The 443184-nt window shown below is 41.6% G+C and overlaps 1 protein-coding gene and 1 long non-coding RNA gene across 6 annotated transcripts; both read right to left on the reverse strand.

The window, feature by feature from the left end:
* Nucleotides 1-126277: 126277 nt before the first annotated feature.
* Nucleotides 126278-398599, reverse strand: LOC127015770 (uncharacterized). 2 transcript variants are annotated; one of them, XR_007766373.1, is made up of 7 exons: nt 398461-398599; nt 366620-366788; nt 239402-239502; nt 186292-186397; nt 166400-166595; nt 139699-139947; nt 126278-127062 (listed from the first exon to the last, which is right to left on the reverse strand). It is a non-coding gene; the product is annotated as an uncharacterized LOC127015770 (long non-coding RNA). The 2 variants fall into 2 exon arrangements; XR_007766374.1 differs by lacking the exon at nt 166400-166595.
* Nucleotides 398600-414064: 15465 nt separating this feature from the next.
* Nucleotides 414065-423879, reverse strand: SPRY1 (sprouty RTK signaling antagonist 1). 4 transcript variants are annotated; one of them, XM_050895924.1, is made up of 3 exons: nt 420013-420074; nt 418592-419294; nt 414065-415653 (listed from the first exon to the last, which is right to left on the reverse strand). In XM_050895924.1, the coding sequence occupies exon 3, from the start codon at nt 415596-415598 to the stop codon at nt 414636-414638; it is 963 nt and encodes a 320-aa protein (XP_050751881.1). In that variant the 5' UTR covers nt 415599-415653; nt 418592-419294; nt 420013-420074; the 3' UTR covers nt 414065-414635. The 4 variants fall into 4 exon arrangements, with proteins under 4 accessions (XP_050751881.1, XP_050751883.1, XP_050751882.1 ...); XM_050895926.1 differs by lacking the exons at nt 418592-419294; nt 420013-420074 and adding an exon at nt 423825-423879; XM_050895925.1 differs by lacking the exon at nt 418592-419294.
* Between the last annotated feature and the right edge of the window lie 19305 nt (nt 423880-443184).

Genomic DNA, 443184 nt, shown 5'->3' on the forward strand with positions numbered 1-443184 from the left:
AAACAACCTTCTAAGTTGGGGTTTTTTCTTTTTAATACTAATGACTATTATGTTTTATTTCACCTCAGAATACCCATTTGAATTAAAATCTTGATGCAGAACTCTGACAGGGAAAATTTACAAACACCTTTAATATTTTTCAGTGCAGAGTTTTCATTTTTTAAATGCATTGTGACTTTAAGATCTCCACACTTGATACTGCTCAGTATTGTGCTTGTGTTAAAAAAAATTCCCTTAATTATACACAATAGTGGCAGTGAATGGAGCTCGAGCTCCTGCAGAGCCCTTCCTGTGTCACCATTGCTCTGACCAAGAGGAGTCCAGAAAACTTTGGGGGAAATGTGTATACTATTACGTTTCATTATTTGGGTTCTGGTATGCGAGCTGGTAATTAACACCCCACTCTCGCAAAGATTTATATAAACGCTTAACTCTACCCCGTGAGTAATCCCATTAGTACCATGTTATTCTGCCGCACGGAGGGAACCTTCCCAGAAAGGCTACCTCGGCGTGAGTGCGGTAATGGAAATGTTATTTCAGAGTGAATTATGCCAGTATTAAAAAAAAAAAATTATGGTGAAAGAATATCAGAGAAAAATTCCTGCAGAACTTGAACCGTTAGGGTGAAATTTCATTCCCATTGATTAGGTGGACTCCAGTTTACCCGAGGAATGTCACAAATCATGCGTTGCTTGAAGCGCTAAGGTTTTACACTTGACCTTCATAGGCAGCTAGTCATCTGTAACCAGACAGCTCTGCTGTGCCTTTTTATTTGAGGACTAGGTCTTGAGCATGGATTATTCCTTCAGAATGAACACTGACTTATGTTGGTATATGCTCCATGGATACAAAAGGGAAAAATATGACTTAAAACCTTATATCTTCCTGGTTTTTGATTATGGAAGATTAAAAAGTGCTCTGGGGTCACATTCTGCCCTGGTTTACACTCTGTGTAATCTTATCAGCTTCAGCAGGACTGTCTGAGGTGTAAGTCATGACAGAGTGTTGGCTCTTTCGCCCTAGCCCCTGCCGCTTTGATGAAAGCTTTCTCATCACCAGGGAATTTGTTGCCCCCTGAAATACAGAGCCATCTCGGGAGCCTGAACGCCTTCGGGAAGGGAAGGAAAAAGCTTAATTAAACCTCATGTCTCTCATCTCAGGCAGGATGCTCTCTGTCTAACGCGTAAGGCTCAATGCGAAGCTGGAGGGAGAATTGAGCCATTTTGTTGGCTGATAATTGATATTTGATATATCTTATTGTCCTCTTCATAGTTGTCCAGATTTTGGGAAGCCTTCAGTGTGCAAATATTGTAAATACAGTATGAACTGAAAGATTGTTCTCACAGGTGGCAACAGAATATTTTCAGCATGGAGAGATAGACATTACAGTTGTATTCAGTCCGTGCAGTTGCTGGCAGGCTTGAGTGAGGTTTGGTAAGCCATGTACTGAACCTTTAATTTTGATCTGAATGTTATACCACAATGGGGCTAGCTTAGTCACGTTCATTCACTGCCAGCGTGGAGCAAAAAGAGTGCAGGCTTGATTTGTAGCATCTCCAAGCCTTTCTGGCAGGCGTGGAGTTCCCTGTCTCAGGACAGTCCCCAAAAGCTAACACCCTGTTCAGATTCTGCGTGCCAACGAGAACGTGGAGCACGCTCTGACTGGGTCTGCAGCGGAGTTACTTTCCAGAGTATTTGGGATATTGCATCGGAGAAAGTGTTTTGCAGGAGGACAATGTTTCAGTAGGTGTGATCCCCTCCTGTGTGCCTTTTGGCAAGTATGAAAGAAGTGAGAATGCTACGCCACCCCAAAAAAGAAAGCAGGACTGGTACAGGCCACCTCCCAGTCTTTTCTCCCTCCACTTCAGCAACTTGTGCATCCAAAACACTAGGAAATACCAAAGTCTTCATATCAAACGAAAGCTAGAAGTGTCATCACATCTGTTCTGTACGTCTTTTAGGGAAAGAATGAGGCAGGGAAAACAGGGGATGTGTTAAGGAAGATGGGAACAACCTTTGCCCCTTCATTTTATTCTATCTATTTATTTTTATAGTCAATTACTAAAGAACTTCTGTCTCAAATAGAAAAGGCATGATCTGGACCTCCATGAAAAGAAAGCAAGCTCGTTTACTTCATTTTGAAGCTGGACAGGAGGCAAGCTCTGCTCTGATTCCTGCAGCTCTGACTGCTGCTGGATTTGCCGCTACTCCCTCAGTTTCTGGGCAACCTCAGTATCTTTTGTCCAGAGTCTGTGACAAAAACAGATACTGAGATCAGGCAGTCTGTTGCCTTAACCACATCCTTGTGGATCCGGGCATTCATACCACTGTGTTAAAAACAGTAAGGGCATCCTGATCTCTTCCCCTGCTATTGTATTCTTCCTGCTCAGCGGTGACAGATACTGAGGCAGATGATCTTTTTATAAGGTAATTTCTTTTCTGTGCCTCTTGCCGGTTGCATTGAGCCCTTTCATGTTATTAAAATGCAATTGAACAAGAGCAAGTCTCATGTTGTTAGCAATTTGTCATCTTCTCATCCAAATGAGCCGTCCAGCCTTTCATACCCCTTATAGTCTCTCTGCTGCATAGCTGAGCTTTGCCGCACCGTTCGCTGTTCAGTGTATAACAGAACCGTATTTTTTCTTTCTCATCTTTCTCCTATCAATATCACTGACATTTTCTTTTCTTTACGATGATGTTGACAGAAAAAATACTATCCCTCCCTTTGCCCTTTCAATAATCCAGCCTTTCCCTTTCCTATGCCTTCCTTCCCCAGGACGGATACTTAAACTCCCTCTCTGGATTCTTTGGTATTTTTCTGTCTCTGTGCATCCTGAATTATCAAGAGCCGATTTACTACATATTTACTGCAGTCTGACTGGGAAGTTTGTCTTCAATTCACTCAGTTCACCTTCTTTACGGTAGATTTACTGTGACCCTACCAATTTGTCTGAATTCAAACAGCTAATTGCTTTCTGATGCTAATGCATAGCCTTGAATTAACTGTTGAGGATTATGGTGTGTTGTGTTTCACTGGACCATTTTACATTATATTTTGTCACATTGAAAGAGAGCAAGACAGGTTTGAAATAATTAACACAATTAGCAATGACACTACCTAACAGAAGAAGTAAACAAGGAACTCATTGATTTCATAAGGAATTTGTTATTTATCATACAAGGGAAAGTACATACATTTTGCTGACTTTCACTGGTGAGGTTAGATGGGTGAACCAAGAAAATAAAAACAAGTCAGCTTCTTGCTAACTGAAAGAATGTTCTCTAGTCACTCAATCTGTACAAAAAAAAGTTACATGAAACTGAAGTATGCTCCTGTGTCATTAAAACAGGAGGAGCAATCTACAAAGTTACATGTGCTAGATATTTATACATGTGCGGCTTGATGCATAATCTGCTGAGATCCTTGCAAAGATTCCCATTGGTTCCAGCTGGATCACACCATGGCTTTACTTTTGTCAAGGCAAATACGCTTCTCTTGGGATGGCGGTAAGAAAGGATATAGCTACTTCAGAATTTTTTCTGCATCCTGCGCTTTCTGCAAATCTAGATCTCACAGTAGATCAAGCCCCTGGGAGTTTTAAGGTTCAGGAGTGGTTCTCCATGTTGACTTCACTTGTTGCATCCTTTTGCTTTCCTGTCTCAGCCTTTTTGTCACAAAGAACAACAAAAATCCAGGAGGGAACAAGAAGCATTGTAAACACCAATAGAATCTGTGTGCATGCGAGTGTGCAAACCTACCTACTTACATAGGTATTTGTATATGTGCGTGCATGTGTATGTGCACAGTGACTACCTTGCTTTCTTTAAGGAGACAAGCTCTGTGGAGGCTTTATGAAGCAAGTTATACATTCACAGTGTGCTTGGCTCGCTGGATTTGCCTGCATGGATATTTCCCATCTCAGATCTGAACAATGGCTTGCTAAAAGAGGAAACGATATCACTCTTTATCAAAATCAAATGGCACTGAAGGTCACGGTGGGAAAACAATGGCAAGAAAGTAATGCTTGTAACTTGGGAAGGAAACCTAGAACTGTGAATTAACAGTCTCATTTGTGTTTAGAGTATAATATAAGGATGCAAGGAACATATTTGGTGATTTTTATAAAGCTACCTGATAAAGACAATTAGGGAAGCAACAGACACAGAAAGAAAGGAATTCGAACAAATTGCTGCAGGCAGGGTTGGCCTCAGCCTGAGAGTTTATATAATTGTTTCTTGTTAATGCCTGCAGTTTAGCAATTTGACTAACTCTCTGTGACATTTCAAATGTCCTCCTCCTGAGAAATTCACTTGCATTGAGTTTATGGATAGGGATATGAATGCAGCTGCAGGAAAATATACTACGAGGCTGAATCTTTAGACTTCTAAGTGAACTGGTACAGAAAACAAGCAAAGTAAAAGGAGTGAGACTGTTCTCTGGCTTCTGGCAAGTTGATGTTTTTACTGTTTCAAGCAAAGTGACAAGTCAGTCAAATACCAACAAAGATATAGTAAAGCTAACCAGAGAAAGTAAGGGTTCTCCTTAGGCAGATTAATCACTGACAATAGTTAAGAGTAACTGCCTATTTACATTACTGATCTATTTGGGAGATGAAGCCAAGGACATTTTACCCCCTAAGTCCCTGATACTTACAAAAATAAATAATTCTATAGCATTTAACTGCATGCTCTGCAGTCTCACTGACTCCAGTGGGACGACCTGTAGAGCATAAAACTGAGGACACACGCAAGTCTCTGGATCAGATTTAAATGTATTGCCATCTTGTTTCCAAATGGTCAGTAATGTCCCAGCTAGGAAATGCGCCTGTGCCCTCCTGTACAGCACACATATTTTTCCATGCTGTTTACGTTATCACTTGCTAAATTTATCACAGTGCTTCCCTAACATTGCATGGCTTTCCTGCCTGGGAATTTCAGATATAACAGAGCGCATACTCCGGCTGGTCACATTTTCAAAGAGAGCCTACCACCTTCTACAGCCACAATTTGCCAGTGAGTGTCCTACAAGGCAGCTTTTGGGAAACGTTCATCTGCAAGGTTGGAGGGTGTGTGTACTCTGAGACAACTGAAGGGACTCGCACAGATCCACAGCAACAAATCACGTTGTGTCCTTCCTGCTGTGTGTTCTCTCGTGTAGTTCAGATCCTCGGCATCTCTTTTTACGTGCCGTGTTTCAGCTGAGAATGAGGAAGGAAGAAGGATGTTTAACAGGGAAACAACACTTTCAGGAGTAAACGATACCCTCGTGAGCTGCCGTGACCTTTGAAAAATAGGGTAAAAACTCTCAGCTGCAGATGAAGCCAGCACTGAATGTATAGCACATGCATCAGGACAAATTTATTTGAAAACAGCAAATGACAGGAAGCCATTTGAGAGCATCTAGACATGAGCACGTGCAGCTTAGCTTAAGCAACGCTATGTCTTTATGAAGGTATTTGACTTCTACTTCTGTGTACAAAGGATCCTCAGAGTTTGATTCAGGTGAGATTTGAACCCCAGAGTGGAAAATGTGAGGCTATTTCTTGATCTCAGACTGCCTGCACTCATTAGCACGCTCTGGTCCCAGAACAGTGGGATGAACCATTGCAAAGACAGGAGCCATTTCTTTGCCTGCACTTGGTACCCGAGACCATAGCATGAGAGTATAAATTGCCTCAGCCTCATTGCCTTCTGCTAAGCTAGAACAGCCATCTGAGAGTTGGCCTGGGCATTGTTTTTATTCTGGACATTCATCAGATATCATAAGGCTTTGTGTGTCAAACATTCAGCAAAGATTTATTCTGCAAACGGGTTTGTGAGAAATAAGTCTCTTTCCTTCTCAATGCCTCTGAAACAGTCCCATCAGTGGCGTGCTAACAAGGTGTGTAACATTTGCTTGCATGCTACTTTACTCTTTAAAAGGCAATCAGAAAAAAGAACTGTTTACAAATGCTTTGAGTTCAGTGAACTTGTGCCTGGCAGTGTGTCCTGCCAATTGCCTGCCACAAGATTAAAGGTAGCTTTATCTCCAGTGTAGATGTTAATGTACACATCTTGGGCCAACAAGGTTGAGATACAACAGCTGTTAATTAATATATTAAGTATATTTGAAGGATGGAGGTCAATGTGCATTTTTTCCAGGGCCTCTTAGTATTTCCATTATTTAAAGAGCAAAAAGAAAACCAACACAAAGTTAGAGTCCACAATTTAATTCACTTTCAAACTGAGTTAATTAATTTTCAAACTGAAGGCAGTAGCTGTATTGCTTTCTATCCGATGCATCTTCCCTTTTTCATCCCCCTCTGTCTGTCTTTACCCACTAAAAAAAAATTTAAAACCCACACTTATCAAGACTATATACTTCAACATAAATGTTTCCATATGTATGTCTCACAATAGTCTAACAGGGACAACAGCTAGTGCTAGCCTTTTTCCGTATAGCCAGGAAAGGGCAGAATGTAATTAAATCTGTTTTAAATGATGGGTAACTGAAGATAGGATGTGAGGGAATGACAAAAGAGTTGTCAATAGCCAGGAGAATTGGATCTGTGAAAGAGGCTTCTTGCGTGAAAAATAACAAGTAGTTTAGTATCAGTCTTCAAAAGGAATATTCATATGAGGCAGCAAATTCCTGAGAGAGGGAATACTTGTAGGTTTTTTTAGTAGACATAGACTGTATATCTCCTAAACTTCATTTATAGGCTTAGAAGGGCATATGCTATGTTCTTTTTGTGTACATGGAAAGCCTCAGTTTTATTAAATATGTGGTGGCAACTAGTGCTATTTAACTTCAGTTCAGCTCTGAACAAAAACCACTCTCATGAGTGACAGCATACCCAAAATGCCTCTTCAGAGGTACAAGGATTAGGCCCTACTTTCACACAGCATACGCCGGTGGGATGTGTCAGGTACCATACCAGCTGTTTTGTTACCATGACCTTGCTTGCTACCTTTTTAATTCTAACTGAGAAAACTAGAAAATTATTACTTTTTCCTCAGAAACGCAGGAGCATAGTACTGTAATCAGTCTGACGTCATATAAACATGTTGACCCTCTACTGGGGGTATGAGAAAACAAATATTAGTAGCAACTTACCTTGCACATGATGTCACATTCAACACTCAAGTTTGGGTTGACAGCTGGCACCCCAGAGAGTCACACTGTCATTTTGAGTTGGTAATCTCTAAGTGGTGATACCGGAGATCGTTTCCCAGCTCACGGGACCTGGTGATATCTCCCACCATATCTCTCTGCTGGGGAAGATCAGGGCATGCATCGCCTTCATGTAATATCCTGCTTTCTGTAAAGTGGGAAATGCTAATAAGGATGTTGAAAAATAAGCTCTGGTGTTTTCTGACCACAGAGCACACTTGCCATGCACTTTAGATGTGGCTTCAATGACTACACCAATATAGACAGAAGGCATATGGACACTGGGGAAACTGCTTTAAGCTGGTTGCAATTATTCGTCTCACTTCACAATAGAGACACAACCTATCTGGCTCTCCTGTTTGCGTCCTGCTTCTTTCTTTATCATTAAGGGTAAAAGCAAGCTCAGAATGACACAGGCAGTCGGAGATCAGAGATTTGTTATTGTGAAAACCTCAGTCATCAAACATGCATGTGCATTAGCCAGAAGCATGATGCGGAGGTAGAGGTTGGGGTGAAGTTCTTAAGGGTGTTAGTTGGGGTGTTCTCAGCACCTCGTGTACTGTCTGGGAAATGCCGCATCGGAAATTATTTTTGATGTCGTGACAGTTAAAGTGAGGAAAAAAAACCTAAAGAGTGTGCTACATGAAATGCTTTTTATACTGTCCGTGACTGGTAAAGCTTCTCTCTGTGCAAAAAAGTTATACTTATCTAATGCAAATAATGCGTGATGCCCTGTGTGCAGAGAATTAAAGGCAATTTGAATCCTTAACATTCTCTTTCAGAGGAGAGGAGAATAAAAAAACGAAAGCAGTAAGTCTTCTCTACATGCATCTTTTCTCTCTACTGTTTTATAATTAATGTTATTGTCACTTGGTCTAAGCTTTCTTCATGCTGTGTCGTCTGTACAGTGCCAATATCTCTTTCCAGTGCCAGTTACTATGCAGTCTCTGGGCAAATTAAGAGAAAGGAAGGTAAGAAAAATGGTGAATGCATTAATAGACAGTCTATTACTGATTTAGTTCAACCTTGAACTATGATTGTTTGAAATGTCAGCATCAGAAGTATATCCACTCACTCATATATGCAAGACTTCTTCAGAATGTAGTCTTATTGTTTTTTTTCCTGGCAAATTTCATATACACCCACATTTAATCACACAATACAAATCCAATAGTGCAATTACCTCTCTGACTTTTACAGAGGCTTCCTGTATACTGAAGGGGGAGAATAAATAGCAAATCGGCATGAATTACAGAGAGGTAGTTCCATCAAGGGTTTCTGGTGATGTTATAAACAAAATGAACCTCAAGTCACCAGAAACCTGAGCCAAAGTTATAGCCCTATGCTTCAAATAAAACCTTGTAAAAAATTAATGTGCGAATGTAAAATTAATAGCATTCATTTTGAAAATGACGCAAAGGAGCATATCTTTAAAATGTGCCTGCCTGCTTCTCCTTTCTTTAGTGTTCAGGAGGGTTTTTGTCAAAGGAATGTGCCTTGATTTTCCTCTTGTAAAATAAAGCTGGCTGAATGCTCTCTGATTTGGAGACACATTTGTAAATACTTTGAGCAGTTTAAAATTCTGTAGGGTGGCTAGCCCTCTAATTCATAGTCTCCAAATTATTTTAGGGCAGCCTGAGTTCAAGACTATAATCACAGGACACCAACTGTTCTTGTGGTTGTAACACAAGTGGAAAAAGGAGATTGCATATACCCATAGGATGATATTTAGAAAATGTGTCCATTAAAACCCCATGGATAGATGAGATTTTCAGATATTTCCAGCTTTCCTTGGACACAGTCAAGCAAAGAGGTAGGAGACCGGACCAAGAGGGGAACTATGGCACTGAGAGAGGTGGCTGGGGATGTGCCAGGGTTTCCACCAGGGAATTTCTGAGCTGCTGCAGCCTGACCTTGCCTCAGCCTGCTGCCTCATCCACAAAAGGCAGCAAAGCTGAGTAGTGTCCCTGAGGGGCCACATTACAGTTGACTCGGGTGATTTCTTCTTTGACTGCCCACTCATGCAATGGCCACATGCAAAATGTTTGTTTGTCCTCAAGTAGCCTCCAAGCACCATCCCTCTTTAAAAATTAATTCAGTCCAAACTGATGAATGGGGCTAGGTTGCTACCTCTGCAGGAGAAAAACCAACGGGGAAAGACAGACTAGCAATTTGCCGCTTTGAAGCCTAAAAAAAACCTTTCATCCTTTAGCGTGATGTATCGTAAGTGACATCCGTTCCTTACATTAGCATCTGCAGACTGTAATTATCCATGTAATATAACAGCTGGGGGAGTGTTTTTGTGATGCTTTGGGTTGAAGTATGCTTCGGAAGGCTAAACAGTGCTTACTAATAATAGGACCTCTAAGACGCTACGTGGGTCTCTTCATAAAAAGGCCCCTTTTCTCTTCTGCCCTGAACAGACCGTGGGGCACTGAGAAGCCAGTGTTCTGCCCCCATCCTTCCCTCTACTCTCTGCAGCTCTGGGGCCTGGAAATCCTCCTGTCCCTCAGTTAATCAAGCCGTCCATTTTTTGCTGTCTCAGAGGGGCCTTTTCCCATTCAGGCGGGAAGGGAAGCCTGCTTTGCCCTTTTGTCGTTTCCGGTCTTCGCCTCAGGATCTGCGGAGGGGACCCGGCGGCAGGGAGGAGGTGAGGAAGGAAAGCTGGGCCTCCGACCTGCAGAGGGAAAAGAAATCGGCTAGCTTTCCACCCTTGCAGGCAGAGAGCCTTCTGAGAAAGAGAAAGAGGGTTTGTCAGCCCCCTGCCTGGACTGTAAGGGCAACAACGGCTCCTGGTTTTAATTTATTTTACCCATTAGTTACCCGCGGTGCCTCATGCAAAATGGCAGCTACAAAAGGGAAATTCTGAGGTCCACAGAGTTGTTATCCCTTAAATCGTCTTCCCTTGTCGTATGTTTACAAACAATCCACGCTGCCATTGACAAAGCATCACACTGAATTCAAGGCTTTCTTCTGTGTGTGAAATGTTAAAAAGGGGAGGAATTTGAAAGGCCCTGCCATCACCTGAGTGCTTTCCATACTGAGCAGCTATTCATCACCTCCACATTCAAAGGGCTTAATCTTTGTAAAACCTCAGCAGCACAAACTTGCCAGGATTAAACTATTTAAAGCCAAACTTGCTGGAGCCTCTGCAGTTTGCACCTCTTCTCATGTCCATGGGCTGCATGACAGGTTGGAGAAGCTGTAGGGAGAAAAGGCAGTGACAAGGCCAGAGTCAGAATAAGAAGAAGATTAATCATGAGTGTCAGAAATGTCTGTCACCATTAAGGCCAGTGGAGGAACACCCTGCACGTCTGGTCACAAACCCAGAGCACCAGCATTTCCATTTCCCTGAGATTTACCCCTCACCATTCTTTTCCCAGGAACAGCTCCTACAGAAGGGCTGATTTACGTAGCAGTGGGAAGAAAGAGGGAGGTAGTGATTTACCCTTTCACAACAAACATCAGACCTGGCCAGTCGCTCTGGAGAAGGTAGCTGATGCCTGCCAAGTGTGCCCGGTGTGCCCTCTGCGTCAGAGGAGTGGTGGTGGAGAGGTCTCTCTGATGGCACAGAGTTGTGCAAGGGGTGTGATGGAGGAAGGACGTCTCTGCCCTGACTGATCTGTTATGGACTCTGCTTCTATGTCTTCCTTCACGTTAGTTACGGCCTATTGATACCACTTGAGTAACCTGAGTCTCAAAATGGAGTCCAACGGCTGGTTTTGGTGAGTGACATCGAAAATTCCTCAGCCCCCCCACCCCCAAGTTTGTGAAGCAAGATAATACCTAGATCTTCGGGCAAAATGGTTTTTTTCCAATTGGGGTTGTCAGATGGAGTTCAGGTACTGTGAGTTCTCCTCGGCATGTCCAGTTTTTCTCTCTAAGGAGATTTATTCTCTGGGAATAAATTCTTACATTCTCTCATTTACATGGAAATTGTCAGCTTTAGAGATAAAGAAAGCAGGCAGTACGTTGCTTCCTCTTTGGGCTAGGAACAAGCACTGCGTGTTCAGAGCTGGGCCGGGGCAAGTTTCTCTCTACAGTCCTTCTTATTTTGGAAGAAGACTACAAGGGACTGCTCAGGCCAGGTCTACAGGAGTGATAATGTATGGAACCAACACAGCTGGGGATGACAGCACAGCCCCCTCAACAGCTTATATCTTAAGGTCAATACGTTCCCTGCGTCCTGGTGCTGGGATCAGCTGCCTGCCCAGTTCTTCCAGCTTTCAGTGGAGCAAGCAGTGGGCTCCCCAGCTTTCTGCCTTCTCAGCTGATACAGAAGAGGGACAGCTTTCCCTGAAACTAAACACCAGCAGTGACAGGCATCTATTATGTCTGCTGTTGAGTTACAAATGTCTTTTGTACAGAAACAAGCAGGACGTGAGGATAGCTATTCAAGCACGGTTTCCCCTCCTTGGAACGGCCATAGGGTGCCTGTACTATTCTGGGGACAACAGTCACCCTGTGTCCTCAATTCTGCACGCTATGGCCAAGGCAGAGAAGGAGGTTTGTCTCTCAGAGCACTGAGGAGTGAGTCAGCGCTGGAGTCAAGGACAGATCCTGGGAGTATTGCATTCTAGTTTTCTTACATAGTATCCCGAGAATTTTGAAGAAGTCAGGGGTGCAACACGAAACCCTGGGAAAATTAATAAGAAATTTCTGTAATGGCCAATTTTTACAGTACTGGAATTGCAAACTGAGACCTCAGAAGACAAGAGGATTCCAACTGAGCAGGATATCGGTTAAATTAACTTCTCCCCTCAGCCCCTGCACTTGCCAAGTTCCAAGATATTTTACCAAGAAAACAAGAACCAGAGCACACGAGTGTTTTCCATCTAGATTTTGTCTAAGCTAAAGACACTAAGCAAACCTTTAGGGAAAATTAAGAGAAAAGGAAAATTGGCTCACCCTTTGCACTTATTGCTTTAATAGAAGGGTTTGCAAGGAAATGAAACTTCAGGATACAGCATTTAATCCCAAGGCCCACAGCAAGCTGTCACTCTGTGTTTTCCCATGGAATTGGGTAAACAGAATACTGCTTGGCCTTTAATAAATGAGAAAACAAACACACGAAGGAGCACTTGATCAGAAGTGACAAGGGCAAGAGTAGAACGATCCAGAGGAATAAATGAAACTGTGAAATTTAATAATAATATTCCCTAAAGATATTACAAATTCTGTTCTGACTATTGCAGAGGTCCCCTGAATACATTGTTCCAGAGCCTGAACTCCCCTCCATCAAAATTTCCACTGCTCCTACTCTTTCAACTTGCTCAGGATGAGGAAACCATCTTGAAATACAACGGGAAGGCGCTTTAAGTAGTTGTTCTCTCACATTTTCTTCCAAGGTGAGTACAAATTTGTGTTTTAAGAAGTTTAATTAAAGTTAACCACCTATGGAGAAACGATGGGCTTGCTTGTTTCAGCTCTCCCTAGGGGTATGCCCTTCCCAGCTGAATTAAGTTGCCACTGTGTTTCACTAACGTGCATCTGATGCTTAATGAATTGGGGTGTTATTACCATTGGGCAGAGGTGGATTAAAATCGAGTCCAAAGCCTTTTCATTCATTTTGCTAATTATTCTCTGCATTCATTGCATGCAGATGAAATGATGAAAGGCTCCCTGTTGTGCGGGATTTGGACATTTCACACTTGGAACATAAATTGGACTGATTATCCTTACAGCATTATTGTCACATTTGTGAGTTTGGGTGCCAGGAAGCAATAAGCTGTGAACTGCCACATTCCCAGTCTTTCAGCCTCTTGGAATGGGAGGGAAAACCCTTTCTTTGTATGTCCTTCCTCAATTTCGTATCTAGATCATTTTGGCACACAAGGCCTAAACCAGAGAGACATTTGTTCTCCTCTCCCCAAATGTATAAACAGCCAACGCTCTGAAGCTTCAGAAGCATTCAGATCGTGTTTCTAAAAATTAGCTTCCACTTCCATATTCCCATACTCACTGGTTTCAAACAGAAGGCAAGACGCTGAAATGCTGGAAGTGCCTTCTTTTGGCACTATCTGCTGGGGAACTGAATGCAGGAAATCTCTTGAAATAGACCATTTCTCATACAAATTACAGCCTGTTAAGTGACTTCCAGAGATTCCAGTTCATGGTTGATTTTCACCCAGGCAGAAAGTCTTGAGTGTTTTGGATTTCCCGTCTTTTAAGCTAAATGTTCTTGGTCATGGTGTAGAGAAAGCCTTTACTGTCGGGCTGCTAGTCTCCTGGGGGCAGACTGCTCTGCTGTAAGGACAGATTCAGCCCTCAGTTGCTGATCCAGTTATACTGCAAGTGCATTGCTTCATATTTATGTAGCACAGCAAAGTCCCTTCTCTGTAACGACAGGACCTCAGGAAAATCCAACACTGCACCAAATGCCAGATCAGAACTTCACAGTTAGCTCTTTAGCGTCTATATTTTCCAACATTTTTCTGTGTGTATACAAACAGGGTGCAGATTTACAATATAGACATGCACTCGCATCTTACAGGTAATACAGGCAAGCTGCTGAGGTACACTGAATTCTGGCATTTCAAGAGAACAAATCAAAAAGAAATCTGTGGATGTCATAAAACATGACACATTTGTGTGAAATATTTCTATTTTGGAGAAAGATTTCAGTATATTCAGATTAAAAGTTTTGTTGTCAAAAATCTCTGAACTATAACAAAAGGGAAACTAATGAGGAAAGTAAGTCTGGCATAAAACTGAACAAACTGGAGGCATCTCATACATAAACTTGGAATCTGATTTTATTTGTCTCCCATGGATGTGTGAAATACACTGACAGTTTGCTTAGTCAAATGTCTTGTCTGGCTGATGGCTGCAGCAATAGCACATGAAAGAGACTATGTAAAATAGGGGACTAAAATTATTCTTCAGCTGCGCTCCAATAATGAAGACAATGTTGAAAGCAACAACATCTGCGTTATGTGGCAGAGGCGGTATAAAAAATTACTGTTAACTTTACACACTGTGAAAACTAGGGATGTGTTAAACAACTGCATTCCCATTTTGTGATAATGTGACTATGGCTATGTTCTTGACAGAAATAAGCTATCATTCCAGAAACAGGAAATAAGAAGCAGAAATAAGACAAATTCCATAGCCTCCCAGAATCTCATAACCATTGCCAGTATTGCACAAGACATTGACTTCAGGGTAATTGCTCCTGGAAAATTTTGGGATCTCCTAAGCAAAAAAATAAATACAGATTATTGAAAAACAGCGTCTTCTAATCCTGGAGTTGAGGAGCTCACTTGAGTATTTACCCTTCGACATATTAGGACTGAGTCTTAGGCATAGGTCTAATGTTATTTTGTCCGATTGGCAGAATTGCAGCCCCAATTTTCCCTCATGCGCACTCTATTTAGAGGCAAAGCCACTTTAAATAAGTTTGGGGGAAAATTGGAGGAAGAAAATTTAATGGGATCCACATATTCTTAGCACAAGCCCATGCATGTTCCTACCAGAACATGACTGGCCCTTGACAGCCACAGGCATGCACCAGATGTGTTCATTCTGCTTTTGGGGTGAAGTGGCACCATCAATACTAAGAAGACAGGTTGGCCACGGGAGTATGGAAGTTCTCTTAGAAAGTCCTGTATCTTTTTGCTGTGAAGGCAGTAAGATTTTGTAGCCTGCCTGAGTGTAAGCTGTTCACTGTTTTTGCTGCTGTATGGTAGTAAGGTAAAGCCAGTGATGTGGACATATGGACACATCATGCCTACTCACCAGTTTGCACTCCTAGGACTACAGTGTCTCTCAGCCTGTGCCCTGCAAGGTACAGCCCAATTCCTCAGGGTGTATGTAACCACATGCCAAATTTTGAGAGAAACGACTCTTAACACGGGCAGTATCCATGTCTTTTTAAGTAAAAAATGCTCAGATAGCTTGCTAAACTGAGACTGAAACTGCTGGGTATTATCTGCCTGCTAAACGCCTTTCAAAGTGTTGCTGCTATAAAACCTGAAAATAACAATCACTTAGAGCTTTTCTTCTATGGAGACTGTTATATCTTCCTGAGCCAGACTCATGTGCTTGGCCTGTTTAGACTGTATTTATTCAAAGCCACCTAGGTAAACTTAGTGTTCATGAACCAATGCTGTTTGCCCTTCCCACCGGGTTGAAACCATTCATAGTGACACGGGTCCAACACACAAGTACGTGATATTTTTCTTGATGAAACCACTCTCGAATACCTTGCACTTACTGGTCAATGACGAGGTGGGAATATGGCAACTTCTTCCTATGAAAAAGACTATACAAGTAACTATAAAAAAACACTCTAGAACAGGACTCCCTGAGCGAGCAAGGTAGTTAACTAGCTATATTCTCTAGGTGTTTTGAATCATGTTGGGATTTACATCTTCTGTGGGACAGCTGCCAAAATGGACACACACCCCCCGCCCAGGTTGACATACTCCCTCATGGAGTCTTGTACTTGATAAGCAGGTGTCCTCTGATAAAAAGATGTTGAACTGCAAATGCCTTGCGTTGCCTCCAGAGGTGTCTCTCACTCTCGGGCAGTGAGCGAGACCAGAGCTTGTGGGAATACTTGGCAGCTTGTTCAAAAATAAATGCTAACATCAGATACAAAGATGTGAATTGCAGTATTAACATTTGACTGGAGTGCCTGGAGTTAGAGTCACCAACAAAACCGCTGGTGTCATCTGTTTACTTTCCCATTAAGAACATTTTGTGGGCATTCTTGCTGTGTTGATGGTTATGAATGTGTTGTCGCCTTGAACGGAGAACACATGCATAGGCGCTCTTCATTAGAGAGGAGTGACACACAGTACGCAGATGCTGGTCGTGACATTTCTTGACCAGGGAAAGGTTCAGTGCTCCTGGAATGAGACCCCGCATACGTGATACGAAAGCTATCCCAGCACTCAAATGAGGAATCCGAACTTAAATGAATGTTTGCTAGTTCATTCACCCTTAATTAGTTTGTATCCACTAAAGCCATAATACACTGTAACTCATTGACCCAACATGAAAGGAAACAAATTGGTTAAGTGAGACAGAGCGATGCAATGCCTGTTCTTGTCTGCAGGAGCCGGGGCTCCTGCTCCCCCAAGCAGAATTGCACCCAGAAGGACTGCTGGGTTATCATCGAGCTAATCCCATGCACCCTCTGGCAACAACGGCAGCAAATAGCCTATTGTGCTGGAAGGCTCCCGCTACGAGACTCCTTCAGTGTACTTCCTCTGCCCTCCCACACCACCCCAGATGCACATCAATTTCCACAGTCTGCGTGTGTGAAAGACCCTGGGTACAAGCAACAGATGTTCTTGTTCCCTCGCTAATACCCTTCCTCCCCCAAGACCCCCTTTTGCCCCTCATTCTTCATCCCCCCTCCATCATTCCCAGGATTTGGGAAGTGAGAAAGAGGGCTGAGCGAAGGGATTGCTTTGCAGCTTGCACGGGGCTGGAGCAGCTGTCTTTTTATCTCCCAGGCTCGGAGGATTCGTCCCGATATCCTGCTTCCAGCTGCTTAGCTGTCAGTTCTGCTCAGCTCGGCTCTCGCTGCCGTTTACTGTGAATTTCGGTGGAAAAAGCTCTCTCCACAGCTTGCGTTTCCTAACAACACGCACAGCCCTCAGTTCAGGAGGGTCCGGTGAGATTTCTTGTCTCCCCTTGTTGCTGACCCCGTGGACAGCCAAGATAGAGCCGTTTCTTTGGTTTTAAAGGAAAAGTTCCTTTTTTAAATTGCAAAAAAATTGAAAACATATATTCCAAAAAAGAAAGAAATATCTAATAAAATAAAAAGCAAAAAATTCTGTGAAAACCTTTTGTTGCATTCACCAGCCTTTCCAGTGGTAAAATTATTGCTAGTTTTGTTCCATTTCATATTAGAGATCTAAGAATTTGAATACCTGTAGTGAACTCCAGCTTGTCTTTGAATCTAAAATGATTGAAATAGCAGCAACGACACCCAGCTGGAAATTCAGCTAGACTCAGAAAGCAGCACCACCAAACTCTAGCCAAGTCTGCTCTGTAGCTCTTCTCCAGCAAAATGGAACTGAAACTATGGCAAGAACAGAACAGTCCCATGACATTTCTCTTCAGTTTTGCTGCCAGAAATATCAGTTTCCTTTCAAATATCTTCAAGCATTCCTGAGAGTCCTGTGATGCTGAAATGCCCAGTGATTTTCCAAGCCAAGCCAGCAAACCTGTGAGAATTTGAAACTAATTTTTAAATGAGTTTACTAAGGCTTCATTTACATTTGTGCCCACCTCAAAGCCTCTTCATCTTTTTATAAGGAAGGATGTCACCTTGGCCTGTTAACATGTTCAAATTATGAACTACCTTGCTTTCGTTTTGATTGATATCATATAAATTTCTTCAGGTTGGGTAATACAGAGAGCGAAAGACACAATTTTTCCCATAAGGAAGACAAGGCTTGAAGATTCCTTCTTAGTATAATGTCTTTGCCCAAAATGGTATTAAATTGTTTGAACATTGAATGAAATCTTCTCAGCTGTAGAGGAAGAAAAAAAGACCTGGACTAGGTCCATTACTTGAAAGAAAAGTTGCATTATACTGTTCTGGAGCAAAAAGATATAAAGATAGAGTGAACGTTGGTTTGGGGTTTGGTAGTTCATTAAACAGATACTTGATTACTTGTTTTGCTTTTTTTTTTCCTCCATTTCCTCATTCTGATGCCTAAGTACACAGGCTTCTTTATCCACATACTGTTGCCTCACTTGGAAGATAAATCCACCGGGCTTGTTTATACCTGTACGTTCTTACCAACTTATGACAGTGCATACCATTACCTTTCATTAATGTCCTAACTACTGAACAGTGGTGCCTATATTCAGAATTCCTTGCAACATTACAGATGTGAATAAAAAACAGCGAGTAGGGTGGTCTGTTGGTCTGAGAATACGCAGCACTTCATACGGTCACTCGCATGCACGTACAAATTCAGAGCCTAGCTGAAAACAAGTTTAAGTGGCATAATTCCGCCTTCATGGATGCAAAGTACATTTTAACAGCCTTTGTGTTAGTTACCACATATGTCTAGCAGCTGGATGCTGAAAGAGTGCAAAACACAAACTGTACAGAAAAGACATAAGGGAATACTCAATGAGTATTTTCTAAGTGAACAGCACAAATAAAATTACAAGTAGAAACCACAGTCACTCTAACACAAATCCCTATCTCACCGCCACACAAAGCCCCCATTAGCCATCCTCCGGACTTGCCTTTTCTTTCACCCCTGATTTTTAATAACTATAAGAGATGAGATGCTGTATGCTGATCCATCTCACTGTGATTGTAATATAGACTAGATTCCAAAGGGACCTCATAAAAGCCCATTATATTAAAATATTCTACCCAGTACAGTTTTGTTTGTTTTGTTTCTTTTCCTGTGGAAATAAACTTCATGTAAAGACGACGTCTATCTATTTTTCATCTTGTTCCCAGACCCCATTAGATTATGTACCCGTTGGCAGATATGGTCTAAAGCTGTCAGAGGTAGAGCTCCAAAGACTGATAGTGTTCTCACATGCTTTGTGAAAGTAAGTGATGACATTAAAAAGAGAAGTCTAATTTGGTGTAACTTCAGGTATTAGACTACATAGAGAATTCACAATCCCAGACTGCATTTTCTTAGACCTCAAAGCCACTCCACCACAAGACTCAAATCTGTAGGACAAGCATTTACATTAATTCCCTCAAACACATGGACAGGCAAATTCAGAAAAAATGTGGAGCAGAAACATATTACAGAAATCTTTCCTGAAAGATTGGTGGTATGTTTATCAGACTATTTGTTTCATATGGTAAAAGATATACGCATGCACATTAGCAATAAAACCAGAAATTTTACTGTCATTTAATTCTTGGTGGAGTGGTAGAATGAGCTAGTAAAAAGGCTGAATTTCATTTCCATCTTCATTGTACACCATCAGCAGAATTGTTTATTAAGATGGTGGGACTGTCAGAGAACAGCCTCTTGCAAGACAGAGTATTTATGAAAGCTGTAATCATGTAGGTGATACCTAATTATACATGATTATCTAGTCTGGGTAGGGAATTGAATGAGGTCAGTGAAAAGCAACTGAGTTGTCACCATTGGATGTAACTTTGGATCAAGCCATCATGTGTTGTTCAGTCTAAATTAAATTGAATTAAATTATAACAGGTTTGGGATTTTAGACAGAAAAACTGAGAAAGCAAGGATACAGGTCAGTGAAAACACCTGGACAGGAAAACTCAATTCAGTTATATCAATACTAGGAAAACTATCAGGACTTTTTTGGGGGAAAAAAAAATATCTAAGCAGGATTTCAAGATAAATCACCTGTATAAAGAAAATAGAAAGCTATAAAACCCTGTAGAAATACAGATTCTACAATACTGTCTTTAAATGTATGGTTATATTATCTGTTATATTTAATTTCTGTTTATATTTAATATTGATTTATATTTAACAAAATAAAAAATTAAAACATAACAATAGTAAGAGTCAGCAATTACCCTATAAGAGAAAGGTTCGAGATTGGCTAGCTCAAACAGATTTCAGAAACTCAACAGTTTAAAGTGACTGACACATCCCATGTGTTTGGGTGTATTAATTGACTTGCTGGATGGTTAGAAGCATCCAGCGTGACGTTGACACAAGAAAAGGATGAAAGGCAGTATCAACAGGAACTGATTACTCAAGACCAGGAGTAACATCACCAGCTACCATTACTGAGCTGGTACCCTGGACCAACCAAGCATTGGAGTTGCAGGGGCAAAAGAAGCTAGCTCCATGGAAAATAGCCCTCAATACATTTATTGCAAAGAACGTGCACTTTATTTCTCTGTAAACTCTTTGTCCTCAGCAGTAGGGAAGAGGAGGCAGTGCTCCCAGGCCCACACTTTGAGGTGAGTCTGTTTCCTCATTGGCTCACACTGTTGAGTCACATGATGACCTCAATTGATTGCAATGATGTGATAATGTGGGAGTGAGGTCATAAGGAGCAGCAGAGGGGGTATCTAGGGGACTTTGCTGGGGATGCAGGTTAAGCCTGCTGGCCTGGGGAGAAGTTTTGGCATCTCCTGGAGAGGAAGGAGGCTCTTTGGCTGTTGGATGGAAGACAGAGCATGTGAGTTTGGTTGCGTGACGATGTTTTTCTTTTTTGCTTCTAACCTTCCTGAAAGACAAGTGCTAGTAACTGAGGGGCTGTATGCTGGTCTTTTTCAAGCTTGGTTAGGGAGGACATTTGAATGTTGGTGAGAAGTGTAGTGTAATCTGTAAGAAGGCTTGAGTAAAGTAAAAATAGCAGTAAAAGCAGTAGCAGTAAATTCAGGGAAAAAAACTTTAAGGTTGCAGTGAATGTGTTTAGTCTTCAAGCTTTGCTCTGCCAGCTTAGATTTACGTTTACCTGATAAATATATTCCTCTTTCTGGAGTATTTGGTAAATGCTTGTTTCCTTAAAGTTTTCTTTATCCAAGAATTGTAGTGTTTTGATAAAGATTGGGATGAATTGAACTGTGTGAAGTGACTTAAGAGTGATAGCTGGTCTCCTTTAGAAAGTTGAAAATAATTTCTTAAGAGTAAAAAAATCTAAAAAAACCTTGATTCCCTTCAAGATATTTCCAAGCCACTTTGAAAATAGCTCAACACTTCTCTGTGTAAATCTAGATTATTTTTATAGATGGGGGAAACTATTGAAGGATTGCTTGCTCTGTAGTTCTTCCACAGTTAAAGCTGTGTCTTTGTTTTCACTTGCTATTGTTTCACTTGTTTTCAACTGCTCTTGGTATACACATCTCAGTTCAAGCAGTGTCCTAACTGATATGCCTGGGTGGAATGAGTTTGATAAATAAGATGGATAGATATGGAATTCCTGAATTGCAGTTATGGAAAGGAATTTTATCAGTCAACTCTGAAGCATGTCACTTGTAAAACAGTGTATACAAGGTTATCTGGTGGAAATGCTGATACCCCTATAAAGCGCATTGCTATGTGGTGGTGATGTGGAGGAGGGATGGCTTTTATTTGCACAGGTTGTTACAGTGTAAGCCAGCTTGGGTTGTGCTGCAGGCAACCACTAATGAACTGTGTCCGTGCTTGCCTGGGGAGACCTGGAAGTTTCGGGGCAGAGGGAGGGAAACCCTGCATGCCCGGATGGAAGGGCAGCTTCTAGATGTTGTCTGCCCTCAGACAATACTGTAAAGGCAGTCTACTAGCCATACTGTTTCAATGAGGGCTGAAGCCTTGAGAGGGGGGATAAAAAACAAACTAGTTTTATAGTGTCTCTTTCCATTTGCAGACTGCACAGGTGACATCTTGACTTAAAATTTTAAAGTAAATAGCACTACTGAGCAGACTAACCTCCAAATCTAAGTAATCATGATGCCAGATTCCTTACCAGTTTACTCCAAGCTGTGTCCATTCCTCTTCCCTCTCTCCCCACTACAGCTTTCTCTTAGCAGGGTAAATGCTACATTCAGCGTTGTGGTAAGTTCCATTTCACCTCTAACGGTAGTACATCTAGGTGTTATCTTAGGATTGACAGGTTTCTGGTGAGCATTTGAATCGAGGGACAACTTACGTTTCTCCTGCTAGTAAGTCCCCTTTAGAAACCTGCAATTGTTTCCTCGGGAAGTGGTGCTGTGAGTAGGAAACCTGAACGTGTGTGCTGGTGCAGAGGTGATAGCAAAGCTGACTGATAGCCTGTCTTGTGTGCAGCAGTGTATGCACTTCTCAAAGGAAAGGCACAGCTCAGTGAAAGGCCTTGGCTCGGCAATTAAATGCCTGCAAAAGGGAAGGGAGGAAGGGACACGGAGATGCTGAAACTGCAGAATGTTTCTTACTGTCTGTAATTCATAGAAGTTCAAAGTTTTCTTGCGTGAAAAGAGATGGCCATCCACCATGCATCCTAGACCTGACAAAAGCATAGTGAGGCTCAAAAGACACAAAATGATTATATGACTTCAAATAAAAAAAATCTGATGGAGAAACAGAGAATGGGGAGAGATTGACAGTAGTGATAAACTGATTTTATGAGGATACTCATAACTGGAAGGGATATATTTCAAAAGGACAAAGGGAAGGTACTACACTGTAGTGTCCAATTTACGGGTTGCAAATATAAGAAGTCAGTGAGACAAACAACTTAGTAAGAATCAAAGAGCACCTGCTAAGCTGCAGGTACTTGTACGTCATATGGAGACCTTCTGCCAAGACAGGTGGGAAGAAAAGCTCAATAGTAAAGCAAATATAACAGTAAAGCAAACTTTGTTTCTTATGATTCCCCATGAGGATCAAGAAGAAATCCAGCCCCTCTGTTTAGAGCCTTGTATAGCCATCCGTACTCTCTACATAGCAGAAATGTGCCGACAGATGGATCAAGAGAAATGGAATATATTATAGCGCTGAATAAACTCACAGTCTAAGCATTGGGTTTGATCTGATGAATGCAAGATCAGCTTTTAATGCAGATGAGAATACTGATTATACTGTGATTACCATGCTTCAGTATTTCAGTGCACATATATCTGCATCCAGCTGAAGTCTTAAATAAATAATGAAACTCGGAGGGCTTTTTAGGTCTTCTGCAAGGGATGCCCATGTTTTATTTTTCAGGGGGGCAGTTAGAGTGCTGCTATAAAGGAGGAAAAAAAAAAATCAAGACATCAATACCTTGATTCAGTTCAAAGCCATCCACTTTCTTCCATTCTTGTTAAGTCTTCCTGGAACTAATGTTTCCTCCCCCCCAGCAGCAAAGCACTCCAAATGTGTTCGGCTTTTTGTATGTTAATGGATGGAGTTTAAATTGGAAATTGCTCCACTATCAATTATATGAGTCGACTTGAGCAAGGAGACAAAGGGACTGAATACCAAATAACTGCCTGGCTAGGAAGGTGGAGAAGAGGGGGAATGGCTGGGCACAGCCTTTGAAAGGCAGCAAGCGTTTAGATAAGCACGCCAGAGGAGTTTTGTCTTTACATTATTGAATGAGTCGGATTGTGTTTGGAGAGCATCAAGCTGTCCTGAGCCACTCTGGTGGCCTGGGTGCAGCCTCGCTCGGCAGGAGGAGGATGCACAGCTCAATTAAACGCACATGCTGCTGATCCAGGCACCTCATCCCTGCTATGTGTGCTGGCTACCCTTTCTTGCTTTCAAAGGGGCAAGAGGAGGGTAACTCTTGCTCCCATTAGCACCCTTGATGAAGTTAGAGTGGGTGGGTTTTCTTCGCTTCTGTAGGAAAACCACCTGGTTCAGTAATTTATTTATGTGTACTTTGTGAAGAGATGGCTTTACTCTGAGACACTCTTGGGCCCAGGGGTCGGGAGGTCTGGCACAGATTGTCTTGACCTTGTGCAAAAAGCAGCATGCATTGGTAGCATGGGTGCCATATTTTAAATACACTGCATCACTGCAGTGACAGAGGTATATGCTGATGTGTGTTTAAGTTGCTATGGTATCTGAAAGCCACAGACCATTAGTCAGGTGACAGTTTGTGCCTAGATACTGCTGTGATTGATGCTCTAATAAATACCTGAGAGGAAAGGGTGGGGGAGAGAGAAGGAGGGGTGGGCTGATGAAAATGACCTTATCCCAAGAGTTGCCAAATACCCATGATGGCCATAAAAAATAAGACTAAAAAATTAATCTGTATTCAGCTGAGGATTCTGCACTGTAAAATGAGGAACTAATAAAGTAGAAGCTCCCTATTTTCCATCTTAACATCAATATATTGAGCAGCTGATAAAATCCAATACAGAAGGACAAATGCCATCCTTCTGCATATGGAGTGCCTTCAGTACACAAAGGGGAAAGCCTGTCTGAGGCTTAAGGTGTCAGATTGGGACTCTGGACTCAATTAACTTCTCCCTGTAGACTTTTTATGTCACTCTGGTAGAGTCATTTATCCTCTCTGTTCCCCTTTCTAAAGGTAATTTACCAATTTCCAGAGGTACTGAGAGTAGAAATGTCACTAGTCATGCTAGAAGTGCATTGACCACCATAATGAATTCAAGTACTGTGCTAGTAGAAGACACTTAAGTTACTAAGATAGAGGGACAAAACAGTGTTTGTCTCTGTCGTGGTGGTTCTGCACTGATGCTAATTGCCACCAGGCATTCAAAAAAAGTCATTTTGTACCAGGAATGCAAGGACAGGGTTTCTGCTGACTTCCTCTATGCTGGTGCGTCCTTGCTGTATAGAAAGTGCCTGGGGCCAAGGGGATTTCAACAGCTTCTCCTCAAAAAATTATAATTGCTTGACTCCTCTTTTCTCCCTTAGCCTGGGAAGGGAAACTTTGGAAATGGGTTTGTGAGAACAGTATGCTATTGCTCAGCACGTATGGTTAGTCTCAGGATGAGAATGGAGAATTCGGCCTGTCTGAACTATATGTAATGAAAGGGAACTGAGGGACACACTGAGGCTGTCTGCTACAAGCACCTAAATTGAATGTCATGAAGCCTCTGCTGCTAAAGTCAAGAGAAATGAGGTTGTCCAGGCCAGGCTGTCTTTGGTGAGAAGCGGTCATGAATCCAGAGTGTTGATTCTCCACCCTGCCCTTTTCAGACCACCTCTCCAATGGGGCAGGGAAGATTTTTCTTTATTAAAAGGTGCTCCTGCAAAACTTAGTGATTGATAGAAGGCAGGTATCATTGACATGTCACGCTACAACAACTTCGTATATATCCAAGGGGAATGCTGATGCTGTTTATCAAAGAAAAGAGGTTCACTGTTGTGGTATCCTTGCCAAAATATGCAATGTTAGTGATGGCTTGCTCGCTGTCATTGAACAGCTGGGAATACCGGGAAGCCAAATCATCTGTTCCACTCTTGGCTGCTTTGATGCATGTTGTTTCTAGACATGTGTGTTCAAAAGTGACTTGATTTGTTTCAGGTGTCATATGTGGAAGAGGAATGTGAAGGGGCTCATGTTTCTAAAACTGTTATTTTATAATATATAGAGTAATACATAATTCATAACACTGCATTGGGACTTGCCTTTTAGCCATATATGTATATCCTGACTGTCTGATTTTTGAATTGCTGCGTATTTCTGTGAAAGTCATTAACATTCTGCATTTTGTGGCAAGTGCCTTTCACTAAGCTTTGTGTTTATTTTCTGATCAATTCAACACTAAACTAAATGAACCAGTGGCTTTCTCTAGCATGTCCACACTACAGGCTCAACTGTAAAATAGAGATTTTTTTTTTTTCCCCATCCAGATGAGGTAAATTAGCCAAAAAGAAGGAATCTGGTCACTGCACTATAGATTTTCTTTTTTCAGACAGATGTATCCTTTTTCTTTTTACGACCTAGTAAGAGACATACTAGTTTTCATGTAGACTGTAGTAGAAATGTTTTTATGTGATCTTGAAGACATCTACTTGAGTTTGTCAGCTCAACTGAATTGCTTTCAGTTTTCTCTGTCAGCTGTCTTAAGATGTAGATATTGTTCACATGCTGTCTCTGACTGCATCTTGGACTTGTGCTTTTGCTCTTTCTGTGCTAATTAATTCCTTATTCAGTGCCAAATCGTCTTAGTTTGGGTAAGTTGTTTTCAGCACAAAACTTCCCTCAGTTTCTTAACAGCATTTGTCCCGGTGCCTTCGGATAATCTGTTTTTCAGGTTAGTAGTTACAGAAGTTGTATCCTACTGTGTCCAAGCAGCTTGTGCCAATTTTTAAAATGGAATATTTGTATATCATCTTTGGCCAAGGTTGGTATTTCATGAGACGTGAGAGTCTTAGTAGACTGTCATTTAGATCCTACCGTAGATCACCTAGAATTTCCTAATCTGAAACCAGCTGCATCCTAATGGGTCTTTGAGAGGAGCTTTGGCACTGGATTATTGCCTAAGGGGATAGAGTGCTAATCCTGCCATAAACAAGACAATCTGTGTATAATATTCTGCAATTAGTTAGCATGATTAGTCATAAAAACAGTTGATAGAGGGCTCACATGAGTTCTGTGATAGACATGCACATTCTCTAATACTACAAAGAGGAAAGACTGAGAGAGCCAGTTCAAAGGCAGCTTTGCAATAACTTTTGTTAGCAATTCTGCTACACTTTCTCTAGCACTTGTCTGCTTGAGGAGAGCAGAGGATCTGTCAAAAATAAAGTCTGTCACGTGTTCTGTCTCTTGGTGCTCTGGGGAAGGACTGCAGCTTTTGTGCTCCCTCTTGCTCACGTTACATGGAAGCCTCTACAGTGTGTTTTCTTCTGGGAGCTTCTGTTTTCCTTCTGAATATTACTGAGCACTGGGTGCCCCAGGCTGGCAAGTTCCTCCCAAAGGAGAAACCATTTAGGCAATTCCCTCTGAAGTCAGGTTGATATGATGCCTTCTGTGGTCTCCACATGGCCAGAGGGACCATGAGATAGTCATGGGACTATGAGTCATGAGTAGGGAGGGAATGTGTCCTGACCTGTGAAGGCTCTTTGGTAGTCTCAGCATGGGGGGTGGCTGTTACTCATCCATCCTATGCTATCATGTATGGGCAGACAGGAGATCTGTGAAAGTCCTGAAGACTGATTTCTGGCCCAGGATCGTTTTTTTTTTCCCAAAGATCATTTGTGGATAAACGGGCAGGTCATGCATTGCTCTTCACAGAAGACCACATAGTTTTGCATGCTACGCATGCACCAAAGCAGAGACAAGTGCTGTAAAGAGGCACCAGGGATGTCAGAAGGCTCATGGAATAAATGGGATACCTGGGCTTGTCCCAGGTAGTGTCCACTGTAGTTGCATTCAGGCCAGACAAGAGCTATCCAAGGGACCTATGCTGTGGATGTAGAGCAGATGGGATACCCACACTGGCAAAGTCCTCAGGCTCAGGTTCACATTAACATAGATGCAGCCAAAGTAGTCTATTTTCGAGGATGAGATTCCTGGAAACACTTACAAGAGCGTTCCTTATTGTGAAATAGGAGATTGGGAATCCCAGTTCTACTGCATAAAATCCAGAGGAGGATAAATGGCAAAGCAACGATATCTTAATTCTAAATTTAATTTTAGCTGAATATTGGCTTGGTTCCTCACAGACTTGCCAGAGAAACTGCAGGGTAATTTTCTGTTTATCTCAAAAGCACCAGCCAAACCCAGGCTGAACTTTTCTCATGTAAAGGAAAAACGCTGCTGATCAAAGGCCAAATTTGAATATGATGATTTTCTTCTTATGGTTGAGTGGTACTAATCATGTAGACTGTTGTTATGGGGGGAAAAAGAACAACATACAGATCTAAATTTGTTCTTAGTAGATAATAACTTGCATTGGATTGTAAAATTATCATATGGGTTTCACTTTGCTTTCTGGTGACTGTGTCAGTATGAAATAGCACAGTGGAAGGAGCTGGCCACAAAGGGACTACTAATGCATCTGGTCTCCCAACTCAGTTTTCCTGTGCTCCCTGCTTAGCCAGCAAAACTCAGGTTCTCTGCATGGCCCGCTGGAGGCTGGTGAATTAGAGAACCCATAAGCAAACTGAGAAGATTTCAAACTTAGTACTAGACGAAGACCCTACATTAGGCAGTGCTATGCACCTCCCTGAACAGAGCACCCGCTATTCTTCCTCTCCTTGCATTTTACTCCTTTCCCTTTCTTTCCTGTGTGTGCTAAATCTGGTTTGACAGCTGTAACTACGTGTAGCTGTGGTGAATGGACTGGCATGATTCATACAGCACTTCTCATTTTTGCTAGGCAGTGGCCTTGTGTCCCTGAATGTCAATAACAATCAGTGGGATTTTTAGACCATAAACATGGAAACATTTATGGAAATATCCCTATGTGGAATGGGCAGAAAACATGAAATATTAAGTAAGAAGATCTTTGCTGTGACAGTCGGTGAAATAGCTTACACTTTTCTCAGTCTTGCAGCAGTCTGAGATTTTTCCATGCATATAATCCATTGTCAAGGCTATGGATGCAATCAGCTTCATCAGGTCACTTAAGTGTTGTAGAATAATTTAACATGTCATGAACTGCTGTAATGTTAAGTAACCCATTGCTTAATTTATATCTGTTGGCCTCTAAGATAATGTCAGTTTTTAAAGGTTATAAGGAGGTATTACTTCAGCTCTAAAAATGCATTGCGTAACCCAATTTCATGACTAGGAACTAAAGCAGTAGGTACGTGATTTATTTTTTTTGTTTTTGCTAAGTGCCTAGCACGCTGTTGCAGTTGTGCTGTATCTGTGCTCTATTTAGGATAGTACATACCATGATTAATGAACTTGTTAGCTCCAGCTTTAAGTTCCTCTAAAGGCACGATGCTGAAGTTGGCACTGCCAACTGTTTTAGAAACTGGAATCCAGCAGTAGCCAATACAGAGTAAGGTGGTCCTAAACAAAGATTAAGTGCATGTTGTTCTTCCTCTTGTCTTGTAAATTGGGTAAGCCTGAATCACTATATATGCTTGTGCAGATGGAGAGGAAACAATGTGTTTTCTGCTATTTTATGTGCCTAGTGCTGTTTTACAGTGCGGAAAAGATAGCTTAATTGAGATTGTCTGTGCATGGCATTCCCCATGTTTAGTGTTTTGCCAGCTTGCAGGAAGGAACTGTGGTTTCTTGCCAGATCAAACATCACAGCGGAATATCAGCTTCCCTAAATGCAAATTGTATCATGTTTTCTTGGCCTCCACCATTTAAAAAAAAAAAGTATGCTCCCTAGCATTTTGAATGTTGGCATCATAATTGCTTTGCTTATGAGGGCTGGCTTTTATTAGGTCTAGCTGGTGAGTTGTATTTTCTGTAATGAGCAAGACTGTAACATCTCTGCCAACCACAAGTACTGTCAGCAATGCCTGTAATCCACTGGCTCTACATGTGATGTGTCTCTCACATTGTTGTCACAAAAGTCACTGCAGACTTTCTGTGGCAGTCCGCATCACCGTGGTGGACTGGGCACTGAAGCAGATGAGCCGTGCTTGCGTGATTCATGTTGGCAGCTGAGGTGTGGAAGAGGTAACTGTCAGAAATATCACAATGAAACTTGCAGCAGGAACAAACAGCATCTTTAGTCAGCACATCTGGTAGCATGCTTCTAGAAGGAAAATAATACCTCTCAAAATTAAATACATGTTAAACTCTTTATTTCATTGCAAGTAGCTGCTTTCCAGTGGGAGGGAGGAATCCGTACTCTCTGGGCCGATTGCTGGTGACAGAAATACTAACCAACAGACTACAACTTGCAAGCCAACCTTTGCTACCATGGCATCACCTCCAGTTAAGGCATTACGTAGGCTACAGATCAAACTGTGCTATTCTGTTTCTGTCCCATCACTAGGTAGATGTGCTGGTGACCTAGTCTGTGGGACTCTTCATGAAACACCACTCAGTGAGGTTATTTCCACACAGCACACAGTGTGCTCTGAATCTTGTTCTTCAAGACGCTTTAAACAGCTGTGAAGGGCAAATTTGATTACATATGGCTGTGCACTAATACATGAGGTATACTTTAGATAGGCAGTTTTGGCTGGTTTTGTATGCTTGCGTGGCTGGCAGGTCTAGTTTTGATCTGTTTACCTACAGAGGATATTTTTGACTCTAGATAAAGCTGCAGGAAATGGCCACTCAAACCAACAGCCCATTTGCAGAGTATAATGCAGCATAAAGTGGCACAATATATTCCATGCCAGTTTTTGTCACTAGTATATATGTTAAACACCCCTGTACTTCATTAATGGACTTATTGGGGTTGATGGATATGTCTAAAACTAGGGAGTTTTGATGTATTCCCAGGCTGCATTCCTGTGCTGTTGGGCTGTCTCCTCAACATGCGTTGGCTGGTTTTTTTTTTTTCCCCTTCCTCCTGGAGTATATCTGCCCTGCAGCCTGAATATATCCCCCACTGAGAGCGGGTCTCGAAGGGCTGTTACTGGCATGGGTAAATATGGCAGAATAAAGCCTTTTTATTTTTGTATACTCCATGCCTCAAAGCTTTAAAGTTTGAATCTGCAATTTCCAACCCAGCTGGCTTTCATGCTTTTCTGTAAGATAGTTTTGCCAAAATACCAACAATGGCCTCAACTGTTTGTTGGTTTGGCACAGCTGTGTTCACAGTGGTCTTCGCAAAACAACTGCAATATTTAGAAAAATGCACAAGAAACTTGAGACTGTTAATTGTTAAATATTTTTGCACAAGGCATGACACTGAAAAGATTTTGCTCTCTTTTTCGGTTTAGCAACTGTGGGAATTTCCAGTCTTAAGTGACAGTTTCTCTTATTACTGTTTAAAAAAAAAATCTCATAAGTCAGCAAAAACAGTCAAAATTCCTATTTTAGTAGTTTTAACAATAGCAAAATGCTTTTGGTCAGTCCTACAGTTTCATAGAAACTACAAAGGACTGTTTCTTATTACAAAACTGCTTGTTCATTCAAGTGGAAAGCAGCCTGATCCTGTTTAGCCAAACTGGACTTGCATCTAAAGGAAAAAAAGAACAAATTGCACATAGTAGGGGTCCTCACACCCAGCCAAAATATGTTTGCCCCCAATACTTCCTCTTCTTGACCCTATTGTCGTCCTTCTGGAAGCCCCAGGCCTCTCATCTGGGAATTGTTTGAATTGTATCCCCAGTCATTTCAGCATCATTGAAACAAAGCGTAGATTGATCTTTTCCAAGCTCTGTGGCCTGTGAGCTTTCTCTCCCAGAGGGTTTGCAGATCGCCAATCGAGCTGGAGCCTAAGAAAGCCCTGCGATGCAGCCACTTACGCAGATATCAAAGGCAGGAGTGAAACAGATATCTAGACAGGCATTGAAGTCTTACTGTGACCACTAGCCTCTGGAAGGCTTTCAGTCTCCAGAAGGAGGAGATTACCTGCTTTGTGCTGTTTGTCTTGCCTCACTGAGAAATATGTAAGATCCTTTAGCCAAGTGAGAGGTTACCTTCATGCTAAATTTAGCTGCAGTCAGTGCTAGGTCTTATTTTTCAATACATTACCACAATGTCCAAGCCACTAGACTGAGCTGTTATGTGGCAATCTAACAGTTGCTCCAGTTTTATTTCGATTGACGGGTTCTCTTCAGGCTGAGTGAAGTCATGCTAGATTACCCCTGCCAAGTGAGATGCTGCACTATATTGGGACAATTTCTCATCTTGAAGGTCCTTTTCACTAAATATCGTGTTTCCACTCTGCCCTTCAAGTAGTCATCTTGGTTTTGACAGCCCCTTGAGTCTTTTGGCTACTGGTGCCAAGCTACGCTGACTGGGCATCCTCTCCTGTGCAAACAGGGGAAATGTCATTAGTTTCCTAGGCACACCTCAGCCTGGCTAATTAGGCCTGTTCCATAGACTGGAGGACTGTTAATTGGTAATTTCTAATCAGCGTCTGCCAGGGGATGGCTCAGTAATGGTATGACCTATAACCAGAACCTTATCCTAGGTTTGGGGTTTTCTCCTATAACCGCTGCCACAAACTGGAACGGAATGACAAGTTATTTAAAAGATAAATATTTTAAATACGCGGAAAGGTCAGTTGAAGGAATTTGACTGAACTGTAAGCTACCACTTCAGGGAACAGAGAGAAAATGACCTCCTTTGCTATGGAGACTGTGCTGAAATATTGCCAAGCCTTGAAATATTCAGATGATTGGTCAGCTGCCAAAAACTTGTTATTCATGAAATGCCTGGTGTATACAAGCTTGTAGAGCTATTACAGATCTTAATGAACTACAATAGAGACTTCTGCTTTACAAGAGGCAGAGGAAGCTGCTTGTCCTACCAGATCCTTTGTTTTAGTCCAGGTCTACAAGCACGGGACTAGAGAATCGAGTGCCTTCATTTGGTTTGACTGGCTGACTTGTGGTGTTCGTGTGCACAGGAAGGAGCTTGCCTGCATGGCAAACAATCTGCCACATGACTCATTAGATCACTTGATTAGATTTTTGCCTGAGCTCCCATGCCACTGGAGCCATCCTTATTTAAGGCCATTCTTTGGCTGCTCAGTTTTCAAATTGTGATCGATGCAGCCCCGGCTTCTGTCAATTCCCAGTCCCAACTCTCCTGGTTTTGCACATCTGACAGAGACTGCAAAGCACTTGATTAGATGGAGAATCATGCCCTGCTGCTCTGTCTCTCACTTTTGGTTTACTCAGCTAAGTAGCTTACTGCTTTAATAGTAGCTGTAAGGCAGGCACCACTAATAAGCTACTTGCTTTCCAGAAACCAGGCTCTGCTCCATGTGTTACCATTCACATACTTTGTGATCAGCAGAGCTAAAAGGCTGCTTTTATCATTGGTCCTCCATACATGTTTGATTTGTTTCTCTTGAAGCATTCACAATTTAACCTTGGTTTTTTGGCAGGAAATTGAGAACTGCAGGTGATCCCCTAGTCAGATGTTCAAACCATGCCAGTCTCACTATGAAAAGCCCTTATCTGAATTTCTGCTGTTTTCTGGTCATTAAGCTAATTCTGAGAAAGCCAGAAAACTGTCTGGTATTTATAGTAGGAGACTTGGTGATTTTTCCAAGAGGGAAACCAAAGGGCAGCTTGAGGCTTCCAGGGGCTGAAGGGTAGTTTTACCAAAACACATCAGACGGGGTACTGTTTTTTTCTTATTTTCTTTTTCCTCCTTTGAGAAAGAGGTCAGGACTCTTCAGTTTCTCACACCTCAGATACATATCACTGTCATTTCTCATTGCACAAGAATTAAATGTTGCTCTCGACATGCTGCATGAATTTGTCTGCAAGGCTTCTAGCAAAATCAATAGGAAACAATGCTATTCTTCATATAACTTAGTAGTTTCTAGGATGATCCTTGCCAAAAGGTTGGAAAAGAGAATATAAAATTTAATAAGAATTTATTGAACAGTCTAAGAGGAACAAAATACCTCCAAAATTATATTATACCAGAATTTGGACACAACTTTCACCAAAGGAACATCAATTTGTAAGCAGCAAATTAATAGAAAAAACTTAGCTTGATGAAAGTGCTCTGAAAAGGTTTCAGTGAACTTTCTCACGGTGTGCTGTACATCTACTGTGTAATGTCCGTTTTAACAATATGTCAGAGGCTAAAATCTGTTTTCTTGTTTTAAATATAACATATATCATTGACTCTACTAACAAAGCAATCAGCTACTCTGGATTCTTGCAGGGCAGTAAAACTGCCGTGTGGGAGTGCAATTTAAGTTTCCTAAGCAGGGATGATTTTTGCACTTGCTAACTGTCCTGAAATAATACTTCTCAATATTTATTTAGAGTAGGTCTCAAACCTTTAGGACTTCAGCCCAAGCTTTTATAAAAGCGTTAGTTCAATCTGCCAGAAAAGGTGCTGCGTGTTTGTGATTAAATGCTGCCCACGTAGCAGTCGCAGCTACCTGTATTTGTGCTGTAAAGCTGCAGAAGCACAAAAGGGTTAGCTTGTAGTCTTCACCTTATTGCACTTTTTTTATTATTTGCTGGTTCTTCAACGCGTTTCCTTTGAAGGCAGCCATTTACACTAAACTATTTTGAAGGCTCACTCTCCCAGCTGCCTGGCCTGATGCTAATTTTGGATCAGAACAGCCTGAGAGGTCAGACCCCCCCCCGGCCTGGGCTGGGGTGGGCAGCGGGAGAGCTCGGGCCGCGCAGGGGGATTTGGCGGGCTCCGCCTGACCCCTAGTGGTAACCGTGGGGCCAGAGCAAGCCCGGGTGGGCTTCCTTGGGGGCTCGGGGAGGGGGGGCAGCTCCTTACTTGCCTGACGTGCACTTTGTCTTGCTTCTGCAAAGCCCTGCAAGAGGAAAAAATGTGTGTGTGCACGCAATAGATGCACATGATATAGATTTATATATATAATTAAATACAAATCATTCCTATATTATACATAACACATTATAAATGGCCCAGCTCCTGGAGGTAGCTGCAGGTGTGCAGCTGGTGGGTTCTGCCCCTCAGGGAAGGGTACAAGGAGGAAAAGGCTATATCTCTGCACCCACAGGCTCAAAAGGGCTTTTGCGCAAAGTGGGGAGCACCCACACAAAACGCAGCGTGGAAATATGAACGTCGCCTCCGAAGCACTGGAAGCCTTTGGAGGATGCGGTTCCTGCTGGTAGCATCTGAGCTGGTCAAAGAAAACCCGAGTCCCATGTTAAGCTGTGAATTTGGGTGTGAACCGGCCTGAGTAAATGCAGTTCTTCATCCTCCTAATGATAGGAAATCTGCCCCTTCATTGCTTGCACAAAGAGCCTCTGTGGCTTCAAGAGAAACCAAATATTCTGGGAGATGCACTCAGGGGCCAGGAAGAAAAGAAATTAAGGGGGAGTGAAATAATCCCAATTCTGTAACTTTTTTTCTCTGGCAGGTATAGTTCAGTAAATATCCTCTAGCAAATCTTTGAAATGCAACTTTTTTTATCTTCAAGATAATTACTCTCTGTTCTAAAAATCTCCTCTGTTTCTGAGGATATGTCTATTTAAAGTTATGCTGCTGAGAGGAAAAAGTTAGTTCAAACCCTTTTAACGTAACTCCAATTAATAGGTGTATGTGAAAACTATGTAGCCATAAGAGGAGCGGTATAAAGTATCTGCGTGCAGTGTGGATACTTTGGGCTGGTGTTGTCCTGGGACTGGTGTAAGATGGTGGTGAAGCCAAATTTCGCATCCAAGCAAAACTGAAAATTCAGAACTCCTGTCTGGCAGCCGGGTGGTGCTGTGAAGTCAGTTATATTTAATTGCACACTGTAGTTATCTGTAACCGGGACAACCATCCACAACAATAATAAATGGTTCCATTTAGGACTTTTGCAGCCAATTAAGCCTTTATGTTAAAGTCATACGGTAAGAACTTCGGGGGGGCGGGAAGTCAGACCTCAAAAGCTGTGGAGAAAGCAGCCACCTTCTGCCGTTGGGGGAGAGCTGGTAAAAAGCTCACGTTTCTCATTTGAAGAGATTAGTTTTTTCTGCCACACACACACAGGGCTCCCGAGGACTTCAGCTGGAGTTACCTGCACATAAAAGAGAGTGACTAATGTGGCAAAGGATTTAAATATTTAAGTCTCTTTAACATAATCTCCATTAATTTTTATGGATTAAGGAATTCTCAGTGTTAATGCAGTTGCAGAGGCTTTTGAACTCCTGGTTTGCTAATTGGTGGATAGAAAATAATTCCTTTTGTATGTCCAGATAACTGGACTGTTAGCAAATTAAGGATTACAGTAAAAACTCTGCCTGAGGTATTATTTACTGGCCTCCCTTGAAAAAAGTGTAGTAAGCATTGAAGAATTTGGGAAAACAAATACCTGGAAATGGTTGACAGGCATTAAATGTACAAATTATCAACCCATCGAAGCCAATGAGGTGGGAAGGGATGCTGTCAGTGGTGAACCTGCACTCTGTCCTGAAAATAACAATTCTTTAGAGCAGTTGATCAAAAGGATGCCAAAAAAAAAAAAAGAAATTTCATTGAGGTTACCATCCTATGGCAACAGAAGAAAAACCTGAAGAAAATAATGTTGCAGGATGGCCTGACAAATGTTTCAAGAAGCCATTTTAGGATTCACCCCATCTGCAGGATTCTCCTGGTCAAAAACTGGGATAAGGGCCCTTCTTGTTGATGTTCACTCAAAACTGTATGTATGAGCAGAGTGTGGGGAGGGCAGCTGCGGTCCTGGGGGAAAACAGAAAACACACTATATACATATATATACGTGCTCCTAGTAGCATGGTCCTGCTGGTTGGGGGTCCCTCTATTTGTTGAATGTGCTGGCATTTTTGGGGGACAAAAAAAAAGGCTGGGCTTGGACAGCCTCACTGCAAGCAGGGATATGAGCAGTGCAGTACAGAAGCTTTTATCGAAAGGTGCTGGATCACCTTATCGTGTCCTGAGCCCAACCTGTTTGATAGCTTCAAATAGTGTGCTCAAAGGGAAACAAGATGTTGCTCAGTAACATCTAGGGGGACTGCAAGTGTGGAAATGTGCACAGACCCCTCTCCAGCCTGTGTTATTCAATTAAGCTCTTAAAATGGTGAATTGGGAAATAGGGTCTGAATTTACTCTGCCTTATCATTGCTGTGTTACTTGCTGTTGCTGCTGCCAACAGCAGTATGAAACAAATGCTGAACCAGCAGCTGGCAATCTCTCAAATACATGTGTTTTTATCTGTTTAAAAATAGCGACTGGGAATTAATGCTTTCCAGGATCAGAAAGGTCCTCTTTCTGGGACTTGTTTAAAATAGTACATTTTTGTTGTAACCGCACATTCTTTGTGCTTTTTTGCCTCTCCAGTTAGATCCTTCTGGCCCTTGCATCTTGTTTGCTGAAGCACATTTCATAGACATCTTGCGGAGACATTTGTGTCCTACTTTTTTTAATGCGTTCACTTGGGATGAAATTCATTCCCGCCCAGAAACTCTGTGGGCTAAGTGATGCTTAAAGCTCCCCTTAATAGGGAATCCAGCCATGCACTGGCATGGAGTAAACCCTCTTTCTTCTGCATAGTACTGACCGTACTGTTCAGTCTAGGGATACGCCATAGGGATTCTGCTGTCCCTTCCTTCTAAATAGTACATTTTAAATTGTGATATATTTGCCTGCCTATACAGCTAGTGAAAACTGTGCTTTTTCTGGATGTCAAAAGTCAAAATCTTCTCATGAATTTCTGCAATGGTTGTAAATAGGCATAAGAAATATTCTTACTGCTTTTCCTCTGGTACCTAGGGGATGTAAGGGGGCAGGCTGGTAGGCAGGTTCAGCACAAATGCAAACAAATGGGAGATGATCTGCCTGAAATTACTCATGGCAAACTGGACCCAGGAATTGGACAGTTGTTTTGCAGTTAGATATGGATTATTAACATTATGATGAATTTAATCTAGCTGCTTTTTCATCTGCCTGTTCTGTGATGAAGAACCATGATTCCTGCTTTCTTTCAATTTTCTGGCATACGTTGCTGCGTGGAAATAAGAAAAATGACAATGTGGTGTCACTTAACCTAGGAAGAAATGGCACAATTTACTACCACAAATAAGTATCTATACCAAAGCTGTTTCCTCTATCCACTCTCAGCACTTACATAGATACCAACACCTTTTCCCAGTTCTTTTGATGATGGGTTTTCAACGCTTAAGCAAAACAAGGAAAACAAACTTATAAATAAGAGCATAGGATATTTAAAAAAAAGACACACCACCTTTGTTTTTTACCTTGACTAAATGACAATCATCAGTTAAGCAGAATATTTTAACAGATATTTAATTTTGGTTGCAGGTGGCATAGCTGCAGGCACTATGCTGCTGGATTCACAATGAAAGCAGTAGATGAACAGAGTCTCAGAGCAATTAATGCTTCCCACTGCAACTGAAGCATCTCTGCAGTGTGCTGCTAGACATGCTGTGTGTGTACGCAGAGTAGTCTTCCTTGTAACTCCAGCTGCAGCTGGGAACTTGTAAACAGCAGACGCTGGGTGCGTGTGTAGGTCCATTTTTCCAGTAGATATTTGAGCCCATCCAGACCATTCCTTTTCTATTTCTGACTGATGTCAGCGTCTGCTGAAAGGCTTTTTCTTTAACCTTCACAGGGCTAAGACCTCCAGCAAATGACCTTTGCTGGATTTAGCAGCTGGCAGTCCATGAGGCTGTTGCCTCCAGCTGTCCAAAGGGACTGAGGTGCCGCTGCCCGGCTGGCTCCAGGGTGCAAGGGTGCTAAGTCTACCCCTGCATCTGCAAGGGATTTGCAGTAGACATGCACAGCACTTCTGAATTTTTTGGGGTGGGGAAAGTTCTACTTAAAGGTTCCACAATACCTTCCCTTTCCCATGTTTCAAGACTTTTTTTTCCTGCCTTTTTGCAAAATGGCTTTTCTCCATTCTTAGAACCAGTTTCAGAAATTCCCATGTAGTCAAGTCAATGCTTAAACCACTAAACATCATAATAACCAGGCATGTAACTTAATTAATTACAAAGGAGCTTTAATTTTGTCATAATATTTTTCAAACACAACTGTAGCCTAGAGTTCAACTCAATGAAGTCAGCCAGAAAATTTTTACAGGGTTAGCAGATTTGTTTCCATTGTCTTTAGATGGCTTTGGCCTAGCCTCGGAGTGGACAAGAGGCTAATACTGCATCAACAGCTGACTGGTACAACCTTCTCCTAATGCAGCGCTCGTTCAGTATGTCTCACCAATGTTCAGTCTTAAATACTTTAAGGTGAATATTTTTGATAGACTTTTTCCCCAAAATGTGGAATGTGAAAGACTGTTATTGCTTATGCAAGAAACAATTGAGAACTTTCCCCAAACTACTCTAAATAACATGGCCAAATGAACAATGAGAACAATTTTTACACTGAAAACTGTGAATAACCTGAATGGAATTTGGAGAAAAGCCATGGGAATCATCAGGAAGGCTGGAAAGAGTTATCAAGACAGATTATTATGGTTTAGCGGAGCGATAACTAAGGAAAGACATGACTGTTACACAAACAGTGGAAGGAGATAACAGCTAAGGAAGTAGGCTGCTTATTGTAGGAGGGCTAAGTCAAGGAAACAACAATCTTGAGTTATACTGGTTATTATTTTTTGACACAAAGACTTAAAGGTGAGGTGGAAGTATTTATATGGAAGTGGCATAATTTACAGGGATTGAGTGCTTTAGGACTACCACAGATGGTGTAAAGCTAGATCATAGCTATGCAAGATACTGTAGTATTTGTCATTCTCTGAAACAAATGCATTGTATAGAAAAATCTTATTCAAAAGGTGGTGGGTTCATCTATGGAAAGTATAATCTCTCATCTCTCTGCATTAATACTTGCTGAATTCATTACTTTGAGCTGTTCTCCTGACTCTGCCATTGTCATGGGGAGAAACGGATAAGACTTTGGTCTCATCTGACAGCTTCACGATCAGTCACAAGAGAGGGTCTGGAGTGAAGACCATGGGGGTACATATGCCTAGGCTATTGGAAATGCAGGGCTCTCCTTGGAAGCACTGAGCAATCAGTAGATCCCACTGAAGGGGAAGGAAGCAATTCCGTGGTAAATAGTGTTCACACTTAAAGCCTTGAAGAAGTGTTCGGTTTAAAAAGCCTGGTTTAGACTTCTTAACCTATCCTAACATTTAACTTCTTAACCATAACAATTAACTTCTTAACCATATCCTAACCCAGTGAACATGGATTCAGTGATCCACTGTTCTTAGAAATGCTGTCTCTTGTGCGTTCTCCTCTCTCCTGCTCATGAATAGTGTTGGAATTCTACCTTCAGTGAAAATAGGGATTTTTATTTCTGAAATCAGCTCACCAGTGTAAGATCAAGTAACAGGACTAAAGGGGGGGGGGAGTTTTAACAGCAACCAATTCTTCTGATTTTTTTCTGTAACTTTAGGCTCTCAAGTCTTGGAATAAGAAATCAATTTTTGGTTTATGTATTTATACCAAGCCTACGCTTTCTGTTCAATGCCATTGAACTGCTGTGAGATGCAAGATCCTTCAGTAATTGTAAGAAAAATCCTGCAAGTCGGTGCTTTCTTTAAAAGCTATTTTTCTTCAGATTAGCATTTTCTGCTTGACTTACTTGAGGATCTGTAGTGAACAAGCTTTTTTCCCCTACCACCTTCTTTAAAGGCTTAACTTTCAACAATGCACTAAACCAGCCAGTGCCCCAGTTTCAGTTTTCTGGTTTTACCTTGAAAACTACTGCAAATCTTTTCTAGTATTGCTATACATAAAAGATAATGGCACATTAATAATGCAAGCTTAGAAACTTCCTGTATGTTGTAAAGAATAGGAATCTATTAAAGAAACAATGGTATTGTTTTCTTTTCATACTACTTCCCCTTCCAATACCATCTACCATACCCCATAAGAAACTCAAAGAACAATATTCATTCTTCTCAGTATACTTACAGCAGCCAGGTTGAAGACTAATGAAGGCTATTTTTTAACAGTTCTTCAGAAATGAGTTGGTTTGCAAACTGTGGTTGAAAATGCAGGTAGGAGTCTATACCTGACGCTTAACCAGGAAGGATTACATACAGAATTATGTATGTAATTTTCAGGTACAAGTTCAGTGAATTGAGAACCCATGACAACATGTTGTTGGGTAGTTATATCACAGATTTGTTACTTTCTCGTAACTGTTGTATTTATTTAAAAGGAGATAATTCATGCTCATCACTGGTCTGGGAAGCTTATCTGTTCCTGAATAGCCTGATAGTAACTGAAAGGAAACTATATGTTCCTCTTCCTCATCAGTTGAGGGGGGGGGGGAGGATTCTTGGTTTATGCCAAATTTGGAAAATGAAATCAACCAAGAATCCAAAATCAACCATCTAAATGTACACAGAATACTTCAAATGCTGTTGTTTCCCTCAGTGGAACTGTGTCCATATCTTTATCACAATTTTGCACAATTTGTGTGCATTGAATCTAACTCTGAATAAAAAATACCCCTTGAAACTCTTAAAATTAACACCATTTTGTGATGCATAGTGCGCTTCAGATATTAGAGATTAATGGGTACCTAGGAAAAGAAAAATCAGCACTATAATAATAGGGAGGGAGAAAACACAGACATGTTGATCTTCAGAAACTTTTCTACATAGAGGTGAGATGCATTTTTTTCCTTGAGGATTAAAACGAGATGTTCAAGAACAGAAGCAAAACGTGTCTAAAACAAAACCTGCCCACATGAATGGATTCTTTAAGAATAAATTAAATTCTCAGCCAGAGTCAAACGTCTGTGCTTGTGTGGGTTTGCCACAGTGGGAAGTCTGGTAGTCAGATGAAAATTCTTGAAGCTGTGCAAACATACAGGCAAAACTGAAAGCATATATCCAGTAATTGAAATTCTCTGAGGTTTTAGAACAGCTCCCAAATGGAAGAAAAATACCTAAGTAACTGAGCTGGATTCACCATGGGGAGTTTGCTGTTCATATTCATCTTCCTTCTGGCCCTGGAGAAGGAGGGCTGGGGAAGGGCAGGAATGGGAAGCAGTGGCTGGTGTTGTAAATGAGGAATTTACAACAATGACATACAATTTCAAGGCCTATGCGATAGAAACAATCAGCCTGGGAAGCCCTGGTTAATCCTATGCCTTAAAAATCCCAGTTATATATAGCTGTAAGGAGGTGAGAACGGAGGTATCATTAGGGCAGGTAATACGTGAATATATTTTTGTCGCTATAGAAAGATAATTCATGTCTGTACCAATTATTTTTCTTTTAAACACAACACTTTGATTCTTCTCTCTGCAGAATTATTATTGGTTAGGTGACAGTTGTATGTTTGTGGTCCATATGTCTATATACATACACAGATGTGTAAGTAGGCACACAAACACAGCTACTTACATTAAACAGTTTATTTTCTGTGATCTATCTCTACAACAAAACTTATGTAGATATGCTTTTCTCTTCAGAAATCAGGTCTACCTGTCATCTCTTTAGAGTTTTTCCTAATATTGACTTATTTTTCCCCAAGATTAAAATCTTGTGGTCTCTATATCAAGAGGTCATGACCGCTTTAACCTTCTATTCCAAAAAGCACTTCTGTTCCCAACATGTGGGCAGCATTGCAGCCAAATGTTTGTTACACTGATAGGTTTAACTCCACAAGCAGTTGTAGACTTGCAGTATTTCTATGAATCCTGCCTGCTTTGTTGCTCAAATACAGGTTTGGAAGTCCATCTTTTTAGAGATTCAGACTTTTAAAAGAGCTGACCAAGTAAATTGATTTTTTGGCAGTGATAGTGTGATAGGATTTGTCCCTATAAAAACTCAGATGGAAGTTCAGTCATCTCTAAAATTAGAGTCACCAAAGACTTCCACATCTTTCCCCGAAAGATGACTCAGGGACGAACAGAGCGGTTTAAGCTGTTTGCCAGTTCTTGTTCAGTATAATTCACGCAGGGTTAAATGTTATAGCTTCACCTAGTACAATTATACTTGAGGATGAAGATGAATTAGGGATGTGTGTCTGGCATTTCCATTTATTGACTGTTCTTTTCAGGAGTTGCGACTCAACTGCAAAAGCCCTGCTTGTATCTGAAATGGTTTCTAACCCTCTGGCCATCCACTAAATTACATAAACAAAACCTAAAACACAGCAGTTCCAGATGTTTGTTTGTACTCAGCTGGGGGGAAAAGGATTTGCTATTTTAAATGAATTTAGAGGAAATTTTGCTTTTCGAAGTAGGAAGCAAGTTTACTGTAACTGCTCATTTTCATTCAAAACAGAAATTATTAGTGTTTGAACATTTGTTCCAGCAGGCCGGAGCTGCAGCAACACTGGTTTAAATGCAGTTTAGCTTGTAGTGCTGGATTGAGGCTGTGACTGGAGCTGCACAAAGCCGATCCTGAAGCGCTGAGCTTGCTTGGCTCTGTGCGTTGTTGCAGCCTTGACACGCACCCAGGTATACAAACCAGGCCCACCACCACACCATCACGTTCGGATTTGTGGTGGAAACGGTCAGGCATGCAAAGGTGGTTTTTCAGTGCAATGGAAGGCAGTGAGGGTATAACCTACAACTGTCTGAGCTTTTTGTCACCAATATGAATCAGAATACGGTCGTCTGCATTTTGTTGCTGCAATTAGTCCTTGTTTGTGTTCCAGCTCTGTCAGCAAAACACAGTAAATCCAAACATGTAAACAAGCAACACTAAATTTCTACCTCTAGAGTGGTTTTGCTAGTTCTTGTCACTTCTGTTAACACCTCTTCTACCATTCGCTACTTTACTATCTTCACTTTCTTCTGTCTATTCTTCGCTTCAGTGGAAACTCTTTGCTTTCCCATGCAGTTCTCTTGACTCAACCTTAGCCTGTCTAAGTTATGTCTTTCTGCCAAAACTGAAGCTGCCAAAAAGTAGCTTAGGCCTCTGTTTCTGGCTTAGAAATGGAGCAGGCAGATGATCTGAAGGGGTTGGGTCAATATACCTGATCCTTGCTGCCCCGAGGAAAAAGCAGCCAGCCCCCCAGAGAGCAGCACTGGCTCAGACCTGCACTGGGGTGGCTGATGTCTGCTGTGGCCCTGGCTCTTCTCCGCTCTTTTTTAGGCTATGATAACATTAGCCAGTAGCCCAGACCCTGAGAAGCAGATCTGTGGAGTGAGAGGATGGTGCTAAAGACTTGATGTCCGTGCTGTAGCCCTCCTGGGGCTTTATCAGGCTGATGTCCCATGATCTGAAGGCCTGTTTGCAGCTGATGGGATCCTGAAGCCCACCTTTGTTCTTTGTCATTGGCTTGTGAGACCATCGTGAAGGGATGGGACCCTCCCTTGCTTCTGCAGGCAAACATCTGCTTGCTCTGTAGGTTACTTCTGCTCTGAGAAAAAAGGAATGAGGTTTCCCATTTCTTCCTAAGTCTCGCTTCCCTCTGACATTGGGTATATAATGGACTTTTTAATCCAACCCACCACTTAACTTTTTGCTTATTTTTTGAGACACAACTTCTTCCTGAAGTTTGGTAGGAAAACTTGGGTCTTTGAGCAGTCTGGATATCTTTCCCATCCCTGTGTTAATACTGATCTAGAAGTGCAACTAAATGATGAAAGCTGCAGAGCACCAATTTTTTCCTATCACCAAATATAGTCTTGGTCCATCATATTATGTCTATGTTAGTCTTGGTTTTGACCTTATGTCCTGATTTTGGCTGGGTTAAAGTTAATTTTCTTCTTAGTAGCTGGTACAGTGTGTTTTGGACTTAGTGTGAGAATACTGTTGATAACACCCTGATGTCTTAGTTGTTGCTAAGTAGCACTTATCCTAAGCTAAGGATTTTTCAGTTTCCCATGCTCTGCCAGCAAGCAGGTCTGCAAGAAGCTGGGAGGGAGCACAGCCAGGGCAGCTGACCCGAACTAGCCAAAGGGATATTCCATGCTATAGAATGTCAAGCTCGGTATATAAACGGGGGGAGTTGGCCAGGAGGGGCGGATCGCTGCTCGGGCATTGGTCAGCAGGTGGTGAGCAATTGCATTGTGCATCACTTGTCTTTTCTTGGGTTTTATTTCTCTCTTTTTTGTTATACTCCCTTTCATTACTATTATTATATTTTATTATTGTTATTATATTTTAGTTATTAAACCGTTCTTATCTCAACCCACGAGTTTTACTTCTTTTTTTCAACTCTCCTTTCCATCCCACTGGGAGGGGGAGCAGTGAGCAAGCGGCTGTGTGGTGCTTGGTTGCTGGCTTGGGTTAAACCACGACACCTTAACAGAATTGGCAGTCTCAGGAACATTTTGCTTTCATTTTCAGCCCTGAAGCTCTAGGGTTGCGAATGCAGAGAGCTTTGAACAAATGTCAGTGAATTGACCCTGAGAAACACACCATCTTTTTGATCTGTTCCTTGGTTATTATAGGTTGTTTCTTGTTTATCATGTTAGGATCTCCAAAATAAATATAGGATGGTTGTTGAGTCTTTGTCTTAGCTTTCCCTTTCCAGCTAATCAGGCTGTTCTCAGTTCTTACCCACCACCTTCGGTAAGAAAGCTGAGGGTGGAAAGTTAGAGGAGATCAAGGCGAGGGAGAACAGCAGAGGTGTTGGAGGAGCTGGGCTGCAGACCTCAGTGTGCAGGGATGAAAGGAGGTGGGTTTGTGTGGCTGACTTTAGGAGGGGTGCCCTGGGTGGGGGGATGCTGGGGAGAAGATGGCAGAACAAATGAATCTGAAGGAGAACTTGAGGGATTAAAGTACTGGACTGTGCAGTGGGATATATTTGTGTCCAGGGAGCTGGTGCATATGAGGCTTTATATAAAATGAGTGCCCAGCCTGCAGTTTAAAGATTTACATGACTTTTGAGTATCAAAATACCTGAATTTCTCTTTCTGGTTATGTAAGCAGCTTGTTGCAATGTAGCTTTTTAAATCTGCTTTTCTGTGAACAAATAGCTAGACAAGAATGGTCCTCATTAATTTGCACAAACTCCTGTTTAATGGTGTCTGCATCAAAGTCAAAGCCAACTGATTTACAATCAAATCATTGCAAAGCAAAAAAAGCTATTATTCAGCTATACCTCGAGAACCAGAGGACAGACTAAAAGCAATTCCTTTATAGCTTTAATATAGAAGGATTGCATTTTTATGAAGCTTTGTAAATACAAATGACTTCTCTGTTGCTGCAAAATTAAAGTTTAGGACTTTTTCAGAAGAAAGAATAGCCTTTTGTTTTAGGTGCTCATTTAACATCCCATGAAACCACTTTTTGGAATGATGGCAGAGGAGAATGAGTAAGGCAGCGACCAAGGGTTTGACTAGCGATGAAACAGTCAAAGTTACCTTTCTGTGACATAACTACTGATGTTTGACTGATTCACTCTTTAAGTGTGAAGCCAACTCTTCTTGGTGTTATTAAAGATGATGAATTACAAAATGCATGCACTACTAATGCAGTAATACTAGTCCAGATTCAAAATACCCAGTTTTTCATTTATTCTGTAAAACAATGTGTATTGTATTCAAACTTTAAGTTCTACTTAAGCATTAAACTACAAAAAGAACTGTTCATTTCAAAAAAAAAAAAAATCTCTTGCTACATATTTAAAAAGCTAAACCATCGGGGGGAAAAGAAGAGGAGATAAAAAAAGAGGGAAGATACTTTTATATAAAGACCCTGAAATGCTTCCTGGGCCTCTTCATTTTTAAACCAGCCAAGGGACACAACTCCCAGCTCAGCAGAGGAGCCTGCAGGGACAGAGCCAAGGCTTGGATGCCATCTAGTGGGGTCTGGTCACTGGGGACAGGGACAGGAGTTGCACGTTTTGAGCTGGTGCCTTGATTCTATATACATTGCACAGCCCTGAGTTAGCTTATTTTCACTTCAACTCTCCCAGCTGCCATCTGACTTAATGGCACTGGGTTTCCTTGCGCACACTGTATTAGTAAAACTGCATCGCATTTTGGATCGCTGTTGTAGGCTGCTATAGTACTTACTTGAGGAGGCAACGTTAAGTCATAAAGTGTGTTGTCGGGCAGGCGTCTCTCAGAAATCAGTAAATCTTGCCCTGTAAGGGAGTGTTCATTGTTGTCATTAAAAGAAAGTGATCTCAGGTTTCAAATGAAATATGGCATTTATTCATTTGGGGTCATTTTTCACATTACACTATCCCTTTAAAAAGACGCAACTACATTCTTGATGGCTTTTGCTAGAATTTAGTAGTACTTGGACTGGCTTATTTATCCTTCTGTCATAAGAGCAGGCTCTCATAAGAGCAGGACTGTGTCTTCTGGTCGCATAGAGTATTCCAGAACAATTGATAAATTCACCTTTGGGGCCGCGTGGAAAAGCTGTGGACTCCACTGCAGAGGGGGCATTCACCAAAGTACCTGGAGAAGACCGTACCCGAGGCACTGCGACTCAGATGAGCAGTGTGTGTGCAGGCAGGAGGGAAAGGAGTAGAGAGGTTTTTCTCACCAGCAAAGGATAAATAAGGAATAATTGCAGGAGTTAAAGATTTCTCCCTCCATGCACCTTGAGACAGCCCATGCCTAGTGGACCAAAGATCAGGTCCTGTCTTTTCTCTTGTGTGCAGAGTCGAGTGCAGCGAGTGCAGCCACTGGTAGTATTCGCAGGGATGGCTTTTCTGTGTCCCTACAGTCCCTAGTAGGATCAGGGTCCTGCTTCCTAATGGAGGCGCTCTTCAGCCCCTACTACTGCTTTAATATAAAGAACTTGCATTAATTGCTCAAGAAAGTACTGTTCCTTTCAGAAGTCGTATCCTTCTTCCAAACCCCTTTGGAGCTGTGAACTTCTCCTCGTCAGGCCAGAGGCAAAATATCAAATTTGGCTGTGACTGAATTGGTTTGGAAGCCAGTCCCATAGCCCAAACTTTCTGGGTTACGTAGGGGAGAAGGTGGATCACTGAGAGGTTAATTCAGAGGGTATAAAGAAATGTCATCCCCTTTCCAGAAAACATCTGCCACCCTCTGTTGAAGAGGAGATCCTTGAAAGGATACATGTTGGCACTTCTAGATTGTTAATTACAGTCGAAGAAGATGAGGCCAAGAGCATGTGCATGTCAAAAAAAAAAAAAAAATCCTTCCTAATGATGTGCCCATCACTCCCAGCCCAAAGACGGGAGCGTGGCATTCTCCTACTGGGAGCAAGAAACAAAACAACAGAAGGAAGCTGTCTGATTTGCGAAGGATGCTGGCATCTGCTAGCATTTGGATCAAAAACATTAACCCAGGTGGTTTCTGGCTGAGCCACTGCTGCTTCTGCGGTGTTTTGTGGCGGCCGGGACCGTACGCAGAGCTTTGCAGCCTGTGGTCCCGCTTTGCTGATGTTCCCGTCCTGACTTCGACATGCTGAAACAAAAGTGTGCGAGTGGTAATAAGAAAACATTCGGGAACACCTTGGGCTGCATTTGAACTTGCTGGTTCGGCAATAAAGTGCTAAATAATTATGTCACTAAACTGTGACGCCACTAGAGGGCACAGAAGTACGCTGTTTTGGATAATTTTAAGTATTGCCACTATAACAAAAGGGAGAAACGGTATGTCATTAAGGAAATCCAGTACCATCTGCCTTTTCAATTCCTTTGGCACAGCAGTCGTCTCAAAGCATAAATATTGTGCTTTTTTTTATATCAAGTATGAATAAAAAGCCATCAAAGTGAGTTTCACCAGGTGAAAACCGTAGGTCAAACACTGGATTTGTGTGGATCCTTAAAAGGAATCTAAAAACTACTGTGATGTCCCTAGGCTGAAATTTGAGGTGTTCAGCAGAAAAACAGCCTGGCAAAGTTGGTTTTTTGGGTTTTCTGGGTTGTGTTTTTTTTTTTTCCCTCAAATGCCACAGGAGCAGTAACTTCATCGGGAGGTAGTTGAATAAAAGCTACATGATGTAAGCACTTCTGACAACAACAGAGCCTAGAGAATGGCCCTGCCCAAAGGACAAAGAGCAGAAGATAACCTCCCAGGATGAAGTATGGGACAAAGATGAGGGAGCAGTGTGGAGCCCCTTCCCTTGTTAGGTGAGGACTGCATGAATTGTCATAGATGACCTACATCAATACCTCTTCACAACAGTGCGACCTTCCCCTCGGTTACCTGCAGATTAGCTTTGACATGCTCCCGTGTGTTTTACTCCAGTTTTTACGCTGCAGTGAAATGCATCAGTGGTGGTTGAGCCAAAGAATAGAAATGCTTTTATGGAGATGTATGGGCATACTGCTAGGATTGTTGGGGTTTTTTTCCTATGCAGCTGGACAAAAAAATTTTGTCAAGTCCCTTTGCACTGGAACACTTGCTTTTCACATTTTTTTTGAAAGTCTGTTTTTTTCAAACTGTTCATTGAAAATCACTAACCTCAAAAATATGAATTGTGTGGGTGTTTGGTTTAAAATGGAAAAGCTTTCAAATTCTGTGCTCCATTCAGACCAGGAACTTTGTGTTGGATGACAACAAACTTCAGCCAGCTCTGTCTAGTTCCCTAAGCTCTTAATCAAGTGACAGGCCATTCTAGACATCGGGTTAGAGTTTCCTGTGAGAGACAAAGCATACAATTATTTTTGTCATTTCCCTCTGCTCTTGAATTTCCCTGTCTCAGGCTTGGCCATACCCAAATTTTCATGGTCTCTGAATTTACTTTCCTATGGCTTGAGCTTTTGCTAAATAGAGGTCATGGGTTCCAACTGCCAAATGCCACACAAGGTTGCTAATTAGCAACCATTCGTGTTGGTTCTCACACTTTGGCAAAACTACTTGGTTGATCTTGGTAACACAATCCTCTGCTTGGTTTATTGCTGGGAGAGAATGGAAGTTGTCCAAATTGACCCTTGTTGTAAATATGACAAAGAAGGTTTCATAGATCAAGTTCTAATGAAGGATTAGACTGAAACTAGTGACTTTTTAAGATATTTGAGCAAAGAAGTGAAAGTTATAAACTTAGACATGGATGTCTACCAGTCTTAATGGCTGCCTAAGGTTGTCTTCAAATTATGTCACTATTTTAATTCCTCTGTTTATGTATTGGATATTGATATATCCAAAGCTTTGCATGGCCAGTTTTTCTCCAAAGACTTATGGTGCTTGTTTCTTGAAATGCTGCCTTTCCTCTATTAAAAAAAAAAAAAACCAACATATATTTTAGTAAGACTTTCATGGTCAGTTTGCATTTCCAAGGATTTTAGTGTTCTGTAAAGCAGATTCTGTAATGTTGCAAGGTAATATTGCACAAGTTACTCCAGTTTAAAGAAACTGAGCTGTGTTGCCTGAAGATCTGAATACCGTAAAATGAAGTGTAGTTACATGTTCAAACCCAAGCCATGGCTGCAAAGCTGTACCAAGTGGTTGGCATCGGTTATGATTAAGAAGGCATCTATCATGATTAAGAAAGCTTCTTCTAGCTACAGAAGAAATGCTTCCTGTGAAATAGCTCAAGATGCAGAGAAATGCTTATCTTCTGGAGGTTTCCATCACTGCTGATACAGAGCAACTTAAGAAGAAAGCAGCATTAAGCAATGAAAACAAAGTAACACTTACCTCCATTCCACCTCTATGCTGTGTCGGGCTCCCTGTGGGGACTCGTTAATGCCTCCTCTGTGTCATGGTGTCACGCAAAGGGAACAGTCATCAGTCCCCGTGGGTGTGTATCGTGGGGGATGCATACCAGCATCTGCCTCTGCAGGCCATGAATAACTAGATCCAAATTTCAGTTTTGACTGTAATGAGGGAGGTTTGGGTTTAGGCTCTCTTCCCGCTTCCCAAAAGCATTGATACCTGTCCAAGAAACTCAGGACACCTATGGTGCCCCACCTTTAATTGGGATCTACAACTGCACCTTCCTTCTTGTCTCTCTGAACGTGTTTTCTCCTTGCTGGCTACTGTCTCAAACAGAGATGTGCACGCTACGCTCATGGAGCCGACTTTTCTTTTTGCACATTGTTATCTGAGAAGTAAGCATCTATGTATATCTGAGCACATTAAAACCAGTTCCAAGAAATACATTATTAAAAACATTACAGTGTTTTAATTAGGCAGCCACCTTTGAAGTTTTATGGCACTCATGTGGCTTGTGCATGTGTTTGGGTATTTAGTAATACCTCTCCATTATGTAATGCATCTTTTTTTGTAGGTGACATTTAAGAAATAACAAAATCATAAATATTGTAATGGCTTTATATGGAGAAATCTTTCAACCCCTTTCTTCAACGCACTCTGTCCTGTCACATGTTCCTTAAGCTTTATTGTATTTTATTGTTATGCCTGTCTTCCACATTGTATAGTTTCAGCTATTTCAAATACTACTTTTTCATCTTGAAATGAAAACCAGCAGCTGACTGATGGTAAGCACAGTAGCACATACAGGTTAAGAATGATTCATTCAAATAACACAGTTTTAGGTTAACCTCTTTTCGAAGCCATCGAAAACATCCTGTAACACATTTACATCTAAGAAGTAGCTGTACCCCCCATGCAGTGCAGAAGGGGTCCTGCTGATGGCTTTAGCGGTGGCAGGTTGGGGCCCTGCTCACTCTTTGCTGCTGGAGAAAAAGCTTTTTCCAAGTTCAGTACCGCGGCAGTGCTACAGGACACATGCTTGCCCCCATCCGTGGCCATCCCATGAATTTCGGGGCAGGTCCCTTACAGAGGTGGCAGTATGCGTTAAGGTAAGTCCCACAGATGACAGGTTAGCGGCTTGTGGAGGCACTGGCCTCCCTGGAGGCATTTTCTTGATTAAGCGTGATGGCAGATTTAAGGCAGACTGGTTGCCAGTGGGAGGTAGCTGATTGCACAGCATCTAATTACAGGCTTTCCACTTTACAAGGTAACCTAGTGTCACACATAAACCTGTCAAAATTCCTCCAAGATAGAAAATATGATGGAAAGTCAAGCTAACCAGCAGCAGAGGAGGCAGGTTGCTCACAACCCTGTTCAGGTGAAGGGGTGTCTTTCGCAGCTCGTTCATGGCATGTTCTTCTTTCCTTCCTCTCTTTTTTGCTTGGCTTTAACCACCTTGAAATAAATGTTTAGCAGAAAATTGTGCAGCACTGTAGATATCAACAAACAAAATGACATGTCAAACAGGTTTCCAACATAAGGGAAATATTTTGTATTGTTCTGGTGGTGCCAAGAGCTCCCTGTACAGAAGAAGGCTAGAAAGGAGTTTTCGGCTAATGTTATGCTCTGATTCAAAATCAAGTTTCTCTTAACTCTAAAAGGCTGAAGGCTCCCTAGATTCACCTTCTTTGAGATAGCTTCATTTCTCGCTGAAGTCAGATTTAGAGCCTAACGTAATCAACAGCTATTTAAGGAGGTAGGAGCAGGTAAGGTCTTTCAAGTTTGTGTGAGACCTGCAACGCAGATTTTAGTCAGTGAGATGTCTGACAGAGGAAAAGAAGCCATAAAAAGGCATGTGGGCAAAACTAGTATTAGGAATTAGGCTACAGCAATTACAATTAGAGATGGAAATCTGAGAAAATACTGCAGTACAACAGCGCTCTGTAACAGTTTCAACAGTAAAACTATTGTTCTAAAGATGTAATAGATTGGGGGAGTGGATTTTTACCCTCTATCTATAAAAAAGACAGTCTAACTGGGCAGGTACCAGACTCCCCAAGGTGATGCTAAGCAATTATCTATAATGAAGAATACTAGTCCTCTTGCCTAGTGGCCATGCTTCACATGAATACATCCCAAAAAGGCAGCTCATGCTCTTCAGATCTATCCACCGTGCCTCCAGACTGGGATTGCTAAACTGGAAGAGCGGAGGGGGACAATATTTTTCATGGAAATGCTGTCATAGGCGTATCTCACCATTGACACTGGGATTTTTCTGTTGTTCTCACGAAAGCAGTGTAGAACTGAATGACATTTTCTTGCACTAGAGCATAGTTTTGCAGTGTAAACCAGTAATTCCCTACTAACAAAAGTTGCTTCAGGACATAGGATACCATCTCCTCTGCGTAGGTGTGAGAATACAAAGGGATCAGGAAGGAACTAGTGAAACGCAGGGACTAAAAATAACTATGTGGTCTCTAGTGAGCTTCCTAGAGCTTTCCTTTCACCAGACTCTAAAACTTTGATCTCTTTTTGCCTTTGCTTCAGCAGAATGGAGCCTTCCATCATGGCTTCTGGTATTCAGCTATATAGGCATTATACAACTCTTTCTAAATTCGTATGTATTAGCAACAGATAAAAAGAATGAAAACTGTAGTGTCTAGTGTGGTTTCTCATATGATTTCTTTAATAGAGTGAATATTCCTCGTTTTGGGAAATCCAGTAAGGGATTTCAAACACTCCCTTGCTTTAGCTACTCTCAAGTATAATACAAGAGCTTCTCTCTTAGTATTGTGGTATTTCAACACCTGATCTTGACCTAAATCAGAAATAGAAATAATGAAAAAGAAAATACTCGCTTGGCCACAGCATTAGAAACAAAATCAACCTCATTGTGGGTGAATCTCTCATTTTGAGGGGGCACTGTGCTTGAACATTCACCCTGTCAATGCAGGATGAAATCATTCTGATACCATTGAAAGAAAAATGGCCTTTTTCTAGCATCTCTGTGGTCTTGTTTAATCCCCAGGAAGTTGTTTAAAGTCTTTGCACCCAGCTCTGTTAACTAGTAAGACAGAGAACTCTTGAAGGGGAAGTGAACGTGCTGCATTCATGAATGATGTGAATTCATGGCGTAGGATTTTGTGAATTATCTTCGGGAGAAATAATACTGTACAGTCCCATATCATGCAAATTAATGTATTGTGTTTGTAAAACAAAATTTATAAAACTAGCTGTTTTCATCATGTTAGGTGACTTATTTGACAGTGTGGAGTCCACCAGAATAGTTTTCAGAGAGTCAGTGGTTAAGTATCCTTTGCAAATGGTGTATGGCCTCCTAAAAGAAAGTTGCACAGGTTAGAATAAGAAATAACACAAATTAATTTAAGCTTGTTATATTTTGGGAGCATACAAGGAGTTCTTGGCTTTGTTTTAGTTTCTTGGGTTTTTTAAATTCCTTTTTATTTTCCTGATTCCTCCAGATGACCACGAATAGCTTTGCGCATCATTATATTCTTCCCCATCAGCACAACAGCCTTTCCACACAGGGACATACAGATTTGCTGCATCTGCTTGGATCCCACATTGTCTGCTCCCACAAAGAAACATTTTGGGTAATCATCCAGGAGTTGGATGATTTTCATGAAGTAGTTGGACTTCCACTAGGGCTAATAGCATCAGCATTGTATTAGCATTCAGGAGGATTGTGTTACTTTCAACTTGCAAAACGATTTCAAGTACCTAAACCCTCACAGAGGGAAGATTAGGTTTTTCAGGGCGGTTTTTCTTTTCTTCCCTCTCAAAACTTTCAACACAATTTGGAGATGAGCATCTTGGAGAAAATTCATAGCCATATTTACACTTCAGCACCTCTGCCCACATACCTCTTAGGATATTCTGAGCAGAAGCTACCACTTATTAAAGTGAGGGACCTAGGTAGGCACATAGGGTGGAGAAAGCAATTTCTCCAACAAAAATTCATCAGTCAAGTTTTGGTATGGTATAAATGGCTAAAACTCTGTTAATGACAGTGTAGTGGCAACTACTTATTTGTTTTGACGTCAGTCTGCAGGTGCTGGGGTTCTTTCTGGCAAAATGAAAACTCTTTGATGTAAAACATGGTGTTAAGATATTCAACTTTAACCCCCCTGCACCCCATTTTTGGTAATTTAGTGATCCATTGAAGCAGATCATTTCACTGATGGCCTTCAGCCAGTAAACAGCCAGTCATTACTTTTGAGGTTTCTCTTGCTTACTACTTTGTTCTAACTTATTGGTTCAGCACAGTGGTTTTCATGTCTCTGTGGGTTTATGCTCATAGTTCTTATTAATGTCAGCATGGCAGATATTATTAAAGCTACCTGTGTGCTGTATTTTAGCCACTGTGTAACAAAACTGTCATGGTAATGCAGAAAGGTGCAGTTCCCTCCCTAAATGGGAGTTATAAACCAACACAGATTTCGGTGTCAAAATCTGTTCTGAAGCGCGCTAAGAAGTGGCCTTATTCTGAAAACACGAGCATCAGAGAGGATCAAGATTTAATTCTTAAAGGTGGTGCTATTAAGCCCACGACTTTGACCGTTCAGCCGTAATTCTGAAATCAGATTCCCCTCATAGCCAGGGTGGAGGTCTCGGATGTGGTCCCATGCACGAGCAGGGGAACGGGGGCCGCCTGTGCCACCGAGGTCTGCGGGCGAGCGGTGAGGAGCATCTTGGTGACCTCTGGTTCACACAGCGGCGGTGCACCCTCGCCTTCCCTGCTGCAGCACTTTGCCCGCTAGCGAGTGATTTATGTGATCTGATTTGCTGCTGTCAGTTACCTCTGATTTGTGAACAAGCTGGAATGAGCCTGGGGGAGAGGGCAGGAAGGTGACAGAGGGATGCTTGAAAGAAAGGTTACATACCTCCCCACTCTGAAAGGCTAAACGTATAATCTTCCATAGGAGCTCTATAATTTCTACCTTGCCTGGTCATCTGGTAGGAAGAAAAACTGCTAACTGATGACAGCCTTGAAACAAGCAATCGAAGAGGTTTCTTTTTTTTTTTCTACCTGCAGGTAGAAATCATAAGAAAGGGGAGGGTATGAGGAAGAAGCAGTTTGTGTCTCTGGCATGTGGAATTAGTCACTGCTGGCAAAGCATTGATTGAAATGTTACGGGAAGAGAGCTCTTCATAATAGAAACAATACAGGAGCCTTTATTTTTACACAAACTTGAAAATAAACAGGTGATTTATTTTCTCCTTCCTGATGACTCATTTGAAAAGTTTATGGGCTTTTTGAAGGCATTCAGGTGGGACCTCACCGGTCATGTAAGTGTTGCTCTGTCAGGTTGCTCCCGAGGGCAGCCCCTGATGAGGGGCCCTGCTCACTTCTCCATAGAAAGCCTTTGCGATGCCCCAAGACTGCCCAGGCCCTTCTATGCTTCTCCACATCTTGGTGCCTCTAAGTGTGAGCCTTGCCACCATCCCTTGCAGCATCCCTGGGCAAAACCCTTCAGGTATCTGTGCTGTGTCAAGGCTCAACCCATACATGACCATGCCTTCTTGTATGAGGGGGACCCTGCCTGACCCTTAGCATTATCTGTAGGCTTTTTGTAGCAAAAAGTGGTGGTAGCTGTAGGACTCTTGCATTTGTGTGCTGTACTTAATGAAAGTCAAGATCTGAAGCCATTCCCCAAGGCAGCAAGTCAAAGGACATGAGATGGGTCTGGTTGTCAGGTAATGTGTAACTTCTTCCTGGCAGGATCTAAACTCTTTGTCCATGTTTGCTCTTCTTACACAGGCTGTATGCAAGGGCTGGCCCTCTCAGCCAAGTCTGAGGGCACCCTGGAGCACCTCCAAGCTCCCAGCTGCAGAGCAGAGTGCCTCTCAAGAGCTTCAAAGGGGGCTTAATCCCCGTTTCCCCTTTTGGAGACTTCTGTGAGGCTTGGTCTTCTGACAACTCTGTTAAAGATGTGTCTAATACCCACTTCGTTGTTTAAATAATGAAGGCTATGGAGCTTGTGTTGCAAGGGGGAAACCTCATCTTAGTGCCCTCATTAACCCCCTGGCCCACCTAACCCCAACCCTCCCGCTCCTCCTTTATTTCATCCTTGTGTCGCATACTGTCGCTGCACCAGGTTGGCCAGAATTGCAGTTCAAAGGCAAGTTCAAGGAAAAGATCCTGCTGGGGAAATGAAACATGATATTCCCTCACAAATAGACATACCTGATGCTATGAACTGCTTTTTTCATGTAAGTGCTCCTTTGGTTCATTTGTTAAAACAAGAATTGCAGAAGTGCCGTATCTAGCCATTCACAACATTTGGGCAGAGGTTTCAGAGCCTGGGTCGGAGTTTGGCAGCACGCGCACTTGTCGTGGCATGCTGCTGGCTTGCTCCTGCAGCCTGTAAAAGCATTGATAAAAGTGTTTTTCAGTGCCAGAGAATAAATGTTGAACCCAAAAACCCAGGCGAGGGTTTTATATCAAATACCAGACAGGCTAGGTTTTCTTATCGCCTACAGAAATGTGTGAAGTATCCAGCTGTTCTTCCTGTACCTGTGATGTGAAGTGTGAGCAGCTCTACACAAGTGAACACTGTGGGCAGATTAAATCAATAGTTGCAAGCGGAATATAAGGTTCTGGCACTTAATAAAACACTGTACCAACAGAGCTGAATATGTAGTTATTCTTCATTAATGAAGAACCAAAGAAACGTGCTGAGTGATGTGCTATCTTTTTAATCATATTAGTCCACGTGAGACTTGGACAGAGCTATTTATTATCCATCCTGTTTTCATAACTGAGGTTTCCAGCTCAAGCAGAGGGACAGAAGATGCCAAGTTCCTCTCTTTTTGTTTTGTTTCTTTTAACTTTGGTTTGAAGAAGCTGTTATTAACACTCAAAAAATCAGTATTACCCCTCAAACATTCACACTTCACTGGCAGTTTCTGTAAAGCAGCCAAAATTATCAGTTTTCACTGGGATCAGCACTGGGAGGCTTGGAGCATGTTAGGATGGAGATCTTCACAGTCTGTCTTACAGACCAAAATGGCTACCAACATGCCCGAGGGTCGAATATGTTTGGCAGCAGAAGTGAATCAGCTATGAATTGTAGAAATGGGGAGAATCTCTAGCCTCCCTTACAGGTCAATCGCAGCGATGAGCAGTATGTGAAACTCAGTCCCACCCACACCATTTTCCCCCTCTCTTTGGGACAGGTGCCCTGGGACTGCATGGTAGGACCTCACATCGTGACTCTCTTTGCTCACGCCTGAAGCCCAGCGGGGCATTGCCACCCAGCAACAGCCCTGGCCGTGGCCCACCACCACCCGGGCACCCACTGCTGCATGGCCAGCCTGCTGCCGCCATCCTCTTCATCGCTGGGAGATGCTGGGAGAAAAGCCCCGGTATAGGTGGCACAAATGCAACAGGTTTGTCCCCCACTGCTGACCCTGTGTAAATGAAGGTGTTTGCACGAGTCCTTTTTACTTTCAACTGCTCCAAAGAAAATAGGGGTTAATGCAAAAGTAGCACGGCGGGGTTTTTTGCAAGGTGTTTGTCACGTACATCTGCTATAGATAGGTTTAATATTGTCTAATATGAGCTTTTTAGAAGAGGTGTGTTTTGTAGAAAAAGATCATTTTGGAAATCCATAATATCTGGATGACTCGTTTGTTCTTCTCAACCTTTATCTTAACTCAGCGTAAGCCAGTAAAGATCTATCTAAACTGGTTTAGCTGTTCTCATATAACTTATTTTCTAATATTTCCCTGCAACTTAAGGATAAGATTTTTTTTTTTGGCCTACAAAAAATTTGGGCAGTATGCAGAGGGGTTTTTTTAATACTCACTTTACAGCATCGTTTGAGCTGAAACTCTGAGGAAACTGACCATGAGCCTTTGAAGAAATTTGAAAAGGAAAACATAATGTCAGTGCTACTGCTGCCCCTGGGAGCTATATAGCACATGTATGCCCATGTAATATAAATATTAAAATATACTTTTATTTATCTACGATTATTTGTGACTCAGGAAGACTATGGCGATTATGTGTGTGCTTAGGTGAACAAAATCTCACCCTACTGTAATGCATTATCAAAGATACAGTACGTAAACAATGGATCAAAGTCCACCAAGCATTCCCAGGCGAGGGAGTAGGAAATCCCTGCTTTCTTCCATTTCAAATGAACTCTAGACAAAAAAGTTGCAATTATCTAGGCAGCTTTAAGGAGATGAGTGAGCAGTTACTTTAGAAACACACGGGTGTTAAACATACACAGTTCAGGTGTTGCCTTCTGGCAGTTTTTGTGTGTTCTTTAATATTAATCTTTGTAATTTAATAGGCATAAATAGAGATCATAATTACCTCAAACAAAAATGCTTTTAAAGTTTTTTCTGGCACATTATTTCGCACTTTTCCTTTAGACTGTAAAACCGTACAGAGAGAATTGTAACCTCAGTGGGAAATAGAATACTTAGTATCTTTTATTGTGCAGCAGTAAGTTTGACTGCTGAGGTAATGGCGAAAGCTATGAGAACCTCCACGAAACTCATTTTGGGTTATTTTAGCGATAGCCAGCGTTCAGACTATTTGGAAATCGTTTCTTATTCTGACAGTCGGTAGCATATGTAAGCATTTTATGGAGTGGTCCAGTGGGATCTGGGGGAATTTATGAGATGCTATGTGCCATAAAACTAGCTTGCTAATTCATAAATAACCTTCTGAGCAAATAGGAGTGAGGGAAACCTTTGCCTAAACCTGGAAGAAAAACACAAAATACACCGTAGCAGCGTGCGTCGACGCACCCCTTGCCTCTTCCCTGCCCGCTGTCACTGCCGGGCGATGCTGACAGGCCCGGGCTCAAACGTTGCCTGTGGACCCCTTGGATAGACCAGTCCAAGTCCTAAGGGTGCCTTCCAGAACAAGTTTAAGACCCAGCCTCCCTCCTGAAGGAATGAGGCTGTAAAGGCTTACCATGTCAGAGCCTCCGCTTTGCATATGTGGGTACAGCCAGTGGCTCACCTGCCGTAACCACACCGCCAGCACAAGCTGCTTGCAGGATCAAGGTTTGGCTTAAGTCACTTCATGTCGAGAGATACGGGAAAAGCGGTGGCAAAGAAAGAAAAAGACAAAAAAATGCACTTTCTGTGCAGTTGCTGAAATTGTGCCTGTTACAATTGGTCTGAGGGAAGGGAGTTAAAGGGTTTTCAGGTGCTCCTGAAATTCTTTATTTATTCATTTGCTGTTGTTGTTTCTAATAGCTGAGGACTGGGGGGTGCGGAGGAAGCTCCAGGAGACAAGTCAGAAACAGAACAAAGGACCCAAAATGGGGCCAGTCCCTTTCTCCCTTCCTTTTATTTTCTTCCTGCAAGCGATGGCAACTCTTCAGAAGGAAAAACTTGTATCCGACTAGTCCCCTGCCACTTTTAGGATTTCCTTTTCACGACTGGCCAAGGCTTTTTTTTTTTTTTTTTTTTTTTTTTGCTCTCTGTTGCACAACCTTCATGAGGAGGAAAACGCATCGCAAGGTTTGAAAGCCCAGGGCAGGGTTGGTACTTCCCCCTCTCGCCTTCCTGCATCTGTTAACCTTCCCCACCAGGAGTCTCTTCCTTAGATGCTTGGGGAGCAGCTCAGGCCAAAAGGAAGAGAGGAGGAGCGTGGGTTTAATTTGGTTTATTGTTTATGGTAGGTTGCCTAATTTTAGGTGAATGGCCATTTGTTATATTAGCTGATGTGTATTTTGATATTGTAATTTGAATTACAGGAGTCCTCCAGTGCCAAGATTAGCATCATAAAATGAAATAAAATAAATAAAAAGGGTTAAAAAAACTATCATCAGCCAGGCCAATTAAAATTGTGGCTGTCTGGAGCCATGGAAAAATATAGCATAAACAGAGCTGCAAGATTTGCAGGGTGGAGCTGGCATTGGCAGTCAGGTGTACAGGTATATACCTGTCTCTCTGATTTGGCCCAAACAACCCCCAGTGTGCTCCGTTTTGGGATCAGAGAACATAAGTCAGGCAATCACTGCTGAACTGTGGGAGAAGCCAGTTCGCAGAGAAAAAGTACCTGTTCAAACAGTCCCCACTTTACTGAAACATCTCCTGTCTAAAGACTTTTAGCTCCTGTGCTTATCAGTTTCTTGTCATGCTTTCTGGCAATTAGTGATCCACTTCACCCCTTGCAAGCTCACATCACTGCTGAGCTAAACTGACAAGATAAACTCGGTGCTTAAAATTCCATTTCCAGTAATAGAAATGTACCCCTTCCTGTCATTTTTTTAAGCGGACTTTTTTGAAGTTATATGAAATACCACCATATTAGATTAAGCCTGGAAGGCATGCATTTAAAGGGAGAAACCGGTATTTCTGAGCAGTATGACACCTTCTAGTTTTCACACTGTAGAATTTCCAAAATGGCTATTTTCTAATTGTCTTACCCACTTTACCTTCTGACTTTGGCACTCAGATTTCTTCTTTTTATGTCTTTCACCAGTTTTTGTTGTTGGTTTTTTTTTTTTCCTTATCTGTTACTTTGTTTAATTAAGCCTGGAATCAGTAAACCACTTAAAGACTTATTCCACTGTAAGCTTGTACTGGGGTTCTCTTGAAATCAGTGGGTATTAAGGTCTTGCTCAAGTGCTTCGTTTAAATCATAACCAAAATCTTTGTCCTTCAGTCTTACTTTGGGGACGGGGTGTTTCTTGCGCCTGGTTCAATTCCTAGATCTCATGTCGATACTGGCAAGCCAGGTTTGCTCATTGGCAGTGTTTTCTTCTGGGGTACTTTTAGAAAACAAGTCAAAAGAAAAAGGAAATGATCCTTGGATCAGATGAAATTTCACTGGCGTTCAGATTCCTGGATGACCACATCGGCTCAGCTGGAAACAAAGCTGATTTATAGGACGGAGAAGTGTCCCATACTCCTAACTACGTGAAAAGCAACCCCTGCGAGACGTTCTTCCTGTCCTGCAGCACAACAGAAATGCTGCTGGGATCGTAGCAAGACAGCTCTTTGCATAAAATATGGTGTGTGCTGGTTTTTAACCAGCTTGCAGTCAGCCTGCTTAAGGGTGAGACAGCTTATTGCACGATCCAGCATCACAGGTAGCCTGACATAGCTGCCTCCCTGGGAGCCGGCGCCGTAGGGTCCCACCTTGGACAAAACCTGCCAAAATGAGCAAAGGGTGGGAGAGCCCCTGTGTTTGGAACAGTCTTGGAAGCCTATGGAGAGCCTGAACTGAGGCTTGGTCATGTCTTGAAAACGTGTGATCCAGCAGCGTTTTGGATCTAATTGAGAGAGCGAGCATCATCAAAGCTCAGCATCTGTCAGTCCCTTCTCAAAACATGTCTTCCTTACGCTCCCCTTTATCGCTTTTCTGTACACTGCCCTGAAAAATGAGTGCTTATGAAAAAAAGACATATTTACTCTCTTTCTTCTCATTTGAATTTGCTGTACGAACCAAGTCAGCAAACGCACAAACGCTCTTCGAAAAAGTCTTTCATGTAGGTAACTAGACTTTTTTTTTTTTAAGAGGGCAGTCTGCCAAAGGGTGTCCAACATAAGCTTTTGTAGACAGCAGTTTTTCTACATAGAGCTGAGTTGACAGCTTTCCTCCTGGGATAATCACAATCTTCATTCTTCTGGGACAAAATTGCTTCTGACAGTATAAAACCCAGGACATCTTTGATGTAAAATCTGACTCAAACACATGAATGGTGAGACTACAGAGTCATCCCATTCAAGAGAAATGTTAGTAGTGGAAGCAAGATCAGAGGTGCCAGCTGAATTAATCAAACTAGTAAAATGTGAGGAAGTATCAGTCCATAAAGCTGCCTAACAAATCTGAGTGCACAACGTTTGAAGGGAAGTGTCTTTGGACACTAAGCTGGGTGTCAGACCGCGAATGGGCGCTCTGTATGTGTAGTCCTGTCCTGTTGGTATACGCATGATGCGCTGCATTAAATGTTTTGAATGTGCATTTTTTTCAAAAAGCCCGTCTGAATCTCTAGTGCTCGTTGACGCAGTGTAATACGCAGCGGTGTGGTGTTCTCCCTCTCTTTCTTCCTTCCCCTTGTTTGGGATGAGGACCCCAGGAGCCGCTGTCTCGAGTTGTGGGGGTGAACCTGGCAGGTTTGGCTCTGTTCCCTCAGCCTTCCCTGTGGATGGCAGAGGGGTGGTGGGCACCACGTGCCCCTAAATATCAGCCATTTTGAGTTTGTAAAGGTAATTGTGGATTTTTCCAGGGAAGGAGCCAGAGTATCAACCAGCAAATGTTTTGCAGGTGTAAAAGTAACACACACTGCTATGTTTTTCTTAGATTTTAAAAACCACTGAAGGAGCACTGGGTTGCTCTGTCAGGGAATGTGCGTGAGTGGTGCGACCATCACGAGGGGACGGTTCAGCGAGGCTCTCCCTGCTGTAGCCCAGCTGAGGGAAGGCTGCACTCCTGGAAAGCAGGTCCTGCAGAGGAGGTTTTTTTGGGTGGCTCCTTCCTCAACTCCATCCACAGACCCATGGCTACAGGCCACAAACATAGCAATGACGTAGGTCCTGTGCAAGTCACCAGGGCTAAAGTCCACGTTGCTACAGTGATTTACATGAACTGAGGCTTCACTCTGGGCATCACACACTGTCCAAACCACAGTGTTCACTGCTGTTACAGTGTTTTCACACTAGTTTGTTTCTGCGTTAATCTGTGTCCCTCCTTTTACTGCTGTGTCATCCTATTACTCTGGCATGACAAGGTGACCAAATTCCGCCCGCGTAATGTGCGGCAATGCACTGTGGCAGCGCCTTGTCACCACTGGTGTGACTCCAAGGAGAACTTGTTCCCACACACCTGGCCATCCCGGTGGCAGGGCGTAAAGCTTAACGAAGAAACCTAAGAGGATGTAGTTCACCGTGCAGGACACCTTTCTCATCCTCTGTGCAGATGCTGTGAATGTGAGGGCTGGGTAGCTCTCCCATCCCTGTATGAGCGCAGGTTTGTTTCTGCGAAGCTCAGGAGGTTTGGGGATAAACGAAGGTGCAGTTAAACAAGATACTCATTGTGGCATCTAGCCCGGGAATATTAATGGCCATAGTATCCCGGTAAGCCTGGATTTTGAGCATCATTCGCTGTAAAACACTTGGAGATCGAGTTGACAGTTCTGAACCAGAAACGCAAAAGGAGGAGAGACGTTTCTGCTCCTGAGGCTTTGAGCAAAAGGAAAGCTGGAGCTCCTGAGAGCGGCGAAAGCTCCGTTTGCTGGGAGCCCCCGGCAGCCGAGCCCCGTCCGCCGGCGGGGCGGGGAAGCGGCGGGTCAGCAGGTGGCACCAGCGCTCCAGTAATCCCCGCCGCCCCGCACCCTGCACCCCCCCAGCACCCCCCCCTCCCGGCCACACGGCTCTCCGTCTCCCGGGTCTCGGAAAACACGCGGTTTAGCTTTCATTTTTAGGTCGTACCTAGTGTCGTCCGCTGCCAGGCACTTCGTTTTCTGAGCAGCAGCTTCGAATGCGGGGTGCGCCCGGGTATCTAAAGTAAGGAACGCTAGGTCTCTCCTTTCTGCTCACCTTGCAGCAGGAATGAAATAGCTAGCAGCCTGCAAGCTCCTAGAAAATATTTCAGATGCTTTTCCATCTTGTTTTGTTGTCGCGCTCGCTTTTCTTTGTGCTATTCTGCATTTGGCCACGCTTTTCTTAGCATCCCTGCAAGACCCCTCTAGAAAGGTAACGGAGATGGAAGAAAAGCCAGATATAGGCAAAAGCCTGCAGAAGTCACTCAGGCTGATGAGGCACACATAGATTTCCCTATTCCTGTCACTATTTCTGCAGCAGGTCCCAAAGTCCTACTGATTTCCCCAAGAAATGGCTGTTCCTCAAGCTTCCTTGGTGCCTTGCTCACTTCTTCGCCCTTTGGTCCGCAGCAGCGTAGTAGGGACTCCCTGTTCTCTCTACTCTCAGCAAGTACAAAGCAGTACCTGTCTTCATGGTTCAGCACAGCATCTAAGCATGCAAGTAATTTCATCCCCATTCAGCAAAACACTTAGCCACATGCTTACCTTTAATTATGTACTTAAACCAAAGACTTGTGAACTTGTATTCTGGTCTCATGCTGGACAGCACAGAACTTAATGAGATGCTTAAAGTTAAGTAAGTACTCAATGATTTCCTGGATCAGGACCTAAATAGAAGATTGCTCCACCTGATATTTAAAATTAGATCATGTTTAATTTTGAAGTCGGGGCACTTCCTTGAAGTCACATCGATTTGCCATAAATAGTTCTTGGAGGCAATGCCCTTGGGGTCTAATCCAGGCCCCTTTGATCAGACTCCTATTGACGTCAGTGGATTTACATCAGGTCCTGGGTCCCCGCAGAGAAGAGGGAAGGAAGGAAGGAAGGAGGCAGCTGAGATCACACCCTGTTGCCTGACCCCCCGAGTGACACCGGTGAGAGCCGGCAATGAAGGCTCATCAGCCTCCTCTCCCACAGATGGGAGAAGATTGCAAGAGACCGGCAGGGTAGGAGGAGCGGCAGCATTACACCCTGCAGAAGCCCGGGCGCCTAAAAATCATGCACCCCACCCATCTCCTCTCTTTCACCCCCACGCCCCAAATAAAGTTATGGAGCGCACAGAAGGTGAATTAAAAGGCGTCCATTTCGTTTGCGCAGACAAAATGTGCTGGTCTGCCATGCGTTGTATTTGCTGTTGGGATGAGGCAGGACTGACTTACTGCCCACCAGCTTTGAAACAGGATGGTGACTTCTGTGTCAGAAGTTGAGAGAGCTGAGCGCTGCCTGTTTAATGTGAGTCTGTAGCTATGGTCCTCCAGCACAAACACAGCTTTTGAAGAGCTTTTAGCTCTATTTCCTTTAAAGAGGTGAAATGGATAAATCAACAAATAAACTGAATTAGAACATAGTCATAAATTTGTACAGATTTACATGCCTCTAGATAGTAATATATCCGCTCACTTCAAGAAAAAAAAAAGGGGAAAAAATTATGAGTTTGTTTTGGTTTTAAGTGTCTGAATGGGATACTGGAACCATCTTAAAACACACTAGGTATGACTCGGTGAGGAATTCACACATAATCGTGTGCTCAAATGTTAGGTTTTTTCTTCATAGAAAACATCTATCATCAGAAAGGGGAAACCGTCTCATTTAATTTGCATTCCAGGTTACTAAGGAATTCTTTAGTTTGTTGCAGTAAGCCTGTGCAGTGTTTTGCTTAGCTACAGAAGCCAGAGGCAGATTGTATAATTCCCGTTTCCTGATTACATGACATACATAAGTGAAGGGGCAAAACTTGGATAGCTCAGTTTACAATTAGATGCAGAGTCTAAAGGGCTGTTCCCAAAATTAAAGCTGTGAAGGGAGAGTGTCTCCTGAGACCAGCCTGTTCCCACCTCCTGTCCTGATATTCTCCTGAAGGACCCTTCACTTACCTCTCAGTTTGTCATATAATGAGGTTGAAATGTAGCTATAATTTATTAATATGAATATGTTTGCGGTGTGTTTTAAGTTGCAGTTGGTGCCTGATGCGATTTGGTTCTTCTCTTCATCTTGCAGCTCTGAGACACTGGGGAAGAGCAGAAGCTCTTCTCTGGGACCAGTCCCTGGAAAATCTCAGGAATAAATCTCCTGGGATCACTCTTCTGACAGGTCTAGTGTACTGCCTGCCTTTTGTGGCAGTGTCAGCCATGCAACACTCTTTTCCTTGTCATTTTCCCTTCAGTTCATTCCTTAGCTTTTCCTCCCTTTTTTTGTAGGAGACACTTCCTTTCCCTTCCTTCTTTCTACTCTTTCTTGCTTCTGACCCTTCCTCCTCTCTTTATTATATTCCCTCTTTTTCCTTGGGTCTTTCTGACCGCCTTCAGCATCGTATCCCTCACCTCTTTGGCTATGCCTTGCTCTGCAGGAAGAAATATATTCCTTTCTTCCACAGCCCTCAAAAGCCATTTGCAAACCCCTCTTACCCCAGGCCCCCACCCATCGCATGTCAGGCACCGAAAGACCAAATCTGAACATCATCCATCCCCTCAGCCTGGCAGAGGTGGCAGTCCCAAAGCAGATTTTCCCCTGCTTTTCCTTAGCTGCCACCAGCAAGAAGGAAGCAGCTACTTTCTCTGCAGCTTCTTCTCCTGGCTGCCTGAAAGGCTGCCTTTCCCTCTGTGCTTCTGCCAAAGTAAGCACCAGCTCCGCTGCCGATGGTTATCCTAGCAGTGGCTTGCAGCTGAGCCTGCTCTGCTGTCAGCATTGCAGCCTCTCCGTTTCTCCTGCTGCTTTGTCCCCCTGATCTGTCTACTGGAGATTAAAAAGTTAGAAGACCGAGGCCTCTTGCAGCACACGTGAAATAACTTTCTCCCTTAAAAGCTTATGTCTGTTTTGCAGTTGAAAATACTTGATTTTCTGGGTTCATAATTTCCGCCCCCCACACACCGCCCCAAGTATTTTAATTAGCAGAGCATCAGTTGTCAGATACTTGTAGAAAACATATGCTAGGGCAGGGTTTGCACACATGACCTGAAATGCACTCTCAAACTCAGATGGATGTTGTTTGGAGATGTCGTACCCCAGTTTCTGGTTGTGAGTCTCAAACATAGATTTTACATCTCTGTCCTTTTGCAAAATCCAAAATGCAGCTGGCAGCACCCAGGGTGAAGCAGGAGGAGAGAGGGCTGAGCCGGAAGCCCACGTCCAAACAACCCGCAGCTTTGAAAATGCTCAATGCAGGGGCTGGATCCAAATGTCATGGCTCAGGCCCATCTCCATAAAGAATGAGAGAGAAATTAAACACCCTGTTCCTTTAGCTGACCAAGATATTATGATATTTTGTAATCATAACAAAAAGAGAGCAGCAGGGCCAAACTACGTCTTGGCTGTTCTTTATCCCTGTAAGTAGTACAGAAAGACAAAAATCAGATGGGATGTGCAAATTTGAGGCCATAAGGCAAGTGCAGATATCTCCTCCCGAGAGAGGAGCTCCTTGCAGCTGGTGGCTGCATGCCGTTTACCGTGGAGCTGCACCAGCTTTACAAGAGGGGAAAGGGTCCTGCTTCTCAGCATCCCAGGCCAAGGATCGGCCGGGGCCACCTTCTGGGCTCTAAGCAGCTGTGCCTTTTGTTTCCTTAACTTTTCCCCTTAGCTTATTTATAATCCACTTTGCAATCAAGCCTGTAGTAAACCGTGCACGAAGGCGTGATTACAGGCGCGGTATAGAACAGCCTTTCCTAAAGTGCAGATGCTTTTCTGTTAGCCCTCCACAAACAGGGCACTGGGTTAAATATGGTTTGCAAAAACTCGCCAGTCTGATGTTCTAGTGTAGGAACTTGGCAGCCCTGAAAGCGCAGGGTGCTGGTCCCTTGCACAGACCAGAAGTTCAGGATAGGGGCCAGCAGTTCTGGAGTCTGTAGGAGGATGGAGGCACCCTCGAAAGGCGTTATTTAAAACATGCCCTTCAGCTAGACGTACGGAAAATACGCTGTGCTGCAGTTGCTTCACAGTCCTACTCTTTGTATCTCAGACTTACTGTGTGTTTCAATTTGGGGCTCCAAAACTTGCTAGAAAACATAGAGGAAATGCTTTCGGTGTGGTGCATCCTACAGCGTGGGCTAACTATCCCACCTCTGAGAAGCAGAGCAAGGCAGTTCTGCTCTACTAAGGCTCCGTTTTTTGCAAACGTTGATTTATGAGGCACTTGGGGTGCAACAGTGGGAGGGATGCCGGAAGGTGGGTGTAAGGGGCCGCCCAAGCAAGCGATTGCAACGAAAGCAGGCGACTCCCAGTCAGGGGCTGGCAACAGGGCCGGTCCCACCGCCGGCAGACGGAGGCATGGCTGTAGGAAGAGACGTTGTTGTGGAGGTTGCCTGAGTCAGCCCTGGCTCGCGCTTGGCTTCCTGCACACGTGCTCCCACTGCAGCTTTGCTGGTGCTGCTCCCTTGTCAGTGCTGGCACCTTCCCTCACCTCCCCTTCCTTCCCCTCCCGGGTTTTGCATTGTGGCTCCTGTGCTGTGTATAGAAGAAGGTTCTGTTTCTTGTTCTTTTGCAATACTAGTAGCACTTGGTTTAAATTTAATTTTCTTCTTTCCAACAAGCATTTTTTGGCAGTGCCTTCTTTGCCCTTCAGCTGTTTTAAATGTTTATTTCTCATTTTGCACATGTTTGACAAAGACAGCACTTACACAATTCCTCTCTGAATAATTCCCTTTCTCCCTAGAGCCAATAAAGTAAAGAGATTATAAAATGAGACACTGCACTTCTGTGTTAAGCATCTAGGTTGCCCATCTTGTTTCTCTACTCTAGAAGACAGTGCTGGGATATGAAACCTTGAAGGGACCTATGGTCCAGCAACCCAGTGCGGTGCAGTCAGCTGCCAGCTCCTTCGAAATGCCGTTTTTGCACACTGCCGTTTTTCCTGACACATAAACTCAGCTTGGGAGGAAAAGAAACTTGACCAGCCATACCTGAACTGTCAGTTTATAGCCCATACTTACCTTTCCGCTTGTTCTCTAAGGCCTTGAGATGTAATTTGTGCCGGCCCCAAAACAGCACGGGCTGAAATAGCACTGTGTGGGGCGCTACTGGGGCAGTCACGCTTTCCAGCACGGCGATGAGGACGGGCATTAATGAGTGCACGTACACAGAGTGCACAGTGATTTACTATTGAGATAAAATGTCTCAAGACTTTGCTGCTTTTAGACAGACAACTACTTTCTGCGCGGGCATAGATTCCTCTGAGGAAACCATAAGCCTTCCAGTTAATTATCTCACCCAAACAAGTCACCGCTGACTAAATGACCAAGTATTTTCTTTAAGTTCTGTATTATTTATATTTAATCCACTGCCGTGGTTTAACCCCAGCTGGCAACTAAGCCCCACACAGCCACTCGCTCACTCCCCCCAGTGGGATGGGGGAGAGAACCAGAAGAGTAAAAGTGAGAACACTCGTGGGTTGAGATAAAGACAGTTTAATAAGTAAAGCAAAAGCCACACACGGAAGCAAAGCAAAAGAAGGAATTCATTCACCGCTTCCCATCAGCAGGCAGGTGTTCAGCCATCCCCAGGAAAGCTGGGCTCCATCACGCGTAATGGTTACTTGGGAAGACAAAATGCCATCGCTCCGAATGTCCCCCCCTTCCTTCTTCTTCCCCCAGCTTTAGATGCTGAGCATGACGCCATATGGTATGGAATATCCCTTTGGTCAGCTGGGGTCAGCTGTCCTGGCTGTGTCCCCTCCCAGCTTCTTGTGCACCCCCAGCCTCCTCGCTGGTGGGGTGGGGTGAGGAGCAGAAAAGGCCTTGACTCTGTGTAAGCACTGCTCAGCAGTAACTAAAACATCTCTGTGTTATCAACACTGTTTCCAGCACAAATCCAAAACATAGCCACATACCAGCTACTCTGAAGAAAATTAACTCTATCCCAGCCAAAACCAGCACATCCACCAATTACACAAAGAAATAGGTCTGGAACAAACACCACTGTACAGGAAAAAGGGTTTTAACAGAGAAAATCTGTTTGAGTATTTAGGGTAAAATAATCTCAAGACTTGTTCCAAGTTTAATCCAAGATTAAAGCTGATCTAGAAAGAGAAAATCATAGAATAGTTTGGGTTGGAAGGGACCTTTAAAGGTCCAAGCCTCCTGCAATGAGCAGGGACATCTTTAACTAGATCAGGTTGCTCAGAGCCCCATCCAATCTGACCTCGAATGTTTCCAGGGATGGGGCATCTACCACCTCTCTGGGCAACCTGTTCTAGCAGGTTATTGTTTTAATATTATTTTGATTTTCTTAATTTGTTAGAAATGATAGCAATGAAATATTGGAAGGAATGGGCCACCTTTCCCTCCATAACTCCCGTCTGCCCCACATGCTAATACTTCACGTTGACCCTGTAAGTCAATCTGGAATTCAGTGTTATAACAATAACACAACAACTCCTCACAACACTTTTCAGGGGTTTAAAATGCAACCTGAGTAGAGGGCTGCTTTCTTTTCCACTGCCAACTTTACAAACTGTAAAAAGAGTCATCGTATAAGTTTTGCGTCTCAGGAATTGTAGCTCGACTACCCCAGCCATGTCTATGGAATAGATTTAATTCACTCAAATTCTTTGTAAATTTGGCAAAATTGTTCTGGTTTGGAATTCTAGCCTGAGCCAATAACTCACGTTACAATAAACAACTACTGTTTTTTTCCTGTCTGCAAATTGAGTTAGATGCACCCACGATTTGACTACTACTTTAATTTCTTTGGAGTGGAAATCTTTTCACTGGTTATGAATGCTTGAAATTTGCAGCTGCCTTGTTTGTCACATTACAAATACGGGCTGAAATCTTGCCATTGGCAAAACTCTCCTGGATTTCACTAGACCCAGGTTTTCCCCCATGGGATACTTTCGTTCTTCCGCCATCTATCTAACTAATTGCTATAATGAGATTTGCAAAGGGCAAGCATAAAAGTCAACTGTAAAGCCCAAAGTGAGCTATTACCTGAAATTCACTTTCCATGAGTATTCTCACGAAGGCTGGAGCACTGAAATGTACAGGGAAAATGAACACAACAGGCCTGCAAACATCATTAAGTCCAGACTCAGTTTGGAGTTCAAATTACCTTGCAAAGAAGGATTTTTTTTCTTTCAATATTATTTCAGCTCTGCAAATTTCATAGTGCAAAACTGCCCATGCAAAAAAAAAAAAAAAAAAAAAAAAAAAAAGATAGGAAAATGTGTGGGTGACGTGACAGAGTTTGCCAGACCCTCTGCGCACCTGAGAAAACGAGCTGTGAGCGTTTCCCTCCCCAGATCGGCCGCCAGAGCGATTTGCCACCGGGCACAGATGGGCAGCACCCCACGAGCCCCCCCTGCGGCTGCGGTCTCCCGTGCCCGGCACCCCCGGGCACCGCGCGCCCTGCTCAGACCCTGGTTTCCTGGTGGGATCCTGGCGCGATGCCTGCAGCCACAAGTTCAGCAGTGACGACTTTCGCAAACCCAACAACACCCGCTTGTTTTTTACAACAGATATTCAGGGCGCCGTCTGCTTCTCTTGCTTCAAAACACTTTGACATTAAATGATTGACTCAGCTGCACCCTAGCCAAGAGGAAACTGAGCCTTTCCTTACGCTGAGATTCGGCATCCGCTTTTATCTTGTCTTAAGTCTGAGTACACGGAGACCTTTAGCTAGGCAGCCACGCTCCACGGTAGAGACCATAAGCCTGGCATAAATTTCCATTTTAGTGATGCAATCTTTTATTAGGATATTTGTCAACTCCAGAACAAAAGTATTTACCCTGTGCTAAACATCTGCAGCTCAAACCTGTCTGGCAATTGTTGTCTTGGCCTACCAGGTCCTTCATTTTTGCAACAGGAATGTTTGGCTCCAATTTAATTATTTCCTCCATGAACCCTGGAGCTGGCAGACAGGAAAAAAGGTCGTGTTCCTTGGCAGGCTCTGCAGGCATCTTCTCGAAGCTCTGCATCGTGCCTTGGTGCGTCACCGCAACACAAATCACTGTGATGGATCTGTGGCAGGAGCCTGGGAGAGAAGTGGTGTGTTCCCTGCTCAGCTCCACTAGATCAGAAATAAAGATACCCAGGCGACCAGAGCTAGATCAGACTAAAATCATCTGCTGAATGAGTACTTTGTCAGCAGCTCTTTACTTGTCTCTTATGTTTGTGCTCTGGCTTTGCCAAGCAGTAGTAGATCTGGGGACCTCGAGTAAAGGAGAAATCACTGAAGCAGAAGGCTCAAATATACAAAGCGAAGGTGTTCTCCTCTATAAGTCTGTGAGTCATAGAACAGAGGTGGTCACAAGAAGCATTAGACAACTCCTTTTATTAGAAATTGCATTCCAGATTCTCCATTCTATCAAAGTAATAGCAGCGTAATACTCCCTTCCTAAATTAATCAATGAACCTGAAGCAATACACAGAGGTGCTCACGGCTAAATAAGAGAAAAAGTTGAGCTTTGCTGGATGTTGTGGCTCATCGCTTTGCTGTTTCACTAGTTCCTATTGTGCATCCTAGGTGACCAAATTATTTATGGACCAAACTGAAAATCAGTATGGACATCTTCTGCTCCTTTCCCTCCCCTCTTCCGTCTGCAGGAAAGCATGATGAAAGAGTTTGTGTTTGGGGCAGAACTGTCAACTGAACAAATGTTAATATGCAGGTGAAAAGGCAGTGGTTGATATTTCCGGAAAGCTCTGAAGGGTGGGAAGCTTTTCGGATGCTAAAATCTAGGCAGGGGGATGTTTTAATTGGGAAAGGTATAGAACTGGCAAGATCTTAAATCCTGGTCGTTAAGTATCACGGGATTTGTGTCACTCTTGGAAAGAGTTACCCCATCGGTCCTCATTCTGCAACGTAAATAAGGCAGCAGTGGCTTCCTTCACTTTCCCTACTGTATTCCCAAATTTTCTTCCAATGTTAAGTTTAGATTGGGACTTGGGATTCCTCCTTCTAAATCTGTGGGTATGTTGTGAAGAATTGAATGAGGTAACATGTGGCTTGGCTTCTGAGAACAACTTTCAAATGCTGAAAATTATGAAGCTCTGGAATAACGTGCTAAGGAGAGCGAGCAGAAAATGCTGCCACTTGGGCCCCTTACAAATGAGTTAGACAAACCATTTGAAGCCACACGGCAGGCAACACTTCCACCCTGGCATACCCTGAGGCTGTGAAAACACCTCCTTGTCTATATAAGCAAAATATTTCATGATGAAGCAGTATTCACATTTATTCATATCCAGACTCAGTTCTCCCTCTTCAAAATAAGTAAGAATACAATGCCCACTTAGTTCCAGCAATTAAATTTTGTCATATCTATATTTATGGAAGACTTACGTTTTATAGTGCATCACAAATATCAGATCCTGGTAGGTATATGTATTAAAAAATCTCAGTAGCTATTTGAAAAAGCATATGTTCTTGTTGAAGAGACATGTAGTTAAAACACTGCATGTCAGATAGTTCGTTCTTGGAAAGAAAAATGTCTTGCTCCAGTGCTCGTTAGCAGCAGCAGCGTTATTTGCCCTGAATTCCTACGGCATGGTAAGAGGGATTGTATTTACACAAACCCCCGGTCTCATGGGCAGTCCCTCTGGTTTCCAAATTCTGCAATGACAAAGCTGGTTCTCTTAGGTGTATGACTCTCTTGAGTGGAGCTGGTCTGATACCACCCCAGTAGTCCAGGACGATACTTGCAGAAATCCATGAAAAAACGGACTTGCTGCAGGCACAAGCAGAGCTGCCGTCTGATGTCAGCCAGACCTTCAGCACGGTGTCGTGACGGTGGCCACGTCCCCCCCTGAAGCACCCCAACGGTGCCCTCCAGACCCACGCCCGTCTTCTGGTGACAAACGGCAGCCCCTGCCTTGCTCCCAGGGAGCCCAGGGCTGGCAAGCGGGACACGGCCGGGGGCCATGGGGGCCAGCTCACGGTCTTGCTTCCTCCTTCGGCCGTTGGGTTTCTCCTCCTCCGCCAAGTGGGATCCACTGTGGCGGTGAGAATGTCATACTGTGGTTGGATCGGCAGCAAAATTGTTCCCCCCCTGTTTTTAATCTTGTCTTTGCGCGCTCTCCGGGTGTGTATAATTCAGACAATACTCACAATGAAATGTCCAAGATGGAAAAGTGAAAAACTTTGTTTTGAAATTCCCCAGATTTCTTCTTCACCTGAAACAAGTGGTGGGCTTGACACTGACTTGCACAAAAAAGCTAGCTGTCCAAGAAGTTTCTTGTCACCAAAGAGTTTAATATGAAAACGTTTGGCCATCTATGTGCAACAGTTTCTGCATTTCTGAAAGCAAATAATGTATTTGAGTAAGCATTTGCTATTGAAAAATGACTGCTATGTGAATTCAGATTCCTCAGACTGGAATTTGTCAGAAAAACAGTTTTAAAAGTGTAGGATTTGTGACGACATTCGCAATTTTCTTTTGGCAACATCTTACAGCTGTTTGTGGTAAACTGGCCTAAAATCATTGCTTGTTATAAGTTTAATAAAGCTGATGTGCAGCTTGTTTTCTTTACATTTGCAAACCAGCAGACCAGCTATGTTCTTTACTATTACATGGATTTTCCGTCTGGCCTCAAAAGTTTTGGTAACATTAGGTTATGGTTTTCATATTCCTCCGTTCTCACTGAGGAGGTTTTGCACAAGCCATTCCTCTTCTGTGTAGGCATAGCAGGTGCAAGATGGTTATTCAATTGAAATTCTAGTATATATATATTTTTAATTTTCAAGTTCTCCATCATTCTCTTTCCACTGCCTCACTGTCGCTCTGTAATTGATTTTCCTGTCAGCTCCATTGCTGCCTTGGACTTCCAGTAGTGGCATCTGTTCCTAACTCTCTTACACACAGCTACCAACTGTATTAAATACAGCACCCCCATGTCGACTTATCTGGTCGTACTTGTTGGAACAGCTCTATGGCGTCTATTCAGGGGTGTAAGGAATTGCTTTTGCACTCACGGCTTGGCAAAGAGTAAACCAGGAAAGGATGCCCAGACGAGAATGAGTCTGTCAGACTCATTTTCTTCTTGCTTTTAATGCTGAATTTATTTTGTCGACTTCTCGAGGAAGTGGAACATACAGATGTTTGATATTTAGCTGGAAATTGAACTTCATTTACATTCCTGAGGTAAAAAGAAACTCAAAGTCTGCTTCACTTCTTACCGTCCTCTGCATCTTCTGCTGACCAAACCCGAATCCGGTCAGGGAAGCACGGTACCCCATTGTCCTGATAAAGCCACCTAAGATTGGGTTTGAAGGTTACATAAGAGCCTGGATATTTAATTAAATAAAATATTCTAGCTCTGTGAGACTAAATGACTCTGCTGGCCCCTTGTGCCGAGGTGATTTTAGCCTTATTGAATATACATGTTGCCTCCCTTCCCACCAGAGATGTCTCACTGAATCCCCTCGGGGACTTTCTCCCTGTCTCTCACATTATCTGTCGCCTTTCACCCTATCTCTTGTTGTATCTTTCCAAAGATTATTAGCTTTCCAGGACAAGGTTTAGTTACTTTTTCCCCCTTCTTGCAGGACACCTCGCGTGCTTTTGGGAGCCTTGCAAATAGTCAAGGTCAACGCTGCTGTGTTACCTTCTCCGTGTAGATAGCAGGGCTAAGCAAGAGTCACTGTGTTTACGGTGGGGCACTTGTTGGGAAGGCAGATGGGTCCTCTGGATCTCTGCTGGATCTCTGCAAACTTTTTTGGGTTGTACATACAGCTGAGCTACCATTATGTGCCACCCAAATAAAGTGGCCAGTATATCTTTGCTTAGATATTTATAACCTCAGTCTGGCATCAGTGTATATTAGCAAACCAACGTGACTCCTGGGGGTGGCAGGGCTTTTTATGAGGTGGTTCCAAGGCAAAAATGTTTCTGAGGGAGGCAGGAAAGTGAAAAAGATGACACTTCCTATAGGAAGAAGGTCTTGCTCACGGTCGAGCTCCTTCAAACTGGTAGTGCAATGTTCAGTCCCATTAATTCCTGCTCGCAACTCTAAAATAAAACATTTCTTTGTTTGCTTCTTACGCCAGGGCCCAAGTTGCTGGTTGAAATTGATATAGTAAATCATAATATTAGGAAAAATATCCTGTTCCATATATATTTCTCTTTAATGGCATATGATTAGGAACCAAATAGGAAAAAAAGATCATATTTCCTATCCCTTATCTGCAAAGGTCTTCACTCACTTAAAATGACTAACATTTCCATATGGACTCCAGCTGCTGAATGCATAACTGAAATAGAGATATAGGGCATAAATAACCAGCAAGATCATTTTCTAAAATGCAAACCATTAACATCCAAAATTGGTCATGGCATAAACCCTGCAAAGAAAAAAAACCAAGTAGCACAGGAAGCTTCGAAAACAGATTTAAGAAACGGCTTCTTCTAATATTTGTCTGCTAGTGATTTTCCAGATAGGCAATGCTGCAGGGGTTCCTGCGAAGCGGACAGGGCTCCCTGCCGCTGTGCCTTCAGCAGAACGGTGGAGAACCCATCACATACCAAGAAATAGAGAAAGCTGAGAACCGGAGCGTGCACGACTCTCTCAAAGTCTTGCCCAGAGAGCTCAGCAGCTTGCAACATGCGATTCAAAAATTCAGATCAAGTAGGAGCGCAGAGGCTTTGTCAGGAATGTTTTCTCATATCCTTTTGTGAAACCTAAATGCTTTCCAGATTCGGAGACTCCTGCCCTCAGAAAAGGACACCTAAGTAAATTCTAGCATTTTTAACCAGTAACTTTTCACAGCGTTAGCCACGCAAACAGAACTCCAATTCAAATTAGGAGAATGTACGGAGATGCATCGGGGTTACGAATATTTTATTTTAATCCCTTTTCAGTTGTAGAATCCTTATATTGCCGTATTCTATCATTGCAGATTTAGCGTTGAATGGTTTAAAATCTTTTGATTCAAAGCTCTGTCATGATTCTTCCAAAGCTATGGTATCATAGATATATTATACGTTTCCAGCATAACTGCTACATAACTTATAAAGCTATATAAATCAGATTTTCACTCTCAGATTTGATAAATGGAAAAATTAATCCTTTCTACTGTTCTTTTTAAAAACTAAATATTTCAAATTAGTTTCACCCTTTCCCAAATCTAAGCATGGTTGGCCTATTTCAGAAAAGTTGTTATTTAAACTTCTAGCTGCCACAGAGTACTTGCATATTTTTAGAATGAGAGACTGATTCCAGCACCTATATGGTAACTGATGCTTTAATTGTAACCACTACATAAAGCATTCAGGATCTGCAAATAGCAGAAAAGTTTGTTTAGAAGTAAATGGGAAATGTAGTATTTGTCAGTGCTACGAGGTAGTCTTCAAACGATAAATGACTTCAGGCAACAGTGATTATGCTGTAGAAGAGAATATATTTACTCTAGTGAGAGAGAGTTACATTTCCAAGGTCAATATTTTCCCTTATGCTCTGTACAGAACCTGAAGAAATCTTTTGTGCATGCCCTGTAATTTAAAATTTGAAAGAAATGTTGACAGCAAGAAATGCATTTCTGCTGCCTGCTGGTTTTGCACGTCAGTTAATCTCTTTTAGCAATACAAAGTGTTTAAGGTGAGTGTCAGGCTCATTTTAGACCCTTCAATCTTCAGTTAAGGAAATCTTCGCTTTGGTTTGGGTTTGACCGGTTTTATTAATTTACTTGGTCACTTGTTTGGAAACAAAAATCAATATTTTTAAGGAACAAGCTGACACGCATGATTAACAAAGTGCCAAAAAATAAGACTGCTAACTACTGAAAGGGCATACAGCTTTTCTGGAAGAAGAGACATGTGTGCCTTGGCTTTAACACATGTTCTCCTGACAATTTTTTGATCCAGAAGGAATAAACATTACTTCACAACTGGCAGATCCACATCACGATTATCTTTAAGAAATCACCTCTCCGGTCCCGCCACAGAAGAGCATGGCTGGGCAGATGGAAAGCTGTGAGAGCCTTTGATGAGAGGCCGATAGATGCTTATCCTTGCAGTGACAGCCAGATTTATGAGCATCGTATAGACAAACCTGAGGAAGCCTTCACCACCAGTAGATCAAGAAGGGTAGCTCTGTTTTGCTCCCAGAGCAAAAAGACTGAAGGCAGCATAATAAGCTGAATTCTGCTACACGCTGAGCAAGGCCTTCCCTGTTGAGTAATTAAGAGAATGTGCAAAGAATATGTTTTTCTCAGTGAGATTAAGGGATTAGAGTCAATGCGTGCATGGGACAGACTTTCCTGCCACAGCGATGAGCCTGAGTCAGTCTTGCAAAACCGCAGACACAGTCATGTCTTCATAACGCTCGGTGCAATCGCATTCCTCCTGGAGTGAAACCCCTCAGGTTTGGGACAGTTTTTGGTTGCAAAACAGTCCCAGACCTTTCACTGAGAAAGCTGTCTCCCTGTTCCTCCCAGGCACGGTCTGCGCACTGTCAGCTCCAGCGCAATGACAGACCACAAGAGCTGCTCTGAGGCCTGAAGAGAGGTTGTCCCCGAGATACTTATTATCAGACTGAATCAGGGCACTGTGCACTACCTCCAGCTTCAGAAGTGACCAGGGTGGCATGTATATGACATTCTTAGGTATGAATATACACACGCACACACATATGTGTATATATACACAAACACACATATACGTATATACAAATATATTAGTTCTGGTTATTTAGCTGCTAATTGTATGATTAGCAAAGGACAATGTATTAAATGAATCCCTTGTGTAAGCACATTGTTTTTCATGAAGTTATACCAACGATAATTAGGGCCCCTGTTCATTTCTCCCAGCTTTCCTATCTGATTAGGGAGAGAAAAGAAGTCCCCAGCCCAATTAAGCATTCCAGCTGGGAAAAGTGTGAATTTCAGAGGCCATTCTTCTCTCGAACTTGGCTGTCTCCTCCTTAATTATTATAAACATATTAGTTACAGTAGTTTGTTTTGGAAGGTAAACAGAAATAAAACATTATGAAAAGTGATACAGTAGTGGAGACCACAACTATGTCTAACTCTGTCTGTGGATTCCCATAAATGTCAATATTTTCATTAGATGGCTGGTGTTCTTACTGAAGTGGCCAGCGCTGTTCTAGTAATTCATTATTTGCTCTCTTGTTCTCCTTTGAATATGAGCTACCTCCTGCTGTTTGTGCATCTAGTCCAATACGGTGGATTGCTCACAGCATCTGAAACACCCTCACATCGAGGTCAGAAAACAAAGGAAATATTTTCCCCCAATCACAAGAAACCATGCTAGGAAAGGATTTCCAAACAGAGCTTGTTTGTGCCACCTGGAAAGCAGCCTTTTCACTAGCTGTGATTGATAGTGACAGCTTAAATCCGTCAAGATCCTACCTGTCCCATCCCGTAGGCAGTAGAGTTGCCCGTGTTGTAGGCATCCCGAACCCAGCGAGGCTGGATGCGTACATCTGCACGAAGAGCAGGCAGGAGACGGCCCGGTGCAGGGCGGGGAGCTCGGTTGTAAGCTGCTTCTGGAGTCCCATTCAGCAGCAGCACTGGCTTCGGTTCCTTTGGGAAAGGTGCATTGCCAGAGTTTGTGGCACCCTGGACACTCGCATTGAAATTGCCTGAGTGACTCCCCAACCTCAGCTGCTGGAGGTGTTTGGGAGCATGAATTCAATTGTTCTTCATGCATTTTTTAAATGAAAGAGCTAGTTTCACTGACATCAATCTATCCATGCTTTTGGTATCTAAGGGCTACAAGGCAGAAGTTTTCTTATACATTTAAGATTTTAAAAATATCTCCCCATGATTAAGAAAAATCCACTCTTAAAAAATAATTATCTTTCCCTTCAAGCTGTAATCAATTATAAACTCAGGAGTTCCAATATCAGTTCAATACAGTGTTAGTATTTCTAGGAACCTGTAGACTCAAGTAACATCCCAAAAAAGCATAACACAGTCTAACTAAAATGTCCTTGGAAAGGAAAAAAGGTCTAGGAAAATTTTGTTCATTTATACAGTACCTGCAAAGCTTGAAATTCATTCCTGTAACAATATGCAAACAGTAGAGGAGCCTTATATTAATTAGGACCAATATCTTACATATACGTCATACCATGTGTTGTCATGTCAGGAGATAGCCAGGTAGATAGTTAGGTTGATCAATTGATCAGTCATGCAAGAGTCTGACAGACCCTGCCCTGTGTCACCAAGTTTCAGCTGCTGCAGGCAGTGCTGTCGTGCATCTCCGTCCTCACGCCGCTCTCGTGCATCCTCTGAGCATGTTTGATGGCGTCGTGCAGTCAGCCCCGTGCATCCATTCCTCCGGTTACCCTGTGGCATCTCTAATGGGGCGGATGTTTGCCTTCATTCTTGACACGTGTCCCACATGCACCCATTTCATTTGCCAGAGGTAAAGAGCTATCGAGCTCCTTGATAGCTCCTGACATTTGTTACAAATCCATTCCATTTTGTATTTTCATTCCATTTAGCATTGCTGAGGCATTTTCTTTCAAAGCTTTAAGTTGCCTGCCCGTGTGCCTCTGGGGGACATCCAGGTTTCGTATCCATATGTTCAGATGGAAATAACATTTGAGTTGAAGATTCATAGTTTGGTCTATGTGTTGCTGATCTGGCCTTTAAGATGTAGATTTTCAACAACCGAATCTTGTTTAAACTGGTAAATGCAGCTGCCGCCCTGCCAATTTGTGACCTTATTTCCTTCTGGATATCCCCATCGGCTTGCATGTTGCTGCCAAGGTATGTAAATTGACCTATAGGTATTCCCTTGCCCTCTAAAGTAATTCTTCAGCTGGGAGTTGCTGGGCCTTTCATTAGATTGACTTCAGAAAACTGCTTATGAATCTCATCTGTTTGTGATTAAAATCAATTTGTTGTGATTACATGGGGAAATGTTGTTGCTTTTGTACCCTATAGCTGCTGCCACGATGCAGCTGGTTTGCAAGATTTCTATCTATTCAACACCTGTGCATGCTCCTAGCTCCCCTTCTCTGCTACCAGCTCCGTGGGAAATATATGCAGCAACCCTACTGCATTTCTTCCATCTTGCTTAATTTAGGCTAGTGGCATTCACAAGATGCTAGTCAGAATTATTGCAGTTTACTTGCAAAGTTATTTGCTGATTTTTCTGATTTTCTTTGTCCAACTTAAAAATAAAAGAAAGCTAGGCAAGTAAGAGTAAAAAGGAAGAGAAGGAAAGGAAAATGTGTGTTTCTTATAGTCAGATGTGAACTAGATGTAGTGTTTGTACCTCAGGCTGAATTTGTCGCTTCTGAGTATCCAATACAAATGTTTTGGTGTCTTTGGTCTGCAAAATAGCCTTTCACCCACCACCAGTGGAAAAAAAGTCAGTTTGTAGGCATGATCGTACCTGTGATGGGACAGGCACAGTAGTAAAACAGAAAAGACCAAATTTCCAGAAACAAAATATTCACAAGTTCCAAAACTTCGGACTAAAAGCTCTTTTCTTTTTCTCAGTTGCTTTTCCCGCATTACAACAAAAGTGGGTTTTGTTGAGTTTTAAATTAGTATTTCATTAAAAAGTAGCTGGAGAGGGATTTATTTGGCCTGAAGTGAGACTCCTTTCTGACCTTTCCCACATGGTCAGCTTGTGCATGAGAGCTGGTTACTGGGCAAACTTTTGATTTAGCAAATGTAGTAACTATATGGTGTTTCTAAAACACCGTGATCTGCACATTCTGCTGCAGCGGTACGTGCAAGGATTGCATGTGGCAAGGGATTACGCACCAAAAATGTTTATGTGTGTGTTTTCCTTTTATTTTCAGGTCGTCTTCTTGTCGAGCTGCACAAAGAGATGAATAAGAGCCCCAGGTTCATTATCATTTCGTTATCACGAGCCTCGCTTTATACATTCTATTATGTTTCCTATTACCTGATTCCTTCACTGAATACATGAAATATTTTTCTTACTTGTCATCTTAATAGAAACTTTCCCAGGAACTTTTATCATTTTTCTTGCTCTTTCTGGATATTTGCAGTTGCTATGTAACTAAGATAAGACAATCAAAATCAACCTATCTATTCAGAATTTTTCATGCCTAAGTACATAGGTGTGTGTATCGATGTATATAATACAGAATGAGATATGAAAGTTATATATTCTACATACTTTTGTTAACATACATAAAATAAGTTATGCAGGCTATGCAGTGCAGTGTTTTCAAAACAGTCTCCGTACAACTGTTTATCCATCAGCTGGCGTTCTTGAGTGTACACAAAAAAGCTGCAGTCACTCAGTGACATTACTCCAGATTCACACCGCTGGCATCCAGGCCAGAATTTGGCTCAGTAATGGCCATGTTATACACAGTCCGTGCACCTGAGAAGTTGAAATTATGTTTTTCACATTTGCTTTATTTTGCGGTAATTCACATTAGGCTTTTGTGGTTACAGCGACGCTTGCTCTGACCCAATACCCTCACAACTGGGTCACCAGTAGCATATTAAAGACTGTAAACTGCAGTCTTTCTTAGTTGTTGGGAAAAAAAGCCCGTCCACTTCTTTTAGGCTGATGGGCATCCCTAAACGCCAGCTGCCATTTGAAAAAGTGTGTGTCCAAGGCAGCAAACCAGTGTCTTCACCACCCAGAGCCGAACATCGCTGCTGGGGTCGTGAGGTGGGGATGGCAGGCGCTGCTGGAACCCCTCGGGTGCCCCTGCCCTGCCTGGTTCAGCCGGCAGAGCTGGAGTTCCCCGGGGAGCTGTGGGGCTCTGGGAGAGGGCTCCTGCCCTGCACAGAAGCCCCAGTCGGTCCATGGTGGTGACTCATTAAAGCCTAAGTGTGTGTTATGTGGTTGCCGAGGTAACAAGATAATTGAAGTAATTGCCTTCACAAATTCTCATGTTGATATTCAGCACGTAAGCCTGCCTGTCATTGGGCAACCTGAGGCATGCATGCTGTAGCCATCTTTTCTGGAAACCAAAAATGCGTTTTCAGTACAGGGAGTGCATATTCTTGCAAGTTTTGGGGTTTTTTTTTCTTTTTGTTTCACAGGGCACAATGCTTTTTTTCCAGGTAAGTCAGTTTTTGCCTTGGGTACCCCTCTGAGACTCGTTGCAGGTATAGCAGCTGCAGATCTGGTTCTCTCCTTACATTTAAATAAACATTCCTGTCCTGACTGGCAAAACCCCTGTCTCTGGTTTCCGCGGTACCTGCATAGGCAGGGCTGTTAATGCTCCTGCGCAAATGCTGATGCTATCAGCCAAATCTGCTCCAAGAGAAAATGCAGTAGAAAACCCTACCCTGTTGATAAGAGCAAACCTGCAGACGCTTCGAAGAAGTCCCAATTACCAGTCGGTAACTGAGATCGTTTCGGCAAACAGCTGGGTCTCCTCTCAGCTGATCATAGCAAGGCATGTTTCTGCTCGTGGATGCTTGGCAAGGTTTGTTTTCCTGCACGTACGTAACCAGTGCCTCAAACCAGAGCCGTGGGCCCGGTGGTGGGACGTCCCTGCCCAGCCCCGCTACCCTGCGCTCCCCGGTCCCTCAGCAGCCCCGCGGTCCCCGCGGACAGCACGGGTACGCTTCTGTTCTGTTTTCGGTACACGTTGATGGATCTGTGCTTGGTATTTCGCTGGAAGTAGGAGTATTCATTTCAATCACGACCCGAGGCAAATTTGAATGTAGGCTTCCAGAAGTGTTAAAAGAGTATAGACAGAGTTTAATGGGCCAGACTCCAAGCTCTATAAATTTAACTATTCCCATATATCCAGTGTAACTTACAAGTTGATTAAAACATGTGTGAATTGATTCCTGTAGACTGACACTTCACGGGTGGCTTTAGACTGAGAAATGATCTGGTTTTGCTTTATAAAGTGCCCTGTATCTCATATGTATGGCTTGGAAGTTGTTTTAGAAAATCTGAGGCTGCTGATCTGCTGGACCGGCTGAGCTGACAGTTTGGCTGGGAGACAACAGACAGATTATTATACTCCTTCTATCGCTTGAAGGTTGCAGAAAACGCAAACAATATGGCCATGAAGAGAGAGCAAGAACCACCCATCCCTGCCCCTTTGAATGCAAATTAACTCCAGCCTCACACTTAGACAAGTGCAGTAATTTTAACAAGATAGATACTCCAGAATGGTTCTGGAGACACCAGAATGGTTCCGGAGACACCAGAATGATTCCTCACTGATGGTAGCACGCCCATACCCATCTCCTCGAAAAGAAACGGAGCCTGTTGCCCCTGCATTAAACCTACCCCAAATGCTCCTTCACCCCCAGAGGGAGAACCCAGGTTTCAGGGGAGGCTTATGCCTGTGCACATCTTATGCCTTATATGCCTACACACATCTGCTGATGCAATAGCGTAACCTCCTGTGAAGCTCTTATGTCACTGGCTCCTGCTGAAGAGGTTGCGGAGGAAGATTATAGCATTCTTGGCAAGACATCACGGAGCCAATCTTGATTATTTTTTGGGCCACCACTAGAAAAGCTTCATAAACTGCTCCATTGTCCCATGCCAGTAAAGATGTCAGTCAGAGCTATCACCTTCTCCCTATTTCCACTCGCCTCTTACCTATGATCTTTATTAGCGGTTGCTAATGTTACAAGCAAAGATAGCTGATACACTCCTAAATAAAATGCCTATAAACTTGATTTTGATAATAGAAGAATAAGGAAAGGTGTATAGTTTCAGCAGAAGTTTACACTGTGCATTCCATTATCCCTGCAGGGAGGCTATTTCCACTCCGCTCTGGTGCCGTGCAATACCCAGCGGAGAGACAATCTAATTTAGGTACGGTGTCTCCAGCAGTGGCTGGGGCGTTGTTTCTAAGAGAAAGCAGCCAACACTGCCATGACTATGTGAGGTTGTAAGGCTTAGGATTAAACTCACCCTGAAACTGATGGTTTGGAATTTTATTAGGAAAATCGGTATTAGTCTGGCTTTGTCACTCTGTCACTCTGCTGGTTGTTTTCAGTCTTCGTTTGTGTTCTGCTATTTGTAGGGTGTGCAAGAATGAGAAAGACAAATGAAGTGCAAAAGCTGTGATGAAAGTATGGTTTTGCAATGTGGCATGATGTTGTTTTCTATAGAATTAGACCTAAGTAGTAAAATCAGTCTTGAAAAGGGAGTTATAATGATCTTCGGTATTGTATTTCGCTAAGAAGGAGTACAAGGAGTGTGCTGGGGGGGTTATGATTGCTCTGTGAAATTCCAAGCAATGCATTCCTGGGATTTAGTTGGGAAACCAGAGGAGTGTGTACTTGCCATTTGTAAATCGTATTACTTAAATTCCCCATTAACATATATAACTCACTATCTATCTGGATAATCTAGCACGCTGGACTACTTCCAGATAACCCAAACCAGACGGAGGGTTTGGATGTGGCTTCGATTACTGAGACACTTGAAGTGGAAGCCTAATTCCACACCCTTTCTGTATTGCATGGTTTTTAGGTCTTAAAATCTGCTTTTAAATCTTTATTCTGGAATGCATTGAGCTATGTGCCCAGTCCCAAACCCAGGAGAAGTCCACAGCACGTCATTGCACATGTACTTAAAGTGAGCAACCTGACAAGCAACTGTTGAATTGAACTGGGAAATATTGTAGATGAACTGTGCATGTATTGTGGGTGAGGAAGGAGCTCGTGACAGCCCTCATTTTGAAGGCTGAGTCCCTGGTATCCATCCACCGAGCTACTTAGATCCTCCTGCACCTCTTCTTCAGTTCCTTGATTTGCACGCGACCTGTGTCATGGCTGGAAATGAGAAATTCGGCAGCTGAACGGACAGGGCGCTCTCCCATGAGCGAGACCTAGGATGTTTCACCTCAGACGCACTGTCATCTCCTTCAGTATAGTGGGATTGTCACAGTCTGTGGGAGCAAAACAGCCTGGGCGGACCAGCCGCTGCCTTTAGGGGGAGGCTGACTTCACTCCTGTGGTCGGGGATTCCTCCTGAGGCCAGATGTTGCCATCAAAAAGTGAACATTGAGAAGTCCCTGTAATTTTAGCACAGTGAGTATAACCCCAGGAGAAGGTATCTTGCCCTTCTGAAACATCTGTTGCATTCTTAATCTTAGGAGAGTATTTGCCATGTTGTTATCCAGTAGCTTCACTGAACCACGTGATATTTTTCCTCCTGGTTGTCCCCTTTCTTGCCTGAATAGACAGGCCAGGTAGGTCTCCTTCACTCGTTTTCTTCGTGGGGAGCAAAGAGGAAAGTTAGCATCTCTCTAGCTTTGAGTATGTGAGTAGTCCCAATAAAGTGGATAGTGTTCTCCACGCTCAAAGGTCCACCATCGGGGAGGTGCTTAGGCACTCTCCTGACTCAGGGCCTCTGTCTCCACCACTTCTTTGCTGTTTCTCTTAAGAGAAAGTCTACTCTTTTTAGTCTGTCCCGATAACCTCTGGCGATAATAGGCTAATTTTATGAATTCTACACAAGAGGCACGAAGGCAGCTACAATCCAACTTTTATACTTAAAATGACCCAAAAAGCAAATCGCTATTCAAGGCATTTGAAACCAGAAGTTGGTTTGTTTTTTTTTTTCCCAGGACCTAATGGAAAAAACATTCAAGCTCTCTTCAGGGGTGTGTGGTTTTAGATTAGTGTATTAATCTTTATTATCTAAATTAATGGAATTTTTGTATTACATAAATGTTATATAATATAATCCTTGCCAGTGCTGGAGGTAATGGGTGTTGCCACTGTACAATGTTTTGCGTTCTTTGATATTTATGTTATTTATGAACATATTGGTCAAAATTCCAAACAAGTGCATAGTCACACTGTTGCAAGCCTAACCTTGGAGTTTCTACCTCCTTAGCCACATGAAAAAGCAAGAAGGTGACAGTGAGCAGAATCAGCTTTCCTATAGGCACGGAGGTCAGAGGTCTAGGAAGGATGCAGTTGTAAAGCTCTGACGCAGGAGTCTGTGAAGTCCTTTCACAGCTGTGGTGAGCACACAAACAGGCTCAGACGTTTCACGATGCGTGGACAAGTGCTGAACATATGTCTGACAATGGAACACATTTTTTTCACGGTCTCGTTCCTGGACTTTCACGTACTTCCCCTTTGCAAGAGTCCACGGTTCAGTTCTTGCAGCACTTTTCAGACAGTGTTACCTGGAATGAAATCTAGGGCCTTTAAAATGCTAATTTTTGGTATTGATAGTAGCATACTTCAACGATCCAAGGAATAATATTGTAAAATATTTAACACAGCAAGTTAACCATTTTCAGGGCTGTTTGAAATACTCACGATTTTATAAGCAATGCTCTCAGTGGAGTCCTTCCTATGGCATCCAACTTGCTGTTCCTGCTTTGCACAGTGCATAAGAACTGGAGAACGTAATACTGGTGCATGTGATCGTTATCAAAGGCCCAGACCAGTGCATTACAATTCCCTTCCGAGGGAACGTGGTCCTTTTTTCTCTGGTCCTTGCCCAGGATGGCTGTGGTGTATTTTCTGCTGTGCCTTGCCTCAAGGCAAGGGTTCCTTAGCGAAAACACAACAGAACCTCAGGCGTTTTCTTTCCCTTGCCTGGAAAAGGGTTTCACTTTGAATGAACCCCCAAAGTATCACAGCTCCTTAATTTTTACTTCATACTCTTCAGCCTGAGAAATATGACGGAGCTCGGTGTCTCAAAAGAACAAAGTTTCTCCCAAGACTGCCAGCGTACCCTCCTGAGTGGGTTTCCCACAGTTTTCTTTATAGTACTTTTAGCCACTTTGCTCCTTCTCCCAGCTGGAAGCAGAAACTGCCAGAGGTTCATGAAAATGAAAAACGGTGAGTGAAATATACTGTAAATCCAAACTTTCAAACCCCAATAAGGCTTAATTATGATTTCATCCGAAGTGGCTCACTTAATTATTTCTCCCAGGTTTTAATGCTGTAAACCTGTCTTCTGCAGCACACATCCACATTCCCGTTGGCCGTGCCAGGAACTCACATCCAGATTTATCACTTGAGCACGAAAACATACAATGATCCTTTAAAACTTGCCAATTGCTTGAGAGCTAAATATCGCTGCCTCAGATTAGAGGCACTCTCTAAAGTAAGTACGAGGAAGTGCAGGGAACACTGAAGAAACTGTATCTATTTATCTAAGACAAAACTGGCAGATTTTTAAGGTCGTCTCCTCCACGTACTGTCAAATAGCGCTTGAGGTCCTTACATAATTTGGACCAGAAACGATACGCCATTAAAGAAAGCGAAGGGCATGTCAGAGATAATTTCCTCTTCGTGTTATGTTGTCATTCTGCCCCATTGCTCCAAATGTGATACATGTCATCACTAATAATTCCTGCACCCCACAGCACGTCTGTTTTTCCCTTTAATTCAGTGGTTAGATGGACCGGCCAAACTACACATGGTTGTGAGTTCCAGTGGGGACACGGCTGGTATATTTAAGAGACCGATTTCAAATTTACATTTGCAATGAAATGTATGAGGTGATGTTCCAAGAGGCATGCTTTGTCATTGTCCTCTAGCCTAATGTAGTTCATTTTTAGGATTATTAATAAATTAACATTCTTAATTTGTAAGAACTCGGAGAAATTCGTAGTTGCGCTCTCATGGCTCCTTTTCCAACTTGTCCTCTGTGAAATCCATTCTCTTTCCTGGGGATAGATAGATAGATAGATAGATAGGAAAGTTAAGGAGATTTCCCCATTTCTACTCTCTGTATTTTAGAGTTTATCTTCTTACACATACCAAAAAGCTTATCTACTGCTTTATTTGCAGTTACCCCCCGGCTTCTGTCCACCTCCTAAAGAGGGGGTCACCGTGCCCATACTCGTCTGCACTAGCAGCACAGCCCTTCGATTTTCGGAGGAACTGTGCCAGTAAAAGAGAAACAGAAGGTGACTGACGACAAGAGAGACTTGTGTAGTTGGCGAAAATTAGAAGTCCAGTTACTTTCTAGGCCTTATTTTCTCTTCATCTCAGGCCTCTGGATCATTAAGTGATGCCGACAGTTCTTCTAGAGGCGTATTTCCTTGCTTTACCGTTTGCACAAACAAACAAACTAATCCCCTTTCTAAGGCCTATGCTGTCTTTCTTTTTCTTAATTCTGTGCTTATTATGACTACTTTGTGGAGCATTCATGAGTTTATTTTTCATGCTGCTTGGAAAAGCTCCTATCCCTTCAAAAACTGCAGGGATCTTTGTGGGCGACCTGTGTGTACATGCTAACATTTGAATGCTGCTAAAACAAGAAGGAAAAATAAAAAAACGATCACTCGGGAAGTCCAAGACTCTCCCCCTGCACACCACAATGGAAGCATAAAACTCAGTATATACCAAAGGATTACACTTTAGGTCTTAGGCTATGGAGTTCATTAATGCACGATTATATATGCATAATACCAGTGAGGTAAATCCCTAAAACCAGCCCCAAACCTCCGTGCATGAAGTTCTTCCTCACCCAGGCGCTGCGATTCTCACAAACCGCGTCCTTTCCGACTCAAGGCAGCTTTCCGGAAAAAAAAACCAACCAACCCAACCATCATCAACACGACTTCCTACGCTAACTCGCGTATAAACAGCGACCCTATTTATACTTCCCAGCAATCTTTCCTGTTAGTAGCAGGATTACTAATTGCTGGCTTACAGCTCCTTCCCCCCCCCCCGCCACCCACCCCCGGGCCCCGCAGCAGTCAGACCAGTGGAGCCTGGCCGCCCTCCAGGCTTTTCGCCCTCCAGGTTTTTCGCCTCGGAGGAGACAGGCATTTCCAGCCCTACGCCTGCAAAGCCAGCTCCACCCTCGCCGGAGCCAGGCCAGCAGCAAACCCGGCTGGTTTTCTTTTTCCCAGCAGAGGCGCAGGTCTGTGTTTGCACAGCCTAATGGTTGATGCTTGCACCGGGGATGGAAGTTCAGGAGGTGACCTGGCCCCTCACCTCCTGGTTTCAGTTTATCCCGAAGCAGAACGGAGGGTTCCTATCAAGCAGCCCTTAATTTGGGGAAATGATGTGCGGTTTCCACTCGGAAACTCTTAATTAAATAGTCTGCGTCGGCTTGGGAGTGGGTCTGTGTTTATCTGAACGCAAATTTTCTTTTCCTGGGGGTGGGCAAATGGCAGGGTAAATTAGGGGACAGAAGTGTTCACTCCAGAATAAAAATGTCCAGTGCCAACTCTACCAGCCCCGGAGGAAGGAAAGCAGAAGTGCAGAGATCCTGTGTGGTTTGCAGTTTTCCTGTTTCTGATTTGAGTATCTAATTTCTATATTAATTTATATTGTTTATCTAGGAAGCCTGTTATCCTTCACCTTTGGGAGGCCAAACACTCTGAAGCCGAGAAAGTAACAGTCCTTATGTATTCACCATGGGCAAGAGAGGCTGGGTTTTGTTTAAAGACACAGTTTATCAAACGGGATTTGCACTGCCCTTACATCCCTCTGTCTTCATGTTTTTGTTTTAGTTTGCTTTTTCCCTCAGGGTTTTCCATTGACTGAATTGTCTAAACACTTTGACCACGACTGCCAAATTATAAATACTTTCCTTCAGAGATGATACTCTAGATAAAACAGCTGACTAGCTGCCTACAGAGGAGGAATACACAGCAGGGCGAGTTCTTAGCACTTTGATTTATCATCTAGAGTATCTTCATTACCAGCCTTACGACAAAGACTGGGGCTTCTCCCGTGGAGCTGGGGACGGACGCAGTGGTTGGCAGGAGGCCGGCTGCAGGCAGGAGGCCGGCTGCAGGCAGGAGGCTGCGCCGTCCCTGCGGGCAGCGTTGCAGCGCGGGCAGAGCCGGGGGTGCTGCCGACGGCGGCGGGGTGCACGTTGCACATCCCTGTTTGCTTGCAGGGTTTGCTACTGAGTTTGGGGTGCTCGGCCACCCCGGGCACCTTGCCCCGGGGGCTGGCACCTTGCAAAGGGAGGAAGGGGCAGGGAAGCGCGGCGGCTTGGCCTTTTCTGCTCTCGCTCTGCCTCCAGTGCCAAAGAACTGTTTCCACCTACTTTTCTAAAGGTGACTTTCATCAGGGGAAAAAAAAAACTATATGGCAGGTTTACAGGTATGTAAACACCTTGTTTTACAAACAGTAATATAAAAGCCTGACTTGACCTGACAGCTTTTCTTTAAGGAAAATGTTCCCTGCCTATAATGAATCTCCTGTCACTAATTCCTGTTTCCAGAAACAAACTGTGCTGTTCCAAGAACGTGTTGCACAAGTGAATTCATAACAAAGTAATCATGGAGAAAGCAGGTTCCCTATAGCAAAGCTGTTATAAAGCATCGCAGACACGGTTATTTTAATCTCCCGAAGTGTCTCTATCAGTACTTCCCTTCCTCCGAGCAATTTGGACCAGAATGACAGCAGCAATAATTGAAGGATGAGTCACTGGCTATATTGTAGGTGAGACATCATTGCGGAGGGAAGGCCAAGAAACAAACCTTAAAAACGGACTTGTTTTTATACTGCTGCTGTGTCTCTCAGCCTGGCAGTCTTTATAACAGCACCATGAGCGTCACCGCACTCGGGGCCCGTCAGTGTTGCTGCTCCATTTTTAAGTTTCCAGCTCACCTCCAGAAAATCACTCTCGGCTGACTCCTGTCATACAAGAACTTAGTTTCTGAGCTCATTTTTTTATACCAACATCAGTCAAATAACGGCATTTTTTGAGTGTGTTTTATGAATTTGTTACTTGAAATATTTTACAGGATGTTAACTATTAATTCAGACTAGGCCATTTGGGGATCTCCCTTTCTCTATAAAAATCAATCATTACAAATATTTAACACTGCAGAAAGGAAATAATAGTTTTCATTTAAGTACTCTTAATAACAACTATGATTGTGTTATAAATGTGTTATAAATGTGTTATAAATACTCAGTTATGTGTTATGAATACTCAGTAAGCACCCATATCATTGTGTTTGCAATACACTGTTTGCAAATCCCATTCTCACAGCCGGCCACAGCGTGGTCTCTATGCCATGAACAGTGTCTCAATACAGAAATATGCAAGTGAAAATTCAGCCCCTGAAATCCAGATTTGAGCTGGGTTTGAGCCAGTGGAAGAGAGGCAGTGAACAACTCTGAATTCTTGAAATTGCTGTTGAGATCAGGATCCAGCTCTACACAAAAACGGCCGTCAGGGTTTAGAAGAAGAGGAGCATGAAACTGAGACTAGAGACTGAATCAGGGATTTCAAGTTTTGCACTTCGTAATCTTATCACTGACAGAGATAGAGCAATACTGAGGCCCTGGAGGAGATACAGGGAGAAAACGAGGGAGGCGAAGATGCCAGAAAATAGGGAGCGGGACAGGACGAGGAGGGCAGAGGAAGGGCAGGGGAACTGCCTTTTGCAGTTGCTGCTTGGGCTTGGATGACCACAGCAAGTTCAGAAGTCCTGGCAAAATTAATTTTGCTGTCCACGACAGGCGAGCTGCTTTTGTGGCACGCTGAGGCAGGAAAAAAGGCTGGAGGGAGCGGGGGTCCTGCCTTCCCTGCTGGAACACGCCTGAAGCTGACCCTGGGGATGTGGAACAAGCATGGTGCCACTCGGGCAGCCTGTCCTCAAAGCTGAGCACGTATCACTGCTCTGAATTATTAGCTTAAATTTATTAAGCAATCCCCTGATTAGACCAGAAGGGAAGACAACCTGTTTTTCCTACCACTCATCCCTATGCAGAAAGTTAGCATCATTTACTATTTTGTCTCAGAAAAGACTTGAAATTCACACTTTTCCCAGGGTGGGAACTGGGAAAGGGAATTCTATCCTGTAAAGGAGGTGCAGGGGGCAGGGAGCTGCATGTACCTGGCACTTTTAAGGATGCACTCACCAGCTCTGGGGGCTGGGGCCCAGAGGCAGCTAATGAATGGTAACATGATCTATCTTTTGTGTGAGGTGAAGGAGTTTTGGAGCCGGGCAGGGAGAAGGGAGGGCTGAGCCAGCCAGGAGCATGCACCGACTAGCACCAAGGCAGAGAAAACAGCTCTTGGAACCACTTCCATAAATTTTCTTTTCCTTGAAGCATCCGACAGAAAAAGAGAGAGGGAAAGGGAGGGGGAAGAGAGGGAAAGGGGGAGGGAGACAGATGGAAGTGTGAACGGAGCCGTAAAACCTTGCAATCATTTCACATTTTGGCACAGCCGCCTCCTGCGACGGCTGGAGAGCCTCACTTTTAAGAGCTTGCCGCTCTCCTCCTCTGCCGCCTCTCCGGAGCTTGCCCGTGGCTCGGGGTTGATCTTGGAGAGCTCTGCGTGAAGAAACAAATAAATCAATGAAGCCGGAGGACTCGGCAAGCACGGCGAGCAGGCAGGGACACGCGGAGAAGCAGGGTGGGGAGGGACCAGGAATCCCCCAGCAGCAAAGCACCTCCAACCGGGGCAGCCAGCCACGAGGCTCCTCGTCCTGGCCACCGCCAGCCCCCGATGGGGCCAGCACGGCTTCATCCCCTCTCTGGGACCATGAGGAGCCCCCACGGGGTCTTGCAACACACCTAGCCCCACACACAACCACCACCAGTGCCATGCATGTTTGGAGTGGCCGTAATGGGGCCTGAGAAATGGCTCCTTTCTCATGCTTGAGTCCTGAAAATTGCAAAACAGAGCCCTCGTGCAAAAGAGACTTTTGACTTTTATTCTGTCCTCTGACACCTTCCTCTTAACACCGTGTTTCTGTGCTGAGGAAGTATTTCTTCGTGTTAGGAAAATGTGGATGGGAAGAAAGTCAATATAAACACATCATTAATCATCAGATATTTCCTTTTTTAGTTCTGAATACTTTAAACAACAACAAAATATAAACAAAAATGACTTCTTTTCAACCTGTAGCAATGATGGCTGGACCATTAACTGTTTCCTTATCCATCATCCTGATAACATGCAGTTAAGTTATACGGCAGCTCCCGGGCAAACGGTTCGAAGACAGGTTCCTGTTGCCATCCCTGTTTCACAAAAGTGTGTGCTGAGCAGAGGGGGCAAAGTGACTTCCCCAGGATCATGTAAAAGGCCTCATCCAAAGCCCTTTCAAAGCAATGAAATCGGTCGCATTGACTTCATCTGGGGATTTGGAGAAGACCCTGAGGCAGAGTGCGGAGAAGCAAAAACACATCCGCTGATGCCCTCAGCATTTGTCTCCTAGATTAAATCATCATTTTCTTTTATTCAGGAGAGAGAAAGGGCTAGTGGGAGGCACAGTCACCAAGGCAAAGCATAGGACTGACTAAAGCATATAAAAGTGTTAAAGTGCTTTATAATGGTTCTAAGAAGTGCTCAGTGAAAATATTTTGTATCTAATAAATGTATGACTAAGAAGACAATAATATTCACAGAGCCATAACTGCTTCCAGCAAAGGCTTTGAATGCAAAACAGATCAGATGGCTCCCAGACAGAGAAAAGCAATTGGTTGTTATTGCAACCACCATGGTAACTTCTCAGCTCTCTTTACTGTCATTCCAGATGGTGAGGTGGGGGAGCAGAATACGGCGTTACTGATACTACAGCAAAGACTTATCTGTGCTTGCTTTCAGAGCCTTCCAAAGCAATCTATTCCTTTATTTTCTACACTGACTCAGGTCAGTTGCTGTTAGGAAATCGCAAAGATCACCGTAATGGGAATTGTCACCGAAAGCCAAAGACACCTTCCTAGCCAGGCTTTGTAGAAAACCCCAACCTTAACATTTTAATGGCTGAATGGCCCTAGAAACTGAGAGGAATGGACTTGTGGCTGAGTTAGAGGAGGTTTCATACCAGGGGCAGACACAAGCCCAGTTCCCGGCTACAAAAGTCACAGTGTAATATGAATGTAGCACACTCCAGATGCCAGGGACTTGGGGGGCACCTCTGAGAACATAGCAATAGGGTTGCTACTGTTATTGGAGTGACTTCAGTAGTGAAATAAACCGTTTTGTGAACACTGAGAAACCGCTAATTCCAACAGTGTTGTGAAATACAGGTGCGAAGAGAGAGAAAGTGAACAATGATACACCCCAAACTACCTGTTCCCTAATGTGTAGATGATGATGGGAGAGGAACGAGGTGCTCCAGAGTTAAAACATGCAAACAGAAAACACGCTGCATTAAAGCGGGAAGGTACAGTGTGCGTTCATTGCTGGAAATAAATGACAGTGTTGAAATGAAGCGTCTCCTCTGTAACCTAATGGGGAGAGTATTGGGTGGGATCCTGGCAATTTGGACTCTAGTCCATGTACTGTTGGGTGACCTTGGGAAAGTCACTTTCTTCAAGTCTGTGCAAGACAGGAATAGTCACCTCCTTTTCGAACTGAAATAGAAGAATGAATTATTACGGTTGTTATTTTGGTCCTCTCCAGTCATTTTTCTCAGTCAATTCAGCTCTTGTATCAGGGTGGCTGTCCTCTGACATATGAGACGCTGAACAAGCTTAATCAGGTGTCATTTATGAAATGAAATGGGATTAAATTTTACTTGTAGTTTAACAAGAACCCAACTATATTATCCACTGAATCATCACAATGTCAACCTCTTCAAAATTTATGTAGCTTAAACAAACCATAGGCTGTTGCTAAGGAAAATATTATAATATTACAATAATTATAACAGTGAAGTGTTGTAACAATTCTCTGATGGAGGCATTGTTTACTTTTCAGATTTTTCTCAGGTTTATACGGATGGCATTTAATTTGATTGCTTTCCACAGGTCTTACCACAATGCTTATCCTTTATTTTCAAACAATGAGTAAAGATATTTGTCAAAGGCTACAGAAAATCCTGGAAGTGAGACGTACACTCAGTGTTTGTGCTTGGTCAAAGCTATGGAGACTGCATTTTGGCTCTGTCTGCTTACAGTCTTTTTCTGTAAAACACAGTGATTAAAATAGCGCATGTTTTATGATGGCATTTGGAATCAATTTTTTTTTTCCTTTTACCGCATTTGCCTAGTATAAATGAGTGTCGACACAGCCGACTGAGGAATGAGACACACACCGCTCCTCAGTGCCAGTTCAGTGCGTCTCTGTTCTCTCTTCTAACACCCCTGAAGGTCATGCTTGAAAAACAGGGGGAGGTCACATAGATCCTACAGCTTCAGAAGTTTAACATTAAAAAACATTTAATATGTATTTATTAATCACACGATGCGCTTCCTGCATTACCCAGCCGAGCCGGGCTTTCTCGGCGCACAATAGCGTTGTATTTATTGCGTATCCTCCAGGGCAGAGATTTAGTGTTTGGCCGGCGAACAGGAACAGAATGTTTTCGTTGTCTATGACTAACGTGATGATTAAGTGCAGGGCTCCAAATGGATCCCAGATCTACTCGGGACAGCGTGGGGCAGGATATGAAGAAGATAACATCTGAAACCACTCTTAGCCCCAGTGAAAGGGGGACGCAACCATCTCCGCCGACCCACCGAAAAAAGGCCTTGGCTGCCAATCAGAAAGCATGTAAAGGCTCTTACGGAGATGAGGGTCAATTCTGAAGAAATCCAAAGCTAGTAGTAAATGATCATATTTTTAATGAATTTCCTATGTACACTGATCTATGAGTTGTTGGGGCACATACGCACAGTACCGTGATGATGACAGGACATCACCATGACCCTTAATCTAAACAAGATGAAAAAATAACAACGAAAAAACTCGGTGACTAATGAAACAGGGACTCACGAGGAGGTAGAAGATGATGGTTATTTTTAATTATTTCTGCTTCTTACTATTTCTTCCCCTAGATTGTTCATGTAGATGAGCCAGAGATGTTAGATATTAATTCCATCCTGTAGTAGCATATTTCATAGTAGTCTTTAGCCTGCTAGTGTTTCTTATGTCATGTGAGAAAGGTTATGTGAAACATTGAGAGATTTTGAAACTCTTTTACGTGTAGTAATAATAATAATAATAATAATAATAATAATAATAGAAAATAAATTAAACCTAACTTTTCGACGCTGGTTGCATGGGATTTTTTGTAGTGGATAGAAAGAGACTTCAGTACGGTATCAGAAGTTCACCACAGAACAGGGGCATCTAAAAACTTACCAAGAGTATTGGGAAAAGTCTGAATTCCTTCACTCCTTCAGCTCGCTCGCTCCATTTTTCCCACACTCTCACCCCGTAAGTTAGGAAATCTCTAGGATAAATAGATAGGCCCTGCATATGGTTGCAGGACCATTTATAGGCATAGATCTTCCACACACACTTCAAAGAAAAAAAGGTTGTTTAATATTATGCTGCGGTACTGTAGGAAATGCACAGAATTTATTGACCTTCCACTGTTTCTCTGTCCCTAGAGGTGAGCAGAAGATGCAGCTTCTTATCAGCTGGGGAGGTTCCTATCCTTAATAACACTTCTGTTGTGACTTTTTTTTTTTTCATTTTGTACTCTTGCTTGAAAACTTTGACATGCGAGTTAGGCAGTTCTCGAGATTTTGTCAGATATTATTACCTTCTCCGTGAAAGTATGTATATGGCTCTGTGCTCTGCATAACCCAGGCTTGTGTAAAGATAAAATATTTAAAAATATGCAGTTGGGTTTTCTTTACCTTGGACTTATTAAGTATAGAAAATAACCACTCGTGCTTGTGTTGAAGGAAAGTGTTTCTTTATGGGTTAGTGAAATAAGCTATTCAAAACCACTAAATCCTTCCAAAATACCCTGGCAGAGCTGTCAAAGTTAGTGAGACCTCGAGTTATATTATCAACAGCATGCTGTTAATGCTGCCAGAGTTTGAGGGAAGCATGAGTTTGACACTAAGCCTATTCAGAAATGACATAACATTCTCTTAATCAGTTAACATACATCGTCATCTCAGGATGTAACCTTCCTTTTCTTGCTCTTTTCAATGTGCTCGCCCTTCCAGCAACAGGTCAGTATGCCTGCGTGTGCTTGTTAACGAAAGCAAATATCATGCAAATAGGAATGGAAAGTCACTTGAATTTTTCTTCCTACATTTTCCTCTTGGTCGAAAGAGAGCAGAGCTGATCCTGTGGGCATTTATTTAACACAAGGTCCCATTTTCTTCTCTGGGACTTCTCTGAGAAACAGTGGTTTGAAAGATCACCTCTTGTAATTACATGCAATTCATATGAACCCAGCTGTTGCATTAGAAAACTAAGTGTCAACAGAAAGTAACATATAGCATAGCACACTTGCTGAATAACACGTTGTCTGTATTAACATAATAATTGCAAATAATTCCTCCTATGTTCTAAATATTGCCTTTTAGATTTCAAGTGATATTGCCCTGAAACCAAAACTAATTTCTACACTGAAGCTAATTGCTAAATGCCCTATCATATCAAAACCCAATTGTTATAGTGTCTAGCACTACGTATGCCAGATTGTTAGAAATTAAACAGCACGGTCTCTTCAGAGATAGAAAATTTCTAATACCAGTGTCTCATATAGAACAAAACCTTGAGCTTTCACTGTGATGGGAATGTGATAGTTTCTTTCTAAACTGGAATGACAAGATTTTATGATCTACTAAGTAGGTAGAAAATGAGGCACATATGCACACTCCTAAGAAGGTCTTTAAATTGGAAATCACTCCTATATGTGCACTTTAAGAACTCCAGAAAAAAGCTCCAGTGTATGGAAAAGTACACGTTGTTCCTGACTGGGATGACCGGGATGAGATTTGTTCTTGGGGGGGGGGAGGGGGGAGGTTTGCAGGTTTTATTTGCTTGTTTGTGTATCTCAGACTTACGAATCTAATATTCTTAGTTAATTTTCAATTGGGTAGCTACTTTTAGGATCTGAGCTCATCTATTGGCATTTAAGAGAGTGACTGCATTTTTCAAAATGCTGAGTACCATCTGCGGCCCACACCACTTTCAGATGGCTCAGTTCAAGTGCTCACAGTGGCACTCCAGCCAGCCCTCATCTGGAGCTTGAACTAAACATGAACAAAATAATTTGACAGGTTCAATTAGTACTTACTAGTTTTTCACATAAGGTTGAAGCCCTTTCCTACTTGGGTTTTGAGGCAGAAATGCTAACCATTAAGTTAACACCATATGTAATGCTGTATCCTTGCTATATTTCCAAACTATTCAAAATCAGTGTTGGGAATTTCACGTACACATTTATTCTGACAGGATCCAAACCTGTTCTCAGGCTGGCTAAGCTGAGCACGCTCGCCTTGAACTGTTTTTCAGTTCCCTGTTGAGATTTGGGGCAGTTCTTGTTCAACATGACATGATTTACCCAATTCTTACTTGCATTGCGTACCTGGCACGCTATTATATTTATGCTGCCTTTTTTGTTGTTGTTGTTACACAAAGCTTTTTAAAGAAAAGCCTGAAGGACTGATGGTTGTATATGAATATTATTGACCTTCTGATTGTCTGATGCAATATATAGTTCTATTTAAACTACACAGCTCATTACAGCTATTTTGTATACAATGGGCCTTTGGCCAGGTTACACAAAATAGGTCAGTACTTAGGATAAGCATCAGTTTTTCCTAATTAGGAATTTCAGAAGTTCAAAATTAATTAAACACAAAGGCAGAAGGCTGGTTTGCTTCTGCACAACCATGCAGACTTGTAACTTAGATTGCAGTGTCTTGGTAATGGAAATCCCCAGCAAAGGGAAGTGGTTGGGGTGGGGAGGAGAGCAATATGTGGCATGAGTAGCTTTTCTCAGTGCTTTGAGAGGAAAAGGATTTTTATCCATGTCAGTACCTATTTTCTTCATTAATTTTCCCTACGCTTTAAGCCTCCTTGGAAATCTTTGCCATATTAATGTGGGAAGGGATGAAGTGGATGCTTTCAAAATTCTAAGGAATACGTACTGTATGTAGAGATCACATTGAACCTCAATGCACTGACTTCGATACCCCAGACTTGTCAGGGAAGCAATAGGTTATCTTATGGGATATGTCTTAGGTAAAAGTCTATCTGAGATGTCTTTGGGGCATTATCATCTCATTCTCCTTCTGGGAAAAAGACCTCTGTTGAAAACCTCTTAAATTACCAAAATCTGAAGAGTTCTTATTCCTAGTGTTCACGTTTTTGATGGTCTTTTCTTGTCACCTAATGCATCCCTAAAGAGGAGACTTACTTCGATTCATGGCATAGAGAATTGGAAATTGTAAAGACACACTCCGTTCTTACCAGCACTGCTGATTTTTTAGTGTCACTGCTGTATAAGGCACATTGCTGCGAGAGGAAACACTTTCCTGTAGTAGATAGTTTTCATTCCTTGAATTCAACCGAATCCAAAGAAATAGGTGGAATAATTTTTAGTTAGTCATTAGTGCCACTAACATGAAATGTGTCACTGCAGAAGAGAGCAAACCAAACTGAACAGATGAGTGTCAGCCCCTTGCAAGCAGCCTGCACGCTAGCAAAGTGAGCTTCCCCCAAGTCTATAAAAAGTATAACAGACTTTTGAGACTTAATAGTTAAGTTGATGGAGGATAGCCAAGACTACCAGTGCGCGGATTAGGGAAAAGTCTGCAAGTACAGCTTGGAGTATATGAAATTCATACCATTTGGAGAGCAAAAGTAAAGGCTATGAAGAAAACTATGCTGCCAGCTAAACAGGCCCCTATTTAGTTCATAGTCTTAATAGAGCAGCTTGGTGCAGGTAGATAAAATCCCCTCTCCAGCTCTATCCTAGTCTAGCAAATAACAACGTAGAAAAATTACACTGCCTTGTACCTAGTGGCCTTCTCTATATGGGTGAAAAAAAATCTTTCTGCCATTCTTCCCATTTTCCATCCTGTTTCTAGCAAAACGTCTCTTTCTTGCTTGTTCAACTCGATTTGTCCGATAGCTCATTAACTATGCTGAGGAGCGTGTGTTAAGAATCACGGAGGATTACTGGCTGGTTTTTTAGCTCTGTATTGCCATGGGAGGCCTGAGCCTGTAATTTTTCTTCCCATTAATATTCCTTGGGTGTACCTGTTGTGCCCCTGCTTCAGAAGAAGTGTCTGCATCAGTGAGCACTGCTGGGCTTAAGACCACAGTGGTTTCAACACGCACTGGTGATTTGACCCTCCAAAGAGTATTCCTTTAGGTGAAAAACTTCAGATGAAAAACTTCAGATGAAAAATTTCAGGCAATTATTCTGAAGAGAAGCATTAACATTTCACTATGCCAAATGGTGATTATGAGAGACTCAAAAGATGTAATAGTGAGAGCAACTTGAATGCTCTGCACTGATACCCTGGAGATCCTAGAAAGGGTATTTGAAATCTCCCTTCTGCTGCTGTTCTTGGTTGTTGCTGAAATAAGCAGCCAGAGGAGAGTGAAATATATGGAAGGAAACTGAGCTCAGGTATGGACCCACAAATGGTATCGCCAGGCCAGTATGGGCAACCTGTGCCCGCGGTGCTCGCTCACGGCAGCCCCCCTTTCAATTAACACAGGAATGGTTCAGTTTGCAGAGCAGACTACGAAGGCTGGGGAAGCAACATGAGACAGCTTCGTTTTTGCAGAGCAGTCTGATATATTCCATATGGTGCAGGAGCAGTTTTTTACTTCAGACCTCTTTATCTAGGCAGGTTTGGATGGAGAAACGTCGAAAGCGAGGAAACAGAAGGCAGAAGGAAAAGTCAGAAACCATCGTCTGGTTTCTAAAGAGGTTGAACACTATTTGGTTTGGCTTTCAGATGTGGCAATTTAGCAACAGGAAATGTCAGCTCATTAGAGCCATCGCATGGCATCGTATGATGATAGCAGTCATTCCCGCTGGCAGGGCTCCAGCCATCACACTCAGCGGGGAAATGGCACGGTTTGATATGAATGTCTCGATTTCATTTTTAAGACGGGACAGTTTAGTGGGCTAGTTGACTTGGCAGGCTGTTAACAGAATTAATTTGATTGCCTTGGCAGTGGTAGGAGGATGCATGAAGGAAACCTTCTGGCTCTGTTGCCAGCATTTAATACCAAATGATTATCATATCCTATTGAACTGGTGCTGGATGAAGCATGTGTGAGGGCTTGCAACAACTTTACCAAAAATAGTAAGTGCCATTTGAAGTTGGCAAACACGTGTGCTCGAGAGAAAACAAGCTTTCCAGTTAAAGCCAGTCAGAACTTCACCCTGCAGGCCTGTTACTTGTCATGTTCCTGGACTGTGTCATTTTTCATCCATGCTCCAGTTGTGAAAGTACTGCTTTGTATTATCTGCCACTGAATTATATTAAAAGCCATGACTGTCTGCTGTTGATGGAGACCGTTTCCACTGGAGGATGGATACCTGCATTAATGATAGCTGGATTTTCTGTTGAACAGCTCATAGTCTTGGCATCCAGCATGTTATTTTGCCTGAAAATGCACTGGGAAAAGTATGGCACATGGAGCTATGCGTTTTACGTATGTAAACCTCGCGTCTTTGTTTGGAACGAAAGAAAATGCCACTTGGCACATGACTCATTTGTATAAATACCTTTTCTTTAGATACTTAATGTAATGCAAAGGATGTTGAAGAAGAAGCTGTCTATCTAGCAGGGTTTAGCTGGTCCTTTGGAGCCAGCGGTCTTACTCCAAGTGACTAATGGTAAAACAGGCGTGAGCATTTTTCATCCAAAGGGCTGAAAGTGTTTAAAGGCATTCAGGAGAACCGGTTGCCTCTCCAAATTTAAAGCTGCAACTCAGTTTCCATGATTAGGCCAACATTGGCTTCACATCCAAAACCAACACAAAATGGAATATCTACCTTGAAACTGGCACAAGACCCGTGTCTGAGGAAGAGGTTTTCTGCTAGATTTGAGGTGAAGTGCAATAAAAGGCTCCTGATTTTGAACACTGAAATGGAGATGTTTCAGCAGGCCAGAAAGCCCATTCCTCTCACTCCCTTTCTCTCTGTCACGCGCACCCTTTCCCCGTTCTGCCACGTTGTAAAAACCACCAGGCCGTCTCCAAAGCCGGCACAGAGTTGGTGAGGCTAGAATAGGGTCAGGTGTATTTTTTCTGTGGCACAGCTCTGCCCCAAGAGCACCAGACCTTTCTGGTAGCTGAGAGGTGCTTTGGGTTCCCATTTCTGGCTGGCATGGCTTTTGGGCTGCATTTTTGTAAAGGTACTGTGCCGTGTTATCATCGAGATTGCTTAACGTTTCCAGTGAAACACACTTGTTTTGCAAAAGCCAGATTTTAATTCTTCATGCATGTATTAAGGTTTGACAAAAGAAGAGGAATGTGTTCCTGAGAAACACTCTGAACCACTGCAGTTATTTTTGTTTGGCAATATTCAAAAGGGAATTACTTTAGCAGCAGCAGCAGTAGCATCGTCATTACTACTTGTCTTCAATTCTCTTTGCTCCTTATCACTATGAATTGAAAAATGCGGGGCAGAGTGGGGTTCTGCTTTTCCCTTGGGCCATTCAGCTGTTAGCAGCTTGCTAACTTTTGAAAAATCCCATTTCTCACCACTCTATGGCTTTTCAAAACTCTTTTTTCAAAGAGAAAGTACAGAGTGGGAAAAGGAAAGAGGTGGTACAAGCCTACTAGATTTTCTGTTACAGGTGATGGCAAAAAAGAGAAAAAAGGGAGAAAGGGAGGGGAAAAAATAAAGAAGTTAAACCATCAATATTTCTTTTCTGAAAATGATCCATAAAGAATTAAAAATAAAGCAGAAAAGATTATGGCAAAGTCCATTTTTGCACTCACTTAAAAAAATTAAAACGTTGATCCCCTATAGAAACTGTTAATAGTTTTGTTAAAGGTGTATCAGAATCAAAACTCTGGAAGTTAGATTTCAAAATTTATGTTATCCATGAAAAAAAGAAGGAATTGAACTGGAATCATAAACAAGTATACAACTGACTTTAAAACTTCCCTGGTATCTATTCCTGACGTTGATTGTTGGGGTTTTTCTTTTATAAGAATTCATTCTGCCATTTCCTACCTTTTATGATCTCCACTGAACCTTAACAGTCGCATTTCTGTTTCAGTGTTATATATTAATGTTAATATATATAATGTTAATATATATAATAATGTTAATATATATATACACTTGCATTTCTTCTAACAGACTGCAGTGTGTACACATGTAGGTACATACATCAGCACACACACCGGAGCATGGAAAGCTTGGGAATTACTAATGGAAAATATTACTAAGCTAATATTTTACTGGCAGTTTCTGCAGAGTAAATAGATATTTTATACAGATAAATCAGCTCTCCTGGGACAACAGAGAAGACAGTTCTTTATCCAAGCATCCCCAGGACCAATTTATGGCTGCTACAGCCCACTAACAGGTGGTTTGTCTGCATGAGCTCATACAGCAGTGACCATCCAAAAGTTTTCTGGTACCTCACACTAAATCAAAGTGATCTGCTTTTATAATTCACTACGTGACCGAAGGAGCAGTAGTGTGACCGGCACTCCGCGGCATTGCTCGCCTGCTCTTCCTTCTGCACGCCTGCAGGGGTGAATGGGAGGGGGAACTAAATGGAGAAGGAGTACGAGGTATATTGATTTTAGCTGGCGTGTGCCTTGCCAGCCATCCAGCAGCCACCACGCAGCTTTGATGGCCACTGTACCCTCAGACGAACAGGGGAGAGTTCCCCGTCGGCGGAAAAGAAATGAAAAGGAAAATCTGCTCTCTCCACCAGCAGTTTATCGTGCTAGTTACCACTGGCTCTGCAGAGGCAGCCCTGTGAGAGAATGGGACCATGACCTGATCAAACAGCTGTGGCCCTGAATGCCCGGGGCCGGGGGGGAGAAAGGAGGGATAACAGCTCCGGCAGCTGGAGCAAAAAGGGAGGGAGGGGGCACGAAAGGGCTGCGGATCGCTGCTGGCGACGGCTCTGGGTGGCTGGGCACAAATCCACCCCCCACCCCAAGTTCAAAAAGGGCACCGAAGCCTGTCCCAGAGCTCAGCTAGCAGGGGAGGGAGCCGCGGCTGGCGCGGTCCTCATCCCGGTGGCTTTGGGCAGGGTGTCTTCGGGTGATACGAAGAGTAAGGACGGGAAAGACAAGGGCTGGTAGGCAATAGCATGTACCCTGTGAGGAAGGACAGCCAGAGGAGAGGGGTGGGCAGCGAGCTCTGATGAGAAAAAGCATCACGGAAAGGGAGAAGGAAAGGGTAAAAACTGAAAATCATCTGCTTTTTCTGCAGCTTAATGAGGACACAGGGAGGATAACTGTGCACCAATAACTACAGTGAATAATGCAGTTCCTTTGATTCTGCTTAAAGAACTTAAGATTTGATTTAAAATATATATATCCTATGTATTAATAAGCAGCGCTCTGGTTCCCAATGAAATTTCACAGCTAGATGTTTTCTTCTGAATATCTTTAGTAGGTGGAACTTGAATCTCTTAGGATATACCTTTAAAAAAAAAATGCCCAGAGTTCAGAGCATAATGAGCCTGCCAAAACAACAGTGACAATATTAACCACAAGTTTATGCTAAGATGACGTGGAACTAAGTTACATGCAGTTTCAGAGCCTGCACCTGGCCTTGGCGATGCCTGCCATTTTTTGGTGGTTTTGCATTCATATTTTCCTAGGTTCCTTCATGCCTGCTTTCTCACACTCACATGAAAACCCCACACAACCAGGGGGAGCTGGCTGACTAATCGGAGGTATAAAGGAAACGGTGACAGTGAGTAAAGCTCTCTCAGAAGCATAAAGGGGAAAAAAAAAAACAACAAAAAAAAAAACATGGGGTGGGGGAAGAACTGAGGTGTAGTAATCAAAGAAATTACAGTTAATGTCAAGGGGTGGAAATGTTCAGAAAAATAGAACCGTCTTTTACACCCTCATTTCATCTGCCAGCTATGGCATGGCTCCACGACTTTAAATTAAACTAGGTGTTTCAGAGGAGCATTGGATTTAGTGAGACGGCTGTAGTGCATGGAGTGTCACTAGCTGTTAAGGCCTGTGCTCTAATTAACTTGAAATGGTATAGACCGGGAGTACATATAATTGTATCCTTACTAACACGTTAGGTTTGACAGGAATTACTGGGCTTGCTTAATATTAATGTTCAACAAGTTAATTTGACATAAGTGAATTGATATCTTTCCCAATGTAATGCTAAGTTATACATCAAATACAGAAATAAGTCTAGGGTTTTTTCTTCTTCTTGAGGCTGATGTGCCTTCGGTTGCTTTGAAAGGATACGAGAGTAGGAATCCAGTAGTCGCTGGGAACGGCTTTAGCCAGGTTTGCCACCAAAAAAGATGTATCCTACCCACTGAGCCCCACGGACTCAGTGCAGTGAAACCCTCGGTGATGCAGAGGGTTGCCTGAACATGTACACATCATCCCCCTCTTTCACCTGTTGAGAGAATCCAGTGTTTTGTGGAGGGGAGAATATCACGCCGGGGAAAACACAGCGCAGGCTAGGAATAGTACGAGGTTTTTTGGAAAGTCCACATTCACTTGGAAGCAGCACATTTTTACTCTTTGGCGTTCTTATAAGGGACTTGATGTACTTGTAAGCTGAGCTCTGGCAATTGTCAGTGCGAAAAGCAAACAGGGACACGCCGTTCTGGTGCGTGTTTTTTCAAATATATTCAAAAAGCGAGCGGTACTGCAGGAGGCATGTTTGACAGGGAAATACAGATCTGTCGCTGTGGCCATGACTGCCTTACTGTGTACCCTCGCGTTCAGTCTGGAGGAATCTTCTCAGGATGGTTAAAGCCTGTTTTTCCTTTGCAGGTTGAAGGTATATAGAAAAACAGTGAATGCCCCAAGCTTGTGTACCTATAATCACTGCATGTGACCTTACTAGCAAAAATCTTTGTTTTTATAGCCATCCTGGCAGACTCCTCACGGGACCTGAGAAGGCAGTACATGTTATAATGCTCGCATTGACAATAACAAGGATTTTGCATTTGAAAGAGATATGTTAGTTTTGTAGGGGATGCACCTTATGAACAGACTCTTCAGTCACTTTTCCAAAGCTACAATGGCTTTAAAATGCCAACAGGAGCAAAAAGATTCATTAAATTTTATTTTTATCCGTAGGGAAAGCAACCATGATTATGAATATCCTTGGAAACCGTATTTATAGATTAATATGTGATTTTTTTTTCATGGTAACTTTTCTGGCTATACTCTGGTCATACACTGAAGTACTGTGCTTTTGTAATTGCGGGTAGATACATGCCAAGCTTTCCTGATGGAGCGTTAGACACCTTTGCCTAAATTTTCCTGGTTGTGCTGTTTTAGGATACACATGAAAACCAGCAGTCATCCTCGTAGCCAGATTTATTTTACTGAGTCTGGCAACCAACCTGCATGCAGCACACTGTGACAAAACACAAAGGGTGCAAAATTCCAACCCAGGCAAGGGATGCTTTGCAATATTCCTTCTATTTAACAAACACTCCCTGTGTGAAGAGGAAGGTGCCTCCATTCGTGCCTACAGGAGTTTATGGATTAAGTCTTCTGGATCTCCTGGATGGATGTAGGCCGCATACTATGGGATATTTTTTTCACCTGTTAAATATATATCTCTTTATTTCTTGATCCATTTCCACAGACCTTGGGAGCTTTGCAAGTGTTACTGTAAAATGACTATTATGCTATTTTACCAGTATTTTTAATAACACCAGATTATATGGAGGTCTTCCATTTCTGAGATCCTCAGTTATCTATGGCTGATGGGTAAGAAGGTCAGGCAGTACAGTACAGGTGTATCAGTGGCAAGCAGACCTGAAATGTACTTAGAGGTCTAAGATTTGTGTTTGCATAAGCAGAGACCCCAGGATGGGAGGGTTTTGAGTGTGGCGCACCGCATGACGGAGTGCTTTCTCTCTAGTGAATTTGCGAGCAGAAACTCGGGCAGTGGGACGAGGGACGAATAGGACTGTTCCCAGTGCCTACTGTCCAGGAGGTCCTCGCTTCGGCTGGGGCTTCTGGGCCATGAGTTACTTCACTTGCCTCTGCCGATTTCCTCTACGTGACATTTTACACGCACCAGGTACATGGCCAAAACCCTAAAGTTTAAGACAGAAGTGAGTCAAACCAAAACAGCACCCAATGGTTTTCCATTCCTGAACCTTCTCCACTTCGTGGAGCCAGCTGATAGAGGATGGTAGTGTCCCTTCCCTTAGCCCTGCGCAACTGGCTCTAGCGTTTTGACCCTCATTTCAGGGAAGTTTTAACCAAATGGATTCTCGCTGGACCTTCCTAGTTGTTTTTAAAAGGGAATATACGTGTGAAATGACTTCTGCTAAAGTTAGAATTACACCCGGTGGCCGTATCTGTCATTTGGCTGGAAAGCTCTAGTGAGGCGTTACTAAGGCATTAGCAGCAGGCTGACAGGGAATATTTATAGCCAGTAGAAAACATCTGCCTGTTGAAAAGCTTGTTCCACCATTCTGGTACACGATGCCTGCCACGTCGTGCACCCCAGAACATAACACGTGCTTCTCTGATAGAGATTTAGAGGATGCATCAAAGCCTTGGTGACATAATGAAACAAAGTAAAGGGAGGTTTTTTGTTATAATTTCTATTTAGAAGGGAGTATACAATGAAACTAAGCTGGGGTGATCTCCATTGGGCTGTCCAACATCTAAACATGCTATGTAAGATGCTGTCATTTTTAGGTTTTTTGCAACCATGACTTATTTTTGACATTTGATGGCAAACATTGTAAGAATGCATTATCAGAGGTTACGTTACAGCAAGACTGTTTGGAAAACAGCACAACAGTGAGCGGTTTGAGGCAGCATGGACCTACCCTTCCCAAGAGCATCTCTGAAACCGCTGCTTCACCTCTCTGACGCTAAACTGCAGTCTTTAATGACCTGAGCACAATAATAGTAATCAAAATAATAACGATAATAATACTTCCAGGCAGCTATAATAATAATTTTGCAGCTAAGCTTTGTTTGTGTTTCCTTTTGTGGTGCTGGCTGGAGGGCGCGCGCAGCTGGGGGACCAGGCGCGGCGGCGGGGTCTTTCCGGCATGCAGCATTATTTCCACATCAGCAGCTTTCTTTTGACCTGCTCTAAACTCTGGCCTATTCAGAGGAATAATGCCTGCAGGGGAGATACCTCCAGTATAGCTTTTAGTCCCTTTGTGATGGCTCTCCCAGATCCCCCTTTTTTTTTTTTTTTTTTTTGGTTTCTAAACGCAGCCAAGAGATTTGTGTGACAGGGTTGATTAAATCCCAGCTGCGCCATACAAGTCTGGGTCCCAAAAAGTCAGGAGAGTTTCCAAGGTGGGCAACACGAGGTCTGCCCGAGAGACCAGTGTCATCTTCGAGAGAGATGTACCATCACCTTCTTCCCAGGTGCTAAAAAGATACTAGGACTCATAGTTTCTCACAGCACGGGAGTTTTTAATGAGGAGGCGACGGTGCTTGTCAACAGCACCCTTTTCCACGTGGAGGCCCTAAAAGTTCATTACAAAGCACAGATATCGCTGGCGTCGGGAGGCGTTGCAAAGGCGCTGCCACGGGGTGGGCTCCGCAGTGCCGCTTGCCATGTGGCTTTGCCACGTTTCACCCAAAATAGGGCTGAACTGAATGTAACAAATTAGCTTTTCCTTTCTGAGGTTATTTATTTAGGGTGATTTTGGCAGTGTCTTTTTAGGCCTTTAACTGGCTTGTGAGGACAAGTCATTGAAGGCGCTGCCTTGTTAGCTCCCTCAGGACGAAGGGGCTGGCCCTATAGAGACATTTGGGGAGGAGGAGAGGGCTTCTTTTTTCTTTTTCCCTTTTTTTTTTGGAGATAAACAATTTTGCCCAAAAGAGAAATTTGCGTTCCAGAGGCAATACTGTATTTTTCTAAGCTTGCCTTCTCTCCCACCTCTGACTATAATATCAACTGAAAGGCTCACCCAGCAAAATCAAAAAGCACCAGCAAGTCTGTCATGGGTTTCGTGGGAGTGCTGGGGGGCCTGTCTCAGAACTCCGTGCTCCTTCCTGAGCCTGGCAATAGCCCTGGTGAGGGGAAGCCGTTGCCATCCATGGAAGAGCCAATCCAGCCAGAAAATCCTGCCTAGAGGCCATGGCACCATGAGGATCTCAGGCGCTCCTGAGGGAGCTGGATTACCTTTGCCAGTCAATATTTTTATGTTTTGTTGACACGTTTCAGCCATGGTATTTTAATGACAGATCTAAGCTGGTTTTCTATACAAAACTTCAAGTCAAACAAATTTTTTTTTGCACTGAATTTGTTTCAAAAAATAGGGAAATAAATCTTTAAGCCCCATCTATTAAGGATTTTCTCCACAGAGAGAAGATCATGTTGCAAACCAGCAAAGAAATACAGAGTATTTCAACTGATTATATTCTGTTCATTGCCATTAAGACCTCTATGGTTTCCCAGCTGTTGCAGACTAATACTGCTGTAGTATTACAGTTTCACATTTGTGAGTTTGCTAGACAGCTTTCAAGCTGATGGCTGCGTGAGAGTCTTTCACAAGCTCTGCATTCAGACCATCATTGGCATCGGTCTCAAAGGCTGGACGGGCTGGCGATTTACTGTATCAACACAATTAATAAACCCGGGTGTTTCCCCAACACAAACAGAACATTTTTTTCCAGGAAAGACACATTACCAAATTTTGAGTTGAAGTGAAATCATTGCATTTGTTGGATTATCTTGTGAAGAGAATAATCAGAGAGTCCAGAAAACCAGGCTTTACTATTGACTCTGCTGATGAGTCATTCTGTAATCCGAGGCGAGCTACTTACCACCTCTTTGCCTGCAACTCCCCACATAAACTGAAGAAAAATCAAAGAAAATCAATATCCTTCCCCACCCTTTGCTTTTGCCAAGTGTTTTAAAATACTCAGGTGAAAGGTGGTAGGCAAGTGAAAACGGTCATTGGAAAATATTTCCATTGTTGCTGGTTTACAGCAAGCTGCAAGAGGAAAGCAACAATTTGACACCATCCCTTTGAAGAGAGGGAAAGAAGCAATGCTGTTTGAACTAAAAAGGGATTTGTTTTATTTTGTTAATTGCAGTCCTTTTGAAAAATGATACTTAGCCTGCCAGTGAAGTGCTAATTAATGTTAGGATGTGGTACACCATATAATAAAGGCTGCTGTTGAGGAATGTGAATGAAGAAGAAATTGTTCCTGAGGTGTTGATGGGTAAACAAGATTGCTGTAGAGGTGGGCCGCAGGTAAGCTTGACTTTGCATTTTTGCAAGCTGTTGCCTTGCTCTTTGTGTTCACTAGTAGACATTTTCCATGGTGGGAAACTGAGGAAGAGAAAAATCTTTCCTTTTCAGCCACCATTGACATTCCCATTCCAAGCCTTAGGTTTTTAGAGACAGCAGTCTTTAGGAGGGGGAGGTGCTCAGAGCAGCATCATTAAAAAATTGTTACATAATGAACCATCATCTTTTTGAAAACATAATTAAGATTCTTTTTCTCGCAATGTAATTTTATCTGACACTTTGCCTGTTTGTCTGATTGTACATGGTAGTGTGTAACTTTGGCCCCACATTGACAAAAACCTCTACGCTCAGTTTAGAATCGTCAGCATTTTGATTTTGTGTCTTTAATCTCTTCAGTTTTCCTCTCGATCATTTTTATTGTTCAGACAGAAACATGCTGTATAATACCCCATTCAGAGAGAAAATTTGCTTTTCTCTCTGCTCCCAAATTATTTAGGGAAGTTTTCTTGGTCTATCACAGAGGCTTCTGGCTTTGCATTTAAGACTTTTCCCGTGCAGACACATGGAGGAGCACTTTGCTGCTGTATATTGATAACAGCGTGTGGCACTTTGTGGCACACCCCACCCCATGACTGTCTTCTGCAGCCGTTCTTGACTTCTCCGCTGCTGGCAGTGGGAACCCCAGGAAAGCACGAGAGCAACAAATTAAACTGCAAAGAGTATACAATTGATTATTGTAACTACTAAAAGCTTTTCTTGCAGCAGTGCTCTCAAACCCTTTTGGCTTGGTTAGCTGGAGACCTGTTCTGACCCTTTGCTGGACTGCTCCCCTTGCCCACGTCTCCCCTTGGGTGGCTTCAGCCGAGCACAGGAGCCATCTCAGCATCAACTTCAGGTCCCCACCAACCATTCCGGTATATCTAATCGAATGGAAAAACATGCTAGTGATGTACTTAAGAAATCATCCTGGAATAATAAGCATCCCATGTTCCCAAATTGTGTTATATTTGATATGACCATCTAAACAACTGTGTGAAGTATAATCCTCACAAATGGACTGGGAAGGGTGAATCTGAGGCAAACAGAGGTGCACGACCAACTGTGACTTAGTTGCAGATAAGCTCAGCCATATTCTCCTGGGAAATTCAGTGCTCAGTAAGGTTTTTTTCTCCCTTTTCTTTTGTATCGTACAAGATGACGAGCCCTGAGAACGTGTCCTTCTAGCCATATTAGAACAGTTTGCGGGCAGTCCTAGTATAGCATCAGGCTTTTCAGCAGGTGTGTTTTGTTCAGATATTGGAAAGAAAATCCTCCAACAGACCATGAGGAGGTTGCTATCACAAGCTACCTGAGCAGTACTGAGTATTTCATGAACCCTTCCCAATGGATGAGCTCAGACTCACCAATCACCCACAAGATGTGTTCACTTCTTTAGAAGATAGACAGATGTGAGTATGAGCAATGAAGGAAGAATATCCTCTCTGCTGGAAGAAAAATAGGAAAAAAGATATATTGAAATAGCTGAGAGTGCTTACACTCATTAATCAAAGTCAGAGGAAGGAGCTGAGGGTCAAAGGAAGGACACCGAGTCTGATCAAGGGTGTGTGTAGAGACAACTTTCGGTTGTCGGCTGGCCAACGTTAGTGTCACCATGCTATCAGCAGTCCTTCATTTCATTAAGAAGTGCCCAGTGGAGCACAGCTGGATGAGGAACAGTCCAGTACCTCAGCAAACAGCAGTGCTCTTGCAGCTGCAGTCGCTGGGAAAGGCGCAGCAGCTTCCGTGCAGGTGCTCTACGGTCACCAGCTGTTGTGGTGACACCCCATGTCCCCGTGTGGAACATCTGGCTGGGAATATGGAGCTGGAGCTCACCACTCTGACACCCTCCGGGGCTTTCTGAATAGGGCCTAGAGTACGTGGTGGTCAGAGGTTTTTCCAGCACACTGGAGATGCTTTTCCTGCCAGTGTGATATACCAGCAGATGAGGAAAAAGGGAGAGGATCGACCAAACCTCTTGTGAGAAGAATATTTCACCTGGAAAATGCAGTTTTGAAAAATGCAATTGTGTTGTGACCAAAATGCTTGCTCTGGTGAAACAATGTGGTTTCTTCTGTGGAAGGAGGAAAAAGAAGAACATGATTTTGACGTATAGAGGTGTTCTATAGTGGATTGCATCTTCTAAACGTTGCTTTTTTCCTTTCTAGAAATATTTTGGAATTCTTGTGCCATTACATTTTTAACTCCCCAATCCAAAGGGAGAATAACTTTGGAATAGCAAAAAAAACCCCCAACAAATCATGCTTGATAACAATTCTATTTACCAATTTCTCTATATCCCTATATAATTTTTCTACAACCCTGCTGGCTTTAAGTTCCATAAGTTAATAATTTTTGCAACTGCACCATTTATATGGTGTGGAGATATGCTTTTTGGCAGTCCCAATATTCCAGGGTTGCATTATATTTCATGTGGAAAAGCAGAACTTTCCCAGATGATGAATCACAGAAATTTGTGATTTTTGATTTTTACCTTGATATGGCCAAAGCAAAATTTTATTGATTGTAAACAACTGTGAAATAATTTGATCAGCATTGAGCAGAGTACAGAATTACTTTTTTTTTTCAGTCTTCAAAGGATCATTAGCTATTTTAGACAATGCCGATGTGTGAACAAAAGTCTTAAAAAGAGAACTTGGGTAAGAGCTCCTTTTGTTTCCAAAGTCTCTCTCCACTTCCCACACACGTTCAGCCCACTTCTGGATATATATTTAAGGCAGAGAGAGCTCCAGGCTGTTTGTACAATGAAATTGGCAGGAGGCAATCTTTCATTCAGTCGCACAATTGTGCCCTTAGACTATAAGCTATGAAAACAACTAATATGATAATTAAATGATTTGAAAAGATACCTAATAAAATAAACAGTTTCACATCATCTCAGTAATAAAAGTAATCTTACTGCCAGAAAGTGCCTTTTATCTTGAAGGCTTCCAGAGCCCCCGCCGCTGCCAGCCCTTTGCACATGTCCAACCATACCTCAGAGCCTGGTGAAAGGCACTCCTCCCCAGGCGGAGGACAGCCAGCCTTCGGCGTGACGTGCACTGCAGCCTGCTGAGGAAGGCGAGCCGAAAGCCAATTTCGGCGTAGGAAGTGCCTGACTGTTATCAGTGCTGTTTCTCAGGAATGACGCGCTGTTACAACCGGAGCCAGCGGAGAGGCGATGTGTGGACCTCGTGTTGGCTGATCAGCATTCAGAGCTTCGTCTCGACACGAAGACTCTTCGGGCGTTCATTTGTATACACCGTATTGGACTTCACGGTCATAACCTGGTGGGGCTACAGAAATCGGCAACCTCTCACTTATTCTAGAAGTGATCAAAAGAAATCTGAAGAAATGGTTTACTTCAAGACTCACTTCCTTGTAAGAGATTGAAATATATATCATGATTCAAAAGATTTTTTTTTTTTATATATTTTTTTTAATATACAGAAAGAAATGGGGAGGTTGCCTTCCTCTCTGTTGGATCAGAGTCCCAAAGCTAACATCCTGGAACAACATCATGACACAGTGCCACCATATTTTTCCACCTCTATTTTTCCTTCTTTAAAAATACATTTTCACAACTCTGTTGAAGGAGAGGAGCAACTCCCTAGACTCCTTACCCAAAAAGTAGACAGTGTCTGCTCAGTCGCAATGGTGTAGTCATAAGGTCTTTGGTGAGCCTTGGCTTGGCACAGATCTAATTTTATTAAGAGTTAATGTTAGTAATTCATAGTGATACTTCAGCTTTCCTCTCACTGAGGATTTTCGTATTCGTAGTCAGGTTATTCTCCTGTTGCTACATACAACTTTCACAAGTGCAATGGAAGGAAAAGGAGAAACAAACTTCAGCAATCCCTGCTTTTCCAGCTTAGCCCATTCCTTTTGCTGCTTCTCTTCATCCCCTCAGCTTCACAACATGGTCACAGGCACTTGTGTGAGGGCTTTACAAGGAGCCCTGTGAACTGAGCACTGGGGCGCCGCACGCGTTCCTAAAAAGGAGTGACCAAAAGATGATGAGGTTTGATGTGCCTACATCGTAGACATCTGCATTTCCAAACTTCCCAGAACCAGTTCGGGTAAAAGACACCGCACTATTCCTGCTCCTTCAGGCTAGTGTTTTTCTTGATCATCTCCCTCACACCAGATATGCACACAAAGCCACGTTTCCACTGGTGTGGTTCTTTTTAAAGTAACCCTTGCGGAGAACAAATCATTGCTGCCTGTTGCATCCACAATACCGCGCGTAAAGATGAGCACAGAAATGAGCTCAGATACAGAAATGTAACTGAGAGTCTACTTATTATCCTGTTGTAACTGTATCTCAGAGGTAGACAATCGCCCTAGGCTTAGATTTTCTAAAAATTTACGTGTATCAAAAGGGATCTTGTACAGGCAAAAAGCAGCAAGTTGATTTTTCCAAGAGCAGCTTGCCATTTTAAGCAGTTGTTGGCTTAATAAGTGAAATAGCTTAGGGCTATATGCATGCCATAATGATTGCATTTTGTAAGAAAAGACTGTGCCTATGGGTCTCAAAGTTTCAGAGCCAAGACTAGTCATATTTGTGGTCTTTAAGTCGCAACCCCAAGCTATTCTCACGACCATAGATAAGAGGTAGCTGATCATAGAATAACACTGATTTTAAAATAACTAACCACAGCAAAATTAAAATGACCTAGTCAAGTAATACAAAGAGTATATGATTGACAAGATAGCTGTTCTTTGAAATGTACTGTAGGCAGTAAATAGCATCTTATGCCCATAAGCTATTTTCTATCTTAAAGCCAAGAATAATGATCTGGCATCTGTCCTTCCTGAGTGAGGCTTCAGTTCTGAAAGCTGCAACAGCTCCCTCCCAAATGCCGCTGGAAATGATAGCAGTGGTGTGCTCATGGGTTGTAATTATATCACGGGGTTCTTCTTTTTTCCCGAAAGTGTTTCTCTCTAATGTAAACAGCTGTGCAGGGTGGAAATGGAAAGTTTCGCCTCTTACACTTGTGCTTAGGTGGATTTAACTTACATGTGCGTTTCCTTGGGGTGGGCAGCGAGACAAGGAAACGCAAGTATCAGCAGGTCCAATTTCTAATTTATCTTTGTCCCCATCAAAATTCAAGTGGCAACTAAGATTGTCTTGAACTGTAATCTAGATAACTTCACCTAATGCCACAGAGTTCAAACGGCTGCGAAGCTTTTCTGTACAACCCCTTTCTGGCAAAGAAATACATTGACTGTAGACAGCTTGGATGCATAGGATTGGGTTGTATGCCTGCAAGTTATATATTCTGTGCAATGTGGTCTAGGCTGTGGTCTACGTGCTTTGTGGCATAAAAGGTTGGGGGTTTGCATCATGCCTCGGCTCTGCTATGTGAGTGTTTGCTTTTTATTTGGAAGGGGTTTTTTTTCTGTTATTGTCTTACTAGGGCCATGGGAGAGCTGCAGAAAATGCAAGTAAGTTGGAGACCACTTCTGTTCCTTATTTCTACTGCAGTAGTTGCGAGGCACTGTTTATCACTGCCTCACAATCAATATAATGTTTCCGTTCGGTGCCCTGTTGTGCGGCGTATTGCAAATATAATCATCACGTAGGAGTGCGAACTATTCCTGTCCTGATACCCAGTGGGAAAGAATGCCTTCCTCCATGTCACTGGGTCTGCGGCAGCAGGAGGATCTGCCCGTAGCACTTTGGCAGCCCTTCCCAGCACCTGAACTGCACGACCATTCTCATCTCACAGAAGCAATACGAATCAAGAAATGCTAATACACCACCAGACTTTTGCCTTCCCCCCCCCCCCGCCCTCCAGTATATGCTGGAATGCAATCTGATGAACAGAAAGCTCTTGGAACATGTCAGATGGCTTTGTAGAAAGCAAAATGCTCCCTCTTTCAGGACTGGTATGTTTTCTGATGTTGTTGTGAGGTTTTTTTTGTTGTTGGGGGTTTTTTTAAGTAAAAAGGAGAATTGTAACTTCCTTTACACCAGTACATTAGCATAATACGTTCCTGCCTTCAGGTACTGTATGTCATTGTAATGAGTACATTTTGACATCTCTCACACTTCCAGCACTCCAAAGATCCATGACAGAGCTGAATGAAAACTTTTTTTGACTTGGCAGGAGCAGTAAGAACACATAAAACCTGCCAGCTGTCAAGGATGTAAATGGTGATTTTGTTTCACTTTTTTAATGAATTAAAGCAGGATTGAAATCTGTCCAAAGACAGCATGTTTGGCCTTGCAAGGAAAGAAAAAAATGAAAGGGAGGGATTTTTTTTTTCTTTTTTGGCACTTATGCTCATACAGTGTTTATTCTTGGTAGCACAGTATAGGACAGAGCTACTCTACTGAAAGAGCCTTGGCCGTGGCCGTCAGACATGAGACACCTTAGCATGGACTGGCTTCGAGAGAGGAAGCATTCAGGGGATTGAAAACCAAAAAAACCCCTGCTTTATTTCAAGCCAGGCACCTGAAAAATGCAGCACCCATCACTGTTTTGGAGAAGGGTGGCAGCGAATCGCTGGTAGAAGTCATTTTGTGCATCATTTACACCGTAGTCACATAGAAGCCAAACTAAAATCTGACGGCTTGTACCTTTTTTCTCACAAATTATGTTTTTGCTGCTATCTTACCGATGCCGCTTTTTGGGGTGGGGGCAGGTGTGTCTTTCATTTGTAGGGCTGGCATTTGAACCATTGTGTACCTCTGAGTGAGTGTGGTTGGTCCCTCTGGTTTCCTGGTCTCAAAGTCCAAAAGCAATATGGGTTGGAGCTTCTGGGAGATGTCCCGAGTGTTCACACTTACCCTGTGTGATCATGGCACCCTTCTCTGTGGAAAAACATTGCAGTTCTGAGCTCGTCTGCATTGCATATCCTTAACCTACATTTCTTGCTATTAAAAAGTTAGCTCCAAAGCTTGGTTGGGAAAAAAATGGCTGTTTTAGAAATTTTCTGCAATTTAGCTCCCATTTTCTTTCTTAGCTTCTTAAATTTTGCAATATCTTTGAAATATCTTTGACCGTTATCCATGATTCAATCTGATTGTTTTGCTTGTGATTGGAACATTACACCCTCATATATCTATTTATTTAGTTACTCAAATCGCACATATAGCTGCATATCTACTCCTCTGGTGGAGTCTTATTCTATATTACACATACCCAAGCGCAGTGTGCCCACCTCTCTACACACATGTGTACTCCTCTTCAGAGGTGAAAACATGGTAAAGGATTTGCCAGGTGCTTTGCCTTTCACGCCATAATTTCTGCAGCAGATTTTCAGGTGATCTCCCATTCAAGAACTAGCCAATTTCAGATCATAGTTTCCAAGCTGTTAAGTGGTTATCAGTTATGAAGGCTATCTCAATGCCTTAAAAACTGAACTGCAGTTGTCTTAAATAACAACACAAGCAGAGAGAAATTAAGTCTGTCCTTTTGGAAAACGTAGCGCCTCACATCAAAATAAGTTCACGTTGACTGATGTTCCTGGACCAAAGATCATCCTGGAAGTACAGCTCAGCTTCGGACTTGGGTCAAGCCCAGTGCAAGCGCATCTCAAATAACGTGGGCTGAGCTGGTCTTTCGTGCGGTGCAGAAGAGGTTCCCGTGTGCCTGGCAAGAGGCGCACAGAGCAGATTAGCTCTTGCAGAGATTTATAAACAGGCTTCAACTTATGCTTTGTGAATAGACCTATTAATTCAACGATGTGACTTCTCAGGCAAGCCAAACCCCTGCTGTACTTCAGCCAGATGATTTAGACAAAATAAAAGTGAAGAAATTTGTTCAGACAAAACAAAAGTGAATCCTAACTTCTTCCGAAAACTCAAGATGAACCTGAATTTCTGAGGAAAAAGCGTAACTCACTTTTCCTCCCCTCGCCTCTCCCTCAGCCTCCTAAAACCCTGGCACCTACCCACTTTAGCTGGAACAGAAAGACTCTTCTCAGATTTCCTGCCTGTCTTCAAGTAGGAAGTATAGAAAATCTTGCAGGAAAGCCTTTTCTTATGAGCTTTCCAGGCAGATTTTCTGAATAGTCTCTTACACATTTTAATTATTTACTAAGTCTTCTGAGAAGCTTCCATCCCCAGCTTTAATATAATTCTTGAGACACAACATGTAATTACAGAATGAAAGGCTGCTAAACGCTACAACCACTTCAGTAAACTTTGTAGGATTGTAGGTGATCAGAAATATATTGAAAGTCAGAACCTTCCTCTCCCTTGTTTGAAGAGAAATCTTCATTTATAGCAGCACGCCAGCTAATTGCAGCACTTACATGAAAGCATGGAGAGGGGTAACGCTGCGCAATGAAATGGGGCAGCTCAGCAAATAAATGTAAGCCGCAACATTTTCCTCACTTTGAGGCAGTTGTGCATCTTCTGTAAAGACGCAGAGCAGGTTCACCCGCCTCTGGATCCTGCTCTCACTTCACACCTTTCACCTCTGTCTCTGAAATGGGGAGAACCTATTCATAGAAATGAGTCCAACTACCTCCTCCTCGATGAAAATGCAAGCACGGGAGATGAAAGGAAAGGAATCCCTGCTGTCTTTCCAAGTCAAGTTTTTCTCCCACTTGTTTGGGTCTGGGGGGAGCTTCCCCACACTGCGAGACTTCCCCGAGCAGGGCTGAGGCACGTCTACCTCCACCAGCGGTCCCAAATCCCACGCTAAGGGAGTTACGTGCCTGCAGCCACCGAAAGAAGCTGTGGATCCACAACATATACACCCATTCATAAAGGGATGAGACAAAGCGAGTTAGGCGCTTAAATCTTGCTTGGAGAAGGAATGGGGGAAAGACGGGAACGGCTGACCGGGGGAAGAAAAGCCGACTGGCCACCCCCCGCCCTCCTGCCCCCCAGTTACAGCACAATTTTATGCCACCAACACACAACCCGGAGCTAAATATTGTGCAGGGAAGAAGTTAACGGCGATTATTTACTCACCTGCTGAAGTGGCAATTTGTGCTATATTATGAAAGTTTTAAGTTTCCTGATGTATGGGAGGCAAAAAGCCCCCAAATTAGGACGCTTGGGTTGTCACTGTCAATGGAGACAAGGTGCATGGTGTTTAGCCTCGCTTTCTTTCATGGGGCCGTGGCACTAAGCCGTGCTTAATCCTTTTTAATGAACACTTTGCTGATGCAAATCAGCCTACAGATCTCTATTTAAAGGAAAACACTGAAAAATCTGTTGAGAGACTGTGACTCTGTAAGATAGACTTGGCTAAAATAAAGACTGCTACATCAAGGTGAGTGAAAAATAACTGCAAGTCTAAAATATGCTTCTGGTAAGCTTGGGAAGATGTTTCAGAGGAGAATGTTTTCTGAACTGGGGAATTTTTCATTTCGTAGTTATGAAAAGAAGAATAATTCGATTCTACTCTTTTCTCCAAAAATAGTTCAGAGAAATAGTAGCACTCTTTTCAAACAGGGCTTTCCTGTACTTTAAACTTATTTTCTTTCTAAAGGCAGGAAAGAACACAAAGTAACACTGACTGTTTTGCCAGTTGGAAAACATTTAGAAAGTGTGAGAATGTGGAGGGAAAAAAAAAATCACATCCTTAAGCTTTGTCACTGTTTTTCAGCTGGAAAAATATTGGAAAGCAGAAAGACGTGTCTTTTTTCATACATTCTTAATTTGTAGAATGGTTCCGCAGGAAAACCATTGTCTCCTAGGAAAGATATTCAACCAAGAAGAATCAGAGTTTTCAAGCACTCTCTAATCACAGGTCTCTGTATCATTTCTACTCACTGACTAATAAACAGGGTATTTATCAGGCTGGATATTCACTCCTAAAGATAAGCTGTTAATAGAAAGGCAGTGGCCAGGTAGATCCTTCTGAGCATAATAATTTTCCATTTTTGCTGTGAGTGAATTTTTAAAAAGAGTTTTAAATACACTCTTGCATACAAACATGAGACCAACATTTCTTTCTTAGGACCCTGCTCACTTATGAAACAGCAATATTTCAAACATTTTCAAGAGCAGGATAATGAGGAGCACATAGAACAAAAGCAAATTTACAACGTCTTGAATAATTATTCAGTGACTTTTCCAGCTCAATTTGCCATCTCTAATAATTCTTATTTTACTGTTTTTAATACTTGGAAAAGTTTGTTGGATGGCTTAATCAACCAAAAGTCTCACATTGCATAAAAAATTGACTTCCTTAAACTGCTGACCTTCCCCCCTATCATCCAGCTTTGCTTGATGACCCTTCCCACTCTCACTGGCAATTATCCTAATCAAATAGTATTTGGGGTAGTCTGGACAGTTGAGTGATTCAAATGCATTTTGCATATCCTTTTGCTCAAGCCACCGTTTGCAAATTATTGCACAAGGTGCCGTGCTTTCCCCTTACGCTACCAGAGGCTATTGCTTAAAAGATCCAGTTCCTGTAAAAACAATCATAGGTCAAAACTGAGAGAGCGATGGAAAGACCCATTTTAGTCATGTAGTTTTTGGCAGGGAACCACTGAGAGTGCATAATCTGTATAAATGTTAGCTTTCTAAATAAACATAACCCCTGATTGCATGAAAGCGGGGAATAAAGTTGAAACTTGTTCTTTTCATCAAGCAACCTTTCAAAACTAGTGCTTGTTTTGTTCTAAACAGCCATAAATCTTGACAAATGATAATAAACAAATAGCAACAATAGCAACGAAGCCAACAGAGCTACCATAGACTCTTTACTTTTGTTCCTTTCCTCAAGTATGGAAGTATTTTGTCCGCTACACAACCTAGCTTTCAACTTGCAGAGAGGGGACGGGAAAGTCTTCGGGGCATGTATCTACGTAGCTATTTTGTGTTGATACGATGTGGTGGGTGTCAGCAGTGCTGTGCCGCCAAGCAGTCCTGTGGGCAGTGCTTGAATTTCATCCGTCGATGCCTGTGGGATGTTTTTGATGACGTAAACTTCCCACTCTGGATCTGTGAAGGTTATCTGCTTTCGGCAAAAGTCAGCTGCTGACAGTAGGCACCGTTCAATACTTTGTCCAGTTTTGACTCATCTTCAAATTGCAATAGTCTAAGCAGGAATTCTTTTGTTTTCTTGTTGCTATTGCAATTTACCGTGATGTCACTGATATATGTAAGGGGCTTTTTTTAGTATAAAAAGGACAGCAGGAGCATTCTCTTTTTGTGCTTAAAATAACCTGGAAAGTAAAGAGGAAAAAATAAAATTGATCCACCTAAAGCAATTTGTCCTGGTTTCGGCTGGGACAAAGTCTCTTCTTAGTAGCTGGTACAGTGCTGTGTTTTGGATCTAGTGTGCGAATCATGTTGATAACACGCTGATGTTTTAGTTGTTGCTAAGTAGCGCTTATCTTAAGCCAAGGACTTTTCAGTTTCCCATGCTCTGCCAGCAAGCAGGTGTGCAAGAGCTGGGAGGGAGCACAGCCGGGGCAGCTGACCTGAACTAGCCAAAGGGGTATTCCATACCATGGAACGTCATGCCCAGCATATAAACGCGGGGGAGTTGGCCGGGAGGTGCGGATTGCGGCTCTGGCATCAGTCAGCGGGTGGTGAGCAATTGCATTGTGCATCACTGGTTCCCCCCCCGCCTTCCTTTTTTTTGTTATATTCCTTTTCATTACTATTATTATTATTATATTTCATTATTACTATTTTTAGTATTATATTTTACTTTAGTTATTAAACTGTTCTTATCTCAACCCACGAGTTTTACTTTTTTTCCTTTCCTCCTCCTCACCCCGCTGGGAGGGGGAGGGGGAAGCGGCTGCGTGGTGCTGAGTTGCTGACTGGGGTTAAACCACGACACAATTATATAAAAAAGAGTCTCCAAATTTTTAGTGCACTTAAGTATTTTTGAAAGAGACGAAGAAGTGGAGTGTTTTTCTGCATACCATGATATAAATGCCTTAAAAATTCCATCTTTCCCTAGCTGTATGTTAAGGAAGGCAAAGCAACGCAGCTAAGACGACGCATAGGTAGACAATAGTTTTCAGTGTTAAAATGTGGCTTATCTGTGGGCTCTGTTCCACTTCCTCCCCTTGCTTTCTTAATGCACATAGCTGACCTTGCACAACACAGGCCAACATTTCTACGACAAAGTTTTGCATTTTTGCTAGCTTTCTAAAATTAATCAGAATTAATTAAATACTTTCATTGGACAATATGTAACTAGCTGATAAACTATATCCTCCATCAAGACTAATGCATGGATACTAGCTACGCAGAGGACATGATTTCTACTTCTTTTCCCACACCTACAGCAATATCTACCCCCCATTTTTTTCCTAGGACCATTGCTGATCACTCACATGCTGCCTTTCTGGCAAAACCAGCACATATGAAACTCTGTGTCAATTGCCCACATCAAACGTATCTCCCCATTTCATGTTCCAGCCTGCTGGAAATAAAAATCTATTGTGTCCTTCGATATTCTGCCCTTTGGAGAACATGGACAATACGCATATATTGTAGCTGATAAAGTACACCTCACATCAAGAATAATGTCGGGATTGCAGAAGAGGTGATTTCTGTGCACCCAACAACAGAGACATGCTTCTTCTGGAGAAAGAGGAATTTTGTTTTTGATTGAGGTGGGTTTTAAGTCACTCAGCAACTTGTCCGAGGCAAAGATACAACATATGGCTTTTTTTTTTTAAAAAGCACTAAGATGATTTACTGCTTGTCACATAATGCTAAAACAATGCACAGTTACACTGGCCATTTTTAAATGACTTTTTTTTTTGACTGGGCTGCACAGTGGTTGCAGGACCATGAACCTTACCTCATGAGTGTATATTAATTTTCTTCCCGGTATGTAAAGGCATCAGACCCAAACTAGGGAATCCAAGTTTAAGGATTCCAGTGTTCAGATAGTAGCGTTCATAAACTGCCTATCAGAGAGAAACACAGTACTCAAAAAAAAAAAAGAACCATGAAAAAACAAAAAACCCCACCTCCTTCATTCAAAACCCCTTGCAAATGACTACAGTAAAGTTTCCGGCACTTCAGCATGATTGACATGCAAGAGTCTGTTCACGTTCTGGCACAAATATATCCTGATGAAGTTATCCCTTTAGTGGTCACAGAAGGTCATCTTTTATGTCTTTACTCCTTTGTAAATAAGGTCTTAGGTAGTTCTCCTCCCACTTCCATGTCTACACATGATTTCATAGTTTACTAACTGTTTGGTGGCTTTCATTGTGTTGTGGCTTTTTTTGTTGACTGCCTCCCCGGCTTTGCCGGAGTGTGTCTTGATTTGCAACTGTGAAAGAAGGGCTGGGGCTGGGGCAGAATGTGACCCGTGATCTCTCCTTGTCACACAGAAGATGTGCAGAAAGAAAGGGATAAGGATTAGCAGATACAGCCTGTTGCTCTGCTCCCATTCAGAGCTCAGAGCCAGCGAATCTGTGGCGTGTACTGATCACTGATTTTAGCTCTACCAAGCCCATAATCCCCTCTTAATACTTCCCAGCAGAAGCAACGCTCGAAGAGCTCGTCTCTGTCTCACCCAGCAGACAGAGAGGCCCTTTGGACGGGAGAGCTGCACAATCTGCCCTTTCCTATGAAACAGGAGTTTTGCTTACTTCCAGAGACAGATAAACAGGACGCAGGGTTCCCACAAAGTAACTCAGGGCTGTTAATAAAAGTCAAATAAAGCAGAGCGAAATATACCTTTGCTGAACAGCTAAAACAGCCTAGTTAAGCATTTTACAGCTAAAGTCAATGGAGGGTCACACAATGCCATTCATTTGGTAAACAAAGCCTTTATATATTACTTAAATTCCCAGAAAACTCTAATGTATGCAAGATCTCATTACTTGAGTGTCTTTCCAGGGGCCACCTGATCTTATAAATTAGACCACTGAATACCTAACTATCTTGATAGTGTTTCTTGGCCCTTCCTCGTTTTGAAAAATCACTCAAACTTTGTGAAATGCCAAAAATCTCTAAAGGCATTTCTAGCATTTCAGAAAATATTCTGAGACTCTTGTCAGCATGGAAAACGGCATGAGTATCATTAATAAAACATGATTAAACATAATTTTCTCTGAAATATGTCATATTTTTCATTTTTTGAAGTAAAAAAGATATGTAGAGGAAAACACTTGATTCTGTAGATGACTTGAAAGTTCAGAATTGCCCTGGAGACCTTGGTTTCAGCCAAAGCAGATGCTGTAATAAAATTACACATACAAATACTTTAACAGGTTGTTCCTAAAACTAGAATCCTATTTATTGGAAACTCCCTACCTTTGGCAATTCTCATCAGTTGCTGTAATAAATGCTCCATTTTCTGCAGGCACAGTGTTCATTTAACAGAAGCTCTGAAAGCGTTTGTGAATTTTTTGCACTGTCTTCCAACGGCCCCCAAACTAAACAGCAGTCATAAACCCATCCTTTATCCTTGTTTAGCTATTAAATGTTTGTTGGATCTGTTTCCGAGACATTTGAACTTTTCAGATGGCGCTTTAGTCATTTGTAACAAGTCCTAAGTTAACTACATACACTTTGTTAAGCGGTTTCAATAAACTTTAAGCTATCATGATGTGACGGCATTGCAACTCTCTGAAAACCCCCAAAATCTTACTTAAAACTACTGAACTTTCTTATGCAACATATGAACGCTTCCTGCCATTTTGGGTGCTTTGACTGTATCTTGATCTTGTTTAGAAACTGAAGTATATATAAAGAATATGTATTACGCATTCTATCTGTAGATCTTACAGACAAAAATATATAGCATATAGAATAGATTATCATCGTATGAGACATCATCATCACAGTATGAAATATAATTTAAAAACTATATAGAAAGAATGTTTGAGCTGACAAAACTTGGACAATACGAAGGTAGGCACCCCGGAGACCTGAAGGTAAAGAAATCATACGGCGCATCACTGATGTTACAGAGCACATACAATGGGAGGAGGACGATTGTGGAATAAAAATGGCCAGGCAAGTGGCCAAGCATATTTGGGCAGGCATGGGGAATTTCGGCAGAGCTCGTGGAGCCCAAATCACGCTGGCAGAGAGGGGTGTAAGGCCTGGGGGCCCCTGCAGGTGCAGCCTCCAGGACAGGTTTGCCCCGCTCCCATCCGCAGCCTTGCCAGCCCCAGGGTGGCCGTACCACCGCTGCTGGAAAGGTGCTGCCTACGCAGGGCCAAAATGGGTGCAGGGGCACTTCTCTAGCAGGCTGCAGCTGGAAAGGCTTTGTTTGAAGTTGGATCTCTTTTACTATTTGGTTTTTTTCTTCTTTTTTTTTTCCCTTCCTCTCCCCAGGTAGTAAAACATAATGCCATTTTAGTTCTTACAAATTAAAATGATAATACAACTCAGGAACACAATGAATTAATTTTTTACCAAGGAAGGTGTAGGTCTAGTGCTACAGGAAGAACTTTCTGCCCTAGCTTATTTCATTTATTCAAACTGGCAGAAGACGCGGCAGTATAAACCACGTTAGCTGAAGCTGTGCTAGAGGGTTTGCCCTTCGTGTTCCCGTGAACGGGGAGCAGAAACACTTTCAAATGCGGACGGGTCCTTAGGGTCCTGAGGCTTTCACTGATAAAACCAGGTTCTAGTGCTGTCAGGGATAACCAGTGAGCTCGTAGGAAGATCCCAGTCAAAATTTTGCCTTGCATATCAGCAATAAGATTCTCCAGAAAAGTTCTGTTTGTCGAATTTATCAAGTCCTAAGGGAAACCCCTCAGTTTCCACGATCTCAAACCAAAAGTCTAGTGGCATCCGTTGTGAAAGACCCACTCCCAGGCAGATCGGTCCAAAAGTCATCAACAAGAGAGGAAGTAAGCCCGGTGGCTTAGCTTTTGTGTTCATTTTTTTTGTTCTGTGAAACTATAACTTAAAATATGTTCTTTCATTTTATTGGACTTTAGTAGGTCATCTAGATATTTCGACCCATTTGAAAAAGTTAGTAGCTGTGTGGCATTTTAATGCTAAAATCTCAGTATGTCTATAATGTTTTCCTTCATGCCATTATTTCTCACTGACAGGTAAGGGGAGGTTTTGACACCGTTAATATAACATAGGGTGTTAATCTTATAATCGCCCTGTCAGCACTTTGTGTCAGGGTGTTAATGACCACCTTTCAGCCACTCAGAGTTGCCTGCCAATAAAAATAGTACCGGCACCTATCCAACCAGCAGCTATGCAGCTACTTTGCTTTTTCCCCAAAGAATAAATAGAAAATTTCACTAGCCATGTGGCTGTAAAGACGCTCCTCTCTACTTACTCATTTCCTTTTCCTTCTCTGCACCCGCTGGCAGAAAAAACAACTTTGACACTGAGCCTTTTTAATGTATTTTGCATGCTTTATTTTAGAATGTACAAATTATTTCTCAGGTTTTAAATAAACATAACACCTTGGACAGGATAAAAGCAGAATTTTTAACAGTAAGAAGCACAACTATTTGCCACAGCTCTCTGCTATATAAATGTAACCCAAAGACAAATGCTGTATTTCTGTAATTTCTCAAGGGTTGAGATGAGTCCGTATTTTTCTCTCTGCACAGGAGAGGGGCTTTTCCAGGTTCCTGGCAGAAGGAGTTGCACAATTCCAGATGACTTACTTTATATGCTTAGAGGAATTTTATTACACAAATAACAAAGGGAGACAAAGAGAGGAAGAGGGAGAGAGCACACACTCAAAATAATAAACAAAGAATAATAAACATTCCTGCAGTTGTCCGCAGGGATTCCAGATGCCGCTCCATCCCTCCGCAAGGCCTGCCTGCCTCTCCTTCTTCACAGCCCGCGTTAGACCTCTCTGAAAATCTCACTCTCAAATCTGGTGAAACCCCAGGAGCTTTTGCACGCAGCGAGGCTGTGAGTAATTGCTGTAATATGTGCTTACTTGCTCTCTGAAAGACTGTTCCGTCACAGACAAAATCCATACAAAAAGAACTGGTCTGCGATATTCCGGTTCGTGCCGGGGTGGGTTTCTGTTGCATTTCTCTCAGCTAAGTTCCTTCAAAGAGCCTGCTGCCTTAAAGCTGTGGTCCTTGTGGCCTGATGTAGTCTGATGATGAATTTCCTCCCCATCCCGCTTACCACATGTCTTCCACCATTGGTATTTAGGGCCTTAATCACAAATCCTACACAAGTTTAAATTAAATACAACTGCAGGTTAACTTTCAATAAAGTGTGGGGAGGGCAACCAGCAAAAGAAAAGCAATCTCAGAGCTGTGATGAAAACCCATATTGCAGCCAGTTTGCTGCTCTTACTATCTATCTTGTTGGGTTTGGTTTTTTACTTAAATTCCTATAGGTTTCTTTTAATCAAGTGACGTGGCTGATTGGCTGGGGCTGGTTCCAGCATCATGTGCCATCCATCTGGATTTTATACGCATTGCGTTTTCCTAACTGAAAAGAAACAGACGTACTACCCAACTAATTAGAGCTGAGTCCCAAAAAAGTAACATTTTGTTCCTAGAGAAAAATTTGTTTCTCATGTGGGATTTTAACGCAGACCAAAAAAAGTAGCAAAGCATAAACAATCACCAGTTTCCATGTCACACAAAGCCAAAGATGCAGTCAAAATTATTTCCGTATTAAAACAAACAGAATTTACTTAGCCTTTGCTTGCTATATTTTATAGTAAGCATGAATGCTGGAATTCCTATTATCTTGGATGCACAAAGATATTCATTATATCACTACATAAAGGATTGCAGTTTTTTCCACAGTCTTTCCATAGTATTTGACGTGCTTTGCAACAGCAAAATGCATGTGAAAGGTCAGACACTCAAAACAGATCAAGATATGCTTTGTCTTTCTGCGATCAGGCATTGAGATAGAGAATACATACAAGTTTTGCAAAGAAGAAAATGGAATTAGATTCTAAATGTAAGGGGGTATAAGACGATCTGTCGTTGACTTCAAGAAAAACACTGTCAGCCAAGCAGCCTCCACTGAGATTATCACCTGATCCAAGCCACAATGGCCACTGGAAGGTGGACTGCCAGTCCATTTAAACAGGTTAACTATTAGCCAGCATACTATGTCTCAGTTCTGCAAAATTACTCATTGCTGACTTTCTAAATATTTGTGTAATTGCAGTTAAATCAAAGGGAAGGTTTAACTGGCACTTTTATATGTATTATATACTGCAAAATACACGCACTACCATGGGTATATAGAATGTATTTTAAAGTGTTAGGGCACTGGAGGTCTATCACTTCTTAAATTGAATGACTAGTTTATCCCACACTCTTGTTTCCCTTTTGATTTTACCTCTTACCAGGGACTCATAAAAATACCTGTACTTGGCAGAGGGGAGGAACTTCACCATCTGCAACAAGAACATTGGGTCAGCTGCTTGGATGGTGAACATAGATTCAAATCTGCACATATGCATAGATGTATATGCATAGATATATATGCATGAACTGGTGCATATAGGAACACGAGGGGGGAGAGGGAGAGAAGAAGAGAAAGAACAGCCCTTCCACCTGCAAATCCCAGAGCACTATAAATTGGTCACTTTACCCAGGTCTGCCTGCCAGGCAATTTTCACATCCCAGTCATTAGCTGTGCAGGGATTTCAGAGTTTCACGTGTTGGTAAGGCTGAGCAGGTCACTATAGTTCAAAACAAAGAGGTCCAAGACTCCTATCCAAACAGCTGTGGTTCATATTTGAATTGTAGCCTTGTGGACTGTAAAAACCTCAGACCCCATGTTCCCCAAGGAAGTCTTGCGTAAGCTTTGTTTTCAATTAGCGGAGCATAGAGAAAGTAAAAGGTCCAGACTTGAGCTGACCTTGGAACACTGAGACTAAGTGGTCAGGCCTCTCTGAGATACGTGTGTGTATTTAACTCCTGTTAGCAGTAATGGGACTAACATGTGCATGCATATTGAGGGTCAGCTATAACCCCAAAGCAAGCACATTAGGAGAAGCCAAGAACAATCAAACTTTGTTACATTTTAGAATTTTGCCAAAACAATGGTTATTCCAGAATTATTTTATAGGTTAAGCAAATCTGTCCATCTGCAGTGGGATTTCATCTTCCCCATAGAACTTAGTTATTTACCAGCTTTTCAGTGGTTTAGTTTTGATAAGTGAAGCAAGTCTCCAAGAACTCTTATGCAAAAAGGAAGCAGCTGCTTGCAGAGATGAGACATTATGGTTAGGGAAACCTCCTGGGAACATTATGATAGGCATAGTGCTTACAAACTGCAGAGATGTGAGAAGGAGGGAATGCTGTTTAATTTTGTGATCTCTTCTGCCTGGTGGGAAAGTGGTTTTGGAAGAGTGGGAAATTCATATGAACTCGATTTGATATTTCTGGGGACAGAAGTTCTTTATTGACAGCCTGGGTGGTGCTAACATAAATGTGCCCCTTTGCACTTCACTGCTGGCGTACAGAGAACACTTCTAGGGAAGAGACAAGTTCACCCTTCTTGTCTTTAAACCCTTGGTTGCCCCTGAACCTTCGGCTAGCAGTTATTTTGGAGGAATTTTTTTGAGATATTGACACTTTGTAGGTAAAATTTGGACTGAGGCCACTAAAGCAATTTTCACAAACTAGCATTGGATATAGCCACCAGCTGGTCACAGCTTTCAGTTGCCACCAGCCTGCCTTTGACCAAATTGGCTAAATGGAGGGCTGGACTCTTCAACATTAGCTGCGGGATTCAGCCACAAGATGAATTAACAGAAGACTAACAGAGAATGCATGGTCACTTCCCTTGGGACTCTACAAAAACTGTAGCCAGACCTTCAGCAGCCCATCAATAATATTTTGAGCCATCCAGTCTCCTCATGGTCATTCCCCAAAGAGATTGTCAACATCAGCGTAGGAAACAGGGGTAAGAGTGGAATTTGTGCACTTGACTGAATTACTGCTATGAGACCTGTGGGCTGCAGGAGACTATTTCATGCAGGGCTTTGCAGGATGGCTGGGGAGTAAGCAAGCTGTCTTCTGGTTCTTTGACAGAAAGGTGCTCGTAAAGAGGAAGATATTCAAGCCAATAAAGACCTACAGCAATACAAACCGAAAAGAAAACTGGCTGTTTCTCTGAGACCGCATGGCTGGTCACATACTTCCAAAACCATATGAAAGCTGCCCCATTTACGTATGAACTTAATACACAAAAAGAAGCCACCATAAACCAGGAAACAGAGCAACTGTGTGACCTCAGGAATTGATAAAGCCAGTCAACTGCCTGCTTTATCTCCATTGGTGCGGCAGAAGATACGAGCACGTTCAACAGGTATGTATGGTATCTCTGGGAAAACGGAAAGCCTAACTAGAGTTATCATTGGAAAAGACACTACAGATGATTCTTGGTCACTTCATTTTCCCTGAATTTATCAAGTTATCTGTTTCAGACCTTAGGTGGAAAAGCTGATTACAGCTAGTTCTTTTTCTGTATCTAGTAAGCTACAGGAAGCAAATCAAAGAGCAAGCACCAGTACAAAGTGTGCCCTGCACATTTTAGGCAGGAGTTGGTTGGCTTTGCTTGTGACATAGCCTCCGTCTGGCTATCCATTTAGTAGAAAACACCTTTAAAAATAAATGTCTTGATTTGATTGAAAAACCCATGGTGGAGATGGTTTAATACAAAGTATCCAGCATCAAGGATGCTGAAACACCTCAAAGAAACAGCAGTTTGGTTGGCATATATAGACACACATATATGTATACATACACACAGTCCTTGCTGCTGTTCTTAAAGACTTTTTAAATGAATTTGTTTCTCTAAGGAGAGAATATAGTCTTTTGAGACTATGACTTGGAGAAGGTGGAACTATTTCCAGCTTTGTCAAGCACTGTAATCATGAAAAGGTCAGTCATTCCCTCTTCTTCCCACTCTCCTTCCTGCCATTCTTCCGTGTTACTGGTTTGGTTGTGCATAGGAGAAAAATGTTAACAAGGTAATACTTGCGATTTTTCAGCAATTTGGAAGAATTTGTTCTGTTTGTCCCCATAATCACTTTGTTATGTGTAACTGATCATTCAAGTCATGTTATAGTTTTGGGCTTGCTGAATGCATGGTTGTGATGCTATTCATTTCAACATTAATACACGGTTTTTCCAAGCAGTGTGTACATGTAGGGAAACACGAATTTCATTATTTCTCCAGTGTCAATGAGAACAGAACCTAACTCACCTGAATGTTTGTGAATTCTCATATTCAATCCATTCAATTTAATTATGTGATCACACAGCTTTTAAAAAATATTCACTCTCTCCTGGCTCTGGTACTCTCCATCTGTTATACCTCTAAAACTGGCTTTTGTATGTTGAATAATCAATATTTTGTTTTCATTACTTACATACTATGTCATGAAAAATCTATAAACACAAGACTTCTCACTAATTATTAAAATGCCACCATTTATTATAACTAAATATTTATTTAATTTATACCAACAACTTTTTTTCACTTAATTGAAGATTGTCCATCACCTTTGACCAGTAGCTTCCTGGACAGTTAAGTAACAGATTAAGCTTCATTTTGGAAGAACAAGAAACATAGCTTTAAATTATTTAAAGTGTTGGCTCTTCAGAGCAGTGGATTCTCCCATTCTGAGCTTGCTCAGTGTCTCAAACAATGTTATGAGCAATTCTGACCAAAACACCTACAGGTTCTAAATAATAAAACAGAACACATACACAAAGTGCAACACCACAGTAGTTTCTAAAACATACTTTCAAAGACACTGATGCATGCTTTAATTTTTAAGCTCCTGAATTGTACCAATGATAAACTGGTATTTTGAAGGATTCAAAAACTTTATCCAGTGCAGAGAAGCTGGTCAGTGTGGCGAAGAGAGTGACGTTGGAAAAACTGAATGCTTCTACAGAGAAACTTGGTAAATAGGTTCCTGCCTGGTTTCCTTTCATCATTTACAAACAAGACTCGTTTCCAAACACAGCTAAACTGAGATTACAGACCTGCTTTTAGTTTGTGTGACTAACAGAGGGGAAACTATCTCTTGCCATGAGTTGAAACGCATTGGAAAAATAATGATGGGTCTATTATCCTAAAGGATATAAAAACTGGCCTGAGAAGAGTAGTAATTTCAGACTGACCACCAGCATGCCTAACGGTATTTTTCTTCTTTGTTTACCATATTTATATCAATATTCACTAAGTGTTTATTTGTAAGACTTCAGTTGGCACTTCCTATACACCCTAAAATTTCATCGACTTCAGTCGGTGTATAACAGGATGCCAGCTCAGGCCTAAGGTCTTGAATTATGCATAGCATATTTCTTCCTATCTGAATGAAAGCCTGTTAGTATATTTCCCAATCTAAGCATCAGGCCTCTGGTGAATATTTATACTGGAAGTCAAAATCCTTAATCAAAAGAGAGTTTCTAAAAAGACGAGGCAGCTTTGGAAATTCTGGTCTTAGTTACACAACAATTCATCACTTCTCTGCAGTTTTGAAGCTCACATAACAAACATAACACAATGAGGCCTGAATCAAAGCAAGTAGCCCAAAGTTAGTAGTGGTGTTTTCCTTTCTATAATTTCTGCCAGTCTCAATGAGGCATGTTTATTACAAACTTTTACAAATTACATGTTAACATAAACCCAAGCTAAGTCCTTGTCTGGAATAAGTTCTTGTACTACTAGTATGAAGTCTTCTAAAAATATAGCTCAGAAAAGTGTACGACTTGAAATAGAGTCATTTCAAGGGTAATTTAGGTTGCTATGTCTTCAACACACAACTGAGAAATCTGTGACTGCTGAGCAGATTAGGTTTCTGGCTATTCTTTAATGTGTTTATATTTTCTGAAATGGCCTTTGGAAATACTGTTAAAGCTGGGTTGAGGATTAAGTTTATTAGCTTCGCTTATTTCTGTCAGTCTTGACCTTAGGAGGAAGACACTCAGGGACAGCTTTGTCTTTAACCCGATTTTACTCATTACAATGAGCTTCATTTGCTATTCATTATCCATATGGACCCCATTTCATGCTTGTGCAAAATGGTACATTATTACTTTCTTAGTTTCTACCAAGATGTGTAGGGTAAGGGATTATTTAGGGCCACCTCCATCTTTCTTACGCTCCAAAATAAACAGTTTTCTAAGACCAAATCTGCATCTAGAGGTTCTGTGTCAATAACAGTGTAAGTACCCCCAGAAATGAAAGCTCTTCATTTGCCTTTTTCTGCTTGTCCTGTATCAAACCCTGTGAGGCAGGGTGCAAGTACTGACCATGCTTGGTGCTTTCTGACTTGTTCGCAGACTCACTCAGTTTCAGCCCCAGAGAAGATTTAAGAGTCTTTCCGTTTTCTTGGTAGAAGATGGATTAGGCCATTATGACTCGATCATTTTATAATGTTTACAAATCACACGGCCTGCAAAAGTCTCTCTAGTACCACATAAACAGAAGGCCAGTCCCACACTCTCAAACCAGCCACAGAGAGGAGCACTGAAAACCAGATGGTCGTGGGTAGAGAGGTCCCTGCAGATGATGTGGAGCTACCACAAAGATCTTGTTTTAATGTGTTATTCTACCTTCTAAAGGACATTTGAGAGGAAGGGACTTCAAAGGCCTTTGAGGCTGTTCCCTTGTGTCAGATACTACTGTATCACACAGACTTTTTCATTAACTAATCGAGCTTCAGAGTGAAAGCAACGTAGGTTTTTCATCGGGCTGCAGCAGTTCTTGACTAGCTGGTGATCTTCGAAAACTGTCATCATCTTCTGCCATTAGATAAGTTTATAGCATTTTTTAAATCTATGTTGTCATCAAATCCCCCCACTTCCCCATTGGTGGTTTTCAGAGAAAGTACCATCAAAAATAAAATATTTATTGTGGAAATACTACTCTTATTCCCCTACCAGAGTTGATCATAGCAAGGCCTTTTGATTAAAGCTTTTAAAGCATTTCAAAACATTGAGTTGGAAACAACTTCCATATTTATTGTTGCTTGAAAGTCTTCCTGCAGCATCTTCTCTGCCTTTCAGTCACCCTAGCAAAAACCATGAGCATGTGAATGCAAAACGTGATATATCCCTGACAACTTTCATGCTCTGTCTCTCTTCACAGCTAGGACATTTAAGAAATTAAAAAAATAAAACAAAGTGGTTGACATTTATTGAAGGGAAGAGGTTATGGAATTATGTCAAACAGAACACTGCAGCAGAATAAAGCCTGCCAGTAAGTTTAACTCTTTCTAGAGTTTTATTGCTCATCATAATCATTAACATCTTTAGTTAGAACACCATTTGGATATCATTAAAATAAATGCAAACAATCTTGGCCTATCCTTAAGGATTTTTCTGAGACACGCTTTTTTGTCACTCAGCTCACTAATGGATCATTTTTATCGTAGAGTATCACGTTACATACATTAAACAGTTTAGCAACGTCCAATGTCCTGTTGAGCTGGAAATAAAATTGCACCGATTTATCACTATATTGCAAATGACTTGAAATAAATGCTTGTGAACTGTATCTTCACTTAGCAAAGACTTAGCAGTGTATTCTCCATCACCAGTCTCTAAGTTCATGCTATGAACCTGAACCTTCTGGAACTGAAGTCAACCTCAGCTGGAGCTTTGCCTTCGCTTGGGTACTTGGGTTGCAGCATCCCCTCTACAACATTTTTATGGCCATGGAGCAACAAGAGGAGGAGACAGGGACTCAAACTGAAATGAAGTCTCACATCATTTGAAAGTGATTTGCTCTCTGCCCCCTGAATAATCTAAAACAGTGATTTAAATTAATCTGACTATTTTGTCACTGAAACAGGCTAGAAGCACTTGCTAGGGTACAGACCACATCTAAACTGTTGAGAAAGTAACAACCAGCTGAGAGGTAGGAATGGAAAGCTGGGGACAATACCCTCTTAAATTGCTCCTCTAGATCCACTAAAGGATATCCGATTGCATGTTCACCAAGGCTCTTGCAGTACTGGCTAATTACTTCTTCCAAAGCCAAGAACGTTTTTCATATCACTTTTCTAGAAGTCCTAATTCATCTTAAATTGATTTCATCCTTAATGCAGCCAGATAACTAAATTACTTCCTTGCACAGAGTTTGCCAAATGGTCTTCCAAAGCACACAAAGACTCTCTGAACTATAGATAAGGCCACCTAGCAAACAATGCATTTCAGCACATATTACAAATATGGTCCCAAAGGATCATTTTTGTTATAGAACACCACACAGTCATGATTAAGAAATTTCATCTTCATAGAACATGTTTTGAAGATAATGGCAAATGAGCAAACCAAAATGTTGACAAAAGACAATATTCTTCCCCCTGTTTACATAGGGAAAGGAATTTGAGGAAAGAACTTTTGCCTCTTCCTCTACAGAATAACACCAGGAAATCTATGTGGCAGGATCTTTGTGATCTTTTCCAGTTTGTTTCCTCCGTAAATATTTCCTCCCATAGAGGGTATGTGGGAGAAAGATCAAGTTGGAGTAACTCCCTTAAACATTCTCTGAGCAGGAGTGCTACTTGCTTTTAGGGGCTGGGTTTCTTTTTTTGTTTTGTTTTGATTTTTTAAGTTCAGTGCATAAGCGAGATGACCAAGCAGATTTAATGAGCAGTCTGTATGCCCTCAGGGAACAGTGGCTTCCAGTCTTTGTCAATAGGGCTGAAAAGTCATTGTTTTGTGACCATTGTCTTAAAAATGTTAAACTGGATAAAGTGAAGATTTTCTGCCAGTCTGAACCTAAAACTGAAGAGTCCAATAGTTTAGGTCTGGAAGAAAATACATCTGCTTAGCATTTGGGCTTCCTGCTGGAAATATTGCCAATTCTTCCAGGGCAACGTTCCACAGACATCTGTAGTCTGTCGTAAACAGGCTGCCCCTCCAGCCACACGTTCACACAAACATTAAACTATTTACTCTGTCATGAAATAGCAGGAGAGTGCTACCTCTCCATGTGATATGTGTTCGGTTGAGCAGCGATTCCTCACTCTGCCGGGTGGTTACAGCTCAACTCACTGCAGAGATAGACAAAACAATCTGATCTCTCTGCCATTTTGCACATGTGGCTTTCTCTATGCTTCCCTTGAGAAGTATGCAGAGGAAAGGATTCTGCTGGGTTTACCTTTTTCCTTTTATTCATCTTAATAAAGTTTTTCTCATCAGACAATGGCATCTTCTGTGATTTTTCAGAATTTAATAAAAAAAAGTTCTGAAAAGGCAGAAGCACTTACTGTTATTTTGTCCTGTATACCGAGACGGTTTTCTTTGTGGTATACATGAAGAAACATGATATTCATAGGTCTCTGGCTTGATATTCTGTCTCCATATATATATGACTCTGTGTTTGAATACTGATTGCACTAATTTACTTGATTGATTGACACAGCTCTCCCTCAGTAATCTTGGCAGTTTATGACTATCAGGTACCAGCCTCTCCCGCTGAAGCACTTCTCTGCATCAATAAAGTAAATGTTCGTTGCACCAGGAACCTAAATACCATTCTCTCCTCTGCCAAGGAATATCTAACTATCAAGTTGATTGATCAGCTGCACTCTCCCCCCCATCCTTCGAAGTATGCAATATATAATAAGTAAAAAAATTCAGCAAAAAGAACCTGGAAGCCAGAGAAATATGTTTTCAAGCTAAAGCAGAAGGGATTTTAGAAAACAGGTCCCCACTCAGGTGAATGCTTTAAATATTGGGATGGGATTTCCTTTGGCGAGTTTGGAGATGTTTAATTCAAAGACCAGATTCACAGTGGAGAAACCTAAGTAGAGTTAAATGCCTTACTCTAAGGGATACAGCTGACATTTTGCTGTGTTTCTCTGGAAGAGTTCAGCTTGCTGGTCTCCAGTGACATTACTCTGAGCTGACTTAGCTCTTCCCCTCCATTCATTAAGGCAGAGATGTGCCTAATCTTGGAGCAAAAGTTCCTGCTAGCTGGCAGGATGCCTTAAAGTTAGGTGTTGCACTAGCCAGCATTGTATTCTTTGCAGATTTAGCCCTGTACTTCTTCCATGCAAAGCTGATCCCTTCAAATATTAACTGATTAAATAGTAGTTAATTAGAATTAGCTTTCACTTAATGTTCTTTAAGGTAATTTTAAGATATGAAGATGCAGGTACAAATAACAACCAGCTCTATTCAGAAAAAAGGTGGCTTCCACTGAAATCACAGTTAAGAACAGCCCAGATGCTTAACGTTTCTTAGTTTTCCCCTATGCTAACATCTTCTGAATAACTGTTATCCATGCCCAACACATTTTCTTCTTTTTGTGCAGTAAATAGTCTATATTTTTACTTATGTGAGTTTGTTCTGTCACACTAGCAGAATACTGTTGTTATTTTAACATTCTTGTGTACAATATATCATTTTAACTTAGAATAAAAATGACAATAAAATTTTGAAAATGGCTTCATTAAAGTCTAGTTTATGAATATGTTTTAGATATGCAAATGTTTTTGCATGACTTCATCACTTCCAGCTGAAAGCAACACGGTTACCGTGTGAAGGTTAAACACATGCAATCAGTGCCACACCTAAATGTCTCCAACTAACTTGGAAAATTCTTTGCATGAGCATCACATGTGTAACTCTATTTGTCTTTCACACGATGTATTTGAAAATTATTTTGAGCTGTGAATAGCTTGAATTTTTCTGGAACCTGAGTTTATCTTAAAATTCCTAGACTGATAATGTAATCAGGTGTATCCATCATAATCTTATCCGCTTAAATGAAAGAAATTCGTTTACCAACGTTCTTTGGAGTTTATCTTTCTTTTAATAGAGGAGCTTTTGAGGATGTAAAGACGTTCAGTAGGGTCCCTTGAAACAGACAGTAACAGCCTGAGCTCCAAAACTTTACCCTTTTTACATCTATAACTTCTCTTCATGTAAGAAAAAATATCACAATGTGATGCTCTGCTTATGTCTGGCAAGTACTCTGATGGCAGAATTAGCTTTCAGAAGCCAAATACCTTCTTGAAATATTTCTTGGCAATTTTTGTCTGATCAGTAATTACATGCCTTCCAATAAAAGGAGGAAATGTTTTGTTGGGTCTGATGATAGCTGAGGTCTCAAGTTCTTACAGTTTCCATAATAATTTCCTTCCTGTATTTGACTTCATTCCATTCCATTCCAAACCAAAGTTTTTAGCAATGAAAGGACATGTCAACTTCTGGACAAATCTTACATGACTGTATATGACATAATCTTATGAGTGGAACAGAATGATAAATAATTGCTCAGTCATTGAAACATTGACTATGTAAAGCAAAATGTGAGACCTGCAGCTTTTTCTAATTCCTCAGCAACAACCCAGTTAAAAAACAACCCAGCATAAAAATTGCTTCTCAGATTACGTTTCTATTTTTTAAAAAAAAAAAGATAAGAATTCAGGCCATACAGTTTTTTTCCCAAAATTAAAGACAAGGGATATAATATACAGTCTAGTAGTTAGGATAGATAACTATGAATATTTTACGTTCTTCTTATTCCTGCTCTTTTCCTAGCATGTTATGAAAGTTTGGGGCAGTCGCTTAGTGCGTAACTTAGGCTTCTAAATAAGTGTTTTGATTTTCATAAATGCTGAGCATCTGAAGGTTCTTAGTGTACTTCTGAGCATCAGGTTTCTCTGTCAGCTCATCTGTGTCTCTGTTTTCCAGGAACATAACTTTTCAAGCATTCATGTTTTCATATCTTCACTTTAATCTCCTGTGCTTTAGTTGTAAAAATACAAGCAACATTGCCATTTCCACCAAACGCTTTGGGAGTCATAGGCAAAGAAAATATGAGTGGAAAGGACAAATATTGCCAACTGGTGATCTTTTTTTTTTTTTTCTCCTTCTTGGCAAGAAACCCTCTTACTCAAACTGAGCAAGTAGATGCTTACACAACAGTTTTTGTGAGCAAACTTCAGAAATCACTACTATTTGCCAAATGTGTCAAAAATCATTTTGTGTTCATCTGATTTCCACTCTTTTTTTTTTTCAGATGGCCTACTAAAAAAAAAAAAACCAAACAAAAAACCAAAACCCAAACAAAACCCCACCAACTAACCTCTTTTCTTTTGATTTCAGTGGGGCTGAGGGGCAGAGATTTCAGGTTTTTTTCCAACATTTGGAAAGAAGGCAAGCAGGCTGACGTTTAAGAAGGCTGGTATTAAGGGTGGGATTTCAGAAGCAGTCAGTACTGGCCTAACTTTGGTTCTGTGGGAACCAACAGTAAAAATTTTATTGACCAATGGCAAAAGAATCATGGTCCTTTCTGGAAATCTCTGGTTTTTACCCACATGCCACAACTTTATTTCTTTCAGCCACAAAGGGACCTGACCTGGTACCCTTAGCCACCCCAACACACTTCTCTTATGGCAGCAGCAGGCCCTCAGATGAGTTTAATAGAATGGTTTTCTGGCCACAATGTGCAGATGTTTAAATAGCATCCTTAGATTAATCCTTAGCACAATTAAGTTCTTGTCTTTCTGGATATTGTTGATAAATACAATGGAATTATTAGATGACCAATTAAAATCAAGAAAAATTTGAAAGCAAGGTAAAAAACCTTCTGTAAAATCCTCTTGCTTTTCTATGTTCTGTTTAGATAAAGAACATTTGCATAACCTAATTATCAGTTAGGCACCATTTAAATATTAAGGTATCTGCTCGTGTTCACATTTAGAGATGTATCTCTAATAGCTATGAGTACCAAATCTTGTCTCTAAAGAGAGTTCTGAAGGCTAACAAATGTGCATTGATGTTAGTAGCACCAGACACTTCCCGTGAACTGATGCGAGGACAGTGAGGTATTTGCTAAGGTCTGCTTACCTGACTCAGAAGAGGGTAGCCTAGCTCTTCAACTTTCACCTGATTTCCTTGCACCGCTGACACGTGTCCTTTCACGCTGTTTTAAAAACACCAGCGAGGTTCTGAAGGGATTTACTCTCTGTGTGTGTGTCATCTGAAGGTACATTTGCAAAAGTCTCCTCAGTAGCTCAGATCAGCAGACCCATAAAATTTCCAAGGTCTAAAGTCCCCAGAGCTCCCAAGACATTATGTCTGAGGCAGGCATTATTTCTGCAAGAGGAAGAAGAGGAGAGACACCATAAGAAGGTGGTCAGCATGTCTTGCCTTGTACACAGGTCCACCTCCCACATGCCTGGTCTTTGGATAAGGTGGCACAGCTTTAAATTGTCAAAGCCTTCGCTCAGAGAATAAAGCTGGCATAAATACCTCCCTGTTTTCTCATCTGTGCTACATCACACGAACTAGCAGCACAGAAGATGTAGCCTTTCGTTTTTGAGCAACTGCGATGGATAGCACTGCAGTCAGAAGGTTATAAGTAAAACTGACTAGCTGGAATAACACAAAAGTGTCACTCCAATAAAATATTCATTCACTCCCACTGTCTCCTTATCCTTCCTTCCTTTCCAGGCCATGCCTACAAATAACAAACTGATGGGATTTCAGAGAAAAGAATAACACTCGCATTTTTAGAGCAGCTAGAGGAAAATTTTTCAAGTGTAGTAGATAAAATGCTTTATGAATGTTGACCTTACTGAGCAATCTAGAAATTCAACAAGGAATGTTATCTGCAGCTGTTGCAAAAATGTATCAAGAAAAGGCTTACATTTTGCAGAGACGCGTCTATTACGCAAAATAAAGCATTTATGTTAATACTGCAATGCAATATTAAGCCAGGCATATATTAAAACTTAGGGACAGCATGAAAGTTTAAAAGTTTCCATTCTGAACTTTGGAAACCGTTCTTATAAATATCTACCCCAGATGCAAGTTTGTCTCAAGAGTATACATAATAATACAAGGTGTGAGTAAACTTTCTAAACAAAATGCTCAATTTGTTTTGGATAGTGACATCCTCGGAGGAAAGAAAGAATTTAATTAAAAACATATACAGCATTGCTATTCATAAACTTGTCCAAGCAAAACAAGTCATAAATCCAATTGGTTTTATTTATTAACTCTTGCAATATGTGTGGCAAACACATACCAAAAAAAAAAAAAAAAATCTTGCAAAGCAAAACATTATAGCTAGAGATGAATGAAATTTCTTGATGAATACAAAATGGATTGAAAAATGGAGTCTGGGACATAGTAAAACCCTTTGCAAACTCAGATCAACTTCAGTGAGTGGCCTTGTTCCCGAAACTGGGGTAAGTGAACTACGTTGCTTTGAAGTGGAAATAAGTAAATAAATAAAAGTTTTGAGTTCTTAAACCAGCATTACCATTTTGAAATAGAATTTAAATTTTTAAAAGGGTAGAGCTCTTGAAACCAAAATGGAAATTCAGTCCTCTTGAACACACAAAGACAAAACAAAGCATTTCACTTTACCTCAAAGGAAACAAGCATTATGTTTAGAACATAATGCAACATTTTAAGTAATTGTAAGGTTTTTTTAAATTCACTGCCCAATTCACCTAACCTCCCTGTCATCCTTACATCCCCACACACTTCCATGCCCCCAAAACAAGGACGTCTCTTCCTTCTAGCTTGACCCCTCCTGGTCTTTCTGATGATCATCACACCACATGAAAACATCCTTATCCATGCCACTCTAATCTGCTGTACTCCATAGGAGAACTCATAAAGATTCGTCAGCTATACCATTAAGCAAATAGTGCAAATATGCAATTATTCAACAACTTCTACAGACAGATGTGTCCTTCTCCTTTACTTATGTTTTTTGGCTCCTAAACACATACAGATATAATCTTGACTCTCGTTGAACTTTGGAAAAACAATTTATCCCATATAAAAATCCATTTAGTGCAAATCATCCTAGTGAATCTCCATGGATGTAATATGGCTCTTTTTTATGATTTAATCCATTATCATAAGTTGGAAAAAATGAAATTTCCATGCCAGTTGGGTCAGTGTTTTGAACATCTGGATGACAACAAACAGAAAATTAAATCACTAAGAATTTTTATCTAGATAGTATATAAAGGCAATCTAGCTGGACGTTCACCTGCAATAGAGAGCACGCTTTTTCCACTTTATTTCCCATTTCACAATCACTTTAAAAGTTTCAGCTGACAGTGTTCCTATAATTAGTAAGCACTCCATAATAAAGATGTAATTCTGGGAGGAATATGTGATAATAATATTTAATAATTTAATTGTGTTCTTGTTTTAAACGCAAGCAGGCCTTTGTGTTAAACACGGCCCCCTTGACAAATTTCCATAATACATGCATCAGATATATCACAATGCACTTTGGAAAACTGCCAAGTGGTGATGCATTTAGGATTTCACAATTAAAAAGTCAATTAATTCAGAAAATGTGAATGCAGAATAAATCTTCTATATGTGGACATTAGGACCTCTCTAGCTCAAAGAGATTTAGAATCAAGTTGCCTACATTCGAGAGTCCATGCACCTATCTTTTGGAGACAGATGCCTTTTAGTCCTTCCAATTTGTTAATGTAGGCAACTCTAGAAATTAATTAAAACGTGCAAAGATTTTTTTTTTTAATTATTAACTCGATAAGGGGAAGGTGTTAATATTTAGCTGTGATTTAATTTGAATGGTTTCTTAAGCAATTACATCTCATTAGGAAAACTATAATTGCTATCAGGTGAAGTAAATTTAGAAAGTATAGAAACTGGCTTGATTTTTCTTAGACTAAGAATGGAATGCTATTATTTTCATTTGCAAGCATGATCTTCATCTGTGAAAATGACTCTTTCAAAGTCAAAGCCCTTTAGTTAGTTTAGTGTTTAGTGCTGGAAGATGATCACACTTCAGCATGAGCATAGCAAAAATTTGAATTTTTTTATTAAAAAAAGTTCATAACCAAGTAATTCTCAAATAACGTCTGCATGGTAACACTGAACTGGTATTAGGATATAGATTGTTCACCATTAAAAACAGTCCTTGAATCCAACACTGTCCAATGTCTTAAGTAATGTAATTATGCTGGAGAGAACAGACAGATAAAGAAAACAAGGAGTGATGAGATTTTTGACTGAGACAGAATACAGAATATTACTGCATTTGTGAAGTACAGGCCAAGGGAAAGGGGGGGGGGGGGGGGGGAAGAAAGAAAAAAGACGTCAAGAGTCTTGTTACAGTAGAGCAAATATGAGAAAAAGGAAAATGCATTGGAAAATCTTCAGCTACGGAAAAGCGACATATCTCCATGGGACTTACATGAATGTACCACTTTTTATATTCTTAGATATGACAAATTAGTTCTTAGGAAACACAGGAAGGAAACGCATTCAGATACTCATGACAGAGATAAAGAGTACAAAAAAGAGCTCAAGAATACAAGACCCACTGAGGGAGAACAAGACATCTAAAAAATGAACCAGCTGCCACACAAAGAGGTATTCGTAACACTGCAAGCTTCAACATCATGTTTGGACCAAAAAGATGAGAGAAGCCATTCTATATTACTCAATGGGCACTCGCAAGTCCCTCTATGTAAAGTCCGTGGCAAATTCCCAGACATCTGAAGTCTGGGGGACACTTCTGCATAGCTGAACACTAAAGCGGAGCCCAGGGCCATCTCCTGGCAGGACAGAAACAAGGGATGCCAAGTCAATCTGGGAACGGCGTGCATGAGAAGTCTGCTACTGAGGGTTACCTCATGTTACGAATAGCCTGAGGAAAAATTTGGGGGGTTTGGAAGGAACAGATAAGGAATGTGGTTGGGAGAAGGACTGGGGGTTTTACGCTGTTCTTGGCTTGAGGGTCACAAAGGTCTGTCATGAGAAGCGAGCTGAGAACCTGGCACATCGCTTAAGATAGGTTAAGTGGCTAAACGGAGTTTTAGTCCATAAGGAAAAAGTACTAAGATGACAAAACTGGTACTGGCAAGATCTCCGAGAAACGAGCAGGCTGTCATCATCTTCACTAAGACAGTGCTGTTTCCAGAAATGTCTCACAACAGGCTCCTTCAGAGAGCGTACCGTCTTTGCAGTTTTCAGTCACCAGTGTCTCTGAACAGGGAAGCCTGTGTATGCAGATCTGACTATTCTCATGCGCACGTAACCAGCCAACTGTTTAAATAAGTGGTTTGCTCAGACATGTTACAGATCTGCACGTATTTTTAGATGTGTACAATATGCAAGCCTAACTTTGACAATCCAGCCCTTTCACACTGAGTAGTTTAGTATGTCTCTTTTCACCCTCCCCCCCAGTGCCCCAGCCCTACATGAAAGCAAAGGCAACATTTGGAACTAAGCTCACTAAAAACCATTTGGTTCATTGCTACACTTCAAGCATATGTAAAAATACTATGCTGTTGCCTTGTGACAGCAACATAGCATGTCCTAGAGGTTAGTTTTAAAGTATTTACTCTTCCAGAGCATCACGTCTTTTAGTAAACGGGCAACGTATGATGCAGTTCTGGTCTCATCACAACATGTGTAACATCTGGGAGAACTGCCACTTGTCAAGCCAACCAGCGCTCTGCTGACAGACAAAGTGAGCATTATACTGAAATGCCATTCCTCAGCTGTTTGCAGAATTAATTTCCCTGTAGAATTTTCTAATTAGTTGGCTCTTTCCAGCCCGTTCCCCACAGAGGAAGCAGAAAGGAAGCAAAAGGCTAGCACCTGCTCCTAAAGCTCTGGCTGGGAAAAAAAAAAAAAAAATTAAATTTAAGGATGACATATACAGTAAGTATTTAGGCACTAGAAAGTCTTCTATCCATGCAGCTGTGAGGATGAAGTAACTCTGTTTGAAAGCTTAATGGAGATTCTTCTGTGGGGAAGAATTTCCAGTGGCTCACATTCCAGACAGTTAACCACATTACCGAGGGGAAGAAAAAGGGATTTGTTCAAGCATTAAGAACTGTCTTAAAAAAAAAAAAAAAAAAAAAAAAAAAGAAAGAAAAAGAAGAAGGAAAAAAACCCCTGATCTGTAGAAAAGACAGACAGATGAATCCAGACCTGAGGATGATTCTACATGTAGCTCATTCAATCACCTATGGGTTATTTTCAATCACTCTGTTTTTCTATAATTTCAAATTAAATTCCATTATTATGTTGAAATGCAGTGTATGATAGTATCTTAGAAGTAACAACTAACACAACAGAGTTTATTCCTAACTAAAGTGAGTCATTGGAACAAAAGAAATAACACGGTTATTGCTTTGAATTTACATGCAGTGGGTCACTGTACAGGAAGAATACATGAGAGGTATTTCATGGAAAATAAAAATAAGAACAAAACAGTCCAAGAAAAGCAGTTTGCATTTCTGACTACACAGGCACTTTCCCAAAACAATTTTAAATACTGAATATAAAGGAAGATGATGGTCTACTAAGGGTAGAATACATGAGGGGAAAAAGCTCCCTTGTTATGGATATTAGAATAAGCCACAATCACTTCAATAAACAGTTTTCACTGTTATTCCACAGTGACCTTACAAAATGGTAGACCTTACAAAGAACTAAGGTTTTAGAATAAGATTATAGATACCATCTAACTAAATTAATTTGGTGTGTGTTTTGATCAGCATAACATGTAAATTAGGCCCAGAGATGCGCAAGAGTTATCCATTAATAAGCCAGATGGTTTTTAATTGTACAGTATTGTCTAAGTTTTGTGTAATTCCAAAGCTTCCTGAAAGTTGTTTTTTAATAGAATCAATGCATGTATATATTTGGAGTAGGGGTATGCGTGATTAAAAGACTTTTTCGTTAATAACGTAATGATTTCATGCATTGAGACACAGCGTTACATTTTTATAAACTCGTAATTTTCCAGCACGGTTTTAGATAAACAAATGCAACAGGGAGTGTAGGTAGGAGTAAAGGTTCTGTTAAACCAGGGAAAAAAAGAGATAATGTTGCCTGCCTGGGACAAACGCCCAGACCTTGCTCCCCACTCAAAGACAATTTTGAAATAAAAGTAATGAAATAAAAAGTGGAGATGTAAGGCAAGGCTATTCCTTCTTCTCGCTGACAATGCTTGGTAATATTCTCTGGTATACTGTTTATCTGTGGAAAATTATCTGTGTATGTGTGGCATTTATCCTTGTCATAGGAGGTGGTGGTAACATGTTAATTTCAGATGTCTGCAATTATTTCAAGCGGACTTCCTCCCAAAGCCTACATTGAAGAGGATAATTTCAAATGTCAGAAAACCAGAGTAAACAACACTCATTTATATTCCTCGGAAGTGGTGCAGCTAAATTCATCTGCGGCTTTGAAAATCTCCCATGCTACTTTAGTCTGGCCCAGTAACTGCACCTGTTCTCTTTTTCTTTCTCGTCTTTTTTTGGGGGGGGGGGGGGGGGGGGGGGGGGGGGGGGGGGGGGCATTATTTCCCCTTCAATAGCAGGTGTCTGGCTTTTTAAGGATGCATAGAACATTTTATTTCATTACTGTCTAGGCATTTCAAATTTAAAAAAAAAAAATCAAAAAACCCTCATCCCATTATTTCCCCCTTTGAAATTAAAAGTAAATAGTGGAAGGAGAGTGTGTGCTTGGAAAGAAAAATGAGTGATAACTCACAGAGAAACATAATGTGAAACAGGAAATCTGTTTTCCACAAATAATGATCTAAATTAATCAGTTTTATAGGTTTCTCTTTATTTTTCACTTTGACAAAAATGCCAGTATCATTTCTTAAAAGGAAAATGTTTCACTGAAATCATTTTGACTTACTTCTAATTTGGGTGTAGACTTCCTGTAAATATAAGCATATATAAGCTACTACAGGCAGCTCTTCTCCAGAAGACCTCTACCCTCAATCATAGAATTGAGTTAAATTTAATTTACCTGTGCCTCATTCAAACCGGCTTTGTTTTTCTCCTTAACAGGTAAGGTGATAGTGAATAACAATTTGAGTGTAAAAAAGACATATTGTTCTCAGATGATTACAGTTCATAATATTTTTAGCTAAATCTGAAGTCAAGAAAACAAGCTAAGAAAACCTTGGTTTGTTTGAGGGAATAATCTCTGCTTATTTACTACACAATAAAATTAAAAATATGTTAAAAGCAAATATAGGTATGTCAGTGACCTTTAAAAACATGTTTTGGGATTTTATATTGGTTGTGTTCTATTTTGCTTTTGATTAGTTTTGATTAGTTTATCTGTAAATCTAAAACACATGAAGAAAAAAAGTCTGTAGAACGGAAAAGAACGATTTTCTCTGGGAAGCCTCTAACCTGTTGTAAAGAAGAATTCTGCATTATAGTGCAGCTGACTCAACCCTTCTTTCTCTCAGTTACCAAGCCAAGCAAAAAAGTCAATTCCTGTACCTTCCCAAAAATTTAGAAAAACACTGCATAAATAGCTGAAGATAAACGTTCGACTCAAACACCAGAATACTGATTCAGGAACCATCTTTTACTGACTGCTATCTTAATGCCGCTATGGATTGGTGTTATCTGTTTTTTAGGACAGCAACATCTTGCCCACGCTAAAAGGGAAAGGCAGAAAAATACTGTCTTGGCTATAACTTTGACAAATATCTAACAGCGGTGAGCACGCTATAAGAATCAAAATGTAACTTGTATGGTTTGATGTCAGTTGGGTGACATCTTTCAAAAGCTTGGGCTTACTGCTCCCTTTCCCTTCTTCCACCTTCAGCTGACAGATTTTCTCCGCCGGCTCCAGAAGCAGCCCCCACACATACAGCGGGTCCTTCTCGCTCCGGTTCTTTCTTGCTTGCTCCCTCTTTTTTCAATCATCTGTTTCTCCATTCAGATGACTCATACTGTTTTCCCTGAACATACTCATCTGGGCTAATGTTGTTAAACAAATGGCATGTGGCCAGATCCCAAGCTCCTGTGCAGGCTCACTGACCACCTCTATTTACAACGTCAGGCACAGCAGCCTGAGAGAGGCGAACAGGTTGCAACATGCATATTAATACCACTCTACTTTTTCATATCCTTATCTCTAACAGCAAATCTATGTAGCTCAGGATATGAACTGCAAATGAGAGATGAGGAACTGGTTAGTGCTTATCGGGAATGATGGAATTTGAGATTCTGAGATGAAGGGGGTTTGTTAGTTTTTTGGGTTGTTTTTTTTTTTTTTAATGAGAGGACTGACTGATGTTTATCAGTTGACCCCTGTTTCAGGTAATGGAGCAGTTGGCAGGGAGCTATTCATACTGATTAGATTGAGTGAGCTGGTATTCAGATTAACTTCTGATTTCCCCAGTATTATTTGTACAAGCTCTTTATTGCTCTGGATAATTCTCCGCTTCCTGGTTTAGGAAGTGGAACTGACATCCTCCTGGAGCACCGCTACCAGCTCACCAGATTTTATTATGTGAGACGACATGATGGTCATAGATTAACCCAACCTCTTACTATTTTTCAGTAGTAAAATGAGACTTCTGTGAAATTGGCTTTGTTCTAACCAAACAGGAGTAATGCACAACTTGATCATCTAAGAAAGATTTATGGTACTGACACTAATCAGGATATTACTTTTAACCAACATTTCTGTGGCTAAGGCAACTGCCATCTTCTGTCAGGAATTGAATGTTTGTGTAACCAGAGTGGCTTTCAACCCTTACATGTGCTGAAAGTCCCCCAAACTCTTCTGCTGTGGCTGGAAGGAGTTATGATATTCTTTCCTTCTCTCTCCACTGCTAAGCTCATGGCCTGCAGTATCTTTGGGTTTCTTTCCTCTTTCAGAGCCTGTTATTTGGCACTGTTTTGTCTCACTTGTCTGCCACAAAAGATCCTTGAAGTGATCCATCAGAGGAGCAGACTCACAACCAGTTTTCCAAAAGCTCCCTCGTTGCATCTACAAGCCTAAGCCCAACAGACCCTGCAACTACAGGTGAGAGTCCGGGTAGAACAAGTAATGACTTATCACATAAGTACATTAGGATTTCTATTACACCAGCAAACACATTTTCATTGACATTTCCTTTTCCACCCTGGCTGTTAAACCTCATATTTCACATATCTGTATAGAAGACCAGGTTTGGTTTCCATGAATGGGCCGCATTATGGGTTTTTTATGTTATTCAATCTCCTACAGGCTTTTATCCAAACCAAGCAACTAAAATAAAACATGGCTTCCTTCCCTGAGATGGTTTCATAGCCCAGCTCTCCAACTTTCTCCCCTACCACAAACATGCAACACAATTGTGCAACAGCCGAGGAAGGAATGGTGAGATCAGAGCCGTGACTGCAGACATCCTGACATGGGGATCTGGCAGCTATTCAACACAAACACAATTAGAGGACTTACCCTTGCGTGAAGTATTTGCTTTCTTGATAGTCACTAGCCTTAACCTCTAGGAATGCTTACGAATCAGATAGCGTTCCTTGAGGAGGGCGAGCCTTTCAAGCTCCTCTGTCTTGCTTTAGCCAACACAGATATAAAGAAGAAAGAAATTCCACCGCATCGTACAACTTCTCCAAGCAAAAGCATTTAAAAGGAGAGAAGAGTTGTGGTCTCAAAATCCCTGCCAAGGATTCAAGAACAGAAGATCACATGGTGCTTGCTCCTCTTCCCCTCCACTACTAGCAGCAGGAAAAAATAACACCACAAGAGACAAACTTTGAAATTCACACCAACTGTGAAAGTAGGGGGCTTCCTGAGTCCTGCTTGGTGGCTTTGCATTACAGTAGGCTTCTCTGGCAGTGGTGATACCACAGAACGATGGCAGGGCTTTGCATGTCTTAGGAGACTCACAGGATGTGTGTATCTGCAGAGTTCTTTGTGAGTTAGATACAAAAAACGTTCATGATTTTAGAAAATGTGGCCTAGTGTACACGGGTGTTATACAACTTACAAATTCTAAAGCATGACAACACAAGTATTTTGGCAGAGTTATTCCAATTAGCGGTAAATTCTGGGCTTTTCACAAAGGTAACAAAATCTTAAAAATGGCAGTAACAGCTGACTTTATATAAAATATCTGCTAGCAAATAAGTTAAATGTCAGTCTGGGACAGCAGTTACAAAGGGAAATTCTTGTTCTAAAATGCCCAAGGATTTGAATTATTCTCATCTAAAGCTGCACCGGTGACACAAAAGAACTGGACAAAAGAAGTACCCATTGGTGTAACCTCAGGAGTGTTAACACAGCAGTACTGAGGGGAAGTCTACTTAGTGGGATTTCCAGACGATGCAGGGCGAAACGCCATGACTACCACAGGTACTGCAATTTACAGAGACACTTAATGGAGCAAATTAGCCAACCTTAGCAGAGCACCACAACTAGGGCTATACTAGTGCTGGTACTCTGTGTAACTTATTCAGCTCATCTTAGGTATCTCTATGTAGCAGACTTACCCCACAGAAAAAAAACCTGCAGAGTCCAGCTAACTGAAATAACATAAAGCAAAATAATAATAAAAGAAAATGATAAGGATAGCTCCAACTCAGAAATACTGAACTTAGAAGTGCTGAACTGTGTGACTTGCCTGAGCAAACCCACCACCTCAGTGCATGAGTGCCTATTCAAGTAACAACTTTCAAATTGCACCTTTGAGCAGCAGCTTAACAGCTGTAGGAGGAACAGTTGTGCACTGTAGCTGCCTTCCCAAGTGACTAGATGCACTTTTCCATTGTTAGGAACTTTCACAAATAACAACAATTTGAAAAGCAGTAGAGAATGCCAAAATATCAGATACCTGAATCCAGCCAGAATGAGACACTCCCCAAAATATTTCTAACACTACAAAATTCCCCCCCACCTCCCCAAATATCCAGGGAAAATTTTTGCACGGTACCAGAAGAATAACAATAATGTCTCAGCCGGATATTAATGGTCACAGAGTTCCAAGTAAAGGAGCTGATTTATGTTACTTGGGTGCACGTGAAACAACCAGGCTATGCGCAAGGGACAAACTACCTGAGTATGGTACTAAACTACTGGTACTAAAGCAGTTGCATCAAGCAAGCAAATACAGCAAATAAAACTTATTTCTGGGGTAGCTCTGTTAACATCTGCAGACCTACCCAAGCCAGGCATTCATCCCAAAATAAAAAATTGGCAACCAACTATGAATGGTTTCTGGTCTTGACTTTTTGTAACTCCACTAAAGAAGCACAATATAAATCTGCAACCCTGTATCCGGGCAATAATTGAAATACATCAAGAAAATGCTTGCAGTCATTCCGGATGAGAAAAACAAACAGAAAAAAAAACCCCAAACAGCGATTTCAAAATCTATCAGTGCTTATAAACAAGGATGTTACTTTCCCCTTTCTTATCCAGAACTGCCCTTAATTGAAAGGATCAGTATTTAAAGCAACTGGTGCTGCCCTGCACATGAATCCCCTTTGCACCTCTTCCTTCTTATTTCTTCAGTGGTTTTATTAACTTTAGTGACTTATCTAAGTATTAGAATGCTTGGCTGCTTGGAAGCTTATCAACGGCAAATTTTATGGGCTGTTTAGTGATGGAAACAGGAGGAGTTGGAGCTCTCCCCCCCCAGCTACCTCGATATGGAAGTCTTCAAGAAGCCATGGAATGTGCTCTCTGGTATTTTTGGTATCTTTAAAGTGTCAAGAGTGCAGAATTTCTCTTGTCAGTTGTCACAGTGTGACTCACAATTAGAGCCATCTGCTCTGCATTCACCTCCCCAGGGGCACCGCTCGTTTTTCACCAGCTTCCTGTTGTTGACAGCACAGTTCCTCCCTGTATCACTCTCCACCAGCACCCATACTCCTCACAGACATTGCAACAGGCTTAAGCAGATTTCCCTTGGGAAAGCCTTTACCCTTGTTTTGCTAGTGATTGGGAAAAATATAGACTGTTGAGAAAGCTCTCAAGGTGGAGGCTGGGTTTCTAAAGGAACTGAACAAATTCCATTGATTTTTCTTTTTTTTTTCAGGACGACTCCATTGTTTTTAGATCTCTTTCAAAAATCTCAGCATTTCTATACATCCATTTTTATTTCAAGCAGCAGAGCAGCTTGAAAAACGAAATATTCTTTGTGCTGAGTCCTTTTCAATAATTGATGGAAACAGATGACTAATACTATCTAAATATTAGTCAAATCATTTTTCAAATACTAGAAATAATTTCAAATAACAGAATTCTGATGGGGAACACGCTGCCTTCCCTTCCCCCTCCACCCAATTAAAAAAACAGTTCTGCCACAGATTTTTCACACCAAATGCTTAAGCTGAGTGAGGCAAATGTCTGGACCATGTAGAAATATGACCTAGGCTGGGTATGGCTAGCTGGCCTGAAGCATGGCTGTATGGTATAGATCTACCTACGGCATTTTGCCTTTAAACCGCTGTGGGCTGGAAGTTTTATTGCTTAGGCTCTGACCAGTAGTAACTACAAGAGTTGGCCACCTATTATAGAAGCAACTATCTGAGAGACAATAATATGTTTATAATTTCAAGAATTCCTACACTAAGGGCTACATCCATTTAAGGACTCAGGAGGCTACAGATGTGGGGACATAATGGCTAATCTTTTAGGTGCCCCTCTGTTGGGCATAGAGTACATAGCAGTGAAAGCCTAAGCTCCCCATGCAACGAATGGAGAAAATGAACGGCTGCCTCGGAACAGGAATGAAAAACAGGCAACTGGTTCGCTGCCACCTCCTCACTGTTTGCCCAACTGAATTAACAGAAAAACAGATTTGAGATTCTGCCTTCCCTCGGAACCCAGTTTTCCTGAAACTATCTCCAGTCCCGCAGGAGCATAAGGTCTTAGATATTGAAAGACACTGTAGTCATTCTTCCCTGTTAGGCCTGGGTTTGGTCAGATGCTTCTCTGTTACATCTACCACATAAGGAGCAGCCTAACAGAAAATTCATATATTCAACATAATATAAAATGCTCCTCCCACAATGGGCCACAAATTGTATGCACCCAACACTTTTGTCTGAGCCTTTAGGGCAGCTCCTGGGCCCTGTTCCGGTGATAACCGCTAATGTCTGTTGTGCTCAGAAACTCTGAATAAACTGGTAAATCATCTTATTTTGTACCACATTCTAGCAATAAAGATTAGTTGCACAACTTCACTGTGATTTGCTGGGATCTTTCCAGAACCAGTGGTTGGCTTCTCCCAGGAACAGACTCTCTCTTATATATTCACACCCCTCCAAACACAAGTTTAGCAGACTTCAGATCATGATGCATCTGCATTCATTCAGTCACATCATGTCAATACGATGCACAGAAGCCTTTCATTTGCCTTCTAAATCAGGATAGCATAACAGCTGAAGTATTTCTCACTGACCCTGGTCTTCAACACAAAACTTAACTTCTCTTCGCTATTTCCACATTCCCTTCACCAGGATTATATTTAAGGTCAACACAATTTGGGCCCTGGATCCACACTGCTTAAATTATTCAAAAAATATGAACCCCCGCCAGTTAAATCAAGAAAATATGTCCTAAAGAAAGATAAAACACATCCTCTGTTTAAAAACACATTTCCAAAAAGCAACTCTAAACTCATCTCATAAAACTGTTATGAAATCCCTAGTTCCTCCAAACATGGGGAGAACTCTCTGCAGACTAGAATATTAGTTCATATTTGTTGGGTAATCTAGTAAACCCAGATGGGGAGAAATTGGAAAGAGAAAAATGAAGGATTCTTTCAGTGTTGCCTCAGACTGCTCATCTATTATACAGCCCAGACACGTATCCGTATTTTCAGTGTTCCACAGCTGAATTCTTACTCAAAGCCAGCATTTGCTGAAGGCATGAAAACCTGGATTGTAATAGATCTCTGTTTGTAGGATCAGTTGTGGAGCTGCCACTAAAAGGCCTTAAAATGCATTTGCCACTCAATAATTATTGTTCTGATAGACTGATATGCAATTCTGTAGCAAAGTCTTTCTACAAATTACAAACCCGCTGACTTGGCCACCTATTAAACACAAGCCTCTTGGACTGAAGGACTCTTTCTGATAACCGTTCAGTTGCACTTAACATTCAGTGCAAGCCAAGGTTGGGTTGACAAACAAGAACCACCTTCTTGTTCTTCTTTCCAAGTCTTCCACTGTGGTAACATCCTCCTCACTTACCTGTCTGAAGGCTGACTCAAAATGACTCGGGAAGATGTTCTGGCATTTACGAGGTTAGCAGAATTTGGATATGACAACCTACTCCTCAAACTTCATTCTTCTTATCTGTGTTTCTGTTTCCTGCTCATTATACCTGTAGCTTCAGCCCATTCACTGTACTAGTGTCCAAGCGCTTTAATTATGGAACCATAATCAAAGCTACATAGCTAAATAGCTTATTCTTAGCAAACAAAGTTATGTTTGCACCCGAGGTCATACCTGCCAGAACTTGCGTGTTTTAAAAGTAACATCCAGTCGTAAAGACTAAGATGTACTTTGAAATTTAATGGAAATGCGCTCAGTTCATAGTGCTTTGCAGAAGAGCAAAATGGTAATAAGGCTGATTAAAAAAGCAAAATTATACTGAAGGACCTCTCTTTTCAAGCAGAAACTGATTAATGTATAAAAATTATTGCGACTGAGGGATTCTGGTTTTGCGCTGAAAACCTCAAGCATTACGTCACAGATAGGCCTGAGGCCTTGCATTTTAATAATTAATTTCATAAAAGATCCCAACAGCAATAAAAAGGTCATGAGAGCTATTCCAATCCATGGGCAGTTAAGCAGGAGAATGCTTCAATGCCCTTTAGCCTTTGAGTGTGCTGCAGGACAGGGGAGTTTGGTGCTAAACGACAAATTGAGTCAGAAATATTTGAGCCATAAACCATAGTAAATCTTTTAGCACTTGAAACACCATGTGACACTCCAAACTGAGAGCAAATGAAGTGTTAGTCTATGCATGTTTAAAATGCATGGAGGCTGTGTTTACTGGATTATCCATTTCTTAACTATGTCTCCCTTAGGAGCCTTCGCAAGCTGATGTCCAAAGTCCCACCAAAGGAAACCATTTACAGAAGGCTCCTCTAGCATGATTTAAGGAAAAAAAAAAAAAAATGTATCTCCCTGAAAGGAAAATTATTTAGGTTGCAAAGTCAAGGACAGCTAAATTAGGAAGTGGCAGATTTATGTGTGCCTGCATAACCTCTACTCAGCCCTCTGGTAGGTCCTGTGCCCTGAGTGAGACAGAGGTCCCTTGGAAAAAATAGTATGTGATTATGCAATTAAAGACTATATCTTAACAGAGAAAGGAGCTGAATTAAGGTTCTTTTGGCAGCTATGAATAAGACATTTCCTAACATTTAAGTTCTGGGCTTTGCAACCTTAGCACAGAATTTCTGGCAGGTCACATCTTCGGATGGCTTTTATATATAGATGAAAATTAATTCTAGTGTGGTTACTGAGCCTTTATTGCCACAGAACAGCTTTCTATTTACCTGAGTTGAAGAAAGAAGATTAGGAGTCATCTGGAAAAGGATGCTCTTCCTGAAATGGGAAGAATCGCTATGGGCCTGGAGTGGAGTCGGCAGAAACTTTATATAAAAGTTGGTTTTTCCCTTGTTTTCTGGCCAGTGTTGTGATCAATATGGAAATGACAACACTGAAACAAAAATTATTGCTGCCCTGATCTGAATCTTACCACACGCATTTTGCTGCTTTTGTTAATTACTCCAGTTATCAAAGTCCTCAAACTAGATTCATAGCAATATGAATTGTTTCTTCCTACCCAGTTTTGAGAGCCTGCTCAGAATTCCTAAGGAAGATTCATATTGACAGGAACCTTAAGTATTACAATGAAAAGCCTTCTGATCAACAGGATTACACATTTCCAGGAAGGAGAAGGTCTGAAGAAGCTGCCACCAACACTGCTGCCACTTCTTCACGCCAAGTCCTTCTAGGCCTGTCCTGTTCTGACATGACCCTTTCACAAGAGGAGAGAGCACAAGCATTTCTGCTACTTCATTCACCAACAAACTTCTTCCTTCTCTGCTAAAAGCATACAGCAGAAGCCAGCGTAACCTTTGAACTGAATTTAAGTCAATGTAGTTCTTGTTATTTTAATCTCTCTTGTCTTTGTTTTATGGATTTAGACAAGGAAATCAAATATTAAAAAAGCATGTTAAGTGCAATGCTAGCTGAGACTGTAAAAGTGCCAAATTGATGAATGAAAAGTTACTATAAAATTGGCCACACTGTGTAAATATATGAAGGTATAAAGTCATCGCCCTACAGAATAACAGAAAATGTCATATATTTCTGAGGCACCACGGTTGCAGAGAGTCATCGCTTTTCATTTCCTGACTTTTACACTTCTAGAACCTTAGTCCTTCTTCTGCATATGTGGCACTTTTGGTTCAAAAGTTAGCACAAAGCCTGGGTATTCTGAGAGTCATATGAACAAAAAAATGCCTCCTGCTCTACATGTTAAATATCAAGTAATTTCTAGCCAGGAATAAATATTTACTTACAGATTTTAAATACATTAAAAAGAAAAAAGAAAAAAAAAAAGAAAAAAAAAAGAAAAAAAAAAACCTGCTCAGGTTTGTAAATATTTCCATAACAAAAGTTGCTCCAAAACATTGTCATTCTCCGAAATATTGCTGTGGCGAACAGTATAGGTGCAATTAGGACACTGTTGTCCTGACAACATCATGCAAGAAATGAAAGAAGTCTTTCTGATTCATGAAAGAAAACTGCAGTACTATTCTTTTAACTCAGAATATTTCACTCAAGGATCTCAAAAGCATTGCTCAAAATGAACCAGCCAAACAGCGATCAAGGTGAACAATACTTTACTTTGAGACGACAGTGTTAAATCCAAAATGAAGGTACCTTCATTGAAAAAACAATACAAAGCAATGCTACAACAGGACAAACCACTAAAGCTTGGAGAAGCTATGCTGGATGTTTGGGGATTAGCCCTCCTACAGTGTTCATTTTTATGGATAATTATCATGATGGAAAATGTGGATCCTGGGGTCTGTCACCCTTACCCAGGGTGTCAGTCAACCTTCTGATGGGTTTCAACAGGCCTCACTTTTGTCCGTATCCTCTTGTGTTGCTAAAATAGAGAAGGGATTAAGGAACATCCAGGACTAACAGCTGGACCTCCCAGAACAGCAAATCTAGCATCAGGGCTGTTACCAAGCTGATCCTTACAGGACAGAAAAATGTCCTGTCAATGAGGAACAGATGGAAGAAAAGTAGCGAGGATTGCATACTCAATCTCATAAAACGTTATCACAGATTATTCTGCACTGCATGGTGCAGGCAGGAAGCTCTGGAAGCCTTTGGACCTAGATGTAAAATTTGCAAGGAACTCAGGGACCACTCCTGGGTGCAAAGTGGAAGGTGGCAAAGCAGTACCAAGCTGGCTCCCACCTGAGAAGCCATTTAGCCGTGTCAGCGCAATGCCGCACCACAGTGAGCAGACCTGACGAAAAGGAAATACTGGCTGCCACATGAAGAGCAAGAACTTCGCTCTGCTAAAGAACAGCTTGTGAAAAGGTAGAGCCATCAGCTCCAGGGTGTGTGTCATGCCCAGCAGGCAGCTTGACACAGAAGTCCTCAACTTTGAGAACGCTTTCACTTCAAAAGATCTCACTTGAATGCGAGGATGCATGCTGGCAATAGCGGGCTCCTTTGAGGTACCTTTCCCCTTCTAGCTATATTTACCTAAGAAACTTCATGCACAGAAAAGAATCAGTGAAAGGGAATATTCAGATACATGACAGGAATGGTCTTTATTGTTATTTCTTTTTCAGCCAGCGCTTTGTTTTCTTTTAGTCAAAGTCTGACAGTCATAAAAAGCTATTGTAGGTGCAGCCCACTGAGAAACAAACCACAGTCCTCCCTGCAATGCAGAGGGTAGGGATCATTACGTTGTTAGCGTCCCATTTGGAATTCATGCAATGCATCCACTTACTCTATTAAATTAAAGCATTTCCTGTAGCAATTGAGGAAGGATAAAGAAAATAGGTGCTATTATAAAAGCATTGTTTGATTGGCCTTTTTCTCTGCAAGCCATTAGAACGTGGTAGCTTATACATTTGAATTGCAGGATCTCTTACCTCCCATCCATTACCAACATGACATAAATGCGAAGGGCTGCCCCTGAAGCCAGCAGCATTGCTGTAGATAGACAAGCTGTAAATGAGACAAGGATCTGTCTCTAGTGTTTTTCACTCTGTTTTGCCTTCCCCAAGTTATGTATTCCCTGCACTGCAGGTTCCTATCTCTCTGGTTAGTCACTCTGTTTTTCAGCCACTGCTCTTCCTGTGGGACCCTCCCGGGTGTCTGCTCCTCCGTGCATTCGATAAGGAGATTATTTGGAATGGAAGTAGACAAGCACAGGTGGTGGGACCACCTGCTACAATCTCTTCAGTGCTTTTGGACAGTATAATAGTGCTTGGGTTTAACCTTCGTATTTCCTTTCTTTTTTTTTCTTTTTCTTTTTCTTTTTTTTTAGCTAAAGTTAGCTTTCAATTCATTTCTGCAGGGGTCTGAGAGGAGGAATTATGATGACAGACACTATTCCCTTGGTCCTGGAAAAGCAATTTGCTAGAATACTGCACCCAGGACAACAGGCTCTTCCTTTGCATTATTTCGAAACCTCTGGCAGGCCCAACAAAAGTGCAAGCCAAAAGCCCTTTTTAAGGTGCATTCCCCATCTCTCTTTCCCTTCATTGCCTACCAGTTTCATGTGCCTCATTACCCGCCTGCTCCTGCCAGCTCCCAAATTTTATGTGGCCATGCACAGCAGTAACAGAGTATCTCACTCCCTCATTTGGCTGTGTTACAGTCAGGCATAGTCTCAGCCTCAAAGGGCATCTACAGTAGTGATTGACTATGGCAGAGGGTTTCTTTTTAGTATGAATTTCCTTAGTGTCTATACTTGGCATGTTGTGGCATGCTCTCAAGGTCACTGCTGATGCAAAGTTCTTTGCCTCATGATGGTAAGGTGAAGTTGCACACATGGGCATTAGCGTTAAATCCCCAGTGCAGACACCAGTCCTCCAGCATGATGCTCTCTACGTAGAGAGCCTGCCTGGGACTGGCAACTGCTGCAAATTTTATTGCCTATATAGACACAATGTAGACATAAAGTCCTGGAATCCTAACAGACCACAGCGCAGAATATTAAGCTACTAAACTGTATGGCAAGCAGTGAAATTAAAAAAATAGAAGGCTCAGTCTGGTCAGGTTCTTGTTTACACAAATAATAAAAAAAAATATTGTTGGTTCAAAAGAAGCCACATTTTCCATGAACTTGCTATATTGAGACCCAGAGTCAGATATTCCCAGTTTAGCCCAAGAGGGAAGGAGAAATCCATTAATTGCATGAAAATCTATGCAAGACAGCTGAACACCAAATTTAAATGGTGCTTCATACAGTTGGAGTCCAAATTAGAAACAGCAAGAAAGACCTGAATCCCAAAAAGTACACTGACAACAGACAAATAGCTTTGAGAGAGATACTACAGTTTGCAGCCAGGGGAAATAAACAGTTTCTCAGCTTATTCCATGTTCAGCCTTTATAATCACAGAAACACTTTTTCTATATTTGGCAGAAATATTTATGCTGTATTTTAACATATCTCTGGAAAATTTTGGTAAAATGTACCTAAATAACTTTTGCTTAAAGTACAGTTGGGTTTTCATTTTCATGCATATTATGCCCACTGTAGGAAACATTAACAAACTCTGAGGTCATTTTATGGCATGTATCTCTGGGAGCACAAGTAGAAGCACCGAATGCAAAACAAGCCTTTCAGGTGCGCTTGTCATAAGTGCTCTTTGGGGCTCGGCAGTTAACAAAAAGGAAGTTTTATAAAGTCACTTGAGAATCTGAAGATGGAGAATTTATTCCTGAGCTGACATGCAATGTTAGGCAACTTGCTTTTCATCTCGGTATTTGTTTCTGCCTGCAGAAACTAGGGATAATTTTGTTTCCTTCTGTCAGCTTTGAAAGAAAAATGCCTAGTCACACCATTGTTCATTACTGAATGTTGCTTCATTTGCATTTATGTACGATATCCCTCTGGTTTTGGAGGCGATACTTTGTAACAACTTAAGTCAGATGCATGCAGTGTTTCATTTGTATTGTACATGTCATCTTTCACTGGGATCCCATAATTTTCCCCTGGAATTTACTCAACCCTTAGCTCTTAAGATGACAGAAAATTGGACTCAGCAACCCAACAGTGACAGACCTAATTGAAAACACTTACATCTTCAGAGTACACCAATGATGCAAAGATTTACCTGTGGTTATGAAGAGAATGTATGCAGGCTCTGTTTCACAAAGAAACACTGTGTATGCCATTCTCCTCAAGAGTGTGTCTTTTGTACCTTCAGTACCTACAGGAGTGATCAGGAATGCACAGAGTTTGCATTCCTGCAGATACATTATCTGAAAGTGTGGCCCTTTGTTTGCTTTACTTCTGTTTTGTTCTACTAGTCCTTCATTGTAAGAGAGACCTGTTTATACATTCCATTTTTCTTGGTCTTCTTGGCACCTCGCAGTCAAACACTACTCCAGATTGATCCCTTGATTTACAATGTAGTGGAAGTACAGTCTATGTAAATTTTAGGAACAGACAAAAGAGCATACTCGCCATCCGATGATTTCATTTCTAGCTTTCCAGCACCTTTTGTTATTTCAGGGTATTTTTTCCTGGTGGGAACAGGCACATTCAGCTGTTGTTTTCATGTTGAAAGACTGCGTGGAAGCACTTCCCTGGTTTTTTTTCCAGACATGTCTTTCAGCATGTTTCCAAAGGCTTGGAATCAGCACATTGTGTTGTGACATGTGCATACTTGACATTGCTTTGTTCTCTGACTTCCTTTTGCTTGCAATCTTTAGGAAGTTATCTTACAATTAGCAAGGAATTTTGAGTCAGTGTTATTGCAGACCCAGCATATTGTCCTCTGCCATCTGCAAAGAAGAAAGCTTGGAAGAGCAGGAGGGAAGAAAGTAATTTTAGTTTTTTTAACTGGCTGAACCACATAGGATTCTAGCTTCAGTTCACTGCATAGAAAGTCATAGCTTTGACTGCAGCCAGTTGAGAAAAAAAATAAATTCGTATTACAAACTACAAACATCATCTTAATTAAATGAATTAAAGGAAAAGCTTGGGCATTACAGTAACTGTCCTCAGATTTGATACATCCTTTTTCTGTGTTTTGCTCTGGTTTAGTGATTCTCTCATCATATAGCAAAACTGAAAAGGTATCTTTTTCCTGAGAAGTTTATACGGAATTGATTTTTTTTCTTCTCAACTTTGCACCTTTATGTAAATGAAGCCTGTTCATGTATCCTGTAAATGAAGCTGATTGATAAAAACAAAAACACAGGTTTTGTTTGGTCTCAGTGGCAAATATGTTCATTTTTAGCTGGCTGAAAAGCACATCTTTTTATGGTGCTATTCTTTTTCTTCTTGTATTTTAGATCATCAGCCTCCTGGAGCCCAGACAAGAAGCCAATTTGTTTTGAACTGCTTCCCTGTCCAGACAACACAGCTCAAGAAAGAGAGAAATGGCAGCACTTTGGGCACGAGGGGATACCTTGAAAGCTGTCCTGGAAAAAATTCCACAGGGAAAGCCCTAGTTTCCCACAGCCCAGTCAGGCACCACCTGGCTGTGCTCCCCATATGTCGGGTGGGATCTGGGGTTTGTGCAAAGAGCCACTTCAGACAGGAGCTGCCCAGGAGCTCCCCACGGTAGCTGGATCCATCACCTCTATGGCAATGCCTCTGTGAAAGACTGTGGTCCTAACAAGGCTGGCAGCTGCCCTAGGTGCCTATTTATGCTTCACATAGCAATACTGAGAATGCCATTAACATGGCAAACATGCTGAAATCCTTACCATTTTATCAGAAGAAGAGTAAGAGTAGCAATAAGAAACTGTGCCAGAAAGAAAGCAACCATAGGTACATACCTATGGTAATGTAACAGAGACCTTCTCGACTGGTAACTACGTCTGTAGCCAGCTTCTTATTTGTGATACAAATCTTGTTATGCCTGTGCAAGCCTTGAAGAATTGGCCTGATGTTCAGAGATATTGAGGTCTTTAAATCTCACTGACTGCCAAAATTAGACTAAGTGCCTGAATCCAGAAAGGAGTCAGGGACATACCATATGGTCAGCTGCTTACACTTCAGTGAGACATCTTGTAGACTACGGTGTAAAGCATGTATGTTAGACCCTGCTGAACATTAGCTTACTCTGGATATAAACACTCAAGTTTTAACATTTTGGCATCATTGCATAATAGATGGATGATTTATAATAGCATCATCCAGGCAAATATTGTTTATCCATTATGGAAGAGGTGGAGAAAGCGTCTCCCTAGTTAGTATTTCGAGTAGCTTTTTCTTTATGTGCCATAGAATACACATTATTTTATTTGGAACAAAAATTTTGTTGTCAGGAGGCCTCATCTTCCTGCTGAAGTGGAGAGATTTTTTTCCTTAGAGTCAGTGAAAGTGTAATAAAACATCTGTTTCAGACTTCAAGAACAGACCTGAGGAAACAGAGCTTTTTACAGATACCCACAGGATCTCACTGCATCAGTAAGGAGTCTCTGTTTTTCATTGTGCTAAGACATGTCTCCATCAACTCCCCTAAAAGACACAACTTGAGTATGTCTACACAGTGTAGCGGAGCGTAATACAGTGACACCCAAACAAACAGCAGCTAAACTAATTGCCAAACTGGATGCCAGAGGAGTGTGTCGGTGCAGGGCTCTGCTCGGGTTGTGAGACCAGCTCTACAGTTTCCAGACAGCACTGCATAGACAAACCAGGATTTCTCAGAGTCAGATCAGATATCTGTGCACCACAGTCCTTGGCGCTGAACAGACATGCTGAGTCCATCAGAGTAACAGGAAGTCCCAAATACTGAGCAATTATTCAACTACCGAGCAAGACAGAACTATTTAGATCCCAAATTTTGAAGTGTTGCTTGATTTTTGTCATTATGAACTCTACCACTGAAATCTGTACTTCAGATCACTGTATGAGAGGGAGAGCATATCCGAAAGCCTGTACAATACTGAGAGCTTGCAACATAACAAGGAATAAAGTCTAAAAATACATATTTGCCAGAAACACAGCAATAATAATATAACTGAAGCAGAAGGAAAGAAGATTATGGTGTAAATTCTAACATAAGAAAATGAACAATAACAAAATGGCTAATCCTTGAAAAAGAGGGCTTTTTTAATGTTGGAAGTTTAGGGTTTTGCTTGTTTACGGCAAAAAGTCCCCACAATTCAATTTACTAACTCCATAATCTAAGGATTACAATGTATGGAGCATAAAACCAAGCAGAGCAAAGAGAAAATTGTCTCTCCCTTGCAAATGCGTTTTCAGTCATTCAGTAAATGCTTTCTATTACTGGTATTTTCCTCCAATATAAACGGCATTGTGGGTGCTCACTCATGACAGCTGCACAAATTGGAAGTTTATATAATGTTCTGTCCTGCATGGAGCACACCAGATGATTCCTTATATATTAAATAATTCGTTCTGTAATACATTTTCCACACATAGACATCCAAATCGACATGCTAGGATAGTAAGTGACTGTACATAGTCACAGATAGATTCAGGATATTCCTCTAAAAACTGTTTGGTTTATTTATTTCTTTTTTAACAGAACACATCAGAATAATCTATCTTTTTTCGGCACCGGTGTCATTTATTAGTGTTATCTAAGTTGTACTACTTTCCTTGTCACATCATAAGTTAACCTTTCCTAATCACTACCCTGGACGTTTACCAGGCTTTCCCTGGGGATGTGTTTAACTAGAGCCACGATTTTCCTGTTATTATGTACTCCAGGGCTCTGAAAGCTCATGTTGATTCTAGTCAGAGACTGTAAATAAATCCATGTGAGTCTGATGCTAGGGAACTTAATACGCTAAGTGGATATATGCCTAGTTTAAATGAACTCTTGGGGTGGAAACACAGCCCCACCATTTGCCATGGACTAATCCAGAATGCACTGGTGGATCTCATGGCCTGGCACATCAGACCCACAGGAGTATAAAGCTCTAGTAGACACCGGTGCACAGTGTACCCTAATGCCATCAAGCTATAAAGGGGTAGAACCTATTTGTATTTCTGGGGTGACAGGGGGATCTCAACAGCTAACTGTATTGGAGGCTGAAATAAGCCTAACTGGGAATGAGTGGCAAAAACACCCCATTGTGACTGGCCCAGAGGCTCCATGCATCCTTGGCATAGACTACCTTAGGAGAGGGCATTTCAAGGACCCAAAAGGGTACTGGTGGGCCTTTGGTATAGCTGCCTCGGAGATGAAGGAAATTGAACAACTGTCCACCTTGCCCAGTCTCTCTGAGAACCCTTCGGTGGTGGGGTTGCTGAGGGTTGAAGAACAACAGGTGCCAGTTGCTACCACAACGGTGCACCAGCGGCAATATCATACCGAGACTCCCTGATTCATCGACTGGAGAGCCAAGGAGCGATCAGTGGGACTCGCTCACCTTTTAACAGCCCCATACGGCCAGCGTGAAAGTCTACGGAGAGTGGAGACTAGCAGTAGACTGTCATGGCCTGAATGAAGTCACACCGCCGCTGAGTGCTGCCGTGCCGCACGTGCTAGAACTTCAATACGAACTGGAGCCAAAGGCAGCCAAATGGTATGCCACAATTGATATTGCTAATACATTTTTCTCAATCCCTTTGTTAGTATTATTTTACTTTAGTTATTAAACCGTTCTTATCTCAGCCCACAAGTTTTACCTTCTCTCCCAACTCTCCTCCCCACCCCACTGGGAGCAGGCGGGCAGTGAGGGAGCGGCTGCACTGGTTAGTAGCGTGGTAAGATCCTCAAAGAATCCTGCCTTTTGTTCCACTTGCTGAACAGTTAAAGTCCTCCCTTTTGGAAGCTTAATAGAAATGGTTTAAAGTCTTCCTCCTCTCTCAAAACACCCAGCAGTTTTCTTTTCCTAGATACCCTTTATTGGCTTGGCAAAGCACTGTGGCCTGCACATGGTATGAAGGACTGTATGCTAGTGCTGCACAATCCCCTTCTTCAAATCTGTACTGGATTTAGGCTAGGTTCTCAAGCATCTACACAAGCTAAATGTGTGGTTTTCCCTATCAGCACTCTCCTATGACCCCCACAGGAGCCCTCCTCTGCCACTTGCCACGCACGTGGGTTAAAGGAATGTGGGGAATTCTACTAAGGTCTCCAAAGTCTGCAGCCAGCTGCTTAATCCTAGCCACAGGAAGCAACAAAATGGCAGAGATCCTGGGAAAGGAAAAACTCCTTTTGAAAGTACTGTGAGGAAGCACTTAGGCTACAGACATCTTACTCGTGACAGACCATTACAATTCAATCCAAAAGCTCAAACAAGACCTTGAAGACCAAGTGAATTGGTTCAAAAAAACAAACAAACAACCGAACAGTAATCCCTAGTTTTCATTAGCAGAGATATTGACCGAGCAAAGAGTTGACAATTCAACATCTACTCTCTTGAGGGATATTTTTCAGCCTTAACAGGGAAAGTTGTTGCCAATACATCTAAAACCAAAAATTTCTTAGACTAGGAGGGGAATCCAACAAGAGACGTCCAGCTGTGCTGAATTAAAGCACTCCACTTAAAACATCCCATCAATCACAGAGCAGGAGAGTGCTGACGTTATTTGTATGAAATGTAAGAGTGCTTTACTCACCTGCAATTAAAAAGCATAGTTTGATTTGGTTTCTTGCCGAGAGTTATGTGAATATTTTCCCTTTTGCCAGGTTATGAATTTTGCCAACTTCCATAATCTGAAGGTAGCATTCCAGGTTCTGACTAAATTGTGAACAATGACATGATACAAGTCAGATAATTTTGGAGGGAAAATCATTCTTTTTCTGAAACCTAAATCATAAATCCATTTTATTCATCCACATTCTCTGCAATGGGCTGGCTTGCAATGTCATGAAAACACAATTTTAATTGGCACACTTGTTGGCACAGTCTGAGAAGAGTCCAAGATCTGTATGGAGACTGAATTATTCTATCCTCCCTAGATTTGGACCCTTAAGGCATGGATTAAGATGAGACACTAATGGGGCAGCATGCAAAAGCTTGTATTACTGAGATAGATCTCCTTCATGGATAAAAAGAAATAGGAACCTTCAAACCTACAGTTCTAAATGAGAACAAAGCTACAGATAGGGAAAAGAGTCAGACAAGGATCTAAGCAAAGATTGGTAACGTAATGAAAGCATCGGAGCCATCTAGAGGGGATTTTGGCTAGATTACATCTTCCAATATTAGGAACAAGAAGTCCACAAGGCTCTGAGTGCAGGCTTATACCATGTCTGGCAATGTGAAACATTTCACATGCATTAAATGCGCATGCAATTTAAAAAAAAAGACAGAAGACAAGCAAGGGCAAGTAAAGAGAGTTATTCTGAAGACAGAAACTCTTTGGGTAAATGCCTTTGGTTCCTTTTTTTTTCAGGTTCAAATCTACAATTTTCTCCACATTATAGCAATTCTTTTTAGCTGACATTAAGCATGCCTCATACCAAATTACTAGAATTTTACAAAGTTCATCAGAGTAAGCCTACATAAAAACTTCGGGGTATCAAAACTAGTTCTTCTCGCTCCAAGAAACATTTGCTTGAGGATTTCTCTCCCAGCAAATAAAAAATTTTTGAATACTCACATCAGTAGAAAACAATTAGTGAGAGGAGTATCCATGCAGCCATCTTTAAGCTATTTGTTGATTCAGGTCATGGGAGCATCAAAGTTAGTTAGCCAGGACTGGCACACTTAGGTCTGGGTGTAAGTTTCAGCTGCATCTTGATGCCATATTAGACAGGTATCCAGGCGTCCATATGCCCATCCCTTCACTTTGGTTTCTGAAGGAAAGAAATCAAGTTTGTGAGCCTGAAGGGAGCTGTAACGTGCTTCAGTGAGGCCCCTGTTTGCAGTCTTGTGCTTCAGAAGATCCCACACAGCACTTATCTAACACAAACAAACACAGCCCAGAAACATAACCTATGTGTTGCAAAAACAGGCCTTTTTGATATCCAGCAGAGGAAAAATAACCACACTTCACTGTGCTCATCTGTCAAAACCAGATCTCAGAAAAGACGGTATGCTGTGTCCCTTGAGCTTCCTAGCTCCATTTTCTCTTCAACACATGGCTGACTTCTCATGCAGAGCAATTGCCTGAAGGTCTAATTTCTGTAGAGTTTTCCCCATGTTACAACGCAGGGCAAGGTTATCGATAATGCTATAGCAGGAAGTGCACGTAAACACTGGTTCCTTTTACTACATCACTCACTCTTCCCCAAGGTATTCTCAGAGACTTCCAGTCTCAATTACAAGAAACCATTTAAATGTTTCATCCAGAGAGTTGATATTATAAAGCAATGACTAGTCGGGGTCTTACAAAACACAAGTATTTTGTCATGTAAATCTTTCTATATCAGTTCCCTTCCATGTGGCTTTTTCCTATTTCCCAAACTTCTTGAGGATGTTTGAGGGCTTAGATAACACAAAGTAACCTGTCTTCTTGTAGTAGAGAGACAGAATTATTTGAAACTAGCTTATCTAAGGGTCACATCCTGCCATTGATTTTTTTCAGTGCTTCCCTATTGATTTCAGAGGTGAGTTCCACATACAGATCAATACCAGGATATGGTCTTTATTTATTAGTGTACTTCTGGTCATTTCACTCTACCCTAATGCCTTAAAACATATGGAGCTAATTACAGCATTCAACATTACATTGGCCTTGTTGTCTTTAGAGGAGAGTTAAGCCTTCATTCGGTCAACAGAATAATTTGAAACGATTGTTTGGTGACTTCTGCCATTGATCCAGAAATAGATCCTGGGACATAGTATTTCAGGGCAGGACTGAAGTAGAGTAGCAGACACACATGGATAAGCATGTCCTTTGGCTAACCAGCAGCTGCACACTAGCAGCAGTACTAAATTCCCAGTAGAAGTTTCAGACAGTGTTTTGACAACGAGAAATTCTCTGCGTTGAGTCAGTGGTCTGATTCTCCTGGCCTAGTCTAATGTTTTAAATACTTCATGTACTAAAGAAATATACGTCGGGCACTTGGATGAAAGTTCCCCTACTATAAATTTCTGAACTTCATCAATATCTTTTACTTACTGGGTCAGGAACACAAGAACTGCAATTTTCAAGAAGTTCACCAAGCATGCATTTTTTACTTCCTCGGACTTGGAGCCCCACTGACCTGGAAAAAGTCTGTATGTATTCTCAAACTAGCTGCCAAGAACAGGACTGAATTAAAACACAGTTTTGTCAATGGCTCTGGCTCCCTGATAAACCTTGGCCCCCATGTTGCAGTCGGGCCCTCTTCTACCTATAACTTTACTAGCTGTATGCAAGCGGTGCAGTAGGTTGCAGCCTATGTGAAGAGGGCAATGGCAGTTTGCAGGTCCCAGGTTTGATGCAGACTTTAAACTGCACAAGAAGTGAGAGGTGAATTGTCTGTAAAGAGATAGTGCCTTTTCATTTCTCCCTCTTTCCACAGAATTTTTTTCACAGACGCAGGCATGGGAAAGAATTAGCCATGGGCCTAATTTGAATGTTCTGCCTCTTAAGAAATCAAATCTTCTACACAGAGTTATAACATTTGCATGGCCAAAATGCAACACTACATTAAAAAGCAGGGTAAATAAGACACTTCCTTCCTATGTGCTATTCCTACATTACCTTTCTATACTCTGTAAAAAAGCACCAAGATAACCACTCTCTGCATTCAGAAGGCCTTCTCTTTAAAAGCAGAAAAACAAATAATCTTGTCATTACTTCTAGATTTACATTAGAGGCAGAGCAAAAGATGAACAGCCCAAAATTTTTCATCTATTATATAGTCAGTGCATCCTAGTATTCGGATGCAATAAACCGACAGCTGCTTTTCACCTACTCCATGTATCTAGGTATCTTTGATTTAACTGAAGAGAGCAAAGGAACAAATGAGCAAAGAAAAGAAAGCGCAGAGGGAAAACAGAGCTTCACCATTTGCTCAACTGCCTTGGAGCGCTAGGAAACGTCAGTGCTCTATTGACTTTGCTTCTCTTGTGCTCATTTACATCACTGGAGGGTCTGGCCTGCGCTTTAAGAAAATACTGCTCCTTTTCAATTGTTAAATAGTGACAAAGTCCAGGTGACCCTAGCACAGAGTCTGAGTGGTTTATGTCAAGCCTGGAGACAGTGACTCATGGAGTCACAGATGATCAGTTGATAAATGTTACCAGTATCAGAAACTTGGCCATTAACATGAGTGATGTGAGAACTAAGAGGTTAAGTAAAAGCTACCTTCATAATGAGTGTGCGATACAGAAAAGCAACACTATGACCCAGGCTTAGATTTTTGGTTTTGTTTCTCATTTCCCCTTAAGGTGGATTTGGTTTTGTAACTTTGCTTGTGGTTAGATGCTTCGTAAGTTTTTTTTCAACGCAACATCCATTTTTCATGGGCTCACTGTCTGGGAAAAGTCTACAAGAAACATTAGAAAGAGGTTCAGATGAACCAGGGGGTCAACTGTGATTTTTTTGTAACAGTCTGTTGCAACAATGCAGTCTGTTTGCAACAAACTGCTAGGTTTTGGAGTTGCCTTAGCTTCAAAGTGACTCAGGAGCTGGTTTTGAAAATGTTTCTAGAAAACAGTAAACTGCATTAGTACATACATTACAAGCAATGAGTTCCCTTATCTACAGTTACACAAAAGACTAAGGACTTTGCTGAAGCAGGGCCCTGACGAAATCTTCCAAAGTCTTATTGCTTAAATTTATAAGCACATAACACTTAAGATAACCACTCTGAGTAGCCGCCTTAGTTGCAATTCAAGAACTCAATATGTCATTGAAGTCACTGTGTCCAAGTGGCATCCCTCTTTAGGCACAGACGCTTTTCTAATCTTCAGTGATTTAATGCAAAAATATTACAATTTAGAAAAACTCTGGGAAGCTTTGGCTTCTAACGTGCAAAATCTCACAAACTCATTATTAAGAAGCTGGTTTACAACATACAAAGTAGAAGCTAGTATTTCATAGTGGTGATGACTACGTATGAAGCATACACACATAAAGTATGTATGATACATTTTTAGTACACCATACATTTTCAGTCATATCTCTTTTCTCCATCCTCTTATCAACCACACTTTGTTAAGAAAAAAGAAAAAGCAGGTTTAGGCCACTAACATTACAGATAGATTTACCAGAACGCAGTCCAGTCACCAAAGGATTTAAATAAAGAAGTAGAAATGGGTAAACAGTCCTCATGGCCTATGGAGACTTTAGGCATAACAGAGAACACCCCTTTCAAGGCTGAGTATTTAATATTCATCACACTAGTAAAGGTATCCCATTCTCTTTCAAGAGGAGAGTCTAAAGTACAATTGCTCAGGTATTCATCAACAGATAATATGGACCATTAACAGAAACACATTTTGCAGAAATAAATCCTTTTCTGTTATATTTCAGTTTGAAATTAAGTTAGTATTTACCTAGAAACACAGGGAAAGGAAGACGGGTTTCCTCCTCAATTTTCCTGTTCAAAATTATTTTAATTTATCATACAGTGGGAAATACAAAAGTAAGCAAAATCAGAATGAAACATCATACATGATATTTTCCTCAACCTCTTCAATCAGACTTTATTTTGGTGGAATTTCTGGTTGCTTGGGAAATTTGGAGATTTTGCCTCTCTCTGGTGTGGAAATAAGCAAGGAAAGCTTTAAATGACTGCTTGGAGATTATTTTATTCTCTGATACCCATCCTAATTCTAATCTTCCTCAGCACCTGAAAGCAGATTCATTTACTCATCCCCTCCCTTCAGCAGCCACACTGGACTCAATGAGTGCACCTGGTAGTTCCCCAGATTTGCGAAGTTTCTTCATCCTTATGCTCTCCACACTCTGTCTTCCTGGCCCAACAACACACATCAGAGTTCTTGCAGGGTCTGATGCCCCCAACACAATTCTCCTCTTTCACCTCTCCCATGCCAGCTTTGCTCTGCTATCGAAACTGCTAAAAGCTTATTTATTAACTCAGCTGTTGGAACAAGTCATGCTTCAAACTTGTGACTCCTGGCAACAGAAGAAACGTTCCTTGTATCTCTGCAGATCTGCAATTGCAAAACACGTATGGTGCCCCAGGACCAACTGAGGAGGAATGAGACCCATCAAGGGATGCATCAGAGCCAGCTGAGCCTAAGTCTGCATGAAGAAGAAGAGGCAGATGATAGCCATTGGATACTCTCTTGCGAAGGATCAACCAATCTACCAACCTGTCTTACTTCCCAGGCATTTTGTTGCTTGATAAATGTTTGGTCTGGGATGTTGCAGGGACACTAATGAGACTTTTCTGGACCTTGGACTATTACTCTTTGCTGTTCATTCATGTGAGCACAATGACACTGACAGGGGTGAGCATACCAAGAGTAACTATAAAGTCTGGGGACACAGGTGAAGAGGAAAGGCTCGGGGAGGAGTAGATATGTCCAGTAATCAATGAGCTGACTAGGGGATGTGTTCTGCTGGACCCATTACAATCAAGGAAGAATTGGTCAAAAATGTGAAGGTCAAGGGCAGCCATAGCTGCAGTGAGCATGACACTGTGAAGTTGAAAATCCTGAGAGAAATGAGCAAGACAAACAGTAGAATCACAGCCCTGGACTTTAGGAGAGTGGATTTCAGATTATTCACAGATTTGCTGGGCAGGATCCCATGGGAGACTGGCCTGGAGGCCAACAAGCCTAAGCAAGCTAGTTGACATGGCAGGACACCCTCCTCAAAGCACAAAAAATGGACCAAACTGAGGTGCAGAAAGTTGAGAAGGCACATCACAGGGTCAGCACGGAAGAGTGGGGAACTCCTGACTGAGTTCAAACACAAAAAGCACACAGAAGGAGGAAGGAGAGAGGGGCTACTTGAGGGGAATATAGCGACATTGCTCAAGCATGCAGGGACGGAGCTGGGAAAACCAGAGCTGATCCGGAGTTGAAACTAGAACTAAGTTAGATATGAACTGAATAAGCTGATAATGAAGTAGGTGGAAAATTGGCTGGATCTCCAGGCTCACAGAGCTGAGGTCCAGCTGGTGGCTGGTTACTAGCAACATCTTGCAAGGATTGATACTGGGGTCAATACTGTTTTATATCTTTATTAATGACATGGCTGATGGGGCAGAGTTCACTCTCAGCAAGTTTGTAGACTATATAGGCCATACTAGGGGGAGTGGCTGACATGTTGGAAGGCTGGGCTACTACTCAGAGGGCCCTTGACAGGCTGAAGAAATGGACTTCATGAAGTTCAAAAAAGTCAAAACCAGATTCCTGCATCTGGAATGAAATAACTTTCTATGGCAGTACAGGCAGGGGGTTGACCTGACAGAAAGTAACTTCACAGAACAGGATTTGGAGGTCCTGACAAGAGCAACATGAGCCAGCAGTGTGCCCTCGTGGCAAGGAAACCCAACAGCGCACTGGGCTATATTAGAGCGCAGCCAGCAGATCAAGGAAAGTGACTGCTCCCATCTGTTGGGTCCTTGTGAGGCCTTACCTGGACTGCTGTGTCCAATTTTGGGCCCCCTCAGTACAAGAAAGATATTGACATATTGAAGTGAGTCCAGTTGAGGCCACCCAGAGGCTCAGAGGGCTGGAGCATTTGCCAGGCTGAAAGATAGCTTTGTTCAGCCTTACAAAAAGAAGACTAAGGGGAGTCCTCATTGCCATCTGCAACTACCTCATCAGAGACTATAGAGAAGACCAAGCTAAACTCTTCTCAGAGGTTAGCACAAAGATAGACTGAAAAATGATAAACGCAAGCTGAAACACCAGAAGTTCAGACCAGATATAAGGAAAACATTTTTAATCACAAGGGTGATCAAACACCGGAACAGATTGCCCAGAGAGGCTGAGGAATCTCCAGCCCTGAAGATGCTCAAAACTTGACTGAACCCAGCCCTGAGCAACCTGGTCTAGCTGGACCTGGTTTGAACAGGGAGATTGCACTAATTCTCTGGAGGTCCTTTCCATCCTAAGGCATTCTTTGCATACATTCCCTGTCTAGTGAATTCTCGTACTTCTTTAATCACTGGAACAATTTCATCATAACCACCAAATATTTCAAGAATAATACCAAAGGTAAGCAGTGAGCAATGTTATACGTGTTTTCACTTTCATCAAAGACAACAAGACCAAAAAAAAAAAAAAAATCAGACAAGAGAAAGCAGGTATCTTTCAAGAAGCTGTGCTACAGATAATCTAGCAGGTTTCTTTACCTTCTTCTGCAGATAGAGGAATGGTGGCTGCTGAGTGATGTCCAACGAGATTAATAACATGTATGCTGACAGATGCTCTAAATAAAGTGTCAAGGGATGATTCCCAGAAATACTGTGTAAAACTACTGGGGATAATTGTTATCTAATAAGTTACTGCACATTACCAATTAGCTGCATATGAGACACTGAATCCATCAGATTTCCTATTTGTAAACTCTAGAGGATTCTGTAATTGATAGTCTGAATGCATCATTGATCAAAACGATGCTCTATCTAGCATAAATGCACGAAACCAGCTAGTTAACAGGAAAAAATAGTATTTTAGACAATAAAATTCTCATGGCATAATTAAAGGAATTAAATATTGTGCTTGGACATCAAAACCAGAGAGAAGCAAAAGTTTCATCCCAAAATGTAAAACTGAAGATGCAAATACATTTTCCTTTAAAAAATAGAAATTGCTAAGAATCAAAACTACTTTTTGCCTCATACTATGCCATTAAAAGGTGAAAATGCTGACTTTTTTCTTTTTTGATAGTTATGATATTCATAGCAAAGTTTTGAGAAAAGGGATTTAATAGCAACCTTTTGAACACGTTCTTAGATTTCAATGTACAATCCTTAACTATTAAGAAAGAAAACTATAATAACGTTCACATTTTAATGACAGAGGGCAAGATAGTAAAATTTCACTGTTTTTTAACACATTCTGAAGTTGTTTAGTGGTTTTGACTTTTGTTTTTAACATTTTTTGCCTGAATATAGATTCTTTCCAGGGCCAGCAGTAATTTATACCACTTGAATAAGGTATATCAGGGATCTCAGGGCAGGGGAGGAACAAGTGCGGCAGAACTGTTTTTTTACCATGACCTTCTCCTAGTTATCCACACTCATCTTCCCATGTCAAATTTGGAGAGAACAACTGCAACTGTCACAAGAGACCACCGACAAGAAAATGTTTGCATGAGCTTTCTCTCATCAGAGTGCTTACCTCTGCAACAGAGAACTTTAAGGCAATGTAGAAACACATTCCACATCTAGAAATTTTAGTAGATCAAAGGAGAGGCTAAGGGGATGTCTTACAAACTCTCCACCACTATCACTGACCTGAAAAGTCCTGGATTTCCATCTTGGACTTCTTGAAATTGCTGGGTCTGGTAAACTGGGCAACATGCTGAACTCGGAAATGATTTGACATTCTTCATTTGAAATGAAGAAGTGATATTTGGCTAGAAGTAATGGGAGGCCCATGCTATGGTTAGAAAGGTGACTTCTAGTTGCAGAAAACAGTCAACAGGCAAATCTTGCAACCTTTGCAAGCAAGATGCAAGATTGCAAGATGATTACATCCTGGAATCTGTAGCATGCAATCTGTCCATTTTAGATCATCTACCAGAATATCGCAGGCAGCACGTATCACAATGGCTAGTAAAAATTTAAATGATTTACCACACTTACAGGAAACCAGAATTGTCTCGTTTGTGTCAGATAAGAAAAAGTAGAGCAGCAAAGGAGAGGTTTCCTTATGAGGAGGAGAGCAAAGGAATGTATTTGAAAGAAGATGTAGGATCTGTCAGATGGACGGGCTAGAGATTGTTTTTAAGTGAGAGGGGAGGTAGCAAACTAATATAGCTGTATGAAATCCACCTTCTTTACAAGAAAACAAACAAAAATAAAAGAAAGAAACCAACAAACATAAAAGCACATATTGTAATTTGTGCTGTTTGGCTCCTAATAAATGACCTGAGCTGTCTGCAACACCAGAGCACTCACCAGTTTGAAAGTCCTGAAACTTTTCCAGAGACTGTTTTGTTTATTTCTGTTGCACTCAAATCCACTTAACATGGCACTGTGATAAACACCACTTTCACTTAAGTTGTCCTGATGGCCAACAGACTTAGTGCCAGGTGCTCTCAAAATATAGTAAATAATTGTCCATCTCATCCACTTAAGAAGCAGAGCTTACATTCTGTGCCAGCCTGCCATGTTTTCCTAACATACTTGCTGATTTGCTGCTCTTATTTTGTTGTTTAGTTTTGTTAGCTATTAAACACAGCCAGTGGTTTAATAAGATTTTAAGCATTTTGTATAATGCTCAATTATACAGCTACAAAAGACATGAAATTACTCAAAGTCCCAGATTAGTAAGTGTCTTCAGAAGGATCACAAGGGCTTGAAATCATACAGGCCTGGTGTGAACAGAACCATCATGCTGGTGTTAAGGTTAGGTAAGGGTTTAAAGTGAAGTATGCCAGGGTAGACTGGTCAACCTGACTAATGATAGGCGTGACATAAACAGTGGTTTCTGACCTAGCTAACATGGGATACATGAGACTGTTTAGAATTTTTTTTTTCTGTCCTGGAGTGAGATAGATATAGTGGAAAACACATTCAATTTTGTGGGATTTGTGGATAATAAGAACAATCTGCTAATATGAGTATACTCGAATTTGTCATAGAGCAAAAGGTGAAAAAACAGATCCAGAAAAATTCTCTAAGACAGCTTAAAGCTCATTGTTGGTGTCCATATGAGACAGATGTGTGTTCTAGTTTGCAAGTTCTTGATGTTCCTGGACTAAACTAAAATGTTCAGATTACAGCTGAGACTGTCTTGGGAATGAGGTGGCTACTCTGCTGAGGAGAGACTCACAGACACAGTTTACAATGCCAGCTAGTTTATACCACTGGTCAGCATCATATCTGGGACTGGCAGCACTGACAGGGTCCTGCTTTGGGTTAGGCTCCGCACAGCACCAGGATTTCTGTCATGCTGAACCAGATCTACAGGAGCTGACCTTGATTTAGGACTGGTGCTTGCCTGTGATGGCAGCCTATATTGTTTCTTTTTCCTTTTCTTTTTTTTTTTTTCAACAAAGTCGGTATGTGAGAGCTTCTGTAACAGAGGTTGCTAATAACAGAGTGCACATGTCTCTTCTTAATCAACACAAGGATTGTTATGGGAAGACAAATGTTATTTCATCTAAATACTCTATCTGAAGAAACAGTTGAATAAAATCAATAAAGAATTGATCTAAAGCTTACATGAGATGCAAACACTATTGTAAATCTGTTTTTGAAAATGTTGATTTGTCAGTGTCCTTAGACAGATTTTTTTCTAATCCAACTCATGAACTTAAAGATGAGCTTTCAGTCCAAATGAGGACTTCCATGTTGCAAGACCTTTACCTCATTCAGTTTGGCAGAAAATATGTGAGTATTACAAAACATCCTCTTTTTCAGTAAGCAGATAATGACCTGGTCAGAGAAAATACTGGCAGTAATTTTCAAAGGACTCTCAAAGACACTCAGGTTATGTCTAAGTGACCCCAGTGACTCAGAGGACTCTGTGACCTCAGAGTGACTCTGGAAAACACTTTTGCAAGCCGGAATGAGAGTTTCTGCGCATCTCCCCAGAATAAGCATCCAAATTGGAACAACTGAGTGAACCCAGGACCGTGAGCCTGCCAGGCACCTTACAGGAGCCACGTGCCATATGGGGGACTGGACAGGTAGGGGCACAGCTGGCAGGAGCCATCTTTTACCACGAGCAGCGGTGACACACCAGTGGTGGACACAAGCAGGCCAGGACATCAGACAGAGGGCCTGCTGCCTCTGAGGAGCAGTCTGGTGGCCTTTTCCTGAGACAGCCCCCCATCTCAGTCCAACATGGTCAGCTGCCTTACTGGAGACTTGACCCCAAGGTATCTGGGGATTCCACATATCCAAAATCCACACCTATCCACAGAGGGAATTGCCTCCTGGGGGCACGCCCTGCAGCAGCCACCATAGCTGTCTGCTACTTGGGGCATCAAGTCAGATCCCCGTCCTCGTGGGAGGGCTCCTAACCTGGGTGCTCTTGGCACCCACCACAGCTCTTGTCTTGTCCCCCAGGAAGCTGGACAGCCCTGTGGCTGTCCATCATTATTTTTTATCACCTGGATGATGCTGATCAATAAGACAGAAAACGGAGTGACTGTTTTAACTTTTTTTTTTTAAGTGGAGCTACTGTCGTTGTGAGTTACTGATCAACCTCTGTAATTAACTCCGTATTATCTTCCCTTGCAGCTATGTAGCACAAAGTGAACTCATGCTTTTAAAAAAGACACAGAGATGACTGTCCATCAAAAACAGCAGCCAGCACAGGAAGAAAATGGCTATCTCCTTTTGGTTAGAGACAAACCTCACTTCAAGTGAAAAAAAGAGTATAACAGTTTAACAGTTTTAGTGCCATAATAAACTGAAGTTATATTGCAGTGCTGTCTGCAGTGCCTAGTAAAAGCAAGCACCCCCATCTACCAGGGTAGACCCCTGTCTCCATATAAATGCTTACTAAAAAGCTAAATCACCTTAAAGGAAGGATTTTACTGTCCTCCTGCTAAATGAGCTTTATGAGCCATTTGCTCAATTCAGTCCTGTGTCTTGTCAAGAGTACCGGCTGTATACTACACTTGTCAGCATTTGTTCTCACCTTCCATTCAGTTGTATGTTTTTATACATTGACAGCTTCTATCATCAAATTTAATGACCTCTTTTAGACAAAGAAATAACTGACTACTGAGATCTTCTTTTATTTGCAGTAACCCTAACAAACCAATTTCTCAGCAAGCCCTCAGACAATTAAAAAGCATGTTTAATTTCTATAGAACAGACGTGATGCAGAAACCATCTACATGGCACCAGGACAGGTGCGTAAGGATGAGACACAGAGGTTACTGACTTTTTTTAAAATAATAATTATTTTTATCTTACTCCCATTCATTTCACTGCCTTCAATGAAAACATGTCTTCTGCAAAAGACTTTATACTAAACAAATTTCTCTATGAGCTTGAATCACACCTTACGCACAGTCAGTTCCTTTGAAACATTTTTTCTGTTTCCATTCCATTCAAAAAAACCAAGTATCTGAGGTTTGGTGAGATTTGTTTCGAACTTTATAACAAGCATTTCTAATATTACTTGTCTTCCATGTCAGCATATGTTTTCCTCTCGAAACTTAGGCAAGCCAATGCAGACCCTGGGAATATCCATGTATTTGCATCAGGACAAAGTCACCTTTGGATATGCAAGCCTCAAGAGCCAGTGATGCCACACAAAATAAATGTAGAGTGTAGATTACAGTTATTATGATTACTGGTTATGAAAGGAAAGGTGTAAATTCCATCACTAGCAGGGAATCCAGTGCCTGAAGGACTGGAAACTCTAATACTAGATGTAATTAAGCAAAATGTACTTCACAGAATTGACTCAAGATTTTGGAACCATTAAAAGCAGAATAATGCATGCTACTTTAGAAATGTATTCCCATGGTAGCACAAATGACTAGCACTGAAGTGTCACAGATCGTGATGGAAGATGTCCGAGAAATCTCTTCGCCTATTTTGATGTATAGGCCATTTCCTCAAATGCAGATTTTTAGTAACAGTTTTTGAAGCCACTAAGGAGAATTTCCCAAGGCAAATGCATACCGGTCTACTTGTTGTCAACAAAGTCTTTTCTCTTTAGGGCGGGGAGCAGATACAATGCTTGCAAAGACTGTTTTGTAAGACAAGCATTTCTGTTGCCTGTGCGTGTTCCCAGACGGTGGAACACAGCTTGGAACAGGTCTCTACTAGACAACAGGGGTGGAACAAGGTTTTGCAAAACAAAGAGTTGGTTCCAGAAACTAAGAACGTCCTGTGAATAACTGATCTACCACGAAAGAAAAGGAAATGGAAGGGGAGGTAGCTTCTTCAGGTTTTGTTGTAATGCTAATTTACGAGATTAACTCTCCAAAAGAGGAAGCGTGTCTGCTCCATGGTACAGCTTCTATAGAGCGGAGAATTTAACATACATTTAAAATACAGCAACTTCACAGATTTGTGTGCAATGTTCTCTGTTATGCCACTCATGGGGTCATGAAAAAAACCACACTGAACCACCATATTAAGCTAGAGGTCAACTTAATGCCTATCTATCTCCAGCTTGGTTGTGAAGCCACTGTAGATCATATCTTTGGCTTTTCACATGATGCCATCTGAGATGGACAAGAATCTGGTTTGCTCCAGGTTATTTTTACCACTTATATTGGCAGTGATTCAGACCTCGATTGTCTCACCTGCATTACTTGTCCACAGAAACAAAAATATGAGCTGAATACCCCTAGGCTGACTGCAAACAGCTGGTTCTCAAGCAAGCAGAAGGGCTCTCATACAAAGGACAACCTGCACCTGATCTGATAATAACCCTTCCACTCACAGGGCGCTAAACAACACTGAGAAGATGGCCCCAGGAGGTGATAATAATTTGCTTCCACAGCATGATGTTGCCATGTGAAGCATGCAGGCAAGACAGGCCACAACCCTTCCCCGGGAACTTTCTCACTGGAGCAGCTACACGCTGCCCCTCCATGTTACACAACCTTTGCGCTGTTCCTCAGCGCTTGAGTCTGGCACAGAGCACTACATATACATCACCTCATGGCTTATCACACGAGCTGGCAGAGAGGTTCCTGAGTTACACCACTCCCTTGAATCTTGTGATAGCCCGCAAAGTGCACCTATGTTGCTCACCTGACCTCTTATTTGCTTGTTGGAAACGCAGGTGACAATGTATGATGCAGCTTCACGTATCTTATAAATACATAACTAGCACTAGAGCTACAGTATACAATAAATGCATTTTGATTCAAGACTTGCATCTTTTACAGCAACTATTCAGGACTGGCAACATTGCAGAAAATGGATCATCCATTAGCAGGAATTATATTTAATTGGTGGAAAAAGTGTAGTTTGTAAAAAAGGACAAAGAGAAGCAATGGAAATGCTCTTTCAAAAGCTACATTCAGGTACAAGAAAACTATCTTGCACTTAATTTTGGCTATAAACATATAGTTACCTGATGGAATCTTTGCGCATGCATTCTGTATTGTTTTCATACCACATATACCTGTTTAGCAAAGAAGGAATCATATTTATTGTTAGTTAATAAACCAGCCTGACTTTATGCCCTTCTACTTAACCCAAACAGACACGCTGAACTCCTTAAAACAGTTCCTGCAAGTTTCAAGACAATAAAATGTATTAGTTTATCTTTTAAAATACCTGAGACCTGAATTCAGCCCAAACTCTTTCGAAGTAGTACAGAAGCCTGAAGGCTGGCCTGGGTAGTAGGTGATCTTCATGTGTTTCCAAAACCTCATGATTAATAAGCACAAGATATGAAAATCTTTTTCATCTTCTGGTTTGGTCTGTTTTCATAAGGTTTTGGGAGAGTTGTCTGGGGTTTTTTTCATTTGGACTCTGCAGATCTTTTTATTAAAAAATCTCTGGCCACACAATTGTCTCCAGATCACCATGAAATGCCGGCAGACACCCACTCAGAGAGCATGCAGTTATTCCATCTGTGCCTCTCCTCAGCTGTGCAGTATGTAGCTCCTTCATACCATGCTCACTTAGCCAGTTCATTACATAAGCTCCCCAAGTCTCCAAGTACTTGAGTCTATTTGACCTAAATAAATATCTAATTCTGCCACCTTTAAGCAGACTGCAAAAATTTTCTGATGTGCCTCTCATAGTATAGTACTACATTCAGTAAAGGTGGCAGAATCCAATTCGAAGAGGCTCAGCCACGCATATCACAGATGGATGACTGAGCTTTACTGGGAACTCTCTCTGAAAGCTCTAAATTTACCCTCTCTACCTTCAAGCAGTCAATGACTGATTAGTATAATGCCACTCTCATTTTTATCACTACCAATAAACCCTATTATGAACAGAGGTCATGGAGTTAAACACAAACATCAGCATTTACAGAAATGGGTGCAAAGTCCCAGCCCTTCCATCTGCTCTCTTGCTTTGAACACCAGTTTGGTTGTTGGATTGAAAATTTCAGCAGTAGTATTTGTCCACCTTACTAATATCTTGACAGCCTTAACTTAAACTCCATAAAACAAACCAGGCTTCATGAAGCAGCACAGTGCTCTTTACTCGCTTGTGTAACAAAATAGACTCATGCACGATTACACCAATTATAATGAAAATCCTACACGCTATTAATTTAAGATAGGAAATACAGGACTAAAATAAGATAATATCTCCTACTGTAATTCCTTTCCCTGAGGACTTTGCTGCTGTAGGCCCAAGAAAATAAATGACAGGCAAGGCAGTTACATCCTCTTTTATTGTGCTACCTAGCATTCACTTTGCAAATGTATAGTTTTTCCTTATCCCTTTTAATTGTGGGGTTTTTTTCCAAAACATTAACAAGATTTTCTTACTGGTACATATAGTTTGTTACAGGTGTGGTGGTATCAGTATGGCATAGAAAGCACAGAGTTATGAAAGTTCATATTGCACACAAAGACAGGGCAAAGGCAATGTAAACTCACCTACTCTGACCCCAAGTCTTCCATCAGAAAGCCTTCCTTTCCTCTGGGTGCTCATGTGCATGTGGGTACGTTCTGGATTTGCTCCATGATCTTTTTCCAGTCTTGTTTCTGTCACAATCACACTGCTTCACCAAATATACTTGCCATCGCAACAGACCTTTTATTCAACAGTAAGCATTTAGGGTGTCTTGTGAAGAAGTCTAGGGACTTCCTCATGCAAAGCATCATGAAAATTCTGGAGAAATCCTAACCCTATTAAAATCAATGGTATCTTTGCCATGAACTTCAGCACTGTCAGGATTAAGCCCCCTCTTGATTTATGCCATTGTTTTGATGAGTATTCCCGAGAGGAGATTTTGCTAAGTAGCCAATCAAAATCATATGTCAGTCCAGCTTCAGTCAGGACTTTTCCCTAATTTGCATAAAACGACTCAAGATTTGAGTTTCTGCGGAAAAAAAAAAAATCAGGTAAGTTTGGCTTAGTTTTAGGTTTCACTGGAAAAGTTACACTCAACTTTGGTATGTCACTGTTTGCTTAAAAAACATTCTTTCTGAATTCCACCACACTTTTTTTTCCTCTAAAGAGTTTTAGGTCATTCTTGCTAGAGACGAGTGGATTTCATCAAGCTGTAGAACTACTTTGATGGTCTGGAGTGTATTTTACCGGGTCATGGATTTGCTGCCTATAACATTTGCTTAAGGAGCATGTCATCACATCTCAAACAAAAACAGTACTGTCATTTGAGCACTTTTATCAGGCTTTGCTGTCCTGGTATGCAATGAACCACAAAACTTGTTACGTACACTTTTAAATTATTACTTTACTGGGACAAGTGAATGAAGTTAAATTTGTATTTTGGGCTGCTTTGCTGTTTTTCTGGCTGCTAGAACTGTGAAGTCTTAGGCTGTGGTGGCTGGCGGGTAGAGCTTGCTTGTCAGTTTTCTTTTGCCATATGTACGTTTGTGTGTGTGGTTTGGTGTTTGCTTGGTAGGTTTTTTTAGTTTGCTTGTTTGGCTTTTGCACGGTGAGCTACTGGATCCTTATTTAGTCTGGGTTCTGCCATCACATGGAGATGCGAGACCCATGGCATCATGGATGGGGTAAAAGGGTGTAAGTGGCAAATAAAAACAGAGAGTCTTAAGTTTCCTACAGTATCCGCTCTACTGAGAATATTTAGATTGTGTCTAAAACACATACGAGTGTCTCTCAAAACTCAGAAATAATCTATTCAGAGCACTATGCCACTCCATTCCAAAGCTGCTTATAATTGTCAATATATCTTCCAGTCTCTTTACCTAAGAATATTCTGAGAAACCAGCAGAATAAATAACCAGGGTTTACTCTAAGTATAACAACATCAACTTACATTTATACAAAAGTTAGAGGGAGGGCATCTCCCCTTTTAGTGCAGATGAATTATTTAAAAGGGAGGAGGGGAGAGATAGGATCATAACCAAAGTACGTGCCTTATCAAAATTGTCAGGGCTTTTACATTCCATTTCCTTGTGATAAGACTCTTGTGCTGAGCTGGTATTCGGAAGTGAGCCCAAAGGGCTGACTGATAAGTTTACATAAGGAAGGAAATAATCAATTTAGGACTGTTACTGAATGAGCTCTTATCATGTTCATTTCCTCACTATTGCTTCTCAAGCTAAATATTACATGTTTAGGAGGAACTTCAAAAGATTTACCATTCTAGCCTCTGCATTTTATTAAGGAAAACTCTTTCAATAGCACGAAGCATTTGCTCGCACCGCAATAAAAGTACAATTCACGCACTGACAAACTTTCATTTTAAGACACTGATATTTATGCTGAAGGAAGCAATACATTCTTGCAGGAAGACTACATTTTTCCAGCCCACTATTTAATATTTCAGGCACAGAAGAGAGAATTTAAAAGGTACTAATAAGTAGTCCACTAATTTCCCCTTTCGCTTCTGTAGATTTTCCTCTCCTTCTCCTGTAATGTACTTTGTTTAACTGCATTAGTCTACTTTTTCTCCAAGAAGTATATTTTTTAAGACCCTGATGACAACAGCATGATTTGTGGGTGCACATGACTTGTCATGCTAAAATTAAAAAATGTGGCTCTTATTCTGAGTCTGCATTAAACCATAAAAAAAAAGTACATTGTGTCTGGTAAGTGAGCGACTATAGCCCCTTTGTCTACAGTAGCTTTGCAGGGCTCCTGAGAGCTTCATTGAGAGCAGAATTTGTTCCACGGGATCAAAATTCAATTACCGGGAGAAAGCGGGGAGGGAGAGTCCCAACTTAAAATATTAAGGTAGCAATTAATAGATTTAAGTTGGTTGTATCATGAACTGGTACTCAAATGTAAAACAACTACAGATTTAATACAGTACAGCTTTCATATGAACCACTATATGAGAACAATATTTGTTTCTCCATACTTGATCTGGCTCATACCTCGGTCACTGTCAGTACTGAGGAGGATTTACTTAGGTCTTAGCTGGGATGTTTATTTTTCCACGAACGCAGATTACATTTGTATCCTAACATGTTTGTGACTGGATTGTGTCCAATCATTAAGAAAAACCACTGAGATGCTGTAACACTGCCATTGCTATAAAATGTTCTTCATTGGCATCCAACCGCCATAGCAAGTGCTGTGGAGTATACCAATTGTGGCTAATTCCCTGTGCCAAGAAATTTAACAATGATACCGTGAACAAGCTGCAACCGAGAAAAAGGTCAGAAAATGGTGCCTTGGATCAATGTCTGCAGTGCACTTACATTTAGAACCAAAGTACGCAAAGCTTCACAGTCCATTTGAAAGTGGCGGGCGGGGAAACCAAACCAAACCAAACCAACACTGAAGTGCTGAAATCTTGATAATATAAGTAGAGGATTGGGGCTTTTTTGAAGTCTCTGGTTAAGCTAGGGGCTGACTGATGTTTTGCTTTTAGGATACACATGAAGTATAATCCACAGAAAGCCAAAGTTGTACTGGCATGTCAGGAAGATCACTGGCAAGATATGGCTAAGGCTATACCTGACCTTCTCGCGTAGGAGTACGTCTGCTATTTCTCACCTGACATTACTGGATATGGATCTGGTTAAGTATTTAGTTGCCACCTGATAGTAGTTGGCCTGAAAACAACAGTGAGAAAGACCATGCACTTTTCTATGTTTCTGGCCAACATGGATATGTGGAACTCACTGACTTGTCAATTCTTCCTTAGACCACTACAGTGCTTTCACTGCGGAGCCAGTTTTCATAGTCATGAGGAACTGCAAACAATACAGAAAGCAATGGAGTCATTATTAAATAGAGCAAGTAACTAGGGAGCGTGTGCCATGAGTACTTGTCCTCTGATCTCCTAAAGGACACAGATCATAACAGATGACCTCTCAGAATATAATCCAAAACTTTCCTCCTTGCTAGGCCTCTTTGTTAGTGCAGTAATGCAGTGCTTTTGATCTGAGGTCATGCTCAGACAGGAGCTCAATATATAGCAAAAGAGAAACTCTGGCAGGGCTTCCTCCCTGAGGGACCTTGATTCTGGAATTTACTTCTCCCCCTGATCCGGCGCAGCCTGGATTTTTAGACTATCAGGGCACTTCGTAAGGTTCATCCATTCTACTGTGAGTAGCCTCCTTCCCAAAGCTACCATTACAAACACTTGCCTTGCTCAAGTTACAGCACTGTTGGATCCAGGTATTTCATTCTAGCACATCTTTAATTTACAGGGCTAGATTTATTTATGGAGCAGACCACTTCCCTCCCGGAAAGGTTATATACTTTTCATCACCTATAATGAATATATAGTTTAATGAATTCATCAAGAGCCTGATTGAAAGACCTTGAAATGAAGGGGAGTCTGTTCAACAGTTTGCTGCCTCAAGAAAATACAGAACACTCAGCTTGGATTTTATATAACACAAAGGATGATGCATTTGCATTTAACAGTCAATTTTAAGCAAGAAATTTAATGCCTCTCTCCCTGGGCCCCATGATGTATGCAGTCTCGGCTAGGCTTTGATCCAAAACCCTTGACCTAACTCTTCGAGGTACAAATACTGCAGTGCAGAAATTGTTTAATATGGATGCTCTCTAAACTGTTTCCCAGAGAACGTTCAAATAAAACAGGCATTGTACTTCAGTAGGCAGTCCTATACTTCTGTAGGAAAGCTGACATTAATTTACAGAGAGGGCAACAAAGTTGTCCAAGGATCATCAGGTGCTAAAGAGATGGGCAGGCCTTCCTGCTGTCCAGCACATCCAGTATTCTGAGAAGATCACTGAAACAATGTGGTAATGAATAACCAATTGTTTTGAGTGAGACTTTCCTGGTACTGTGTCTGTACACTTTATAAATCATTGACAGGTTTGTTATGCAAGGGGTCTCTGGTACCTTGTAAACAGAGCTTCTCCATGCTCTGTTGATCTTTCCACTGCAATCTGTTGCAGGCCTAATGGCTGCTTAAATAATTTCTGACATCTAAAAGCAAGGCCAGATCTAAAAGTGTAAACCAGAACTCTTAGGCTTATCCGCTAAATGTAGATACCTACTGCTGAGCTTGAAGTATCTGCATTAGGGTGCTTGACATTATCAGTGCAGCATGCTCAGAGTCTCCACAGCAAGTTTATTCTATTAAGTTTAAGTACCTAGCTCCTGTTTCCAATGTCTCAATTTAGGGAATCAAAATTGGAAATTCTGGTCCAAGGGCTGGGACACTCCAAAGAGAGGTGAAACTCTGGAGCGAGTAAAATTTGTGTTAATTCTCTGGATGAGAGTGCCAATTCTGCAGAATGACAAGAGCTCTGCATGGCCCAGCATCCCCAGGTCATCACACCTCTCTAGCAGGTGACCACTGTGTGAAATACCAGCATTTACTGCCTACACAGGCGCCTGGAAAACACGGAGACTAACTCTTACGGACTCCAAACTTACGATTACTGTCTTCTCTGAGCTGTCGAAGGCCAGGCTTTTGCAGGAACTGTATGGCTCTTCCTAACAGCTGTCCTCTTGGAAAATGAAGCATGAAGATGGTGACCAACTAGAAAAACAAAGGAAAAAGACATCCCATTACATACAAGTAGAAAATATTTTTTTGAGGGCAATGAAGCAAAGGTTCTTTACTAAACTAATCTCCTGTGCAGCACGTAGAGGAGTTTCATCTTGTAGGGAAGGGAAGTACAGTCTTGGTTTGATTATCTCCACAAGCTTTAAAGTATAAGTACAGCAAAGTTTGATCTAAAGTCACAAGTAACACTATGCACGTGGCGTAATGCATCATTTGCCTACATGCGTTTCATTTCCATCTTACGTGGAAGTGCTAGACAGGCTGTTCAACCTCTTGGATTCAGTTTGTCTGCATAAAAGGGACAGTAATACTCACTTTCCTCAGGAGGCCATTTTTGCATTATTATTGTTGCTGTTACAGTCAATCGTTATTACTAAACCAGATAATTGTCACATCAGTAACATGAGTTTATGTCACCTGCTTAGGATTGCTAGGTTGTCATTACACTCAGTTAATTATAAAGTGGGTTGGCTATTTTTTCTTACTTTCTATGATAATGAGAAAATCTAAATATACACGTACTCTGGGCTGATAACACCAAATACTGTGTACACTGGCAGACCCTAGAAACAGAAAGTTTAGTCAGATGGCAACAGATTTCAGCAAAATACTCTGGATTTACACCAAGAGGAACGAGATTGGACTGAACTTTTATTAAATTCGCCTGTGTTTGTAATCACAGGCTTACTAGCCTACTACCAAAATTTGACCTAAAAGGCGTCAGTACTAGTGCCAAAAATTGCATTCTGGCCAAAATAAATATTTTACTTTCAGTAAATAAATTTTCACTTTCCTGCCTAAGACTAATGTTGTTGAATTACAGCTGAAAAGCTCAGAAGCCCTCTGCTTCCAATATAAGCTACTAACGAACGTAAGGGACATTCTGCATCACAGTCCAAGAGCCAGCAGGACCTTCCAATAAGAGTCTAGGAACTCCACAGAAGCACGACCTAATGGAAAAAATATGACCAAATGTAATCCCCAGTAGAAATGTTCCTTATAGCTGTCTTTTTCAAGAAACGTTTTTACTGGTGTAACATTAGCTAATTCTTGGAGTTCTCAAGTCTGCCTACAAAAGTATTAACAAAAGGGTTTTAGAAAAATATGACACGCAGCGTAGCTCAAGGCTCTGCATAAAACTGCAGATGACAGCCTTTTTAAAATTATTATTCATTTATTGGGAAAACCAGGGCACTTCATCAGGGGTTTGCTCTGGTGCCCTTTAGCGTAATTTAATAAATAAAAACACAGGAAGGGAAAAGGCAGCAAAATGCAGATACAGACGGTAAGCTAGGAAGTTTTTAGCTTCACCGTAAAACTGATATCCCCACAGTAAATCAATACTGTAAATCAGACTCAGTCTGAATGCCAACCAGCCCTGTCGACCTATTTTCTTGTATTTTTGTTTTTCAGTATGCAAGCAGCTGTGCAGTCCGAAGAACTAAATTAGGCATCTGTCTTCTCAGTGTTAACAGCGCAATTCAGGAGGTCACTCCAGCCACGCTCTTAAGGTCCACGTTCAGGGTCCCTCCATCCAAGAGCATCATTACAGCTGTGGAAGGCAGTTATGTGCATCACTCACGATGTGGCAGGAAATTGGTCACAGCATGGTGTACATTTCTCCTTGTCGTTATCACCGTTTTCATTCACAGAAACAATTTAATAACCAACAAAGGAAGAAACTGCCATAAGCATTAGGCTGTTTTGTCTAGGATCCTGGCTCCAAGCCTTGAATTTTTGTCGCTATGTGATACGATAACGTTAGCAAATAATAATGATAATACTAATACGATAAACAGTATCAGAAGATAAAAGGAACACAATGTCTACTGTAACCGCTTCTTGACTGTTATTTTGTCTTTTTCTCACTTGTATTATGGCACACCACTGACTATCTGCTTTCCTGTATGAGTCACATCACAAATTATATCATTTATCCTTTCAGGGGTTCAAACAAGATCATAAAGCATGGAGAGAAAAGCTTGCCTTGCACCCTAATGTAATCTAAAGTGCCTGGTGGTATAATTGCCTGTTGACTGCTCTGCTTACAGGGCATTTAAAGCAAAGAAAAACAATACGTCTGACTGCATTTCTTTGCTCTGTTTATATTCATCTCATTCTTCTATACCTCTACACCTGATGCTTTCTCTTACTTTCTCTTTCCTAGCTTTCCACTGCCTCCTTGTCCTTCCCTTTCCCAGCTTCCTTCCTTCCTCCTCAGTCTCCCGTGATAAATGAATCCTTTCTTTTTCCTAAGCCTGAGACTGAAATTGTGTCCACAAAACCCTTTAAAAATTATTTGAGCTCTTTTAGGTAGGTGGGGTATTCCACAGGTTTTAACCAACAACCATCATCAAGTGCACGCAAGAATGCACCGGGCACAGTGTCCAAGTGAGCGTGGAGCCATCCAGCAGGTCTAATCAAACACACAACCAAATCAAACAGAAACCACGGAAAATGTAGAAGAATGTATTGAAACATCAGCTATGCATCACCGTCTTCCCCCTACCCCTCTCATCTGGTCCACAGATTTGGGTCACAAAAACATTTGGTAGATGTCATATAAACTTCATCTGAACCTGCTTAACTCATCAACTTTTTGTTGCATTTACTTCTTGAATATCATTAATAAATTTTGTATTTTTAAGTTCAATGATTTGTAAACATTTATAATTCATATGCTCCAGATTACCTGTTTTTTGTAAAAGTTTTGTGTTTCTACGGCAGAAGATAGGTCTGTCTTCAGTATATCATCCTGGTATAATAGGAGGAATTTGCTCTAAGGAAGCCAGGTTATAAAAAGTTTTTTTCAGAATTACACATACAGTTTCTATGCATTACACTTCCAGGTTACACCACATGGGGTTTTTTATTCCTATTTGCACAAAAGTTTTGTATGCAAAGCGCTACTGCACACCTGATGCATACAATTCTTTACGCATATTTCTCTGAATAACTGCATTTTGCAATTGTTGCAAAAATATCAAATATCATTCCATCGCACACTGAAGTTGGTGAAAACCTGTTTTCCAAAATGCGGGCTGAATCTACATTGTTCAGTTCTGACATATATTCTCTAATATGTCAAAAGTCATAAAAATAATCCAGTAACAATTGCATTCAACAAGATTCTACTATGATTAGCTGATACCAAAAAACCAGGTGCATTAAGATTTTAAAAATGAGGTCAATGTTAATTAGTTGTTGTGCTGTCTGCTTCATGAAATTCAGTTTGAAATATAATGCCTATCAAGGCTGTGTTTTAGAAATATTTTCCCACAATTTCCGAATGATGAAAGAAGTAGCCACATAAAAAAGTATTCTTCTCTAGCGCTTCATGTACTGCATGTTATGGCATGACCTCTACTTTCACTATTCACTCTTTATTCTGTAAATAATAGATAATTATACCTTATATAAAACTATAATCATTGTTAATTTGTCATTTTCAAAGAGCTACCTGGAAAACAGAGCTACCTGTGAAATGTATTTGTTATTACACGACTTCTTTTTAAAAAGACTATCTCTACAATCACCAATATGTGGAAACTATCATTTTTCTATTTAAAAATACGCAAAAACACAGAGTTCATTTCCAAGACTGGCAGAGGAAAAATTCCCTTCCTAGCCCGTGTTTCATAAATGCACCATAAAAACTCATCTTCGTTTCGGTGTTTGTATACTTCCACTACCGTTTAACGCAGTGATTCCACATATGACTTTTTGGGTTTTGTCCGTGACTCGCAAAATGGGCAAACCCACCAGAAATCCATAATCTTGGGTAGCTATTTAGACCTATTATCCCTGAGCAGATTTTCTGCCTCTGCGTAGGGTATCACGAGGCCTAGAAACGATAATAGTGCTGCGGGTTGGGAAACCTTTACCCCCACCCTTGCAGCCTCTGTTCTGAGATTGCGACACCCTTCGAGCTGTGGGTTACGTCAGGGACGGCCCAAGGAGTTTTGACCTAATTTGACTGTGATGAGTGAAAGTAACAGGAGCGAGAAAGGGAGGAAGTGAAGCACGCTCCTATGTCTAGCAACCAAAGGATTGTGTTGCTCTCAGCTCACAAGTTGTGGCCCACTCAGTGCCTCAAGAAACTCATTTTCAAGTTTGCACTGGGAACGATGCTAGAGGCGAAGGGCTCCAAGCCAGGCAAGGCACTAATAGTCAAACATCCCTTACAAGTTTTAACGAGTGATGGAAAAGTTAGAAAGTGGGATCATGATTTTTCAGGTAGTTGAAGGCCTGAGTTATGTTAACAAGAGCGTAGAACAGAAATGTTTTTCTTTTAATCTGATTCCGAACCAATACTTGCACCATCCCAGCAAAATGGCACTGGGCTACAGTTCAGTAAAGAGGAAAAACCAAAATGCCAATATGTAGTACCTCCAAGTGCCTATTAAAAGTCCCATAGCGTACACGTGCTATTACACATTACAGACATTTTATACAGTATCACTCACTGAAATAACGGTGATCGTGCTGTTCTTTCCAAAAGTGAAAGGTGTAATTCTAGTGCTTTTCTGTGAACTTTTTTGAAATAATAACCATTGGCTCAAATCACATCTGGAGGAGCCATCTGACTTGCCTACATTTCCACATATTTATGGTTTACATTCAGCTCTCAAAATGTGGTTCCAAACTACCAAACCCACAACAGCTGTTTTCAGAAACTAGCTTTTCTTATCATTTGGTATCAAGCATTAGAGCCCATTAGAGTATGGAAGGAATGCCACAAATGAACCAGGTTCCTAGAGTCCTAGGAGATTCGTTTCAATTGCTAATCAAACTGGTTCCCAGACTTAATTCAATTAGCCTTTATTTTTCCTACATGTTGGCAGGAAAAGGACTTTTTTTTTCCCAGAAGTGATTACTGTAAATATAAATGGCTAAGCACTCAAGCAGTATATTAACAATTCTAAATCCTTTTCTTCTACTCTTGATCATAAAAACCCTTCCTTCCAAGCAACAGTAATGCCCCTCTTTGTAGCATAAAAAGTATGAAGAAAGACCATCTGGGCTAGCATGCCTGCCTTTTTCATACTTATACAGATTCAAGGTGACCCCTTCCAATGTTTCAGACTCTGTGATCTCTTTAGAAAAGAATGGAGACTTCTTACAGCTTATCTTATGCCCAGGATCTTTTGAAGTGCATCACATATATTAGAGATGATGGAAGAAGAGGAAGGGGGAATGAAACAGATTGATACAGTGTTACTACCCGTGTTTATTTCAAGCTCACTTGAAAGAAATTTGTCCAGACAGAGGATAGTGACTTCCCATATTATAATCAACAAGGGAATCAAGTACATAAGTAATACTGACTTTCACTGCTAAAAGCAGTGTACTACTGCTTTAAATGTTAATCATGTGGTGACATGACATGCTTAAGTGTTGAAAAGACAGCACCCCACGATAATGAAAAGTGACACACTGCACGGAGAACCTATTTGCAGCTGGGAAAAGCATTAGGTTTGTATAATGGGCTTCCCAGATAAAACAGCATAGACAATTGGAGTTGTATAAATATATATATACACACTTAGAAAGAATGGGATAGAAAAATAAAGGGATCTAGATTAAATTTACAAGAGCGCAGAAGTTGGTTTCTAGTTCTTGAATTGAAAACAAACTACAGTATAACTATGATCACAGCTAGTACCATAGAATATCTGTTCAGTTCTGGTGACAAACTTACAAGTGGTTTAGTATTTTTACGCTATTTCCATTGCCAGTTTGATATAAGCACAGCAGATTGCTTCATCACATTTACAACCAATAAGGAGCATTGATTACCTAAGGGGGAGGAGGTATATCTAAGATACTTGAACAACTTCTACAGGAAAAGTCTTCTTCCTGTACCTCAGATGCACCAGCCTAAAGGGCTGGGAGTGTCAGCAGTCCCTGGCAGAGAAAAGGAGGAAGGTTACTAAAAGGTAGCTGCTTTCAGTTTGCAGCACCTCTACAGAGAACCCTGTTCTTTGCACCACGTAGCATTTAGGAATACATGCTTTGGTTACATTGCCTTTTCTTGTTATCATTTTCATGGGTAGCCTCAGAAGAACAACACACACAACTACCCATACACGGTGCGAGGTGTCAGTAAAGTCCACTTTACAGGAAATTCCCCAATTATCCTAGCTTAACGGTGTGTGTTTTAAAAGAAGGCAAGGTCACTCCTTCATAATCCACGTTAAAAGAACATTGACATTATAATGCAAAACCACACAGGCAAAGAAAAATAAAGACTACATAAGAATGGACAGGCATTATCCCTTCTGGGACGTCAGCCGGTGTTGCATAGGTATCAGAGAGGCAGATCTCTGCATTCCTTCCCTTCATAAATTCATAGCACCGGCCTCACATCCCTTCAGCGCAGTTTTTAGTTTAAAGAATAGTCTTATGGAGTTTTCATACCCAATGAAAATACTGCATATGAGTGTATTAAACAGACTAAAAGAACATGTCATGACCATGTCATCTGCAGTAAAGAAAAGACGCAGCATGATGTTTATACTTATATTAAGACTTCTACTTCCGTGACTCGGTTTCATTATATTTTACAAAAATACTCTACCTTTTAAGAATTTTTTGCTTATTTATTAACACCTGGCTACATTGTTTTCCTTTCATTACATTACATTTCATTACATGAAAAAAGGCTATGATGTTTATCTCAATTTAATAAAAAGTCTCCTTTACTGTAGCACAAAGCGTTAGGAAGTTACCTAATTCCTAAATGCTAAAGAAAAGATCTTTAATTTGCTGACATTGCTGAAACTTACTCATGTTTCCTTCTTATTTATTCAAGTCAATTTCCGCAACATTTCCTTATTCCAGATTTTCATTCTATTTTATCAACATAAAGGCAACTCTTCACATTTTAAGCAGAACATTTTGTATTTATGTGATTTTTTAAAATGTTTAATTAGACATTTTAACAATGTCTAGTTGTTAGGCAATGGTTTACAGTCAGGATTGATTACAAAGGAAGCTCCTAGATCACAAAGGTCCCAGTGCTTTTGAATGGTTTCTCCGCATTTTCGTCCATGCATGCTGCTGTATGCATACAGGGTGACATCACTCATCTGCATTATTGTGCTGTACATTCATCAAAGCACTGATTAGAATCTAAAAGTTCTCAAATAGCAGTAGGATTTAGTAATTTGTAATCAGATACGTAAGAGTGAACAAAAGGAAGTATCAGTGCTTTCAAAGGGAGTTTGTGACCTTCTTGTGCAGGTTCTGGAATAACTTTCTCTCTTGATTTTAAATTGTACCTGAATGGCAATATTAACAAAGCAGCTAGATGTACATTACAGGTGAGGGAAAGTTTTCCAGTCAAGTATCTACTGTGTAATTACATTTTAATATTTTACCATGTATTTAGGAATATTAGTACACGAGAAGGAAGAAAGACATGAGCAGCTTAGTATGGTGAGACTGTCAGACTCTTAATTTGTTGTGGTAATTTTCCGGTCTCATATGGGCATGCTGCTGCATTGCTGCTGTTTTTTAATTAATCTGAGGCTGTGAAAGCTTTTCGTTGAGCAGTAATGAGGTCCACAATGTGTGTGTTGATACTCTATGAAAAATTTAATGATGCTAACATTATACATCTGTAGTGGGTATGAACCCTCTCTCTCTAAGGACATGTAGAAGGTTGCAAGCTACATCATGACATGAAACAAGCCAAGCATTTTATTTTTATTTCCATCAAAAAGAGACTTATTTCAATAGCGTATTTGTCTCCCTTTAGACTGATTCTTCTATCTGCATAAAATGTCAATAAATCATTCTATACGTGATTATTCAAGCGCAGAGCATATCCCAAAGAAAGTTTACAGTTTCAAGTCAAGACATCTTTGTCAATGACCTCAAGGCTCTCGCAGATCCCAGGTGGAACGCAGCTCACTAGTTCAGTTCTCACTTTCAGCCTCCCAGGCAATACCTGTTACTTCCAGTGTATTATTAAGTTATCGCTTTGCTTACAAAATGCAGATATGTTTAGATGATAGGCAGGGGTCTTTACTCCCATCCAGCAAAGCCTGGCTCTCTTTTTTGAAGCTATTGATAGCATATTTGGGTGCAGATACTCGGTCACCGTCTCCCGCAGCAAGATCCGAGCATAGCAACGAGAATCTGCAAGAGTCTCAGGACTTTCCATCCCACGTGGGGGCCTGCTGGGACCCCACTCAGCAGCACAGAGCTGCTTCAGACTGTTCCAAATTGCGTTCAGCTGCAACATCCTCCCAAGGGCTGTTTCAGCAGTTGGGGCTTGCCAGAGTTCACAAATGGTTTAAGTATTCCTGCTGCCTAGCCTCAGCTACGTCCCAGGCGTGCTCCCCCTGTGAAAGGCAGAGCGAGAGGGTGCTGCGGGGGCCAGGCTCCTGCGGCTCGGCGGTACCGAGCAATTCCCTCGTGCACCAGTGGTACAGAGGCAATGGATGCAAGCCAGGGATCTGGCTCAGAAACTGCTTATTTTAGATAGCGATTCTCCCCCCACACACCGCTTTCATTAAATGAAAATCACCATGTGTTAGATAACATTAAACTATCAGGGAGAAGGAACAGCGGGAAGCATTTCCTTCAACTGACTGGATACCATGCACTTTTCTTAGGTTTTAAAAATGCGACTTCAAATAGCTTCCCTCAAAATGCATAAACATCCATTCGTGCAGCTCAGGGGATGAAAAGTTCCTGCATATTCTAGGACTACAGTTACTTGTCTGCACATACATGAATTTTGGAAACACAACTGATTTCATCTATTTCCAAAGATTGAGTTCACACTGTATTACAACAGATCATTTCAGTAGGTCAGAGAGAAGAACTCACAATCTAGAAGAAAGGTCCCTAATGGGAGCTCCCTGAATCTGCTGTTGTTGCTTTCTGCTGCAGCCTTGTTTTTCAGAGCTCTGCCAGCACCAGCAGCTTCCGCTCACAGAAGGGTCAGCAATTTTTTTATTTTTTTTTTTTTTCTGGCCATTCTTACAAAGCACACGGTTCCCATTCTGTAGCCCACATTCTGCCTTTGTTCATTGTCATTAAAACTTCATTGACAACAAGCAGACTGAAAGGGGTGTAAATGAATCTAGACGCTGCCCCCCTCTTTTGTTTCCTGAAATCCAGCCAAAATCATTGCGTTTCATACATCCTGAATAAAATCATAAATCCTTCCCCATGGGGAGCAGGGTGTTCCCCTTGAAAGCTGGCCTGGTTTTGCAAACTGCTTGAGGAACATAGGCCAGGTTTCTAAGGCTCACGCTAAAACTGAAACTGAGGCATGTCTAAGTTTTTTGTAATACATAACTTTTGTTTCCTTTTCTCTGAACACAATGTTTTGCATATTTTTAAAATAATATTCCCTTCTGAATCTGCATGCTCAAAATGTGTATAGCTGAGCTGTCAGATGCGATAAATTGTCTCAGCTCGACTGGACATAAGGAATCTATTTCGCCTTACGCAAAGGGAGGATGTGACCGTAAGTGCAAAATTTCAAACCCATTTTTATATACAGCTTTACTTATGCTAAGAAGTTGTTGGAGATTAGTTAAGTCTGACCTTTATGATACATTAAAATACTTTTACCTTGCTTTGCAAAGAGTTTTATATTCAATCTTCACCATATAGATAACTGTAAGAATGCACGTAGGTTCCCATACTACTCAGCTATGGATATCAAATGTTACATATTACTGTCTTGTAAATATATTGTTTACACTGCAGGATAACATCAAGTACATACGCCAGCATTTTCACTTCTGTAAGCATACTCTAAGCCGCCTAATTTTGCCTTTACACACCCACCATTTCCATTACCATCCCCAGGTTTTTTATGAGAATCTCCAGTACACTCACTTCTCTTTCAACGCAAAGTTCTTAACATACATGACACATGAAAAACAAAAATAATATTTTGCACTTCTTTAACACAGTGAGTAGCGGTAAAGTAATACAATCCAAGCATGCCAAGTCTCTGTTCCAGCCAATAAACAGACTGTCTCCCTACAGTCTCAGCGCAAAAAATGTTTTTCTTTCTCACAATTGTCATTATTAATCTCCTGGATGGTATAGCCCACAGTATCTTTGTATGTTAGTGAAACTGAATTTTGAGAGGGAGAATACTTGGGTAAAACATCCTTAGGCTTTTAGGTGTTCTTGAAGGAAATCACATAAATAAATGAGCATTTTTTTCTATATATACATGAACTTTTCCCAGAAAATAGAGAGACGGCTACTTCACTGAAATTCTGGTAATTATCCTCATATATAATCTGAAAGTAATGACCTATCATAGTCCATAAAAATAAGTGAAGTCCGGTAAATAAGCAGTTTTTGCCAGAAGTCAGCATGTTTTTCTAAAACCTCTAGTTGCTGGGTTTAGACTGATTCAGTACAGCAGGTTCATTAAGTCATTAAACCCCTTCTGTGCATTAAAGCTCTTCTGCTGTTCCTGGCACCCACTGGCACTACGTGCACACCAGGAAATTCCCATCTCTTTAACCAGGAATATCTGTTTCTTTTTCAACTTGCATTGCAAAATCGGCAGCAATGGCACACCATTCTGGGTTCATGTTCATCAATGAATTGTGCCAGCCATCTCGTTCAGGTACAGAACTGTTTTCTCTTAAACTACAGGGACTTTGTCCTCTTTCATGTTTTCCCTTCTTTTTCTTTTTTTCCATTAACTGGATGTGAAGTAAAATGCTAAAGCACTGTAAAATCTACCTTATTATAATTCAAAAATAGCAAAACCAGTAGTAGCTATCTTACATGTTAGGACCTTGAGTTTGTGTTACAGTATTGCACAGGAATAGATTTAGCATGTTTAGGATCAGGAAATTGCAAAAGTGGTTTAAAGTCACTGTGCGCCAAATCCTAAAGCTCCACCAGATGCAGGAAGGTCAGACTCAAATTATTTGGCCTTTTTCAGTATTCTTATGTGCCCTGGACAACAACCTTTCCTGCTGAGGATTTTCCAGCTTCTGCCATGAGACTCAATTAAACAAACATCAGCCAACCTCTGACCTCAGCATGCATCTTTAATGATCACATTATTTGCCCATCCATAAAGTAGACGACAGTTGTCACAGTAACTTGGATAAGGTATCAAAGAGAAAACCGCAAAACTGATGTTATGCAAGCACCAAGCAGTTTTTCTAACCAGCAAAAGACTCCTCCTAAAAGGAACACAATCTGAAGAACACCACAGACATCAACTACTTTGTCTTTCATGCTTCATACTGCTACAAAATATTTATCTTTTAATGACAATCTTCTCAAAAAGCACTTTTCCCACATAATTTAGGGAGTTGCCTGGGCTTGTACATATCAGAAACTACTAGCCTAATTCAATTAAACTATTTGCTATCCTTTTAGGAAGTCAGCAGAGGTTAAAATTGAAAAAAAAAAAATTAAAAAGTGCTCATCACGGCTATGAACAAAAAGAGTAGAAGCAGTGAAAGTACAAGTACATACCCTCTTCCCACCTGGGTCTCAAAAAGAAATTGCAATTATTTGTTATGATACAGTACCCCATAATCATCTGCAGCCACTAAAAGCCATAAGAAAACACACTGCAATTTTTAGTAGCATTCATGGGAAACATGAGATAGACTTAGGGAAACTGTTTTACATTTTCCTGTCCCATAAGTTGTTCCTGCTCATGAAAATTCTTCAAAACGCTCATTTTGTAATTTGAGATGGAAATGCATATCACTGACTCCTCTACCCTTCATAAGCACCCCGCTTACTCAACACTTCACCTCTGAATAACTCTAATAGATTAAAAGGAAAAAGCGCCTCAAGTCTTCCTCACAAGATTGCATCAACCTATTAGACTTGTTTTGAGAACTCTTCTTCATGAGCTATGTACTCAGATGCTCCTTCTTCTTTCCAAAAGGCATTGGTGGATCTTTAGCTCACATCTAAGACCGCTAGAGAAAAGCCAGCATGTAACTTTCTGTACACAAGTACACTTAAAAGCACCAGCAATGAGCCTTTGCCAAAAGCAAAGGAGAACGGTCATTGAGACCTTAAACACACCTGCACTGAAATGAAAGCTCAGAAGTGCTATCCCAGATTTTGCATTAAATACTAGATTGTGCTTCTTTGCTTAAATTGGGGAAGGCAATTTTCCCTCTCCCCAGTTTTTCCCAGCAATGCAAAGGCAGTGCACTGCTCCAGGAGAGCCATCTCCTCATGCCACCACAGTTGTCCTGGCAATCCTCAGAGACCATGAAAGGCTCCATACCAGAATGGGGTAGAAAGGAGGGGAGGGGGGAATGCAGGGTCTCCACCTGTGCCCGATCTCAACACAGCAGCACAAGAGAAGGGACTGCTATATGAACTTCCATGTCACCAAAGCCTGAGCCAGGCACATTACACCCTGTAGGCTGTCCAATTTTTAAAGCCAAACATGAAGCAGGACTTCCCTCTACTCCTGCATTCCACAGTAATGCCCAGTGGCTGTCTGCAACTTGCTCATTCCAACAAGTATCATCTCTGATTAAACTGTATAATATGGTAATTAGCATCCAAGGGCTGAGGCATAATTCTCATGAGTATTATATCCCTTGTGCTCTGTGAAGGAAGGGAAAATGATTGCGGTAATCCACCATTATAGAGAAATGTGATGTCTGGTTTAAAAAGTATTTTACACTCACTCTTTTCCTGGCGCTCTCTACTTGCAACATCTCTGTGGCAAATTTCTGAATTAAATGGGGGGTAGTTTTATTGCTTCCTAGCCATAAATGAGGAAACAAAGTCATTTTGTAAAATCAATTACCTGTAAAACAGTATCAGAGACTAAAATATCTTTTTCCTTTATTTACTAAGGGAAGTTAAAATCATTTTCTCTAAACATAGTCTCTTTCACTGTGGAAATATAAGTTGCAAGTCAGGGTCATTTTCTGTCAGTCACATGAGCTCTGCAGAATGAAAGCAAAGGTTACTGGCTTTTGCTGAATTATAGCAAAACTGCCAATAGCATAAAATCACCTTAGCACTGGTATGCAAACAACTTGGAATAAAGCAAGCAATTGGAAGATTACAAGAGTAACCCTGGATGGCGAGCCACACGCTGAGCTTTAAAGGAAGTGCCGTGGCAATGTATTTTGCCTTCAAGCTACACATTCTGCACACATCAACTACTCAACAACAGATAAGAGATTAGTACATTAGATTCATACGCTAAAATGGTAAGCCTTTGGGACCAAAACTGGCTCTTCTATTTCATGTTTACGTTACCTAGCACAAAAGGTCAATTCTCAAACATTAAATCAAAATAGAATCATATAGCATTACTGATGTGGTGTTGCCTTATCACAGTGCATCTGATGATGTCCACAAGATTGCCTCAACACAGAAAAATCACTGCATATGACCTGGCTGAGGTCAAGCTAATGGTCACATACTCTTGGTATATCCTTTACATATCTTTATATACATACATACATATGTATCTTTGTATATGCTGATGTGGACACGCATGCTTAAAGCTGAATGTGAAAAGAGCTTCACAGGTAGGAAAGCCTATAAGGAGGTTCCTCATCTTGTATGAAGATATAAAGGTGACAGACTCATGCTGTGGAAGAACATAGGGTCTGTGGGCACATGCCAAGAGTCATCCTCATTTTGGAAATACAGATTACAGTCTGCAGGGAAGAATGTGTTGTAGCTAGCTGCAGAATATAGAAACTGTCCTCAAGGAGCCCAGTCAAGCTGAAATAAAACTGTAAAGGTCTATGTCAAATAAACATCACAGAAGTCTCCAGAGATGAAAGAACCTCTTCATTGCCATCTCAGAGAAAACCAGATGGAAAAGGGGTAAAAGAAAGGAGGAGGAGGATACCAAAGGATGCAAGCTGGTGCTCTTCCAGAAGGAATGCGAGTCAGCACTGCCTCCTGTTAAGGTCTGTGGATTATTTACCATAGTCTAGCTAGCCCTTAAACAACAAGAGAGCCTTGAAGTAGACACATGATGAATTTGCTCTCTCAAGTAGGCTACTTAAGCTACACTCTTGTGGTTTTTGAAACAAGAAGAAACACTCCAGTAAAGAACAGTGTAAACCATATCTCAAATTTAAATATTTATATTTTCTATATATTGCACTTGAAATTCAGGCTGCATATAAACCACAGATTTTTTTGAGAGAAATGAAATAGTTATAGTTGGGAAATAATGACACAGAATTTAGTGAACATTGAAGGGCTGTTTCATACTATTAAATCTCATCTTTAAAAGAAAAACTGCATGTCAGTGACTGACAGAGATTATAATGCTTAGGCTTAAGGGGAAATGAGATGATAGGGCTCTTATATTTACTCTTAAGTGAATCTGCAGCCTAGTGCTCTAAGGAAAAACACAGTAAGTCAACTCAGCATCTGCAAGATCAATGTAATGCCTTAAGAGGAAAAAGTTCTCTGTTTAACTTATTTTTCTCCCACAGGGGACCGTGTCAGACTGTTGCAGGAAGCAGTAAATTGCAGAGTTTGTGGACTCTGTTCAGGCACAACAAGAAATCATTGTAGCTCAAGTGATGAAGTCGAAACTACGGGAATCCAGTGGAAACTATTTTTCATGTTCTGAATTGCAGCTAGAGTTGTGGCTTTAAACTGTGTCAAATAAATGACACTGCTTGAGACCCAGATCTGCATAGCCTGAAGTACCAAGCTGAATATCCAGCCCTTACAGTCTATAATGAGTTCAAGAGCAAAAACCACTTTTCTTGGGACTAATTTGTTTCCACGGAGTATTTCATGACTCCAGGAAAGCTCCTGTCTTTCTTGATAAGAGAGACCTAATCCTGAGTAGCTGCTGACTTCACATTCAATTGGTATGGGTATGGCAAAGCACTTAATTCGCTCCCAGCTTCTGCACAGTGCCTTGCAGTGCTTTGTGTCCACCCTGAAAAGTTTCTAGCTCACCTGATTGAATTCCAGAGCCTGAGTTTTGGTTAACCAGGGATGTAGGAGAGACTCGGGGCGTGAGACCTGTTACACAACTTGAAACTGTGTGAAGGTAAAAAAGAAACCTGGACTTCAGTGCTGATCAAGAAGATATCATAACCAAGTGGTGTTGATGCTGGAAGTCAGTCCTGGGAGCGAAGCACGTGTAAACGACTTACTCCATCAAAAGTTTCATCTCTCTTGGCCGACATCACTAATAGCTCAAACTTCCAGTTTCACATCTAAAAGATTTTCCAGAGTGCTGCTGATCCTTTTCAAGCTTTTATCTCCAGGTTTGCACCTACTGCTACAAACAAGAAGAGAGTTTCCATGATTGTACAGAAATTATATGCTAATTAGGTTGTGCTAATTGCAATGCATCCATTTTAAGACAGAACCCCTCTACTGATTCATTTTACAGTATACGTAACATGTATTTTCCCTGCTAACACATTTTAATTTCTGTTATTGAATCACCTAGAAGCACACGATGGGACAGACGAAGACACAGATCAGCCAGGGAAGAAAGCACCTGACAGACCCAGTCAAATGAAGGCGGTGGTCAACTTTAGAGAAAAATTATGCAAAGGCAAAAAGCTGGGCACAGGGTTTCTCTCTCCCTCTCAGAAAAAAACCCAGTTTTTCCAGGACTGCTGTCTATGAAGCCACATTGGGACATAGCAAGGTATGTGAGAATCGGAGTCTGGATGCCTTTGTGGGTCATGCTTACAAGCCCATCCATTAAGCACAGGAAAGGCTTAAAGAGCCAAAGGTGACTAACGAGACTCCTGGGAGGCAGAGGAGCATTGGTGTTCAGCCACAGCCTCCCGAGGGTGCCCCAAAAGGTAGCCCTGCTCATCAACCCCCACGCCACCATGCCAGACAGCACGCAGACGCAGAGAAAGAGAAGGGCTGTACCACAAGCTGTGGGAGAAAAGCAGTAACTGTGGACAGGCAGGAAAGCACAAAAAAAATGGTGAAACAATCCCGCAATCACATGTACAACATCACCCTTCCCCAGGCGATGGACTGGTAACACATTAATGAAGAGGAGTTTGAAGGACAGCACTGAAGTCGCTTTCTGTGTGTTTAGAGATTACCATGCCCACACATAGTTAAGATGAGCTTGTTGGACAAAACAAGAGGTTGGCAATAGGGTCTGGTGTTACAGACTGGGTGAAGACATCACGATAGTCACTAGCAGAGGAGTAAGGAAGGGCGTTCAGACCGAGGACAAGCAGATAGTGAAGGGACACCGAGGGAAGGCGGACGTACTCAAAACTATGTTCTAGGAGTGTAATCTTGGCAACCACACTCTGGGGGAGCTGCACAAGGGAGGACTGCAGTTGTCATGGAAAAGATGCAAGGAAAAGCCTAGTCAAATATTTTAGCTGGATAAAAACTGCCCTATCATTGAGTTAATGTAAAACAGATTCTGCAAAAGTTACAGCGCAAGCATAGGTCAAGCTGAAGACTGAACTCAGATTACGGGTGACAGGTTAGACCATGGCAATATGTACTGCGATCAAGAAAGGAAATACACCCCAGCATGGAATTGAGAGAACGCATCATTTGACCTTTTTTTTTTTCCTTCTTTGAAAAAGTTAGCATGGAGTACTTGATAGCTGCTGTGAAAATTTCCTGGCGTGATCTTTAGTTGCATGATGAAGGTCTAAGCTTAACTAAACCATCTTCAGAGAAAAATTATAGATAGAGATAATGGTCAAAGCCCTGAGGAATTAGTTGATTCGATAACTTTCTGTACAGTGTCATGATTCTAAAGCTTGTTATCTCAGTGCTACAGGAGGTCAAAGGACTGAAAATAACTGCTGTCTACTTCCACATGAATGTGGAAATCCTCCTTTTGCCATAACCTTAACTTCCCAGTTCTTGCTGTGAAGCTAACTGAGTTGGCCAAAAGACAAGAATTCCTCCTCATGAAAAACACTGAGGTTTTGGCATTTGCCATTCAGACAAAAATGAGGGATTTCAAAATATTTCACCACAGGGAAAAGAATGTCTGTGAGTTACTCCAGAGCAGCACTGAATGCACTTGTCCAGTGGTGATTCAAGTCTGCTCTCCTCAATTTCTGCGGCTGACTTTTCAAAGAAAGAGGGGAAACATCCAAATCTTCCTTTTGGATTCAGCTGTTCCTCAATAAAATTAAAATAGGAGGCTGAATGTTTCCTTCGCTTTTAATGAAAGGCCATTATCTACGCATTCCTGAGATAAACTATGGGAAACATAAAGCAGGGTGATTTCTAACTGAATCAATAAGGATGAAAGATGATGAGAACAGTTTTTGTATCTAGTATACAGAGCATAACATCAGTTAAAAGCTGCGCAAACTGCCAAGACATAACAACTGCCAAACAAAACCAGACATACTTGAGGCACAGTCACCGAGTACGAATGTGTCATGTACAGCTGACAGCGAAGTCGGGTCAGGAGCAAGGCACCCATATGCCATGGAGTATCTTGTGGGTATGAATCCACGCATCACTCATGCAGGGGATGAGAGAAGCATCAGTCCTCCCAATTCCTCAGTGACATTGCACTTGTACTTGGAAAAACTCAGCCCAGAGACAGGACAGTTGGGATTAGCTAGGAGTATCACCAAGTTAACACTATCTCTGTTGGCATTCTCTGTAATTGTAGTATTTAGCTCATGCTGTTGCACAGGGGCTGAAAGCAAGCATGTTCTGGTTAATCTGCTTTGAGTAACTACAGCTGGTGGGCCGGAAGAAAATTATTCTGAAATTAATTTGTAGTGTCTTATAATAAAGGTTACCATTATCCAGCAACGAGCGTCCCTGGGCTAGCCCTGCCCCGTGTTCTGAGAGACTCTGAGGAATGCACAGGAGGAGGAGAAACTTTCCATTTAAATACCTTCCAAATGCTTTCATGCTTTGCATGGTCCTCCTCTCCTTTTCCCAGCCACTCTGTTCTCACAGCAATTGAGACTCTCCAGTGAAACTTGCTTAGTTATCTGGATATTTTTCTGGATATTTTTGCCTTGTGGTTAAATAGATAGGAAGTTTTCCTGTTTAAACCATCTTTGAAGGTATCTGTAGTAAAAATGAGGCTACTTTGTTTCATTAGACACCTAACTGGCTAACTCCTGCATGCTTCTTAAGCCCAGGACACAGAAGAATATATGCAGTTTTATAAGGTTTCATAAAAAGTTATAAATGTCTTATGTCAGTATTTGACTTGTTCATAGTCAATGGGAACTATTTGTACACGTAAGGCAAGCAAGATTTATCCTGTAATGGATAATCCTTTCTTCATTTAATAAATAATCCTTTATTTACTTTTCCTCAGTTCTCAAAGTCAGTCTTCAGAACCTAAAAAAACAACCCATGACCTCATTACCTTCTCCCATCATGGTGCTGGAAGCCTAGGGACGACTGAGCTTATGTTAACATGTTTGCAAGTAACCATTCAGCTTTTTTTTCCTCTCCTTTGAAACAGCACTTCCGATGAAGGCTGTTCAGAGAACTGCCATGATGTTCCATATGTGATTTGAACGTGATTCTGCTTCATCCTAGATAAAACCCAACAAATTAGAAGTTTCCCATGAAAAGCATAGACCTGGCTCCCCATAAACATTATATGGGGTAGCTAGGAGGAGAGCTGTCTGCTACTAAAGCTACCACTGGCCTACGTAATGCTGAATAACACCGTTAACGCTGACAGGCTGGGGAGAACGGTGCCTGTGGTTCAGCTGACCCAAGCAGGACATGGCTTTGAACTCACACACATACACAAAACCTAGTCCAGAATCTCAAACACGCACGAGCATGGTGCAGGCCCAAGCGCTACCAGCAGGCAGCACCCACGCCACGGAGCACATTCGCTTATGCATGCCAGCTGGTTGCTGAGCCCATAACACAGAAGCCAGCCATGGCAAGGCAGCTTTTTGTTGCTGGTCCGCTAAGACCCCTCAGCTAGTATTTGGACAGCAAAACGTTGCTGAGTATCAGTGACAGTCCCAGTATGGAGTCAAGGGTACAGCCCCAGGGCCCTACCTGGAAGGAGAAGTTGACCAAAATGAAAGCTGCAGCAGCTCCTGGGAGACCACAGGGCCAGGAAAGCGGTGAGCTCCTGGCAGTGGGCTGGCTCGTGGGCTACCCCTTGCTCCCCGCCAGCCCAAGATGGCCAAAACATTGGGAGAGTGAAGCAGGCACGGCCGTAGGGGCAGCCCGTGGGGTGCTCAGTAATACCCTGAGAGTAGGTCAGCCCACTGCCTACCCTGCCTTGTCACCCTGCCCCTCGTAGGGCAGGATTTGGAGGAGAGGAGAAAAAAATTAATTTCAAAAACAAGCATGAATTTTAGGATTAATTGCAAGGGCTACCGTTTGGGTTTTGCGTTTCACCGGTCTATGGCTTAGTGTGACTTAAAGTCTTTCTGATTTCAGACTTCGAAACCTCCCCACTGCACATCAGGGCCATTCCCTAATCAGCTCCTTCAACTTCGAGAAGTCTGCTGTAAAGGGAAAGAAATTCTGCCTGGACTAAATGATTTCCTATCCAGATGAAAGCCTCTAAAACAAAGCAACAGCACTTTGCAATACATCATCATAAATATTGACATGATTTATTTAAAAATACTTATTAAAATTAGGCTCCTAATCCCATGCTGAAGCATTTAAATCAATGTCAACCTCTTCCAAAATGGCAAGTATTCAACCAGTACCCCCTGAAATATATGGTGGCTTTGGTGACCAGCACTTTTGAATGTCAGGCTATTAATTTATGTGGCTATCTTTCAGCATCCAATTTTGCTTGACCTATATTTCAAAGATGTCTTATAAAAGCTGGAGAAGGAAGGATTTTAAATTCTGGCAACAATACAGCGGTTACTATCAATGGGGACTTGATTTAGTAATAACGTTGTTGTGAAACAGACCATAAGATGATGTTGTTTAAAATGGGACAAAATAACTCATAAGGCCCCTTTTCTTTTTGGTAAATTATGTACAGTGCTGCCTGTATTCCAGTTCCTGTAGCATGCTTCCTACCATCTGTTTTCCATTTTTCTTTAATTTCCATTCATGCCCTTTGGCTTATTCCCTGTGTTCAGAAGAAAACAGTAATTAAAGTTGACATTATCTCTGTGCCTTTTTGCAGACTACATAAGTTGAAGATATATATTTTTTTTTTTAATGTCCTTATATGCTGGCTTGTATCTTTTACTGCAAGATCAACCCTACCGTTATTTTTTGAAGATCTTAAGAATTGTCACATAGCGACCAGTTACAGACTCTCACTGACCACAGTAATGAAGAGGTTTGATTTTCACGGCATCCAATTTCCATCACTTCATTAGCATAGGTTTCAGTAAATATCCTGGTTCTTGCTAGAGTGTAAAAATTGTCTTTAAGAATACAGAGCAATATAAGATTTGCACGATGTTTACAGCAAGCTCCTCATACTATCAATAGCCTCACGAGGTAAAACTCAGTATGTGCTTCATGTTTGTCCCACAAACTCAGAATAACTATTTGTTTTCCTTCAGAGCTACAGACAAAAAGATCATCTTATTGCTCATATCTAAGAACAAACTGTGTGTAAAAAAGCTGTTGCCCTGATAGACTGCTGTACACTGAAAAGTCCAATCATTTTGAGTAATTCTCGACCTGCTCTTACTGAAATCAAGTTCATTTTTAAATTATAACAACTGCAACTTTTATAAGTCTGCTTTGTCCATAAATTTATACACAGTGATTCAATAATACTAATGCTTCTGTCCATAGACTAGCTTGAACATAAAGAAATACTGGACTAAGTTGTTATTTGAACCCAGTAGTCATAGCATCCAAAGGGGCACAAGTGCATTGCTGTGCTGGGAACAAATAAAAGCAGAACCTTGCGAACTCTGCTGCCGTGGGAGCTTTCTGTAAGGACAGAAAAGGAGAGAGACATGCATGTCGCCTTCTCATTATGTATATGCAGTAGGACAGACAGACTTTGATTCTCCGGATTGAGAGTCATTCACATACTAACAAAGTCAAATGAAGGCTTTCAGCTCACAGCTGAATTTGCCTTGGAACTGAATATCTGCATGATCTCTTTTTTATTTCTTAATTTTCATTTTTTAGCCTTAGCAGTACCTTATCACAAGGTTTGCATGTAACATGACCCCATTAACACAGGAACTTTAAAAACAGCAAGTTACTGTCCATTTCTCTTGCAAAATAACATTTGACTTTCAGTTAGTTTTATATTAAGCCATATTTCATGACAATGGTGTCAGAGTCCTAAAATATAGCTTTTCTTTGACACTGGAGTTGTGTTATACGACCACAGTCTTGTGTTTTGTGGCTGCCTTTTGGGGAGTCATATATTTTAAATTTGACGTATATATATAAATCACCACTAGGGAAAGGGAAATTGTGCCATTAAAATCATATATATGAACTCTTCAATGATTTCCTCAGTAAACACTGTCTTACAATAGCTCCAGATAGTACATAGACACAATACACAACGTGTACGAAATGTGTTTGCTGTACACCAGGTAGTTAACTGAAAACACCTGGAGGATGCCTTCATACCAGCCTTAATAAAAGATAAGTAGAAATTTAGAAGCCATATATTAGCACCTCAAATACATATCAAAGAATGATTTGCCTTCTAATTCAAACACTCTTATGTGCCACAAAGTACTTCAGAACCCATAAAGCACCACAGAAACAATCTGAAAACTGCAAGGCAGAGCATATCTGCCAAAAAAAAAAAAAAAAGAAGAAAAGAAAAAAAGAGAAAAATGGTGACATAAAAAGGAGGTATGAAAATGCTATGAAAAGAATAATAAAGAGAAAATACTGTGCTAATGCTCACTATGTAATACGCCTGTCATTAATGGAGCCATCCTTTGGACAGAGATTTATACACATTATATATGCATGAATGCATGTGTGTGTTTTCCTATTGTTTTTGTGAGTTTTCTTTGTATTTTAGATATATTACCGTAGCATTTTAATGGCAATCTCTTATTTTCTAATACTAACTAGGGATCTCCTCAGGTGTTAGTTGGGTTTAAAGCCTAGAAAAGGGATTATAACTTTCTGTTGCAGACATCTGTCTTCTGTGAAGCAAACATTAGTCTCCCAGCTTGCCAAGTGGAAGAGTTCAGAGCTGGCTAAAGATCTAGCCATCACTGATCCACCAAGTCCTGCGTATACTTCAGATGATCACTCCTTTCCATTCTCCCACCCCTCAGCAATCTCCAAAACACCACAGAGAGGTAGCGCTATGACAAGAAGAGACAATTCCTTTCCCTGGTCATCATCATCCAGATCCTAGCAAAACAAGGCAGTGGTACCATCAGCAGCACCAGCGAGCAGGAGGAAAGTCTTCCTTCCCTGTTGGCTTATTCAGTGAGTTACTCCACCCTTTCACTTCTTACCTCTCTACTCTCCTCCCTGCTTCCTTGCTATCTTCCCTCTGCTCTTTCTTCTCACCATTTTGCTTTCTCAATTCACTTTCTTTTTATGCTTTAAGAGTTTTCCTAACATGGTGCCAGACTCCACCCGTGAGCACACGGAAGCAAGGATGCCATCACACAGCTGGCCAGAGCTGAGCTGCAGAGGAGGAACACGTGCTCTGGGTGCTTCCATATTGATTGCAGACATTTTGCTCCTAGCTGGAAAGATCCATCCATTCCTCTATAGCAATGGATTTGTTACTTCCCTCAATCTCACTTTCCTTTAGCAAAATTAACTTCAGGTTTGTTTGACATTTAAGAAAAAACAAAAACAACAAAACCCACAGAAAAAAAACAGTGATCTCTAGCAGGTTGAACAAATCAAGCTGCATGCCATTTGTTTATTCCTCTGCACTGATTTCAGACAGATGTATATAAAAATCAGTGCAGTTAAAACCATAGAGATTTGCTGTACTTCAGCTCAACATGGTGTAACTGTTGCTGGCAGGAACAGATAGGTAGCTAGGCAGATAACATAGCCCTAACAACCAGCACTAGGTTTGGGACTGGAGTCTTCCCATGTCTGACATAAGTGTTGACTTCACTGGAACTCCTAAGATACTCAAAGCTACACCCACTAGTGAGTATTTGCTGTGTCAAAGGCATAATTACCAAAAAAAAATGCAAGCAAATATTCTAAACAAAAAAAAAATTAATACAAATCTACTATGGTCAATTCTCCAGTGTAGAGGTAAGGAAATTATTTTGCAGTTTTCTATGTTGCAGCTGGTCCTAAAAATCACTTGATATTCCTTATTTGCTATTTTTGAAACTTGTCATGAAAACCTGTCAATATAATTCTTAACTCTACTCATGAAAAAGCTTCATAATATATATGAAGTTTTTTTCCAGTTTCTGGATGCAGAACTGTGATACAAAATTAATCTTCAGAGTAGGGCATGAGGGTTTTTTTAGCTTGCTACAAAAAAGTGGTTTTTTCCATTGGATTTTCTTTGGTCCATCTCACAAAATCTTTTTAGAAGCCTAAAGAGAAACATGTAACTACTGGAACCAACTTCCTTGTTTCCACATTCCTCCAGTTTCCCAATATCATATCCTCTGCATATTTCATCTTTCCTCCCACTTACTCAAGGATACGGTGAACAATGTTGATATCTCCACTCCGATTAAAGCAGAGTGTGGATTGCTTTCAAACATTAATTAGTACTACACAGAATGAGGATGTATTTAACTTCTTAGAAATACAGCTTGTTTCTGCAATATTCATTGCATCCAGATCAATAAATCATTTGAATCCTATGGGACTGAAACTTCCCGAGGTACAGAGGTCAAGCGACAGTGGAACTAGCAAATACCAGTTTCTCACAGATGTGCAATTAGAACATCTGTTTGTGTCCTCTCTGCCTATTAAGATGTTTATTCTGTTAATTGTAGGCAAAACATAACTAGCCATTGTATTTTTGGTTTTGTTCTAACATGAGGAACTTAGCATCCTATATTCAACTTAAGCTGTCCGCATAGCAATTAGTCACTGCTATATTTTTAATGGAGGTTATCAAGCTTGGCAAAAATTTGGATCACAGATGTTAATTAACCTGAAAATGCTTTGCTACAATTTCTGCCCTAAACAAAGAACAGTAGAGACTTGTCAGTTTACTGAATCACTTTCTTTTTATATGTTTAAATCCAGTAAGTTTCTGTTCTGTAGCAATAAAGGGAAGCTGGTGGGATTTTATATGGCTGTTGATTTCATATGAGTGAAACTAAACAGCATAATCTGATCTCCCTCAGACTCCAGTCTTGCAAATACATACATATGTGCTTAGTTTTGAGTTTGTGAGTAGTTTGCACGTTCTTATCAGTACGTTTGCACTCTGCTAGCATTTGCATCATACAAAATGAAAAGTGTTGTAAATGAAACTCTATCCACAGTGGTAGATGCCTGGTAAGTGGAGCCAAGGCCTCTGAATCTATTCATGCAGCACAAAGATTTGCAGGATGGAGGTATTACGAGGCAGAGGAAGCAACATGACTGGAATGCCAGACTTAGAGTCCAGAGTCTTCTCCAAACTGCTGTTTACTTATGACAGGAACTTGGCACGTGCTTTTAGTTCCCTTTGTCTCAGTTCCTCTGTCCATCTCTGCAAAACCAATTAAGATCCAGAGATGAGAACCAGTTTTTCTAAGTGCTAAGCTCATTATTATTGCTCCTTTGGGGGCAAAACTCCCTTACTAAAGAGGATTAGGATGCCAATTGTCACTTATTAGAGCTAATAACATGCAAACTTCACAAATTCATGTGCTTTTGCTACCTCTGTTGTTGACAAATAACTGTAGTCTCTTAAAAGGATGCACAGTCTAACTGGCTTTGAATTGAAAACCAAAACTTCCACGGGCTTTCTTGCATTAAGGAGAGCGGCATGCTGACCTGAAGCGCCCAAGGCAACAACAGTTGAAAGCGTACTGATCCTCCTACCTCTGGTGTCACTACCCATTTCAGAAGGTTCCAGACTGATAGAAGCTTTGTTTGCCATGAGCCGACCTATAAATTATCTTCTGCTTCACCTGCCCTCTTAAAAGTATAAGTATTATTTTTCAACCAATTATTTCTCAAACGCATAATCATTAGAAATGTCAGTAAAATAATAACTTGAGGGTGCTTCCTGTTAAATTTGTTAATAACCACATCCTCTGCTAATAAACACCTAGGCCTTTGGCCTCAAGTTTATTTAGCCCAGGATATGGGTATTATTACCTCATTAAGAGGAAACACCCTCAAGATATTATTTAAGTATCTCCAGAAGGAAAAACAGCTGAGTGAAAAGGATGTATAGGCCAGCTGTTTAAAATTCACTGGGTAAGGCAATTTTACAGGTAAGTCATCAAAAATAAGATTTACATTACATAAAGAAATACTTATTTCTTACATTATAGCATGCAGTGTTTACAGGAACAAGCTGAAGGCAGGGAGTGTTAAGGAAAGGCCCTGAATTAAATTTCCTGGGCACTGAGCAGTTAGCAATACGATGATAATTATTAGCTTTGATATTCTCCACCTTTGCCGTTATGCTGGAAAATGTTGGAGATGCTTTGCTTTGCTTGTCCACTTTAGAAAAGGCAGCTTTTAAATGAAATGTGATGAAGGTGTTCCTATATCATCGTTCCTTCAGTTCACGTGCTTAAATCTCAGCATGTGGGTAAGTTTTTGTAGAATCCAAAGCTGGGATATTAAGCATTATTGTATCCTTTTGAATAGAAACCAATTTAAAATAAATTCTTAGGTACATTTACAGGACCAATTTATATCTTTAAATAGTGCAGCATCATTTTATGTACTCTCCAGATAGGCACATTGTTTTTAAAGTATCTTTTTGCTTACATATTGTTCTCTCTTTTTTAAATTTTTAATGATGAAAAAGGAATGATGTTAGGCAATTATATGAACAATAAGTCTTAGTGTTAGATATGCTCCTCGGGAACAAAATGTTTTCTATATTTTCAATGCATATTCATTTGAAGAATTACTTCTACATAGCAATATTTCAGTGGAAGCAGAGACTGAACAGATGCTTTCACTTCACAACTCATGTTTTGAAAGAAAATTTTAAAGACGCTGACTGCACTACTCAGCACTATGTGCAAGGGAAAAAAAAGTCTAAAATTTGCAATGTGAACTCCACTTTTAGTGAAACAAGAACTTGAGAGTCACAACTGGGAATGGAAAATGTTATGAAACAAGATTAGTTCAAAGAGAACTGTATATGCAGTATACATCAGTTCAAGGCAATTGCTTTAATTCGGCGTAGCTATATGTTCAAAAGCACATTTTAAAAATAAGGCAATAATGACCAGCATCAAATCAGTGACTGAAAGAGGCCTGTTTCCCTGCTTTGTGCTCTTGCTCACAACATGGAAAGCGAAGCCCACTGCCTCCACAACGTCCTCCTTGACACACTGATGAAGCACAGCCTAGATAAGTGACACAGAGATGGACTGAAAAATGGCTGAACTGCTGGGCTCAAAGGGTTGTGATCAGTGGCATGATGCCCAACCAGAGGCCAGTCACCAGCAGAGATGCGATGCCACAACAATTTTATATTTATTTACAAATATTAACTATTACAGTAATTATGTACAATACTTGACTCATCCACCGTCAAAGATCAATTCTGTACTAGCACCAAAGCCATCACGGAGGACTTTTGACAATGATTTTGTCATATTTGTCACGTACAGTAACTCGACAAAGGTTTCACTCAACAAGCAACAGCGAGAGCCACTTGGTGTTCACACAGCTACTGCCCCTCCATTTTCAACTGCAGCTCACTCATAGCTCCCCAACCAGAATATTCATCCCACTTCCTCATCAAGCATTTGGAAAACAGTTAAAATACATAACGCCAAAATAAAATAGCACGGATTCCATATGCCACATCATTGACAGAATCATGGAAACTTTACCCTTGTTTTGGTGAAGGTCTGAGGATGATTTTTACTACAAATAAGAATATCATGATGCTAATGGGCCCAAATGTTTTTACAAATATTATTTTACATATGTCCAAGGTCCAACAAAAAAAGTATCCAACATAAAATAAACATACAGATTTGCTGCCAAAAGTCATCTTCTTGTCAGACTGGCACACCATTAAGGACAAACTTCCCTGTCATTCCTGCAAGTTTCCTGTGAATTTCCCTATGATTCTTACTGAATCACAGAGGAAGCTCCCAAGCTATACAAAGTGTGAAAACAGATACGTTAGTAGAACTCATTCACCAATAGACCCATACAATTTTCCTTTCTGATTTTAAACATAAGAGGATTAAAAATATTCCACAAATACAGGGCTTTCACTTTCTCTTCTCCTCCTTGTCTAACGGAGGCTCTGACACAAAGATAAACATAACCACCAAAAATCTAAGTTCAAATCTATTGCCATTTAAATAAAAGGGGAAAAAAAAGAAAAAGAAAAAGCTTGGCCTTATTGAGCTTCAGTTACTTAGCTTGCCATGCAGGATCAATATTCTAATGTAACCATTTGCCTTCCCCCCCCCCATTGTTGAGCATTCTGCCAGCTTTTCAGGGTTATTCTGTACGCAGCTGTCACAGAAAAGACAAATGGATATACTTTTAACAGAAAAGCTATTGTGTTTTAGATCTCATAATGTTCCCAATCCGAAAATTGGAAAATAAAATTTGACAGTATTAATCTTTTTCACACTGGCACATAAAAAAATATAACATCGGAGCAGAGGGAAGACTCAGGAACAACTCTCACGGATGTTGGAGAATCCAGCAGTGTCAGAGATGAGAACCATCAGTAACAGGAAGCTGGAAAGGGCAGCAAGGGAAAAGAGACAGAAAATAAAGCTTGTTAATTTGAGACACCCAAAAGATCTCTGGAAGGGACTGGTCACTGTGCCTGCCCAGCCTAGGGAAGGACTAGGAGCTGATGGCTGTCCTGGCACACAAGAAAATCTCACCAAACTAGCCATTAAGGAGGAGGAGAATGACAGAGGATGTGCAGAACCAGCCAAGAAAAGCTGGTTTTGCAAAAGCAGAGGTTCCACTACAGGGAGAGGAACTGGCAACCCTTTGATCTCTGAGCTCTTCCTGATCTTACTGATCAGTGTTTATGGCACTAGGGGCCTGACAGCGGGTTTCACAGCCTGCATCACCATCTTCCTAAGTATTCTTCTCCAGAGCCACACAGCCAGGTTTTGTGAACAGTGACTCCATTATCCATGGATAGAATATGACCGCAGGCAAAGAGTATTCAGGAAAACCCACTTTAAACCACAGGTCCTGCATAAATACAAGTAGTGAACAGAGTAAAAATGTCATTTTGAAAAGAGTACAGAAATGTGGTGTGGAGAATGTCTGTATCCATCAAAACAGAAACCTTTCTTACAGCACCTGCCTCCATTTTTCCCCTACCCCCCAAAAAGGAGAGTGCTGCAAATAAAATGGTTTTGTTTTGATGTTAATGCCTTAATTGTGCACTAATAAAAATACAGTAATTTTAAAATAAACAAATAATTTGAAAAATCAATTGATTTTTGGAAATACAAGGTTTAGGGTGGCTTGGTCACACCATTAGCTTTCCTAATGCAAAATGCTGAAAAATATTACTAGTTATATTGAAAAAGGAGGCCTCTAACGTAGTTATCCATGTAATAGAGGATGCTACGAAATGATGCAAACTCTGTTACGAGACTTTTTTTTTTTAAACAGGATTAATATGAATTTAGCAGGCAGCTGCTGCTAAATAACACACAAGCAATGCTTTTATTTTCTGAGACCATAATTTTTTTGTAATTTTTGCAAGATTCATTTAGAGAGTGCTATGATATTACCTGATTTGAATTTTACATGGATGCCAGCATAGGCTCTCAGGGTGGAATGACGCCTTAAAGATAGCAAAGACTATGTCAGGCAAGATTACCTGTGCAAAAGATAGTTTTGGGGAGACCATAAGTGCTCTCCTACAGAGACAGGACTACTACAAGGGATATCTGCTCTGTATATGTAGCACTGTGGATTATGACTGTTCTGCTTATTGCATTAGTTTACCAATTATTTATCCAAATAATTTTACTAAGTTATTTATCATTCAGAACTTTCTTGAAGATACTGCAGTGTTTCTGCAGATGTTTCAATGTAAAGCAGAACACAGAGGATCTGCCTGTCATAGGTACACAGGGCCTGGCATGCCATCATACACACACGAATCAGCCTCAGCTCAGAAACCAGTATTTTGTGTATATAAGCACTTTTTGCCTTTGTTTTCAGTTTCTGAACATGTTATGATTCAACGCGAACAAAGTCAGGCAATGCAAGGGGAAGCCCAAACAATCCTTTTTATTGACTGGCAATCTTCTGCCAGAGGATGTTGTTACTATTGCAGGCTAACTGATGCAATTACTCCACAGAGCTATCATACATTTTATATACGCACACATTTAAAAAAAAAAAAAGTAAAGAGGCATCATCTGGAAGGAAAACAGGTTGGAAAAGGAGCAAGAAACCTTCAAAACTAGAAGAGAGAAAGCCACCTGAGAGTGCTAAAACTCTGAACTCGAGAATTCGTAAGACAGACCTAATTGAGCCCCAGAGCACAAGTCTAATCACTGAGCTGCTCAAAATTCACTTTCTGTCTGCCACTTCTTTCTCTTTGGGGTTTCACAGCTTCCTGCATTAGAGTCAAACAAGAAGTGTCTTGGTTTTGGTTTTTTTTTTTTAAATTTCAATACAAAACAACTGGCAAAATATAGATCATCCTGTGGGCAGAAAGAGCCACGTCCTGGCTCTCCCTCTATACCTTTATCATTGCTGACTAGACCCTCAGCCCTCAAACTGTGGAACAAGGCATTAGCCAGCACAAGAAGTATTAGTGGAATCTAAGTCTGAAATCAGGCTTTTAAATAATGAGCTGATGCTTTCTGTCTCAAAAAACTGCAAAATAGAAAAACAACTCCTCCCTTCTGGTTCCCTGTATGTCCATTTTGTGAATGTGTACAATAAACGAGTTCAGCTTTTCTTGCAACCTCAGTGCGTTGACCTCCCAGCTGAACAGCAACGATGGACCTAAAGTATGTTTAGGAATCAGCTGAAGCTCATGGTTTTGCTACCTGCGCTCCTCCTTGCTTGAGCGGCACCCACCTCCAGCAGCCTCTCTCCCGGTCAGCATACCAGAGCCCTGAAGGAATGGCATGTTTGTAAACTAAACAGGAAAGAGGAATAAGCCAGACACTTACATCACCTGACAGATGTGTTTCTCAAGCATGCAAGTTCATTTAAGGCTTTTTCATGGCATGTGTTGACCCAAAATCAATAAATAAATGAATAAGGGGGGGGGGGGGGGGGGGGGGGAGAGAAAGGAAGGAAGAAAAGAATGAGGGAGAGGGAGAGAATTGGTGTCATGCTCAACATGTTTTGCACCCTGTAAAAAGGAATTAAGTGACTCAAGTTCCCCACCCCCCTTCTCCCTTTATGTCTGGAAGTGAGCCCTTCTGAAATACTATAGCTACTGGCAGCACAGCAACACATAATAACATGGTAGCAACACATAAAACTGTCAGTCTTCAATGGAAATAGATGGTTAGGCTGAGGGGGTAAACAGACTAAATCAATTTGAACATGCATGTTAAGGACTGTGAAAGGGCAGAGTTTAGTGCTGCTAAGCTGGAAAACATTTGTCTCTGTCTCGTTGTACTTCCCTGCCATTCAGTGGCATCCACCCACAGGCCTCTCACTTGGCTCCAGTCAGACTCCACGGCTGATTAATGGCAGCTGGAGGTGTCCAGTAATTTCCTCACCTAATAATAAACTACAACCCAAAACAGGGGTTCCCCTCAGGCCCACATTTAACATACCTCTACTTACTACCAGGAGAAAGCCAATTACCATGTGTCTGCTCACGTCTTTGAGATAATGCACATTTAAGTGGCTTTGAGAGGTTACTTGGTTGACTTTGGGCACATCGTCTTTGTCTGTGGCAGGATAAACAAAGCTCAGATAGCATCTGCATCACTCATACAGGGATCATAAAAGAAAAAAAAAGGGGGGGGGAGGGGGAAGAGATGCCATTTTTGCAACAGGAAAACAGTCTCCTCTAACAAATCTTACCAGCAACATGACCTTAAAAACAGAGGGACTTTCTTTCTCTTATCCTAATCCCACAGGGTCACCAACACACACAATTATGATTTCAGTGGCTGAGGCTTAAGCAATCAGTCTGGCTCACCACTTCCTACCCAAGGGTGCCCAATAAAACATTTTATAAGAAGACACATCCTCAACAAGAACTTTTCCAGATTTTGTTAGCAATTAAAGCAAAGCCTTGTTACTGAAAGAGTTGCATGGACTTGCGTATTCAGTATTAAGAGTACAAAGACAGTATTGTTTACATGGGATATCATATTAACTACATAGTACTACCTCTACATTAGTAACTATACTGGTTTAATAATCAATCATTTACACAACATGAGACAATTATCTTTTTTAATGTTACTTAGGTGAGTAACATCTCAACTTCTGTACAGTTACTTGAGTAAATAAGGGATGGAGGTTTGGCTGTATATAATTGATAGTAGCATTCAGAGCATGAAATAATCTATCAATCCTTTAATTGACAGCAGTTTAACACATAAAAATGCATGCAAAACACAGGATTATTCCTTGTGCACCTGAAGACCCCCTTGTAGCCCAGTCCTCCATGCACCAGTATTATGAATTATTCCACTACTGCATTCCACAGTTTCTTTTTCCCAGGAGACAACTGTAAAGTTATGTATGTAGAAATGCTAGTAACATCATGTGTGATACATATTTATCTACACAGCACACCACCTTTGACATAAGCAAGAGTAATGCCACGGATTACAACATCAGAGATTTCTAATGCGCACAGTTATACAGGCGTAGATGTATGAAATAAATAATATGTAATCAGATATAAAAAAAATACTGGAATAATATTCAGTTTCTACTGTCCTGCAAAAAGAAGAAAGGAAGGCTGAGTACCCCAGTTTCTTGGTGAATGGGCTGTTGCAAGCAATGGATATGCCAACATTTTTGCAGTAGTACTTCCTCACTATAGGGACAGGATATACTTGATACCAAAAAGGAAGTAAATCGTGTTCCATACTGTTTGACAGGTCCTATTAATACCTGCAATTCATAATCTCTGTCAAAATTTGAAACGCAAAAAATGCATGTGTTTATGTGCGCATGAATGTACTTCTCCACAGGAACAAATCTAATTAACATGTGGACGCTGAAGAAAGACTGTCAGACACACAGACCATTGCTGGCAATGTCGGGTCACATAGGCAACTGCTGGCACTAGGGGATTAAAAGGTAATATAATGATTTCTTCAAAAGTCGTAAGACAGCTTGGGAGGAAACTGATTTTTCCAGACATCTGTGCAAATGGATTTTCCATTCTCTTCAAAGTTTTTTTCCTATTCCTCCTCTATCTTCCCTCCCTGAGGCACAGATCATCGGAAAGAAATTTAAAACAATTCTGATGTTGTTTTTATGCTATCCCTTATACAAAGAGATAATGTCATTTCTGCCATAGATGTCACTACATATAACTTTGCAATATGCTAGAAACTGAGTAAGAAAGCACAGCAAACAAGGAAATAAATGCAGATATGGAACGCAATACATTAGGAATTGGTGTTTTCAATCACGTTGGAGCTAAGCCATTTCACTGGAGGTTCTGGTTCTAACAAGTAAATTATAAGCAAGGCCAACTTCAAGCAACACTTTTTAAAGGGTTAGGGGGAGGAAAGCTGGTTTTGACAAATAGCAAAACATCTTTTTTTTTCCCCCCACTGTTGTACTAAAAGTTGAGGCTCAAGTGTAGAGTCTACATCTCCTCTTAAACAGAGATACCCACCTAACATCTCTAATCACGTTACTTTTCCCATTTCAAAAGCCTACGTACGCGGCAGGTCAAGCCTACAAATTAGTGCTTACAAGACTACAGTGGAAACTGCCTTCCACGGTCACAGAATTTAGTTTAGAACCACAAATTTCTTCAATTCAAGGCCATGTGACAGATGATGTCTTTCAGACACACACACAAAAGCTTCTTTTCTAAGAATATCCTAATCTTCTTGAGTAATGAGGAGACTTTCTCCCCTGTTGGACAGCAGAAGGGAGATACAGAGACAAGTATAATACGTTCCCAAATTTTGCCTCAAGAGCATAGCAATTTTGCTTACATTTGTCTCAGGAACAAGCAACCATGACTGTTTAACATCACGCAGTTAAGTGGCTTCCTAATACAAATTGCAATAGCCCCACTTTTAGAAGTTACAGAAGGACTCGCATCTAATTAGCAAATGAGCTATATAATTAGCATCAACCATATGATAACTGAATATGATGAGCCCTCTGACTTTGTCAACAATATAGAATTACGGCGGCTTGTTACGAGCACTTACTGTGCTATGTTTAATATTAAAGAGTAATAAATATTTTTCTCTGTATATTAATTATACATTTTACATATGTTTAAAGTAAATGCTTTGCTTTCTTCACATGGGAGAAAAATTAATATACTCTGTGTTTGTCTTTCAATATTAAACCAAATAAAAATGAATCAGTTCTGTGAATGCATACATCAGAGGCAAGTCCAGAGAGCATGCGAAGCTGCCCAGGAGAAGGCTACTTAGTGTTTTGCAGACATGAGTTTGTACATGCCCCTTTTGCAGTTCCCTCCCTGCGTTGCTAGCAGTCGAAGCACCCCTAGGTAGGCAGCTCCACTTGACATCAAATGATGAGCCATAAAGGGTCAGTTCAGGGGTCAAGAGTTTCTCAGCAAACAGCAGTCTTCTGGCCTGCCTCCTTCCCCAGGCCAAGGAGAGGACCCTCCAGTCCTCGGGGGTAACAGAGCTGGGGGAAAACTGAAGCAGGTGCCTTAGTTCTCCATCAAAATAAAACCATAAGTAAGCCCATTCCCTGTGCTACATCTACAGCAGGAGGCAAGACCCCTGTCCTCTGGTGTGGCTGACTAATTCACATTACATAGTCTTTGATAACTACACTAGTTGTCTTAGACCCCCCCTTCAGGGTCAATGAAGAGAGACAAGAACTTCTAATATGTGATTCACCTGACCTGTTTTAGACATTCACTTCAGTGCCAGCCACCCTATAGCATCAGCTGTCCTACAGTAGAAGTCGCTGTATTTCCCCATTTACCATGAAAGGGACCGAGGACAGTAAGTTCAAAGATGTAGAGATTTGCACCTGGTCAGGTTTTTCCTTTTCCTTTCCAACTAACCACATCAGCAAACCAAGTGATCCCACCCCACTCCTGGACCCCTGCTTCACCGTGCTATGTCATCTTTGGCCATATCTCATATCTTGCTCACAAAAAAATAATTCCCTTTATTCCAGCTTACGTTGCTGTGTTGCCTTTGTGATGGTGGTTGCCTCAGTTCTGTTCTCAGGACTCTCAGACTAATTTCCCACCTGAGTTTCACAAGGTGGGATGTTTGCATGTATGTCAGAGCATGTTCTGTCCTTCTCATTGGGGAATTTTGTTTGTAAATATGGAATTTCTTCCTCCTGACAATTTTTAGAAGCTATTATCATGGACTTACATTTTTTTTCAGTATACATGAGCTTATGAGGTCACAGGCTTGTGGTGTACTTTGTGGTCAATAGTAGCCAATTAAAAAACCAAAAAGCGATAGAGAAAGTGGGCTTTGTAAAGAGTATCTAGCAATTCAACTGTCTATGGGGTAATAGAGAGAGCACAAAATAAGGCAGAGCTCAAGAACTGCCCTTCACAGTGACTACTGGATCTGAGATATTAACACTGATATTTCTTGCATTTTTTGAAAAATTATAAAGGCTCTCCTTTTATTTTATAGACGATAAATCTTATGCAAATGGCTGGAACACATGGGAAAAAAATGTTTCTTTTGTTGTAAAGATGAGCCATTTGATACTCTTTCTGTCAAGACATATACCAGTAAAAGTAGCCAGAAAAAACCTTCCATGTTACCAGAAAAAAGGGGGGAAAACACCACTACAAACAATTTTTTTCCCACAAAGTTTCCAGTGATTTTTTTTTTACTACCAGTAGTATTTATATGACTAAAATAATCCCAAATGCAAAACTCAGCAGTAAAAGTTCTGACCTGTTAATCTTGCATACACTGAGGCAGCTCTGTAACAGCTGAACAACTACACATAAAATTCAAGTCTGATTTACTTTTCTCTCCAACTTCACCTTTTCCTGATTTCATAAAATATCATGTTCTTATGAAATTACTTAAGTCAGATCACAGCTCCTATGTGACTGTGTACAGCAAAAACCACAGATCTAATTACCACCATCCTCAATTATTTTGGAGGACAAGAACATGCAATGACTACTTTTAGTCAGACAACAGCGAGCTTCTCTTACGTTACCGATCAGTGCATAAGTGAAACCAAAATTCAGCACGATCATATCTGTAGCCTGTTTCATAGGCCATGTAAGTCCTCTCTATAAACAAGAAACAGTTCATGGGGAGAGTAACATCTTCTATTATACCAATTGCTATGTTGGAAAAAAAACCTTCCAGGCACAAAAGCCCTTCTTAAGATCTTGTGAGGTTTTTTCCCCCCAAATAAATCTATCCAACTAATAAAATCTCCTTCCCCCTTCTAATCCTTCCTCCCCAATATCCTTTAAACATCATAGCTGTAACAACACTGCGCTTTTCTGTATATCTTCTGTCTCCCTCTTCTCTAACAAATGAAATATAAGCTGCATGTCTTGCAAAAAATGGTTGTAAAGCTACCTCTGCATCCACAGTCAAATCCCTTCTGAAACATCTCTTTCGCCATGAGGACCACTAAAACCGAAGATTGCTGATGTGCTGTGACAGCTGGTCTGCCTCTCCCTGTATTTTGATTGTCGGTTACAAAAAGCCTGCAGAAACTGTTTTTTCATTATTAATTTTTCTGGTTTTGCATCTACCCCAACAGGCCACTGGTTCGTGACCTAGGTTCCTAAGCAATATAATCAAACAAATAAATAATATTAATAAAGGTAGTCTGTATGTGGGCTGTGCAGTCTCTGTGTGGACTATGTCTTACATTATGTGGATTTTTTTTTAAGGACAAAAATTTTCAGTTTAAAGTAAAGACCTCTTTACCCTAATCCTGGATGTTTCCAAAAGGAGGTGTTAGTATAACTTAAAAAGACAGTGACACAAAAATAAAATTAATTTACTTTTGAGGGGGAGTATTAACCTCACTTGCAGTGCAGTCCTTTCTTCTTCAGGTTGCACATACAGACACTGTTCAAGAAAACTTTTCCCTACTCCACCTACAGCAGAAAAGTACATGCACTATTCTGGAGATTCTTCCCCACAACATAGCCACTTACTTCAAACTTGATCTAACGCCCACCAATGTCAACCAGAATTTTCGATCAACTTGAATAAGCACAGGGTTCTTTGACAATTTTAATGGAATTACTGAGGAAGCGATCTTCAGTTTTCAATAGTTTTCTCCTCACTAAAGAGAGCTGAGAAGCGCTAAAATCTTGGCATTGAGTTGAATCTGCCTCAAAGACAGACGCAGGCTTACATTTGTTAATTTTACGTACTGAGGCTCTCGTTTACAAGTCTGCTTTTGAACCCAGGGATCTTGCAAAGCTGGACTGCGCTCGCAAGGGGCTGAGCTCTTTAATGACCTCCCCGACTCCTTCAAACGCATCTCCTAAAGCCATAACACTACTCCTTCTGTGCCAAGATTACGTGTTCCCATACCACAGAAGGAGCGAACAAAGTCCAAAAGAAAAAGGAAAGCTGGTCTCCTGTCAGAGCCTCGGCTTATCTCAGCAGCCCCCTATTTTTAACTCGATTGCAAACGATATCTGTGATCAAAGGGCCAGAACCCCTGGAGGAGCTTAGGCGAACAGCGTGGTGGCCGCAATTCTTCCTGATGATTTGTAAGCAGGAAAGGACTTTTGACATGAAAGACAGTTTAAACAGCGCAAGAATAGCAATAAACCAGCTGTAAAATGCTTAACATTGCCCTTGAACTAATGCAAATTGTTCCAAACAATTTTCTTTTCTTTTTCTTTCTTCTTTTTTTTTTCCTTTTTGCAGTCTCTGGATGCCCTGCTGGGACATTTAAACAGTCACATGCTCACCGTACAAAAGCCTATATAAGTGGGGAAATACAGTGTACTAATGTGTTTAGAATAAGGGAACCAAACAACGTCCACAATTCAGATCTGCTGCCTTCCTTTCTTTTGTTTGAGAAAGTGTTCATTAATGACAAGCTTGTTTTGGATACTGACTGAGCTTCCAGACAGAAATGTTGAAGGGTAATTTATTGGCTTAAAATACTCAATTAAGCTATTGAAGAGATAGTTAACAAAGTAAGTAAAAACTATTTATTCTGAAAGTAAATTAGTTGGGTCACTGAATATTTTAGATGTTTAGAAAATGACAGTATTTACTTTCTGAACTTCAGCAACATTAAGGAAGGGCAATAATACTTGTTTATAGAAATCATGTTTCAAGGGCGTGCTCTCTACCATAATTGCTTCCCACAGAAATTATACAAGAGTTTTACAGAATCCTTTAATGTCACCTTTAAAAGCATTTTTTTTCTTTTTTTTCCACATGGATCTAAAGTAGATTTTTCATTTCAAGCAATGACACATACCCTTATCACCAGCAATTAGTTATAATCTTTTAAAAAGTTCCAATATGGAATAAAATATAACCTTGTGGTAATTAGAGATAGGAAAGACCAATGAGATCATCAGTTCAATTTCCAAAAATGTTGAGTACTGGAATAGCTCTGTAAGGCAGATTATATCAGCTTTTAGAAAAACACCAGTAATTAAAAGTTAGTTGGTTGGTGTGCATGTGTGTGTTTAATAAATTAAAATACTCCGGTACATCTGTTCTCTTGTTTCTACTTCTTCCTGACAATGCTTGTGGCCTTAAAACAACACTTTTTTTTCCCCAAAAAACCTTTTTCATTCCTCCCCACTGTTCCTCAGGTCATTATATGAAAAATTCTTATTAAGAAATTAAGAAACATTGATAAAAAACAGTATTTCAAAGAGCACTTAGTTTTACATTTAACTCAGATGGAAGAAAGTGGAATTTAACCAGAAGTTTAAAGTCAAACCACGTCCAAATTTACAGTCCTGATGCGGGGGGCGGGCAGCACCTAACTCTTTGTAAGGTTAGCAAAGGCTGTGCTGGCAAATGGACAAAGACAAATCAGAAATAAAATAATTTTAAAAATTAAAAAAGTAAAGATTTTATTTACTTTTAGCTGCAGTTAAAAATCAATTTGAAGACCTTAAAGTAAGTTTTAAATCAGGAAAATTTTACTTCTGACATTGTATTCATAACTTTATACTGTATTTTAACTCGTATGACAACTGGGCTCAAGAAAGTCCATGGTCATAGGCACTTTTACAACCCCTGTATGTTAGTCTTCAATTTCGCTAATTCCCATTATTCATCAAATTAACTTCAGAACAGTATGGTAAGAAACACCATTATTTGAACTCTGCAGGTGAGGAGCAGGAAAGGGGGGCTGTGCATCCATGGCCATAAATGTACGAGGTTTGTGACCAGCCTAGGAAGTGACCTCAGGAATCCATATTCCAGTATATCCAGCCATATTTCTTCTGATTTCATCCTCTGGGGATTTCGCTGCCTAACGATGACAGGATATGCACTCTTGCTAAATCTGTACTGTGTGGGAACCTCTTCAGCTCTTATTTCTGGTGACGCTGTAACCAGTCGCTAACTATACTAAGCACATGGGTCTTGGCATTGTTTAAACCGGCGTTGTTTGAGGTCCTGTGTGCAACCACAAAGTAAAGCATCTAAACTGTTTTCAACTCTGAAATATGATGTCAATGAAATATAGTTGGTTAACATTTTATGTTAAGACTCACATTAGTGTTTCTTTAATTCCAATTACCTCATACTCAGTAAAAACCTCCTATTGTTCTATTTTATGTAAATTTTCAATGACTTAAGAAAAGCTGCAAGCATTTTACTGACTTTTGTTTTCTTATTTTGTTTCTATTTTTTTCATGGATACATTATGAAATAACTATTAAATTTGCAAAGTTTTACGGCACCTCACCCAACAAGCAGGGAAAAATAACTGCCCAGCTTTGTCTCTGTTTTTCTTAAGACTAATTTTTTCAAGCGTTAGAGGTTAATAACACTTATTTCATCCATTGCTTGGATCTAATAAAAGCAGTGGGGCATAACATTCTGTAAAACCAGGCAATAGAGGAAATAACACTAATGTTAACCTCTAACATAAATGTAGTGGTAATTACCCTGGTCTACTTTTAAAATGAATGCCTTTTGTAGTCTCCCAAGTGGCATGGAAAAAAACTCCTATGTTCTAGGCAGCCACCAGTTTCCCAGATCAAGAGTAATCTATGTTATCCATTCCTTTTTGTGCCATACTGCACAGTGACAAAGATGTCACACAAAGGACTGGCACACCATTACAGATATAGAAAGAGCAATCCCTGGTAGCTACCTTTAATGTATGTATTTAAAATGCAGAGACAGCTTTCTGCCAGAAGAGAACATTTTCCCTACTTTTCCTCTGCCCGAGATTTAAACAGGCAAATTTGAGCAGAATACATTAAAAGGCAAATGATGTACTCTAAATTAATTAATAATGGCACAACTATTCTGTTTTGTCCCAATACTATTTTGTTTTTAAATAAACTATTTTTAAAATTGTATTTTATAGCTGTCGAGATAATCCTGCAAGTGTGTATGAATACTGTTAGTCACCTGAAAGTCTCCATTGACCTGAATGGGACAGCCCCAGTCTTTCTGTGTTGATACTACATGTGGAAACTAGAATTTCACAAATATTCACAGATTATTCTCAGCGTTAATCTTAATTTCCAGGTGTCTTCATGCAGGATAGGAAAGAACATGACACTCAGAGGTCAGAGTCACTACTTAATACCTTCTAACCTAAAAAAGGTCCTCACCTAATCCTGCTAATGGTACTAATTTTATAATAGACATCAGATACACTTCTCAATAAAAGTATTCAGTATTCTCAGCTATCACTTATTGAACTCATAGGTAAACATATATGTACATCTATGTATATAGATTGCTTAACTGGATCTATTAGGTCCAAACATGGACTGTGGTGCTTCAGCGGACAGGAAGCAAAGGGCCTACGGATATGGGAAGGAAAGGACTGGAAACTGGACTGCCATTGAAGGACAAATAGTTTATCAGGTTGTTGCAACTAAAACCTAGCCATTTAGAAAGGAAGAGGAGAAAGGAGGCCGAAATAGGGCTAGCTCTAGGAAGTGATTCAACCAGGTTTACTAAGAAGATAGTGCTTGACCACGAGAGAGGGCCCCATGACCAAAGCTGTGGTGCAACTCAAGAATGACTGCAGGGCCATAGTTGCATGTCAGCAAGAGGCAGTGGAAGCAGTTAGAAGGGCCTTACAGACTCTATTCTGTTGTATAAACATAAGCATTTAGAGCCACTTGATATCCCCACCTGGCTTCCAACTTTCTCTCCATAAGAGCACAGTTCTCCCATATCCCAACCCAACAGGAATATCTTGGATAAAAAAAAGTCTCACATAACACCATTCAGCAACTGAACAGAGCCCAAAATATGTCTCTACAACTCTTTGTATGCTTCTTTGTATTACTGTCCTCTCTACCACTGGAGTTTCCTGAACACTCAGAAGATAATATTTGGTTGCAATGATACTGTTGTAGCTTTCATGGGGCTCACCTAGAACTCTGAACCATAGTTCTAAAGAAATGCTCTCTTATCCCTCTCTCGGGCTTTGAACGATTAAATAATGCTCCAATTCGGTTAAATAAAAAGTGACATGCTGCGACCACATATTGCAATTCTCCAGAACAGTTACTGTACTGTATTTAACTTTCTTCAAAATCCCTCTTACTACCCGTTCGGACCGTCAGATAATCGGGAGTTCTGAATCAGGTGCCAAGTATTTACTTGGTGGATACAACCTAATGACTGATGAGGATGATCAAGAATATTGCAGGATATTCTTACTGGGAACAGCTATTTTGTTACTATAGGTATTAACTAGTAGAAATAGAAAAGGTTGAGTGCAGGGTGATGGTGATTGTAATCATATTGGCAAGGAGTTCTGAAGATTACGTTTCAAGGAGTACGTGTTCAAGCAAATTAAAGGAAAAACATACAACGAGAGAAAACAAAAACAACACAGAGTAGCGGGTAACTTCTGCAGAAAGGCTAAAACTTGAAATGGAAAATGAGAATGAGAGATTTTGAGTTGCATACCCAACTTCTCTGAGTGACTTTGGATATACAGGATTAAGTCAAAATGGAGAAACCTGCATATCCATCCATTCCTCCATGAGCTACCTGATACGGAAGGAGACCGAGACTGTTTGCCGTGCTGCCACACTAATACTCTTCAGACACATTACATTCACTAAATTCTTTTCTAATAAGGCAAGACAGCAGAGTTCTTTTCTCTTGACATTTATGAAGCCTGCAAAGTGGAAACAATCAGTACTTTGTCAACACCTGACATTTAGCCTGACCTTTTTTTCATAATTATATTAGAAGGCTAGACTAGACCCCAGAACATTTGGAAACCAGCTGGATTTATAAACAGTAAAATATACTTAAGTCCACTATGCTCAACTGAGCCAGCTCAGAGTGGATTCCTCAAAATTCAGCAGAGATATTCACAAAATAGCAGCATTGTAAGGTAGCTTTTTAAGGAAATGGCCCCAAGGTCTGTGCATAAAATATAAGTACAAATGTAATCTTTCCATCACCATCCTCACAAGACTGACTTTCCTACCTGACCTACGAACATAAAGGGAAAGCACAGTTTTCTGAAAGCGTTGCAGAAAATCCTCAAGACCTTTTCAGGAGGGCACATCTCTCCCACATAACACACAGATACACTGCACTAAAGAAAAAAAATCATTTAGAGTGACTGATTTTATGATATTCATCTATGTATTTTACTTATTTCATAACTTCATCATATTTGGAGGTCTCCTGCAAGACATATTCAAGTGGAAATGTGATGTCCAATAGCTACACTATAGACAGGAACCGATTACATCTGTCTGCAGAGGAACAACTATTCATGTCTTCATTGTTCTAATGATATAGGACATGTTTGGACACACCAATGCAGATATCATCCCTCTCTACCTCACAGACCTTTCACTGTCTTCCAAAAGCAAAACTGTAGTCTGACTAACTCAGTCCTTTACATTATTACCATTTACTTTGCCAATAGCTACGTCTGTGGAATCACGGCTTTCCAGAGCTTCCTTGTTGATCGGGGAGGTTCTCCGCTACCCTGTTAAAAAAGCATAGCCCAGAAGGAAGGAAGAGAAAGATGACCTGTATTGGAATCGTGGGTTTCTCCACAAAGTCTAGGAAGAGCTATGCCCCAGAGAAGTATTTGAACAAAACAATCATTCTGATGCAAGAAAAACAGTATTATTGTAGTTGAGCAGCTATGAAAGAAGGTATTCTGCTGTACCTGCTGTGAACAAGGCCCCTGCTTTAATTATGTCTGAAGCTTGGTGGCAAATATCCAATCCCCAAGTGAAAGGGAAAAAAGGAACCAGTATTTTTTTTCCATTCATTTAGTTGGCTGATTATTCTGAGTCTTTGACACTTTGACCTTTTGTTCTTTATGAATGTGCCCTGCGTATACCTATAGGGTCAGCTTAGACTGACTGAGAGCAGTTAAATCTGGCTTTGTACAGTGCTTTAAACACTCTCCACAATGCCCAGCGTCTGCCTCCTACCCTCACTTTACTCCCGCACTGAGAGACCTTGTTCCTAGCAATTGGTGAGAGCCGGGAACTGGTGAGTACATTACAAAAGCAAAGGTTTTTCTTCATGACAAAACACAAGTACAAGCATTGCTAGCTGCTGTGAGACCTATTGCTTACATGACAGCAGTGCTGGCTAGTGACTGATCCAGGGATGAACTTTGCCAGACAATCACGATAATAAAAACTCAGAGGACTCAGAGAGATACCAGTATGAAATTGTTGGCCTGTGCACAGACAACACTGACTTGTGCCTCTAAGGAAGCCCTCTGTCCAAAAAGATTCTACACCCAGCTTTTGGGGCAGATCTCTCATAAATGACTTCAGAAAGCGTGACAGAGAGAGTAAAAAGAAAGGAAAATTCAGGACAAGATGCTTCAGAATACATTATTTCAAAAGCCTAATTGCACTGAAGCATTTTGATCCTAAATATCAACTGCACATTATCTGTTAGATATATTGTTCAAACACAATTAAAACTCTCCTAATCGAAGCTGAAAGGAGACACTCTGGCAAACTCCAGCAAAACAATTGAAAGATATGAGCGTAGGAAAGCACAGGCCATTTTTGATACTGATGTTAGCCTCTTTCTTTCTGTTGGATACACAGAAAACCTGGGAAATGAAATTTCTAAATCAGCACCTGACTTGGGTGACTAAAATTAGGCCATACAAAGAACCTGTTGTCATGATTTAACCCCAGCCAGCAACTATGCACCACGCAGCTGCTTGCTCACTCCCCCCACCCAGTGGGATGGGGGAGAGAATCGGAAAAAAACCTCGTGGGTTGAGATAAAGAGAGTTTAATAGGACAGAAAGGAAGGAAAATAATGCTAATAACAATAATAATAATAAAATTACAATAATAATACTAAAAGAATCAGAATATACAAAACAAGTGATGCACAATGCAATTGCTCACCACTCGCCACCTGATGCCCAGTCAGTTCCTGAGCAGCGATCTTCCTCTCCCGGCCAGCTCCCCCCAGTTTATATGCTGGGCATGATGTCATATGGTATGGAATATTCCTTTGGCCAGTTTGGGTCAGCTGTCCTGGCTGTGTCCCCTCCCAGCTTCTTGTGCCCCTCCAGCCTTCTTGCTGGCTGGGCATGAGAAACTGAAAAATCCTTGACTTAGTATAAACACTACTTCGCAACAACTAAAAACATCAGTGTGTTACTAACATTATTCTCATACTAAATCCAAAACATAACACTATACCAGCTACTAGGAAGAAAATTAACTCTATCCCAGCTGAAACCAGGACACCTGTGAATGCTGCCCTTGAAGTTGCAGTGAGTACAATCTATATGGAAGGAGTTCCGTTATATCTGTGTCCATGAAAGAAAAATGCACCATGTTTCCGAACGCCTAAGCAGCAGAAGTGCATAAGTCTTTGCAGAAGGCTTGTTTTTCAAGCCTGTCTATGAACCACTGTACTTTCTGTGATCCTTAGTCTAAAAGCAGAAAGATTTGTGTATTCCTACCATTACTGGAATACAAATTATGAACACCATGATCATTCCTCCTTCCCTTTCTATTTGTGCTCCTTCCATTTGTGTTTTCTCCTCTGCCTGTTACAATCTCCAGGTATTTCAGCCTCCTTTATGTCCATTACACCCAGTGCATTCAGAGGACCTGGATACTTCCACTTACAAGTGTATTCAGAACAGAGCTGAGCAGTTGCAGCAACTCCAATGCTATCAATTCAATGCAATTTAGCTTTACTGTGTAAATAAGCACCTAGCCCTTATTCTGATAAGAGCCCCACAAATAAATAAATACATTAGTACCTTAGGTTACGCACCAATACACTCCCAAAAGCAACTGTTTGGTGGGAGGAATCCATTACCTTACAAGTTGATGAACCACAGATACAATAATTCACATCAAAATGTAAGCCAAATGACCCAATTTCTCGGTCACTCAGATAAAAGACTTAGACTGTTCAAAGGCTTCTGGGGAAGCCGAGATGGAAGTCCACAAACAATCCTATGGCTGATTAGTGGCATGACCAGCCACTGTTCTGTAGCAGGAAAAAGAAGGGAATGCTAAGTCTGATTCATAAGCATTATGAACAACAGCTATATAATTCACTATGAAAGGCAGATGTCTAAGAGGCACTAAAATTTTTCTCCATAGTAAATGCAGGACCACGAACTAGTTAAACCAAAAAATAAAGCTAGGAAAGCCCTGTCAAATGGCATTTAGTGTAGAGATCAAGATTTAGATTAAAACGGATGGAAAGGATAAATATGATCCTGGATAGTTCTGTACAGAAAAATGCTGAAATCACCAGGCAAGTAATGATGACCCAGCCTCCACTGTGCACCCTGTCCAAAGGAGGCTAGTGCTATGCCCAGTCTAGTCAGAAAGGGGATTTGAATCATTCTGTGCTTCAGCTTTAAATAATGATGACATTTTGTATTCAATAATTCAGGAAAATAATCTTCATTTAAAACTGTTTATAATTTAAAAAAGGGTTATTTAAAATTAAATTGTTGGCATTCAATCTGTGGAAAAATGTCTCAGTGCTGGGTTTTCATCTATCCTGTAAGTCTATCTTCATCTATCCTGCAGTAAAACCATGTAATTAAAGCTGTCACTCGTTCAGGAAGGTGGTACAGATCTATTACCAGACTCCCTCCTCAGAGGCCACTGCACATTGCCTCCTCTTCCAATCTGCTGTGGGTTTTTCTGGTGCATGCTCTATGGGCAGATGTTCCCAGAGAATTACTGTATTTATTTAAACAAACTGCAATATTAAAAAAAAAAAAAAATCCTTTAAGGCAAGTAATGACGAAAAAAAGCCACAAGTTTTTCTACATCTGTTTTTGTTACACATGGTAACCAGGGAGATAAAAATATCCGCAGTCCTTGGTTCTGCCACTCATAACAAAGTGCTTCTGCTTTATACACTGAATGGTTTCATTTGATTTTTTTAAGAGACTGAAAATAAACACGATCTCTATGCATAGTTTCCTCTGTTTTCAGGAACTATGACCTTTGACTCCTGTAAATCTATTTAAAGCTAATGTCTAAAGATCTGTTGTTCCAAGGATGTACAAAATATACCTAAGATTTATGTAACGATAAATCTTTTCTGGGCTTTCCTTTGTCAATTTTATTTCATTAACCAAAGCCAGTAATCAAAAGAGCTGCACTTCCTCTGGAAACTATCTAATGGGTTATTTATTTTTATTACAAACAATCATTTGTTTGTATCTCATATTAATGTTGAAGGCAGGTGAAGACATAAGGATTTACTGACACCCACATACACATGTGCAGTAGCACTACAAACAAGAGTTGTTGTTATAAAAACTCACTTAACGCCATGATAGGCATTCATCGCTGAAAACAATCCCATTAAAATAATCCAGATATGAAGCGTGGGCTACTGCACATAGCACTCTTGAAAACAATGTTTTCTGCCTCTTGAAAGTCATGGGAAATGCTACAATATTACCATTTTAAGATTCAGTTTTTGAAAATTCCTCGATCCTCTTATTGTACCCTTAAACCAATATCCCTACTTCCACCAGCCCCAGCCTAACACTGACTTAAACTGTTTTAAAAAAATATATTTTCTTTTCAACAAGAACTATTACCACTCCGATGGTCTGAACAAGTTTTAAGTTTGTGGAAAAAAAAAAACCCAAAAAACTGACATGATCATTACAAATTGGTAGCAGATCTCTGGTTTCAGCCACGTTACTTCATGCTATATGACAATGTGATGAGAAAAATTATTTACTTCCAGAAACAAGCATTCTTAGAAGCACACAGTAGATCAGAAGAAATCAGCTCAAGATACTTTTGTGCATGTCTGCTTCCAGAGCAAGAGCTTCTAGTCCATCCAGAATCACTTGTGGCAAGCTGAGCTAACTAGCACAAGGTCCAGCCTACATGGCTAAAGCATATTGCATGGCAAGCAGGACTGGTTAGAGTGACACACTTGGTTATTCAGACATATATACACTATTGCTTCAAACCAGCTCACTTCCCAAATTAAAAAAATTAAGCTAAATTGATTGGGAAGAAAAATTACAAAGTAGAAAATAAATGAATCAAACTATTTAGGAAAAAGTTTATCATATGGGAAAAGGCCACAAAACCATATCCAAAGACAGACAATAACTTGATTAAACCACTAGCTGGGTCAAAATTAAGACAGCAATGGAGGAGAAAGATTACAGTACATAACTCATGGAAAAATAGCAGACTGTGATCCATAAAAATTGGGAGTTGTGCAGTGCAGAAAACTGTCAAAGGAAGCTTAAAAATGAATGATGGCAGTGTTAAGGATAACAAGTTGTTTTTAATGAATCAGCAACAAAAAATCCTAGTGCTGAGATCAGGGTCCACCATACTTAGGAATGCTTAAGATGTTAATATCAAGGCACAAACAGCAGAAGTCTCACAGGGGAAAAACAAAACAAAACAAAACAAAACGAAACACCAAAACATATTACTAGATGAAGTTCATGGTCAAGGAAGATGCTAAGTGGTATCAGCTAGCTATAAACACTTTAAAAACAATTGACCAAGGTAACAGGCACAGATTCCTAGAAGAGCTGGCTGACTATATATCTGGCCTGATGAAGTTAATTTTTAATAAATCTTTTAATAATGGAGAAATTCAAGAAGACTGGAAGAATGCTAATGATTTGCCAGTACCCACAAAGGGCAAGCTGGATGACCCAGGTAATTACAGGCTGGTTAGTGTGACATCTATTTTAGGCAAAATAATGGAAAACCAATAAGGGATTGAATTGATAAAGAACTCAAGGACAGGAACATAATTACTGCCAGTCAGCATGTTTTTATGGAAAGTAGATCTTGTCAAACATATCTTATCCCATTCAATCTTTTGAGGAGATTATATATTTCATTAACAGAAGCAACAGCACAGATGCAATAATCTTAGACTTCTATAAGACACGTACTTCTGATTTGTTTAGCACTATCCAATATCAATGAGATACGTATCAATGGATTAAGATCTAGCTTAAAATACTTTCTCAATGAGGAATAGTCACTGAATGGAAGTTTCTTAGCGGGGGCCCTGACAACTTGGTATTCGGTCCAGTGCAATTCAGCATTTTCATGGGTGATCTATAAATATTAATCTCTAGTGACCTGCATCGTGGGGCTTGCACAGAGACACATATACAGGTCACTATAGACCTATATAGGGGGAGACTATGTCTTTAAAAGCAGCAATAGAAAGGGATTTAGGTGTCAAGAGTATGCAGGTAATTTAAATTGAGCTTGATCTTTGGCAAGTGTAAATAAAGAAACCTAAGATACATAAACAGAAGAGTATTGAGTAGAAATGTGTTTTAACCTCTAGACTAGAGCTGATTAAACCACTAAGAAATATTTGCTCACAGTTTTGACATTCACTTTCTAAAAAGAAGAGTAGAAAACTGGAATGACAAAGGTGAAAAAAGATGTAAAAATGAGGGCTTGAGAAAATTTCTTACCTTACACTTAAAGATCTCATTGTGTTCATTTTAACTGAGAATACTTGAGAAGGATCATGGTGTGTAAATACCATCATGAAGAGAAAATAGACACTAAACAATTCTTAAATTTAGCAAAGAACTGTATTTCAAGATCCAACAGCTGGAAAACGAAGCTGGATGTATTTAAATGGAAATAGAGTATTTTAAGCTAATGATTTACTCCTGGATGAAAAAGAAAAATGAGTAATAGATTCTCCATCTCTACATATCTTCAAATCAAAATTTACACTATTCCAGAAGGTACACTTTTATCAAACACAAACAATAGGGTTCAGTAGAGAATTAACTAGTCAGAAGTTAATGGCAGATAATCTCGTGGTCCTTCTTGTGTTGGGCTATATAAGCCTCTGAGTTAAAGAAAATGTTTTCCAGGCTAGTTAGAGTCAGGGGAAATATGTAAAAGACTTAAATACTGGGTATGAATCTCAGAAGACTGGCTCAGCTCTGCATCACTGAGAGGTAAACAAATTGCCATTGACGGCCCTTTTCTAACGACTGGCTGGTGAAAAGCTCCTGCTGTGCTATTCCTCAGAGACTTTGGGTCTCGCCCCAATTTCTCTTCCTCTCAGTAATATCTCTGCCCTGTATCCTATTCCGCTATGTCAGAACTTAATTCTAAGTAACATTTAGATTCAGCTTTCCCTTAACTCGCACTGGGCCTTAGATCCGCTAAAGCCAAATATCAGTTTTTTTAAAAAAAAAAGGGGGGGGGGTGTCTTGTAAATAGGGGTTCTTTGTCTCTGATTAAGCTGTGGCTTCCTTTCCTTCATAAGGCCCCTTTTTAAGGCAGTTCCTGTGTGCTCTTCTGTAAAGGGAATTTCTTAGTTGGGCAAGTGGCTGTGCTAGTTCCCACCACAGATTACACCACTTCCCAGAAGGAGCTGCAGGACATACTGCTGAGCAGGTTAGTACCATAGGAATATCCAAACACCACCTCCCACAAGTGAAGGGGAGAAGCTTCATGTAAGATCGTGTCTTCAAGCAGTAAATAAGGACAGAAGATAGGAGCTTTTAATTAAAAAATTCTTAAGACAATTCCAGTACCATCTCACAGTGCATTTATGAGGATATTTCCAGCCTTTTCTTCCTACCACCATAAAGATTTTTTATCATTATCGGGTGACAAATGTTTTCTAGACATTCAGGAAGGCATCATTCCTGCCTTACGGGCCTATCTATTTCAGAGGAGATGGACAAAATGGAATAACAAAAAGGGTTATTTTAAAGTGCAAGTCACAAATGAAACAGGAACCTTCAAAAGGCTTGAGTATAAACATGTAAGGCAAGAGTCTTACAAACTAACTCAGGCAGGCTACTCTGTTCAGCAGGGACAGCATGAAAAAAAAAAGATGGTGATAATATGAGAAGCAGATGGATTTGGGAATATTGGAGGAGCAGATGGGGAGGACTGGGAACAGGAAGTTTGTTGTGGGAGGACAGCTAAGGAGGGCAAGCTGTTCTCGCACACAAGGCTGTGAAAGTGGTGGCGAGCTGTTTAAACCTGATGCAGTACCAGATGAGGAGCTGGTAGATACACACGAAAGAGGGAGGCAATGTGATCGAGCTGATAAGTAAGGAAAGAGTTCAGCAGATGCATTTCATGTTCACTGGGAAGGGTCCTGCTTATTTTTGGAATGCCAAAGTAGCGGATGTCACAACAGTCAGGGACATGTAAAAGGAGACTCCATGGGTTTACATGGATATCACAAAAATCAGTTAGCTCACACTACCAGTATTGCTCATTGTTAGATTTGGGGACAGATGTTTAATTGATGAAAATCAGAGGAGCTATATGAATTTCAGTGGAGCTATAGCAGCTTATGATTACTGGCAGGTTTAGACCTGTTTGTCATTAACTAACTACGTATTGTCAACAAATAGAACACTGTATATTTGCAGGACTAAAGAACTATTATTTTCAGACTGAAAAAGTTATTTTCTTGTCAAAATGAGCTAAGTTAGCTGATGTTTCCTGCCTTTCACAATTCTGCTGCTGCCACTGATAGCCATTTCCACTGGTTTTAGCTTGGTAAATATTTGATATTTTATCAAGTATTATGTCATTCTCAGTATATGGCTCACAATCTTATTGCTTAAGTTTATATGGCACGCATTAGTCAATTGGAGATTGACATATGAGTTTGATTTAGGTTAAAAAATATGAACCAGAGCAGAGGATGAAGAATTCAATTTATAACCACTAAAATTGCAAGGAAAATACAACCAAGAACAATGTTGGCATTCCTCAAAATAGCAGATATATGTGTGGTTGTGGTTAGGAGAGGGAGGGCAAAGGGGAGGATTTTCCAAAGTAATGGAACAGAAATTTTACAGTGGTTTGTCTGGCCCTTCTATTCATAGAGTTTGTTAACTCCCTAAATAAAATAAGTACAGAAGACCATTTGCATTTTAAATAATAGGTTTTTGCCTGAGGATCTCAACTCATTTTATTAAGCAAATGAGCAAATAATTAGATACAAAACACAGCTAAAAGATAAAAATACTAGCAGAACATCTTCAAATTGTAAGACTACACCATATGACCTTCCACAAGGCCTTCAGCCTTGACAAAACATTTCAAAATCTGAACGTTTTCTCATTTCTTTAATCTTTGATTCTTTCTTCTAGTCGCTGCATTAACAGGGTGAATTTTACTTTATTTGAAGTTTTCTTAAGAGAAGCCTTCACTAAATACTACTAACTGAAATGTCTCCAAAACTGGCCTAGCTCAAGTCTTCATACATACACATAAACTACAGACATGCATGTACGAGAGAGTAAATTCTCACCTGTCTCCAACAGTAATTTCAAAAAACAAAACAGAGACCAGGAATAAGGAGACAGTTGCCTAATTAATGGACTTTTTTTGTTTCTCTCCGTAACTATGGCACAAGGAGTTTTGTTCTTTCGTCATATTTCCTCCACTTTCCTTCACTGATGGTAACACCTTGCTCTACACCTGTACATTGCACAAACGTACAATCCAGAAAATAGCTGACATGTAACAATCCAGAGATTGTTCTTTGCCTCCTTCCTTATCCTCACCCTTGCCTGTGTAACCAGAAACCATGCAAACTTTTCCTCCCTTTTCCTGGTATTTTTATTCCATCTCCTTGTCTAAATTTCTTGTCCACTCTACTACTGTTTTCTTTCCTCTCAATATGCAAAATACAGCCAAAGTTTGTCTTTTTGACTCATCAGTTTGACCATATCGATCTCCATTTTCAGAGCCCTTTCTAATCATCAGTTGCAAACTTTTTAAGTTCCTTGTCATCAGTTTCCAAGTTCTATGTTACATATCCCTTGACTCTATCTCTCCTTGTCAAGCTTTGTGTTACCATCCACATTTGCTAATGTTCAATCTTGTCTACTGGTCTGTCATTCATTCACAAATCACCTCTATTATCTGTTTCTCAAGCATCTTCTCTGACAGAACAAGCTCCTGAAGCCATATGCATGGTTCTTCCCCTACTGATATTTAATGCCCTCTGAAAAACTCACCTCTCCCACGTCGCTTACAATTAACTGAGATTACTTGTCTATAAAAAACAAAAAGCGCTGTTTTTGTTATCTTAACCCCCTATTAAATTTCTGTTATTTTACAGGACCTTAGTAGATGCATTTGAGAAGAGATGCATGAAGTCAGGAATGGGCTCTACAGAATCATTAATAAAATGAAAATAAAGAACATAACATCCCACACATGTATATAAATATTGCTAGCAATGATGATGATTATGACAGCGTTCAGTTATAACCCCACCGGTAAACTCATAGCTTCTTAAGCCTGCAAAAAGTACCTTTAGTTCATCTATTGATGACTTCTACCATTAGATCATTTAGTGTGACTTCCTGTCATTGAATTTCACTTCAGAATCCTACATCAAGCTTTCTGGAGGCCAAACACTGCACCACAGGCCTTAAATCAGGGAGATATCGATACATCACCGTTTCCTGAGGCTCCTGAAGTGGCAGAGAATTGATTAGATGTGCCCAAGTTATCCTCTCAGAAAACTTATGCTGCAGAGGCCATTCCTTCTCAATCTTTGCTGATCACAGTCTTTCCCAAAGCTTTACCAGTTGGTGGGTATGACCTTCAGCTTGTAAGGAAGAGACGCTGAACAAATATAGAGGGACCAGACTGGCAATGAGAATCAGAGACAATTTGTATTTTTCTCTACAGGAATTCCTCTCTGCTTCTCATCACTCTACCAAATAACCAGACTTATCTCTGCTCCACTTTTCAATAAGCTGAGCAACAGGAGATAAATAACTTAAAATTTTCAAATCTCCTAAAGTCATAATTTTTATTTAGGTCTAAAACTAAGGCAAATGAATGCATTCACTCCCCAAAATTTATTATGGGTAACTAACCAAATACACATGGTTACACAGTCAAACAGAAGGGCTAAAAAGGCTCTTTTAAAAAATATAGTTAATTCTCAAAGAGAAACATGTTGTTTATTACATGGACGAGGATCACTACTCATTTTGAAGACATATGAAATAAACAAAGGGTTACTGATTAGCAACAGCAGCAGCAACTCTGGTCAGGAAATGTCTTAAAATATTAATAACCGTATACACCTAGATGAAGATACAATATCACATCTGCTCAAGCCATTATAAAGTCATAGCAATACATTTGTATTGCACACTTACAGTTTTCCTGCTTGTCTCCTTCCTGTTCCCCATCGATTCTGTAATGCGTTGGCATTGCTGAGCAAGCTCTTCGGAAGTACAACCGAATACAGTTTCAGAAGCTAAAGAGAACAAATAGAGTCTGATTTAGCTTGCAGTAATGGCAATAAAAAAACCCAGGAAAAATACCTACTGAAAGAAGTGTTTTTCTATGGAAATCTTAGCCATGCTCTTCTTTGGTTCTGGGGAAGAATGTCAATATTGAAGTAGCTTAACTGCTTGGAAATATTTAATTCTCTTGAGTGTGGCTTTGTAAGAGATCTAGAATGTCCTAGCTAATAAATGTCTCAGGTCAAATTAAATAAATCAGGGTGGCAGCATTGTAATGGTTTCATTTTATAATCTGCATATAAACTTAGAGCACTGCAGTAGACTTACTCTGATTTATTTATGCCTGTACCAACATCCATCCATTTAGCATCTCACAATTTAATCAAGTTAGGAAACCAAACCCCTGCATGCTACGTTACTTTTCATTATACAGCTTAGGAGTATGTTCAGCCACAGTTTCTAAATACTACCCTTTTCAGGGTACCTGAACAGATCTGTAATACCAGTGATGGCCTTCTCGTGAGTTGGTGTGAAATTAGACAGCAAGTGTTTAAAGGCTGGGAAAGAAAGTTGCTCAATGTTTTGTGGCAAGAACACTGAAGGGAGGAGAAGCTGCCAGCAAAAGAGGAAGCAAGATCATGGACATGCCCATGTGTGTGCTGAGCATGGAGCGGGCTGTAGCTTATATGGTTGATTTCCCAGGGTACACAACCGTTACGACAAGGTGCTCTCTTCACCTCGTTGAAAGGTGACATTCAGTACCTGCTGCCACACTTTTGCCTCTACCCTGCTGAATCCATATCTGAAGAGGTAATACAGCATTGACTGTGTTCACTCAACAGGAGCTTTAATGTAATTCACAGAGAAAAATCAAACAGGATTGGACGTAATGGAACAGTACACAAATGGGAAGAGAAATTCTTAATATTCTTAGTGTTTGGGAGGTAGGATAGCACTCTAAACATGAAAGATGTGACTAGGTTATAAAATTAAGAAGTAAAACCAACAAGGCAGTTAAAAAAAGAACAGTTTGGGGCACGTTTAAGGCCCGGCGGCTAGAGATTCATGCTAACTGCTATGCGGTTTGTTCAGTTTCCATTTCCAAGCTCTAGATGCCCCATCAGACAAGACCTGTCCTGAAATATTACCACCTCCCTCCATTTACCACATTTTACAAACAAGTCAGCAACAACAAAGAATTCCCATAAATTCCATTCCTGTAGAACCCACAAAGGCTAGAGATTATGCTGGGAAATGATAGCCACTGAGACAAAACAGCTTCTTCAAATAAGCTGTGTCAGATCTATTTCAAACATATTCAGAGCTGGCAACCCACCTCTTCCTAGACTCTCTTCCAACACCATGAACTGGGAATTATTTCTGACTTTATGCTTACTTGCAATTTTGGCATCTTGATAGATACATCATGGAATTTGTTCTGTTCTTTCTCATATTGTTTGTTGACTCACATTGCCTGAATTTTTGCTACAGCACTTACATTTCCAGAATAGTCATACCCTAAGAATCTGTGCAGAAGTCACCTTTTCCTACATCTTCCCAGAGGTTTGGGCTAGAACTGCCAGTAACTCACTCCTTCCTCCTTCCCCACTCCATTTGTTTGACTTCCTATGACTTTTCTTGTTAGTGAAGGGGTTCATCCTCACGAGCATCCTTGGGAAGCAGTACTCCTGCACACTAGAAATGCTAACTAGATAGTCTGAAAATAGTCCATTAGGTTTTTGCACTATCACCTGCTCATTTTTATGCAGATTTTCTGAGAGAAATGGGGGTAAGGTTCTGCATGTCCTAAATGCCAAAATACATTGAAAGATAATGGTACCATTGAGAATACCATGTCTAGAATGCCGTATCATGTAAAGTGCAATTTTAATTTCTTGATCACTTTCCTCAGTCTCATGCCATGCAAGGTGGCCAGTTTTTCAAAGCTTAACTAGATATAGTCAGTCAGGACATACTCTGCATATTTTTATTCTTATGTTGTAGTCTATCCAGTTACAGTAAACAAATTCGTCGTTACCATCATCCAACACTGGTAGCATTTGAAATGTCTTCTGCAGCAGCTCATTGCAAAGACATTCGGGCACTAGCTTTCTCCTGGAGCTTATATCAGAAAGCAGCTTCTGTGAAGTTGTGGTGGATGCGTTCATAATAACCATACCTTACACATTCTCCCATAAGACTGAAAAGCTAACAACAGTTCTGAGTACTGTGATAGGGCAGATGATAGCTTTTTCAGACACAGTTTCACAGATTCTGGAAGGGCCTCTGACTAATCTGAGGCCACTACTATAATGCAGATTATCAGACTTATATTTCATCTTTGCTTTACCTTTTTTTTTTTCTTTTTTCTTTTTTATGATCTGTTTTTTCAGGTAAGTAATAGGCATCAGATGTTACCCATAAAAATCTCATGAGAACAAAATGTATATAGTTTTTAGGACATTATAAGCAACGAACCATGAAAAGGCCTAGCAGCAGGGAGAAGAGGGATTAAGGAAGAAGCTGGCATTGTCCAACTGTGGGATAAACTATCTGTCTTGCACCTCAATGATCGTGCAGCTAGATAGTTAACTTGCATTAACATTCACTCTGCTCAAAAAATGCATGCTTCTGGGGATGAGAACATTGCTGGAAAAATGCGTGCTTTGGAGGGTGAGGACATTGACTTCCTTTTTATATTTGCTATTCTAATTATACTGTCCCGATTTCAAATTAAAGACACAATGGCTTTTGCTATTCCATTATGTAATTATAGATTTCTGTAAACATTCTTTCCTTTGTTGGTTTGCTCTGTGCATGGATTTTTTTTAAATACATAAAGCAATCAAAATAAATTCTGAAATCAAAACAAAGAGAAAACAAATGGCGCCTCAGATATTCCCTTAAAAAATAGCTCTCTGCATCATCCTCAGGCACTTTTGTCATCTGTTGCTATAATAACCACTTTGATTACACGAACACTCACCAAACTGTGCTTGGCTCACTATAGGGCACTTCCCAGCAGCTAAATTAATAGCTCTAAAGTACTGCTCGTTTCCAACTCAGTACCAGATTTTGTCCTATCATATCAACAGCCACGCAGCCAAGAAACTGAGCTTTCTTGCACATGGTCTCCATGGTGTTTATGTGTTTCTTCCCCAAACAGACAGATGCAGATTAAGCAATGCATGTCAATCTCATTATGAGACTGTGAAATGTGCAGAAAGTTTGTTACACACTCATGCAATCATACACATTGTGAACATCCTGTTTATTTGGCCTGTTCTCTGATGATTGGCTGTGGTGTTTCAGCGCATTACTGACAGCTGGGAATTGCTCCAATGGAACATGCTTTTCCTATGACAAAGATCCAGAGAGCAGCAGTAACATGTGTCTGCCCATTATTTCAGCCATACAAAAAAAAAAAACAAAACACCCAAACAACCCCAACAGAAAAAAAAAAAAACAAAAACAAAAAAGACCAGCGCAGTCCTTCCAAATGAATAGCACATTGGTTGTCTGGGCTGTGCTGGAGCACCGCTAGATGGGCCCTCGACGACCTTTGGAGGCCATCTGAGATAATAAATCCTCAGCCCCCCAGTTCCGGAATGCTTTGGGCAAGGTCAGGATGGCAAATTTCCCACTTCCACAATATCAGATGTTACGGTAATTCCTTTTAGCTAATGTGTAAGAGCAAAGGAATGTCTTCAAACCTCATCTAGGCCCTGTGGAATCTGTTGAAAATGCATGACAGCTGCGGGCTTTGGCTGGGGTCTGCCTGTGAATATATGAGATTTGGAAACCTTTCAGACAAGGAAAGGAGGGAATGACTGTACATTCAATGTGTACCATTGGTCTCCCACCCTCCCTTCCCAGCCCCATTTCACGCAACATAGCCGTATCACAGCTCTACGGTCATGGCTGTCACGCATTCTTTACGACTGAGTGTTGCGGGTAACGTCCAGCACGCAAAAATACAGATGTGCATGCGCGTACACCTACAGACATGCACACAAATGAAAGGGGGGAGGAAAAAGAAAGATGGATTTCCATAAGGTCTGAGAACAGGAAATTGAGTAGCTCACCCATTTTTTTTATAAAATTGGCAGGGAGCAAAGAAGTAAGCAACTAAGCACTAGATTGCTGCTTGATGTGTCCGGATGCCCAAGGTGGGAAGGATTCCCACATGGATTCTCTTGTTACCTGTTCTCCAAGAACCCAGGTGAGAGACCAGATCATGCAAAAGACCATGGCCCCCTCCCACATCCTTATTTTCACGCAAAAGATCATAGCCTCTTACACACCTCTTTTCACATCACTATGCAAAAAGGTTCAACACCAGCTAGCATATTTATCCTCTTTGCAGTCTTGTGCTTTCCAAGGACTTTATAGTCTTGACTTCTCTGATTTGGTCCTCAGATACGAGGTCTGCAGTATGCATGGGAAACTCTGGTTGACATGTGCATAAATTACCAAGATACAAGGCAAGGAAGGATCAGAACAATTGCCTTAGAGAGCTATCCCCACTATACATAGCTTTTTCAACCTGTAGTTAACAGCCCAGACTAACACAAGCTTTTGACTAGTCTTTAATTACTTCAACAGTGCGAGAAAGCTCCTAGCACAAGGGGCTTCTTCCAACAACGTCAGTATTCCACACAGTGTTTCATAAACTTTATTATATTGCATACTGCCATGAAGCCACCTGCATATACAGTATGTCCATCTTTTACACTGGAAATAGGAAGAACCTGCTTTACGTGCAATAATAGCTGCTACAAATTGTTATTACTGCTAGTATAAAATGAAGTAAAAGAACAGATCCAGCAATATCTGGATACAATGCACCTGATGGTGAGAGACTTGGAGCAAGTGCTTTTCCCAGATTCCAAAAGGGGTCTTTTGTTTCCAAAAGAAGCATCAAAAGGACTGGTTAGAGAACTTGAAAACAGACCTCAATAATGTGTGGGACTGTCATATCTGAGACACGGCAAAGAAAGAAGAGGAATTAGGAAATTAGAAGTATGTTAATTATAAAGATTAAAGACAGCACACTCATGGCTTCTTGCAAGCAGTTGAAAAGCACAGCAAGTCTAAACTTTTCAGCCAAAGACTGGTAACAAGAGATAACCATCTTTAGTAAAATCAAAATATATTGAAAACTTTCTCCATTTTTGTCAAAGGGAGGAGGGCTGGAGAGGTTATAACTTCTCCCAGATTTTCATGGGAGTAGGCGGCAAAACAATTTCACGGCCATTTTCAAGTAAAGGCAGTTGGAAGGACTGATTTAAGCAGAAAGATATAAGAAAAATAAAGTTTTAACTACTTCAGAACGCAGATTCTGAATTGGAGAGCTGTAGCTGCTTTGTTCTACCATATATCTAACAAACACCTGTCTATCTACTTACATATATCTACACAAGGTGCATTTGAAATGCAGGAAAGTGGGATTATCACCCACTGAAAAACAGCGTTGTATTTGATACTGCAAAACATTTCAATCTCCCTGTTTAGAGGTTTATAACCAATATCTACATATTTAATCTGTTCACATTTATGGAAGTCTGGACCTGCAAAGATGTACTTATCCTTATTCCTGTACTGATCACTGTGTTAAATATCACCTCAAATAACTCTACCTTCTAGCACTATACTGGGTTTGTGCTCAGTATGGGTGGAAGCAGACTCTCTGCTGGATGATTATTACCACTTTCTAATTCACCTTTGTTTTCCCTTTCATCCAAATATGGCTGAAGCTCATTTTGCACTGAGGAAGTTTACGTGAGTATTACCAGTCATCCTTGCCTCTTTCCTCTGCTCATGATTCTCTGAGCAAACAATACTCTTTCAGACAAATGAACTGAATCTGTTATTTATTAATCTGCCATTCCTCAGGTGAAGATGCCTGTTCTCCACCCCATGCCACCTTGGATAATCCCTGACCCCCATACCAAACAGGCTTAACATGTTTTAGTTTTAATTCAGAGTCATTGTAAAGGATACTGTAAAATACAGTGCTGGAAAACACAGATAGGTTGTTCTACCCAAGCATACAAAAAATAACATGGTACCATGTTGTCTTGAACCACAGGCATCATTATAAATTGCATACCGCTTTACAGTAGATAAGCCATACTTCCAGATTTTGTATTCATAGGTATATGCTGGAGTTTCTAAAGCTGGGGTCTGTAACCTGAACGTTGACCCACAGCACTGTGATCAGACAGCAGAGTGGTCTCTTGGACTATACTTCAGACATGACTTAGATTGGCTTTGGCAACATCAGGTCATACCTGAAAGTCAGTTCACGAACCAGTGTCATACTACAGGTAAAGGAGTTAAGAGGAGACTCCTCTGTTTTAGCATTACGAAAACGTTTTGTGAAAGACTGTGTGCACAGCACTTGGTTCAAAACTCTGAGTAACATTAGTGACATGAGAGTGAATGGAAATAAAGTGTACCAGGAAAGGAGATACTTGACACATTGGTGCAAGAATTTGCTCAATGACCCTTCACCACTGTCTCTTCCCTTCCTAGCACATCTGGTTCAGAGGGAGGACAAAGACACGTCATCCGGTCTCTTATCTGATTTTCTTAGTTTCTACTTCTTTAGAAGAGTACTGTAAAGTGACATGATTTCATGTACAAATTGCTTACATTTTGCCAGCAAATGCTTAGTCAGGGAGCCACAGACACATAGTGTTTCTTAGTTTATTCCCAGATATTCTTCTTTTGACTATGCACAGAAAATGGACCAGATCATCAAGCTGGAAGGTCCTTATCACTCAACCAGATGGAATTCTCTCCGGAAAGAAAGCAAAATGGGTGGCTCTGAACCCATACAAAAGATATAACAATCATAGGTCACTGAATAAAAGAATTCCCTTCATTCAGTGATCAATAGGCCTAACACACATCCGCCAAGGGAACATCAGGGATAGGATGCATTTTGCAATTGCTATAATCAACATGAATCAACCACACTGATCTGGTTCTCCGAAGCAGCAATGCTTCAGAGCTGATGTAATCTTAAAAACCAAAGACTAATTGTTCATTTGTTATGCCTGTGGATACAGAAATCCTCCAACCATTACCACGGGACAAAGAAACCAAGAGAGATGTGTGCAGAACTGGTACAGCACCAGTCATTTGAAGTTCCATTCGCTTTTCCCAGTTTTCCTGGGAATACGTATATGCAGACCAGTTTTTGCCTTACCAAGATGGTGCCTTTATATACAATCCTTATAAAATATTACAGCAGTCTAAGAAATGAACCAGAACATTACAGCAACACTACTGTAATGGTTGGTGACATTAATGCAGACTATCACACCACATTGTTTTTAAGAAAAAGGGAATGACGGTGCACTAAATCAAGTACAATTCTCTCTTCACTGTGGAAAACTGGCCACACCTTATTAATAGACAAATTCTCCACAGATAATATTAGTCTGTCTGCTGCATTCGACATGGTTTGTAATCCTGACTCTTCTTAATTGAGAGTTTTACCCGTGATTTCAGAGGGGTTTTACCTACTGTCCCTGCTTTTATGAAAACTTCCTGACCCCTGGTAAAGTGCATGAAGAGCCTAAAGCAAAGGAAGAGCTCCATTCTGAATATACTATCAAACTTCAAAAACAGCCTATTTTGAAAATTACAGCTACTGGAAATCTTCTTTTCAGAAGTCTACGGACATGCTATTTTTTTCCTTACTAAATTATCAGCCAACCCCTCCCACAGTCACAGCTGATTTGCTTCCACATTCAAGAATTTTCAACAGAGCTTAATCAATTCAGTAAAAGAGAAGTTGCATTAAAAATACATGGAATTCATGAGGATAAACTTTCTTTGTAGAACCTTCTCAAATAGCAGGGGATTTCTTGTGTGATCAGTGGCTCTTTCAATTATGTCATTGGGGCAGATTCAGCACTTTAAAACAACAGTGGAAACGTAGAGGAAATCCATGTGTTTAGCTTTGTCTCAGGGGAATTCAGCTAGATTTACACTGCTGTCAATAAGATCAGAATTTTGCCCATTGTTTAGATTATGTCATTTCGCAATGGGATAATAACACTAATTCAAGGCATTCACTCTCAAGAACATGTCAAATAATAGATCCCACTACCCTCCACTTTTTCAAACAACGCGGAGCAGAATTCAGCCTGCATACCATTACATAATAAAGACAATTAAAAAAAACCCACACCAGAGAACAGCTATCGATTTAAAATTATATAAGGCTCATATGGAAATACAGTTTCAACCTTAATGCCAGAGAAGTTGTAAAGTGCTTTGACCATGGCAGCCATTCCCCTCTCAACAAGATTATTTTCCAGCAATGGCCTACACAGATTTTAAAGGTAAAGAGAGTACTGAATCTTCAGCTAAGAAATGCTTACTGAATTTCAGGCAATACCAATATTCAAGATATTTCTTCTGCCATGATGACTTCTAAGCTTTTTTTTGGTATTCATCTTCTAGTTTGCATTTAGATAGGGGGAAAAAAAAAAATCTCTGTAATGTGTAAGTAGAAAGAATTTGTGGAAGTCTTTCCAAACTTCTAATTGTATAAATAGTCGTGATTCCAAACTGCATGTAATAATTAAAGTAGCATGTTCCACTTCAGGAAAATCCATTTTTCATATTGGACGTTACCCTTGGTTACGCAGAGTGGAAGAACATTTCTGCTTTCTGTTACATATGCTTTTCATTTGGTATCTAAAAGTGATACTGCCATATGATATGTAAGCAAAACAGCAAGTCGGTGGAAAAAGTACTTAGAAGACTAACATTTAAATCTTTAAGGCCTTCTCATAGCACAACAGGTACCACTTTTAATCAGTTTATCCCAACATCTATTTGAGAAGATTATCTTGTTCCGTCAGCTCCTGGGACCTGTCCACGTACCTGAGAGCAGCGCTGAGAGCACCCTGCCAGCGCAGGCGGCCCCACTTCCCTTTATTTCTTTCCCCCAACTCAAGAACTCCATCCTCTGATTAATCCCTTCATTTCCCTACACTGAGTAGACAAGGCAAAATGAGGGATTTGAAACTGACTGACGACTCGACCCCAAAGACAAATCCTCTGTCAGCCTCACTCAGACATAACGGAGTAAGTGTGAGCAGTCTCCCCAATATACCGGAGATACTGCGTCGTGTGTTTTTCTTCACACTCACTTCTACAGCCTAGCCAGTATCACACAGCATGATTTTCCCCATTAGGCACTCTTAATCAAAACAAAGTAGTCAAACATAAGAGTCTCTTTCCTTCCACTTCACCTGACAGACCAAGTACAAGGAAGCTCGGCTGAGTTAGTGCCAATGAATAATCTAAATATTTTAAAATACATCCTTCATTCTGTTGTTCCCAACTTACTGTCTTGCTTGGTAATCCTTGTTATAAAACCAATACAAAATGCATGCTGTTGCTCTATAGGTCAAGCATACCAAGATCATCTCTGAGCTTACCAGTGGTATAACACAGAAAGAATAAGACTAGAGAGTGGCATCAGGCCTAGAGGCACATGCTTAGCAGGACCTCCTCACACAGAATCCAGCTTCTCTTGACACGAGGTTTCCAAAGGGACCAATTCTCACATCCATTCACTTTTAACTCAGAAATTTTTGTTTGAGTGAAGACTGAGGTAAATTCTAGTAATGGGTTTTCTCTAAGACTTGTCTCACTGAATCAGCTTATTCTCAAGACTACCAATAGCAGATATACATTCTTGTCTACACTGATCTAGCTGTACACCTGACTTGACAAATCTCTTCACATGATCTACAATTGAGTAAAATTTGCATGGCACTGTATTGCATGCATTCCTGTTAACAAACACAATATCTGGGGATGTAAACTATTGGAGAATAATTTAAATTGGAGAACATCTAAAAGATGTGGCCTGCAAAATACAAAAATCCACAACAGCAGCAATAGAACATCCATTGCAATCCCAGAATAAACACGGCAGCCAGGTTTGCAAATTGCCTGCAATTTGCAAAAGGCAAACTTCCTTAGGTAAAAGTACTTACTATTCAGCATAGCTTAGGTTTCCAGTAAGTTGCTCTCTTGAGATCTGCTTTTATAATCATTCCTGTCTCAGAAAGAAATACAATATTTCCAACAGATCTGTATCAGCAAAATCATGTTGTCCACAAAGTTTGACTGGCTGGCTGTAATCTGCATATGCACTGTTTTCAATTGGATTGTGTCTTCTGGGCCTCCTCCATTTGCAGGGGACACAAATGAGAAAATTTTTGATGTATACTAACGGATGTTTGTCCAAGCACCATGAAGCAATAATCCACAGGAGCCACAGAAGCTTTAACAAGGCAAAGTCAAGTGATAAACCAAAGTTTTCAGTGGATTACTGCAAATCCACACCCCACCAAAACTGACTTGGAGCTTTTCATCTTGCCACAGTGATTCTATAAATACAGCATAAATAATGTTCCCTATTAATCCTCTCTATTATGTAGTCCTCCACGCTGTCTCACGAACTAGTGCACTGAGCCTAAAATGCAAGTCTCTAAGGCTGGGGTGTATTTCATGGCTATCTTACCAATTGGTTTGTACTAGTTAGCTTTAGGCTGGGAACCAACCAAGCTCTTTGGGCTTGTTCTCTTGGAAATAAAGAGTTTTGTGGAATATGAAGGAAAAATCTTCCCAAGATCAGGCTGTGTGAATTCTTCTTATAGTCTTGATGGCATAATAGAAAGTCATTAGTATCAGGCATCTTTTCCTTTTCGTAACAGAGCATGATGTACTGTTACTGACAGCTCAACTGAAATTTAGTTTAATCATTTCTTCCTCTCCCTCATAGCACACTGGATGTTCAGATCAAATATCACTGTGAAATCACAGACACAGAAACATGGGAATCCTAGCTAACAAAAATCTGCTTATGGTGCTTTTTTTTTCCCTGCAATGTTGCCATTTTTTAATCATAAAATCATCATAATTTCAAAAGAAAAATATTAACCCAAGTTATTCATGCAGTCTTGCAACAGGTGAAATAAATTATTAAAGTCCTCTTAATGACAGAGTAAGTAGGATCAGACCTCAATAAACTCAGCTGTATCTGGTTTGAGATCATGAGACATCTAAGACCTCATCATCACATCATGATATTGTAAAGGACTTCAACTGGGCCCAGGTAGAAACAAAGAAAAATTAATCTTTTTTCCTCAGGACTAGCATCCTCCAGTATGCCGTACCTAAAGTCCTCTCAGAAAAGCAAACCATCACACAGCACTTGAAAAGATTCAAAATACAGCTACCTTAATATATCCAAGATGATTTCATGTTAGAAGGGTAAGGCTGCTGAGAAAAGATAATATTCTTTATTGTTCCAGATATTATCGGTGGAAAAAGGGGGGCAATGAACAGCAGAAACTTGATCATGCATTTCAGCTATATCAGTAGCTTGGGCAGAAGCTCCCCCCTACACATCTCAGCCTGTTCAGAAGCACAGGGACAGTTCATCGTGCTGCAGGCTCACAGCCACAGAGGTCTTTTCGACAACCCACTAACTCAGAGGGCAGAATAATTCATTCATGGTCCTTCTCCTGCACAAATCGGGCAAAAATCACAATCTGCTTTTCTATCATGTTTTTACAGAAGGAAGTATTGGAAAGGCTGAAAGTATACAAAGATCCAGGTGTTTATTCACCTAATATGGGACAGCAAGTCTGGGCTGGAATTCCCTCTCGAGCAAGCTCACAGTAGTCCTTTGATATACTTTGCTCTTCAGTCTTAATTCAAAAAAAAACAAACAAACAAAACAAAACACCAAAAAAACCAAACCACCACCTTTAGAACAGCATCTCTTTCTGGCCTTCCTTTTTTGGATCCAACCAGGACATTTCAAAGAGAACAGCAAAGTTACGACCAGCTAAAATAAATGAACTATGCTGCATTTTGATCTCATACATTTAGCGGTGTTTCATTTTAATGACAGCAAGGCTGTCACTAGACTCTCTTCTCTGAGACTCAGGAAACTTTGTTAATCTATAAGTTTGGAGAACTGCTAAATAATGCTGAAAGTTAAAGGTGGGAAGGATCCACTAGACTGTTCACTGCTACCAGCATCCATGCTCTGTGTGTTGGGGTGTGCTTTCCTTACTGGTAGTGATAAATGGTGCAAAAGTACAAGTTTTTGTCATTTCCTTAGGCATTCACTCTTTAACAAGAGACAGCCCAGCATTAATCTTTATACAATAGTCCTTTCAAATTTATTGGGGATGAAACCAACATGCCACAAAAAAAATTTAAGAGGTTTCTACATAAATTAACCTATTAAACATAGCAAAAAAAAAAAAATTGTAAACTTTTTACCAGGTTTTAAAATTAGATTCTATATCAGGAATAAGAGTCTTCATTCAGTTGTAGGAAGGTTCAGAGACTCTACATAAAGAGTATCAAATCTAAAGGCTTTTCTTACATATGCTCACAATGGTACAGCACTTATTTCACAGCATTATAAGCAAGTAATCTTCTCAGTTACCAGGGATAGAGGGAGTTTGTGGGTTTGGCATGCAGCCGAACAGGATATGAACTGCAATGCAACAACAGGCAAATAACAGTGGCATTCTCCTCACAAAATCCTTTAGTTCCTGTAGCTAGACCTCATAGCCCCAGAGACTCCCAACGCTTTCATATAGGCATTTTGGAGTTAATAAGATACTTTTGGTTTCATGAGTCTGCAGACAAAAAAATCCCAAACCAAACAAAACCATACAAACAAAAAGGTAAAAAAGTGTCTTCATGCAGGCTCAGCTCCTGTCACAGATAGTCATCACAGATCCCAAAACACGATCACTGTAGCCAGCACTTGGAAAGGCTGCTCACTGCTGATACCCTAGTTCACAGTTAACTCTGTATTTAATTGTGCATGAAAAAACAAAACAGATCCAATGTTTTTACTAGATAATAATGAAAATGCTGCTCAAAGAAAAATTAAAATCCATTTCAATCAGCAAAAGAGCTTTAGGAAAAAAATACAAGGCTGATCCATAACCAGATACTACGGTAGAGAGCTGGAGAGTACAGCTGGCCCCGAGCAGGCATACCCTGTTATGCTCCCAGCTAAAGAAATTATAATCCGTTTATATGCACAGACAATGAACTCTGCAGATAGAGTTCAGACCTTGGGCTTTCAACCCCACCATCACAAGGCCTCCAGATCCCCACTAAAGAAGTAACAGGTTTAGATGCGAGAAGCAGCAGGCTGTAACCACAGAGGACCAGCTGCGAGAGTAATCACATTCACAACAGCAGCATAGAGCTCTTATCCTAAAATATTGTCTTAGATAAAGGAACAAAATTAATTCTGTCCTTCTCTTACTGGGTATTCACTACAACAAGCGTATACTACAAATAAACTCACCTATCTACTGAAATAATGACAGGTGAGGTCTAAAGGGTTCAGCTTTATTTCATATTTGTGTTGTATTACACTTACGTTTCACATCTGTATTGCACAACAACCTTTCAAGGTAAAAACCATTGACAGTGACAGAATTGACACTGCATGTTAATCAAACCAAGGATGTGCATCAGTGCCAACAGGACGCAGTAGTCCTTTACTCAGGGATATACCTCTTTCCCTCCCCCTGCCGTGCCGTCCCCCCCCCCCAAATTTTAGTAATATCATGTCAACACAAATTGTTTTGAACAGAGAGGAAAAAAGTGAGCAAGGACTTTAAAGAGGAACTGAATGATACAACTCTCATCAGATCAGTTTCCCCTTCCAAGTACACTGCACTAGAATCCAACCACCACATCAGCCAGATGCCAGCTTCTTTGTAAAAGACATCATACAAAATTAAACGATTCCACAGAGCTACCAGATTAGGGAATGTAACTTTTCAAAAGTCAGATTCTCTTTTCTGTCCAGAAAATTATGTGCAAATGTGATGTGATAGGAAAGCCTGACTTTATAACATTCATTTCAGATTATGTTACACAGCTTTGTGTCAGTAGTGTATGCAAAATGACTTATGAATCCAAATCCTTATTTACAATGGGATTTTTTTTTAATGGAGATGGGAAGAGAAAAATCAGGAGTGGTTTTGATTTTATGAATTGTCAATGGCCAGGACGTTATTCTGAAAATATAAAATCTAGAAATTCCTAAAAGCTTAGATCCTGCTCCTGCTGATTTGTACTTGCATTTTAGGATTGCATTAAGATGGTTTTTTTTGTACTCAGTGATGGACACACTTCTCTGTATCTACAGAGAAGGTACACTGCAAAAAGTAGGGAAGAAACATATCCTCCTGCTGCCTCCTACCTAGGTATTCAGGTACCCATGAGAGTTTAAAATAATTTCATATCAAGAAGTATGGAGGCCAAGTACTGCATTTTCACTAGAGAAGCTGGGAAAGCCAGAAGACTCTGCTGACTCTCCCTTACACAATGAATATCACTAATACACCTACATAAACTTCTTAAGCAGAGCTGTCCTGAAGGAAATAGCCTGTAAATTAAATTACACAGTCACACCATCGCACATGCTGGGATTACCCTGAAATCAACGCATCTTCGAACCAAAGCCTTGGCTTTGCACATACCACGTGGTGAGAGCACTACCAGAATAATACATCCAGATTTTCTTTGCTTGCTTTTTGTTCTAACAGGAAGGACAGTGGATGAACAACAGAAAAACAACCGAGACATCCCATACCACAGCGCTGCTGAAGGCCGGGTCTTTGTCCACAGCCAGAGCAGGAGAGTGTCAAAAGATGTGATGTTCAGTTGCTGTTCGGATGCTTGCCCTACTTACCAAATGTGCTTAAAAGGCACTTGAGAAGAATACAGCAATACTCTTGGCCTTTCTGCTTTTGGCCTCAGCCAAAAAGAGAAATACAAAGGGAGCCAACAGAAAGCATATACAAGCATTTCACTACCTTACAATTTTGTCCAAAGGCCAGTTACAAATCCAGATAAAGGTGTGGGCTAGCCACCATGTTTACCCCATGTGATTTGTTTCTCCTCACTGTGGGATGAAGGACTCACTAACCAGTCTGCATCACAGGCATCACTGCAGGTATCCCACTGGAATCAAATACCTCATCTCATCAAAACCTGCTTGCAGAGACCAGTAGAGAAAATGCAAGAGAAGCACAACAGGAGGACAGTTTCTTAGGAGAGTCCCATTTTTGTTTGCTTTTTATTAGACACCTTTAAGCATTTCCATGGCCTACAAATGCTATGCTGTCCCTTCTTCATTTAATTTCCCTTTATTCCCACTGACTGGCAGAAAACATCCCACCTATTTTAACAAAAGTCTTAGGACAGTAACATTGATATCCAGAATGGAATCACTTCAAATTCGGGCCACTTTTGGCCATTGCCTGCCAGAAAACAAACGCCTTTCATAATCTGCCCCTTATTAAAACGCTGTAGTTCATTCAGAGAACTTCAGCATTGCTCAGGGTTACTAAAGTTTACTAGGAGTAAACATGTTAATAGATGTATTGACTTTTTTCCCCATAAAACACACAAAAACCAAAACATGAAGATCCCAGAGAATGATAAAAGAGAGTGCTTCAATAAAGGTGGCCGTTTTCCTTATGAAGGGTTGAAGCAGAAACCTCAACCTTCAAAATAATAGAGCTGCAATGTATACACTCATTTTTCAGCTTTGTTTAGCTTGCTTTGACTCCAAGCCACCCCACTGCAAGATCCTTTTGTTTTTTAAACTTTTGGTAATAAAAGAACCATCCATCAGCTGTCAGGAGAGCTATCAGGAAGCAAGTTTCTAATCCCCACTCATGTATCGCAGGCGTTTTCTGGAACACCTGCACTGACAGTTTCAGAAAAACTACTGGGCGAAGGCATGAAGCTTTGAGGGGGCACAGACCAAACCACGCAAATAGCAGCAGTGGCAAAGCCACAGGAATTTATATGTGTGTGTGCGCGCACATGTGTGTATGTGTATTTGAGGACTCTAGACAAATTTGTTCAGGGATCAATCTGGTTTGTGGATACAGCCTTTTCGCCACGCTACCCCGCTGTTTTCCTGGCTTTTGGTAACAGATGATAATTGGATACACTACCCTAGAGTAGGAAGCACATAATACGAGAAAGCTGCTGTTAATTCAACACACAGGTCTCTCCCTGAGCTGGGGGACCATTGGTTATGAGCCTCATTACAGATGACCGGGGGTTGCAATTTGGCACCAGCTTTGGAGATTTTATCATCTGATACTAGTCCTCATATGAACAGAACCAAAACCTTCTGAATGCTTATGCAAAATACAGACTTAGCAAAAGATTCATTTGTTTTTTCCTTTCTTTTTTTTTTAGTGTGAACCTTAGTTTTTCAAACAAGAAAAGTAAATGACAATTTTTGCCTATGGCCAAGGATATGAGGCCCAGGTTTGACTCTGCTCAAATCAAAGCCAAAGTTTCCATCAGTATCACTTTTGGAAAGAGAAGACACTTTAATGTCTCTCTTCCCCATACCACAGGCCAGCTACAAACACACCTCAACAGACCAGCAAATCTGCTTAAGTAGCTTCAAATTGTGGAAAAAATTCAGTAGGCAAATTCCCCATAAAACAACCTGAATGAGAAAACATTAAATAAGATCCTCTACATCATGAAATACTGGAAAAGGAGTGCCAAAACTGATCCCCCTCACACACGTATTGTTACCCTTTTCATCCAGGCTGTGAGGCAAAATTCAAGATAAGGTGGACTGTTTCCAGGAGGAGGAATAACTGGCAATGGAGCCAAGTATCTTTTATGCAATCCTGTTTTAATTACAAAGAATGCACATAGCCCTGCTTTCTTGCAGAAACACAATGTCAGTTTTGTTAGACATTTTTCTTTCAGTCTTGATGACCAGTAGGTAGCAGACTTCTAGATGTTTCTGTTCATGCCTCTGTATGATAGGTTCCTCCAATATCAGGAAGACTAGATACTCTTCTGTACGGCTTTCTTACGTAAAGGAAAGTCTGCTTCTCTACTGACAAGACTGCACCCACTTAGCATGAAGTCTAAGCAGACATGTATTTGGTTAGTATTTTGGGTGCCCCTTAAAATCAGTGGCAAGAAACAGATGTCATGTCAGATGAATGAATTGGTTTATAAGTGCCTATAAGGGAAGTCTAGACTAAATTTCAGTGAGATAAAGCCTACCTTTTTTTTTTTTTTTTGCTCAGCCATGACTGCCAAAGAAGGGACATTACTCCTTCTTTTGGGGATGCTCCCATCAAAACAGTGATGCTGTTAGACTAAGATTCTTTGTCCCTCTCTCAAAAAAGGTTACACAAAGTTAATTGTGTCTGCAAAATAACTGAAAAGTCTTCAATACACAGCAACAACCCGGGATTTCTAATGTCCAGGATATAGCAAACCTTCTGGAGGGAATCATCTGACTGTCATACTAGGATCATGTAGGCTGATATCCTGTCTCAAATTGTTATTTGTGGTGCAATCTACCTCCCACAAAGGTCAGTATACCTTTATACTTTGGCTTCTCTGGGAAATAGGTAAGAGAAAATCAAGAGGAATATGAAAACATGTACAACAACATGCCAGGAGAAAAAAATATTACCTGATGTCAGAAAAGCTAGAAAACTGATCATTTTTATTCTTCAGCTATAATATAAATACTACAAATACACTATATAAAAATAGGCACAGTGTTGGGCTCCAACTCTTTCATGAGTTAATTACAGAAAGTGAGTCTTCTGCAGAAATGGGCATTTCCTCTCTCCCTAATTACGTGCCTATAATGCCTATAATTACATGCACTACCCCCAGAGTTGCTATTCCCAATAAGAGTATGAGTGTGAGTTGAGCTGACATGCTCTACCACTCTTATCATAGCTTCTGGTCATGGTTTAGCATTTCAGAAAGTGAAGAGACAGCCAAACACCACCAGAGAAACCACCACCAGGGTACACAGCTCCCGACAAAAAATGCCACAAGGCAGCTCAGAAAGGTTAAATGTTGCAACACTAAACCAGGCAATGGCTTGTAGCTTTCAAGGATCCCGCTACCACACACAAGTTTCCCCAAGCTGCTCTCAGAGCAAAGAGAAATAGGGCTTCCAGTACTAAATGCAATTGGACTTTGGAAGAAGCACACGATCCCGGTTTGCATGAAAACTGGAGTGACACTCTGGTTCTGCTGAAGACAATTAGACTTTTCCAGCTGATGCTACTGGAGCTGAGGTCCCACTCTAAAAAATTCCCTTAATGGACAGTCCTGCTGGAAAATATTACTAGAACCTTTCTTTTCTCAGCCACAGAAAAAAACCAGAAATATAAGACTTGCAGTAGATGCAACAAAGGAAATCACAGACATAATTTCTTACACTGCAGTAAATTGAACTTCTGCTTTGAGATTAGGGTATTTTTATGCAAAGTGTTTCAGGGTTAGATTCCCAAATTCATTTTCTTACATGTTAGAGGAATATAAAATCAGCAAAGTTAGACATATATTTACAGCTTCAGCCATTAGATTACATGCTTTTTCTAGGACCTACTTATCAATATGAATTAAGGTTCATAATCTCCTATGTTTGGAAAGAGAGAGAGAGCAGGTACAGAAGTTATTTTTGACGATTACTTATTGCCTACATTAGAACAATAACTGGACTGTGTCATTACTCAGAAGAGATGAACCGATTACAAGGAGGAGTGACGGTACCATTAAAAACAGATGAATTATAATTCATTAGCTATTTTGGCACTGTACTCCCACGTGTTGCATGCTGTATCTTGCATCCTCTATGTTGTAATTTACATCCTCAATTTCAGTATCATTATGGTGAGAGTCAAGGGATGCCATTGTATGTTGCTTTAAATCTTTTATTTAGCTGGCAAGCACTGTTCAATCTTTCAAGAAATGCTAATAATTTTAGTTTTAAGTTGCTGTTTTTCTTGCAGGAGCTGTCACAAGTTAACAAGGCGGTTTGTTCTCTGCTTTAGTATCTCTAACTAGAATTAATTCTTGAAATAAAGCCATTCCATTGGCATTGCTGTTCTAGTAGTCTAGGAAAGAAAACAAGGATGAGGGAGAACATCTTGTATGCTCTTTGACCATCCCTGTCACACAACTGGTGAATGCAGTCTTAAGGAAACTAAGAACTCCACATCACTGATTTCTCATCCAGTGGGAAACCAGTTTGCACTACCGGGAACATCTGCTACCACTCAGCCTTGGGATGATAAAAACTTACATCCGAGACTATCGTATCCTGTCAACAATTCTGGTTTTCTTTCATTGTTCAGGTACAGGCTATTGCTAAATAATTATGATGGGATTTTCACAAAGAGCAGGAATGTAACCCCTTTGCTGCATATACAGATTCCAGCATATCCTCCCCTCGATGATAACTCTGATTCCTTGAGTATAAATGCATTTTATTCACATTAAGATGTAAGATAAAAATCATCTTTATCCATCCCTGGCTGCTGCTTCTACAGTTACACTGAGCCTGGATTCTCAACTGGAACGTTGCTTTGGAGAGTTACATACTGTACAGGCACTTTCAGCATTTCAATGTGTGTTACTTAATGCTATCACACTGTATTAGAGACTGGCAGAAGAACACTGTGTTCAGGCCCTAGTACAGCCGAGTTTAAAAACCATCAAATCCGGTTTGAACTAAATGATTTCATAAATAGGACATAATCCTTCTTTGCAATGGCTGCAGGATTGAGTTCATCATTTCAATGCTACAAGAACAGTATTCGCAATGCAGTGAATCTTGCAGCTAGACTTCTGCCATTATATTTATTATTATTCTACTTTAAACATGAAACTTCAGTGAGAGAGGAGGGATCTACCTCATTTCAATCTAGGCTCTCTGATTGCATCTACATTACCTTTGTCATGTATATCAAAGGTATACCATAATGTATACAGTAAAATGCACTCCAGAAACATATCTAATGCACTCCTACCATTAACAGGTGTTCAGTCCTTGGATCCAGATAAAATATAGTATAGCATAGGCGTCAGGTCCTCAGTATAAACTTTTTCCCTTTCCAGGTCCATCGCTACTGTGATGACTACTTGCTAATATAGAGACAGTCTCTGTCTACAAGCTACTGAGAGTAATCTCCTATATGCAGCATATCTGAATTTCCCTCACAAACATAGACACCATAGGCGCTTAAACATAGCACGTGTTTTCCCCATTAAGTAGGTCATGCGAACGGCCCCATCGCATTTGACTAAACAAGACACAGAAATGTACAGATTTTGCAGCTAATGGTGAACGCCACAAGCAAAATAGAGGGCACCCTCTGTTGTACCCGCAGAACATTTTCGGAGTGTATTGTTTAAAAAGAAAAACAAACAAACAAACAAACCACCCTAAATTATTCAGTTTATGTACTTCACTTTAGCTAGACAGCCAAAGTCACGGCATAATCATGTGAACCAGTGTTTCCTTTTCCCCTCTGGAAGAAAATACATTTCCTTGCTTGTACTTCTAGCGCTGTCCTTTCTACCTGGGTGCTCCACCTTCATTTCCTGCTTAAGAACTTATCATTAGGAGCTCGAAGTGCTTAAGAACACTTCTTTGAACCTCTCAGCATCTTTTTGCTTTGTTGTACCCCTACTTGTGCTGATGTGTAAATTCAGATAGCACACATAAACCAGTTGCCTGGCATCTTGTTGAAAGTCATCCTCCCACTGTGAGTTCTGCTCTACGATAAAGAGAAATTGTAACAATAGGACACTCTGCTCCAGATCTTTTCAACACGCGACAGAGGAGGGCCGGTCAGAAAGCAATCAGAAATAGATTTTGGATTATTTTCCCTCATTTTTCTTTGTCTCCACTTACAAAGATTTTTAAGATACTTGTAGCAACTTACAAAACAAGAGATTGCTTTTGCATCTATTGAGCTCCCAGCAAACGATGACAAGTGAGGAGTACTCTGCATCTCGGCACCATCGAGCACCAGAGCCTGCCCTGCCGCTTGCTTCCCCTTCCCTGCTGCTCTCAGCTGTTTGCACTCTTAGTCTCCAGTCTCTGGTTTCAGCTTCCATGGCATACTTTATTTTTTAAACAGAGCAGTAATTGTACGTGTTAAGCATTAGAAACACCAGCCCATTAACAACATAAAACAAATCTGAGAACCAAAATGGCTACAAGGAGACAAAACCAAACGCAGCAGCGTGGTTAGGCCATCCCAGGTTTGTTCCAGAAAGAGGTAATGGAGGGGTTTCCAGTGACGTGGTTTTTCTATGAGATATTTGCCAAAACTTTCTGGAAATTATTTCAAAAAAGAATTTTAATCGGGATGGAATAAAAGAGATGCCCAGCACATAGTTACTTCCACAGAATGGAGTGTTTCAGCAGGAAAAAGAGGCAAGCTAGGAAACCCTCAGCACAGTACTTAGTGCATGCTCCTGAGACAATAAAGATAGCATGTCATCTTCACATTCTCTATTAGGAAAGGAATCACTCTGAAGCCAGATTCTCCCTTAGTCAGTCCTCTGGTTCGGGCACTATACTAACTACTCAGGAAAGTCTTGTTCTTCCTTCAGAACAAACAAAAAATGTTTTTGAAATAAATCTCGGTTTCACCCTGATGTGGATATCTTAATGAAAAAAAAAAAAATCTGTTTGGCTAGATCACTGCTTCTGTGACTTCCCTCTTTCACTGAAAGCTGAAGGTTTCACTGAATCATAGTAATGCAAAGGCTTCAGGCCCAATCTGACTCTTCATGAAGTGTGAACGGCCAGATGACATCAGCATGTAAGTGAGCTTTATCTCATCACAGTTTGCTTTATCCTTTCCTCTCCTACGAGGTAGCAGTGATCTATGCAATTCTCATGCGGCAGGGAGTCTGCCCGTTGTGTAGACAGTGAGGAATTCCAGCTGGTATATCCTGTGGCTGTCTGTCTTCTCCATCATCTGCTTTAAATCCTTCCACTGAACACCAGTTCTGGTGTCAGTTTAATGCACTGATCTTCTTCAAAAACAAAAAATTAATCAAGCTCCAAATCTCTGAAAGACTAAAACTTAGGAAAGACCCCTCTGGACTTAAGAGAACTTAAAGCCCAAGGACTTAGAGAGGTGAGAAGAACTCAGCTTGTGTTAAGACTCACAGGAGATCTATCTAGCCTTAGAAAAGCTGTCAAGAAGAATTATTAAGATCAAGCCAGTATGGCCATCTTACAAAATAATCTAAAATTCATTCAGGATCACTAAACATAAAAAGGTATGAAATCCATCCCAGGAGGTATCACTAGATCTTTGTCCTGGTCATAGTCTTTCCTAGACATCACTATTGGCAACTGCTGGAAACAGCATATGGGGCTACAAAGACCTGAGGTCTGAACTACTCTGGCAATTATCCTCTTAAATCCTTTTTGAAGCTGCAATATCCTCAATAGATGGACACTCATGTTATTCTACTAAATCAGTTCCAAGCAAGTGAACAGTAATAGCCATAGCTAAAACAAAAATCTTCGGAGATTTTAGCCCTGAAATTACAGATGTGTTAGAGATTGCATTAATTCAGTAAGGTCTTTGTCATTGTCATTGAATTTACTTGAGATTCTAATTCAAGTATCACAGGGATGCCTTGCAGTATAAAAATAATAATAGAACTTGTAATAGAAGGTAAGTGTCAAGTGAAAATCTTCCATCTTAATAAATGCTTTCCACAATTTTTCTTCTTTTAAGCCTTTCCTAAGATTTCTTATCCTACCATCTACAAATTCCTATTGCTACATCTTTCTGCTTTCTGTTTGACACTTCTTCCTTGTTATAGAAAACATTAAAGCACGTGAACTTTAGCCATCTCAGCCACCGAGCAGATCATTGAATCATTGCTGCAATCACAAAAAAAAACCCCAAACAAGAAAAAAAACCCAAACATCCAAACAAAACAAAACAAAAAAACCCAACAGATTTTTTACTCAATAACTCTGTTGTAAAATTTAATGAGTAAATGGAATGACATCAGTACACACTAGTATGAAATCAAATGCAAAATAAAAATTTTCTCGTTAACTTGAAGCAGCATTATAAGCTACATAATCAGAGAGTTGTGCAGGACTGTTTTGAACATGTGCATGAGCTAAATTCATACTTTGTTTACTAACATACATTGAATATATGAAATAAAGACCTCACTATCATAGAGTGTCTCATGGTATTAGCACACATAACTATATTACAAGAATAGAAGTGTTTTATTTATATATGTGTACATGTGTGTGTATATATAGCGCCTTACTCTTTTTAGTTCAGGAAGAATTGCAGAACAAAACTAATTACTTCAGATCTACAAAACCAAATTTTTTATTTTTTTAATGAGCCAATGAAAAGACTAATGTTTCAACTTGGGACAAAAAAAATCAGTTCTCTGTTTTTTTTCTGCAAGCCTGCCTGGAATAAGGACTGTTGTCTCAAATAAATGCAATTCAAGGAAAAAAGAGAAAAAAAAAAAAAGAAAAAACCAACCAGTATTCTTCAAAGATAACTGAGTGATGGATTGATTACTGACCAGTTGATATGCAGCGTGCTCTGCGTGACATTTGAAAAAGTATTTCAAAATTTCATTTTCACACATACTCCACTAGTAATGAAAAATGTGCTGTCACTGATAAGTGGCCTTACCAGAAGAGTTTGTGGCGAGAAGGCTTTGAAAGAAGGAAATGGAAAGGGTATGGCCTTTCATTACATTAGGTAAATCTATTTGACCACAGAGAGGTTGAGACTCTGCTGCTGAGGTTACAAGCTAAACAGGCCATCAACTTAATTAATGTATGACTTTTCAACCGAGGGCACATTTTAGCTACACCCAACGATCAATGTAATTCCTTTACAAGGTTAACCCTCTGCCACCAGAGCTGAATTTGGCAGATAGCCCACGAGCAGCACGGCACCACTCGTGAGCGTCTCCTAAACCACCTTGGGGGAGCAGCCAGTTCTCAGGCTCCTGGTGGACAGCTGCAGCCAGCTGCACGCCCGGGCAACGCTGCCCTCAGCCTGGCGCCGAGCGACGTGCCAGAGGACTCCCTTCTCTCACAAACATGGTGGAAACAACTGCCACTCCACTGCCTCAAAAGCCTTCCCCCCCACCACCACCACCACGAGAGAAAAAGGTGGCCAAATCTGGGTGGTTAACAAAAAGATGTTTCCCACAGACTTCCAGCACATCCCGTGCAGTGACAAGTACATTATCCTATTCTTCAATTCTGCCTTAAAATCCCATTCTTCTGCCTGACAGTTCCTGTCTCGCGCACAAACCCAATATTTTGGATTCCTGGTTGCGATGTTGTCACAGGGCTCTTGAAGCTGGAAACTGTTACTTGCTGCAAAAGTTTTGTCCTGAAACTTGAAACCAGGTGAAACTTCCCCATTGCCTCCTTCCTTCCCTTCCCCCAGCCCGAGAGCTCTCGCCAGCTTTGCAGAAGCTTTTGCCAAGTTTCAGGAGCATTTGAGCACACCTGGGTTGAGCCTCAGAAGCTGAGGAAGGATGTGTAGATGTTGATGGAAATTACGCAAAGCAAAACCAAACCCCTCAAGAGGTTTCATGTCACCTCTGCTGTGCTCCTGGCCTGCTATAGCTAATATAGCTTCCCACATTGTACAAACCCTGCTTTCAAAACTGCATTTGGGGCCACTTTTGCTGTTGGCTAGAAGCACATCCAAAACATGCCGGTCTTTCTCTACTTGCAAATAGTTTCATTAAACTGAAATTTGTGATATGAAGCACAAGAGCACCGCTGAAACAGAAACACCTCTGTATTGTAAGGCAGTTGCGTTTTCCGGCACACACCGAGGACCTTGTCCGAACAGGGGGCTTGGCTGAAACCGGTCATGGTTACCTTGTTGTCTCACTTTTCCCTCTGGAAACCCCTGGACTGGGGGCCCACGGCAGAGCCCGTGCATCTTGGGTCTAACCCTTTAATTTCCCGTCTGACTCCCCCCCAAAATACTGCATCCTCTAACTCTTGCATGAAACCTATAGATCATGCTTAGCCTAGAGTTTTGGGGGGTTTTTTTAAGCAAGATATTCATGTTTTGTTTCGTAGGCATTGAGTGACAGAGGCACAAACCCAGATTAAGACAGGAATTATCTAAATAGAAATTACACCATAGATGATAACCATAGCCAAGGCGTGGGTGCTCAGCTCCCTTCTCACAGACACTCTCTCTTTCAGAACAAATCACATGTCCCAAGAGGGTCAAAGGAGCAACACAAGCCTAAATAAGAGAGGAAACCCCGTTTAGTGAACAGAATTTGCTCATGTTACTAGTAATTTATTAAATAATTAGCGTTACATATATTTTACCTCTACAACACTGAACACAAACACTGGGATTATTCCCTATCTTTCTTCCTTCTTATAGGGTATTTAAAAGAAAAACGTTCAGGCAATTTGAAATTTTTTTTCTTGTCTGCCAGCACAGCAGAATCCCACCTGCCTACTCCATTGCCAGCTGAGCTTCAGCAACCAGCGTCAGGCAGTTTCCTTCTCTAAGAGTAAAGCTGGGATTTTTCACAGTCCACGTAATTTTTTTTTTTTTAACCAGAAGTTGATTCCACAGAAGTAAACAATTGACCATCAATCACTGCTTCACACTTTGGGCAGGGAGAGCAGTTCAGACCCATCACTTCCTTTACCTTTGGCTGTTCATGCTCTTCCATCTACATCACACATCTTCACTTACCCTCCTGACAGCATCAGTGTTCACCCTTATCTCTCTCTCCCCTCAGGATTGCTACCTACGTTTTCCATGGCACCAGGGAGGGACACTCTGTTTTCACTACAGAGTCTCATGGTGCCACAGCACAAAGGCTCAGCCCATCAAGCAGCAAGCCAGTGTGGGGCAGGTCCCCAATGAAAGCCCCACAGACAAAATACGGAATTTTAATACGCCTCTGACTCATATCCATACTGTAACTCCAAGTACCTCGGTCTCCTTGCACAGCTAGGTCTGCTTTAGCTTGCTGTCTTTGAAAAAACGGTGATGGGACCTTTGTGCCAGAGGAGTGATCCTCACTTAGACTACCAGTGCAACATCAGCGCAACTTATAATGATAGACCCAGAGCTGGGGGTAGATCTGCTGCAAATGATAGTTTTTGAGGAATTCCTAGCATAACCTCATCTCCTTTACAAGCATGTTTGCATGTATCTCTCTCTCTCTCTGCATCGCCGAGACTGGCTTGGTCTGGGAAAGCCAGGTAGTAAATGCAATCCCACTTGGAGCCAGAGCTAGCTTGCTTTCTTTTCAACATAATAAGAATGGGTCAGACAAAGCATCCCGATTTACTCAGGTGGAGGGATTTTTGAGAGAGGAATGGAAAAGGAGTGGGTGCGGTGGCTTATGCTAATTATCATCTATTTATTTTGGGAGATAAGCTACTTATACATGGTATGTTTGGTTTGGATTAACTTGGGCAGACACAGAATGACTGTCCACAGTTTGACCTTGACATGAGTAACTGGCCTTTGGCAGGGAGGGGGGACATTGACAGATATTGCCTGAAGAAAGGGATCAGTCACAACCCAACTGCTGCAGAAGTTGCTCTGGGCAACAGATCGGGGCTGGGAAACACTGGCTGGAAATGGCAAAGAGAGTAGGGGGAAAAAAATACGAACCGTGGTCGGAAAAAAAGGAGAGCAGGGAAGCGAGGTTGATCAGGGGTACAGACACCTCCTGTTAATATAATTTGTTTGGAATGACAATGTTTGTACCGAGCTGAACTCGAGGACAGGAAAAGGCAGACAATAGCACAAAGCTGCTGCATTGTTCGCCCCATGTGCTCTTTTCTTTCCCCTTGGCTTACCCAGCTGATCATTATGTAACCGATCAACTGGGCTAATTTTCAACCTGTCCAGGATATTCTCAATTATGTATTCTTCATAGAATGGCATGGTTTATTTTTAAAAGGTCCGGAATATTTCCTGTGATTAATGTCTGGATTAGTCGTTGTTTTACAGGGTATATAGACTTGGGTAACAAATCTTAATCCCGACTGAAAGGGCAGTTCAACACGAGCAAGCTTTTAATTTAAGTATCTTAACAAAGGGATTATATATTCTTCCCCTTCCTCACAAATCTTCAGAGGAAAAATACAGCAATGGCAGATGAAGTGGGGCATGAAACACATTGTTTTCTGTTCTGGGAAGGTCTGCTTAAAAACCAAGCAGATTTCAAAATGACAAAACAATTTTTCCTGGCAAGTTTGGTATCAGGCTTTGTTTTGCTAAACCTGATTATGTACTTTGGCTGCTCAGCGCAAGCGTATGTTCCAAACCAATTTAGTCCCTGCTCAGAATGAGTCTCCTTATTTGTCCAACAGCTTCGGAAATCATTTTTTCATGGTGACTTTGAGTGACCGTTTAGCACACACTGCAAAGGTATTCCAGGGACAACAGACCTCTGCAGCAACTGAAGGTCCAATTCAAGACTTTTTTTTTTTTTCTTCTTTTTTTTTTTTTTTTTTTAACTTTTCTGGTCAAGCTGCTTTAATAAAGCTCTTCTGTTTGTTTTTAAACCTGCTAGCCACATTGCACATGTTCCAAGGGAAGAAATGCCAGTCAGAGACTGCACTGAGTATATGGTGAAATATCACAAACACGGACAAAAGGGTAAAAAAAAAAAAGTCAGGATTTCAAATATAGCCCTCATTTCCATGCATTAGTACAACATGAAAGTCTTCATATGTGCAAAACTCATTATTAAATTAAAATTAAATTAAAGATGGAAAAGATGCCGAGATCTGTGTAACCTCTCCCATATCCTCTTGCACAACCTTGGCTGTTCTGTTTAAGACCCTTTCAGTGCTCTGTCCAGTTCAGTTTCTAAATCCTGAGTGAGATTTCTGGTGTTGTCTTCACACAGGCTGGACCAGAGGGGAAGAATGATGCACAGGTCTCAATAGCCAGAACACCCCCCTCACATTTAGCAGACAACTTTTTCAGATTCAGGACTTTCTCATATTGACAAAACTACTAGAATCCTGTCAAATAGTGCTGTACCTTTTGCAAACACCCCTCCACTAGCACTAAATGCTCCTCCTCACTGGCATTCATACATTTCCCATGCAGTAAATACTTACTGGACATCCTCTTCCATTCCTCCTGAGAGAAATCTGCAAGAACACAACACAGTTGTGTCTGATATGAGAGTAATGCACCTAAATATGGGGATCTGAGAAAACAAAAAAAACCCCTAATAGCCACCAAAACTGTCACCTGGTTTGGACTGGAGGCAAGGGAAACCAGTCTCTCTGGGGCCAATGAAATGGTACTAGAGGAACTGGGTCTCCCCGTGACTAGAAAATTATGGGTTGCCAAACTGCATAGTTAGCCACCTCTGCTGTACTCCCTGGCCATGGTGAACATGTTTGTCAGCTTCAGAAAACCTAGGCTGGGCACATTACTAGAGGCTTAAGACTTACAGCTCAGCTAGTGACCCCTTCCCTGGCAATTTCATTGTCACAGCAGCGTCACCACTGGGCCTTATCAATGGGTTGGACAGGCCACCCAAGATAACCCATAATAGGCAGGCAGAAGCAGTGCATACCAATGCTTTTAGCCATGCATAGTGACAGCGAGCAAACAAACTCTATTGAACATTTTAGCCGGTGCTAATATGACTTGGCTAATATAAGAGATTAACCTCTCTCTGCTTCAAATCACCCTTCCTGCAAATGAAAATCAGTATACCAACTCGCATACCTCAAGCAAAAACTTTAAGCAATAATGACTGTTGACAGATTGGCACTATAAAGTATCACACTCTGCTTTTCCTCACTCAATGGGAATGACAGATATTTCAGAGTTTCTGATTGTCTTTCACCCTCGTGGAGCAGAGAGGACAGGCAGCCCCAGCACATGTAAAGTTGCTCCCTTTGCTTTCAGACACCTTAGATGTGTTTCCGGAAGGAAAGATTCCGTTTTCCAGCTCCATTGATTCCCATGACAGGTGGACTGAAGGTTCTCTTAAAAAAATTTACTAAAAATCTTTCCCAGGACACTGAGAAGTCTCCCTACAATGGAAGGGGAGGGAGGCAGAGATCTGCCATGCAGAACAAGAAAACTTCCCTCCTTAACTTGTACCAAATTATCTGTGGGTACAGGAGGAAGAAAATGCAAAACAGATTCTACTATCCTCAGCTCTAGAAATCCGGGCCCCATCGATCTCTTGAAGAGCAACCTCCAGAGATTTAGGGAAAAGCCATGCAGTTTACATGGGTCTTCTGCAAGAGGAAAATGACTCTTAGCCTATTTTCATGAAAGCCACTTACTGAGCTTGGTCACATTTACATTCCTCTCCTCCTTCCAGAGCCACATAAGACAGAGTCAAGAGATCAGAATAATGTGTCTAGAATAACAGGCTTCAGGAGCAGTGCCTACACATGTCTTTGTAGGAGATTACAGGTTTGATTAATATTTCCAGGCCTCCCCCCATTAACCACGGTGCCTTCTGCCTCCAGGTACTGAGCCGAGGGGAACAGGCCAGTCATACTGACAAACAGTTTCTCAAATGTGACAGGTTTCTGCTGCTCGTGCATGAACTCACTCCAGGATCTTCTTGTAATGTAATCAGGCTGAAATAAACTCTTTCAGTCTGCAGTAATGGATTGTGTTTCTGCAGGCTCAGGAAGGAGAGGCCTGGAACAGATAATCTTTTGTTGCTATCATGGCAATCCCACCCAGGGCACCCTCTGGGGACATGACAGGGCTTCGCACTCAATCAGCTTCTGGTTTACAACCTCTGGGTGGTCGGCCACACAGCACCTGCCACAAAATGCTCAGCCTTTCCTCTGGTCCAGGGAAGTCCATCCCTGGGCTGTGTCTTCTCCCAGAAGACAGCACTTGGCCAGGCCAAGCCCAAACTGATCTTCTCTAGAGGGAGACCATCAAAGAAGGGAGGACTAACGGGCTCTTAACTGTCCATTAGGTCCAACAAGGTTGCACTCATGGACCAAAGTAATGGAATTCCCTCCTGTCTCAACAAACGGCAAGTAACCATGACCCACAGTTCTCCCCTAGTTTTCTCAAGTCCACTGACAGGACAGCACAAGCCAGCTTAATGACTTTTCTCTCTTAAGACATTAGCAAAGAGGAGATATCTGTTCTCCCAACAGAGAAGCTGTGCAATATCTCACAAAAAGCCAGGGCTGACCTAATTGACGGACACCCTGCCCCAACTCTCCTGATGAAGTCAGAGATCTTTAGGTCCCCCATCCGGAGGGCACCAATAAGCCTTAATTGCCCTGACCAGCCTCACCTGGGACCCTCTGCCTAGTTGCCCAGGAACCCCACCGAAGCTAACTGCCCAGGATCCTGCTCCTTCCCCACACTAACTCCCTAGGAGCAGCAGGAGCAGGGCTAGACAAGCCAGGAGCCAAGCAGGGCCAGGGTGGTGACAGCGAGAAGATCCACCTACAGCCCAGTGACCGTGCAAAAAGGTGAGGTTACAGGTCAAGTCTGGGGACAGGCTGGGAAGTCCAATGAGGATCAGTAGGGGACACAGTTGGGCACAGGTACACCTATGACATAGCTCAGGTTCACCTAATTGTCAGGTGTTGACCGTCGTATCTTTGGACATCAAGAGTTCCTTGACATCTTCCAGAATGAGTTTGAATCTCCACAGTCACTTCCAGTTCCAGCTCAAAACAAACCTCTCAAACCGGACAACAAAATTGAACTACAGATAATACACCTTTTTCAGTGCTTGCTTCTTAACACCTTTTGTTACATCGAAGTGCTCCAGAACAACTCTTGTCACCAAGAATATCTGCTATAGTATTATGTACTCACTACACGGCTGCTCTGATCAGGAGGAGACTCACTCAACAGCCCATTGCTTGGTCAGCAAGTTTCACCACTTTCCTTCTTCCATCATTTCCATCAGTATTTTGAGAAAAGCCTCTCAGTCACTATCTTGTGCATTAAAGAGCCTGCCTAGAGGGTTTAACAGCTTGAGATGCAAAGCCTGCAGGATGCTCAAATGAGACAGTGACACAAAAGTGGAATTTGAGGACAAAGGCAACAGATTGGCCCTAAAAGAATGACAGCTGCTCCCACCATTTCTTTTAATTTACCTTGAATGCAAGGTAAGGAGGGACATTGCACAAGGAGGTGATGAAATTTGTCAAGACTTTGTGTACAAGCATGGAACCATTCAACCACATGCCCTATAAACTTAAGCATGGGTATTTACATTCTGCTTGCTTTAATGCTTTTGCTCTGTTGCTAACAACGTCATGCTTTCTTTTTACTCTGATAAACCCATTTCTTCTGGAATGTGGCTACCAACTGAAGATGTTATGGCATACTTCATAGGTAACTGCATTACAGTTATGAGTTAATTGCTTCCTCAAAAACAATTGGGTTTAGCCAGCATGAATTGAAAAGTGCTACTGTAAGGTGCAAGACACTGCCCGCCTCAATACATAAGTCAAACTGTGAGAAGACATTCACCAGGTCTCCTAGACCAGGACTGAAAATTCTTGCTTGAGCAAGCGCATACACAAGAAACTCAAACTACGTAAGGGCTGCTTGTCTAGATGAACAAGACGGGGTTGCGCAATCTAGCAATAATTTTCCGTTTTCTACTGCTGCAGCACTTAGGCACAATGCTCCCTTGTTAATTAAATGCAATTCCGCTCTCTACCAAACACATATTTGTTTCTAAGTATTTGTTTTTAAGCAATTCCAGGAAACAAGCCCTCTTGCCTGTTCCTCCCCTCCATCCTCCCACCTCCCCCCTCCATCCCCTGGAAAGATGCCTTTTAATTCTGACCCACCACATATCTCCAAGCTAACCCATGAATGACTGCGCTGAGGGGGAAAAAGCATGACAGCTCCGCTTGGGGCCCAGGGAGGCAAGTCTTGCAGAGGCCCTTTTGTTGTTCCCCAGGTAGGATGTTTAGCTCTCCATCCATGCAGCCCGAATTCCTTTCTCGCCACACCCAAGGTCATTTTAATGAAAATTCCAAAGCCCATGCCAGGGGGATAGAATTGCTCCTAATCCTTCAGCAACACGTCATTTGATCCCCGGGCCCACTGGGGTTATTATTGTGTGTCTGCAGAGCACAGCAAAGCAGACAGGAGTAGAAAAATGGCAACCACTGCAGGAGATCCGCTTCCCTTTCCCAACCTTTCTTTCAGATCGCCTTTTTTTTTTTTTTTCTTTCCTCCAGAGCACATTCACCGCCTGCCAGTTTTCAAGGGATAATGCCATGTTTTAAGTCACCCTCTGCCATTCCCTAGAAGCTGCACACGTTTTTAATGAAATTAATGAGGAAGCTTAATTTTAAAGGCAGATTGTTTCCTCTGGTTTGCATTTTGAAAGGAACTGCATGTCTGTGTGGTCCACGCCTTCCAGTACTGTACTGATGTTTTACATCTGTGTTCAAGCAATGCTTTAGCATCATGAAAAACAACACAAAAACAAAATTAAAGCAAAATAGCATTTTTGGCAGGATACAGAGGAGGGAAAAAGAGCTAGTGAATCCAGTACAACTTCATTTTTTTTTTCTGGACTTCTTCCCACACTGACACAGGGGCCTGTGTTTTATATAAAAAGCTTTTGGAGGATAAGGTAAGGTTTAATTCTTCTCCTCTAGTTTAGTTGCCTCCCCATGGCCTGTCTAAGCAGTGATTCCCTTTCCCTATCATGCTGAAATCTGGAAATCCACTGCGTCCTTGCCTTAGGATGCCCCAGGCCTCACACAAATCTGCCTGCCTTTTCTCATTAGCACCACTTGCTTCCCTGGCACAGAGATTTCAGAGCTTTCCACCCCTGCCAAGTAAGATGCAGGCTTATAAATTAACAAATTTCCTCACCGGTATTTAAGTATTTGTAGGGCTGGGCTCACAAGCTATTTCCTAATCTCTCATCTCTTCCCAAAACTTGAAAATTTCCAGTGTTCCCTACAAGGAAGTAGGACAGGGAATTTCCTTCTATAGAAACAATGAAGCAATCATAGGCTTGCACAAAGGCTGCAACTGCTGTAAAACTTACTACAAAAAATGTCTCTCTAAGATTTGCAATGAAATCCACCCAGTTCTTGTCTACTGCTTTTCGCTAGCAGATCTCAGAGTTGGGCATAGCAGAGAGGAGTATTGCTATCTCCAAGGAGAAACCAAGGAGAACCGGTAGCAGGAGAAAGGGAGCTGTTTGGCCAAGGTCACCAGGCATACAACGGCTGAGACAGCAACAGAAAAGGAAACTTTGAATCCAGGCCAGGAATGTGTCCCAGCTTGCTCTAGATCTGGTCTGGACAATAAGGGACCAGTGCCCCAGAGAATCTCCTCTTCCAAATAGCTGCCCAACTCACATGACTATGGGATGACGGGTAAGCAGCAAGGTTTCATCTTTCTGAATCCCTTCAAGTGTTTCACCAAATCTGCAGGCACTTAATTTTCCTAGCTGCAGTCAGCTAGCAGTGTATTGGCTCCACTGCGTACTGCTAAAGAAGCATTGCTCCTAGAAGTTATAAAAACACAGCTACTAACAGTACTTTGGCCCACGCCCTAGAAAGTAGCACATTTGAACCAAGAAGCTATGCTACTCCAACTGCTCTCCTCAGCGCAAATCCCATTAACTTGAATGTTACCATTGCACAACTGAGCCCGTCCCTCATGCCACCCCCTATTCCTAACACTTGTTGAACTGCAGAGGAACAGGTTCAATTACATTGAATTTTATGTTATTAATTTTTCTAAAGCTAATTCCAAATGTATACCTGCCCAGAATACTGGCAAACTGGTGGCCCCATCAATAGAAAAGAGAAGTTGTAACTGCATATACTATCAAACAGACTATTGCATTGTTACTGAGGCCTGGGGGAGTCAGGAGACATTTTTTTCCTAGAATTTTACAAAATACTTAAGAATTGTTAAAAACTGAGATTGTTTCACAGTATAATTACAGTATTTTCCCAGATACAAAAGTGTTGCCAAAAAACCCCCTCTGAAAGTCATTCATACAAATGACAGAGAAGCAAGACACCACAGTAAAAAAATGTATTTTTCATATCTATATACACACACACAGTTTTTATATATATAAAAAAATAAAATCTACTCATTTCTACCAAAACTGGGGGGTGGGGGTGTGCAGAAATTAGTACCTATATGAATGCCCAAGTACTACTACATCCTTTGCCCACACGTGGGGCACACCATGCATATTATCACACACTCTCTCTCTTTAATTTAGTTTCATTCACTACTAGCTTTTCCAAACAATTATTATCCTGTAAATCATTCTTGTTTTATATGATCTACTTCACCATTAGCTATAAAGAAACACTAAAGAGGGCCAAATCTACTGATAAACTGAGCTAGAGCCAGGGATGATGTAAACACACTTGCTCTGCCAATCCACCTTCTTCCATCCTGACCTGCCATACTTCTGTTATTCTAGGCCTGGGCCTGATCAGAGACAGTTCTTTGTGCCAAACGATTAGGTAATCACACACACATACACACAAAACTTAATAAAAAAAACATAATTAAAAACATTCATCAGAATTGAGTTTGGGAAAGAGAAAAAAAAAGCAAAATAATTGACAGAAAAGTGGGGGAGGATGTCATTGGGGGTGATATGTAAAGAATAGACGGATTTTTTTTTTTAAGGTTATTTTACATAATTTTTTTTTTTTTTTGATGGGGCAGTCTAGCTTGTGTTATCCTGCAGCCGTTGTGCAGCACGATAGGAGATTGATTGATTGATCACAACTCAGCTTGTCAATGACCGACATTATAAAGGTTGATGTATCCCCTGTGGAGGAACTGTGCAGACAGACTTGACTGATGGATTGAGTATAGCAGAGTCCCACACTAGTCTGAATTGTAAAAGTTAATGCCATACCACGCAGGGGTCCTCCTGATTGATAGGATGTTTGACTGGTTGGAGCCCAGTCCCACAAGGATCACAATTCGGGGGGTTTATGGCGCGCTGAATTCCTCAACCTGACACAAAGCTGGGCCCCCGTTCACATGCCTCTCTTACATGCTGATCAAGAAGGTTAATTCATGACAGGTGAGGATTGCTGCAGCTTTCTATTTGTTAAGTAAAATGAAGAAATTACTTAATGTGGCACCTATCTTGTGGATGGCTGCACAGTTTTGAGGACAATCTGCTGCTAATATGACATGTAGAATGTCACTGCTTTGTTCACAAAGGTGCATTATAAAATCACTCAAGACAACTTGGAGTAGTCAACCCTTTCCTCAAATCATGCTGTCTATGTTTAGGGACTGACTCTTTCTGTTGAAGAGCGAGTCCTTGAGCCTTCAAACCGCATTGTCTCTGTATAAAACCTTTTATTGTCATAGAATTAGGGTAGCTAATACTGTCAGCTTTGTGCCTTTCTGCCCTACTGCATTCATACCAAAATAAAATACGAAACTGTAGTAGTAGGAAATAATTGTGTGTACACACTGACCAGTTATTCTCCCAAGATCTGGTATGCTTTTAGTATAAGGAAATTCTACATAATTTATAAAATGATAATGTGGAGGAAATTTCCAAAAGTATCTGAAGTAGCAAGAAAACATGTTTCGGAGCACAGGTGGCCTTGGGGTTTTGTTCAGGGTCCAAAAAACCTTGGGTCCGTTAAATCTCACCATTTACTGCTGCTACTGTTATTATGAAAGGTGATGATTTCTATCTTATTGGGACCTTTTCAATATCTTTCAGTTTTAACATCTAGTTTTCTGCGCATGCAGTCAAGAAACAACTAGAACCTTGTTCCTTTTCAGCAATTTCTCTATCAACTAGTGTGATTTTAATAACAAATGATGCAAACAATATATTCACTCAGATTGGGGGTAGGTAAATTTACCTGCTAAGATAACAGTCTGTATGTCATCTTCCTTTGGTACGTGGTTTTCTTGGAGAAGGGAAAGAGTTCTGAGGCACGATGAAGTGTGAGCCTTTAGACATTGTCGAAGTGAAAGTACAGAGCCTAGAAGACTTTCACTTTTTTCCTCACAGCCAACATAAACCAAAATCCCATGGAAAGTCTCTGCACTACATTTGCTGCTGTGCATGATGTATTTTGTTTTCAGATCTTTCAAAATCCCAAAGAGCAGAAAAATTGTATGTGGCAGTACTGCCCATTATTGGTAAAGAAATAGCGCAAATCAAATACAGATATTGCATACGTATATTGTGAGTACAGCAATATATTGCCAGAATCCCTTCAAAATAAGAAAGAAAACAAATAGTCACCACAGGCCTTATGCAGAACAGAAAATGCAGGCTGAAGTTAGAGCTAAACCCTACGTAGCCTCTGAGCTTACCTGAAGTCCCAGTGATCATGCTGCTGGTGGGGCCACTAAAGAGGGAACAGGAGGAAATCCCCACCTGGATTTTTTGGGCCATTCCATTACGTCCTCTGAAAAGCCAGACAAAATCCAGAAGAATGGCAGGTTGGAAACCACAACCGTTCCCCCACAGGGTAACATGCTCTACTTGGCAAAGGAACAACAGCTGCACAAGCAGTAAAGGGAATGGCTCTGCTACAAAGGAGCTAAGCACCTCAGGCCATTTTGAAGAATAGATGTGGGTGAGATCCTTGGACAATCGCACAAAGAAGCAATGACAACACTTGCCTGTCACCAGATAAGCAAAAGACAAGCTGCAGTTGGAAAGGTTACGGGAGTTAGCTGGAGACCCAAGAAAACAGTAAAAAAAGCCTAGCATGTAGCACCAGACCAACAGGCACTCTCCCTTGCCCTGAGACAGGAGACCATGGCCAGGACCACGGGGAGGCGGAGGCTGGTGGGAGGAGGAGAGGTCCTCACGGAGGCATCAAGAAGGAAGTTCATGCCTACAGCAAGAACGCCAGGTGTGGTAGAAGCACCTATAACCAGGTCTGCCTCCAGTTCTGGTTTAGTACTATTACTGGAACAAAGTCCTGCTATGCCACTATCCAGCTCATGCTATATGAGAGAACATCGCCTACCCTAACCACCCCTGGGATGTTTCCCATGCCAACATTTTTTGCACAGATCTCTTAAATTTGGCAGAAGCAGCCCTTTACCACGCGTAGGGATTTTCCATGCTGGGGGAATTCCTCCCTGGACAGGGGAGAGATTTCTGCCTGGCTGTTTGCTGCTACAGAGGCCTTAACTAGCTTGCAGAGACACATTTTAATGATGAACCGGGCCCAAGGATTTGTGGATTCATTACAGATATTTTCAGTTTTACCTCAGTGATACCTAGTATTGACACTTCTTAATTTAAAACACAAAAGACATAGCTCTGGCATCTACTAGGCACCCACTCATTCACAAGAAAAAATGGTTAGTACCCCTTCAGAAAGAAACAATAGCATAACCACTGCTCCTCCCGCACCATGGATGGTAGTGGAGGGCTGTACCTTGGGCGTGTGGCAGCGGCACGTGAGCAGCCAGGCAGGCACAGCATGTTGCTTACCCATCCGTTCCAAATACGGAAAGATAAGACTTTTCGTCAGAGGGATTAGAATTTAAACATCTGGAAGTTAAACATTTCCTTACTCAGTTAAAATCTATCAGTTTTGTTTACCTACATTCCCTCCTCAGCAGCCTCATCCAGTTGGCTGCCACATCACATGTTCCAGCTGTTGCCTGAGCCCACGATTCCTGTACTGTTTATCACCCACGTGAAAATAACCACCCCCACCTCCCAAAAGACACTATAATCTCTGGGTACTGCAACCCTGGCACAAGTAACTTAAAAACTTCAATGGGAGACAACACATTCAACTGAAGCCAGCAGGTCTCAGCCGGTAAATGGACCTACATGAAAGTAATGAGGAACCACACATTTGCTGCAGGAGAAGTAGCCAATGGTAACCTATTAGTAGTGTGTCCAGCTGCTAGTATAGCCTCCGAGTTGCAATACATCTCTGAGTTCAAAATACAAGACCAGTAAACCCTAATGACATTCTAGAACTCCATATCTTTCATCATTTTAACGATTTGGGGGGGCATTCATTTTCTTTTGTCTGGAGCAGAGGTAGTAACTTAGAGAAAGGGATGACCCAGAACACCACCAATGGGAAGACTTGTACCTGGATTAAGGAATGCAGCTAGGATCTGGTATTATACAGATACATATTTCTGCTCTATTAGAAATTCAGACACAAATTCTAGTAACACATGGTGAGTGGAAAATTCTGACTTACCTGTTTCCACTGACTCTTACATGTGAAACACAAAAGGCAAAGACTGTATGGGGGAAAATGAATCAGGGTGCTAACATACTTGCTATTGGCATGCTATTTCAAGTTCCGATGTTCGGAAAAATAAGGGTTTATTTTGAAGTCATCGCCCTCCCGAACCAATAATTACTGTCACTGACAATCATGATTTATGTAACCTCACTAAAGTGGTTTAGATGCATGCGTGTTTAGGAACTTGCATGGTTTAAAAGAGCGAAAAATACATACTTAAGTATTAGAGCCTTTACAGCAATAGCAAAATCTTGACTTTCATTTTGCAAGACAATTATTCTGGAAACAGTTATACCTTTATGACCAAAAAGTATCATATAACAGCCTTATTTTATTTTTAAAGTCCTTGTACTGTTCCAGTATGTGTCATGCAGGAGCACTTTTTGGACATGGAAAAGACTGTGGGCAGGTCATACATTATTTGTACTGAATACTCACAAAGGAAACGTGACAATCTATCAAACTGATGTGTGACTTCTTTGCCATGAGTCAGACACATTTTTTACCTCCATGCTTGTATTCCATTCCTCCCACTGGTAAGAAAAAAAATATCTTCTCCATTTGTGTATGGAAATAGGCATTAGTTCCACCCTTGACTCATACCTTGCTTTCATGACTCCTTCCAGCTGAACAGTCTGAAGGTGCACACAACAAAGCCTAATTGCAAAGATTCACTTTGCCAGAATAGCTCAGTCCAACACTTACCCAACACAATTTGCATCATTCCCTTGCTAGATACTGCTCTTCCCTCCTACACAATAACGTTCTCCCATCAAGCTTTGCTTTTGTAGCTGTGTTATTGTCTTCACTGGAAGATCTGATACAGCATGAAGAACTCTCTTGGTTTCACATACTACTAGATGGTCCTGGCACAACCAGAGGCTTTTTTCTTTCACTGAGAAGATTTTGAACCCTTCTCTTTCCCAGTCAATCTGTTTCTCATGCAAACTCTAGCAGTTGCAGTGCTAAATGCATTTATGCTTCCTCTCAGCTAACATGCCATATAGTCTAGAAAAATTGCATTCCCCAAATTGTGAGTTAAATACAAGCAAGCGGTCTGGCTACGCATAAGAGAGAGAAAAGCTTGATTCTACATCTTCTGCCTAGTTCTGAGCCAGGACTTGAACCTACATCTCTAGAAGGTGCCTGATTCTAAAATCTGTTTCTTCTCCTATTATCATTCTGCTTTGTACAAATATGCCAATATTCAATGGATACCCATATACCACACGAATACCTTAATGGTGATATTAGTGTCCCTTACTCTCTCCCTGTGGCCTAATCCCATATTTTTTTCCTGGGCATCTCTTACTACTTTTTTTGTCAGCAAGTTATTTTACTTGCGGCTGGATCCACCCAGATCCCCAGCCTCGAGTTAATAAGAAGCCTGGATACCTGAGTTAGAGCTGCAGATTCCATGGGGTAGGAGGACACCCAAAACCTGGGCTGCTCAACTGCCTCTGTCTGCGTGTGCTGTAGCTTAATTTCCTTCCTGCTCTGCTCCCTCCCGACCCGCCGCCCTTTCTAGCAGAGAAGGAATGACCTGTAATATACCTCCAGGAAGAAAATAAGTGAAATTAATGGTTGCAACTGGTGTTTTTGTTAACTACAGTCCCATAAATGCAAAAGGGCTATTTCAGCAACTGGTATATAGTTGGAACCCAAGACTTCCTTTCACAAATACCAAACAAAAAATAAAAAAAGCTTTTATGCTTGCCGAAAAGAAAATCAAAACAATATTATAAAAATACAATTTAAAAAAAATGCCTTACCACATCTTCTGACATTGCTTAATGAGGGGTTTTATACCGACTATGTTTAGTGAAGGGGGCTTCTCTGAATGGCACTCGGAAAGAATGTAGCCAAGACCTGGGTGGGGTGTAGGTGGCCTCCCTGAAGATATTTTCCTTCTCTATTCACATAGCTACTCTGTGATCTTCCTTCCTGTAACTTAATCACTAAACTAACATCAGAGACTCCTCCCACTCTACCCCAATGCATCACAGGGTTGACCCTTCCAGAAGATGTCACCAGCCAAATTACATTTTTCCTTTTCATGTTCATTTCCAGTACAATCAAGGGGGTGGGGAGGTCTGCACTTAAAACAAACTGGTAAAGTCGGGCTTTTGGCACAGACTTGTTTGCAAATAGGTGCCATTGGGAACTTCCATGCTGCAGCTTCTTTGTTTCATTTTTTCCAAAGGAAGTACTTAAGAGAAGGCCAGTAAGGAAGAGTTGCATTCAGTTAACCAAATAAACACTGAAGGAAAATGACAGAGCCTGACGGATAGAAAAAGGGAAGCGATTTGAGGATATGACACTTTTTTCACACCTTCTTCTTGCATGTGACAAAAGCTAACTTAGTGGAGATCAAAAGTTACGGTCATCTGTTGGCTCTTTGATAACTGGTATGAAATTAAGCTAAGTGATGGACTATGGTCACCTTTGGGCACTTCTACATAACTAAAAAATCACCACTTTAATTGGCACAAATAGCAATCTCATCAGCAGTTTTACTAGAAAGATTAAGGACCGGCCAAGCCTTCAACATTGGACTCCCGTTAGCTGCAGTCCTTCTCACAATGCTGATGGGGCAGCATGAAGCATTTGCTTCCCTGGAGCCCATGCTGTGCCTGTCCTATGGCTAAGTTTCAGACACCGGACAGAAGCATAGACATCATGCCTCCAGCTACCTGCTGATATGATTTCTGTCTTGCTTTCCTGTACTCATTGTCCCATGTCTTTTACATTCTTATTACTATCCATGTTTCCGGAGTGGCACTAGTGCGACAGCTGCTACAAGTTTTTCCCTTTGAAAGGAAGGAGTCTACAAGCTACTATTTCCCTGCTACTGTACTGGAAGAAGTTGAACATACTCAGTCCTTTTCAGCTAACCCAAGAAAGGGAGCATTTTACAACTTTTCAGGATCAGGAGTGGGCTTTCGAGGTGAATCTCTCCATCTTACCTACTTAACTGCACTTTGGTTTATATTGCAAGGCTGTCTCAGGGCATGCAATCTGGCTTCTTTTGGTGGAAAGTAAAGACAGAGATATGCTCCAAGTATACACCTAGTGCGCTTCAGTTGCTAACAAACATTCATTTCATAAGACCTGACTAGAACTAGTCTACAGTGCATGAAATTGATTCAAGGAAGAGGAAACCAAACTGGGAAATGCACTCCAGGAACGCACCTAACACAATCCACAAACAATGGGCACTCACTCCAGACTAGAGCTAGTCCAAGATGAATCCCCCTACAATGCACAGATTGCATAGATGTCCGCATCCCAAGCGCCATTTCAGTTTACACATGTTCCTACCGGGACACATAACACAGTCAGGATCCGTGGCACAGGGCACTGCTTGGTATCCGGTCTCTCTAGCCCCGCTTTAGAAGATCCATGAAGTGGGACACCGGAACAGTTTACTTGAAAGTGACTCCTCCCTGCTTCTGTCTCTAACCAGCTAGGCACCCTGGCCTGATTTTACAATTATCATTTTACAATGCTCAATTACTAGCCAAAGAAATGAGCAGGGGTAAAGCTGAGAATCGGCTTAGCTCCCCTTGGCAACACTGAAGAGCCGTATATCACAAGGAAGAGCCAGAACATTACATCACCATCTCAACATATGTTGATGCAGGCTCTGACAACCTCTTCATGTCCCTGTTTTTCCCTGTGTCACTATACTTGAGTCTACTTTCCCTTTAAGCTATGGGGAGCACTTTTTGGCTAGATTCAGTTGGCACACACTTCAGGTCAGGTGAGATGAGTGGGAAGGGAAAATACCTACTTTGAGAATCATACTAGTTGAGGTCTAAAAGCCCAGTGCTCTCAAGATTTGGGTGGCTGTGCAAGTACAAACTGGCAAAAATGAACTTACCAGAAGTTCTCAAGCAGTTATGCTGTCAGGTGGCAAATGAACGGGGATTTTGCAAACCTAAATGGTAACTCCTTAAGTATGCAAATATGGAACGAAGAGAATAAAAATTGAAGACTGCTATATAAGCTCTGACCAAAGATCCATCATGTGTAATGTCACATCTATGACAGTAATCAGTAACATACATTAATAGCAAAATATGAGAACTGGAAAAGTAACGGTACTTTCCTAGTATCCTCTCCTAGCTCTAAATGAGCTACAGGTCAGGGTCTTCAAGCCAGAAACAAAATACTAAATGGGTTTTTTCCTCCCATTAATTTGTTCAATTGGTGGGTTTTTTTGAACCGATATTGCAAAAGGTCATACATTGCCATTGGCAAAAATCAGAAATAATCCCATAAGTCCTGACGTGCAGTCACATTGTCTTTTCTTATCTTGGAATATTTTACTATGTGCCCAAAAAGAAATAATTAGACAGTCAGATTAGGTATTGTTAGTTCATTTGTGGTTAGTAACCAAAGGGAAGCACGTAAAAAGGTGTTTTGTGTTCAGGATGATATATTTCTTCTCTGTTCATCTAACCACCAAATAACATTTCCACACCTTAGGCCTCCCATTATTAACATAAGATAGTTATTGAGCCTGTAAATTGCCTGATTTTTTTCTAGTGGTTGGCTAGGTACATTGTGTTTCATTAGCTTAATGACTTTGGGATTTTAAGTTTGACATCCATAAGCAAGTCATGGGTGCCCAGATCCTATAAACAGCATTAATGTTTGTATATTTAAGCAAATAGATTTCCAACATGGATTTTAAATCACTCTGTGTGATCTGCCTGTCCAAGCATATATTCTGGATCCTATTTTCTGCTTTCCTGCCACTGCAATGCCCAGAAGAGCATCAGGAATGTAAAGAACATTGCTCTTTGACCTTGTGTTAGATGTTTGTGACCAAATTTAGAAGAAATAGAGCTCTGTGCTGTGTAGTTTTGGGGGGTTTTTTAATTGTCTTAAATATTTTATAGATCAATGCTATTAAAATGAACTCTGCCACTCATAACCATGATGTTATTTTGCTGTGTGTCCACTTTTTATTAATGTGCAAACATAACACTTGCATAAAACGTAGTCCTTAAAAGCACTGTATGGCCTTGATTTTTATTTGGAGAAGAGGCTCCTCAGCATCTTGCAGAGATGCTATTAAAAGGAAAGTGTTGGAAATCTTATTCCTGTCTTGCAGATGACCAGACTATGTGCTTCTGAAATCCTCCTACGGTTTACAGTGGCATCTGCAAGGAGTAGAATTAAAATGCTTCTAGTTCACTCAACTACACTATGTCACCATATCAACTACACTATGTCACCATATCAATGAAAGCCTAAAAGCCTGTTTTAGGAATTTATCCTCCTTCTTCAATCATGTGCTCCTAAGGCTGCAGCTAACATACACTCTACAAATAGTTCAGGTCAAAAAAACGTTTAGAAAAGACAATTCAACACCTTGTCTTAGCAACACGTCAAGTTCTCCACTGTGAAAGGCCTGTGCGGATACAGCTAACGTTGGCTCACCTTGGCAAGTTCCTTCTTTAGTACGTGGTAAATGGAATTAGGGCAGTGACACATGTAAGGTTGACTGTGGTTTCTAAAGGTAGGAGGAGTAGGTGAAGCTTGCTACTGACAAGAGTAAGTATGGTTCTGCTGATGCAAAGTCCTTGGGGGTTCTGGCTCAGATAAGGATTTTTCCTCCCTTTCTAAGGTTCCTAGAGTTCCTTCCAGGAAAGGTAAGTTCTTCCTTGGAATTAGGTAAGGAAATCAGAGGAGAAAAAGAATCATGAAAAAGGGGCAGAGCAATAGGGAAGGCAGCCAACGCACTTGGTAATAATGAATAGAGTTGGATAATTATTCAGTTATTTTTCCAGAGAGTATTCATTTTCCCCAGAACGGCAAAAATAACTCAGGCTATCCAAAAACCATGTGACCAACTTGTTTCTGAATCCATCAAATATTTTCAGCTGTTTGGGGGAATGAAAGGCTAGATTAACACAACAGTTGTTGCTCCTTCCTTTCCTTTTGTTCACTTAAGCTTGGGTTTCTCAAAATTTACTTTCCTTCCTCTGCCCAAGGGAACCCAAATTAGGACACTCACCTTGTGGTGAATAAACTTCTGGCTATGAATATTTTCAGTCCATCTTAATGAAGCTGATACATTTTCTAAAGCTGAGACACAGCAAAATGAGTCAAAAGGCTTTCTAACTCTCACTTTTGGTCATCATCCGCGGATGACATATCACTGTCACAGGCCTTGTTTCAGCAGATGGCCTCCCACTGAAGTAACATCAAAGAAAAGCGGAGCTTAAGAGCAGCCTGGTAGTGAGCACATTCACCCTTGGAGAAACGGGGGTAACAACCTGCACCAGTCTGGCAGAAGCGGAGTCACGCCTGGACCTCCCACAGTTCAGGCAAATGATCCAAATCCCTCCACAGTTACAACACAACTCTTATGAATCCAGTCCATCATTTCACTTCCGAGTGCCCAAAGCACTTGCCGGGGGGGGAAGGAGAAGAGGAAGATGGGCATGCACACACATTTCAGCTAAAGAGGGAGAGAAGAGTATTCAGCTGCTTGCCCCACACAGAACTTCATCAATTTGACAGCTAAAAATATTAAGCTCCCACATTCTGAATCCTTGCATAGAGGTCAGCTGCATTTCCTCAAAATACCTGCCAAATTTTAAACTATGTGTACTCATCGGAAAAGTACAGTAAGTGCTCAGAACAACAGTTGCCAGGTAAAAAATTTCCATTTTGTTAAAGATCTTGAAGTTTAGTTTCATTTTGATTAGGAATGAAAAAAATCCATAAAAAGAAATTCTAGGGACAAAAAAGTTTAACTCAAAACACATTATGGTTTTTTTCCCTTACTGCCTAAACACCACAAAGTACAGATTCCACATTTCAAAAGTATTCTGAAATGACTATATCAAAGTTTTGCCTCCTAATGATAAAAAGGCACTTCAGCCTTCCTCTCTTTCTTCAGAACACTCCAATGGAAACAGTTTCACAACCTGCTTCCATTTCACTGAAACTGAATTTTCTGTGAGAACCCAAATGACCCTACAAGGGAAAACAAGTGAAAAAGAGCATGTAAGCTGTATTTCTAAGTTGCAAAGCCATCTGTCAGTAACAGTAGGATCTACTGAGGAAAGTTGTTTGCTGAATATTCTGGCAACCTTGCTACTGCACAGGCTGGGAACATAGACCTTTACAGCTGCTGTGTATGTAATGGAACTATGTGGTTATTCCGTAGATCTTAGCTAAACAGAAGTGCCAGTGGGGAATGAAAAAGACAGCAAATGCTTGGGGCAAAGACAAAATGATCTCTGCACAATCACTTTCAACAATTGTTTTAGCAAATGAGTTCACTCAAAGGCATGGTGGTAGGAAAGGAACCTTTTATACAAATATTTTTATATGTTAGCCAAAATTGAATTAAAACATTCACCTCAAAATCAGGACTTTGATCATTGAGTTACACTCTGATAATCAAGACATGGGTATGATACCACAGGACGCAGAGCCATACATTTTGTAGCCTCAGAAGCTTGGAACTCACAGATATTTCAGCCTGAGAAGACACTGATCTCTTGAACAACATACATCATAAAGACGATTCTCCTAGATCACTTGCTAAATAGTTTTGAAAAATAAATGTGTGAGAACTGTAACTCATACGTAGCTCATATTCTGAATGATAATCTTCCTCTCCTGAACTATTTGTTCACCAAACATTACTTTAACTCCGTACCTAAGAGAACACCAATTACAGCGACAATAAAAGAGGGAGAGGAACAGTAAAACAAATATTCTCAAACTAGAAAATACCAAATTATATCCAAGGCAACTATGCAAGGTACTGAACTATCTTTGTGAGTAATTCCACCCACTGAACTCCTTCACAGGCAGCCTCACTATTTCTGAAGGAAGTCTACATTTTCTGTATTTTCCTAAAAATAATAAGAAAAAAAGTGTTTTAACCACAGAGGTATTGGGTAAGATTTGAGATTAGCCACTTTATGAGTAAAGGATGTAGGAGTACCAAAGCAAGATACCTGCAAGAACATGCTACTGTGGTAAGACTTGTACCATTTATACCAGGTTTGTGTTCGACCCAAGCATCTCATCTCTGTTCATGTATGTAACAGGTCAATTGTTTGGATAATCCTTAGCACCCTTTGCAATCTAGTCCTGGAGTCACTGATCTAAATGTCTCCAGGAACAGGGGCTCTATAGATCATACTTCCTACAAAGCCTCTTACACTGAAGATGCAGCTCTTACATGGCTCAGCCAGGCAGAATGGATTTCCTGAAGCCCAAGAAAAGATGATACGATATAGATAAATCTGTTCATCAGTGGATCTTGGAAGGATCCTAGATGGAAAGATAGCAGGAAGACCCAAAATATAGGGCGGAAATTTCAAATCTTCTTACACTGATCAGTTTGTCATAAACTCAAGTTAGCATGGTGTTCCAGCTAGGACATTCATCACTACATTATACAGCTTGTCTCTAAACGGTTTATGCTCATACTAAAATTAAAAACTAATTTTTTCCAGGAAATTCAGTCATATTCACGTCTGTGCAACTGTTTCGTGCCCACCCCACCAGCTCTTGTTTTGTACAGTATACTTCCATACATTAGGGCTCAGTTCCTATACACTGACGACTACTATTTGACCAGAGCACAGTCCTGTGCTTAATGTTAGTCACAAAACTTGCAAAAAGCCAAGCAGTTAATTCAGCAAGGGGCCTGTTGCTGCAGTTTTTGTAACTCACTAGGAAAGTCTGTCTGCATCTGCCTTAGTGGCCGCAGATTCATGCTTGCTGTGGTGTCAGCATGAGCCATGCCGCTACCTCTTACTGGAGACCCACACTCCGTGAGGCCTATCGTTCTCTTTCCCTGATGATTTCCATGAGGAGATGCAAACTCACTTTCCCTATACTTCCCTATTTTTACTACTTTTCCTGCCCCCCAGTGGCCCTAAGGGATAGAGGCTATTATTATTAGCTGACATTAAATGGCTAATCTTGAGACTGGAGTTAGTCTCAGTGAAGTAAACGGAAACTGCACGTGTTCCGTATCATACTTGGTAAGACAGAAAATACAAGCACCATCATTGTTAGATGAAGCTCTCAAGGGACAAGAACTCATTTCTCCCCTTATCTGTATAGGCTTTCTCTCAGGAAAGAAAACCCACAACAAAAGGGCAGCCTCTGATGTAAAGCAGTTATTGGCAGAGAGCTAGCCTGAGAGAAAGTCACACACACAGTCCCATGGAGAAGCTGGTTGATATTTCTGCAAACACTGTCCACAGGCTGTTTCTATCCACAAGTGAGAACCACCCCTGCCTTTCTTTCGTATGACAAATCATAATGATGACAACTAGGAACTAGACCCAAAAGGAGTTAGTACTATCTTTTCTGTGAAAACACAATTTGTATGTTTTTTCATACCCAGTCTAAGAGTGACAAATGTCAGAATAACTTGTGAATAGAAACTGGTTCTTCCTCCTCTCCAAGAATACCTTTTTGGAAAAAGGGGACTTTTTACCTCCACAGGCGAGTTTTATTCTTCCCTAAATCAAAGTTCCCCCCTAAGTGCATAGAACACTTCTCTTGTGACTCCCACCTCTCCCCCCCTCCCAAACCTCCAAATATTTGTTGCAAGGATACCAGCATTTGGACTGGCTTTAAAAAATAAACATATCTTTGAATTTTGAAAAGAAAACGTGATCCTTTTACCTGAAAGATTAAAACCTAAAGTTGCAGTAGTAATAGAAACGAACTTCACATTGATTCTTCTTGTAGCTTTCTCTGTTTACACGCTACCATGCCTCCTCACCTGGCTGTCCTTATTCAAGCAGATCTCTTACGCCTGTATCATGACTGCAAAATTCTCTTCACACAAGTTACTTACAAAGGGGCATTTTGTTTAATTGCAGTTTGGCCACATCCTAAAGTGGCTGCAAACTCTGAAGTTTGAGAGAGTGGATAGCAGCGAAGTCTGTGTGATTAGGCTGACATATAGCAATACTGCCACAATGATTTTTTTTTTTCCCCCTGCATCATTGTTTCTCCCACAGTTAATAACTGAATTCTCTGTGTTTAAATAATTTTTTCAGAAGTCCCTTCTGCTGCAAGCCACTCTTCCTCAGAAAGCATCCTGAACTTTCATGAGTCATTTGCCCATTAGAAAAAGAAAATTGGGTTCAAAGCTGTAAAACAGCAAGTGTCATGTCAAGAGCAAGAATTTGTAGCAGATACTGTGACCCGACTGGTTTACTTATCAGTATCAAGTGCAACTGCTAGTCTCGGAGATAACATTATTGAAATTCCAGCACTGCATGAACAACACGCTGCAACTTGTTTCCTAGCACAGTTTATCACAAAGTAATTCTTACAAGAAATTCAACATATTTCTGTCCCGAACTGGAGCATTTTTACTTCCTAGACTCAGAATTTAGGGTTCCAGAAGCAAGGGGGGGGGGGAGGTATCTGCAGGGAAAATAGCCTTTCCCATTTTTGCAAGACAGAAAATCACCATGAGTGGAACCTCTGTATCTCCAGTTTCACAAGTGGCTGGCGCAAAGAGAATCAGTGAAGATTTTCATTTAATTTGACAGAAACATTTCTCATGCTAGTAATTCACTTCTGTTCTCCACAAAACGAGCCATAATTTGCCTTCAGTTCACAACTGGAACTTAAAATTTAAACATCAAGAATTCAAACACCTTCACTTTAATTTCTCTGACAAGGGATGTTTTAGACCATTACAGATGCTCCCAAGAAGGAGCATGTCTGCAACAGCATTTCTCCTCTCAATAACTGAAGGTCTTTAAGAAATTCAATAAAAAGCAAAGGAGAATGAGAATTAAAGTTGGGGAAAGAGAGTATGCTGGAGGGGAAGCGAGAACAAAACCATGCAGGCTTGTGCAGCCAGCCATCTGCAAAGCTGAAGGTTTCACAAAGAAGAAAAAGCCTCTACTGTTCCTGAATCAATGACTTCCCATTTACAAGCTAGCTGTATAGAAAGAGATTCAAAATGGCTCTCAAGGAATTCATGCCAACCGTGAGGTCTGTTTTCTCGGCTGTATTTTCCCCCCCTCTTTCTTTCACAGTCACAAGGATGTAAGTATTTATCAGTCCTGTACCCCTGCCAACATACATTGGAACAAGTCAAAGGGACCTGGCACTGAATCACAGGGATTTGTGTTGCTAATAAATACAGCAGGCCCCATCCATTGTTGATTAATTTTGACTGAAATCTAAACACCAAACAACAAACACTCTTCTGAACTGCTTTGGTACCCATTAGTTTGATGTGTTTATTAGACAAGACTGTATTCTTTCAAGTTTATTAACAACAGATTAGAGTATTTGCAAACAAATATAGGAGTTTTATTATTTAAAGGTGTGGGCACCATACACTAACATTTTTAGGATTTGACAATAAATAAAAACAGAAATCCCATATCAAATCATACTTATGGTGAAAAAAACCCCTAGTTAATGTTGAAGAGCAGCACAGTGCCAGCCCTTCACATTTTCAGAAGTTTCAGCTCAGACGATGCAGAATGCCGCCTCTGGAGTAGCACAAAGACTAAAAATAAATTTTAAAAAAAAAATGTGGAGGAACCATAGAAATTGGATTAGTTCATAGAGAGTTCATAGTAAATAGGAGGGGTTTGGTACTTTTGTAGTATATTTTGCAGCTAAAGAAATTCCTTTAAATCCTGCATTAAGTTGCAGGAGATTTTATTCGCCAAATAAACGTAAAAGTATTCCAGCAGAGCTCAGCAAAACCATCAAATCTCACTATTAAACTTCACAATTTTTTTCCCAAAGATTTTATGTCTTGCAAACAGGTGTTTACTGGGCTGAAGCATCCCGTAACAACCAAACAAACTGTTAGCAAAACATTTATTTGATAGTTAAACCTTATAAACTCTTTGGTACCACCTGCTTTCTGACAGTCAGTTTCCTTTGGTCTCCACGGTCTTTTCTCTCCGCAGCTCCCTCCTCTACGCTTCATTTGCGGAACCCAAACTGTAGCAGAAGCCAAGAGAGATGCTATTTCATAACGAGACTGGCAGCTGTTCTTGCACTAGGAGTGACTGGCCAACATCTCTTGAGCTATTCGGGAGCTGGGGCCTGCTGGATAACTCAGAGCATTGACTTCCCCAGAAAGTGAGACAGTAGAGATGCTGCCACAAATATCGTCAAGTTGCCTTAGTTCCTAACTACATGCTCGACCTTACCCTGGCCTGAAATGGAGCTGAGTGAGCCCAGCAAAACAGTGTCTTCCCCTGCCTATGACATACTCCTTGAGCTCTCTGAAAACCGTATGGAGGAAGTACAATCTTGGCATCCACCTTGTAGGCTTAGAAAGGTTAACAACCTTCCACTGCACTGAGAAAATGATTGCTTTTCCAAGCCTGGAGTTTCTTACAGTTTTATGAACTCTTGAAATACCGCATTCCTCTGCTTCAAAGCTACAAAGCCAAGAAAGGCAAGCTACCTAGCTAGCTTTGGTAAAATAGTGGCAGGTTGCACAGCCTCTGATGGTGATACCACATTTCTAGGATTATCTACATGCATTCTGAGCTGGCTGACATCGTTGTGAGGCCACTCTCCATAATCTTTGAGAAGTCGTGGAGATCGGGGGACGTCCCAGAAGACTGGAAGAAGGCCAATGTCACCCCCATCTACAAGAAGGGCTTAAAGGAGGATCCAGAAAATTATAGATCCATCAGTCTTACTTCAGTCGCTGGGAAAGTTATGGAACAAATCCCCCTGGGAGCTATCGCTATCACAAGTCAAATGAAGCACGTGATGGAGAAAAGCCAGCACAGATTCACCAAGGGCAAATCATGCTTGACAAACCTGATTACCTTCTACGACAAAGTAACCTGTCTGGTTGATGTGGGGCGAGCAGTGGACATTGTCTACCTGGATTTCTCTAAAGCTTTTGATACCGTTTCCCACAGCATCCTCCTAGAGAAACTGATGCGTTACAGTCTAGACGACTGGTCTGTGCGGTGGGTGGGGAACTGGCTGACGGGCTGCACCCAAAAGGCTCCTTTTCAAACTGGCAACCTGTCACGAGTGAGGTCCCCCAGGGATCAATATTGGGCCCAACACTGTTTAATATCTTCATAAGAGAGCAGCCCTGCAGAGAAGGACTTGGGAGTGTTGGTTGACGAGAAGCTCAACATGACTTGCCAATGTGCACTTACAGCTCAGAAAGCCAATTGCATCCTGGGCTGCATCAAAATAAGTGTGACCAGCAGGTCGAGGGAGGTGATTCTCCCCCTCTACTCCACTCTCTTGAGACCCCACCTGGAGTGCTGTGTTCAGCTCTGGGGCCCCCAGCATAAGAAGGACATGGACCTGTTGGAGCGAGTCCAGAGGAGGGCCACAAAGATGCTCAGAGGGCTGGAGCACCTCTCCTATGAAGACAGGCTGAGAGAGCTGGAGTTGTTCAGCCTGGAGAAGAGAAGGCTCCGGGGAGACCTTATAGCGGCCTTCCAGTACTTAAAGGGGGCCTACAAGAAAGCCGGAGAGGGACTTTTTACAAGGGCATGTAGTGATAGGACAAGGGGTAATGGCTTTAAACTGGAAGAGGGTAGATTTGGATTCGATGTAAGGAAGAAATTCTTCACTATCAGGGTGGTGAGGCACTGGAACAGGTTGCCCAGAGAGGTTGTGGATGCCCCCTCCCTGGAAGTGTTCAAGGCCAGGCTGGATGAAGCTTTCAGCAACCTGGTCTAGCGGAAGGTGTCCCTGCCCATGGCAGAGGGGTTGGAACTAAATGATCTTTAAGGTCCCTTCCAACCCAAACCATTCTATGATTCTATGATAAGTGATCTGGATGATGGGATCAAGTGTACCCTGATGAAGTTTGCTGATAATACCAAAGTGAGTGGGGAAGTGGACACTTCAGAAGGGAGAGCCACCCTGCAGGAAGACCTGGATAGGCTGGAAGAGTGGGCTAACAAGAACTTTATGAAGTTCAACAAGGACAAGCGTAAGGTCTTGCACCTGGGAAAACATAATCCAGCAGTGCAGCACAGGCTGGGATCTAGCCAGCTGCGGAAAGGGACCTGGGGGTCCTGGTGGACAACAAGCTCAATATGAGCGAGCAGTGTGCTGCTGCAGCAAAGAAAGCCAACAGGATGCTGGGTTGCATCAAGGGCATCACCAGCAGAGATAAGGAAGTCATTATCCCACTCTACTCAGCACTTGTCAGGCCACACCTGGAATACTGTGTTCAGTTTTGGTCCCCGCTATGCAAATAAGATGTGAACAGGCTGGAGAGGGTCCAGAGAAGGGCCACAATGATGATCAAAGGACTGGGAAACCTGCCATATGAGGAAAGGCTGAGAGAACTGGGTTTGTCCAGCCTTGAGAAAAGAAGGCTTAGGGGAGACCTTATCACCATGTTCCAGTATTTAAAGGGTGGCTACAAAGAAGATGGAGACTCCCTTTTTACAAGGAATCACATGGAAAAGACAAGGGTATTGGGTATAAACTACTCCTGGGGAGATTCCGATTGGACACAAAAGGAAAATTTTTCACAATGAGAACAATCAGCCATTGGAATAATCTCCCCAGGGAAGTGGTGGATTCCCAAACATTGGACACTTTTAAGATTCGGCTGGACAGGGTGCCGGGCCATCTTGTCTAGACTATGCTTTTGCCAAGAAAGGTTGGACCAGATGATCCTTGAGGTCCCTTCCAACCTGGTATTCTATCATTCTATGATGATTCTCAAAACAAAATATGACAAACTGAAGAATCTCTCTGCCAAAGTCAGAGACAAAAACTTTGACTAGGATGCAAGTGGTCACTGCACAAGAAAAACAGGTAAATATTCATTAATTTTCTACTTACACTATCTGTTCAAGACTCTAAACAATAATAAAGGATGATTTCCCTTAATCTCCTGCCAAAAATAAAAAATAGGTTTTGTCTACTCTTATTTTAATTCACAGACCAATAGGATATATCAATATGCTTTTTGTTTCTGTCATAAGTTTGATTTTAGTCAGTTATTTCTCTTCAGACATTCACAAGCCTTTGAGTTTAGATGCCAATAAATTAAAGTGCATCATTATTACTTAGATGGATGACAACACTATATTATCCTCCCTGTTTTCTCATATGGCATTTTAACCCAATCAAGGATCAAGCCAAGGACAGTTCAAAAGGATTAAAACACAGCCTTCTTTGTTTGATGCACTGAAGTCAAATAATGATTTCTGCCTCAAGGGAAGTATGATTCATAACCATTAGCATGCAATATATTACAAACACATACTATTAGAGTTTGCATCTTAAAGTTTTCAGAACCAGCAAAATTCCAATGTACTAATATCTATGTACCCCCAACAGACTGGACTCCAAAGATGCAATTGCAGTTGCTGGACATATATTTCCATGGCAGCTTTATGTGAGGTGCTGGGGCAACTGTGGGAGCCAAGGGTTCAGACTCAGCCCTGAGTTAGACTCACAGAATTACAATTTTGCATCAACACTGTCCATATTTGAGGAGAGATTAGTATTTAAGTGGTGAGAATCTCACCCATGTTTTCAATAGCATAATATATCCTTTCTCCTTTTCTTTTACCCAGGCTAACATTTTTCTTTTCTATTATGATCACCACTGTACATCAGACAGATGTTTGCACTGAGCAGGCTCTAATACCTAAGTCTTAGGTTACTTGAGTTAATTTGAAACTCATTAATAAGTAATTAAAAAAAAGTCACTGTTTTCCAATAACAGCAATTTATGCTTCCAGCAGAAAATTTAATTTCTCATAGCGTTGTTCTGTCACTAGTTTTATTAGAAATTTCTGAATACCCTAATAAATAATCCTCAATAAACAGTGATGAAATGTTTGTTCCACAGATCAAATAGTCAAGTACCCAAATAGCTTTTCATTTAATGGACTCTTTCAAGCATTATTTCAATGTGCTATGTTGTCATAACAATATTACAATGCCTGTTATTTGACCATAAACTCACTCAAGAGGAAAAGTCATGCTGATCTTACCAAGACTTATTAGTTTTCATTGTAGATTCAAATCTTATAATCTATTAATCTAAAGATGAAGAGTACCTAATAGAAACTTTATGGAGTTTGAGGGATTGTTTTATTTTACATTTTCCAAAATATTTGGAAATTTTTTGGCAGAATATCTTCCTATTGTTTTGAAGAACCTATCTTCACAAGCAGATGCGAATGTCATTATAGACAAAAGCTCATAGAAGGGCTTTGCATTAGAGGCTTATTTGGTAGGGTTTTTTGCTGCCATCTCCACTCTGGCAGGAACACAATCATTTCATGTGTTCCTATTTAAGAAGGTTGAACACAACCACTTATCCAATTTTTCTGAAGTTCTCATACTATGTTCTGCTACCAGAGCCTATAACTGCCATAAAGCAGGTTGAACTGCACTGGAAAATAATCTCTTCACATTTCCACTGGCACACGAAAGACAAGCTACCAAGTAAAGTTCACCATACTTCAGTTAAATGTATCCAAATAGTTGTAAATCTAGTTTTAGTTTGGTAACTCTCACTGATCTCAACTGAAATATTCTTGCTACTTTTTCCTGTATAATTTCAACATATTTATGTCCTATAAGGCAAGCTGCTCACAGAATCATTGCTCAATGTCTTAATTTCTCCACAAGTTGGTAGAACTCAAGCCCACACCAAAACTCCCCAGAAAGATTTCAGAAATCCTGCAGACTACATCAGGCAGTGGTAATACACCTTCTGTACCGACATGATCAGTTTTTCACATTTACATATGAGAAAAATGCAGGAAAATAGTACCAAGTCACTGCATTGGATTTGGGAATGACTTGCCTGCAAACAAAAGGAGAGAAGTCATCTTGGTGCTTTAAAACTTTGCAAAACTCTATCAAACATGACTGTTAAAGATTCCTGAAGACATTCATAGCTTTCAGCAATATGACATCACACTTGCATCGCTGGTTGCCCCCATCCTTCTTTGGGTTTATCAGTATGACTGTTCAAATAGAACTGCACATTTCTCCCAGCCTCATAGAGAATAGCCTAGGTCTATTAAGGTGTCTTACCAAACACATCGAGCAGGTTGGCTAACTACCAGTCTCTAAAAGACCTGACCAATGCCATGCAGTAAACAGGAAGCATTTCCAAAACCAAAGCATTCTTTAACACCAGATATTTGGTCCTAGACAGTCTGTATACATGTAGTTGACCAAAAGTTTTACCATCTCTAAATGTTAGGCAAAGCAGGCATAACTTCTTCAGACAACGCACAACATGCTTCAACCCACTAGCATCCCTTAAAAAACAGTCCCACTGACTTGAAGGACAAAGTCTTTAAAAATACATCTGCTAAAGTTCTTTTGTTCAGCTGTGTTTCAGGATCTGTTACAAGGGCAAGAGGAAGCAATATATTAAAAGCCAAGCATCTCAGCAGGTTTTTCAAGGAACTTCCGAACCAGGTATCTTGTCTTGAACTAGTCTTCCTTTCCCAGCTACTCCATGTAAACATACAGCTAAAGCCAATACAGTCACAGAAGGAAGGAGGATCAATAACCAAGTCAGCATGTGAATACCTTATTATTAATTACAACAAAATACTTACGAGAAGACAGTTGCAAATCTATTGCATGGCGGCGGGGAGCGGGGTCAGGTTACAAATGAAGGATTTTGATTGCTCAAGAAGCCCAACCGACTTGATTGTAACAGCAGTTTGGCTGAATGTTATCATGGGTACTATATTAGTTATGCTAACCTAAAAATAACACAAGGTGGAAATTAAATGCCCCTAATCAATGGTATCCTACTACCACTAAGCCAACAGATTATTTTTTTTTAAATGTGTTTCTGTCACAGAGAAGGCTCAGGTACACCTCATTTTAATTCATAGAACTTAATATTCCTGAGCCATACTTTCAGTCTAGGGGTCAAGACAGCCTCAAACCAAAAAGCAAGCCAGCTAAAGTCATCATTATTGTCTTGTTTTGGGCTAGCATTATGAAAATATTCACACATACATTTTCCTCCCCTTTTCTAAATCCTTACCTAGCCTGCTGATTACTTAGAGCATTGCTTTAACTTTCCTCCTAACAAAATCAATGAAGACCCCAGACTAACCTTGAGCAACAGGTTTCTAATAGCCCGCTCTCTAATAGAGGATATAGATACATAAGCATAATCTACGTTAAGCTTAAGACAGTGCTACAAACAGAAGAATTCTCACTCCCTTATGGCTTTAAAGAGCAATTTTTGTATTTTTCTCCTGTGTAGGTCAATTTGGCACGCACAGCATTAATTTTGAAGGAGGCTAACACTGCTAATGAAGGATTTTCCAAATAGCACAAAGGAAGCATTTAATTACATTTGGGCCTGTTGAGCCCAAAGCCTAGTAAAACAAGTCAAAAGTAAGTTGAGAATAATAAAACAGCATCTGTGTTTCACTCTGATTCCCTGAGTGAGATGGGGAATTTGCATAACATTTTAATGTAGAGTAAAACTGCAGCTCTTGAGGTTAAGTTCTTTCAGCAACACACTAATGAGATAAACACCTTACAGCTAACCCTACTAATGATCCTACGTAAAAATTTAAATAGGCATAGGATTAGACAGGAAATTCCTCTTCTGCATGGTGAATTAGGAAGATCTAAAAAGATCTGCAGTGCCTGCAGAGGCATTGAAATTACAGCCCAGATATAAGAAATACTGAGCTCATTATGCCACTGAGATGGCTACTGTGGTGCTTCATTCAATGCTTGGGTTATAAATGCTAAATTTAGACTCTTGTCTCCAGGGTCATTTCATATGCCACTTGGTTCATACTTACATGTCTCCTAAGGTTGTATTTCCCCACATGCTCCTTTCTCAGACTAATATATTAATACCTACAACTTGAAATCCTTTTATTCCTCCGTTTACTAAAACCAGTAAATGTTCAATAAACCTCAGCATGGCCCATACAGTCATGTGTTTCTAAGCCACCTGACAGAATCTTGTAGTTATAGAAAAGGTATTTACATCATCCAGTTTTCTCATGGTAACTGGTGGGAAGTAATTCACTTAACTTAGTTGTTTGGGGGTCTGTTCACAAAATGATGCCAGTTTTTGTTTGTTTACTGAGATTAACAAGCATTTTGTAAAACCAGTTCTGAAATTGACTGACATGTAATTTTTTCTAATTCCTTTCAGATCAACAAGATAGCATTCCTGTTAATTTCTGCCTTCAAAAATCTTTCCCTGAATCACGAACTGGGGCACAGTTGAATTACGTCAAGTCCATTTTATTTGGGACTACTTTGTTCAAAAGAGGATTTGAAGGTCGTCTTCTCAAATCTGTCTCGGTGTACACCTATCCAAAGAATTTAAGGATTTGGTAGGTTTAAAACCTATCATGGGTACTTTTCCCCTGAAAATGTGATTAAATAGGCAGTGATGTCCAATCATACATTTACAGGGTAATCGTATCACAACCTACTTTATACCTTAACTTCGGAGTCTACATTTCTTGTACAGTCAGTGCAGAAAAATTCCTCCAAAAGATGACTGAATACTTTTTGTATGTTTTAAGGTAGACTGCTATTCCCCATTACTTCACAAACTCTCATCCTGAGAAGAAATTTTTACCTCTTTGTGTTCCAGGTGACCACTGCTTTTTTTTCCAGTGCTGATCTCATCATTTCATACTGTCTTAAGTGTCAGCATCCTCAACTTAAAATTAAGAAATGGCACTTTTGCTATCTGTGCAATGCTCTGTTCATATTCTCCTATGGTGGTGTTCCCATGAGGAATTCCTCGGGGCTAATAGCTTAATTGTCAACCCTCTTCTCCAGGCCGCACATGCTCTACAAACTCTTGCAACATAATATGATCCATTGCTGTTCACTTATCTTTTTCACCAAATAGCAGGCATTGTCTTGCATAGGTTATCAGTTAGCACAGTTCCATGGGCTGCTCTGCACACCGTAACTGCGTTTTATATGCCTTTCTCAGGTATCAGTACTTTTGTATCACTACTTTTAGTATCGTGGATTTTCTGTCAAGTCCTGGCACATTTCTATTGCTTTCTCTAGGTTTAAAACTTTGAGTGTTCACTAGCAACTTCAAAGTTATGTTCCAGAATACAGTCTTGCCTTTTATCAGACATTCAGTTAACTTCCCAAACTTGAAATAGCAGCTTTTCAGCTTGAAAGCATTTAACTGCCTGGGAGAGCTTTACTTTCTTTTTGTGCTGTCGTTACTCTTCACAATGCTACAACAGTGTTTTGGTTGGCCTCCTTTGCCTAAAGTTAACTGAAAACTGTTCAGGTATTGCAGCAGAACTGCCTACTGTCAGTGACCATTACTTGAGATACAGACTGAAGCATTACGTACTCTTCATTTTCCATCTATATAACCAAAGAGTTGCAGTGGTGGTAGGTGAGCTAACTGTTCAGTCCTTCCCAGAATATTATCTTTGGCCATTGCATTTTCACCACTATGTATGTGTTCAGTAATCACTCAAAGCTTTTGAGAGAAGCCTCTCCACCACCTGTGCTCTATAGTCATTGCTGCTATTTAGTGTAGTTACTTGTACAACACAGCAGCTGCCTTCTACTAGAGTCTTTTAATAGCTCTGCCCATCGAGTTTTTCAGATAACCCCTTTCATCACCTCTGATCTTTAAAAAGAACTGCAGTCATGTCCTGTATTCAAATTAAACCCGACTAGCTACCTGTAGTGGTACAGAAAAGGAATAAAAGATAGTAAAGACATTTTATTAAAGCTGTTTCTGTAACATGTGTACTGCCTTTACTGATCTTTTCAAGACATTACCATTTCATACCATTAGATTTTCATACACAGTAGAGATCTATAACCTCTGCAACACCCAATTGCAACGGCACAAAAGGAGCCTCAGAATGGCTTAAAAGCAGCAGCAAAATCTGACAGTTTCAAGGCTTTAGTTGCAAGTCCTAAATATCTCATTTCTATACCTATTAAAGCTAGTTTCACGATTTGGGAATGACTGTTCTAGGTTCTGTACAAAACACAAATACAGATACTCCTCCCACTGTAGATTATCTTAAGGCAATTTAAAAAAAAAAAAAAAAAAAAAAATCGACCCCAAAACCCCCACACCCTCACTCTAGGATTATTTGGAAGAAGAGTTAAGCAAGTTGTTCAAGTTATCAAGGTCTCTCACAGAGCTGCCCAGAACTTAATTTATTGGGAGGGAAGATGTGAAAGACAGAGTTTGGTTCAGATCTAAACACGAGAAGAAGGGGAGTCATTTAGGCAAGTCTGACATTTCAAGTTGTTTCTGTTCACCAACCAACTCCCTCTACTGAACATTTCCAGCATGGCGTCACACAACTGACTGCAGGGGGATGAACTCAATAACCAAAAGCAAGGGACAAAACCACAAGCCCCTCGCAGGGACTGACGTACGCATTCACATTTAACAATTTCAGCTACACTTACATACTGTGCTGCCCCGGCAAGTCCACAAAGGACTAGTATAGCAAACGCTTTACTATGCAAGTACAGATTTCATTCTAAAATGAAAGTTTTTGCCACTGTTTTTTTCTGCCTGTAAAAACAGTCAGGGTAGTAGTGCAATATGCTACCTCAGTCTGGAAGGAAAAAAGGAAAACTTGGAATTTCATTCCGTAGTGATCCGTAATTTATACGGTCTCCCTCTGGGTCTAATACTCTGACTAACGACATTCAGAAAGACAGAGTTCAATAAAAAAAAAATGGAAGCTGAGGCTGTATCACAAACTGTACCTCACAAGCTGTCAAACTTCAGACCTCTATATTTCAATTAATCACAATCCATCATACCACATACACATTGGAAAAGGTATTTCAGACTCCGTATCAGTCACCATAATTAATTTAAAGAATTAGAGTCATGACAGGCAATATAATTAAAAGAGGCAGGCTTAAAAAGAGTTGGAGGGAAGGTTGTTGTGTTTGGGTTTGGGGTTTTTTTGTATTTTTTTTTTTTAACAATGTCATCTTCCAGTAACTTTCCTGTTTCATCCTATTCCATCTCAGCCTCGGAGGTTACAGACTTTGCTTCAAAGAATTTCTTGGCACTCTCATAGTCATAAAACAAATATTCTATAACTTCCAAGATCAAACACACTTTGGCGGGATGCAAAATAGCTACCTCTGCTCCAGTTTGGGCAGACGCGCTTGTAAAGTATTGAATTTTTGCCTCTGCACCTGAGCAGCACATGATATATCATGAAATATGCAGGTCTTCATTATGCTTCCCTTTCAGAAAGATTGCTTGTCCTTCCCTACAACTAAAACTGGTAACTATTCGAATGTGCTTTTCCAAAATGAATCAAACATGTCACAGGATCCATAAGAACCTTTTGTACTTCTGAAACTCCAAGATTGCCCCATTTTAATATTGTAAACATTGCTTTTAATACAAGTTCCACTCTCATGGGCAGAGACTGTCTGCTAAGGATTATGTTCCAAAATGCTGTAGTTTTTGAAGGAAGGACGTCTTATTTTGGAAGAATCTTTTAGATGTAGGAAAGCAACAACATTTGCTGATTTGTGTGGTATGGAGCGAGGGGACAGAAATAATACCAGCACAAGAAAAAACAGGGACAAGAAAAGCCTGTATATCTTCAAGTACAAATGTTCCCCCTCCTTGTTTTCTCAGTAAAAACTGGACAGAAGTAAGTTTAAGGGTGAAGGTTAGTTAGAAGCCTTAATATTAAGCAAAAAGAAAAGATGAAGATTGAAGAAAAAACAAGCAAAGTACATAGGGTTTTCCAGCAATTGAAGCCATTCATGTCCCAAGAGTCCTTCTTACAGACATGCTTACATTTAAGAGGCACGCACGCACGCAAGCTTCAAGATCAAACAGCAAGATTAGCAGAAGTATTCCTGAAGGACTGAATTCCCTGCTCCGGAGGCTGGAGAGGGAAGAGAGAGAAATAGGATTTCTAAGCCATTCTGCATTATCTTCTTTTCTCTACTGCCACCTAAGTTTGGGCCAAGTAAGAGGTAAATACAGTCACTGGATAACACATAGCCACAGAGCACTCCTCACGCTCCCACCCTCCTTCCTTCCAGTCATGCAAGGACAGACATCCCAAGCTCCCTTTAAGCCAATATAAATCTTCCCTTCTCTCATTAGAGCAACTTCCCAGCTGCTTTGCACCACACTGAGCAAAGCCGCTGGTGCAAAGACTAAGCACCTCGCCGACTTTCACTGTTAATGCAATCCCTCGTTCATACATTATTCAGTAACGCAGAACAGGCGTGCATCAAGCGTGTATGTGATGGTACTCCAGAGATGGCATGTACAGAAGGAGGCCGCACAACAACCTGCAAAACTATTCCGAAACAGTTATCTTCAACATCTTAGACTGAACTGCCAACACGTTTGACTTCAGCAGAAGGAATTGGGGGTGGGGGGGAAGGATGGACTATACGTATAATTAGTCAAGCTGTTCAAAAAGTTTCCATCAGAAAACTGTGCTTCAGTGGAACGCACACATACTGCAGTACCATTAACTCCTCTGAGCCTTTCAACAGAAACCAAATAAACTGAGTTACCTCCCCTGTTAGTTGCTAAATTCCTCAGGTCCTCTGGCTACACGCACGGTAGGCTCCCAAATTCACTAGGCGAGGTAGGGTCTTAATTTTACAGCATAATATATGTAAATCTTTCTGCTCTTCTTTTTTTAAATACCAAATACACACATGTTAATTACCAAGTAAAATTACCAATATTTAATGCAATGAGTCTAAATATTTAGACTATTACAGTAGCTTGACCTTTGAAAAGTAAAAATATTTCAACTTTGTAATGTAAGTTGAAATCAGAAGCATCAAAGCTGAACATTTTTAATGAAGTGTTTCATATTTACACACACAGATGTGTGCGTATACATACATAGACACACATCTGCACCAGTTCTTCCAAATATAAATTCAGAATTTTGTTCTCTAGAAAACACTGACTCGGAACAGAAACATTTTTCAAGTTTCCAAACTACCACAAAACTCAAACACTGGTTCCCAGCATGGTTCCTGCAGTAATAAGTGCCATGGAAAAAAGCAAGAAGAAAATTAACAAGTTAGTATTCAAAGCAGGGTTTGAAAAACACACAGCAAATGACTCATAGGCTATGTTTTGAACAAAAAAATAGAAAAAGTAAGATAGAATTCAGTAAGCACTGATGTTCTCAATGATGTAGGAATTAAGGAATTTGTAGGAAAAAAGTATGGGCTAACAATTTTGGCATTTTGTAACTTGTTGCAAAGTAAAGCATTCAAACGTTCTTTAAATACTGTTTGTGAGCAAGAATACAGACTCAGAAGGAGAAAACAGACTGACGCTACACTGACACCTTATTCCCTGGCTTCTAGCACTTTCCAACATAATTCAAAATTATGCGACTGTAACATGACTTCCTCTATACATATATCAAGACAACAAAGTGCAATTTGATATAGATTATTAACCCAACTTTACAGTTTGGAAAATTGATATACAGAGGTGAAGCGAGTTGCCTAAGGTCAGAGAAACTGATCAAGTAAGAGAAAAAACATCCAGTTCTCCTGACATGGGGAATTCTAAATGAGATTTACTGCTTTGCCACTTATTTATCACGTAAGTGTTAAAATTTCAGTTCCCCCCCCCCCCCCCCAGTTACGTATTCACTTACTTATACACCGTACTAATAAATAGGCTTTAGAGGTCAGGAGGATCTCAAGGATTGCCAAAGGGAATGCTAACAACTTTAGTAATAATCAGACAGCATTAGATGAGGAGACTGAACAAGACAGAGTTGGATAGGCATGAGGCCTCAGCACTCATGTGAGCTCTCTCTCCTACATAACTTTCAAGCTTTCTTCAGGGATCACTGACAGGGATTTAAGAGGCAAAGTCATAATGCGATTTGAAGAAGGAAAAAAAAAACCAAACAAAAACACACACAAACCCCAACCTGCTTTCCATGTGCAAATATTATCATCTTTCTTTATTACAGTAACAGCCAAAGACCAAGGGGTCCTGTTGTACTGGGCACCCACCAAGCAAGAGACAGTCTTTTCCCCTGAAAAGCTTACAACACAAATAGACCAGAGAGACAGCAGACAGGGGAGGTACAGAACATCGTTCATCCTGCCAGCAGCTCGCAGCACCTCAGGATCAGTCTTACCTTTTCTGCTGAAGGTGAGCAATGTCTCACCCACACACAGAAATGCCATTTTCCTACTTATTTTATCTAACCACACTGTTCTGCACAGAAGGCCTCTGAAAGCCCACGAGCACAGAGCTGTTCACCCTCAGCCCATCCTCATTGCAATCACTCAGAGAGCTGCATCAGAGCGATACCCTTCATATTTTGTGGTGTAGGACAATGAATCACACGACTGTCTCTTCAGCAGTCTACATTTCCCCATAGCCTCACACTTTCCAGGAGCTATTGAAGCTCTGAAGAGGCAACTAGCATTTAGATGACAGAATATTGAAAAGGTCAGGGCTGTACGGCACAATGCAGCCATTCATGGGGCACACCAGCTACTGAAATGCCATTCCTTCTTTCTGATGACAAAGGCCACAGAGCACAACAGGAAACAAACCAGCATAATGACATGCTTTCAAGAACTAGCAGGCTTTGATTTCCTTCATAAATCATGAGGTAGGAAAGATCATCAAATTCTTTCAAATGTGGTTTCTTGAGCTTCCAACACTCACCGCTGACTGCTGTGCTTTGCAAGTCAGTAGCTTCTTGCCATCTCCATCGCAGACTGATTTGGTTCCCTGCTCTCCCTCATTTTGCAGGCAGGAGTATCTCCTCACACCTGCTAGCACAGACCATGCTCAACAGTAGCCAGGTGGCCCTTGAGTAGGTATTTATGCTACCCTGCTACAAACCTCAGCCGAGTTTCTCCTGTTGAAGCCCTCCAAGTAGGAAGTGACACCAATATAACCTCTTTCCTAGACAGATTTAAGATCATAAAGTCCCATGAGATCTTGTGGCAGAAATGCAAGAATGCCATTCTCTTTTTTTCTACAAACCTCAACCAAGACACTTCATGGTCAGGACTAAACCTACTAGTGGTGCTAACTTTCCATCCACACTTTACAAATTTCCTGATTTTAAAGCACAAGGTTCTTCTCCATTTAAAAATGTGAGGGGTGAAGGAGTACCACCATTTTCAGTAAGAACTGCTGATTAACAAAATGGCCTTTTTTTCCCCAATTGCACTTCTGATCAAGGCCAAAAAGCCTCCTCACTGCACAATGCTGGGGTCAGTCTACAAAAAAATCCTTTCCTTTCAGGCAAAGCTGCATGTTGAGTCAAAAAAATCCTTCTCAACTCCTTCAGCCGAGCCTCCCTTAACCAGAAAGAGATGTCATTTGCAGATGAGACTGAGGATAGCTGATAAGGTGAGAGGGCTCTGCTTGCCTAATTAAGGCATGAAGTAGGATGCTCATATCACCAACAATCCAGCTACAGTTGCCACATCCCAGTCTCTTGCTGGAACCACCACAGAAATTCTATGATTCACAGACATCCCTGTAAAGTTTTGTACCATTTCTTAACCTCTTCCATAATACCCTTAAGACTTGACATTAAAATACTTTGATATTCTGTTCTGTAATTCCTCAGCAATCAAACAGCATTAAAGCTAGACCTCCAAGGGTGTAAAGTAAGGCAACGTCACTAGACTTAACAGAGTTTAGACCAGCATACACTTTGGACCCAATTTCTTTTTGTTCAATTCATCAGGTTCTCATATGCAACTGCAAAGGCTACTATGAGGAAAGACACTTAGCATTTCCAGAAACCAAGTCAGTATGGAGAAAGCTTTCTTCCTGCCAAAATTTGGTGCCAAGACATCATTCCATTCCTCCTGCTCCAGAACTGCTCTTGCGGCATTTGTAGGGAAAATAAGATTACCAGTCATTACTGACTTTCTATTGTGCTTCCTCACAGCTTCTGCTATCATTTTGCACATATGAAGAAGAGGAAAAAAACCTAGAGACCAAGTCTGTGATCCTTTTTAATTTTTACAAGACAGGGGACATACAACCTAATGGTTCCACAAGCTCCAAATTTCTAGCTAACCTATTTCCAGGGAAGCAGTGCTGTCTGAAGAATTGTTTCTAGGATGGCAGCCAGGTACAGCCTCAATAAAAATTCCTGGTCCATCACATCGGCATTGTTAAAGGTATAATCATTATCCTCAACAAAACATCGCTCTCCAAGGGTTTCAGGATTTTTATTATTCCCCTTTGCTTGGCATTCATTAGACTGTACCTGGAACATTGCATCCAGTTTTGGTAATCCCAGTGCTAAAAGGATGTTGATAAACTTGACCAAATTCAGCAGAGGGCCACCAAGGTGGTGAGGGGGCTGGAGAGCATGACAGACATATAGAGTCTGAGGGAAATGGGCTTGTTTAGCCTGGAAAAGAAAAGGCTTTGAGGGAAGCTACCAGCAGCTTGCCCATATGTAAGAGGAGATTACAGAGAAGACAGAGACTGGCTCTTTACAGCAGTGCAAGGCAGGAGAACAAGAAACCATGCTCGTAAACTCAACCACGAGAGGTTCTAACTAGATTATCAGAAAAAAAAAAAAAAAATCACTATAAAACTAATCAAGCACTAGAACAGTTTGCCCAGGGAGGCTGTGGAAACTCTGTCCCTGAAGGATTTCAAGATCCAACTAGCGAGAGGCTGGGCTGGACATCCTCCTGAAATGCCAGATTATGAATCTATGCTACTTTTCACCTTGCAGCAGTATCCTGATCATAAAGTGCTTCACAAGCAATAGCCCTGATCTTACAAGTGTCCCCAGTGGACTGCATCAAAGTCAATGCGGTTCCTGGCTGATGATTACTCATACTGAGCCAATGGAATTGAGACAAGACCTAGAAATAGTAAGAGCTTAAGCAGGGATCATTCCACCTGCATTGAATATTACTGTCTCTGGGGTTTTGAAAAAATAAGTGAAGAGTATTAATTTCCAATTGAAATTTCCAATGGAAGCTTAGGAAGTCATCAAAATTGGATTTAGCCAGGTTATATGACAAGATAGTTGTACAGATCAATTCTGTCACTATCTTTCTTCCACTGTCTGCACGTGTCACTTCCACCTCTCACAAAATAGACTAAAAAACAGATTTCTATGGACATGCAAACTCCAAGGCACACAAAAGTTATTCCCCATTCAGCTCGCCTCATTCTTTACCAGTTCTTTTTCCTCACTGATTAAAAGCATTCATGCACGTGCATCTTCCACCACCCCCTCCCCCCACCATGGACTATTTGCCTTTTCTCATTTCTTTTGGTAGCAGTCTATTTTCTGCCCAATTGACAGAGACAAAATTATCTCTGTAATTCCCTCTGCCTTAACCATTCTCCACTTATTTTTCAGCTATATAATTTCTTCCCTTGCCTACCCCTTTTGAGTTCTCTTGCCATCTGTTATTCATCTTGGATGTCTTCAAATTTTTTTTTCAGTATATGCAATCTCCTTTTTTCTACTGTTTTGGAATTTAGACCATGTCGCATTGGCAGTTATTTAACTCTTGCAAAGCATTTAGAAATACAGGTCTTGTAAGAGACAGCAAACATGACAAAGTAGTATTTTATTTTGAATCACTACCTCACTACTCAGTGGGTACATTTAATATTATTTGCAGCTGTTATATTTGCAAGCTGAGGCAGGTGAGGCGGAGGTAAAAGGTTAATGCTCCTTCCTTCAATAGAAAAAGAGGGAGCCTGATTTCTTTTATATATTTTGTGGGACTGCCATGAAACAGGTGGTAAAGGGAGGACAAAATGCGTTATCTTTCATTTATTTGCCCAAGTCCAACTCCTTACTACTACACATGTATAGCCGTGCTAGATTTATAGCAGCAGAGAGCAGTAATACAAGATTTGGTGCAGACTGTAAAAGCTGTGCTGTTTGCTCAGGCAGGAAGCCTGGAGAAAAAGGCAATGCCGCTGCATCTTCGCTGCTGTTATCCACACGCACTCATGCATGCCACAAGCCAAGTGCCAAAGAGACACTGCCTCCATGTATATGCTTTCAAAGCGTATAGAGTCCAGAGGTGCAAAACAGGCCTCATGAATCTCACTCTACAGGCTTTTTATTTAAAAAAAAAAAAAAAAAAGGCCTTTTGTTTACCTTAGAGTTTTCTATTATCTTGCATTTTAAGCTATGTAGTTTGTAATTAACTTAAATTTTTAGTCTGCAAACAGGCATCATTATATGTGGTTCAAGTATTTTAATTTTTCAAAAAGGCTAAATGAAAGTGAAATTGAGATGATGGGAGAAAATGAATACAAGAATAGCTGAGGTAGATTGGGTTCAATTCAGAAGTTCAGGTACAGATTTGAAGCTGAAGATAAATTGCATTTGGATGCAAAACCAAGAATGCTAGGTATCTGCCACCTTTTGATGCTACTCACTGCCAAATATTTTTATTAAGTGGCATTTTTCTTGCTGTTTATAGACCATAGTAAATCTGCAAGGCTGGAGCTGTTTAAGAGTCAATATGCTATGCATGCAACTGCTCTGGACAGTCTTCTCACTGAAAAAGTGGACCAGAAAGGACCTTCTTTATCTCACCAAGGGTCATTGGCTTGGAATGTAGACAAAGTCTTGCACAGTAGTGGGTTGCACTTACTTAAGAGTTCATGTTTTCCGAGTACCAGTATTGCACGTCCCTAACCTAATGAAGTTCTCCTGAAATTATTTCTAAAACTCCATCAAGAACATATGGAATATTTTCTCAGTTTGATTTGCAAAACTAACAGAAACGGGGAAAGATGGTTTGTAAACCCACATGATGCTTTTCATTCTTAAGTCCATTTTTTCAACACATGAAGATTTGGAAGTGCTTTATTTTCAGTGCACATACACCCTTCCAAGCCTAATCTCGCTGCTTACTTTTTGAGACAGAGATGGAGTTTTTCAGGATTTTAGAAAGAGCCTAGTCCATCTGGTCAATTATTACAATCTTAAACAGGAAGCCTCCCTTCATCCATCCCCAGCTAGCCATTCTGGTGCATAGCTTTGGTTCCTAAGACTCCACACATCTTCACCCAAGACCGTTCAAAGCATGGGATCATCAGCACCCTTTCCAAGAGATCCTTCTTGTTTCTAATTTTTCATCCAAGGTCTTACCAGTCTGTTTATAACATTGCTAACAATCCTTCAGGAAATGACTAACAGTAGGCTAGGACTTCAGGTGAAGAAGTTTCAGTAGAACCAGATGAGGAAGTAAAGATTGTACTTTGATGCAGATTTCTTGAATAAAATCCAAAATGAAAAGAAATTTAAAAACTACATATCATTTCAGTTTAAGCTGAATTACTCCCCAATAATTTCCATGAATACCGGTTTCCTTCAGAACAGTGCAACTGTATGCTTTCAGGCCTCTACCAGCTAAGTCTTCCATACATTGGCGGTCAGACACCTTGATGCAGACCATTAACTTGGATGAGAAATCACTTCTGGTTTATTCCATTTTGTAGTCAAGGTTTGGTGCTCTTGTGTATGAGAGCAGAGGATCACCAAACCAAAAGACCTCACAAATCTTGTGAGATTATTAGGATAATATTAAAAGTTCTGTAAAGAATCAAAACTGCAGTGTGACCCTTAATACTTGAGTTCCTCTCTAAGCATGTACTGAAGCTAGAAACCAAAAAGCTTCAGGTTGCTTTTGTTTTGTTTCTTTTATTAAGTCTCCTTCCAAATATCTTGCAAATTTAAACTATTAAAACACAACCATCAAAAGACAGTCACTGTATAAGAAAGGTAATCGGGGTTGACATTTTCACAGTTGAGTGTATTTAGAGCTCAGCTGTCCACCCTATAGGTAGACATATAGTTTCCAGTAACGCATAGCACTGTCCAGTCTCAAGAAAGCTTTAGAAGACTGCAGTGTACTTGCCATCTCTGAAAAATTGTACCAGGTTGCTGATGTTCTTCAGTACGAAGAGACAATAGCAGGCAAATAAATTTAAAAAATGATATAGATGGACAGACACCAAAGCAAGATTTTTTTTTTTTTTGTCAAATGCAGAATGACAGCCAGTTTAGACTTTTGGCTTTAGCAAGCAAGATGTGCAATTTTTTCATGATACCTTTTATATAATTTTTTTTTTTTTTAGAACGACATTTGAAGTCTGAAATAAAAAGATTGCTTCAGGGTAATATATTTCAATTCATGTGTCACAGTTCCATAGATGAAGAATGTGGTTTTGTTCCCATAGCCAAGTTTATATTTCATTTATAACTCAGTTCAACATGATGTTTATCTGTTTGTTTCCCCATTTCACGTCCTCACTGAGGTGGCTTTGTAAAACAGACCTGTCAAATTGTCTCCTCACTCTTAACCTTCCTCCAGTTGTAAACTGAATGTACTGCATAAAGACCTTCTAAATAAAGCTAGAGCTAATTCAGTAGAAAGATCCATGACCGATTAGAATGTTTTTCATTTCCCTTGGCTTATGTGAATAGTCAAATAGGAAAAACAAACAGAAAAGATAACTGTGCTCTGTTAAAAGATAATCCCTTAGTATAATAATTGTCTAGCAAGGTTGAGTGCCACAGCAAGCAAAAATCCAGTTAGCGTTCAGTAATTACGTTCCCAATTATTTATAAGAATTATGCTCTGACATAGGTTCAAGTTGTTTAGAAATGCTCCTATTCCCCAAGGCTTCAGCTATATTTATAATGCAGTATCCCATACTATTTTCCTGATGTTATGGCAACAAGGAATACAATATTTAGAGAGCTATCAAGTTCTGACAAGGCCAGATCAAGTTCTGCATCACCCCATCATATTAAAATGGAGCAGGACGGGTGTGCGTGTGAGTGTGTACACACGCGTGTGTGCCTCTCTTCGTACGGATGCATGTCTGTTGAGTCTGCAAAAATAACAGGCACAGAAATGGCACAACAGGACGGAGGAAGGGGACTAACAAAACTGTATTTGTTTCTTCTCTAAATCTCCTGGCTAGAGGCACTTAATCATAGTATAGACTGTGCTGACTCATTTAAAAAAGAACCTGAAATTCAAGAAAGCTCACTTCCTTCCTACTTTTTTTTTTTTAATTATAGAGTGAGGCTAGACTCACAAGGTCATTGAAAGCTACAGAAATATTTCTTTCCACCTCAATAACTGAGAGACTCCTATGCATGTTTCCACATCTTTTAATGATTTTTCTACACATCAGTGAACATAGCAAGCTTAAAACCCACCCAACCAGGTTGCATGTCACTATCAAACATGTTTTTACCTAAATGGACATTCAGCTCTTGCGCTGACTTTGGTTTTCTAGCACACTCACTTTGCACCAGCCAGCAGGTCAAGATCTGCATTCACCCACATGGCAAGTGACTTCACCATGCTAATGAGCTAGTGTCAAGAGATCAACCCGCACAACTCAGTACGAAGCCTAACCAATCAATATTGCTGCCACCAAGAAGCCAAAGCAGGGGGGACTGCCCTGGGAGTTTGTTTGGTTTTTACCTCCTCAATCTCCTAGCCACTTCAAGCAGTTAGTTTACAGGATTTCTTGAGTACGTTTATGTAACAGGAAAAAAAAAAAAAAAAAGAGTAGAAAACACTGTCGTGCTGCCAGGGACCTTCCAGGCTTATCAGTGGACAGAAGACTTTGGAAATAAGTTGAAGAAACTCTGCTCTGAGTAGTTAGGCAACGAGAAAATAGTTAGCAGATATAAAACTAGCAGTGAAGCAGGAGACTGGGTCATCAAGACAAGCAGAGGGGATGAAGTGAGACTGCCTGGTTACCCAGCTTGTCTTCCAGAACAGACCATATCCCCAGCCTGGAGCTCTAAAACAGAGCAGAGTCCTTTTTCACCCAGCCATTGTCCTGGTCAGGAGACAATGAGGTTTTATTCTCTCAACTCAGGCTAACTTCTGGAAGTAATTACTAATAGATGAAACCAAAGTTCAGCTGAGCTGGTAAGCGCTTCACTAAAAGTTTTCCAAAATTAGCAACTGTCATGAGTCTTGAAACTTGATAAAGATTCTCTGAAGATTAGGCTTCCACAACACTGCTGCTCAGTTACAGCCATGTCAGCAATACCACAAATGTGTTGCCACACTGCCATTTCTAAAACCTACTAAAAGTGGGTGAGGGAGGAAGTTATCTTCTTTTTGTATGTTGCACATATGTGCAGACGTCAAAATCAATCACTGTGCCATACCAGTGCTTACTATAGAGGAGGAAGGGAACACAGCAGGATCATCAGGACTATCCCCTGCTCACATCCCACCCCACTTCTAAATGTTCACACTGCCTCCATCTCTGGCAAAAATAAGCTGTTCAACCTTTGCAGGCAAAGGAAATTCATGTATTTAGTCCGAGTCCAAACTTCTACTGTTGCCTAGTAATGTATCTCATTTTATTTGCTTCTGAACTCCAAATTGCAAAACTATTCTGTAAGCTGCTATTCATTTTCATAATTTAAAAAATATTAAAACAATGATTCTTATTTAAAAATACAAATGTAATACACCTCACTCCTTTATATCGTTTTATGATAACTACAGTTTTTGTTATTAAAAAGTATAATTATTTATTTGAAAAATCATGGGATATGAACCACAAAGGTGCAAGATTCCCTCCCCATCCCCCCAAATACTAACCCTTTGAAGCCACCTTTTCCTTCACACAACACCTTCCTTTTGGTTGTCTGTTCTTAAAAAAAAAAAAAAAAAAAAACAAACAACCAAAAAACCCCCACCACAACACAACAAAAATTTACACTTTAGAAACAAGCTAGATATTGTACACATATTGTGTACTCTGAAAATATAGAAAACTGTATACACTTATGCAAAACAACTTCATAATAAAAAACCCTGTTCCATTTGTGACTCCATTGGCAGTCTGTGGAGTATGAATACTTCATGATATTTATACAGCACATTTGTAGCCAGACTGTTCCCTCTGGAACACCAGGCTCTGGTGCCCACCCCTTTTCTCCTTGGTCAAGGAAACCTGCCCCAAGGGCTCTGTGCTTGGCACATCTGCCACAGCACTCATGGGGAAGGACAGCCTAGTACCACTTCTTCAGTACTTCTCCCCAGATGAAATGGGGAGAACTAAACTGTTCCCCACCAGTGACTGTTTTCAGACACTTCTTTCCCTTCAACTACCTGCTCTAAAGAGAAAAAACAGTGGGTGGGCAAAAGGAGTGAGAATGAACGCGAGACACTCTAGTGGGTCAATCTTAATTCCAGTGTAACAAGGCTTATGCACTATTCCTTCTTCAAAAGGGACCACTGACCTCAAGAGACCTGTATGAGCCCCCATTTAAAAAAAACATTATCTAATACAGTAAGTATCTATAGAATGGTAAGATATTTCTTTAGTAGGGAGTCTTGAAATATGAAATGCCTGTACACTTCTTCAGTACCTTAAGAATTTTTCCTGGATAATCATAAGCCAAACTTCAGAATCTATTTTTCAAACCTTTTCAAAACACTTTGCTCATACCTTGAAGCAAAGGGGAAAAAAAAGGGGGGGGGGGGGGGGAGGAGAAGGAGGGGAAGAAGGATATACCAATGGAATTGAAAGACTGAATAAGTAGCTCTCATCTGGACCTGAGTACATCCAGATACGCTCCCAGTGCCAACTGCGCAGTAAGCTTGATAATAAATCTAGCACAGGAGTGTAAGAACTACATACAAGAACTAAGACTTCTTCCCTTAAGAAGTGGACTGTAAGCACATACAACTTCTCTAAAACCACTAAGCAAATAATAAACACGCAGCTCTATTTGTGAGCAAGTCTGCAGACCTGAACAGAGCTCTTTAAGATTACACTCCTCTGCTTTTACCCAACTGTTTTCCTTTAAATTACCTTCTACCATTGTCTGAAGGACTGAACTGTTCGAATTATCTTTTTTTTTTTTTCTTTTGGCTACATCCAGCTTGTATAAAAGACCCATTGCCCTCTTGTGGCTCTATTACTTGTGAGCAGACTTTGTCCACAAGGAAGCCATATCTGAGAATAGCCCAACACAGTCTTTTTGTACCTTTTAAGATTTGCATCACGGAAGGAAATGTTGGCTTATGTCCAGGCCCATGATTTACTGTAACCTTCCAAAGGAACATCCAGTTGACTAGCGCAATTTATTAGCCATGCCAAAAACAAAGAAAGGCAATATTTCTGGCATGTTCTTTTTCCAAAGGCCCAAGCATAACAAGAGAGATTACGCCTCTGTTTGCTATTTCTGCATTCAGAACCTGAGACGCTCCGTTCAGTTCTCTTAAACTTATTTGAAGGCAGACATTTTTGATGTAGCTCGCTGATGTGTCAGAAAAGGAAACCTCATCATTGAAAGGAAATTGTTATTATCCTCCCAGACAAAAAGACATGCAATTACACTTGGTCATACATACAAGCCTTACTCTATGCACCTTCTTGAATACAGAAATCACTTCAACTTCTCTAGAACCAAACCTGAAGACTCCAAATACTGAGACAATTACCTCTTAAAAAACCAAAACAGAATACATGGAAATACTCACCAATGCAATATACAAACACATGTAAGCGGCATGAAATGGGCAGCAACATGAAAGGTAGAAATCTAGCTTTTACTCCCAAATAACTAAGTGTGGTTTGCTGCTCTATGGTTTCTGATTAGCACCAAGACTTGTGTCAACTGACATGAAAAGCTGCTAATTTCTGTTCACCTCTTATTCAACGCTTCCCTCCTCCTCCCTCGCATCTCATCAAGTAACTCTTGATAATTTGCTCTTCATACCTAGATTGTCTGAATTCATCCCTCTCACAGAATCGTCCACCTTCCAAAAGCGTTTTCTGTGCGATAGCCATGAAAACAGCAAGATGAAGTGGAAAACAATCAAATGGGTTATTTTACTACACCAGTTGTAAAGTAAGTGTGCCAAAGAACTGAAATCAGATAGTATACATATATAACTAAGAACTACAGTGTCTTTGTATTATCTCCATAGTAAAATTTCACAAAATATTGTGACATCAAACACAGTGGTTATCAGATTTGATGCCATCTTATTCAGTTACAAGTTGGTCATGCTTAATCACCATGACCTACCTTTCTGGAGATCATAACTTACTCATCTAAGTTGCTTCACCTTTTTTAGCTGACCATATTATGTACAAAAGCACCATGGAAATGCCTGGATTAATCTGCGGGGCAAAGCTAAGAACACTTCAAGTCCATCTTCCTACATAAACTGAAAAGTCTGAACTAAAAAAAAAAAAAATGCTTGGAGCTTACTATGTGTCAAAAGAATCACTGATTTTTTTTTTCCTTGAATTTGTGCTCCATCACTGCCCCAAAACTCTAGCTGCAAAGCTCCAGCAGGTGAATAAATTATTGCTTTTAGATATACTGCGCTCAGGAATGCGGAAAACAAGCCCAAAGCACAAAATAAAAAATAAAAATAATTTTTAAAAAGAGAAAAAAAAAAGAAAAAAGAGTGAGAGCAATCGATGAACACAGAAGTCATGCTTGGTTAGCAGAGTACTTAGGATACAGGATTTGCAGCTTTATCTCACTGTGATTACAAACCTCAACATCTGGCTCTCAGAGTAGATGCAAATTTGGTGGCAGATGTTTGCAAGAATCACAGGGGAGAGACTGTTTTTGTAGTTAAGAGTGCATAAGGCAAGTTGTTCATTTTGCCACATTTTTGTCACCCTTCCGTTTTGAACCATCACCCTTCTCCCTCCTGTCAACAACCCCTTCTCTATCCCCATCCCAGTGAATCCACACCCAGCATATAAACCATTCAAAGTTACATTTTCCATCTCACTCTGCGTGTGTTAATTTTACCTCCCTCCTTGTTCTGTGAATACAGCCTTTGCAGAAACAGCCCCTACAACCGAAATTCAATTGCTAACAAAACAACTTTCTTCCAGCCTCAAGCCTCCTTTCATTTACGAATATCTACCTGTTCTAAATGAAGGAGATATTGCATCTACCGCTCTCTTGACTCCAGACAAAAACAAGTTTCATTTCGCACAGAATAAGCGGACCAAGTGCTTGTCTGAATTTTAGGAGCCTGATTATACCCATTTCCCATATCCAACTCTAACCTGAAAGAAGGGGAAAAAGTACATTCCATGCTAAGGTTGTCTCAGCTCATACATTTCAGTCTTGAATGAAGCTGTTGATGCTAGATACTAGTCAGTGCTAGTAAATCAGGACATGCCCCCTACCCCTCTTTTTTTCTTTTTTCCTGTTTGTTTTTGAAAAGGATTCTAGCTTCACTCCCTAAACAAGCAAACCAATTTGCAAAACACTTTATACCAAATGGGCTAAGCGCTCTTTGGAAATCTAGCCCTTTGCATCAGTTGTAACACTGGCCTTTCCTTCTTCATTCATTAGGGGCCTTTTTTGCTCAATTTTATATGCTAGCACCTCAAAGTCCAGTCCAGTACCACCACAGATAATCATAACTTTTAGCCAGTATAAAAGCCTGAGCTGCACTTGAATTCATAACCTACAGGCAAATGACTTCATACGCTTTACCAATCCCCCAAGCCATCTGGTCCCCCACTTGGCACTCTCTTGTTGGAGCTCCCTGCCCTGTGGCTCTCACACAGCTGTTGTATTCATAGTCTTGGAACCAAACAGAATTTCTGCTTCTTCTGTGATTACTCCTAACTTTCTGTTGCTAGTTGATATGCCTCCTAACATTTACAGACACCATGATTCAGTTGGTTTCAACAACATCCTAAGATGTATGGTAATAGATAGCAAATCTTCCAGAAAGTAACAAAGAGCACTCAGATTTACAAGTGCCCTTTTCAGCTGCAATTAGAAATGAGCTCAGTTCAGAAGACTCTTAATTTTGTGGAAACATGCATTGAACTTCTCTGGATTTCAGATCTGACCATGCTATCTCTAAAGTTCCACTCCAAAATCCTAGAGCCAAGGAGTTGCAACTGTGGGCAATTTCAGATTCAGACCCCCAATTCTATAACTTAGACTACTTGATTTGGGCCAGTTAGGCCCATACACATCAAACAGCCAAACAGTCTTTTCCATGTTATGAAAATATTATACAAATGCCCAATAGTGTTTCCCAAGAGAAGGATGCTGTCCCAATGCTCATTAAGACAAGCAATAAAGAAACTTCATTTAATTCCTAGTACTTTTAATAATAAAGCCATATCAACTCAATAGCTACACTCTAACCTGCTTTGAGACAAAACCAGCTTAAGTCCTCCTCCTCTTTTCTCCCTTTGTTTTTTGAAGGTGCACTGGATCATCCTATTGCAGCTCACCACAGGCACTCTGAGCTTCACAGCAACAGCAGACAGAACATCTCCCAGGCCAAAGCCACAAGACCCTTTTCCTTCAGCAGGAGGACGACACAGCTGTTGGTTTCTCAATAAAATGGCCTGAGGCACATCTTGGAGCAGTACCTATTTTATGCAGGAGAGGGCAGTGATATACACATGCACATACTCAGCAATTAAACTGACACGCATTTGGACACACTTCCTTTGAGCGTATGGCTCTCCTGGAGGTTCAGATGCTACACATGATCACGCAATTAAATCAAGGGAAATCCCACTATGGCATACAGCGACCTCATGATGACAACTCAAAATCAATGCGGGTAGTTTGATGCTAAATGAGAGGGATCAAATGTGTGGGGCTGAAAAGTAATTGTAAGAGGTACAGGATATGCTAGTGGGAGAAACAGATTCAGCTTGGGAGAAAGCAGAGATCCACAGCAATTTGTCACTTCTTTAAGAGCTGACAATTCAAATTTTTATTTAAATATAGGCACCCACAAACATAAGATGGAAGAAGTGAAAAGGAAGGAGATTCCTAAAGTGTCCAAAGCTGAAATCTGCAAGCCATTTCGTCATTGGATTCAGTAAGACTTAGGCACCTAAACACCAGCATGTATCTGAGTCTGGAGCATGTTTCAATAGCAAGTTAGTGACACTTGGAACACCTGAAAAGACTTGCTCCTAAAACTCTGTTTACTAAACTTTCATTAATATCTTTACTTATACTTTTGGAAAATATTCCAGCTTCTTCCCATAGCAGAAGTAGTTCCCAAAGACGTTCATTTGGATTATGACTTTTTTTCCTTTTTATATGGAGCTTAGAGAGAAAACTTCAAGACAAAAATAATACTCCTTACTATAAAAGACCAGAAATTAACAAGCACGATTTAAAGTGGACTACTTCACAAACAGAAAGGAGCAAAGATGAGCTAAAACCAAGGAAATGCTCTCCATGCATCTCTGATGTGTCCAGCACAAGCACCACCAACATATGTTTAATACATACCTTACAGTAACTAATAGCTATCTACAGACATTTATTTAGTAACAAATTTGTATTCAGCCAGTTTACAGGGGAACCCTCACAAATGCACTGAGAAGCCCAGTACCTCCCACAAAACGTCTTAATGGTGAAGCTTCACAGCTGGGGGAGAGGCAGGAAAACTCAGCACACAGGAGTGCTCGTCCCACTGCTAGAACAAATGCAGTCCTTGAGACAAAGCTGTTCTGCACAGCTGAAAAGCGCTCCAAAAACTGTCACTCAAAATAGGAGCAACAAAGAAGAGAAACTGGAGCCAGTGCCCTGGCTCCCCTGGGAGGAACGGGGCATGACAGCACAGGGGTGAGTGCCCTGCAGGGCAACACTCACACAGCACAAGCCACTTGAACCTTCATAGAGCAGAAACTCACACCAAGGCTATCTGGGCAGCAAGAGCAACCGGGTAGGAGGCAGAGACAGGCACAGCACAGGGCCGGGCTAGGCAGGCCAACATGGAGCAGTTTCAAGGACAGCAATTGGTAGTACCGGCACCTAACAGAGACAGTATTGCTTTGTGTGCTGTCTCTCCAGAATCGTTCTGCGGTATCAGCATGGTACCTAGCACTCCTTCCAACCTGATTATCCAGAGTCCTTCAGATGGAGAAGCTGATTCAACCAGAAGAAATTCAGGGAACAAAAAACATCACAGAAGATATGACGTGAAAGGGAAGAATTTTAAAAAGCTCCCCAAATTTACATATTCAAAGACAGTCGTCTAGATGAGCTCCTCTCAAGAGTCAGAAATTAGTATACAGATTTAAAAACAAAATACAAATCCAGATTCTGAAAGGAGCCACAGCAAAGGATAGGAAGATCATCTAGTCAGGCAAAAACAGGAATACAGTAACTTTGCCTAACACATGCCTCTCCAGAAACAAGAAGCCTTACCAGGTCAGCAAGCCGCCGGTCCCATAACTACAGCGCAGGTTGTAGCCAGCCAAAAGGAGTAGTTGAAGTTGCTCTGAATCAAGTCGAGAAGATTGGGTACCATCTGGATATACCAGCCCCTACCATCAAAAGCCCTGAAACGAGCAGCCCTGGAGGAGCCTGCACCCTTCCTTCGGGGATGCTCAGTATTCCCTTCTTTGGCGCAGCTCAATCTCACTTAGCTCAACAAACCACCTACCCCACAGAAACACCACACACCAAGAAAGATGCCATTGCAATTTCCAGGGAAAGTGGCCCTTCGCTAAAGGCCTGGGGGGAAGGAACTGCTGCTCGAGCAGTTTTTTGGAGCAGAGGGTGATCTGTGGATGGGGCATATGTTTGCAAACAGGTGCCGAGTGCCTGCACATCACCCTCAGGCATAAATAAAAACCACCACAACATGTTATCAGCATGGTCTGACAAACAGGCAAAGCATCTGGCACCTCCAGCAGCAGCACCTGGGAGAAGCAACTGGGGGCTGAGTGCCAGGTACTCACTCTGTATTGCTAATGCTGGCTTATACGACTGTGCATTATATTCACATGGCTTGTACATGCACGTGAAGCTGAATGGCATAAACTATGTGAATATTTAGGCTAATGTAAACAGCCTACTCGTTTAAAACAAAAACAAACAAACAAAAAATCCCCAACAACAACAAATAAAAGGATACAATGAAAAAGCAGTTCAAATATGCAAAGAGTACACAAAAAGATCTCTATTTCAGTAACGAAACTGCGGTAACTAGAGCTGTATCAACAGTACCTCTTAGTGGCCACAGTAATCTGCTACCAAAAAGAGGGAAGAAGAAAAAAAAAAAGAAAAAAAAGTCATGAGTGGAAACATTAGTGAGCTAGGGGAAAAAAAGAAAAAAGAAAAAAAGAAATAAGGCAAAAATAGAAGGATCTGGCACCCTACCTGGAACAATCTTGGAAACATTGTTTCTAAGAGATTGTTTTTTCCCCTTCATCTTTTAAAAAGATGAATGTGAACAGATATTGCTCAACCTATGTTCTGTGTGCCACATGCACACACTTTCCACAAGTCCTGCTAGCATAATTCCCCCCAGCCTTGAAAACTCATATTTAATATGTTTAAAAGTATAGAACCCACTGGAAACATTTCAAATATATAAAGTAAGATCCAAACCAAGGTAAACAATCTTCATATTTCTTTCCATGTGGGCTGCGGAAGGGGCAAATGGGGAATGGGACATATATATCCATTTACAGTGTATCTAGATATCTAAAAATAACAAAGCATAAAGTTACTTTTGACATCCCTGTACTTGACTTCTGCAAGCTGTAAAGGATTGCCAGAGAGCTAGATGATCGATTTGTGTCTAGAAAAAGGTGGAATCTGAAGACGACAGAGGCATGCGCAAACTGTCTGCAGGGCTAGGAAACACTTTTCTTTGACCTGCCTGAGGCATCGGTACGTGGATCATGAAGCACAAGGCATGACCTCCAGAGCACACTGCTAAGGCAAAGCTTGTAACCATAAGGGATGAAGAATACACAGGCTATTTTAGGGAGATCATGAGTGTAGACTACATTACAATTAAAGTAATGAAGAGGGGAAACAGCGAGAACCCTAAGTAAAATCTTTCCAGATGTAGCCACACAAATACTGGAAGATAATAGAATGAAAATGAAGCCTGCTGCCACCCTCCACCTCACCAAGACAACCCAGGGATACCATTCACCAAGGGGAATGGTACCACGTAACATCTTCCAGCCTTGATATACAGAAATAAGCAAGTTGACCACTGGCTAAGTTTAAACTAGTATCTATTTGGTATATAGGAGCGTTCAAATGTCCTCTACCTATCATTTAACTGCAAGCTGGAGTGCTAAATTTCCTCTGACTCTACCTCATGCCTGTAAATCTTCCAGCCAGTCATTAACTGCCTGGTAAAGGACTGGCACCTCATATATTGTCACTTAATTATGTTATGCTACATTGGGCTTCCTAGGAGGCACTCATTTAGCACAAAAACACCTCTAAAGAAAACCATGTAGACAGACTGCCCGAGCCAGAGACGATGAAGAATGCTGCTGACAGGGGAATAGAAATGACAACTAAAACAGCCTTTGGAACGGAAGGAGAAACCGTAGCGACGGGAAAAAAGAAACCAAGCATGGACATTTGAACCATCAGATAAACAGCAGCTGACAGGACATTTTAGATCTGGAAGGAGGGGGCAGAGGAGGAGGAGGAGAAGTGCACCAAAGTGGAAATAGAAAATTACCCTCCTGAATGAACGAGATGTGTTTGGAATGAGTCACAGGGGAAGGCGAGTGCAAACATCAGCATGTCGAGAAGCTGACTGCGCGGTACCTTGCTCCTGAACCCAGTCTTCAGAAACGAGAGACGGCTGAATAAACACAATGAGAAAAACAGCCTGTTCTCAGCTCCTACCTTTGCAACGTTGAAATGAAAATGCTTTTTGGGCACAGTCCTACAAGCGCAAGGAAGACATCGCCACTGCTGACTTCAACATAGGCGAAGGACTTTCAGCACCTCAGAATTGTCCTTCCTTCTTCTCACCCCAAAGGAGAGAGACAAAGAGATGCTTCGATCTTTCCTGCTACGGAAGGAAAAATAACCCTGCTCTTGTACAACACACACTGCCTTCAGAACCTATTGCCAAAAAAATCCAGACCAGCAGAACTGAGCATAAAATAGCCATATCAGCAAGGGATATAAACCAATACAAACTCTGCCACGTGGCAGTAACACACACATGCACACACGCACACTTTCTTCAGTCACTAGAGCCACTGTGGATGCTGCTATGGATGAGGCATTTTGAAAGAAGTCTACAGGAAGGCAGGATTGGATCCTTTGCTGCTCTGCAACCGAGAAGGATTTGGAGCATTTAAGATGACAAATGGCTACAGCAGAAGCTTTACTCCTCTCCCCTGGCTAAACTTTATTTCCCCTCCCCTTTGTAAACATCAGCATTTCTCTCAGTCCCAGTGACATCTACCTGGCTGGAAGTCAGTACCATTCAAAGCACAGTTGCAACTGCTGTGCTTGGCAGCTTTACACTTAAGCCTGGTGTCATTCAGCTACATCAAGTCACCGGACAAAGTCAGGAATTATGTGGAATTTGCCAGTGAGGGCCAACATTCAAGTAGTCTCTTTTTTCCCCTGAAAATAGAATTCTCATTTGATATGACCAAATTTAGAGTGGTCCAAATCTAGGTGAGAATTTAGGTTCAGAACCTAAGCTGCATGCACACATGTCCCTAATTTGATTGAAAAAAATTTGTCACAATTTTTTTTTCCCCATTTGTCATTGATAAATTGATACTTGCTACTTGTGAAAAAAACCCACTTCCTGAGAAAACAAATAATATGGCGGGGAGTGAGAAATTGGTTTTGCTTCGTATCTTTCTTTGTTTCACCTCCCAGAGACTGCTCAGGAAAAGCATCCTTTGAATCCATGGATGGTAAGGGATTAGGGACACCGCTTGCCTACAGAAGGCTGTATTGTTTACTATCAGATCACTGCAAACAAGGAGCCTTCTCAACACTGAAGATGTTTGCTGAATAACTTTCGGTTCCTACCTGTGCAATTAAGCAGGCACTGTTAGACACGCAATTGCCTTATGTGCTACTGAAACAATTACTACAAAATGCACTTAAAGGATTTCTAAAACAAGAGGCAGCATTGGTGTGTATTCCTCCAAGCTGGAGAAAATAAGTGAATTGAAACGTATCCTTTCCCTTTCCTTATCTTCACATCACTTTGCCAGTAAAGGTCAATTACATGCTCACAAACAACCAGCTCATAGAATTTGCAATATTAGCGAAACCTTAGTCACCAGTTCCGGCTGCCTACAAGTATAAAAAGAAGCAGCGCTGCAAGCCTGTGTTAGAGTTGGTCAGGAAATTATACCCCCGCTTCCCAACCCACACAAAAGCATTTTAGGAAAATGAACAATTTCCAATTTAATTGGAGTTTCCAGTTCACATACAGAGTTAAATTTTGTTTGTTTTTGGCAACTAAAACCTTTTCTCAGTTCAGTAAGTTTTAGTGTTTTTGAAGACAGCCTAGAAATTCAACCCAAGTGGAAAGTTTTCATTTAAGTTTTTCGTTTCATCAGAAAGTTTATTTCTCCCATCCCACAGACTTTTGACCAAATTAACCAACCAGCCTCACAGGAAAAGTCCCTTTCAACACACAGGACTTCTACCTTCTTACTTAATTATTACACACTCAGTTCACACGGTACTGCCCACATCCAAAAATCAAACCCCCGAATGTTTATCCTGGGCTTTTTTCCTAGTAGTATTTGCAAAGATTGAAATCAATTTGTAAAACTTACTCTAAACTAGTGCAAATATGTTTTGAAACATTCATTGTAAATGTCATGAAGCAATGCTGGTATCAACATTTTGGACAGCTTTTTACATGTACTAATAGTGCACAAAATCTGAGAAGATTAGTATCTCACTGCAAAACTAAAGGCAGATGACAAAGCTTCAAATAAATTACAGCAGCATAAATAAGTACTGTTTTCAGGTCACTGAGATCTCTGGACATACCCGAGGGCTGTCTTCTTTGTTTTTATTATAGGGAAAGAAAAAAGAATCCACACAAAGGTGCTGTATACAGGAGCTTCCAAACCTTTGAATAATTCCAGTTTTACAGAAGGCAAATATAGATATAGCATGCAAACATAGTAATTGCTAGTCAGACCTTCTGTCTATCAGAAGATATAATAATAATTGTGTTCCTTCAGGGGACAGAAATGTCCTTTAGCATCCTCTAGTTTTCAAACATAACTGTCAAAGACTGTGCTAAATTGGAATCTACAAGTATTAATATTTTAAAATGTAAGCCGTCTGATCTCCTCAGTTTAACTTTGATCTCCATTTTGCTAGCAACCCCTGGCCTACAAACTTCCATCAAAATTACCACACTGAAAAAGGGAATATGAGAAGATAATAAAAATCAGAGCAAGAAACTGTGCAGATAGATGCTGTCTCTATTCCCTAACATGGCAGCCGATTTTCATGGATCTCCATTCTCTTTTCATACATTAATGTCTAAGCCACCCCAAGCTGCAGTGAAGAGTGTTAGAGGTCGCCAAACGTGTTGGCCCAGCAGCTTCGTAATAGGATGGGATCTTGAGACCATACACATGTTGGGCTGGGACTTACTGTTAGCAGGCCAAATTCTCAGTGGTCAAATTCCACGAACTCTAATGGAGCTACACCATTGATTATTTGGCCTAGCAAAACCGATTTCCACCTCTTTCTCCCCAAGGTTGCTTTCTGACTTATCTCTGCCTCTTTTGGAGAGGTCACCTTAAAACAAATGAACAAGACCAAAAAATGACTGCAGTGGCAACAACAGCTCCAATCTACATGCTAAAAAGTAACCTGCCTAGGAATCGTGAGAACTGCAACGCTGGAGCCACAGCCGTTCTACACAAGTCCAACTGCAGGACAACCAAGTCAGCAGCTCGAGAGGCCACAGCCTAACCAGCTCTTAGCCACTTTATCAGAGATGTCATACGGCAAGAGCACGTGTTCCCCCTGCTTTAATAACCTAGACACCACACCCCAGCAGCCACATAAACAGCAGCCATGTCCTAGCGAGCACGCCCAATGGTTTCTCCCAGAGGTTTTCTCTGTCTACTTTTTACAGGCCACCTTGGGGACTTTAGCATGAAACATAATACCTTGCTTTGTAGTACTGTGTTTGTCCCTGCAGAATTAGTTTTCTTCCCGAATCCAACAAAAACAAAGGAGGGGATATTTTTAATGTTCTTTCCTCTGCTGCTTCCTTAACCATACTTTAAGACTCACCTTTTAGTAGAAAATTTCCACTTGAGGAAAATCCAGACCCTGTTTCTATGGAAAGATAAGGACTGTGATGTTACGTGGTGTGAAAATAAATCATCTTCCACAGTGCTTCTCAAAGTCTCACCATGCCTGTTAGAAGACCAAATGATACCCGTGGAAAATAACTGAACTTAACTATTAGCTGTGATGGATACACATAAAACAGTTTATGCAGTTTTTATAGAGGGCAACAAAGATATATTTAAAAGAGATTTAACACTTGCCTGCCAAGTTATATGCTTTGTAAAATATTGTTTTATTAAACAAGCTCAGGTCATCCCAATAGGGGAAAAAATCATTACTGTTTTTCCTTGGTTTTTCTAAACAGTAAATATTTTCACCCTGAAGGTCATTAAAGTGTTCATTATATACAGATTGCTTATTTCAAAAGCCAAGTTAAGCCACGTGTGCTGTACTTTATCCCTGTATTTATGGTATTTAACAGAAAGCAGCATGTTCCTATATGGGATCACATCTTATTCATCTATGTTGAAAAACATACACTGTGTGTTTGGCATAAAATTAGCTATGTAATCACTTAACAGATTGCACCATATTTCAGAATGATATCCATGGACACTAGGATACAGGACCAAAGATACACATTATCCCCAAACGTAGTTTAGTCCAAGTCTCCTTGTCTCAGCACCCATGCTCAGAATGATAAGAGATTTATTAGCTACTTCCAAAAGGGTTGCTCTAGCATAATTCCTGTTCAAGCACACCAAGTGGATAATACATTTAATGTTACCACTCAGGAAGCATCATGCCTTATCCCAGTAAACCGGGACTCTCAGGGACAAAAGGAAGGGAGGAAGAGCGCTTAAACCTTTAAAGATACATTAGACAAATCTTGTTATAAGAAGAAACTTGCAATCATAAACGAGCCTTTGATAGAAGCAATATTTCACTCTGGATTCTGCAAACTCTGTAATAAAAAGCAATTTACACTTTCCAAAAGGCTATTATACAGTGGATATGAATGATAACTAAGTAGAGAAGACTACTAAATCCTATCTTTAATATATTCTAAAGAGCAGAACATTTTAAGTTAAGTGTAAAACAAGTTTATAATGGATTTATTGTGCTTACCGGCTCATAGCATCAAACTCTGCTTGGAGAAAAGGTGCATTTGGAGCCCAAATGAGCCAAGAAAACAACAAGAACAGGAGTATTTTAGTGTAATAACAGAGTACTTCGATTGTATTCTCCCAGAAATCAAGTTGGTACTTAGACAACAGAGATTTTTCTGGGCATATATTCAGCGGTGTCAGGATAAATGTGCTAACCAAGTTTTTTCATCTGTTTGAAGAGTCTTTCAGTTTTGTCATCAAAATAAAAAAAAATCATCTTGTAGCAATATTCCTACTTGTTCATAGCTGAGGGTGTTTTTTTCTGGTAAAAAGAATAATCTCACAGTGAGTAGAATGCACAGGCTTGTACAAAAGTTATCATCACACGAAAGCAGAAATGTCTCTGTGCTCAGGTTCAAAATGAACCTCTGTGGGAGACCAGTGCAGATGACGTAAACCTCATTGCCTAGAGTCTACATTTCCACGTTACTACACAAAGCACAAGTGAAAACAAACTTGCGCTATCAATTCAGCATCATGACTTTCCAAGGCTGGATTAATCCCAGGGTCCTCCTCAGCCTTTGCATCAGAAACTATATGAAACAGTGAGCCCCTGTGGATTATGGAACCGTTCTGCTGGAACCATGCGACTGGAAAATGCTGTGCTTCAGCTAAGGTCTTGCCAAATCCCAGACTGACACGTACCCAAGGGGCTAGATCAATTAGCACAGATTTAGTAAACCACCTCGAGACATCTTCATGACTATGAAATTATTCTTCAGAAACCACCATGGCCACATTTGAATCTCTACCATGATTAAACTCCATGGTGCAATCTGGACCAACACAATTTGAACTTCTATAAGCAGATATTTCTGCCCTGGTTTTTCCTTACCTGTTCCTCTGGTATCAAGTATCATACCTTGTCTTGTGCCTCAAGACTCCAAGTAAAGTTACAAATCTAGCCTAGGAATCAGTTTTTCCTTTGCTAGGAGAAATTTCAGAACATATATTTGCATACAACCTGGCAGAATACAGTCCAGACCAGAGTGATTTCTAAACCTCTGACACTGAGGTCTCCTTCTGCGATGAAGTTACAAAGTTCTGCTCCAAAGCACAAAGTTTCTGGCATCTGTGTATTACCACCAGACTTCTTTCAAAATAAATCCCACCCCCTTTGCCTTTTTGAGGGAGCAGGCCAAAGTATTTTGGCTCAAGTCTTCCCAAAAAAAGTCATGGCTAAGATAGGCATCCAACAATTGAACATTTCATCCCAAAGTGTGAAATGTCTGGCAAAATTATAAAAAGCTGTGTACAATACTACAATAGAAAACCTTGAGGGTTACCCACCTCACCTATAACACCTGCCATAGATAGTGACTTTGACTGAACTTAATCTTTGCATGCCAGTAGCTGGGAGGTTCCTCACGTTCTCTTGGGGAGGTACTGTGACTGTATCCAATATTTGTAGCTGCTAGCATGCTGTATCTCCACAGTGTCCCCTACTACAAGATGTATGCTAAAGCCGTATCTGAGACCGACAGCCAGGAAACAGCCTTGGAAAAGCTTTCTTTTACCCCCGTCCCTTTTCAAATCACTGACTGTTGGCTTGAATTTATCTGTCAGAGGAATGAGAATGCTGATTAACAAATAGAAGATACTGCCCAAGGAGGATGTGTAATCTCCATCAGTGGAGCCTCTTCAGAACAGGTCAAACGTTAGTCAGAAAGAATTTGGTATAGCTGAGTCTGCTTTGGGGGAAGGAGCAACCCAGGGTACTTGCTGGAGATCAAAGCTTCCAGCCATGATTGCTCTAGGTCCAGGATATGCAACAAAGAGCAGAAAAAAATGTTCTTGCATTAAGTTTGTTGAAATAGGGCTGCTTGAAATGTTTATGTCAAAATCAAAACCAAGCTGAACTTCTCTAGTTTAAAGCTCTGCTCCACAGCCAAATAGAAATAGAAGCCTATCGTGCGTGACTGAATTCTGAATTATTTGAACTGGCTTACAAATTTACAATGAAAATCAAGCACCCCTGTGCAAAAACTAAGAATAGTGTTTAAAGTTTCACAGAAAAAAAAACTTTACTTCTGAAATTTGAAAACAGTCTTTGGGTTTTTTGCCTTTTTTTACCACCTCATGACAAACAGATCCCCTTGATCTTGCATAAACCCAGTTGTACTTTCTGCAGTTTGCATGACTGACAAGTCTAAAAAAAAAAACTTCAAATAAACCAAGCTCAAAATAGAACTTTGGAGAAGATCATTTTTATATGGAAGTCATCAAATCATAGAGAAGATTTTTTTCACCCTGTTGTCCTCCAGGGCTTGTACTTTGAGCAACTTTTCCAAGAGCAACATTGGTTCTGTTTGCAATTCATCTCTCCAGTGAGCATTTTTAAACTTGAAGAAGTGGCAGTGGGGAAAAAAGGAGAGGCCAAAAGACAAAAATGTGAACATATTTAAAACAGGGATTCTATAGGAATGAGACAGTTCAGTTTTGCGTGCATGTGCATGTATTTTAAATTTAAAGGAAGTCTCACTTACAAGGCAAAACCGCTAGTGGTGTGAATTATACGACTCCAACTTCCTCCAGTTTGGCAGGGTGGTAAGAGCTCTGCGGAAGGCAGCCACTGTGGTTTGACTCTCACTGATAATAGCCGACCCTCCCTCCACCCCCTGAAAACTCAGCACTCTAAAAATAAGGAGGAAGCAAAAGGAGAGCTATTTCCTTGCCAACACCAGTAGCTGGGAGGCCTGGAATGATGCCATTAGATACCCTGCTATTTATTGCCCATTTCCACCCCATAGGAAGCTTGGGGAAGTAGTTGCCAAAAGAAAAAAGAAGGGAGAAAAATAAACCTTCCTGTTTGGCTTAACATTTGACAAGACAAAGTCAGATAATTCTAGCTCTACATTTTGCACGTTCTTGCCCACAGTTGTTTTCCTCCAGAGGCTCCTTCTAAAAACAAACAAGGATTTTTATACATCAATGCTTTCAAAGCAAACACAGGAAGTATCTTCTCCAGTCTCCTACACATACTTTCCTCTGCTTTGCCTGCTGCTTCACTCTCTCTGCACTGGGCGCTTTCATTCTGGACAGCACAAAACCAGGAGCATTAAAATATATATTTCCTTCAGAAATTACTGTTTCATCAATACCAAAAGTTTTGCAAGTCAGTCGTGGTTTTAACAAATTGTCTCAAATCAGAGATGCAACTCGGGGGGGGGGGGAAAGGAAGGGGAAAAAGTGGGGAAAAGAGCAATTTCTGAAGATTCATTAAGTTTGTTATCTCCTCTCTGTCCAATTCAGAGACAGTTCAAACTAGTCTCCTACCTGCCCAAAGAAGGTCATACCTGCTAGGCTAGAAAGGTGCCCCAGCATGTCCTCCTAAAGTTGTTCCGCTTTATTTAAATTAAATGTTATTGAGGACCAAGACAGACTATCACCTGGTGGAGCTAAGCTACTCATCTAGCTCAAGGTCTCCAAAGCCTGCTCCTTTGAGGAGTTATGACTTACAAACTACATCAGAAATTACAATAAAATAGAAAAATTTTCGACGCTGAGATCAGGCGAATGTCTGAAGACCTGTTTTTAAAGTGTCTGCTTCGAATTGGAGCTGGCTAAGAAATGGTCCAGCATTTCTTCCCTTATGTGAAAGGCACTTAACTCACTTCCAACTTCATTAACAAGATGCACAGAAGCCTAGTATGTGGGTGAGGGGAATGTCGAAATGTGTAGTTCTGAAGTTGCCAGATTTCCTTTCCTTAATTCTTCATCCAAGTAAACTTATCTTGAAAATTTAATCCAAGTACACAGGTACTTCCAGGTCAATCAAAATTACACTCATTTAAATTTTTGATGAATAAACAAACCACTTGCCAATAAAAAAAAAAATCCCCAGCCAAGAAGGTAGGGAGACAACCAGCTTTTCAGCCTCCCCTGCAATCCCGGGTCAGTCCTAATGCTAGCAGAATCTGGAATAGTCACGTGGCTGTTATACCCTCCTTCATTCTTACTCGCCAAGTAAGTCGTAAAAATTTTTCATTTCTACAGCAAGACACACCCTCTGACAAGTATTTACCTCAGGGAACACAGTAGCTAGCCCTTTCAGGTCAGCGTTAATCCCTTCTGAGCTGCTGTGGCCGAGCGGCAGTGGACATCCCAGCCCTATGTCAGAGACCTAGGCAAGCTCCATGCTTTCTGCCCCGGCCTCCTGACACAGCCTGGCTCCAACGCAGAGGAGACCCAAGCAGCCATGTAGAAAGGTAACCACCCAATTTGTCCAGCCAGGTCACCAGTCTGAGTGATCAGGACTGGGCAGACCAGATCCCGCCTGACCCATAGCCTATAAACATGCTACAGCACAATAGAGACTACATATGGTGGGAACATGTGGAAATACATCATTAGGACAGGGTGGGTAGTTTGTTTCCTGTCCTGCTAACATTTTTAGGATTACAACAACAAATTCTTCTGCACCAGGACACAAAAGAGGAGACAGAGCGAGAGAAGTCTCCCCACCCCCCCTTAGGAAAAGAGGCATCCACACAGGACAGCCAAAAGCCCAGTAGTCATAGCTCGTAACAGTGAAGGAACAAGAACCTGAGAATCAAGACCTCATGTTTGGCAGACACATCTCCTGCATTCCCAGGAAAAGCTTTACCCTCCAGGGTATTCGCTATTCTGAGCTCTCTGCTCTGGCTTTGTACAGGAACTCAGTGCCAGATCACAGACGTTTTTCCACGCAAAAGTTTCATCCAAAGTGACAAGTTTCCATGAAAAGTTCTGATGCAAAAATGTTCTCTTGGAAAATTCCTAGCAAGCTCTAATCTTCACGTTAAATCATGGCCACGGATTTACAGCACTTCGCTCCACACACGCTGACTGGAGCCTAGTAAAACTGTACTGAGCTCTGGTTCCTCCTCCACCCCTCCCTTGGGACATGTAAAGTCTTGCATCCTCTGGGTCCTATATAACCTCCTGGTCAAAAACGCAGTACTTTTTTTGTGAATCAAACTCCTGTTATTTGTCAGGAGCAAAGCATCCAGGCCCATGTCTTCATAACCTTCCCTTTTGTATTCACCTAGTCATACCAAGCTATTCTCCCTGCAGGGTTCATCTCAGATGTCCTCCCTGAATGGTGTGGCAATGACTTTACAAGCGTGGAAGGTTTTCTGTTACTTGCAAAGGGTTACAAGCAACTGAAAATTCTTCACTTGCTCCCTGCTGTTTTAGAAGAGCAGTGCCATCTTCTAAATAAGCAGAGACAGTTGAAAACAGCAATGAATCTCCCTCCAATGCAGTGCACAATATCATTGAAACTACTTCTGTGAATTCAAATATTTGAATTACAATTCTCAGCTTTAATAGAATTTCTGCCTGCATAGAAATTAAGTTATTTTCTCTTGGCTGCTTTCAATATCAAGTGGAAATGACACTTTTCTTTCATGAGCAGTAAAGATCAGAAGGCAGTCTAGCCCCCCACACTTTAGTTTTTCAGGATGATGTTTTCCTGCTCTTTCCAAAGCTTGCAACCTTGCCATTCACAGTCCCATTACGTCCTTCTTTCAAAGGACGGCACCAAGGACTCAGCACAAAGCTATCTCCACTTATGTGCCATCCGTATTACAAACTCTAGATCCATGTTAAATTTGGACTGAAGTACAACACAATTGTCATACTAGCAACTAGGAAGTTATGAAGATCAGTGATTTCTACGTGGCAATAGACAAAGAACAGACACTGAGGGCTAAGCTGGCTTGAATTATCTCATATTTGATGTAGGCCAAGTGCAAGTACATGGACAGTTCCCCTGGAACAAGTCATGTGCAGTAATGTTGTTATTCCACAGCAACTCATTTGCGTGCTAAGCCCTTACACTCGTAGCTATTGATCAGTCAAGACACAGTGTTCATCTGACCTTGACAAGAAGTAGCCAAAGGAATTATGAACCCTCAGTCTCTAAGCAGAGATTTCTTCCCGTCCAGGTATTAAAAACAGAATTATTCATTTTGAAATATATCTCCGAGCAATCAGCATGCATGTGAAACAATAGCCTACCTAGGATGGTAATATATATGGGAGCCATTTGAGTATGTCATATAGTCAACACCACTAACTGTACACAGTTTTCTCTTACTTTAAATAATCAAGGCTTGTGATGTCAAAGCTGCAATCCAAATTTTCTCATGCTACTAAATTCTGAGAAATCAGTGTCAGTAAAGAAAGAGCTACTACAATATGCATGTTACAGAGGTATATAGTGATTGCAAGTACATTATGGTGCCTCCCAGTTTCTGTACAGTAGAACAGAGTAAGGGAAAGAAAAAATATTTTCCTTTAAACTTCTTTTCCCTATACTGTCAAAACATCAACTACTCTGCCATCTTATCCTCCCTAGCTGATAGGGCTCTGCACTTTTACAGTGTTTGTACTTGCTCTGCTTAGAATTCAATTTCCTCTGGTGATCTGCATGCAGGCAAATATTGCCAATGGCACTAATGTATATTTGTTCTTCTTGAATTGCATACAGAAATATTGTTGCTATGCGGCGAGCACAAAACAATCCAGAAGTCACCTGACATCCTCCATCAAACATTTAGGAGTCATCAAACTTAATTTCCCCTTTGTGCCATAAAACACCAAGAGGAAGCTTTAATAGATTGTATTATGTAACGGTTCTATAAAAATAGCAGGCCAGCACTGGAGCACTTCCTTCCTGAGGCCCAATAACCTATGCTGAAAGGATACACACTGGTTTCCCTGGCAACCATGAGAGATGACACTAGGGGAAAAACAGCAACAAAAGGACCATTTTTTGCTTAGTAAAATAAGGTCTGGCTTCAAGCTTGTGATACAGTGAATACAGAGCGCCGGACAGAGAGAGAACCGGTTAATAATTCTGCTCAGGTCCCAGTGACCTTGCAAGGCTGTTAATGCTTTTCATTTCTTTTTGTTCTGCCTATTAAAAAAAAAAAAACAAACCCAACAGAAAACTCACCTCCGCAAGTACTACAGTTTTAATTTTTTTTTTTTAATTAAAAAAAGAAAAGGAAAAAAGAAAGTTGAGGCAGGACCGTGTTAGAGATTCATCTGCCCTGCTAGCATTTCCACAAGACATTCTCTTTCTTCCCTCCACTTGCATAGATTGCAGGATTTTCACATTTCGTTTCAAAAGACTCCTTTCTGTTTCCAAGCTTGCCGTGCTTAGTACTCCATTGTCCAGCAGACAGCTGTTTTCAAGACATGGCCTTTGCAAGTAACCAAAAAACAAACTCCCTCCCCAAAAAACTCATGATGATACAACACTATGCTAAAGGCACAACCCAGTGGGCCAGAATACTTAACAACAAGGTCGTCTCTCTTGCCTTATTCAGCCCTTCCACAGCCCCCATGCTCCCACAGGGAGCCAGAGAGAAAAGTGACAAAAATGGTTTTTGTTTCAGTCCAACCATCAGGGCTGGTAAGTTCCTTGTGGCATAATCACATGAGCTTATTCTTGTCGCCTTCAGCTTTCCCCAGCCAATTTTTAACCCTTGGTAGTTGCCTCAGCTTCTGCTGAGGCAGTTCCCACACCAACAAGTTGTTTTCTTCACTTGCCTCTCAGAAACCTCTGGCACATTTGGGTATTATATAGCGCAAAACAGCAGTGGTAGCGAGCGAATGTGCATGTTTCTGAGAAGAAGGGGAAAAAAAAAGAAAAAAATCAGTTGTTTTCTCTAAAATCTGGAAAGCAGCTGTCTAAGGCTCATTTTCACCCTTTATGAAAAACTCCCTTCCTTCTTCTTGTCAGTCAGTAACAGGAGGAAATGCATTTGAACAGGAAATGTAGTGGTACATAACACTCTCGCTGAGCAACCCTACCATCTTGAAGTGATCCTGGGCTCCTCACACAAGTGAGAGAAATATCACACATACTGCAGAAGAGGAAACCAAGGAACAGAGAGACTAGGTGATATATCCACAATACCTCATTACTCCATAGCAGCAGAAAAAGGAATCCAAACCCCAATTAATTTCTACTCCTCAGCAGTATCTCTAGCATGGACATATCTCACAGGCAAGAAATAAAAGCATAGGCTAGGGCCATGAAGGTGCCTCTCAAACTGTCCATCACTTTCCCCCTCAGCTGTAACAAAGTCTCTCTTGTGTTTTCAAAGAAAAGCTTTGCATCCTAATGTGATAAACATTGCAACTCTTCTTTGCACAAGAGGTCACATGGCAAACCACTATTTTGTTTAGCATCACCCCTCACACCAACTAACTATTTTACAAAAGAAGAACTAAAAGGTGCATTACAACAACATACATAGTCTACTCACAAGAGCTCTTATTTGACATTAACACCTCAAAGACAGGGTAACAACATGTTACAGGTAACAAGAATTTCACCTTCCTGACAGTCTTTGCTTAAAGGAATTTTCAAATCAGTAGTCTGCCCAAGAAGGCATTTACTCAAGACAAGCAATATTAAAGAGCATGTAACAGCACAGTTAGGTTTTGTTCTAGATTTGGCTTGGGAATTTTTTGTTGTTTCTGGTGGGCCGTTGGTTGGTTTGCTGGGGGGGTGTGTGTGTATGCGCGCGTGTGTTGTGTTTTGTTTTGTTTTTAAAGGGACACGGATTTGTATCACCATCCCACATCACGCAGACACTCACACTTTAATGTGTAACACATTGCTAAAAATCATATTCCTAATGAATCCGAAGTAAAAGCAAATCCAAGTCCCATACAGATAGCCAGTCTCTAACCTACGGTTAACCCTATAAGGTTACAATATTTACTAAGCAGTGCAAAGGGTGAATTAAAAAACCCCTCCATAGCTAAATCAACAAAAATTAACTCATTTTTAGCTTTTTTTTTTAAAAAACAATTAAATCCCCTCTGGCAACCTCAATCTTTCTATGTCCACAGTTTTCTGATATCTTTGCAGCACACTATATTTTAAACACAGTATATACAGACTCTTCCTGCAAAATAACGTTACTGTGGGTTTTTTCCAGTGGTTTCACAAGGCTACAGAGAGACGTGATGTTTCAGCCAGGAGCCGTCCCTGTTACAGAAACACACACAGTAAATGATCTATCTTTATGGTGCCATAGATTCTACCAGTCCGCTTTTAACATACGCTGACACCAGGCCAAATTACTTTTTCGCTACATCAGTATAAAGACAGAATAACTTCCCTGTAATTATGTGGCTTAATATCAGGATAACAGCAAAATCTGGAGCGCAGACTTTCAGACAACATTTTAAAACAAGTTCCTAGCCACTTGTGATTGCAAAAGTCCTAGGGCAGTTTTGAAAGAAGCATTAGGTTATTAAACCCAGGTATCCTGGCTGAAACACCATTTCTGGTCATTATAGTTCACTTGTTTAAAGTATGTCTTCAGTCTTCACGTGGATATTTAGATATTCCTCTTCATTTCCTTTTGGAAGTGAAAAGGTGTTTGCTGTGGCTGTATTTCAGCAGGGGATTAAGGCACCCCTATGTGTTACCTGCTTCACAGGATCACACACATTCCTCTAGACCTGTTCACACTGGGTGAAATTCTCCCCTATGCTGAAGGCCAGCACAAGGCCAAGGCATTGCATAAGTATTTAAGGGATTAAACGGGATTTGAGGGGTGTGTAGGCGCTGCAGCTGGATAAATTTCCTTCAAGATGATTTAATTCTGACACACTGACCCTTTCAAATACATACATGAGGCCTTTATGTCGTGTCCAGTTTAGATGGAAACTGGTGAGAAACAAATGCTTCCGCCACCTTCAAGGAAGTTTCATGCACACACTCTCCTGCGCACAGATTTTGCTCAATGTGGCACTGGGAAGAGGTCACCAGGGCACTGGTGCAACGCTCTGCGGCTCCCAGTCCTAAGGTTAGCTCTGACACAAGTCTCCACAGTAAGGCAGCCACAGATCACACAGACAACTGTCACAGAAAAGTTCAACTCCATTAAATCCAACTGCCCAAGCCAACAGGATATTCCCCAACCTAATGTGGGATGGAGCCTCTGAACTGCGCAGAAGCAACAGCAGCAGCGAGGCAACCTGGCCCAGAGTCTAAAGAACTGAAGAGCCCAGCACCAGCGTGGTGCCATAGCAGCACCGCGCGTGTGTTCGCCCCGTGCTCGTTCAGCTGCACGGTTGGCAGGTACGGAGGCAGACGGGGTAATCACTTACAGTATTTAACAGTTCCTGCTCCTACCTGCACTCACTATCTAGGAGCTGCCGGCCAAGCAGCCAAATTTGCGGACTTCGTTGCAGGCTTCATTAACTCAGACAGAAACCCCTCTATCAGAAATGCTTCGCTTGCTGCTCATCAAGCAGCCACTAACAGTGCTCGCTCATACTCCTGATAGGGTGCCAATTCAGACACAACTTAATTGCAGCCCAGTTATTCAGTTACTATGTTAATTAAGCACCTAAGTAGGTAGTACGTTAACATGTCAGGATTTCAAAAGGCAGTATGAGCTCAGTGGGCATTTCCACTTCCGAGTCACAGCAAACAGCATAGGAATAATTAAAACAGCTATAAATGCCTCAAAAATGTAAGCCTCACATAAGACAGACTGTTCATTTGCTGTAAGATCAGAGTCCAACGCTGTTTGATTTTAATGGCAAAAGCAAACAATATATCTGCTTCAAAATATTTTAACACAATAAAGGCAAATTCACAGTGAGAGATTTAACCCTACAAAATTGCCTCCAATTTATGTAAGACTACACAAATACAGGGAACATGCAACGGTACTGAAGCAAACTGTAAGGGGGCAAAACAGACATTGGAAAGCATGCCAAGGCATGTTAATATTGCCAATTAGAGTATGCTGAACTTGCAGTCACTAGTAACTGCATGCTAACCTGGATATACGTTTGCTAGAAGCAGACTGTTAACCTTTAACCAGGACACTGGGGCCACAGTGTTATCTTACTGACAGCTGTGGAAACCTATACAAGTTCCTTGGCTTTACATTGCACCTACTCAGTGAATGGGAAGAACGGGTTCAACGTATACAAACATGGCACTCTTGGAAAATGACACAAGCAACTTCCTATAGGCTCTGTCCAGCTAGGAGTTAGGTCTAGATTGCAACAACTAGGCTAGTACCGATCCTGGCAATGGGAACAGGAATTAAGGACAGATATTTTGTATTCTCAAATTAGTCATTTTCCCAACTACACGACTATGTAAATTTTATCATTTCACCTTTCTGACCACGTCAGAGAGAATAGGAGCCCCACAGGCAGCTGAAGCCTTTGATATTTTTAAGTTTGAGAGAGAGCAAGCTTTGAAGATAAAGTACATGTCAGGATCAGGTCCTTCAGATTTGCATCTTGATCCTTCTACAGTAATAAGGTCTCAGCTCTTTAAAGCACGTGCCCATACGGTAATATTTTCCATTTTGGAGAAGGATGTTATATGTATGAAAACGCAAGAGCTACCATGCTGTCTCAGAACAAAACATCTATCCCAACAGCCTGTCCCCTAATAGTGGGGAACAGATATCTAGAAAGGGCAGAAGAACTGGGTGAGCACATACAATACCTCCCTGGCAGTCTCCCAGCAGCCAACCATTTGAGGATCAGAGACTTCCTGTGCCAGACTTTTTATCTATTTAGTCACCCTCAATTAATTTCTCTTTCATGAACCTGTCCAGTTGACCCTTGTACCCATAAAGCACACTATCTGGTTGTGTTAAGCGGATAGACAGGTATCCATGGTATGCGAGTCAGGAGCATTTTACTGCTACTGAAGGGAGGAAACTACAAACTAAGAGCTTTTGCAAGACCGCATGCTTAACAGCTCATGAGTTCACCACCACCACCACCCATCACACAGGCTACGTGATGGAATCAACAAGTAACAAAGGAGTTCGATAAGGTAGGCTAAAGCTGTACATCCAGATGCTACCAAGTTCAGGGGGACATGGCAATTTGGAGCCTGAAAACAACTCGGGATTCAAGGGGTTTTTTAACCAGATAGCTAAACTCAGCCTCTGAAGTATCTTAAAGCAAGCAGAAGTTTGCAGGTGCATCCCTGTTTAAAGGGCTATAAAGGTGACTCTGCAAGATGCATCGGAGGATAACACAGAGAAATTAAATTATTTTCTTAGCTCCAAATCCATGAAGGAGAAATCAGTAACTGAAACCATCAAATAACAATCTTTAATTAGTCCCTCCACTAGAAACTTGGTTGTGGCGACACATTAAATGAAGACAGAGAAAGAAATGAGACAGCAGAGAAACACTTCAGACACACTACCATGATTTTGAAGCCAAAATTCCATCGATTTTCGTCACAGCAAGAAAGATCTCATAAGACTAAAAATAAATCCACTAGAAGCATCAAAGCAAAAGTTACTGTCTCCTGGCACTTCTGAAAGATTTACCCATAATCCTCCTTACTGTTGTGCCAGCAAGAACTGCAGTACTTAAGTCCTACTTAAGCATTGAAAATAGCCTTTAAGTGGGATTGAAGTGAAACAAAACAACCATGCAGACCCCTTGCACAGGAGGAAATTCTGCCATCTGTGCTCGGCACAGAAACCAGTCAGCACTGCATCCGTTCAATGGATCATCTTCTGTTACTGTGCACAGTATCTGAACAAGGCACCTTTCCCTCTGGAGGCTTTTCTGTGGTGAAACTGAAGCATATATATCACCTAAGCTAGTCCTCCTATCACAAAGAATTACTATCCCCATTTTACAGATTGAAAATGAAGCAGAGAAGAAGGTGGAACTTGAAGACACAGAAAGCCCCTTTTAAAAAAGCTCGAAAGATCTCTGAATGGAAGCCCACAGAAGGACAGAAAGATTCTTGAAGACCTCTATTTTATTCACTCTGCATTGAGCAACTGTGACTGTAAACCTGAAATGGATAATCCAGGTCCCATAACAACTAGATTATTAGAGAAAAAACAAGTCATAGACACTTAATGAGACCCTCCTAACACACACACGCACACTCGGAGAACAAAACCCTGGCAAATCACCTAGCATCTTCAGTCTCTTGCCCTGAAAACAGGCAGAGAACTTGCTTGCTGCCTGCAAAACGACAGAGAGGGAAAGGTCACGATCTCACCCTTGCTCTGCAACAGTGCACACGCTTCATTCTTGGTAGGGATGTTAGTGCTGTCTCTCTGATTTACACTCTCCAGAGACTCCTGGAAGGAATCCTGCCCAAGCACTGTAAGGATTCCTACAGCACGTAATCCAGGAATACCATCCCCTACCATGCCTCCAAGAGCCATGGACAAGCCTTCTACATGCAGACCCACTGCTTAGGAATTCACGCTCTCTAAATATAGAAATCCTTATGCCTGCAAGCATCTCTCACCAACACACATTAGTTTCTGTCACTGGAAGTGTTGAGGAGCCTGCCACTTATAAGGCACACCACTATGAATCTCCCCTAAAATAGGCAGAGAAGATAATGGAAAAATCCAAAGAAAGAAAGAATAAAATGTCTCATCTTGTTTTGGGGTTCCCCCCCCCCAGTAAGTATTCAGTTTGTAGCAAACACTTTGCTTTTCACAAGTGCTCCAATAACATCTCCTATGCACAGAAACAGTTCCTTTCTCTCCAAGACCCCATAGTGCTGCTAACACAGGTCACGCTCCCTCAGATAATAGCTGTGTTTTGCATGTGATCCCTCACTCGCGTGAATGTAGCTCTGCTCAAAACTGCCATTCAAGAGTGGAGACCGTTGTGCTAAGCACTACACACAACACATCATGCAACTCTCCCACAAGGGAAGACGAGCTTTACACACGCTGAGGTCTTGAACAGTTACACAGCCAAACCTACAGTGGTCTTCTAGGGCAGCTTGTGACAAGAAGGATTTATGGATTGAGGACATCACCATATTCTTTAGTGTAGCAAAGATTAAGACAAAATGGTTGCATTTGAAACAAGGTCGTTGTAATAAGAACCGTTAACCAAAAATTATGGGTTTTTAAACTAAGCTTTTCACTTCAGTTTTCAGATAATGAAGATTTTCTGAGTTTGGTTTTCAAATATTCTGTCCTCCATTGTCAACTCCGTGACCCCCTCTTCTCTGGAGAAGGAAGAACAGAAGAGAAAAATTCCCAGTGTCGCTTTCTCCCTCTCTTTCTAAATCAAACAAAACAGAAAAGAGATTTTGCTACAAAAAAAAAATGCAAAATGAAATCCTACGTGTCCAGCACTGAGAACTGAGTCTACCTAAAATACAAAAAAGCTCCACGTTCCCTGCTGCTCCTGAGTATAAGCTGTAGCTTCAAGCTCTGTGGATCCTGTGCTGTTAGCTGTCACTTCCTTCAGGCAACTTCTGCAGGGAAGTTAATTCTGTTTCTGAGTCATATCTTTAGGCCTCTTCTCGCATGTTTACTGTTATGCAGCCAGCACATCAAGACAAACATTTGGAATAAAGCCTTGGGTGCACGCCACATTTGTTGTTGAATGAACAAAGCCAATGCTACAAAAACAATTAATCATGCTTCAAGGTACAAAACAACTGTCCTTTTTGGGCAGAGGAAAGAAACACTCAGCCCCTCATTTGGATAGATACCTGGCAAGAATCATAGAATCATAGCATGGTTTGGGTTGGAAGGGACCTTAAAGATCATCTAGTTCCAATGCGCCTGCCATGGGCAGGGACACCTTCCGCTAGACCAGGTTGCTCAAAGCCCCATCCAGCCTGGCCTTCAACACTGCCAGGGAGGGGGCATCCACAACTTCTCTGGGCAACCTGTTCCAGTGCCTCACCACCCTCACAGTAAAGAACTTCTTCCTTACATCTAATCCAAATCTACCCTCTTCCAGTTTAAAGCCATTACCCCTTGTCCTATCACTACATGCCCTTGTAAAAAGTCCCTCTCCGGCTTTCTTGTAGGCCCCCTTTAAGTACTGGAAGGCCGCTATAAGGTCTCCCCGGAGCCTTCTCTTCTCCAGGCTGAACAACTCCAGCTCTCTCAGCCTGTCTTCATAGGAGAGGTGCTCCAGCCCTCTGAGCGTCTTTGTGGCCCTCCTCTGGACTCGCTCCAACAGGTCCATGTCCTTCTTATGCTGGGGGCCCCAGAGCTGAACACAGCACTCGAGATGGGGTCTCAAGAGAGTGGAGTAGAGGGGGAGAATCACCTGCCTCGACCTGCTGGTCACACTTATTTTGATGCAGCCCAGGATACGGTTGGCGTTCTGGGCTGCGAGTGCACATTGCTGGCTCATACTCAGTTTTTCATCCACTAACAGCCCCAAGTCCTTCTCCGCAGGGCTGCTCTCAATCCACTCATCGCCCAGCCTGTATTTGTGCTTGGGATTGCCCTGACCCATGTGCAGAACCTTCCACTTGGCCTTGTTGAACTTCATGAGGTTTGCACAGGCCCACCTCTCAAGCCTGTCAAGGTCCCTCTGGATGGCACCCCTTCCCTCCAGCGTGTCGACTGCACCACGCAGCTCGGTGTCGTCGGCAAACTTGCTGAGAGTGCACTCAATCCCACCGTCCGTGTCACCGACAAAGATGTTAAACAGTGCCGGTCCCAATATCGACCCCCGAGGAACGCCACTCGTCACTGGTCTCCACAACTCTTTCAGTGTGACCATCCAGCCAATTCCTTATCCGCCGTGTGGTCCATCCATCAAACCCATGTCTCTCCAATTTAGAAACAAGGATGTTGTGCAGGAGAGTGTCAAACGCTTTGCACAAGTCCAGGTAGATGATGTCCGTTGCTCTTCCCTTATCCACCAACGCTGTAACCTCGTCGTAGAAGGCCACCACATTTGTCAGGCATGATTTGCCCTTAGTGAAGCCATGTTGGCTGTCACCAATCACCTCCTCCTTTTCCATCTGCCCTAGCATACTTTCCAGGAGGGTCTGCTCCATGATCTTGCCAGGCACAGAGATGAGACTGACTGGCCTGTAGTTCCCCAGGTCTTCCTTTTTTTCCTTTTTAAAAATGGGCGTTATGCTTCCCCTTTTCCAGTCAGTGGGACCTTCACCAGACTGCCACGACTTCTCAAATATGATGGATAGCGGCTTAGCCACTTCATCTGCCAGTTCCCTCAGGACCCACGGATGCATCTCATCAGGTCCCATGGACTTGGGCACCTTCATGTTCCTTAGATGGTCTCAAACCTGATCTCCTACAGCGGGCAGTTCTTCGTTCTCCCAGTCCCTGCCTTTGCCTTCTGTGACTTGGGCGGTGTGGCTGGAGCACTTGCCGGTGAAGACTGAGGCAAAAAAGTCGTTGAGTACCTCAGCCTTCTCTGTATCCCAGGTAACCAGGTCTCTTGTTTCCTTCCAGAGAGGGCCCACATTTTCCCTAGTCTTCCTTTTATCACCGATGTACCTATAGAATCTTTTCTTGTTGCCCTTGACGTCCCTGGCCAGATTTAATTCTATCAAGGCTTTGGCTTGCCTAACCTGATCTCTGGCTGCTCAGTTTCTCTGTATTCCTCCCAGACTACCTGCCCTCATTTCCACCCTCTGTAGGCTTCCTTTTTGTGTTCGAGTTTGTCCAGCTTCAGAAATACCACTGTTGTCTGAAGCACTGATAAAGGCCAAAGGCTGAGAGCGGCTAGGAGACGAGATAAGCCGTTGGTCTGACCTAGCAAATCAGATCCTTTGTTCATCGTGTTTCCTGGGGATTTGAAACAGCTCTTCCCATTCTCTCTAAAGCCAGATAAATAGAGAGTGATGGCTTTAGAGCTTTTCAAGTGACAAGAGCAGGAGGAAAGGCAGGCCTATAGTAATAGGCTTTAACAAGGGTACTATCAGCTGACATAGGAACCCGTATATTGGCTTATTGAGCAGATTCCTCCCACACAAAGTAACAATAGTTTGCTCCTTCACATGCAATTCTAGTAAAGCTTTAGTACTTCCTATATCCATGTTCCTAATTAAAAAAAAACAAAAACAAAACAAAACAAACAAACAAAAAAACCCCAAAACAACAACAACAAAAAACCCAACCAAAAAAACAGCCAACACCATCCTGAAAAGGCCAAGCTACAAGACAGGACAGGGGAAGAGGCTAGTTTTTCAGCTCTGACCCTCTCATGAGTCTTATCTGATCTCAAGTGTCTGATAAGTATCTGATACCACATGACAATTTTCAAGTACAACACTGAAAAAAGGCAATAATAATGTTGTATGTTGCACAGGACAAACACTCTGTGCAATCAGAGCATAACAAAGAGCTGGCACAGAGCACAACAATCTCCTCCATGGCATCTGTTCTTACTGGTGTTACACCATCAGAAAAAAGTGGTGCTACACGAGCATTCCGAAGGAGTGGAAATGGCATAATCAAGAGATTTTTTCTAAGAGAAAAATTATTTGCACTTTTTCTTCCAGATGTTCCCACACTCACCATCTAAGATGAACAGAACACCCACAATAAGGTTTGTGGTCAGGGCAAAAGTAAACCCATTATCAAATTTCTCTAAGACTGTCCTGGAAATTTACATTGTAAGAGTAAAGTCAAATTTTATGCACCCGATTATGCACATCACACACCTCTGAAAGTAAATACAGCTAGCCTGACTTGAGACTATCTAGGAGAGAAAAGGTTCAACAACTGTACGAAAATAATTATTTGACATGGTAAGTATTGTAAATGAACTCTAAATTCTGTCAGCTTATTTGCACAGTCCTTATTCACAGAAACAGCTCTTATCTTTAGTTTGGTTCCTTTAAGTTCAGCACTTGTCTGAATAAATGTTGTATGCTCCAATACAGTGATACTGACAAAAATTGGTGCAATATTCCATGACGCTGTACAGTTGGATAAGGAATCCTCTCTATGATGCTTCTGACAGTTCCTCTGTGCAATTCAACAGGTTTATTATCAAATATATCTAGTCATCCCTTCATAGTCATAAAAGCAGAAAAGAAAATAAAGAATGAACAATTTAAAAACTACAGCTAGAATACAGAAATCTGAAGTTATTCATAGATTTTGGACAAAACACATAAGAGAGACTGTAAAAATCCCTTGCTAGCTTGTAGTGTTCCACCCTAACAGCTTCAGAATGAGGAACAAAATAATTCAGCTCTAGACCAAAAGATGGGGGCGGGGAGGTCCTTCTAAGACTCAAAAAAGAATTCTCCTCACTGTAAAGGATGTTTCTTTAGAGCACCTACGGATCAGTCGAGCAGACAAATACATACATGATGTCCACCATGATTTGTGGTAGTTTCTACCAGAATATATACCAGGCAAATGGTTTCCAAGATTTCAAGGCGACTGGCTTTGAATCCCATCAGTGAATGGCTGGTCTGTTCCCAATAAAACACAAAATCTACCTCCTTTCAGAGTTTGTCCAGGAACAAGTTTGAATGAAGCCAGTGAAGAAAAAGAGAGTCCCATACAGTGTATTTGCCTACTTCTAAAAGTCTTAAACCAATGGGGATCCCAGCAATTATTCTAGGAGACAGGAATTTTTCCCAAGCACTTTTGTTGGTTTAAACAAAATTTTTGTTTCAATTTGCACAACTTTGAGATTCAAGTAAATTAAAAACCTCAGAATTATTCTCAGGTCAAGACCATGACATCCAAAAGAAAATGGCTAATTTCACATAGTTTTGATACTGAATCATATGGTAAAGCTAGGCACTCTCAGTAGTTTTTAGGACGTGTTTACTCAAAACTGGATAAACAAAATCTGTGAGGAGTTCACCCACAAGTGCATTTTTAAAGAGTTCATTCTTGGCACAGAGAGGGACAACTCCCATCGGCTTGAATGGAAAACTCACCTGTTTATGCCAGGACTAACTTTGGTCTCCAGCATCTGCAAACATAAGGCAGAGGACCTGCTTCCCCTCAGCTAACTGAAGTTTTACACCTTTGTAAATTCACTCTTTCTGATGAGGTACACAGCAGCAAAAGAGCGGTCAATCAGGATGTGGGCTAGTTTGTTTTCAGAGATATTCAATGCGCAGCAGACACCGTGCCATATTTAAGCAATAAAGAGCACTGCTTCTGTCCATTGTAAGGACTTGTTTGGAATTATAAAGACATATGGTATTTTTAGAGGCTGAAACAAACATACTGACTCACACTCACCACTGCCAATTGAGAATAAGGCACATTTACTGATGTAACCAATGTTCCACTTCAATCCGCTTTCCCATCAAACCTCAACGTTTTATTTTAGCTGCAAAAAGGTTTATTAAAACCCTGCAGCCACATGATAACTCTCTCAACTAAGAAATGCAATGCGAGGCTTAAAAAAAAACAACACCAAAACCAACCCTATGCAGTCTCACTCCTTTTAAAAATCACCCCAAGCTGTATTCAGCATTCCACCAAGTTCATATTTTATGGTGCTGTTTCAATGAAAAGAACAACAGCTGTTTCTCCAAAAATTTTTTTTCCCCCCACACCCAAAATCAGGAAATATGGGGTAATATCTCCAGCTTTGTCACCAAATACAACTTCAGACAAATTACTGAACACTTTGTGGATTCATCTTGCTGGCCTTAGCTGGCAGATAATAATGATTTCTCTTTGTACTACAACAGCATCTTCACCCTCTTCCCCACAAGCTCAGGTTTTCTATTATATAAGTGTCAGACAGAGCTGACAAGCATATAGATGCTTACCTACCCATTTCAGTAAGAGCTTGAAGTTTAAATCCTAGTACTTATGCTGTGTGGGGTTTTTTAAACTTGTTAGATTGAAGATGATGAACATGTTGTTCTATCACTTGGTTGCAAAGATACCTCTTAGACATGGAGCAAGAATATCTCTGCAAGAAGTTACCTAAGCTGGGGTCTTCAGTCTTCTCTAAATATTTACTGCTCCGAGCAAAACGTAGCCGAGTGAATGACACACTGCTTTTCTCCTAGATGACAGCAAACAAAAAGCACAGGAAAAATTTATACTGTAGTGAATCATATGCATATTTTGACTGGTAGAAGCTCTGCCAGAGAATGGAAAGAAAGATTAATTTATTTGGTTTATCCCTTCCTTCAACTTCCACACAGACTAAAACAGTGCCTTCTTACAAAGCCTGCCCACATCCTGGCTCCCCTCCAGGGAGGCACTGGTGTATGCAGGCTGTGTATCAGACAGCACTTTGTCCTCGCCAGGATGTGGTCTGCCTTTGTAACAAGGCCTATGCAAATGGATGCCCATGAGCCCTTGCAGCCAACTGTGGCAAATACCACTTGTTCCTTCACTAGACATAAATGAACTGTAACTACCTCAAAGCAGAACAAACAATATAAGAAAAGAAGGGAAAACATCCAGATTTAACCAGATTAACGATAACGGCTCTCCTGAGGAAAGACTCCCTGAAGAGGAGAATTCAGGGAGTTATTAGCAGCCATTAACCACATTTCTAGTTTGTGATGTGCCATGCAGTGAAAAATACAAGTCTATGACTTCCCTTGTAAAAGCATTTGGGAGGATTATTAGCTTCGCAGAAGACAGATTAGTCACAGCGCAAACTGCCATCCTAAACGTTTCATATTTGTTTTGCATCCCCAGCATCCCGCTAAAAATAAAAGCAACAGAAAAAAAATCTCTGTGCTGGGCTTAGAAACTAATGCACAGCTGAACCGCCAAGGCGGCCACCATTCCTCTACTGCACTAAATACTCTTTACTCATCTTGAACCCTTATTTCTGTACTTCACTTACACCTGGAACACATGACTTCAGAAAAACTGTTTCTTATCACAAATTGCGATTGTAACATTTGTATTAAAAGACAGGAGAACAACGAACAGCAAGGAATTCCTAGAGTTTTTGCTCAAACTTTCTTACCTTAGTCCTGCCACCATGTTGTTAATGCATGATCTTGGGAAAAAAAGATCAACAGAATTTCTGCTGTGTCTAATTTTATGGGGTGCAGGACTCCACTTCTGAAAGCAGAGAGATTAGGGTGACTGAAATCTGAAGTACCGACACTGCACTGGAAGAATGGGTGCTGACAGCAAGCTCTTAACTCATCAGCAGATGTAGATCTTGTCAACCGTATTCAAACTAGGTCACAGAGTCAAAAATTCCATGAAAGCAGCAAGAAACAAGGAGCAGCCAGACTAGCCTCTCTCATGATTAACACGAGATATCCACCTCTATCCATATATGAACTCCATCACCTTGACTAGAGAAAACACAGTTTCAAGGGACTATTGGATCCAGATATATCATGTTTGGGTAGTGGCACAGTTGGAACAAATTAAAGGAACATTGTGTCCAAGCCTGTACAGCTGACATGGAAATAACACTCCTCTTGGGGAAAAAAATGAGCTGTTCAGTAACTTAAGCATTGGGACCCAAGTGTTAAAGACCACAGCCCCTCCACTTTCTTCACAGATCTCCGGCCCGGGACAAATTATGAAGAAAATAGAAAGTAGAATAGTTAAGTATGCTGGGCCCACCATATTTGCAGCATCCTCAGGTAAACAGACTCACATGCCGTCCTGACCCCATCGTAGAAGAGGTGCGAGGCCACTTTCATTAGGCTTTTACACCAAACTTTAAATCAGCAGGGTGATATTGCCCCCTCTCATATACCAAGCAATAAACCAGGAACTAATACATTTTGGGCCATTCCAGAAAAAAATTCTGCTGCGTGCAACTCTTGTTAATCCACAAGCTTCTCAGGGAATACTGTCAGTAAAAGCTCCCAACATCAAACAGATATCAGTTAGCAAACCCAGTGCCAATGAGTTAATCGGATTTGAACCCCCAGTCAGCTATCCCCTTTCTTTGGGAAAACTGAGGACCATTCATCTTCCACAACATTTTAAATGGAGATTCACTGGCCGCCAGGCAGAGACAGACTGTAAACTGCATCCAAACAACACTAACAACATCCACCAGCATCAGCAGGTGCTCAGCACCACGCAGCTCCCTGTTCCTGGTTTAGGAAAGTGCTTCTCTAACCAAGAGATCTAGGGCACAGCAACGGGGAGACTCTTCCCTTCAGGTTTCTCTGAGCACTGTCTCTCAGTGCTCAGTACAGAAGGGGCTCAACAGCACTCCTGATCTTCACTTACTGTTCAGTCAATGATTTGGGATCTTTTTGTGTACTAAGCACTCGTTGCTTGCACTGCTGTTAGCAGACAGGCAAGTTACAGCTAAGGGTCAAGTCAGGAACAGATACAGCAAAGGCTAATGTTATTCCAGGCCACTCTGAATCAGTGCATTAGGACCTGTTGTGACAGGACATCCAGCCAAACCTCTTTTTCTTTTTAATCTCAGTTATTATCAACACTGCAGCTATACGATATACCAGAACAACCTTCCAAAAAAATTAACTTTAGGTTTATAAATCTCACTTATGCACTTACAAATCACCTGTGCCTGTCTACAAAGATTTCAATTTGGCAATAGCACTTTTCTGTGTTATCGCACAGTCTCCAGCAACTTCTTGCTTCATGTTCTGTTTCAAATGTTTTTCTCTTCCCAGAGCACCACCCTGTTCCTCAGCCAGTTCTATTCCGCTCCTAATGGAGATAGGGTTAAATTTACAAAGTGTTTTTATCCTAATTACAAGCCTTTCAGCTAGTACCTTGGTCTTAGCCTCAGCAGGAAATGATATGCAAAATATACTTTCATGCATCTGACAGTCCCCAAAACTACCGGTCATATAAATTCTGCCAATTTACTCTAATTAAAGCTAAGCAGTGTCGTGTGTGCTTAAACGGTCAATCTGTCTTGAAGTAATTATACCTGAAGGCAGGAATACATCAGAGTTTCCTTCTCCTGGAATTAAACTCAGATGGGCAACTGAGAAACAGTCAAAGGACATTTGCTAATGATTAAATCCAAATCACATCTCCTTTCAGTGTTCTTACCAACTACAAGCTGCCGCACGGATGCTGATGGATTTGTGGAGGAAGGAGGCAGATGGTACAAGGTACTTGTCAACACTGCACTGCCTACACAAGGCTCGCTCTCACACCCAATGTTGCAGAGGCTTGCGCTCTGAAGCAATGCATTTGGGAGTCAAAATGAGACTCCCTGAGACAATGTAATGTATCATACCATATGTTCACTACCACTGGTAAGATTTCAGGCGACTCTTAGTGTTTTGTTTCATTTGCAAGGTAACCACTGCACCCGCTGAAGAGCTGCTTAATTCACCTTTATTATCAACCCTGACCATCAGCATAAAGACGATAAAAGCCCTCTTCCAAATCAGATGCTGAGTTCAGGGCTCCCTCTCTCTCCCTTTGGAAGCTCTCATCAAATCTTTGCATTTCATTTTGGCTTGTGGGGTCAGCTGAGTATAGGGACCTTCAGATCGTAAACAGATTCTTCATGGGAAGTTCCCCTTTTAAAGGGGCAGCTTATACAGGAAAACACCTGAGCAATCTCATGTTTTGATGTAAGCAAAGATGGGAGAATAGCCATCAGGCAGAGCTCCCAGTGGGCAGGAGAATGTTAAAGTCCCACCTTCCACACCACAATGTCAGAAGACATCCCTCATGTCTTGATGGTCCTTTAGAGAAGACCAAAGACGACTTCTAGAAATGGACAACAACATTGATTCAGTTAGGAAAAGATTAAGAGGTTGCATTGCTCCATGCAAATCCTCCTTCCTGCTCTCACGTACAGAGCAAGGAGCACAGAAGGGAGAGAGACAATGAGAAAAAGAGAAGTCATTAACCACTAACCACACTTACACAACCATATTTTCTGTGCCACTCAACAGCACGTAACTCCAAATTCACAGCACTCCTGACACAGTGCTCAAAGACTGTTAGTCAGAAGGATGCTTACTTTGGCCCTCCAGGAGCTTTATCTCTCTGGGATCTGACAAGCCCATCCTGTCACACGGGAAGATGATTACGAATGACAATGCAGTGAGCAACTTTTTAAACAGGCAAAAAAAAAACCTGACTTGAATATTCTGCTTAGATTCTCATCCTTTGCTGGTTCACTGACACAATGCTAAGGTTCCTGAAAGGAGGACGACATACTAGTAGAAGACAGCGTACTTCGGCAGGGACCAAATTTGCTGCCATTTAGGAGATAACAATACCAACCTATAAAAGCTTGTATAGACACATCATTAAAAGATTAACTTAAGTTCAGGTTCAGCCTTCAAGAACATAATTTGAAAGATGCAATAAACTATAAAAGGAAAATCCAAAAGACCCATGCAGCTCTTATCTGTAAGCTATCCATGATTTGTCCATCCTCAAAACAAGCCAAAAAAAGCAGCTTTTTGTCAAGCTTAGGCCTGCACTCCTTTTACAACAAGAGGTGGAACTATGTCCCCTCCCATTCTCCCATTAATCGTCTTCCCTATTTTAACACAAACATGGTTTTATTTTAGTTAGATTAAAATATTTAGAGGGATACCTATCTAGGAGTCAGTATTCTTTATTCCTTTATTACAGTAAAATCCAGCTATACTTATCACAACAGGCCAGTTCTTTCTATCCCGCTGAACCTGTCCCTTTCCAAAATGCCAGAAACAGATCTCTTCAGGTGTACCTAAAATAATCTACTGGCACTCATCTAGTAATATTCCAGGTTTTCAAAATGCAAGCATAAACACAGCAGAAATCATTCTATGCCAGAAATCGCTGTTTACTTTGTGTTTTGTGAAAATACTTCTAGGAGATCAACCTGCTAAAATACTTGGGGCGGGGGGGTGTGCGGCTTTTAAAACCCACTTTGGCATTACAAAATGTGCAGTATCGGGCACGAGAGAGAAGGGAAAAGATAAAACCAAAGAACACAGTTGTCCATCATCAGAGTAGGCAAAGCAGGATCAGCTGCTTTTTAAAGATACTTTGTTGTTGTGAGGGACCTCACAACAGAGTCCCCAAGACTGCATTTTCCATTCCAGTCTCACTGTGGAGTATTGGCTGCAGCATGACTGTTAATCAGTACTAATTGTGAAGACAGGCACTGGGGCAGGAACAACTGTCCACCATGAAGTCAGCTGAGCCAGCAACTGCACTTCATTTTAACTTTCCTAAGGGCTATCGGATGTTAGTGATTTCAGGTCACTAGCAGGAGTAGGTAGGTATGTGTCTGCCCTAGCAGTGAATGATGTTAGGACACTAAACTTATCTCCTGAAATACCTAGTCTTTTTAGCTGGGCTAAAAACAGAATAAACTAACTTTTACCATTAAACCTGATTCCAATAGTCTAATCCAAGTGTAAGGTTTCTCAGTCACAGCTGTCTTGCCCTTTAAAAAAAGGAAAGGAAAAAAAACCCCAAGTAAACATTCTCTGTGGAGACATTTAAGATTCCCTTCCTTCCCCCTAGCAGCAGTAATGTATGTATCTTCATCTTTTGGATTTTTTCCAAAGTGCTTAACTTTGGAATTACATATTATGCTTGCCACAGCAAGTGTCTCTTTAGACTAACGCTCCTCTCCTATACTGGTGTATATTCTGTCACTCCTCCTTTTCCCCAGAGCTTGCAGTAATGAGTGGACAGCTTCTCTGCAGTAATTGTGGTCTGTCAGAAAAACAAAGGAGAGGAAGTATGTATCATTTGGCTGTCTACTTAATTTTAGTGTAACAATTCCATTTTTAGGTACATAGAGTCTATAATAGAATGGGCATATCCGAGTTTAGCACACAAAGCTCTAAATAAGACTGCTACTTTACAAAACCACAGCACAGAATAGCAATTGTTTCTAGCATGGTAACCGCAGTGATTGAGAAATGCCCAAAGTAACTTGTTTTTTAAAGGAGAAACTTCAGTGTGTGGTGGTAAGCTCTGAAACCACCGATATAAATGGATTAGGCCGTGAGCACAGCAAACAATAGTTCCATTACTTTGGCTTAGGTCTGTTTTCACAAAGCTAGAGACTACTTAAAAAAAATCTCCTTGCTCTTTCCAGTACCACTGGAGGGCTGGGTCAGGAAAGAGATACTTTCTGCAAGCGCACACCAGGATATGCTAATATTATCAAGCCTTTTGCTTTGTTGTTGGGCTATTCTTACTTTGCTTCTAATGCTACGTGAATGTTTGACTGCTGTTTCCAGTCCACATAACAGCTATATTACTGGAGGTTCCAGTCTGTTGTTTTTCTTCGAAGCTAGGCTTCAGTCTTGGTTAATGTTTGCCCAGAAATATGTAATTGCGGACTTCCTCCTCATAAACCGTTCCAGAGCGCAGGCTGCCATCCTTCCATGTTATTATTATCTGTGTGCCTGCAGGCTATAGCAGGGTGTGCTCTCACATTTGAGAGGATACATAACCCTTTCCTTGCAGGAAAAGCACTGAATGCCTTTGATTGCTGCAGCTGCTACTAAAGCAGACTACCTGAAAGTTTTGCTGGTGTCATTTTCTGCCCCTAGATTATAGAATAAAAATAGTTTTAGCACCGGCTCACTAGGTCACAAATAGATCTAAGGGAAGCTGAGAATAAAATGGACCTTTCAAGCCACCTACTTCATAGCCACTGCATATACTTACTTATTTGTGCTTCTTAATTTTCCATTCTGCCTGACTGTCCACACATTAAAAAAAAAAAAACCAAGGTTAAAAAAAGGCAGCTCATTTTCTACGTTTTTCCCATACTGTTAATTATTCTCATCTACAGAAGAAAAGAAAAAACCTGGAGTAATTTTTGTATAAAGCTCAGATTTTCAAATAGACAGCAATATAGTAATTCAGCAAAAGAAACATTTTCTGGAAAAACAATCAACAAACTGAACACTTTTATTTTATTTTGGGCACAGGTATTCAAGCCAATACAGTGCCAGAAATGCAGTATCAGCAATGATAGTAAAGCCCCAGGCATTAGCAGAAAGGTAGGTAATATTCAGAATTTACAGTGGTGAATATGCCCCAATAAACAAAGCCCAATTCATTTTGAGCTACTGAAAAGATCTTTAAAAATCTCTCCTCTCCTAGGAATTGCCCCAGTCTTCCAGGGATAACATGGAGAATCCGTGACATGATCTTTGCAACATTATGTAAAGTGACCAGAAGGTTTGCAATAAAACAAACTCAAGAAACTTGAGAAATTAAACTGATGAAATCTCTTTAGATCCTTTGTAGGTAACAGCTCTTCTAAGGTCTTGCCCAGATGCCTGCTGGTGATAGCCTGGCATGCTTTCCAGTCTTGACATTCCCTCTTTGCCCTCAAACCATCCAGATCTGGGACCTGTCAGAGTCTATTGAGGCTCATATCCAGTCTATTCACCTGGATCGCCTCTAAGGAGAAACAAGGGGAAAGTGGAAGTCAGTTTGAGCCCAGAGTCTCACCCTAATATAGGTTCAGGGTATGTCTGCCAGACGCACCTAGTCCCAGGAACTGGGAAGACCTCCTGGGTCAAGTAACACAGCTGTAGTCTAAGAGGTTCACTGTCCTTGAACAGGCAGATCACACTAAACAGGGTGAATCAGGCAGAACTCACACGCTAAACAAAATAAACCTGTGTCCAGCTCTTCTGCTCAGAGAGATTAGTGAATATCTGGAGTGCAATGAACTAAAGCAGTACCTCAGGTGGAGGAACGGTACAGTGAAAAGCCTTCGCTTCCTTCCAAATTAAAATTCTTTGACAAGAGCAACAGCTGGAAAAAGTTTAGCCATCACTTAAACCAAAAGATATCTTTATTTCTGACAACAGCTGGTTTTGAAATACTTGATGTTTTTAGTAGCTTTCAGATGGCTCTTCTTCCTGAGCTCACTACCAACTACGTGACAGTTTAGAAAAGGGCTATGTTCCCCATAAAAATGAGATACAGGAGAAAGATATTCTAACACAGAACAGAAAAGTAGTGACAGCTTACAAAACTTTGGACAGACTTATAGCTAAAAGGTTATTTTTGGAAGGGAAGGAGGACTAAGCAAGTCTCAGGATAACAACGCAGAGCTCTATAGACACTCAGGACAGACTCTCAACAGAGAAATTACTGAAGGACTAAGAGTTTACTCTCAAACCAATTACAATTTGCCATGCAAGAGAAGTCACCTAGTCCAGCTGAAAGCAAGAAGGCTGTTGGGCACAAATACAATGGAAATTATGGTCTGAATCAGTCGTAGCTTTACAAGACTGACAAACCCTACAGCAATGAAACGTTGCCAGCTCAGACTAACACATATGATAGAGTCATCCACATGTTGTTATTGCCTGCCCTAAGACACCGGGGTCCCAGGATATCACACAACCAAAATCTTTGGGGTTATTTGCAATCTCTCATCAGCGTAGTTCATGTCACGTGGCAGGGGGGGACAGACGGACAGGACAACCGCACACACAACCCAATACCTCAGATGTTACTCAGGTACTGCTAACCTAGCTTGGCTTAGTAGCTTGATCACAAATATTTGCAATAATTTTTCTATTTTTGATTAATAATTGCAGTTTTAAAGGTGCCTTTTGGTGAAATGAAGAACTGATGCAAAACTCTTAATCATGTTACAGGGATCTCATGCTAAGCGATACTGAAGTCTCAGACTACCAATACTGGCTAAAGTAGACTCCACTGAGTAGTTCTGAAGGAGATTTACAGCCACATCTTATTGAAAGCATGCATCACAAACTAACTAACAGTGAAAAGTTGTATCTAGGCAGTTTTTTCGAAGTTTACAAAACTGTAATGTCTTTGATTCCATTTCATTGAATAGATGCTATTTATTTTTATGCCTTCCCAGACATTAGGGAATTCACTTAACATCTGAGGAAAGATCATCCTCATAAACTATCATGCTTTACTCTGAAAGCTTATCTTATTTAATTTCTTAGCTTAGTTTCTACCACTAAAAACACACGGATAAGAAAATATGTTTATATTAGGAAATGTCTGCCGGAAATTATCCATGAACTTGCCGATAAAATTAACACAAAATAACAGCAAATTGTGCTTCTGATCCCAAACCATTCTAAGTCACTGCAGTATACAGCTATGTAAGCATTCACACACTCATGACCCCGTATACACACACAAGCTTCAATTAGATAGCACAGCTTTGCTGTCTTCATTGGGCCAAAAAGTGAAACTTTACAGCCACTGCTCTTAGAGGATATGCTCTGGAATATTCAATAACCACCTGGAAGAGATGTAAATTCAACAGCAAGGAAGCATTTGGAGAGGCAGAACTATCTTTTATCACAAAGCTTTCTGTAACTTTCCAATAATTTGCAAATATCAAAATACAGTGCCATAAACAAAGCATTAAAGACATCTCCATTAGAATGTTGAAAACCATTCTATATAGCCCCTCGATGAACAGAAATACTTAGTTTAGCAAAATATTCAAAAAGGTCAATGGGAGTTTGCTTCAGTAAGGAGCAGTAAAAACTAGAAGATGAGCTACAGGATAGGGCCACTGGCATATAGCAATCACAAAATTAAAAAATAACTAGAATGAGATAATTTTTAGGCATGAGTTCCAACAAAGCCAGCTTGTTGCTAGAAGGCTGTTCAGCTACTGAAGATTTGTCCTGGAATTCTTGTTGAAATCAATCCATAAAAATCATATTAAAGGATTAGGCATCAAACATTTGTGTGTTGATGTGCATAAGAAATTCTTCACTCACAGACTGCTGACCTTGCATTCTTAAGAGGATCTTTTGCCCCATAATAAAGTGTTCACTGTCAACAGTAATTCTTGCGCTTCGTGCATCTGTTGACAAAGTCTGAACGGGAAGCTTTTCTGCAGGTAAAACTTTCAAGTGCTATGCTTGTACAGGGGCTTTGTACAAAGCATGATGTAGGATTCAGACATTTTGGTGAATGGCAAAGTACTGATCTTGATATTTATGCTACAAGTGAACTATGAAACAGACGCTAGACATTTACTTCAGAAGATTGATAGTATACACACTAGCTTCAGGAACTAAACAGCTATCCTTGCATATCTATACTTCTGCTACCATATATATTCTTTAGGCACAAACACACTTGTAACCACAAGTATGCAGAAGAACTCATGAGCGTACAAGAGTGTGCTTATATTATGTCAACAATCCTTGACTGATGAATTACTAAATTTATCCTACCCACATTTTTATAAAAACCCACTATTTCAGGTGTCTGCAACACTGATTTCACAAAGCACTGAAATCATCCCTGTCTATAATCCATGCATAAGCATAACAGTGAAGGACCATGAAATTTTGGCTTACGATACAAAACTCCCACCTGAGCTTTTACAGCACTGGTCCTACTCTGGTCAGCATTTAATGCATACCTGTACATGTTCAAGGTGCACAGTTTAGCCCTTTTTGCCTGTCAAAATGACATGCCCAACATAAGTCACCTGTGTTGGTAGGGAGCTCAAAGCAAAGAGATTTAATAGAGGCCCAGGAGAAACACTGTCTACAGTTGGCTGACCAATTCCCAACAGTGCAAGTCCAGGGAAGAATTGGGCACAAAGCTACCCCACAACTGCTCTGTAGGCTGCAACTACTCTGACAGATAAGGAACAAATAAAATTAGCTCACTGCAAACAGGACTGCACTCTCTGCCTTCTTTCTCTCAAATCATGCAGGCTTACTGCTGCCCTGGCTAGATTGAAGTCCCTGCAGAAACACATGGGGCAGCAAGGTCCACTGTGGTCCCTCAGCCTGTCAGCATCTCAGTGGGGACAAGGTGTCTTCTGTATTTTATCTTCCCTGGCCCTTCCGTCTGCTTAAAAAAAAAAAAAAAATAATAATCTATACTCCGATTTCTACTTGCTAACATCTCCAGATGTTTCTTTGCTCACAGAAGTTGCATCACTTCACATTAAAGCTCTCTGCAGATATCCATCATTTTGTATGCCATACATTTACTTTCCGCCTGTATTTAAACTATATGCACTCAGATACAGAAGTTACATCAATTTAATTAGAACCGATGTTAAGAAAGGTTGACTTCACACAAATTGCCAACCAGAAATTCTATCTTCAGTCCTCTGTAGATAATTTCCTAGTGGGGCCCTTGTGAAAGAGTCCTGCACAATGGTAATTAAATTGCAAGAAGATGGAAACAACAAAGGCAGGAAAATAACAGTGGTCCGTATCTTTGGGTAAAATGGAGTCCATGTGGCTTCTCCAGCTCCACAGCCCGCCCTGTTACCCCTCATCTATCAGCCCCAAAAGCATCTTTTACTTTTCATAGAATAGTGTACATTGGAAAGGACCCCTGGAAGTCATCTGCTCCATCCCCCAGCTCTGAGCAGGTCCAGTTAGATCAGGTTGCTCAGGGACTTGTCCAGGAAATAAGAGATTCAGTATTAAAGCACTGGGAAAACCATGAAACATTTCAAAGGAATCACGTAGAAAAGTAATTAAAGTTAACATATGGAGCCTGAAGAGAGGCACTGAGTTTGACTCCAGTTCCTAGCCTCACGCATCAGCCGTGTACCATAGATCCCACTCCTACCTTAGACTGCAGATGCTGAAACTAAGAGCTTTATATTCTACACACAGAAGTAAGAAATCGGGGAAAGGTAACAATCACAACCTCCCCTGCACAGCACAGGGTGGTTTCACTAACAAGTGCTTATGCATTTTGGGAAATGCATTTTTAAGATAGCTGTTGTTAACCTAAAAGTAAAGAGATCAGGTCCTAACCTGATGCAAACCAGTGCTTACTAGCTAACACCAACGGGCAAACTGCCTCACAACTTGATTTTGTCACAGAAATGCTTTCTCAGTAAGAAAATCTTGCCTCGTCTACTGAAATACAAGAAACAAGTTGATTATACCAGACACTGCCTGGTTTATACTGAATTATTGCTAGCACATATATTTGAGTCTTACTCAAAAACAAAGGACAGAGTACAGGGTAACAAGCGATCAGTCACGTCTGACACGCACACTATTTCCACAGAGTTACTCATCTCTGTGAGGTCTGACTTGTGTTAAAGGATTTTTCCTAATTCACGCACAGATGCCTTGTAAATAAATGGCAACTATTCCTATGACTAAATAGCTACTTCATAGGTGTTTTGACATAAGTGCTCATGGAGTTTCCAATAATGCCATCTTCAAAACAAAAACTACGTACTTGCCCTCCTTTCACTTGTTTTTCAGGAAACCACATTTTCAGACTTCCTGTAGCTGACACTGCCTGGGTAAGTCAGGTTGTGTTGTATCACAGCCCACAGCATATGACAAAATTTGAGCTTCCCACAGTGATGCACCACAATGTATCAGGTGAGAAAGTCAAACTAGAAAATGAAGAGGAGCTTTGATTTGTTTCAGTTTTTTCCTTCCTGGCATGACCTACAGTTAAACAAACTGGCTGCCAAGGGAAATAGGAAAGGGATGCTCTGAGCTTAACTATGTGGTTAGCACATTACATCTTTCTAGGAGTTAATATACAAAGCTAAATCCGAAAGATAGATTTGGGCATCTCTCTCTCTCTCTCTAGTAACACCAACTGCCTTCAAGCCCTGACCTAGCTAATCCTAATCCTGCAGGTCTCTAGATTTTCAGCAGCAGATATATTCAGAATTTAAGTCCTAAGACACCAATTTTCTCAGCTCCTTTTTTCTTCTGATGGAATTTTCAGGCTAACTTTTCTTCTGCCTACTGCACTTGTAAGCCTTGCTCCAGAAAACACATTGGCTGTGATCACAAGATAAGATCTAGCCCCAGGAAACTTTCAGAAAGACTTCTTGGCAGCAGGTAGGTAGAGCAGGCAGCCCCAGCATAGCCAACAGCAGTATTCATACAGTTTCCATATCCCAAAAGACTGATGATAGGGGAAGAAGAGTATAAACAACAGGGCAAGAGAAGAAAGATGAGGTGAGAAATTTGTATTCCAAACGTTCACTGCAGCAAGGAGCTGGTGTCCCCCTCCAGACAGCTAAGTGTCCTAGACACCAGACCAGAGAACAACTATATCTCTTTAGCTTCCCAAATGCTTGATTAAGAACAGTAGAACAATCTCCAAAAGAACAAACCCAGGAAACTCACACTCCCCAACAGTCTGTAGGTGAAGATATAAGCCAACACCACCCCATATTCCTGAATCTGTAAGCAACCCTGCATTCTGATCTGTTCATCCTACCTTAACAGCCAAAGCCCGTCCATTACCATGCAAATGCAACTCTAAACAATTATTTTATTGCACATAATTTTAGCAGAAACATCCAACTAATAGATTCATCCCATTATTAGAGACAGCTTGAGATAGTGAACTAATCATTATCCCAGGATGTTGAGGGGGGAGACAGCAAATCTAATCAAGTCACCACAGAATTTAATCACCTGGAATCCCAATTTACAATTAAAAGCTTTGAGAATCATCTCCTGACAGCCATTTTTCTACCTTTCAAGCAATAACAATACATCACGTTATACACATACTCAAATTATTGTCTCACTCCTCTACAGATTTATACGGTCATCAACACTGTTTTCTCCCCAGAAGGGGTGACGAATGAGAGAGACAATTCAGAATCCTTTCACACTTACAGTCTGATGTCCACACACTCGTAAGAGTGTTAGATAATAAAGGGGGTTGTGACAAAGGGATTCTAGCCAGACATCACTAAGTTAGCTTTCATTTATCTGCATATTCCATTCTTATTAATTACTCTACTGTAAGAGTCAGATTGTTCGAGGTCAGTGCTGTTTCAATACTCACATTCTGCACCTGGAACAGATGCTCTCTACCTGGTCATTAATTGCTCTCTCCCTGCTGGTTAATAACACTACTTATCTAGGCCTTGTCTCCAACACACCAGTAGAGTTGTTCCATTTCTTTTTGTATCCTTTCATTTGCCAAAAAGCCACCCATGCAAGTTAAAGCTTTCGCTACACCTATGTACTATACAGCTTAATAGCTATTAAACGGGCTTCACCCATTGCTCTGCACTTTTCACTAACATGCACATCGTGGAACAAATAATCTGCTCCTTCACTTAGGAATCCTTTGGTTCAATACACAAAAAAAAAAAAAAAAAAAAAAGACATTCCTTGTAAAATCTAGACCATAAAGGGCAAAAGCAATGCAAGGAAAAATAAGCTTTTCTTCTGTTTGTGCAGCTATCTGCTGCATAAAGCCAGAATGCTTGACCGGAGCTGGAGAGAAACACTGTTGTGGCACACAAAGCAATTCAGCTTCCCGACTAGTTCAGTCCTGCTTGGTTCTACCCTGTTGTGTTCATGGATTCCTACAAAGTGAAAGACGCAAAACTCCTTTGTGCAGATACTCAGGCTGGACCAACACAGCGAGAGAAGAGAGGTAAGTGCTCTCCTCTTTCCCTCGATTCAGACAGCCACTCTCTCCTTTCTTACCTTGCTCCTCCCTTCCTCACATATTTCTCCAAAGTAACTGCTGGGATATACAGCAGAATTTTGTTTAAACCTTTCTAACACCACGACTGTTAGAACGACTTAGGTAGCAAAATTATTACGCCTACGTGCTTTAGGAGGAGACAGGATAAATTCTTGCTTTGCTATATGATTTATTTGAACGGTAGCAGACCTGGAAAAAATTTTAAGAGGTAACATGGGCAGACATTATACACACAGGCACTTCAAAAAACTAATAGTACAACATTAAACAAACATGGCAAAGCGCACATTTGTCTTCATATAAGGACTCAGTTGTGTATCTTTCCTCACCCACATCTCACTGGCCTCAAACTGATCGCCACTAGCATAATCATGGGCATTACAGTTTGCCATGCAGGATATGCTTCAAAATTCCAGAATTAGTTTGAAACACTACAGCTCCATTTCTTTCAGCACATGAAATATTAGCAGTCAAGCCGCTCTTAGCACTGAATAAAATGCATAAGGCACTTGGCTTTTGTTAACAATGCTTATTTTGGATATGCAACTCAAGCAATGGTTTGGATCTAAATTCACAGTAATCCTCACTACAAAACTAGGCTTAAAGAAGTTACTGAAGTCCAGATGCTAAAATAAAGCCTTCAGGAACAGCCCTGATTAGCTGGTGGGGTGTAAGTGCTCTGTCCTTGGAATAGCTTGGCAAGGAATTGTCGGAATTCCTCCCTCCTCTTTCCTGGGGGGACTGGATGCCATAACAGCTCTCAAGAGGATGACGCTCCCTTCCTTTTGCCTGCTCAGCTCCTGCGGAGAATGGGTCTGGTACGCTACGCGGGACAGCAAGGGGAAGCGGGGATGTAATCCTTGCTCTTCACTGGACACTGACACAATCCAAGCTCAAATTATTGACTTGTAACATTGCCGCAAAAGGAACCACTTGAATTTTTGCTGCGTTATAAGGCTTGTGCAAATGGCTGTTATTGAAGTGCATGGGGCCTTCAGTGTTCTGTGAAGCCAAAGATTTGAGAGGAGTCTCATACATCCGTCCCCATCCTCCACTACAAAACTGCTTTTTAAGGACAATGTATATCAGCACTCGCAGAAATCCACGTATGCAAATAACCAAAAAGGATCATGAAAAACCCTGAAAAACTACCTGACTTGTGGATTGCAGGGTTTGGGGGGGTGTAATAGCTTCTTGTTGAACAAGTTAGGAACTTCTCCCCTCCTCCTCCCCCAGCATGTCACAGACTTTCATCATCCAGTGACAGCTGGTATCATCTTTTTCTTTTGGCACCCACTGTTTTAGGTACTGGAACGTGAAGTATGGTTTACCCAAAGCTTTGGCATCACAGCTGTAACTTCAGAACAGAGATGATGAACTTAAAGCACAGAACAAGGAGCACTTGTACAGCTTTATCTTGTTCTGACACCACACAGACAGAGCCTGACAGTACTGGTCTTCTCAGGCTAATCAGTACAACCTTTGGCTCAAGTCCACAGGCGTTTGCTCATACAAGCAACCTTACGGGGTTACACACCACTGGCTACACACTAGGGTCCTTTGATTACAGTGCCGCATTCACCTCCGCACCGTGCATCTCACAAAGCATACAGTAGAAGTAGAAAAGATTAGAGAAAAAGGCGACGTGAAAAGTACCAGGTAGAGGACAACTTCTGGACAAGAAGAAACTAAATAAATTAGGACATGCCAGCTGGCTAAGAGAAGACAGAATCAACATCTAGAAAACAATGAATGGAATGATGTGGTAAAAAAGGGAATTATTTACTGTATCTAATAAAGGAAGCCAGGGAGCCTGTTTTTAAACTGGCAGCAATTTAGAAACAAAGGGAAGTGCTTTTTCATATAACAATTACAGTGTGGAACTCAGTGCCCGCAGGGGCTGGTCGAGGCAAAGAAGCACATCGGTTCAAATGGAGATCAGAGAAATGGATGACGAATACATCCAGCAGCGGCTATCAAGCACGATGGTCTGAATACAAACGTCAGACTAGGAAGCTGCTATACAACTCTCTGTCAGAAGCTGAAAAGATACAGCAGGGGAAAGATCATTTCAAATATATACCCCTTTTCTCAGGCTCTTTCCCAATCCCTCTCACACCGGCCTCTGCTGGAGACAGGATACTTGGTCACAATAACCTTTGATCTAATCTAGTGTGACAGTTGCTCTGTTCTCATAAATTTCACTATTTGAGTAAGACTCATGCTGAACTTCACAGATCACTGAATCATTTTCAACGTTTATTGTTACAGTGAGCAACAGGACACGTTCCTTCTTTCACGATTTCTTGTTTTCTACAGATGATCTCAAAGTACAAAACCAACTCCCTCTGCACAATTCACATTCAAGCAAATATTATGGTGACCAAAGAAAACCTCTTGAATATTATTCTAGTTTCACATATCAACAATGAAGACACAAAGGACTATATTGAAAACTTCCTAATGTGATCTAGTGAGCCCTACATCTTCCTCAGTAGTTAGGTTGCAGTTTCAGTGTATTAACCCATTACAGATAGTCAGTGTAACATCTTTGGTGCTTCTCTTGGCCAGGAAGCTACTTAGCAACACAGCTGCACAAATTTTGCTGCAATCCTCCAGGTTTATGAGGAGTTATTTCATTTGAACATGGCATGCTCCTTTTGTTTACCTGCTGTTTGGTCTCATGATGCAACCCGACATTCTTCAATCACTTCACAGTGCTTGTAACATAGCCAGAGGCTTTATTACCCACAGGAGATTGTGGTTTTAACAAATTTGTGCAGCCAGCCTCTGGTGAATTATTCTCACACACAATTAATAAAAGAAAAAAAAAGAAAAAAAAAAATCACAGACCAGGTTGCAGGTTTCTCCCTTCCACTCCACTCACATCCTTCAGGCCAAAAATCAAAACAGAGGGAGGCCAGTGCACTGCAGCTGGTTAAAGAGGAGGGCTGAGCATCCGGCAATGGAACACAGCTGCCTGCCACATGACACCCTGGTACCAGTGATGCACTACACCCGCGGGCAAATGAATTGCCACTGTAGATCATCTTGTGATTATTTGCTAGTCAATGCTTTCTCCCACTGCCCCCCTAGAGAATTTTTGACTAAACATCGGAAAAAAGGCACTAATCATGAATAATGCAATTCCAATTACAGTATTTGAAACATTCAGATCAAAAATATGTTCTCACTGTTTCCTTCAGCTTGCTGTTTAGGCAGTCCCATGTATGTCACCACAGTGGACACACTGTGGTGGATATGAAGTGATCAGCACAAGTATAAAGATCAGAATTAACTCCAAATTCCTCTGCTTTCAAGGAACTGTTTAGTTTAATGATTAAAACCTCATGAGTGCTTGGATTGTGTGAACACCTGTCAGTGCACTCTGGAAGAAAAGCTATTTGCTTACTTATTTATTTGAAAACTCTAGCTACATACAAGTCAAAAGAATTTTATTTGGTTTTCAAAACAGAGGCAAGATGACCGTTTCAGCTGAAAAGCGAAGCTTCAGTGCAAAATCAGCACACACATTTTCAGTACTTAGCTTTTGTTCATGTAAGTATTCACTTTCCTGTAGAGGTGCAGTTAGAACTGAGTAGCGCACCTTTAAATTTCCTACTGCTCTGCTTTTGTAGGTAGCTGTACTAATACCCCCATGCCCCTGCATATCTAGGAAGTCTACATACTTAAGCTGTAAAAAAAAAAGAGAATTAGGATTTTAAGCATTTAAGGCTGCCCTCACAACCTCAGCTCTGCCCTTACACAGCACATTTGCATTACTTTTTGCACAAATGTAGATTATTCAGTAATAAAAAGTGTTTGCCAAAGCCTTTTCCCCTCTTTGACAGTCACATCCAGGCAACTTTCTACCTAAAGCTCATTTTGACTCCAGATCTATTTTTCAAAAACGTCAAGAGCTTTTTTCAAACAGGCAAGAGAGGTCCATTTCCTCAACTCTCTCCAACACTTGTATCCCTGCTTGGAAAATAAATAAATAAGTTGTGACATGGCAGAGAACAAGCCAGGAAAATATCAGCCCAAAAGAGGCAAGTTTTGGAAAGCTGAAAAAAAAGGATTACAATAGGAATGCTTATATAATCTTAATTATAGAGGATGCTTCTTCCATAACCACAATGGCATACACATGGCCTACAACTGCATATGTTAGAGAGAACAGTAGCTAGTCTACTGGCTTCTCCCGGTGCTTACCTCCCTCTTACCACAGTTAACAGGGCAAAAGAAATTCGTTTGCATCCCCTCCCCCCAAAATGAAAAGGTTAACTATAATTCTAAGGGGAGATGAAAGTGTTATCACTACTACAGAAAGATATCAATCTAAATAACCCTCACACTCAGTAAATCAATAGAATTTTTCTGGTTGCATAAGAACAGCCGCACAGTGTTTGCATAGGGAAACAATCAATATGAATGTCATCCAAATACGGAACTGACAACAGCAGGGAATGTGATCTAAGGGAGGAGATGGGGGGAGGGAAGGGGGCTACACAAGAGGCAAAAAAAGGAAAGCATCAAAGGTGTTGGAGTCAGGAAAACCCTTCCAAGTTTCAGTGCCTCAGCAACCTCTCATTCGTATCTTGAGAAATGTCAGAAATCAGGAAATATTACTTCGGGTTGCATGCTTCTGTCCTGGCCTATCAAACACGCAGAGTAGTAACAGCAAATTACTGGAAACTGCACTTTGAACTTAGCCACTGGCAAGGATCCCAGTCAAACAGAAATGTAAAAGTTCCTTTCCTCCATGGGGCCTCTTGCATGGGGGTGTCCCCATAGACGTTCAATAGCTGGTTGCAACAGGTTGGAATGAGGCTCTGAGCCAGAAAAACAAGCCCTCACCAGTATTATTTCCTACTGCCTATGTTGTTTATTAAAAAGATATTTTGGCACATCACTCCCAGCTTTGTTGGGCTATATTAGAAGATCGAGGCCCATCGAGGAAAAACTGGCACCATTTTCACAAACTGTTTACTCCTCCTTTTCTTCCAGCATTCTGCCTCGTGCTTCCCTGTATGCATGACTATAGGTGTAACATACAGATATATTTAAAGAAGAATTAGAAACAGTCAGACTGGTTGCTAAGCAAAGGCTCTGTATTTCCTGTGAATAGAAAAGTAATTGGCCTCTAAACCCTGTCAATATTTCTAACATAGACAGAAGAAACAACATTTTTCTACATGGATTTTTACAACATGGTATTAAAAAAAAATCCTACAACAAAGTGTTCAGGAACAGTAACTTAATGTTATTAACAACCTAGAGAGTGCCCCGTGAGTGCAGAAAGGCATTGTAGATTTCCCTCTTCCGGAGGTGAAATGATCAAAAGATTGCCCTCTTTACAGTCTGTTATATTTCTGTCTAAGAAAACCCAATTTGCACAAGCAAATAAACTAGCTCATTATAAAACTAAGGGGTCAACCTGAGTCAGATAAACTCGAAAGTCAGACAGCTGAAGAAACAAACTTTTATTTAAGCCACAGCACAGGTGATCCTAGGAGGAAATGGTAAATCCCCATAGAGCCACAGCTTCCACATTGGGCAATAGAGCACGAGGAATGGAGGTGTGGGGAGAGAGTATTTTGCAATTTTCTAAAGGCACACAGCTCACCACACGTTTAATTGGAAACAACAGATCCCAGCTTTGCATTTGAAGGGGGGGAAAAAGCAAAGAGAAAAATCAAACATTGCAGTCACAATGCAGCAAGTCAGATGTTATTGCTCATACCTCACCATGTTTCTTAGCCCTACAAATCATAATGTGTAATCAGCTTCTTGCCTTTTTTTTTTTTTTAAAAAGAGACCAAGATTTCTTCTTATTCCTTCCCCTCCAGGGGAAAACACAAACAAACAAACAACCCACCTTGCTCTGCTTTTGGAGATTCAAAAGGAAAGGAAAAAAAAAAAAAGGGGGGGCAAGAAAAGGACCATAGGAAGGATCACAGCATTTGCCAGGTACTCAGTTTCTGCATTTACATGTCTACCTTGGTCTTTTTGCCCCCCCCCCTCGTAATTGACAGCAACTTCTGCCCTAAGTATATCTACACATACTCCTCCCCATGATCATCCTGAACTTAGGGCTAATCACTCCTCCTACATATACCACCCTAGTAAGCAATACACCATCAGTCAGGTCTATAGCTGCTGAGCACAGATTCCATGTTTCCCTTACTGATGAAAGGGAAAAAACCTGACTACATCAGGACTAGTGAAGAGGAATGATTAAAAAAAAAAAAGCCTGAATATCTTACCAAGCATCTTGAAAATAATTTTTTTTCCAGTAAGTTTAAATATAACCTTCCTGGTGGCCAATCAATAATGTTTTGTCCATTTTATAAAACTGGCGTGCATTTCATTTTCAAAAAGATAGAAACTTGTATAAGAAAATAATACACTGAACCTCACAGATGTTTCTGTAGAGGTTCCAGATCAATAAATCCTGCTTCCAATGAGACTTGCAAAGGCACATATCCAGACCTTATGAAAATAAAAAGTATTTATGACAACTTCAGCCTGTTATTGTATGTTGTAAGGACAGCAGCATTTATGCTGTACTCTAAGCCTCTCTTTTTTTTTTTTTTTTTTTAAAAACACACCACACCCCCCCAGTGGAGTTGCAATGCAGGTTGCTACAAGAGAGATTTACCCCATTGCACTGTCTTCTATGGAAACCTAATCATTGTTTAACGTAAAATTTGCCACAACTTCAGTGGGAGAAAGTACTTTACTGTGTATTAACATGTAGTCTAATTTTGGTCTAAAAATAAATCTGTTTCTTCTGCACTTGCAAACTCAATACGTGGAAAAAAATGTAACATTTGAACTACCACAGATGTTTCTGTAGAAAAACATTAGATCCCCAGTCTATGACACTAAATGTTATTCCATGACACTGGCTCAAACAAAACAATGTCATATATCAAAATAAGGCTAAATATTTTGTAATGCCTGTACAGTAGAGGACAGAAAAGTTTAGACATTTTATAAATAAATAAATAAATTGAGCCATTTACTGGTCTTCTTGAATGCAAGAAATATGCCACAGCTGGCAGTAACATGCCTTGTCTCAAGTGTTAGCCATGCTAGCGCTCTGTTTCCCTTATTCTTCTGCATACATTTGATTCAAGTACAACGAGGAACTACGATTTGGAGCATGCTTTTGTACCTGTGTGCAATCCAAAATCTTTGATACGATATGCAATTATGGCATCTAATAGGCTTTTAATTTCACTGAGTGCTGTCTCATGCATAAAGTTTTGCTATTAATTTTCACATTACACACCAGCGAATTGTATTCTGTGCTGTATTCTCAAGAAGGGCTCTTAGTAGTTAACGCTAGTTTGGGGTTTGCTTGTTTTTAAACTATACTACTAGTTCGCATTAAATGATGTGGATTTATTGACAATAAACCCATAAAGCAAAAACTGAAAACTGAGCTATTCCTACAGTGCTGAATTATGTTGTTATCTCATGAATCAGACCTGGAGCTGCAGGTGAGCAGGTTAAGTAGGAGGAGTAAACAGGAATTCAGTGAAGCACAGTTTTACTAAAAAAAGTTTTAAAGTGTTACCCACCTTCTGCACTGCTTGGACTTCATGGATCACTGAATTTATGCCAGGGAGTAATATTAGATGTCAACACAAATTCCACCATTTAGCTCATTGCAACACACAGTAGTTGAGAAGTTACAGCTGACATATCATCAAATGAGAAAATCCACTGAAATCGGGAGCAAGATTTGTTCTAGAGGATGAAAGAAGAAACAAATTACCATAAAAAAAAGAAAAAAGGAAAGTTAGGCCACTATCAGAAACTGTGTTAGTAAACATTTTTGATTACTAATAATATCAGGGTAGTGACTTGGCACTTTCATCATGGAGACTGTACTATGTGCAGCATGCAAGCACATAACTGGTTTTGAGTTTTTTTCGCTTGTTTTTTCCCCCTTTAAAAAAAAAACCAACAAAAAACCCTCATGCTGAGATTAAAAGGACAGAGCAGAGTGGGTAAGCAATATTAAATCAAGGGCTTGATAGAAGTTGCTGTCATGATCTTGTTATATTCTCTGCCCTGCCCAGCTCAGATTTGGGAGGACTCATTTGTTAATACTACCTTAGCTTTGCCCCCTTTTTATTTATAGCACTGGTTATTCTACTGTTGTATTTTAGAATATTTACCAGACTAAGGTTTCCTTGCCCACCACAACGTTTCATTTCCTACCATCAAAACTAGGTCTGACTCCATGTACAAACGTGCCTATTGCCCGTGTACTTTTTCTGGGGTTTTTTAGTTCTGTTTAAGTACTACATATATATCTCACTTGTCCCCTAATTTCCTGAATATGATATATATGGCAACACAGGCCTACACTAAAGCTACAGCAGCTTTGCTCTATCCTGTCAGAGGAATCAAGTTACCAGGAATGTTGATGGACTTCTAAGGAGTGGGTTAGGGGCGAAAGACAAATATGTTTAGTGAGACTTTTCCAGAGAACACATGCTGCCCTGAGACAAACACTTTAGTACGCAGCTGATTCTGTTTGTATAGACAATGAAAGGGAAAAAAAGGGAATGGTGTTTTTGTCTGAAAACTTCCATTCCTTGAACACAATATATAGCAGTAGAGCTGATTAAGAATCTCCCCAAAGCAAATATGGAAGAGCCATCCTAAATGCTGGAAAACTGTACATGGTAACAGCATGGACCATGCCACACGAGACTATTGGCTTCCCAATTATTTCACTTTTCATGCAAGGTCAAGAGACCAAATTCTGTTCTCAGCTGCACGGGTAAGCAGATAATGAGCACTGTAACACCACTGAGCTTGCTAGGACTAATCTCAGATCTATAAAGGGGAACAGGAGAGACTGATTCCCTTTCAGAAGGAAACACTCTCTTCTCCAGCAGCTGAGCAGGCTCTGTATGCTATGAAGCACGCCAAGAGGAATGGAACAAGAATACAGTCAAAAGGAAAAATAACTGTGGGGTGGGTGTGGGATGTAGAGAAGGTATAAAAATCACAGCTGATACCATTTCTCCCATACACTAATACCTTGAGGAGTTCAAAGGTTTTCCATGCCTATGGCATTTGGCAATTATAATCGCACAGTAAAATACCTAAGGTTAATGAGTAACCTCCAAAGGAAGTTACTTCACATAATGACAGCAATTTCTCTGAACTAAATGTTAATAATCAGGCCTGTAATACGGTGAGAAGGAAATAGTGGGCAATTGGCAAATGGAACCCTGTTACCTAGTAACAAGTCCTTGAGGTACGAGCCTAAAAAATTTGAGCAGGGAAAACATTTCCAGGCAGGCAGAGCAGCTTGACAAACAGAAAACATTTTGTAAAACCAGCAACTGTCCATGACATGGAAAGTGGAAGCAGGTGCGGCAAATTACTCGGTTAACAGGCAGTCTGAGGTAGAATAGCTAATGGCAAAGCAAAGGAAACACTGTCATGTAATCAGCAGCAAGAGCAGGGCAGCAAAGTTCACATTACTCTGCGCAAGCCATCGAGCAGCAGCACGGCGTTTACAGCAGCACTGAAGATAAACGGGAATCCTCTTCCTTACGCTTACATTGTTCATACTTAGCTCTCCTGCTCTTGTGCCCTTTTCCTGTCCACCAAGCGATAAGCAGAGCCCTGCCGTAACTCTAGGCACGGTATGTGCAAGCTGTGTGCAGTGCTGCTGGTGAACCAGTAATGCTGCTGAGTCAGCAAAAAACCACTCCCAGCTACCAGGTTAGAGAAACCATTGCAGAAAGGGTTTCAACACCTTTATTATAAATAGGGTAACGTGCTCTGATCCTAGTCGGCGTTATTGTAGTTTGCGATTAGGAAGAGCATCAGGATGATTGCCACACTCAAACGCACAAAACAGGATTTCCCAAATGTTCCTTTATAGCAACAAGCGTACTGTCAAAGCTGTCTTACAAATCCATTTCCTTTCAGTCACAGTTAAGGAAACCACGTATCCTCCTCATTCTCCATCTCATAAAATCCTTTTGACAGGTACAGGAACTGCACAGGAAAAAAATAAAAACTTTGTCCACCTCCTTCATGCATTTTTTTGTGATAAGCAAATGGCGTGTTGAATCTGTAAAGCTGCACAAACCAGCTCTTCGCAGAACATTAGCAAATCCCACGTAAGCCACAACTGAAAAACCATTTACTACAGCAGCCTTACCCTCCCAAACCCAGCCTTCCCCTGTTCTTTGCTGATATGCTCAAAAGCGTGTCCAGAACCACGCAAAGGCTTGGATTTGTATATTCGCTTAGGACTCTTGATCAGTAGCACCGATTCAAGCATCGTGAACAAACAACAGGGTAGTGAAAGATGCCTCATTCAATCCTACCTCATAATGTACAGAATATTTACTTCCAGAAGAAGCACATTTTCACTGTACTTATTAAAAAGAAACCATGTACGTACGTAATAGTCTCATTTTCAGCCCCTAAGTCCTATGCTGATTTTTTCCCCTAACATTTCCTGGGAATGAAGGTCTGTTTGGAGTTACTGGCCAGGCTGATATACCTTTATGTAACTCTTGCTGCCAGTGATAATTTCTAGAAAAAGCTGTGTGATAATGTTAATATTGCCAAAGTCTCTGCACAGAAGTGAACATGAGATGTTTTGTTTTATAAGAGGAAAAAATATATATTCCTGACTGAAATTGTTAATTGATTTACAACTAATGAGTGTGGCCAGTTTGTTTGTTTGCTTGTTTTAGTAAAATCTAATCAAAATTGGCCTCACCACATTTTCGTGGTGAAATAAAATCCCATTTCTGATTTTCCCCTTATCTTAAAAACAAACAAGGAAATTTGATTTTAAGATGTGATGTTAATGCAAAAGTAAATTTTATTTTTAAAATTCACAAAGGCCAGGAAATTCACAGTTAACCTTAGTTCTAACCTGTGAGCAAAACCAGCATTTTCATTTCATGATCACAATTCTGGACAATGTAAGACACTGTTCAGTGCTCTTATATTTGCATAAATTCAGATGCAAGATAATCCCTGCAGGAGATGACTCCAGGAAAAGAAGCCACACTGAAGCCAACACATCAACTGGGGAACTGGGGAAAGACGGGACCATTCTTGCTTGGGTGATACACCATATGCCACAGCATCCCCTGGCTCCCCTTGATTTCACTTCTTTCAGCAGAATTCCTTGCAAAAGAAAGTTTTACTTAACTTGAAATAATCATACCTTATAGCCTAAAGTTAGCAATAAGGCATAGCTAACTACTTAAATAATCCTGATACTGAAAACTTAGGATCAATCTGAATTTCAAATCCCTCTGTAAGAACATTTCTCAGGAGGAAACAGCTGGTTAGCTTTCAAGTGCTATGCCTACCACATATGCCCCTAATCAATCTGGTCTAATTTCACTAGCTTGAAATACTTAAATCAGCTATGTCTCCTCTTCATCATATTTGGAATGAGAAGAGAGCTAGAGAGAAGTGACAAAAAAAACCATCCTCAGCAAAAGTCACATTAAAGCCTTTTTAAACTACCAGATCTTGTAGACGTACAAAGAAGGAAGATCAAATTTAGCAGAACTCTATGTTCTAACTAGTTTCCACTATCAGAAAGAGAATACATTTGCTCATTTAGACACAAAAGCATATTCCCTAAATCATGAAGCTACAGGCACAGCTACATGGATTGCTAAACAACGTGGGCCAAGTCTCACAGTAGCGCAGCGATGTTGCTTGTAACACTTGAGCAGGTTCACTTTGTTATTTTATCCTGTGTCAGCAAGCCGTATGACATATATGAGCAGGATGTTATTTGGTGAACAAAAGCCACTAGTGACCAAAAGCACACAGGTAAAGCATCAGCTATAAAACCAGAGAATGACACATACAGAAATAATTACAGATTTGGCATTTGCCATTTTTCAGATATCTGACTCCAGGAACAGAGAAGCTGACTGCTTTCCAGGAACAGTCAAGTACCCCACCTTCAGCCCCTTTACAGCACCCAAAAACAGCAGCAATCAGAACCACAAAGTGCATTCTAACTTGTTCTGATAGAAGCCAATATTCAGCATTGCACAATTAGGGTATTTGCTTTCAAGGAAGGCAAGGGAATGGGCAAGAATAAGGCGAGCCTCATATGGCCCATGAGCAAGCAGTGTACTTCACGTGCCAGGGCTACACTGAGGCATCTGGCAGCAGGGCTAGATTGGCACCGGGGTGACTGGGCAATCAGAGCCTGCGCCCGTGAAAGGCGGCAAGACAGCGGGAGCTACTTAAGCCAACGCCACTAGGTCATCCTGGGACACGGCCACATACGCAGCTTTGTTCCTTTCCATAATGGCCGGAGCAACGAAGCTCCTGTGGAGCTGCTGGCAACGCCACCTGCGAGCCATTCCTGGAACGCCGGCTCTGAGGTGCGCAGTTTGTAGCCCGAGGCATCTGGCAACATCTCGGCTTTGGCAGGCAGCTTGCAAGGTCAGGAAAGCTGGCTGCCCCTCACCTAGAGTCTCACCCAGGGCAGACTCAAGTAGCTGGGGGGCCCTGGCTGCAGATAGTCTCACTTTGTTTTTTCACAGTCGAATTCACAAGATGCATAGCCGTTCAGAAAAGGAAAATGAGGTCATTGATTTTTACTTATTTGTTTAACAATAACCAAAGGCTGCTGCTAAAAACCTTTCCTCCCTCTAGTATGTGCCCTTAGAAGACCTTCACCCTGGAGGCTGACAATAAAGATTTTTCAGTCAAACTAGACACTGGACTCATCGTCTGCACCTCGGCCTGATCCTGCCTTTGCGTATACTGCTTTTACAGTAGAAGAACTCTTATCAACAACCAATCATCTCAAGTGACTCATTTTACACTTGTGCTAGGGAGATCAGAAGGAAGCCTCGTGACTTATAATCCATAGTTAAAACTGCAAGAGCATAAAGACAAGTTATCTGACAAAATGAAAGTTAAATAAATACGGGTGCCTTGTGGTTGCTACTTGCTGATCTGGCAACAGTTGTTAGTCATTTCATCAGAAGGCCCATCTGCAAGGATCTAAGAGTCAAAAGCTTTGATTGTCTGCCCTTTATGTTGTCTGGCTCCTCTTCACTCATTCTCAGGAGCCAATGAAGGCTCAGAGTAGTAACAGAAACCTATCCAAGCCGTGCTGTTCTGCAGATGTTCAAAAGATAAATGCACAAACTGTGAAGGAGCTCACTCAATACACGGCAAACGTTTTGATTAACCGTCCTAACTGGAAGTCATAGACCCTTGGCTCTCCTAGCACATGTTTTGGCCTTTAAGAAAGGATGTTTGTAATGGGGTTTTCTGCAAGTGTCTGTCATTCTGAGATAGCGTAGAGCCAGGCTCAGCCCACTGCTCTGCAATGGGAGAAGGCTGCACTGTAGTGGAACTGATGTGGTTGTGCTGTAGGGAGAAATGGGAATCAGATCCCTTTCAGGGAGGCAGCGTGAGGACCCCGGGAAGCTGCATCCACCACTGGGCTCAAGTCAGCTTCTGGGGAGCAGCTCCACAGTCACTCCACAACTTCAAAGGAATTCCGCCTCCTTGCTTCAGTCTGCCCAGTGGCCTGGATACGGGGGTCAGGCATACAACCCTGGGTTTGGCCCGTTGGGAATTACAAGCGGAAAGAACCCCGGGGAACAAGTGGAGCATGAGGCGGCACACGGGACTTTCTTCACAGCACACTGGGGGTTGGAGTTTTGCAGGAAGTCAAGCGGCATGATGGTTACTTCTTCTCAGCCTTAAAATCCAGGACCATACCTGCTATGAGGGATTTTGTGCTAAAAGAGAGAAACCGGTATCATGTCCGTAAAATACCTTCACAAGTCCAGAAGTGAAACCACCCCATGCAGTGAGTGGCTTGCACGAGGAAAAGATCACATCTACATATGCAACTTAGATGCTTGCTGCTGAACTTGCGTGTCTCAAATTTCCTGTACTGAACAATATAGGAGAGCCCCAGAGACACACTAAGCATTGCAAGGGGTGTTAGCACAAACCGCCAGAAAGCAAAAGAAATTCAAATTCAAGGCTGAAGCGCTTTCCTTACCTCATCCCATTGTACTTAGTTATTTCAGCACATAATTGCTAACATCCTTCATTGATCTGAAATTCCTGTGGATACAATAAGACCAGCCACGGATGGATGCTAGCCTTCACTCTGAGTTTACATGCCTTTGTTACAGCCCCTAGGCTCAAAAATGTATAAAGCTTTCAAAGTGTCAGTGACCTAAATACATTTCTGAAAGCCCCGAGCGCATTTGTGGGCACCCCTCATGATGCACACAGCCCATTTCCTGCAACCACACCGAAAGGCTTAGGCTCCCCTGTACACAACAGCTCCTCTTCCTAGCCCTGTTTATTTGTCCTTTTTCCACTTACAGTCATAAAATCATTTCCTCTTCCTCCTGAGCTCCACATTAGCTATGATGAACTGCCACAGGGCATCCCACTTTTAAACTCTCTGTGCAACCCCATCTGAGGAGGTTGGTGTCAATGCTTGGAGATAAATATTCACTGGAGCATAAAGGTTTTATTATTCTGAGAGTGGGGACAGGTGTATAGGTGATTTTTTTCACCCCCAAGGTAAAAGGGAGCTATTGAGATTACTGTAACACACAAGAGCATAATGTAAAAGTATTGTTATGTAAGAAAGAGGAACTAATTGGGAGATGCCTATGAAATTTTTATATATTGATATATTTTATATAAATATATCAATATATCTATATATTTTATATCTAGATATGAATACTTTCCATTAGTAAGAGGAAAGATTAAATAATAACAGATTTCTCACACCTTTAAAAGAATTATAAGCAACCTTTTTTTTATTTCAGTAGCCCACTTTTAAGTGCTAACGTAGTGCAAATTATTTGAACTCATGTACAAAATACACTCCAAGGCAGCCTTTACGATTATTTCTAATGGTTCAGTAGAAACATATGATCTATTTAGCCTGCGTTTGAAAATGTTCAGTCTCAACCCATATATCAGAAGCATGCCACCCTCAAGGTGAGAAAAATATTTTAAGGTTTTCCTGTCGCTTTCCAAAAACAGCTCAGAAGACATCGGTGAAAGCAGCACAAAAATGATGGTCTGCAGTTTGTTTGAGAGAGCAATAAGATATAGAAGAGAAAGGGGAAAAAGCTATGTGGAAACAACAGGTCCTCCTTCCTGTATGCAGAATCAACAAGTTTTGTTAAGATGAGAGTCCTTAATGGACAAATACATCCAAGACTCTAGCAAATCTACAATCCAGATAAGTAAGGTAAAGCTAAAACAGACCAAACATCCGATTTTCACGGACATTGTGAGATCCTCATTTTAAATAGCTGCTCACCCCCTCCCTCCCCTAGAATCAGTCTTGGATATTTTAAAAATGGCTCTCTAAACATAGATTTATCTAAACTGTGATGGTCCCTACAGTGAGCAAAAATGCTGGAAAAGCACAGGGTTATTCCAGAACTAGTTTTTGAGATGTTACAGTGACTTTTTAGTATCCACCTCAGCCTCCTTTTGGTTTTCAAATATTAATGACCAAGATACAAGATTCCCCTGCTAAACACAGCTTCACTAAAACTCCTGTTTTCTTTTCACACATCAGCACTTTTTGGGGGAGGGACACAGCTCAAACCCAGGCTGCCTCCTGGCTAAGTGCATTCGGCAGCAGCTGGGAAAATGGGTCACTTACTGACAGTTAACTGACCCCGTTTCAGGCTGAACCGCAGGATGTGTCCCAACATTTGGGGAATCGCCGGGTTTATTTGCGGTCAGGGAGGTGAGGGTTATCAGCACAGCTGGGACCGGCAACGACCCGAACCTGCAGCAGGGCAACTTTGTGAGCATAGGAAATGCTCCAGCAGCCCTGTCCGGTCTCTCCCCACTCCTTCTTACAAGGCTATGGCAAGGCAAGGTGTAAAACCTTCTTAACTTACCACAAAGCAACATCAACCAAGCCCTCAGTTGCATCACCCAGCTGGAAACATTACAGGCAAGGCCCAGGGCACCGTCCTTCCCACAGGGCCAGCCAAAGAGGCTGCCCACGTCACCACAGCCCTCTCTGGCCTTCAGCCACGTCCTCAGGACACCACCAACACCTGCGCCTTCACGGCACGAGAGACAATGCTGCAACCAAGCACACAGGGCTTTTCATGGCTCATGGCAGCAGTGAATTGCCTCCCAGTCCGGCCCCAGGGGAGCAGGCCGCTGAGAAAAGCCTATTTCCATGCATTTTAAGCAAAGGGGTTCAGCACCATCTGGCCCTGCCTGGGGTACCTCAGGTCGAGGGGGCTTGTGAGGGACCTCACGGGCGGGAAGGGGCCGCCGCTGCAGGCGCCCCCCCCCCCCCCCGCCATTTCCCGTCCCGCGGCCTCGCCTGCCCGCCGCCTGCAGCCTTGACCCGGGAGGGCGCCGACAGAGCGGGGTGGAGAGGGGGGACACACACCGAGTCAACAGGCAGCTCCCATTGAGATGCAAATGGCGCCGCGGCCGCCAGTGCCCGTAACCATCGTCCTCCCCCGCCGCCTCCGCACAGCCCGGCGCACCGCCGGGCCAGGGGCGCCGGGAGGGGAGGCGGGCGGGAAAGGGCTTTCTGCTATAAGGTCTTCCTATCTCCGGCTTATTCATTCAGTGCCACTGCGCGCCTCGCCGTGCCTAGCTGGCTCTGCGGTGATCCTTCCCAGCTGTACTCATGCGTGTGGCACGGCGGGGCACCCGTGCGACTGTAAGGTCCAGTTTTACAGCGTGTCTCAAGCCTTGGATCACGAGTAAATTTTAAAACACAAGGTCTACAGGCTGGCTCCCGAGTACCAGTTGAACCACGCATCCACTAGGTCCAGCTGGAGAAAAAAAATAAGTAAAAATGAAAGAGAAACCTGTATCTTATCTTCCTCTGGCCTTGCTTTCCCTCTCACAGTGAGAAGCCCTCCGCGGGTGAGGTGGTGTTGCACCCTGCATAAAGCGGGCAGACCCAAATGCAGCCAGCTGACTCAGTTTTATATTATCTCAATACCCAATATCTTTACTATTGTCATCGTTATTCTAAGAACTGGGGACAAAAATGTCTATCCAAGAGGCTGATGGGTGCTTTGGCACACCTAGACAGTGCCGGGGCTCCATTCCAGCCACGCATGTCATCAGCCACATGGAAATGTTTTTCCTACTGATTTCTGTGGACTTACCACATCAGCCCACAATTTCACACAGATAAATTCTTGTACCCACAGTGGCACTATAAGTAGCATTAAGACCTTATTGCCACAAAAGGAAGTTTTACCATGAAAGCAAACAACCCTTAAAAAAACAAAACGCAATTCAAACATCCGGAGATCATCGCTTAATGGCGCACAACCAATGTCACACATGTCCACACTGTGCTGCAGTCTGTTATATTGGTTTATGTCCCCAGTGACTCACAACATCTTTTCAGTCTGATCAGCATGCCAGGAGCTGTTTTATGGGAGATGTCGGCGATTTTCACCATCTTTCTTCCCTCTTTTCCCTTCTCCCCCTTCCCCACCCTCCCCCAAAGAGCCAACTTTCACACAAAACCCACTTTTTCAGGTCATTCTGAAGAAGATGCTGTTTTGACAGCGTCGTGCATTTTCCTTCTTGCAAATTCTGTGGAAGCCCTGCCTAAGAAAGTGATATATGGCCAGAAAGAGACCCTCACCCTCAAGCCTAATTAGAAGCCTTCACTGTTCAGCAGGGTTTCAAGAGGACAGAAGCCCGAGGCAGCTGGATGGGAATACGAACCATACCGTGCTCAAACAGCTTTCTCATATTCATTCAGTGACCAAGATCCATCTGTTTATCATCAGCTGCAATACAGTCGGAGACAAAGTGCATTGTTAATAGGGTGTGTTTGAGAGAAAAGTCACAGGGAAGTGCCCTAAACTAAGTGATTTCTGAAAGTAATGGCTATAGAACATATACCACACAGTAGCGCTGCTCTAATGGATATTTTTCTTCAGTCATCGCCATTAACTGTGTGTTTTTGCTGGCAAGATTCAAAAACAAAACAGAAGGGGTGGCAAAGCACCTTCTCTAGTTAAGAGATACTAGTTCCTAACACAATATTTTAAGGTTTGTAAAATGTGATGCACAAAGATGGCTGCAAAATAATAGTGATATTTAAGAATAGAGAAAGCAGAAAAATGATGAAGAGGATTTACCTAATTCAATTAAAGATGCAATCTTTCTTCTAGAGAAGGACAGATATTTTGGCCCCACGCAAAGATTTCAAACCTCTTTTTTACTTTATCATTTTAGCAGGTAAAAAATGAAATAAGTATTTAAATAACTAAAAGAGCATAGATGCATACACACGTACACCAAAATAACCGGGTAGAAACCTCATGAAAACATATCCGGGCCCATGCATGCATGCTCAAGGATTTGAAAAACTTGAATTCTAATTTTAATTCCTTTTTCTTGTAAGTAAAATAGGGTTTGCCATACATTATCAGAACAATAGTTCCTTTTGTCCATAAGCTTGTCTCTAACAGTAAACCCAGGACAGCGTTTCAGAGTATGGTGACTGTTCTTCAAGTAACAGTTTTGCAGTACCTTGCACCTATGATTACCTATACTAATTACCTATACTAATTCCAAAGCATTAATTAGCTTGAAGATCCTTCATCGCCCTTACTCAAGTTCCTCTGTCTAAAATATCAAGTCATATATTATCATAATATGCGATAGTTAGTCATATATTTAGTAGCTGGAGATTGTGCTTTTAGGCCATAATCCTATTCTGTTCAGCACTGTATGAAAAGGAGGAAGAACCAGGAGACCACACCACCACATGTCACTAAGGCACTGTGAAAATGCAGCTGAACTGTTGCCACTGAGGGATGCCCCACTCTGAAACAGCTTGGATATTAGGTCGATTGAGAGCCGCAGATTCTCTGCTGCTGAAAAAGCAGCAGTCAAAAAGTCAATGGCCACCTAAAATAAGTAAATATATATGTTTTTAAAATTACCAGCAACATCAGAGGATGTCAGAGTTCTTCCCACAGTCACCCGCCTGCATATAGCCACTGGACTTCTGTCGAGTAAGTATGGTGGGTGCACAGTGCCACTTGGGACATGGGATGAAAAGCTGGGCACCAGAGAAGCGGAAGCATGGTAACTGGGGGAGACTATGAAGCACACAAAACACAATCGAACGAGCAAGAGGCTTTTAGTCAGCTCTCCCCGAAGCCTCTGTAACTCGGAAATAGAGACATCTTGCAAGCAACTCACCCTTTAGTTTAAAATCAAAGGTTATAGGGTGAATTTTTTTTTCCTGTTGCCCTTGTTTCAGCTTTCAGAAATTTAACGATGTTCTACACTATCAAAGCATTCATTCATCATCTTGATTTCTTGCCCCTCCCATTGTAAATGCTATTCTACTACCTTTTACTAACTTACGTACAGTTGCCGTTCTTAGCAGGCTCATGAAAGTTGTCTGGAGGCACACAGACACTCTAGTAACTCAAGCAAATTATTTCATCTGGCACCAGAGATTTTATATGGATGCTTACTCTATAAAAGTTTGTACACTTATTTCATAAAAGATAACGATAATAAAACCTAGCAGTTTCCTTTTCTATACATGCATACAAATGAAAGATGGCTTTGTTTGCTAATAGAAGTTTGAATATCTGAGTTTGGAGTCAGGATAGAAATAAAAGCTCAGACTGCATTTTTTCCGACAGGACCTGAACCCGGAAGAATTACAGTAGTCTTGTGATAGAGCAAGGAGTTATGTAACACTTGCCATTGCTTTGTTATTATTTCTTGTCATTATTTCTAAGGATGATGTCACAGTTTGCTCTATGGACCTGTTCTGTGCACGAGGTGATCTACTCAGCAGGTTCAAGCTGCTATCTATTATTGGAACAGATGACCCCACCAAGAGAATCACTTTATTTCATAAATTCATGAAATTCAAAGCTAAATGGAATTATTGCATCACCTAAGATCCCATAGTCTGTACAAGAGGCCATTTAATAGCAGTTATCTCTCTGCTCATCCCAGCAGCTTGTGTTTGGTTTAAGCATCTCTTTCAAGTAGGCCTGCAGTCCTAACCTGAATAAATCAAGAGCTGGGGAATTTATCACTTTCCTTGGTAGTTTATTATAGTGGTTATTAAACCTCACTGCTAAAGATACATGCCTAACTCTGAGCTTTCTGGTTTCAAGTTCAGTCTTGTGACTCATCCTGCTAAATTACAGAGCCCTGTGGTACATATTTCCTCTCCACAAAGGTGCTTGAGCACGGTAATCGAGTCGCTCCTCAACCTTTTTTGTCATAAGCTAAATAGATTGAATTCTTGATCTCTTTTTCTCCGTGCAAAACTCAAGCCTTTGCACTAGCTCTCAAGCTTTCTACACTCTTCAGTCTTTTAACATCCTCTTAAAAGCACAGGCAGGCAGAGGGTATGCTGTACTCCAGCGCTGGTCTCACTGCTGTCTTGTTCTTGCATCAGGGATTACATTAACACTTTTGCCCTCTCTGAGCTCCAAATCCTTTCCCAGATATGTTTTACGGGATACAGGTCCCATTCAGGAGTCAAAACCTCAGGAACTTTTTGCTCCTAGGTGAATACTTTCTCGTTTGGGTACAGTAGGGCACATTTTGTTTGAATGGGACCAACTCCTTAAGCTATCCACATCACTCTGCGGGACAGCACTCCCTTTTCTGTTGCTTTCCTTTCACTTGTACACCCTTCTCACAGGTACTAAGGAAGGCCAAGGCTAACACCACACAGGTTAGATCTAACCAGGGGAGAAAGCGTATGCTACAGTGTGCCCAGGCATCAGTATCTCCACACCCCGTCCTACATTGGCCATGATGTGGCTGCCTCCTGGCCAGCACAACCAAGTTTCTCACCTGCACAAACCAAAGGACTGGTGAAGGAACACAGGAGGACACGGGAAAAGGAAGTAGATGCCCAGCCGCCACTTCGGCATGAGCTGAGGGCATGGCTGAAACGCGTGCCTGAATCCAGCACCTCGGCAGCACTGATGGGCTCCTGCTTTAATCGCAGCCCTCGAACAAGGAGCACGTGCAGATACCAGATAATCATCTCTTCCCTACTGTGGCAGGAGCTCTCACCATGCCTTGGGAAACCTGCGTGACTGCTGCCAGCCCTCTGCCTTCTCTCAGCTGAAGAGCTCCAGCATAAGTAGCAATGGAAAAATGAGTATGAAGTATCCCTGTTCATGCACGAGGGAGATGGGACTGACTCTGACTGACCGTAGTCATGCTCACCAGAGAGGCAGAAGACCTCTTTTTAGAAAAAGAGGTAGAGAACAGGCTTAGCATTTCTCCACAATCATTAGTCCCTACTTATTAGTCACAGTCCCCGTTAAAAGTGTGATGTGAAGGAATAGAAAAACACCACCTCGCTCCAACTAACACGTACAGGCATGAATCTGGCCCCAGACGTATCAATCCGTTAGGTTTATATATCTTGTGTTCTAATGACCAAGGAATCTTCACACCCCCTGTAACAGTACAATGCTGTACAGGTGTGGCATTGCCAAGGAAGGGGCTTTGAGCTCTCTTGCCATGAGTTTTGCCATAGATAGAGAAAAATACAGCAAAATAGGCAGAGCAGCGTTCTGCTTCAGCAAGGTGACGTGCAAAGAGCGCTAACACTATGCCCAGTCTTGCAGCAGGCCTTATTCGTGAGAGCAGGCTCATTAGCTTAGTCAGGGTGTGTCACAGGAGGAAGCAGAAGTGAAAGAAGCCAGGGCACTGTCAGTAAGTGTTGGTATCCTTTTGTGCTGAGGCGGGGGGGGTCTAGAGAGAGGGGAGAAGGAGGGAAGGAATAAGTCACCTTGAACAAGGTTTAGGCAACAAAATTTTTGCCTCATATTTTCTTGAGCTAAATGTTCTGGCCCAAAATCCAAACAAACAGTTCTAGCTACCCAGAAACAAATCCCAGCTGCAGAAAAGAAAAAAGAAAAAGAAAAAATAAAGGAGAATTCCCTCTTCATTTTGTGGAAGGCATTTAATTGGGACTTCTTTTTAAACAGACCACCCTTTACATCCCATTGCAAGAGTCTTGACACTTTTCCCTTCAGCTTCCACTTGAATTGCCACTGAAACCACCATTAAATGGCAGTGTACCCCAGATTAAAGGAAGTAATCTCTCATTTACTTCGTATTGCTTGACTTTGGGAGCAAAAGCACATTCTGACAGCTGTTTCCATTTCATTGTGCTTTTTTGTTTTTGAAAAAGAGACGACCATTTGTTTTCAATTTGTCTATAAATAATAGAGGAAAACACAGCTGAGGGGCCCAGTGTGATTTTTATAGAAAGTTCATTTTTAGAAATCTGATAAGCTTATAACCACATATGTTTGAAATCACCGTAATATAAAATACAGAAATTTAAAAAAAACCCTACTTGTCAAGCAATCTAATATTTATTTTATCTAGCATTTAGCAGCATTTGTCAAATATTGTGTGTTGGGGGCAACTTTGGACTTAGATTCTGAACGCGTGAAGAACTATCTTGCAGATCTTCAACAAGGTACTGACCTAGAAGACATTCCAACCCAGAAAACACTTAACACATAAGTAGCCCCTGTACAGTCAGAAGGCTTGCTTGCCTGGACAGAATTCAGGCACGATGATATGCCAGGACAGACGGCTATTGCTGCTAGCTTGAGAAATGAACAGAGACAGAATCTGCACTGCTGATCAGATATCTGCCACCAACTGTCTGCTGCAACTTCAAGGACTGTTTCAGTTTCTCCGTCTGGAAAACGGAATTAAGAGATTAGGACTTAACCTTTATGAGGTCAAAACTGTTGGGTTTTTCCCCTAGATTGAGAGTGACCTCACAAGCCAGCATGAGAATTAATTAGCTCACGTTTATCAAAATGAGTCACGAAGGCAATGGACTACACCTCAATTCTACTCAGACTGCTTTGGTACAGATCAGACCCAGCAGATTACCAACGCCATCATGAGGAAGCCTACACAAGCCCTGTTGATAGCCAGAGCACAACAGCAAACCCCCTAACTATTCTCCTTATTTCCTCAGAAAAACTGTATAAAAAAAAAAAACACGAGGGGAGTTATGCCATTACTGTACCAAGAGAAAATTCCCCAACCTGGAGTATTTTACCTGACCATTGAGGAGGATTTCTGATCTACAGGGCTGATCTATGGTACAGCAATCTAAGGAGGCTGGAGCAAAAGGGGGAGGGGGACAGATATGTAGCTCAACTGTAATAGTATGCCTTAGAATATTAAGTTCTCCCTTCCCAGTCCTAGTACTATAAAGATTGTTTATGATCCTAGTTCATCCTCTGTTTTCCTTAAATATAATCACTTTGTGTCATGCCCATGCCATTTAACTGATACATTGTTAAGCTTTATTCTAAACACGTGTTAAAGAATATTTCTGATCTGACTTGAATTTTTAACCTGAGTAGTTGAAGCCATTGGAAATGGTGTTCTTGGAGAAAGGCTGTTTTCAGCTTGCATCGTAGCTTGTGAAAGCTACAGGAAGCCATTAATAAACAACAAGGTTTTATTACAGAGCTCTGGCTGCTACCTTGTAAGGTTTCCACAGAATCAAAAATCCAGCCTGTTTGTATCAGCACAGTGCCTGGAAAAGATACAGCATGCAGCCTGGAGAGGCTCCTAAATTTTCACAGGAGAGGCTGCATTTCCTATATAAGGAAGCAGGCTCTGTGTTAAAGGAAAAGTTAGACCTACGGGAAGATGTGAGGACATGAGAACACTTCCTATCAGACCAGTTGGCTGGAGCCATCTGTCCAACGTGGGGAATACTCATAAGAGCTGATAGGAATGACCAGGCAGCAAAAAGACAAGTTCACCAAGGGGCTCAAGACAGTACAGCAATCATCTCTGTCCTTTTGTCAGTGTCAGAGTCCTCCTGTACGAGCAACCTGGGGTACAGAATAGCCCAGAGGCGGTTATTATGGAGTCTAACGGGAAGAAAATGGGACAGCAGCCACTGCTGGCTATGTAGGGTAAGCCCCGCTTACGTGCCTTTGAGAATTGCTGCTTCTTCTGTTTCTGTCTTAGTGACAAAAAGCCATAGGAAGACCTCACAAACTAACAAAGTGACATACAAAGATTCCTATTAAAAAGAATTTTTTTTTCCTAAAGTTTTAATGAGCCTGTGGCTGCCTAGTACACACAGTTAAGGTGTCTGTTCTCTCCCTATGGCCCATCTAGTTGGCCGTACGGATTGCAGATTATATCACATCTAGACTTTCGGAGAGACAGAAGGGGAATTACTGTGTCCACAGTCTTCTCAGACTTTCCTCCAGGTGCTGTGCTGGCAGCAGGCTCTACTGCTCCCCAGAGAGGCAAGCAATGCTCTTTACTGTAAAAATGTTAGTAGACAATAACTAGTCATTTCAAGAACATGTTCTGTTTTCAAATAAACACATGGAACAGGCTGCTTGATGAAACAAGACTTTTTTCACAAAGGAAACTCTGCACTGCTCTCACTGGACTTAGTCTTGACTGCACTTGCTTTGACATCAGCCAAAAGTAACTTCACTGAAACCCAAGGGGAGTATTTTAGCCAAGTGCATTAGGGCAGGTGGTTGCCTAAAGACCTCAGCTTTAGCCCCCAGTGATTTAGAAGCACTGAATTAAAAACCACCCCCCATAATCTCCGTTTTTATAATATATTGATTCACATTGCCCACATACACACCCTGGGAGGACATGACAGATTTGTTCCTGTCATCTTTTACCACTCCTTAAGGAAAATATGTAACCAGCATCCCACCTGTCACACACTGAGTCACCTCCCAGTTAAATACGTTTCTTATTTGTATTTTTTCTGTTCAACAGATAAACGTTTCATTTGTCAGTACAGCTTACTTCCTCAGGAAAAGAGCTGAAGGTTATGCTCTAACAGAATGCCAATCACCCACCAAAACACTTGCTGTAAGACATATGATTATACTGTATCCCTCGGAACAATAAAAGGCATTGGGACCAATTTCAATCAGATGCTGCGGGGAGGGGGTCCTCTTAGACTGAAAAGGAAAGGGAATAATTCGGTTGGCGTGGTCACCAGTTTTGTCATACAGCATTAACATCCTGCTGTCATGCAATAATTTAAGCGTGCTGGTTTTACACGCTACAATTTGAACGGTGGATGGAAAGCTGTTAATGAGTCACCACACCAGGCTGCTCTGTGCTGCAGGAACAGGTAAGCAAAGAATTTGGCAACCTGCTCACAGGAGCACAGAGGCTAACAACTCATGTTCTTGTGATAGGAGTTCCTATAGTGTACGTTCATAATGATTATAGGACACACCAGGAGCGGTAAATTCCCAACAGTATTACACAAGCTACTACTGAATTTTATTTACTGAAGTTCTTTTTTTCCAAGAATCTTCATACACCAAGCCTCCTCCACACATTATGGGATATTATTTTCAATTGATAGGCAGGCGCAAAGTTTAAGGATTATAAATGGGTTATTTGCTAGAGCTCATGGAGCAATCTGGCAGCAGAATTAGGAGCAAGTTTGGCATTCCCACTATTTTGACTTTGTGCTTTAATCAAACTTTATATACAATCAAAGAGGTCCAGGAACTGGCCATACTATCTCTGATGTCAGGAACTGATTACAAAAGCACCAGTGGTGCTTGTTCTTGCCAGTACAGTTCCAGTCTGATAGAAAATTATTTGACTGAGGGCTGGTTCAGAAAGGAGCCATAAACTGATAATATCCACATTACTACAGCAACCAAGAACTTAATCTCTGATGGTTATTTCCCAAAGTAAATATTTAAATAAACTAACAACTAAAAAATAATAAAAAGTAATTAGAGATAAGCAAGGTTATGAAAGTTATTTTCTCATAGGTTGCACGAAATTTTATTTCCAAATCCCCTCAACATACGATGGGATTAAAAAGTCACTATGATAGAAATAGACATTATAATCTAAGAGCAGGTTTCCTCTTAACACCAAAAAACATTTCCTGTAATGGGAAGTTGTCATCAGACCCACGTAGTGGCAAAACAGGGTTGGTTTATTTTAGCGTTGTCTTAAGGAACACTTGGATATCCTGCCAGTATATTTGCACCTGCTTACAGCATCCAGATTGATTTGCCACAATGGAAGACTCCAAGTCACTCATCATAAAAGGTGCATCTCTTATCCAATAGTCCAGGAGGCATTATAAACCCACACACATCTTTATTCTTGCTTTTTTTCTTTCAAGATGAGAAAAAGTCTATTTTTCTGCCCTAAAATTTCCTAATCAGTATTCCTCTATTTCAAAAGCAAGCAGTCACCATTAATCTGTCTGTTGCATCTTTCCTTTATGTTCTTTAAACCCTCCAAAAACAGCATGCCAGGGGAAAAAAAAAAATAATCCATAACAAAGCATTTTAGTCTCATAATTTGGGAGTAGAGATTGCAGTGAACCGCAGCCAGGCAGGGCAGCGAGGCAGAGCGTCAGCCCGGGGTCTGCGGGCTGCCAGCTCCGTCATCTGAGCTTGGGGAGGAAGAGGAGGAACGGAGGCTGCAGCAGGTGCGGTGCTTCAATTCACAAGCGCAGTGACCCTCCGTAGGAGCATGGCAGGAATTTCAAATGGGATTAACCACCCGGACAAGGGAAAGGTCATACTTGACATTTCCACTGGAAATTCTAATGCAAATAGACCTCTGATACTCGTGACATTTTTTCACACGCATCTAGCAGCCATACATATGTAAAAGGAAAATGATAAAATGTGATGACTAATTTATGTAAATCTCATAAAGGCAATAACACCAAGGGCTGACTACATAGAAACATTAGTCAGGCAAAGCAGCACAATATCACTGTATTCCTCTTTTATTTGCTACCACTTTAAATTGGTTTATTTTGATAGAGTTGTTATTTGTTTAGCTTCCAAAAAGTGCTCAGTGCTGTACAAGGAGTAGGCCATAAAGCCCTTACTTGTAGTAAGGAGTGTAGTGATTTCTTGGCTTTATTTTGAATGGTTTTGATTATTGCAGTGGGGATAGGAGGTGATACAGGCAGAGGGAAAACCTAAGAGAGGAGCCTTATTTTGCCATCTGGGAAGCCAGTAATTTTTATAGCCTACCTCAGGCTTGAATTTTTACACACTGTAAAATCCTAGCTGAACACCCAAGGAAAGCGTGAATTTTTTTGAATTAGACCCCAGTGCAGTTCAAGCAGGATACTTAAAACATGAAGATTGCATGGAAAAATAGTTCTGCTACAACAAAGCTCTTCTCACCTCAAGGAGCCTTAACAAGAGGACTAAGGGATGCCTAGCTGCTTCCAAACACTGCAAGATCGGCTCGCAGTTACAGCTATTTCTACGCTGTATCTTGATAACCAAGTTTCCTGTCACAGTTGTCTTCTGCAGTCACCAAATTAGACAGAACATAAGTGTCTTGGTTAATCTATCTAAAGAAGAAAATCAAAGGTATTAGGCTGAACAACAGCAGAAGGAATGGATATTTTGGTTGTCATGCTTGTGTTGTTATTTTACAAAGCAGACTAAACTGCACAGCAAACCATTAGAAGTGCATGTGGTATCTGCAAGAGTCTCCCAATAAGGGCCGGAAAAATATAAACTAGACAAATATAAACTAAGTAGAGAAAACGCAACACTGTCATAGGTCTTATTCAAAGTTTTACTTTCAATGCAACTAAGAGCGGATTTTACCCCGCTTACTTTTATCACCTGTTGTATTTCAATATGTTTATTCCCGCACTTTAACATTATTTCAAAGGGCAGTGCCTCATTTTTCTGCAGCTGGGGGTGAGGAAAACATTTATTAAACTCCTTAAAGCCTGTTTATTTTTCTTAAGGCTAATTACCTGCCCGCAATGACTGAATTTTGTTTATTACGAGTTTTAAAATGACAAGTTCATCTCAAACCGGAAAACAGTGATACTTTAGCAACAATAAAAGGCCACAATCCTGCAAGCACTTATGCATATGCTTCACGTTTTGCATGTAAATAGTTCCATTGACTAAATGCCAGTTCTTTGAAAGGGAAGAAAAGGCTGAAAAGGAATCATTGTTTTCCCAGCAAACAGTGCTGGAGAAGAAAGGAACAAGTTAGGAATATAGAAAATTAACTCATTTCCCGTCTCCCACCACATGCACGCATATCCTGAAACTCGTGAAGTGACTTCAGCTATCTAAAGTTTCTTCTGTATGCAACCCAGTTTTTCAGCATCTTAATGCTTTATTAGTTTTCCAAGGCAATTTATTTAGGCAGATCTAACATGGCAAAAAAAAAAAAAACACTTTAAAAGATTATTCAAGACAAAACATTGTGAGCAAGCAACACCCAGCTCTGATATTCAGCCTCCTTGAAGTGTTTTGAAAGGGGAAAGGGGGGGGGGGGGGTAGGAATCAAACAAACCATCAAGGAAAACTGTATTTGAACACTGTAGAAATGAAATAATTCATCCCACACTTCCCTTAAGCTTCCCAGTTAGCTCCATCCCCATCTCCTCTGTGCTGGATAACCACAGGTGTATCACTTCAGTTAAAGTCACTCTAGGCTAGAGCTGGCAGGACTGATCAAAACAATATAGCTGCCATAACTGGTGACACTCTAGTGGCATCAGGGCTATGCCCAAATTATAACACGTCATGAGCCAAAAGTGGGCTTGGACCTAGTAGGGACAAGCCAAAGATAAGCAGCCCAGCCAGAGCAATTTCCACCTGAGCACAAGAGCTCTCCTAGGTGCCCTCTCCAGCCAAGGAGGAGGAGCAGCTCACAACCTTGACCAGAAGCCCACCCCTCAATAGAGGATGGGAAAGATCAAGCCTCAGTCCAAGAGAAACCTGTGGCTTGAGGCTTTCCAGAGCCAGGTAGCACACAGTAAAAGCAATTCAACAGCCAGCTCGACACAGTAAAACCTTCAGCAAAGCTGCAGCGCTGGAGGCAGGCAAGGAAGCGTGTGCTAAGTATGACACCAAACAAAAATGCAGGTTGCCCCTGTGCACCATCAGTGAGTTGCAAGGAACAAACCGTGACTGTGCAAGCAAGCACCAGCTTTTGGCAAGACAGAAATTACTTCAAGAAGGATAACCCTTGATTTATACTTTAAGAAGGATATAACTCTTGATTTAGGGCATGAAATGTCCACTTGTTGATGTGGGTTAGAGCATGACTTCCTCTGTGAGGATGTTATCACAGACACTACAGGGAGAAGCTAGGTAAGATAGCCCACATTAAAGCCCACACTGCTGTGGTTAGCTTGCTGAGGTTTCAGCTGGCTTGCCTATCTCTGTACTGCAACACTGCAGCCAGAAGTGTTGACATACATTTAAGACCCTTCATGTGTGGGCATACCGAGAGCGCCGTGGGCTGCAGACCAGCCTGGTGGCCCACAAGATGTACTCAGTGGGTAAAGAGTTGTCACTATCTGTGGAAAAAAATCTGAAAACATGCACAGACAGCTGAAAACAACATTACTAACAGTCACGGGCATCGTATCGGCTAACAGTGGCAAAGACATTAGTAAGTGGAAATAGCCTTATATTACACATACGTGGGTTCCTACACAGGACGATGAGAACTAGATATACGACTTTGCCTCATACTGGCTAATGTTTTTTCCACTTGATAAAAAGTCATGAGCTACTCTGAAGTTTCTTCTGCTATTATCAACTTCTTTCAAACCTGACTGAGTAACTAGCGTACTGCCATCACTGAACCCACATGAGAGATTTGACAAGTGGAAAGAATTAAAATAAATTTGCTAGCATGAATTTTCCTATAGCTGTTCTTCATCAATTCTCATTAAAAAAGGTACCCTGAACTTGCACAAATTAGAAACTGTATAAAAGCAATTTAGACTGGAACTACTGCTTTGAGGTTCCTTCCAACCTATTTTAAGATTAAAATTCCTTATAATAGCAATAACTTAGCATAGGGGAGAAGACGACAGAGCAGCAGTCATTACTCTGATTACAAGAACAGATATGGGTACAGCACGTGCAGAATGAATGAAGCTCTACAGCCTGTGTTAATCGAACAGTTTCTTGTAGCATTGAAAGCTACAGCTGATACAACCTCTGCTTCTCAGCTGCACTCAAGTTACCACCAGACAAAATCTTCCAAGCAGTGCAGCTAAATCTATACAAATATTTCAATGTTTCTTACTGTCCAAAAATAACCTTTTAATCGATAAAATGGGTGTGTGAGGGAAAATGCATGGAATTCATTAAGAATCATAAGCACACTCTTCCTCACGGAGAAGTCCTACGACATCTAACAGCGGTGAAACCAATAGGCTTGTATAGCAGATTGCCCTGAGAGTGCTCCAAAATTTTCTAGGCCCAGTGTTTTAGGGCTTGCTTCAGGAAATTTAAGTGAAATACTACAGCTTTTTTATCGCAGTGTCACATGCCAAACACCAGCTCCTCCGCCATCCAGAGGCTTCAGAGTTAAAAAGAATCACACCAGAAACTAAAATCACTATGGAGGTCATACAATCACATAACATAGTCCTTCATTTAGGATCTAACTTAATTCCAAATATTTCTGATTATTTCAACAGGATTCAGGTGAAGTCCCTGCATGCATACAGCAAGCATTACACCCTCATTTTAACACATCCTTCTGGAAAAACAGAAGCGGTTGGGGGAAAGAGGGCAGGAACTGCTCATCTGTGGTCTGCTTGCACTTACAAACATATGAACACATAAGCTTGTATCAGATCATGCTGTCCAAAAGACTATTTCACAGGGTGCACTACTACTCACAGGCTCCTAGTTACAGCTTTTCCCTCATTTCCCAAGTGTCCCCGCTTCACTTGCTCGTGATATGCCTTATTCAATGTCACTTCCATTACTTGCCAACACATTTTTCTTCCCACTTGCAAGCCTTTCGTTTGTGTGAAGACCTAAACGTTGCTACAGACAGCAAGCAAGCACACTACTAAGTCACTTCCAACCCCTATTATCTTGCTCCCAACAGAAGACCTCTTTCAAACAGCACCCTGGCAACATTTTCTTCTTCCACCCTTGGACTGACACAGAGAGGACAGGAACTGCTCTCTCAGATGTTAAAGATAGCAAGTGTTTTACCCACTCATCTCAGAAAAGATGGAACATCTGCTTGAAAGTCTTTTGTTGCTTCTCCTAAGCAATTAAAGCCAAGCCTGGCCAGACCTTCTTCATAACCTTCATAGCCTAAACACCTTTGCTCTTTGAGCTGCCATCTTGTTGTACGAGAGGCACAGAGCCCTTCCCTTTTGCTGCTGAGCATGGCTCACCCTGTGTCACTGCGTGATGCTAGAGCAACACCTGCAAATATATACTTGATGCTTCTAGGCATACACTGAAATCCTCCATCACCTACCAGCTTTCACGTAGACGCTCAGCAACTTCTAATCACGTACACTGGGCATACACAATCAACAACTAACCTGATCTTACCATTGGCCTGTAACATCTCAGTCAATCTAAAAATGTTCTTGATATTTATATATGAATATATGTAGTCAAGTCATTGGCAGATTTATTTCTATTTTTATGTGTGTGTGCATATACATATATATGTGTGTGTATGTATACACACATGCACACAAAAAAAAACCTAAATCAGCCAGTGACTTGAATGGCTTTAACACTGCTTCTGAAGAGGAACCCCCATAAGACAACACATGATTCTATCAGGTACAGAGCTAGCAAAAAAAAAAGAAAACAAAAAAACCCAAAATCCAACCAAAAAACCCTTTAGCTCAGATCTCATATGGGTAATGAAAACAAAAGTTCAGGCCTTTAAACACCAACATACGTAGAAATCAAGAATCAGACACCGTATTTGCAATATATACATTGCACATACATTTTTACCTGAGACGTGCGAGATTAGCTATCGCCAACATTGTCAGTCAAACTTAGGCTCACTAACAAGTTATCACGTACAACAATCTTTTGTATCAGACAAGAGAAAAATGGAAAGGGAGCTCCAGTAATACACAAATAATTACCTGCTGCACTTGGGGAACAGTTAAAGCAGAGAGGAGGAAAAAAAATTAGAAAAAAAAATCACCAGACAAAAACTACTCCCACTGTCAACTAGTCAGCTTCATGAAGTTACTCTTCCCTGCTAAATCAGCATGAACTGCCTCCTGTTTTCATGTTGAGGGCCCAAGGCTACATTTCTCCCTGCTGAGTAACAGGAAGACAGTGTTAGGCATGAGCCACAAATCTCCGAATATACCTGGTCATGCAGGTGTCTTGACAGAGAGCGCTTCAGAGTTTATTGTAGACCTTAATAAATACATTGTTCTTAGGTATTTAATTCTTGAATAAAACATTTTACACCCTAAAAGTGCAATTAAATGCATAAAAAAGTGAGATAACTCTTTGTCAAAGTTTAACCCCAGCTGGCAACCAAGCACCACACAGCCACTTGCTCACTTCCCCCCGGTGGGATGGGGGAGAGAACCAGAAGAGTAAAAGTGAGAACACTCGTGGGTTGAGATAAAGACAGTTTAATAAGTAAAGCAAAAGCCGCGCATGCAAGCAAAGCAAAAGAAGGAATTCATTCACCGCTTCCCATCGGCAGGCAGGTGTTCAGCCATCCCCAGGAAAGCAGGGCTCCATCACGCGTAATGGTTACTTGGGAAGACAAAATGCCATCGCTCCGAATGTCCCCCCCTTCCTCCTTCTTCCCCCAGCTTTAGATGCTGAGCATGACGCCATATGGTATGGAATATCCCTTTGGTCAGTTGGGGTCAGCTGTCCCGGCTGTGTCCCCCCCAACTTCTTGTGCACCCCCATCCTCCTCGCTGGTGGGGTGGGGTGAGGAGCAGAAAAGGCCTTGACTCTGTGTAAGCACTGCTCAGCAGTAACTAAAACATCTCTGTGTTATCAACACTGTTTTCAGCACAAATCCAAAACATAGCCACATACCAGCTACTCTGAAGAAAATTAACTCTATCCCAGCCAAAACCAGCATACTCTTTTTCATGGGTCCTTTTGAAAGACTTTGAAAACACATGGATGGTTCTTCTATGGAGAAGTACGTAGGACTGAAAACCTTCGTATCTAGACTAACTGGTGTTACTTCGCAAGTAATTCTTTAACAGACTTTAAAGGGGAAAGTACTGTGAAATGTAAGCAAAACACGCACATACAGAGAAATGCCTCTAAGTTCAGGAACAGCAACACTATCATTGTTTGCACAAACTGTATTTAACCTACTTGACTGTATCACACACAACACATGCATAGCAGACACACACACTGCGAGTCTTGGATCACACGATTAGGTATATGGTTTTTTCCCTAGAGCATCTCTGCCTCGTTTTATGTATATTTAGTGGGAAGGCGTTAATTTTTCCCCCCTCACACAGACATTGCCCTGTGTTGAAGCCTTACTACGCGACACTCAAACCCCACTCCGCAGTCAGAATGATTATTTACTTCAACAGTTTTCCTGCGATGCTGTTCACCCCAGTAACCACTTGCTTCACATGCACTAATTTGTCTTAACAACCCCTGCGAGACAGATATCATTAACCTGCTTGTTTTAAAAGATAGAGCGTGAAGCTAATTGGCTTTTGAGCAGCAAAATTCTGGCAGAAATCAGTTGCCCCTGTGACTACCAGTAGGCAGCCTAACAGAAACACACAGGTCCCTCACCATCCTCCCCACATTCCTTCATCAAGTGCATATTACTTTTAACGTAACAGATGATCATCACCGCTCCAAGTGCCAGCTCCGAGGGGGTCTTTATTACCCTGAAGGACAGCGGGGTGGGGAAGGGAGGCAGTGATGTCAAACACATCCATCAGATTTGGGGCTCAGTTTGAAATGCCTGGGAAGTGGCAAATGGCACGTGATGGAAAGGCTCTCCAGCTACCTCTACGGGCTTAGGAGCACTGCAGGCCAGCTCCCCAGGGTGCCAGGGCAGGCATCCAAAAGAAACAAAGAACACACAATTATTTACAGCCTGCAAAAAATGAAATTTCAAGTGACCGGGGTTAGAAGACACATACAATTGTCCAGGGCAACAACCATTTACTTTACACAGACTGCATCCCTTCTTTTCCTACACCTACCTGCTGCGCTCAGCCCTCCCAAGCACCCGGCCCGGGGAGAGCCTGGGGGCAGACCCGCTCTGTGCGCCAGCCGGGGCTGGAGTGTCTCAACAAAAATAAAACTGCATGCGATGTAACCGATGACCACATATGCCTACCCACAAACCGTGCACGGGGAACCCTAACTCTGATCATTCCTGGTTTGCGAGGGCCTACCAAAAAGCCTTAATAATGTTATTTTACTGCAGACTTCTGCATGCAATTGTCTTTTATAACAAAAAATAAAAAGAGAGGGGGAGCAGGGCGGGGAGAGAATGTATGTGGTATGGTGCAGGATTAGAAATTTTATCTCAAATGCTTGATCTAACAAAATAACCAATGCCATTAAATGCTTTTCATTCCCTGTATAGGAGCTGGACTGCATTCAAGTCGTGGGAGCCAGGAGAAGCCCCCAGCCCCTACGTGGGGGTACCTGCCCCAGCTCCCCGCGATGGTGGCACCTTGGCTGGGCACCATTCCTCACCAGGTCCAGGGTTCCGGCAGCTGCAGCCCAGACAGCCGGGGAACAAACTGCCATCGTGACACAGAACGCGTCCAATTCACACCGCAGACGTTCGCGTTGTTTCCCAGATGAAGGAGCAGCCTTGACAGAATTAAAAAGCTGCTGATGAATCAGTGAGCGCAAGAGAGCTCATTTTTTTTTTTTTTAAAGGTTACTATTTAAGGGAGCAGTGTGGTGCACACCAGTAACAAAGGGATTGTGGTAACCAACAAATTATTCCCTGTAGAAAATTCCTACAAAATTGGGTAATGACAGAACGCAACAGAAAAGCTCCATCAGGGAAAAAAGATAAAAATAAAAAATAATAAAAATCCAAACCTAAAAAAACCACGAAACACAAAAACAAACACTAAAAACCTTGCAGAACAGTGATCTTTCTCCTTTAACTTCTACAGGACTGGAAACCAGATGTTTTTTGGTTTTGGGTTTTTTTTTTTATTTTACCAGATTGCTGAAGACTAAGCTGTCTTGAACACATACTGAAAACCTAATTAAAAAAAACCAACCCAACTTTCTTGATTATAGCTTTTGGATCACTGAATAACCTACAGGATAACAGCTTCTCTCCTGCTATTTCTAAGTCAGACCAGATCAAGCTGGAGGGGAAAGGTGGGTTTGGGGTTTGTTTGGTTTGGTTTTAGGCTAAAGCTCAAGGATAGTTTACCTGTTTATTTAGGAAAGAGATTCCCACCCACCCCCAAATAGATGCAGTACATTTTATGTTTAATAAAAAATAACATAAGAGTAGATAATCAATATGCCAAGTGAGGTATAATGCACAATCAGTTCTAGGTTTTGGGTTTTAAAATTTCTCTAGAAACCCCTGTTTTTCTGCTGACTACATTTTACAGAATTTCTTTAACCTTCCTTAAACACCACCTCTTTTCTGTCTACAGGTAGCTAGCAAGCCTCCTCTTTCTAAAGCTATCAAAACTGCTTTTTGGAAGAGAAAGACATCAGCCATTTCCTCCAGGGCCTGAGAGCATCTCCCCAGAAATAACTCCTCTGGCCACCCTGTCAGTGAAACACAGCGATTCAAAGCTCAACGCCAGCTGGAGGGTTTGGCCTCCTAGTTTTGGGACAGGTTTTAGCTCACCTGCCTGCACAACCAGGCATGAAAACCCTGTAGAGAGAAACAAGGAGTAGTTTTGCTCCTCACCGTCGAGGAGTAGCTAACGGCTTGGAAAGCAGCAGGCAGCAGTTTGCATCAGTGCGCAAGACGAATATAAAAACCAAACCAAAACACAATTTGTTTTGCAGTTTATTAAAGGAAATGTTTTCATATAATTAATCATGGTCCGCGAGGCTGCTTTATACAACGCTGTTCCTCCCTACCCCCAGCCATCCCACATGAGGCCTTAGCCGGACTAAAATTTTGCAAAGCCTTGCATTGTTCTCCCTGACACCGGATCAGCGAACACAAAAAAGCAACTGCCAGCTCAAAAGCAATCCGGTGATAGAGCCTGGTGCTATCTAATCAAGGGCAAAAGGTCACTTCCGAACAACTGGGCAATAAAAGATTATTTCCAGCCGCAGAACAGAAAGGCCCAGTGGTGGATGCTTGAAAGAGGGGGGTGGAAGGAGGGCAAAAGGGCTCCCGTCTGTGGGAGGAAGTGCATTGAATAAAGCCAGCAGACGGGAACCATCTGGCTTTGTGCGTGGTCTGTTCTTCAGAAGAGAGAGAAAGCCCCCTCAGCGGGGCCAGTGACTCCGTGCAATGATTCAAACTTTTCTTTTTTTTCCTCCCCCCCCCCCCCCCCCCCCCCCCCCCCCCCCCCCCCCCCCCCCCCCCCCCCCCCCCCCCAATTTAAAAGCAGCTTTCCCATGCACCAAGAAATTGGAAAAGGGAACTTTCCCAACGGGCGGACATGTCTTATCAAATGCTAGCTGCAAGACGGAGCCCGCGTTTTAATTTGGTCATGATAGATGGCTCTTATCAGGGAGCAAGGCCTGTGGATAACCAGACGGGGCTTTTTTGTTTGTTTTGTTTTTAAGGATGGCTTCAGAAGAAACCTCCTAGGGATGGAGCACACTCAAATTCCCAGCCCACCCAATACACTGGTCACATTTGGTCACATTTTTAAACGGCAAACAGCATTTTCAGTGGTACCACCTTTATTATGTATACTTCATGCATTTTCCCCCTTCCTCTTGCTCTCCACTCGTTATATGGCCTCATTTGAATGAAAGCAAGAAAATAAAAGGGCCAGATTACATTCAGTCCAGTTGCCATGGCCTGTGGGAGGGCAGAATTGCAAACACTTCAGTACAAATGGTACAATCCCTCCTCCCTCCCTTCACCCCTGCAGTTGTCCTACATGTCCTCACTTTCCCTCGCTACGTGGTTCGCACCGGAGGCCCTTGGCACTCGGCAGCAAGGAGCTGAATCTATTCAAGCTCCCAGACACCTCCTCCGTTCACTAGTGAATTAACTTTAAGCATGCAAATCACACTAATCCAGAATTCACAGGAAAGGAAGTCAGGAGGGTTCCCAGTGCTCTGGGAAATATTTTTCCTTTTGGGAAGGGGGGGAGGGGAGGGGAGGGTCATTGCACTCTTCTTTACGGCTCGCTGCAGGTCACTCTGGCTCATCTCAAAGAAAGTTTAGTTCAGAGGCTCAGCTTAACATTCATTGGTTTCTAAATCTGAACCTCTTGAGCAATTGTCCCAGCAAGCCCAAGGATTCAGGCCTGAGCAAATAGCCACCGACTAATCCTGCTGTAGTAGGGGGGAAACGAAGCAGTTAAATGTCCAGTTTATCAACAGAAAACAACAACTGAGCCTTTGTCCTAACAGGGTGCATTAGGAAACCGTTTGGCAGGGCTCATCTGCACGAGGAACCAAGGCAGCTGGGAAACACCGACATACGTTTTAGAGAGATCCATGAAGACACTGGACGAGAAAAATATTCCTTACATGGATTTTCTGCAAGGTCACCTTCAAAAAGGAAGAAAAACTCAAGAATTCTGAATAAGCCTGACACAGCTTGCCACTTGAGGGGCTTTGTTTAAACAAACAAACAGAAAAAACCAAACCACCAAAAAGCCCACAAAGCAAGAGTTAAAACTGAGAAACATGAGAAACATGACACAGCAGATCCTCTGCCATAGCCTGCTTGCTACAGGACAGAAAAAACCCACTACCAACAGCAATTTGACCAAATGGTCAAACCAAGGACTGCAACAGCTGCAGTATTTATTCTCTACAGCTCTGCAAAGCTAAGGCACCCTGCAAAGATACCAGTGTTTCTGCTATAGTCTCAACAAAAGACTAGATATCAAACAGATATGGAAATGTGGAATATAATTTGGAGACAGAAAGCTAACAAAGGAAAACCATGGAGTTGAAATGGACCACTATAAAGTGGGTAAAGAAACCCCAATGTCACTCCCCCTGCCTCTCACTTTTTTTTTGCCACTCAGTACTGATCTATTCTCAGTTTTTACCCAACTAAGGGTTTCTAATCAGTCACAGACATTTTTCTCTAAGGATTTTTAGACACCCAGAACGTGTTGGAAAAGCACAGGCAAAGGACATTTCCACTATGTTCCCTGTTTCCTCAAGAGCTGAGGAAAAAGCCCTGTCCTGGTGCTCAGAGCGAGGTATAACACCCATATAGCACACGTGGAAACGGCATTCCACCCGCTCTGCAAACCCAGTGGGAAAACAACCTGAAGGTGGAAAAAAATTCCCAAATTTAAAGCAGGTGAGCCTCACGTTAAGACTGCTGCTGCTTTAACAGCCACTTTCAACACTTAAGAAAGTGAAACCACTTATTGGAACAACAAAGTTCTGTGCAAGGAGAAGGAGATACCTAAGAAATGTGTCCCCAGAGCAGCCCACCTACAGACAAGTCAAGGCTAGATGATGAGGTTATCATCAGGAAGATCACAGCCCCAAACTCCTAGGTCACAACCTACAACAGGAACTCTCACAGAGCTTTTAAAGAGAAGCAAGTCTAGCCTTTCCTGGAGCACCCAAAAAGAAAAACCCACCCAAAGGGATGCTTCCACGGCCCAGCGGTACAACATTCATATTCCAGTCACAACGGAGACAAACGTCTTCACTGCAGTGGGGGCAGTTTCTACTCCCATGTACCATGACTAAAAACCTAAGGACCCACAGTTATTTCAGAGCTACACCGGCATTCTTTGAGGCCAGAGTGTGCCCCACTAGCCCTACGCTAAACAGCCACCCTGGTTTCCACTTCACTTAGCATTAATTACAAGCCTCTTTCTTGGATAGCTTGGCAGCTTTGTGGTTCAAGGGGGAAAGGAAAAAAAAAAAAAATCTCATCCTATTAAGTATAGCCCAGCGACCAAAAGACTCTGAAAGATAGGAAACCCTTCTCAGCATGAACAAACAGCAGAGTTGCACTTGAAACTACAGGTTTTAATTGCAAGTGGCATTTCCAAGCCACCCTGCTCCTGGGGCCACCTTGATGTGGGCAAGGCATGCTAGCAGACAGTTAATACCCTCAAACAAACAGCTTCCCATTCCCAGCCACATACAGGGCTTGCAAGGTTTTAAACATGCACCATTTGTATCACAAAAGCCACCCAAAGCCCCTGTCCTGGACAAGGCTCATCTCTAGTTAGAAACCCAACAAAGAATAAGCGTACCTTCGTTTGTTAAGTAGCTCGATTTGGTCTCTCTGGCAGGCTCAAACCAAGCATTTTGCAGAGAGCAGATACTATAATTTACATACCAAAAACCTGTAGCTTAATCACAAATCACAGGCCAGCTTTATTACCAACACACTTTCCAAAGTGCACACTACAGCATCCAGTACCCAAGCAGAGACTCACCAAATACAGGCCTCACACTCCAGCATGGCTCCAGCGAAAAAGAAAAATGCTGCGGGACTCCAGAAGGCACGCAGGAACATAGCCCACCTCTCCTGCAATAACCCCCCTGGGTTTAAGGCTGCAGGTCTTGTGGCAAGCCTGGAGAAGATCAAGACAGACTATGAGCTGTATCAAGAAGAACAAGGCTGCTTAATACCCCTACATATAAGCAAAGGCCCTTGTCCTGGGTGTCCCCTCAGCTGTGGTAAATTTGCACCTGCTGATTTTGTGGAGTAACACAGCTGCTCTTGAGGGGCAGAAACGAGCCTGCCACAAAGGCCTCTGGTTGCTCAGAGCTTTCAGGGCAGGTTTTTTTTCATTTTCACCTGAATTTACAGATTCTGGAGCATTAGTCTACCATGTTCTCAGTATCCTAACTTGCTTAGCCAACAATGCACACGTGCACTGCTCTGTCTTGCTGATTTGGGATCCTTTAGGTTTGTGCCCTGAGGGAAATATATTCCAGTAATCTACTGCGCAGATTAGGCATGCAATCACTATTTCTTACATCCAGTTGTAAATCATACAGTTTCCTGCCTAGGTCTAGATAAGAATATAACCCCTAGGCTATGCACCAGCTGACAATATCAAGTCCTTTTGTTAAGGAAATGATTGCAGATGACTGAGTGCTTTCACCTGTTTCCCTTTGCCAGGTAGCATCTCCTCTGTATGCCTGGACTGAGCTGAAGCTACCAGAGATGAGCAGCAGAAACTATTTCTCCCCTTAGAAACTTGAAGCTGAGACTCTTTAGACAAGAAATGCCATCGGGAGTCTGGCTAAGGGTCACAGCTCTCCATTACGCAGGGGTACCATAGCAGGCATGCACAGGCAGGGCCAGGAAGCCCAAATACAAGGGATGGGATGAGGAGGAGACAGGACTAGAACTACATCCAGCCAGCCGGAAAGGAGCGGGAACCAGGGGCACGGATAATGCCACAGGGGCATCAAGGAAAGACCAAGGCAGGCAAGAAGAAGGAAGGATTCAGGTCGGTGACTGCCACCAGCAAGCCAGGTAAGCACTTAGGGAATGGATGGCATCACGCCATGTACTCGAGCAGTATTAGTGGGGTTTGCAGAGCAGTCCTGCAAGGCAGTGGTGGGACCAGCTGTGGTGCGATGGCCTCACCGGCCTGAGCAGGGAAACCATGTGGCTGTCCCAAAGAGCAAACACTGACAAGCCAGCTGGTTAACAAGGTACTGCCAATACTGGAACCAGTCCTGTCTGCCGGTCCTTCCAAGAAGATCACAGACCTGGGGATCTGGGCTCTGACAGAAAACAAATCCTAAGACTATTTATCCTTGAGGAAGAGCTGCTGTCATCATGCTCAAGGACAGGACAAAGAGAGCAATCAGAGATCACTCCACTGGCGTGGGAGAATTGCCATGGTCCCGTAGCTCCGGCAGTGCCACCCTGGCCTGATTTTAATTGCCAGCGAGTCCTCATGGTCTTAACCTGTCCTGTAGAGATCAGCTGCAAAAAGGGGGCTTTGCCTCATACCTCCTCTCCGGCTGTTGAAGCCAAGGCTCGAGGGCCGTGTTAGTGGCGCTCCCCTACCTCCCACCTGGCCTTACAGACCATCCCCTGCGTTTCCAGCGCAGGAGGGCAAAAGAGACAGAGCCACCTCCACCCAAAACGCTCCCTTTATAACGGTATCCTGGTGAGATCTGGCTCCTGTGGCCTTCACTTGGGGAAGTGCTTAACTCCAGTTATGTTTGAGCCTCGCAGCCTTCAGCTTCCAGCCCTTTTCATGCCCTGTGGCAGTCCTGCTGGGGAGAGACTGCTTTAAAAGTAAGGCGGTTGCCGAAGAAGGGCGTATAGACTATGTTGCACGAAATCCTCAGCCTTGCTCTGTGGAGTGCAGTACGGTGAGATGGTGTGCAAAAGCGGGGAAGGATGGGGAAGTAAAACCAAATGCTACCACCTATCCAAAAATGCCAGGAAGAGTGCTATCTCTAAATAATAGGAGATAAAATCTCAAGTGTCTTCCAAAAACTTAAATGAGGATATATAAGCCTTTAAAACGGTCACCTTTGAGACCAAAATTTTTGCACCTAATGGTGCCTTCTTCACATGCTGCCTTCTTACTAATGCCTCCAGAAAGCAGAATAAAAAATACTTTGTACAACTCAGATACGTATGTAATAATTTTGCAGTGTGTTTTTGAAGCACAGTACCAACACAGAGCAGTAACATCTCATAAAATACCCATTATGGTCAGAATTACCTGTACTGTGTGGAAACAGAGGCAGGAAGATGGGATGTTTTGCTTGTCCCTGAACAAGGTTGAGATTTGAAGGAAGATCTTCCTGGCTTGCTTAGTCTTTTTGTTCACACTGCTTCCTACACGCATGAAGTATAAGATCACAGTTTATCAGGACGGCAGGTTTTTTCCCGAGAAAAGACGACTATGAAACAGGTTCCACCACTGCTTATTTTCAGACTGGGGAGTGAAAGTTGTCTCTACAGAAGGAAGACCTGGGGTCTGAGGGTCTGCTGGCCTCCCTTCACACTTGCATCTCAGCCAAGGCTGAAGCCAGCTTGGGGAATTTTAAAAAGCGTTTGCCCTTCTGACTCTGGTGTATCATCACACAACCTTGTCCAACTCATCCATTGTTTTGTTGCTGTCGTCGCTCGCATTTCTTCTGTCTTTAGCCCTTACTACGCAGTGACTGGGTTCGCCTCTGTGGGATGCTTACCACCGTAGCTGCAGGCTCCCTCCAGCATGCTGCAGGCACGAAACCGAAAACTCTGATGTCATGTCTCGTAACCCATCAAAAAGTGCCTTGTTTGAAACAGAGAGATCAGATGAGATCATTAGAAGTTTTAACTATTCTCTTTTTTTGGCATACCACCTACTTATCTGGGAGGCATTGCGAGAGGATATTGTAAAGGTTACATAAAATCAAAACAAAGTTGTCAGGCATTCCTCTGCCCATCATTTGTTTTGGCAAACTTACATCCTCTGACAAACATGATGGAGGCATCATTTTCTGCAGCAGAACATCACGTACGAGCAAGGCTGACGAACAGAACAGTCTGCCCAAATGCGCTGGGGAGATTTTAGATGTAAGAGAGGAAAAACTTTGGTTTATGCTGAGTGCATATGCAAATATCCCCACGTATCATCTCTGTGCCCACAGAATGCAAAAGCAGGAGGAGGAAGGTGTTACCTATCATACAGCTCGTGTCACAGGAGATATTTGTATCATTAATTTTATTTTACATAAACACTCCGGAAGAGACAGAAAGACCCTTTGCCAACATGTCTCAGTGAAAGTCAGAAAGCAAGCCAGAGGAAGAGATGAAAAAAAAAAAAGCAAGAAAAAAGGACTTCACTGAGTTCAAGTGACTGCGGGTGGGATTCACCTCACTTAAATTCAGCCACCTAAATGTTAGGCATCTAGTTTTACCTGTTTAGCTATGATTCCTCAACAGCCATCACAGCCAGGTACCTCCAGTGAGAGCTTTACCGCACTGACCTTAGGCCGGGCTGAATCACCCGCCAGTCCTACCTTTCTCATCCTTCTGATTGCAGAGGAAGCCCAGGCAACCAGCCTGGCTGTCAGCTGTCAGAAAGCTGAGCAGCTAGTAGCAGAGCTGAATCCCAGCCTACACAGCAAGGCTTTCAGATGGCCATAGCTCGGTGGGGAATCTCGCTAACAGAAATTAACTCCCTCCCATCAAGGTTTTTATTTTGGCCATCTTTGCAAGCCTGCCATGCAGTTTATACCAGTGATTTATTTCCAGATAAATTCAATGCTGAAAGAGTCGTGGATGCAGTCAAGCAACATCAACCCAATTACCGAAACAGACTATCTGGCCACAGCACCCTCCAGGTCAGACCAGAGGTTCATTCGGCAGAGACAGTCACTGGCAGTGGCAATGCTCGTGGCAGGAGGTGCTGCGTAGAGAGAACACTGGAGCCTGGCTCAGTTGCGTTGGTTGGGCTTTTCTTTTGATTAAAACATAAGCTTAGGCTCTCCTCTTGCTCTACGATACCCTTATTAAGGTGGGCGGCAAGAACGTAAGAGCTGGTGCCGTTGAGAGGCACCAGCCTGGCTCCTGTACTCTTACCTGTGTGCGCCAAGTAAGAAGTGATAGTTGCAGTGAAATGGCAAATAATTGTTGAATAAGGGGAAAACAGATATTTTATCTCAGCAATTCTAAGTCAACTACTGTGCTGAGAAGTACTGATCAGCAGTATCGTCCCCTGCCAGGAAAAGGTAGGAGAGTTGTTTGAAAGAAAATGAGTGTATTTATAATGGAAAAAAATGCCCCTTACTCCTGTAACAGAAGTAAAAATGCAGTGAATGCCTATGATGTCGAGTTCCAGGTGGACAAGAATTGAAAAAAAAAAAGGGGTTATAATTATGTTCTCTTGATGCAGAGAAATGGTCTTTCTTGAACACACATACAATATAAAATCACTTTTCTTCCCATTGGTGTAATTAGCTTCAATGAAACTTCACAAGTGAATTTTAAGAGTATTAAGGTTTACAAAACCTCAAGTGCGAAGCGTGTAGATAGAAAAAAAAAAAGCATCTAAGTGCTCCTCTTCATTCACACCCCTGCAATCGTTCCGCTCCCAGCTCTTCCCTCACTGCTGTGGCCCTTACACATCACAGTCAATGCTTGGCTTTATCTTGATCATTTAAAGTTATCAATTAAAGGCAAAATGGACTTACAAGTTCAATATTTTTAAAGCCAGTAGCCTGTAGTTAGTTTCTGAAATCCATACGTAGGAACCGAGTTAACTTGATTTTCAGAAATTTTGAGATTGCATCGCCCAGAGAACAAGGCCAAATTTGAGGTAGCCCTTATATGGACTTGTGAGCTTCACTCCAGGCTCCCATCCCACAGGATCCATCAAGCTGAATTTGCAACTAAATCCAATGCATTTGTTTCTCCGTTCTACGTGGAGCTGTTGAACCTGCAAAGTGCATTTTTGTTCTCTCAGGTGTATAAACACAGGCTGGTCCATGTAACCTGCACATACACACACTTCTGCAACAACGGAGTGTAAATCGGGAACTCCTGGATTCTTTGGTATAAATTCAATTTGAAAGAGGAAGAAAAGAAATAGGAGATGGGCACCCTCCTGCTTTGGCTGGTACTTCCCTTACCTGTACTGGTGAGGCAATCCTTGCCACGTTTACTGGGCTGTGCTAAAAGTTATCATTCATGACTTTTAGATTTGAACCTTACAGGAGAATCTCCCAGCTCCCAGAGGGAGAGATCAGATACCTCAGGATTTCTACAAGGTTTAGCAACGGGTGCTTAGTTACCTTTTAAAGAAAGAGACCTGCAACATCCAGGGCACGTCTGGACATCTGAGGGAGGCATGTGGCTTTCCGAGGGCAAGTGGAAGCACTGTTGCAGAGTCGCAGGTGGGAAAGGTGATGGGCACATACCTGGGAAGGACTCTTAACAGCGCGGCGACCAGAGAGGTACGGCAGCCTGATCTCTGCAGCTGCACGCTGGTCACTGAGGGCTAGTTCTGGTCACTGAGGGCTAGTTCTGCTTCCCCTCCGGAGAACAGAATCTAATGAACCTGAAAATTAAGCGCAGGCACACAGGAGGTGCTTACACTGCTAGAGAATGAAATAGAGAACAGGAGGCTGGATTTTAAGTGGACTGTTGTGGTCAAAAGCAGCTTGCATTTACAAATACAACTACATTGTAAATGTAAGTTACACGTAAATACATCTAGTGCTATAGCAGCTCACATTTCCCTAACACAAGGGTACAAGACTTAGGAGCAGTAGTAGCAAAAGCCGAAATTATTGAACCTCTCCTAAAATGCATTGTAGTTTTCCAAGGAAAGGAAAATTTTTTCATGTATATCCCCTGTATCTTCCTAAATTATCTGCAAGGAACTGGAGAAAGGAGGAAATAATCATAATCCCATAAAAAAGCTACCAGTGAGGCAGTTTTACAGCTTGGCTCTAAGCCTCTCCTCAGAATCTCTCCCTCCTCTTTTTCAGAGCTCCCAGTGAAGGTCAGGAACAGAGGGCATGGCCATCCATTCATCTGCTCCTGCTCTGGAGAAGACGTACATCTCTGCCACCCTTTTCTCCTTCTGGGATAGTTTCTATTGCAAGATTTACAGTCTAAAAGATATCACGTAAGTCGTAGAAGTAAGAGGGGCAGCTACGACAGGAAGGAGGAGAAACAGAAGTAGGTCATTGAGTCAGACAGTTTTTCCAAGTCTTGCAGATGGTGAGAACAAGAAGCAAAAGTCATGTTCGCAGTTAAAGCTAATGAAATTCTACAAGCCTCATGGGAAACTCAGAAACACAGGCATAAAGTGCAGAATTGCTTCTTGTTTTCATTTCTTTTTTAATACTTTACTTACTTGTTCAAATGCGTGTGGATGGAGTGCACGGACAGAATTTCCTCAGGTGCTGCTAGATACGTCCCTTTTTTGGCTCATAGCCCTGTATCCATGTCTGCAGTCTCAGTAACCACCTACAAAGCTGTGTCTTCAGGCGGGGAAGTAAGGAAGGAGAGTAGATGACTGCCTCAGAGCCTGGGAGTACATTTAACACAGAGAGGCAGCCCTAAAGAGCATGTGCTGCCTCCAGGTATGGCACCGTATGACATTTCCCCTGCCACCAGCGTCAAGCGCAAGAAGTCCTTTCCCCTCCTTTCGCCTGGGTACCCTGTGTTTTATAAGCAGTTGCATCAGCATTACCAAGGGAGGCAGCAACTTCTCAGGCCAGCAGTCCCACCACCAAACTGGGCCCTCGTTGAGAAAGAGACAAACAAAACCAGAAGCTGCCTTGGGAGGGCAAACGTAGGAGAGATGCCGAGCGCAAGTATGGTTTGCTAACGGTTTCACCCAGAGCAAAAATTTGAGTAGTGCTACTTGTATTAGCCAGGATTTACCGGAGCAGGTTTTACTGGAGCGAGCTTTTCCATCTCTCCTCCAGTTTTTGCACACATAAGGTTGGCAGATACAGAATGCAAGTGGGCATTTACATACTGAGCAACTGCATTATGTGTGTGCATGAATCTCCTGCGTCCTCAGGAAGTTTCCACACATACAGCAAGGCCGAATAAATAGCTCTATATGCCCAAAGAGAAATTTCTGCAGTCAGCGTGTTCAAAGGTCCATTTTTATTTTTCCCATTTCTTTTTTCAAAACTTGCCAGCATACTACCTCACAGCCTACAAGGTGCAGACAAGAAATTCGCTTCTGAGGGCAGCTGCCTCTTATTCTGATGTTTATCTCTTCCCTGCTACCTATAAGGAGCCTGAGCATCCCAATTTAGACATTTTCTGTCTGCCCCAACCTATTTTTAGATAAATACTAATGACGATGCAAGAGCGTCTTGTTTGCATCTTCTTCCTAGGTGTCCACAGCTCTCCATTAACAAGATAAGGTTAAACAACAGACACTTACATCTTTATGTGGTAAAACAAGCTTCTGTATTTAAGATAAGCTTTACAGGACAGGTGGCTTCCTAGAATTGAATATACACGAGAAAACATTTAACTATCCTACATAAATGTCAACAAGGTATGAGAAGCGTGCACCTAATAAAGGAGATAGAGGGTGCAATAAACAGGGGCCCTAAATCAAAGAGCAGGTTCACAACAGTAAACACTCACATACTGGGCCGATTGAAACGGGGAGCTTGGCCAGACTTTGCTGCTTAGCCTTCAGCATTGCTAGCGACCCAGCAGCTCTTCTGTTCTGCTTTTTTGTTTATTCGCTTGAAGGTACGTTTGACCCAGTACCATCATCTTGCTAGGGTTATGTCTGGGACTGCATCCACAAGACAACTTGTGCAGTATCTATAGTGGGAGCTCGGTGTGTACTTCTACCTTTATCACCTCTTTTTTTTTTTTTTTTTTTTAACAAAAAAAAGGGGGGGGGGGGACACGCAGAGCAAACATTATCTATTGTTAATTACCTGTAAAGTAGGGCTTTTGCCACTTCCCCAGTTTCTAAGAGCTCTGAAGTGAAACCTGAAAGAAGCCACCCATTGTTTTCAATTGTGCAAGAGCCAGGAGCAAATAGGGCTCAAATTGCAGCTCTGAAAGGCAACAGGAAATTGGCAGCCCGGTAATCTGCTCCCAACTATTCAGAGTAACAAAGGCTACATTCCTCCTCAAGTAGTCACCATTAGAAACCCAAGGCTGATCTATTTAGTAAGGCCCACAGAAGAAATCTGTGGAAATAAAGAGTTTTAATTAGAAGGCCATAGGATATGGCTCTAGTTTCTAGCCCCGCAAGTAACATGTATTATTTAGGCTCCTATCTACTTTCCCACATATCCAAACGCTGACACCCGGAGATCAGGATCACTGCCATTTTCAAATATTATTAAAAAAAAACAACCCAAAACTAATAAACGTGGAACTGTTCATTACAGATGGATCATACTGTACAGTGTGCTGTACCAAGAACATTTTAAATTGGTCCCTGTGTTAGGGTTATATATGTTTCCCCATAAGAGTATTAACATTGCTTCTAAACCATCATAGTCAAATGCCCGCACGCGCACACAATCTATGGCATGTTACAACACACAACTTATAAATATTCTCCAGAAAGTGCTACAGTTTCAGGCACGAAGAGGTTTTCCCATCCATTCATCTCTCTGTACAGAAGAAAGACTTAGTAAGTAAAACACCACACCGACCGTCAAAGGCTTCTGGTCGTGCTAGTACCTCTCAGCGGGACTCCACGCAGCCCTCCGGCCTCGGTTTTCCCAGCAGCAAAAGGGAAATATTTTCCTCAGAGCTGTTTTATCAGGCATGGTTGATTTAAAAGAATTTAAGTCCAAGTGCAAAATGCTTTGAGCTACTTGTTAAGGAGGTATTGCAATTTTTGCCACCTGAACAGATAAAGTTATCCCAAACCCAGTGTGTTAGAGTTGTCAGCAGGAACAGCAAATCAGATTAACATTTACAGGGGGTGTTATCTGCACCTGGCAGCAGTGATGGATGACTCTGGAACTACCATGGCAAGTGCTCCTGCTCCAGTACAGGGCAGGAGATGGAAAGGAGGGAAACAAGCACACAGGCTCTAGAGCTCAAGATCGGAAAGCCCATACAAAAATCTCTGTGGAGACTCCTGAAGGGCTTCTTACATGTCTACCACTTGCTCCCAGAGAGACCCTTTGACTATTTAATGCAGCAGAACTGACGCATTTTCAACTATATTTCCTCACACACTCTTGCAGATCAGTAAACTCAAGACCAGACACCAGGTACTGCCAAACTTCGGCAAAGTTCATACCTAGATCTGAACTGTGGACCAAAACAAAACCATGAGATCCAACTATACTGTATTTCCCACCCTGACTAACCAGGCTCATCCTCACCCTGATTCAGAAGAGATACAGAACACGGAGACATGTATGAAATCAGCAAGTGCCTCAGTAGGAGCACAGATGGCTCACGTAGTCGTAGCATGTTTCATCCAGAAGAACTTTGCATGCTATGTAGAAAAATGAACAAGTGTACAATTATTCTCTAAAAAGAAGGGGTCAGATAAATGAGACTTGATTTTGATAAGAAATAAGTGTTGCTGAAAATGGATTTTGAGCAGGGGCAGCGAGGAGACCTTGATATTAAAAAGAAGGTACCATGCAATCTCCCAATATCCAGCTTAGAGAAAAGCCCCAGCACTTCCCCCTTCCTTCCAGGCAACTAGTTTATTCATTTTCATTTTGAAGTGTCCTACTCATAAAGTGCACAGATCCAAAAGCATCACATCGAGCACCACACAAGAAATTATGCTTTGGAGAGGACCTTTACCAGGCCAGGTAACTTCAACATTTCCTCCTGCTTAAAGTGTGGAAGAGGAATCCTCACGGCACTGGAAGAACTGTCAGATGGTTTGGAAGTTGAAGCATGTGCCAAAAGACAGGCGATTTCATTTAAAATATCCATTAAGTAGTTACTCGGTTATGTAATTTCAGCATGTTTAGGGTATTCCAGCTACTTCTCACGGTTACTTTATCATATAAACTAAGAACATTCTAACACTTATGAGTGCTAGACATTCATAAGACAGTGTGCTGTATTCACCAACCCAATTAATAAAAACAAAGAAGAAAACAAGGAAAAAACCCTACCACCGGTATCGAGTCCATTGAGAACAGCTTGCAGTGGCATTAGGCCCCAGTGTAAGTACGCTGTCGCCTGGCCAACTCAATCACCGGTGTAAATCCATCAACTTCATTCAGAAGAAATATTCTGTAGTATCAAACCGGTCATACTACGGTAGCGACCCCGAAGGGTCAGGCAGGATGCGAGTCCCATTGTGCTCCTTATTGCACAAACACAATGAGGTTCAGCCCTTTGGGGTAGAGCCTCTGTCAAACGTTTGTGCCTTTTGACAATGTGTTCTGTAGGATATTTGTTTTCAGATTCGTAGCACCGTACGTGTATACAAAGGTTTACAAAACAGGGCGTGCTTACAATGCAAGAGAGGCATGGCTATCAGGCACACCTTTCTCTAAGGACTAAAACAAATGTATGCTTCTTTTCTTCAAAAAAGAGCAATTCACAACAATTACATTTGCAAGCTGAAAATAGCTAATTTTGTCAGAAGACACACAATGTCAGTCCCCTGGAAGTACACCGTTTCTCTTCCTTTTACAATATTGTCATGTGCATATGTCAGGAATATTGAAAGATCCAGGTGAATTTCTGGTCCTTTTTTGAAGCTAAAATCGAAAGTTATTCAGTAAGACTAAGGTTTCACCCCTACATACTTAAACCTAAGAAATAAGACCATGTGTGGTCTGCAGGAAATCTGTCCTGTATTTGCATTTATTAATAAAGTAAATGAGGCAGTATCTCATCTCAAGACACCTTCACCAGGAGAAGTCGGAGTGGCAGCTGCAAGCATTATACTGGGAAAAACAACAGCACTGCATCTCTTTATCACAAATACAAACTGAGCAGTACATACCACTCCAGGAATAACGCTTCGTTCCAACTCCATTGGCTTCTGTTATGGTGGCAAGTATGTCCATATTCCTCTTCTAGCCTTCGACGGAGTTTGGATTTAACACTCCAGCCAAGAAACACAGTATCTAACAGAATACACCTACACAGACATAGCAAGGTATTCCCAATCAAGCCGAAGTGAGAGCGAATCAGTGCCTATACACTGCTACCTATGTACGTAAAAAACAAAGCTCGTTTCAAAGCACACACGCACGTACACGGGCACAGAAAATGCAACTGCAAAGTTTAATGGTCATCGCAATGCTTGCAGGGATCTGTGCCTCCCACAAATGTTTGGCGAAGGCCTGGGCTTTTGCACTGTGGTTGGTGGTGGGGACACGCACCGCAAAAGCTCTCAACTTGGAGCAAGCGAGTATTCACAGCGCAAGGGTGCACAAAGAGCCTGACTGACTCTGTGCTGGGGTTTTTAAATGCTGAGATGGCACCAGAAAGCTGATCTGTGGGCTGTGCTTGCTGCCCAACTCACAGACCATCCTTATCCCCCCACAGGACAGTGGGGCATCAGTCCCGTGTACCAGCGACAGCCCAAGTCCATTCTCTAACGTGGAAGCAGAACATGCTGAAGGAAACTTTCTGGGTAGCTTAGAAGTTTTTTTAATAGATCCTTCCAGTAAGTATAAAGCTGGTTAACACAGGCCCCATATGGCTAGGTAACTAATGCCAAGGGTAGAAGCCATGCCTTGGCTACTCCCACCAGTGAAAGACAAGTGAAAAACCACCACAGCGAGGAAGTACAAATGGTTAAGAGCTGCCCTAAAAGCAACTTGCCTGCTGATGAGGGCTAATCGGAACAAGACCTGTGCAACCCATGCACTGTGTAAGGCTGGTAAATCCAGCTGGGTGATAGCAGAACAGAATTTTATTCCAGGTTTTTTGAAGCACCACCATGACTGACACAAATGCTCCAGCTGGAATAAAGCCAAAAATTAATCAGGATTCCTTAGAATTTGGAGGTAATTTTAGCAGAACAAGAAATACAGAAGTATCAGTTGAGTCCTGAACATTCCTCCAGGACAAAAATCTATTACTTCATATAAGTCCATTAAAACACTTCATCTAGCCCTTTTAATCCCTCTTAACAGATTTGCTTTATCACAGACAGCGGAGCTAATCCTCTCCCACCTGTCTTTATGATATGGAACCATAAACAAGAGCAAGTACTTTTCATTTGTTAAGCATTATCCCCCCTTGGATAACGCTATCATCCACACTAGCATTAGTGTAATGAAGCTGTCTTTAGGGAAACACCCCAACTCTCTCAAATTCTCACCCTAGCAATGTATTTCTCCGGCAGGGAATGTGGAAACTTATTTACCGCCTGTTTCCAGAACTCATCTCTTACCGCAAGTTTCAAGACACTAAGCAAACCAAGACTTGAATTCCGGCTTGCTGGAGAGAATTCCCTTTTTCCTTCATCCCAGACCTTACGCGACACGTTTCAGGACTCTGCTGCGTATAACCAGATGGCAGGCTTGTTCAAATCCATTACCAACCTATACAATTAGGTTAGTAGGTCAGCTGAACTTACCGCCTAATTACACGATCATTTTATACAGAGTCCTCTTTATTTTTCAAAATAAGATCGCAAAGCTATCTGAAAACGGTTAAGAACTAATTTTTTTATGATCTACATTGTAATGGACCTCTGACAGCCTGGCACTCTACAGACGTGTAGAAAGTAACCTGAACAGCCCACTGACAAATTTTGGGTTGAAGAACCGAAATCTGCACTTCAGTCTCCTAATCGCCAGCAATCTCATTAGCCTTTAGCAAACCCCCTTACAACAAAATACAGCATCTCTAGATGGTCATTCCAGTTGCTATATTGTAGAAAGTAGAACAGATTATGATGACTGACCACTTAGGGCGTATTTAAAATAACTTTTGTCTCTTCAAGCTGTGGAGGCTTACTTCATTCATCTGTCAGCTTGCTCAATTTTTTTCCGCTATTAATTCATTTGCTCTCATGCAATCCTGCACGGTTCTACACCACACAATCTGTCTGCCTGACAGAAGTCACAGTCATTTCCATAACATAAGGCAATGTCCCTACATTCCAGAGGACCTGAAAGTGAACTCAAATATATAGATGTATAAACACATACAAGGAACTGTTATCTTCTCATTGCCGTGTAAGGTCAAAATCAACAAAACCTACCTGTTTTTTTGTGTACCCATAGGTTTTGTTGATTTTTTTTTTTAAAGAAATCTGAAACGGTGCTGTGACGTAGCTCGTGATGGAAGATAACCATTAAAAGACAGAGTACATATGGATCCTTTGGGCTTTCTTCTCTTCTGCTAGGAACCAAATCAAACCAAACCGAACCGCCACATAAGTCACCTGGCTGGGGAAAAAAAAAAAAAAAAAAAGAGACAGAGGTAAGCAGCACAACGTTTTTCTTGAAGAGGAATAACTAACACCCTTCGTGCAAATGTACTCAACACAGAGCTGGATTGCATCCAGTTATGAAAAGGCAGTTGGCTCGGCATTTTTGAGTGTCAGTACACAGTCTTAAAAATGGTCATATCTGACCGACGGTGACTGACTGACAAGGACTTCATTGTCTCCCAAGGGCTGTTTGCAGCTGTCACTGTTAGAGGAGTATCGGTGATAGGAATGTAGTGCAAAGCAAGTCGTCTGCTCCTCAGAAACACTCTTCTCTTGGCTTTGCTTCATCTCATGAAGAATAAATCCTGGAAAGCAGACTTCGTGTCTATACACTGCCGCCCCACAAGCCTCCCGGCCTGTCAATTTTGTCAGGCTGAGGCTGGGAGAGCAGCATCACCAGCTGTATACTGCAAAGCAAGTGGTTTCCTAGATGTGGCCAGATGATGATTTCACTTTATACCTCACAGAAGTCATCCGTGCCATTTAATAAAGAATGCAACTTTTCAGTCAGCTCATTATGTGACACTGAATCAGCTTTGACAGAGTTAACTACAAAAGCCGAGCTTATTCAAACCATCAATATGCTAGGAGTCAGAACAGCTTGAATATGGCAATTCAAAGCAGCAGGACTTCAAAACGCAAGATATGAGACATTTGTCAAGTTATTACTGTGTTCTTCAAGTGGAGTTTCTCTAGAACCACTTACTCTGAATACCATGTGAAATTACATCCATTTAATAAACTTTTTACTCAGAAGAATTGTGATGTTAGCCTTGACCCACATGAACAGAAGAATGAGGTTTCCCCATTCACTCTTAATGAAAAGCTTTTTTGTTGAATATGTGTTAAATGGCCACAAGTAGCCGTGACACTTAGGTCACCCTTAAGAGCCTTTAATTTAAAGGCAGAAGATAGATTCAGTTGACATTGGGAAAACGTATGGGAAAAGAACCAAACAAGCTGTAGACAGAGACACACACACCCCCCCAAATTTCAAAGCTAGCGAACTACAGCAACACAACCGTTACTTTTTATCCTGCCTCTTGCTTTTTATTTAGATTCGAGCTTGGTAGATTCATTACTTCAGTTGATGTACAATTTAACCAGCCAAGAAGTTTTATATAGGAAAATTTAAAATAGGTTTACATGTTAATTTGGTGTTCTTTAGGAAACAGAAAAACTTGAAGTTACGGTTTCCTCCTCCACAAGTGTATTTCCAAATGCTTTGGTAAATAAATAACGCCTACACTTCTTGGCACTGTTAAGCACAACGTATACATTCAATTGTATTAAATATCCCATAGCAAAAACTTACTTGATATATAGTTAGCGAACTTAAAATTAGGTAAACTAAACTAGAGCACAGACTAGTGGTTTTGAAGTATCAATAGGAAGTTATTTGCTACCTGATAGACCGCAAGGAGGAGAAACCCCAACAACCCAGCAATATGCATACGTAGCTCACAACCTGTCATTATAACAAAAGAACTCAAGAGCCATTTTCATTAATTAATATATTTTCTGCATTATAGTTAACATATGTACTTTCTTCGTGTCATCCTTATTTCGTTAAGTATTGGTATTTTGTTATATTCAGACATGAGTACATTTTCAAAGTCTTTTGCAATAAATATCATAAAATAATAGAGATTCACATAATAAATATTCTTTACAATAAAAAAAGTTTTAACAGACTTTTGTCTTAAAAATAGTTGGGATTCAACTTTGTGTTTTATACATAAAATATACAAAAAAGGACCACAATTTGTGGCTAAGGCAATAAAACAGGGACAGAATAAAATTATAAAGTACAGAGCAGAGCTAAATGCACTAAACCAAAGGATCACAAGAAACTTTAAGGATTCAAGAACGTTTAGGTGACTCAATGACACCTGAAGGCTGTTTGGATATATGAACACCACCAACTTTAATATCAACTGATACCAATAGAATATAAAAACAGGAGTAGGAGGGTGGAGTGAGCAATATCCTTCAAAGATTTGACAGCAAAAGAAACAAATGAGTATGTTGCAGCCATAATGTCTCCAATGTGAAGATCTACATAGTGTAGCAAAAACTGAAGTTGCATTGAAAATGTAAAAAAAGGAGGCAGGGTAATTCTCAGGACTGAGAATGTTCCAAAAGTTAAGACAAAAAGGCGGGGGGGGGGGGAGGGGGAGGCAAAAAAAAGCAGGCTGCTTATAGAAGAGTCAGGCCTTTCATTTGGTAAAGCCTTTATTTTACATCCCTCTCCAGAAAGGACACACACAAAAAGTTATTTCACAATCCAGCTCACTCATGAAAGTTATTCTTCCTTGGTACCCAGGGGGTTAAGGGAGGGGGGGGGGCGGAATTGCTGAGAACGAAAAACATCTTTGGGAAGATATTCACAGAGCAAGAAGCTTCAAGAGCCCAGTGAGCCCTCACTGTCTCTTTCAGGAGTGGTTCAGTTACAAACTCAAAAGACCCTGCCAAAGTGAGCGGCAGATGCAGATACCAGGTCCACACTTACCAAAGAGCAGCAATGACTACGTAAAACGCTCCACACTCAGCCAAGTCAGTAGGAAGAAGAGAGCAAAGATGCAAAGGGAAGAACTTGGTGTATTTGAAGTTGGGGAGACAGAAAGGAAAGCAAAAGAACAGCTCCCCCCAAATGGGGGAGGGGAGGGAGGAAAAAAAGAAAGAAAGGAAAAAAAAAAATCAGCTACAACCTGAAAAACTGAAGTTGGAGGAAGTAAACCTCCCTCCAAAAATCATGAGGGCTTGCCCTGACCCCGGGAGGGGCAGCTCTCCAGTTTACAATAGACGGTGTTGGAGTTCTTGCATCGGCAACCTGGACGATTGATGCGGTCGTAACACCCTCGACAGAGTTTTAGGCATCCTTTTGCAGGAGGGTAGCAGAGCAAGCAAGGCAGAAACAAGGACATCGCTCCCATGCACAGGTACCTAGAACAGCAGTGTGACTGGGAACAAGAGCAGGGATTATCCGCGTAAGAGTCCCCTTCATCGTCGTTAGAACAGTGGTAGAAGATCCCTTTGACCAAACACATGCAGGTGCCGTACTCCACCATGCTCTCTGCAGAGCACAAGCACTGCCGGTTGCAGGCCAGGCAAGAAGGGAGGGCCCTCGGGGCCGTGCACTCGCCGCACTTGCACTTCCCGCACTGTTCGCAGATAAACTTGTGCTGCGTCAAGTCCTCTTTCAAAGGACCCTTCAGATCATCCACGATCAGAGACGACTGCTTGGGCTGCGTCCGGATTGTCCGATCGGATCTGTGGCCTGAGCCCGGCCTGGATGGAGGTGACCGCCCCAGCAGTCCTTGCTCTGAGGAAGCACTGCTGTTGCTCCCAGAGCTGGCTGCGCTCCCCGTGCTGGTTGATCTGCTCAAGACGGGAGCCCTCGCGTTATGCTGGTGTGCCACGTGCCCCACGTGGCTGGGTCTGTGTTCGTAATTATTATTCACATTAATTGGTATAATTTCGTGAGTCCTTTCATGCTTCTCTTGCCTCGGCGCTGTCCGCGGACCAGATTTTTTCACCACGGATGGACCTTCGGTGTACTCATTGCTGCCCCTGATCGCCTTGATCTGGTCCAGTGACAGGATAGTTGTTGGCTGGCTCTCTCTTTCATAGTCCAACCGTTGCCGGCTGTCCAAGGAGGGCTGCTGAATCACCACTAGTGAACCACCGCTGCCATGTGGACTTTGGGGCTCCATCTGTAGTGATCTCTACTTCTGGCATTCAGTGGGAACCTGGCATGCATCTGAAATCCTAAAATAAGAAGAAGACAGAAGGTGTAAATAAACATTGTGTGTGTACATATATACACACATAAACAAGATCAAGGGCAAAAGAGGAATAAAGAACGGGATACTTTTTGAAAACAGAAATGATATGGCAAACCACAAATTGCCCTGGCCACCTGGCACTGATCTCTTTCAGCAGGGGATTACAACAACGCTGAGGATCTGGCCAAAGTCCAGTAATGGGGAGAGTCTGGGTATGGCATCATAGATGAGGAATGCAAAGGAGACCCCACGCCATTTAAAAAAAAATTAAAAAAATAAGAAAATTCCAGTATTAACCTGTACGCTTACTTGGCAAGCCACGGGAAGTGCTTCTCACTTGCTACTGAACGCAACGTCTGTCTAACTAGCAATAGCAATTCTGAATGCCCCCCAAACTAAGTTGGAAACAGGCAAGAGCACCGTCAGGTTCATGTTCTGTAGTGGCAGAATAAAGAACATGCACAATTCTCACTCTTCTGTCTGAATCTGCAGCATCAGAAAGCTCAACAGATTTGCTCGCTAGTACATTTGGAAAGTCTCCTTTTTAAAGTGACGTATGTGCATTACAGAGTCTCAAACCAAGTACTGTCAAGCGGCCAAGACATTTTCTGTAAGAAAGTAACTCAGCATACAAATCTAATACGCTCCTTATAAAATTAAAGCAAGGGTGCAAACAGCCTGTTTTCAAGTATTTTCTGACCACAGGCCAGGGTGTGAAAGAAAAAGGGGTAGAAAAGACTAAGATGAACTAGATGTCAGATAAAAAGTACCTAAAGATTCGTAAGAATGTTAAGAGCAGATGACAAAAAAAACCCTCACAACAACCTCAAAACACAATTAAAGAACAAATCCATTTTCACAAGACAGACAGATTAAAAGCTTCTCAAATAAATACAACATCTTCTAGTCTATCTTTTAAGTAAATATTACGCATTTGCATTCCTTTTCATTCTGCCGAGCTATCGACATGAAGATCGCGATGCTGACTGACAAAACTGCAGTGACAGTTCTGTACCCGTATAAAAATTTAGACAAGTATCTGAATGCCACATTTATACAGAGAACCGAGAAAACAAACTGCTTTCCTTTACTGACAGCTGGGGGAAAAGTCCCTTTTCACTCCCCCCGAGATGTCACACACGTTTACCTGTAAGAGGAGAAAGATAAGTGCTATCAAGCATTTCCAAAACTCATCCAATACTCATGAGAAAGAGTCTGTGGTGCCTACCCGGACCACCGCCGGCATGGAGCTGTTCCCCACTCAGGAGAGAAAAAGGCACAGCGGCGTGGAAGCGCAGGGACAAGAGCAGGAAAGGTTTCTTCTAACAGGTAGTTAGCATCTTGAGCACTCTGACTGCTACTAAGTGGTAAGCGCCAGCTTCTGCCAGGACACAAAGCCTGTCTGCTCATCCAGCAGTCAAAGATTTCATTTTACATTTAATGTCACCTGCGTGGGCTTTAGGGTCGCCAGATTAAGAGGAATAAAAGAGGAAAAAGAAAACGAAAAACCAAACACGTTCACTTCTAATTCACCCCACACAGCAAGCTGCCTTCTTCACAAGCACTGGATACAAATCCACAACAGACCTAGGGTGAATGAATGTGAAAAGCGAAAAGATTTACAGCTGTACCAACCAGGACCTGGGCTCCCCAGGGGATGAAAAATAATATCCCAAGAAAATGCGAAAGACATCCAGTGCCATCTTTGGGGGGAAAGTGCAACATCAACCCGGCACGCAGACTGACAAGACCAGCTGCAGACCAGGCAGAGAGCGGCACAGTTGAACAAACCACCTCCACCCCCGTGCAAATAAGTTTTAAACTGGCTCCCCCCTCCCCAGCGCCCACCCCCACCCCCACCCCCCCCCGGCCAATAAAATAAAATAACATACAGCAAAGACGGCGAGAGACCTCATGCTTCTGCACCCGGGGCAGGCACAGCCCGCACTGCCTCCACCGCGTGTCAGCGCTCCCTCCCCACATCTCGGCGATCCCCCCCTTTTCCCCCCACACCCGCTCGGAAACGCCGCCAGCCCCCCCCCCCCCCCCCCCCCCCCGGCCCCGGGCAGCCCCGGGCGGGCGGCGGCGCGGCGCCCTCTGCGCCCCGAGCGGGGCGAGGCGCGGAGCACGGCGCTGACGGAGAGGAAGGAAGAGGAGGGGAGGGGAAAAAAAGAGAAGAAAAAAAAAAAGTTATGAATGAAAACAAGGGCTTTTTTTTTTTTTTTTTCTCTCCCCTCCCCTCTCTTCTCCCCCTTTTGCAGGGGGAGGGCAGAGACCGAGGTCGGCGCTGCCTCAGGAGGGCGGACTTCCCGGCATTTAAAGCGGCAGCGCCCGGCCGACCGGCCACTACAGCGCCGGGGGATTCCCCGCCGCCGCGGCTCGGGGGCCGCCGGCTCGCCTCCCCCCCCCCCCCCCCCCCCCCAGCGAAGGAGGCGCCTGCGAGGAGGTGTTTGGGGGTTTTATGCTCGTTTTCAGCCGACCGCGGTCCTCACCGAGAGGCGCCCCTCTCCCCGCCCGTCACGGCCGGTCCCCAAGCGCACCACACACACCCCCCCCCACACCACCAGCCCCCCCCCCCCTCCGAGGGCACGCCGGGCAACGGCCGCCGCCGGGTCTGTCAGACGGCCCCGCCGCCCCGCTCCCCGCGAGTGCGGGGCCCTCTCGCGGAAGCCCAATGCCAGCGGGCTTTTTGCTTTTTTTGGGGGTGGTGGGGGGGTCTCCCGGCGAGAGGGTGGCCGGGGCCCGGCGGGGGTCCGGCGTGGGGCCGCGGTGCCCGCGCCTCGCCAGGCCGGCGCCGTGCGTTGCGCGCCCAGCGGCACCTGCTCGCCGCTCCAGGCGCAGCCGTGCAAGGCAGCGGGCTGCGCCGCCCCCCGCGCCCGGCTCGGCTCCGGTGTAAAAGCACGACGAGTCCCCCGACTTACTTATTTCCAAGGGGTCACCAGTGACGGCAAATCCACTCGGCGGAGGGCGGCGCGGCGGCGGCTCCGCAGGGCGATGGGGACGGCGGGGCTGCAGCCCCGGCTCCTGGCCCTCCCAGCCCCGCGGGGCGGGGGAAGGCAGGCGGGCTGCGCTCCTCGTCTCTGCAAAGCCCTCGCAGATCTCCACGTCCTACTCGGCGAGCGGAGGAAAATCCAGCTCTGCTGCCTGCCGCAGCCCGCCCCTCTCGGGGGTCAGCATTCAGCGGGCCGCCTTCCCCGGACCCGCTCCTCCGCAGAGCCAGACCCGCGGGACGCCGAGGGAAGAAGCGCTCTCCTTTGGCCGCGAGTCCCTCGGTCTGGAGGTGACGGGCAACAAAACCAAGCCCCTTCTGCAAACGGTTTGTCTCGGTCTAGCGTACGCCGGCTGCAGGCTGCCGCAGGGAGCGGGGAGCAGGATCAGGCAGCGCGGGGCGCTTGCGAAGGTGGTCTCCAAGAAGACGCAGGGAATGCGAGGCTCCTGCTCGGGTTGTTATTTCCCTTTTCTGACGGGAGCAGTCCCGGGCGATCCCTCCACGCGGGGGCGGCGGGGGAGTGGGGGTGGGGGGGAGGGAGGGGTGAGTGCACGGCAGCGGTCCCGGGTCCGGCGCTCGGCTTCACCGCATGGTCCTTGCCGCAAGTCCCTTCTGGCAAAGTGCAACCACAACCCCTAGTGCAAGAGAGGTTGGGTTTTTTGGTTTTTTTTTTTGCAAGAAATCACGAAGAGGCACTTGCTTTCAAGGCGCACCTCAGCAAGTTGCAAACGAAGCGAGAGGCAGAGCGTAATGGCTCTGCCAGCTCTCTGCAAATTGCCATGTGCTTGCTGTTGCTGTTGGAGGCTGACTGACAGGCTCGGAGCACGGTCAGCACGTCAGGGAGAAAACGGCAATATAAGACAGCCCTGGACACAAAAGTCTTGCACGAAAGTCTCCGGAGCCTCCTCGCTATTTCGAGAGGATCGAACAAGGCTCCGGCACGCAAGTGAGATCCCCGCGTTAGGCAAGACAGACAATTACCGAACTGGAAGTTTTTATAACGACCAGCAAATCGCGACTGGCTTAACGCCGTTCGCTCGGGAAGCCGAGCGAGCCGGCTCTCCCGCCCGCACCCCAGCCAGGCAGTCGCTCCCCCCGCAGATCCCACCAAGCGCCCGGCGTGCGGAGCAGAGGAGCGGGGAGCAGCAAGGGCAGCTCGCTTCTCGCCCGCACCTCCCGCACAGCGGCGGCCAAGCAACGCTCCGGCTCGCAGCGCGGCTGCCCCGGCCACCCCTGAGCCTTTCGCCCTCCCCGCCGGCTGCGGGAACCCCCTCGCTGCCCGCCCGCACCCCCCGCACCTGATCCGGCGGGGGCGGGAGGGGGGGGGAAGCGGCGAGCACCGCCCGGGCTTACCTAAGGCCAAGGTGAACGCCTGCTTCCCGAGGCACATTGGCGGCCCCGGCGCGGAGTCCAGCCCGGGCAGTGTAGGCAGCCGCGCCGTCCCGCCGCCCGCTCCGCGCTGTCCCGCCGCCGTTCCGGAGTGACTCCGGCCGCGCCCCGCCGCCTTTCAGCGCGCAGCCCCCGCCCGCCGCCGGGCCGCGCCCCCGTGATGTCAATGTGTCACTGCGCGGCGCCCCCGAAATCCCGGAGTGGACTTCCCCGCCCTCCCGGGAGCCGCTCCCGCACAGGTCACGGCCGCCGGCCGCTCTCACCGGGGCGGCTCCGCCGGACGAGCGCCGCCGCGGCCCTCCCCCCCCCCCCCCCCGCCCCGGGCGAGCCGGCGGTGGGGCGCCGGTGTGGGGAGGGCTCTGTGTGTGTGTGGCGGGGGGTGAGCGAGCGAACCTGCCCCTCACCGCCGCTGCCACGGCTCAGGTGCCGGCTCCCAGCCCCACGGTGATTTGTCCCGGCGGCTGCGGCTCGCCCCCAGCCCCGGGGCCGCCGCCGCCGCCGCCCCGCCGCTCCCGGCCGGCAGGGGGAGCGCGGAGGAGCGGGTTGCCGCAGGGCTCCCCGACAGCGCGGCCCGGGCTGCACCGCCGCGGGGGGGGTGTGGGGATGGGGGGGGGGGGGTGTTCTCCCCCGCACCCCGGCGGTTTTAAGCGCAGGCTGCGGAGCTGAGCGGGGTCCCCGCAGGCGCTGCCGCCGGGAGAGCAGGCCCCACCGGCACGGATGGCCGAGCGGGAGCGGCAGAGGAAGGCACGGGTAGCAAGAACGCGTTTCTTTCTAGGTACGGGTTGACAGAAGGCTAGGTCGTCGGGCTTCAGTTCTGCAAGGCTCCTCTGACAACGCTACGGGAGAGATTTTTGTACATGTTCTAGCATCGGCGTCTTTCAGGCAGGGTCTAGCCAGGTGGAAGAGCCTTCCATTTATATTCCTGCAATGTTTCTGCTCCTTTCAGCCTGTTGAAGAGGTAGCTGAAGGCTTCAGAAAGCCTTTACCCTTGTAATTCTTCCATTAGATAGGAAACGGCTCTTCCTACCGTTGCACAGATGGTACTGAAACACCGAGAGGTCACACAGTTTACCCGGCTGTCTTTCTCTACCGCCTTTCCAGGCCGGACTCCGCAGGGTCCCACCCGAAGCCCATCACGGCGTTTCTGCCGTGGTGCTGAAGAGATCACAGTGATGCCTTCAAAGCCATTATTTTTATGGCCAAATATTATCTTTGATGTATGGTTTGGTGGGTTTTTTTGACTAAAGTGTTTTAAAAGGCAACTAAAAGAACATGGAAAAATGATGTAAAAAGAAATCAAAATTCTGAGAATTATTTCATAACAACATGCAATGTGTTGGAACAGTTGAGACTTCTAGTGCTTGGCTAAACATCGCTGTAGCCCCAAGTTTATCTGAAACATTCTAACTGGCTTTTTACAATCTCTTTCACAAAAATCATATTCTCCCACCTTTTGCCCCAAAGAAAAAAAAATACATATTAAGAATACGCAGAGCTGCTTAGCAGGAGCATTCATCCAAAAGCAAATAATCCCTACAAACAAGAATGTACCAGTACAAAGGTATTCTTCTCTGACATAGTCTGTCCACCCAGATCATGCTCATGGATGTAGTGCAATTATTTTTCAGTAGACTTCACTAGGCTTGGAAAGAAAATATCCAAACTACATTTTTTAAATTTTCATCATTATACAAAAACTTCACTTCAACCACATATTTCTCTACAAAAGGAAATCTTTATGCATTAAAGGTTATATACTGAATATCACTAATACTTCTAAGTTTGTAATTAACTGGCTGCTGATATAGACAAACTATAAATACTGTCTTCCAATTAGTTGGAAGCTCAAGTGACAAACAACAGCATAAAAATCTTTGGCATGGTCATAAAAATATCTCAGTTCATCATTAACATTGCTAGGGGAATTAGAAAATGTGATTGCTCACCAAAAGCATCCTCAGACACGCTCCGAGCACAAAGTACAAAACCATTTTCAGTGAAATCCATCTGAAAACTTTGGAACCTATCACGGTTCAAATTAACAAAAATTCCTACCGAAGAACCAAAATGACCACGAAAACTAACAAAAATTACTCCTGCAGAGCAGCGCTTAGCGGTGCAAATCTATCTTCTCCTACTATATTGCAGATTTCTTTCACCAAACAACTCTGCTTTGAATAAAGACAAGCCCAAAGGCGCAGCATTTACGTAGGTGCGCTACGTACAGCGACTCCTGCAGCGACATCGACAGTGGGAGAGCATCCGAGGCAGCAGTCGGTGAGCTGTAGGTAAACGGTGGGTAATCGAGCCGGCCGGCTTAGCGGGGCTCTGCTTTACGGCCGATAATACTCGCGTTTAGCAACTGACTGTCTTCTCACAGAAGTCCGTATGTATTTTTCCGAGGATACCACTGTAAAAACATTGCTCAACACCTTTCCTTTCGCATCTCTAAAGCCGGTACTAGCTTAAAAAAACCACTATGCCAAGCGTAAGAGCTCGGTTTTAGAAATACAATACTGGATTGAAATGGGTCAGTAAAATAACGAAGAATACTGGCAGCAGTTCATTATCACTTGGCACCCGACTTAACACTTCACTGAGACAAGGGAAAACCCTACAGCTATATCAGACGGCTCTCCACAGACTCAAGCAAACATGCCTGCGTGCCACGCAAGTCATCTCATTAGATTTTTCTTGGAAATGACAGCAGCAAGAAGCTTTTGTTAGAAAAAGGAGAGCTAAAATTCTGGAGAATAAATTGGCAACTTGGAAGAGGACTGACACGCTTTATGACTACCTCCTGGCACAACCTTAATTTGAGGATTGACACACAGACAGGAATCCGATGCAACCAAGTTATTTTCCATCTCCAAACTGTCGTCTAAAGGTGCCTGTCTCTCCCACTGACAACAAGTCAAGAGAGACCAGCCCTCTATGCCCGAAGTTAATCCTTCTGAAAAACCTCAGTCAAGAGACTGAATGATGGCCGATAGTCGTGGTTCAACCCCCGTTTCTGCTTTCCCTTTGAGGATCACGTACTAGGGATAATCTCCATCTTCTGCAGTCATACGCGACTTCTCCCTCGTGCAAGCTTCGGCGTGCCAAAAGGCACGTTGTACAGAATAAAAGCAGAGTCCATCGTTGGTTTTTGTTTGGTTTTCTTCCTAATCCACACCCAGAAGCAACTTCCATCTCTAGGTCACTCGATTGACCTTTATAGGTGGTGAACTACACCTTCGTAAAGATGAATTGGATGAACGGTGATCCTCCCTCTATCAGCAACGAGTAACACTGCTTCCGTGTTGCATCCCACCTGGGAAAACCATTGTATTTCCCCCTAAGCGGCACCTCCTAGCCCCTGCTAAGGCACAGATCCCAGTCGAGGAGAGGACACGTACTCAGTCCCAGCCACTGGTGCTTCACTCTTCCTTCTAAGCAGCGCGAGGTGGCTCAGCCTGTGAAAAGCAAGAACCACCCTACCTCTCAGCACAGTATCGTTTCAGACAGAAGAGGTGACAAACAGCCTGTACTTGAAGCGTTCCATATTTACTGTTCCTGTCACTCATCTGCTGTGGCGATAACTATCTTGAGCCAATATGGCTTTGAGGAAACTCAGCAGAGAAAGCGTTTATGCAAGTTGTGTGTCAGTTAATAACCAATTTTCACAGCTGTAACAACATTTCTGAAGTTATAGAGGAATTCAAAAGCAATTTAAAAAACCCCACACGTTGGCATTTAAAACGAAATTATAAACAAAACTGTTGCGCCAGTCTTACCTGTAGAATGTGTAAGTCAGTCATGTATTTCCCCCACCGGCCGTGCAGCGATAATCTCGCAGAGGTGGGCGTTGGGAGAAACAACTGGCACCTGCAGCTCCCAAAAGCTTTGCGCGTCAGCGACGTTGCACTGGGTGGAACTTTGCGGGTGTTCGTGTTTGGAGGCTCAGGACCCACAGCGTGCTCGGAGAGCCTCGGAAACTCTCTGTGCAAGGAAACAATATGTGCTTGTTGGGATAAGACCAGTATAACTGCATTTTTAACACTTAGACGAGTAGGCCTATATATATTAAAAAAAAAAACAAAACAAAACAAACCAACAAAATCCTACAATAGCTGTTAAACACTGCTGTAATAATAAGCATTGTGGACAGTTTCTTATCAGCTCATTGAAAATCTTGGCGGTCCTGGCTTAAGCTGGTTGGCGCATGAGATGAAACAAAGCTATTCTGAAGAGCTGAAGTAAAAACCATAGGTGCTGCGGTGAAGGCATACCCTGAAAGGCACAGTGAATCATTTCAGGGTAAGGAAGAGAAAGTGAAGGATGATGTGAGGTAGCAGTTCCGATCACGCTTTCTGCTAGACAGGTTGACCTTTATCTGAGATCAAAGGCACCAGTAGCTGGGGATTTCTTCAGCTTCTGTGCAAGGACTGTTCTTAAAGCCCTCTGAAGAAGTGCAGCCATGTAAAGCCACTCCTTGCCGTCACTGCACAGGCTGGGGACGGGCACACAGGAAATCCTCACTTGCGAATACAACCTTGAGTTTTCTCTTTAGAAGATAACATCAGTTTTTCTTAGAGGCAGAAGAGATAGTCAAAGGCAGCAGCCAGGCAAACCTCTGAGAACAAAGGGACCAACCTCGACATGAACCTGCTTCGTGAACATTTGAACGTTGAATCAAAGTAATACAGGGGAAACGCTGCAGAGCTAGGGTTTTGGTCCATGCCCAGATTCAGCACAAATTAAAAAGAAAGAAAATGCAAAGGCTTGTACAATAAGTTGGGAGTTTGAGAACATGCCTCCCTTCCCCATCTCTTGCACCGTGTCGGAGAAACCAGTGTTTTCCTTGGGTATTCCTCCCAAGCACCGTGAGCAGCTGGAGATACAGGGTTCGGTGGTCAGGTCAGTGACACAAGCGAGCTATTTCTGAATCACTGAAAGGTCAGTTTGGTAAACGGGGATTAGCGAGAAACACTGGGGGGGCTGCAACTCAGGTAGAATCTGTATGGGTTTTTGGCCTTCCCAAACGGTAGTTTTTAATGCTGTCTTGCTTTTGCTGTGAAGAATAGCAAAGGAACCTTTGCTGTCAAAAATGTAATTGAAGACAAATAGCATTGAGGAAAAGCTGTAGGAAAGACAACACATCAGTAAAGGCACCTAACAAGAGGCAAAACTTCACTCTCCTAAGTGCAGGCCACAGCACGTCTCTTCATTTTCACTACTCACTTGCCACAGAGGCAACTGGTACATTTACATTTCTCCTTCAGATATCCACAGTTATTTGTTTTCTGATCAAGTTTATTTCTTCCTTGGAGAACTGTCTCTGTAGACTTCATGTTTAGCTGCTGTACTAATTATCTGCGCTTATACAAGATACTCTACTAAGGTACTGATTATGTCTTCGTTACTCTGTATTAATTTTTAACTCTTTAAGCAAATTAGCTAATATTACTTCATCTGCCTGTATAAAAAACTTTGTGAAAAATTGTCATTATTGCTTAATACAGATAATAACTTATGCACAGCTATTGTAAATTACGTTATCTGCAACTGATTGTTTCCTGTCTTAGCGCTAAGCAAACTGCCTTTTACTATCCATTGAGACGTGATTCCTTGCACAGAAATTAGAATAAGCTTTGTTCCATTTCAGTTTTCACCAATAGGAGAGTATTCCTGTGTTGAACTACATTATCACAAATCTCTCTCTCTCTCTCTCATAGTTTTAACGTCACTAAGGAGAAGGAAACAAGGGTCTATGAATCTAAGAAGAGGGCTAAGTGTTACAAGCTCTTCTTTCTTGTAATTTTGGATTGTGCACATTTCAAAATGTCTCTGTCCTGACTCTGCTATGTTCGTTTGCTGTCAGAGACTGCAGAAAGACTTATCACTGCGAAGGCACATTATAAAAGTATAAGGCAATTAAGAAAGTAATTGTTTGGGTGTCTCCTTCCACCTACCTCTTATTTGAAGGCCGGTATCTGACTGAACGCTCAACTTTTTCTATTAAGATTTTTACCAGGTGAAAATTTCATCCACACGTGAGATCAAATGGCTGAGCAAAGCCCAGCTCCCCAGAAGGAAGCCGCGTGTTTGAGCCCTTGAACACAAAAGCCCATTACTGTGGCAGAGGGCACAAAACAAGCACGCGCTCAGTGGAGCGGTTCCCACTTCTCTCCTTCAAGACAGCTCGTTCCAACACGAATTATATCTGTGAAAGGTGCTGGATTCCTGGATTATGGCATCAAATCCCAGTCTCCCCAGTTGGATTCTGCTGCGTTCTTAGCATGCAATTGAAATAAGAAAACTGCAACACTAATGTGAAGACTATACTGATTCAGTGGGGGGAGGAAACCTGGGTAATTTAATTTCTGCAACCATATGAGTTTAAGTGGGTTCTCATTTTTTTTAAGGCCAGTAAGCCTGTTTTTCCATTTCTCTTGCTTTCTTCTACAGCTGAGTTAGGTAACAAACAGGTAGAGCTACAAAGATTCTCCTGGTGGGATTAAGTACTGTAGATCTAGCTGTGTAAGTATGTGCTGAGAGCTGAGTGAAAGGAGGTGGCTGTTATAATTATAGCTGATAAAACACTAGCCAGAGGAAATCCACCACGATTGAATAATAGCATTTAGCTTCAAAAACAACCGAGGAACAAACCTTTCCCATTTCTGTTCGAGAAGTGGCCACTCCCCAGGTGTGGACTGCCTTATTAGAGGAAGAGGTAAAGCTCTCTGCTAATTTAAATACATGGCTCTTTGTGTGTTTTTATTATCTAACCACTTGTGGCGACTCAGGTATTAGTACATCTCTAGGAATGCCTACTATTTATCAGGTTGTGCAATCCGTCACTGTCAGCTGAAGGAGGTCTCAGGAGCAGCGTTTCTAATTTGATTTGAAAATATACATGGAAATCTGAGACTGCTTTTAGCAAGAATGATGGGGTTGGTCTAATGAACACAATCTCTTTTGTCGTTCTCAAGAACAGTGTGTCAACAACTAAGTTTAGGTTCCCTCCACAGCTGTAACAGCTTCTGTAGAGAAGTAGTATCTTAACATCTGTGTCACGTTCTTGGCTCTGCTTTACCGATCAAAAGGCATTTCAATGAGATTTTAACAGACGACCTTCGATTCCCCGGAACGCAAGCAGGGAAGAAGTTTTTCCATGGATCCCTTGAAAAGAAGTTTGCACCAAGCGATGATTTCTTCCACAGAAACTTCTTCCCCTGAACCTTAATACAGATGTACGATACCAAATGATGCTTACGAAAGCGCGCATCTAGAGACCCAGTTCTCAAATAGCTAGGGCGTTGTCATTGCTTTCGGACCAGAAGTTGGCTACAGGAAAATGAACGTGCCACAGAATGTCTCTGCGGCAGAGCCGTGTGTATTTCTGGCTGCAGCATCATCCACTTCAATACATAAGTATTTACGGATTTTGACTTCTCATGGGAAAAAACAAACCAACCAACCCCACATCTTTCTTTTACCCTTTCATGGTTGAAAAGACGTGGAAAAGGTCTCTTACCACAACTCTAGAACAGTACAGCAACATCACTGGTAGTTTGCTGCATCCCAATAAGAGAATGATAAAATATAATTTTGCTATTCATCTGTATTTTTTTTCCTTTTCCCATTTTCTGGGTCTTACTTCTCCAAAAGATTCTGTTTTGCATTTGGCAATTCAAGTATTAAGTGCCAAGATATCCCTTGGCATGTTGGATGTGGTTTGTTGTACTCTAGAAGAGCTTGCTAGTCACATCTTGAAATTTTTCTCTATAATAACAACTCTCTGTCAAGCAATATTCAGTGTCAAGGGCTGGATTCTGTTCCTAGGGAAATCAAAGTTAATCTTGGTTTCCTTTGGGATTAATGGAAGTCAGGAGACTTCTGTAGTTTGGAGATAGTTTGTGTGTTTGCTCTTTGTTCTAATTATATATCTAATATATCCATATATTTTTAATATATATATAAAAATATTATCCCTCAAAAGCTTTTGGGTTGAAAAGGTCAGATTTCTCTCGCCAAAAAGGCTTGGGAAACCCCTTGACAATAAAGACCATAAAGCACACATGACAATGCACATACCGTCATGTTATTGATGAAAAAAACCTCTGATTTCCGTCAGGGTGGGAGAGAGGCCGCAGACGCGGCAGGAACCGGGCTGCTCTAATTCAACACAAGCCGAGAGGAAAGCTTGCGCTGCCTCTCCTGCTGGCCCTCACCCAGAACAACATGCACAGACACACACTTAACACGTGGATGTTATGACACCAGAAATTTTGTGTGTGTGTGTGTGTGTGTGTTGGGGGGTGGTCCCTCTTTCAGATTCCCTCAACAACTCTCTATTTTGAAACCACTACCGTGATTCTTGTTTCTTTCCGCGATTCGTTACACACGCTATTCTTGAGAAGCCAAAGAATTTCAACGTATAAAGGCCACATTTACTACTGAAACATACTCTGTTTAAAGTATCTCAAAGCCTAATTAGGATCTTGTATCTATTGCTTCCCAAGTTCAGGAAACTGCAGTTCAGTAGTTTTGAAAATTATGCAGAAAATGGATTTTTCCCCTAAAGTAGCACACTAACCTTCCAAAACACTGCAGTAATGCTACTGCAAGATGACATTTCTTGGACCATTGCTGTAATACTGAAGTATTCACAAGGGAGGTACTGTACTGTTGCTTACAGCTGTTTGTGTAGATTTACAGTGGTATAATCTGGCCTAAAAGAAGCATCTGAATAAAAATAAAAATGCCATGTGTGCCCAGTTGAAAAATACAAAACGCAGTGCCTTGTCCAGCATTCTTACTGTGTGTTTCCACTGCTTTTTATGTTAGCTTAGGAGTGTGGACATCATTGCCTGACTGAATTCAGTGTTTGCAGTCATTTCCCATCGTCTTTATTAAATAAAGAAAAAAACAGTGACAGCAGTTCCCTAGTGGCTTCTAGTCTTTTATGCATGGAAGGCTAGACAGAGACCTCAGAGTATTCAAAAGTCTTCTTCAGCTTCAGCAGGTATTGAGGTCAACTGCTCAGCTGTTATTTATGTCCATACCTCTTAAAGTAAGTGAAATAGCTGTCATCACCAGACTGGATTTCAGCTCTGTAGAGGGTAATTATCAAAACTTAAACATCGATCTGTTAGAACTTAAACAGCACTCTGTTCTTATAGCAAACTAACACTACTTTTCTAATTCTTCTCCAAATGCCCCATCTCCAGAAAATTTAAACAGAAGCCTATGATATTTTTATGCAGGTAAGATGCAGTTTTCAGTATATTGCTACCATATTCTGAGTTTTTGCTGAAGGTATTGTATAGGTTGCACATCAGGGCTCTCAGAAGTAGTGCTACTCATATTTCATCACACAAAGAGTGTGAAACATGGGAAGTAAATGGAAAACAACATTTTTGGAGCTGGACTGGTGTCAAGAATTACTTTTCAAAACGATTTGCTGTTCTTTTTTAAACTTGCCACATGAAAAAAAACTTTGAGTCAATTACAAACACTCCTGTAGACTCATTAGCTCCTGTAGACTTAATTTTCCAGGGTGCCAATGGCTTTAAAGTGCTCAGCACTTCTTAGGAAGACACAGAAAGAATCAGTTGCTCAGAGAGTTCTAAGGCAGGAAGGGAGGATTCCCATCATCTAACCTCCCTGGGCAGATCTTGAAAACATTGTCTTTTATTCTTAGCAGGGTTATTGAAACACACCGCCCTAGCACTAAATGCTACCTAGATGTCAAGCCAGTTCTACAGCAATTATCAATTTCAATCAGAATAAATTACTGATATCACCTTATATGTACCTTATATGTATATGGTCATGGCAGTACTGAATAGAAAAGATAACTCTACTGAAAGGTAGATGCAAAAAATTGAAGCTTTTAAAAAAAATCAAACTAACTCAAAAATAGAGCTCTTCTGAAAGTGTTTCTTACTGAAACATAGGAAATATTTGATATTTAAAATAATATTAAAAATTGAGTCTGCCACTGAAACAGCTGAGAGCTGAATTTTCAGCTACCTCATACCCACATTAATTGCAAACTAGTAGAAAGTGCAGATTTTTTCTGATTGAAAGGAACAAATTAGTTTTCATCATGAAGGCTTTCCATCATGCCAGGAGATATCCTCCCCCTCCCCTGCCCCAAAGAAAAGAGAGATAGAAAGGAAGAACCATGTCAGGACAACCAAACAGGTTAATTGTTATGTGGAGAGCAAACCCAGAAGGCATGCAGAAGACGGCACATCTGTGAGCAACGACTAAAAGAGAAAGGTGAGGTAGACACGTCACTGAGGAGACACTGAGAAGGCCACAGACAGCCATGAACCACGGAAATGTTTGGAGGTGGATGTTAAATGACTGTGAGTTTACTTGTTAAAAACAACTTGCTACCTAGTTCCAGTGAGCTGATAACAATATCTGACTAGGATGTCCTACCAGCTCTTACTACATCGGCAATAATCTCTGGTGCCAATCAGGTTAAAAACTGGCATTTATAAATGTTGGAGAAATTTTCAAGTATACAAAAAAGTATGCAAAAATTAGTTTGCTTATGGGGAAAACACAACAACTTGTTATACCGACCACCGAATTTGATACTCCTATCTTATCAAAGGAGCAACATTTAAAACAGAGTATGGAAACCCAAAAAAGAACACCTGAAAGCCATTCCTTCACTTTGGAGTAGGACTGGGAAGTCAGACTTGGGAACAGAGACCTATCAATAAAAGCATACTTAACCTCAAGTGCATTTGTAGGTTCCCTGTCAACTGATGTTGAGGACTTCTGAAGGTATGCATTTTCTAAAGTACATGCATCTTTCCATGCACTGTTAGGCACCTGGATACCAATATGTATACTAGTTTGTACCTATAAACATGCAAAGTAGATGAGAGAGATGTAGTAAATGTGAAACACTGCTCCTTGCGGAACAGCTAAACTGCTGATATTAGAGGTAGTTTAGACAGAAGGTGGTTGGTCCATCGACTCTTAAGAACTTAGGCTTTGAACTAAAAGAAAAAAACTGAAAAAATATTTTCTCAGTGTATGTCATGAAAGATCACTTGATTTCAAGTGAAATTACAATGCTATGAGGAAGGGGCAGACAAACTCCAATAAATATTTTCAAAAACATCAATAAAATTGTATTTTTAAAGGCAAGTTGAAGAATAGGCTCCAGAGCAAAGCCTTCAAACAGCAGAATCCAGTCAGCACTGCATGTTGTCTTCCTCATCCTTGCCAACATTGCATATGCAGTGCTCCAGAAAAAGACCCTGCGTTTCCTACTGCTTTTTCAAGCTCTGGGGAAAAAAGATACTGGAATTCCCAGTGCTGTGGACTTCACTAACGTTAAATGCATTTTTAATCTTGGTAATAAAAAATAAGTTGCATAGCCCCACTGAAAAGTAAAACTCGTGGACACCAATTGAGCTGTTGAAAGCCTGCTGACACTGCTCAAAATTCAAAGCCACTCTACTGGGTCTTGAAGCAGGCCGTAATACAAGGCAAGACCCATGGTTTAGGAAACTGCATTAACATTCAACGCTAACCTCACCAGTGCATTGTTTTATCTAGCTCCCAACTGATTTCCTGACAAAGATCATTACCAAAAAGTGAACTTCTGAGGAAAACAAAAGCAAGGCCTTCATGAAGTACTTTGCAGTTGTAAGCAGGAGCCAATTCTTACAACATTTAATACACACTCACTGTTTTCAGTGGAAGTTGGATCGTGCCCTATTTTGCAAAACCAAACGCAGTATAACTTTTTGCAAGACAATTTTTCACAATTTACTTTCCCTGAGGAGAACTTCATATCTTTATCAGAAGAATGGTCTGGTCATAAGCAAATAAAACCTGAAAATCAAATCCCGATCTCATCCAGTCCTCTATCACACAGATATCCCACTGACTTCACTGGAAAGGATGCCTCAGGAAAAGCTTACAAATGTTACTGTATTACATGTTTGTTTGATGAAACGTGCCATGTTCCAAATCACTTCCACGTCATCAATATTTTCAGCACTACTTGCTGCTCTGCTGAGCTGTGTAGAGGAAAACAACCCTTTCTGGCCGGGAATGGGAAAGAAGCAGCGTAACAACTCCAGAAGAGAAAGCAGAAGCTGGAAAGGACAGAACAAAAGATGACGAAAGCTCAGCAGGAGGAGTAGATTGATACAGTCGGACTTGTCTTTTGGCAGAAATGTGCCAAGAGCTTCTTCCACGTTTCACAAAAGAAGCACGAATAATTCCTCTGTTTTCAGCACCTTTCCCCCATGTATCTAAACACCACGCTTCGAACCACTTTGCTCCAAGTTATTCTCAGAGGAAAGATAAGTGAATACCATCTACATATAAGACAGGCAGTGATTGAGCCTCTGGAAGAGAAATAGCTCTGTGGTATGGTCCATGTTCTGTGTTATTAGCAGTCATTAAATTAATTGCTGTATCTGTAAGCAACAGAGCAAACACAAACCGATACGTACCATCTATGTGGCTGACAGGACCATAAACAACACGCTAGACTGTTCCCATGGCATGGCAGCATCCAGCCGAGAGAAGCGTGACTCTTTTTTAACATAACATCTCAAAGCAGTGATTACTTACGAGATTAATACACCTAGAAGCCTTTCAGACTGCCGCTTGATGTCAACAGTGAAATGCGACTGCACTGGGAAGCCCGCTGCCTGGGATAAGGCACTGGAAATCACCTGCGCAGAGGGGGTGGTTTTGTGGAAATGCCTGCAAAGAGTAAACCTCCCTCCATTCCTGCTTCGAACGCTCCATCACAGAAAGACTTTGGTCAGGCTACATTCTGTTGTAACTTTTTCTTTCACTGTTTCCCCACCCAACTTCATACAAATTCTTATAAAGGTTCTGTACAGACTTGTACGAAATGGAGACTGACACTAGCTCTTGGAGGATTTCCCAGAGCAAGTTTAACAGCGATTATATAACATGTTAGATCTGTGTTGGTTGGTTGGGTTTTTTTTTTTAATATAGATGTTATTATACTACTAGTTTATTCTTCCTAGCTTAACCCTCCAACCACCCTTTCAAATAGTTAATTATGTTTTGCAGAGATTAAAAACCTGAGGTTATTATACGCATTTTGTTTCCAGCCCTTACATAAGACAGGACAAATGTGTTACAACTGGAGGGTCTTAGCAAGTCGTAACAACCATTATTTTCCTTCCACATACACTACTATCGAAGTCATGAGGGGGGATCTTTCCTTTAATTGATGTAACAGTGGAACTTTAGAGCTAGCACAGAACTTTACTTCTGTACTCTCTTCTTCAATCAGAGATCTCAAAGTACTTCACAAAAGAGGGAGAAGGAAAGTCTCATGGGGAGAAATGACTTCCAAAGGTGTCACAAGAAGAGCTGACTAGGGTAGTAGTTCAACTTTCTTGACTCCTAGCCTGAAAACCTTCCTACAGAATGGCAGTTTCTAGATGTGGGGTAAGTAGCCTGGGTAAAAAAAAAAAACCCACAACTTTCATTTAAAAACAGCCTCAGTTTCAGAGAAACGAAACGTGTCCTAAATGGCTATTTTATTTTATCCATTAAAGAATAATTTTAACATCATGTGTGATTAGGAAGTATAGCACAATTTTCAGGAGCTTAAGATGTCAGTGGGAATATAATTTTACGTATATTTCATGCATATAGATGTATTTTAACTCATGCCACCCCCCAAGACCTGAGGAAGGAAATAACCAGAAAGCTGAAAAACAGACGGCTCAAGACCAATGGCGGGGAGGACAAACACGAGGGTTGTACGAAGCAGAGAGCCTTTGGAGGTGTTTGTGAAGAAGCAATGATCAAAGCCTCGGACCTCATGTTCTACTGCTGTGACTGCTCTTCACTGCAGTAGAGTCCTTGCAGCTCTCGGATAACTGCAGTGTGCTCAGTGTTCAGAAAACAGTTGGTTTTTTTTTTCTTTTTTTTTGGCCTATGAGGCTTTCCTCCTGTCCCGTGAGGACCAATTGGTATATCTATCTCTCCGTCCAGAGACCACTGAATGGAACTACTACAAAAATAACAAAAGTTGCTCCAGTGCATGGCAAGGTGCCTCAAAAGAGAAGTCAGCTTGAATACATTTTGCTCACACTTCCAGGCTCTATAGGCTCCTTATTCACTTCAGAGCAGAGTTCAAAACCTTGATAGTCCTGGTCTACACAGCTTTGTCTCAACTTCTTCAACAACTTCTGTGCTCCCCCCAAGACAATGCAACAGGATAAATCCAGCGTAAAATTATAGGGCACTCATAATATTGAAGATATTGACTATTCCCAAAAAGTCAGGCTAAGTCCAATCCTAACAGAACTGACTTCAAGATATAAAGCACATCTTTGTGCAAAGCCATCTCCAAGATGCTCTTCCGAATAAGCATTTCTGAAAACACACCCAAAGCAAACAGTCAACCATGCCTTACTCTGAAGGAACCACCAGACAAAACCCAATTGTTTTTGTTGAATGTTCTTGACATTCATACAGTTCCATTTTAGGTACCATGATAATAGGCACCCGCAGTAACACAGAATTTTCTTTTTTAATTTCATCTACAGTCATTTCTTTTACAGGGTTAGGGCTTTTTTTATTTTGTACTTAGTGTAAAACTTGAGGACTTTAAAACAAAAAAATAAGCCTAAGGGTTACTAACAATCCTCTCCTCCAGCTGATGCTCAGCATGAGGCTGATTTTGTCATCACACTGTGCAAGCTTCTTCCTAGGCGAACTCGGACAACATAACCTCAAATTAATTTGAAATAGTCACTATGCCCATATCAGGGTGGATGCTACATTGCTGGCAGGGGAAAAAAAGGAGGATTATAACAGCAAATGGTCTAAAGCTTGTTTGGGCAGTGTAGCAGAGCTTGCCAACAGTGATGGCCACCAAAACAGCCCAGGGCACTGCCTCGGTTTCTCTTGAGGTCGCTTGGGCTTTGTGCAGCACAGAGAACACCAGTCCACGGATGCTGTTCTCAGAGCTCTGCTCCAGCTCTGCCTCTGGAGACAGCACAGTGCAACACAGCCGATCTCACCTAGGCTAGGGTACGGCAGCACAAAATTTTTTTAAAAGTGCTGTTCTGTGACCCTACTCCTTCATGTCATGCCATTCTTTCTGCCTTCCATCACCTCCCCCCCACTGCTCCTCCTGTCTTGTGAGCTTCTTCCACATAACTCACATGTCCTTCTTCAAAATCCACGCATCTTCTATCAGGTCCTCTCAGGAGATGACCAAGCAGACTTACATGAAAACCAGTAGCGAGGAACAAAATGGTCTGTTGGAGGTACAAGATCCTTTTGATGGCTACAAATGCTTCTAGAAAAATAAAACCTCTTTGAGCTTGGTATTGTTGCTGTGGGTCTTCCTTCTTCTCCATCTCATTGTTTTTCTTGTAGAGTTTAGAAATAAACGAGCAGACTTAGAAGAAAGGAGAAAGCTTTCCACACATGCTTTCTACTCATTTTAATTCCTCCTCACTTTTTCCTCAGATTCCCCAGATTTTTACTCCCCCAACTTCTCTTCCTCTTCTCATTGAGAAAAAGGGCAAAATTCCCCTCCTCCCTCCATACCACTACTTGATACTATATTTCTGAGAAGTTCAGAATAAGAGAATCTATATCTTAACTTTTTCTTCTGAAGTTTTTGCAACTGTGCTGAACCCTGCCAATGATATGATAATGAAATATTTTGAGGAGGAAAAAAAATCTGTAAAAACTCTCTGCACCCGTGGGGCTTGCTGCACTTCAAGAGGAGTTGCTCCAAAGACTTCAGAGAGGTCTCACTTCCATACGCAGCAAACACCGTGTGCTGCCCTTAGCGCTGCCCTGCTGCAATCGTTATCTTTTCCAGTCAACAAAGCCCATTTTGGAGGAGAGGGGGAAGATGTGAGAATTTCTTTTTCCTGAAAGAAAGCAACTGCAAGGGTGTTCTTCCGGCTATGCGGGAACACTTAGCGAGGCCGATGCAGAAGCCAGGGCTGGCCTAGGAGAATTTAGTCTTTGATGTTAAAAAAAACCCAAACCCAAAGAAAGTACGAATCATAATGTCTGCCACTTTATATACACCTTAAGTGTCTGAAAGAGTCAAGCTCCAGAAACACATCTGCTAATCCAGTGCTGATGGGGTTAATGAGATCAAAGCCAGATTCCACTGCGCATAGCAGCTAGGCACTTCCTACCATAGGGCCAGGGTGACTGTAGCCCTCCTTCAGCTCACCATCACACCAAAATCAGCATCAAAATAACACAAATCAGCCCCTACTCTGATTATAATCAGTATTCCCCCTTTCTGTCTCCTTCCAACTCCACCAATGCCTACCTTTCCACATTAAAATCAGTCAGTGTTTAATTTCAGGGTAACCTTCCTCATTCACATGTTTATTTTCAAACATTTTCTCTTTCTCTCTCCTCTCCCACCCTCCCCTCACTATGGTTAATCAGTAAGGGCCTCACGGGCTCCCATGCAGGCACTTGCCTTCTCACCCAGCAGACAAAGTGATCTCCAAATTCAGATCCCCAACAGTTGAGTAGGTAAAGAACAGCTCTCCTACCATCTTCTTTTAAGTCTCTCAGTCAAGTGCAGGAAGGGGCCTAACAAAGCTGTATGCAGCCAATTGTGTTATCAAGGCACTTGGCACTGCCAGCTGATCCTTGATTACTATTCATCCCTCAGCAAAAGAAAACACCCTTTTGTAGTAAAAGTGTAACCGGTTACTATGATGCATTAGATATTAACAAAAGCAGCTTTTTACCAAAATTACAGATGATGAAAGCCTGGAAGTGGAATCAGACCAAGGTAACCAGTTGTTTCTACACGTTTCAGATAGAAAGCAGACAGTTTAACCAAGATTTTCACAGTGCTAAGAAGAAAGTGGTGGGTGACTTGTGTCACATGTCTGTACATAAAATGATAGCGAGTTCTGTAAAACAAATTTTAAGGATAACATTTTCTGTTGTAGCGACCTTTCTGGTGTAGCATCCTACATCCACAACTGCCAGCACTGCAGTAACCTCAGTTTTTACAGGGTCGCTTAAATATTTTTGTGCTTTTCTTGAAATCCACACAGCAGTTTTCAATATGTTTTCATTATTTTCCTTTTTTTTTTAACCTAAGAGTACTGCTTATTAAAGAGCATAGTTATCTGAAAAGCAGACTTTACACTAGGTAGAAGGGTAGAATTTGCTGGTTTGGTGGAATAATCCCTACTTAGGTGGCGAGGAAGCATTCCAGAATACTAAAGGACTTGTTTGTTTGCTAATCTACTTAAGCACCCATAGGCCTTAACACCCACAACTTGCGGGCTTTAGGGATCTTTCATGTCTGCGGCCACTCTCAATGCAATAGCTCTGCATTAAAGCTGCAGATTTAGACTCCCGGCAGTGCAGCAAGCTGACTGCTGGGACACTCACCTGAAAAGAGCTATATGGCTTCGGTCCGCCCACCCGCCAAATCCCGCTCTACATTCCTCATAAGCAGTGACTGCCTCTATGTAGCTGCAGTAGGACATGCAAGTCACTGCTACTTGCATCTTGCACTTCTGCCTCAAACCCAACCAACTCTCCGTTAAGACAGCAATCCAAGCACCATGAAAACACCTCACACGTAATGCATATGAGGCTGTATGAACACGTTTCACATCCTCAGTTTGGGGAAAACTTGCTGACAGAGAAGGGGGGTAGCTTTAAACAGCATCAAGCAGAGCAGGATTGATGTAAGCAGCTACCCCTGTGTGAAATCTGAAGCTCTTGCCAGCGGTGTGGAGGAAAGACGTGACCTCATTATTCCACAGCCCAGATAATCCGTTCCTGGATAAAGTGAGAGCTGACAAGTGTTTCACCTTGAAGGTTATCAAAGCCCTTTCCACACTCTGCTGATGCGGAGCCATTTACTTTACCAAACAGGGATGTGAAAACTCCTCTGTGTTAGTAAAGGAGATAAAAAAAATCAGGGGGGGGTGTGGTTAAGAGCACACCGCCATGCCACACAGACACAGGTATCGAGAGGAAGAGACCAACGGCATTTCCAGAACCATTTATGCAAACAGGATATATTTGCACAAGTTGATAAACTATTTTTCTCAATATTTCAAGAGTTACTGCTCTCAATTCCTTCCATCTACCTCCAGGCACTTTCTCTAGATAAGTGCCTAAGGGCCTCTCTTGACATCAGCTACCCCTTTAGCATCTCCAGAAAGGTAGTTCAGCTCTTAGCTGGGATAAATCACTGTCTGGACCATCTTCTAGTGTCTCTTCAATGACTGCAGAGGGAACCAAGAGCAATTCCGCTCCCCTAATCTTTTAGTTAGATGAATCCAAGCTTTATTGCCATGGGTTTTACACAGGCACATGCAGTCAACATGCTAGCCTCAAATTTTGTTGGAAGGACCCGTAATCTGTTTGAGCAATGGCTCCACACTAGTTCAAGGGGAAAGAATGTCATCTGCTTGCCATTGCCTTCTCTTGCAACACCTGCGCTCTTGCTGGAGGCCTGCCACGCAAACGCAGAGCGGGGCTCTCCCTCCCTCACCGGTCCGGTCCTTGGCAGACTAGCTAACAGAGAAAACACACATCTCCTTCTCCTATCAGGACTCTGGAGTAGTTGTTGGATTTAAGTCTGCAGGGAAGAATGACACCATTTAAAATATTTAACACAGAACATGTAAAGCCCTGGAGAAAACGCATGGCTGAGTTGCCTACAGAAAAGATTAATAAATGAACAGGTAGCAGTTGCAGAAAGAGCAGACCCAAACCCCAAGATTAGGAGTAGGTTTCAGCTGAAATATTTGTCTTCCAGATGTTAACCTGCCATTCAAAACATGCCCAACTACAATTGTGATTCTGCATGCCTTTTGTACCTACTCCCTAGGAAAAGCTCTTTAAAAGCTCTTTAAAGTTGCACACATTAGATCACCTACAGTATTTTCCTTCATGTCAAAAGGAAAAAAAAAAAGGCATCAGCAAAAGCAAAAGATTTTGAGGTTCATAGTAGATAAAAATTATTGCAATTCACTACAACCATAACAACAACATTAAATACAAATACAAAAGGGTCACAATGTAAAACCAATTTTCCAAATGCAACTCTGTTATGGGTTAGCTCCACATTGACCAGGACCTCAAGACAGAGTTTGGAGCAGCTACAAAAAGCTTTACATAGGCCATCTGCCTCCTGTGTCCAGTGGCCAATATGTCACTTTGGAGTAGCTGAAATGCACCGATGATCCACCTGCCTTCACCCTGTCTCTCCTTACGTGCTGGCTTCGTCAGTGGTGGCCAAGCAGTGGACCTCCCCATCACATATGTCACGGGCAGGTCAAGGCGCAGGTCAGTTCGCACCCACCTCCCACTGCAAGCCACTTCCCACGCCCCGGACTGCATCAGCACGGGAGGAATCCCAAGGCACAGAAGTGTGAAGGAAGCACATTCAGTTTTGTCCCAACTTTGTAATCACAGGAAGCAAGGCAAGTTCTTTATGCCTGCTTTTTACTAATTCTTTCAGGGGCTTTTGCCAAGGCTTTGACAGTGGGTGCCTGCCTTCCAGGCACGTGCGTGACTCTTCATCTTCCAAGTACAATTCCTTCTAAGTTCTCTCCTAGCTAGCACTTGATATGGAGCTACCGCAACCACTGGACATTTGCTTTTCTAGCATTAGTAATACTGTTTCACCCACCCAATCAATTGCTTTCTCTGGCAGAGCAAGAAACAACCAAAACCCTTAAGGATCGGTCTCCTCCACAGCCCTGATACTGGCCTGTTGCAATAAGGAGAGAGAGTTCTTCTGCCCATGAACTTGTGTCCATCAGTTAACTTCAGCTTACTGGGCAGTACAGGGCAAAACACCAGGCTTTACAGTTCGGCTTTCTCTTTACCCCTCTCCATACCCCATCAGCACAGAGTTTGACACCTGCTTCACAGGGCAACCTCATCCACAGACAGCCTTCCCAGATATTCAGTTATAGGAGCATTATGTTTGGCACGTGCCCAGTTTCTGAAGGAGAAGAACCACACTTTGACATTTAGAATGAGTAAAGAAACTAAAAGGAAAGAGCCAGCATACACAAACCAGAAAAATCAACTTTAAGGACACAATATTTGAAAGAGCTGACAAGTCTAAGTTCAGTCATTTTGGATAACCATCTTTGAAAATTATCTTTATTCTGTCCCCGATGTTCACCCTCACACCTGAACTCAGTAAACCTCATGTTCTGTTCTCATTTAGAGACCGTAAGAAAATTATCCACAATAAACTTCATTCTTTTTCCAGGATTAAGAATTGTATATCGTACTTGCAGTGAAAATCTGTTTTATGCATTAGGGAGAACACAGGACTGAACTTTTTTTTTCCAAGTTAAGTGAAGACATTTTTGCATTTTGATCATAAATATTCTCCTGGTCATTTTTGGCAAACCTGTCAAAGACATTTTATGCCATTTTGCAAGACGTTGTTATTGGAGGAAAAAGTTAGACTTTGTATTTAAACAAAATGTGCCTGAAACATTGAAAAGCTGATTTAATGTTAAAAATTCTGCAACTCAAGCAGTATTTGGGCCAAAAACTGGCTCCAAATGATAATGGCAGGCAGGAAAAAGACTGTATTTCTGAAGAACATAAAGAATTAAGTCTAGGAACCACTGCAGCAGTTAAAGAGAGGATGGGAGAGAGATGTTCTTCTCAGATGCGTTTCTCTTCTGCTCACTGAGCCTCTATTGTTTTATTAAATCTCATGGAAACATCCGAACAACAATAAACGTGATTAACTTAGCAGAAGAAAGAACGCCTCTATCTTTGATTTACTCTGAAGCACAGAGGTGTACAGGCTTATACGGCCTCACACTACAAGCAATTTGATTTGGTGCCAAGGCACAATATGTTCAGTAAAACACGCTGTGAAGAGTTCAGCTCTGAATTAAAAAACACTCATTTAAATGACAGGCTAACAGAAGATACTTTTGAAGTGCTCTGTCCTACAGTGCCCTCATCAGTAAGTTCCAATGAGAGGCTGAGGGTGCAAAAGCGCTCACCGGACTGGATTATGAAAGGACTACGTTGCTGATGTGCTCTCACTAAAACTGAATTTTTGGTTATTTTCCAGAATTCTGATGAGAGGGTTTCAAGTTGCTAGTTCACGATAACAGCGATCTGTCATTAGGAACGAGAAGGGGAATCATCATACCTTTCTTTAAATCTCCATTTAGCTGTGGCTTGGGATGGAGTAAGATTTTGAGTGACATCAGACTAGCCAAGTTTTCCAAACAGAGTATTTGGGAGCAACATAAACCTTCTAGGGACTTCACAAATTTGCCATAACTTACTTTTTTTAAGAGTATCTTACTTTTTTAAAAATCAAGTTCCACAAGCGCAACGATAAAAAGGGGAGCTTCCTATTTAAAAGCACTTCAGGCATGTAGGTATGTATCAAGAGATTTGGTACCATGTGGATAAATGTGGTACCATGCGGATGAGAGGATGAATGTTTGCAGGGATGAGTTTTTTCCCAAGGTACAAACAGCAGTCATGGGCCAGCATTCTCTCCTAATGTCCTAAAATTCAATGTGCAAAATTCCCTCTGATTGCAACAGGAGTCCACGTACAGAAAGGGCAGCCAGCTCCTACCTGCCTCTCTCTTAGTTTCTCAGTTCAGATTCACGCCTTGGTGCACGTTCCCAAGGGATCTGAGCACTTCCCAAGGAATAGTGATCTAGTTTTGCTACTCATCTGGAGCATCACATAGTGTTATTTTTAGGATACAAAATTACAAACAGAATTCGTCATTGGCAGTAAAAACTACTCTTTCCTCCCTTCAGGAACACACACTGGAGGAAAGTGCCAGGGGATAACAGTATGGCATTTAATTTTTGGAAACACCAAAAATGTAATGGTTATGATAAATGGTTCGCAACCTGAGCTTCAAGTTGGAGTATACAGAATCTAGAAAAGATGGATAAAGTAGTTTCAAATGCAGTCTTGATCCCCAAGGCAACTTTTCCAGTTTATAATTTTCTTAATTTCCTCTGTCTGTTGCACTATTAAAGAGTCAAACAATGAAAAAAAGAAAAAACCTGCACATACGTCAGATGAACTAAGTAAACGACCTGCTTTTCCTCATCCTCTAATCCTTTTCAGTGATAATAAAATTAAATGCTAATTATAGCAACATGAGGTTAGAATAAAAGTAATAGAAAAGTTGTAATTTTAAAATAGTAGATTTCTGTTTAAAAGCTACAAAGTGTGTACAGTGGAACTAAGTAAAGCGAGAAAAACCATAATCAAGGTCAAGAGATTACTTTTTAAATTTCATATTGATAATGTAAGTAAATATAGTAGAAATCTCTCTTAGATATATACAGATTTCTCATAAAATGATATAAATTTCTAAATAATTATTACTCTCTCATGAATACATATATAATGACTGCAAGAAAGAAAAGTCTTCCGAACCATCAAGAAACAAATCCAAAAAATAAACTTACATAAAGCCTGAAATGATATTTGTTGTTTACTCCAACAAGTGAAAGCAGGATTTGGCTAAAATTTTGACCTGTAAATTCTTCTACTTACCTGCAAAACACCAGGAAAACACAGAATTACCCACTGAAATTCAGGTTTTTGTCACTTTTCTTTTTTTAAATTTTTGTTAAAGTTTGTATTGGTTTTGCTTCATCCTTCCTTCTATTTTTCATGTCTGGAACAGAAAAGCTCAGTCTTTCCATTGTGAGGAAAAAAGCTAAAAATGAGTTTGCTTAACTGCGTTTCATACTGAGTGCAAGAGCAGAGAGCCCATAAGGACCTGTTGTCATTTCAACAGAAGATATAACAAAGAAATAAGTGGAAAAGATTTTATCTGTCCCTGAACTATTTCGTGGTCACTTATAACAGTTTTTGCAAGGAGGTTTTCTTATTCATTAATTAGGATTCATTAGGATTTTAAGTGGCCAGCTTTAAATTACCGATCAACATTCCTGTTTATTTGGATGGAAAAAACCAAACGACAACAAAAATCTTTCGCTGACGCCTGGCAGTGGTTTCAGGTTAGCCAAGGGATGTACAATTTTTAAGGTGCCTACTTCCCAGTATGTGTAAAAAGGAGTTGTGTAAGACCGAAGATAAATGTTTCGCTGTAATCAA

This window comes from Gymnogyps californianus, chromosome 4 (assembly GCF_018139145.2).
Source record: "Gymnogyps californianus isolate 813 chromosome 4, ASM1813914v2, whole genome shotgun sequence".
Classification (NCBI taxonomy): domain Eukaryota; kingdom Metazoa; phylum Chordata; class Aves; order Accipitriformes; family Cathartidae; genus Gymnogyps; species Gymnogyps californianus.

Excerpts from the sequence above, each read along its gene's own strand:
- SPRY1 (XM_050895926.1), bottom strand. The coding sequence starts at position 415,598 with ATGGAGCCCCAAAGTCCACATGGCAGCGGTGGTTCACTAGTGGTGATT.